Below are 576,716 nucleotides of genomic sequence, written 5' to 3' on the forward strand. Positions count from 1 at the left end.
AGCTCCCACCGACTTGCAATCTGCGTGAAGACTTCTTGATGAAGTCCCCACTCTCCCGGGTGGAGGTCGTGCCTGCTGAGGAAGTCTGCTTCCCAGTTGTCCACTCCCGGAATGAACACTGCTGACAGTGCGCTTACGTGATTCTCCGCCCAGCGAAGAATTCTACCATCGCCACCCTGCTCCTTGTGCCGCCTTGGCGGTTTACATGAGCCACTGCGGTGATGTTGTCTGACTGAATCAGAACCGGTTGGTCGCGAAGCAGTGACTCCGCTTGACGTAGGGCGTTGCATATGGCCCTTAGTTCCAGGATGTTGATGTGAAGGCAAGTCTCCTGACTTGACCACAGCCCTTGGAAATTTCTTCCCTGAGTGACTGCCCCCCACCCTCGGAGGCTTGCATCCGTGGTCACCAGGACCCAGTCCTGAATGCCGAATCTGCGACCTTCGAGAAGGTGAGCACTCTGCAGCCACCACAGGAGAGACACCCTGTCCCTGGGGGATAGGGTGATTAACCGATGCATCTGAAGATGTGATCCGGACCACTTCTCCAGTAAGTCCCATTGGAAGGTCCTCGCATGGAACCTGCCGAAGGGAATGGCCTCGTATGATGCCACCATCCTTCCCAGGACTCGAGTGCAGTGATGCACTGACACCTGTTTTGGTTTTAATAGATTCCTGACCAGTGTCATGAGCTCCTGAGCTCTCTCTATCGGGAGATAAACCCTTTTCTGGTCTGTGTCTAGGATCATGCCTAGGAGAGGCAGATGAGCTGTGGGAACCAACTGCGACTTTGGAATATATAGAATCCAGCCGTGTTGCCGTTACACTTCCAGAGAAAGTGAAACGCTGTTCAGCAACTGCTCTCTTGATCTCGCTTTTATGAGGAGATCGTCCAAGTACGGAACAATAGTGACACCTTGCTTCTGCAGGAGCACCATCATTTCCGCCATTACCTTGGTGAATATTCTCGGGGCCGTGGAGAGACCAAACGGCAACGTCTGAAATTGGTAATGACAATTCCGTACCGCAATTCTGAGGTACGCCTGATGAGGTGGATAAATGGGGACTTGAAGGTATGCATCCTTTATGTCCAGAGTCACCATAAAATCTCCCCCTTTCAGGCTTGCAATGACCGCTCTTAGCGATTCCATCTTGAACTTGAACCTTTTCAGGTATATGTTCAGGGATTTTAAATTCAATATGGGTCTGACCGAACCGTCCGGTTTCGGGACTACAACATGGTCGAATAATAACCCCCTCCTTGTTGAAGGAGGGGAACCTTGACCACCACCTGTTGAAGATACAATTTGTGAATTGCAGTTAACACTGTTTCCCTCTCGTGGGGGGAAGCCGGCAGGGCCGTCGGTGAGGGGGCATCTCCTCAAAGTCCAGCTTGTATCCCTGAGACACAATATCTATTGCCCAGGGATCTAACAGGGAGTGAACCCACTTGTGGCTGAAGTTACGAAGGCGTGCCCCCACCGGGCCTAGCTCCGCCTGTGGAGCCCCAGCGACATGCGGTGGATTTTGTAGAGGCCGGGGAGGACTTCTGTTCCTGGGAACTAGCTGTGTTGTGCAGTTTCTTTCCTCTGCCCCTGCCTCTGGCAAGAAAGGACGCACCTCGGACTTTCTTGTTTCTTTGTTCGAAAGGCTGCATTTGATAATGTCGTGCTTTCCTAGGCTGTGCAGGAATATAAGGCAAAATATCAGAATTACCAGCTATAGCTGTGGAGACCAGGTCCGAGAACCCTTCTCCACACAATCCTCAGCCTTCCATATGCCTCTTAAGTCGGCATCATCTGTCCATTGCATATTCTACAGGACACGTCAAGCAGAAATCGACATAGCTTTGACTCTAGGACCCAGTAGACTCATGTCTCTTTGGGCATGTTAGATATATATATATATATATATATATATATATATATCTTAAGACAGCATCTTTAATATATATATCTCTATATATACATATATATATATATATATACATACTAGGGTCTCAATCTCTGCTGATAAGGTACCTGTCCACGCTGCCACAGCGCTATAAACCCATGTCGACACAATCGCCGGTGTGCACGCTATCTGCAGGATCCCTGAGGATAGCTGTTACGTCAGGGCTATCTTTTGGGCAAACGTGACACCCTAGAGGAAGATTCCCATCGTATCCTGGCCCTAGTAGGGAAAGGATACCTGAGAATTCTATGTGGGAAACTGCAGTCTCTTGTCTGGAGATTCCCGCTCTTTTTCATCATGAGAGGAGGGAAATTTACCTCCGCTTTCTTCCCCTTAAACATGTGTACCCTTGTGTCAGGGACAGATGAGTCATCAGTGATATGCAAATCATCTTTTATTACAATAATCATATATTGAATACTTTTCTGCCATTTTGGCTGTAACTTTGCATTATCGTAGTCGACACTGGAGTCAGACTCCGTGTCGATATCAGTGTCTATTATTTTGGATAGTGATCATTGAGAGACTCTGAAGGTCTCTGCGACATAGGGACAGACATGGGTAGATTCCCTGTCTGTTCTCTAATCTTTTGTGCAATAAATTCACCTTAGCACTTAATTACACATATCCAAACAGGTGTCGGCGTTGTCGACGGAGACACCCTCTCACACACATATTTGCTCCATCTCCTCCTTAGGGGTGCCTTTTACCTCAGACATGTCGACACACACGTACCGACACACCACACACTCAGGGAATGCTCATCTGAAGACAATTCCCCCATAAGGCCCTTTGGAGAGACAGAGAGAAAGTATGCCAGCACACACCCCAGCGCTATTAACCCAGGAATAACACAGTAACTTAATGTTAACCCAGTAGTTGCTGTTTATATTGATTTTTGCGCTAATTATGTGCCCCCCCTCTCTTTTTACCCTCTTCTACCATGTAACTGCAGGGGAGAGGCTGGGAAGCTTCCTCTCAGCGGTGCTGTGGAGAAAAAACATGGCGCTGGTGAGTGCTGAGGAAGAAGCCCCGCCCCCTCGACGGCGGGCTTCTGTCCCGCTTTCATGTACAATTTTTGGCGGGGGCTCATACATATATACAGTGCCCAACTGTATATATGCAAACTTTTGCCAAAGAGGTCTCTAATTGCTGCCCAGGGCGCCCCCCCCCGCGCCCTGCACTCTTAGTGACCGGAGTATGTGGGTGCAGTGTGGGAGCAATGGCGCACAGCTGCAGTGCTGTGCGCTACCTTAGTGAAGACTACCTTAGTGAAGACTGGAGTCTTCTGCCGCCGATTTCGAAGTCTTCTTGCTTCTTTCACCCGGCTTCTGTCTTCTGGCTCTGCGAGGGGGGCGGCGGCGCGGCTCCGGGATCGGACGACGAGAGTGAGATCCTCAGGAGAGCTCACTAAACAGCACCCAGCTCGTCCGGGCACAGATTCAAACTGAGGTCTGGAGGAGGGACATAGAGGGAGGACCCAAAGCACACCAAAATCTAAATTCTTTCTTAAAGTGCCCATGTCTCCTGCGGAGCCCGTCTATTCCCCATGGTCCTTACGGAGTCCCCAGCATCCACTAGGACGTTAGAGAAATTATGCACCATAAAACTGCACTGGACTAGCAATACACAGTAATACTCAGTATGGCTATGTGTTAACAATAGATATAACAAAGCACAGTTAATAGTGGATGTATATCACAGGGTGTTTGTACCACACAACCCTGAATGTATGCCCTCTTTCTTAACTAACACTGGGGGTAATTCCAAGTTGATCTCAGCAGGATTTTTGATAGCAACAGGGCAAAACCATGTGCACTGCAGGGGGGGCAGATATAACATGTGCAGAAAGAGTTAGATTTGGGTGGGTTATTTTATTTCTGTGCAGGGTAAATACTGGCTGCTTTATTTTTACACTGCAAATTAGATTGCAGATTGAACACACCACACCCAAATCTATCTCTCTCTGCACATGTTACATCTGCCCCTCCTGCAGTGCACATGGTTTTGCCCAATTGCTAACAAATATCCTGCTGCGATCAACTTGGAATTACCCCCACTGTCCCAGTGACAGGTAGAAAACTTAAGTGTCCTGTAAGAAGCACAGCACTGGCAATCAGGCGGTTCTACAGAGGAGGGTTTGCCCCAGCAGTCCTAGAAACAGCTCAGCTCAATCTGTGATGGCCGCTGGACAGGAGTGAGGTAGAGATATGCAGCTCAGGGCGGGAACATTGCAGAAATGGCGCCTTGGGGCTGGGGGGAGGGGCCTCAGGTCCGACCCGCTCCCCCTGCTGGCATCTCCACCAGGCGCTGCGGGCAGTAAAATGCGGGGTTAATATAGTAGAAAAACCCCCAGACATGTGCCCCTTAACAGTCCCTGGTGGCTAGTGGAGCGGCTGCCCAGTAATCAGTGTCCACGCCAGCGTGCGCGCGGCCCACCTCCTACGGCCACGCTGGATCGCTGTAAAGTGCGGGCACAGAAGCCCCTTACCTCCTCCTTATCTGCGGCCCCACGATCCGGGAGGACAGTGGCGTGTGTGTGACTGACCTCTGTGAAGAAACCGGCGCCTCCGCTGTGACCCGGCAACCAGGGCGCGGGAGTATACAGCGCCACTGGGGGGTGCTGGAGCTGCAGCCAGAAACGTCTATAAAGACTCCCCTGCTGCAGCCCTTGTAGATGAAGTAAAAGAATCTTCTTTCTTTCTTTAAAATAAAGCTAAGAATAGGCTGCCTTAGGCAGCCCCCTGTTAAGTGCCTGCTTACTGCACGGCACCAACTTACAAAGTGAGCTCCCTGTGCGTGGAGGCGGGGTTATAGAGGAGGCGGCGATGAGCAACTTGGGAACAGTCAAAAGCTTTGAGCCTGTTGGTGCCTCGGCTCAAGATCTTACTCTACACCCCAATGTGAATCCTTGTGGAGTCCAGTGTACCCTGCAGCAGAAATATCAATTTGTTTTTCGATTGAATGTTGTTGGTTCCAAGGTCACATTAAAAGTGATGATATGACTTATCCTGATTCCAGGCTTTCCATCCCATCAGTAAGGGTGTTCAGGCTTTTCAAATCTTCAGTACTTATCATTCTGTAGCTGCGGAGTTCTGGTAGCACACGTGGCGTTCCCTGCTGCTGAGCGTCTTATCCATGACAAAGCTGGCGTGTCTAGTGTGCCTGTGACTATGACGCGAGTGTGTGTATGCACGCGCATGGCCATAGGAAGGAGTGGGTGACTTACCTAGTTGCAGCTCAGTACAGCACGTGTGCCAATGCTGCAGGTAAGATGAGCGTGTCTACATCAGTATTCCCATCACAACATCCCCTCCAACTATTAGAAATTAATAATACTTAATGATATAGACGAACCAATAACTTCACATAAAGAAGATAATAAACAGCCCTGCATTCATCAATCTATGAAAACAATACACAGTAATATATTATACGGGTGTGGATCATAGAGTCGACCAGACTTAGGTCGATAGTGTCTAGGTCGCCCACTATTGGTTGATAGTAACTAAGTCGACACAAGCATTAGGTCGACATGTTAAAGGTCAACACAAGTTTTTTGTTTAAAAAAAATTGGTATCGTTTTCTTCGTAGAGGGACCGGGAACCCCAATTAGTGCACCATGTCCCCTCGCCATGCTTCGGGTAAGGTGCCTCACTGCGCTCGGCACGGGTTACCGTTCCCAATCGTAGTCCACGTGGATCGTTAAGTATAAAAAAGTTTAAACGTATCCAAAATATACTAAGTGGGTAAAAAAAAAAAGTTTTTTCCAAACATCGGTCGTCACCATAGGAAACATTGCAGCTTTCATTTTAAAAGCGGAGACAGCCACCAGGTGCACACACGGTTGGGGGTGTTAATTAACACTTTCCCAGCTGCTGGGTGGGGGTTCCTGCAATACTGACCAGTCAGCAGTGGTTGGCAGCACGGCATACACTGGGGGAGGGTGCAGGGAGGCAGAGGGACCTTCCGCTTTCCCTTCCTTGCACACGCTGTTTATCTGACTGGTCGCATCCTGTGTGACCAGGTCAGATCGAGCACTTGCTGGTTAGTTATACCCCTTTTCCACTAGCTAGCATGAGTCGCAGCCGGGAGCCTGACACGGCTGCGAGCCGTGCTAGAGTCCCCTTCTAACACTGCGCTCACCAAATCGGCATATTGCCGGGTTGGAGACGCCGCTGGTGACGCGTCAGGGGCTGCGCTGGGAGATCACATGATCTCCCAGCGCCGCCCTTCCATACGCTGTGAACGGGAGCCGTGACGCATCGACACGGCTTCCGTTTACACTACACAGCTTACCGGGTTAAACACGTGTTCCGGGAATTTGCAGGGAAGGGGGGGGGGGGGGGGGGGGAATCGTTTCCACTAGAAAAAAACACGGGTAAATGCGCGCCCCCACGCATTTACCTGTGTTTTTAGAGCTAGTGGAAAAGGGGTATCAATAAGGAATCAGTATCTAACCAGGTTACATACAATTTATGTTGATCAAGTTGAAAACGTTGAAATAATGATTAGATGTAGCCAAACTTCATAGCTCATTTCTGTTACATCTCTCGACTCTGGTGATTCTAACACACACCGCTGTCGATCCAGAAACAAGTATTAACCCCTAATAAGTCAGATTGAATGGTGACTTTAAGAATTTTGAATTCTTGAGCTCAGTTTTATTAAGACTTCTTTCCAATCATTTTCAACTTTACCAACGTGAACTGTATCTAACCTTCTGGTGATAAAATGCTAATCAATATATAAGCAGGTATTGTGGTTAACTCAACCATTCCGTCCCCAGGCTGTCAGGGTGCCAGTACATGGCTATCCTCACTCAGTTCTGTTTTGTACTAGTAATCAGGAAGCATTAGGTTTGTATTGCTACATTGTTTAAACTAGATAAAAGGATTACAGGGTGTTCCTACTTTGCAAGAGGGAGCAACAGTTTGTTCTCGGTAGCAGAGAGCAGGTCTTATACATATACAGGTTGAGTATCCCATTTCCAAATATTCCAAAATATGGAATATTCCAAAATACAGAATTTTTTGAGTGAGATAGTGAAACCTTTGTTTTTTGATGGCTCAGTGTACACAAACTTTGTTTAATACACAGTTATTAAAAATATTGTATTATATGACCTTCAGCCTGTGTGTATAAGGTGTATATGATACATAAATGAATTGTGTGAATGTACACACACTTTAAGGCACAAAGTTATTACAAATATTGGCTAAAATGACCTTCCTGCTGTCCATTCTGTGCTTAGACTTGGGTCCCATCACCATGATATCTCATTATGGTATGCAATTATTCCAAAATACGGAAAAATACGATATCCAAAATACTTCTGGACCCAAGCGTTTTGGATATGGGATACTCAACCTGTATCTATTTTAAGAAACATTTTGCACCTTCCATTTGCAGTTCTGTGGGTAAGAGTCCATTATGTTAAGGTGAAGCTAAGCTTACAGTACAGTAGCCACTGGCGTTTCTATAATGGGTGCAGTGTGTGCGGTGCACATGGGCCCCTGAGACCAGAGGGGGCCCCACCGCACACATTTTTAAAATACTCACCCCTCCGGAGTCTAGCGCCGGCATCCGCAGCGCTGTGAAAACACAGTGAAAATGGCTCAGCGGCCATTTTCCTGGAGTTTTGCGCATATGCAGTAGAGAAATCTCAGGGAAAGTGGCCGCCGCACCATTTTTCCGGAGATCTGCGCATGCACAGTAGAGTCTGGGCCCTCTGGGGCTCAGACTCTACAGCCCTCCGAGCAGAGAGGAGGTGGCCCGAATGGAGGAGGCTAAACACGGGCCTTCTCCTCTCTTAAAGCGCCCCTGACAGTAGCCGTATTTTTGGACAACAGCTGTGGTTGGAGATTGGATTTTAATGAATGTTTTTATTGTTTCCACTATGCACATTTTGCAGGGTCATCCAGAAACCTACACTTAAAGTCGCTGGAGTAGTTTCTCAGACCATTAAGTTGGTGTGCACCTTGAATGTGTTGATGGACAACTTAGCACATTTATGCACATAGGGCCTTATTCAGGTCGCATCGCGATACAACAGCAATTTACCCTAACAGCCGCCAATGCGTACGCACAGATTCCGTCCTGTGCATGCATGGTCGGCCAATGCAATCGCATTGGCTATCAACGCACCTGCCTGACAGGCAGAGGCGTTCGCGGGGCAGCATTGCAGAGGGCAGGATGGCACAGTTTTTGTGGCAGCTGGCAATGGAAATTATTACGGCGATGCGCCTGCCTTCCCAGCCTGGCAGGGATTGTCCGCAGATTCTGTGACTGCAATTAAATTGCATTCACAGCCGCTGGGCTGGACAGTCAGCATGCTGAGCGACCCCCAGCATGAGATAAAAACGATTGCAGAGTCTACTTTTTAGCATTATCTACAATCCAACCTGAATAGGGTCCATAAAGCACTACGTGTCCGCACATTTGTGGCTAGTAGATGACTATGAGGTCATTTTCCTTTACACAAGGTTTACATTTTAAACTAACACTGCACTCTACCCTAGGTCAGTATTTCCCAACTCTAGTCTTCAGGGAACCCTAAAGCTGCCTACACACATGAAACATTATCTTTTCAACCAGCATACTAGTTAGCTGGTTGGAATCAAAATCTGGTAATGTATGCGAGCAAACAACAATCATCTATTTGCTCCCAAATGCCAGAAAACAGCTGAAAACTGTTGTTCACACAAGTTTGTTAAATAATAAGAATTTACTTACCGATAATTCTATTTCTCGGAGTCCGTAGTGGATGCTGGGGTTCCTGAAAGGACCATGGGGAATAGCGGCTCCGCAGGAGACAGGGCACAAAAAGTAAAGCTTTAGGATCAGGTGGTGTGCACTGGCTCCTCCCCCTATGACCCTCCTCCAAGCCTCAGTTAGGATACTGTGCCCGGACGAGCGTACACAATAAGGAAGGATTTATGAATCCCGGGTAAGACTCATACCAGCCACACCAATCACACTGTACAACCTGTGATCTGAACCCAGTTAACAGTATGATAACAGCGGAGCCTCTGAAAGATGGCTCACAACAATAATAACCCGATTTTTGTAACTATGTACAAGTATTGCAGATAATCCGCACTTGGGATGGGCGCCCAGCATCCACTACGGACTCCGAGAAATAGAATTATCGGTAAGTAAATTCTTATTTTCTCTATCGTCCTAGTGGATGCTGGGGTTCCTGAAAGGACCATGGGGATTATACCAAAGCTCCCAAACGGGCGGGAGAGTGCGGATGACTCTGCAGCACCGAATGAGAGAACTCCAGGTCCTCCTTAGCCAGGTTATCAAATTTGTAGGATTTTACAAACGTGTTTGCCCCTGACTAAATAGCCGCTCGGCAAAGTTGTAAAGCCGAGACCCCTCGGGCAGCCGCCCAAGATGAGCCCACCTTCCTTGTGGAATGGGCATTTACATATTTTGGCTGTGGCAGGCCTGCCACAGAATGTGCAAGCTGAATTGTATTACACATCCAACTAGCAAAAGTCTGCTTAGAAGCAAGAGCACCCAGTTTGTTGGGTGCATACAGGATAACAGCAAGTCAGTTTTCCTGACTCCAGCCGTCCTGGAACCTATATTTTCAGGGCCCTGACCACATCTAGCAACTTGGAGTCCTCCAAGTCCCTAGTAGGCGCAAGACACCACAATAAGCTGGTTCAGGTGAAACACTGACACCACCTTAGGGAGAGAACTGGGGACGAGTCCGCAGCTCTGCCCTGTCCGAATGGACAAACAGATATGGGCTTTTTTGAGAAAAAAACCACCAATTTGACACTCGCCTGGTCCAGGCCAGGTCCAAGAGCATGTTCACTTTTCATGTGAGATGCTTCAAATCCACAGATTTGACTGGTTTTAAACCAATGTGTTTTGAGGAATCCCAGAACTACGTTGAGATCCCACAGTGCCACTGGAGGCACAAAAGGGGGTTGTATATGCAATACTCCCTTGACAAACTTCTGGACTTCAGGAACTGAAGCCAATTCTTTCTGGAAGAAAAATCGACAGGGCCGAAATTTGAACCTTAATGGACCCCAATTTGAGGCCCATAGACACTCCTGTTTGCAGGAAATGCAGGAATCGACCGAGTTGAAATTTCTTCGTGGGGCCTTCCTGGCCTCACACCACGCAACATATTTTCGCCACATGTGGTGATAATGTTGTGCGGTCACCTCCTTTCTGGCTTTGACCAGGGTAGGAATGACCTCTTCCTGAATGCCTTTTCCCTTAGGATCCGGCGTTCCACCGCCATGCCGTCAAACGCAGCTGCGGTAAGTCTTGGAACAGACATGGTACTTGCTGAAACAAGTCCCTTCTTAGCGGCAGAGGCCATAAGTCCTCTGTGAGCATCTCTTGAAGTTCCGGGTACCAAGTCCTTCTTGGCCAATCCGGAGCCATGAGTATAGTTCTTACTCCTCTACGTCTTATAATTCTCAGTACCTTAGGTATGAAAAGCAGAGGATGGAACACATACACCGACTGGTACACCCACGGTGTTACCAGAACGTCCACAGCTATTGCCTGAGGGTCTCTTAACCTGGCGCAATACCTGTCCCGTTTTTTGTTCAGACGGGACGCCATCATGTCCACCTTTGGTAATTCCCAACGGTTTACAATCATGCGGAAAACTTCCCCATGAAGTTCCCACTCTGCCGGGTGGAGGTCGTGCCTACTGAGGAAGTCTGCTTCCCAGTTTCCATTCCCGGAATGAAACACTGCTGACAGTGCTATCACATGATTTTCCGCCCAGCGAAAAGTCCTTGCAGTTTTTGCCACTGCCCTCCTGCTTCTTGTGCCGCCCTGTCTATTTACGTGGGCGACTGCCGTGATGTTTTATCCCACTGGATCAATACCGGCTGACCTTGAAGCAGAGGTCTTGCTAAGCTTAGAGCATTATAAATTTACCCTTAGCTATATTTATGTGGAGAAAAGTCTCCAGACTTGATCACACTCCCTGGAAATTTTTTCCTTGTGTGACTGCTCCCCAGCCTCTCGGGCTGGCCTCCGTGGTCACCAACATCCAAAACTGAATGCCGAATCTGCGGCCCTCTAGAAGATGAGCACTCTGTAACCACCACAGGAGAGACACCCTTGTCCTTGGATATAGGGTTATCCGCTGATGCATCTGAAGATGCGATCCGGACCATTTGTCCAGCAGATCCCACTGAAAAGTTCTTGCATGAAATCTGCCGACTGGAATTGCTTCGAAGGAAGTCACCATTTTTTTTACCATGGCCCTTGTGCAATGATGCACTAATTTTAGGAGGTTCCTGACTAGCTCGGATAACTCCCTGGCTTTCTCTTCCGGGAGAAACACCTTTTTCTGGACTGTGTCCAGAATCATCCCTAAGCACAGGAGACTTGTTGTCGGGATCAGCTGCGATTTTGGAATATTTAGAATCCACCCCTGCTGTTGTAACAGTATCCGAGATAGTGCTACTCCGACCTACAACTGTTCCCTGGACTTTGCCCTTATCAAGAGATCGTCCAAGTAAGGGATAATTAAGACGCCTATTCTTCGAAGAAGAACCATAATTTCGGCCATTACCTTGGTAAAGACCCGGGGTGCCGTGGACAATCCAAACGGCAGCGTCTGAAACTGATAGTGACAGTTCTGTACCACGAACCTGAGGTACCCTTAGTGATAAGGGCAAATTTGGGACATGGAGGTAAGCATCCCTGATGTCTCGGGACACCATATAGTCCCCTTCTTCCCGGTTCGTTATCACTGCTCTGAGTGACTCCATCTTGATTTGAACCTTTGTAAGTGTTCAAATTTTTTTAGATTTAGAATAGGTCTCACCTAGCCTTCTGGCTTCAGTACCACAATATAGTGTGGAATAATACCCCTTTTCTTGTTGTAGGAGGGGTAATTTAATTATCACCTGCTGGGAATACAGCTCGTGAATTGTTTCCCATACTGCCTCCTTGTCGGAGGGAGACCTTGGTAAAGCAGACTTCAGGAGCCTGCGCAGGGGAAACGTCTCGACATTCCAATCTGTACCCCTGGGATACTACTTGTAGGATCCAGGGGTCCCTTGTCAGAAGCGGTGGAACGCTTCTGTTCCTGGGAATGGGCTGCCTGCTGCAGTCTTCTTCCCTTTCCTCTATCCCTGGGCAGATATGACTCTTATAGGGACGAAAGGACTGAGGCTGAAAAGACGGTGTCTTTTTCTGCAGAGATGTGACTTAGGGTAAAAAAACGGTGGATTTTCCAGCAGTTGCCGTGGCCACCAGGTCCGATGGACCGACCCCAAATAACTCCTCTTCCTTTATACGGCAATACACCTTTGTGCCGTTTGGAATCTGCATCACCTGACCACTGTCGTGTCCATAAACATCTTCTGGCAGATATGGACATCGCACTTACTCTTGATGCCAGAGTGCAAATATCCCTCTGTGCATCTCGCATATATAGAAATGCATCCTTTAAATGCTCTATAGTCAATAAAATACTGTCCCTGTCAAGGGTATCAATATTTTTAGTCAGGGAATCCGACCAAGCCACCCCAGCTCTGCACATCCAGGCTGAGGCGATCGCTGGTCGCAGTATAACACCAGTATGTGTGTATATACTTTTTATGATATTTTCCAGCCTCCTGTCAGCTGGCTCCTTGAGGACGGCCCTATCTATAGACGGTACCGCCACTTGTTCTGATAAGCGTGTGAGCGCCTTATCCACCCTAAGGGGTGTTTCCCAACGCGCCCTAACTTCTGGCGGGAAAGGGTATACCGCCCATATTTTCTATCGGGGGGAACCCACGCATCATCACACACTTCATTTAATTTATCTGATTCAGGAAAAACTACGGTAGTTTTTTCACATCCCACATAATACCCTCTTTTGTGGTACTTGTAGTATCAGAAATATGTAACACCTCCTTCATTGCCCTTAACGTGTGGCCCTAATAAGGAATACGTTTGTTTATTCACCGTCGACACTGGATTCAGTGTCCCTGTCTGTGTCTGTGTCGACCGACTAAAGTAAACGGGCGTTTTAAAACCCCTGACGGTGTTTTTGAGACGTCTGGACCGGTACTAATTGTTTGTCGGCCGTCTCATGTCGTCAACCGACCTTGCCGCGTGTTGACATTATCACGTAATTCCCTAAATAAGCCATCCATTCCGGTGTCGACTCCCTAGAGAGTGACATCACCATTACAGGCAATTGCTCCGCCTCCTCACCAACATCGTCCTCATACATGTCGACACACACGTACCGACACACAGCACACACACAGGGAATGCTCTGATAGAGGACAGGACCTACTAGCCCTTTGGAGAGACAGAGGGAGAGTTTGCCAGCACACACCAAAAACGCTATAATTTTATAGGGACAACCTTATATAAGTGTTTTCCCTTATAGCATCTTTTTTATATATTTCTAACGCCAAATTAGTGCCCCCCCTCTCTGTTTTAACCCTGTTTCTGTAGTGCAGTGCAGGGGAGAGCCTGGGAGCCTTCCCTCCAGCCTTTCTGTGAGGGAAAATGGCGCTGTGTGCTGAGGAGATAGGCCCCGCCCCTTTTTCGGCGGCCTCGTCTCCCGCTCTTAACGGATTCTGGCAGGGGTTAAATATCTCCATATAGCCCCCGGAGGCTATATGTGAGGTATTTTTAGCCAAAAATAGGTTTTCATTGCCTCCCAGGGCGCCCCCCTTCCAGCGCCCTGCACCCTCAGTGACTGCCGTGTGAAGTGTGCTGAGAGGAAATGGCGCACAGCTGCAGTGCTGTGCGCTACCTTAAGAAGACTGAGGAGTCTTCATGCCGCCGATTCTGGACCTTCTTCTTGTTTCAGCATCTGCAAGGGGGCCGGCGGCGAGGCTCCGGTGACCATCCAGGCTGTACCTGTGATCGTCCCTCTGGAGCTAATGTCCAGTAGCCAAAGAAGCCAATCCATCCTGCACGCAGGTGAGTTCACTTCTTCTCCCCTAAGTCCCTCGTTGCAGTGATCCTGTTGCCAGCAGGACTCACTGTAAAATAAAAAACCTAAGCTAAACTTTTCTAAGCAGCTCTTTAGGAGAGCCACCTAGATTGCACCCTTCTCGGCCGGGCACAAAAATCTAACTGAGGCTTGGAGGAGGGTCATAGGGGGAGGAGCCAGTGCACACCACCTGATCCTAAAGCTTTACTTTTTGTGCCCTGTCTCCTGCGGAGCCGCTATTCCCCATGGTCCTTTCAGGAACCCCAGCATCCACTAGGACGATAGAGAAAAGTAAATTTTCAGACGACTGGAAGTAAATGGTTGATTGTCGTTTGCTTCCATACATTAGAAATTTTCGATCCAACCAGCCATTGGGTAGGGTGAAGGAAAGATAACCTTTAGATGTGTGGCCAGCTAAACCGTGCATGTTTTAAAGAGCTCATCAGTATCACAACTGAAGCAATTAGCTCCACATGTGACTGCAGAGGAACACATGGTACAAAAGAGGATGTGGCCATGCTAAATTGCAGTCCGCTCCATCATCTACTTTAGATCCCTTATCAGCCTGAACCCCAGAGCTTGATACACCCTACCATTTATCCTAGGGCCCTGCTGATTCTGAAATACAAGGTGAGCACACACCAAAATATAACTGATCACCAAACATAGGTAAAATAAAAGCAATAAAAATAAACACTATAAAATGATCAAATCTTACATTATACATTAAACAGTGTACAAGGCGAAATGGGAAGTACAGCGACAGCAGTATATGCCCCCATATAATAATTAACATTTATTTATATAAGGTCACATACTGTACTATGTTGAGATTTAAAATTGTGAAAAAAACTACTAAAAAGAAGACTGGCGGGGATATTCATTTTGCCCCAAAGAGACATCGGGAGTAAAAAGCCCCAATGTTTCTTCAGGTGTAGCGGTCGGGCTATTCAATTAGCTCAGCCAGTAAAAAGTGCATTTACACCCGTAAACACACAGGTTCAGTGAAACCTGTGTGTTTTCAGGTGTAATAGCCCTGTTTTTGGATGAAAACAGGACGGTTATCTGGGATTTTGCTTCGCCTGCTGGAGGCAGGTGAAACAAAATCCCTGATAAGCCACGGCACGCACCGGCTTATCAGCGCTAATTAGATAGCCCACCCCCCCGGCGATACATTACACCCAAGAGCAAATCAGGGTAATTGAATATCCCAGTGGGACATGCTTACAATAAACAGCATTGGTTACAATAAACAGTTATTGGTTACAATAAACAGTGCAGGTTTTAGTGATAGCCAGGCCTCAGCACAGATGGTTACACAGGGCCGTTTCTTGGGGCAGGCAAGCAGTGCAACCGCACTGGGCGCCCGCCGTGGCACTAACTGTGGCTCCCTGCTTCCCCCTCCTATTTCTCCCCTAGTAACCCGCTCGGGGGGCGGAGTTTCACGGAATGACGTGGTTGTATCGTTACGTCACGACGCAACCCCGTCACTCCACAAACCCCCCCCCCCCCGAGCGGAGTACAGAGGGGGATCCAAGTTAGGAAGAGGGAAAGGCCGTTGCGAGGAGCGACTGGTGAGGCGGGCCGAAGAGCGGTAATCGCCTCTGTAAGTATTCTCTCTCTCTCAATGTGTAAAATGGGCACACCTGCCGAAATGTGTGAAATGGGGACTCTTGCCTGCCGTAGTGTGGGGATTTAATGTATCAAGGGCATTGCGGTGTGTGGCATAATATGGTGCAGGGGGCATTACTGTGTGGGGCTCAATATGGTAGAATTTTTTTTTCCTGTGGTGGTCGTGATCTGTTGGAGCAGGGTCAAAAACTGGATTGTGAGGTAGTCTTTTCAGACGAGGCCACACCCATTTAGATGAGGCCATGCCCCTTGCTGGGTGCGCGTGCAAGTTTTTTTTTATCTAGGTGTGTGGGGGGGGGGGGGCAACATTTTTTTATGTCATGGGGGGGCACATTTTAAATCTCGCACTGGGAGCCAAATTGGCTAGAAACAGCCCTGTGGTTACATCAAACTAAATGAGGTACTGTAGCAAAGTAATAATGTTGTTTCTTCTGATATGTTTTCTTTAAGCAGGACCTCCGTTCTTCCCTTCCTGCTGTGCAGTCCTTCTTGCTTAACCACTGTCACCCTTCATCACGATCTGGTTAAATAATTTAGTAACAGAGGTGAGAGGAAGCCCACTTTGTATAGCAGACTCAGATTGGTTCAGCAAACTTCTCAGGGCCAAATAGTGATGTTAGTCAGTCAAGAAATAATTCCAGGTGTGAATACTCAGAAGCCTTACAAACCAATCAACTCAATTCTTCCCTGATCATCCAGCTGGTACTTGCATCTGAAGACTGTCCCAGTAAGTGTGATACTGTTTCTATACTTAAGTAAATATACTGTACAGTAGGTTCCAGCGAGAAACATCCATTTCAATCCCTACAGTTGTTGAAGTAAGGTACAAGGAAGCTCTGAGACCATGTGTTATCCTGAATACAATAAGGCTGATAGGTCTATTTTATTATTCAATGCAAGGGAAAGTTCTTGTGCCAACAGCTGATGAAGAGCTGCTCCGTCATGTGAATAAACCCATGACTGTCCTGTCCAGTCATATCGCTTAGGGCCACTGAAACACAGAAAGAAATTGAGTTTAAGCAAAATATAAATAAGGTCTTGAACTTCAATCAGTCCAAGACATTTGATAATTTATTTTCATGTACAGTAGATTAAGATTTTAGAATAACAAAGCTGCTGTATTAGTATACAGCATCCAATGTCCAAATACATACACAGCTGGTTTACAAAACTATGGGTCAGTGGAAAAAATAAATAAAAATGATGTTATGTGAATGAGGACTGGCAGCTCTGCCCATAGCAATGAACAGACATTACTTCTCTCTAGGCATCCCATACCATAATTCCCTTCCAGAGCCTTCCTTAACTCCTCTACACTGATCCACAGCTGAATGCATGTTGCTGTTTCTGCATCTTCTGGCTTAGTGAACAGCTAGACCTGTAGCTTCTGAGAGGGAGTTACATTATGGAATGTCTCGAGGGCACACTCCGGGGGCCCCGATTAGCTTCCAGAACATACACATCACTTTCTGAATATTTATTTTATTAAAACACACAGAAGAGTCCTGGGAATACACCTGGGCAATTGCCCCGTGGATGTCAGTCTGTACCATGTTTGCCACGGTTAACAAGTATCATACATGTAATAAAGTACATCAATAATAATTAGTGCTTTCTCTTTATAACAGCAGCTTGACTTGTCAGCAGTAATATTCTACTCACAAACGTACAATACAATGCATGGATCCTATTACATGTCACTCTCTTCAGCAGCCTACCATCAATATAATGCTAGTTTTACCTGGTGTTAGAAAGATGGAGCACTATAATGAACATCACCATGAGCGTAATGTTTGTTCCACAAGTCATGTAGTTGGGGTAATTGTTACAATAGTAGATGCTGTGTAAAAATGTAACTGCGACTTACAGTTATTAATAAATCTTATTACTAAGAAGTCATGGGAGGGCAAGCGATTATAACAAGGCAGTGTGCCACAAAAACCTTGTGATGTTACATAAATTACATTTCTGCAGTGGGGTACACTGTATTCCACAGGTAATATATTGGGGGAGTAGAGTTGGATCTTGATCCAGAGGCACCAACAGGCTAAAGCTTTGACTGTTCCTAGGATGCATTGCATGGCCTCCTCTATAACCCCACCTCCGGACACAGGAGCTCAGTTTGTAAGTTGGCGCCGCATACTCCCGCTGGCCAAGTTCCCGGGTACTTGCGGCGGAGGTGCTCCGGTTTCCGGGTACACGCCACTGGCGCGCTCCAGGATCGCGTGGCTGCTTCTTCGGGAGGAGGTAAGAATGTGGGACCCGCCGAAATCGCATTCCGGAGATGGACTGCGACGCTGGCGTGGACACGGTGTTAGAGCAGGGACCTCACTATATCCACCAGGGCAGGGAGCACAGGTCGGATTTCACAAAAATCCTTTTAACAAGGCTCCACAGTACCCGGTGGTGAGGACCAGCAGAGGGGATAAGGCGCTTGACCTGTAGCCCCTCCCCCAGCTCCGGGCGCCATCTACTGCTGGTGTTCTCGCCCTGGAGCTGCTCCTCACTCTCCCTCACTCCATGACAGAGACTTGGGCGCCACCTTTTCACAAGTAGCTGCGGCTGATCTCTGGGACTGCAGGGCATTGTCTCCTCTGTAAATCCGCTTGCTTACTCAGCGCTGTGCATTTACAGTCCTTTAAGTATTCTACATGTCATTTTAGACAGTGTTAGTTAAGAACAAGTGTACTAAATATTCAGGTAGAAAGAAGTACAAGTATTCTGAGATATACATCCAGTATCGGACTGTGCATTGTTATATCTATATATATCTATATGTAGTTTTACTAGTCCAGTGCAGTTTTATGGTTTGTCTGAAATAACTTCTGCATTGTACCTGTGACTGAGTGTGCCTGTAGCTGCTGTGTGGATTTCACGCCTCGTGTATCACTGTATTCTGTACCCTGGGGGGCTAGGTGCATCAAGGTCTCATATATAGTGCTACACAGTATATACGGTTTAGTGTGCTTTACTGTGTATTTCAGTCATCCGCTTTAATTCTCTGTTTGTGTCCTGCATTTACTGTCACATAAATCATGGGGTTATTTGCAGGTGTTGCGTTTGTCTGGCTATATTGTACGGTTATGCTCTACAGCTACATTCACTATAATGTCTGCCACATAGGGTGGGAAATCCGTAGACGCTTCTGCATCATGCAGTGCAAGCACCACGGATTTACCAGAGGGGGAGGTTTTAACTGATGGTTTGTGTACTGGGTGCCATACATCTCCCAGTCAGCCCGCAACCCCTGTAGCAAATCAGTAGTCATCTTAGGCAGCGGTCTCAAGTATGCGGAAGACGCTTGTGACATGCCTTACGCCCCTCATTGGGACCTCCTGTACCATTGCAGCCACATATTGTCCCTGTAGTTAATCTGCCCTGGGCGGACACTCTGATTTAATTGTTGTATCTGGGTAGACAATCTTTGGTTAAACAAAAGTCTACCCCACATCCCTCTGGGGTCATCTAAGCGGGCCGCTTCCTCCTCACAATCCACTAATATTTCAGATAATTCTTCTGTTGAAGAAGGGGAATATACTGATCCATCAGACACTGATACAGTTGCTTCTGATGAGGAACCTACAACTCAGGTTGATGTTCCTGACCAAGTGGAGGCTATTAAGCTGATTCTACAAATTGATGATGAGGTAGATACCACTACTGCGTCTAAGAAACCTAATAAGTTCAAATGTCAGCAGGTTGCTAAAGTAAAGTAGTCTTACCACATTCTACCAAGGCATCCACTACGTCTATATTGGCTCGCCGAATTATGTGGTTGAGGTCATGGAAGGTGGACCTGGACTCCAAAAAGACCTTGGCGGTACTCTCCTTTAAGGGATACATCCTATTTGGGGAAGATCTGAATATGATTGTGACTGATTTGGAGAAACGCAGTCTTAGCAGTCGCCAAAAGTACTAATCCTTCTGCACCGAAAGCAAAGAGTACCACTTTTTGTTCCTTTAGACCTCCAGGGAAAGAAAAGGGTCAGGCGTATCCGAAACAGGCTCGTGCGTCCAAAAACACTAAGCCCAAACCTAAATAATCCTGGGCCGCCCGTCAGCCTGCTACCAAACAAGACAAGCCTGCTGCATGACGGGGCGGGACTCCCCCTGGGGTATCCATGGGTGGGAGGCTGACTTCTGCAGTTCACCCAGGCCTGTTTAAAGACCACTTCGGACGCCTGGGTGCGGGAAGCTGTTTCTCACGGGTATGCAATCTCTTTCACGAGACGTCCCCCTCGCCAGTTCTGCACGACGGATATCCCTTCGGATCTGTTGAAAGCGCAAGTTCTACACCTGGTTGTGCAATCCCTCCTGGACAAAGAAGTGGTAGTGCCGGTACCCATGTCCCAGAGAGGCCGGGGATACTATTCGACCCTGTTTCTAGTCCCGAAATCCAATGGGTCCTTCCGCCATATACTCAACCTCAAATCGTTGAACAAATTTGTGAGTGTCCAAATACCGTATGGAAACTCTTCGCTCTATTGTATTGGCCATGGAACCCGAAGACTATATGGACACACAGAATGCTTACCTGCATATACCCATTGCCAATATCGCATCAGCAATATCTGTGGTTTGCGATTGGCAACCTACATTATCAATACCGGGCTCTACCATTTGGACTAGCCACAGCCCCTCGGATCTTCACCAAGGTCATGGCCGTGATGATGGCCCTTCTCTGCAGTCAGGGAAGCAGGATTCTCCCGTATCTGGACAACTTGCTGATCCTGGCGAACTCCCAAGATGTTCTCCTCAGTCATCTGGAACGGACGATCCAATTCCTATAATTCCACGGGTGGCTCATCAACTGGAAAAAGTCCTCGCTGGTCCCTGCTCGGAGCATGGTGCACCTGGGGGCACTGCTGGACACACACAGCCAAAGGCCGTTTCTGTCTCCAGAGAAAGACCTGAAACTTCAGGACAGGATCAGATACTTCCTCTCTCGCCCAAGAGTGTCGATATACTCAGCGATGCAAGTACTAGGCCTCATTGTGTCGGCTTTCGACATGGTCGAATACGCTCAATTCATTCCCGCCCTCTGCAGAGGTTAATCCTTTCCAAGTGGGACGGCCTGCCTCATCGGATCAGGTCTCAAATGATCTCCTTGACTCCGGAGGTTCGTCTGTCACTGAGCTGGTGGCTACAGGACCAACAGTTGAGCAGGGGCCGTCCCTTCTGGATCCCCAACTGGGTCCTACTGACTACGTACTGCAGTCTGCAGGTTGGGGCGCGGTGCTAGAGCAACACTCTCTCCAGGGTCGGTGGACCAAGGAGGAAACTTTCCTCCCGATAAACATTCTGGCATTGCGGGCAGTGTTCAATGCTTTGACTCTTGCCCTGCCTCTGATACAGAACAGGCCTGTTCAAATTCAATCAGACAACACCACTACGGTGGCATACATAAATCAAGGCGCCACTCAAAGCCGCATGGCAATGATGGAAGTGTCAAAAATCCTTTGTTGGATAGAATGCCATCTGCCAGCAATATCGGTAATGCTCATTCCTCAACTGGGAAGCGGCGTTCCAGTCTTCGGATCAAGGACAAGGGATCTTCAAGCAGCGTTCGTGGACGCACTGGTAATTCCATGGAACTTTCAGCTGCCATACGTGTTCCCTCCAGTGTCACTCCTGCCCAGGGTACTACGGAAGTTCAAATGAGAAGGAGGAATACTACTTCTAGTCGCTCCAGTGTGGCCCAGACGGCATTGATTCTCAGACCTGCAGGGTCTATCGATCGAGCGTCCTCTTCTACTTCCTTAACGCCCAGACCTCCTCATTCAGGGCCCTTGTGTCTACCAGGACCTGGCCAGACTGGTTTTGACGGCGTGGTTCTTGAAGCTTCACTCCTGAGGGCCAAAGGATTCTCCAAGGCGGTTATCCAAACTATGCCAAAGGCCCACAAACTGGCTTTTGCACAGTTTTATTACAGGGTCTGGAATTCTTACTTCACCTGGTGTGCTGCTAAGAATTATGATGCATACAATTTGAGAACTTCCAGACTTTTGGCTTTTGTGCAACAAGGCCTAGACTTAGGGGTATATTCAATTGATGTCGAATTCCTTGTTTTTTTCCGGAAAACTGGGCTTTTCCGGTAAAAAAAAACCTGTCGAATTGCATTCGACAATTCAATACGCCACTTTTCGACAAAAAACCTGTTGGATCCGTTTAGACTTTTGACTTTTCGACAGTTGAGTGTCTGTAATGTTAAAAACCCGGCTTTTCGACAAAAGTATATTCAATTGAAGATTGTCGAATCGGTATTAGTGGTTTTTGACGTGACTTTCGACAATTTCATTGCGACAAGTTTTTCTGACAAGCTGACAAGAAATTTTAAATACTTTAATTTTTTTGATTTCTACTAGCATATCTATTTATATTTGAAGTAATTATATAATTGTTTTTTTGTATTTATGAGCCACATTATTATATTTTGATTGTTTTCCCGAATATTTTTTTCTTTACTGGGCTGAGGAAAGGAATGTATCCATGATTCAACATTTTTACCCAGGTTACACTTCACCAAAGCCACTCCTATGCTTGAGACTTCGAGAAGAGCAGCCATTACAAAGTCAGCTGTCTTGTGGAATTGTTTTTTTTAGGGCAATCTGGGTTTTTAACTATATTATATATATATATATATATATATATATATATATATATATTGATAAAGCTAAATATTTATCTTATATAAAACCCTTTATGAGGTCTAAGAACACTGTACGCTATTTATGTATGGAGTACCGTAAGGGTACGCTCGTTACGTAACAATCGCTTAGCCGTGGTCGAGACGCTCAAGCGTCGCGTTCGCTCACGGCAAAGAGATCACAGGCAGGCACGCTATTGGCTGCCGACTAATGTAATGGTTCACTATAGCGTAACGGACGCTGTATCGGGAGCGGGCTGCTCGAGCGATACAGACGCTCACGAGAATACGCTGTTGGTATCGGGCACACTTATAGGTGAGCGACTACCGTAATGCTACGCTATCAGCGTAGCGGACGCTCGAGACCACGAGGAGATCACGAGCGGCGCAGACGCTCACAATGTTAAACCTTTATATCTAAACCATAAACAATGTAATATGCTGTAAAACCTTTGTGTAGAGATAGGGTGTAGATGCAACACAGTCTAACCTTATTAACTTAAAAGCTGTTTGAGCGTCACCGACGCTCTGAGAATACTTAACACTATAAGAAATACACAGATACCGTGCTTAGGGTCCAACGCCTAATATATATATATTATGAATGATATACTTGCAAAAGAATTAAACACAATACAAGTCATACACTACAATATAACATAGACTACCTAACCAGATAACTATACATGAAATACAATACAATACTATTACGTTCAAGGGATTACGAGAGAAAAAGGAGAAGAGAGAGAGAGAGATATGGCCCATAACAACAAGGAAAGACAATATGATTGCGGAGAAAACTTACGCACAAAGGAAACGATCGCATGCGCCTCTGGACATCCAGCTCCCGATTTTCAGCAATGATAACCGTTGAAGAGTCAGAGCTGGATGTGATCGGCTTGTCTATTTATGCCCCACACACAATACAATTCAATGGTCCCTACAATCTCATTGTTCATTGGACACAGGAATTCCTCCTCGCATTATAACAAAAGGTCATAGGTTGATTCATACAGGTGGGCTGTGACGATTTCCAACAGCTCAGGTGGGAGGGAAACTGGGTTTCCCGCCGCATGGATAATTAAGTGCAAATAATAGTAAATGGACATAAACTTCTTATGTCCATAATTATTCGCACGAGCGATTAATCCGCTTCAAACCAACACCGGAATATTGCTAATTAGATACTCTTCCGATGGATACTAAACACCACTGTATTACTCCTGTCTGACCCTTCGTATCAAACAAAGGGGGATTTCTCTGTTCATGAACATTCTACATTAACCAAACTTTCAGAATCTATCAAAGGGACCATGATCTACAAAATACACTATATGGTGAAAATATGTAACGATTGAGTCGCACGCTACGATCACATAAACTCTACCGTAAATACGCATACCGTGCGCCTGCGGGTGCCCGCGACTGTGAGTATGCGCACGCACGGGAGAGCGTACGCATGCGCAGCGCGGACGTGTATGAGGTGCAAATATGGCAGTGTGTATAGAGATATTTTTCGGACTTTGACAATATATATATAGTCACAAATGGTGGCACTCGTAGCAATAATAAATGACACAGCGGTCAAAGATAAGCAGTCAACGTTTCGTTAATTTAATAACGTCATCAGGATACAGACATAACATAAAACAAACAATATATAGCCACTCACCCCACCTCGTGTATCCCTGCCATCGCCGTCAGCGCCGGGTCCTCCGACAACACCCTCCGGCGCTACGCACTTCCTGTGCGCCCGGCCGCGTCTGGCGGTTGCTAGGGAACAGAACAACAATAATAGTGACAGCATGAGTGAATACCGTGCATCAGAGCTCTCGCCTACTCCTCTCCCCTCCACTGAAATCGCCACATGAATATTATCTAAATACTCAGACAGGGAAAAATGAACGTCCCCACACTACAAAATAACACTATATCAATAAAAAAAAAATATACAGTAATGGCACAGTAATGAACATATAATAAACAGGGGCATCGCAGGTAAACTGAGCTATACCAAAGTGCAGCAGTGAATGGATAATTTGAAATGTATTAAAGACAAGGACACACGTCCTTACAAAAAGCAATTCAAGGGGAGATGCTCATTGAGACCTTTTGGAGTGATTGTACTCAATCGGTAGATCCACCGCGCCTCTTTTTGCAGCAGAGCCTTACCCCTGTCACCCCCCCGGAGATTTTTGGGGACAGTATCTATGATCTTGTATCTCAGGGTGGCGAGACCATGATTAAATGCCTTAAAATGTCTCGCTACAGGCTGGTTCATGCCACTCTTACCACCCTCTAAAGCAAGTCGTATGGCGGACCTATGTAATGCCATACGTTCTTTAAATTGTCTCGTTGTTTTGCCCACGTAAAGGAGACCACACGGGCACCGAATGATGTATATAACATGAGTACTACTACAGGACAAGATATGGCGTATGGCGATACGTTCCCCCGAATGTGGGTGGGCGAACGAATCCCCATACTCCATAAAACTGCAGGTAGCACAGCCTGTGCAGCGATAGCACCCTGGCTTTCTGGACAAAAAAGTGTGCGGTACACCTGTAGGTATAGAAGAAACATTATTTTTCACTAGCCAATCCTTGAGGTTTCTATTCCTAGTGAAACTCGGCAGTAATCTAGATTTACTAAGCATCTTTAAATCCGGATCCGAGGTCACAATTGGCCACAGGTTTTTAGCAACCTTCGTGATCATCGGACTGGCACTGTTGTACTGCTGGACAAATGGAATAATGTCCGTACTGCTCGCTTTCTTCTTGGACTTAGTGGAAATAAGGGTGTTTGATCGTGGGATTTCCAGAACCCTCCTCTTGGCCTCCAATAAATCGTCTAATTTGTATCCCCTGGTCAAAAATTGTCGTGTCATCATATCTATCTCCTTAACGGTGTTTACTGGATCATCTGAGATCCTGTGTATCCGCAAAAACTGCGAGAATGGGAGTCCCTTCTTCGTGGAGGCTGGGTGTTGACTACTCGCATGCACAATAGTATTGCGGTCTGTGCTCTTCTTAAATAATGAGGTATGTATTTGACCTTCTTTTACAGAGATCTGTACATCTAGATAATTGACTTGTTGAGTACTGGTACAGTAAGTGAATTTGATCGTATTGTCCATCGAGTTGACCCTAAGCATCAGGTCACTGAACTCAGATTCTGTTCCTAGCCAAATCAGAAACAGGTCGTCGATGTAGCGGACAAAGAACAAAATCTTTTCCGCAACCTCTGTGTCGTCAAAAAATGCTTGTTGTTCCACTTCAAACATATAGCTATTTGCGAATGCCGGGGCTACGCAGGACCCCATCGCACAGCCTTGTTGCTGGACATACCAGCGGGAGTCAAACAGAAAGTAGTTTCTATTCAGGGTTAGTTCCAGCAATTTAATAAAGAATGACAGTTCAGGTCCAGTGTATATAGGACTGGCGGACAACAATGTCGCTACAGCTGTGAGACCACCCGAATGCGGTATGTTAGTATATAGACTCACTATATCAAGAGTACAGAGAAGCGCATTGGGAGGGAGGGCAGGTAGGTTCTGTAACCGTGTTAACAATGAGGTAGTATCTTTCAAATAGGTTCTTTGCGATTGGACTACAGGTTGGAGGTAAAAATCAAGATATTGGGACACTTTGTAATAAATTGATTCTCTGGCTGCTATGATCGGGCGGCCAGGGGGAACAGTAGGATTTTTATGTATTTTTGGCAACGTGTACAGCACCGGTGCCACCGGGTGCTGCTGTATCAGGGTCTTCATTGTAGCAGCTGTGATAATGCCATTGACCGTAGCTTCCTCCAATACTGTTTTTAGCTCGATTTCAAACCTAGATGTAGGATCGGTCGATAATTCTAGATAAACTTGGGGGTCTTCCAATTGTCGGTAAATCTCTTGTTTGTATTGAGATAAGTCCTGTATGACAATACCGCCCCCCTTATCGGCGGGGCGTATGACAATACTCCTGTCCTGACTGAGGGTTTTCAGTGTATCCCACTCCAATTTGGACATATTGGAGTTGCTCGACTTCAAAGATTGAATAGAACCCATAACCTGTTTATCTAGTGACCGGTTAAAACATCTAAGGGAAGTATTCATGCTGACTGGATCAAAGCTCGATGTACCTTTGATCTTCCTCAATGGGTTAACGGTATTCAAGTCAGATGATTCAGATTCCCCAAAGTGTTCTCGTAACCTCAGTTTTCTATTGAACCTGAATGCATCGAGTTTCCACTGGAATTCATTAAACGGACAGGACGGTACAAAGGAAAGTCCTTTAGGAAGTAATTTTTTCTCGTCCGGAGATAAAGTTCTGCTAGAGAGATTGAAGACTATTTCTTCTTTGCAGCCTTGTTCTTTCGCTTTGAGGATCCTTTGCCACTGTCCTCCTCTGCGGGTAAACGATCTCCTCTTGTTTCTCGCTGAGCGCGAGTACTGACCCCTAAAGGGGGTTTACCTGTGGTGGATCTACTGCTGCTTGCCTCAGTGTCACTTTGTGAAGACTGACCGCCACTCGATGTTTCAGTGTCTCCTGCAAATCTCCTAAAATTCCTTTGTCGTGGATTATACGCCCGTTTATAGCTGGGATTTAATGCCCAAGGGTAGACTCTCCCTTCAGCGTAATCCTTCTGTACTAAGCTCAACTTATTCCGTTTGAACTTCACAAGATCTCTACGGTAATTTTCTACTTGTGTGGCAAGTTTGCCCAACCAGTCTGAACTCTGATCCAATTGTATGGTAGGAAGATGTTTGCTCTCAAATTCTTCCTTCTTCTTAATTTCTTTAAGCTCTCTTGCTGATTCTGCAATTACCAGTAAGATCAGATCCAGGCTGCACTTGTTCAGAATAGCTGCCCACTTACGGCAGAACTCCGCGTTGTATTTCCCTATCGTGGGGGAATTTTTGATTCGAAATCTATTTGTTGCATAGATTACCACGGAACGTTCTTTGGGACTGACAGTGTGTTTCCTTCACCTTTTTGGCAAGGCATCATCCATTACTATTTCAAGTATACATCATCAGCTGCTTTTACCTTAAGACCTGATTCTGGTTTTGTTTTTAATTTTTGTGTTTTGAGCATGCAAGAGAATTCTGGCATCAGAAATATTGCTCTGCCCGTGGGGGAAACTTTGAGCTTTTCTGATGTGGATGCGGACACGATTCGGTTCAAGGAACACTTTGAGCTATCAGAAGGGGGAGAATCAGCGGAACAACTGTATGTGCAACTACTGAGGCTGTCAAAAAAGGAAGTTGATTTCTTCTTACACGGGGTAACACTCTCGGACTATCACCGCAGTGGTCAGATTCCTAAGGGATTTCGAATCAAAAATTCCCCCACGATAGGGAAATACAACGCGGAGTTCTGCCGTAAGTGGGCAGCTATTCTGAACAAGTGCAGCCTGGATCTGATCTTACTGGTAATTGCAGAATCAGCAAGAGAGCTTAAAGAAATTAAGAAGAAGAAGGAAGAATTTGAGAGCAAACATCTTCCTACCATACAATTGGATCAGAGTTCAGACTGGTTGGGCAAACTTGCCACACAAGTAGAAAATTACCGCAGAGATCTTGTGAAGTTCAAACGGAATAAGCTGAGCTTAGTACAGAAGGATTACGCTGAAGGGAGAGTCTATCCTTGGGCATTAAATCCCAGCTATAAACGGGCGTATAATCCACGACAAAGGAATTTTAGGAGATTTGCAGGAGACACTGAAACATCGAGTGGCGGTCAGTCTTCACAAAGTGACACTGAGGCAAGCAGCAGTAGATCCACCACAGGTAAACCCCCTTTAGGAGTCAGTACTCGCGCTCAGCGAGAAACAAGAGGAGATCGTTTACCCGCAGAGGAGGACAGTGGCAAAGGATCCTCAAAGCGAAAGAACAAGGCTGCAAAGAAGAAATAGTCTTCAATCTCTCTAGCAGAACTTTATCTCCGGACGAGAAAAAATTACTTACTAAAGGACTTTCCTTTGTACCGTCCTGTCAGTTTAATGAATTCCAGTGGAAACTCGATGCATTCATGTTCAATAGAAAACTGAGGTTACGGGAACACTTTGGGGAATCTGAATCATCTGACTTGAATACCGTTAACCCATTGAGGAAGATCAAAAGGTACATCGAGCTTTGATCCAGTCAGCATGAATACTTCCCTTAGATGTTTTAACCGGTCACTAGATAAACAGGTTATGGGTTCTATTCAATCTTTGAAGTCGAGCAAATCCAATATGTCCAAATTGGAGTGGGATACACTGAAAACCCTCAGTCAGGACAGGAGTATTGTCATACGCCCCGCCGATAAGGGGGGCGGTATTGTCATACAGGACTTATCTCAATACAAACAAGAGATTTACCGACAATTGGAAGACCCCCAAGTTTATCTAGAATTATCGACCGATCCTACATCTAGGTTTGAAATCGAGCTAAAAACAGTATTGGAGGAAGCTACGGTCAATGGCATTATCACAGCTGCTACAATGAAGACCCTGATACAGCAGCACCCGGTGGCATCGGTGCTGTACACGTTGCCAAAAATACATAAAAATCCTACTGTTCCCCCTGGCCGCCCGATCATAGCAGCCAGAGAATCAATTTATTACAAAGTGTCCCAATATCTTGATTTTTACCTCCAACCTGTAGTCCAATCGCAAAGAACCTATTTGAAAGATACTACCTCATTGTTAACACGGTTACAGAACCTACCTGCCCTCCCTCCCAATGCGCTTCTCTGTACTCTTGATATAGTGAGTCTATATACTAACATACCGCATTCGGGTGGTCTCACAGCTGTAGCGACATTGTTGTCCGCCAGTCCTATATACACTGGACCTGAACTGTCATTCTTTATTAAATTGCTGGAACTAACCCTGAAAAGAAACTACTTTCTGTTTGACTCCCGCTGGTATGTCCAGCAACAAGGCTGTGCGATGGGGTCCTGCGTAGCCCCGGCATTCGCAAATAGCTATATGTTTGAAGTGGAACAACAAGCATTTTTTGACGACACAGAGGTTGCGGAAAAGATTCTGTTCTTTGTCCGCTACATCGACGACCTGTTTCTGATTTGGCTAGGAACAGAATCTGAGTTCAGTGACCTGATGCTTAGGGTCAACTCGATGGACAATACGATCAAATTCACTTACTGTACCAGTACTCAACAAGTCAATTATCTAGATGTACAGATCTCTGTAAAAGAAGGTCAAATACATACCTCATTATTTAAGAAGAGCACAGACCGCAATACTATTCTGCATGCGAGTAGTCAACACCCGGCCTCCACGAAGAAGGGACTCCCATTCTCGCAGTTTTTGCGGATACACAGGATCTCAGATGATCCAGTAAACACCGTTAAGGAGATAGATATGATGACACGCCAATTTTTGACCAGGGGATACAAATTAGACGATTTATTGGAGGCCAAGAGGAGGGTTCTGGAAATCCCACGATCAAACACCCTTATTTCCACTAAGTCCAAGAAGAAAGCGAGCAGTACGGACATTATTCCATTTGTCCAGCAGTACAACAGTGTCAGTCCGATGATCACGAAGGTTGCTAAAAACCTGTGGCCAATTGTGACCTCGGATCCGGATTTAAAGATGCTTAGTAAATCTAGATTACTGCCGAGTTTCACTAGGAATAGAAACCTCAAGGATTGGCTAGTGAAAAATGATGTTTCTTCTATACCTACAGGTGGACCGCACACTTTTTTGTCCAGAAAGCCAGGGTGCTATCGCTGCACAGGCTGTGCTACCTGCAGTTTTATGGAGTATGGGGATTCGTTCGCCCACCCACATTCGGGGGAACGTATCGCCATACGCCATATCTTGTCCTGTAGTAGTACTCATGTTATATACATCATTCGGTGCCCGTGTGGTCTCCTTTACGTGGGCAAAACAACGAGACAATTTAAAGAACGTATGGCATTACATAGGTCCGCCATACGACTTGTTTTAGAGGGTGGTAAGAGTGGCATGAACCAGCCTGTAGCGAGACATTTTAAGGCATTTAATCATGGTCTCGCCACCCTGAGATTCAAGATCATAGATACTGTCCCCAAAAATCTCCGGGGGGGTGACAGGGGTAAGGCTCTGCTGCAAAAAGAGGCCCGGTGGATCTACCGATTGAGTACAATCACTCCAAAAGGTCTCAATGAGCATCTCCCCTTGAATTGCTTTTTGTAAGGACGTGTGTCCTTGTCTTTAATACATTTCAAATTATCCATTCACTGCTGCACTTTGGTATCGCTCAGTTTACCCGCGATGCCTCTGTTTATTATATGTTCATTACTGTGCCATTACTGTATATTTTTTTTTTATTGATATAGTGTTATTTTGTAGTGTGGGGACGTTCATTTTTCCCTGTCTGAGTATTTAGATAATATTCATGTGGCGATTTCAGTGGAGGGGAGAGGAGTAGGCGAGAGCTCTGATGCACGGTATTCACTCATGCTGTCACTATTATTGTTGTTCTGTTCCCTAGCAACCGCCAGACGCGGCCGGGCGCACAGGAAGTGCGTAGCGCCGGAGGGTGTTGTCGGAGGACCCGGCGCTGACAGCGATGGCAGGGATACACGAGGTGGGGTGAGTGGCTATATATTGTTTGTTTTATGTTATGTCTGTATCCTGATGACGTTATTAAATTAACGAAACGTTGACTGCTTATCTTTGACCGCTGTGTCATTTATTATTGCTACAAGTCCTACGAGTGCCACCATTTGTGACTTTGTATTTGGTTGCATAACCAAGCTGGGAGGCACCAAGGCATTAATACACTCTAGGAGAGAGTGCCGGCTATTTGTTGCATATATATATATATGTATATATATATATATATATATATATATATATATATATATATATAAATAAATAAATAAATAAAGGGAACACTAAAATAACACATCCTAGATCTGAATGAATGAAATATTCTTATTAAATACTTTGTTCTTTACATAGTTGGATGTGCTGACAACAAAATCGCACAAAAATTATCAATGGAAATCAAATTTATTAACCCATGGTGGTCTGGATTTGGAGTCACACTCAAAATGAAAGTGGAAAAACACACTACAGGCTGATCCAACTTTGATGTAATGTCCTTAAAACATCTGCCTTCTCTTTAACCTGCTACTGAATTGGACTGGTTAACGAAACTGAGCTTTAGTGTCCGGAGGCAGGGTTATAGAGGAGGCCATGCAGTGCATCCTGTGAACAGTCAAAGCTTTAGCCTGTTGGTGCCTCTGGATCAAGATCCAACTCTACACCCCTGATGTATTCCCTGTGGAACCCAGTGTACCTCATAGAAAGAGCTTTAACTATGGTAAGTCTACCATAAATCTCCTTATGTACTTTTTTTTTCATACATAAATGTTCACAAGTTTTTAAACTACTTTATAAATGATACAACCCCAATAAACATATTTAATTGTAGTGTCCATTGTAGTCCCATCGCATCACATTTAGAATGGAGAGCTGTATTTTGTGCCAAGTCTAACGTATAGAAGCATAGGCATGCATGGTCATACTGTATCATACTTGCCTACCCTGGCCAGGAGGCTGCCGAAAATCGGGTGCCACACCCGCCCCCCTGGAAAGGGAGGCAAGTCTACCGCAGTGCCGCAGCCCTCCTGCCTCCACCCCCTCCGTCGCCCACTTTCAGAGCACAAGTGGGCGGTCCGAAGCGACCATGATGCGCTTCACGCTGAATCGAGTCATCGTAGCCCCCCCCCCCCCCCCCCCCCCCGCTGTGCAATGCCTGTAATTTTGGCATTGTGTGGCAGGGGCATGACCACGATGACACGACCGTGACTGTCACACCCTCTGTGCTGCCTCCAATATTTAGCCCAGTTACATTCCTATGAAGCGTCACCTCACCCTGCCCCCTGCTGCACCGAACTGACTGCCCTCTCCCGGTGGTGGCAGCCAGAAAGTATGTAACTCTGTAGGCAGAGAGGTTCCTGCATTAGGGGGAGGTGCAGGCCCTGACATGCCACATGGAGCACTATGGGGTTGCTCCAAGGTAGGTAGCTCTTAGCTTAGACATATTGTAGTAAGGAGCCATTATCATGTGGCTCCTTGCTGGTTAATCTTAGACCCAGATTGGGGTAATGGAGGTGTGAGGTGTGGTGCCTCTGGACTGGCTGAGCTGGATGGCCTTAGTGTGGCATACCTTTACATTCTATTAACACTTTTCACTTATTCATTTTTTAACACTATTTCTCTATTTTAATTACATTTCATTTTTGTTTCACTTTCTCTATAGCTTCGGCTTCCTAAATACTAATTTATTAACACTATACTTTTTTCACTGGTATGCTATGCTGGGCTGGGCTTTCTGGCTTATGCTGGTGTTTTGGGGTGCCACACCCTGCACCTAGATATAGCGCTAGGGACCCCAAATATACAGAGACGTCTTGATGCGGCTTTGGGGCTTATTCACACATTTGCTCAAATATGTGTAACGAAGATCTCTGAATTCTATTATTATGTGGAATTTATATCTGGTCACGGTTATCATTCAGGGTGCTGGAGGAAACAAATGCCTTTTTAACACTTATTTTAAGGCTGATACAAATGTCATGAATTTAAAAATAGCCCTAATTCACTCCAGCACCTTGGGTGTACTTTGTTTGCTTACTTTAAAAAAATAACCTTGGGGGCTTTTGAAACTTGAGACAACCTGTATCCAATAAAAGACAATAATCATATGTTGCAATAACAGGATGTCCCAGTTAATAATAAGATTTTACTTACCGATAAATCTATTTCTCGTAGTCCGTAGTGGATGCTGGGGACTCCGTCAGGACCAGGGGGAATAGCGGCTCCGCAGGAGACAGGGCACAAAAGTAAAAGCTTTAGGATCAGGTGGTGTGCACTGGCTCCTCCCCCCATGACCCTCCTCCACGCCTCAGTTAGGATACTGTGCCCGGACGAGCGTACACAATAAGGAAGGATTTTGAATCCCGGGTAAGACTCATACCAGCCACACCAATCACACTGTACAACCTGTGATCTGAACCCAGTTAACAGCATGATAACAGCGGAGCCTCTGAAAAGATGGCTCACAACAATAATAACCCGATTTTTTGTACCAATAACTATGTACAAGTATTGCAGACAATCCGCACTTGGGATGGGCGCCCAGCATCCACTACGGACTACGAGAAATAGATTTATCGGTAAGTAAAATCTTATTTTCTCTAACGTCCTAGTGGATGCTGGGGACTCCGTCAGGACCATGGGGATTATACCAAAGCTCCCAAACGGGCGGGAGAGTGCGGATGACTCTGCAGCACCGAATGAGAGAACTCCAGGTCCTCTTTAGCCAGGGTATCAAATTTGTAGAATTTTACAAACGTGTTCTCCCCCCGACCACGTAGCTGCTCGGCAGAGTTGTAATGCCGAGACCCCTCGGGCAGCCGCCCAGGATGAGCCCACCTTCCTTGTGGAATGGGCATTTACATATTTTGGCTGTGGCAGGCCTGCCACAGAATGTGCAAGCTGAATTGTACTACACATCCAACTAGCAATCGTCTGCTTAGAAGCAAGAGCACCCAGTTTTTTGGGTGCCTACAGGATAACAGCAAGTCAGTTTTCCTGACTCCAGCCGTCCTGGAAACCGATATTTTCAGGGCCCTGACAACATCTAGCAACTTGGAGTCCTCCAAGTCCCTAGTAGCCGCAGGTACCACAATAAGCTGGTTCAGGTGAAACGCTGACCCCACCTTAGGGAGAAACTGGGGACGAGTCCGCAGCTCTGCCCTGTCCGAATGGACAATCAGATATGGGCTTTTGTGAGACAAAGCCGCCAATGCTGACACTCGCCTGGCCGAGGCCAGGGCCAACATCATGGTCACTTTCCATGTGAGATATTTCAAATCCACAGATTTGAGCGGTTTAAACCAATGTGATTTGAGGAATCCCAGCACTACGTTGAGATCCCACAGTGCCACTGGAGGCACAAAAGGGGGTTGTATATGCAGTACTCCCTTGACAAACTTCTGGACTTCAGGAACTGAAGCCAATTCTTTCTGGAAGAAAATCGACAGGGCCGAAATTTGAACCTTAATGGACCCCAATCTGAGGCCCATAGACACTCCTGTTTGCAGGAAATGCAGGAATCGACCAAGTTGAAATTTCTTCGTGGAGCTTTCCTGGCCTCACACCACGCAACATATTTTCGCCACATGTGGTGATAATGTTGTGCGGTCACGTCCTTCCTGGCTTTGACCAGGGTAGGAATGACCTCTTCCGGAATGCCTTTTTCCCTTAGGATCCGGCGTTCAACCGCCATGCCGTCAAACGCAGCCGCGGTAAGTCTTGGAACAGACATGGTACGTGCTGAAGCAAGTCCCTTCTTAGCGGCAGAGGTCATGAGTCCTCTGTGAGTATCTCTTGAAGTTCCGGGTACCAAGTCCTTCTTGGCCAATCCGGAGCCACGAGTATAGTTCTTACTCCTCTACGTCTTATAATTCTCAATACCTTGGGTATGAGAAGCAGAGGAGGAAACACATACACCGACTGGTACGCCCACGGTGTTACCAGAACGTCCACAGCTATTGCCTGAAAGTCTCTTGACCTGGCGCAATACCTGTCCAGTTTTTTGTTCAGGCGGGACGCCATCATGTACACCTTTGGTCTTTCCCAACGGTTCACAATCATGTGGAAAACTTCCCGATGAAGTCCCCACTCTCCCGGGTGGAGGTCGTGCCTGCTGAGGAAGTCTGCTTCCCAGTTGTCCACTCCCGGAATGAACACTGCTGACAGTGCTATCACATGATTTTCCGCCCAGCGAAAAATCCTTGCAGTTTTTGCCATTGCCCTCCTGCTTCTTGTGCCGCCCTGTCTGTTTACGTGGGCGACTGCCGTGATGTTGTCCCACTGGATCAATACCGGCTGACCTTGAAGCAGAGGTCTTGCTAAGCTTAGAGCATTATAAATTGCCCTTAGCTCCAGTATATTTATGTGGAGAAAAGTCTCCAGACTTGATCACACTCCCTGGAAATTTTTTCCCTGTGTGACTGCTCCCCAGCCTCTCAGGCTGGCCTCCGTGGTCACCAGCATCCAATCCTGAAAGCCGAATCTGCGGCCCTCTAGAAGATGAGCACTCTGTAACCACCACAGGAGAGACACCCTTGTCCTTGGAGATAGGGTTATCCGCTGATGCATCTGAAGATGCGATCCGGACCATTTGTCCAGCAGATCCCACTGAAAAGTTCTTGCGTGGAATCTGCCGAATGGAATCGCTTCGTAATAAGCCACCATTTTTCCCAGGACTCTTGTGCAATGATGCACTGACACTTTTCCTGGTTTTAGGAGGTTCCTGACTAGCTCGGATAACTCCCTGGCTTTCTCCTCCGGGAGAAACACCTTTTTCTGGACTGTGTCCAGAATCATCCCTAGGAACAGCAGACGTGTCGTCGGAAACAACTGCGGTTTTGGAATATTTAGAATCCACCCGTGCTGTCGTAGAACTACTTGAGATAGTGCTACTCCGACCTCCAACTGTTCTCATGGACCTTGCTCTTATCAGGAGGTCGTCCATTTTCTTCGAAGAAGAATCATCATTTCGGGCATTACCTTGGTAAAGACCCGGAGTGCCGTGGACAATCCAAAACGGCAGCGTCTGAAACTGATAGTGACAGTTCTGTACCACGAACCTGAGATACCCTTGGTGAGAAGGGCAAATTGGGACATGGAGGTAAGCATCCCTGATGTCCCGGGACACCATATAGTCCCCTTCTACCTGGTTCGCTATCACTGCTCTGAGTGACTCCATCTTGATTTGAACCTTTTTAAGTGTTCAAATATTTCAGATTTAGAATAGGTCTCACCGAGCCTTCTGGTTTCAGTACCACAATATAGTGTGGAATAATACCCCTTTCCTTGTTGTAGGAGGGGTACTTTGATTATCACCTGCTGGGAATACAGCTTGTGAATTGTTTCCAATACTGCCTCCCTGTCGGAGGGAGACGTTGGTAAAGCAGACTTCAGGAACCTGCGAGGGGAAACGTCTCGACTTTCCAATCTGTACCCCTGGGATACTACTTGTAGGATCCAGGGGTCCTGTACGGCTCCAGCGTCATGCTGAGAACTTGGCAGAAGCGGTGGAAGGCTTCTGTTCCTGGGAATGGGCTGCCTGCTGCAGTCTTCTTCCCTTTCCTCTATCCCTGGGCAGATATGCTTATGGGGACGAAAGGACTGAGGCTGAAAAGACGGTGTCTTTTTCTGCATAGATGTGACTTAGGGTAAAAACGGTGGATTTCCCAGCAGTTGCCGTGGCCACCAGGTCCGATGGACCGACCCCAAATAACTCCTCCCCTTTATACGGCAATACATCTTTGTGCCGTTTGGAATCTGCATCACCTGACCACTGTCGTGTCCATAAACATCTTTTGGCAGATATGGACATCGCACTTACTCTTGATGCCAGAGTGCAAATATCCCTCTGTGCATCTCGCATATATAGAAATGCATTCTTTAAATGCTCTATAGTAAATAAAATACTGTCCCTGTCAAGGGTATCCATATTTTCAGTCAGGGAATCCGACCAAGCCACCCCCGCGCTGCACATCCAGGCTGAGGCGATCGCTGGTCGCAGTATAACACCAGTACGTGTGTATATACTTTTTAGGATATTTTCCAGCCTCCTATCAGCTGGCTCCTTGAGGGCGGCCGTATCTGGAGACGGTACCGCCACTTGTTTTGATAAGCGTGTGAGCGCCTTATCCACCCTAAGGGGTGTTTCCCAACGCGCCCTAACTTCTGGCGGGAAAGGGTATACCGCCAATAATTTTCTATCGGGGGAACCCCGCGCCTCATCACACACTTCATTTAATTTATCTGATTCAGGAAAAACTATAGGTAGTTTTTCCACACCCCACATAATACCCTTTTTTGTGGTACTTGTAGTATCAGAAATATGTAACACCTCCTTTAACACCAAACAATACGTTTGTTTCTTCACCGTCGACACTGGAGTCAGTGTCCGTGTCTGTGTCGACCGACTGAGGTAAAATGGGCATTATAACGTCCCTGACGGTGTTTTAGACGCCTGGACAGATACTAATATGTTTGCCGGCCGTCTCATGTCGTCAACCGACTTGCAGCGTGTTGACATTATCACGTAATTCCTTAAATAAGCCATCTATTCCGGTGTCGACTCCCTAGAGAGTGACATCACCATTACAGGCAATTTGCTCCGCCTCCCAACATCGTCCTCATACATGTCGACACACACGTACCGACACACAGCACACACACAGGGAATGCTCTGATAGAGGACAGGACCCACTTAGCCCTTTGGGGAGACAGAGGGAGAGTTTGCCAGCACACACCAAAAACGCTATAATTATACAGGGACAACCTTTATATAAGTGCTTTTCCCTTATAGCATTTTAATATATGTAGTCATATCGCCAAATCAGTGCCCCCCCTCTCTGTTTTAACCCTGTTTCTGTAGTGCAGTGCAGGGGAGAGCCTGGGAGCCTTCCCACCAGCATTTCTGTGAGGGAAAATGGCGCTGTGTGCTGAGGAGAATAGGCCCCGCCCCCTTTTCGGCGGGCTTCTTCTCCCGTTTTTCTGAGACCTGGCAGGGGTTAAATACATCCATATAGCCCCCAGGGGGTATATGTGATGTATTTTTAGCCAGAATAAGGTACTATCATTGCTGCCCAGGGCGCCCCCCCCCAGCGCCCTGCACCCTCAGTGACCGCTGCTATGAAGTGTGCTGACAACAATGGCGCACAGCTGCAGTGCTGTGCGCTACCTTATGAAGACTGAAGAGTCTTCTGCCGCCGTTTCTGGACCTTCACTTTTCGGCATCTGCAAGGGGGGTCGGCGGCGCGGCTCCGGGACGAACCCCAGGGTGAGACCTGTGTTCCGACTCCCTCTGGAGCTAATGGTGTCCAGTAGCCTAAGAAGCCAATCCATCCTGCACGCAGGTGAGTTCACTTCTCTCCCCTAAGTCCCTCGTAGCAGTGAGCCTGTTGCCAGCAGGACTCACTGAAAATAAAAAACCTAACAAACTTTTACTCTAAGCAGCTCTTTAGGAGAGCCACCTAGATTGCACCCTTCTCGGCCGGGCACAAAAATCTAACTGAGGCTTGGAGGAGGGTCATGGGGGGAGGAGCCAGTGCACACCACCTGATCCTAAAGCTTTTACTTTTGTGCCCTGTCTCCTGCGGAGCCGATATTCCCCCTGGTCCTGACGGAGTCCCCAGCATCCACTAGGACGTTAGAGAAAGACTGTTGTCTACCTTTCTCTTAAGGGGGGTACACACTGAGAGATCCGTGTTTAAAATCTAAGCAATCTGACATCGCTCAATCTAGCGGGTCACTCATTTCAACGCTGTGTGACGTGAGCGGTCCCCCTCGTTCAGCACACATCGCGCTGTGCTGAGCGGGGGCAGAGATGTGTGCTGAACGGTCTGTGTTAAGATCGCTCAGCACACATCTCTCCTGTCAGTACTGGCGTCTATTTGACATCATACAGTGGCCTGGTTGCATAAGCTGGAATTTTAATTCTGCATAGAGCTAAAACCTGCAGGAAAGTCACCCCTAACAAGATGTAGGAATGGACAGGCAAGACGGTCAAAGTATTAACCCTTAGAAGACATTACTTGCCCTTCTAAACTATGGGGAATAATTACTAAGCAGTGATAAGAGCAGAGGGGTGTGGTATGAGTTGTCGGCGGCCGGGTCCCCGGCAGCCATGATACCGGCGCCAGGATCCCGACTGCCGGCTTGCAGACAGTGGGGCGAGCGCATTGAGCCAGTGGAGAAATTGCCCATGGCAACCAATCAGCACTGAAGTAACATCAATAATTTGCATACTGTAAAATTATACAGAGCTGCCGATTGGGTGATGGGGCAACTTCTCCACTGGCTCACTTCTCCACTCTTATCACTGCTTAGTAAATGTCCCCCTAAGTCTCACAGGTACCAGGTTGTATTGCCAAATATGCATGTACAGTATAAGCAGAAAATATCTACTGTCCACACAAGGCACACAGCTAAGTAAGCATCAGGGTTGGAAAAGTCCATAGGGGTACAGGATGAAATCACCAGTGGGCCCCACCTCTTCCTATACGGATCAGGTTCCAGACTGTAATTGAATTATACATTATACATATGTTACCTTATACTGCACAAGACTATGGTGTATTTTCTACAGTGCATTTGTGTTATTAATCTGGTACATTATCACACATGTACTAGCAGTATTTACTATACATGCACTCTCTAATGGTTAGGCATCCAATGTGGTGATTGGCCACACCCCTAAACATGGGCCCTTACCATAGCACTCCCCCGGTGGGCCCTTCATGCCCTAGTCCAACACTGGTTGGGATAATAATAGAAGACTGCAATCTGAGCCAAACAGAGGGGGAGATGTACTAAGCCTTGGAGAGAAATCAGCTACAACATTACAGTTGGGAGCTGATTAGATGGTACTTTATCTCTCCACTTTATCACTCTCCAAGGCTTAGTACATCTGCCCATTTATCTTTTACCTCCATTCAGCTGCCCAATATTTAACTGAGCAAAGTGGAAACATTTAAATACCTTTATTACAATACCATGAAAACGTGTTCAGAATGAAAAGGCATAACCACTGTGCCATACAAAGGGATAAGAAGAGATAAATAAGTGATAAGTGCAAGGTGATAATGCACCAGCCAATCAGCTTCTAACTGTCATTTTTCAAATCTGTAATGATTGCCTGGTGCGTTATCACCTTGTGCTCATCACTGCTTTATCACTTCTCCAGGTTAATAAATCTGCCCAACTATTAGATCATCATCACCCAATGCATATACTGTGGTATGAATAAAACGTTATCACACTATCAGATATGTAACAGGTTTTATTACCACAAACAAAGTAATAAATCCTTAAACCTGGTCACAATAAATCTATATACTGTATATAATAGACTACCAATGAAGAGGAGATACTGGAGGCAGGTGTAAGAGGCAGCAGCATTCAGGCACAGCAAATGCAATAAATGATAAATACTGCAAATGTACATATTAGAAAATGGCATAATGTGGTTTTTAACTTCTTTTCAGATCTAATAATGATCAACAAAGTGAGTTCTTTCTGAGGAATCAGCCACCAGTACAACTGCTTATGTCAATGTGTGCATGGGATGAGAAGGTACAATTCAGTAGTCATCTCACAGAGCAGAATTACAATGCTCCACACTGAAGCAGACTACCTGTAAGGACTCCTCATAGGGACACCAAAATTAGTGTTGTAATGTTACTTTCCCTGTTTATCCATTTTGTAGAATGTCAACTGCAGGTGAATATATTTAAAAATAAAATATTCACACAAATATTATTAATCTATTTATTACCACTTATTTATATAGTGCACACATATTCTGCAGCACTTTACAGAGAATATTTGTCCACTCACATCAGTTTCTGTCCCAGTGGAGCTTACAATCTATGTTCCGTACAACACTTACACACTGGGGTTTAATTTGGTCGGGAGCCAATTAACCTACTAGCAGTATATTTTTGTATTGTGGGAAGAAACCCACGCATACAGGAAGAATATACATACTCCACACAGTTCGGTCTGTTGTGGGAATCAAACCCACAACATCAGTGCTCAGGCAGTAATGCTAACCATTATACTGTTCGTACTGCCCTAATATCACGGCTGCTAATTTATGCTTATGCTTTATTGCACATAAAAAGGTCATATTAGTAAAGGATTGATATAGTGCAACTATACAAGTCACGGAATCTTTAGCAAAAAGGGGATTATGATGTTCTTAAATGTATAAACAAAAAGGTCCAGCCATAACGGTCCATCTTTGCATCAAAGTCGTTTATTCTCACAGTTATTTTCGTCACTCTGAAAACATCAGTGAGAGCAGGCATGCACCCCAAAACTATACTGCTTCTCCCACAGGATGCTCAGCTAGTTTGCCCACAGCGAAGCAGGTACTGTAGTTTGTTTTCTGATCATGTGATCATTTTCACTGGCCCACTTGTGGGGCACTCAACTCCATTATGGGGACAGCTGTTTGCCTCACTGCCCAATATAGGTGAACTTCACATTGTCCAGTGAGCTTCTACTTGCTGTCCCTGGTTTGTTATTTGTCTTCAACTGGCACCTGAACCTTGTTTTAGATAGGTGCCTGCCCTGACCTTTGCATGAATCTTGACCTTGTTTTGGATAGCTGCCTGTCTTGATTTCTGACTTAACAAAGATTATTTCTTGGGTTGCCACCTGCCCTGAACATCACTTGCTAAACCAAAGAACAGGTCCAAGCAAAGGTCAGAGCAGGTGGCTATCCAAAACAAGGTCAAACATTTCTCAAAAGGTCAAAAAAACAAAAACTAAGAACTGCAACCAGAAACTCAAAAAACAATATAAAGGGGTATATGCAATTAGCGGCGAATCGCGGCAAATTATCGCCGTTTTTTAATTCGACACAATTCGACAGGTGAATTCCGGCAGGTGGCTTCCGGAATTCACCATATTCAATGAAAAACGGATTCGACAGTCCCGCGGGCGAAAAACGGCCGATTTGCCGGATTTTGCTGCGATTTAAAAAAAACGGGGAAAAACATGGCGTGGGGTCCCCCCTCCAAAGCACAACCAGCCTCGGGCTCTTCGAGCTGGTCCTGGTTCTAAAAATGCGGGGGGAAAATTGACAGGGGATCCCCCGTATTTTTAAAACTAGCACCGGGCTCTGGTGCTGGTGCAAAAAATACGGGGGACAAAAAGTAGGGGTCCCCCGTATTTTTTACACCAGCATCGGGCTCCACTAGCTGGACAGATAATGCCACAGCCGGGGGTCACTTTTATACAGTGCCCTGCGGCCGTGGCATTAAATATCCAACTAGTCACCCCTGGCCGGGGTACCCTGGGGGAGTGGGGACCCCTTCAATCAAGGGGTCCCCCCCCCCAGCCACCCAAGGGCCAGGGGTGAAGCCCGAGGCTGTCCCCCCCCCCGATCCAAGGGCTGCGGATGGGGGGCTGATAGCCGTGTCAAAATTGAAAGAATATTGTTTTTTTTCAGTAGTACTACAAGTCCCAGCAAGCCTCCCCCGCAAGCTGGTACTTGGAGAACCACAAGTACCAGCATGTGGGAGAAAAACGGGCCCGCTGGTACCTGTAGTACTACTGGGAAAAAATACCCAAATAAAAACAGGAGATACACACCGTGACAAGTACAACTTTATTACACACTGCCGACACACATACATACTTACCTATGTTGACACGCCGACTGCCAGAGTCTCCGACAATCCGAGGGTACCTGTGAAAAAAATTATACTCACCTGCCAGTGTCCAGAGATAAATCCACGTCCAGAGATAATCCTCGTACTTGGCAAAAAAAAAAAACACGAACACCCGTACCACCGGACTGAAAGGGGTCCCATGTTGACACATGAGACCCCTTTCCCCGAATGCCGGGACATCACGTGACTCCTGTCACTGAGGTCCCTTCAGCCAATCAGGAAGCGCTACTTCCGTGGCGCTCACCTGATTGGCTGTGCGCGTGTGACCTCAGACAGCGCATCGCAAAGCCTCTCCATTACTTTCAATGGTGGGAACTTTACGGGTAGCGGTGGGGTTACCCGCGGTCAGCCGCTGACCGCGGGTGACCTCACCGCTGACGCAAAGTTCCCACCATTGAATATAATGGAGAGGCTTTGCGATGCGCTGTCTGAGCTCAGACGCACACAGAGCCAATCAGCAGAGTGCAAGGACGTTGCACTCGCTGATTGGCTGAAGAGACACTTCTGTGACAGCTGTCACGGGGGTGTCTGCATTCGTGGAAAGGGGTCTCATGTGTCAACATGGGACCCCTTTCAGTCCGGCATAATACGGGTGTTCGTGTTTTTTTTTCCGCCAAGTACGAGGATTTTATCTCTGGACGTGGATTTATCTCTGGACACTGGCAGGTGAGTATAATTTTTTTCACAGGTACCCTCGGATCGTCGGAGACTGTGGCAGTCGGCGTGTCAACATAGGTAAGTATGTATGTGTGTCGGCAGTGTGTAATAAAGTTGTACTTGTCACGGTGTGTGTGTCTCCTGTTTTTATTTGGGTATTTTTTTCCCAGTAGTACTACAGGTACCAGCGGGCCCGTTTTTCTCCCGCATGCTGGTACTTGTGGTTCTCCAAGTACCAGCTTGCGGGGGAGGCTTGCTGGGACTTGTAGTACTACTGGAAAAAACAATATTCTTTCAATTTTGACAAGGCTATCAGCCCCCCATCCGCAGCCCTTGGATGGGGGGGGGGACAGCCTCGGGCTTCACCCCTGGCCCTTGGGTGGCTGGGGGGGGGGGGACCCCTTGATTGAAGGGGTCCCCACTCCCCCAGGGTACCCCGGCCAGGGGTGACTAGTTGGATATTTAATGCCACGGCCGCAAGGCACTGTATAAAAGTGACCCTCGGCTGTGGCATTATCTGTCCAGCTAGTGGAGCCCGATGCTGGTGTATAAAATACGGGGGACCCCTACTCTTTTTGTCCCCCGTATTTTTTGCACCAGCACCAGGCGCAGAGCCCGGTGCTGGTTTTAAAAATACGGGGGATCCCCTGTCAATTTCCCCCCCCCGCATTTTTAGAACCAGGACCAGCTCGAAGAGCCCGAGGCTGGTTATGCTTTGGAGGGGGGACCCCACGCCATTTTTTTTCTGAATTTTACCATTCCATCTAAAAAAAATAATAATATTTTAAAAAATATATAAATAATACTTGTCCCTCCAAAAAAGACAAACCAAGTACCTAATCCCTTCTAATATAAATAGATATGCTATTATCAATAAAAAAAAACATGTTTTAAATTTTTTTTATTAGTTTCACCCACCAAAGTGTGGCGGATTGAAAAAGTCGAATTTACTGTCTAAAAGCACTGTTGTCGAATTTCCAAACTTCAATTGAATATACTTTGGTCGAATTGCAGCACTTGTATCATTGCAGAAAAGTCGAATTTGACAAAAGTCGAATTTCAAAAAGTCGAATTTTGAAAGTCCGTTTTTTGGACAGAAAGTACTGAATTGCATTGACGATTTTTTTTTTTGGGCGAAAAAGTCCAGAAATTCGACCGCAATTGCATATACCCCAAAGTGTACTTATATACTGATGTGAAAACTGCTGCCTTAACCATGTAATACTGGGTACACACTAGACGATAACGCAAATGATGTGCCCGATTCCAAGGGATCGCAATGACACATTGTTCAAATAGTCTAGTGTGTATGCACTTTTCGCTGACGATGCCATCAGCTGGATCTTCCATCCCAACTTTGCCAGCTGGATTCAGTGCACACTGGTTGTAAGGAGAACAAATGCACAATACATAAGGAAACAGTCATTACCATTGCTGTGGCATCTAAAACCATTTTGATTCCACATGAAATTTAATAATATAAACTAGTTAACTACAACACATCTATCTAGGTGAAGCTGTACGAGGTATGCACATACCTTGTAGGCGAGGATAGCCAGATCTGTCTGTTTGGCGTCTGTTTATTAATCACATATGTTCCAATGTCACCACCAAATTTCACTGTAAGAACCCCATTCTGAAATAAGAAAAATGCATTAGAATGGCAGTGAGTATATGTTACCAACATTGCATGGTATAGTATAAATCACTATGGGGGGGATTCAATTAGCCACTATAACCCGTTTTTGCTGTGGAAATTTAGATTTTTTTTCTGCAGCTCATAATAAGCCCCTATTTAGTTGTCTGCAATAAATTACAGCTAATAATTCTCCATAGAATTTACAGCAAATTCTACTTCACCTCCTCTGAGCAGATGATAAACTTGGGTAAAATCCCTATTTTATAGTCAAAATGTCCGGATTTTGTTCAGAACCCCTGGGACACCCCCCTGAATTACTAATTAGGCATTTAGAGGGGAATTCAATTGTTAGCACCAGCAGCTGTCTCTCCTGTGCGCCCGACAGAGCTATTCAATTGTTGCTTTTGTTGGGCGCTAACAGCTGCCGGCACTGGCATCTCAGCTTGCACGACCTGAAATGTATGAAGAGTGACCTGGGTGCCTATTAGGTTGGTCGGGTTTAGCTGCTTTACACTAATGGGCACGATAAAGGGGGATAAACAACATCAACTGAATATCGCCCCTGCGATCTCCCGTCATATTAGATGGGAGATCGGGCTATAACAATTGATTTCTCCCTTAGAAGTTTTTCATTATTTTTAATTGGCCAATAATGACGTCATTTTTGGGGTAAAAAAATGCAAAGTGATGGAAATTGGGGTACAAGGCATGGGACAGGTATATTGGGGTGCTTTATTGAGTGGGAAGAGTATTTTTAGGCTTGCAGGTGGGAGTAATCTTTATTTCTGAAGTTTTTTTTCTAAAGTGGCTTAAAATTACCAAAATATAGTACTTTTACCCATTTTATGTACCCCAAATTTAATCTGAGCACTTTGCTAGAAAAACCACTTGCTTTCTAGAATTTTTCTAAAAAAAAACAAAAAACATATAACAGCCATTTTACCCAATTTAAGTACCCCAAATCTTTTTATTATTACCACTAATAGACTTCTATATAGGGAGGCCAATCCCGGGCCATTTTTTCAATCCCGGGTATCGGGACTGAAAAATGGTCAATGCCGAGATTGGATTATTCCCTGTGTGGCCGCCCCAGCGGAAGGGAGGTTGGGACACTTCCTGCGGGTGACGGATGGCTGCGCAGCGTGACCTGTGACTTCACGTCACGCTGCGCAGAGGGAGCCGGCATCTGAGCCTCCTGAGGACGCTCAACGCTGCCCGGCACTACAAAATCAAAGTGCTGACTGATCTCGGCCGATTTTGGGCCTAAATCCAGGTAGCCCCCCGATCCCGTGATTGGACTGCCTACTTCTATACTATTTTCCTATTTTAGTTTGGCTTTCTTTTGGGGGGGGGGGGGGGGGGGGGGGGTCAGGCAGATTTCCCCATTTTCTCCTACAGTTATCTCTGGTTTTGACGGCAAGAATTATCGCAAGTATCCAGTTTTTGCATATTTGCAATAGCATAGGTCGAAGCGCAGGAGCGCGCAAACCCCCCTAACAAGCCGCTTTTCGCAGTAATTGGTGATGTCCATGAAAAAATAAGAATTTACTCACCGGTAATTCTATTTCTCGTAGTCCGTAGTGGATGCTGGGACTCCGTAAGGACCATGGGGAATAGCGGCTCCGCAGGAGACTGGGCACAACTAAAAGAAAGCTTTAGACTAACTGGTGTGCACTGGCTCCTCCCACTATGACCCTCCTCCAGACTTCAGTTAGGATACTGTGCCCGGAAGAGCTGACACAAGAAGGAAGGATTTTGAATCCCGGGTAAGACTCATACCAGCCACACCAATCACACCGTATAACTCGTGATACAATACCCAGTTAACAGTATGATAACAACTGAGCCTCTCAACAGATGGCTCAACAATAACCCTTTAGTTAGGCAATAACTATATACAAGTATTGCAGACAATCCGCACTTGGGATGGGCGCCCAGCATCCACTACGGACTACGAGAAATAGAATTACCGGTGAGTAAATTCTTATTTTCTATAACGTCCTAAGTGGATGCTGGGACTCCGTAAGGACCATGGGGATTATACCAAAGCTCCCAAACGGGCGGGAGAGTGCGGATGACTCAGCAGCACTGAATGGGCAAACTCTAGGTCCTCCTCAGCCAGGGTGTCAAACTTGTAGAATTTAGCAAACGTGTTTGACCCCGACCAAGTAGCTGCTCGGCAAAGTTGTAGAGCCGAGAACCCTCGGGCAGCCGCCCAAGACGAGCCCACCTTCCTCGTGGAATGGGCTTTCACTGATTTAGGATGCGGCAGTCCAGCCGCAGAATGTGCAAGCTGAATCGTACTACAGATCCAGCGAGCAATAGTCTGCTTTGAAGCAGGTGCACCCAACTTGTTGGGCGCATACAGGATAAATAGCGAGTCAGTCTTTCTGACTCCCGCTGTCCTGGAAACATAAAGTTTCAGGGCCCTGACTACGTCCAACAACTTGGAAGCCTCCAAGTCTTTAGTAGCCGCAGGCACCACGATAGGTTGGTTCAGATGAAAGGCTGATACCACCTTAGGGAGAAATTGGGGACGAGTCCTCAATTCTGCCCTATCCATATGGAAATTCAGATAAGGGCTGTTACATGACAAAGCCGCCAATTCTGATACACGCCTGGCCGAAGCCAAGGCCAACAACATAACCACTTTCCACGTGAGATACTTCAATTCCACGGTTTTCAGTGGCTCAAACCAATGTGACTTTAGGAAATCCAACACCACGTTGAGATCCCAAGGTGCCACTGGAGGTACAAAAGGGGGCTGAATATGCAGCACTCCCTTAACAAAAGTTTGAACTTCAGGTAGAGAAGCCAGTTCTCTCTGGAAGAAAATCGATAGAGCCGAAATCTGGACCTTAATGGAACCCAATTTTAGGCCCATAGTCACCCCTGACTGTAGGAAGTGTAGGAAACGGCCCAGCTGAAATTCCTCCGTTGGGGCCTTCCTGGCCTCACACCACGCAACATATTTTCGCCATATGCGGTGATAATGGTTTGCGGTTACTTCTTTCCTAGCTTTAATCAGCGTAGGAATGACTTCCTCCGGAATGCCCTTTTCCTTCAGGATCTGGTGTTCAACCGCCATGCCGTCAAACGCAGCCGCGGTAAGTCTTGGAACAGACAGGGCCCCTGCTGCAGCAGGTCCTGTCTGAGCGGCAGAGGCCATGGGTCCTCTGACATCATTTCTTGCAGTTCCGGGTACCAAGCTCTTCTTGGCCAATCCGGAACAATGAGTATAGTTCTTACTCCTCTTCTCCTTATTATCCTCAGTACCTTTGGTATGAGAGGAAGAGGAGGGAACACATAAACCGACCGGTACACCCACGGTGTCACTAGAGCGTCCACAGCTATTGCCTGCGGGTCTCTTGACCTGGCGCAATATCTTTCTAGCTTTTTGTTTAGGCGGGACGCCATCATGTCCACCTGTGGCCTTTCCCAACGGTTTACAATCAGTTGGAAGACTTCTGGATGAAGTCCCCACTCTCCCGGGTGGAGGTCGTGTCTGCTGAGGAAGTCTGCTTCCCAGTTGTCCACTCCCGGAATGAACACTGCTGACAGTGCTAACACGTGATTTTCCGCCCATCGGAGAATCCTTGTGGCTTCTGCTATCGCCGTCCTGCTTCTTGTGCCGCCCTGTCGGTTTACATGGGCGACTGCCGTGATGTTGTCTGACTGGATCAGTACCGGCTGGTTTTGAAGCAGGGGTTTTGCCTGACTTAGGGCATTGAAAATGGCCCTCAGTTCCAGAATATTTATGTGTAGGGAAGTCTCCTGACTTGACCATAGTCCTTGGAAGTTTCTTCCCTGTGTGACTGCCACCCAGCCTCGAAGGCTGGCATCCGTGGTCACCAGGACCCAGTCCTGTATGCCGAATCTGCGGCCCTCTTGAAGATGAGCACTCTGCAGCCACCACAGCAGAGACACCCTGGTCCTTGGAGACAGGGTTATCAGCCGATGCATCTGAAGATGCGATCCGGACCACTTGTCCAACAGGTCCCACTGAAAGGTTCTTGCATGGAACCTGCCGAACGGAATTGCTTCGTAGGAAGATACCATCTTTCCCAGGATCTGCGTGCAGTGATGCACCGACACCTGTTTTGGTTTCAGGAGGCCTCTGACTAGAGATGACAGCTCCTTGGCCTTCTCCTCCGGGAGAAACACTTTTTTCTGTTCTGTGTCCAGAACCATCCCCAGGAACAGTAGACGTGTCGTAGGGACCAGCTGTGACTTTGGAATATTTAGAATCCAACCGTGCTGTTGTAGCACCTCCCGAGATAGTGCTACCCCGACCAACAACTGCTCCCTGGACCTCGCCTTTATCAGGAGATCGTCCAAGTACGGGATAATTAAAACTCCCTTCTTTCGAAGGAGTATCATCATTTCGGCCATTACCTTGGTAAATACCCTCGGAGCCGTGGATAGACCAAACGGCAACGTCTGGAATTGGTAATGACAATCCTGTACCACAAATCTGAGGTACTCCTGATGAGGATGGTAAATGGGGACATGCAGGTAAGCATCCTTGATGTCCAGTGATACCATGTAATCCCCCTCGTCCAGGCATGCAATAACCGCCCTGAGCGATTCCATCTTGAACTTGAATTTTTTTTATATATGTGTTCAAGGATTTCAAATTTAAAATGGGTCTCACTGAACCGTCCGGTTTCGGCACCACAAACATTGTTGAATAGTAACCCCGTCCTTGTTGAAGTAGGGGCACCTTTACTATCACCTGCTGGGAATACAGCTTGTGAATTGCCTCTAACACTGCCTCCCTGCGGGAGTTGTTGGCAAGGCAGATTTGAGGAAACGTCGGGGGGGGGGGGGGGGGGGGGGAGACGTCTCGAATTCCAGCTTGTACCCCTGAGATACTACTTGAAAGATCCAGGGATCCACCAGTGAGCGAGCCCACTGATCGCTGAAATTTTTGAGACGGGCCCCCACCGTACCTGGCTCCGCCTGTGGAGCCCCAGCGTCATGCTGTGGACTTAGAGGAAGCGGGGGAGGACTTTTGCTCCTGGGAACTGGCTGTATGCTGCAGCTTTTTCCCTCTACCTCTGCCTCTGGGCAGAAAGGATGCGCCTTTAACCCGCTTGCCCTTATTGGGCCGAAAGGACTGTACCTGATAATACGGTGCTTTCTTTGGCTGTGAGGGAACATGGGGTAAAAATGTAGACTTCCCAGCTGTTGCTGTGGAAACGAGGTCCGAGAGACCATCCCCGAACAACTCCTCACCCTTATAAGGCAAAACTTCCATGTGCCTTTTAGAATCTGCATCTCCTGTCCACTGCCGAGTCCATAACCCTCTCCTGGCAGAAATGGACATTGCACTTATTTTAGATGCCAGCCGGCAAATATCCCTCTGTGCATCCCTCATGTATAAGAGTGCGTCTTTAATATGCTCTACGGTTAGCAATATAGTGTCCCTGTCTAGGGTATCAATATTTTCCGACAGGGAATCTGACCACGCAGCTGCAGCACTGCACATCCATGCTGACGCAATAGCTGGTCTCAGTATAACACCTGTGTGTGTATATATAGACTTCAGGATAGCCTCCTGCTTTCTATCAGCAGATTCCTTTAGGGCGGCCGTATCCGGAGACGGTAGTGCCACCTTCTTTGACAAGCGTGTGAGCGCTTTATCCACCCTAGGGGATGTTTCCCAACGTGACCTATCCTCTGGCGGGAAAGGGTACGCCATTAGTAACCTCTTAGAAATTACCATTTTCTTATCGGGGGAAGCCCACGCTTCTTCACACACTTCATTTAATTCCTCAGATGGAGGAAAAACAACTGGTCGTTTTTTCTCTCCAAACATAATACCCTTTTTTGTGGTACCCGGGGTAACATCAGAAATATGCAACACATTTTTCATTGCCTCAATCATATACCGTGTGGCCCTATTGGAAGATACATTTGTCTCATCGTCGTCGACACTGGAGTCAGTATCCGTGTCGACATCTGTGTCTGCCATTTGAGGTAGCGGGCGTTTTAGAGCCCCTGATGGCTTTTGAGACGCCTGGGCAGGCACAGGCTGAGAAGCCGGCTGTCCCATATTTGGTATGTCGTCAAACCTTTTATGCAAGGAGTCGACACGGTCGCGTAATTCCTTCCACAGAACCATCCACTCAGGTGTCGACCCCGCAGGGGGTGACCACATTTATCGGCATTTGCTCCGCCTCCACATAAGCCTCCTCATCAAACATGTCGACACAGCCGTACAGACACACCGCAAACACACAGGGAATGCTCTGACAGAGGACAGGACCCCACAAAGCCCTTTGGGGAGACAGAGAGAGAGAGTATGCCAGCACACACCAGAGCGCTATATGACACAGGAATCCCACTATAAATGAATGTTTTTTCCCTTATAGCTGCTTATATTATATATATATATATATATATATATACTGCGCCTAAATTTAGTGCCCCCCCTCTCTTTTTTACCCTTATGTAGCTTGTCACAATGCAGGGGAGAGCCAGGGAGCGTCCTTCCAGCGGAGCTGTGAGGGAAAAATGGCGCCAGTGTGCTGAGGGAGATAGCCCCGCCCCTTTTCCGGCGGACTTCTCCCGCTTTTTCTGGAATTCTGGCAGGGGTATTTTTACACCTATATAGCCTTCCTGACTATATATGGTGTAGATTTGCCAGCCAAGGTGTCTTATATTGCCCTCAGGGCGCCCCCCCCCCCCCCCCAGCGCCCTGCACCCATCAGTGACCGGAGTGTGAGGTGTGCATGAGGAGCAATGGCGCACAGCTGCAGTGCTGTGCGCTACCTTGTTGAAGACAGAGGTCTTCTGCCGCCGATTTTCCGGAACACTTCTTGCTTCTGGCTCTGTAAGGGGGCCGGCGGCGCGGCTCTGGGAACGAACACCAAGGTCGGGTCCTGCGGTCGAACCCTCTGGAGCTAATGGTGTCCAGTAGCCTAAGAAGCCCAAACTACCACCAGTTAGGTAGGTTCGCTTCTTCTCCCCTTAGTCCCTCGCTGCAGTGAGTCTGTTGCCAGCAGATCTCACTGTAAAATAAAAAACCTAAAATATACTTTCTTTCTAGGAGCTCAGGAGAGCCCCTAGTGTGCATCCAACTCAGCCGGGCACAAGATTCTAACTGAAGTCTGGAGGAGGGTCATAGTGGGAGGAGCCAGTGCACACCAGTTAGTCTAAAGCTTTCTTTTAGTTGTGCCCAGTCTCCTGCGGAGCCGCTATTCCCCATGGTCCTTACGGAGTCCCAGCATCCACTTAGGACGTTAGAGAAATTAGATTGCAGTAAATTACCACGTTATCACAGCTAACTTAATTCCCCCTATATCTATCCAAAGGAGCAATTCAAGTGTTACTCCAATCGAGCGTAAACACACACACACTTTTTTTTTTCTATACAAAAATGCCAATTATTAAAGCAGTTTAAAGCAATCTCAGAAACGAAAAAAAAATTTTATTGGTATTCGGAAAAATGTATATAAATAAAATCCATAGATTAAATATTGTACACTTTTAATGATAGTAAGTGGGAAATTTAGCAATTCTTGGAAAGAGACAAAGTGGAGCAGTTGCAAATAGCACTCAATCAGCATCTATCATTTTTCTAGCAGAGCCTGTAACACGACAGAAGTGACATGGTTGGTACTTTCTCTTTTTTCATTTCATCTATTTCCAAGATATGAGAAATTGTTTTGCTTTCATGTCCATCCTGTTTAGCACATTATTTGTGTGGAGCAGTTAGTCAGTGACCAAAATAGTGAAACTTGCAAGTGACATCATAGTGAAAAGGAAAACCTGTCAAGCTGCAAATCTGACACTCCGACTCCTGCCACAGAGTGATCACAGCATCTGGCAGATAGCATGCTGGATAGATTAAACACTCCAGACATTTTGGGTACACTAGTCAGCGCAGCCATATGCCAGGGTGATTGCTGTCCAATATGTAGTTTTCTTGCTTTTTTCATTTTTCTTTTACAAACACTATAAAATCTAAAACTAAACTAAACTGTCATTATACAGTAGTGTCACAGTGTTACACAAAAGCCATCCTTCCCCCCCCCCCCCCCCCCCCCATGGTTACACACCATACACTGCAGGATAGAATAGACGGGTGTGGTTCGTTTTATCGACAGTGTCTAGGTCGACAATGTTTAGGTCGACCACTATAGGTCGACATGGATGGAAGGTCAACAGGGTTTTCGAGGTCGACATGTGCTAGGTCGACAGGTCTAAAGGTCGACATGAGGATTTTTATTTTTTTTGTGTCGTTTTCTTCGTAGAGTGACCGGGATCCCAAATTAGTGCACCGCGTCCCCTCTCATGGCTCGCTTCGCTCACCATGCTTCAGGCATGGTGCCTTCGCTCCGCTACCGCTTCGCTCGGCACACTTTACCGTTCCAATCGTAGTCCACGTGGATCGTTAAGTATGAAAAAATCCCCCCCCCAAAAAAATTGAAAAACTCATGTCGACCTTTAGACCTGTCGACCTAGCACATGTCGACCTAGAAACCCTGTCGACCTTCCATCCATGTCGACCTAGTGACTGTCGACCTATAGTGGTCGACCTAAACATTGTCGACCTAGACACTGTCGATCTTCAGACCGGATCCCAGAATAGACTGCTGATGAAAATAAGAGGGAGGCATTGCTCAGAGTTATACTTTAGTAATACAATGACTTCTCTGTTTAAAATCCATTTTACCATGAACAAGCTCAGCCAAGGATGATAATGGTAATTAACTTAATACTGTGTGCCTGTCCTATGACACAAAACATTTATACAATAAAGACCGGGACAATACTGGCTGCACTCAGTGTTGATTCTTGGTTTGATCATAATAAACTACGTGAGTTGACCAAAGCCACGAATAGTGAATACACTTTTAAACTGGTTTTGCAGCATTTTTTTATTTCTGTGAGAGCTATTGTCACATGGAAGCTTTCAGCAGCTATGATGTTTTAGCCATAGGGAACACGCTCATTTAATTGCAAGTTTAATTGCGAGTATACCCTAAATCACATGGGCAATTAATGCTCCCATGTGTTTACAGCCTAAAGCAGGCATTCCCAACATTGGTCGTCAAGGCACACTGAGTCCAGGCTTTAGTGACATTCATGCTTGAACACAGGTGACTTAATTAGTACCTTAGTTATTTTGATTTAACCATGTGTGCTGTAGCCTGGATATCACTAAAACCTGCACTTTTTTAGTGTGCGTTGAGGACTGAGGTTGGGAATGCTTTTCCTAAAGCAGGGATGGGGAACCTTCGGAGCTCCAACTGTTGTTGAACTACAAATACCAGCATGCCTTGCTATATTTGCCATTTGGCCATGCCAAAACGGTTGCAGGGCATGCTGGGATGTGTTGTTCAACAACAGCTGGAGGGCCAAAGGTTCCCCATCCCTTGCCTAAAGCAATGCAGTATTTGGTGTGACCACCTCTTACTTACAAAGCAGCATCAATTATTTTAAAGATTTTGTAGTATTATAGTCATGTGTATTGGTAGGATTATCCAATCATACCAAACAGGTGATATTGATCATCATTTTCATATGTACAGTAGGTTGAAACACAGTCATTAACTGAAACAGAAACAGCTGTGTAGGAGGCTTAAAACTGGGAAAGGAACAGCCAAGCTCTACAAAGGTGAGGTTGTGGAAGACAGTTTCATGTCACAGGACATACACCATGGCAAGACTGAGCTCAGCAACAAGACACAAGGTACAGATGGAGACATGCTCATCTATCCCTTTAATAGGATTAATTGAACCAGGGCAGTCGGACTTAATCCACTGCTGTAATGACTTAATCCCCTGCTGTATTGTTCTCTCTGTATTGTATCGCAGCTGAGAACAATAGATGAAAGGCTTATGCTAATAAACCTTGGTGCACCTAGGCGCAACAGAGAAGGCTAGATGAGCGAGGCTACATCTGTATTTATACTGCATCAGCAAGGTCTCTCCCAGGCAAAATATCAAACAGACTGTGGTTTCAAGATGTGCTGTTCAAGCTCTTTTGAAGAAGCACAAAGAAACGGCAACATTGAGGACCATAGATACAGTGGTCGGACAAGGAAACTTGCATCAGATGAAAGACACATCATGCTTACTTACGGTACCTTCAAAATCAGAACTTGCAGAAACTAGTGGGACCCCAGGTGCACCCATCTACTGTTCGAAGAAGTCTGTCCAGAAGTGGTATTCATGGAAGAATTGCAGCCAAAAAAACCATACCTTTGACATGGATACAAGGCCAAGGGACTCAACTATGCATGAAAACATAGGAACTGGGATGCAGAAAAATGGTAGCATGTGTTCTGGACTGATGAGTCAAAATGTGAAACATCTGGCGGCAACAGAAGGGAATTTGTTCACCGGAGGGCTGGAGAGCGGTACAATAATGAGGGTAGCAGTTGATTTACCGACAGACACAATACAGACGGTCAAAATCCCAACAGCAATTGACACAGTCAAAATGCCGACATGTTTAAAATGCCGACATAGTCAGAATACCGCCATTTGAAATATCGACATATCAAAATGCTGACATGCGTTTTTAAGGAATTTTTGCCCAAAAACAGACTTGATCATACTTTACCATCCCGGTGGAACTGGAGGGGGAATATAATAGTGTGCAGAGCACAGCGAGGCTCCGTGCCCGAAGCGCTCGCCATGCGAGGGGACGCGGTACACTTACACTGTGTCCATGTTGACATTGACACAAACTCCTCCCCCCCAAAAAAAATCATGTTGGTATTTAAAAATGCTGGCATTACAAATGTCGGCATTCTGACTATGTTGGCATTTTGAACATGAAGGCATAATGAATGTCGGTATTTTGTCCGTGTCGGTATTTTGACTGTCGTGATTTTGACCGTCGGTATTGTGTCCGTTGGTAAATCATACTGAACCCCAATAATGAGTGTCTGCAGGTAACAGTGAAGCATGGTGGAGGTTCCTTGCAAGCTTGGGGTTGCATTTCAGAAAATTAAGTTGGGGATTTGGTCAGGATTAATGATGCTGAGAAATACAGACAGGTATTTATCCATCATGCAATACCATCAGGTAGGCATGTGGAGGCAGGGGGTTACCCTAAACAGCGAAGCGCTTACATTTTAGCAGGTGGAAAAGGGAAGGATCTGGCATGCGGGGCGGCATTGCCCTGTGCTGGGCGGACCCTGGCATGCTAGTGGAAGGAATTGTAGTTTTGCATATTTTTGCAAAAGTACAACTCATGCTGAATTAGGCCCATAATACAATTTAAAAATAATATAAAAAATTTATATATTCACACTTACTAAAGCATAATACAATGCACATGGGACAATAGCTGTAATGTTCTCACTTCTGAGATCGGATGTTTTACGTCACCACTCCAGAGGGTACAGGTTCTCACAAATGAATCCCCACTGTGGGGGAAGGGGCAGATAGGATATTGAGGGGGGAGGGGTTGGGTTAGATAGGGACTGGGGATAGAGTGAAGTGGTAGGGGCAGATAGGGAGAGTGGAAAGAGATGCAGATTTTTTCAATAAAGTAACCTATGTGAAACGGACACACACACACTCACTCCCTATGTACACTGCACCTCCCACAATTTACTGCTCCTATATACACTGCACCCCCATCCTCTTCCATATTCGGCACCCCCACAATATACTGCCCCTCTATACACACTGCACCCCCACACCCATCCATATATTGCCCCCTATATACATGGCACCCCGTCCTCCTTATACTGCTCCCGCCATATACAGCATACTCTGCACCCCCTCCTCCATATACTATGCTGCAACACCAGGTTACTTGCCACCCCGGGACTCAGCAACAAGTAGCAGCAGTAACCAGGAAACGGATGCAGGAACCACCAGACGGTCCCGCAGTCCTGAGAGTGCAAACATCAGGGCCACGTGTGGCCACTTACCGGCAGGGGAGAGAAGGTGATTCAGTCTGGCAGGTAGATGTTACACCCTGTGTCAGGTGACCAGTGCAGTGACCGGTAGTAGGAAGGGTCAGTGCTGGGGCTGCAGATGATGCAGGAGGCAAATAACAGACTCAGCTGCTTTATACTGTATATACTGCACACCAATGGAGGGGCAGGGTTCTGTGCTCGCCACTCCCACACCCTGGGCAGGCCATGCCCAGACCCCTCCGAACAGCGGTTGCAGGCTACTTGTGTCCTCTACCCCTAAGACTAGCCGGGAGCTGTGCGGGGACTGGTGAGCTTACAGGTGTCAGTACTGGTGTATACAATGCAGCATCATTATAGCTTGCACATTACAGATATACAGCATCTATATTTATAAAAGGTTAACGCTACACACATACACCTAGCATAACTTAGCCCCAGCTCCTTGTGGCAGGACTTTCTTAAACCTGGCAGCTCCTCTGTGAGATGCGCCCACTCTCCTAATATAATCCGGCCCTGGTATTCGTCATGTTGACGGGCTTTTAACTATGTATGTATGTATGTATGTATGTATGTATGTATGTATGTATGTATGTACGTATGTATTACACACACACATATTAGAGATGAGCGGGTTCGGTTCCCTGAGAACCGAACCCTATCGAACTTTACTACCTGCGCCCGGCTCGGGTTTTCCCGTCTGACTCGGAAACCAGAACGAGGCAAAACGTCATCATCCTGCTGTCGGATTCTCGCAGGGTTTGGATTCCATCTAAGGAGCCGCCATTTTCACTCCGGCATTGGAGAGTGTAGCGACAGGACATGTCTCCGTCCTCCGTGTCTGTGCGGGAGGGAAAGTGGGTTGGCGATTCCAGTGCTGTCTTGTGCTGCTCAGTCCAGTGGTCGTGTCTTATGCTGCATCAGTCGAGTCACAGTGGTCGTGTCCTCTGCTGCCATATGTCCAGTGTAGCTGTATAAGTCCAGTGCAGTGGTGCTGTGTTGTGCTGCATCAGTCCAGTGGTGGTGACTTGTGCTGCATCAGTCCAGTCACAGTGGTGGTGTCCTCTGCTGCCATATGTCCAGTGCTGCTGTATATGTCCAGTCCATTGCAGTGGTGCTGTGTTGTCCTGCATCAGTCCAGTGGTGGTGTCCCTGTACTGCCGTATAAGTCCAGTAGTACTGCCGTATATATGTCCAGTGGTACTGCCGTATATATGTCCAGTGGCACTGCCGTATATATGTCCAGTGGTACTGCCGTATATATGTCCAGTCCAGTCCAGTGATACTGGACTTATACGGCAGCACCAATGGACTTATACGGCATGTCCAGTGATACTGCCATATAAATCCAGTCCAGTGGTACTGCCGTATAAGTCCAGTGATACAGCCGTATAAGTCCAGTGGTACTGCCGTATAATTGCAGTGGCACTGCCGTTTGGAGGATAAAATCGGGAGAGATCAAGAACCACTTCCTTCTAGTGCTAAAGCTGCTGCCACTAGTCATGACATAGACGATGAAATGCCATCAACGTCGTCTGCCAAGGCCGATGCCCAATGTGATAGTAGAGGGCATGTAAAATCCAAAAAGCCAAAAGTTCAGTAAAAAGACCCCCCAAAAAATAATTTAAATGGTCTGAGGAGAAATGTAAACTTGCCAATATGCCATTTACGACACGGAGTCACAAGGAACGGCTAAGGCCCTGGCCTATGTTCATGACTAGTGGTTCAGCTTCACATGACAATGGAAGCCCTCATCCTCCTGCTCGAAAAATGATAAGAGTTAAGCTGGAAAAAGCACAGCAAAGAACTGTGCATTCTAAGATGGTATCACAAATCCCCAAGGAGAGTCCAAGTGTATCGGCGGTTGCGATGCCTGACCTTCCCAACACTGGACGGGAAGAGGTGGCTCCTTCCACCATTTGCATGCCTTCTGCAAGAACACCCACAGTCCAGTTTCTGATATTCAAATTGAAGATGTCACTGTTGAAGTACACCAAGATGAGGGATATGGGTGTTGCTGGCGCTGAGGAGGAAGTTGACGATGAGGATTCTGATGGTGATGTGGTTTGTTTAAATCAGGCACCGGGGGAGACAGTTGTTGTCCATGGGATGAATAAGCCCATTTTCATGGCTAGGCAAAATACCAAAAAAGCCACCTCTTCGGTGTGGAATTATTTCTCCACAAATCCGGACAACAGGTGTCAAGCCGTGTGATGCCTTTGTCAATCCGTACTAAGTAGGGTTAAGGACGTTAACCACCTAGGAACATCCTCCCTTATACGTCACATGCTGCACATTCATCAGAAGTCATTGTTAAGTTCAGAAACTTTGGGTAAGAGCGTAAGCAAACCACTGACACCTAAATCCCTTCTTCCTCTTGTACCCAAGCTCCTGCAAGCCACACCACCAACTCCCTCAACGTCAACTTCCTCCTCAGTCAAGAACGTCAGTAGTCCTGCAGGCCACGTCACTGGCAAGACTGAGGAGTCCTCTCCTAACCGGGATTCCTCCGGAGGATCCTTGAGTGGCACATCTACTGCTGCTGCTGCTGTTGTTGCTGCTGGGAGTTGATCGTCATCACTGAGGGGAAGTCAGAAGACCACTTGTACTACTTCAAATAAGCAACTGACTGTCCAACAGTCCTTTGCTAGGAAGATGAAATATGACAGCAGTTATCCTGTTGCAAAGCGGATTACTGAGGCCTTGACCGCTATGTTGGTGTTAGACGTGCAGCCGGTATCCGCCATTTGTTCAGTGGGACTTAGAGAATTGATGGAGGTAGTGTGTCCCCGGTACCAAATCCCATCTAGATTCCACTTCACTAGGCAGGCGATACAGAGAATGTACAGAGACATCAGAAAGAGTGTCCTCAGTGTCCTAAAAAATGCAGTTGTACCCACTGTCCACTTAACCACGGACATGTGGAACAGGGCAGACTAAGGACTATAGGACACTGTCAGCCCATTGGGTAGATGTATTGCCTCCTGCAGCAACAGCAGCAGCGGCACCAGTAGCAGCATCTCGCAAACGCCAACTTGTTCCTAGGCAGGCTACGGTGTGTATCACCACTTTCTGTAAGAGGTACACCGCTGACAACCTCTTATGGAAACTGAGGGACATCATCGCACAATGGCTTACCCCAATTAGACTCTCCTGGGGATTTGTGATATCGGACAATGCCACCAATATTGTGCGTGCATTACATCTGCGCAAATTCCAGCACGTCCCGTGTTTTGCACATACCATTAGTTTGGTGGTGCAGATTTTTTTGAAAAATGACAGGGCCGTGCATGAGATGATGTTGGTGGCACAAAAAACTGCGGGCCACTTTCGGCATTCAGCCACTGCGTGCCGAACACTGGAGCGCCAGCAAACACTCCTGAACCTGCCCTACCATCACCTGAAGCAAGAGATGGTAACGAGATGGAATTCAACACTCTATATGCTTCAGAGGATGGAGGAGCAGCAAAAGGCCATTCAAGCCTCTACATCCACCTACGGTATAGGCAAAGGAGGGGGAATGCACCCGACTCAAGCGCAGTGGAGAATGGATTTCCGTATTGTGCAGGGTTTTCCAACCCTTCAAACTTGCCACATGTGAAGTCAGTTCAGACACTGCTAGCTTGAGTCAGGTCATTCCCCTCATCAGGCTTTTGCAGAAGCAGCTGGAGAAATTGAAGGAGGAGCTAAGACGGAGCGATTCCTTGTGGATGGAGCCCTTCATTCGCTTTGCCAGGATTCAAGGGTGGTCAATCTGTTGAAATCAGAGCACTACATTTTGGCCACCGTGCTTGATCCTAGGTTTAAAGCCTACGTTGTATCTCTCTTTCCGGCAGACACAAGTCTGCAGAGGTTCAAAGACCTGCTGGTGAGAAAATTGTCAACTCAAGCGGAACATGAGCCATCAACAGCTCCTCCTTCATTTTGTCCCGCAACTGGAGCTGCGAGGAAAAGGATAAGATTTCCTAGCCCACCCGCTGGCGGTGATTCAGGGCAATCAGGAGCGAGTGCTGACATCTGGTCCGGACTGAAGGACCTGCCAATGATTACTGACATGTCTACTGTCACCGCATATGATTCTGTCACCATTGAAAGAATGGTGGAGGATTAGATGAGTGACAGCATCCAAGTAGGCATGTCAGACAGTCCATATGTATACTGGCAGGAAAAAGAGGCAATTTGGACGCCCTTGCACAAACTTTATTTTACCTAAGTTGCCCCCCCCCCCCTCCAGTGTGTACTCCGAAAGAGTGTTTAGTGTAGCCAGTAACCTTGTCAGCGATCAGCGTAGGAGGTAAAGCCCAGTACCCACGGGCCGATGCAGGAGAGATGTGTGCTGAGCGAACCGCTCAGCACACATCTCTCCTGCCGCTCAGCACAGCGCGATCTGTGCTGAGCGTGCGGGGGGACACCGCTCACTTCACCCAGCGGGTGAAGGGGGAGACCGCTCACTTCACCCAGCGGGTGAAGTGAGCGACCCGCTAGATTGGCCTGCATGCAGGCCAATCTAGCAGCAGCGATAGCGATGTGCGGGGCCGCGCATCGCTATCGCTGAGGGGGCTACACACGGAGCGATCATGCTGATATTCTAAGCAATCTAGTCAGATTGCTTAGCATATCGCTCCGTGAGTACCCCCCTTTACTTCCACAAAATGGTGCGGCACCAGACACCTTGACAAAGGGGTTGACAACCCCGAAACGTTGGTCACCTTGTCATGATTTCTTGAATACAATTATAATTATTGACAAGTCTTCGAGTGCCGCAGTTCTTCTTTATTCTCTCTCTCTATATAAAATATAAGCAATCATCTCATCCCTCACATAGTGAATTGCTCAATTTCATATTTTAAAAGTTTGCTCTTGGGTTACAAAAAAGGTGGGTGTAAAAGTCTATGGGGTATATGCAATTCACGGCGAATCGCGGCAAATTATCGCCGTTTTTTAATTCGACACAATTCGACAGGTGAATTCCGGCAGGTGGCTGCCGGAATTCACCATATTCAATGAAAAACGGATTAGACAGTCCCGCGGGCGAAAAACGGCCGATTTGCCGGATTTTGCCGCAAATTAAAAAAACGGGGAAAAACCCGGTAAAAAATGGCGTGGGGTCCCCCCTCCAAAGCATAACCAGCCTCGGGCTCTTCGAGCTGGTCCTGGTTCTAAAAATGCGGGGAAAAAATTGACAGGGATCCCCCGTATTTTTAAAACCAGCACCGGGCTCTGCACCTGATGCTGGTGCAAAAAATACGGGGGACAAAAAGAGTAGGGGTCCCCCGTATTTTATACACCAGCATCGGGCTCCACTAGCTGGACAGATAATGCCACAGCCGGGGGTCACTTTTATACAGCGCCCTGCGGCCGTGGCATTAAATATCCAACTAGTCACCCCTGGCCGGGGTACCCTGGGGGAGTGGGGACCCCTTCAATCAAGGGGTCCCCCCCCCAGCAACCCAAGGGCCAGGGGTGAAGCCCGAGGCTGTCCTCCCCATCCAAGGGCTGCGGATGGGAGGCTGATAGCCTTGAGTAAAATGACAGAATATTGTTTTTTCCAGTAGTACTAGAAGTCCCAGCAAGCCTCCCCCGCAAGCTGGTACTTGGAGAACCACAAGTACCAGCATGCAGGAGAAAAACGGGCCCGCTGGTACCTGTAGTACTACTGGAAAAAAAATACCCAAATAAAAACAGGAGACACACACCTTGACAAGTACAACTTTATTACACACTGCCGACACACACATACTTACCTATGTTGACACGCCGACTGCCACAGTCTCCGACGATCCGAGGTACCTGTGAAAAAAATTAGACTCACCTCAATCCAGTGTCCGGGAGATAATCCACGTACTTGTTAAAAAAAAAACACGAACACCCGTACCATGCCGGACTGAAAGGGGTCCCATGTTGACACATCAGACCCATTTCCCCGAATGCTGGGACACCACGTGACTCCTGTCACTGAGGTCCCTTCCGTGGCGCTCACCTGATTGGCTGTGCGCGTGTGACCTCAGACAGCGCATCGCAAAGCCTCTCCCATTACTTTCAATGGTGGGAACTTTTCCGTCAGCGGTGGGGTTACCCGCGGTCAGCCGCTGACCGGCGGGTGACCCCACCGCTAGCCGCAAAGTTCCCACCATTGAATATAATGGAGAGGCTTTGCGATGCGCTGTCAGCTCAGACGCGCACAGAGCCAATCAGCAGAGTGCAAGGACGTTGCGCTCGCTGATTGGCTTACGAGACCTTTCAGTGACAGCTGTCACGTAGAGGTCTCTGCATTCGGGGAAAGGGGTCTCATGTGTCAACATGGGACCCCTTTCAGTCCGCTGGCACGGGTTTTTGCGTTTTGTTATTTTGCCAAGTACCTGGATTATACTCTGGACGTGGATTTATCTCTGGACGCTGGAAGGTGAGTATAATTTTTTAACAGGTACCCTTGGATCGTCGGAGACTGTGGCAGTCGGCGTGTCAACATAGGTAAGTATGTGTGTGTCGGCAGTATGTAATAAAGTTGTACTTGTCACGGTGTGTGTGTCCTGCTTTTATTTGGGTATTTTTTTTCCAGTAGTACTACAGGTACCAGCGGGCCCGTTTTTCTCCCGCATGCTGGTACTTGTGGTTCTCCAAGTACCAGCTTGCGGGGGAGGCTTGCTGGGACTTGTGGTACTACTGGAAAAAACAATATTCTGACATTTTTCTCAAGGCTATCAGCCTCCCATCCGCAGCCCTTGGATGGGGGGGACAGCCTCGGGCTTCACCCCTGGCCCTTGGGTGGCTGGGGGGGGGGACCCCTTGATTGAAGGGGTCCCCACTCCCCCAGGGTACCCCGGCCAGGGGTGACTAGTTGGATATTTAATGCCACGGCCGCAGGGCGCTGTATAAAAGTGACCCCCGGCTGTGGCATTATCTGTCCAGCTAGTGGAGCCCGATGCTGGTGTATAAAATACGGGGGACCCCTACTCTTTTTGTCCCCCGTATTTTTTGCACCAGCATCAGGCGCAGAGCCCGGTGCTGGTTTTAAAAATACGGGGGAACCCCTGTCAATTTTTTCCCCGCATTTTTAGAACCAGGACCAGCTCTAAGAGCCCGAGGCTGGTTATGCTTTGGAGGGGGGACCCCACGCCATTTTTTTCAGGGATTTTACCATTCCATCCAAAAAAAAATAAAAAATATTATTTTTAAAAATATATAAATAATACTTGTGCCTCCAAAAAAGACAAACCAAGTACCTAATCCCTTCTAATATAAATAGATATGATATTACCAAGAAAAAAAAACACAAAAAAAAACATGTTTTAAATTTTTTTTATTAGTTTCACCCTCCAAAGTGTGGCGGATTGAAAATGACGAATTTACTGTCTAAAAGCACTGTTGTCGAATTTCCAAACTTCCATTGAATAGACTTTGGTCGAATTGCAGCATGTGTATCATTGCAAAAAAGTCGAATTTGTCAAAAGTCTAATTTCAAAAAGTCGAATTTTGAAAGTCCGTTTTTTTGTCGGAAAGTACTGAATTGCATTGTCGTTTTTTTTTTTTTGGTGAAAAATTCCCGAAATTCGAAATTTCGGGAATTCGACCGCAATTGCATATACCCTTATAAATCTTCAAAAATATTCATATATTGTGACAGTCTAGTTTTAATCATACGGCACTCATCATAACGACCTGTATAAAAGCCTACAGCAGCACCTAGTGGTGAATGGCAGAATTACAGAATAAAAAAAGATTCTACAGAAATATATTCATTATACATCATACCAAAAACTTGAAAATTATGCAAGTTAAAAAATAAAATAAAATAAAAATAAATACAGGAAGAAAAAAATAATCAGTAACTGCTTAGAACAAATATGCAAATTTAATTCTACAGCATTCAAAAATGCATGCAATTTGTTTCTGGCTTATTCAGATTTCACACATTTTGGACAGAAAGAAACTGGATTAGTAAAGCAACACACTATTTTCACACATACCCCAAAAGAAACATCATAATCAGGTGGTGTGAATGGTTGATCAGCCAGATCCTCAAAGAACTCAGCAAGGGAATACAGTGTATCGGCCGCCAATCTCTCGTAAGTGGTTTCATCTAGCGTACTATAAATAAGAAACATATACTTAGTACAGGAACCAAGGAGTCTGGAGTTTGCAGCATTCAGAAAACAATAAAAAGTGTAGATGCACTAAATGTAGCAATGAATAAGCTGACAGGAGTGAGAATTGCCTGTTCTACAGTTCCCATATACAAGAATGCGTATATCTTCTTTTGTCTGTTTGAGGTGAGGTTGGTGGGCAGCAGGAGCTACAGTTCTAGAACAACCACCAAAGCAATCAGACTGGTGGTCATGAGGCTGCATCCGGACAATGGCATGGAACAGCACAGTCACCACTGTAAAACCTAGGTTTATTGCAGACCAATTACCTGTATTCTACTTTAACACAGCAACAAGTGGTTTCATTATTTGAAATGACTACTGTTGTACACCAGGTGAAAGCCATGCAGGTTCAACATGAAACCACTGCTGCTTCACAACACAAAATAAGTACCACTGGTAGAAATGACCAGTAAATTCATTGGATGGAAGCCTCACAATGTAGATTGCAAAAATGGTAGTTTCCTTCCCATAGCTGTCACTACTATCAGTATTGTCACCCCTGATAACACTAGCCATCATTAAGATAGTATAGGGCTTGAAGAACTGATGAGTTATGTGGCTGTAACAGTGGGTATTCAAAGTCAATTACAGTACACTACCCATATATTGAAGGTTCTCAATAATTTCAAGTGGATTACTATTGATTTTGTGCAGAATCACCCTTTTGTACTCCAAAAGAAGCTTCAGGTGAATAAACTTTCTTACAACAAAATGAGACTAACCAAAACCCATTAGTTATTACATTTCCACTGACTGATGGTGGGGGTAAAAAAAAAAAAAAATAGTATTTTAATACCTACCGGTAAATCCTTTTCTCTTAGTCCGTAGAGGATGCTGGGGTCACTTCAAGAACCGTGGGGGTATAGACGGGATCCGCAGGAGACATGGGCACTTTAAGACTTTCAAATGGTGTGACCTGGCTCCTCCCTCTATGCCCCTCCTCCAGACTCCAGTTTAAGGAACTGTGCCCAGGGAGACGGACATTTTGAGGAAAGGATTTATTGTTAAACCACGGTGAGCATCTTACCAGCTCACGCCTCAAGCATGCCACAGAACGTGGCATTCAACAGAACACAAGCCAACGGCATGAAGAATTTGCCGCAATATACTGACAAAAATCGTAACACAACCTGTGTGTAACCACAACCAATAACTGCAGATACAGTACGCACTGGGATGTGCGCCCAGCATACTCTACGGACTAAGAGAAAAGGATTTACCGGTAGGTTTTAAAATCCTATTTTCTCATACATCCTAGAGGATGCTGGGGTCACTTCAAGAACCATGGGGTTATACCAAAGCTCTAGAACGGGCGGGAGAGTGCGGATGACTCTGCAGCACCGATTGACCAAACATGAGGTCCTCAGCAGCCAGGGTATCAAACTTGTAAAACATTTCAAAATTGTTTGAACCCGACCAAACAGCTGCTCGGCAAAATTGCAATTCCGAGAACCCCCGGACAGCTGCCCAGGACGAGCCCACCCTTCTAGTAGAATGGGCCTTCACCGATTTTGGTAATGGCAATCCAGCCGTGGAATGAGCATGCTGAATCGCACTACAAATCCAGCGCGCAATGGCCTGCTTGGAAGCAGGACACCCAATGTTGTTGGGAACATACAGAACAAACAGAGCCTCTGTTTTCCTAATCTGAGCCGTACAGGCGACATAATTTTCAAAGCTCTAACCATAGCCTGAGACTTTGACTCAGCGAAGGCGTCAGTAGCCACAGGCACCACCATAGGTCGGTTCCTGCAGAAAAAAAGGACAACAACTTCGGCAGAAACGTTGACGTGCCCTCAATTCAGCTCAATCTTCATGGAAGATCAAATAAGGGCTCTTGTGAGTTAAGGCCCCTAACTCAGAGACCCGCCTTGCAGATGCCAAGGCCAACAGGATGACCGCTTTTCATGTGAGAAACAGCAACTTCACCTTCTGTAAAAGTTCAACCACGTGATTGAAGGAACTGCAACACCACCTTAAGAACACAAGGTGCCACTGGAGGCACAAATGGAAGGTAGACACGCAACACGCCTTTCACGAAAGACTGAACTTCCGGAAGGGAAGCCAATAGTTTTCGAAAGAAAATTGGCAGTGCTGAAAACTGGACCTTAATGGAGTCCAATTTCATGCTGAATTCCCTCCAGCCCGTAGGAAATGGAGAAAACACCCTAACTGAAACTCTTCCGTTGAAGCTTTCTTGGATTCACCCCAAGACACCTATTTTCACCAGAGATGGTGGTAACGTTTAGACGTTACTCCTTTCCTGGCCTGAATAAGAGTGGGGATGACTCCCTTGGAAATACCCTTTCGGGCTAGAAACCGGCTCTCAACAGCCATGCCGTCAAACGTAGCCGCGGCAAGTCCAGGTACACGCACGGCACCTACTGTAGTAGGTCCTCGCGAAGAGGAAGAGGCCCAGGATCTTTTTTTTTTTTTTTAAATTCCTAAAGATCTGGGCACCAAGCCCTCCTTGGCCAGTCTGGGCAAAGAAATTTTTCCCAAAACCTCGTTCTTCTTATGATCCCGAGAACTTTTGGGAACAGTGGAAGTGTAGGGAATACATACACTGACCGGAATAGCCACTGGGTCACCAGTGCACCTATTGCTATTGTCTGAGGGTCTTCTGACCAGGAACAATATTTCTAAAGCTTCTCGTTGAGACGAGATGTCATCATGTCTATTTGAGAAACTCCGCAAAGACTTGTCACCTCTGCGAAGCCTTCTTGGTGGAAGTTCCACTCTCCCGGCTGGAGATCGTGTCTGCTGAGGAAGTCTGCTTCCCAGTTGTCCACTCCTGGAATGAAAATTACAGACAGAGCCCTTACATGTTTTCCTGCCCAGAGGAGGACCTTCGTCACCTCTGTGTTATGCACACCAGTGCCAGCAGGAATGTACTGGTGTCTGAACGGAGAGGGATGCAAAACAAATGAACTCACAGACAGACTGGGGAATATGACATTACATACACAGAAGGTGATAGGGTAACAAAATAAACACAAAGTGAACAGAGAAGCCCAAAGGCTAAGAAACTGGGTGTCTCCCTAGTATTAGGAATGCTCATATGGAAAGAAGCGAGATGTTGTGATTTAATACGTAGAGAACCCGAAATGCTGTTGCTAAGGGCAACAGCAAAACCCTAAAGGGTTACCAACGGGTGTGGCAGTAAACTCCTTGGTCAGAGATGGAATAATAGACACAAGGAGAGTCTCCACAATCCTAGTCCTCACTTGCAGTGCACTGGTTCAGTTTACTGCCACTAAACTGACACCTGAACACCTTGCACAGTGAGAAAGGATTTTGGCAGGCAAGTCTGAGAATACAGCCGCAAACTTGCTAGGTTCACAGAGTAGCAAAAGAACCCCAGCAGGTTAAACGACTGACTCCAGTCTTACTGCTAGGTCTGGATTGGCAGAGTGTAATACCAAATCCCAAGGCCTATTTGCAGTAAGCAACAAATACAAAGTTTACACAGTACTAGCTAGCTTTCAGGAACTGACTAACCAACAAAGATTCAGCAGCATCTGCCTGACCTGAGAAGAGGGTTTATATAGCAGGTGCTGTCCACGCCCCACTCAGACCTCACAGACTGTGAGCACAAAAACCAGCACCGGATCCCCTGCCGTGCACAGAGCCTGTAACCACTGCCCAGCAAAAGACCCGAACCGGAGTATCAGCTACGCTCAGGTTACTCCGCTAGCACTTGTCTCCCGGTTGCCATGACGACGTGGCAGCACAGAGCAGGAGACCCTAACAGTACCCCCCCTCTGACGAGGGGTCAAAGAACCCCTACCACCGGGTTTATCGGGGAACTGCGAGAAGAAAGAGCGTAACAGTCTGGGGGCATGAAGATCACAACTGCGCACCCACGACCGCTCCTCCGGGCCATACCCCTTCCAGTGCACCAAAAATGACAGCCGACCCCGAACCAGCTTGGAGTCAAGAATCCTTTCAACAACAAACTCCCTCTGGCCACGTATCAGAAGAGGGGAAGGTCTTCCACTGGAAGAAGGATTACTAATCGCCCGTTTTAAAAGGGAACAATTAAATGTTTTATTGATACCCAAAGAACGGGGTAGATCTAACTGAAATGCCACCGGATTGATAACCCTAGTGATCTTATAAGGACCGATGAACCGGGGGCCTAACTTATGAGATGGCTGTCTCAACTTCAAATTCTTGGTAGACAACCAGACGAAGTCTCCTAATTTGAAGCTGCAGGGTCTTTTCCGCTTATCAAAAACCCTTTTGGTCACTAATGACACAGACACAAGGGCTTTCTTCACTTTCCTCCAAATACCTCTAAGGACCGAAACCACAGAGGAACCACCAGGCGTGGAGTCCAGGGGGTCAAAAGAATTGGCCTTAGGATGATGCCCATACACACAAAGGAAGGGAGAGATCCCTGTAGCAGAGTGAGCTGCGTTGTTATAGGCAAACTCCGCCATGGACAGATGAGCAACCCAGTCAGTATGACACTTGGAGACATAACACCTGAGGAACTGCTCCAAGGACTGGTTCACCCTTTCAGTCTGCCCATTAGACTGCGGATGGTAGCCTGACGACAAGCTGACAGAAATCTGAAGATCGGAACAAAATGCCCTCCAGAATTTGGCCACAAACTGGGATCCGCGGTCAGAGACCACATCAAGTGGCAACCCGTGGAGGCGCACAACATGCAGCATAAATAATTCAGACAGGCGTCTGGCCGATGGCAGCCCAACCAATGGAACGAAGTGCGCCATCTTCGAAAACCTGTCAACGACAACCCAGATGGCTGTCATCCCCGAGGATTTGGGCAAGTCCACCACAAAATCCATTGAAATGTGGGTCCATGGCTTAGATGGAATAGAGAGTGGATGTAATGGGCCAACAGGAACCCCTCTAGGAGTCTTATTTCGGGCACAGATGTCACATGCCCGAACCCACTGATCCACATCCCTAGCCACCGAGGGCCACCACACCGCCCTAGATAGCAACTCCCGAGTTCTGGCAATACCCGGGTGACCTGCCGACTTCTTGGCATGGAATTCCAGGAACACTCGCTGTCTTAACCTAGGAGGCACAAACAAAAGACCTACCGGAAGGTCTGGAGGAGCCTGCTCCTGTGCTCTAAGGACTAATGACAAGAGGTCCTGGGTAATGCCCACTTTAATACATGATGGGGACACAATGGGCAATGGCTCCTCGGTGGTCTCCTGGATTGGAGCAAAACTCTGCGAGAGCGCATCAGCCTTGATGTTTTTTGACCCAGGGCGATAGGTTATCAAAAAATTAAAGCGAGCAAAAAACAAAGCCCATCGTGCCTGCCTGGCATTGAGGCGCTTCGCTGACTCTAAATATGCCAAATTCTTATGGTCGGTGAGAATTGAGACCACAAACTTAGCCCCCTCAAGCCAGTGTCTCCACTCCTCGAGTGCATCCTTAATAGCCAACAATTCCCGGTTACCCACGTCATAATTCATCTCGGCAGGCGAAAATTTACGGGAAAAGTAAGCACAGGGATGAAGGCGATTATCAGACACCCCCATCTGAGAGAGCACTGCCCCAATACCCATCTCAGAGGCATCCACCTCCACCACAAAAGGACGCTCTGGATCTGGGTGTCGCAGCACCTTGGCCGAGACAAATGCCCTTTTGAGATGGGCAAAAGCCGCTTTGGCCTCACAAGACCAGTGAGCAACATCCGCCCCTTTCTTAGTGAGTGCCACCAAGGGCGCCACTATAGACGAAAATCCAGCGATAAATAGTCTATAAAAATTCGCAAAGCCCAGAAAACGCTGAAGCGCCTTCAAACTAGTGGGCTGCACCCAATCCAGGACTGCCTGTACCTTGGAACCCTCCATTTGGAAACCTTCTGGGGAGATAATATATCCTAGAAATGCGATTTGCTGAACTTCAAATTCGCACTTCTCCAGCTTCGCCCCAAGCCGGTGGTCTCTGAGTTTCTGGAGGACTAAGCGTACATGCTTCCGATGTTCCTCCAGGGAATGGGAGAAGATTAGGATGTCATCTAAGTATACAACTAAGAATCTATCCAAATATTCCCTGAGCACATCGTTCATGAAGTCCTGGAAGACTGCCGGGGCATTACAGAGCCCAAAAGGCATCACCAAATATTCATAATGCCCTGAGTGGGTATTAAAGGCAGTCTTCCATTCATCCCCCTCTCTTATTCGGATTAGATTGTACGCACCGCGTAGGTCAATCTTAGAAAAAATGGTGGCAGTACGAAGCTGGTCAAACAAGACCGAAATGAGAGGCAGTGGGTATGAGTTTTTAATCGTGATACGGTTCAATTCCATGAAGTCGATGCAGGGTCGCAATGAACCGTCCTTTTTACCCACGAAGAAGAACCCCGACCCAACTGGAGACTGTGAAGGTCTGATAAATCCCTTAGTCAAGTTCTCCTGAATGTACTCTGCCATAGCCTGAGTCTCAGGACGTGACAGGGAGTACAACCTGCTCTTGGGAAGCTTAGCATTCGGCAACAAATTAATGGCACAGTCATAGGGGCGATGGGGAGGTAGTACCTCTGCAACTCTTTTGGAGAACACGTCCGCAAAATCTGCATAACATCCTGGCAATCCTGGCAAACTTAGCTGCGAAAGCCTGACTGGAAGGCTCAAGCAACTCCTGAAACAATCAGTACCCCAACTAAGAATCTCCCCAGAGACCCAGTCAAATTGAGGATTGTGGGCCCTTAACCAGGGTAACCCCAACACCAATGGGGCAAAAGCACAGACAGTCACATAAAAGGACAATTTTTCAGAGTGTGTGGCTCCAATAAACAAAGAAATCTGGCTAGTGCAAGAGGTAATTTTACCCTGGGATAATGGTTCCCCGTTTAACCCACAAATCTCAATTTCCGATGCCAAGGGTACTAAGGGAACAGAGTGTTTCAGGGCGAATTGGCGGTCCATAAAAACCCCGTCGGCCCCACTGTCCACAAAGGCCTCAGTCTTGACAGTTTGACCGAGGATCTTCAAGGTCACCGGAATGATAAAAGTCTTCTTGGGAAATTCTGACTTCTGGCCTGACAGGATATTTCCCATCACCCTCAGGCCCTGAAGTTTTCCGGCTTTTCTGGGCATGATACTACCACATGACCTTTATTCCCACAGTACAAACATAACCCCTGCTGTCTCCTCCACGTCTTCTCACGCGAGGAGAGGCGGGTAGCCCCAATCTGCATAGGCTCCTCGGAAAATTCCTCAGAGTCTGAGGTTCCCTTGGGAAAGGAGGAAACCTCTGTCTCCCTTTCAAGCCTGCACTCTCTCAGCCGTCTATCCACCCGAATGGATAACTGCATGAGCTGATCCAAGCTATCAGGCAAGGGATATTGTACCAGTTGGTCTTTTAACTGGTTAGAAAGACCTCTTCGGTACTGGTGTCTCAGGGCTGGGTCATTCCACTGGGTATCATGGGCCAACCTCCGAAACTCCGTACAATAAACCTCAACTGGCCTTCGCCCTTGCTTAAGGATCGAAATCTGAGCCTCGGCTGAGGCCGTCTTGTCAGGGTCATCATACAACATGCCCAGTGCCGTAAAAAAAGCATCAACACTTTTAAGCGACAGACAGTCAGGCTGCAACCCATATGCCCAGACCTGTGGGTCTCCTTGTAGCAAGGAAATCACTATGCCCACCCGCTGAATCTCCGACCCAGAAGACTGAGGCCTAAGTTGGAAATATAGCTTGCAGCTCTCCTTGAAACAAAAGAACTGCGAGCGATCTCCAGAAAAACGATCCGGGAGATTTACTTTCGGCTCCTTAACCCCTGAAGGTACTGCTGCTGCGGGAGCTCCGCCAGCGGCCTGGGAGGTGTGCATTTTAATGGACAAATCATTAAATTGTCGAGTCAGGACCTGCACCTGATCGACCACCTGTTGCAAAGTATTTTGAGGGGTATGCTCCATATTCCCACAAAATTTCAACAGGAGTATTTGGCTGCTGAATATGTTATGCACACCAGTGCCAGCAGGAATGTACTGGTGTCTGAACGGAGAGGGATGCAAAACAAATGAACTCACAGACAGACTGGGGAATATGACATTACATACACAGAAGGTGATAGGGTAACAAAATAAACACAAAGTGAACAGAGAAGCCCAAAGGCTAAGAAACTGGGTGTCTCCCTAGTATTAGGAATGCTCAGATGGAAAGAAGCCAGATGTTGTGATTTAATACGTAGAGAACCCGAAATGCTGTTGCTAAGGGCAACAGCAAAACCCTAAAGGGTTACCAACGGGTGTGGCAGTAAACTCCTTGGTCATAGATGGAATAATAGACACAAGGAGAGTCTCCACAATCCTAATCCTCACTTGCAGTGCACTGGTTCAGTTTACTGCCACTAAACTGACACCTGAACACCTTGCACAGTGAGAAAGGATTTTGGCAGGCAAGTCTGAGAATACAGCCGCAAACTTGCTAGGTTCACGGAGTAGCAAAAGAACCCCAGCAGGTTAAACGACTGACTCCAGTCTTACTGCTAGGTCTGGATTGGCAGAGTGTAATACCAAATCCCAAGGCCTATTTGCAGTAAGCAACAAACAAATACAAAGTTTACACAGAACTAGCTAGCTTTCAGGAACTGACTAACCAACAAAGATTCAGCAGCATCTGCCTAACCTGAGAAGAGGGTTTATATAGCAGGTGCTGTCCACGCCCCACTCAGACCTCACAGACTGTGAGCACAAAAACCAGCACCGGATCCCCTGCCGTGCACACAGCCTGTAACCACTGCCCAGCAAAAGACCCGAACTGGAGTATCAGCTACGCTCAGGTTACTCCGCTAGCACTTGTCTCCCGGTTGCCATGACGACGTGGCAGCACAGAGCAGGAGACCCTAACACTCTGCCATTTCCGCTCTGCTTTTCGTTTCGCCTTGCCGTTACATTATCCAACTGGATCTGCACGGGATGATCTTGAAGAAGATGTACCGCTTGTTGAAGACCTTTGTAAATGGCTCTCAATTCCAGCATGTTCATGCGAAGGCAGGCTTCCTGACTTTAGCATTTTCCGTGGAAGCTTTTCCTTGAGTGACAGCTCCTCAGCCTCGGAGACTTGTATCCGTGGTTACCAGGACCCAGTCCTGAACTCCAAACCTGCGTCCCTCTAATAGGTGCGAGCTGTGTAGCCACCACAGGAGTGAAATCCTGGCTTTCGACAACAGGACTATCTTCCAGTGCATGTGTAGCTGGGATCCACTTTACCAACAGGTCCCACTGGAATACCCTGGCATGGAACCTGCCAAACTGTATGGCCTCGTAGGCCGTCACCATCTTTGCACTGATGGATCGATACTCTTGATGGTTTCAAACCTAGTATTACCATTTTCTGGATTTCCAGAGCCTTTTCCACCGGAAGAAAAACTCTCTGAACTACCCTGTCCAGAATCATTTTTAAAAAGAAATCTTTCCTGGAAAATTTATGATCCAACAGTGTTGTTGGAGTATGGACAGGGAGAGCGCGATGTTTTGTACCAAGCGCTCACTGGATCTCGCCTTTATCAGGAGATCTTCTAGATAAGGAATTAAATTGACTCCTTCTTGACGCAGGAGGACCATCATCTCCACCATCACTTCGGTGAAAATCCTCGGCGCCGTGGAGAAAACCGAAAGGAAATTGGTAATGGCAATCCTGAACCGTGAATCTCAGATAAGCCTGGTAAAGAGGATAAATGGGAACATGCAGGTAAGCATCCTTTACGTCAACTGACTCCCTGTAATCCCCCTCCTCCAGAATGGAAATCCCCACCCGAGCTACCTCCTGCGAGGGATCCCCAGCGTCATGCTGTGGACTTGGCAGAAGCAGGGGTAGACTTCTGTTTTTGGTAACCTGAAGCCGTTGTAGACATCTACACGCTGTACTTACTGGGCCGAAAAAGGACTGCATGTGAGGGTGATCCTTTTGCCAGTGCAGGTGCAGAGGGCACAAATGTCGACTTACCTGCGGTAGCCGCTGAGACCAACGTCTCCAGTCCCTCACCAAATAAGGCCTCACCTTTGTATAGGAGATCCTCCATATTTCTCTTGGAATCTGCAGCCGCGTTCCACTGGCGAATCCCCAACGCCCGCCGAGCCGATACTGCCCTGGTAGCGGCTTGTGAACTCAAAAGTCCAATATCTTTCATTGCTCCTAGCATGTATGCGGCAGCGTCTTTGATATCTCCTAACTTAGGGTGTACCTCATCTTTATCAATCGTATCAATTTCTAATGACACGCTTTTTTTACCTTTTTTTTTTTTTGCGAGACACCCACGCGCGAGCAATAGTGGGCCTGAGCAGTGCACTCTTTGCAACCTAAATGGATTTTAATATAGTTTTCACCTTTCGGATCGCCGGCTCTTTTAGTGAAGCCGTGTCAGGTGCAGGGAGAATTACCTTCTTTGTCTAACACAGGGGGTGACTACTGGGAAAGAAAATATTAAGCTCGTGGGAGGGAGTCTTATTTGATCTATTTCCCTGGAATCCCCATCGGCGACACAGGATTCAGAGTCCGTGTCGGTAGCAGTAGTCATAACATTTGTAAATGGACTTTATGTGACCCAGAGAGGGTCACCTGCAGATGGAAGAACAGAATGCTGACAAAACACATCTTCTACATATCCAGCATGCAGCATTAGATATAGCCTTATCTAATCTTTGATATGATGCATACTACCACGTATTTCTTTCACCCATGCAGGCTGTGCCGGTAGCATCACCACCTTATAACTCTGTGTCCCTAAAATGGCTTCCTCCAGGGAGGAACTCCCTGCCTCAGATATGTCCTACACACACTCACAGACACACTGGGACTTATAGGGACCAGACCTCTGTCAGATGGACACAGAAAGGAAAAGCCAGCACACACCCGAGCGCCAAGCACACCCATCTGTGAAACATATCATTGAAAACAGACCTGCAGCGCTTTTATACATAATACAAACATCCTATACATCGCCCCCCCCCCCTTTTGCACCCTGATACATGTCAGTAGTGAAGGGAGGACTAGCGTTTCTCCTGTGAGGAGAAAATGGCGCTGATTAGTGTGCTGGCTTAGTGAGGAAGAAGCCCCGCCCCCGTAATGGTGCGCTTCACCCGTTCTTAAATCCATAGTTAATTATACTGGCGGGGGTAGGACAGTGTCCCTTTTGCCATAAACAAGGATTTATGTTGCCCAGGGCGCCCCCCCTGTGCCCTGTACCCTGCAGTTGTCAGCAGTGTGTGTGTGTGTGTGTGAGCTGTGAGGAAGAAGCTCCGGCCCCTTAATGGCGCGCTAACTTCCCGCAATTTTCAACAAATATTTATACTGGCGGGGATTAGGACAGTGCCTTGGCACTAATGTCCCCTCTTGCCAGTGTCAAAATGAGGATTTATATGCTGCCCAGGGCGCGCTCCCCCCACCCCCGCGCCCTGCACCCTGTAGTGCTGCCGATGGAGCATGGCGCGCAGCGTGCGATCGCTGTGCGGTACCTCAGAATGCAGTCACTGAAGTCTTCTGATCTTCTTCTACTCACCTGTCTTCTAACTCTGCAAGGAGGGTGACGGCCGGCTCTGGGAACGAGCATCTAGGCGTACCTAGCGATCAGACCCTCAGGAGCTAATGGTGTCCTGTAGCCAAGAAGCAGAGCCTTTAAACTCACTAGAAGTAGGTATAACTTCTCTCCCCTAAGTCCCACGAAGCAGGGAGACTGTTGCCAGCAGTTCTCCCTGAAAATAAAAAAACCTAACATAAGTCTTTTTCAGAGAAACTCAGTAGAGCTCCTCAGAGTGCATCCAGTCTCACTGGGCACAGATTCTAAACTGGAGTCTGGAGGAGGGGCATAGAGGGAGGAGCCAGGTCACACCATTTGAAAGTCTTAAAGTGCCCATGTCTCCTGCGGATCCCGTCTATACCCCCATGGTTCTTGAAGTGACCCCAGCATCCTCTAGGACGTATGATAAAAAAGAATCAATATCAAATGGTCAAGATAGGACTAATACATGCAATAGATATAGGCCTTATACCTACTGTACATGCTAAATTAATATAAAACACAATTTTATTACACAAAATAAAAAAACAAATTCTCAGTTGCTATATACACATCCAGATACATGTATTCTACTACAACGAACATTAATATAGGATAAAAATTTGATAATCAGTTAGTAATATTAAGTATGTTGCTTGCTTCGTTAAAAAGAAACACATTTAATTCTAAAAATAAGCTCATGCTGCGTACACACTATACAATATCGTTCACAATCTGAATATTGTTCAGTCCTAAATGTTATTGCATAATGTGTATGCATGATCCAACGTACGATGCGCGTTCCTGCCGTACGTGGGACTGCATGCAATCTTGATGAGGTGATATTGTGTGGTTTTGTACTCCAGTGATGACTTTGTTTCCAGACATCGTTTGTAGTATGTACACACGATCCGATATGATATATGATATCTTATACAATATCATACAATATTGTATCGTATGGGATCGCATAATGTGTACATAGCATCAGTCATGCTAATATTTTTCAGACACAGGAGTAGCAGCCTCTCTCACAAATGGTACCAACAGGTGTCAATTCCATTTGAAAAACAAAAAAAAGGGGTACAGACATCTGAAGACTAAATGGCCCTATACCAAATAGAGCAGGTGTTCTTAAACTCTCTTCGGGACCCCAAACAGGTCATGTTTTCCAGGTCACCCAGCAGGTGCACAGGTGTATTCATTACTCACCGACACATTTTAAAAGATCCACAGGAGCAGCTAAAGTATTTCACTTCTGATTCTGTGAGGAGACATGGAAAACATGAACGGTTTGGAGTCCTGAGGACCAAGTTTCAAAACCTATAAAAAAGAGATGATAAATAACAGCTTATCTAAAAAGGAGATTTATGGTAAGAACTTACCTTTGTTAAATCTCTTTCCGCGAGGTACACTGGATTCAACAGGGAATAACATCGGGGTGTAGAGTAGGAACTTGATCCGAGGCACGAACAGGCTAAATGCTTTGACTATTCCCAAGATGCTCAGCGCCGCCTCCTCTATAACCCCGCCTCCGTGCACAAGAGCTCAGTTTTGTTAACCAGTCCAATGCCGTAGCAGGTAAAAGAGACAACAACAGTTAGTAGCCACAGACACCACATTCTCACGACAGGAGGAGAAGGTATCAGCGGCTAATGCCATACCAACCCAAAGAAGCTAAGTGCGTCAGGGTGGGTGCCCTGTGGAGCCCAGTGTACCTCGCAGAAAGAGATTTAACAAAGGTAAGTTCTTACCATAAATCTCCTTTTCTGCAGCGGGGTACACTGGTATTCCACAGGGAATAACATTGGGATGTCCTAAAGCAGTTCCTTATGGGATGGGACGCACTGTAGCAGGCAAAAGAACCTGGCGTCCAAAGAAAGCATCCTGGGAGGCAGAAGTATCAAAGGCATAAAACCTTATGAACGTGTTCACTGAGGACCATGTAGCCGCCTTGCACAATTGTTCATGGGTCGCACCACGGCGGGCCGCCCAAGAAGGTCCAACAGACCAAGTAGAATGGGCTTTGATGGTAGCAGGAGCTGGAAGGCCAGCCTGTACATTAGCATGTGCAATCACCATTCTAATCCATCTGGCCAAGGTCTGCTTGTTAGCAGGCCAGCCACGTTTGTGAAAACTAAACAGTACAAAGAGAGAATCAGACTTCCCAACGGAGGCTGTCCTATTCAAACAGATACGGAGAGCCCATACCACATCCAAAGACCGCTCTTTGGAAGATAAATCCGGAGAGTCAAAGGCCGGAACCACAATCTCCTGGTTAAGGTGAAAAGAAGACACCACCTTAGGTAGATAACCAGGGTGCGTCCGAAGAACCACACACAGTCACGGTGAAAAATCAGATAGGAGGACCTACAAGACAAGGCACCCAAATCTGATACCTGTCTAGCAGAGGCAATAGCCAGCAGAAACAAGACCTTGAGGGAAAGCCACTTAGGGTCCGCAGATTCAAGAGGTTCAAACAAAGACTCTTACAAAGCCTCCAGAACCACCGACAAATCCCAAGGAGCCACAGTTGGGACATAGGGAGGTTGAATCTGTAAAACACCCCGAGTGAATGTATGAACATCAGGCAGAGTCGCAATTTGTCTCTGAAACCATACCGACAAGGCAGAAATATGAACCTTGAGAGAGGCCAGCCGAAGGCCCAAGTCCAAGCCCTATTGTAGGAAGGCCAAAAGTTTGGCCGTACTAAACTGGTAAATGTCATGATTGTTAGATGCGCACCAAGCAAAGTAAGAATTCCAGACCCTATGGTAAATCCGAGCAGAAGCTGGCTTACGGGCCTTCAACATAGTTTGAATGACCGTCTCAGAAAATCCTTTGGCCCTCAGTACGGAAGATTCAATAGCCACGCCGTCAAAGCCAGTTGGGCCAAATCCTGGTAAAACACAAGGGCCCTGAACGAGGAGGTCTGGTTGTTGCGGAAGCAGAAGAGGACGCTCTAGCGAGAGACCCTGTAGGACTGAGAACCAATGCAGTCTGGGCCACGCTGGAGCTATTAGAAGAATGATTTCTCCTTCTTGCTTGAACTTCCTCACTACTCTGGGCAGGAGTGACACTGGAGGGAACACGTACGGCAGCCGAAAGTTCCATGGAATTGCCAGTGCGTCCACGAACGCAGCTTGAGGATCCCTTGTTCTTGCTCCGAAGACCAGAACCTTGTGACTGTGTCGAGACGCCATCAGGTCTACATCTGGTAGGCCCCACTTGTCCACTAGGAGTTGAAATACTTCTGGATGGAGGCTCCACTCTCCGGCGTGTACATCCTGACAACTGAGGAAGTCCGCTTCCCAGTTGAGGACCCCCGGAATGAACACTGCTGATATGGCTGGCAGATGGCGTTCCGCCCATTGAAGAATCTTTGACACTTCCATCATTGCCATGTGGCTTCAAGTGCCGCCTTGATGATTTATGTACACCACCGTGGTGGCATTGTCTGACTGTACTTGAACAGGCATGTTCAGTACCACATGCTGGGCCAGTTTCAGAGCATTAAACACTGCCCGCAATTCCAGAATGTTTATCGGGAGTAGAGACTCCTCCCTGGCCCACCGACCCTGAAGAGAGTGTTGCTCCAACCCCTCAGACTGGCATCCATCATCAGAAGGACCCAGTTAAAGATCCAGAAGGGACGGCCCCTGCTCAATCGTTGGTCCTGCAGCCACCAGGTCAGTGACAGACGGACCCCCGGAGACAAGGAGATCATCTGAGACCTGATCCGGTGAGGCAGGCCGTCCCACTTGGCAAGAATCAGTTTCTGCAAGGGGCGGGAATGAAATTGAGCGTACTCCACCATGTCGAAAGCAGACGCCATAAGGCCTAGTACTTGCATTGCCGAGTGTATCGACATACGCGGACGAGAGAGGAAGCAACGTATCTTGTCCTGAAGCTTCAGGACTTTCTTCTGTGACAAAAACAACCTCTGGTTGTGTGTTTCCAACAACGCTCCCAGATGCACCATACTCTGGGCAGGGACCAGGGATGATTTCTTCTAGCCTTCGGGGCCGAAGGAGTAGTACTAGGTAGACATGCAGTCTTGGCAGACGCCAAGTCAGCGACAATATTGTTGAGATCCTCACCAAAGAGGATGTTTCCTTTAAACGGGAGCACCTCCAGGGTTTTCTTACAGTCCAAGTCCACCGACCAGGACCGTAACCAGAGAATACGGCAAGCCAAAATGGATGTTGTAGCAGCCTTGGCTGCCAGAACACCGGCATCTGAAGATGCTTCTTTAATGTAATGAGATGCCCTGACAATGTAAGAGAGACATTGTCTGGCATGTTCAGAAAAATCGGACAGAAACTCAGCCTCCATTTCCTGAACCCACGCCTCAATAGCTTCTGCGGCCCAAGTAGCCGCAACGGTGGGCCTATGTGCAGCCCCTGCAAGGGTATAGCCCTCCACACACTTATCCGTGGGCTCCTTGAAAGAAGTGACGGTAGTGGCAGGCAGAGCAGATGACACCACCAGCCGAGCAATTTGCGAGCCCACCGGCGGTGGCGTTTCCCAATTTTTACTCAATTCTGCCGCAAGGGGATAGCGGGCTAGCATCTTCTTGTGCTGGGTGAATTTCTTTCCTGGGTTCTCCCAGGATTCCTGACGTATGTAAACCAAGTGGTCAGAATAAGGTAAAACCAATTTAGTAACCTTCTGACGTTTGAATCTGTTCGGTTTCTTAGATGTAGTAGCAGGCTCAGGATCATCATCAATCTGAAGAATGAGCCTAATAGCCTCTAAGAGATCAAGAACATCCACCTGTGAAACAGATTCCCCATCAGAAATGTCATGATCAGAGTCCGTGAGGTCAGTATACACGCCATCTTCATCGGAAGAGGTATCCGGAACATGCGTGGATTGAGAGGAAGTAACAGCCCGCTTAGAGGACTTTTTAGGTTTAGTCTTAGGCGGGACAAGGTCAGGAACACGTTTATTTAAAGAGTTATTCAAGTGCTGTAACTGAGTGGACAGAGCATCTATCCATGGCGGATTAACCGCAGGGACCATATAAGGCTGATAAGGCACACGGAGGTCCCATAGAGGGCGCAAGTCTATTTATCCCCAAAACCTGAACCCTCCGCAGCCATGTTATCCTCAAATGCATCTGGGACATCATAACCGCGCACGGTGGAATCAGTCCCAGACTCATCGCCCCCTGTAGCTGACCTAATATGAAAGCGTAAACCATGGGCAACACAGTACAATGTCAGGAGATAGAATACCTAACACAAAACCCCTGTGCAGTGTGACAGCACAGACAGAGGATTTCTGAGGTAAAATGTGACTGAAAAACACAGAGAAAAATACAAAAATACTTATATCCTGTGAAATACCTATATTATCTAATAACCCTGTCGCACAGAGCCCCCTCAGGTTACAGAATATAGGGATAGCAGTAGGAGTGAGATACACGGAGTAGAGATCACCCAGCAGCTATATGCACACACACACACAGTCACATGTACAATGCAGGAATTATGACAAACAATAAAACTGCACTGGACTAGCAATACTATTACCGAGTAAGGCTATGTATATAAACAGATATATCAATGCACAGTAAATACTGGATGAATATCACAGGGTACTTGTACTAAATAACCCTGAAGTATGCACTTGTTCCTAACTAACACTGTCTAAACGACATGTAGAATACTTAAGTGTCCTGTAAATGCACAGCGCTGATGATGCAGGCGGCTTTACAGAGGAGGCATCACCCAGCAGTCCCACAATCAGTGCAGCTGTGTGTAATGGCGCCCAAACGCTGACAGGGAGTGAGGGAGACAGAGAGATGCAGCTCCAGGGCGGGAACATTTACTCTAAATGGCGCCCAGGGGCTGGGGGAGGGGCTACAGGCCAGAGCCTTATCGCCTTGTTGGACTTCACCACCGGGTGCTGCGGGTCTTAATAAAATGGATTATAGCCTAATCCGACCTGTGCCCTTGCCTTGGTGGTCTAGTGGGGTCCCTGTATGGCTACAGTGTCCACGCCAGTGCACACGGCCCGCCTCCTAATCGCGATTTCCAGCGGGTCCAGCCTGGGGGACCCTCTTACCTCCTCCATGAGTGCGGCCACGTAATCCCGGAGAACTTCGGTTAGTGTGTGTGTCCTGGGTGAAGAACCGGAGCCTCCACTGTAAGTACCCGGCAACCAGGGACGCGGGAGTATACAGCGCCACTGGGGGGGTGATGGAGCTGCAGCAGGAGATTTCAGAATGATATCTAGCACTAGAGTGCCTCTCCTGCAGCCCTTGAAGTCTTCTATCTTCTTTAAAATAGCTCTTCTTAGGGCTGCTTGAGCCCTGCCTGTTAGCTGCCTGCACTGCAGGCACCAACTTAAAAACTGAGCTTCTGTGCACGGAGGCGGGGTTATAAAGGAGGCGGCGCTGAGCATCTTGGGAACATTCAAAGCTTTTAGCCTGTTGGTGCCTCGGATCAAGATCCTACTCTACACCGCAATGTTATTCCCTGTGGAATACCAGTGTACACCGCTGCAGAAATCAGTAATGCACCTGTGTTTGAGCATTACTTCACTTCAGGGGAAAAAAATATACGATCACAAGGAAGACAACACAGCACAGTATTTTCTAATAAAGGAACCAACTTTATTGATACCACTTAACTGACGATTTTTCCCTTCAAAACGGTTTAACATTTTTTTAAATTTATTTTATTTAATAAAGTTTAAAAAGTATTTTTCTAAATATTTAAACATTATATTATGCACATCTGCAGAATGGATCTCCTCATCAAAAACGGGAGGACAGGGAGGGACGGCGCAGTCGCATGAGATCTGACCATGCCAGTTAAGTGGTTAAAATAAGTATGGATCATACCAAAAGGAATTGCTAAAACAGCTTATCTTAATCTCCAAGAAGACAGAAAGGGAAAATTGTGAATGGTAGCCCAATATCTCAAAGCTTTTCATCTGCCTCCTGTATATATAATTATCCTTTATTTATATGGCGCCAAAAGGATTTTGCAGCACGTTACAAACCACATAAAACAAATGAACAAAACAAGAAAACCGCAACACACAGCACAAAACAATAAAGGGCAAGGACATTGTTTATAAACATTTCTGTATCAGATATCATAACACTCAAATAAGCAGCAGGGTGGCAGCAAAGGTATAGGGCAGGCATTCCCAACCACGGTCCTCAAGGCACACCAACAGTGCAGGTTTTAGTGATATCCAGGCTGCAGCACAGATGGTTAAATCAAAATAACTGAGCTACTAATCAAGCCACCTGTGCTGAAGCCTGGATATCACTAAAACCTGCACTGGTAGTGTGCCTTGAGGACCGTGGTTGGGAATGCCTGGTATAGGGTATAGAGTAGATGATAGTAAAAGTAAGGTAAGGAGAAATATGAGGGACGATGGCCCTGCCCGTAAGAGCTAACATTCTAAAGGGGAGCAGCAGAGAGACAAGGGTAACAGAGAAGGCGTAGACCGTGAGGAAGAAGCAAGAGCAGTGAGTTAAGATGAAAGCTGGATGGCACTGATGAAGAAGTGGGTCTTGAGAGTCCATTTGGAGTTTTGTAAAGAGGTGGAGAGCCTGATAGGGAAGAAAATTTTAGAGGTAGAAATCAGCATGGGTAAAATCTTGGAGCAAAGTAGTCAGGTGGGAGTGTGAAGGGAGATTGTGAGAAGCTTGGGTAAGGGCTTTGTAAGAGAGTTTGAGAATAGTGAATTGGGTTCTGAAGGGGAAGGGCATATTAAAATTCTCTGCTGGGTCAAGGATATGCCTTTAGAATGTTTGCACTGTCACCAGTATGAACTGCCAACAGTAAAGGTTTATGAAAAAGTAGGAGTATTAAACAAGGTGTTGGGTATGGGATGTCTGCGGCAAGGATCCTGGCGATCAGCATACAGACGACGGGATCCTGGCCGCTAGAGCGCCGACGGGGGGAGGGGGTGAGCGCAACGAAGTCCCTTGCTGTCTCGCTGCGGGCTCGGTGGCTCGCCACAGGTTCTACTCCCACTCTATGGGTGTCGTAGACACCCACGAGTGGGAATGGCCAGTTAGAGATTCCAGCTGGCGAAATTGTCAGTGGTCGGGATTCCGGCGTCGGTATCCTGACTGCTGGGATCCCGACTGCCGGCAATGTAACTACATACCTAAACAAAGTGTGTTCTCAACATACTGAGCCTGATTCTGAGTTGGGAGTAAAGCAAAAAAGATCAAGTAACTGTGCACTAGGACATACCATGTTTGCAATGAAAGGGGTGCAAATACATTTATAACTAGTGTTTGGCCGCTGCTTCGCTCTCGTGGATGTCGGTTATTGCTCAACGGAACTAATTTGACAAAGATAGTAGTGCCATCTAATATTGTGATGTATATTTTATATATATTTGTAGTTATTTCTTCAGGGATTAACACAAAAAGATGCTTGGGGCTACCAACGTGTGAGCGCTGGGAAGCAGCTGGTTCTGAGATCTAAACCTGCAGTCTTGAGCGTTTGCCCCTGTGACTTGTTGATCGTCATAGTGAAGTAGACGTTTATAGGAAACTGCAGGTGCTTGAATTGAAAAGGAAAATTGTTGGGGATCAGGGGTATACGTGGTATAAACACAGTCTCACCTGCGCTACATCCCATTAGAATCTCTGCCTCAATTAGGTTCCTCTGCAGAGCAGTCACTTTAAGTTGGGTTCCATAAGAAGAATGATCGAAACACCAACTTTCAGCATGTCAAGCGTCTGTTTTTTCCTTTATTGCTCTCTCGCTCACATTGAGATGATACATACCTCATTTTCTTTCTACAGTATGTCACTAATATATACAATTATGAAACGCTATCCAAATTCATACAGTAGTTTTTGCTTGATGCCAGAATGAACACAGACATAAATTCCAAAATATTTTTTTTTTCCGTCTCTATAGTTCATAAACAGTAACTAGAAGTATATTTCTCAAAAAAAAAAAAAAAGTACAGGCACATCCCTTACAATTTTATTATATGTATAGATGCATGCAAGGTAAATACTGGCTAATTTTGCATGTAGCTCATAAATGCTAGAAATTATTTATTTTTACACTGCAATTTACGTCTGACGGCCCGATTCAGACTTGATCGCTGTTGTGCGATTTCGCAAGGCAGACGATTATTTATCGACTGCGCATGCATACGGATCGTAATGAGCACGCGCGAGGCCAAACTGCGAAATAATCCAATTTTTTAGATCGCTAGGTGTACGCAAGTTGATTGACAGGAAGCGAACGCTTGGGGGTGGTAACTGGCCATTTCTGGGAGTGTCAGGAAAAACACAGGCGTTCCCAGGCATTTTCAGGGAGGGTGTGTGACGTCAGCTCCGGTCCCGATCAGCCTGATTCTATCGCACTGTAGGAGTAGGTCCTGGGCTACACACAGACTGGAAAAAATAAGAATTTACTTACCGATAATTCTATTTCTCGGAGTCCGTAGTGGATGCTGGGGTTCCTGAAAGGACCATGGGGAATAGCGGCTCCGCAGGAGACAGGGCACAAAAAGTAAAGCTTTAGGATCAGGTGGTGTGCACTGGCTCCTCCCCCTATGACCCTCCTCCAAGCCTCAGTTAGGTACTGTGCCCGGACGAGCGTACACAATAAGGAAGGATTTATGAATCCCGGGTAAGACTCATACCAGCCACACCAATCACACTGTACAACCTGTGATCTGAACCCAGTTAACAGTATGATAACAGCGGAGCCTCTGAAAAGATGGCTCACAACAATAATAACCCGATTTTTGTAACTATGTACAAGTAATGCAGATAATCCGCACTTGGGATGGGCGCCCAGCATCCACTACGGACTCCGAGAAATAGAATTATCGGTAAGTAAATTCTTATTTTCTCTATCGTCCTAGTGGATGCTGGGGTTCCTGAAAGGACCATGGGGATTATACCAAAGCTCCCAAACGGGCGGGAGAGTGCGGATGACTCTGCAGCACCGAATGAGAGAACTCCAGGTCCTCCTTAGCCAGGGTATCAAATTTGTAGGATTTTACAAACGTGTTTGCCCCTGACTAAATAGCCGCTCGGCAAAGTTGTAAAGCCGAGACCCCTCGGGCAGCCGCCCAAGATGAGCCCACCTTCCTTGTGGAATGGGCATTTACATATTTTGGCTGTGGCAGGCCTGCCACAGAATGTGCAAGCTGAATTGTATTACACATCCAACTAGCAAAAGTCTGCTTAAAAGCAAGAGCACCCAGTTTGTTGGGTGCATACAGGATAACAGCAAGTCAGTTTTCCTGACTCCAGCCGTCCTGGAACCTATATTTTCAGGGCCCTGACCACATCTAGCAACTTGGAGTCCACCAAGTCCCTAGTAGGCGCAAGACACCACAATAAGCTGGTTCAGGTGAAACACTGACACCACCTTAGGGAGAGAACTGGGGACGAGTCCGCAGCTCTGCCCTGTCCGAATGGACAAACAGATATGGGCTTTTTTGAGAAAAAAACCACCAATTTGACACTCGCCTGGTCCAGGCCAGGTCCAAGAGCATGTTCACTTTTCATGTGAGATGCTTCAAATCCACAGATTTGACTGGTTTTAAACCAATGTGTTTTGAGGAATCCCAGAACTACGTTGAGATCCCACAGTGCCACTGGAGGCACAAAAAGGGGGTTGTATATGCAATACTCCCTTGACAAACTTCTGGACTTCAGGAACTGAAGCCAATTCTTTCTGGAAGAAAAATCGACAGGGCCGAAATTTGAACCTTAATGGACCCCAATTTGAGGCCCATAGACACTCCTGTTTGCAAGAAATGCAGGAATCGACCGAGTTGAAATTTCTTCGTGGGGCCTTCCTGGCCTCACACCACGCAACATATTTTCGCCACATGTGGTGATAATGTTGTGCGGTCACCTCCTTTCTGGCTTTGACCAGGGTAGGAATGACCTCTTCCTGAATGCCTTTTCCCTTAGGATCCGGCGTTCCACCGCCATGCCGTCAAACGCAGCTGCGGTAAGTCTTGGAACAGACATGGTACTTGCTGAAACAAGTCCCTTCTTAGCGGCAGAGGCCATAAGTCCTCTGTGAGCATCTCTTGAAGTTCCGGGTACCAAGTCCTTCTTGGCCAATCCGGAGCCATGAGTATAGTTCTTACTCCTCTACGTCTTATAATTCTCAGTACCTTAGGTATGAAAAGCAGAGGATGGAACACATACACCGACTGGTACACCCACGGTGTTACCAGAACGTCCACAGCTATTGCCTGAGGGTCTCTTAACCTGGCGCAATACCTGTCCCGTTTTTTGTTCAGACGGGACGCCATCATGTCCACCTTTGGTAATTCCCAACGGTTTACAATTATGTGGAAAACTTCCCCATGAAGTTCCCACTCTGCCGGGTGGAGGTCGTGCCTACTGAGGAAGTCTGCTTCCCAGTTTCCATTCCCGGAATGAAACACTGCTGACAGTGCTATCACATGATTTTCCGCCCAGCGAAAAGTCCTTGCAGTTTTTGCCACTGCCCTCCTGCTTCTTGTGCCGCCCTGTCTATTTACGTGGGCGACTGCCGTGATGTTTTATCCCACTGGATCAATACCGGCTGACCTTGAAGCAGAGGTCTTGCTAAGCTTAGAGCATTATAAATTTACCCTTAGCTATATTTATGTGGAGAAAAATCTCCAGACTTGATCACACTCCCTGGAAATTTTTTCCTTGTGTGACTGCTCCCCAGCCTCTCGGGCTGGCCTCCGTGGTCACCAACATCCAAAACTGAATGCCGAATCTGCGGCCCTCTAGAAGATGAGCACTCTGTAACCACCACAGGAGAGACACCCTTGTCCTTGGATATAGGGTTATCCGCTGATGCATCTGAAGATGCGATCCGGACCATTTGTCCGGCAGATCCCACTGAAAAGTTCTTGCATGAAATCTGCCGACTGGAATTGCTTCGAAGGAAGTCACCATTTTTTTTACCATGGCCCTTGTGCAATGATGCACTGATTTTAGGAGGTTCCTGACTAGCTCGGATAACTCCCTGGCTTTCTCTTCCGGGAGAAAAACCTTTTTCTGGACTGTGTCCAGAATCATCCCTAAGCACAGGAGACTTGTTGTCGGGATCAGCTGCGATTTTGGAATATTTAGAATCCACCCCTGCTGTTGTAACAGTATCCGAGATAGTGCTACTCCGACCTCCAACTGTTCCCTGGACTTTGCCCTTATCAGGAGATCGTCCAAGTAAGGGATAATTAAGACGCCTTTTCTTCGAAGAAGAACCATCATTTCGGCCATTACCTTGGTAAAGACCCGGGGTGCCGTAGACAATCCAAACGGCAGCGTCTGAAACTGATAGTGACAGTTCTGTACCACGAACCTGAGGTACCCTTAGTGATAAGGGCAAATTTGGGACATGGAGGTAAGCATCCCTGATGTCTCGGGACACCAGATAGTCCCCTTCTTCCCGGTTCGTTATCACTGCTCTGAGTGACTCCATCTTGATTTGAACCTTTGTAAGTGTTCAAAATTTTTTTAGATTTAGAATAGGTCTCACCTAGCCTTCTGGCTTCAGTACCACAATATAGTGTGGAATAATACCCCTTTTCTTGTTGTAGGAGGGGTAATTTAATTATCACCTGCTGGGAATACAGCTCGTGAATTTTTTCCCATACTGCCTCCTTGTCGGAGGGAGACCTTGGTAAAGCAGACTTCAGGAGCCTGCGCAGGGGAAACGTCTCGACATTCCAAACTGTACCCCTGGGATACTACTTGTAGGATCCAGGGGTCCTGTACGGTCTCAGCGTCATGCTGAGAGCTTGTCAGAAACGGTGGAACGCTTCTGTTCCTGGGAATGGGCTGCCTGCTGCAGTCTTCTTCCCTTTCCTCTATCCCTGGGCAGATATGACTCTTATAGGGACGAAAGGACTGAAGCTGAAAAGACGGTGTCTTTTTCTGCAGAGATGTGACTTAGGGTAAAAACGGTGGATTTTCCAGCAGTTGCCGTGGCCACCAGGTCCGATGGACCGACCCCAAATAACTCCTCTTCCTTTATACGGCAATACACCTTTGTGCCGTTTGGAATCTGCATCACCTGACCACTGTCGTGTCCATAAACATCTTCTGGCAGATATGGACATCGCACTTACTCTTGATGCCAGAGTGCAAATATCCCTCTGTGCATCTCGCATATATAGAAATACATCCTTTAAATGCTCTATAGTCAATAAAATACTGTCCCTGTCAAGGGTATCAATATTTTTAGTCAGGGAATCCGACCAAGCCACCCCAGCTCTGCACATCCAGGCTGAGGCGATCGCTGGTCGCAGTATAACACCAGTATGTGTGTATATACTTTTTATGATATTTTTCCAGCCTCCTGTCAGCTGGCTCCTTGATTGAGGACGGCCCTATCTATAGACGGTACCGCCACTTGTTCTGATAAGCGTGTGAGCGCCTTATCCACCCTAAGGGGTGTTTCCCAACGCGCCCTAACTTCTGGCGGGAAAGGGTATACCGCCCATATTTTCTATCGGGGGGAACCCACGCATCATCACACACTTCATTTAATTTATCTGATTCAGGAAAAACTACGGTAGTTTTTTCACATCCCACATAATACCCTCTTTTGTGGTACTTGTAGTATCAGAAATATGTAACACCTCCTTCATTGCCCTTAACGTGTGGCCCTAATAAGGAATACGTTTGTTTATTCACCGTCGACACTGGATTCAGTGTCCCTGTCTGTGTCTGTGTCGACCGACTAAAGTAAACGGGCGTTTTAAAACCCCTGACGGTGTTTTTGAGAAGTCTGGACCGGTACTAATTGTTTGTCGGCCGTCTCATGTCGTCAACCGACCTTGGCGCGTGTTGACATTATCACGTAATTCCCTAAATAAGCCATCCATTCCGGTGTCGACTCCCTAGAGAGTGACATCACCATTACAGGCAATTGCTCCGCCTCCTCACCAACATCGTCCTCATACATGTCGACACACACGTACCGACACACAGCACACACACAGGGAATGCTCTGATAGAGGACAGGACCTACTAGCCCTTTGGAGAGACAGAGGGAGAGTTTGCCAGCACACACCAAAAACGCTATAATTATATAGGGACAACCTTATATAAGTGTTTTCCCTTATAGCATCTTTTTTATATATTTCTAACGCCAAATTAGTGCCCCCCCTCTCTGTTTTAACCCTGTTTCTGTAGTGCAGTGCAGGGGAGAGCCTGGGAGCCTTCCCTCCAGCCTTTCTGTGAGGGAAAATGGCGCTGTGTGCTGAGGAGATAGGCCCCGCCCCTTTTTCGGCGGCCTCGTCTCCCGCTCTTAACGGATTCTGGCAGGGGTTAAATATCTCCATATAGCCCCCGGAGGCTATATGTGAGGTATTTTTAGCCAAAAAAGGTTTTCATTTGCCTCCCAGGGCGCCCCCCTCCCAGCGCCCTGCACCCTCAGTGACTGCCGTGTGAAGTGTGCTGAGAGGAAAATGGCGCACAGCTGCAGTGCTGTGCGCTACCTTAAGAAGACTGAGGAGTCTTCTGCCGCCGATTCTGGACCTCTTCTCGTTTCAGCATCTGCAAGGGGGCCGGCGGCGAGGCTCCGGTGACCATCCAGGCTGTACCTGTGATCGTCCCTCTGGAGCTAATGTCCAGTAGCCAAGAAGCCAATCCATCCTGCACGCAGGTGAGTTCACTTCTTCTCCCCTAAGTCCCTCGTTGCAGTGATCCTGTTGCCAGCAGGACTCACTGTAAAATAAAAAACCTAAGCTAAACTTTTCTAAGCAGCTCTTTAGGAGAGCCACCTAGATTGCACCCTTCTCGGCCGGGCACAAAAATCTAACTGAGGCTTGGAGGAGGGTCATAGGGGGAGGAGCCAGTGCACACCACCTGATCCTAAAGCTTTACTTTTTGTGCCCTGTCTCCTGCGGAGCCGCTATTCCCCATGGTCCTTTCAGGAACCCCAGCATCCACTAGGACGATAGAGAAACACTCAATGGTGAGGGAGTTGCGAACGGATTTGCAGCTAACTGGCGTTCGCAGAGATTTACGCACGGCATACGCAGACTTGCACGGGGCGGGTTTTCACTCTGTCTGGGCAGCGACAATCTGACCACAAACTTCTGCAAACTCACAGAGGAGCGATCAGGTCTGAATTAGGCCCTGAGTTTGGACACTCCTCTCTCAAATCTAAATCTCTCTGCACATTTTAAATCTGCCCCACCTGCAGTAGAATATGATTTTAAAAAGGTGCAGTTACAGTTACTTGCTCTTTATTACTTTGCTCCCACCTCAGAATCTGGCCCAATGTGTTTCAGCGGTCGAAGTGTCAATTTGTTTAGCTCAAACTCTTAATTAAGTCTGGGACAATACAAGTATTCCTAAATGGAGACAAACTGTGAGAGTATTTAATATCCAGCTTACTATTGGGCTAATTTAATTTACATTTGAATACTATATCTAATGAACTACTTTGCTGATGATCATTCAGAACATTTTGGGACAGTTTGTTTTCCTCATTAACCAAGCAAGCAAGATATTGAGTATTACCAACTTTATCTGGAATTTAATAAGATTTTACTCACCGGTAAATCTATTTCTCGTAGTCCGTAGTGGATGCTGGGAACTCCGTAAGGACCATGGGGAATAGCGGCTCCGCAGGAGACTGGGCACAACTAAAAGAAAGCTTTTAGACTACCTGGTGTGCACTGGCTCCTCCCACTATGACCCTCCTCCAAGCCTCAGTTAGGATACTGTGCCCAGAAGAGCTGACACAATAAGGAAGGATTTTGAATCCCGGGTAAGACTCATACCAGCCACACCAATCACACCGTATAACTTGTGATACTATACCCAGTTAACAGTATGAAATATAACTGAGCCTCTCAACAGATGGCTCAACAATAACCCTTAGTTAGGCAATAACTACATACAAGTATTGCAGACAATCCGCACTTGGGATGGGCGCCCAGCATCCACTACGGACTACGAGAAATAGATTTACCGGTGAGTAAAATCTTATTTTCTCTGACGTCCTAGTGGATGCTGGGAACTCCGTAAGGACCATGGGGATTATACCAAAGCTCCCAAACGGGCGGGAGAGTGCGGATGACTCTGCAGCACCGAATGAGAGAACTCAAGGTCCTCCTCAGCCAGGGTATCAAATTTCTAGAATTTTGCAAACGTGTTTGCCCCTGACCAAGTTGCAGCTCGGCAAAGTTGTAAAGCAGAGACCCCTCGGGCAGCCGCCCAAGAGGAGCCCACTTTCCTCGTGGAATGGGCTTTTTCTGATTTAGGATGCGGCAATCCAGCCGCAGAATGCTCCAGCTGAATTGTGCTACAACTTCAGCGAGCAATAGTCTGCTTAGAAGCAGGAGCACCTATTTTGTTGGGTGCCTACAGGATAAAAAATTTCAATACCAACAATCATTATGCACTTATGATTGTACTGTAACAATTATAGATTATAGCATCCCGTGTGCCAGTAAGAAAAGGGCCATTAATGAGCCATATTTGTCAAATTACATATGGCAATGAATGCTCATTGATCCTGGGTGCAGGATAGATGCAGTTTGGTCCCATGATATGTGCAAAACCAAATAAAGATTTAACCACGGTATGATTACTGGTTATAAAACCATACTTGCTCATGATTCGAATTGATAAAAGTATTCTAATAAATTAAGAATTGTTTTGAGCAACTGACAATTTGTGGTTTATCTTAAACTGCAGTGAGATATATTCAAGTAATTATTAAAGGTATAAACATAATATGGACACATAGGCAAGATTGGATAATATTCTTATCTTTTATTACATTTTGTTTCAATTTATGTATTGTGTGTGATTGTTGTCTTATAATTTTTCACGTTCTCAGGCATTTTTAATAAATCGTAATTAAAAGTTATATTTTAAGTATACATATCTTTCTCTCATAAAGTGCGCCAACAAAGAGACAATCCTTTTCCTTTCAGTACCTCTTCTTCAACTTATTGTCTATGGCGGCACCCCCACAAAATATTATAAATTAATTAATAATATGGAAATTGGGGCTTCTCTTGTTATTTGATTATCAGTACTACCAACTCAAATACAAGTCCAGTGCAGAGGATTATATCCCTTTCCCCTTATCCTTGAATCTATTAGGATAAAAAGCGAGTCAGTTTTCCTGACTCCAGCCGTCCTGGAAATATAAATTTTTAAGGCCCTGACTACGTCCAGTAACTTGGAATCTTCCAAGTCCCTAGTAGCCGCAGGCACTACAATAGGTTGGTTCAAGTGAAAAGCCGATACCACCTTAGGGAGAAACTGGGGACGAGTCCTCAATTCTGCCCTATCCATATGGAAAATCAGATAAGGGCTTTTACATGACAAAGCCGCCAATTCTGACACACGCCTGGCCGAAGCCAAGGCCAATAACATGACCACTTTCCACGTGAGATATTTCAAATCCACAGTTTTAAGTGGCTCAAACCAATGTGATTTTAGGAAACTCAACACCACGTTGAGATCCCAAGGTGCCACAGGAGGCACAAAAGGGGGCTGAATATGTAGCACTCCCTTTACAAATGTCTGAACTCCAGGCAGTGAAGCCAGTTCTTTCTGGAAGAAAATCGACAGAGCCGAAATCTGGACCTTAATGGAACCCAAGTTTAGGCCCATAGTCACTCCTGACTGTAGGAAGTGCAGAAAACGACCCAGCTGAAATTCCTCTGTTGGGGCCTTCCTGGCCTCACACCACGCAACATATTTTCGCCAAATACGGTGATAATGGTTTGCGGTTACTTCTTTCCTGGCTTTTATCAGCGTAGGAATGACTTCCTCCGGAATGCCCTTTTCTTTAGGATCCGGAATTCAACCGCCATGCCGTCAAACGCAGCCGCGGTAAGTCTTGGAACAGACAGGGCCCCTGCTGTAGCAGATCCTGTCTGAGCGGTAGAGGCCATGGGTCCTCTGATATAATTTCTTGAAGTTCTGGGTACCAAGCTCTTCTTGGCCCATCCGGAACCACGAGTATCGTTCTTACTCCTCGTTTTCTTATTATTCTCAGTACCTTGGGTATGAGAGGCAGAGGAGGGAACACATAAACCGACTGGTACACCCACGGTGTCACTAGAGCGTCCACAGCTATTGCCTGAGGGTCCCTTGACCTGGCGCAATATCTATGTTTAGGCGGGACGCCATCATGTCCACCTGTGGCCTTTCCCAACGGTTTACCAACAGTTGGAAGACTTCTGGATGAAGTCCCCACTCTCCCGGGTGTAGGTCGTGTCTGCTGAGGAAGTCTGCTTCCCAGTTGTCCACTCCCGGAATGAACACTGCTGACAGTGCTAAGACGTGATTTTCCGCCCATCGGAGAAGCCTTGTGGCTTCTGCCATCGCCATCCTGCTTCTTGTGCCGCCCTGTCGGTTTACATGGGCGACTGCCGTGATGCTGTCTGATTGGATCAGTACCGGCTGGTTTTGAAGCAGAGGCCTTGCCAGACTTAGGGCATTGTAAATGGCCCTCAGTTCCAGAATATTTATGTGTAGGGACGACTCATGACTTGACCAAAGTCCTTGGAAATTTCTTCCCTGTGTGACTGCCCCCCAGCCTCGAAGGCTGGCATCCGTGGTTACCAGGACCCAGTCCTGTATGCCAAATCTGCGGCCCTCTTGAAGATGAGCACTCTGCAGCCACCACAGTAGAGATACCCTGGTCCTTGGAGACAGGGTTATCAGCCGATGCATCTGAAGATGCGATCCCGACCACTTGTCCAAGAGGTCCCACTGAAAGGTTCTTGCATGGAACCTGCCGAATGGAATTTTGCTTCGTAAGAAGCTACCATTTTTCCCAGGACTCGTGTGCAGTGATGCACCGATACCTGTTTTGGTTTCAGGAGGTCTCTGACTAGAGATGACAGCTCCTTGGCTTTCTCCTGCGGGAGAAACACTTTTTTCTGTTCTGTGTCCAGAACCATCCCCAGGAACAGTAGGCGTGTGGTAGGAACCAGCTGTGACTTTGGAATGTATAGAATCCATCCGTGCTGTTGTAGCACTTCCCGAGATAGTGCTACTCCGACCAACAACTGCTCCTTGGACCTCGCCTTTATAAGGAGATCGTCCAAGTACAGGATAATTAAAACTCCCTTTTTTCGAAGGAGTATCATCATTTCTGCCATTACCTTGGTAAAGACCCTCGGTGCCGTGGACAGTCCAAACGGCAGTGTTTGGAATTGGTAATGGCAATCCTGTACCACAAATCTGAGGTACTCCTGGTGAGGATGGTAAATGGGGACATGTAGGTAAGCATCCTTGATGTCCAGGGATACCATGTAATCCCCCTCCTCCAGGCTTGCAATAACCGCCCTGAGCGATTCCATCTTGAACTTGAATTTTTTTATGTATGTGTTCAAGGATTTCAAATTTAAAATGGGTCTCACCGAACCGTCCGGTTTTGGTACCACAAACAGTGTGGAATAGTAACCCCGTCCTTGTTGAAGTAGGGGCACCTTGACTATCACCTGCTGGGAATACAGCTTGTGAATTGCGTCTAGCACAGCCTCCCTGCCTGAGGGAGTTGTCGGCAAGGCAGATTTGAGGAAAACCGCGGGGGGGAGACGCCTCGAATTCCAGCTTGTACCCCTGAGATACTACTTGAAGGATCCAGGGATCCACCTGTGAGCGAGCCCACTGATCGCTGAAATTTTTGGAGGCGGCCCTCCACCGTACCTGGCTACGCCTGTGGAGCCCCCGCGTCATGCGGTGGACTCAGAGGAAGCGGGGGAAGAATTTTGATTCTGGGAACTGGCTGACTGGTGCAGCTTTTTCCCTCTTCCCTCGTCTCTGTGCAGAAAGGAAGCGCCTTTGACCCGCTTGCTTTTCTGAAGCCGAAAGGACTGTACCTGATAATACAGTGCTTTCTTAGGCTGTGAGGAAACCTGAGGTAAAATTTTTACTTCCCAGCTGTTGCTGTGGATACGAGGTCCCAGAGACCATCCCCAAACAATTCCTCACCCTTATAAGGCTCTATGTGCCTTTTAAAGTCAGCATCACCTGTCCAGTGTCGGGTCTCTAATACCCTCCTGACAGAATGGACATTGCATTAATTCTGGATGCCAGCCGGCCAAATATCCCTCTGTGCATCCCTCATATTTAAGACGTCTTATGTTCGCAAAATAGTATCCCTGTTTGACAGGGTTACAGACCACGCTGCAGCAGCACTATCTGCAGGTCTCAGTCTAGTACCTGAGTGTGTAAATACAGACTTCAGGATAGCCTCCTGCTTTTTATCAGCAGGTACCTTCAAAGTTTTTGACAAACGTGTGAGCGCCTTATCCACCCTAGGGGATATCTCCCAGCGTAACTTATCCTCTGGCGGGAAAGGGTACGCCATCAGTAACTTTTTAAAAATTACCAGTTTCTTATCTGGGGAACCCACGCTTTTTCACACTTCATTCACTCATTTGATGGGGGAACAAAACACTGCCTGCTTTTTCTCCCCAAACATAAAACCCTTTTTTAGTGGTACTTGGGTTAATGTCAGAAATGTGTAACACATTTTTTATTGCCGGGATCATGTAACGGATGTTCCTAGTAGATTGTGTATATGTCTCAACCTCGTCGACACTGGAGTCAGACTCCGTGTCGACATCTGTGTCTGCCATCTGAGGGAGCGGGCGTTTTTGAGCCCCTGATGGCCTTTGAGACGCCTGGGCAGGCGCGGGCTGAGAAGCCGGCTGTCCCACAGCTGTTACGTCATCCAGCCTTTTATGTAAGGATTTGACACTGTCGGTTTATACCTTCCACCTATCCATCCACTCCGGTGTCGGCCCCACAGGGGGCGACATCACATTTATCGGCATCTGCTCTGCCATCACATAAGCCTCCTCATCAAACGTGTCGACACAGCCGTACCGACACACCGCACACACACAGGGAATGCTCTGACTGAGGACAGGACCCCACACAGCCCTTTGGGGAGACAGAGAGAGAGTATGCCAGCACACACCAGAGCGCTATATAATTTAGGGATTAACACTATATTGAGTGAATTTTTCCCAATAGCTGCTTGTACAATATTGCGCCTAAATTTAGTGCCCCCCCCCTCTCTTTTTAACCCTTTGAGCCTGCAAACTACAGGGGAGAGCCTGGGGAGCTGTCTTCCAGCTGCACTGTGAAGAGAAAATGGCGCCAGTGTGCTGAGGGAGATAGCTCCGCCCCTTTTTCGCAGACTTTTCTCCCGCTTTTTTATGGATTCTGGCAGGGGTATTTATCACATATATAGCCTCTGGGGCTATATATTGTGATATATTTGCCAGCCAAGGTGTTTTTATTGCTGCTCAGGGCGCCCCCCCCCCCCCCCCCAGCGCCCTGCACCCTCAGTGACCGGAGTGTGAAGTGTGCATGAGGAGCAATGGCGCACAGCTGCAGTGCTGTGCGCTACCTTGGTGAAGACTGATGTCTTCTGCCGACGATTTTCCGGACCTCTTCTTGCTTCTGGCTCTGTAAGGGGGACGGCGGCGCGGCTCCGGGAACGAACACCAAGGCCAGTTCCATGCGGTCGATCCCTCTGGAGCTAATGGTGTCCAGTAGCCTAAGAAGCCCAAGCTAGCTGCAAGCAGGTAGGTTCGCTTCTTCTCCCCTTAGTCCCTCGATGCAGTGAGCCTGTTGCCAGCAGGTCGCACTGTAAAATAAAAAACCTAAAATAAACTTTTTTTCTAGGAGCTCAGGAGAGCCCCTAGTGTGCATCCAGCTTGGCCGGGCACAGAAATCTAACTGAGGCTTGGAGGAGGGTCATAGTGGGAGGAGCCAGTGCACACCAGGTAGTCTAAAAGCTTTCTTTTAGTTGTGCCCAGTCTCCTGCGGAGCCGCTATTCCCCATGGTCCTTACGGAGTTCCCAGCATCCACTAGGACGTCAGAGAAACATCTTTGTTTATTACTATTATAAGGTTGTAGCTTCTTTTTGTAGTAGAATAAGTTTATTTAATTGTTGATTACCTATATGTTTCTGTAACAACTTACCTTATTTGTTGTTTAGAATAAAATTGTGGTGTTTTTATATAAATTTAACATGTCTATATACACTAAAGTGCCAAAAGTCACAGTGCCTAGTATAGTGTGGGACCGCCTCTAGCCCAGCGAAGTTCTACAAAATGTGGCATCAATTCCACCAGTGAACAGAAGACCTCTGGAGAGATGTTGGCTCATGACGCCTGGATAGCTTCCCACAGCTAGGTGCAGGGTCTTGGGTATGACTCGACCTCTCCACCACATCCCATAAATGCTTGATTAGGTTCATGTCGGGAGAACGTAGTGGTCTCATCTTACATTTGAACTCTGCATAATGCTCCTCTAATCAATTCTGGACAACTCGGGACTGATAACATGGTGCATTATCGTGCTGGAATATTCCATCATTGTGGGGGTACATGAAGTCCATAAATGGCTACAAATGGTCACCAAGCAGTGCAGCACAGCAGTTACCTGTTAATGATGTGTTCAGGCAGGCCAGCGGACTCAACAAATGGCACGTGAACACACTCCACACTATTACTACACACTATTATGGAGCCACCACAAGCCTGCAACAGTGCCTTGTTGACAAGTGGGGTCCATGGCCTAATGGGGTCTGCACTACATTCGAACCCTACCATCATCCTAAAACTGGAAAAATGACTCATCGGACCACGCCACAGGTTGCCAGTCCCCCAGGGTCCAATTAGCGACGTCATGAGCCCAGGTGAGGTGCTGTATTGTGTGTAGTAGTGTTAATGGGCGCACTCTGGTGGATCTTCTGCTTCCATATCCCATGAAATCTAAAGACAACTGCACTAACCTCCTGGATATGCATCTGGCACCTCCTGCATTAAATGTGATACCATCTGAGTCAGCGTCGCTTTTTTTTTTTTTTTTACCATGGACAGTTCTGACCAGACACTGCTGGTCACAATCATTAAGCACCCGTGTTCGGCCACTGCGCTGTCCATAGTGGGTGGTAATGCCTTCCATGAGGTATTCCTGGTACACACCTGACACCACTGATCGAGGAATGTTGACACAATTTTGAAAATGGAATGTCCCATCCGTCGTGTACCCACTATCATGCCCTGTTAATTCACATTGCCTTGACAAGAGCAACCTAGACGGTGTTCAAACTGACTTACGAGATGTTAGATTACAACTGATGCAGGTCTGGCCATTTCCAAGATGTCAGAATATGGTGGTGCCACCTACCATTATCTTTACATACTGCTAGTCCATTACTTTTGGCACTTCAGTGAATTAATATGGTATGTATGAGTCTAATCTTACCATTTGTTAAATGAACGTTTACCCCAATATCACTCAGTGGGACTGTATCACGTGGTACTGTTGTTTTTGGTATTTTCATATTGTATGTTTACATAGAAATTAGCAGTCTCTTATGACAGCTGCTGAAGTTCTCCCTGACAGAGCAACTTTAGACTGTTTGATCTTTAATTCTTTCAAAATATACATTTTACATAAATAGATATAATTAAAAAATATATTTTCCATCTGGAATATGTCAATGTAAATGGTCTCTTACCTTGTTCTGGTCAAAGTTCCTGCTGTTCTGCTAATATATACTGGAATGCTTCCCTGGATGGTTTTTACTAGTGAAGTTGAATATTTTTTATTCTAAAAAAGAAAAAACACAGACAGAATGGCAATTTAAGTATTTCTAACTATATTTTGAGAAAGGATCATGAGAAACAGGGTAAGGCAAACACATGTAAAGTAAAGACATAGGAATCTCTGCCTGTAAAACTAGGGGTAAATTTACCAAGGTGGGATTTTTTTCAGAAATGGTGATGTTGCCCATAGCAACCAGATTCTATTATCTTCTACAAGCAGTTAGATAAAATGTTAAGTAGAATCTGATTGGTTGCTATGGGCAACATCACCAGTTCTGAAAAAAAACTTCCACCTTAGTAGATTTACCCCCTAGTATCCAGATGAAAAAATAAATCAATGAATGTAACGGCTGGCGTACAGTAATAATGTATTAGGTTGGATACAAGCTTGCAAGACAAAGCATTCAGCTGGCTGTCATACGGACTGAGCGGCCAATTAGGTAAACTATGCATACTTACCAATCGGCTGCTCAATATGTCGAGCCATACATCACAACTGGGCAGGGGGCATTTAAATTTGCCAGCCCAGTTGTGATGTCAGTGTTGGCAGTCCCTGCAACCAGTGAACGGGCGGTCAGGGTAGATGCACCTATAGGTCTTTCAGATATATCGCCATCGGCTGTGCTGCAGAGCTGACGCAATAGGTCACACTGGCCCGCTACTGATAGATCATTCGTCTCTCAAACAGACAATGTATCTTTCTAGTGTGTACCCAACCTTATACTCAGACATGGCCAAGTGCATTCTCTGACAGTGACTATGAGCAGTATGGATTTACAAGGTAATAAGCCGCATGGTACAGACATACAGTAGATATTCCTTATAGCAGCTTCCCAAACTCCATCCTTATAACCCACGATTTAAGAATATACAAGCTTGAGCACAGGTGACTTATTTAGTACCTCATCCTTTTAGATTGTAAGCTCGCAAGAGCAGGGCCTTCTTTCCTCATGTGCCTTTCCTTCTCTTACTTAAACTATCTTATACTCCATACTCCCTTTGATGGCACCTAACCCCGGGTTTTCCATACCTGTCCTATTTTGTCCTGTACTGTAAGTGCTGTTTTCTTGTTTGCTCATTTGATTATGTACCATGTAATGGGCGCTGCGGATCCCTTGTGGCACCATATAAATAAAGGATAATAATAATAATAATAATAATAATAATTCAATTTGATTTAACCATCTGGACTTAAACATGGATATCCTTAAAACCTGGACTGTAATAGTGGAGTTTGGGAAACTCTGTCTTAATGTGTTTTAATAGATTAAAAAAATAAGCTAAAAATCATACAAGATTCTGCTGCAGAGACCATTGCTATTTAGAGAGCTAGCCCAGTCACATGTAAGGAACTTTTAGTTTCAGGCCATGCTCCACTGCTGACAGTGAAGAATTCAGTTGACACTTTTGAACTTTCCAAAAATCCCAAGCCACAAAAACAAGATCCCCGTTGTTGCCACTGCCTGAAGACAGTAAAGGGGGAATGCGATTCCAGGTAAGGTCCATGAACTGCTATCAGGACACCCACACATTGCCAATTTTCCCTTGCACCCCACAAAGGTGTGTAGGGCAACTGGCATTTGTGAACTACCAAACTTGTCGGGGATGTGTCCAGCTGAACACTGCAGCGGCACATTGCCAAGAATTTAATTTCCCTAGGGATCTTTTACAAAGATTTACATTTATATTACTGTCTTTCAAAACACTGTGCTTTACCCTTCTCAGCCATTCAGAAATGTATTTTTATGAATAATAAAAGATGTTTATTCTCATAATGTGCTCGGCCATGCTATCAGCAGTGGGTAAAGCTGAAGTCATATTCCAGGGCAGCAAAAATAAATAAGAGACCTGAATGAAAAACACAGAAAAACAAAGAAACAAAAAAAGCAATATAATCTGTACTACCATATAGGAATTCTGGTGCTAATCGTTAAATCACTTTCTCCAATTCCATCTGGGGGTCACTGCTCACCATGAGGCGTTATTAAGGTATCAGGAAAAAGCACTTAATGAGGAGGGATGTAGTTATGTGACACAATACCGGCACCTACATCCCGTCCACCCACAATCCCGACAGCCAGCATGTCGACTAACAGGGACTATTCCCAATCGTGGGTATAAACAACACCCAGAGTGGGAACAGAACCTGTGGCGAGCACAGCGAGCCCGCAGTGTGGCGAGCATAGCGAGCCCTCAAGAAGCTTTGTTGAGCTCGTCCCATCCCCCCCGCGCCGGGCATATCAATGCCGGGGGCTGGTCACGCGTTACACACCCAATTAGTATATGCCCTAACTATATCCCATGGTGAACAGTGTCCCCCAGATGGAAGAGAAAATATGTTGCTACTTCCCCCAAACCGGACCCCGGGACAGTTGAATGCAGATGTCCCAGGGATCCGTCATATAGAGCCAGCATATTAGTTTTGTTTGGTGGTGGATGGGTGTGTGAGTGGGAGGATCAATAACAGGTGGTTTTTCGTCTAGGACAGAGAGAAATGGTTGTAAAGAGCAGCTTACAATTTTAGAAGTGTTCACGCTAGGCTGCCCGAGTTTTAAACAGAAAAATGCGCCCGCCCTTTTAGTAGCACCCTGCTAAAACAACCTGCCAGGTGTCGTGCTGCTGCCGCGTGAATAGATGCCGTGCGCATTTATTCACATTAAGGGGAAAGCTTGAAGTCCAGCACTTCTGTAAGTGCTGGGCACGCCCACAAGATGTGACGCGACAGCTGGGTATGACAAAAATATAACTATCAGAAAGGCCGCGCCCCCTTCCCCCGGCCTGCCACGCCTTCTTTTCAAGTGTGTGCCCACACCTCAGCGCCCTGCATTCTAGCGAGAACACTACTCAGGGAAATATTTTCCTGGGTGTTAATGTAATGTAGCTGCTATAATGCATGAACAAGCCTGTAAATCATGGGTCTTCATCCTGTGGCCCTCCAGCTGCTGTGAAACTACACATCCCAGCATGCCCTGCCACAGTTTTGCTATTAAGGTATGCTAAAACTGAGGCAGGGCATGCTGGGATGTGTAGTTCCACAGCAGCTGGAGGGTCGCAGGTTGAAGACCCATGCTGTAAATGAACAAAATCTGAAGATGGGAACTAATCAAACACCAATAATATCATAACCTAAATAAACTATTTTCTAACATTTTGGAGCTGCCATTGATTTCTATATAGAAAACAATCATCCATATCTAATGAGTCATCCATATCTATTGAGTACAGAGGTTCCCATCCAGCTGAAAACTACAGTGTTAAATTAGAAAACAAAATGTTGATTAACAGGTGACTGACTAAAGAAAAAATAAGATTTTAAACCTACCGGTAAATCTTTTTCTCCTAGTCCGTAGAGGATGCTGGGGACTCCGTAAGGACCATGGGGTATAGACAGGCTCCGCAGGAGACATGGGCACTATAAAGACTTTAGAATGGGTGTGCACTGGCTCCTCCCTCTATGCCCCTCCTCCAGACCTCAGTTAGAGAAACTGTGCCCAGAGGAGACGGACAGTACTAGGAAAGGACTTTTGTTAATCTAAGGGCAAGATTCATACCAGCCCACACCATCCACACCGTATAACCTGGAATATACGCAACCAGTTAACAGTATGAACAAAACAGCATCAGCCAAAGACTGATCTTAACTGTAACATAACCCACCAGGGCGTCTACCGCTACTACCTGAGGGTCCCTTGACCTGGCACAATACCTCCGAATCTTCTTGTTGAGGCGTGACGCCATCATATCTATTTGAGGAAGTCCCCAAAGACTTGTTATCTCTGCAAAAACTTCTTGATGAAGTCCCCACTCTCCTGGATGGAGATCGTGTCTGCTGAGGAAATCTGCTTCTCAGTTGTCCACTCCCGGAATGAAGACTGCTGACAGAGCGCTTACGTGATTTTCCGCCCAGCGAAGAATCCTGGTGGCTTCCGCCATTGCCACTCTGCTCCTTGTCCCGCCTTGGAGGTTTACATGAGCCACGGCCGTGACGTTGTCAGATTGAATCAGAACCGGTAGGTCGCGAAGAAGATTCTCCGCTTGTCGTAGGCCGTTGTATATGGCCCTTAAATATAGAATGTTGACATGTAGACAAGCCTCCTGGCTCGACCATAGTCCCTGAAAAATGTCTTCCTTGTGTGACTGCTCCCCATCCTCGGAGGCTCGCGTCCGTAGTCACCAGAACCCAGTCCTGAATGCCGAACCTGCGACCCTCTAGAAGATGAGCACTCTGCAGCCACCACAGGAGAGACACCCTGGCCCTGGGGGACAGGCTTATTTTCTGATGAATTTGAAGATGGGACCACTTGTCCAGAAGGTCCCACTGAAACGTCCTCGCATGAAACCTGCCGAAGGGGATCGCCTCGTAAGTCACCACCATTTTTCCCATTACTCGAGTGCATTGATGAACTGACACTGTGTTCAGTTTTAACAGGTCTCTGACCATGTTCTGGAGTTCCTGGGCTTTTTCCATCGGGAGAAAAACCCTCTTTTGTTCTGTGTCCAGAATCATGCCTAAGAACAATAGCCGAATCGTTGGAACCAACTGTGACTTTGGTAGATTTACAATCCAGCCATGCTGCTGGAGCACTCTCAGGGAGAGCGACACGCTTTTCAGCAACTGATCTCTCGATCTCGCTTTTATCAGGAGATCGTCCAAGTATGGGATAATTGTGACTCCCTGCCTGCGCAGGAGCACTATCATTTCCGCCATTACCTCGGGCCGTGGAAAGCCCAAACGGCGTCTGAAACTGGTAATGACAGCCCTGTACAGCGAATCTCAGGTACGCCTGATGAGAGGGATATATGGGGACATGAAGGTATGCATCCTTTATGTCTAGTGACACCATAAAATCCCCCCTTCCAGGCTGGAGATAACTGCCCGGAGCGATTCCATCTTGAATTTGAACTTTTGCAAGTACAGGTTTAGGGATTTTAGATTTAGAATGGGTCTGACCGAGCCATCCGGTTTCGGAACCACAAACAGGGTTGAATAGTACCCCTTCCCCTGTTGAACTAAGGGAACCTTGACAATCACTTGCTGTTGACACAGCTTTTGAATTGCAGCTAAACTCCCTCCCTTTCTGGGGGAGAAGCTGGTAAAGCCGTTTTGAAAAATCGGCGCGGAGGCACCTCTTCGAATTCCAACTTGTAGCCCTGGGATACAATTTCCATCGCCCAAGGATCCACATCTGACTGAACCCAGATGTGGCTGAAGAGTCGAAGACGTGCCCCCTCCGGCACGGACTCCCTCAGTGGAGCCCCAGCGTCATGCAGTGGATTTAGTAGAAGCCGGGGAGGACTTCTGCTCCTGGGAACTAGCCATGGCAGGCATTCTTTTCCCTTTACCCTTACCTCTGGCGAGGAAGGAAGAGCCCCGACCTCTTCTGGATTTATGCGATCGAAAGGACTGCATCTGATATTGTGGTGTTTCTTTTGCTGTGGGGGAACATAAGGCAAAAAAGAAGATTTACCCGCGGTAGCTGTGGAAACCAGGTCCGCGAGACCTTCCCCAAATAACACCTCACCCTTATAAGGCAAACTTCCATATGCCTCTTGAGTCAGCATCACCCGTCCATTGGCGGGTCCACAGGGCTCGCCTAGCAGAAATCGCCATGGCGTTGGCTCTTGAACCAAGTAGCCCAACGTCTCTCTGAGCGTCTCATATATAAGACTGTGTCTTTAATGTGACCTAAGGTCAATAAAATGGTATCCCTATCTAGGGTATCAATGTCAGCTGACAAGGTATCTGTCCAAGCTGCTACCGCACTACAAACCCAAGCCGATGCTATTGCCGGTCTGAGCAAAGCACCCGTATGTGTATAAATTGATTTTAAGGTAGTTTCCTGTCTGCGATCAGCAGGATCCTTGAGGGCCGCCATGTCTGGAGACGGTAGCGCCACCTTCTTGGACAAGCGCGTTAAAGCCTTGTCCATCTTGGGCGAGGATTCCCACCGTACCTTGTCCTGTGCAGGGAAAGGATACGCCATAAGAATCCTCTTGGGAATCTGCAGTTTTTTGTCTGGAGTTTCCCAAGCTTTTTCAAATAACGCGTTCAGCTCATGAGATGGGGAAAGGTTACCTCAGGTTTCTTTTCCTTAAACATGCATACCCTCGTGTCAGGGACAGAGGGGTCATCTGTGATATGTAAAACATCTTTTATTGCAATAATCATATAATGAATACTTTTGGCCACCCTTGGGTGTAACCTCGCATCATCGTAGTAGACACTGGAGTCAGAATCCGTGTCGGTATCAGTGTCTGCTACTTGGGACAGGGGGACGTTTTTGAGACCCTGAAGGGCCCTGTGACACAGTCAAAGCCATTGATTGACTCCCTGTTTTATCCCTGGATTCTGCTTTGTCCAATCTCTTATGTAATAAAGCCACATTTGCATTTAAAACATTCCACATATCTAACCAATCAGGTGTCGGCGTTGCAGACGGAGACACCACAATCATCTGCTCCACCTCCTCCTTAGATGAGCCTTCTGCTTCAGACATGCCGACACACACGTACTGACACTCCCACACACTCAGGGATATATCTATATGGAGACAGTCCCCCAATAAGGCCCTTTGGAGAGAGAGTTAGAGTATGCCAGCACACACCCAGCGCCACCGGACACTGGAATAAAATCCCAGTTAGTGCAGCGCTTATATTATATTATATATATATATATATATATATATATATATATATATATATATATATATATAGCGGTTAGGTTCGGCACTCAGTCGGGTATGAAGCTTATTACTTGCTGCGGTGCCTTCTGCGATCTGTAGCAAGATCCAATAGATGAAGGTGGAAATCAGCGGCACTCAGCAGACTGCATAATGAGTTAAATCGTCTTTATTGTGGTCCTACGCCGTTTCGGGGACTGCGCCCCGTCCTCAGGGACAAAACATACAATACGTATGATTTGTCCCTGAGGACGGGGCGCAGTCCCCGTAACGGCGTAGGACCACAATAAAGACGATTTAACTCATTATGCAGTCTGCGGAGTGCCGCTGATTTCCACACACACATACATATATATATATATATATATATATATATATATATATATATATATATATGGCGTAGTGAGAGTATGGCGCCAAAAGTATCGGTGTGTAGGCCGGCTATATAATTAAAAAAAAAAAAATTAATATACATAAAATATAGTTGCCAGAGGTGTAGACACTCCTTTAGGGATAAAAGGCGTCAGCTGACCCCAAAAGATAGGCAGTGATAGGCTGCCTGTTCGTTAAAAATGTGCAAGGGAGGGTAGGGGTAATAGCGACTAACAGTGTCTACACTTTAAAGGATATATATATGAAAAAACGATAATAAACCGTATTTCTAAAAGATGGGGGGGTATTTATTATAAAACAGACATTTAATAGCAATTAAAAAAGATACATATTTTGGAATGATATAAAAAAGGTTAAGAAAAATGAAAAGGGTTGGATTCAATCGTTTAAAACGTGAATTTGGACTTAATTAAAGCATAAAAACATAAAAACATAACTGGAACATTAAAAGTATATAAGAGTATTTCAGATAAGAGAAAGGTGCTTATCTTTAAAAAAGGAAGGTCACTTGAGGTATACCCAACGCGTTTCGTCCATCTGACTTCATCAAGGGGTAGAGGGCTAATGAGCAGTCATTCTATTTGTAGGCAAGGTGATTAACAATGTGGATGTGACATCACTTCCTGTTTGGAGTTTATTAATTGAACAGTTACATGTGGCATATAGATTATTAGAAAATGTAATTTCCCAGGGATAGAACAGTAATGTTTAGTCTATGTGGGATGAAATTAGCTCAAAAACGAGTACTGTATCTGACATTAGGCTGTGAGACAAGGTGATAAGAGTCCAGGGGCGCTTTTTGCCCCACTTCCGCCCCGCTTCCTGCGTCCGATATTGCGCACTGCGCATGCGCACGATGCCCCACTTCCGGTATCGCGTCTCTTTTCAGGCGCTGCGCTGCCCCACTTCCTGTATGTGTGGACAGCGCATGCGCCCGTTCTTCAGCCTCTGGTAGCCGCGTCTCTATGTGAGCGCTATCCCTCTTGTGATTTTTCTGTTGAGGGGGCGGCACTTCCTTGTGTCTTTAAATTGATTGGGTCATTAGAGTTGTCAGTCATCCCGGCGGCCATCTTTAAGAAGCTTTATAATGCAGGACATGTTCATAGGGTGCCATTATCAGCTTATGCGGATTTGCATATAAAAACAAACACATAAAACAATGATTAATACCTTATAAGGAGTTTAGTCCGTTTTATGATTGGAGCATGGGGAAAGTTATAGGAGAAAGAGGTCATATTGCTAAATAAAGATTCTATATATATCTTAAAAATAAATAAATAAATAAAATAATTTTTTGGACCGCAGACTGGGCTTTTAAATAAATATTAAGGGAGCATTTATAAGCATACTGCCGAGAGAATTTTAAAATTGGTAGTTGCATATAGTGTCTGGTTTAATAATGCACTATTCTTAAAATAAATATATCTATTTTTACCATTCATGCTTGTACTGTGTATTAATTTTCACCAGTGAGACGTACACAGAATAATGCAGAATAATGCAGAAAAATGCAGGCTACACATGCATTACGTAGGAGAAGGAGGGTTAAATTATGTATAACAGTGAAATAATTCTTTGTGTGTGTGAATACATATATTAATAGGTGCTGGATGGAGCGCAAGGTGGTAATATTTTATCAGTGCAGTATAAAATACAGAGTCTTTACGTAAAGAGAATTAAGAAGATATACGGTGGTCAATGAGCCAGTATTTATGTTAATATTTTACATTGCTGGTGTGTTCATGAGCTCACTGTATCCTACATTGTACAGTACCCAGTCTTCCCAAGTGGTTCCCCGCTTGGTACTATTTGGGCCCTACACTGCTTAGCTTCCAAGATCGGGCGAGATTGGGTGTCAGCCAGTGTGGTATGACTGTATCTTGTGGACAAATAACTGAGTCGCACAGCAATCCGACTTTATTAACATGACAGGCAAATTGACAAGCTAAACAAGTGCTTGGTGCTGTGATTTAAATTGAACTAATATATAAAGTACCACGTGTATGGAGGTTCAATATATATACCCCCGAGAGGTAAAGAGAGAGATAAGGATAAAAATAAAAATTGAGACCGGAACATGGCTCCTTATCACAGGAACGGTGCGATCTCGTATCCTTCATTAAATCCCAAGGGATGGGTAGTTTTCAGCTGGAAGATCCAGTACATCTCTCTCTGGGACAACTTCTTCGCTAGATCTCCTCCTCTTTCGCCGCTTGTGACGTGTTCAATCGCCTTGAAGGACAGTTCTTCCGGGTTGGAATGATGTTCTTGTTTGAAGTGTCTATAAAGTAAATGTGTCTCCAACTTGTTCTTTATGCTGCGTATATGTTCTTGTATTCTGATTTTTAACGTCCTCTTTGTTTTGCCTACATATTTTTTATGACAAGTACATTCCATGAGGTAGATAATTGACGTGCTATTGCAGTTCATAAAGTCCTTGATTTTGAATTCTTTAGTGCCGTCGGTATTACTGAATGTCCTCCTATTAGGGTTCAGGAATCTGCAGATATTGCAATGTCCGCATTTGTAAGCTCCAACACATTTTGGAAGAGATCGTTGATTGCCTTCTGATGGTAGCGCTCGTAGCATGCTGGGTGCGAGAATGTCCTTTAGATTTCTAGATTTACGAAAGATCAACTCCGGTTGTGCAGGTAAAATTTCTTTAAGGATGGGGTCCATCAGAAGTATGCCCCAATGTGCTTTTAATGAGGTCCTGATGGAGTGTTCATGGCTGTTATAAGTTGTTATGAAGGAGACGGACTCCTTTCTCTCTGTTTTCTCTTTGTGAGTAGTTGTTCTCTCTCAAGGTTTTTTGTTCTCTCCATGGCTCCGTCCAGTATAGTTTTAGGGTACTTTTTTTCTTCGAACCTTTTTCTGTAAATTCCGAGTTGTGCTTCACAGTCTTCAGTCTTATTGCAGTTTCTCCTGATTCTATGAAATTGGGAGTAGGGGATATTATTTTTCCACTTTTTGGAGTGACTGCTCTTGTAGTGAAGATAGCTGTTCCTGTCAACATTTTTGATATAGTTTTTTGTGGAAACTGTCTCTTCCTCTCCAATTAAAAGCAGATCCAGAAACTCAATTGATTTTTTATCCATATTGTAGGTAAAAGACAGATTAAAATCATTGAGTTGTAAAATTTTAAAAAAGTCCATAAAAGAATCAGAGCTGCCATCCCAGATGATCAAAATGTCATCTATATATCTTTTGTATAGAATGACATGTTTTTCAAAGTATTGCGTGTTATACATATACTTCTCCTCCCATTGGCCCATAAATAAATTAGCGAAACTCGGTGTGAAAATTGTGCCCATTGCTGTGCCGCATTGTTGCAAGTAAAAATTGTCTAAAAATTTAAAATAATTCCGGCTTAAAATAAAATTCATCAATTCGCAGATAAAATTCCTATGTGCTTCTGTAAGGGATGAGTCTTTGTTGAGATATACCCTGCTAGCTTCAATTCCTTTCTTGTGTTCGATACAGGTATATAGCGATTGGACATCAATGGTTATCCATATATACGAGTTTTTCCATTTGATGTTCTTCATCTCATTTAATACCATAGTGGTGTCCTGCAGGAATGATGGTAACTTTTTAACATGTGGGTTCAAAAAAATGTCCACGTATTTAGACAAATTTGATGTGAGGGAATCTATCCCTGCAACAATAGGTCTTCCAGGCGGGTTGGACAAGCACTTATGGATTTTTGGTAAAAAATAAAATATGGGGGTAGTGGGGTTGGATTGCATTAGAAATGAGTATTCGTCCTTTGTGAGAATGTTGCTTCTCAGACCTTGTAGAAGTAGGGATCTGAGTTCGTCTATGAATGCGTTTTTTGGGTCATCTGGTAACAGTGCATAGGAGCTAGTGTCTCCTAAAAGTCTTTGTGCTTCTTGGACATACTTGTCTCTGTCCAGGATGACCAACCCCCCCCCCCCTTTATCAGCCGGTTTTATAACTAGTTGCTTATTTTTTTGGAGATTTTTTAGTGCTTCGATTTCTTTGTTATGGAGATTCTTATTCACCACCGGTGTTGGTTCTGTTTCGCATAGATCTTTTTTCATTAGGTCGTAGAAAATGCTAATGTTGCTCCCTTTTGATTCGACTGGATAATATTTGCTTTTTGGTTTAAGTCCAGATTTTGAGCTTGCTTCATAATTTGATATGACGGCGTTCTCTTTCCTCAGGAAATGTCTTTTTAGCGTAAGTTTGCGTACAAATTTGTTAAGGTCTATAAAAGTATCGAATTTATTTAGACCTCCTGAAGGTGCAAATGATAATCCTTTACTGAGAAGTGAGTGTTCTGAGTCGGTGAGTACATGTGTAGATAGGTTGAATATTCCTTTGTCTCCAGTTCCGTGGGTTACAAGTTTCTCTTTTTGAACTCTTTTCCCCCTACCGCCCCGCTTTCCTCTACTTCTGCGAACCTTCTTTTGAGCGGAGAGGCATGTTTGACGTCCTCGTAAATTGTGCTCCTGGGTGGATCTTTTGTTCTTGCTCCCTGTCGTAAGGATAAAAAATCTTGTTCACTATTGGTTCTGAATCGATTGAGTGTATTGAATCTATTGTGTGTTCTGATGGATGGTGTTGCTGGCGAGTCATCCCTTCGTCCTGGTCTCGTTTTTTGCGGAATAGTCTTCCACTGGTATTTTTGTTCAGTTTTTTGAGATCTGTCAAAGGTCTTGAATCTGCTCCAATTTTTGACGTTGCCTTGTTCATAATCCCTCTTGGAGCAGATTCAAGACCTTTGACAGATCTCAAAAAACTGAACAAAAATACCAGTGGAAGACTATTCCGCAAAAAACGAGACCAGGACGAAGGGATGACTCGCCAGCAACACCATCCATCAGAACACACAATAGATTCAATACACTCAATCGATTCAGAACCAATAGTGAACAAGATTTTTTATCCTTACGACAGGGAGCAAGAACAAAAGATCCACCCAGGAGCACAATTTACGAGGACGTCAAACATGCCTCTCCGCTCAAAAGAAGGTTCGCAGAAGTAGAGGAAAGCGGGGCGGTAGGGGGAAAAGAGTTCAAAAAGAGAAACTTGTAACCCACGGAACTGGAGACAAAGGAATATTCAACCTATCTACACATGTACTCACCGACTCAGAACACTCACTTCTCAGTAAAGGATTATCATTTGCACCTTCAGGAGGTCTAAATAAATTCGATACTTTTATAGACCTTAACAAATTTGTACGCAAACTTACGCTAAAAAGACATTTCCTGAGGAAAGAGAACGCCGTCATATCAAATTATGAAGCAAGCTCAAAATCTGGACTTAAACCAAAAAGCAAATATTATCCAGTCGAATCAAAAGGGAGCAACATTAGCATTTTCTACGACCTAATGAAAAAAGATCTATGCGAAACAGAACCAACACCGGTGGTGAATAAGAATCTCCATAACAAAGAAATCGAAGCACTAAAAAATCTCCAAAAAAATAAGCAACTAGTTATAAAACCGGCTGATAAAGGGGGGGGGGGGTTGGTCATCCTGGACAGAGACAAGTATGTCCAAGAAGCACAAAGACTTTTAGGAGACACTAGCTCCTATGCACTGTTACCAGATGACCCAAAAAACGCATTCATAGACGAACTCAGATCCCTACTTCTACAAGGTCTGAGAAGCAACATTCTCACAAAGGACGAATACTCATTTCTAATGCAATCCAACCCCACTACCCCCATATTTTATTTTTTACCAAAAATCCATAAGTGCTTGTCCAACCCGCCTGGAAGACCTATTGTTGAAGGGATAGATTCCCTCACATCAAATTTGTCTAAATACGTGGACATTTTTTTGAACCCACATGTTAAAAAGTTACCATCATTCCTGCAGGACACCACTATGGTATTAAATGAGATGAAGAACATCAAATGGAAAAACTCGTATATATGGATAACCATTGATGTCCAATCGCTATATACCTGTATCGAACACAAGAAAGGAATTGAAGCTAGCAGGGTATATCTCAACAAAGACTCATCCCTTACAGAAGCACATAGGAATTTTATCTGCGAATTGATGAATTTTATTTTAAGCCGGAATTATTTTAAATTTTTAGACAATTTTTACTTGCAACAATGCGGCACAGCAATGGGCACAATTTTCGCACCGAGTTTCGCTAATTTATTTATGGGCCAATGGGAGGAGAAGTATATGTATAACACGCAATACTTTGAAAAACATGTCATTCTATACAAAAGATATATAGATGACATTTTGATCATCTGGGATGGCAGCTCTGATTCTTTTATGGACTTTTTTAAAATTTTACAACTCAATGATTTTAATCTGTCTTTTACCTACAATATGGATAAAAAATCAATTGAGTTTCTGGATCTGCTTTTAATTGGAGAGGAAGAGACAGTTTCCACAAAAAACTATATCAAAAATGTTGACAGGAACAGCTATCTTCACTACAAGAGCAGTCACTCCAAAAAGTGGAAAAATAATATCCCCTACTCCCAATTTCATAGAATCAGGAGAAACTGCAATAAGACTGAAGACTGTGAAGCACAACTCGGAATTTACAGAAAAAGGTTCGAAGAAAAAAAGTACCCTAAAACTATACTGGACGGAGCCATGGAGAGAACAAAAAACCTTGAGAGAGAACAACTACTCACTTACAAAGAGAAAACAGAGAGAAAGGAGTCCGTCTCCTTCATAACAACTTATAACAGCCATGAACACTCCATCAGGACCTCATTAAAAGCACATTGGGGCATACTTCTGATGGACCCCATCCTTAAAGAAATTTTACCTGCACAACCGGAGTTGATCTTTCGTAAATCTAGAAATCTAAAGGACATTCTCGCACCCAGCATGCTACGAGCGCTACCATCAGAAGGCAATCAACGATCTCTTCCAAAATGTGTTGGAGCTTACAAATGCGGACATTGCAATATCTGCAGATTCCTGAACCCTAATAGGAGGACATTCAGTAATACCGACGGCACTAAAGAATTCAAAATCAAGGACTTTATGAACTGCAATAGCACGTCAATTATCTACCTCATGGAATGTACTTGTCATAAAAAATATGTAGGCAAAACAAAGAGGACGTTAAAAATCAGAATACAAGAACATATACGCAGCATAAAGAACAAGTTGGAGACACATTTACTTTATAGACACTTCAAACAAGAACATCATTCCAACCCGGAAGAACTGTCCTTCAAGGCGATTGAACACGTCACAAGCGGCGAAAGAGGAGGAGATCTAGCGAAGAAGTTGTCCCAGAGAGAGATGTACTGGATCTTCCAGCTGAAAACTACCCATCCCTTGGGATTTAATGAAGGATACGAGATCGCACCGTTCCTGTGATAAGGAGCCATGTTCCGGTCTCAATTTTTATTTTTATCCTTATCTCTCTCTTTACCTCTCGGGGGTATATATATTGAACCTCCATACACGTGGTACTTTATATATTAGTTCAATTTAAATCACAGCACCAAGCACTTGTTTAGCTTGTCAATTTGCCTGTCATGTTAATAAAGTCGGATTGCTGTGCGACTCAGTTATTTGTCCACAAGATACAGTCATACCACACTGGCTGACGCCCAATCTCGCCCGATCTTGGAAGCTAAGCAGTGTAGGGCCCAAATAGTACCAAGCGGGGAACCACTTGGGAAGACTGGGTACTGTACAATGTAGGATACAGTGAGCTCATGAACACACCAGCAATGTAAAATATTAACATAAATACTGGCTCATTGACCACCGTATATCTTCTTAATTCTCTTTACGTAAAGACTCTGTATTTTATACTGCACTGATAAAATATTACCACCTTGCGCTCCATCCAGCACCTATTAATATATGTATTCACACACACAAAGAATTATTTCACTGTTATACATAATTTAACCCTCCTTCTCCTACGTAATGCATGTGTAGCCTGCATTTTTCTGCATTATTCTGCATTATTCTGTGTACGTCTCACTGGTGAAAATTAATACACAGTACAAGCATGAATGGTAAAAATAGATATATTTATTTTAAGAATAGTGCATTATTAAACCAGACACTATATGCAACTACCAATTTTAAAATTCTCTCGGCAGTATGCTTATAAATGCTCCCTTAATATTTATTTAAAAGCCCAGTCTGCGGTCCAAAAAATTATTTTATTTATTTATTTATTTATTTTTAAGATATATATAGAATCTTTATTTAGCAATATGACCTCTTTCTCCTATAACTTTCCCCATGCTCCAATCATAAAACGGACTAAACTCCTTATAAGGTATTAATCATTGTTTTATGTGTTTGTTTTTATATGCAAATCCGCATAAGCTGATAATGGCACCCTATGAACATGTCCTGCATTATAAAGCTTCTTAAAGATGGCCGCCGGGATGACTGACAACTCTAATGACCCAATCAATTTAAAGACACAAGGAAGTGCCGCCCCCTCAACAGAAAAATCACAAGAGGGATAGCGCTCACATAGAGACGCGGCTACCAGAGGCTGAAGAACGGGCGCATGCGCTGTCCACACATACAGGAAGTGGGGCAGCGCAGCGCCTGAAAAGAGACGCGATACCGGAAGTGGGGCATCGTGCGCATGCGCAGTGCGCAATATCGGACGCAGGAAGCGGGGCGGAAGTGGGGCAAAAAGCGCCCCTGGACTCTTATCACCTTGTCTCACAGCCTAATGTCAGATACAGTACTCGTTTTTGAGCTAATTTCATCCCACATAGACTAAACATTACTGTTCTATCCCTGGGAAATTACATTTTCTAATAATCTATATGCCACATGTAACTGTTCAATTAATAAACTCCAAACAGGAAGTGATGTCACATCCACATTGTTAATCACCTTGCCTACAAATAGAATGACTGCTCATTAGCCCTCTACCCCTTGATGAAGTCAGATGGACGAAACGCGTTGGGTATACCTCAAGTGACCTTCCTTTTTTAAAGATAAGCACCTTTCTCTTATCTGAAATACTCTTATATACTTTTAATGTTCCAGTTATGTTTTTATGTTTTTATGCTTTAATTAAGTCCAAATTCACGTTTTAAACGATTGAATCCAACCCTTTTCATTTTTCTTAACCTTTTTTATATCATTCCAAAATATGTATCTTTTTTAATTGCTATTAAATGTCTGTTTTATAATAAATACCCCCCCATCTTTTAGAAATACGGTTTATTATCGTTTTTTCATATATATATATATCCTTTAAAGTGTAGACACTGTTAGTCGCTATTACCCCTACCCTCCCTTGCACATATATATATATATATATATATATATATACATACACACATATACACACACACACATACATACATACATTCACTGCGCCAATGAAATGTGCCCCCCCCCCCCTCTCTTTTTTGCCCTCTGTAACCGTGTTCAGCAGGGGAGAGTCCGGGGAGCCAGCTTCTCTGCAGTGTGCTGTGGAGAAAATGGCGCTGGTTAGTGCTGAAGGACCAAGCCCCGCCCCCTCACCGCTCAAATTATTTATACTGGCAGGGGTTTATTAATATACTGCCTCCGCAGTATCTACTTTATATGCCAGTGTCACTAGAGGTTTTTATTGCTGCCCAGGGCGCCCCCCCATGCGCCCTGCACCCTCACAGTGCCCGCTGTGTGTGTCTGTGTGGGAGCAATGGCGCGCAGCGTTACCGCTGCGCGTTACCTCAGTGAAGATCTGAAGTCTTCTGCCGCCTGTGAAGTCAACTTTTCTTCTTAATACTCACCCGGCTTCTATCTTCCGGCTCTGTGAGGAGGACGGCGGCGCAGCTCCGGGACGAACGGCGAGGGTGAGATCTGCGTTCCGACCCTCTGGAGCTAATGGTGTCACGTAGCCTAAGAAGCAGAGCCTATCATTCAAGTAGGTCTGCTTCTCTCCCCTCAGTCCCACGATGCAGGGAGCCTGTTGCCAGCAGTGCTCCCTGAAAATAAAAAACCTAACAAAAAGTATTTTTCAGAGAAACTCAGTAGAGCTCCCCTGCAGTGCACCCAGTCTCCTCTGGGCACAGGATCTAACTGAGGTCTGGAGGAGGGGCATAGAGGGAGGAGCCAGTGCACACCCATTCTAAAGTCTTTAGAGTGCCCATGTCTCCTGCGGAGCCTGTCTATACCCCATGGTCCTTACGGAGTCCCCAGCATCCTATAGGACGTAAGAGAGAGAAAAAGCCTCCCAGTTTTAGCTGCAGGTTAAACAATGAATTCATTTGTTTTTTTATAGAGATGCTGGAAAAACATGATGCAGCAGTTATTCAAAACAGCATAACCTTTCCATTGTCACTGTGGTATTTCAGGAAGAAACAGCACTTATTTGGCTGCAATGGCCATGTAAATAAACACTGCATATTCTGTAGCACAGATGTTATGCAGAGACTGCAGGGGGAACTCTTAGAACACAGGTTCTCAAACTCTGTCCACATTACCCCACACAGTGCATGTTTTGCCGGTCTCTTCACAGAATCACAAGTGAAATAATTAGCTCCATCTGTGGACCTTCTAAAATGTGTCAGTGAGTAATTATTACACCTGTAAACCTGCTGGGTTACCTGCAAAACATGCACTGTGTGGGGTAATGAGGACCGAGTTTGCAGACCTATGTCTTAGAAGGATGTGACTGCAGAACAGTATCTTTTTAAAGGGACTGCCTTGTTATACCCCTCTTCCACCAAAAACCCAGGTCCAACCTGGGTAACAGAACATGGTTTCAAGCTGTGTCACAGCAGGGTAATTCTGCACACCCGTCCCCCTACACAAATATTCTATATTGTGTATTTATAGGTGCACCTCCCCACCAGTCCCCGATTGTTTTTAAGTAGGGAACCTACAGTAGCATTTTCTGACTGCACATTTGAACAAGGCACAATTAAGGTAAAGGGGGCTACACACGGAGCAATAATCTAAGCCACAGGTTCTCAAACTCGGTCCTCAGGACCCCACACAGTGCATGTTTTGCAGGTCTCCTCACAGACTCACAAGTGAAATAATTAACTCCACCTGCGGATCTTTTAAAATGTGTCCGTCAGTAATTAATACACCTGTGCACCTGCTGGGTTACCTGCAAAACATGCACTGTGTGGGGTCCTGAGTAGGGAGGCCAATCCCGGGATCGGCGGGATCCCGGGATTTGGGCCTTAAAATGCCGGGAGCGGCACCCGCCTGTCAGTGTCTGCGCACGCCTATGCCTACTGCCTCACTACCTCCCGCACCGCTACCTACCCCCTCCCTACCTCCCGCACCGCTACCTACACCCTCCCTCCAGCGCTGCTCCCTACATCTTTCCCTACTGCAATCCCGGGATTGACCGTTTTTCAATCCCGAATCCCGGGATTGAAAAAACGGCCCGGGATTGGCCTCCCTAGTCCTGAGGACAGAGTTTGAGAACCACTGCCCTAAGGTAACGCTTCCTCCCAAATCCAAAAATCCAAACCCCATTACGTTATCTGCCTTACGCTTTGAGTTATGGTTAAAAACGCACATTTTTCGAAAAGACTTAAAAAACGCTAGGTTCAAATAACATTAGATATCCCAATTTTTTTGTATGTGCTTAACAAAGGTATACATTACTTTCACACAAATATATCAGCATGGTACTTTGTTTCATAGTTGAGAAAAAATTAAGTAAAGTTCAATTATTGTGGTACCACATACATAATTAACACAAGAAATCAGGAAATGTTAAAACTTAAACATAACTTGAGTCCCTAACTTATTTAATGTCACAGAATACATAGTAAAACAATCAAGAAAACATAAAGAAACCCATGGCATACTGGCAGAACCAGATAAATATAGAGGGAAAGCAATTCCTGTACAAATCGTTCATTAGGTACAGCGGTTTTACGAAGATGATGAACATTCTCGCATGTGCCATGGAAAGAAAGTCTGTTTCTGCAAATGTTCCAGGACGAAAAAGAATTCACAAACAGAAAAGGCTACTCCTAGTAAACTTGAAAGAGCTTTATCTTGCTTTCAAATACCGATTTCCAGACATTCCAGGTGGATTGTCTAAGGTTTGTTCCTTACGACCGACATGGTGTGTTAGTTAGCGTTGCGGCAAGAGGTATGCATTCTGTGTGTGTTTGCGAAACTCACCAAAACGTAACAAATTATTGGTTGCTGCTCTACCACTACAGATGGACTACAAAGACTTAACTGAAATCCTTGTTTGTTCTTCAGTCTCAAAAACTTGTATGCTTCATCGATTTGATAGATGCCCAGGTCTGGCAGCCCTTCAGGAAATAGTTGAAAAACTCTTTCATGTTAGTGACATGGATGATGAGGACACAATTGTTTATAAGCAGTGGGTCCACAGTGACCAAAGTAAATTGGTTACAATCACTAGTACTGTGGAACAATTCTGTGAAGTTATTTGCAGTGCTGTTAATGATGCAACAGCCTGTCTGTATACAGCAAAGTCGCTGGCTGAATACCTACGCCAGTTGAAGGAAACCATTCGACCAGAAACAGAAGCTATGCGTTACTAGATTTTGCAGAAATTATTCATTTGTGTGTCAGGATGCAATTCAAGGATTCTACTGGGACACTTCACAAGCAACACTTCACCAATTTGTGTATACAGATCGAGCAACGCTCATCTATGCTGCGATGCGTGCGCACGGCATACGCATCGCGGCCTAGTGCAAATGCACTGTGCTGCGACTGATCACAGCCGGCGTTGACTCCATAGGCTTCCATTGGCGTGCATTTGCGGGCACACTTGCCGCGAGGCAACGATTAGCTTGGCTACATCTGTTTTTTTTAGGCAAGATGATTGTGTGACACTTTAAACTGTGTGAGTATGTGTGTTATAAGTGATACTCGTGACCATGTAGCCATAACTGCGCATGCCTCCATTACGGTAGTTATGAAACACTTTAGTGGAACTATTACTAAAATTGTAGTATGTTCACTACTTTAGTGATGGTGCTAGTAAACGTCTAGCTACCCGCACCAGTCTGCAAGCAGTGGAAACTCATCACATATTGACATCTTTGGACCTGTATAGCTGGGCTGAAAAGATACATAGCGTAAGTTTTTCTACATGTAACAAAATGAAATACAAGACTGCAAAACCAAGCTGCATAGCCGTCTAGAAACAGCAAAGACTGTGGTAGGAACACTTGCTCATCACCAATTTCGGCCTATTAGTTATGATGAACTACACATATTCGGATCGTCATCAGACGACATGAGGACAGCAGGAACCACAGTTGGGAGGAGGAATATCTAATTACAGGTGAAAATATATCGGGCGATATTTCCTGATGTTTCACCCAAATGTAATCGCATGTAAAAAAAAAACTAAAAAAAATGATCTCCCAAAAACACACTGGTTCAGTGAAACCTGTTTAAACCTGTTTGTTTTTGGAAGAAACAGCCCCGTTTCCGTGGATTTCGTTTCGCCTGCCAGAGGCGCGGCTTTACAGGGCTAACTGGATAGCCCTCCGCGGGACAATTAGCCGAGTTAATTTACCGTGGCCAACTGCATAACCCCTTTAGTGTGCTATGACCACAGTCATAAAAAAAATGTAGACAAAAGTGATCTGCAACCTGGAACATACATAGCAGCAGTGTGGTATATTCAATGTAATGAGGAGGAACAAGATGTGCTGGTACACTTTATGAAACTAAACCAATGAACAAATGTGTTGTCCTGGCCTTCAGTGTTTTGTTCCTTTTATTCATGTCCCCTGTGTAACAGAAGTGCCCACTATCCAGGGAAGTACTGGAAGGCACTGTCTATTGACACTTTAAGCAAAAATTACATACCGTTACAACAGGTACCAAACAAGGGAAAGATAATGTAATTCTTGACTCAACTTCAGTTATGGACTCAAGTTATTTTAAATTTTATGGTTTCTTGTGTTAATTATGTATGCGATAATAGGATTTTAATTACCTACCGGTAAATCCTTTTCTCGTAGTCCGTAGAGGATGCTAGGGTCCACATTAGTACCATGGGGTATAGACGGGTCCACTAGGAGCCATGGGCACTTTAAGAGTTTAATAGTGTGGACTGGCTCCTCCCTCTATGCCTCTCCAACCAGACCCAGTCTAGAAAGTGTGCCCGAGGAGACAGACATACTTCTAGAGAAGGAAATACACAGATAGTGGCGAGATTCACACCAGCTCACACATACAAAGCAAACCAAGCTAACCAGCTTGAAACAATTCAGCAACGGCTGAACAACAGTACTTAACCAAGTAATAAAGCAGTACTGAACCAAGTAACAACCGCAGGAGAACAAAGCGCTGGGTGGGCGCCCAGCATCCTCTACGGACTACGAGTAAACGATTTACCGGTAGGTAAGTAAAATCATATTTTCTCTTACTAGAGGATGCTGGGGTCCACATTAGTACCATGGGGATGTACCAAAGCTCCCAGTACGGGAGGGAGAGCGCGAAGGCTCCTGCAGAACTGATTGACCAAACTTTAGGTCCTCAGAGGCCAAAGTATCGAACTTGTAGAATCTAGCAAACGCGTTCGACCCTGACCAAGTAGCCGTTCGGCAAAGCTGTAAAGCCGAGACACCCCGGGCAGCCGCCCAGGAAGAACCAACCTTACGAGTAGAGTGGGCCTTAACAGATTTCGGACACGGCAATCCTGCCGTAGAATATGCATGCTGGAACCTGCCGTAGAATATGCATGCTGGATAGTGAACCTGATCCAGTGAGAAATCGTCTGTTTAGAAGCAGGACACCCAATTTTCTTAGGATCATACAGGACAAACAGAGTCCGATTTCCTGTGACGAATAGTCCTATTCACATAGATCTTCAGAGCCCTTACAACATCCAAGGACTTTGATGGAATTGAGGAGTCAGTAGCAACTGGCACCACAATAGGTTGGTTGATATGAAAGGCCGACAACCTTTGGAAGGAACTGCTGACGCGTCCTGAGCTCAGCTCTATCTTCATGGAAAATTAAGTAGGGGCTTTTACAAGATAGAGCCCCCAATTCCGACACACGTCTAGCAGAAGCTAAGGCAAACAATGTAACAGCCTTCCACGTGAGAAACTTAACCTCAGCCTCCTGTAAAGGCTCGAACCAATCCGATTGCAGGAACTGCAACACCACGTTAAGATCCCAGGGTGCCGTAGGAGGCACAAAGGGAGGCTGGATGTGCAGAACCCCTTTCAAGAAAGTCTGAACCTCAGGGAGGGAAGACAGTTGTTTCTGGAAGAAAATGGACAAGGCCGAAATCTGGACCTTTATGGATCCCAAACGCAGGCCCACATCCACACCTGCTTGCAGGAAGAGGAGAAACCGTCCAAGTTGAAATTCCACTGTAGGAAACTTCTTGGATTCACACCAAGATGCATACTTTTTCCAAATGCTTTCACGTTGCTCCTTTTCTAGCCTGTATCAGGGTAGAAATGACCTTGCTTGGAATGCCCTTCCTAGCTAAGATCTGGCGCTCAACCTCCATGCCGTCAAACGCAGCCGTGGTAAGAACACCTCCGGATGGAGTCTCCACTCTCCTGGATGGAGATCGTGACTGCTGAGGAAGTCCGCTTCCCAGTTGTTCACTCCCGGAATGAAGATTGCTGACAGCGCACCGCGTGCTTTTCTGCCCAGAGGATGATTCTTGTTACCTCTGCCACTGCAGTTCTGCTCTTCATTCCGCCCTGTCGGTTTATGTAGGCCACTGTCGTTACATTGGCCGACTGTACTTGAATCTTGTAGAAGGTGTGCCACTTGTAGAAGACCGTTGTCCAGGATGTTTATTGGAAGAATGGATTCCAGATTTGACCACCTTCCTTGGAAGGTTTCCGCTTGGGTGACTGCGCCTCAACCTCTGAGACTTGCATCCGTGGTTAGAAGGATCCAGTTCTGAATCCCGAACCTGCGTCCCTTGAGAAGGTGAGGCAGCTGGAGTGAAATCCTGGCTTTCGGCGACAGACGTATCCACTGGTGCATGTGTAGGTGAGATCCCGACCACATGTCCAGGAGATCCAGTTGGAAGGACCGTGCATGAAATCTTCCGTACTGTACAGCCTCGTAGGAGGCAACCTTCTTCCCAAGAAGGCAAATGCACTGATGAACCGATACCCGGGCAGGTCTCAAGACATCCCGAACCATCGTTTGTATTACCAATGCTTTTTCCACCGGTAGAAATACCCTCTGCACTTCCGTGCCGAGGATCATCCATAGGAAAGACAATCTCCTTGTCGGCTCCAAATGTGACTTTGGAAGATTCAGGATTCATCCGTGTTCCCTGAGCAGTCGAGTTGTGAGAGCAATGGACTGCAACAACCTCTCCCTGGACGATGCCTTTATCAGCAGATCGTCCAGATACGGAATTATATTCACCCCCTGCTTGCGGAGGAGAATCATCATATCTGCCATTAACTTGGTGAACACCCGCGAGGCTGTGGAGAGGCCGAATGGCAGTGCCTGGAACCGATAGTGACAGTCCAACAGCGCAAATCTGAGATAAGCCTAGTGTGGCAGCCAAATCGGAATGTGGAGGTACGCATCCTTGATATCTAGAGATACCAGAAACTCTGCCTCCTCCAGCCCTGAGATCACCGCTCTCAGAGACTCCATTTTGAACTTGAATTCCCTTAGATAAGGGTTTAACGACTTCAGGTTAAAAATTGGCCTGACCGAACCATCCAGTTTCTTTACCACGAATAGGTTTGAATAATAACCCTTGTTTAGCAGATGAGGTGGAACTGGGACAATGACATCTGACCTTTCAAATTTGTGAATGGCTTCCTGAAGGATAGCCCTGTCTGTCAGCAAAGCTGGCAAGCCTGATTTGAAGAATCTGTGAGATGGGAGCTCTTGAAACTCCAGTCTGTACCCCTGGGACACAATATCCTGCACCCAGGGATCCAGGCCGGATGACACCCAGACGTGACTGAAACGTCCGAGTCTCGCTCCCACCTGCCCGTTCTCCAGGCAGTGAGGTCCACCGTCATGCTGAGGATTTTGAGGAAACAGAGGCAGGCTTCTGTTCCTGGGAAACTGCGGGTACAGGTCTTTTGGATTTTGCTCGACCACCTCTGAAGAAAGTGGTAGGAGGTTTGGACTTTCTAGCCTTTGCGGTCCGAAAGGACTGCATTGTGGACGTAGAAAAGGGTTTCTTCGTCGTCTGAGTGGCTGAGGGAAGAAAGGTTGACTTACCAGCGGTTGCCGTGGAGATCCGCGCATCCAATGCTTCCCCGAATAGAGCCTGACCTGTGAAGGGTAGGTTCTCCACACTTCTCCTGGATTCCGTGTCGGCAGACCATTGGCATAGCCAGAGTCCCCTACGTGCTGAGACAGCCATGGACGATGTCCTTGCAGTCAGATTACCCAGGTCCTTCATGGCCTCCACCATGAACCCCGCAGAATCCTGTATGTTACGTAAAAACATGTCAATGTTAGATCCATGGTATCTAATTCCTCAAGCAATGCACCTGACCACTTTACTATGGCTTTAGAAATCCATGCACAGGCAATGGTAGGCCTTAACGCCACGCTTGAAGCAGTGTATATGGATTTGAGCGTAGTCTCAATCTTGCGGTCTGCCAGTTCTTTCAACGCAGTAGACCCAGGTACAGGTAAAACTACCTTTTTTGACAGCCTAGAGACAGAGGTGTCCACTATAGGTAGACTTTCCCACTTTTTCCTATCCTCCTCAGGGAAGGGAAAAGCGACAAGAACCCTCTTTGGGATCTGGAATTTCTTCTCCGGGTTTTCCCAGGATTTTTCAAATAACGCGTTCAATTCTTTAGACGCAGGGACATTTATGGGGGCTTCTTGTTGTCAGTGAAATAAGCCTCCTCAACCTGTTCAGGGGACTTGTCAGTAATCTGTAAAACATCCCTAATAGCCTCAATCATGAGCTGTACCACACAGGATAGCTGGAGTTATGTGGAGGGGCAGCACTCCCTGTCAGCGTCTCTTGGTGTGGATCTGCAGGGAGAAAATGGCACTGGTGAGCTGCTGGGTCCGCTCTGAGAAGCTCCGCCCCCAAACATGGCAATCATTATAGAGGAGGCGGCGCTGTGCATCATTGGGAACAGTCAAAAGCTTTGAGCCTGTTGGTGCCTCGGATCAAGATCTTACTCTACACCCCGATGTTAATCCTTGTGGAGCCCAGTGTACCCCGCAGGAGAAAAACAGTTTTTGGCTCAAGCCCTGAGTGTCAAATACTATACTACTTCTGACATGTGGTGTCTTAGACAATGACATGGTTAAGTGTCATATCTTCTCTGGAAAGCACTGTAGAATATAGTAGTGCTAAATATTAACAATAATGAAGTGTTGCTGCAACACCTAGGTTAGAATAATGTTCATACAAGTACTCTTGCTGTATAACTGATCTCATACCCTTATTAAGGACTCACGTACACATTGCATGCAAGCTTTAATAGTGAGCGCTGGATGCAAGACCAGAAGATGCACAGTGCTGCTGAAACCTTGTGGCACCATATCAATACTAACATACAGTATATTGGTATGCATAGCCCACTGCAAATGTGTAGCAGAGATATGTTCTTCATGGAGATCAATGAGCCTATATAAAGTGGAATTTAAGATGCATTCACCATGTAGTACAGTGCTTCTCAAATTTTGTCCTCATGACACACTAAGACCATTTATCAAGCACTGTATTTGCCATGCGATCTAGGCGCGATAATATTGGCCACGATCGTATTGCAGAATGTATGTACATTGGGCAGATGTATGAAATATCACCCGCATAGATAGTACTCAAGCATGATATTCCTAAAAACTGGGACTGTTGTGGGACGATTCAATTGTTTTGGGCTCCCATCTAAAGTGAAAGGAGATATTCAATTGTTTGTGTGACCAGCCGTGCATTGACCACACGCTCGAGCACAAATGCACGAAATTAGCTGCATAAATTGTCTTCTCCCGTGAAAGATGGCGTGCGTGCTGCAGGTATGGCATGGCCAGAACTCACACCCAGCCGCTGCCACAAAGCCCTTCTTTGCATAGATTTCTGCTTGTATCTCAGGAGGGTGTGAACAGAAATCAGCAACGATTGGAGACTCGGGACTGGGCGCCCGAAACAATTGAATAGTTCCAGGATGTTTTAGACAGGAACTATTTTTTTGCACCCAGAACTGAATCGGCCCTTTATGGTGTTTCTTGAGGACAGAGTTTAGGAAGCACAGACCCCCAAACGAGCAAAAAGGTCAGCCATGGACCATGGTAATTAAAGCAGCTTGTATATAGGAGTCCTATGAGGCCACCTGGTCCACTCAGCAAAACTCTGCAGGAAACACCATGTTTGTGACAGATATTACAGTAACTATGAGGTGACAAGAAAGCAGTGATCCATGCTTGCTAGTTTCTCAGAGGGCATACATATATTGGGTCATTTTATGAGGCAGCTTTCCTTCCCTTATTACATGTGTTACAGTACCCAGAGCAGCCCCTGCCTGTGTCTTATGCCAGGCTGTAGGACAGGCAGTGCACATGGCTACTAATACCGGAAGATGCATATATTATATATTATAGATATAGTATGCAGGCCGGTCACTGTAAGCTGGCTGCTCCTAGCCGGCACCTCACACACTGGGACCCCTGTGTGTGCCCGGCCTGGGCAGTGTGACATACGGATGGCATGTAACTACTCACGTTGCACGCTGGGCTCACGCCCGCTGCTGCACAGCTGCCCAAACGCTTGTACGTCATCAGCTGTAGCTGTCTCGCAGCCCGTATTGGCCCGGTGTCTGCTCTCAGTGCCCTGCACACAGTCGCCCACATGCTGCTCCTGCTACCTGGGTCACACCGCGTACGCGCCGGCACTGCTGAGGTTCAGTCGGTCCTATATCGGGGATGGATTGCATAGTCATTACAGTGCTGTCAAAGTCAAGCACTATCCAAGCTCGACTTATTCTGTCTGGCCGTGTGAAGTTTATAACGTTTCTTTGCTGCCATCTAGTGGCCAACCTGCTAGCGGCGCATGTGTGGTTTTATCTTGTCATAGAAGTTTTCCCGAACTACGCGAACCAGAGGTGCTTTAGCTCGCCATCTGTTTAGGAAGTGGAACTACAAATGTCAGCATGCCCTGTAAATAGCTCTGCAACCGTTGTCGATATATTTTTTTATATGTTGTAATTGCCCCTTGGACAAAGGCAATGTCTCTAACATTTATAATACATCTGTAAAGTGTTTCCTTTAGATGCTGTCTTCTCTTATACAAATGGTGCCATCATACCGCAAGTAAATATCATGTACATACTGTATAGAAACGCAGAAGTGGGCACACTATGCCACACACCATAACGCCCCTGACACATACCACATACTGCAACATACCTCTCAACATTGGGGATTCCCACAGCGGGACTCCCATGCGCGGTGAAGCTGTACGTGTCCCAAAAGGGACGTGGCCTCGTGAGAAGGGAGTGTGGCTTTGTGATAATGAGGCGGTCGTGAGCCACGCCTACTGTTTTTGTAAGTGAGGGGGCATGCCACGCACTCTGTGAGCTGCTGGCATGCCCCCAGTCCATCTGTCTGCTGTGAACAGACCACGCACACAGCGTCCATTTACAACTGCTTTGCCGCGAGTGACAGGAGCCTCCCAACTGCCCCCCCACTGCAGGACACTGCGGCCCGCGGGTGGGACAGAGCCCAGAAAAAAACTAGTGTACAGCGAAAATCGGGACAGATGGGAGGTATGCCACAATGCCCATGATACAGTATGCGACACACCGCAATGCTGGTTATACATTATGCCACACACCACAATGTTCGTGATACATTATGCAACACACCACAATGCACATTACCTTTCTAATTACTTTAAAATTACCTGCTCGTTGACAGGGGTTTCATGCTCTGGCTTCCATGCTTGTTGCCAGAGGTTCCATGCTCTGGGTTCCATGTTTGTTTCCAGGGGTTTCATGCTCTGGGTATAATACTCGTTACCACGTGTTTCATGCTCTGGGTGTCATGCTTGTTGCCAGAGGTGTGTAATACTCATTGCCAGGGGTTTCATGCTCTGGGTGTCATGCTCGTTGCCAGGGGTGTGTAATGCTCATTGCCAGGGGTTCTCATGCTCTGACTGTCATGCTCCTTGCCAGGGGTATGGAATGCCCATTGCCAGGGGTTTCATGCTGTGGGTGTCATGCTCCTTGCCTGGGGTTTTCATGCTGTTGGTGTCATGCTCCTTGCCAGGAGTGTGTAAAGCTCGTTGACAGGGGTTTCATGATCTGGGTGTCATGCTCCTTGACAGAGGCGTGTAATGCTCGTTGCCAGGGGTTTTCATGCTGTCAATGTCATGCTCGTTGCCAGGGGTGTGTAATGCTCGATGCAAGGGGTTTTCATGCTGTCTGTGTCATGCTCGTTGCCAGGGGTGTAAGGCTGCTGCCAGCACTATGCGCTCCCGGCATTTCCTGGCTCTGTCAGATGGTATGACCTTTAGCATCTGTCTCCTCCATGGCAGCGACCATTTTAGAAGGGGCATTTAGCAGACTGACATTCGGATGGCTAGTCCGCATGGGAATCTGCACTTAAATAGCAGTAGCGCCACCCAGCCCTGCACCTCCGCAGTGGCTGCGGTTGCTGTAGTTATGCGACTGTCTAGTTCATATAAAAAGAATTCTGCAATATGCAAACTTGTTTCTGTTACTTGCTCATGATTCTGCTTTTGACCTTGGCTTCCCTTCCAACTAACCATTTGGCATACTCTACTTGATATTCTATGATTACTGCCAGAGCCGGCCCTATACATAGGCAAACTAGGAAAATGCCTAGGCCATTTGGTATGTAGCTGTATCTGCATACGAAATGCTACGTTACAGTGTATTTCTGGAAATCAGATACAGATACAGCCACAGTCGCACACAGAATATAGGCATGCCACATATCATTTTAATCAGCAGAAGCTGCTTGTGTATCCTAGTCGCCACACAGTAATGCAATTAACATGCATTTTCATCAAAAAAAGGAGCCCGATGTTAGCAGAGCTGCCAGCTGACTCACGCCTGGCATCTCCTGCTGCATGGCGTATTGAAGCAAGATGTATGAGGACACATCTGTATCCAAGCAGAGGCCACAGTGTTAAGGGCCATGTGAGTACTGTGTACAGGTGGGTTGGTTGTGCAGTAATGTTTGGCATATGTGTAAGGGGCATTCTGTCTGTCATGTGTATAAATGCATTAATAATGTGCAGCATATGTGTAAGGGACACTGTGTATCATTATGTGTATAAGGGCATTAATAAAGGTTGGTATACTGTAATACGTAAGGTGCAGCATGTTTATAAGGACATTAATAATGTGTGTCATATGTGTAAGCAGCATTACTGTGTGGTATTATGTGACTAAATGCTAATGTGTGGCATTATGTGTATACAGTGCTCTACTGTGTGGCGTAACATATAGAAAAAGCACTACTGTGTGGTCTAATGTGAATAAAGAGCAACATGGGGGGTGATTCAGAGTTGATCGCAGCAGCAAATTTGTTAGCAGTTGGACAAAACCATGGGGGTCATTCCGAATTGATCTTTAGCTGAGCTAAATTTAGCACAACTACGATCATCTTCCCTGACATGCGGGGGGACGCCCGCTACAGAGCTAGTCCGCCTCGCATGTCAGTCCGCCCCCCCCACAAGTACAAAAGCATCGCACAGCGGCGATGCTTTTGTACTTGTGGAGTAACTCCCGGCCAGCGCAGTTCCTGCGGCTGGCCGGGAGTTGATCGTCGCTGCCCCTGCCCCGCTCGGTCCACCGCGCCTGCGTTGGCCGGACTGCGCCCCCATAGTGGCGGCCAAACGCTGCCGTGCCGCCCCCTCCTGCCCAGCGGCCGTCTCTGCCTGTCAAACAGGCAGAGGCGATCGCCAGGGAACGACGGCCTTCGGCTGTTGGGTATGCGCAGTTCCGACCCGACCGCTGCACTGCGATAAACTGCAGCGAGCGATCGGGTCGGAATGACCCCCCCATGTGCACTGCAGGTGTGGCATATATAACATTTGCAGAGAGCGTTAGATTTGGGTGGGTTATTTTGTTTCTGTGTAGGGTAAATACTGGCTGCTTTATTTTTACACTGCAATTTAGATTTCAGTTTGAATACACCCCACCCAAATCTAACTCTCTCTGCACATGTTATATCTGCCCCCCTGCAGTGCACATGGTTTTGCCCAACTGGTAACAAATTTGCTGCTGCGATCAACTCTGAATTACCCCCTCGGTGTGGTGTAATTTGAATATGGAGCAATTCAGTGTGATGTATATGAACAAGGGGCACTACTGTGAGGAGTAACGTATATACGGTAAAGTGGTACTACTGTGTGATATAACATGAATTAGGGACATGATATCGAATGATATCGAATGAAGTTGCACTACTGTGTGGCGTAATTTGAATTGCGGGTGCTATTGTGTGGCCATGCCCCTTCCCATCAAGAACACTCCCCTTTTTGGGTTGTGCGCCGAATGTGCGCACTGTTCCTATTTAAAATATAGGAGGTAGGAGCACCAAAATGTGGACTGTTATAAGTGGGGGGTGATGGTGCTGGGAAAGGGGAACTGGGTCAGAGGCGGAAGTAGCAGCGGTGCTGGGGGGCACCAGCCAAAATCTTGCCTAGGGCATCATATTGGTTAGGGCTGGCTCTGATTACTGTGTAACAATCCTGTTTAGCTGACTACTCTTATTCTTTAACAAATGTTTGGCTGCTGTTTCGCTTGCGCGGATGTCTCCTGAAAAGAATTTTTTCCATTTCCATAGTTCACAAACAGTCCCTATTATTTCTCTGACGTCCTAGTGGATGCTGGGAACTCCGTAAGGACCATGGGGAATAGACGGGCTCCGCAGGAGACTGGGCACTCTAAGAAAAGAATTAGGACTATTGGTGTGCACTGGCTCCTCCCTCTATGCCCCTCCTCCAGACCTCAGTTAGAATCTGTGCCCGGCTCGAGCTGGTTGCACACTAAGGGTTCTCCTGAGCTCTTAGTAAAGAAAGTATTTATTAGGTTTTTTATTTTCAGTGAGATCTGCTGGCAACAGACTCACTGCTACGAGGGACTTAGGGGAGAGAAGCGAACCTACCTGCTTGCAGCTAGCTTGGGCTTCTAGGCTACTGGACACCATTAGCTCCAGAGGGATCGAACACAGGCCCAGCCTCGGTCGTCCGGTCCCGGAGCCGCGCCGCCGTCCCCCTTGCAGAGCCAGAAGACGGAAGATTCCGAGGAGAAAATCGGCGGCTGAAGACTCCGGTCTTCATTAAGGTAGCGCACAGCACTGCAGCTGTGCGCCATTGCTCCCCATGCACACCACATACTCCGGTCACTGATGGGTGCAGGGCGCTGGGGGGGGGGGGGGGGGGGGCCGCCCTGGGCTGCAATTAGATTACCTTAAAAATGGCAAAACACACATAATATAGTCTAATACACTATATATGTGTAAAAATCCCCTGCCATAATATTAATATAAAGAGCGGGAGAAGCCCGCCGAAAAAGGGGCGGGGCTATCTCCCTCAGCACACTGGCGCCATTTTCTCTTCACAGCTCCGCTGGAAGGACGCTCCCCAGGCTCTCCCCTGCAGTTTCCAGGCTCAATAGGGTAAAAACGAGAAGGGGGGCACTAAATTTAGGGGCAATACTGTGTATTATAGCTGCTATAGGGAAAATCACTTTGTGTAGTGAAATATCCCTGTGTTATATAGCGCTGTGGTGTGTGCTGGCATACTCTCTCTCTGTCTCCCCAAAGGACTTTGTGGGGTCCTGTCCTCAGTCAGAGCATTCCATGTGTGTGTGCGGTGTGTCGGTACGGCTGTGTCGACATGTTTGATGAGGAGGCTTATGTGGAGGCGGAGCAGGTGCCGATAAATGTGATGTCACCCCCTGCGGGGTCGACACCAGAGTGGATGGATATGTGGAAGGTATTAACCGACAGTGTCAACTCCTTACATAAAAGGCTGGATGACGTAACAGCCGTGGGACAGCCGGCTTCTCAGCCAGTGCCTGCCCAAGCGTCTCAAAGGCCATCAGGGGCTCAAAAACGCCCGCTACCTCAGATGGCAGACACAGATGTCGACACGGAGCCTGACTCCAGTGTCGACGAGGATGAGACATATACACAATCCACAAGGGGCATCCGTTGCATGATTACGGCAATAAAAAATGTGTTGCACATTTCTCACATTAACCCAGGTACCACTAAAAAGGGTATTATGTTTGGGGAGAAAAAGCAACCAGTGGTTTTTCCCCCATCAGATGAGTTGAATGAAGTGTGTGAAGAAGCGTGGGCTTCCACCGATAAGAAACTAGTGATTTCTAAAAAGTTACTGATGGCGTACCCTTTCCCGCCAGAGGACAGGTTACGTTGGGAGACATCCCCGAGGGTGGATAAAGCGCTCACACGCTTGTCAAAAAAGGTGGCACTGCCGTCTCAGGATACGGCCGCCTTAAAGGAGCCTGCGGATAGAAAGCAGGAGGCTATCCTGAAGTCTGTATATACACACTCAGGTACTATACTGAGACCTGCTATTGCTTCAGCATGGATGTGCAGTGCTGCAGCAGCGTGGTCTGATTCCCTGTCTGATAACATTGATTCCCTTGACAGGGACACTATATTGCTAACCACAGAGCATATTAAAGACGTAGTCTTATCTATGAGAGATGCACAGAGGGATATTTGCCGGCTGGCATCTAGAATAAATGCAATGTCCATCTCATTTCAACTTTATTTTAATGTCCATCTCTGCCAGGAGAGTATTATGGACTCGGCAGTGGACAGGTGATGCGGATTCTAAAAGACACATGGAGGTTTTGCCTTACAAGGGTGAGGAATTGTTTGGGGATGGTCTCTCGGACCTCGTTTCCACAGCAACGGCTGGGAAGTCGACATTTTTACCTCAGGTTCCCTCACAGCCTAAGAAAGCACCGTATTATCAGGTACAGTCCTTTCGGCCCCAGAAAGGCAAGCGGGTTAAAGGCGCGTCCTTTCTGCCCAGAGGCAGGGGTAGAGGGAAAAAGCTGCACCATACAGCCAGTTCCCAAGAACAAAAATCCTCCCCTGCTTCCGCTAAATCCTCCGCATGATGCTGGGGCTCCACTTGGTGGAGCCAGGTGCGGTGGGGGCCCGTCTCCGGAACTTCAGCGACCGGTGGGTTCGCTCACAGGTGGATCCCTGGGTCCTACAAGTGGTATCTCAGGGATACAAGCTGGAATTCGAGACGTCTCCCCCTCGCCGTTACCTCAAATCGGCCTTGCCAGCCACTCCCCAGGACAGGGAGGTAGTACTGGCGGCAATTCACAAGCTGTACCTCCAGCAGGTGATAATAAAAGTTCCCCTCCTTCAACAGGGAAGGGGTTACTGTTCCACAATGTTTGTGGTACCGAAACCAGACGGTTTGGTGAGACCCATTCTAAATTTGAAATCCTTGAACACTTATATAAGGAGGTTCAAGTTCAAAATGGAATCGCTCAGGGTGGTTATTGCAAGCCTGGAAGAAGGGGATTACATGGTATCACTGGACATCAAGGATGCTTACCTGCATGTCCCCATTTACCCACCTCACCAGGTGTACCTCCGTTTTGTGGTACAAAACTGCCATTACCAATTCCAGACGTTGCCGTTTGGTCTGTCCACGGCAGCGAGGGTATTTACCAAAGTAATGGCCGAAATGATGATACTCCTTCGAAAGAAGGGAGTTATAATTATCCCATACTTGGACGATCTCCTTATAAAGGCGAGGTCCAGGGAGCAGTTGTTGGTCAGAGTAGCACTATCTCAGGAAGTGCTACAACAGCACGGCTGGATTCTGAATATTCCAAAGTCGCAGCTGGTTCCTACGACGCGTCTGCTGTTCCTGGGTATGATTCTGGACACAGAACAGAAAAAGGTGTTTCTCCCGGAGGAGAAGGCCAAGGAGTTGTCATCTCTGGTCAGAGACCTCCTGAAACCAAAACAGGTGTCGGTGCATCACTGCACGCGAGTCCTGGGAAAGATGGTAGCTTCTTACGAGGCAATTCCATTCGGCAGATTCCATGCAAGGATCTTCCAGTGGGATCTGTTAGACAAGTGGTCCGGATCACATCTTCAGATGCATCGGCTGATCACCCTGTCCCCGAGGGCCAGGGTGTCTCTGCTGTGGTGGCTGCAGAGTGCTCATCTTCTCGAGGGCCGCAGATTCGGCATACAGGACTGGGTCCTGGTGACCACGGATGCAAGCCTCCGAGGTTGGGGGGCAGTCACTCAGGGAAGAAACTTCCAAGGACAATGGTCGAGTCAGGAAGCTTCCCTACACATAAATATTCTGGAACTAAGGGCCATTTACAATGCCCTAAGTCAGGCAAGACCCCTGCTTCAAAACCAGCCGGTGCTGATTCAGTCAGACAACATCACGGCGGTCGCCCATGTAAACCGACAGGGCGGCACAAGAAGCAGGATGGCGATGGCAGAAGCCACAAGGATTCTCCGATGGGCGGAAAATCACGTGATAGCACTGTCAGCAGTGTTTATTCCGGGAGTCGACAACTGGGAAGCAGACTTCCTCAGCAGGCACGACCTCCACCCGGGAGAGTGGGGACTTCATTCGGAAGTCTTACAACTGATTGTAAACCGTTGGGAAAGGCCACAGGTGGACATGATGGCGTCCCGCCTAAACAAAAAGCTAAAAAGATATTGCGCCAGGTCAAGAGACCCTCAAGCAATAGCTGTGGACGCTCTAGTGACACCGTGGGTGTACCAGTCGGTTTATGTGTTCCCTCCTCTTCCTCTCATACCAAAGGTGCTGAGGATAATAAGAAAGAGAGGAGTAAGAACTATACTCATCGTTCCGGATTGGCCAAGACGGACTTGGTACCCGGAACTGCAAGAAATGATCTCAGAGGACCCTTGGCCTCTGCCTCTCAGACAGGACCTGCTACAGCAGGGGCCCTGTCTGTTCCAAGACTTACCGCGGCTGCGTTTGACGGCATGGCGGTTGAACGCCGGATCCTGATGGCAAAGGGCATTCCGGTTGAAGTCAATAAAAGCTAGTAATAAAAGCTAGTAAAGATGTGACAGCAAAGCATTATCACCGCATATGGCGAAAATATATTGCTTGGTGTGAGGCTATGAAGGCCCCCACAGAAGAATTTCAGCTGGGTCGTTTTCTGCACTTCCTACAGTCAGGACTGACTATGGGCCTAAAATTGGGTTCCATTAAAGTCCAGATTTCGGCCCTGTCTATTTTCTTTCAAAAAGAACTGGCTTCACTGCCTGAAGTTCAGACGTTTGTTAAGGGAGTGCTGCACATTCAGCCCCCTTTTGTGCTCCCGGTGGCGCCTTGGGATCTCAACGTTGTGTTGGATTTCCTAAAATCACATTGGTTTGAGCCGCTTCAGACCGTGGAATTAAAATATCTCACGTGGAAAGTGGTCATGCTTTTGGCCTTGGCTTCGGCTAGGCGGGTGTCAGAATTGGCGGCTTTGTCCTGTAAAAGCCCCTATCTGATCTTCCATATGGACAGAGCAGAATTGAGGATGCGTCCCCAATTCCTCCCTAAGGTGGTATCAGCGTTTCATTTGAACCAACCTATTGTGGTGCCTGCGGCTACTGGGGACTTGGAGGCTTCCAAGTTGCTGGATGTAGTCCGGGCCCTGAAAATCTATGTTTCCAGGACGGCTAGAGTCAGAAAGACTGACTCGCTGTTTATCCTGCATGCACCCAACAAGCTGGGTGCTCCTGCTTCTAAGCAGACTATTGCTCGCTGGATCTGCTCCACGATTCAACTTGCACATTCTGCGGCTGGACTGCCGCATCCTAAATCAGTCAAAGCCCATTCCACGAGGAAGGTGGGCTCTTCTTGGGCGGCTGCCCGAGGGGTCTCGGCTTTACAACTTTGCCGAGCTGCTACCTGGTCGGGATCAAACACGTTTGCAAAATTCTACAAGTTTGATACCCTGGCTGAGGAGGATTTTGAGTTTGCTCATTCGGTGCTGCAGAGTCATCCGCACTCTCCCGCCCGTTTGGGAGCTTTGGTATAATCCCCATGGTCCTTACGGAGTTCCCAGCATCCACTAGGACGTCAGAGAAAATAAGAATTTACTCACCGGTAATTCTATTTCTCGTAGTCCGTAGTGGATGCTGGGCGCCCATCCCAAGTGCGGATTGTCTGCAATACTTGTATATAATTATTGCCTAACTAAAGGGTTATTGTTCTGAGCCATCAGTTCAGTGAGGCTCAGTTGTTATTCATACTGTTAACTGGGTATAGTTATCACGAGTTGTACGGTGTGATTGGTGTGGCTGGTATGAGACTTACCCAGGATTCCAAATCCTTTCCTTATTGTGTCAGCTCTTCCGGGCAGTTTCCCTAACTGAGGTCTGGAGGAGGGGCATAGAGGGAGGAGCCAGTGCACACCAATAGTCCTAATTCTTTTCTTAGAGTGCCCAGTCTCCTGCGGAGCCCGTCTATTCCCCATGGTCCTTACGGAGTTCTCAGCATCCACTACGGACTACGAGAAATAGAATTACCGGTGAGTAAATTCTTATTTTCTTCCCCAATACTGTAGATTTGTCCACATATACGGGCAGATTTATTAACATTTTTTTAATAAAAGAATGTGAAAAAGGGTGTTTTCACACCCATTTCACTTCATTTTAGTATCACTTGAATGCACTAAAGGGCTTTTGGAGCAGTTTTTCATGAAGGAACTGGTGATCCAGGGCAGGCTACTGGTCATCGTGGCTCCCTGCTGCTCCTGTGACTCCCGGTGCAGTAAAGTGATGCTGCAAAGCGACACTCACTTTACAGCACTGGAGCTCACAGCACCAGAGAGCCCCGATGACAGGCAGCTCTCCAAGAGGACCAACCACCGATCCCTGGGTAGGTGAGTATGATCAGCGGTTAGGGGCCGCGGCAACGAGATGTATGGGCACCGGGGCGCATGCGCAGCACATAATAGGGGTATTTTTTTATGAGCTTTCTCGCTCTATCTCTGCATGCAATAATTGATATATCCATGCTATGTAATCAATTATTGCAGTGCGGATTGGGTCAATTTTATCCCATCCCATCCGCATCCTCAGATGCGGATGGTGATAAATCGGCCCCATAGTCATTTTGGACTTAAAGAGCCTGCACACTGCATGCGCAGGGTGTCAAGCATCTGGTTCTTCCCTTATTGCTCCTCTCCCTGATGTCACATCGAGATCATACATACTTCAGTTTCTTTTTAGGTTACTAAACTGTACAAAACTAAACACAATCCAAATTCATCCAGAAGATTTTGCGTGATGTTTGAATGAACAGACAAACAGAGAAGCAAAATTACAACTTTATTATACACATGCATGCACATACACGCGCACACACACACACACGCGCGCGCGCGCGCACACACACACACACACACACACATTATATAGGGAAGCCATTATATAGGGAAGCAGTCGATTTACCGACGGACACAATACTGATGGTTATAATCCCGAAAGCCATTGACCGACAGTCAAAATACAGACACGGTCAAAGAGCCGACATTTGTTATGCTGACATGTTCAAATTGCCAACATAGTCAGAATACCAACATTTGAATTGCCGACATGTCAAAATGCTGACATGCGTTTTTAAGGCATTTTTGCCCCAAAACAGACTTGTTCATACTTTACCATCTCAGTGGACCTGGAGGGGGAATATAATATTGTGCCGAGCGCGAGGCTATGTCCATGTCGACATTGACACAAAAAAACCCAGAAAAACTTATGTCGGTATTTTGACATGTCGGCATTTCAAATGTCAGTATTCTGACTATGTTGGCATAATGAAAGTCAGTATTTTGACTTAAAGGATACATCGGTACCTCTCCAAACAAAGAACAAATCGTCTATATATCTAGTGTAAAACACGATATTAGACAAAAATTCAGAATTATCAAAAAAAGACAGCTTTCTCTATACCAAACATGTAGGCCAGGCATGTCCAAACTGCGGCCCTCCAGCTGTTGAGAAACTACACATCCCAGAATGCCCTGACACAGCTTTAGCATTCTCTGACAGCAAAACTGTGTCAGGGCATGCTGGGATATGTAGTTTCACAACAGCTGGAGGGCCGCAGTTTGGACATGCCTGATGTAGGCGTTAACATAGGCTGGTGCAACCGCCGTGCCCATGGCACACCCAGACATTTGCATGAAGAAGCGATCGTCAAACATAAAGAAATTCCTTGTAAGAACAAATTCTAAAAGTCTGGTACAAAATCTGTATTAGCCCTCAGTAGTTCATCAACTGCTTTAATTCCCTCCACAAGTGGGATCACAGTGTATAAACTACTGACATCGGTACAAATCAACCACATATCATCACTAATATCTGTTGATTCAAGAAGTTTATTAAGAAACTGGGTGTCTACTGTTATATATGTAAGTATGTTTTTGATTTATTCTTGTATCCTGACGATAGTGGTTCTGCACTGAAACGTTGATAACCTATGCCTGTGTGCTGTCTTTTTTTGGCCAAGTGCCGCACCATTGCAAGTATATATATATATATATATATATATATATATATAACACATCTGACGAGCAGCGGCACTCAGAGACGTGCGATCGCCTCTGCCTGTCAATCGCCTCTGCTTACTGAATTTGACCCTATATGTTACGTTTTTTGGATGTTTGTAAGTGTATGTTTCCATTTACAAATCCTGTAAAAACATTTTAGGACAATACTGAAAGGATCAAACTACAGATAAGAGAATTAACGATATATGATCAAGGAAAGATATTCCGCATAAGGCTCTAGAATAAAAACAACAAACTAGATAAATGCAAATTTGTATAATTTCCATTACGTGTATTACCACAAAGGGGGAAGTGAAACACTAATGTGTTGAAGCTTGCACCCAAAGGCATGACCAGATATTTGTGGCCCTCAGGGCAACATAATGAAGGCGCCCCTGTCCCAGTGATTCTTGAGAGACACCTCTCCGCAGCCGTTATTAAGTTTATGCCCCATAATGGGCCTTAAGGCCCGTACACACTGGTCGATGTATCGGCCGTTCTCTTGAACGGCCGATACATCGCGGGACCGTCGGCCAGTGTGTACGGGCGATACGTCTGTGAACTCCGTCGTTCACGGACGTATCGCGTCGGCCGCGCAGCACAGCCGACAGCCAATATATCTAACGATATATTGGCCCGTCGCTGTGTGTGTACGGGGCGGTCGTCCGACCGCCCGTACACATGCTGCGGCGGCCGGCGGTGATTGACAGGTGAACTGGGCGGGCGCGAGCGCCCGCCCGCCCAGTTCATGACGTCAGTCCCCCGACGGATCGGGCTGTGTGTATGCACAGCACACTGCCCGATCCGTACATAGATATATCTGCAGATCAATTGATCTGCAGATATATCTAATAGTGTGTACCCACCTTTAGTTCATTTCCTGAACCATAGCAGTGCCCTAGTTAATGTTATGCCCTAACATTGTAGTTGAGTAGTGCCCTAGTTATATAGTGTAGTAGTGCCCCATTTTTTTCTTTAACCATTGTAGTTTCCTACTTGACATTATGTCACATTGTAGGGCTGCCAGTACACATTATGCCACACAGTACCCCCAATTCACATTATGGGCCTAATTCAGGTTGGATCGGAATAAGCGATTCAACCGCAAGTTTTGAGAAAAAGATGTGGGTGCCCGTCCTGCACATGCGCCAGCATTTTCTGCTGGGGGGGGGGGCCACAGAAAATGCAATCGCCTCTGCCTGTCGATCAGGGAGGAGACAGAGCATTGCGGGTGCGGAGGTGGTCGAACGGGGGCATCAGGGGCATGGTCACGGTGGCTGCATGACGTCACATGCAGCCGCCGCGATCAGGTAGATGGCAGCGAGACTCCTGCGACTGCAGCTAAGCTCCAGTCAGCATGCTGGGCGGCCTTGCCCAACAATGGGCGGCCCCCAGTATGCAATCCAGAGGATTGCTATTCTTACTGAATTAGGCCCTATGTGTCCACAGTTTTGCATCATTACACTTTTTGATCTGCAACACAATTTGTTTTTATAATTTGACGGAGAGGTATGAAAAGAATAGTGGGTGTGATACAATGGTCTCCGTCATGTTATAAAGTTAGCAGTGGAATGTGCATTATGAAACTAATTTGTTATTGCATCCCTATCCATTCAGGCTTCTCTAAATTAAGATTAACATAGTTCCTATATTGTCTCATTTGCATATAGTTAAAATATTTGAAAAGATTTGACATTGGTTTAACCGCAGGCTAATTGGTCTGCCGGGGCTATTTAATTACTGCCCGCGATAATCTTGTAGGCTGCACTTAAAGTCTCAGGGAGGCTAGAACATAAATCTGCGGTAAGTGCTCTTATTGCAGGTGCTGCAAATGAGTTAACCCATAGCTGTTTTCCCGGAAGTTATGTGTTAACATGTGTTAGCGGTAAATTTACAGCGCAATAAATAGGGTTTGTAATTGAATAGCCTCGGGTGTAAAAGCCTGAGCCTTCCAACCTTTTCCCTGTGCAGGGATTCAATTGTATTAAATTTAATAACGCACACATTCCAACACATTTTTATTATTCAGGTTTCTTAATTTAGAGGAAACTCAGATATTAGTAAATACAGAGCCGGCCCTAACCAATATAATGCCCTAGGCAAGATTTTGGCTGGTGCCCCCTAGCGCCACCATTAGTTCTGCCTCTGACCATGCACCCCTTTCCTCAACACCATCACCCCTCACCCACAGCAGTCCTTATTTTGGTGCTCCTACCCCCTATATTTTAAATAGGAACAGTGTGTACTGTTTGCGCACAGCCCAAAAAGGGGCATGTTTTTTGCTGGCAAGGGGCATGGCCACACAATATTACCCTCAATTCAAATTATGCCACACAGTAGTGCAACTTTATTCATATTTTAGCATGCGATAGTGTCCCTTATTCACGTTACATCACACAGTAGTACCACTTTACCTTATAAATGTTACTCCTCACAGTAGTGCCCCTTATTCACATTACACCACACCATATTACTCTTTATTCACATTATGCCACACAATAGTGCCCTTTCTATACGTAACACCACACAGTAGAGCACCTTATACACATAGGGGGTAATTCCAAGTTGATCGCAGCAGGAATTTTGTTAGCAGTTGGGCAAAACCATGTGCACTGCAGGGGAGGCAGATTTAACATGTGCAGAGAGAGTTAGATTTGGGTGTGGTGTGTTCAATCTGCAATCTAATTTGCAGTGTAAAAATAAAGCAGCCAGTATTTACCCTGCACAGAAACAAAATAACCCACCCAAATCTCACTCTTTCTGCACATGTTATATCTGCCTCCCCTGCAGTGCACATGGTTTTGCCCAACTGCTAACAAAATTCCTGCTGCGATCAACTTGGAATTACCCACATAATACCACACATTAGTAATGCCTATATACACATAATACCACACAGTAATGCCTCTTACACATATGAGACACATTATTAATGTCCTTATAAACATAATGTGCCTTACACATTATGCCAACCTTTATTAATGCCCTTATACACATAATGTCCCTTACACATATGACGCACATTATTAATGCCATTATACACATTATAACAAACATAGTGCCACTTACACATATGTCGCACATTATTAGTGCACTTATATACATAATGACACACATAGTGTCCCTTACACATATGCCGCACATTATTAATGCATTTATACACGACACGCATAATGCCCCTTACACATATGCCGAACACTATTGCACAACCACCCCACCCGCACACAGCACTCACACTGCCACTAACACTGTGACCTCTGCCTCTGCTTGATTACAGATGTGTCCTCTTACATCTTGCCTCAATGCGCCATGCAGCAGGAGATGCCGGGCCAGAGTCAGCTGGTAGCTCTGCTAACGTCGGGAGCCTTTTTTGATGAAAGTGCATCTCATTTGCATTGCTTTGTGGCTAGGATGCACAAGCAGTTTCTGCTGATTAAAATGATATGCAGCATGCCTATATACTGTGTTTCGACTGTGGCTGTATCTGCATACAAACTTCTACACACAGAATATAGGCATGCCACATATCATTTTAATCAGCAGAAGCTGCTGGTGCCCCTAGACATACCAAATGCCCTAGGCATTTGCCTAGTTTTCTATGCCTATGGTCGGCTCTGAGTAAATAACATACATTTACATGCTTTATAAATAAGTTCCTTCTATACAGAGGTTACCTGTATATTTAAAAATCTGTACAAATTTAGAACCTTGTCATTTGACCAAATTCAGGTCTTCTTTTATTATCTCTATAGTTAATGCTAAAAGACCATTGTATGTTATCTATAACCACATGCTGGGTGTGTCATATAATAAAATAATTGGTTTACATAGTCTGTGGGTTGCACGCAGTCAGCAATGGGCACAACTATTCACCTCTTAAACCTGTTCATAGCTACACACTTATACATGCTTCATTTAAAAAAAATGCACTTTGCTCCAATTTCTCATTGAGTAGAAAAGGGACTAAGAGAAATATTTGTCTTCCAGTATTAACAGTTGATTTTAAAGGAATATTTCTCTTACGTCCTATAGGATACTGCGGTCCACATTAGTACCATGGGGTATAGACGGGTCCATTAGGAGCCATGGGCACTTTAAGAAATTGATAGTGTGAGCTGGCTCCTCCCTCTATGCCCCTCCTACCAGACTCAGTTTAGAAAATGTGACCGGAGGAGCTGGTCACGCTCGGAGAAGCTCATGAAGAGTTTTCTGCAATTATTTTCTAGTTTGTTATTTTCAGGTAGCTCAGGCTGGCACCTGACTGTCTGCTTTGTGGGACTTAGGGGAGAGAACGGCCCAATTTCCTTTAAGAGATAATGGTCCCGTTTCTCTGCTGACAGGACACTGCGCTCCTGATGGAGTCATTCGCAAGCCCCACCACGGCGCAGCGTACCCTCCCACAGCACGCCGCCACCCCTAACAGAGCCAGAAGAAAAAAGATGTGGTGAGTACAACGCTGGTGTCCTGGTTAGCGGGACCCCGGCAAGAATGGCGGCATCAGGGTAGGAACGCAGCGCTGACATGCAGGCTGTGCTCCGGGAGGCTCAGAGGACATGCGGCTGGTGTGTCCCGCCATGAGGCAGGCGCTGAACCCCCGACAATGCTTACCCACGCCGGCTACTGCCTTAACACGGGTTTTAACCCTAAGTTAAGCACATTTAAGACCTCAGGCCAGGATAAAAAAAACGGGAAGCCACGCGCCATTACGGTGGCGGGGCTTCACTATGAGCGGATCCAGCAGCTCACCAGGGCCATTTTCCCTCTGCAGCTTACACTGTCAGCGTTGCAGGGAAGCACAGATCCTCTCCATTGACTCCACGTGTTCCTCAACGGTACCAGGGGACCTTAGATAGGGGGGGAAGTGTAGTAGTATACTGAGCCCTATTAAGAAACTTAGTGTGGCAACCCAGCTGAGTTTTACTTGGCTATAAGAGCGCAGTGTGGCTGGCTTCTTTTTCTCTGTGTCTCCCTGGGGGCTCTGTGTGGGTTAAAACTGTGTTTTCACCTTCTGTGTGTGTGTGTGTGGGGGGGGGGGGGGGGGGGGTGTCCCTTCACGTTACACTGTCCAGGGACTATGTCTGTGAGAGAGTGTCTGTCCTCTCCAGGTGATTCGCTACCATGTACACAAGGTAGATCCCATTCTCAGGCTATTGGATTAGAACCCCCATAGTTAGAGTCCATCAAGGGGATGATATCTAATATTTCTATAAAATTAGCCCAGAATGAAAAAGAGACGCAGTACTTAAGACAGTCTATAGATGACCTCATAAATAGAGATCCAGTCCCCATAGCGGCGCCTCAGACCCTTACACTTTGCCCGCAGAAGCGTACTCTGGCCCAAATCATGCAGGCTGATACTGATGACGATACATCAGACGCAGAGGAGGGTGAGGTGGACGCTACTGGGGGGGATGCAGCCCTGTCACAAGGAATACAGGCCTTGATAGAAGCTATTAGGGATGTCCCGCACATTCCTGACAAAGTGGCAGAGGTAGAAGAGGAGTCTTATTTTATTGTAAAAAGGAAATCCTCTGCTACATTCCCAGCATCAAAGAAATTAAATGCTTTATTTGAGGAAGCTTAGGCAACTCCTGACAAAAAGTTTCAGATCCCTAAGAGATTGATTGCTTCCTTCCCCTTTCCTCTGGAAGATAGGAAGAAATGGGAAAACCCACCGGTTGTGGACACATCGGTCTCTAGGTTGTCACGTAAGATAGTCTTACCCGTTCCTGGGGCATCTTTCTTAAAGGACACGGCTGACCGCAAGATTGAGACCACTCTCAAATCCTTATACACAGCTGCGGGGGTGGCCCAGCGTCCTACTATTGCTAGTGCATGGACCACTAAGCCCATTGCAAAATGGTCTGGTAATCTAATAGATGGGTTAGATTCCTTACCCAGGAGGGAGATATTTTTGCTTCTACAGCATATTCAAGACTCTGCAAAACTTTATGGTGGAGGCCATAAAGGAAATTGGTTTACTTAATGCACGCACAACTGCTATGGCAGTCTTAGCACGCAGGGGCTTGTGGCTGCGCCAATGGACTGCGGATGCAGATTCCAGGAAAGGCGTGGAAGGCCTACTGTTCAAGGGTGAGGCCCTTTTTGGAGATGAATTGGATGCTTGGATATCCAAGGCTATGGCGGGTAAGTCTACATACCTTCCTTCCGCAGCACCCCCAGCAAGGAAAACCTACTCTGCGCCAAACTCTGCAGTCCTTTCTAACAGCGAAGTTTAAAGGCAGACCCAAAGGTTCTTCTGCAGCCTTCTAAGCAATAAAGGTAAATCCAGAAAACCAGAAGCTGCAGGTTCTCAGGAACAGACCTCCGGGTTTGCTTCCTCAAAGCCCTCAGCATGACAGTGGACCGCACTGCCTGGAAGACAGGCATGTGGGAGCTTGGTTACGTTATTTTAGTCTCGTGTGGGCAACATCTTGCCAGGATCCCTGGGTCAAAGACCTTATCGCCCTGGGATACAGACTGGAGTTTCAGGAACTCCCACCTCACAGATTCTTCAAATCAGGCTTACCAGCTTCTCCAGAAGCAGGTATGACTTTGCAGGCAGCAATTCAGAAACTGGTACAAACTCAAGTCATTGTCCCAGTTCCACTTCACCTACAAAACAAAACTCCTACCTGTTTGTGGTACAGAAACCGGACGGTTCGGTGAGGCCCATTTTAAACCTCAAGTCACTGAACCCGTACTTAAGGGTGTTCAAGTTCAAGATGGAGTCTCTGAGAGCGGTGATCTCAGGTCTGGAGGAGGGGGAATTTCTGGTGTCTCTGGACATCAAGGATGCATACCTTTATATTCCGATTTGGCTGCCTCATCAGGCTTATCTGCAGTTTGCAATGCAGGACTGTCACTACCAGTTCCAGGCCCTGCCATTTGGCCTCTCCATGGCACCGAGGATGTTCACCAAGGTAATGGCAGAGATGATGTTTCTCCTCCGCAAACAGGCAGTGAATATAATAATACCGTACCTGGACGACCTGTTGATAAAGCACCATCCAGGGAGAGGTTGTTGGACAGCATTGCCCTCTTAACCCGACTACTCCAAGATCACGGGTGGATTCTGAACCTACCAAAATCACACCTGGAACCAACACGGCAGCTTCCGTTCCTGGGGATGATACTGGATACGGAGGAACAGAAGGTATTCTTTCTGTTGGAAAAGGCATTGGTAATCCAGTCAATGGTGCGGGATGTTCTAAAACCAGCCCGGATCTTGGTACATCTGTGCATTCGCCTTCTGGGGAAGATGGTCGCCTCTTACGAGGCTCTGCAATACGGAAGTTTTCATGCAGGGCCCTTCCAGCTGGATCTGTTGGACAAATGGCCCGGATTGCATCTTCACATGCACCAGAGGATTCGTCTGTCGCTAAAAGCCAGGATTTCTCTTCTGTGGTGGCTTCAGACTTCTCACCTGACCGAGGGTTGAAGGTTCGGGATTCAAAATTGGATTCTGCTAACCACAGACACAAGCCTAAGAGGTTGGGGAGCTGTCACCCAGGGGGAACAGTTCCAAGGAAAATGGTCAAGTCAGGAAACCATCCTTCCAATCAACGTTCTGGAGCTAAGTGACATATATGCCCTTCTACAGGCATCGCATCTTCTTCAAGATTGCGCCATTCAAGTTCAGTCAGACAATGTGACGGCAGTAACATACATAAATCTACAGGGCGGAACGAAGAGCAGAGCAGCCATGACAGAGGTAACAAGGATTCTCCTCTGGGCAGAAAGACACGCGGTGGCGCTGTCGGCAATCTTAATTCCACGTGTAGACAACTGGGAAGCGGACTTCCTCAGCAGGCACGACCTCCACCCAGGAGAGTGAGCCTCAACCTGCAGGTGTTCAAGTCCTTGACACGTCGGTGGGGAATTCCACAAATAGACATGATGTCCTCTCATCTCAACAAGAAGCTCACACGGTATTGTTCCAGGTCGAGGGACCCACAAGCAGTGGCGGTGGACGCTCTGGTGACTCCATGGGTTTACCAGATGGTTTACGTGTTTCCACCTCTTCCACTGATCCCAAGAATTCTCAAAAGAATAAAAATGGAAAAGGTTCAAGCCATTTTCATTCCTCCAGACTGGCCAAGAAGGGCCTGGTACGCGGATCTACTTGAGATGCTCCTAGAGGACCCGTGGCCTCTGCCTCTTCGCGAGGATCTACTACAACAGGGGCCGTTCATTTATCAAGACTTACCATGGCTACATTTGACGGCATGGAGGTTGAGCATCAGATTTTAGCCCGGAAGGGGATCCCGGACAAGGTTATTCCTACCCTGATCCAGGCCAGGGAAGGGATGACGTCTAAGCATTACCACCGTATTTGGAAAAAATATGTTTCGTGGTGTGAAAACAAGAAATTTCCTGCAGTGGAATTTCAACTGGGACGTTTTCTCCTTTTTCTACAGTCAGTTGTGGATGTGGGCCTACATTTGGGCTCCTTAAAAGTCCAGATTTCGGCCTTATCCATTTTCTTCCAGAAACAATTGGCTTCCCTCCCTGAGGTTCAGACGTTCTTGGAAGGTGTTCTGCACATCCAACCGCCCATTGTTCCTTCCACGGCACCTTGGGATCTCAACATGGTGTTGCAGTTTCTACAATCAGACTGATCTGAGCATTTACAGGAGGTTGACATTAAGTTTCTTACGTGGAAGACCGTTACACTGTTGGCCTTGGCTTCAGCTAGGCGTGTGTCGGAACTGGGGGCATTGTCTCACACGAGCCCCTATTTGATTTTTCATGAAGATAGAGCTGAACTCAGAACTTGTCAGCAATTTCTTCCTAAGGTGTCTGCGTTTCATATCAACCAACCTATTGTGGTTCCGGTGCTTACTGACACCTCTGCTACTTCAAGGTCTTTGGATGTTGTGAGGGCTTTGAAGATCTATCTGAAGCGGACAGCTCGTCACACGAAATCTGACTCACTGTTTGTTCTCTATGATCCCAAGAAAATTGGGTGTCCTGTTTCAAAGCAGTCTATTGCTCGCTGGATCAGGCTTACTATCCAGCAGGCTTATTCTGCAGCAGGATTGCCGGTTCCTAAAGTACAGACCCACTCTAGGGTTGATGGGTTCTTCCTGGGTGACTGCCCGAGGTGTCTCGGCTTTACAGCTCTGCCGAGCAGCTACTTGATCAGGTTCAAACACGTTTGCTAAGTTTTACAAGTTCGATACTTTGGCCTCTGAGGACCTTCAGTTTGGTCAATCAGTTCTGCAGGAACCTCAGCACTCTCCCACCTGGTTTGGGAGCTTTGGTACATCCCCATGGTACTAATGTGGACCCGAGTATCCTCTAGGACGCAAAAGAAAATAGGATTTTAATTACCTACCGGTAAATCCTTTTCTCGTAGTCCGTAGAGGATACTGGGCACCCGCCCAGTGCTTCGTGTTTCCTGCACGGGTACTTTGTTAAGTAATGTTGTTGGTTCGCTTGTTGCTGTTCCTGTCTTTGATTAGCTTGGATTTCCTCTTATTTGTGTGTGCTGGTTCGTATCTCACCACTGTTCTGTTACATCCTTCCTCAGGATATGTCCGTCTCCTCGGGCACAGTTTCTAGACTGAGTCTGGTAGGAGGGGCATAGAGGGAGGAGCCAGTGCACACTATTGATTTCTTAAAGTGCCCAAGGCTCCTAGTGGACCTATCTATACCCCATGGTACTAATGTGGACCCCAGTATCCTCTACGGACTACAAGAAAAGTATTTACCGGTAGGTAATTAAAATCCTATTTTGTTTGTGTTTTGTTAGTGTGCATATTGGGCCAGGTTCAGAGTTGCACTCTGATGGTGAGATCTGCAGCACTGCGTATGTGCATACCTGTGCGTGAGTTCGCACACAGGGCCCCAATCCGATGATTTACATGCTGTGGCTGTTTGGGGGTGGCGGCGGGGATTGTTTCCCAAAATGGAAGTGTGTTGCTGGGGAGTGTCAAGGTTAGTGCCTGCATCTTCCGCTCCAGATTTACTAGCCACGGCTACGAAGACGAGACGGTCATTCTGAGAAGCCTTAGGCCTACTCAGTTGGCCAATGGTGTGACTGAAGGTCGTAAAGGTGATCCATCTTTGGATGGAGTACTCAGATCTGCGGTGCCAGCAGGGGGCGTCTCCACTCCTGATAAAAAAAAAAGGTTCCGCTACTCAGATGCTGTGAGCGGCAGGGGGTATCCAGTATTCCATGTCGCCCTCAACAAGTGGTGCCCCTAGGCACACGCCTAGTGGGAAATCCACCACTGCCGTTACACTAGCATGGTCCTCGATGTACAAGCCCTGAGACGCCCACTCTTAGCGTCTTTTGCATGATGTAACACAGGCGGTAGTTTACCTGCCTTTCACTGCTTTCACTTTACATGAAAGCTCTCATAACACGCGTTCACTTCAGTCCACCTTCCAGTCACCGCCTAGGAACACTCAATGCTTTGCTGTATGAATTCATATATCATAGGTTTTCTATGCAAAAACCTGCCTTTGAGCGTACCCTAAGGGTAACGCATGCCCTGTATCAGAGCTCGCTTTAGACCTCATGGGGCCCTAAGCAAGATAGGGCTCTCCTTCAACTGCATACAATTACACACACACACACACACACACACACACACACACACACACACACACACACACACACACACACACTGCCCCATACCTGCACACAAACACACACTCACCCCATAGCTGCACACACACATTGCCTTCAAAGTCGACACACACATAGCTGCCCATACACACACTGGCCCCACACACACACACACACACACACACACACACACACACACACACACATCATAGCCACACACTGCCCCCATATCCACCCACACACACATTGCCTCAGTCACATACACACACACACTGCCCCCATAGCTGCACACAAGCACACTCACTCCCAAAGCTGCACACACATTGCCCCTATAGCCACACACACCTGTAGCTGCCCACACACACATACATTGCCCCCATAACCACACACACACTGTCCCCATAGCCGCCCACACACATTGCCTCAGTCACATACACACACTGACCCCATAACTGCACACACACACTCATCCCCATATCCGCACACACCATTAACTGCCCACACACACTGCCCCCATAATCACACACACACTGGCACCATAGCCAGACACACTAGCCCCATAGCTGCACACAGACATAAACTCACCCCCATAGCCGTACACACATTGGGGGTAATTCCAAGTTGATCGCAGCAGGAAATTTTTTAGCAGTTGGGCAAAACCATGTGCACTGCATGGGAGGCAGATTTAACATGTGCAGAGAGAGTTAGATTTGGGTGTGGTGTGTTCAATCTGCAATCTAAATTGCAGTGTAAAAATAAAGCAGCCAGTATTTACCCTGCACAGAAACAAAATAACCCACCCAAATCTAACTCTCTGCAAATGTTATATCTGCCTCCCCTGCAGTGCACATGGTTTTGCCCAACTGCTAAAAAATTTCCTGCTGCGATCAACTTGAAATTACCCCCATTGCCTCGATAGTTGCATACACCCATAGCTGCCCACACACACTGCCCTCATAACTACACACACACTTCCACCATAGCCGCACACACACTTCTATAGCAGCACACACACACTGCCCCCATAACCACACACAGACACTGTCACCATAGCAGCACACATCGCACCCATAGCCACACAAACACTACACCCATAGCTGCATACACACATTGCTCCATAGTCACAGTGCCCCATAGCCTGACACACTGGCCCATAGTCTCACATACACTTCCCCATAGCCGCATACACACACACACTTCCCCATAGCCACACACAAACACAGTCCAGTCACACTGAGAACCCACACTCCCCCCCCCCCCCCCCCCACATCCCCAGGAGAATGTTGGTGAGCGCTGGTTACAGTAAATGCACAGGCAAACAACACCCCTGCGGCCTGCCGCCCAAACCTCTTCCCCCCAGACAGTAACAATCAGCGTCAGGCACAACTCACCTTCTATCCGTGTATTCTTTATGGATGGCAGGGCACCTCAGCTTCTTCTAACTTCTGGGCTCCAACACAGCAGTTAGACAGAATGGCACCCAGCAGCTGTCCAATCAATGTGCTGACAGTCTAACGGGGACCAGAAACTATTCAACCAGCCTCCATTTTACAGCCCTGTTGGCGGGCTTCCTGGGCCCTAAGCTGTTGCTTGTGTTGCTCAGCGGTAATTCCGCTACTGCCCTGTATGGGGTTTCTGATTTTTTTGTGCATACGCAGTAGCAAATAATTGCTCAGCTACATGAATTGCTCAGCTACATCGGAATAGCATATAATTTGCGTGCGCCTCTTAATCTGCAGCACATTATAAGTACATGCAGCGCAACATAATTATGCCATGGTACAAATTTACGTTTTTGCTCCTTTTTGCCTTTCAAATGGCTTTTTGGACAAGGTATTAATTATAAAACATACAATTTCTGTATTATATTATTGCTATTAAATATTTACACTTGTTGCATATTAAAATAGTCTGTTAACCTGTTTATGTAGCAGCTACTGTAGGTGGGGAGAACTTCCCTGGTATCTCCATTAATAATGTATAATTGCTGCTGTGCCACTGTAGAAACCTGCATGCATAATACTGGGAGAATCCAGGTAGTGCTCAGCATTCACACTTGTGTAGTGGTGACTGTGCACTGCAGCCCTTAATTATCATGGGGCCTAATTCAGATCTGATTGCTGGGCTGCGTTTTTTGCTGCCCTGCGATCAGATAGCCGCCGCCTACAGGTGGAGTGTTAAATTGCTGTGCAAGTGTACGATCGCATGTGTAGCAGAGCTGCACAAACTAATTTTGTGCAGTCTTTGCGCAGCCCAGAACTTACTCTTCCCGTGCGATTGATTCCTGCTGATCGGGGCCGGAGCTGACGTCAGACACCCTCCCTGAAAACGCCTGAGCCCGCCTGCGTTTTTATGCACATTTTCGGAAAACGGTCAGTTGCCACCCAAGAACGGCCTCTTCCTGTCAATCGCCTTGCAAACGCCTGTGAGTTCTGATTTTTCGCACCATCCCGTCGTCAGGCGCCGATGCCTGTCGCTGTTGTGCGACGCAGTTCAGATCTGATCACCCTCTGGGGGTCGTTCCGAGTTGATCGCTAGCTGCCATTGTTCGCAGCGCAGCGATCAGGCTCAAACTCGGCACTTCTATGCATGCGTATGGCGCGCAGTGCGCACGCGCGACATACTTTCACAAAAGCCGATGCAGTTTCACACAAGGTCTAGCAACGCTTTTCAATCGCACTGCTGACCGCTGAGTGATTGACAGGAAAGGGGCGTTTCTGGGCGGTAACCATTTTCAGGGAGTGTGCTGAAAAACGCAGGCGTGTCAGATACAAACGCAGGCATGCCTGGGGAAACGGGGGAGTGGCTGGCCGAACGCAGGGCGTGTTTGTGACGTCAAAACAGGAACTAAACAGACTGAAGTGATCGCTAGCTAGTAAGTCTCGAGCTACTCAGAAACTGCACAATCTTTTTTTGGAGCAGTTCTGCAATCCCTTCGTTCGCACTTCTGCTAAGCTAAGATACACTCCTAGAGGGCAGCGGCCTAGCATTTGCACTGCTGCTAAAAGCAGCTAGCGAGCGAACAACTCGGAATGAGGGCCTCTGTGCGAAAACACACAGCAGCGATCAGATCTGAATTAGGCCCATAGTTATAATATAATGGTGCTGATCCCATTCATGGGAACCAACCCAACTGCTATGGGAGAGGCATTACTTCGTTGTGAGGGGAGATGGTATAGACGTGGATAACTCCTTTAACCTTTTTTTGTTACTCAACAAAAATGTATTATCCTGGAAACCTTTTACACTGCTCAGCATATAAACTGTAGTCAATTATAAACCAAAATAATAAAACAAATGCTCAGAACAAAATATTTTATTTCTTTCATCAATAAAACTATAGTATACAGTTAATTTTGTCTAAATAAATTATATAATTTCTCATTTACAAGCAATAAACTAGATCACAATATTTCAAAGACAGTATGTACACAACATAAGGCTTAGTTATAAATAGCACATTTTCTTCCATTTCTCTAGTAAACATATTGAAAATATCGGTACGGAAGCTATTCTCCATGTGTACACAGAAGGTAATCGATGCATGAAATTATATTACAACCCAACAAGACAGACTTTAGAGATTATTATTTCAGAAGACGTAAAAATACTACATGAATTTTGCATTTATAGTCTTCCGAGCATTTGTATTTAGCAGGCCAACAGGTCATAAGTCGTGCCATTAACAGCTGAAACATGCAAAGAAAACACAAAGTGATTTCTGGGTGAAAATCAGCCCAAGATGATCTGCAGCAACAGAAGCAGAAACTTCATTATTTTGTAAGAGTTCTTCACAGTTCCACAAATGGAGTGCAAACAAATTGTCATTTTTCCATTCTTCCTGCCAGGTATGTCAGGAAAAGGCATTCCTCCTGCCAGGTATGTCAGGAAAAGGCAGAAGATATAACCAGGTCCTCCTGTCCAAAATCATACAAGTTCAGAGACTATCCTCTTAGAATCAGGACACACATGGTAATCCACTATCTTTAGAGTAAACTCTTTCTCCCAAGGCGGATCCTTGTCCCTCTCTTTCTTCTCTTACTGTAAATAAGGAAGCAGGGGAGATAGGTTATAATCACAGATCACTGTACAGGCTTATGCAACTAGATATAAGTTATTTGAATGAACTGGTAAAGTTGTATTCAAATAATTTACATAATATTACATAAAAAATTAAATGGAGAAAGATAAAGTACTAACCAATTAAACTCAGCATGTAACATGGCAGTTTTGAGCTGATTAACTACTTTATCTACCCCAATGAGCTTTAACATTCACAGACTAGATAAGTGGTTCACAAACGTTTTTTTACTCACGGCACCGTAGGCCAAAACTTTGTTACGGAGAAATTCAGATTTTTTTTTTTTATTAAATAAGTTGTGTTTATGTCATCCTTAGGTTCAGTTATGTGGTGAGGGACAGTATCTGCTTCTCTTTGTCCATATTTTATGATTGGAAGCCACGAATACTGGTTTTGCGAATTATTTTGACCATAAATAATTTGAATTGGTCCTGGACCACTAACTCAGAGCACCCCTGCAAGTGCCCCGAGGCACCGCAGGTTGCCATGGAACACAGTTTTGGAACCACTAGACTAGATATTTAGGTTGAATGGTACTTACATTTATATAAAGGTAAAGTCCACATTCCTTCCTGAAAAGTCATATAACTTTTGACTGTCAGAAATAAGGACTGCCCCACAGGTGTAGGTGTGACAGTGGATGTTGGATGTTAGATAATGCCTACAGTTCCCCTTTCTTCCATCTTGCCCCTCTCTTTTATTTAATGTAATATAATGTATAATGACTTTGTACAAGCTTGCAATAAAACCAGGTAACAAAAATATATAAATTTAGGAAACTACAAAAATAACCTAAAGTAAATGTAAATAACTAGAGATATATATTTAAACAATCTCTAAAATTGTTCATTTTCTTTCCTGCAGGTCATTGTCTCTCCTCGACTCTCTGTTTTGGCAAAGCTCTGTAATTTACAGGAGGTTTCAGGTCTACTGAAACCGGCATAACTCCTCTATCAGATTTCAGAGGCATATTTGTTCTTCATGTGACACAACCTGAAATTACCTGATATGATAAAATTGGCCTACTGTAGATAAAGGGGCTAGCAGGTTGAAATCTGTACTATCAAGGATATTCAGCTACTGTAGCTGGAACTAGTGCAGTGTTAGATTATATATTGGTTTTCTCCCTATTTAATACTGTATTTCCTAGCAGATTAATGTGCAATGAGACTTGTGCTCTGTAAAAATATGTACATCGCTTTCACTGAGATCTGGACAGGACATCAGAAAAGCTGATCTTTTAATTGGCATCTTTAATCTCTTAAGGGGGCTACACACGGAGAGATCCGTGCTTAAAATCTAAGCAGTCTGACTAGATTGCTTAGAAATTAAGCACGGATCTCTCATGTGTATGCCCCCCAGCGTTAGCAATGTGCGGCCGGTGCTAGATTGAACCTACATGCAGGCTCAATCTAGCAGGCCTCTCACTTCACCCCCGTTCCCTCCCCCCCTTGCTCAGCACACATTGCGCTGAGCAGGGGGAGAGATGTGTGCTGAGCAGTCTGTGACTGTAGAAAAACGAGTTCTAAAGAGAAATGCTAAACAGGAGCTTAACCCTGAAACTGAACTGCAGTATGGTAATAATCCTAACTAACTGGAGTTATTTCATTTGTGTCATACTGTATGTCAGTGCTAGTCTAGTAAGCAGTTTCTGTTTGCCCACCTCTAAGATGATGTCACCGGCAATTTTATACCCACCATGAGCGCTGTAAGGGGGGTACATTAATAAAACTAATAAATACTGTGCAGAAAATGATTTAAGAATGTATTTACAAAAATAGCATTTACAAAATATAACAGTTTACATATATGTACACTGAATGGGATCAGAAAGCCTGCGGGGGTGGGGGTGGGGGTGAGAGCAATGAAGCCCCGTGTGGGCTCGGGGGCGTGCTTTGTTTGTTACAGGGTCTATTCTCCTTTTATGGGTGTCATGGACACCTACAGAGGGGGAATCACCTACCTCGCCGGTATTCCGGCGTTGGTATGGTGCCCCTGGCGGGATCCCGGCGTCAGTATTGTGACAGCTGGGATCCCGTCCACCGGTAGGCTGACCGCATACTCACTGAATAAGCATAGGACGAGTACCAGTTTTGTGCAGGAATTGCTTTTTATCTATTTTAAAATATCTCTCCGTTGTCTATGGACAAGATATGCCTTCTTTTCTGCAAACTTTGCATGTTTTACACCGTGGCGCAGGAAATGAATATTTACAGGCATCCTACTGCGCTTTGATTGCCATATTTGCATATTTATTTGCAAAAGGGCTTTGTAAATGATTGTCATGAACGATGTTTTGGATATGTCATCTCAATCCATCCTTAAACCTTAACCACAAGCCTCTCAGTTACCAAATAGACACTTTTTTTTCTTGAGACGGGCATAGTATTTTTACACTTAAAAGTCTCCTGTACACTTGCACGTTGGGCCTAATTTAGACCCGATCGCTGCTACAACAGCAATCGCAGCCTGAAGCCCTTTCTGGGCCTGACAAGCAGGGTGGGCTAGCCCTATGCTGGGCGTCCTTCCCCCCCCCCCCCCCCCCCGGCATGTCAAAGAAACTGAGCGTAGTGTGCTATTTTTAGCACATCTATGGTCAGGTCTGAATCACCCCCTTTATCCACCTCTTCAAAAGACTGATACTTTATGTACAGCTATATATGAAGATGCAGGTTGTGCGTACTGAACAATTCTAGTATTTCTGACAGACCAAATATGCTGCTTGTTGTAGCCTTGTGAATCCACTGTCTAACAATCTACCAAAACCTACCATAGACAAAATCAATTAATTTGTCAACAGCTTTGTTGATCTCAAGCTGTGTCCAATTTACTGCTATAAAAAAAAAAACAATAACACATGTTTGTTCTTTTTTAGAGACTCCCAAGAATAAAGCGCCACACTGGGATTCAGCATCAGTGGGTGTATAATCAGTAACTGCCAAAGGGAAAGAGAGCATGTGAGACGGTGGGGAAAGCTCGCAGTGGATGTACAGTACTGAGGACAGAAGCAGAACTCTGACTTCTTTGTTCAATGCCTCAAGAGAAATATAGAAAGTGACATTTTAAATGAAAATTGCCCCAATCTGTGTTTTTGGCTCTAAAAGGCATTGCAGGGAGCCTGTTTATGCATCTTGATATATGTAATGTAGGTTACAAGAAATTGTGTGCTGTTTCACAGACAGCACAGAAACAGGATATTTAAAGGAAAACTATAAGGAGAGAAATGTATGATTATTATGATATTAAGTGAAAATTGCTTTAAATTGGTTGGGTCATTAAGTATTCTGAGTGTCCCACTCAGGCAGAGTCTATTAATTAGCTTATTTTAATTTTAGTTATATTAAATAAGGCAATTATTAAATTACTGACTACTATGTTTTTCTTTCTGGCAGCCAAATGGCTCTTGTAATGGATACTAGAAATACTGTAGCAATTATATGAACACAGTTTTCTGATATTTTTACTATTCACCATATAGGTACTGGTTTATCAACGAGTTTTATCATATGCAACGAGTTTTAAAGCTTGTTGCATAGGATAAATGGTGCTCCAGCCAATGATCTCCTGTCATGTGCTTGAAAAATGACAGTTGGGAGCTGATTGACTGTAGCACCATTTATCATACGCAACGAGTTTTAAAACTTGTTGCATATGATAAAACTTGTTGATATATCAGCCTCATGATGTCCAACCTATAAATGCGCTCATTTGTGATATTTCTCATGTATAACTGGTAACTCAGCAGATGGCCATACATCAGGAGGGGTGTCTGTCACCAGCCTCCTAACCTGCTTCTGCCAGACAGAGTTTTCCCACACACTGTCCTGTAGTTTTCCCTCACACTGTCGCCACACACTGTCCTGTAGTTTTCCCACACACTGTCGCCACACACTGTCCTGTAGTTTTCCCACACACTTTCGCACACACTGTCCTGTAGTTTTTCCTCACACTGTCGCCACACACTGTCCTGTAGTTTTCCCACACACTGTCGCCACACACTGTCCTGTAGTTTTCCCACACACTGTCGCCACACACTGTCCTGTAGTTTTCCCACACACTGTCGCCACACACTGTCCTGTAGTTTTCCCACACACTTTCGCCACACACTGTCCTGTAGTTTTCCCTCACACTGTCGCCACACACTGTCCTGTAGTTTTCCCACACACTGTCGCCACACACTGTCTTGTAGTTTTCCCTCACATTGTTACCACACAGCAGTCTCTACTCTAAGTTGGAGGGAATTTGGCTGGTCTGAGGAAAAAGTTGGTTATGTGTGGGGCAGCATTTTAGTTGGACAGACAAACTGGATGGTGGTCAGGTTGGAGGAAAGTTGGTCTGATGTATGGTCTGAGTCTGTTCATTTTTTTTATTAAAGGTGATCAGAGACTCACTAGTTCTTCAATATTAAGGGTTTCACATCATAGAAAAAAAAACACATAGCTTTACTGTGGTGCGTTTAGCTTTGTATATCATATGCCCATGATCATATAGCTCATCAATGGCAAATACAAATTATAAAATACACTCAAACCTTGCATGCACCAAATAAGCACAATGCTGCATTCAAGGTGCAGTACACCAGGCACTTTGGTGTGTACAGAAACAGCAGTTACCCTACAGATCCATGATTTCAAGTAACAGCTGTCTAAACTGCATCCAAATGCAGCTAAAAGCACAGCTAGTGAGTAGAAACCCTTAGGTTTCTTCATCGGTTTAATGGGGTAAATGTATTACCCTTCATTATGGGGGGAGAACATAGTAACATAGTAACTAAGGTTGAAAAAAAGACAATTGTCCATCGAGTTCAACCTATTTGTGGTCTCCTATGCAGTCTTATTATAGGACTAGTTATTTTTATGTTAGGACTAGTTAAATTAACTATAATGCGTGCCTACGCACCATAACCCTGAATATCTTTATCCAATAGGAATTTATCTAACCCATTCTTAAAGGTGTTGACTGAGTCCGCAGTTACTACTCTCTCAGGCAGGGAATTCCAAACACGTATTGTCCTTACTGTGAAAAAACCTTTTCGCCTCAATATGCGGAAACACCTCTAACCTAAGCGAGTGACCACGTGTTCTCTGTGCTGATCTTATAGAAAACAGGTCCCTCCCAAGCTCTGTGTATCGACCCCTTATATATTTGTAGAGGTTGATCATGTCCCCTCTTAGTCTCCTCTTTTCCAATGTAAACATGCCTAGCCTTGCAAGCCTTTCCTCGTTTTCCAGCGTCTCCATGCCCTTGATTAGTTTGGTCACCCGCCTCTAAACCTTGTCTAGCTCCAGGATATCCTTTTTGTGATATAGTGCCCAAAATTGCACACAGTATTCAAGATGTGGCCTCACTAGTGATTTATATAATGGGAGTATAATACTCTCGTCCCTTGCATCAATTCCCAGTTTTATGCATGCTAATATCTTTTCTCTAACGTCCTAGAGGATGCTGGGGACTCCATAAGGACCATGGGGAATAGACAGGCTCCGCAGGAGATAGGGCACTTTAAGAAAGAGTATTCTGGGTGTGCACTGGCTCCTCCCTCTATTCCCCTCTTCCAGACCTCAGTTTTAGACTGTGCCCAGAGGAGAATGGGTGCACTGTAGGGAGCTCTCCTGAGTTTCCTGCTTAGAAAGCATTTTTGGTAGGATTTTTTCTCTTTTTCAGGGAGCACTGCTGGCAACAGGCTCCCTGCATCGAGGGACTGAGGAGAGAGGAGCAGACCTACTTAAATGTTAGGCTCTGCTTCCTCGGCTACTGGACACCATTAGCTCCAGAGGGAATGAACACAAGTTCGTCCTGGACGTTCACCCAAGAGCCGCGCCGCCGTTCTCCTCACAGAGCCAGAAGAAATTAAGACGGAAGACGTCTCAGGCGGCAGAAGCCTTCGGTGCTTCACAGAGGTAACGCACAGCACTGCAGCTGTGCGTCATTGCTCCGCTACACCTCGCACACTCCGGTCACTGTAAGGGTGCAGGGCGCAGGGGGGGGGGGCGCCCTGGGCAGCAATAAAACACCTCTCCTATGGCAAAAGTGTATATACATGTACAGGTGGGCACTGTACATGTATATAAAAGAGCCCCTGCCATTTTTTAATAAGTTTGAGCAGGATAGAAGCCCGCCGCCGAGGGGGCGGGGCTTCACCCTCAGCACTCACCAGCGCCATTTTCTCTACACAGCACCGCTGAGAGGAAGCTCCCCGGACTCTCCCCTACTTGACACACGGTGAAAGGGGGTTTTATAGTAGAGGGGGGGCACATTATTGGCGTTTATACACTACAGCAGCGCTACTGGGTAAACATTCTGTGTTTTTCTCCAGGGACATATAGCGCTGGGGTGTGTGCTGGCATATTCTCTCTCTGTCTCTCCAAAGGGCCTCAGGGGGAACCTGTCTTCAGAAAAGAGATTCCCTGTGTGTGTGAAGTGTGTCGGTACATGTGTGTCGACATGTTTGACGAGGAAGGCTCGCCTAAGGAGGAGGGGGAGTGCATGATGGTCAGGTCGCCGTCGGCAACGCCGACACCGGACTGGGTGGATATGTGGAATGTCTTGAATGCAAATGTAAATTTACTGCATAAACGATTAGACAAGGCTGAAGCTAGGGATCAGTCAGGTAGTCAGACCATGCCTGTCCCTGTGGCACCAGGACCTTCGGGGTCTCAAAAAACGCACCATATCCCAGATCACTGACACAGATACCGACACAGAGACTGACTCTAGTGGCGACTATGAGGATGCAAAATTACAGCCAAAGGTGGCGAAAGGTATTCGTTACATGATTATGGCCATTAAAGAGGCTTTGCATATCACTGAGGAACCCCCTGTCCCTGACACGAGGGTACACATGTATAAAGGGAAAAAGCCTGAGGTCACTTTTCCGTCCTCATTTGAACTAAGCGACTAGTGCGAAAAGGCTTGGGAATCTCCAGATAGGAGACTACAAGTTCCCAAAAGGATTCTTATGGCGTATCCCTTTCCACAAAAGGACAGGATACGATGGGAATCTTCGCCGAAGGTAGACAAGGCGCTGACACGCTTATCCAAGAAGGTGGCACTGCCTTCTCAGGATACAGCTTCCCTCAAGGATCCTGCTGATCGTAAGCAGGAGGTTACCATGAAGCACATTTACACACATTCCGGTACTATCGTTAGACAGGCTATGGCATCGGCCTTGGTGTGTAGTGCTATCGCAGCATGGACAGATTCCTTATCTACGGAACTTGAAACCCTAGATAAGGTTTCCATTCTAATGACCCTAGAGCATATCAAAGATGCTGCTTTATATATGAGGGATGCTCAAAGAGACATTTGTTTACTAAGCTCCAGAATAAATGCTATGTCTATTTCTGCTAGGCGACTCCTGTGGACCCGACAGTGGACGGGGAATGCCGACTCAAAGCGGCATATGGAGTCGTTGCCTTACAAGGGGGAGGAGTTGTTTTGAGAAGGCCTCTCAGACCTTGTCTCTACTGCTATGGCCGGTAAATCGAATTTCTTACCTTATGTCCCCCCGCAGCATACTAAAAAGGCACCTCATTATCAAATGCAGTCCTTTCGTTCCAGTAAAAGCAAGAAGGTACGGGGATCGTCCTTCCTTGCCAGAGGAAAAGGCAAGGGAAAAAAGCTGCATGCAGCTAGTTCCCAGGAGCAGAAGTCCTCCCCTACATCTGCAAAGTCCACCGCATGACGCTGGGGCTTCCCGGGGGGAGTCAGCTCAAGCGGGGGCGCGTCTTCGATTTTTCAGCCAGGTCTGGGTTCACTCACAGGTGGATCCTTGGGCTATAGAGATTGTTTCTCAGGGATACAGGCTGGAATTCGAAGACGTGCCTCCTCGCCGGTTTTTCAAATCGGCTCTGCCAGCTTCCCCATCAGAGAGGGAGTTAGTGTTGACTGCAATTCAAAAATCCCTGAACTTGTACTTGAAAAAGTTCAAGTTCAAGATGGAATCACTCAGAGCGGTCATCGCCAGCCTGGAGGGGGGGGGGGGATTGGATGGTGTCCCTGGACATAAAGGATGCATACCTTCATGTTCTGATTTTCCCTCCTCATCAGGCGTTCCTGAGATTTGCAGTACAGGACTGTCATTACCAATTTCAGACGTTGCCGTTTGGGCTTTCCACAGCCCCGAGAATTTTCACCAAGGTAATGGTGGAAATGATGGTGCTCCTGCGCAAGCAGGGGGTCACAATTATCCCATACTTGGACGATCTCCTCATAAAGGCGAGATCTCGGGAGAAGTTGCTGGACAGCGTGTCGCTGTCGGTGAGGATGTTGCAGGGGCACTGCTGGATTCTCAATTTACCGAAGTCCCAGCTAGTCCCTACAACGCGCCTGACCTTTCTGGGTCTGATTCTAGACACAGACCAGAAAAAGGTTTTTCTTCCGATGGAAAAGGCTCAGGAGCTCATGACCCTGGTCAGGAACCTATTAAAGCTAAAAACGGTTTCAGTGCATCATTGCACACGTGTCCTGGGGAAGATGGTGGCATCGTACGAGGCCATCCCCTTCGGCAGGTTCCATGCGAGGACCTTTCAATGGGATCTACTGGACAAATGGTCCGGGTCCCATTTACAAATGCATCAGAGGATCACCCTGTTTCCCAGAGCCAGGGTATCTCTCCTGTGGTGGCTGCACAGTGCTCACCTCCTAGAAGGCCGCAGGTTCGGAATTCAGGACTGGATCCTGGTGACCACGGACGCAAGCCTCCGAGGTTGGGGAGCGGTCACACTGGGAAGAAATTTCCAAGGTCTCTGGTCAAATCTAGAGCCTGGTCTCCACATCAACGTCCTGGAGTTGAGGGCCATATACAACACCCTACGCCAAGCGGAGGCATTGCTTCGGGACAAACCGGTTCTGATTCAGTCTGACAATGTCACGGCAGTGACTCATGTAAACCGCCAAGGCGGCACAAAGAGCAGAGTGGCCATGGCAGAAGCAACCAGGATTCTTCGCTGGGTGGAAGGCCATGCAAGCGCCCTATCAGCAGTATTCATCCCAGGGGTGGACAACTGGAAAGCGGACTTCCTCAGCAGACACGACCTGCATCCGGGAGAGTGGGGACTTCATCCAGAAGTCTTCGCACAGATCGTGGGTCGGTGGGGACTGCCTCAGATAGACATGATGGCGTCCCGTCTCAACAAAAAACGTAAGCGGTATTGCGCCAGGTCCAGGGACCCTCAGGCGGTAGCGGTAGACGCTCTAGTGACACCTTGGGTGTTCAGATCGGTCTATGTGTTCCCTCCTCTACCTCTCATACCCAAGGTGTTGAGAATAATAAGGCTAAGAGGAGTCAGAACGATTCTCATTGTTACGAATTGGCCACGAAGGACTTGGTATCCGGATCTGCAAGAGTTGCTCACAGAAGATCCATGGCCTCTTCCCCTAAGGCAGGATCTGCTGCAGCAGGGGCCCTGTCTGTTCCAAGACTTACCGCGGCTGCGTTTGACGGCATGGCGGTTGAACGCCGGATCCTAGTGGAAAAAGGTATTCCGGAGGAGGTCATTCCTACCCTGATCAAGGCTAGGAAGGACGTGACATCGAAACATTATCACCGTATATGGCGAAAACATGTGTCTTGGTGTGAGGCCAGAACTGCTCCTACGGAGGAGTTCCATTTGGGCCGTCTGCTTCACTTCCTGCAAACGGGAGTGAATTTGGGCCTAAAATTAGGGTCCATAAAGGTCCAAATTTCGGCCTTATCCATTTTCTTCCAAAAAGAATTGGCTTCTCTTCCTGAAGTACAGACATTTGTGAAGGGGGTACTGCATATTCAGCCTCCCTTTGTACCTCTGGTGGCACCTTGGGATCTTAACGTGGTATTAAGTTTCCCCAAGTCACCTTGGTTTGAACCACTCAAGACGGTGGAATTGAAATTTCTCACTTGGAAAGTGGTTATGTTATTAGCCTTGGCTTCTGCAAGGCGTGTTTCGGAATTGGCGGCTTTGTCGTATAAAAGCCCCTACCTGGTTTTTCATGTGGATAGGGCAGAGTTGAGGACTCGTCCTTAATTTCTGCCAAAGGTGGTCTCATCTTTTCATATGAACCAACCTATTGTCGTGCCTGTGGCTACGCGGGACTTGGGGGATTCCGAGTCCCTGGATGTGGTCAGGGCTTTGAAGATTTATGTGTCCAGAACAGCTAGGATCAGGAAGACTGAAGCTCTGTTTGTTCTGTATGTGGCCAACGAAAGGTATGGTATACCTGCACTGCTATAATGTTTAATAAATTATGTATGACCAACGTGTAATCAAATAATTTGAATAGTTCATAAGCAATTATCGGTGTTGGCGGTGCTCCCCTGAGGTAATGATAAATACAATCATATAGGATTTTTTTGTACTGGGAAAAGAGACCACGGCAACAAAGAAGAAAACCTCTTTTTGGGGGCACTCATTCAGTATCTAAATTATTGTTTAAAAATAATTTTAATTAGTTAGATTAAAAAGGTTATGTATATGGGATTTTAACCCTATCTGCTACACCCCTTAGTAGGATTAGCAGAAAAAAGACAAAAAGTGCATATTAAACAAAATTTACTTTTTACACAAAATATCAAGGAATTAATCAACCACTGGTTGTTTGGTAAATACCTAAATACCTGTGTTAAATGTACGAGTATTGCTTTCTATAAGGTGTTTTTACCTTTTGATTCTGGAAGGCTGTTAAATGTCAGTGACCTCAGTCTGTGTTTGCTCTGTGTCTTTATAATGGAGCATTTATTGTGGCAAAAAAGGTAATGATGTTTCCACTTTTAGATCAATATAGATATAGAATTGTTGCATTTCAACAAGGTAAAAAATAGAAAGCATATACTGCGTGCCTGGCGAATAAATATATGCCTGGCGGGTGAATATAAACATTTATGAAAATTGTAACATGATGGGATTCCAAATAAAAGTAGTTTCTCCCACCATGTTGGGCATGTAAATTTAACCAGGGAAACAGTCATATATAAGACATTCTGTGCGTCTGAGAAAAAACACTTATTTCAAGGAGTTAGAGTCAGTGCCGGTAATCCGCCGACTTCTGCTACCTTCCCATGTGTGGGTAATTCCACAGTGAATGGGAGGTGAGAGAGTCGAGCGGCCAGCGCTGATATGAAGGAAGAGAAAGTGGTGTTTACTGCTGTTGAGGGCTGCGGGTCGAGTGATCCCTTATGACCATTAGGTCATTGCAGGGAAACAGTGCCCGCTGCTCCTCAATGAGAGCACACCGAAATACCTGTCCGTAGATAAAGTGTTTTAATGCAGCAGCGCTGCGGCTGGTCAGCGCGCGTTTCTCCTGGTGCCCGGAGACGGAGCCGTGTTCTCTGCACGGGGATTCCGTGTGACGTCACCGTGCATTACCTTACACTTGTCTGTGTTGAATTTAATTCTCCATTTTGCTGTCCATGCGTCCAGTTTAGTTAAGTCGTTCTGAAGAGACTCAGCATCCCCCTCTGTATTTATAACCTTACACAATTTGGTATCGTCTGCAAAAATTGACACCATGCTCTCTAGACCTACTGTTAGGTCGTTGATGAAAATGATGAACAAAAGTGGTCCAAGTAAAGAACCTTGTTGCACACCACTTAGTACTCTAGTCCAATTTGAAAATGATCCATTGACTACAACGCGCTGCTCCCCATTATCTAACCAATTACTGACCCAAGTGCATATTGTGCTCCCTAGCCCTATTTCTTGTAGCTTATAGATAAGACGCATGTGTGGTACATTGTCAAAAGCTTTGGCAAAGTCTAAAAAGATTATATCCACCTCCTTACCCTGATCCATGTTCACACTTACTGTTTCATAAAAGCCAAGTAAGTTGGTCTGACATGATCTGTCCTTCACAAATCCATGTTGGTTCCTTTTAATGACCTTATTTGCTTCAAGGAACTTTTGAATACTGTCCCTTAGAATACCTTCCAATACTTTCCCCACTATAGATGTAAGACTAACTGGTCTATAATTACCTGGTTCAGCTTGCTCCCCTTTTTCAATATCGGCACTACCTCCGCTATACGCCAGTCCTTGGGAACCATACCCGATTTAAGCAAATCCATGAAGATCAAAAATAGAGGTCTTGCTAGTTCAGCGTGCAGCTCCATAAGAACCCTCGGGTGAATACCATCTGGACCAGGTGACTTATTAATCTTTAACTTTTTTAATCGGTCACAGACTACCTCCTCACACAAATAAGCATTTAGCTGTGGGACATTATCTTTGTTGAGAGAAGTGGGATCAGCGAACGTTATGTACATTGATACCGCTTCTCCCCCAAGTATGACAGCAGCGGCTATGCGTCCCTGTCATCATCGCCCCTGCTATCTTCTAGATAGCATGCCAGTGTGCAGGGCAATATAAGAACGGTCAGCACTCACCTTTCTGAAACCTGCAGCTATTAATTTCAACAGCAGCAGATGGCATTGCCCATACACCATAGCCAGAGACAGCACCACTATTGGCTGGAGTGGCTGCCAGCGAGATCTCGCGATAGTAGTGAAATATTGCACATGCACAGTGGAGCCGGGCGGGCGGGCAGGGAGACACAGCGCATCAACACTAGGTTGATGAGCTGTGTGCTCAGGTGGGGATCACAGAAGTGGGGAGTTTTCTCTCAGACAAGATGTTTACACATTTTACAGCGGTAATGAGGTGAAGCAGGATCTCTCCCCAATGAACCCTATTTTCAATGTCAGTTAACTGTATTCACAATGAGTTATATTCAGTTCAGACTAAGGGGGAGATGTATGCCACAGATTGTGCCGCTATAACGGGTGGTCTTCTGTATGCCGGCAGTCGGGCTCCCGGCGCTCAGTATACCGGCGCCGGGAGCCCGACAGCCGGCATACCGACACTTATTTTCCCTCGTGGGGGTCCACGACCCCCATAGAGGGAGAATAAAATAGTGTGGCGCGCGTAGCGCGCCACCGTGCCCGTAGCGTGGCGAGCGCAGCGAGCCCGCAAGGGGCTCATTTGCGCTCGCCACGCTGTCGGTAACCCGGTGGTCGGGCTCCCGGCGCCGGTATGCTGGTCGCCGGGAGCCCGACCGCCGGCCAGCCGTAGTGAACCCGCTATAACACTTCCTGCTTCGCCTCATTAACAAGGTGAAGCAGGAAGGAACACTGACAAGCTGTATGAACATCTTGTCTGCAGGAGTGGAAACTCCGCCCTCCGGTGATCCCCGCCTGAGCATAAAGCGCATCCCTGCCCGGCCAGCTCCAGTGCGCATGTGCGAGATATCGCTAGTCTTGCGAAATCTCACATGCAGCTCGGAGCCGGCAGCCGATGACAGAGCAGTCCCTGCTCTGGTGATGGGGCAACGACACCTGCAGCTGTTGAAATTGGTAGCTGCAGGTGTCAGAACATTCAGTTCTTACGTTGCCCTGCACATCGGCGTGATGCCCCGCCGCAGCAATACATAATGTGCACTGATACCAATTCTCCCCCATAATGACACTTCATACATCCACCCCTGAATGTACTGCAGGCACATGTGAAGAACACGTCTTCAGACATGGCATTGTCTAATTTCACAGCATGGTGAGGGTGAATACACAAAGTGCTTGATTTTGCCTACATGGCACGTTCAATCACCCCAGCTTGAGTGGCTGGTATAATACAGATCATTGCTCTCCTTAATAAACAGAAATGTCATTACTTCAGGATATTCCCTGAACTCTTGATGGACACTGCATGCTGCATGTTTCCCTGTGTTTATCCATTCTGACAGAAATCACGGTCCTCCATGACGATCTGACGAGGACAGTTTTTCAATCATAGAAAAATCCTACAACAATTCTTACAGTCAGTGTGTACGGACCAATGATGTCTATTACAGATCTGATCTAGTGCATAGAATGTAGTAGACCAGCTCTGGGTCCAGCATGTTTGCAGATCATCCACTTTAGATCTAATGTCACAAGATTATTCGTCAAGCTACTGCTTGCAGTGTGTACAAATAAATAAACAAACTTCTAGTTACAGTTCTCAGCATCACTGTAACTACTGCAAAAACACAATTTATACACTTAAAATGTTTCGTATCAGGATCAGACAGATGTTACATAACTTAGAGCTGTTGGTAATTTTACTTTATTTTTAAGCAACTTAGATTTTGATTTATAGTCGCACATGTGATTTTTATTGGGAGGAAATACAACTACTTGATATTGCATTGTATTAGCAGCAATCTAACAATAGGTGGCATCATTGCTTTACTGGGGATGAACGTTCTTTCAATGGAGGTAAATAACGCAAACAAAACGGATAAACGTATGTAAACTGCTGCTCGGCAACCATTCAGCATGTGTATATTTTATACGTATGTGGCTTACATAGCTCTGCTGGCAATTCTTCAAGCAAAACGTGCTTTGTATTTGTTAGGGTTCTTTGTCATGACAGTAAATAACATACTCTCTGACTGCAGATCTACCTAAATGCTTGTTCCAAGGGACTTATTTTCATTATATGAAAGCTAAGCTTTACAACCACAATATACTTTATGCATTATTCAGTGTATTGTTTTTTTTTTTTTTTTTGAAGGACTGTTACTTTCTCTTCTTTGTGCAAATTTTATATAGCAACAATAAAAATAAAAATGTGCTGAAAGCACTGACGCTGTGCAGCCGGAACACCTATACTGTTACAGTGCGCTGCAATTACTGACTATTGTTCCAGTGTGTACAGATTTATCTGAAATGCTGTTTACTGTAATAGAACCCTCTGTACTAACTGAATATATTACAATTATATTAATCCATAGTGTGAGTTAATAGTAAAATAATGATTAGACCAGTTTATTTCTATGTAATCTGTTCCAAATAATCTCCTCCTTATCTAACAATGGCTCATAGCCACTGGCGTATAGTACATGTATTTTACTAGTATTAATAAATCTATAAAAAGATAGTCTATACCATGTACCACTACCACTGTTACTAGTTCTTTCTAGCAAGCCAAAGCTAGGGGTGGGCAAGCAGTACTGCCGCCCAGGGAACAGAGACTTTGGGGCTCACCGTCACTCCCCTGTGGCACTTACATTTGGCTTACAGGGTGCCTGGGATGCTCCATGGGTTTGGACACTTGCTCACAGATCTGCCTGAAGTGTCCTGAGGAACTTTAGGGCATGCAGCTCCTTTGCCCTGGTAGGCCTGCCATCTCTCAGCATGACATTACGTCACATATTTGAGTGGGCTGAGCTGACACAGGACAGTGCATCGCCAGCTACACCCCTGCTTGTTTGCACTGCAGTAATAATAAACTTGGATTCAGGTTTTTTGAACACATGTGGATCCCTCCAAGGAGCTCCAGTAGCACTTCACAAATTTTTCCTAAAGTTAAAAAAACACTAATGCAAACCCATGTTCATCTAAAGTGCACCCACCGTCCACACTCCCTGGGGAAGAGTCATCAAGTCTTGGAGAGAGATAACGCGGAGAGACATAAAGTTGCAACCTATCAGCTTCTAAATGTCATTTTACAGACTGTGCTAGAAAAATTAGAGAATCTGATTGGTTGGTACTCTCTCCAAGATAAATATCCCCCTCTGTTTCTACATTTACTGGTTTGCAGGGGCAGGGGCAGCCGTCGGGAAGGGGTGGGGAGTGTGTGTGTGTGAAGTCACGTGGCCACTGCAGGGAAAAACATGGTCCCGGTGCGCTTGCATATGCAGCCATGCTGCGTATGCAGGGGGGCTACCGGTAATCCTTTTTTAAATGCACTGGCAGTGCTGGGCAGCCTTGCTAGAATCTGCTACTGAAGCTGAATGAGAGATTCTGTGATATCTATTGCTCATCAAAGTGCCAGCAATCTTAAAAGGTAGCATACATCACCGATATACACAGTGCTATACTTTTCCCAATGTAGCAATGAAGATAAGTGAGCAGCAGACACGATGGCATGGACGGAGCTGTGGACATTTAGAAGCTGGAACCCATAGTTTTAAAATGATACATCCTACAAACTTTATATTTATTGTCAGAAAGAACAAAGCTAACTGAGCTGCATTGCATCCCTTCCAATAACTGTGTAGGTATATTAATAGTTTACTTCTTTTATCTGAGTATTACAGTATCCTTCCAAATGAAGTCATATGGATGTGGCATAGGACTATACTATTTGACTAATGCTGTTCTTCGTGCTGCTCTTTATTTGTTATTCAAACCTGACTTCATGCTAGTGAAAATAAGGAAGGAACTTGACTGCCAACACCCAGAATATCCTGGAATACACGTAGACGGAGAGCAACAGAAAACGTTCACAGATTAACAGCAGGGCGGTGGTTACCATCTCATCTGTATTATCTCTCAGCTCCAACTGTAGCATATTATGGACATTTCTGACAAAGGGAACATACAGGAAAAGTACACAGTCAGAGAGATAAGTGGCAGCCAGTGTAGTGTCAGAAAGCAACATCAATAGTCTACCTAGCACAGCATGTTTGGATGTGAAACAGAAGGGACAGAAAGCGCTAGCTCAGGATGAAAACTGTTGCTGTGAACACAGCACTTTACATAGGCTCTGTGTTATATAACAGATCACTGGCGGGCTCTGTTAGCTTTTGGGATTAACTGCCTCAAACACAATGTTGTGCTCAGATAAAGGATCCATTACATAGCACTATACAGAACTGTGCATGTATTATACTGAATATATAGTATGGATAGTAAATGTTTGAAAGTAGATGTCATGTGCTTCAGGTTTATTTAGCCCTCATTACATTATACTTTACTTGAAATTATAAGAGGCTACTAACAGACTTGCATTTAAATCATTATGATACAATACATTGTACTCTGCATTTTACTTTGTAAAATATAATGTAATAAGGAATTATTGACCCTCATTTTTGCTAATGACAACACATGCCTGTCTTCTTAATTCATGTAGATAGTTTTAAGCCAGAGATTTTCAACCTTTTTCAACTCGCGGCGCACTGAACAAGATTTAAATATTGCCAAGGCACATTCAAATATAATGGTGATGCATGGTGCAGCTGCGTGTTCTAGGATGTCATGTCGCAGCTTCTCCATAGGTAACGCCTGAGCCACATCTGAGAAAGCCAGAAGAGCCCAACACTGCCCAGGCCCAAGATTAGAACTGGCTCTGCAACCACTAAACCCAACAGGGCCTCAGTAGCGGCAAAACACTGACGGGCCTGGCTGTGCTTCTATGGCGGCACACCTGGAGACTGCTCAGGGCACACTAGTGTGCCACGGCACAGTGGTTGAAAAACACTGTTTTAAGCAGAGGGTAACTACTACCCCTTTTACACTGCAAGCCAGGGTCCACCCCGGGTCACTGAACACGGGTATCAAGCTGTGTCACAGCGGCTTCAAACCCTGTTAACACCGTAGGATGGGCCCGAGTTATTACCAGGGCTTTCCTCTGCCAGCACATAAAGATAACATCATCTCCAACCACTGTAAAGTCAGCTCTCCATACAGTGTAAACGGGACCTGGGTCGGAAGACCCAGAACATTTGTTTACACTGCCCTATTACACGGGTCCAACCCTGCACGCTACCTAGGTTGGACTGCCGGGTCAGTCAGCCCAGGTTTTCTCTCAAGGACCTTTTTACACTGAAGGGCAACCGGGGTGCACCCGGCAATAACCTGGGTTATATGGGCAGTGTAAAGCCCCTTTCACACATGGTGAATGGATTTAGGTTATTTCTGTTGTTGCCATTCACACCAGACCCGGGTTTTCCAGTGACCTGGGTCTTCCGTCAGGAAGTAGACATTTGGAGATGATATCATCTTCAATCGTCGCTGTGCCAGCCAATCTGCACCTATTAGGCAAGACTCGGGTCATCGTGACCCAGGTTATGCCGTTCATAGTACCCGGGTATAACCCAGGTACCGAGTGGGGTGGCGGACCTAGGGCTCCAACCCTGGTCTGTTCTGTTTACACATAGGCAAGTCCCAGGTCACAGTGCGTGCCCTATAAAAATCCCTGGTATTTACAGTAGGTATATGTGAGTAATGGGTATAAAATAAGAATTTACTTACCGATAATTCTATTTCTCGTAGTCCGTAGTGGATGCTGGGGACTCCGTCAGGACCATGGGGAATAGCGGCTCCGCAGGAGACAGGGCACAAAAATAAAGCTTTAGGATTAGGTGGTGTGTACTGGCTCCTCCCCCTATGACCCTCCTCCAAGCCTCAGTTAGGATACTGTGCCCGGACGAGCGTACACAATAAGGAAGGATATTGAACCCCGGGTAAGACTCATACCAGCCACACCAATCACACCGTATAACTTGTGATCTGAACCCAGTTAACAGTATGACAAACGTAGGAGCCTCTGAACAGACGGCTCACAACAAATAACAACCCGATTTTTTTGTAACAATAACTATGTACAAGTATTGCAGACAATCCGCACTTGGGATGGGCGCCCAGCATCCACTACGGACTACGAGAAATAGAATTATCGGTAAGTAAATTCTTATTTTCTCTAACGTCCTAAGTGGATGCTGGGGACTCCGTCAGGACCATGGGGATTATACCAAAGCTCCCAAACGGGCGGGAGAGTGCGGATGACTCTGCAGCACCGAATGAGAGAACTCAAGGTCCTCCTCAGCCAGGGTATCAAATTTGTAGAATTTTGCAAACGTGTTTGCCCCTGACCAAGTAGCAGCTCGGCAGAGTTGTAATGCCGAGACTCCCCGGGCAGCCGCCCAGGATGAGCCCACTTTCCTTGTGGAATGGGCCTTGACAGATTTAGGTTGTGGCAAGCCTGCCACAGAATGTGCAAGTTGAATTGTGCTACAAATCCAACGAGCAATCGTCTGCTTAGAAGCAGGAGCACCCATCTTGTTGGGTGCATACAATATAAGCAGTGAGTCAGACTTTCTGACTCCCGCCGTTCTTGAAATATATATTTTCAATGCCCGGACCACGTCCAACAACTTGGAATCCTCCAACTCGTTAGTAGCCGCAGGCACCACAATAGGCTGGTTCAGGTGAAACGCTGACACCACCTTAGGCAGAAAATGAGGACGCGTCCGCAGTTCTGCCCTGTCCGTATGGAAAATCAGATATGGGCTCTTATATGATAAAGCCGCCAATTCTGATACTCTCCTGGCTGAAGCCAGGGCCAGTAGCATGGTTACTTTCCATGTAAGATACTTCAGCTCCACCGATTTGAGCGGCTCAAACCAATGGGATTTGAGAAAATCCAAGACTACATTAAGATCCCACGGTGCCACTGGGGGCACAACCGGGGGCTGTATATGTAGTACTCCTTTTACAAAAGTCTGGACTTCAGGAACTGAAGCCAATTCTTTCTGGAAGAAAATCGACAGGGCCGAAATTTGAACCTTAATGGACCCCAATTTGAGGCCCATAGACAATCCTGTTTGCAGGAAATGTAGGAATCGACCCAGTTGAAATTCCTCCGTGGGGGCCTTCCTGGCCTCACACCACGCAACATATTTTATCCAAATGCGGTGATAATGTTGTGCAGTCACCTCCTTCCTGGCTTTTACCAGTGTAGGAATGACCTCTTCCGGAATGCCTTTTTCCTTTAGAATTCGGCGTTCAAACCGCCATGCCGTCAAACGCAGCCGCGGTAAGTCTTGGAATAGACACGGTCCCTGCTGAAGCAGGTCCCGTCTTAGAGGTAGAGGCCACGGATCCTCCGTGAGCATCTCTTGAAGTTCCGGGTACCAAGTTCTTCTTGGCCAATCCGGAGCCACTAGTATCGTTCTTACTCCCTTTTGCCGTATAATTCTCAGTACTTTTGGTATGAGAGGCAGAGGAGGGAACACATACACTGACTGGAACACCCACGGTGTTACCAGAGCGTCCACAGCTATTGCCTGAGGATCTCTTGACCTGGCGCAATACCTGTCCAGTTTTTTGTTGAGGCGGGACGCCATCATATCCACCATTGGTTTTTCCCAACGGTTCACAATCATGTGGAAGACTTCTGGATGAAGTCCCCACTCTCCCGGGTGTAGATCGTGTCTGCTGAGGAAGTCTGCTTCCCAGTTGTCCACTCCCGGAATGAATACTGCTGACAGTGCTATCACATGATCTTCCGCCCAGCGAAGGATCCTTGCAGCTTCTGCCATTGCTGTCCTGCTTCTTGTGCCGCCCTGTCTGTTTACGTGGGCGACTGCCGTGATGTTGTCCGACTGGATCAACACCGGCTGACCCTGAAGCAGGGGTTTTGCCAGACTTAGAGCATTGTAAATCGCTCTTAGCTCCAGTATATTTATGTGAAGAGACATCTCCAGGCTTGACCATACTCCCTGGAAGTTTCTTCCTTGAGTGACCGCTCCCCAGCCTCTCAGACTGGCATCCGTGGTCACCAGGACCCAGTCCTCTATGCCGAATCTGCGGCCCTCTAACAGATGAGCACTCTGCAACCACCACAGAAGAGACACCCTTGTCCGTGGCGATAAGGTTATCCGCTGATGCATCTGCAGATGCGATCCGGACCATTTGTCCAGCAGATCCCACTGAAAAGTTCGTGCGTGGAATCTGCCGAATGGAATCGCTTCGTAAGAAGCCACCATCTTTCCCAGGACTCTTGTGCATTGATGCACAGACACTGTCCCTGGTTTTAGGAGGTTCCTGACAAGTTCGGATAACTCCCTGGCTTTCTCCTCCGGAAGAAACACCTTTTTCTGAACCGTGTCCAGAATCATTCCCAGGAACAGCAGACGTGTCGTCGGGGTCAACTGAGATTTTGGAAAATTCAGAATCCACCCGTGTTGTTGCAGCACTAGTTGGGTTAGTGCTACTCCGTCTTCCAGCTGTTCTCTGGACCTTGCCCTTATCAGGAGATCGTCCAAGTAAGGGATAATTAATACGCCTCTTCTTCGTAGAAGGATCATCATTTCGGCCATTACCTTGGTAAAGACCCGAGGTGCCGTGGACAATCCAAACGGCAGCGTCTGAAACTGATAATGACAGTTTTGCACCACGAACCTGAGGTACCCTTGATGTGAAGGGCAAATTGGGACATGCAGGTAAGCATCCTTTATGTCCAGGGACACCATAAAGTCCCCTTCTTCCAGATTCGCTATCACTGCTCTGAGTGACTCCATCTTGAACTTGAATTTTTGTATGTACAGGTTCAAAGATTTCAGATTTAGAATAGGTCTTACCGAGCCGTCCGGCTTCGGTACCACAAATAGCGTGGAGTAATACCCCTTTCCCTGTTGTAGGAGGGGTACCTTGACTATCACCTGCTGAGAAAACAGCTTGTGAATGGCTTCCAATACCGTCGCCCTGTCTGAGGGAGACGTTGGCAAAGCAGACTTTAGGAACCGGCGAGGGGGAGACTTCTCGAATTCCAACCTGTAACCCTGAGATACTACCTGCAGAATCCAGGGGTCCACCTGTGAGCAAGCCCACTGTGCGCTGAAATTCTTGAGTCGACCCCCCACCGCTCCTGAGTCCGCTTGTAAGGCCCCAGCGTCATGTTGAGGGCTTTGCAGAACCCTGGGAGGGCTTCTGTTCCTGGGCAGGGGCTGCTTGCTGCCCTCTCTTACCCCTTCCTCTGCCCCGAGGCAGATATGACTGTCCTTTTGTCCGCTTGTTCTTATAGGACCGAAAGGACTGCGGCTGAAAAGACGGTGTCTTTTTCTGTTGGGAGGGGGTCTGAGGTAAAAAAGTGGATTTTCCGGCAGTTGCCGTGGCCACCAGATCCGATAGACCGACGCCAAATAATTCCTCCCCTTTATACGGCAATACTTCCATATGTCGTTTGGAATCCGCATCACCTGACCACTGTCGCGTCCATAAACTCCTTCTGGCAGATATGGACATCGCATTTACTCTCGATGCCAGAGTGCAAATATCTCTCTGCGCATCTCGCATATAAAGGAAAGCATCCTTTAATTGCTCTATAGTCAATAAAATACTGTCCCTATCCAGGGTATCAATATTTTCAGTCAGGGAATCCAACCAGACGACCCCAGCACTGCACATCCAGGCTGAGGCGATGGCTGGTCGCAGTATAACACCAGTATGTGTGTATATACTTTTTAGGGTAGTTTCCAGTCTCCTATCCGCTGGATCCTTGAGGGCGGCCGTATCAGGAGACGGTAACGCCACTTGTTTTGATAAGCGTGTGAGCGCCTTATCCACCCTAGGGGGTGTTTCCCAGCGCGCCCTAACCTCTGGCGGGAAAGGGTATAATGCTAATAACTTTTTTGAAATTAGCATTTTTCTATCTGGGTTAACCCACGCTTCATCACATACATCATTTAATTCCTCTGATTCAGGAAAAACTACAGGTAGTTTTTTCACCCCCCACATAATACCCCTTTTTGTGGTACTTGCAGTATCAGAGATATGCAAAGCCTCCTTCATTGCCGTGATCATATAACGTGTGGCCCTACTTGAAAATACGTTTGTTTCATCACCGTCGACACTAGATTCAGTGTCTGTGTCTGGGTCTGTGTCGACCGACTGAGGTAAAGGGCGTTTTACAGCCCCTGACGGTGTCTGAGACGCCTGGGCAGGTACTAACTGGTTTGCCGGCCGTCTCATGTCGTCAACTGATTTTTGTAATGTGCTGACATTATCACGTAATTCCATAAACAAAGCCATCCATTCCGGTGTCGACTCCCTGGGGGGTGACATCACCATTATCGGCAATTGCTCTGCCTCCACGCCAACATCGTCCTCATACATGTCGACACACACGTACCGACACACAGCAGACACACAGGGAATGCTCTTATCGAAGACAGGACCCCACTAGCCCTTTGGGGAGACAGAGGGAGAGTTTGCCAGCACACACCCAAGCGCTATAATATATATGGGAACAACCTTATATAAGTGTTGTTCCTTATAGCAGCTTAAATATATCCAATATATCGCCAAAAAATGCCCCCCCTCTCTGTTTTACCCTGTTTCTGTAGTGCAGTGCAGGGGAGAGTCCTGGTAGCCTTCCTCACAGCGGAGCTGAGCAGGAAAATGGCGCTGTGTGCTGAGGAGAATAAGCCCCGCCCCCTATTTCGGCGGGCTTTCCTCCCGTAGATTTAGATGACTGGCATGGGTTAAATACATACATATAGCCTTAATGGCTATATGTGATGTATTCTTTTGCCATAAGGTATTAAAATATTGCTGCCCAGGGCGCCCCCAGCAGCGCCCTGCACCCTCCGTGACCGCTTGGTGTGAAGTGTGTGACAACAATGGCGCACAGCTGCAGTGCTGTGCGCTACCTTCATGAAGACTGAAGAGCCTTCTGCCGCCTGTTTCCGGACCTTCAATCTTCAGCATCTGTAAGGGGGGTCGGCGGCGCGGCTCCGGGACGAACCCCAGGGTGAGACCTGTGTTCCGACTCCCTCTGGAGCTAATGGTGTCCAGTAGCCTAAGAATCCAATCCATCCTGCACGCAGGTGAGTTGAAATTCTCTCCCCTAAGTCCCTCGATGCAGTGAGCCTGTTGCCAGCAGGACTCACTGAAAATAAAAAACCTAAAAAACTTTTCTAAGCAGCTCTTTAAGAGAGCCACCTAGATTGCACCCTGCTCGGACGGGCACAAAAACCTAACTGAGGCTTGGAGGAGGGTCATAGGGGGAGGAGCCAGTACACACCACCTAATCCTAAAGCTTTATTTTTGTGCCCTGTCTCCTGCGGAGCCGCTATTCCCCATGGTCCTGACGGAGTCCCCAGCATCCACTTAGGACGTTAGAGAAAAGGGGTATAGCTGTACATGTAACTATCTGTACGTATCATTGGGTATATACTTGTTCATGCTACATAAGTTATTCATGTGTGCTGCTACTTAGCTTTCTGCCAACTAATATTCCTAAAACCTTTTTCCATCTCCTAGCTCATTAATAAAAGGACTATGACAGGGTCTAAGACTGATCCCTGCGCTAAATCCAACAACTTTATCCTAGTCTGAATACATTCATTTGACATCTATCCTTCAACCAATTTTCTACCCATGTACATATTTGTTATTCAGTACCAGACATAAACAAATCACGTTTCTCAGACATGACCTATCCTTCATGACACTACACTGATATTCTGTTATTACATTATTTTCTACAACATACTTCTGAATTCATCCCTCAGAATCCCTTCTGATATATTTACCCATAGCTGAATGCAGGCTCACATCTCTCTAACTACTGTACCTGGTCACCATTTCTTCCCTTTTCATATATTAATACAAGTTTTTGGGGCAATCTTGTGACAGTGCCACTGCATGAGGAAGTCAATAAATATAAGAAATAGTGGTCTATCTATTAATGGACTGTACGTAATTGAGGTCTGAAGCAGGGAAAGTAGCCACAACTATATTGTTCATAACACATGTTTTTTTGAAACCCAACACGGTCAGGAGACAGATGCCAGAATCCCAACAGCTGCCATCTTGACTGTAAGTTTAGCGGGAGGGTTAGGGCCGTGGGGGTGGGGGGATGGTGGTGATTAGGTTAGGCTTCGGGGAGTTAGAGATAGGTACCAGCGGGGGGAGGTTAAGTTTAGGCAGTAAGGGGGAGGTTTAGGGTTAGGCTGCGGGGAAGAGGGGTTAGGGGGTAGGGGATAGCATACATACCTCGCTCCTGTTTGCCGGTCACACATAACAAACCCCACCTGAGGCTACCAATTTCCTGTTTCCCTGCATAAAGCTGATTAGTCCCGGTGCTCTGTTTGGCAACTGAACCCTGTAACCTGCCAGCAGCCATTAGAGTTGAATTCAGTACAAAGACATGTGGTAAGTAATTCAGTTTGCCACAGTAGGAACAGAATCAGTAAGAAGAAAACCTGGAATAGTTTTATGTGATTTTTTTTCTATAGACTATTAGTACTAAAAAAAAAATAACTTCATTTTAGTAGTAAGCTGTTTTCCGAACACTAGGTTCTCCAGTTAGTACTGACCAGAGGGAGCAGCAGTTTAATAGCTTAATTCTATACAACAAATGATGCTTTTCTATCAAAGTGAAGCTGGTCACTCTGGTAATTTAAAATATGGTCTAGCTGGGTTGGAGGGCTTTAAATGCATACACTGGGCCAGATGTAATGAAGTCTGAGTTGGCCGAAGGTGTGGGTTCCCGGCCGAACTCGGACATTTTTTAAAAGTGGCAATCATGTACAAGGCAAAACCATGCATTGTAAATGATTGCCGCTTGGCCGGGAACTCCTTCTGGTTGTACCAGCTACTATTGCAATCCTGCCTGTCACAGATAATGTAACGCAGAATGAAGCTAACGTGGGAAGGAGTAGGACAGTCCTAGGGCTGCACAATGGTATCTGAGCAACCCAGCTAAACAGGAGTACTTCAGAGGAGGCCACGGATTTGTTGTATCTTCTACATTTATGCTCAGAAGTACTATGTTCTATTGGTAAATAGTATGACTGGACCTAATTGATTTAATCGACATCTCCTTTAAGTGCACAGTAGTAGTAGAGCAGTAAGGAAACTATACATAGAGTGTTGTACCATTTGTACATGGCTGGCTACTTACTTTCAGCTAATGATGCTTGCTGGAAGTGTACCAGCATCTCACAGTCAACTGTAATTGTGTTCAGAAAATACTCACTAAGTAGACATCAAAGACGGAGACATTGTCATTGTCCATTTCTAATGTGCTCTGTTCAGATGTCTGGTATGCACTGTCTTCAAGAGTGAATGTTGAACTTGACGGCAGTCCTCTTCTAGAAATAGGAAACAAGTAAGTTAGAAAATAGGTAATAATGTTATATATATATCATGTAGTATGTAACAGCTATGAATTCCCTACAACATTTTGGAGTACAAACGTTTTCATGTAATCCCCAAACAACAGAACAATGGAAAATGCTGCTGCCAGGCAGGAATGCACTCTGACTATGACGTATTGTAGAATATACTGGCAAGTTGGGGTGTGATACCTGCCATCAGTGCTTAGAACGCTTACTGTATATACACATGCAGGTTTCATTATGTGGTTTTGATAACATTACCATACTGTTTACTTGGGTTTCTCAACAGGTGGCCATACCATGAGACTATCAGTATGAGTAGCAGTTTGCATTAATGTGGTAATGGCAGGTCGGTGCTGTGACTGGGGAGTGTTCACATTTATCAACTGTAGTATCATTGAGAAAAAGGTGTTCGCCGAGTCAGGATCAGAAAGTCTAAATTAGTTTTGCTTTATTCAAATCAGGCAAGCTGATGCCTACAGTTTAGTTTTATGTTTGCATCCCTGGCAGTAGAAAGCACAAAACATTCCATATCCACCACAAATATGTCTACTTAGGTGTCAACAATAATGATGCTGGAATTTAGCGCAGGATGTGAAACCTACCTGAGGTTTGTTTATAACAATTAAAAAGCAAATGTGATGCACCAAGAGGTCACAGGCCTCAATCATATGAACCTGATGGCTTATATTTCTATGAAGAAATGTAGGTATACAGATGAAATTATTTTAGCAAACATTATCACACTGTAGAACATAATTACAATCACCTAGCTCTCACCAAGTCCTATTATTTTTCAACAAAATCAACATGAAACATCATATTTAAAAGAGTCATAACGTCTGGTTGCAAAGGACTTGACATGGTCTTCGAAATGTGATTGGGGAAAGTGACCAATGTAGAATGGGAAATGTCTGCTGGAGTGATACTCACTAGTAAGGTTATGATATAGGTTAGGCCTACAGTAGAAACACATTTTGAGTAGGGACCAAGTAACTTTGGTCAGGTTTAGATCTGCCATCACTTCAGGGGGTCAATCCAATTCCTTGAGAAGAGTGCAAGGTGTGGTGTGTAGGCAACGGCAACGGAACTCGCACCCCACGCGGCCCATTTTAGTGCCCGACTTGCAGACATCCCACAGCCTTATTGGGCTGCAAACAAAAATCCACAAATCAGTAATTCCGTAAGTGCAGCATAGTGCTACATTTACTTGCACCCCCAAAAATACTATGTGTATAGGATTGACCCCCTAGGACTGCTACAAAGGTCTCTTATTTCCTTGTTTAAACCTTTTACATTTCTGAGGTAACCTTCCGTTTCTATAGTATTCTGAACTTGAATTACAATATGGAAATGTTACTATAATGTCTGGTGCACAATTCTTGAGAGGTGTATCATATAGAGATATCTGCAGCAAGGGACTGTCCTGTGATAAAATAACTCATGACCATACGCTGAAATGGATTTCAGTTGTAGTCTCTCAACATCAATGGATACACTCAGGCACACTAATGCAGTTCAGGGAAATATATTTTCAGGGAATTCATGAGGAGACCTCCAACATTACATTGGTGCTCCATCAGATCAACAATGTAATGTTTATACAGCCTGTACAATACACTAATCACTAGACACTTATGACTCAGCCAGCAGCAGTGGGTAGGTAAATGTACATTACTAAAGTCAGACAAGAAATATGGTATATGAGTTAGAATTCTGTTCTAGTAACTACAAGAGATTTTATTATCCATTACACCAGAGGCGTAACTCTGGGAGGCAACGGAGTCATCTGCCGCCGGGCTCCTGCTCTGAAGGGGGGCACCTCTCCTCCCATTCTGTGACAACACTGAATTAAGTTGATAGCTGCTGCTATCCTATCAGCGGCCAACTTCCTCCCTGGTCCCTGCACCTTACAAATCACACCCTTTTTATTATACTGTAGATACACATTTTTCAAGTGTCATACACAGGATTAGAAACCACAACCTATTACACTGGAAGCAGACACCTTACTGATGAAGCTATTTGCTCCTGTATAGGAAATATGAGAATTCTAACTACATGAAGTTACTTCTCTGACAATTACACGTAACTTCATATAGTTAGAATTCTCATGCTCACTGTACAGGAGCAAATAACTCCATCAGTAAAGTGTCTGCTGTCAGTGTAACAGGTCATGGGTTCAAATCCTGAGTATGACTGCTAAGAAATGTGTGATTTAAAATAAAAGACAATTAAATGTATATATATGTATGTACTGGCCTGTCTCCTGGTAGCGCCTCCATGCTCTGGACACTACGCTGACAGACACAGCAAACCTTCTTGCCACAGCTCGCATTGATGTGCCATCCTGGATGAGCTGCACTACCTAAGCCACTTGTATGGGTTGTAGGGAGGTCATACAGGCACGTGGAGGCCACACACACTACTGAGCCTCATTTTGACTTGTTTTAAGGACATTACATCAAAGTTGGATCAGCCTGTAGTGTGTTTTTCCACTTTAATTTTGAGTGTGACTCCAAATCCAGACCTCTATGGGTTAATAAATTTGATTTCCATTGATCATTTTTGTGTGATTTTGTTGTCAGCACATTCAACTATGTAAAGAACAAAGTATTTAATAAGAATATTTCATTCATTCAGATCTAGGATGTGTTATTTTAGTGTTACCTTTATTTTTTTGAGCAGTGTATTTGAAGCTTACCTTGTACTTTGTGAAAATGATCAGCATTGCGGCTGAGTAGATTTATGTAGGGTGTGGCCGCAAGGGATTGGATGTGTGGCTGCACACTACATAGATCTGCTCAATTGCAGTGCTGATTGTTTTTTTGTACAAGTACCAGTAGCTTCATATAGTGTTCATAGTTTTTATGTAGGATCAAAAAGCTCAATGAGTATGGTGCTTGATTAGAATTCAACAAGTTATATGGGCATGGCAGTATATTGAAATGTGTTATTTAATAAAGGGTATTGTAACTGAATAACAACAAGCTCTCAAGTTAAGTGCATGAATGTGGTATATAGAGCATTTGCGTAAAAATCCATTTTGTTGCAGTGGTCTATAAATGTGCATGCACCTTATGTTCCTAATGAAAATAGGTGGGGGTGGGGTGAAAAAAATGGGGGTGGGGGACGCCAATTCTCTCTCTGGCACAGAGCACCAAAAAGTCTAGTTACAGCTCTGGCTAGAAACACATGGTTCTGTTCTTTGCTGAGCTGCAATTACTCAGTATGCTCCTAAAACGTCAGAAACACGTCAGCTTTTCTCATTATTATACACTATTGTCAGCTTTTGTGGCGTTTTTTCTCAGCTGTTATGTTGTCTATAACATCACATGCTTTGACTACAATTACCTCTAATCACCTATGCACGCTACAGAAAACAACTACAATATTTCTGCACGGCAAAGGTCTGTATTTATGAGCTCTCTGTTTTCCAACCCTCCCTTGGTAAACAGAACATTAGAACTTAACATGAACAGCGACATCAAGTAATCATGTGGTATTAGGAATGAGAAGTTCGTATTTACTCTAGAACTAAGATACAGTTTTATGCATCCAGAATGCTGTATTACAAATGAAGTTACTCTTATATGAACAGACTATTGGTTTTCTACTACACAATTACATAGCCAGTGTGCAAACCTTCACAAATCATTTACATTTTTTAAATGACGTGTTATTTTGGAGCACGTGAGAGGAAGGAAAGCCATTGTGTTCATATATGTTAAATCTGAGTGCAGTTTGGATGTGCCACATATGCAGTTGCAGTGGAGATTTATTACAGATTGTCATCATAAAGCTGCATATGAACAAAATATGTAGGTTGAGATTGGAGGAACATTGGGATAATGTCTCTAATAAGCCTGCACCATTAGACTCTGCCAGGCTTTTCTTATGAAATGTCATGATACATTTAAGTAATTATCCCCCCTGTGTCATAGTAAACGACTTATTACTGAGTGCAGATTCTGTAAAAGGCTCAAAGCTTTAATTTACATTTTCTTTTATAGTGGTTGCACAGTGAACTCTATGGACTTGGTTTGCTTTTTTATATAGTGATTGTTCTCTAAGTCTGTAGGCCTCTAACCAAACTTTATTCCCTTGATGAAGTGGCTAAGCTGTGTAGTGTGAACGGAAGCCGTGTCGATGCGACACGGCTCCCGTTCACAGTCTATGGAAGGGCGGCGCTGGGAGATCATATGATCTCCCAGCGCCGCCCCTGCCGCGTCAGCAGCAGCGTCACCAACCCGGCAATATGTCGGGTTGGTGTGAGCTAGTGTAGAAGGGGGCTGTAGCACAGGTCGCAGCCGTGTCAGGCTCCCGGCTGCGACCCGTGCTACAAGTGGAAAAGGGGTATTTTGTAGAACATCAGTGGTGTAACTTTTCTACTCAAAGTGACTTCCTCACATATAAGACTATCTCACTCCCATATAAAAGGTTCTGGACATTGTCAAACAAACATATTTACAATCTCTCATTTCTGCTCTAGTTCCAAACCCCAAGTGACTTCTTTATACATTTCAATTGCTTCTCACCCATCCCACCCTCACCAATGACAACCTGAGGCAAAATTTTTGTTGGTGCCCCCTAGCAGATAATCCCACCACCCAGCAAAGACTAGCTAGAGACAGCCGCAGCAGCATAGCATCTACCACAGATCACAGCAACACCAATCACCTCCCACAGCAATCCTCACCCAGCACCACTCATACAGGACCCCTCTACCTTCTCTCAGCACAGCACCCCTCACACAGCAGCATAGATCACAGCAGACGCAGCAGTCAGCAACATAAATCACCCGGCCAGCACACAGCACCCTTCACAGCAGTCAGCTTAGCATCCCTCTCACTCATACATGCTGATATGACTTTAATCAATCAACATTTTTACAAAAATGTACTTTTTACAGCTGTCTGGCTGCCTGTGAAGCTGAGCTGCCGTACATCCACCCCTGCAGGTGTTTTGCAGCGCCTTCCTGTGCTTGGTGGTAGTGACTGGCACTTTGCAGGCAGTCAGTGCAGGCTCGGCCTACCAGACTCCGTAAGTGCTCATGGGAGGAGAAGCTGCTGTGGCAGGGCATGCTCCTGTGGCACGCTCTGCCCACACACTGTCTGCTCCCACTGCTGCCTGCATGGTGAGCTGTTCGTAGCAGCCAGAGAGCCACCATCAGGCGCCCCAAGCCTCCGCCGGCCCCTAGGCATTCTAAATGCCCCTTTGCATTTGCCTAGATTGCCCATGCCTAGGGCTGGCTCCGCATTCCACAGCCAAACCACTGGCTACTATGAGTGCCCAAGATCCTGTTTCCTATTTCAAAGAAACAATGGCCCTCATTCCGAGTCGTTCGCTCGGTAATTTTCTTCGCATCGCAGTGTTTTTCTGCTTAGTACGCATGCGCAATGTTCGCACTGCGACTGCGCCAAGTAATTTTGCTATGAAGATAGTTTTTTTACTCACGGCTTTTTCTTCGCTCCGGCGAACGTAATGTGATTGACAGGAAATGGGTGTTACTGGGCGGAAACACTGCGTTTTATGGGCGTGTGGATGAAAACGCTACCGTTTCCGTAAAAAACGCAGGAGTGGCTGGAGAAACGGAGGAGTGTCTGGGCGAACGCTGGGTGTGTTTGTGACGTCAAACCAGGAACGACAAGCAGTGAACTGATCGCAGATGCCGAGTAAGTCTGAAGCTACTCTGAAACTGCTAAGTAGTTTGTAATCGCAATATTGCGAATACATCGTTCGCAATTTTAAGAAGCTAAGATTCACTCCCAGTAGGCGGCGGCTTAGCGTGTGTAACTCTGCTAAAATCGCCTTGCGAGCGAACAACTCGGAATGAGGGCCAATGATAACATCCAACAAGAAAGGATATGCAACCTGCTCAAAACCTTCCCTGTACCCTCTGGCACTTTCTCTTCATTGAATTCAACAAATGAAGATGAAATATATACTATCTTTTTATGTTCCTACTCTACCTTCTATCTACTCTTCTATATATTCTACTATCTACTGTACTATACTATACTCTTGATTCTATACCCTAACAAATAATTAGAGCTGTCTCCTGTGCTGATCCCAACCTTAATGAAAATCTGTAATGTCCCTCTACCTACTGGTATCTTTCCATTGGCGTTTCTATCATGGATGCAATGTCTGCTGTGCACACGGGCCCCTGAGTCCAGGGGGCCCACACCGCACCCATGTTATTTTAATACTTACCTTTCCGGAGTCCCGTGACGGGCGCGGCAGACGCTGCAGCCACAGCAAAAATCATACCCAAAATGGCCGCAGCGCATACGCAGTACGTAATTTGTCTCTAGACCATGGCGGGCGCAATGTGTCCGGAGACCTGTGCATGCGCAGTAGATTCCGGTACAATGTCGGAGCCTATGGTATCGTGGAAAGGAAGGGGGCCCTGAGTGTGCACACAGGACTCCCCTCCTCTCTTAAAATGCCCCTGTATCTTTCCCTCATAATTTAAGCGTGCAGTGATTATTTCTATTCTGGAAAAAAACCCACAATACTGACTCTTTCAGTCATAATCATAGCAAACAGTCAAGGGTGAACTCATACCGAGGTATATGGAGGTAACTGTAGATGAAAATAAATAGGGGGCCCTGTTCATAAGTGTGTCCTCCTGTCCTCCTCGTCGGGTGGGGAAGTCTGCACTGGTATTGACCATAGGCAAGAATGAAAGGAGGACACACTTATGAACGGGGCTCCATTTTAGTTTTACCTCCATATATCTCGGTATGAGTTCACCCTCATTTATGTTGACTGTTTGCTATGTTTAAGAATTAAAGAAGTTTTTATACAAACCTTCTCACGGCTTTATGCTCATTTATACCCATGTTATACCCTTGTTACTTGCTGTGTTTTTTAAGTGTCTTGTTTATCTATGTTGAAAAAATGTGAATAATATAAAGATATTAGTAAATATAAACATTCTAGATACGATCAGGACTGTATCTCTCAGCAACGCAGAGCATGTAAAACTAATTAATCATTAGTAAACACCAGGGACATTGGTGGTAAATCAGGGGGACAGATATAACATGTGCAGAGAGAGTTAGATTTGGGTGGGGTGTGTTCAAACTGAAATCTAAATTGCTGTGTAAAAATAAAGCAGCCAGTATTTACCCTGCACAGAAACAAAATAACCAACCCAAATCTAACTCTCTCTCTGCAAATCTTATATCTGCCCCCCCTGCAGTGCACATGGGTGGTCATTCAGAGTTGTTCGCTCGCTGCCGTTTTTAGCAGAATTGCGATCAGGATAAAATCCGGCAGTTCTGCGCATGCGTATGGGCCGAAGGGCGCACGCGCTAAGTACTTTCACACAAAACTATGCAATTTTACACAGGGCTGAGCGACGCTTTTCAGTCGCTCTGCTGATCGGTGAGTGATTGACAGGAAGTGGGTGTTTCTGGGTGGTAATTGAGCGGTTTCCGGGAGTGTGCTAATAAACACAGGCGTGCCAGACGAAAACACAGGAGTGGCTGGGGAAACGGGGGAGTGGCTGGCCGAACGCTGGGCATGTTTGTGACGTCAAACCAGGAACCAGTCTGCAGTGATCGCAATCTAGGAGTAGGTCTGGAGCTACTCAGAAACTGCAGGGAAATATTTAATAGCAGAACTGCTATCCTTTCGTTCGCGATTCTGCTAAGCTAAGATACACTCCCTGAGGGCGGCGGCCTAGCGTTTGCAATGCTGCTAAAAGCAGCTAGCGAGCGAACAACTCGGAATGAGGGCCATGGTTTTTCCCAACTACTAACACATTTGCTGCTGTGATCAACTCTGAATTACCCCCATAGTCAGGGACACTATTAATATGTTACACAGCAACAATCACTATTTCCCCCATAAGAGTCCTCTTCTATCTCCTTGAGAGCTGCAGACATCTCTGCGTGTCTCTCAGAACAGTATATATTGTTCTGTGGGTAAATAAACACGTCTCAGAAGTTGTGTACTGAAAGACAAGTATGACATTGATTCTTATTCTCAATCCTAAATGATTGTTTCATAGTTGCTTTGGCAGATTTCCATTGTATGGTTACCATGCCAACTACCAAGATTTTTGCAAATAGGAGAACATTTTGTTTCAGAAGTCTTTTCTTTCCTGAAGGATTAGGGCAGCAAAGTTAATTTAATTTGGATAATAAGCAGTATCCCTATGAGAGCTATTGTCAGGTAGTGTCCAGCTCAGGATCATCTGTAAGACAATCAATCTGTTTTTGGAAACATGCCGATGTTTATGCCTTGCTGTACATTTATCTTTGGTGCAAGCAGTCTTCATCACTGTTTTAAAATTGCATTTAATGCATTCTAAACCACTATGTGTTTGCTATTTTCAAAGTGGTTTTAGACAGCCAGCAGAGATAACTACCTTTCCAGTGAAACACAGAAGCTGCTTGTAAAACGTCTGCTTTTTAACCTTAACCTTGCACAAAGATTATTTTGTTTTTAAGCTATAACAATATGCCAGCGTTCAGCTGCCTTCAATCACGAAAACACCAATGACATTTTAAAGGTAAATGGTTCTCAAAGAGGAAAAACGACAAGAAACAGAAGAATTTGCTCTGGGTACACAGTGTGTGTCAGCATGGTAAGATAGATTTTTTCCCCTAACTTACTGTGAAAAAGATGTAGGCCTATAATCTTGTACTTCGAAAACAGGTACACAGTATTATGTTTTTAAAACATAGGTACAGAATTAGTCATTCTACCACTGTCCAAAAACGCAAAGAAGATGCTCGAAGAGAATGCAGAGGGGGGGGGACAAAGTAGAAAATGCAAGATAAGCGAAGGGTGGCCTTATCGTAACCTTGCGGAACAATGCCGCACAACAGGATCGGAGGTCATGATGATGCAGTTCCATGCGAAACGCGTCATCAACCATTGGGGAATTGGGTGGGGTGTGGGCACTCTGCTCTTTAGGGACTCCGATAGGAGCACAAATGTAAGAGTTTCTCTAACGTTCCCAGAGTATAGGCAAGTCTTATGTAGATTGTTACAAGAAAGACTAATTGCATCTATTGTAATTAAATATTAGCATATGGTCTGCAGGAAAGAGGTATGATGATAGAGCATTGTAGAGGCAGTATCTGAAAACAAAGAATAATGTATATATTCTGCTTTTGATATAGGTTCCAAGGATTACCAATGGCATATCAGTCATTTAAATTATTACAGCCTGTTAATCTCAACCTTCACTTTATAATTTCATATGTTTGAGAACAGGATATTAAAACATGGTTAGTTACCTGCTGGAATAGCGAATAGTATCTTCATGGTGATACTGATCGTCGACATACAACGAGGAAGAGGAAATTGTTGTTGCTAAGGAAGCAGCTTCAAACAAGGATGGCGTGCTTGGTACAAGATCAGGCCGATGTCTTGAATGTAGTGCTGCAGAAAATTAAGCAAGGTACTGTATATGAGCATACATATATCTATAGCATCAGTAGAACTCTAGTGTTGTCATAGTATCAAACCGGAAGCTGCAATCTGGAGTACTAAATATATCCACTGTGATGGAAAAAAAACAAGAGTCATGTTTTTGCCTTTACATCCAGAAAATAGTTGAAGTGAACCCGTCACCTGATCGCAGCGCAGATAACCATTTTGTGATCTGAATCAATAGACTGCAGCCAATAGACTCTACAAACATCATCAAGGCAAAAGGTATTTATGATAGGCTGAATACTGGTTTAGCCCATAAAATGGCTGTATTTACCGTATGTAGGCCAAAGGAAAACTTTAATGGCTACAACAAACTAAGTTGATGCACAATCTGGGCCACACAGGAAGGCTGAAACAGATACAGGTTCATCAAGTACAATCTCTAAATTCAAATAAAATCCCAGAATAACACTGTGATGTCAAAATATTTCCTGCAATAATATATTTTAGAATCACATCCATCAGAATCTCTTGGACTGGTATACCCACAAGCTAAAAATGGTCGCAGAGTTAAGCCCAGTACTCACGGCCCGATGCAGGAGAGATGTGTGCTGAGCGAACCGCTCAGCACACATCTCTCCCGGCGCTCAGCACAGCGCGATCTGTGCTGAGCGTGCGGGGGGAGACGGGGGGGCCGCTCACTTCACCCAGCGGGTGAATTGAGCGACCCGCTAGATTGGCCTGCATGCAGGCCAATCTAGCAGCAGCGATAGCGATGCGTGGGGCTGCGCATCGCTAACGCTGTTAGGGCTACACACGGAGCGATCTTGCTGAAAATCTAAGCAATCTAGTCAGATTGCTTAGATTATCGCTCCGTGTGTACCCCCCTTTAAGGTTTTCGGGTTGCGACTTTTATTACTTTTTTAAAGATTAGTGCCATATTTGCTTTCTGATAATCTTGTGGTACTGATATATTTCAGAGGGAGTCCGTAAATATGTTAAACAGTTGTCTATCAATTACTGAATTTAGGACCTGATTCAGAGATGGATGTAGTTAGCATAGCTGTTGCATAGAGTCAAAATATGCAAAAGACGCAGGAAGTGTCTGAGTTAAAAGACGCCCTCTGCTGGCTCCTGTGATCGCATCATCTGAAAGATCATCGGGGTCACAGTCCGGTTAAACCACACTACTGGAGCCAGCAAACCTCCATCTGAGGACGCAGCCACTGGCTTCGGCACACCCAGAAAATGGGACAGACACGCCCCCATTTTTTTGGTGCGCTACCTGTCGCTGCCCCCAAACTGCAGTAAATCATATAAATCATGCTGCAGCATTTGGGGCACTGCAAGCAACAACGATGTCCAAGAGTTGCATATGCGCAGTGCAGATCTAAAAATACTGGAGATGTGTGTAAACATTGAATTTACATACACCTCTGAATTAGGACCTTAGATGGTTTATCTGTGTTAATCTTGATATTTTTACTGCCAGTTTTAATTTTCACACCCCTCTTTAATGCCCCTTCTAACCCCTTACCCCATTTCTCAAGACTGCTTCTCTTTACATCAAGATAACAGTTTGAGAATATTCAACTAGACGTGGTAAATTTTTGCGCAGAAAAAATGTGGGGTTTCGCTATTTTTGTCCAATGTTCATTATCGGGCAAATCAATTACCCCCCCCTCCCCCATTTTATTTGCGCAAAAAAAATACCCGTTTTCATGCGAAACACACAGGATCACGGATAAGTGCCCAGGTCCTTGTATTTTCACGATTGCAGCAGAGAAAATGGGTCCGTTATTGAAGATTTTTTTCCCCCCTCCTGCCTTGTAGTCCAAGGCACAAGTTGTATTTCGTCAAATGTTACTTTGGAGGTCCTTGTTTTAAGTTCAAAGTCTAGTCAATTTTTTTTCTTACTTTTGTCAATTTGACTTAAGCTTTGTGAGGATACTTACTCTAAAATAAAACCACTGTGATATGAGTGTTGCGCTACAGAATATCAATACATCAGTTAGCGTGGTATCCTATCAGCCATGGTAAATTACCATGGCTAATTACCTCACCTGGGGCATTCCAATTAGCCCCGCTGCCAGCACGTAGCAGAGATTTAGTTTCGCTTCAGGCAGGCGAAACCAAATCTGCATTAAGAAGCCTTTTTTTCCTAGTCATGGATGTGAAAATACACGGTCTGCTGATTTTCGCAGGTCTATGTTTTTTCACGAGAAAAGCAAAAGTAGTTTGGACGTAAAAAAGGGGATTTGATTGGATACCCGGAAAAAAACAACACACAAAAAAAAAGATATGCGAAAAAAACGACACAAAAAAATTATTGCAGCTAATAGTATACTAACATGCAACATAAAAAAAAAATACTACATTAGAAATTACAAACTTTTACAGAAACTTAGCACAAAATAATTTCATTTATTTTTATAATAAACACATCAGACAAAATAATAATAAAATGTAGAAAGACAAAGTTCAATAATTCAAGGCGTGAACATGATCATTGTGAATGTCTGAGGTATTGATACAATGCAAATTTGTTGAGATATTGATTCTTTTTCAGGTGGAACCATGTGACGTGACTGAGTGGCAAAAGAGAGCCATTGTTTTTGGCCAAGAGAATGGCCATGGCCTGGAGGAGATGGCAGCATTTGTTGGTGTGCCATCGAGGACAGTGACCAGTATCCATCTACAGTGGAAAAAGAATGGACACCAATAATCTCAGCGGCGGAACAGAGGCCGAAAGTCGATCATGACAAATCGGTAACGCAGGTATTTAGGGTCTAGCAACCACCAATCATGGTCATGGAATGGGTGCAATGTGGTATAAATGTGATCCAGAGTCATATTGATACCTCTGAAAATCCGAGCTGTCATTAAAGCAGGTGGTGATGTAATGCCACATTAACGTCTAATGTGAGCATTCCATATTATTTAGTCCGGTGTGTTTACATCCTGCTTGCCTGCACTTTTTGGAATAATTGAACATATAACATGACTCTGAAACCATGTTTAATTTTGCACTCAAATATAAGCTGAGAACTGTGGAGAAGTTGCCCATAGCAACCAATCAGCGCTGAGGTAGCATTTATGAAGTACATTCTATAAAATGATAGGCAGAAGCTGGTTGGTTGCTATGGGCAACTTCTCCACCACTCCACTTCTGTACTCTTTTCCCTGCTTGATGCATCAACCCCATAGTCTCAGTCAGACGGGATACAGTTAATTTGCTGGCAGTCGGGATCCTGGCGATCAGGATAACAACGCCGGAATCCTAACTGCTGACAGTACCGTCAGCCGGAATCCTGGCTCACAGGGGCTATTTCCACTCATGGTTGTCCACGACACCCATAGAGTGGGAACATAACTTGTGGCGAGCACAGCGAGCCACCGAGCCCGCAGTGTGCCGAGTGCAGCGAGCCCACAAGGGGACTCTTTGTCTGCCAGCATACTGACGATCGGGATGCCGTTGCTGCTTTACTGACGGCCTGCATCCCGACTGTTGGTAAATCATACTGAACTGAGTCAGAAGCACCAAGAAGCTGCAGCCATTGAAAAACTGCCACCAGCTAAGGTGAGTATTACAGAGGTAAGTATACACATTTACAAAGTGGTATATAGACAGAACTAATGTCTCCCAAAGTTTCCTTACCCTCTTCATCTAGACTGGCGAAACTCTGCCCATCTGTCAGTTTTTTGCTTTTCTCCTCAGGATTGTTGGCAGACAGTATCTCCTGCGATGAAGACTTTAAAGCTGGAATAGAATTGCACCGCCGCTTGGAGGGTGAAGACTTTAAAGCTGAAAAATAATTATAAATAGGTTGTTCTTTTTTCTTTTAATTGTGTAACAATAATATGTCTGTCAATCTACAACAGATGCCATATATAAAAGTGCATTAATTATAATAGTATATAGAACATTAGAGTTTTCGTAGGTAGTGCAAGGAGAGTCAAGGGGAGGGAAGGGGGGGATATCTGTAGTCAGGACACTTGCTTTCTGTCTCTTCATAAAGATGCGTCTGAAGTGGTATGAGACAATAATATATGACTTAGCTCAGGGAATGTGGGTCCTGTGCACCGGATTGATTCTATACCAAGGAGAATTGGTTTAAGTCACCAAGGAAATGTTCAAGTTTAAAATGTTCAAGACTTATGCTCTGATTTAACAAGCTGAATGCCAAACTCGATCCTCAAAGTACCCTAACAGACCAGGTTTTAAGGATATCCATGCATGAGCACAGGCAGCTTAATTAGAAAGGACAGGTCTTGCACCTGTGCAGCCCCACAACCATCAGATTTGTACGTAGACCATCGGGTTTGAGTACAAATCTGAATTAGGCCCTGAGGTTGAGAACCACTGATGTACACAATATACTACTGTATAATCACTAACAATGTTATTTAGTACACGTGAGCAGTGGATTAGCTGACAGCAGGATGAAAAGGTTGCAGTCTAGCAGTGAATGATTGGAGCTATTGAGATCAGTTCTAGTAAAATTAGCAGCTTAACGTGAATGAGTTTAGATAGGCACAGAACTTGTTGTTTATGCTGTCCAGCTGATCCAAGTGATAGCCTCCAAAAGAGAGCTTGATTTTTTAATTTGGAGAAACATTGCTGCCCAGAAAGATTATTGGGTGAGATGTAATGGGGTCTGAGATCGGGATGCCAGCTGATCTCGGACCCTATTATCATGCCTTGTAAGTGACTGCCCCTTTAAGAAAAAAAGTCTGAGATCAGTCGGCATCCCGCACCTCCGGCGATCTCAGACCCTATTACATTCTGCCCATTATATCAGTTTGAAGTTTACATTTATTTTACAGACCAAATGATTTTGCTTAGCTACTCTTCATAAAGTGAGTGGTGGGAGCCTATTCACCAGTCCTGTCCACAGGTAACTGTGCGGGTGAGATTATCCAGTCAGATTCGCTATATGACATGAGATAAATGGGATTTTGTTATGCATACATGTAGAATGACAACAGATTTTCCTGTCTCCATAGCACAGGCTTTTTTGCTTTGTGTGAAGTAATCTGTTCCCCTGTACATATGTGTACACAGCACTGGATACTCATTTCTATTATTAACTCTGAGGGTGCGTCCAGTTTTCATCTGTTACATCATGCTTTGTCGTCTTCTCACATATTACACAAAGGGCTATGAAATCCATGACTTTTCGAATAATGACTCTATAGGTAGCGATATTCACTGCAAGAGTCATATGGCTGCTTACCTTGGACCTTCTTGAAGACCCTGGCACTCATAAATTTCAAAAATCTATCTGCATAAAAACTTGGCCTGTGGACCGACACAGTGTCCTACAAAGGAAATAACAGACATTCATGTTATAAAACAGCAAATCCCGCTAATGCAAATTCCTCTGATAAGCCCATGAGAACAGTTTCCCCCAATGAAATTCTTGTGAAAGTAAATCCCGTTATACAAGATTTTCCCTGAGCTCCCCTGGGGGATTCTTATAGAGTAAATCCAGTGTACTGATTTACAGGAAAATCAAATCTGCCAGCAGGGAAAGCCAGGGATGCTATGCTGGGCTGCCTAACACTGCCCTGGTGTGACTCACAACAATATTCCACGTCTGGGATATTTCTAAATATAAAATGTGGGGGCAACAGAGATTAATACTGTATTCAGTTTACATGTTTTAGGATGGTCACGTTTTTTTTTTTAAAAGAGTTGTGTGTCACATGTGTGTGCTAACAACTCCTGTTACTTTGACTAAGGTGTGAGTAGAGAAATATTTCATCTTATTCATTGTAAGCTGACTGCAGCCTGTGCTTTATCTTTTTAGTTTACACTGGTAGGTTGGCTACAGGTTGATTTTAGCCCTGACCACTTCAAGTTGGCACACTGTACAGTATATACAAACACCACCAGGTGCTTTGCACCTAATAACTGCTGTCCAGTTTCCAGGCTTATATACAGTATGACTACTGTAGCTGATAGGGAAGCAAGGAAAGGACAGATAAACAGTGTCCGTGTGGTATCCGGTCTTTATTTCCACACTCATTAGGTCAACCACTATTGGTCGACATGCATTAGGTCAACATGGTCATTAGGGCGACATGGCAAAGGTCGACACATGAAAAAATCGACATGGGTTTTTCACATATTTTTTTCTTCATTTTTTTTACTTTTTCATACTTTACGATCCTTGTGGACTACGATTGGGTACAGTAACCTGCCCGAAGCTCGCTCACCATGCGAGGGTGCACGTTGCACTAACTGGGATTCCTGATCACTTAACAAAGAAAACGACACCAAAAAACACACAAAAAAACCCCCTAATGTCGACCTTTTTCCATGTCAACCTAGTTCAGGTGTCGACCTAATCACTGACCTAATGACTGTCGACCTAGTTACTGTCGACCCAATGATCCACAGCCCTCCCAGTAACAGAGGGAATGTTTCCTTTTCTATGTGTTCCCACACAGATCTGTGAGTACAGTACACATGCCAGTACCCCCTCTATCACTGCACTGCAGCCAGCCAGACCACTGGGTGTTAGACCTGCATGATAATGTAACAGCAATACATGACTGCCAGCTGGACGCAATGTGGATGTATGCAGTGTACCGCGCATGCATATAAGCAGCATTGCGCATGTGGCCGCAGTGAGGATTTATTCACAAAGTGACGGACAGTCAGTGAGCATATGTGGGTGGTAACGGGAGGGGTACTTAAATACAAGCTTGTCATGCAGCTGGCAATGGCAATCCAGTACACAGTTAAAAAGGTTCCAGCATCTAGTCACAGGTGGCCATATCACATAGGTCATGCTGGCATGTGTAGTTCCACAGCAGATAGGGTGCCACATGTTGCCTACCCTTAGTATGCTGTATTCATGAAAACAGATATCTTACATGGTATTATGACTATGCTTGCTTTCTAGTTGTATAGCATTATATATTATACACATTGGCCCTCAATCCGAGTTGTTTGCTCGCTAGCTGCTTTTAGCAGCATTGCACACGCTAAGCCGCCGCCTACTGGGAGTGAATCTCAGCTTTGCAGAATTGCGAACGAAAGATTAGCAGAATTGCGAATAGAAATTTCTTAGCAGTTTCTGAGTAGCTCCAGACTTACTCCTACACTGCGATCAGTTCAGTCAGTTTCGTTCCTGGTTTGACGTCACAAACACACTCAGCGTTCGCCCAGACACTCCCCCGTTTCTCCAGCCACTCCCGCGTTTTTCCCAGAAACGGCTGCGTTTTTTCACACACACCCATAAAACGGCCAGTTTCCGCCCAGAAACACCCACTTCCTGTCAATCACACTCCGATCACCAGAACGAAGAGATTTCTTCGTTAAGCCGTGAGTAAAATACCAAACTTTTTATCAAATTTACTTGGCGCAGGCGCACTGCGAACGTTGCGCATGCGCAGTTTGCAACTAATCGCACCGATGCAAAGAAAAATAACGAGCGAACAACTCCGAATGAGGGCCATTACTGGAATAGTTGAGAAGAAGAGATAGGGGTATATTCAATTAAAGTCGGATCCATTCCGACAAGCATTTATCGGAATTAATCCGACAGGACGTATTCAATGAACCTATTCTATAGTGTCCACTTTTCTGAGTTACTTTCAATGTTTATTGACTAATTCATGAGATGTACTATCCTGATTCTGCAATCTACCTTTAATTATAATTAAATACATTCTTCTTATGCATTTAAATATTTGTAATTGGCTAATTCCAGCTGAAAGAAAGTATAACCTGTAAACACCACTTGGGGCCCTCCTTTGAGAAACATTATTGATAACAGTAAAGTAAACACCTCGTCCTGCCAAAAGCATTACTGGCAGGTTCTTCTCACTTCACAAAGACATATTTAATGAAGGTCAATACTTATGGGACAAATAAGAAAGATGTAGCCATTCACACTAAAAAAATACAAACAAAAGACTGACTGACATTGTATAGTATGCATCTGAGAAAGCAGAAAGTAAGACGATATATACTAGCATGGGTAGTACAGTATGATGTGTATAGAAAAGATGAAAGAACACATGACATATGGCTCAGCACATCAGTAGGGCTGAATCCTATGCACACTATCTTTTGTAAACACAAATGTAAAGACTTAAGGGGGGTACACACGGAGAGATCCGTGCTTAAAATCTAAGCAATCTTGCTAGATTGCTTAGATTTTAAGCACGGATCTGCCGTGTGTATGCCCTCCAGCGATAGCGATGCGCGGCCCCGCGCATCGCTATCGCCGATGCTAGATTGAGCCTGCATGCAGGCTCAATCTAGCGAGTCGCTCACTTCACCGTTGTGTGAAGTGAGCGGCCCCCCGTCGGCTTTCCCCCTCGCTCAGCACATCGCGCTGTGCTGAGCGGGGTGAGAGATGTGTGCTGAGCGGTCTGTGTTAAGATCGCTCAGCACACATCTCTCCCGTGAGTACCCCCCTTTAAGGTGTGGACTGACTTCTTGGTAACACAGAGGCATATACAAAGCACAGAAACAACTGTTGGTATGATAACTGTTTAGCAAGGAAATGTAGCTTTTTCTTTAAATGAAGAATTATATCTGTACGAATGAAGAAATTGACAATAATTTAAATTGTTAGCTCTTTTGGTCTGGGTAGTCTGTATATTTGATTGCAAAACTGATTAAACAATTTGACCAGCAATTTCAGTTTGCCTAACCTGCAGGCTATTTTACACCTCTCTAAAGTTAGTCAAGGACTAAAACATGTTACTGTTTTAACTCAATTACATAAATCCGGATTCAGAACTCTAATTTAATTAATGCTGTTTTATAGGGCTATGTAATAAAAGTAGGGTATTTGTTACAGGCACAATCCTAAGTAACTTCATTGCTATTTTACATTTTGATTTACAGAGTAAACGATTTATCAATGTGATTTATTTAACATGAAAGTAATGTTTAATAAATATTGTAAACTCACCCCATCATAAACTAATGCTTTCCATGAGTGTTCCAACTTCTTCATCAGCCTAAAGACAAATCAATGGAAGTAAGTAAATGCCATGCTTAAAATGCTGGTTTTATTATCCGAATATATCATTATTCACACTACTGAAGGGTAATTTACAAACATGCAAAAATGATAAAGTGCAGAGTAAATGCTGCTTTGTTATGTTACAAGGCGGATGGCATTCAGTGTGGGGGCACAACAAGGAAAATAAAAACACTGAATTAGTGTGGTTATGCTGCATAAACCTTGGCACCCCAGACAATGGCCTTGGTTAGCCTATGGGTGTTCGTAGCTTTGTCTGCCAGGACTATAAAAGTCTGCACCTTCTACAAAGAGGTGGGTGGATAGAAACATTTAATGCTAAGGGCTTGATTTAGAGATGGTCGCAACGTGCAGTGGAGCGATTTTTTTGCCCGTGCACATCTGCCACAATGGTCCTGAGACAGCAGTCACAGTGAAGATTTATTCGCAAAGTGACAGTCAGGGAGCATTTGTGGGCAGAATGGGGGTGGCTGCTCAAAGGCGTGTTACGACAATTTCGGGTGCATTTCACCGCTAGTGACTGCATTCCCGTATGCAGTAAACATGACTCTAGCGTCTTACTTCCAATGGACATGCTGTGCAACCATACCGAAACCATATCAGAAGGTTGAATACTGACCAATGTGCATTCGAAGGTTTCATTTCGTACAGAAGTGGTCTGAGATGCTGCCAGTGGGTATCTCAGTACCAATTGGCTGCGACAATTTCATATTTTCGGTAGGGGCATATCCTTGTCCTCCCACAAAACAATTTGAATTCAATGGCTGGTCAGAGCTGCTGTAAACCTTGCCCTGTTCTATATTTTTAATGGTGCACGCTTGGTACCTTCCAGTTGCACTTTTGCAGAAAAGGGCTTTGCTAAGGACACTTCAAGTACAGTGGTGTTTGAAAGTTTGAGAATCCTTCAGGATTTTCTATATTTCTGCTAAAAATTTGGCCTAAAACTACCTCAGATTTTTATGCAAGTCCTAAAAGTAGATAAAGAGTACCAAATCAAACAAATGAGACAAAAAAAATTAGACATGCTAATTTTTTTATTGAGGAAAATTACCAAATATCACATATCTGTACGTGGCAAAAGATGTGACCCTTTAGACTTAGCAGATGTTTTAAATTTGAAATTAGAGTCAGGTATTTTCAACCTATGGGATGACAACCAGGTGTGAGTGGACAACCTGTCTTTTTTAAAAGAACAGAGACCTATCAAAGTCTGATGTTCACAACACATGTTTGTGGAAGTGTATCATGCCCGAACAAAGGATATTTCTGAGGACCTCAGAAATAGAGTTGTTGAAGCTCATCAGGATGGGAACAAAACCATCTCTAAAGAGTTTGGACTCCATCAATCAACAGTCAGACAGATTGCATACAAATGGATGAAATTCCACACCATTATTGCCCTCCCCAGGAGTGGTCAACCAACAAAGATCACGCCAAAAGCAAGGCATCTAATAGTTCGAAAGGTAACAAAGAAACCCAAGGTAACCTCTAAGCATCTGAAGGCCTATCTCAAATCAGCTAATGTTAATGTTCAAGAGTCCATCATCAGGAGGACACTGAACAACAATGGTGTGCATGGTATGATTGCAAGGAGAAAGCCGCTGCTCTCCAAAAAGAATATTGCTGCCCATCTGAGGTTTGCTAAAGATCTCCTGGACAAGCCAGAAGGCTATTAGAACAATGATTGTGGACAAATGAGTCCAAAATAGAGCTGTTTGGTTTAATGAGAAGTGTTGTGTTTGGAGAAACAAGAACATTGCATTACAGCATGAAAACCTCATATCATCTGTGAAACACTTCGGTATCATGGTTTGGGCCTGTCTTGCTGCATCTGGCCTAGGATGACTTCCCTTCATTGATGGGACAATGAATTGTGAATTATAACAGAATATTCTAAATGAAAATGTCACAACATCTGTCCATGAGCTGCTTCACGAGAGTACGTGGGTCATGCAGCAAGAAATGACCCAGTGCACACAAGTCTTTCGACCAAAGATGGTTAAAGAAGAATAAATGTAAAGTTTTGGAATAGCCAAGTCGAAGTTCTGACCTTGGGGGTGATTCAGACCTGATCACATGCTAGCTTTTTTCGTTGCGCTGCGATCAGGTCAGAACTGCGCGTGTGTATGCACCGCAATGTGCAGGCGCGTCGTTCAGGTACAAAGCGGATCGTTGCTGTGCGATGGGTTTTACGAAGAATCTATTCGCACAGCCGACTGCAAGGAGATTGACAGGAAGAGGGCGTTTGTGGGTGGCAACTGACCGTTTTCAGGGAGTGGTTGGAAAAACGCAGGCGTGTCCAAGCGTTTGCAGGGCGGGTGTCTGACGTCAATTCCAGTCCCGGACAGGCTGAAGTGATCGCAGCGGCTGAGTAAGTCCTGGGCTACTCAGAAACTGCAAAAGATCTTTTTGTACCGCTCGGCTGCACATGCGTTCGCACACTTGCACAGCTAAAATACACTCCCCTATAGGCAGCGACTATCTGATCGCAGCAGTGCAAAAAAAACCCAGCGAGCGATCAGGTCTGAATTAGGCTCTTTAATCTAATTGATATGTTGTGGAAGGACCTGCAGTGAGCAGTTCATGGGAGGAAACCCACCAACATAACACGGTTGAAGTGGTTTTGTATGGAGGAACAGAGTATAATTCTTCCAAGCTGATGTTCAAGATTCAACAATTACCAGAATCATTTACACGCAGTTATTGCTGCACAAGGGGGTCATACCAGATACTGAAAGCAAAGGTTCACATACTTTTGGCACTCACAGATATGTGATATTGGGTTATTTTCCTCAATAAAAAAATTAGCATGTCTAATTTTTTTTTGTCTCATTTGTTAATTTGGGGCCTGATTCAGGTTGGATTGCAAACTCTGCTAAGTAGCAGAATTTGCAATCCTTGTGAACACATACTGGGGCCGCCCAGCATGATGACAGTTCCCCCATCATCAAGCAGCAATTGTGATCGCATCGCAATTTCTGCTTGATCGTAGAAATTAAGGTTGCTTCCTGCAGACGCAGCCACCGCGATCACGCCCTCGTCACACCCCTGTTCACGACGCCATGCTCCCGTTTTGATGCCACGCCCCTGCAACTCCTCCATCTCTACCTAGGAAATGGAGCGTTGCCGCCCACCCGACCTTGCGAACACCTCTGCCTGATTGACAGGCAGAGATGTTTGCATTTTCTGCGGGTAACCGCAGAAAATGCAGATGCATGCGCAGGACGGGCACTGCGCATGCACCTGCATTGCGATCCAACCTGAATCGGGCCCAAGGTTCTTTTTATGTACTTTTATCTACTTTTGGGACTTGTGTGATAATCTGAGGAAGTTTTAGGCCAAATTTCATCAGAAATATAGAAAATGATGAAGGGTTTACAAACTTTCAAGGACCACTGTAATATAATAACATCTTCAATATGTTGGAGTTTGTAGTAACATTTTTTACTGGCTTCACAATGCACATTTTGTATCTGCAAATTTCAGTGCTGAATGAATTTTTTAGATGTTTCCAAAGACTGAATTGTAGGCGTGCCCATTAAAGTGTACATGATAAGCAATCATTCGCACTTGTGGACAAAGAGGCACGAGGCAGTGCAGAGCCACAATTTTTGCGATGCAAGTCTTTTAATAAAGCCTGTAAAGTGCCATAGAATGTGGTGGCACAATCTAAACAACATAACCATTGTACTATAAAGATATGCACAGTAAAAGTAGTTAAATGGAGGTGTGAGACTATTTCTTACCTGTAGGACTGCAGAATGTCGATAATACCCATAAAAAGCAGAAGCCGTTCTCCTCTATGGTTTTTTGCTGGAATGCCACCCATCCTACCATAAAAGTAAGTTCATAATTATAAAACCTGTTTTCTTGCTGTGACCATTAAAATACTGAAGTACTAAGCTTTAATCTTAGTAAGAGTTAACAATATATATATATATATATATATATATTATACACAATAGTACCCTTATCTTGCGCCAAACTCAGAGCAGCACAACGGGGGAGATCTCTGTTGAAAGATCTCTAAAGAATACAAGATACAAACAAAATTCCCAAGTGCGCTATATAGGAACGTCTTTACGGTAATTCTTCCAATGTTGTTTCCATAGGTGTAAGTTGGATATTGGAGAAAGTTTGTGACCGGGAACCTGTAACGGACACCCCTCACCAAATGGTCACCCAAACAAGAGGCCCAAGGCCAATTAATAAAAGATTATTTAAATAACATTCATTTGAACAAATGCAATTTTTACATAGTTCATCATGTAATGAGTATACAGATAGTAAATATAAATGTCAGTAAAAAAGACAACCACTGCGTTTGTTGAATAATTTGAACTCTAGATACTCCCTCACCTTTTTAAGGTGTGAGCTCACAAGGGAGTATCTTCACAAACTAAGTAGGAACTTCTGACTGACAAACCCAACGCGTTTCGTCTTATCGACTTCATCAGGGGTAACAAATATAGATGACAGGTTTACTTGAGTTTAAATGTAGAAAATCACAACCTTAAAAATAAGGATAGTAAAATCTCCTATTTTAGCTCCTGGAGGGGGCTTATTATAGATGGAAATTTCCACATGCTACCTTAAAAATAATTAAAAGAACTCTATTTACTGAGTTCCTTATAAAAACTATTGATTGAAGTTCTTTTTAAAGATACTGGCAGTTATACATCCATATTTTGGTGGACTATGGAGAATATCCAGATCTTATAATCAGAATTATTTCAGATTCGGGTGCTTACCCATAAAAATATAATTCAAAAAGTATAAAGCTGATTTGACAATCACAATGTAATGCAACTTCCTCAGTAAAGCTCACAGAACGGATCCTGGAGAGCTTTGGCTGTGCATGGAAGTGGTCATTCTGCCACTTCCATGCACAGCCAAAACTCTCCAGGATCCGTTCTGTGAGCTTCCATCCAGGAGCTAATATAGGAGATTTTACTATCCTTATATTTAAGGTTGTGATTTTCTACATTTAAACTCACTTATGACAAGTAAACCTGTCATTTATATTTGTTACCCCTGATGAAGTCGATAAGACGAAACGCGTTGGGTTTGTCAGTCAGAAGTTTCCTACTTAGTTTGTGAAGATACTCCCTTGTGAGCTCACACCCTAAAAAGGTGAGGGAGTATCTAGAGTTCAAATTATTCAACAAGCGTAGTGGTTGTCTTTTTTACTGACATTTATATTTACTATCTGTATACTCATTACATGATGAACTATGTAAAAATTGCATTTGTTCAAATGAATGTTATTAAAATAATCTTTTATTAATTGGCCTTGGGCCTCTTGTTTGGGTGACCATTTGGTGAGGGGTGTCCGTTACAGGTTCCCGGTCACAAACTTTCTCCAATATCCAACTTACACCTATGGAAACAACATTGGAAGAATTACCGTAAAGACGTTCCTATATAGCGCACTTGGGAATTTTGTTTATATATATATATATATATATATATATCCGTGTGATGCAGTAGGCACTCCTGTATTGCATATATGGCCGGGGTGCCCTCCTTCCAATAATTACACTGTGTATGGCTTGTAACAGTGAAAGAACAATCCTCCGTTCCCAAAGAACAAACACAGGCGGCACTCCACGGACTTGTGCAAATAGAAATACTTTAGTGAGTAAAATCACAGCATGAATGGTCCGACGTTGAGTGCCGCCTGTGTTTGTTCTTTGGGAACGGAGGATTGTTCTTTCACTGTTACAAGCCATACACAGTGTATACACAGTGTATATATATATATATATATATATATATATGGAAAAGAGGCACTCAATCAATCATTCTTGAATAAATTGCAGCCATCTGCAAGCCTTGCAGATGGCTCTGGATGGTGGAAGGTGACTGTGACTTGGTGTGCGAGTCTTGAACAGTCCACATGGGACCGAGGTCGACGGACGTACTGGTTTGATCTTTATCACATCCTTTCTATGTGCAAAACATTTGTTTATCAAAAAGCATTTGATGATGCTGCATAAGCTGCAATTTATTCAAGAATGTTTTTGCTGAGCAACCACCATCAATGTGATTCCACCTGAAATGCCCATGGTTGGGTGAAAATAAACATTTATAAGATTTTTTCATATACCATGATTGATTGAGTGCCTCTTTTCCATATATATTTGTACTGGACCATTAAGGAACAGATTATAGAGAGCACCTGGATATACCATTTTTCAAAGTGTGCAAATGTCTATATATCTTTATATATATATATATATATATATATATATATATAGGCGAAGTAAAAAAAAAATTACATAAAGAGAACATACAAACTACACACATTTAAGTCGCTATACTTGCAAATATGCGCAGCGAGCACAGCAATATATGGTAACACACGCATTTACACAGACATGCCACAGAGATGGATTCGACACTTATTTCATACAGTACATAATTATAATAATATCAAGCGCCAGACATCATGATGATTTAAAATTATCTAATGAATTAATGTCATGAATGTGTATTATTTGAACGAAACCAGATACACCTGTCATGTTTACTATTGAAACAACCAGCTTAATGTGTAGATTAATTTGATACTTTTTATTAAGTTGTAGTACATTGCAACACGGAATTATGATTAAATCACTTTTATTAGAACAATGGATGTTCCGAATGGGACAGTGGACAGGAAACTCAGGCCAGCCCCTTTGGACGTCTTCAAGGCTGAACCTGATCAGCATATACAAAGAGAACAGTGACTCATCATGAACCCCTCCCCCAGGAACTAGTTAACACACTGATCACCCAGGAAGGTAGTTCCTGTTTTTGGTCTCAGAGTTGCTGTAAGGTCTCAGTGGAAGATGAAGTCCAAGCATTACATTACAGAGAGAGAGAGTGACATGGAAAGACGAATTTATATAACTTAAGGATAATGGTATTGTATCGCTGGCATGTAACTGTTTGTAATTGTATGTAACTATGTTTTAACTGCTTACTGTGTGAGTTGTATTCATGTAACTATAGGTATACTGTACTTTGTAATATATATTGAATCCATATCCTTTTTAATAACAAATATATACTTCAATGAGCTTTGGAACTCAGATAATGTGTGGGTGTATTGTTTTCTCTTATGGGATACAGTGTTTTGCGATGTACAGCACACTTTTATCGTATATGGTAATAAGATGCGCCTGGCGTCTGCAATATATATTAGAGCGGGCATTTTAAATATTTGTGAGAAATCAATTTGGCATTCTTAGATGGGGGCTGGTCCGCGATATCATGTTCTTAATGATGCACTGTACATTACGAACGCGGCTGTAATTGACCGGCTCCGATGGACGCATCGAGAAGCTGATGAAAATAACATCCACGTTACTGTATTGTTGTGTTATCAGTAAGCCGCTGATATGAAATTCAAGGAACAATGCATTTCTGATAATATTTAAGATGCAAAAATGTATTTTAATTGTTGCAAAACAAGGTTCAAATAAGTCATATTGTGTTTGATTCAGATTGGATTGCTTATCTGTTAAGTAGGTTTAAAAGTATATTTAAAAGTTGCTGCATAGCCTTGATATAGTTTTTATTTTTAACTCAGGCCTAAAATAACTTCTGGTGCTTGTATGATGTGTGATTTCTTTGTGACAAATGAAGCCGCATGGTCTGTCCTCCATTTTGGACTAACCTCATGGCCTGTCCACCATTTTGTGTAACCCTCATGGATGTGGAAGGGGGAGGAGCAGCGGCCATTTTGGGAACGTCATTTTTCTAAATGGCTGATTTTCACTGATCAGAATAATCAGCTTTCCTTGGTCACATCAAACACCATTTATGAGTTACCAATGCATTTATTTAACCCATGCCATAGTCGATTACAAATAGTTTCAGCTGGGCCTAGTGAGAGTTAAGAGATGAATACTTGATGTAAGAATTACACACAGAAAAAAAAAGAAAACTTTTTTTTTTCTTTTACCTCTAGGATTTAGTTAAAATCTGCTTGCTAGTTTAGGATAGCCATTGAAATGTTAATTAACCTGTCCCACTACCCTCTTGAACAGGCATATGAACCTCTGTTGATATGCAAATTAGAAGCACTGAATGGGTAAATGAGTCTCAGGAGACCAGTGAATGGTACATATATATAATTATTATAATTATGTGTATATTTATATCAGTGTATGTTCTGCAAGAAAGCTATCCAATCTGAATCATATCATTTAAATTATTGATTATTGCTAGAGTCATTATAGATCTGTGTGAAACAGGATACATTTGTTGCTATATAGTTAAAACTAAAATAAATGTTTAAGGAAGTAAGTATAAAGACACAAACGCAGGTCTGCATAAAAGTTTATACAGAACAAGTTGTGTCTAGTGGGCAATAGTAGTTAGTATTGCTCACATTTATAGAAGCTGTGTGATTTGTTTTATTGCGGACGCAGGGTTTTGTACACGTGTCTCGGGCAAAGTAAAGGACTGCGCACGCAGCGTAAGAGACACGCACGGTCGCGTGTTTGCGCAAAGTGCGTAAGAATGCTGGCGCTAAGTACAAATTATACAATAGTGTCGTTTAGTTCAAAAGCAGGTTACTCTAAATTTAGTTTAAAAAAAATAAGAATTTACTGTAATTCTATTTCTCGTAGTCCGTAGTGGATGCTGGGGACTCCGTAAGGACCATGGGGAATAGACGGGCTCCGCAGGAGACTGGGCACTCTATAGAAAGATTTAGGACTATCTGGTGTGCACTGGCTCCTCCCCCTATGACCCTCCTCCAAGCCTCAGTTAGGAACTGTGCCCGGAAGAGCTGACACAATAAGTAAGGATTTTTGAATCCCGGGTAAGACTCATACCAGCCACACCAATCACACCATGTAACACGTGATAGGAACCCCGGTTAACAGTATGATAACAAATGGAGCCTCTGAAGAGATGGCTCACAACAAAACCCGATATTTGTAACAATAACTATGTACAGGTATTGCAGACAATCCGCACTTGGGATGGGCGCCCAGCATCCACTACGGACTACGAGAAATAGAATTACCGGTGAGTAAATTCTTATTTTCTCTGACGTCCTAGTGGATGCTGGGGACTCCGTAAGGACCATGGGGATTATACCAAAGCTCCCAAACGGGCGGGAGAGTGCGGATGACTCTGCAGCACCGAATGAGAGAATTCCAGGTCCTCCTCAGCCAGGGTATCAAATTTGTAGAATTTTGCAAACGTGTTTGCCCCCGACCAAGTAGCTGCTCGGCAAAGTTGTAAAGCCGAGACCCCTCGGGCAGCCGCCCAAGATGAGCCCACCTTCCGTGTGGAATGGGCTTTTACAGATTTAGGCTGCGGTAAGCCTACCGCAGAATGCGCCAGCTGAATAGTACTACAAATCCAGCGCGCAATAGACTGCTTAGAAGCAGGAGCACCCAGCTTGGTGGGTACATACAGGATAAACAGCGAGTCAGTCTTTCTGACTCCAGCCGTCCTGGAAATATAAATTTTTAGGGCCCTGACTACGTCCAGCAACTTGGAATCCTCCAAGTCCCTAGTAGCCGCAGGCACCACAATAGGTTGGTTCAAGTGAAAAGCTGAGACCACCTTTGGGAGAAACTGAGGACAAGTCCTCAATTTTGCCCTATCCATATGGAAAATCAGATAAGGGCTTTTACAAGACAAAGCCGCCAATTCTGAAACCCGCCTGGCCGACGCCAGGGCCAACAGCATGACCACTTTCCACGTGAGATATTTTAAATCCACAGTCTTAAGTGGTTCGAACCAATGTGATTTCAGGAATGCCAAAACCACATTGAGATCCCAAGGTGCCACTGGGGGCACAAAAGGAGGCTGAATATGCAGTACTCCATTGACAAAAGTCTGAACTTCAGGCAGTGAAGCCAGTTCTTTTTGGAAGAAAATCGACAGAGCCGAAATCTCAGGGTAGGGATGACTTCCTCCGGAATACCCTTTTCCTTCAGGATCCAGTGTTCAACCGCCATGCCGTCAAACGCAGCCGCGGTAAGTCTTGGAACAGACAGGGTCCCTGCTGCAGCAGGTCTTGTCTGAGCGGCAGAGGCCAAGGGTCCTCTGTAAGCATCTCTTGAAGTTCCGGGTACCAAGCTCTTCTTGGCCAATCCGGAACCACGAGTATGGTTTTCACTCCTCGCCTTCTTATTATCCTCAGTACCTTGGGTATGAGAGGTAGAGGAGGAAACACATAAACCGACTGGTACACCCATGGTGTCACTAGAGCGTCCACCGCTATCGCCTGAGGGTCTCTTGACCGGGCGCAATATCTTTTCAACTTCTTGTTGAGGCGGGACGCCATCATGTCTACCTGTGGTTTTTCCCACCGGTTGACCAGCATTTGGAAGACTTCTGGATGAAGTCCCCATTCTCCCGGGTGGAGGTCGTGCCTGCTGAGGAAGTCTGCTTCCCAGTTGTCCACTCCCGGAATGAACACTGCCGTCAGTGCTAACACATGATTCTCTGCCCATCTGAGAATCCTTGTGGCTTCTGCCATCGCCATCCTGCTTCTCGTGCCGCCCTGTCTGTTTACATGGGCGACCGCCGTGATGTTGTCTGACTGGATCAGTACCGGCTGGTTTTGAAGCAGGGGTCTTGCCTGGCTTAGGGCATTGTAAATGGTCCTTAGCTCCAGGATATTTATGTGAAGAGAAATCTCCTGATTTGACCACAGTCCTTGGAAATTTCTTCCCTTTGTGACTGCCCCCCAGCCCCGAAGGCTGGCATCCGTGGTCACCAGGACCCAGTCCTGTATTCCGAATCTGCGGCCCTCTAGTAGATGAGCCCTCTGCAGCCACCACAGCAGCGACACCCTGGTTCTGGCCGATAGGGTTATCCGCTGTTGCATCTGGAGATGGGACCCGGACCATTTGTCCAACAGGTCCCACTGGAACGTCCTTGCGTGGAACCTTCCGAATGGAATTGCTTCGTACGAAGCTACCATTTTTCCCAGGACTCGTGTGCATTGATGTACCGACACTTTTCCTGGTTTTAGGATGTCTCTGACCAGAGATGACAATTCCTCGGCTTTTTCCAGTGGAAGAAACACTCTTTTCTGGTCTGTGTCCAGAATCATTCCCAGGAACAGAAGACGTGTCGTCGGGACCAGCTGTGACTTTGGAATGTTTAGAATCCAGCCGTGCTGTTGTAGCACTTCCTGAGAAAGTGCCACCCCCACTATCAACTGTTCTTTGGACCTCGCCTTTATCAGGAGATCGTCCAAGTACGGGATAATTAAAACTCCCTTCTTGCGAAGGAGTATCATCATTTCGGCCATTACCTTGGTAAAGACCCTCGGTGCCGTGGATAACCCAAACGGCAGCGTCTGGAACTGATAGTGACAGTCCTGTACCACAAATCTGAGGTACTCCTGGTGCGGAGGGTAAATGGGGACATGCAGGTACGCATCCTTGATGTCCAGGGATACCATGTAATCCCCCTCCTCCAGGCTCGCAATAACCGCCCTGAGCGATTCCATCTTGAACTTGAACCTTTTGATATAAGTGTTCAAGGCTTTTAAATTTAAGATGGGTCTCACCGAACCGTCCGGTTTCGGTACCACAAACATTGTGGAGTAGTAACCCTTTCCTTGCTGAAGGAGGGGTATCTTGACAATCACTTTCTGTGAATACAGTTTTTGAATTGCCACCAACACTGCCTCCCTGGCAGAGGGAGTTGCCGGCAAGGCAGATTTTAGGAAACGGCGGGGGGGAGACGTCTCGAATTCCAGCCTGTACCCCTGAAATACTACTTGAAGGACCCAGGGTACCACTTGTGAGAGAGCCCACTGTGTGCTGAAAAACCTGAGACGTGCCCCCACCGTTCCCGATTCCGACTGAGCAGCCCCAGCGTCATGCTGTGGACTTACCGGACGCAGGGGAGGACTTCTGCTCCTGGGAACTAGCTGTGTGCTGCAGCTTTTTCCCCCTTCCTCTGCCCCTCGGCAGAAAGGATGAGCCTCTAGCCCGCTTGTTTTTCTGGGGCCGAAAGGACTGTACCTGATAATACGGTGCTTTCTTTTGCTGTGGGGTAGCCTGTGGCAAAAAAGTCGATTTCCCAGCAGTAGCTGTGGAAACGAGGTCTGAAAGACCTTCCCCAAAAAGTTCCACCCCTTTATAGGGTAAAACTTCCATGTGCCGTTTGGAGTCGGCATCACCTGACCATTGCCTAGTCCATAACCCCTGTCTGGCGGCAATGGACATAGCGCTTATTTTTGATGCCAGCCGGCAAATATCCCTCTGTGCATCACGCATGTATAAGACCGCGTTTTTTATATGGTCAATCGTTAGCAAAATATTGTCCCTATCCATGGTATCAATGTTTTCCGACAGGGAGTCTGACCACGCAGCAGCAGCACTGCACATCCAAGCTGATGCAATAGCGGGTCTCAATATAATGCCAGTGTGTGTGTATATAGCTTTTAGGGTACTTTCCTGCTTTCTATCAGCAGGTTCTTTTAGGGCGGCCGTATCCGGAGACGGTAGTGCCACCTTCTTTGATAAGCGTGTCAGCGCTTTATCTACCCTAGGGGGTGTTTCCCAGCGTGACCTATCCTCTGGCGGGAAAGGGTACGCAGCCATTAACCATTTAGAAATGATCAATTTCTTATCTGGGGAAGTCCACGCTTCCTCACACACCTCATTTAATTCGTCAGATGCAGGAAAAACTACTGGTAGTTTTTTCTCACCAAACATAATACCCTTTTTTGTGGTACCTGGGGTATCATCAGAAATGTGTAATACATTTTTCATAGCCTCAATCATATAACGGGTGGATCTATTGGAGGGTACACTCGTCTCATCATCGTCGACACTGGAGTCGGTATCCGTGTCGACATCTGTATCTGTCATCTGAGGTAGCGGGCATTTTATAGCCCCTGATGACATTTGAGACGCTTGGACAGGCACAAGCTGAGTAGCCGGCTGTCCTATGTCGTCAAACCTTTTATGTAAGGAGCTGACACTGTCACGTAATTCCTTCCATAAGTCCATCCACACTGGTGTCGACCCCGCAGGGGGTGACATCATATTCACAGGCATTTGCTCCGCCTCCACATCATTATCCTCATCATACATGTCGACACAGCAGTACCGACACACAGCAGACACACAGGGAATGCTCTTACAGAGGACAGGACCCCACAAAGCCCTTTGGGGAGACAGAGGGAGAGTATGCCAGCACACACCAGGGCGCTATATAACACAGGGATATCACTATACAGAGTGTTTTCCCCTATAGCTGCCTATAATATATATATACTGCGCCTAAATTGTGCCCCCCCTCTCTTTTTTACCCTTTCTGTAGTGCAGGACTGCAGGGGAGAGCCAGGGAGCTTCCTTCCAGCGGAGCTGTGAGGGAAAAATGGCGCCAGTGTGCTGAGGGAGTTGGCTCCGCCCCTTTTTCGGCGGGCTTTCTCCCGCTATTTTATCGTTTCTGGCAGGGGTTAATATACACCTATATAGCCTCTGGGGCTATATATGGTGTTAGTTTTGCCAGCCAAGGTGTTACTATTGCTGCTCAGGGCGCCCCCCCCCCAGCGCCCTGCACCCATCAGTGACCGCAGTGTGTGGTGTGCATGAGGAGCAATGGCGCACAGCTGCAGTGCTGTGCGCTACCTTGGAGAAGACAGAAGTCTTCTGCCGCCGATTTTCCGGACCACCTTCTTGTTTCTGGCTCTGTAAGGGGGACGGCGGCGCGGCTCCGGGAACAGACGACGAGGTCGGGTCCTGTGTTCGATCCCTCTGGAGCTAATGGTGTCCAGTAGCCTAAGAAGCCCAAGCTACCACCACTTAGGTAGGTTCGCTTCTTCTCCCCTTAGTCCCTTGTTGCAGTGAGCCTGTTGCCAGCAGGTCTCACTGAAAATAAAAAACCTAAACTATACTTTCTTCTAGGAGCTCAGGAGAGCCCCTAGTGTGCCTCCAGCTCAGCCGGGCACAGAAATCTAACTGAGGCTTGGAGGAGGGTCATAGGGGGAGGAGCCAGTGCACACCAGATAGTCCTAAATCTTTCTATAGAGTGCCCAGTCTCCTGCGGAGCCCGTCTATTCCCCATGGTCCTTACGGAGTCCCCAGCATCCACTAGGACGTCAGAGAAACTGTATTGCCTCTGGGGTAAAGCTGCCTATCTGAATGAATTTAAATTTTCTGTACAGAAAAACCAAAGTGTATTTGTGTGAGTGAAAGCAGACAGAGTGGAACTGAACCCAGAAACTGAAGTGGTCTGAAGTGGTAACACCGGGTTAGTAGAGGCCTGGCGGCGTAGGGTTCGCAACCCTGCGTTATTAGGAACTGAAGTGGTCTGAAGTGATCCCATACAACTAAAGTGGTCTGGAGTGGTCTAGGCTAAGTGGTCTACAGCAATCGTAGGGCATATAGATAACTAGTATCTATAGGCTGTGCTATTGCATCACATGTCCGTTTGTTCTGCACAGTGCAACGTGATATTATTGTGTCATATGCGCTGTGGAAGAGCATACGCAGACATGATTGTATAGACAGAGGGGTTTTTCTTTGACAACGTCGGGAAATCTCCCTGGTGGGCTTCACTGGAAAGGGTGAAGGATAGTTATCTAATTTCTGTTTTTCACCCTACAAACAATTCCAGTTGAAAGATACCGAAAAGGAATTTTTCGCTGCCTCTCTCAGGAAAATATTCCAAACAGAACTTCCACCGAAAGAAATTACGGTGTTGTAAGGTCTGATAGGAGCCCTAAGTTGGGTACATTGCCTTCGCTATCGACAGTGTATGGCAGTACTGGCCAACGTGGGCGGTGAGCGGGTGGAAGCGCTCGGAGAACTTTCACCGTTGCCTTATATTGAGTATTTTGGTGTTTGTGGGAAAAAGGCCCACAATTATGGGAGCCAGTTGCTCAAGTAAGGGACGTTTAACCAGGGTTCAGGTTGAAGAGCCGCGGCCCAAGGGGTCAGCGAAGTTTAAAGGAAAAAGTATTATATGTGGGAAATATGGTCCACACGCTGAAGACTTTTTGTCTGAATGGGAATGTATGACTGACAAAGATAGGGTACCATTCCTTAAGGTGAGCAGCTTTGAACCAGAGGTATTGCAGAACTTAAGGATAAGAATATGTCTGATAAAATCACGAAAACAAAGGGTCAGACATACAAATTGTTTAAACCTGTGACAGCAAGAGGGGTTGGTGAGTTTGATCCTAAGGTATTGCAGGTGGTATGTTTAACCAAAGTCATATAAGACAAGAATGGATATATAAGAACTGTTTGCACTTGTAGCAACAATAAATAAGTAGGAAGAAAAAAAAAAGAGAATGCAAGTACACCGCCTTATGTAGATGTGGAAGCAGTTACGGCCAGCATACAAAATATAGAAAATAATAAAAATATGAAAAATATGACTGTAACCTATATGTGTACTAATGAATGTTGAAGTTTTATTTAGGAGAAGGTGACCTGATCGTTTTCAGCCATTTCTCATGCACCCAGAGGAGTATCCAACCGGCAAAAGAAGAGCAGTAGCCTGTGGGGGAAGTGGCTGAGACCAGTGGAACAGGTAAGTATGGTATCATTTGTGTACATATATAGTAAACCCCCCCCCCAAAAAAATAATAAATAATCAAGAAAGTAACGTCAGAAATGGAGAAAAAAAAACCTGTCTGCACATTTAGTATTTGCCAGTAGGAAAGCGGGCAGAGACAAGGTAACCCCAGGGTATTTCTTTCAGTTACCATATAAGAAGTATTCATTCCTAGTAATGCCCCTAGTAAAGATGAGCTTGGAAATGTTTGTTGGACCATGTACAGACCCTTAATACGGGATGAGAAGGATTGAATGAAATACTTCGCATGACCTAGTAGCTTGTTAAAAAAAAATAGTTTTTGTCTCTTGCAGTAATAGAAAACTCTCCATCTGGATAAGACCACTGGTAAACACTAATTCGGCAAATGGGAGGTGGCTGTCTCTGTGCAAATGGACGGGCTCAATAAGGCATTGAGTGTCAGGGTGCAGACTTCTTTGCAAAATTGGAAAGGTCACAAAAGCTAATCTTAGATAGTGTGCTATTAAACATTACAAGAATAGTGTTAGGCGCAGAGAACAACAGGTGGAGAGGTTGAGGACGGTAAGTATACTGACACATATAGGAAAGACCCATCAGTCCAAACCCCAGATCCCTAATGGTCAATAATATGTTAACTTGTAGGAAGGAAGGAAGGAAGGGCATTTTGCCAGAGATTGTAGGAGTAGTAGGACACATAGTCAATATAGATCCCCTAGACAGAAAACACAAGCCACATTATTAAACACATAGGGGCAAATTTACTAAGATGGGAGTTCTATTTAAGATTGGATGTTGCCCATAGCAACCAATCAGATTCCAGGTATTATCTTCTAGAAGGTGCTAGATAAATGAGAAGCAGAATCTGATTGGTTGCTATGGGCAACATCCCATCTTAAATAGAACTCCCATCTTAGTAAATTTACCCCATAGACGGGACCAAGGGACATATAGTAAGGAATCACGAGCCATATAGAAAACACAGATTCGGTTAATGGGAAGAACAGAATAAATGCAACTTACTAATGTTACATTTCGCTGTATGCATGTCCATCACAGGTAGACAAAATTAACTCACAGATACCGGGTTCCCTATGAACTTAGGATGGACAGGACACTGGATTGATGGCTGAGATAGTCCCAGTAGAGATAAGACACACATAATTTTTTTAAGGGGTATAGACCAAGTAGAGAATCACTTCCCCGTAGTGCCCAATCCAGTTGTCAAATTTTCATAAAATCTTCTTCACCTCTACAAACTCATCTGTCACCAACCTCTATTCTGTTTCTCTACAGTTTTCCTCTTCATCTTTTGCGTTCACACAGGGTGGTACAATACATGGACCCAAGTACAGTTCAAACTCCACATGCCTAGGTCCATCAGAGTTCTGCCCAAACCCAGTATATCTCAACAGCACGATGACACCAGTATTACTGCAGTGTGCCTTGTCATGCACAAAGGGTGGAGAATGGGAATAATGATGAAGGGAAATTTTGTATAGACACTGATATGCCTGTTGGTGAATGGCAAACCAGACATTTTCTTTTTCATTTTCTTCTTCTTTCTCTCCTCTAGAGATGTTTCTTTTTTCTTTTTTTTTTGAGTTATGCTCATGGTACTCTACATTGCAAACACACGATAGTTAAATTAAGATACAAAAATTTGTGTTCCCTGCAGGAAGAGGCAGTCTGGAGGACAAAGGGGTATGGCCAGGAGTCCTCAGGACTGTGGGCAGGTGGACACGGTAAGCCAGTAGCCCCCAGAGCATACCTTCCAAGTCTAGCTGAGGTGGCACACGGTCTGACTCATCTAGGCAAAGAGGGTAGGTGCAGGCTGATGAGAGCCTACTGGTGTGCACCAGGATTCTATTCTCATGCAGGTAAGAAAGCAATGACCTGCTTTGCTTGCTTGAGGAAGAATATTGGTAAAGCAATACCAACAGAGCCATCCCATATCCCTCCTGCAGACGGATCTTTTCAGGAAATACAAATCGACTTAGTACAGTTAACACCCTTTAGGAATTATTGTTATGTATTGGTGTGCACTGATGTTTTCTCAAACTGGGTAGAGGCATTTCCTGCCACCATGGATGCTGCTGTGTTTACCGCAAAGAAAAAATTGCGCAGAAATTTGTGTGTAGATAATGGTACCCCTAGAAGTAGGAGCAAAGCATGAAATTGTACTATTGTGATCATAGATACTGCCACTAGTATTATGTAGCTTCGGAACCACTCCCAGATCTTCACTCGACGAATCACTCTCTTCAAAATTTGTTTTTGTTTTGGTATTTGTGTCTTTTTGGGTTGTTTTTGGAAGACAACCTCATGTTATGATTGATCCGCACAATGATCAGAAATACACCAATGAGGTGACAGTACAGTACTTTGTTGAGATGAGCCAGCATATGAGAACTTGACAAAAGAACTTGAAACTGTTGATTGCTGGTATGCCAAATGCTAATTGTCTTGATTGTGAACCAAGAGACTGTGTGATTGCTTTTACGCTCAGGTTGCCTAATAGACAGGTGGGAAGGACCATACCAAGATTTGTTGACAGCACTAAAGGTCGCCGAAAGAAAGACTTGGGTCCACTCGTCCCACTGCAAGAAGGTCGCTGACCCGGAGAGAACTCGTTTCAAAGTAGTTTATTGCGAGTTTGTGTGTTCAAAGAGCAAGGTGGAGAGCAAAGTGAACTGTGTGTTCCAAGTGAACTGTGTGTCCAAAGAGCAAGGCAAAGAGAACCTAGTATCACCAGATACTCTGTTCCGTGAAGACTGAGAGGCGGCACTGTTGGACACTACCTGAGCGTACCAAAGGACTGCAGAAAGACCAGTCATTGTAATTGATTTGTTATGAACAAGAGTTGTTTTGTTCTATTTCTCTTTTCTCTCTTTCCCGCTGACAAACATTTTCTTTCAGGATATTCTATTTTTGCAAGGTTTTTTTTATGAGGAGTCAAGTGTGGGACTGGAACTGGTTCTGTAGGAAGGAGTGATTTCCTTATAGGAGCCCAGGATTAGCCGATCAGTTTGTTAAAAGTCAGAAAAAAACAAATCAAAGGTCTAGTAGTAATGGAGTTCAGAGGTAATCAGGAACAATCAGACAATGGCTATTCACACATTGCAGATAAAGAGCTCATTAATATATGTGGAAGAAAGGTTTATGAGTGGCACTCCGCGAACTCCGAAGGTTTACGTTATTTAGGAAGGACCCTTGTTCTATGATTAAACAGACCTAGCATACGTTCCAGAAATGGAAACAATGTTAAGAAAATGATAGGAATATGTAGATCATGAAAATTTTATATGTCACTGTCACGATTTGTTTGTGTCTTCTTCACCTACCCAGCAGAACCTCAATTGAATCCAAACATCAGTATACAAAGATGTAGGTTCATGTATGTGTGAAATGTTCGTCGCAAATCAGACATTATAGGCCAAAGGACTGTCCCAGCATACTCTATAGGTTGAATGTTGTCCCACACCCAACCAGTGGTCTCGTGACCGCCGAGTGCATATAGAGGATGTCTCGTCCTCCTCCCTGTCTTCCCTAAATATAGTCAAGTGTCTGATTTGTGAAATGCATACATACTTGTGTCTAGGTCACCGATTATGGTATGAAATATTTTTTCTTATGTTAATAATTGATGGCAGTTATTGTTTACTGCCAAAGGGTGGACTGTCGAAGTAAAAAAAATATTACATAAAGAGAACATACAAACTACACACATTTAAGTCGCTATACTTGCAAATATGCGCAGTGAGCACAGCAATATATGGTAACACACGCATTTACACGGACATGCCACAGAGATGGATTCGACACTTATTTCATACAGTACATAATTATAATAATATCAAGCGCCAGACAGCATGATGATTTAAAATTATCTAATGAATTAGTGTCATGAATGTTTATTATTTGAACGAAACCAGATACACCTGTCATGTTTACTATTGAAACAACCAGCTTAATGTGTAGATTAATTTGATACTTGTTATTAAGTTGTAGTACATTGCAACACAGAATTATGATTAAATGTATAAAAGCTAAAATCACTTTTATTAGAACAATGGATGTTCCGAATGGGACAATGGACAGGAAGCTCAGGCCAGCCCCTTTGGACGTCTTCAAGGCTGAACCTGATCAGCATATACAAAGAGAATAGTGACTCATCATGAACCCCTCCCCCAGAAACTAGTTAACACACTGATCACCCAGGAAGGTAGTTCCTGTTTTTGGTCTCAGAGTTGCTGTAAGGTCTCAGTGGAAGATGGAGTCCAAGCATTACATTACAGAGAGAGAGAGTGACATGGAAAGACGAATTTATATTACTTAAGGATAATGGTATTGTATCGCTGGCATGTAACTGTATGTAATTGTATGTAACTATGTTTTAACTGCTTACTGTGTGAGTTGTATTCATGTAACTATAGGTATACTGTACTTTGTAATATATATTGAATCCATATCCTTTTTAATAACAAATATATACTTCAATGAGCTTTGGAACTCAGATAATGTGTGGGTGTATTGTTTTCTCTTATGGGATACAGTGTTTTGCGATGTACAGCGCACTTTTATCGTATATGGTAATAAGATGCGCCTGGCGTCTGCAATATATATTAGAGCGGGCATTTTAAATATTTGTGAGAAAGCAATTTGGCATTCTTAATATTATATATATAAAAACAAACAGGTGCTTCACCATCTGACTATGCTTGCAGCCATCTCCTGGGCCTCCTATTGATTGGGATCAGCCTCCTTTCTAAGATACATTGTGTTCATGGGATGTCTTTGCCACTGTAGGCCATGCAGTTACTCTGTGTTTGCTCTGTTGTGTGTCTGCTTTTGTAGTATGTACCTGACATTTTAACTAGGGAATATTTTGCAGATCTTTAGATGCGATGTAGTCACGATCCCGGCGGTCGGGACCCCGGTGGTCAGCATACCGATGCCAGAATGCCGGCAGGGGGCCGAGGGATATTCCCACTCGTGGGTGTCCACGACACCCATAGAGTAAGAATAAAACCTGCGGCGAGTGCAGCGAGCCACCGAGACCGCAACGTGGTGAGCACAGTGAGTCCACAAGGGGCTTTGTTATGCTCACTCCCCTACCGGCATTTTGGCGGCCAGGGCCCGAACCCAAAACCTTTAGACACTTAGTGAACTAACTGCAAGTGGTAAATGTGGTATGTTTTTCATTATACCCTTACATATTGCTGTTCCCCCAAACACGTCATATATTTTCAACACCTAATTATAGTCAATTTGTTTTATTATAGTCATAAGAAACACATTTATTTTGCCATTTTTGCACTGTACACAATATTTTAGTTATTTAGCATGAGATATATACAGTATCTACGGCTACATAATGCAAATATAACAACCTAGTACCATTTAAAAAAAAAAATTGTATCCATTTTTATTTGTTTATTGCAGAAGCAATGTCATAGATGGCAATCAGACATGCTGAAGATCACTGCAATACAAAGCCACAGTGGTATTGTTTTTAAACTCCTTTTATACAGCCCTGTAATATGAGGGGTGTGCAATAAGTTTCTAGATGTGCAGTGCATAGACAAGTGTTAAGGCACAAAACCGTATATAAGCAGCACTGCACACCGAAGAAGTCAGCATGTTCACTTTCTTCACAACCTCGTTATGGAGATCAACAGAGGCCACTGGAGAGCCATGACCAACTGCAAGCTGCTTTTTCGGAGGAAACACCTTCCCGAACAATAGTGTTTGGGTGGTTTATAGAATTTTGGTGCTGGCAACAGTCCCTGAAAGACAAGGAGTGCTGCAGCCAACCTGTGTCCAACATCAGCGAGAACAATGTCGCTGCCAAGCGGGCCATAGCTGAGGTGGAAGTCAGGGTGACTGTGGCCCAATTAGAGAAGGAGATAGGCATCCCATCGGGATCCATCTACTTGATACTCCACAAAAAGCTTGGCCTGAGCAAGGTTTCTGCAAACTGGATGCCCCATCAGCTGACTCGAGAGCAGGAGGCTCAGGTGACTTGGTGCCACAAAATGCTCAAACTCTGTCTGAGAGATAATCTGTCTGAGTGGCAATGAATTCTGGATCTATAGTTTCAACCCTGAGACCAAACAAAAGTCGTCCCAGTGTACTCCAGTTGGAGGTGTGCCGCCACAGAAGTACCACCATGAGCGTAGTGTGGAAGCAGATAGTGTCTGTCTTTGTGGCCAACACTGGTCATGTTGCTACCGTACCACTCATGCAGCAGCGCACCATCATTAGGGATAGGTACGCCAACCAATGCCTGTCGCAAGTGCTGGAAGCCATTTCCAGGCGCTGTCCAAGAACTCACTCTCGTGATGCCCTTCTCCATCATGACAATGAACCTGCCCACAAGTTCAGGAAAGTGGTGGATTTTCTGGGATATGAATGCATCCAGGAGCTTCGACATCCACCATATACTCCAGACCTGGCCCCCTGCAACTTCTTCGTGTTCGCACATATCAAGCGCAAGATGCATGGGATTTGTTTTGAGTCACTGGAAGCTGCAGTAGAGACCTTCATACAGCATTTAGAAGACATACCAGCTTCGGACTGGTCTAACTGCTTCACTAAGTGGTTTGAGCAACTTTGTATAGACTCCTCTGGTGAATACTATGAAAAAATTTAATGTTCATTTTGTTAGTAAATATAATACTTTTTGTGCATCTGGAAACTTACTGCACACCCCTCATATATACTAATCTTGCCTGTGCATTACCAGGTTTCTGTAAAAATCCCACCCAATTCCATTGTCAATATGTTAGTTGGTTAAATAAATGTACAGTACAGTATGCAAAGTCAAACTATCCTTCTGACGAACATAACAAGAGCAACAATTTTTATTAATAACATCAAACAATTTTCTTTGCTTTCAACAAACAATGTGAAGTACAGTTAGCCGACAACCAGACGCCTTGTACACGCAATCATTTGTTGATTGCTTAGCCCAAGCTTAAACACTAGGATCTGCGTGTGTCCAAATTGTAAACTGATACTGGTGCTTGTTGCGTTTTCAGGAGATAACCACAAAATGTAAGCAAACCCTAGAAGTTTTATGGGGGTTCTGCAGCAGATATCGAAACCCCCTAGTAAGCTGTCACAGTGAATGGTTTTTATGTATGTTTAAATAGCTTAACAATAAAATGTTCTCGTTTATGAAAACTGTACAGTATATTCTTCCAGGTGAAGAACTGTAGTGTTTTGTAAGGTTTCAAAATGTTATTTTATTATGTTACTCACATGCTCTCTTTTATGACAGAGTCGACAGCCATCCCTGGACCCTGGATAGACTCTAGTGCAGTGGAATACAGAACTTTCTGCACCGATGGCCGTTTATTGTCTATGGAATACTGAGAAGTTTCTCCTTCTTTCTCTTTCGATGCATGGTCAAGCAAGTGAACTCCAAGCAGTAGGCTGTAGTCCATAATTTTGAAACTTTCTAGCACCTGTTTAACATGGAAAGAATACTGCTTATTACTAGGAAGGCAGGAAAAGAAAATTAGGTAAATTGTTTAACATTTTACATAGGTGTGTTTTAGAATTCTCCAATGCTGGTTTCCTACCTACCAATGCAGGATAAAATGGAGCATGTAATTCTTCACTTTAGACTAGTTATAAACTGACATAAATTTGTCATTCACAAAACTATAAGCAGTCAACCATGGTACCCTAAGCATATACAAATGTGTCCCTGAACCTCTATACACCCACGTGCAAACGCATTGCGGGCGCAATTATTCACTCCCGTGCATGTCACGTTCTTGTGGGCATGCGCATCATGTGATCCTATGGATTGCAAATGCAGTGCCCGCATACGTGCGTGGGCGCTGTTATGGCGGCAAACGAGCTGCAAATATAAGCAACGGGAGTATAGATGAACGGGAACACCTCTGTACATACAGCCAAATCACCAGCATGGGAGTACAGTGGCATAATGTGAACTGGGGCACTACAGTGTGTTCAAAACATATGTTGTGCTGGGAGTAGTAACACATTATACTTCTCAATAACATAGCTAGTACATCATTCTGACATTTTGTTTGTTGGGGGTCCCACAAGTTAGTTGCCCTGGGGCCCCATAAACCTTAATCCAGCCCTGCATAAAAAGTATGTCCCTTAAGCCATTTTTTCATATTATTATTACCATACAAAAAAATGCCAACATACAGGGCTGTACACTAATGTAAATGTTTAATATGTAAAAATGTAGCTACAATGTGCAGTAAACCAACTATTATAGTATGCATGTTTACATATGTACTATAGGAACAGCCATTTTAATGTATAAGCTCACTGGGCAACTGCCAAGGACCTCAGGATTCTAGGGGTTTTCTAACGCAGGTAGAGAATGCAGCCTGGCCGCTTTGATTGTCTCCCAGCCTGCAGCTAGACAGTGAATGGCTTTCAGCATGCTGATTGATTGATTGATGGATGGCTGGAGCTATCTACCAGAGTGTAACGTTCTCTACTTGGCTCTATCCTGCAGCCAGTGAATGGCTGTAAGTATGCAGATTGGTGGGTGGTTAGAGCAATGTGCTGACAGCCATTCACTGTATGGAAACATGTGGAGAAACAGCGCGGTACCACAGGAGGGGTAAGTGCTTTTTTTTTTTTTAAATGGGTAGGTAGGGGCCCCAGTGCATTACTTTGCCTACAATGCGGATACAACAGCACTGACTATAGGAATGATATGTGGGGGAATTATTTTATGAAATTAAGTTTTACAGCTCTTCTTTCTAAAATATAAAGTGTCACCATGTTGGAGAGATGCTCTTTGTGGATAATTGTTTTGTAAAGCAATGCACATGAATAGTTGGTATTTTTCTACAGTAGTCTACAGCTGATGCACCATTTTTGTACATACATATTTAAATTCAGCAGTGGTTTGGATCTGTAAAATGTAGTCTAACAAAACATAATAAACAAGTGTGCAAACTTGTTTCTTTTGCTTTACACAATTGATAAAATCATGCAGATGGCTGGGTGGCATTGCTAACAAGTTACTGAACTTAGGTAAAAATGTAGCGTAGTGTAGAGAAGAGAGTTAAAAAAGAAAAGTAAAACAAACAATTACAGCATATGTTATATCGCAGATGATGGGGTACAGGAAGACTATAATTGTTCCATCACACTTACCATTTAATTTCTAGAAATATTTTAATATCCAATGGCTATGTATATTTTCATTATTGTCTACAATACTATATTTGGCCAGTAGACTGCAGCATCTCTGAAAGCAGATAACAATACTACTGTCCTCAAGATGCAGGGCACATGAGAATTTTTAGCTGTTCCCCTTAGCTGGCTAAAGTATTTGGCCAAAGCTTATGTTTACTTATATTGCTCTATCTTAATGAGTATCACGTTTAATTGCTCCCTAAGATCATTATCATGATTACAACTGAGACTTTAGGCCTTTACTTCAAATGCACTATACTTAATTTAGAATAATATCTGTAAACACAAGCGTATTTCATTTTCATCGCAGTCCCAAGAATTTATTGATATGCTACAGTACGTAATCTAGAGCTGGTCATTAACAAATCTGGTACAGATGTTGATTCATTTTATTCAATAATATATTTTATTTTAATCTCCTTTTCTACAGTGTAAAAATCAATAACAACTAACTTTTTCAAAATGATTAAAAAAAAAAAAAAACGTGAATATTCACTTGAATTGCTTGGCAACACTTAAACTCTTTCCAAAGAAGGCTATACTCATCGCCAAATTGCTGAAATTTTTTTTTAATTCCACTGTCTAGTGTAATATATATATTAGCTCCGTACAAACATGACTAAAAAACATTCTGGATGACCCAGGTGTACATCAAAAAGAATGGGTAAATACAATATTGTAATGAGTAAGCGAAACTGAGGACTCCCAGCAACTTAAATCAAAGAAGAACTCAATAAAATTAGACAAACTCCAGTATCAGTTGATACAGTTAAAAGATGTTTGCATAATATAGTGCTAAATGGTTGCATACCTTGCAGAAACCCATTGTTGAAGTCTGTAAAGTAAATTGCCTTTGATGGACTAAAGAATACCGGTATTGGATAATGGATCAGTGGAAAAAAGTAATTTGAGTTGACAAGTCCAAATGTGAACTTTTTAGAACCAGAAGACATCAGTATGTTCGAAAAATGGTCGGAGAACGTGTGCTAGGTAATTGTGTAAGTCATACAGTTAAACATGGTGGTGGTCATGTCATGATTTGGGGTGGTTTTGGTGGAGGAAAGGTTGGAGATTTAGTTCAAATAACATCATCTATGGATAATAAACAATATCACAGTATATTAGTACACCAAGTGTAACTTGAAATATTGGAAAGGAGTTCATCATGCAATAAGATAACGACCCTAAGCACACATCTAAACTGTGTATCAATTATTTGAGAGTAAAAGCAGAAAGTTATACAAATTATGACATTGCCTGTTCAGTCACCTGATCCCAATCCCATTGAGAAACTCTGGGATGAATTAGACAGAAAAGTTTGTGTAATGGCTACAAAAAATACTAAAAACTTATGGGAATGTCTGAATGAGGCCTGGAAAGGTATAACTTACTATACTTAGTAAAGTTGGTATCTCAAATGCCCAAATTATGTGAAGCAGTGATACATGCCAAAGGAGCACACATGGATGAAAGCCCAATTTAATCTGAAATTTATGTTATACTATAAATGTATTAATAATTTTGATATTTGATTACAATATCATGTGAAACATTATTATGAATAAATATTTTCATTATTTGACTACGTTTTCTCTTTTATTAACAATTATTTTCCTTGGCCAAATACTTTTGCACGCTAGTGTAAACATAGGGATCAGTGATTTGTTGTTATGCACACCAGTGCCTGCAGGAATGTACTGGTGTTTGAACTGTTATGCAAAACAAATGGACTCACAGACAGACAGACTGGGGAATATGACATAACGTACACAGAAGGTGATAGGGTAACAAAATACACACAAAGTGAACAGAGAAGCCCAGAGGCTAAGGAACTGGGTGTCTCCCTTGTATTAGTAATGCTCAGATGAGAAAAGCAAGATGTTGTGTTTTAATACGTAGAGAACCCGAAATGCTGTTGCTAAGGGCAACAGCAAAACCCTAAAGGGTTACCAACGGGTGTGGCAGTAAACTCCTTGGTCAGAGATGGAATGATAGACACAAGGAGAGTCTCCACAATCCTAATTCTCACTTGCAGTGCACAGGTTCAGCTTACTGCCACTAAACTGACCCCTGACACCTAGCACAGTGAGACAGGATTAGACAGGCAAGTCTTAGAATACAGCCGCAAACTTGCTAAGTTCACAGAGTAGTAACAGAACCCCAGCAAGCTAAACGACTGACTCCAGTCTTACTGCTAGGTCTGGATTGGCAGAGTGTAATACCAAATCCCCAGGCCTATTTGCAGTAAGCAACAAACAAATACAAAGCTACACAGTACTGGCTAACTTTCAGGAACTGACTAACCAACAAAGATTCAGCAGCATCTGCTTACCCTAAGAAGAGGCCTTATAAAGCAGGTGCTGTCCACGCCCCACTCAGACCTCACAGACTGTGAGCACAAAAACCAGCACCGGATCCCCTACCGTGCACAGAGCCTGTAACCACTGCACAGCAAAAGACCCGAACCGGAGTATCAGCTGCGCTCAGGTTACTCTGCTAGCACTTGTCTCCCGGTTGCCATGACGACGTGGCAGCACAGGGCAGGAGACCCTAACAGTACCCCCCCTCTGACGAGGGGTCAAAGAACCCCTACCACCGGGTTTATCGGGGAACTGCGAGAAGAAAGAGCGTATCAGTCTGGGGTCATGAAGATCACAACTGCGCACCCACGACCGCTCCTCCGGGCCATACCCCTTCCAGTGCACCAAAAATGACAGCCGACCCCGAACCACCTTGGAGTCAAGAATCCTTTCAACAACAAACTCCCTCTGGCCACGTATCAGAAGAGGGGAAGGTCTTCCACTGGAAGAAGGATTACTAATCGCTCGTTTTAAAAGGGAACAATGAAATGTTTTATTGATACCCAAAGAACGGGGCAGATCTAACTGAAATGCCACCGGATTGATAACCCTGGTGATCTTATAAGGGCCGATGAACCGGGGGCCTAACTTATGAGATGGCTGTCTCAACTTCAAATTCTTGGTAGACAACCAGACGAAGTCTCCTAATTTGAAGCTGCAGGGTCTTTTCCGCTTATCAAAAACCCTTTTGGTCACTAATGACACAGACACAAGGGCTTTCTTCACTTTCCGCCAAATACCTCTAAGGACCGAAACCACAGAGGAACCATCAGGCGTGGAGTCCAGGGGGTCAAAAGAATTGGCCTTAGGATGATGCCCATACACACAAAGGAAGGGAGAGATCCCTGTAGCAGAGTGAGCCGCGTTGTTATAGGCAAACTCCGCCATGGACAGATGAGCAACCCAGTCAGTCTGACACTTGGAGACATAACACCTGAGGAACTGCTCCAAGGACTGGTTCACCCTTTCAGTCTGCCCATTAGACTGCGGATGGTAGCCTGACGACAAGCTGACAGAAATCTGGAGATCGGAACAAAATGCCCTCCAGAATTTGGCCACAAACTGGGATCCGCGGTCAGAGACCACATCAAGTGGCAACCCGTGGAGACGCACAACATGCAGCATAAATAATTCAGACAGGCGTCTGGCCGATGGCAGCCCAACCAGTGGAACGAAGTGCGCCATCTTCGAAAACCTGTCAACGACAACCCAGATGGCTGTCATCCCCGAGGATTTGGGCAAGTCCACCACAAAATCCATTGAAATGTGGGTCCATGGCTTAGATGGGATAGAGAGTGGATGTAATGGGCCAACAGGAACCCCTCTAGGAGTCTTATTTCGGGCACAGATGTCACATGCCCGAACCCACTGATCCACATCCTTAGCCACCGAGGGCCACCACACCGCCCTAGATAGCAACTCCCGAGTTCTGGCAATACCCGGGTGACCTGCCGACTTCTTGGCATGGAATTCCAGGAACACTCGCTGTCTTAACCTAGGAGGCACAAACAAAAGACCTACCGGAAGGTCTGGAGGAGCCTGCTCCTGTGCTCTAAGGACTAATGATAAGAGGTCCTGGGTAATGCCCACTTTAATACATGATGGGGAAACAATGGGCAACGGCTCCTCGGTGGTCTCCTGGATTGGAGCAAAACTCTGCGAGAGCGCATCAGCCTTGATGTTTTTTGACCCAGGGCGATATGTTATCAAAAAATTAAAGCGAGCAAAAAACAAAGCCCATCGTGCCTGCCTGGCATTGAGACGCTTCGCTGACTCTAAATATGCCAGATTCTTATGGTCAGTGAGAATTGAGACCACAAACTTAGCCCCCTCAAGCCAGTGTCTCCACTCCTCGAGTGCATCCTTAATAGCCAACAATTCCCGGTTACCCACGTCATAATTCATCTCGGCAGGCGAAAATTTACGGGAAAAGTAAGCACAGGGATGAAGGCGATTATCAGACACTCCCATCTGAGAAAGCACTGCCCCAATACCCATCTCAGAGGCATCCACCTCCACCACAAAAGGACGCTCTGGATCTGGGTGTCGCAGCACCTTGGCCGAAACAAATGCCCTTTTGAGACGGGCAAAAGCCGCTTTAGCCTCACAAGACCAGTGAGCAACATCCGCCCCTTTCTTAGTGAGTGCCACCAAGGGCGCCACTATAGACGAAAATCCAGCGATAAATCGTCTATAAAAATTCGCAAAGCCCAGGAAACGCTGAAGCGCCTTCAAACTAGTGGGCTGCACCCAATCCAGGACTGCCTGTACCTTGGAACCCTCCATTTGGAAACCTTCTGGGGAGATAATATATCCTAGAAATGCGATTTGCTGAACTTCAAATTCGCACTTCTCCAGCTTCGCCCCAAGCCGGTGGTCTCTGAGTTTCTGGAGGACTAAGCGTACATGCTTCCGATGTTCCTCCAGGGAATGGGAGAAGATTAGGATGTCATCTAAGTATACAACTAAGAATCTATCCAAATATTCCCTGAGCACATCATTCATGAAATCCTGGAAGACTGCCGGGGCATTACAGAGCCCAAAAGGCATCACCAAATATTCATAATGCCCTGAGTGGGTATTAAAGGCAGTCTTCCATTCATCCCCCTCTCTTATTCGGATTAGATTGTACGCACCGCGTAGGTCAATCTTAGAAAAAATGGTGGCAGTACGAAGCTGGTCAAACAAGACCGAAATGAGAGGCAGTGGGTATGAGTTTTTAATCGTGATACGGTTCAATTCCCTGAAGTCGATGCAGGGTCGCAACGAACCGTCCTTTTTACCCACGAAGAAGAACCCCGACCCAACTGGAGACTGTGAAGGTCTGATAAATCCCTTAGCCAAGTTCTCCTGAATGTACTTTGCCATAGCGTGAGTCTCAGGACGTGACAGGGAGTACAACCTGCTCTTGGGAAGCTTAGCATTTGGCAACAAATCAATGGCACAGTCATAGGGGCGATGGGGAGGTAGTACCTCTGCAACTTTTTTGGAGAACACGTCCGCAAAATCTGCATAACACCCTGGCAATCCTGGCAAACTTAGCTGCGAGAGCCTGACTGGAAGGCTCAAGCAACTCCTGAAACAATCAGTACCCCAACTAAGTATCTCCCCAGAGACCCAGTCAAATTGAGGATTGTGGGCCCTTAACCAGGGTAACCCCAACACCAATGGGGCAAAAGTACAGACAGTCACATAAAAGGACAATTTTTCAGAGTGTGTGGCTCCAATAAACAAAGAAATCTGGCTAGTGCAAGAGGTAATTTTACCTTGGGATAATGGTTCCCCGTTTAACCCACAAATCTCAATTTCCGATGCCAAGGGTACTAAGGGAACAGAGTGTTTCAGGGCGAATTGGCGGTCCATAAAAACCCCGTCGGCCCCACTGTCCACAAAGGCCTCAGTCTTGACAGTTTGACCGAGGATCTTCAAGGTCACCGGAATGATAAAAGTCTTCTTGGGAAATTCTGACTTCTGGCCTGACAGGATATTTCCCATCACCCTCAGGCCCTGAAGTTTTCCGGCTTTTCTGGGCATGATACTACCACATGACCTTTATTCCCACAGTACAAACACAACCCCTGCTGTCTCCTCCGCGTCTTCTCACGCGAGGAGAGGCGGGTAGCCCCAATCTGCATAGGCTCCTCAGAAAATTCCTCAGAGTCTGAGGTTCCCTTGGGAAGGAAGGAAATCTCAGTCTCCCTTTCAAGCCTACGCTCTCTCAGCCGTCTATCCACCCGGATGGATAACTGCATGAGCTGATCCAAGCTATCAGGCAAGGGATATTGTACCAGTTGGTCCTTTATCTGGTTAGAAAGACCTCTTCGGTACTGGTGTCTCAGGGCTGGGTCATTCCACTGGGTATCATGGGCCAACCTCCGAAACTCCGTACAGTAAACCTCAACTGGCCTTCGCCCTTGCTTAAGGATCGAAATCTGAGCCTCGGCTGAGGCCGTCTTGTCAGGGTCATCATACAACATGCCCAGTGCCGTAAAAAAAGCATCAACACTTTTAAGCGACGGACAGTCAGGCTGCAACCCATATGCCCAGACCTGTGGGTCTCCTTGTAGCAAGGAAATCACTATGCCCACCCGCTGAATCTCCGACCCAGAAGACTGAGGCCTAAGCCGGAAGTATAGCTTGCAGCTCTCCTTGAAACAAAAGAACTGCGAGCGATCTCCAGAAAAACGATCCGGGAGATTTACTTTCGGCTCCTTAACCCCTGCAGGTGCTGCTGCTGCGGGAGCTCCGCCAGCAGCCTGGGAGGTGTGCATTTTAATGGACAAATCATTAAATTGTCGAGTCAGGACCTGCACCTGATCGACCACCTGTTGCAACGTATTTTGAGGGGTATGCTCCATATTCCCACAAAATTTCAACAGGAGTATTAGGCTGCTGAATATGTTATGCACACCAGTGCCTGCAGGAATGTACTGGTGTTTGAACTGTTATGCAAAACAAATGGACTCACAGACAGACAGACTGGGGAATATGACATAACGTACACAGAAGGTGATAGGGTAACAAAATACACACAAAGTGAACAGAGAAGCCCAGCGCTAAGGAACTGGGTGTCTCCCTTGTATTAGTAATGCTCAGATGAGAAAAGCAAGATGTTGTGTTTTAATACGTAGAGAACCCGAAATGCTGTTGCTAAGGGCAACAGCAAAACCCTAAAGGGTTACCAACGGGTGTGGCAGTAAACTCCTTGGTCAGAGATGGAATGATAGACACAAGGAGAGTCTCCACAATCCTAATTCTCACTTGCAGTGCACAGGTTCAGCTTACTGCCACTAAACTGACCCCTGACACCTAGCACAGTGAGACAGGATTAGACAGGCAAGTCTTAGAATACAGCCGCAAACTTGCTAAGTTCACAGAGTAGTAACAGAACCCCAGCAAGCTAAACGACTGACTCCAGTCTTACTGCTAGGTCTGGATTGGCAGAGTGTAATACCAAATCCCCAGGCCTATTTGCAGTAAGCAACAAACAAATACAAAGCTACACAGTACTGGCTAACTTTCAGGAACTGACTAACCAACAAAGATTCAGCAGCATCTGCTTACCCTAAGAAGAGGCCTTATAAAGCAGGTGCTGTCCACGCCCCACTCAGACCTCACAGACTGTGAGCACAAAAACCAGCACCGGATCCCCAACCGTGCACAGAGCCTGTAACCACTGCACAGCAAAAGACCCGAACCGGAGTATCAGCTGCGCTCAGGTTACTCTGCTAGCACTTGTCTCCCGGTTGCCATGACGACGTGGCAGCACAGGGCAGGAGACCCTAACATTTGTACACTAAATGGGACATCAGAGAATATTCGATGTTTAGAAAATGCCTGAGAAATCATTATGCTGATGACACAGGATCCATGGTGGTTGGTATTGGGATCTCAACGGGTGGGATACCTATCTCACAAGAATCACTGTAGAGCTCCTTGGCAGTCACTGCTAATAAACAGCTGAGCCGCCGAAGGGGATTCCTCCATTTTACACAGCACTATGTGGTGGCCCCTAATGTGTAGGGGCTCTGGGACGACTACCTCTGTCGCCCCACCCTTAACCGGGCCCCGATGGGCAGAGTCAATTAACTTGAAGTATCGATTGTTATAGCTTCTGGCGGCTTATCAGGACATGTCTCATTAGCTGATAACCTATGGAGGTTCAAGCAGAGATAAGGCTACCGTTACTGCGGTAATCTGTCCATGTTTATGGACTCTCTTCACTATATCACTATATAAATACAACTTTTAAAATGTCCACTTGCAATTTGTTTGCCATTTGTAATAATTACATTATATAAGTTTCCATAAATTCTGTTAGTTTCCATAAAGATGCACAAATACGTAGAAGACTTACTCATATGTTTTCCTTCCCATATTGCAAACATTTGGGAGATGGGACATTGTGTGCAAGCATGAAAAGGGCTTCATATCACACACACCTGTCGCATGTCGTTTTGGGGCATAGACACGTGTCACGCTCCCCTTCCTTATCATGCTGGAAGGGTGACCAGGACACCCCAAGCTCCTGAGATAGTACATTATGAGATGTTATCCATTTAATCTGTGGAACATTTAACTGGCTCGCTGATAGAGGCTCTTAGAATGCTTCTGCAGCATCTCCCTAGTCGCCTGATTGTGATACTAAAGAGAACACTCAGATGTACTATCTTTCTTTAGAAAATGCCAGATGCTGGCATGGAAAAGAGTGACTTATGAATATAAAGTGCATATAGTGTTTTCAAAAAGGGAAAAAAATACCAATTTGAACCTACCTAACTGTAAAAATAAATTAATGTGAACTCAATGGTAAAGATTCATGTAAGTGTGATTACAGAGAGTGTGAGTGAAGATAGCGCTACCATGTTCCATTAGAGGATAGATGTCCAAGAACCACATAATACTATTCTAAATGTTTAGGCTATGGATTCTTGTTCCAGGTTTGTTCGTCTTTCTTCCTTCAATTTGATAAGATGCTTGTATATACAGTGCATCCGGAAAGAATTCTTAGCGTAAAAAGTTTTTTTTTGAGATTTTTGCAAATTTATTAAAAATAAAAAAAACTAAGAAATCACATGTACATAACTATTCACAGCCTTTGCTCAATACTTTTATGATGTACCTTTGGCAGCAATTACAGCCTCAAGTCTTTTTGAAAATGATGCCACAAGCTTGGCACAACTATCTTTGGTCAGTTTTGCCCATTGCTCCTGGCAGCACCTCTCAAGCTCCATCAGGTTGGATGGGAAGCGTCAGGGCACAGCAATTTTCAGATCTCTCCAGAGATGTTCAATTGGATTCAAGTCTGGGCTCTGGCTGGGCCACTCAAGGACATTCACAGAGTTGTCCTGAAGCCACTCCTTTGATATCTTGGCTGTGTGCTTAGGGTCGTTGTCCTGCTGAAAAATGAACCGTCGCCCCAGTCTGAGGTCAAGAGCGCTCTGGAGCAGGTTTTCATCCAGTATGTCTCTGTACATTGCTGCATTCATCTTTCCCTCTACCCTGACTAGTCTTCCAGTTCCTGCTGCTGAAAAACATCTCCACAGCATGATGCTGCCACCACCATGCTTTACTGTAGGGATGGTATTGACCTGGTGATGAGGGGTGCCTGGTTTCCTCCAAACATGACGCCTGGCATTCACGCCAAAGAGTTCAATCTTTGCCTCATCAGACCAGAGAATTTTGTTTCTCATGGTCTGAGAGTCCTTCAGGTGCATTTTGGCAAACTCCAGGCAGGCTGCCATGTGCTTTTTACTAAGGAGTGGCTTCCGTCTGGACACTCTACCATACAGGTCTGATTGGTGAATTGCTGCAGAGATGGTTGTCCTTTTGGAAGGTTCTCCTCTCTCCACAGAAAAATGCTGTAGCTCTGACACAGTGTCTATCAGGTTCTTGGTCACCTCCCTGACTAGGGCCCTTCTCCCCCGATCGCTCAATTTAGACGTCCGGGCAGCTCTCGGAAGAGTCCTGGTGGTTCCGAAATTCTTCCATTTATGGATGAAGGAGGCCACTGTGCTCACTGGGACCTTCAAAGCAGCAGATATTTTTCTGTACCCTTTCCCAGATTTGTGCCTCAAGACAATCCTGTCTCGGAGGTCTACAGAAAATTCCTTTGACTTCATGCTTGGTTTGTGCTCAGACATGCACTGTCAAGTGTGGGACCTTATATAGACAGGTTGTTATGAGTCACGGTAGTGGCTCATTCCTGTTTAGCATTTTGGTTATGTATTTTTTGTTATAATTCTGTTTCTGTTCCCCTTGGGTTTCATGGGGTGTCCAGAGTCCACGCTTAATGAGGAGGTACTGTAATGAACCACAGGCAGTGGTTCATTCCTGTTTGCATTCTGTTTATTAATTTCATGTATTGTGGTTCTGTTTGCATGCCAGGATTTCCAGTGTATTTGTTTAGAAGACTCTTGTTTGCCGCCGGTGGTGAGTCGGTGTAATTGTAGCCTGTTTCTATGTGTTTAGCCTCACCTGTCTGATAGTTGATCATTATGTGGTGAGTCTCTGTACTGCAATCTGGCTCTTGTCTGTGTTAGATTCACCTGCAGGTGTTTGTGCAATTGCCTTGTGCCTGGCTTCCAGCCACCCTGATTGGGGCGTGTTCCCTTATTACCTAGCTACCTCTGCAGTTCTGGGCTGGTGATAGACATTTGTTGTTATACCTGGATATTTCGGATTAGTGTCTAGTCCAGTATTGCATCTGTGTCCTGGCCCTGTCTGATACTGGAATCCTGTGTACTCAGCTCTGTCAGAGTCTGGAGCTTCTCGTGAGCTGCTTCCTGCTCTGGAGCGCTCCTGTCCTGGAATCCTGAGTTTTGTCTGCCTTTGATCCTGTAATCCTGAGTCCTGGTGTCCTATGGCCTGTTACTGGAATCCTTCCAGCTTTCCATTCCTGTGAGCCTGTGCCTGCGGCCTCGGGGTTCCCGTTCACCTACTTGTATTAGCACCGGTGTTGTGTGTAGCGGCTTTGTCGCACCTTACGGCCTTGGCCGTAGCTTCTTGTTATATTTGCTTGGGATTTTCTGCAGATGGTTCTGCGTATGCTGTCATCGTCGGTACACAACAGTATTGTGTCGGCGTGTGGTCAGCATTTCCTTTGTTGTAGTTCGTCTTGGCGGCTGAGCCGCACATACTTTTGTTTGAGTTCTGTAGTTGCCCCTAACTCGGGTTTCTGTTTAGTTAGAGGTTCCCCTTGTTCTCGCCCCATCTCAGTTTACGCCTTGTCTCCAACTAAGACCGGGGGGCATCGGAGTTGGGCAGACATAATCCGCCCTTCAAACGCGGCTGCCGTGGGCCCAAGCAAACATAGTCTCGCAGGCGTAGACTGACCACGAGGGTGGAACAACGGAGTCAGGGTTTCTGTAGGGGTTGCTGCGGAACTCCGTTCCCACTCCAGCATTACGTTCCTGTACTTGGGGCTCATCCGCCCAGTTTCAGGAGTACCAAGTACAGTGAACGTAACACAGGTGTGTGCCTTTCCAAATCATGTCCAATAAACTGAATTTACCACATTTGGACTCCAATTAAGCTGTAGGAACATCTCAAGGATGATCAGTGGAAACAGGATGCACCTGAGCTCAATTTTGAGCCTTATGGCAAAGACTGTGAATACTTATGTACATGTGATAGTTTTTTATTTTTAATAAAATTGCAAAAATCTTAAAAAAACTTTTTTCACGTTGTCATTATGGGGTATTGTGTGCACAATTTTGATGGAAAAAATTAATTTATTGGCTGGTAGTGAGCTGACATAAAAAATATGACTGGAACTTTATCTGCCAAGTTAGTAAATGTAAGAAATCAGAGATGGTGACTATCGGCCTGCGTACCTGGTCATTTCTACAGCACTAACATACTACAATAATGCTCAGGACAAGCTAAAAGGCCACACCTGGTCCACTTTGACAGTAACGTGTAGTAAATTTGGACTCTTAACATTGAGCGCTGAGTGAGTAGCAAGATGTTAGCCATTTCACAGCTATCAGAAAGGATAATTGTTACTGTACATTTGCGAAAGAACGCTGCTTCTCTCACACATTAGTATGTAGTTTGTTTTGTTGTATACAAGGATTTACAGTGGGTATTAGAGAAACCACAGGATAATGCAAGCAGATTGCTTGATTTATAGGAGCAGAAATTCTGAATGTATTCCGGAGATGGATATTTGTTATTCAAATTAGTAAGTATGCAAATATGAATATGGCCATATTTCAATCTAATTTTCATAAAGAAGGAACATGTGACAAGTCTTCGCAGCATTAGAACAGGCTGGTAATCATGAATGTGTCATGGTGACAATAGGATTAATGTTGCAGAAAGCAACAAAAAAAAGTGGAAAAAAAAGGGGAATTGACACAAAAAATTACTGTTACATTACTCAATTAATGAAGACATTTATTGGTATTCCATAACATTTGGAAGGAAAAAGATACAATTTTTTTTTCCATTCTGTATTGCTAAACTCCTTGACTAGTTGCACTACTGGGATCCGGTCAGGATCCCAATGGCCAGGATCTCGGCTGTTAAAATACCGATGCCGGAATCCCGACTCAGCTCACAATCCCTGGCCAGCAAACCAACACCTGAGATCCTGAACGTCCCACTGCCAGGCCGCAGGAGAGGTAAGGGCCGGGAGGGGGGGTGGGAGGGTGGCTAGGTTTGGAAGTAGTGTTAAGTTTAGGCTCTGGGTGAGGGTGAATGGGGATAGGATCAGGCACCAGAGGGAGGGTTAGGGTTAGGCACCAGCAGGGAGGGTTAGGGTTAGGCTGCGAAGAGGGCTGCAGTCCATTAGGGGAAGGTAACTATACTTAACTTCTCCCTGCTGGAATTCACAGTTAGGATGCCGCAGTCGGTATTCTGACCGCCGGCACATCGAAACGAACCCACAGTACTTATTCTGCCATAAATTTTATCAGTATTTTTTTTTTTTTTTTTAGAGAGTCCAAATCTTTAATGAAGGACTTGATAAGAAGGCAGAATGGATTTTTTTTATTTCAGATTGTAGAAATTATATATTTACTGAAGTCAAAGCTCCACTTTGTTGTGTTATGCATGTGTCTTAGATGTAAAACACACACACACACACACACACACACACACACACACACACACACACACACACACACACACTGATGAGATGTTCAGCACAGTATCAAAATTGCATCAGTGCTTCATAAATAATGCAGAGCAATGCTTATGCAATGCACAAGGGCATGCACATCATATAATATGAGCTTTTATGTGTTCAAACTACATATAACACTCATAAAGATATCAGATGAGTATGAGACCTATAAAAAGTTTTCATATTAAAAGCTACTCACAGGAGCATGAATCTGCTACAAATAAAAACTGCGTTATGAAAAAAGAGCCACCAGCCACTAAATATGTATAATATACACACACACACACACACACACACACACACACACACACACACACACACACACACTTTGCCTACCAAAAATCCTATTAAAACCCCTATTTTAAGAAATGACTAATGTCTTCTTCACTTGGTTACAGATGTTTCTGTTAAGGTGTGTACACACGGTGAGATATTTTCTTTCGATTTTGACTATACAGTAAAAATCGCAAGAAAAGTTAGTGCAAATCGCAAGGTGTTATGACACTTGCGATCTCGATTCGATCCCGATGCGCGGTCCCGCCAGGTCGGTATTGCAAGAAAAGACAGACTGTGCAGGCAAGTCAATCCTTGCTAGATCGGTGTACTATCTAGTTCATCTCACATGTCAATGACATCTCACATAAGCCAAAATCTCACATAAGCCAAAATCGTAAGCACACATAGTCCATATCTCAAGAAAAGTTAGTCAAAATCGGTGGTGCTGGGCTCCGGGGAGTTCAGGGGAAATCGCAAGTGAAAATCGGGCATAGCAAGGATCTCACCGTGTGTACACACCTTAAGAGTGTACCTAATCTGTCCATAGCCAATACAATTTCTAGCTTCACAGATCTCCCCAGTGCTCTCAAAAGGTCAGCACTGGCAACCACATAATTGGCCAATGCCAGCTTTAAAATCTCTGGTGCAAAAGCCTATTTATCACAAGTAGTCTAAAACTGTTGGTATCAGTCATATGAAGTGGTAGTGGGATTATGGATCTGTATACAGAACGCATACAAGCTGTCCCTGTGAAGAACATTTTTCAGTGATAATAGACAGATAAATGAGAGGATTTGGATTCTATCTGCCAGGGATTTGGATTTATTATGGTTACTTAAAGAGAAAAGCAACCGGATCATATGTTAGTTTCAATAGGTCAAGTGAAACTTCAAGTAGACGGCAATGCATAGATAGGACTTTCACAATTGACAACAGTGTTAGGTTTTCAACATTACAGCTGCTGAAAAGGAATGCCGAAGTATGATAAGGAGGCTACTTGTTTCAGTAAGAAATAGTGCAGTTCCTCAAAAATATTTCGCAGGTATCAGATCTGAAATTGAGAAAACAAATCTATATTGGAGATGGAAAACATGTTTCAGCTTATGAAATATAATGTATATATTTTACCAATAATAATTATATTCTGTGCAATGGGCCTAATTCAGACCTGATTGGTGCAGCAAATTTGTTAGCTAATGGGCAAAACCACGTGCATTGCAGATGGGGCAGATATAACATGTGCAGAGAGAGTTAAGGGGGGTACACACGGAGAGATCCGTGTTTAAAATCTAAGCAATCTGACTAGATTGTTTAGATTTTAAGCACAGATCTGCCGTGTGTATGCCCCCAGCGATAGCGATGCACGTCCCCGCGCATCGCTATCGCCGGTGCTAGATTGAGCCTGCATGCAGGGTCAATCTAGGAGAGATGTGTGCTGAGCGTTCTGTGTTAAGATCGCTCAGCACACATCTCTCCCGTCAGTACCCCCCTTTAGATTTGGGTGGGTTACATTGTTTCAGTGCAGAGTAAATACTGGCTGCTTTATTTTTACACTGCAATGTAGATTTCAGTTTGATCACACCCCACCCAAATCTAACTCTCTCTGCACATGTTATATCTGCCCCTCCTGCAGTGCACATGGTTTTGCCCATTAGCTAACAAAATTTGCTGCTGCGATCAGGTCTGAATTAGGCCCAATGTGCTGAAGTTATTTTTTTCAATGTTTCATGGTACAAATATTAGTGTATTTACTACTATGACATCAAATACATTTGCCCACATTTGGTGGACTTGTCCTATTTGCAGCTCATTCTGGGACAAATTTGGAATATGATTCAAAGGTATTAGATATATCTATAGATTGTAAGCTTGCCAACAGGGCCTTCCTACCTCTATGTCTGTCTGTTATTAACCAGTTTGTCTTATTTTATTATTATTATTATCAATTTATTTATATGGCGCCACAAGGGTTCCGCAGCGCCCAATTACAGAGTACATATGCACATAATCAAAACAGTGACTTACAGTTGAAATCAATTTTGGACAAGTACAGGGTAACTAAGCATAACTACACCAGTAAATGACAGAGATAAGTTCCAGGTGGCCCAAAAACTGTGATTTGGGCAGTTGAGAATTATTAAAGAAGAAAAGGGTGAGCACATGAGGGAAGAGGGCCCTACTCGTGAGAGCTTACATTCTAGGGGTACATAGAGAGCATGGAACAGGGGGTTAGGATGAGATTTGGCTGGGTTTGGTAAAGAAATGGGTCTTGAGAGCCCGTTTGAAGTTTTGTAGAGAGGTGGAGAGTCTGAGGGGGAGAGGTAAAGAATTCCAAAGGAAGGGAGCAGCACGTGAAAAATCTTGGAGATAGGAGTGGGAGGAAGTAATCAGGAGACAGGAGAGGCGGCGTGCATTAGCAGAGCGAAGAGGACGGGTGGGAGAGTAAAGGGAGATAAGGTCAGAGATGTAAATGGGAGAGGATTGGGTGAGAGCTTTGTAAGTGAGAGTGAGAAGTTTGAATTGGATTCTGAAGGGGAAGGGAAGCCAGTGAAGGGCTAGTAGGAGAGGGGAGGTGGATGTAGTGCGTTTGGTGAGGAAGATGAGCCGAGCAGCAGCATTGAGGATAGACTGGAGTGGAGAGAGGTAATTGTCAGGGAGGCCAGTTAGGAGGAGATTACAGTAGTCCAGTCTGGAAATAATCAGTGAGTGAATAATGATCTTAGTGGCATCCTGGGTGAGAAAAGGTCTGATCCTGGAAATGTTTTTGAGATGAAAATGACAGGTTTGTGAGAGGTGCTGAATGTGTGGTTTGAAGGAGAGGGAGGAGTCAAGGATTACACCAAGACAGCGTACTTGGGGGCTAGAGGAGATAGTCGTGCCATCAATGGATAATGAGATTGTGGGAGGTGAGGTTGTGCGGGAGGGTGGGAAGATGATCAGCTCAGTCTTAGACATGTTGAGTTTAAGAAAGCGCTGGGACATCCAGGAAGAGATAGCAGAAAGACAGTTAGAGGCACGAGTGAGGAGAGCCGTGGAGAGATCAGGGGAGGAGAGGTAGATTTGAGTGTCATCAGCATAGAGGTGATACTGGAAATTAAAAGAACTAATGAGTTCACCTAAAGAGGACGTATAGAGAGAGAAAAGGAGAGGCCCAAGAACAGAACCTTGGGGGACACCAACAGTTAGTGGAAGTGGGGGCGAGGTAGCATCATGAGAGGAGACAGAGAAGGAACGATCGGAGAGGTAGGAGGACAGCCAGGAGAGGGCAGTATCACGTAGACCAAGAGAGTGAAGTATTTGCAGAAGAAGAGGGTGGTCCACAGTGTCAAAAGCAGCAGAGAGGTCAAGAAGAATAAGCAGAGAGTAGTGGCCCTTAGATTTGGCGGCATGGAGGTCATTGCAGACTTTTGTGAGGGCAGTTTCAGTGGAGTGGAGAGAGCGGAAACCAGACTGGTATGGGTCAAGCAGTGAGTGAGAGGAAAGAAAGGCAGTAAGGCGATTATAGACAATACGCTCAAGAAGTTTGGAGGCAAAGGGGAGGAGAGAGATCGGTCGATAGTTGGAGAGAGTGTTAGGATCAAGGGTAGGTTTTTTAAGAATAGGGGAGACAAGAGCATGCTTGAAGGCAGAGGGGACAGTGCCTGATGAGAGGGAGAGATTGAGAAGGTGGGCAAGATGGGAACAGGCAGAAGGGGAGAGGTAGCGAAGGAGGTGGGAGGGGATAGGGTCGAGTGGGGAGGTTGTGGGGGGGGGGAGGAGTGTATGAGGGCCATGACTTCCTCACCAGATACTAGGGAGAAAGATGTCAGAGTTGGTAAGAGGGTAGGGGAGGGGTGGCAAAGGATGGGTGGTGGCTGGTTGCTGGACTGGTGGGATGTGATGTCCTGACGTATGGAGTCAATCTTGGATGTGAAGTAAGTGGCAAAGTCAAGAGCAGACAATGAGGAAGGGAGAGGAGGTGGTGGTGGGCAGAGGAGGGAGTTAACAGTGGCAAAGAGGCGCCGGGGGTTGGAAGAGTGGGTAGAGATGAGGATTTTGAAGTATGATTGTTTAGCAAGGGAAAGGGCAGCACTGAAGGATGAGAGCATGAATTTGAAATGGAGGAAGTCTGCTTGAGAGCGTGATTTCCTCCAGTGTCGCTCGGCAGTACGTGAGCATTTTTGTAGATATCTGGTGCATTTGGTGTGCCAGGGTTGAGGTGTTGATCTGCGAGGGTGAATAGTGGTTGGCGGAGCAACAGAGTCAAGGGCTGAAGTAAGAGATGCATTGTATAGAGATGTGGCTTGTTCAGGGCATGTGAGAGAGAGAAGAGGAGAGAGAAGCGAGTCAAACAGGGAGGATAGGGATGAGGTGTCAATAGCCTCAATATTACGCTTAGTGATGGTAGCCTTAGGAGGGAGAGATGGGGGAGCAGAGATAGATAAGTTGAATGAGAGCAAGTGGTGGTCAGAGAGGGGAAAAGGGGAATTGGAGAAATCAGAAATAACACAGCGGTGAGTGAAAACCAGATCCAGTGAGCTCCCGTTCACATGGGAGGGTGAGCTGGTCCACTGGGAGAGACCAAGTGAAGATGTGAGGTTAAGGAGTTTAGAGGCAGGTGGTTTTGTGGGGTTATCGATAGGGATGTTGAAATCACCTAGGATAATGGTGGGAATGTCAGAAGAGAGGAAGTGAGGTAGCCAGGAAGCAAAGTTGTCGAGGAATTTAGAGGAAATGCCAGGTGGACGGTAAATGACAGCAACTCGAAGATTAGTGGGTTGGTAGAGGCGAATTGCATGGACCTCAAATGTAGAGAATGTAAGAGATGGTTCTGGAGGTATAAGTTGGTATGTGTAGCTTGAGGGTAAAAGGATCCCAACACCACCCCCATGGCGACCCCCAGGTCGGGGTGTGTGTGAGAATGTAAGGCCCCCAGCCGAGAGAGAAGCAGGAGAAGCGGTGTCATAGGGTGTAATCCAGGTTTCAGTAATGGCCAGGAGGTGCAGGGAGTTAGATATGAAGAGGTCGTGAGTGGGGGTCAATTTGTTGCAAACAGATCTGGCATTCCAGAGTGCACAGGATAGGGGGTATGAGTTTGTTGGAGAGATGTGAATGAGATTATCTGGATTGCTATGGCGTTGAGGTAAGCTTGATGGGGAAGGAAGGGATAAAGAGGGTGAATTGATGGTGCTGGGGCCTTGGCTAGGAAGGGAGACTGCAGGAGTGAGGCAGGGAGGGAGTGCAGTATGATACTGGTGGAGGAGAGGTGAAGAGACAGGCAGAGGAGGGAGAGAGCAGGGTTGAGTGCTGGGGTATAAATGGTGTGAAGGGGCAGAAGTGAATTGCAGTGGGGAAACAGAAGAGGAGGGGAAGGGAGGCAGACAGAGGAGAGGAGACAGCATGAGATGTAGGAGACTGGGAGAGAGGGATAGAGGTGGTAACAGGGGACAGAAAAAAGGAATAGGAAGACGAGGATTAATGAGGGATGTTGCCAGCCTGGCCATAGTGTGGATGGGGTAAATAGTGGTAGCAAAATGAGAGTAGGAGGAGGAGTGGTGGCTGAATAAGAGAGCAGTGAAGTTTGCAGAAATAAATTCAATGTTAAACTGTCGTTATTATCTACAGGTAACAGTAAATCAAATATTTGCTGATGTTAGTTGGAAAATTACAGTGTTGGCAAACTGCAAGTCAGTGTTACTTCATTAAATATGCTTCTCAGTGACCCATTTGTTGTCCAGGTGTTTGCAGGGTCAGAGTAGAAGTTGCAATGCAGGTGTTTGTGCAGAAAGTGAATGTATAGTTTTCCAAATAAGTGAGGTTTGGAGAATATTAGGAGTAAACAAACATTTGTAGCTGCAGTCCAAGTATTGGGGGTTTGTGTTGTTTTTTTGTGTGCAATTGATGGTGCTTCCTTTCAGTTTACGTCCAGTAGAAGTCCAGTAAAAGTCACAGATGACACCCTTAGAAAGTTTCTCCCTTTGAAAGCTTTCACCCCACACTGAATCAGCTACGCTGTTTCAGCTAGACTACAAGCTAATATAAAGAGCAACAAACATGTGTATGTAAGCACATTGATTGATTGGACCCACCCCTAGCCCATCACCCATTTAAAGCAATAAAACTTACACAGACAAATGGTGTGGGGGTATGAAACCATCACACATTCCCCAAATGCAAAAAATAAAGTTTGCTTAAATCTGCTAATGATTAATAAGCTAAACATACCTATTGCTAAGCATTCATGAAAGTCATATATGATAATTAACAGATGCAGTGTAGCTTGCTGGCGCTTGTAGTCCCACTAGACATACCTATTGCTAAGCATTCATGAAAGTCATATATCACAGTTATCACAGTTGTTTACACAGTTGTTTACAGTCATATTATCACAGTTGTTTACAACTGTAAGGCGCAACAGAATATGCTGCGCTATATAAGAAACTGTAAATAAAAATAAATAAATAAATATTTCCAGGGAGGTGCAGTCAGGGTAGGGGAGGGGGATGAGAGATGAGACAGCAACAGCTCTGCCTTGGTTCCACAGTCAGACACTGCTTTGCAGCACTGGGGATGGTGGGACCATACCATGAGCAGTAAAGCTGCACAGAAAGGGAGCTAACAGAGGCGTGCCTCTGAGTGTGGGGGCAGGCCTTGTGCACTGATATACACTTGGATGTGTCATGTGACCAGGAAGTGCAGTGCAGTCGGAGCTCAGTCAGCAAGAGAAGACTCAATGGACACTGCAGCTTAGTGTAGTGATGGTAGAATTACAGTGAGTAGGGGGTGAAATAGGCTCCTAGCATTCAGACACATCTCCATGTGTGCCTATCCAGCCATTCACCTCACTGAACATCAGTGGGTATATGGAAACCCTGTGATGCTCCAATAGCCCTATTAAACGCACCAGTGCCACATATTGATATATATCTGGCCCATATTTGTAACGCTGTCAAATCTTTGGTAGCTAAGTCCTGGAAATCTCCTACTGTGCCCTTACCGACTGACCTTTGGGCTCGGATTAACTTTGTGGCCTCAATGAAGTATATTACATGCTTGTAAAACAACTCCCTGCCCTGCCCACTTTTCACAAGGTCTGATGCCCATGGTATCTTTCCCAGACGTCACCTCTCCCTGGTCTCTGCTAACTACACCGTACACCGCCGCCCCCCTCACTGCTGGAATTCCGACAGATAGGATGGCCAGCCAGCATCTCGTCTGTCAGTAACACATATCGATCCCGATGAATCATCCCTTAGACTTGCTCTTAACATATTTACATTGTATTTTAACTACCTTGATTTAAAAAGTAACTGAACGCACAATATGCTGAAAAGGACTATGTAATAAGAACGACATGCCTTAAATATAAGTATTCAAATAGTACTGTACAGCTGGTTAGTGTTCACAACCATAGGCTGTCCCTGGAATCAGGAACAGTTGACAGCTATGAACTTGCACAGAGCTATCAGTATGTCTCTCCCATGCCAAAAACTCTTTGACATGCTTAGCAGGGTCACCATTTGTGCTAATCAGAATACTTAATACAGGTTTTGTCTCTGCAAACAAAAAATAAGAAACCAAATGCTGTCACCAGTCACAGATTAAATTCAGGAATCTATCTGACTGAGCACAGGTCAGTTTGGGGAGGGGGGGGGGGGGGGGGGGGGAGGGAAAATGTGAGCACTCATATCTGACTGCTCTGAAAGGAAATTAAATGTCTGTTTGCTGGCTAGGCCTATGTGAATCACCCACTGTCCAATGTGATCTGTACTGATAAAGTACAATTCAGTAGGCTTTCATCTAATTTAATTTAGCAGATCAACACTGTCATATGCCAATGACCACACATTATAAAAGCTTTGATTAAAAAAATAACCCCATAAAGCAACATCTAAATATACATCTCTTAATCTTCTGAAACAAGCAATAATCTTTTTATGATTTACAGAATGTATAATGTTCTATTTGGCAAGGAGTTATTGTTAGTAAATTACTAGCAGGAGATGGCTCAGGGTGTCATGCTACACAGATGGCAACATTTAATACTGTACAGGTCTGATGAGGTTTAGAAGACTACATGTACCACAATGGTATGGTCTTCAATGGAAAACCCGTTATTGTTTTGTTTTGCTTACCAATGTATAGGACTATACATCAAAACAGAAGTTACATCATAAACATAAAGAAACATAGAAACATACAATTTGACGGCAGATAAGAACCACTTAGCCCATCTAGTCTGCCCCTTTTTTTTTATCCTTTAGGCAATCTTAACCCTTTTTGAACCTTAATTCTTTGTAAGGATATTCATATGCCTATCCCAAGCATGTTTAAATTGCTCTACTGTCTTAGCCTCTACCACCTCTGATGGGAGACTATTCCACTTATCCACTACCCCTTCTGTGAAGTCATTTTCCCTTAAAATTCCCCTGAACCTCCCCCCCTCCAGTCTCAGTGTATGTCCTCAAGTTCTAAGATTTCTCTTCCTTTGAAGAACGTTTCCCTCATGAACTTTGTTAAGACCCTTGATATATTTGAAAGTTTCTATCATGTCCCTCCTTTCCCTTCTCTCATCCAAACTATATATGTTAAGATCTTTTAGCCTTTCCGGGTATGTTTTGTGATGTAGGCCATGCACCATTTTAGTTGCCCTTCTTTGTACATTGTCTAATGTATTTATATCCTTCTGGAGATATGGTCTCCAGAACTGGACACAGTATTCCAGATGGGGCCGCACCAATGACCTATACAGTGGCATTATTACTTCTTTTTTCCTACTACTGATTCCTCTCCCTATGCAACTAAGCATCTGACTTGCCTTTCTCATTGCTTTGTTGCATTGATTTCCTGCCTTCAAGTCACTTGAAATAGTGACTCCTAAATCCCTTTCCTCCTCAGTAGTTTCCATTATAGTACCCTTGATACTATATGTAGCCTTTGGGTTTTTAAGACCCAAGTGCATGATTTTGCATTTTTTAGCATTAAACTGTAGTTGCCATGTTCTTGACCATTTCTCAAGCCTACCTAGGTCATCAATCATTTGTTTTACCCCTGCCGGTGTGTCTACCCTGTTGCATATCTTTGTATGATCTGCAAAAAGGCATACCTTCCCTTCAATACCATCTGCAATGTCACCAACAAAGATATTAAAGAGTACTGGACCAATTACAGATCCCTGGGGTACTCCACTGGTAACATTTCCATCCATAGATTGCACTCCATTAACTACAACTGTCTGTTTCCTATCCTGCAACCAGGTTCTTATCCATTTAACTGTTTTATAATCCTCTCCCACGCTTTCAAGTTTATTTAGCAGTTTGCGATGTGGGACAGTGTCAAATGCCTTACTAAAGTCTAGATATGCTACATCCACAGCTCCCCCTTGATCTATTATTTTTGTCACAGAGTCAAAAAAGTCAATAAGATTTGTTTGGCATGATCTCCCACCAGTAAATCCATGCTGTTTTGGATCCTGTAAGTGGTTTGATTTAAGATATTCCACAACTCTTTCTTTTCATAGTTTTTCCTTTACTTTCCCTACTACTTATGTAAGGCTTACTGGTCTGTAGTTACTTGCTTCTTCCTTGCTTCCACTTTTGTGCAGTGGAACTACATTTGCTCTTTTCCAGTCCTCTGGAATAGCACCTGTATTAAGTGACTGGTTAAATAATTCTGTTAAAGGTGTAACCAGCACATCTTTTAGCTCTTTGAGTATCCTTGGGTGTATCCCACCTGGTCCCATTGATTTATCCACTTTTAGTTGTAAAAGTTCTGTTAGGACCTTCTCCTCTGTAAATGTACTTTCATCTACCTTATTTTTATGAATGTCCTTGCAACTTAACTGTGGCCCCATCCCTTCTTCTGTAGTAAATACTGAGCAAAAATAATTATTTAGGTGATCTGCTATTGCCTTGTCTCCCTCCACCAAATGCTCACTCTCTGTCTTAAGTCTTGTTATTTTTCCATTTGATTTTCTCCTTTCACTTATATACTTTAAAAAAAAATTGCCCCCTTTATCTACTGATTGGGCCATTTTCTCCTCAGCTTCTGCACGTCTAATCACTTTCTTAGCATCCTTCCGTCTGTCAAGATACACCTCTTTGTCATTATTATTTTGAGTCTGTTTGTATTTCCTAAAAGCCATCTTTTTTGCTTTCACACTAGTTGATACTTCTTTTGTGAACCACACTGGCTTCCTTATCCTGGTGCTTCTCCTAACCCTTTTGATACAAAGGTCAGTTGCACTTAGTATTGCACTTTTCAGTTTTTCCCACCTCTCCTGCACTCCTTCCAAGTTTCACCAGTCCGCCAATGAATCACTTAAACATCTCCCCATTTTTGCAAAGTCAGCATTTTTAAAATCCAACACCTTTATTTTTGTGTGACAGGAGTTGGATCCTGTCTTTATACTAAACCATACTGGTTGATGATCACTGGATCCCAGGTTCTCACCCACATATATGTTGGATATCCTATCACCATTTGTAAGATTTAAATCTAATATTGAGTCTTTGCGAGTGGGCTCCCTCACCAATTGCTTGAGAGTTGCTCCCTGTAAGGAATGTAGAAATTTGCCACTTGTAGCTGAACTTGCAAAAACCCCCAGCCAATTTACATCAGGTAAATTAAAATCTCCCATGATTATGACTTCTCCCTTTAAAGCCATTTTAGTGATGTCCAAGAATAGGTTTCTGTCCAAATCCTGCCCCTGGCCTGGTGGTCTATAGATCACCACAATGCGAATAACATCCTTCTCCCCGGTTTCTATGGTGACCCAAAGGGCCTCAGTTTTGTCTTCAGTATTTTGTATTAAAGTAGCATTTATGCTTTCACATACATTGCTACCCCTCCTTCTATTCTTCCTATTCTATCCTTCCTAAATAAATTGTATCCTGGTATAGCTATGTCCCAGTCATGATTTTCATTGCACCATGACTCTGTAATTGCCACAAAATCCAGGTTATTCCTTGTCATTATCACAATTAGCTCTGGAATTTTGTCTCCTAAGCTCCTAGCATTTGCACACATAGCTTTAAGAATTTTGTCTGTGCATTTGTTATTAGTAGCCATGTCCAGACTGTACAAAATAAATGACAAGTTTAAAGTTGAAATTACCTGTTTGGGGATGTTGCTCAGTGTTTGGTATATATATTTATATATATTTTTTTTTACTAATCTGGATTCACACTGTGTCCTTTACACCATGAATACACCTCCCTAATGTAAAGATATAGTACACCTGACCACAATGGCCAAATGATCAAATGAGGTAAACACCAGAGAGCATGCAATAATAAACTATGTTTCACTGTGCAACTTCCCCACACATACAATGCCAATTACAAGCCAATCATGACATCAAAAAACATACATGAGTTTGCATAAGAGAGAGCTGTAGTGAGCAGTTTGGGGATGTCTTTTCATAGTGTAAAAAGTCAGATAACATTGGTACAGGTGAGAATTCAGATAAAGCTAACACCTTAGTACCCTAAAAGATACGATAATCCCCCACCTCCCTAAAAAAGATATTTGCTGATACAACTCACAGTCCTAATATATCACATGGTAAAATGATAGCATTATCAATATGATAAACAATTACTGATTTAAAGACACGTTATAGTCTGCAGCTGTGGCAAGTGGTAAGAATTCTGCGATTAAGCAGCTACTGTAGATTTAAAGCTGCAATTTTTCGAAGGTCAAAACAAAAGAAGCCCCTTCCTGCTGAAATTGTGACCTGCTGTATAGGAGTGGAGGGGAGCAAATACATATACACTCCTGTTGAATGCCATTTGAAGTATAACGACATGATGCACTCTAACAAGGCAGGACTAATGCAGTGGGTGAAACACTACCATCTATGGTAAAATTGTTAAAAATGTTTATAGCATTACAGTGTATAATTTAACATGAAACATGGTGTTCTTTGTAAATATAAGTTAAAAGGAGAAGTGAATTGTGATGAAAGTCAATTTTTATATTACAGTTGTGTGCGCACCACAAAATAACCGTCATGCTGGGTCATGACCGGAAACCTGCTTCCTCAGCTTTCTCAGTTTAAAAATCAAATTGTACAAATTAATCAGTTTAATACTATACTCTTTCACACAATGACCTGTCATTGTGCTATTCAGTATTTATGTGACGCTGTATGTTTATTGGGTATCCACATGCATAATGAAAACCAAACAACATAAAGCAAGGTGTTTGGGTGCAATAAATAACATCACTACCTTTGGAGATCTTGTGTTTCTTAGCACTCAGCCAGGCACAAGCATCCATGGATAATTCCAAGTCATACACAACCCAGTCCCATTTCAACTTGCATCTGAATAACTGGGTGGCAGAGTTATGCGTACGCAGGGTTCATTTTGTTTTCAGATGACTCTCTCGCAAGAAGGATAGGGCTGGTGCAAGTGTGCATTGATATTGAGGACGGCTACTTAACCTAGAATACAGACATGAGCGGAGAAGACGCATGGGGCTACATTTACAATGTCATCGGCTGCTTTCCTAGATGCACAGCCAAAAGCATAGGAGGCCATGGGCAGACGGAGAAATTGCACTTGTCATAGGGCTGGTGCAGGTTTCGATCGTGTGACCAATGGTGGTGTATAAGGATGCACCAACCGTTATTACAACGTGCACGTTCACTGAAAGTTGGGGTCTGAATCCTTGCGCATTTGGCAGCACAGGTGTACACCAGGGGGAAGAGTTTGTATATAATTACATAAACTCACAGACGGGCAACCGCCAATAGACGCTGCTGCGTGCTCTTTTGTGTGGAACTCAGAATCAGGCCAATAGGAAATATAACCTAGAACAGTGGATCCCAAACTTTTTTGAGTATCAGAAGTATTTCATGGCAACACTAGGTCATAAGACTCTTCTATCCCATTCACACAGAAAACCATTTGCTGGGTCAGGAATTTGGACCCGGTAATTTGCAGGATCAAACTGGGACCTTTTCTGTGTGAAAGGATCAAACCCGGGTCAAAAATCCTGGGAATTCAAACCCGGTTTTTCCCAGGGTCAAGTTCCAGAAATTGCGACCCAGGCTGACCCTTTCACACAGAAGAACCTGGGTTGATACACAAATTACCAGGTTCAAATGCTTGACCCGGTAACTTTGTTTTCTGTGTGAAAGGGGGTACAAGGTGGGACAGAAAAAAACCCTGTGCTGCAAATGCCAGATAAAAGCCGGACTTTCACCACTTTCTGTCAAAAAGTGGTATTATTGACAAATTAAAAAAAAATGAAAAATGAAATGAAGTACACTGTGTTTATAAGTCATCCTTAGGGTCAGTTATGTGGTGAGGGACAAGATTCACTTCTGTTTGTCCACATATTTTATGACTTGAAACCACAAGCACTGATTTTGCCTATTATATTGACCATAAATAATTTGTGACGGACAGGACCACCAAGCCAAAGCACTCCTGCAGGTGCCACGGCACCGAGTTTGGAACCACTGACCTAGAATAACACCCCTGGCCCAGAAATGTGCATACTGCATAATGTACAAGCTGAACAGCACACAGAGAACAGCACTCAGAAGGCTGTCTTTCCATAACAATGTGTGCATGCTGCACTTCCCAAATAACTGAATACTAAAAAGGACAGATTACAAGGAAGGACACTGTAATGTGAATTAATTGCATACCTAGAAGTCACAGAACACTCCTAATATTAGTCCCTCCAACATTTTGTTTCTATTTACAGTACAGTATAAGTAAAAATATTGTATGGACATATACAGTAAATTATTTATTTTCAAATACATTTTATATGTCACGTTTATAATTTTCATTTTGTAATAAATATTCCCTAAAGAAACAGTAAAGAGGACCTGTGACCAGACTGTCGAAATCAAAAATATTACATACACACCAAATACAAACTCCAAACAGATGGGTCGCTGTGCGTGTGCATACACGCAGAGTGCACAGCGATATATGGTGGCATACGCATTCACACAGACAAGCCACAAAGATATATTCAACGCATATTTCATACAACACATAAATGAAACATATCAAGCACCAGACATTATAATGTATTTATATAAGAGAGTTATAACATCAGATATATATGTATTATTGGAACGGAACAAGATAAACATGTCATGCTTGGTGTCAAAATGATCAGGGGAATGAGTGTGTTAATTCGATGGCAATGGTTAGATTGTAGCACACTGCAACGATTAGTTATGATTAAATGTAGGAATATGAAGCCACAATTCTAAAGTGAACAAAGAACTTCCTAAAAAAACAGTGGCTAACCCCTCTTCAAGGCTGGACGTTGCCTGCATATGAACTTACCAATAACACATCATGAATGAGAGATCACCCTCCCCTGGACCAATAATAGAATACTCAGTCCCAGACATGTACTTCCCCCAATACACAGTATATAGGTATTTTCCCCTCACCCAAGAAGTTCTGTTTGCTGTGTTTTTTGTTGCTGTTGGGGCAGATTCAAAGATGGAGTGGACTGTGCATTGAGGGACAGGGTGAAGTATGCTGGCTGTAGCTGTAATTGATCTTTATGTTACTACAACTGCTTCTTGTGTAATTGTAACTCTGTAACCATATATATACTGTACATGTGTTATATTGTATCCATACCCTTTTAATATCAAATATATACATCTCTGAGCGTTGGACCTCAGCTTACAATGTGTGCGAATACTTGTTTTCTCTTAAGGGATGTAGTGTTTGCGAAGTACAGCGCACTTTTATTGTATATGGTAATAAGATGCGCCTTGCGTCCGCAGCATATATTGACGCTGGCATTCTAAATATTTATTAGAAATAATCTGAACTTCTCAAGACTATGCAATGATGCAGTCACCATGCAGTGTATCTCCTTGCTGTCAATGTGGACAATGTATGAGTTGTGAAATAACGCCGGGTACACACGGAGCAATGTAAGAAATGCCCGACATTGACTATATGATGTGGCCGGAGCCCGGCACCACCGATATAGTCAATGTTGGGCTGCTTGCACAGTCTATAATTTCTTCCGATGCCAATCCCACAGGACCATGCATTTCAAGGAGGTTCCACACGTTGCGATATGCACTATATTTCCTCTGATACGGACTATATAGTCCATATCGGAAGAAATATCGCACTCTGTGTAGGACCCTTAAGTTTACAAGATTACAAGATTAGCCAGCAGCATTTACCCAGCAGGATACTCACATTCTGTATATTAATGGCTCATTCTGCCCTTGTGAATGAGCCCCCCTTCAAGTCTATGCTGCCAATGCACACGCATAACTCATACATAATTAGAAATGTATCTTATCTTTGTAACAGATATTCTTTAAGATACAATGTTGATGTATGACAATTTGTATATTATATTTTGGGAAGAAACTTAGAATACTGTACAATATGCAAGTGTCTTTGGTTTTATATAGTTTCATTTTGTGATATTTATCTGTGATAAATACAGTATGAATATCACATTCTTTAATAAACAACAACACACATGTATAGTAGTGGCTACATTTGTATGTCAACAAAGCCCTGACTGTGAGACTGGGTGTTATCTCCACAGTGTACGCAGCTGGACATGAGATCACCATTAGGGTCTGTCCACATGAGACAGCAGCAGTTGCTATGTCTGTGCCCAGGGCAGACAATGGGAAGCATTTTTACTATGGACAATAAAGCTTGGCAAACGTGAGCATTTGCTCAATGGCCTATTATATTTTAATGTATGTATATGCTGGTCTGACCCACACTGAAATGCAAATACCACATTTGTCTACCAAGGGTTACATAGTAAATAAAAAGAGAATTCTATCATGTTAACCCTGTTATTACTGCTGCTTAAATTTCATTGGGGCATCTTAGTTTTTTAGTTTTGCATTATACACACCCTCTGTTCACTACTTCATCATGCTGGGTTATGTCACTACATATTGACAGCTCTCATCTGACATTTAACTAGACCCTCTATGACCCTTTCTTCCTGCTACACAACGCTCACTCCTAACTTCATTTACTCTTGTGGTTATTATGGTTAGCTGAACTAATTAAAGTGGATGGGAGGGTGTTTTTTTTTAATTCTACAGATAACAAGTGATGAATTTACCACAGATAACCCATAACCTGGGAAGGGGGTGGGGGGTGGAAGGGGGGGGTCTAGATTGCAAGTATACTCCAATTATTGTCTCCAAACATAATTTCTGTTACCTGTTACTGCCTTCTTCCTAGGTATGCACCGAATGTGTATTCATTAGCTCTGATAACTGATAAATCATGGCACATATGAGAAATGCATCTATAAGAGCTGCACTAGAACTTATTGTCTTATTGCCCTCCTGTGTGCATTAACATTTACCTCTGATTACATAAATGAATTTGGTTAGGTCAGATGGATGCATCTAGTAAGCATGCTCCTGTGAAAGTTATGGCAGTGTGATACCGCAGGGTAATACTTTATTTACATGGCTTATTATAATTAGCTTTTGGAGCCACCGTACATGGGTAAACAATACAATGAAACAATTCATAGTAAAACTATAATAATACAACAAAGGGTGGTGTAAGTGGGGGAGGAGAGGGGAAGTATACAGCATCTCATTATAAAGGTTTATACAGTTAGGTCCATACATATTTGGACACTGACACAATGTTCCTACTTTTGGCTATGTAAGCCACCACAATTGATTTAGATTGAAACAATGGAGATGCAACTGAAGTGCAGACTTTTAGCTTTAATTCAAGGTGTTGAACAAAAATATTGTATGAAACGCTCAGGATTTGCAGTCATTTTTATACAAAATCCCGTTTTCAGCAGCTTAAATGTGATAGCAAAAATTAACATAATCATAAATAAAATGCTCATTTTTAATACTTTGTCAAGAATCCTTTGCAGGCAGTGCCTTCCTGAAGTCTGGAACCCATGGACATCACCAAATGCTGGGTGTATGCTTTGCCAGGCCTTCACTGCAGATGTCTTCAGTTGTTGTTCGTGGGTCTTTCGTCCTTTTAGTATTGTCTTCAGCATGCTGAATTGGGTTGAGATCAGGTGATTGACTCGGCCATTGCAGAATATTCCACTTTTTTTGCCTTTATGTTTTGGGCCATTGTCATCTGTACTGTGAAGCACTGTCCAATCAATGTTGCAGAATTAAACTGAATCTAAGCAGTTATCTCTATACACATAAAAGCTAGTGAAACAGTAATAAAATGGAAAAAACTGCGCTGCAGCTGGGATTTTTAAGTGTTTGAGCTGCTCTGAAATAATATATTAATGTTAAAAATTTGAAAGCAGAGCGCTTGAAATTATGTATCTGTTATATATGTGTTGCAACTAATGTTCTAAATAAAGATGTTTTTAGTAGTGCAATACCTGTAAAAAAAAGAAGGGGTTTAGTTAATGCAATGTTAACAGCCCTTTCAAAAAGTAGTTGCGTTCCTTGGGTGATATTAAGGGTTCCATTCTTAATGCTGTATAGGAAGGAGCAGATCTTATTAGGAAAGTTCTGTAGCACTAACTATCCCTTACTACCAACCTTTGTCCATGATGTTATGAGAACAAAGGCTCCGGCCGTGGACCCAGTGTGCCGTGCAGGGCAATGTATTGCTGGGAGTCCTGGTCTGTGTGACAGCGGTGGTGAGCTTAGCAGCGTTCCCCCGCTCTGGCTGCGGCTTCTGTGTGCCAAGCGGCACAATGTATTAATGGAGTCCCAGCCTGTGTCACAGCGTGGATGTGCTCGGCAGCGTAAACTGGGAATCAAAGCCCAGTACCTGAGTGTCTGTAGGTTGCGCGTCCAACGCGTTTCAGGCTACATGCACTTTGTCAAGGATACGGTGCCATTGGAAGCTATGCATACCCATGCCATCACGCTGCCTCCATTGTGTTTTACAGAAGATGTGGTATGCTTTGGATTATGAACCATTCCAAGTCTTCCCCATATTTTTTTCATCCCAACATTCTAGTACAGGTTGATCTAAGGTTCATCTGTCCAAATAATGCTGTTCCAGAACTATATATTTAGAACAGTCTAATCTGGCCTTTCTATTTTGGAGGCTAATGAATGGTTTGGACTTCGTGGTGAATCCTCTGTACTCTCTTCTCTTTATGGTAGACTTGTATAAAGATATGTCTACCTCCTGTACAGTGTTCGTCACTTAGCTGGATGTTGTGAATTGTTTTTTCTTTACAATGGAAAATATCTTGCGTTCAATCACCACTGTTGTCTTCCGTGGATGTCCTTGCCTTTTTGTGTAGCAGAGCTCACCACTACATTCTTTTTTTTCTCTGAATGATTTGGCCACTCCTAAGGTTCTAAGGTTCCCACTATCTCTCTGATGAACTTTTGCAACCAAAGGATGGCCCGTTTCACTTGCACTGAGAGGTCCTTTGACCGCATGCTGCGGGTTCACAGCATTAGTTTCAAAATTTAAGCGCCACACTTGGAATCAACTCCAGATCTTTAAATCAGCTTAATGGATGAAGAAATAACAAATGAATAGCCCATATCATGTCCCGGCGGCTTCAAGCTGCACTATTACCTGCTCGCCAGTTGGTCTGGCTGTGGGTGAGCTTTAGACGCTCGGCCAAGTTCCTCTTGCTGCTGTCACTCTCCTGGTCAGCGTACCACAAGTATGGCTCCTACCCACTGCGGTCCGTGGGCACGGCCATCTTGCTGTGGGTCAGCTGATTGAAGCTGACACTCACAAGGCTACAATGGATCACCTGTCCCGCTCCACCAATGCTAGCTCAACAGGGGGTATAAAGGGCACTACCCAAACAGTATGATGGTCCCAAAGCAACAAAGTTTCTTGCCTCGCCCTTAGGCTCCAGGTTTCCTGTATTTGCAGACTTGTTCCTGTGTACACCTACTGTAGCTCCCTGCTAACAGTGTCTTTGTTTACAAACTTTGGTTTCTAACTCAGTCCAGCTGACCTCTGTGTGAGCCACTTACCAGTACTTGACATTGGGGGTTCTGTTATCTATAGGCTATCGTCAGTGTTACCCCGAGTCACTAGAGCCTGGCTAAGAAGCATTACCGGTTTCAGCCTGGTCCAGAATTAGCCAATTCCAGCTTGGCTAAGCATTACCGGGTCAAGCCCAGTCCAGTATTTTGCCAATTTCCAGTTTGGCTAAGAAGCATTACCAGTTCCAGCCCAGTCCCGTAGTTTGCCAGTTCCAGTTTGGCTAAGAAGCATTACCGGCTCTAGTCCAGTCCAGTATTTTGCCAGTTCCAGTTTGGCTAAGAAGCATTACCGGTTCAAGCCCGCTCTAGTATTTTATCAATTCCAGCTTGTTTAAGAAGGATTACCAATCCCCAGCCCAGTTCAGTATTTTGTCAGCTCTAGTCTGGCTAGGAATTTATCTGGCACAATCCGGTTCAATCTACTACAGTTCCAGTTATCCAGCGCAGTCTGTTCCAGTCAACAACAGCTCCAGTTTTCAGGCACAGTTCAGTTTGGTTTTCTGTCCATCCTAGCCTGTGAGCAGGGGCGGAACTCTGGGAGGCAGTGGAGTCGGCTGCCGCCGGGCTCCTGGCCTCAAGGGGGCGCATCTCCTCCACTGTCCCCAGTGCCGCTCACCGCGCTGCTGCTGCTGTCTGTGAGGGGAGGGGATCGCAGCGTGCGCCTCCCCTGCCCCTCACTCTCCGGCGGCGGCGCGCTTCAATTCAGCGCCGGTTCGTGAGCCAATCAGAGCTCGCGGACCGGCAGCTAAGGCTGCCGGTCCACGAGCTTTGATTGGCTCATGGACCGGTGCATAATTGAAGAGGGACACAGCCGCCGGAGAGTGAGGGGCAGGAGAGGCGCACGCTGCACTCTCCTCCCCTCACAGACAGCAGCAGCAGCGCGGTGAGCAGCACAAGGGATGGGGGGGAGGGTCATCTATATGTGGCACTGGGGGCATTGCTGGCACTGTGGGGACCTGTATACCTGGCACTGGGGGTCATATCTGGCACTGTGGGGACACTGGCATTGGGGGCATAGCTGGCACTGTGGGGACCTGTATACCTGGCACTGGGGGTCATATCTGGCACTGTGGGGACACTGGCATTGGGGGCATAGCTGGCACTGTGGGGACCTGTATACCTGGCACTGGGGGTCATATCTGGCACTGTGGGGACACTGGCATTGGGGGCATAGCTGACACTGTGGGGACCTGTATACCTGGCACTGGGGGTCATATCTGGCACTGTGGGGACACTGGCATTGGGGGCATAGCTGGCACTGTGGGGACCTGTATACCTGGCACTGGGGGTCATATCTGGCACTGTGGGGACACTGGCATTGGGGGCATAGCTGGCACTGTGGGGACCTGTATACCTGGCACTGGGGGTCATATCTGGCACTGTGGGGACACTGGCATTGGGGGCATAGCTGGCACTGTGGGGACCTGTATACCTGGCACTGGGGGTCATATCTGGCACTGTGGGGACACTGGCATTGGGGGCATAGCTGGCACTGTGGGGACCTGTATACCTGGCACTGGGGGTCATATCTGGCACTGTGGGGACACTGGCATTGGGGGCATAGCTGGCACTGTGGGGACCTGTATACCTGGCACTGGGGGTCATATCTGGCACTGTGGGGACACTGGCATTGGGGGCATAGCTGACACTGTGGGGACCTGTATACCTTGCACTGGGGGTCATATCTGGCACTGTGGGGACACTGGCATTGGGGGCATAGCTGGCACTGTGGGGACCTGTATACTTGGCACTGGGGATCATATCTGGCACTGTGGGGACACTGGCATTGGGGGCATAGCTGGCACTGTGGGGACATATATATCTGGCACTGGGGTCATATCTGGCACGGTGGGGACACTGGCAATAGGGGCATAGCTTGCACTGTGGGGACATATATATCTGGCACAGGGGGGCATATCTGACACTGGGAACACTGACATTGGGGGCAGAGCTGGCACTGGGGGGACACGTATATCTGGCACTGGGGGCAAAGCTGGCACTGTGTGGGGACATGTATATCTGGCACTGGGGCATATCTGGCACTGTGGGGACACTGGCATTAGGGGCATAGCTTGCACTGTGGGGACATATATATCTGGCACTGGGGCAGAGCTGGCACTGTGTGGGGACATGTATATCTGGCACTGGGGGGCATATATGGCACTGTGGGGACACTGCATTGGGGGCATAGCTGGCACTTTGGGGACATATATATCTGGTCAGGGGCGGAACTCTGGGAGGCAGTGGAGTCGGCTGCCGCCGGGCTCCTGGCCTCAAGGGGGCGCATCTCCTCCACTGTCCCCAGTGCCGCTCACCGCGCTGCTGCTGCTGTCTGTGAGGGGAGGGGATCGCAGCGTGCGCCTCCCCTGCCCCTCACTCTCCGGCGGCGGCGCGCTTCAATTCAGCGCCGGTTCGTGAGCCAATCAGAGCTCGCGGACCGGCAGCTAAGGCTGCCGGTCCACGAGCTTTGATTGGCTCATGGACCGGTGCATAATTGAAGAGGGACACAGCCGCCGGAGAGTGAGGGGCAGGAGAGGCGCACGCTGCACTCTCCTCCCCTCACAGACAGCAGCAGCAGCGCGGTGAGCAGCACAAGGGATGGGGGGGAGGGTCATCTATATGTGGCACTGGGGGCATTGCTGGCACTGTGGGGACCTGTATACCTGGCACTGGGGGTCATATCTGGCACTGTGGGGACACTGGCATTGGGGGCATAGCTGGCACTGTGGGGACCTGTATACCTGGCACTGGGGGTCATATCTGGCACTGTGGGGACACTGGCATTGGGGGCATAGCTGGCACTGTGGGGACCTGTATACCTGGCACTGGGGGTCATATCTGGCACTGTGGGGACACTGGCATTGGGGGCATAGCTGACACTGTGGGGACCTGTATACCTGGCACTGGGGGTCATATCTGGCACTGTGGGGACACTGGCATTGGGGGCATAGCTGGCACTGTGGGGACCTGTATACCTGGCACTGGGGGTCATATCTGGCACTGTGGGGACACTGGCATTGGGGGCATAGCTGGCACTGTGGGGACCTGTATACCTGGCACTGGGGGTCATATCTGGCACTGTGGGGACACTGGCATTGGGGGCATAGCTGGCACTGTGGGGACCTGTATACCTGGCACTGGGGGTCATATCTGGCACTGTGGGGACACTGGCATTGGGGGCATAGCTGGCACTGTGGGGACCTGTATACCTGGCACTGGGGGTCATATCTGGCACTGTGGGGACACTGGCATTGGGGGCATAGCTGGCACTGTGGGGACCTGTATACCTGGCACTGGGGGTCATATCTGGCACTGTGGGGACACTGGCATTGGGGGCATAGCTGACACTGTGGGGACCTGTATACCTTGCACTGGGGGTCATATCTGGCACTGTGGGGACACTGGCATTGGGGGCATAGCTGGCACTGTGGGGACCTGTATACTTGGCACTGGGGATCATATCTGGCACTGTGGGGACACTGGCATTGGGGGCATAGCTGGCACTGTGGGGACATATATATCTGGCACTGGGGTCATATCTGGCACGGTGGGGACACTGGCAATAGGGGCATAGCTTGCACTGTGGGGACATATATATCTGGCACAGGGGGGCATATCTGACACTGGGAACACTGACATTGGGGGCAGAGCTGGCACTGGGGGGACACGTATATCTGGCACTGGGGGCAAAGCTGGCACTGTGTGGGGACATGTATATCTGGCACTGGGGCATATCTGGCACTGTGGGGACACTGGCATTAGGGGCATAGCTTGCACTGTGGGGACATATATATCTGGCACTGGGGCAGAGCTGGCACTGTGTGGGGACATGTATATCTGGCACTGGGGGGCATATATGGCACTGTGGGGACACTGCATTGGGGGCATAGCTGGCACTTTGGGGACATATATATCTGGTACTAGGGGCATAGCTGGCACCGGAGGCATATCTTGCACAGGAGCATAGCTGGCACTGGGGGGACACGTATATCTGACACTGGGTGCAGAGCTGGCACTATGTGGAGACGTATATCTGGCACTGTGGGGACACTGCATTGGGGGCATAGCTGGCACTTTGGGGACATATATATCTGGCACTAGGGGCATAGCTGGCACTTTTGGGACACTGGCATTGGGGGCATATCTGGCACTGGGGGGACAAGTATATCTGGCACTGGGGGTCATGTGTATCTGGCACTGTGAGGCATATATGTATCTGGCACTGTGGGGACATATGTTTCTGGCAGTGTGGAGGCACCCATTTTTTGACATTTTTATATGTATGTGGCACTGTACAGGGGCATTATAGGTGGTCTTCAGTTGCCAACTGTCGGGATCCCGGCGCACAGTATACCGTCGCCGGAATCCCGACAGCCGGCATACCGACAGTTTTTCTCCCTCGTGGGGGTCCACGACCCCCCCTGGAGGGAGAATAAATAGCGTGGCGCGCGTAGCGAGCCCGCAAGGGGCTCATTTGCGCTCACCACGCTGTCGTTATGCCGGCGATATGTAGGGGGGGCACCAACATTTATCATGCCTCCGGGCGACTGGGGCGAACTTACGCCACTGCCTGTGAGGGAAAGCTATATTCGTACTCCTCAATTCCTGCACTCCAACACTGCTAACCATAACGCTACTGATACAACTCCGGCAACAAGAAGTACCAGTGTCATGATAGCCCAGACCTGTTCATGAAACAGCTTCTGACTCAACTGTCCACTTACTTTTGGTCCCTTGGAGAAGAGGGGGCCACATATTAAACAGATGTCATTCCTAAACCCTTCCTCCAATTTGGATGTAAATAACATCAAATTACAGCTGATAGTCTGCACTTTAAAATCATATTCATTATGTAACTTAAATACGTTTTGGTAAACAGCTAAAATGACAAAAATTGTGTCAGTGTCCAAATATGTACCAGTATGTTGTTGTGGAGTAAAGCCTCCTCTGCAGACATTGTTTTATTTTTAATAAATCATTCTTTCCAGAGCCAATGGGTGATTTTGTGAGCAGAAGTCCTTCCCAGTTGGTTAAGTGATCCCTAATCATGAACATCTTTATGTAAAGAATCGTCTCAGCTCCTGAGGTACGTGCATTCTCAGTATACGCTTGGCCCCTCTTATGATCTGCCTGATACCAGTGACTGAATGTGTCACATAGATTAGGTGGAAACTAACCTATACTGAGTTTTATTCATTTGGGGGGGAGGAAGAGGGGGGGGGGGGGGGGGGGAGTGGAACCTGGCACCCGCCCAATGCCATGCTCAACCTTCTCCTGCTTCTCCAATCCCAATTCAGAATAAAATATACTTAATCTCTTGTGGATCTCAATTTTCCACAAAGTATTGCATTTATCTACACATCAGGGTTATTTAGGTATTTAGGTTTTAAATGTAGATTACCGCATTGCATAATTAGAACCATTTATAGAATTCAGACTGTTTTTGGCAGGTTAATAATTTCTGCCTTTTTCTATCTCTTCTATAGTCAAAACCAATGGATAAAGTATGTGACAGGAAGCCTAGAGATATCACAAGCTGCATGTTTCTAATACCCCTTTCACACTGCACAAATAACCCAGTATCGACCCGGCATATTGCCGGGTTGACACAGGTCGGCGTGCGGTGTGAAAGGGGCGTAGCCGAAATCCCGGGTCGCCTGACCTGGCAATTCAACCCGGGTATAAAATAGTGTTATACCCGGGTTGAATACCGGGTCAGTGGCTGCATAAACGGGCTCCCGGGTCGAAAGCGACTCGGGACCCGTTTACTAGAGGCGCTCATCTCATCTCCCAGCGCCGCCTCCACCTTCGCCCCACCGCCACTGCCCCCTGCCGCTATGGCAACCCGCCCGGCATATTGCCGGGTCGGAAAAGCCTGCAGCAGCTGCCAATGCCGGATCCCACCCGGGAAGGACCCATTTCCAATTCCCGGGTGGGATCCGGCATTGGCAGTGTAAAAGGGGTATAAATAACTTCAGCAGCATTTTAAATGAATGAAAGCAGAGAGGAGACTATGATTTGTATGTGATGGGCACACACATTGGATATGCCATGAATACGTAACCCTAACAGATGGAGAGATAGTAGCTGAGAAACTAATGCAATAAACAAGCTAATAGTTACCACTGTCTCTGTATGCCACACAACATATGTAACAATTCATTATAGCACTGTATTTTTGGATACTGTGTGAATAATACTATATCTAATCTGCCATGCAGCAAGAGATTATCCAAGGTTTTCTATTTCACTTCTGTTGCTATGATTTTTCATATGTTACACATTCTCTTCTGGATTTCATCTTCTTTGAATGATTGGTTTACCTTCACTAATAAATTAAATACATCAAATTAATATAAGATCTTCCTCTACCTGTAAGTATCAAGACATGTTGCCATTAGCAATTACAATTTGCACTCGGATAATATTTAGATCAGTATTTCTGTAAAGATTTGATGACTTTTTTTCTTTATAATTGTCTTTTTGGCATACAATGTAGTGTATTACTCGCATGCTGGCTCCACACCATGCCACACACAACACACACACATATAAGGAGGAAAAGGTGGAAATGTGAGTATCTTTTCTTCCATATTCCTTTATTATTATTTTATAGCCTGGATGTGCTAATTGTTTAGAATACTGAATATGGAGAGATTTAGTAAACACTACATTTTTAAAACTTATGATTTCATTTATTTAAAAAAGTTTTTACATTTAATTAACATACTGTAACTTTGTATGTGATACTACACCTCTAAAATGTACACTTTTGAATAAAAAAAAAAAGGTTTGTTGTATTGCATCTGTTTTAAACTTATTTACTATTAACCAGTGGCGTGGTAACCACAAAAGTGATACAGCTGTCTTCATGAATGAGATTTTATATCGGGACTGCCAGCAGGATCCCAACGGACAGAATCCTGACACATCCCATTAAGTAGTGGGGCTAGGTACTAGTGGGAGAGTTAGAATTGGGCTGCATGGGTGGGGCAGGATGGTTGGGGTTAGGCTGCGGGAGGGGGATGTTAGGGTTAGGCTGTGGGAGGAGTGTGAGTTAGGGACAGGGCTAAAATACTTACCGGAATACTTCGGAATTTTCCATCGCGATTGACCTGTCAGTCTTCTGACGACGGCCAGGATTTCGTACCCAACCCTTTATATCACAGGTTGAATTATCACACCACTCTATATCCTACCACAATTACCTGCATACAAGGATGCATCCAGCCACTTCTAGAGAGTGACGCTTTCATTATACAGCACCTGTCTAGTGTTCACTCTAGGCTGTTTTAGCAGGGCACCGCGCCCTGCCCGTTTTTTAGCAGGCAAAACCCGCCCTGCCCCTTTTGCGGCGCCCTGCTAGAACAGCCGCCCGCTTCCTGCCCTCCCGGCGTGTATAGATGCCGTGCGCATGCGCGCGGCATCCATTCACGCATTGGGAGAGGGCTGGGGGAAGCCCAGCACCGACGGAGGTGCTGGGCACGCCCCCAACAGTGACGTCGCCGGCCACAGACGCTCTCTACAGTAGCGTCTGTGGGCCGCACCGCCCCCTAAAATGACGTAGACGTGGCCACGCCCCCACATGTGCCCCCGGAGTCCGGCGCCCTGCCCCTTTTCACTCCAAGAGTGAACACTACCTGTCTACTGGCCCACTCCTATGTGTGCCCACTCTGTTAAGGCCATGGCTCAGTTCTGTGGAAGGTGAGCTGGATGAATACATGTACAAAATGTAAGCTCTATATATATATATATATATATATATATATATATGACAATATGCTGAGCCAAACACAACTCAAGATGCACCCATCTCAGCTGGGTTAACATCAGGCTTACTTACACCCTGATACAATTATATCCAGCCAGGTCATAAGCACAAGAAACTGTTTTCCATTCACTGTTATGGTGTGTACACACGGTGAGATATTTTCTTACGATTCTGACTATATAGTCAAAATCGTAAGAAAAGTTAGTGCAGATCGCAAGGTGAAAGTCACCTTGCGATCCCGATTCGATGCCGATGCGCGGTCCCGCGCGGTTGGCATCGCAAGCCTAGATAGACTGTGCAGGCAAGTCAATTTTGACTATCTCTATAGAAGAGATAGTCAAAATTGACACTTAGCTAAAATCGCACATAGTCAGTATCGCAAGCACAGTCATTATGTGCTTGCGATGCCGACCTAGCCCCTGTCGCATAGTGAGAATCTCACCGTGTATATGGGCCTTTAGTTCTGCTTTAAATAAAATAAACAACAGCATACAAACTCTATAATACAGTAGATATACATTCTTTCTCATTTACAACTGAAAATAAGAATATTAGTTCTAAAATATGCCCATAAAATCATTGAATATAAGCAGGAGCAATAAAGAAAGTAAGTTTACAATCAGCCAATCAGAAGCAACTCGTTACCGCTAGTGATCATCATAATAGTCATACTCATCAGTGTGTATCTGCATAACCCCCTAGGCTTCTATGGGTCTGCCACGGTTCACAATTAGGCGAATATACCACTGTAGTAGCAGCAGGTATTTGCATGCCCCCTTTCATCCCCCAGTCCTCTGATCCAAGTATAAAGTGATATGAGTACCAAATATGTATCTGGACATATGTACACGCGCAGCAGAAATCTGCATATCTTACACTAGGCAAATTGGTATAAGCCCGACACAGCATAAGTCCCACAGGATTTAGGAATGATGGTCCTCCTTTACTGCATAATATTAATGGGGCTTATAGCTATAGGGTAGGATGTACTAATACTAACATGCGGTTAAACCTCAGAAAACTGCCCTTTTCGGAAGTTAGCCCACAGTACTTATGTATACCAATCTCCAGAAAGCAAAACTTTCTGGAACTTGTACCCAATAAGCACTGCCATATATACATGGCGTTGCCTAATAGAAGCCTATGAGATTCTCTCCGAGTTATTTCCCAAGAAGGATCCAAAAGGGTCCTCAACGACCCTCACTGAGTTACATCCGCACAGGAGCAGGAGTCTGCTCATCGCAAAGGACAGCTCTTATCTGCTGTTCTTTGCACAAATAATCACAATTATACATGTATACAGCGTTAATAAACTCCGCTATGCATGCTGTGAGTGGCAGGATGCATCGATGTGTGATACAGTCCATCCATAGTATGTTACTTTAACATCTATACAATCATTACATGTATCACCACAAAATCAATGTTTATTTCCAGGTCTGCTAACTTCATAGAGGATGTTACAACTCATTCAGAGGACAAAACGTTTCTTATACTTTAATATTATGATGATTTGTGGCAGTTTTTATCCAGGAGCTGGATGTTGTACACATTTATGAATTGCCTAAATCCAACTGTATATTGTTTCTTCAAAACACTAGCGGAATGTACTATGATAGACTGCAGAAACAGCTATAAATAAAGTACTTACACGACAATCTCTCTGTAGTGTTTTCATCAATGCGCTGTAGGTCTCAGGATCAAAATACAATCCTTCATGCATGTCCTGCAGAAAATCCAAGTCTTTGTATGTGGGGCAGGTTTTCTCCCGTTCTTTCCGAGACGCTCTCCGTTTATACGTTGATCCTTTTAGGTCATATTTGAAATGCATCTTCATTGAACGCGGCAAAACATTGTTCATTACCACAAGTCGAATGTTTATACCCCCAGACTGAAGACAGTATAGTCCATAAAATTTGGGCAGTAGTGTCCTGGGATTCTGATTTAAGTTCTAAATACAAAACAAAACAAAGACACAGAGTTTAATAGAAAAACAAATAAAATAAGACTTATCCATATTAATTCAAGTATACTGATCTAATAAGAATATTCTTTTACATTTTAAAGGTTTCACAATGTAGCTTAGATGACAGGCACAAGACTAGATCTCTTATGCAGCTGCATAGGATATCTGTAACTGTTTGGCCTAACGCAACTGCCCACAGCTGTAAATAATGTGTATCTGTAAGTAATGACCCCTCACTGAACTTCATGACTGTAAATAAATGTGCCATTAATGATATTCATGGCCACAGAGCAGAAAACATGTCATCACTATCAGTCATGGCTTTAAATATGGCATATAGTTGGCATCCCGACTACGGCATCCCAGGGGTCAGAAGACTGGTGCATGAATCCCAACACCTGTCACAATGCTGACAGCGGAATCCCAACAGCCAGAATCCCCGCATGTAAGTATACCGGGATGGGTTAGGGTTAGGCTGCAGGGAAATGGGTAGAAGTGAGGGTTAGGCTGTAGGTGGAGGTTAAGGTCAGGCTGCGGGGGGGGGGGGGGGGGGGTGTTAGCGTTAGTCTGCGGGAGGGGAGGACTAATGTTAGGTTGCACGGGTTGGGGGGGGGGACAGGTTAATTTGCGGGAGAGGAGGGTTAGGATTTGGGGCAGTGTTAGGGATAGTTTGTGGGAATCTGTCGGATTTTGGCATTCAGAATGCCGATGGCGGTATTCTGACAGTCTGCCCGCCGGCATCCTCACTGCCGGTATCCTGTACCCAACCAGTAAATAATGTGCCATTACTGCTGTTCATGGCTGTAGATAATTTGCATTAGTATGATCGGCATTTAGAGGATTACTATTCATTCACTAGAGCTCAAACTGTCTAAAGCATGCCAGATGTATGGTGAGTATAGTGAGTAACTCGTAACTCCTTCCCAGGGCAAAAACCATAGTAGTTTTGGCCCTGGCTCTCATATCACAGGGATATAATACTGTAAGGGACTGATGTGAATGATTAAACATTCCCTGACGGCACAAAACTGTGTGATGCTTTGGTGCCATTCAAATAAAACTTATTAATAATAATAATAATAATAATATAATTGGATAAAAGACATATTTCAGAATCAGAATCAACATTATTGGCCAGGTATACTCACGTATACTAGGAATTGTTTGCAGTGTACAATGCTTCCCCAAATAACAACAACAAAGGGAACTACATCACATAAAATAGCATACATACACACATGACATACATTGCTACAAGAACACTGTATACAATTGCTTCTCAGTTCATTGCGCCAGACATGTTAGACATAATTTAGTAAATGAACAGCTAGCGGAAAGAAACTTTTTTTGGTTCTGGTCAACTTGGTGAGAATGGACCTGTACCGCCTGCCTGATGGAAGTGTTTCAAACAGGACGTGACCAGGGTGCAGCTCGTCTGCCACGATTTTCCCTGCACATTTCTTAACTCTGGACAGGTAACGGCCCTGGACAGATGGGAGGACGGGTCCAACTATCTTTTCTGCAGTCCTCCTTGCCCTCTGTAACCTCCCTCTATCACACTCATTGACAGCTCCATATCGGACTGTAATTGAGGAGCATAGAACGGACTCCACGATGGCTGTATAGAAGATGATAACAGCTTCTGTGAGATGTTACATTTCCTGAGTTACCTCAGAAAGAACAAACGCTGTTGCGCCTTCTTAACTATGGAGCCTATATTTAGCCCCCATTTAAGGTCATGGGAAATTATAAAGCACAGGAATGTAAGAGTCAACCCACAACACCACACTGTCGGCAATCACGAGTGGGCGCATGGCAGCAGGTTTCCTTCTGAAGTCCACCACCATCTCAACCGTTTCCAGTTTGTGCTCTTTGCCATGGTGAATAAACATTCCCATAAATATGGTATTGTAAATGTACATGCCTAGGTTGTCTGCATTAATAAATGAAGAAACATATTAAGACAATTAATAAAACACTGTCTGCTTCTTTGAGCCTAAACAGCACAGTGCATGTATACATATGCAAATTGAAATGCTTAAAATCAACTAGTTTCATCAGAGAAACTTCCTAAACATGAAAGAAACTAGTCCATGTCAGGAATATCAACAGCGCAATAGGTTTCATAGAAAGAGAAATACTGGGACAAAAAATAGCGTCGGGGATCAGGCAACAGAGGTCTCTTTTTGAGCAGCGTTATCATTTCTGAAAGATGTACCCACTGCTGGTCTATGCATTTATTTTCTTCCAATGCAATGCCCTTCAGATGGAATGCGGTTCCCACCTCTGCATCTATCCTGCCACTTTGGATTATGCAGGAAAAGTTGCTATTGCTTTATGTGACACTTAGACAAGTGCAAGTAGAGCCACTGTTGATATTAATAGGCGTCTCAAAAGCAGCGTATTACTGAGTTGAATTGAACTGTATATGCGAAACAGCCGGAGTGCGTACACATAAGTAAATATGCCTATCATGCTGTCACCTCACTCTGTAGCAGGTGCCATGTTAGGACTGTCAGTGACTGACGGCTAATCAGACCTGCTGTATTGAAATGCGCAGTGCTGCTTGATTCATAATCAGAGGCAGAGCCAGTGGTGTCACAGCAACTTACTCTCAGCTTTTTGACCGGTGTCAGATGCCATCAGGAAACTGTCTTTTATATGTGGGAGTATGCACTGCTCACAGCTGCAGTGCAATCATTCCAGTATAACACTGAATTTGTATTTTATTTTCATCGTTGACAAGTGAAAATGACAGTGTTGGGGTTTAGTGACCCCTTATGCTGCTACTGGTGTTTTATTTATTATTCAATGTGAAATTAACCACATACAAGTTTATAAAGACACTGGAGCTGATGCAGCGCAGCACCCATCTCAGTAGCAGGCTATCTATTTGTACGCTTGCTTTCACAGCCATCATCATTATCAGTGTACACTTGCACTAGACTTATCTTTGGTACAAAAGATCCATCTGAAAACTATGTATATGTACATAGACATGCAGCCCACAATTCTGTCTTCACGCCCTGGATAAACTTAGTCTACGTGCGAACGCTTCATTACCATCCAATCCCAACCCTTCAGGTGCAAGTGAAGATTTGACCGAGTTGCATATTGCTCAGCTTTGCCTGTAGCTGAACATACTCAGCTGCCGAGAATGCGCAGAACGAAAACACACATGTGACGTCAGAAAAACTGATTTGCATTCACCTCTGCATCAGCCCGGGTGTGGGAAATGAGGCTGCAGATAATAATAATAATAGTAATTTTATTTATATACCGCTCCTTCTCCAAAAGGACTCAAGGCGCTTTACAGACATCAAAAACAATACACATAATACAGAAGATTTAAGTAAAACAGCAATAGACAAGCCACACAGACATAAAAAGAAAATCTAGAGTGCAGAGTAAGCATAATACAGGATTGGTGTAGACATTTTTGGTAATACCTTCCACAGGTTGTATATTCTACCCCCACAAGGTACCAGGTGAGGCAGCCATCTTTGGCGCACTGCATAGGATTACCCTGGGTGGAATAGTCTACCCTACAAGAGGTGACACAAAATGGGGTGATTGCAGCATCCTAAAGTTCAGAGTAGGTTCTCAACAAAACCATCAGGTCCATTTATTTTTCATCCCATCCACAAATGTACCAGATGAGGCAGCCACGATTGGGCGCACTGCAAAGGTTAAACTGTGGGATGTGAGCCATACAAGGGTCAAATGCATATATGAGAACACTGATACTTGTGTAGTAGTATGATACGCCCTCTCCAGAAAGATCCACATGAAGTACTTCCTGCCCACAGAGGAACTATCCGATGCAACCATCTGGGGTGCACTGCGTAGGTTGCTGCTGGCAGGGTATGCAATCAGTGTAGGTACACATTACAGGAATAGCATACGGTGGGGTTGAAGTACTCCATAACTGCAGGAATGGGGCCATCTGGAGGCAAGACAGACGAGTGTGCAATTTTGTGTGGAAATCTGACTGTATACAGTACATATTGGATGAAATAAAATATTCTGCCCCATACTTCCTCCATACTGTACAGTACACAGACCCCATTGCATGTCGCTGGAATCAGGCTACTCACCATATAATAGCCAGGAAGCAGCTTCTGCAGAAACTCTGCCTCTTTGTGCTGAACGGTTTTGATGATAAATTCGTCATCACTGGTTACAAAGAAAATGGAGCCACTTGCTCCAGGGTTAGACAATTCAATCAAGGGTTCGCTGCAGAGTGAATACTGAAACAAAGGGAAAGAATGTAAATATTGGCATGTCCCACACTGCAAATTACAACTAGTTAGAGAAGCATGTCTTGGTTCTTTATTTATTAGTTTTCCACCTTCTATGGTGTCATTTCTTTGATGACTTAGGGCTCTATTTATTAAGCTTTGTATGGAGATAAAGTGGACGGAGATAAGGTACCAGCCAATCAGCTCCTAACTTTCATGTCACAGGCTGGGTTTTTTTTTAAATGACAGCTAGGAGCTGATTGGCTGGTACTTTATCTCTGTCCACTTTATCTCCACCCAAGGCTTAGTAAATAGACCCCTAGATGTTTTATAGATGGGTAATTAGTATTTGTTGATTACACATAAGTTATTTAAACATGTTTACAAAGCTAAAGAAATATAATTGCAGTAGAGTAGGGTGATGTTATGGGCAGATGTGATAAACTAAAGAGAACTGTAGCTATTAAGTGAGTACAATTTATGGTCTAAAGGCCACAAGTACTTTGCTTAGATTGCTTGAAGCTTAGCTAGAAACTGCATTGTTTCCTGTGGAGGAGGATAAACAATACTTGTGATTTAGCTTAGACTTTATCTATGGGAAGTGTTTCCAGGTCAAGGTTAGAAGAGGCACACACAAAACATTCCTATTAATGAACTGTATAAACATAGCAATTAACTCATAAGCACTCTCATTTAGAATGTAATCAGCAATATTCTCAGGGGTATTTACAACTAATTGTATAATTCTGTGAAATAATTACTATAGTAAATGGTTACAAAAATATATTTTATATTAAAACCACAGGTTTATCATGTACTTAATTAACTGTGAACCCATTTCATTAAAATACCATGCTACGGACTATATTGCACCGATAGATCTCTATCTATGCCTAAAAGGTTATTTTTCTATTACAACACTCCTCAGCCGAATTTGAATTATTTAAAGGGTTATTTTATACTGCAAAACTGCCAATTGAAGGCAGTATGCATACAAAAAATTTTACATTTACTAATACTGTACCTAGAGATTATTTTCACTATTTACCAACAACCATTCATTTCATATAGAGGATAGTTTTCAAATCAGAAACACTTTTTAATGAAAACTTTAAGAAAAGATTTTAGAAATTGTACTACAAATTATGAGATATAACCACATGTTGTCATTATACAAAAAAAAGGACAACTTAGTGCACTTCAAAGGGATAATATTATAGAGCACATATAGGCCCTACACACTGGCCGATACCACTGAAAGATATGAACAATCTCGTTCATTAATGATATCGTTCATCTTCATATCTTTCAGTGTGTATGCACCAACGATGCACTAGGCGCGGCCCTGTGCTCGTTCATCGTTGGTGCCGGCTCGTTTAAACATGAAAGCTAATAGGGACAATCTCGACCATATTAGCATGCAGTGCTATGGAACCGGGTGACGGGGGGGAGTGAAGAAACTTCACTCCCCCCTCACCCCGCCCCTTCCCCGCAGCCGGGTCACCCGTCGGCCGTATCACACTGTGTGTAGGGCCCATAAGACAAACAAGGACAGTGATGGCAAGCAAGTGGAAAAAAACTGTTCACCACTTCTCAACACGCATCAATTTCATCACACAACAGGAATGTTGAACACTGGGGTTATGGTTACAGCATATCATAGTGAAACATTTGTAAAGTGTAGGTGTAGGTGTAAAGTAGCTTAAAAAAATAAGAATTTACTTACCGATAATTCTATTTCTCGTAGTCCGTAGTGGATGCTGGGGACTCCGTCAGGACCATGGGGAATAGCGGCTCCGCAGGAGACTGGGCACAAAAGTAAAGCTTTAGAACTACCTGGTGTGCACTGGCTCCTCCCCCCATGACCCTCCTCCAAGCCTCAGTTAGGATACTGTGCCCGGACGAGCGTACACAATAAGGAAGGATTTTGAATCCCGGGTAAGACTCATACCAGCCACACCAATCACACCATATAACTTGTGATCTAAACCCAGTTAACAGCATGATAACAGAGGAGCCTCTAGAAAAGATGGCTCACTACAGCAATAACCCGATTTTTTGGTAACAATAACTATGTACCAGTATTGCAGACAATCCGCACTTGGGATGGGCGCCCAGCATCCACTACGGACTACGAGAAATAGAATTATCGGTAAGTAAATTCTTATTTTCTCTAACGTCCTAAGTGGATGCTGGGGACTCCGTAAGGACCATGGGGATTATACCAAAGCTCCCAAACGGGCGGGAGAGTGCGGATGACTCTGCAGCACCAAATGAGAGAACTCCAGGTCCTCCTCAGCCAGGGTATCAAATTTGTAGAATTTTACAAACGTATTTGCTCCTGACCAAGTAGCTGCTCGGCAAAGTTGTAAAGCCGAGACCCCTCGGGCAGCCGCCCAAGATGAGCCCACCTTCCTTGTGGAATGGGCTTTTACAGATTTTGGCTGTGGCAGGCCTGCCACAGAATGTGCAAGCTGAATTGTACTACAAATCCAACGAGCAATAGTCTGCTTAGAAGCAGGAGCACCCAGCTTGTTGGGTGCATACAGAATAAACAACGAGTCAGATTTTCTGACTCCAGCCGTCCTGGAAACCTATATTTCCAGGGCTCTGACAACGTCTAGCAACTTGGAGTCCTCCAAGTCCCTAGTAGCCGCAGGCACCACAATAGGTTGATTCAGGTGAAACGCTGAAAACCACCTTAGGGAGAAACTGAGGACAAGTCCTCAATTCCGCCCTGTCCGAATGGAAAATCAGATGAGGGCTTTTACAGGATAAAGCCGCCAATTCTGACACGCACCTGGCCCAGGCCAGGGCCAACAGCATGACCACTTTCCATGTGAGATATTTTAACTCCACATATTTAAGTGGTTCAAACCAATGTGACTTTTGGAACCCAAAAACTACATTTAGATCCCAAGGTGCCACTGGAGGCACAAAAGGAGGCTGTATATACAGTACCCCTTTCACAAACGTCTGAACTTCAGGGACTGAAGCTAGTTCTTTTTGGAAGAAAATTGACAGGGCCGAAATTTGAACCTTAATGGACCCCCATTTCAGGCCCATAGACACTCCTGTTTGCAGGAAATGTTGGAATCGACCTAGTTGAAAATTCCTCCGTCGGGGCCTTACTGGCCTCGCACCACGCAACATATTTTCGCCAAATGCGGTGATAATGTTTTGCGGTTATATCTTTCCTGGCTTTGATCAGGATAGGGATGACTTCATCCGGAATGCCTTTTTCCTTCAGGATCCGGCGTTCAACCGCCCTGCCGTTAAACGCAGCCGCGGTAACTCTTGGAACAGACAGGGTCCTTGCTGGAGCAGGTCCCTTCTTAGAGGTAGAGGCCACGGATCCTCCGTGAGCATCTCTTGAAGTTCCGGTTACCAAGTCCTTCTTGGCCCATCCGGAGCCACGAATATAGTGCTTACTCCTCTCCATCTTATAATTCTCAGTACCTTGGTTATGAGAGGCAGAGGAGGGAACACATACACTGGCTGGTACACCCACTGTGTTACCAGAGCGTCTACAGCTATTGCCTGAGGGTCCCTTGACCTGGCGCAATACTTGTCGAGTTTTATAAACATGTGGAAGACTTCTGGGTGAAGTCCCCACTCTCCCGGGTGGAGGTCGTGTCTGCTGAGGAAGTCTGCTTCCCAGTTGTCCACTCCCGGAATGAATACTGCTGACAGTGCTATCACATGATTTTCCGCCCAGCGAAGAATCCTTGCAGCTTCTGTCATTGCCCTTCTGCTTCTTGTGTCACCCTGTCTGTTTACGTGGGTGACTGCCGTGATGTTGTCCGAATGGATCAACTCCGGGTGACCTTGAAGCAGAGGTCTTGCTGAGCTTAGAGCATTCTAAATGGCCCTTAGCTTCAGGATATTTATGTGAAGTGATGTCTCCAGGCTTGACCATAAGCTCTGGAAATTCCTTCCCTGTGTGACTGCTCCCCAGCCTCGCAGGCTGGCATCCGTGGTCACCAGGACCCAGTCCTGAATGTGCTGCCCTCTAGAAGATGAGCACTCTGCAACCACCACAGGAGAGACACCCTTGTGCTTGGTGACAGGGTTATCCGCTGATGCATGTGAAGATGCGACCCAGACCATTTGTTCAGCAGGTCCCACTGGAAAGTTCTTGCGTGGAATCTGCCGCATGGGATTGCTTCTTAGGAAGCCACCATTTTTCCCAGAACCATCTCATTGATGTACTGAGACTTGGCTCGGTTATAGGAGGTTCCCGACTAGCTCGGATAACTCCCTGACTTTTTCCTCAGGGAGAAACACCTTTTTCTGAACTGTGTCCAGGATCATCCCTAAGAACAGAAGACGAGTCGTCGGAATCAGCTGCGATTTTGGAATATTGAGAATCCAATCGTGCTGCCGCAACACTACCTCTACACCGACCTCCAACTGTTCCCTGGATCTTACCCTTATCAGGGAATCGTCCAAGTAAGGGATAACTAAAATTCCCTTCCATCGAAGGAGTATCATCATTTCGGCCATTACCTTGGTAAAGACCCGGGGTGCCGTGGACCATCCATACGGCAGCGTCTGAAACTGATAGTGACAGTTCTGTACCATAAACCTGAGGTACCCTTGGTGAAAAGGGTAAATTGGGACATGAAGGTAAGCATCCTTGATGTCCCGAGACATCATGTAGTCCTCTTCTTCCAGGTTCGCAATCACTGCTCTGAGTGACTCAATCTTGAATTTGAACCTCTGTATGTAAGTGTTCAAAGATTTTAGATTTAGAATCGGTCTCACCGAGCCGTCCGGCTTCGGTACCACAACGGTGTGGAATAATACCCCGTTCCCTGTTGCAGGAGGGGTACCTTGATTATCACCTGCTGGGAATACAGCTTGTGAATGGCTTCCAAAACTGTCTCCCTGTTAGAAGGAGACATCGGTAAAGCCGACTTTAGGAAACGGCGAGGGGGAGACGTCACGAATTCCAATTTGTACCCCTGAGATATCACCTGAAGGATCCAGGGGTCTACTTGCGAGTGAGCCCACTGCGCGCTGAAATTCATTGAGACGGGCCCCCACCGTGCCTGATTCTGCTTGTAAAGCCCCAGCGTCATACTGAGGGCTTGGCAGAGGCGGGAGAGGGTTTCTGTTCCTGGGAACTGGCTGATTTCTGCAGCCTTTTTCCTCTCCCTCTGTCACGGGGCAGAAATGAGGAACCTTTTGCCCGCTTGCCCACGAAAAGACTGCGCCTGATAATACGGCGTCTTCTCATGTTGAGAGGCGACCTGGGGTACAAACGTGGATTTCCCAGCTGTTGCCGTGGCCACCAGGTCTGAAAGACCGACCCCAAATAACTCCTCCCCTTAATAAGGCAATACTTCCAAATGCCGTTTGGAATCCGCATCACCTGACCACTGTCGTGTCCATAACCCTCTACTGGTAGAAATGGACAACGCACTTAGACTTGATGCCAGTCGGCAAATATTCCGCTGTGCATCACGCATATATAGAAATGCATCTTTTAAATGCTCTATAGGCAATAAATAAGAATTTACTTACCGATAATTCTATTTCTCGGAGTCCGTAGTGGATGCTGGGGTTCCTGAAAGGACCATGGGGAATAGCGGCTCCGCAGGAGACAGGGCACAAAAAGTAAAGCTTTAGGATCAGGTGGTGTGCACTGGCTCCTCCCCCTATGACCCTCCTCCAAGCCAGTTAGGTACTGTGCCCGGACGAGCGTACACAATAAGGGAGGAATTTTGAATCCCGGGTAAGACTCATACCAGCCACACCAATCACACCGTACAACTTGTGATCTAAACCCAGTTAACAGTATGATAACAGCGGAGCCTCTGAAAAGATGGCTCACAACAATAATAACCCGATTTTTGTAACTATGTACAAGTATTGCAGATAATCCGCACTTGGGATGGGCGCCCAGCATCCACTACGGACTCCGAGAAATAGAATTATCGGTAAGTAAATTCTTATTTTCTCTATCGTCCTAGTGGATGCTGGGGTTCCTGAAAGGACCATGGGGATTATACCAAAGCTCCCAAACGGGCGGGAGAGTGCGGATGACTCTGCAGCACCGAATGAGAGAACTCCAGGTCCTCTTTTGCCAGGATATCAAATTTGTAGAATTTTACAAACGTGTTCTCCCCTGACCACGTAGCTGCTCGGCAGAGTTGTAATGCCGAGACCCCTCGGGCAGCCGCCCAGGATGAGCCCACCTTCCTTGTGGAATGGGCCTTAACAGAATTAGGCTGTGGTAGGCCTGCCACAGAATGTGCAAGTTGAATCGTGTTACAAATCCAACGAGCAATCGACTGCTTAGAAGCAGGTGCACCCAACTTGTTGGGTGCATACAGTATAAACAGCGAGTCAGATTTTCTGACTCCAGCCGTCCTTGAAATGTATATCTTTAAAGCTCTGACAACGTCCAACAACTTGGAGTCTTCCAAGTCGTTTGTAGCCGCAGGCACTACAATAGGCTGGTTCAGGTGAAACGCTGACACCACCTTCGGGAGAAAATGCGGACGCGTCCGCAGCTCTGCCCTATCTGAATGGAAACTTAAATAAGGACTTTTATAAGATAAAGCCGCCAGTTCTGATACTCTCCTGGCCGAAGCCAGGGCCAGTAACATAGTCACTTTCCATGTGAGATATTTCAAATCCACCTTCTTAAGTGGTTCAAACCAATGGGATTTGAGGAAATCTAAAACTACATTTAGATCCCACGGTGCCACCGGAGGCACCACAGGAGGCTGTATATGCAGTACTCCTTTGACAAAAGTCTGGACCTCAGGAACTGAGGCCAATTCTTTTTGGAAGAATATAGACAGGGCCGAAATTTGAACCTTAATAGATCCCAATTTGAGACCCATAGACAATCCTGATTGCAGGAAATGTAGGAAACGACCCAGTTGAAATTCCTTCGTCGGAGCATTCCGACCCTCGCACCATGCCACATATTTCCGCCAAATGCGGTGATAATGCTTTGCGGTGACTTCTTTCCTTGCCTTAATCAAGGTAGGAATGACTTCTTCAGGAATGCCTTTTTCTTTTAGAATCTGGCGTTCAACCGCCATGCCGTCAAACGCAGCCGCGGTAAGTCTTGAAAAAGACAAGGACCCTGCTGAGGCAGGTCCCTTCTCAGAGGTAGAGGCCACGGATCGTCCGTGACCATCTCTTGAAGTTCCGGGTACCAAGTCCTTCTTGGCCAATCCGGAGCCACTAGTATCGTTCTTACTCCTCTTTGCCGTATAATCCTCAATACCTTTGGTATGAGAGGCAGAGGAGGAAACACATATACCGACTGGTACACCCAAGGTGTTACCAGCGCATCCACAGCTATTGCCTGCGGATCTCTTGACCTGGCGCAATACCTGTCCAGTTTTTTGTTGAGGCGAGACGCCATCATGTCCACCATTGGTTTTTCCCAACGGTTTATTATCATGAGGAAAACTTCTGAATGAAGTCCCCACTCTCCCGGGTGAAGATCGTGTCTGCTGAGGAAGTCTGCTTCCCAGTTGTCCACGTCCGGGATGAATACTGCTGACAATGCTATCACGTGATTCTCCGCCCAGCGAAGGATCCTGGCAGCTTCTGCCATTGCACTCCTGCTTCTTGTGCCGCCCTGTCTGTTTACATGGGCGACTGCCGTGATGTTGTCCGACTGGATCAATACCGGTCTTCCTTGAAGCAGAGGTTCCGCCTGGTTTAGAGCATTGTAGATTGCTCTTAGTTCCAGAATGTTTATGTGAAGAGACTTTTCCAGGCTCGTCCACACTCCCTGGAAGTTTCTTCCCTGTGTGACTGCTCCCCAGCCTCTCAGGCTGGCGTCCGTGGTCACCAGGATCCAATCCTGTATGCCGAATCTGCGGCCCTCCAGTAGATGAGCCTCCTGCAACCACCACAGAAGAGATACCCTTGTCCTTGGAGACAGGGTTATCCGCTGATGCATCTGAAGATGCGATCCGGACCATTCGTCCAGCAAATCTCCCTGAAAATGTTTTGCGTGAGATCTGCCGAATGGAATCGCTTCGTAAGAAGCCACCATTTTTCCCAGGCCTCCTGTGCATTAATGCACTGATACTTGGCCTGGTTTTAGGAGGTTTCTGACTAGGTCGGATAACTCCCTGGCTTTCCCCTCCAGGAGAAATACCTTTTTCTGGACTATGCCCAGAATCATTCCTGGGAACAGCAGACGTATCATCGGAAAACACAGCTGCGATTTTTGGAATATTTAGAATCCACTCGTGCTATCGTAGAACTACTTTAGATAGTTCTTTTCCGACCTCCAACTGTTCTCTGGAACTTGCCCCTTTCAGGATATCGTCCAAGTAAGGGATAATTAAGATGCCCTTTTCTTTGAAGAGAGTCATCTTTTCGGCCATTACCTTGGTAAAGGCCCGGGGTGCCGTGGATAATTCAACGGCAACTTTTGAAACTGATATTGACAGTTCTGTATCACGAACCCGATGTACCCTTGTTGAGAAGGGCAAATTTGGACATGGAGGTAATCCTTGATGTCCAGGGACACCATATAGTCCCCTTCTTTCCGGTTCGCTATCACTGCTCTGAGTGACTCCATCTTGATTTGAACCTTTATGTAAGTGTTCAAAGATTTCAGATTTAGACTATGTCTCACCAAGCCGTCTGGCTTCAGTACCACCATATAGTGTGGAAGACTAATACCCTTTTCCTTGTTGTAGGAGGGGTACTTTGATTATCACCTGCTGGAAATACAGCTTGTGAATTTTTCCCAATACTGCCTCCCTGTTGGAGGGAGCCGTTGGTAACGCAGACTTCAGGAACCTGCGAGGAAAAGATGTCTCGACTCTCCAATCTGTACCCCTGGGATAATACTAGTACGATCCAGGGGTCAACTTGCGAGTGATCCCACTGCGCGTTGAGACTCTTGAGACTACACCCCCACCTAACCTGAGTCCGCTTACACGGCCCCAGCGTCATGCTGGGGACTTGGCAGACGCGGTGGAAGGCTTCCTTTCCTGAGAAGGAGCTGTCTGCTGCAGTCTACTTCCCATTCCTCTATGTCTGGGCAGATATGACTGGCCTTTTGCCCGCTTGCCCTCATGGGAACGGAAGGATTGAGGCTGAAAAGACGGTGTCTGTTTCTGCTGAGATGTAACTTGGGGTAAAAAGGTTGGATTTCCAGCTGTTGCCGAGACCCCCAGGTCCGTTGGACCGACCCCAAATAACTCTTTCCCTTTATACGGCCATACTTCCATGTGTCGTATGGGATATGTATCACCTGACCACTGTCGTGTCCATGACATCTTCTGGGAGATATGGATCACGCACTTATTTTGATGCCAGAGTGCACATATCCCTCTGTGCATCTCGCATACCTAAATATATAATGCATCCTATTAAATGCTCTATATCAATCAAATATTTTCAGTCAGGGAAACCGACCAAGCCAACCCAGCACTGCATCTCCAGGCTGATGGCGATCGCTGGTCGCAGTATAACCACCTTATGTGTGTATATACTTTTTAGGATATTTTTCCAGCTGCCTATCAGCTGGCTCCTTGAGAGCGGCCGTATCTGGCGACGGTAACGCCACTTGATAAGCGTGTGAGCGCCTTATTCATTCCCAACGCGCCCTAACTTCTGGCGGGAAAGGGTATAACGCCAATATTTGCTATCGGGGTAAACCCACGCATCATCACACACTTTATTTTATTTTATCTGATTCAGGAAAAACTACAGGTAGTTTTTTCACTCCCACATAATACCCTTTTTTGTGGTACTTGTAGTATCAGAAATATGTAACACCTCCTTCATTGCCCTTAACGTGTGGCCCTAATAAGGAATACGTTTGTTTATTCACCGTCGACACTGGATTCAGTGTCGGTGTCTGTGTCTGTGTCGACCGACTGAGGTAAATGGGCGTTATTAAAAACCCCTGACGGTGTTTCTGAGACGCCTGGACCGGTACTAATTTTTTGTCGGCCGTCTCGTGTCGTCAACCGACCTTGCAGCGTGTTGACATTCTCACGTAATTCCCTAAATAAGCCATCCATACCGGTGTCGACTCCCTAGAGAGTGACATCACCATCATAGGCAATTGCTCCGCCTCCTCCAACATCGTCCTCATACATGTCGACACACACGTACCGACACACAGCACACACACCGGGAATGCTCTGACAGAGGACAGGACCCCACTAGCCCTTTGGAGAGACAGAGGGAGAGTTTGCCAGCACACACCAAAAAAACGCTATAATTACATAGGGACAACCTTATATAAGTGTTTCTCCCTTATAGCATCTTTAATATATTTATGTCGCCAATTTAGTGCCCCCCCTCTCTGTTTAAACCCTGTTTCTGTAGTGCAGTGCAGGGGAGAGCCTGGGAGCCTTCTCTCCAGCCTTTCTGTGAGAGAAAATGGCGCTGTGTGCTGAGGAGATAGGCCCCGCCCCTTTTTCGGCGGGCTCGTCTCCCGCTATTTATTGTATTTAGGCAGGGGTTAAATATCTCCATATAGCCTCTGAGGGCTATATGTGAGGTATTTTTAGCCTTATATAGGTTTACATTTGCCTCCCAGGGCGCCCCCCCCCAGCGCCCTGCACCCTCAGTGACTGCCGTGTGAAGTGTGCTGAGAGGAAAATGGCGCACAGCTGCAGTGCTGTGCGCTACCTTTAGAAGACTGCAGGAGTCTTCAGCCGCCGATTCTGGACCTCTTCTTGCTTCAGCATCTGCGAGGGGGCCGGCGGCGAGGCTCCGGTGACCATCCAGGCTGTACCTGTGATCGTCCCTCTGGAGCTTCATGTCCAGTAGCCAAGAAGCCAATCCATCCTGCACGCAGGTGAGTTCACTTCTTCTCCCCTCTGTCCCTCGTTGCAGTGATCCTGTTGCCAGCAGGAATCACTGTAAAATAAAAAACCTAAGCTAAACTTCTCTAAGCAGCTCTTTATGAGAGCCACCTAGAATTGCACCCTTCTCGGCCGGGCACAAAAATCTAACTGGCTTGGAGGAGGGTCATAGGGGGAGGAGCCAGTGCACACCACCTGATCCTAAAGCTTTACTTTTTGTGCCCTGTCTCCTGCGGAGCCGCTATTCCCCATGGTCCTTTCAGGAACCCCAGCATCCACTAGGACGATAGAGAAATATACTGTCCCTATCTAGGGTATCAATATTTTCAGTCAGGGAATCCGACCACGCCAACCCAGCACTGCACATCCAGGCTGAGGCGATTGCTGGTCGCAGTATAACACCAGTATGTGTGTAAATACCTTTTAGGATGCCCTCCTGCTTTCTATCAGCAGGATCCTTAAGGGCGGCCATCTCAGGAGAGGGTAGAGCCCTTGTTCTTACAAGCGTGTGAGCGCTTTATCCACCCTAGGGGGTGTTTCCCAACGCACCCTAACCTCTGGCGGGAAAGGATATAATGCCAATAACATTTTAGAAATTATCAGTTGTTATCGGGGGAAAACCACGCATCATCACACACCTCATTTAATTTCTCAGATTCAGGAAAACTACAGGTAGTTTTTCCTCACCGAACATAATACCCCTTTTTGGTGGTACTCGTATTATCAGAAATGTGTAAAACATTTTTCATTGCCTCAATCATGTAACGTGTGGCCCTACTGGAAGTTACATTTGTCTCTTCACCGTCGACACTGGAGTCAGTATCCGTGTCGGCGTCTATATCTGCCATCTGAGGTAACGGGCGCTTTAGAGCCCCTGACGGCCTATGAGACGTCTGGACAGGCACAAGCTGAGTAGCCGGCTGTCTCATGTCAACCACTGTCTTTTATACAGAGCTGACACTGTTACGTAATTCCTTCCAACAGTTCATCCACTCAGGTGTCGACCCCCTAGGGGGTGACATCACTATTACAGGCAATCTGCTCCGTCTCCATATCATTTTTCTCCTCATACATGTCGACACAAACGTACCGACATACAGCACACACACAGGGAATGCTCTGATAGAGGACAGGACCCCACTAGCCCTTTGGGGAGACAGAGGGAGAGTTTGCCAGCACACACCAGAGCGCTATATATATACAGGGATAACCTTATATAAGTGTTTTTCCCCTTATAGCTGCTGTATCTTTAATACTGCGCGTAATTAGTGCCCCCCTCTCTTTTTTAACCCTTTCTGTAGTGTAGTGACTGCAGGGGAGAGCCAGGGAGCTTCCCTCCAACGGAGCTGTGAGGGAAAATGGCGCCAGTGTGCTGAGGAGATAGGCTCCGCCCCCTTATCGGCGGCCTTATCTCCCGTTTTTCTATGTATTCTGGCAGGGGTTAAATTCATCCATATAGCCCAGGAGCTATATGTGATGCATTTTTTGCCATCCAAGGTGTTTTTATTGCGTCTCAGGGCGCCCCCCCCCAGCGCCCTGCACCCTCAGTGACCGGAGTGTGAAGTGTGCTGAGAGCAATGGCGCACAGCTGCAGTGCTGTGCGCTACCTTGTTGAAGACAGGACGTCTTCTGCCGCCGATTTTCCGGACCTCTTCTGTCTTCTGGCTCTGTAAGGGGGCCGGCGGCGCGGCTCTGGGACCCATCCATGGCTGGGCCTGTGATCGTCCCTCTGGAGCTAATGTCCAGTAGCCTAAGAAGCCCAATCCACTCTGCACGCAGATGAGTTCGCTTCTTCTCCCCTTAGTCCCTCGATGCAGTGAGCCTGTTGCCAGCAGGACTCACTGAAAATAAAAAACCTAAAACTAAACTTTTCACTAAGCAGCTCAGGAGAGCCACCTAGTGTGCACCCTTCTCGTTCGGGCACAAAAATCTAACTGAGGCTTGGAGGAGGGTCATGGGGGGAGGAGCCAGTGCACACCAGGTAGTTCTAAAGCTTTACTTTTGTGCCCAGTCTCCTGCGGAGCCGCTATTCCCCATGGTCCTTACGGAGTCCCCAGCATCCACTTAGGACGTTAGAGAAAATGTGTACCCCCCTCCCCCTTCTGCCTTACAACAACACCATACAAAGAAAGTAAATCTTTGCATGCGCAGAGTGACGCAGCAGCCGCAGGGTATGCTGGGTGGGGTCCAATTGGATATCTCTCACAACTCAGCACCAAAGCCACGGGATGCATTTTTCTTTTAGTGCATCCATATGTGAGCCGCACGTAGCGGACTGCCAAAACCAGCCCAGATTAGATATCTTATTATTTTAGTTTAATTGTGTTTTGTCATGCTCCAAGATGAGTAGGATTATGATTACATGATCTAAAACTTGTTTCAGAAAATGAGTATATGAAAGTTAATAGTAAAATATAGTATAATAATAATAATAATAATAATAATAATACTAATAATAATAATAATAATTAAAAAAGAAAAAGTAAAATATGGAACAAACCCTAGTATGAAGACAGATAAGTGGATATTGTCCTTACCAGGTAATCATCGGGTTTGATACCAAAAAGCTCTCTGAAGTAACGGAATGCTAGAGGAGCATAGGTCTTAAATCTGAAGTCTGGGTAATGATGTGCTGGGGTTAAATTACTCCCTTCGCTAAAAGGTAGGAGAAGAAAACGTATATTTAAAAATCTGGCACATATAATCTTAGTAATCATATCTTCATATCTATTTTGCAATGAGTATAAAACAACAAATAAACGTGAAAACATGACAAAAATCCCTATTACTATACAAACAATTTACCCTACACAGCAGCAAACACTATATACAGTATACAACACAATCATACCTGTCTGCAGACAGTTTTTCCAGAAGAAATAATGATCATCAAGCTCGGGAATGGCTGCCATTCCCGGTGCAGAACTACCACTACTTTGCTAGTCAATGGGATTGCCATTAAGTTTTTTCTTTATTAAATCTGCCACTTTAAGCCACTATTTTCCACTTCAAGTGTTCACTCAAGAAAAAAAATGCATACAGTAGCATGGTTTTAACTGTGTTTCAGTTTTAAGAGATGTAAAGACTATGCTTTCAAACCAGATTGATTGTTAGTGATTATGTTTTCATGTATAATACAGCACTGGAAATAAATGCCAATCCTTACCTAATATTTATTTTTATAATGTGAGTCACCTTGCTCCTGGCATGTCTAATAACTATTTTCCATCTGGCAAGTTAACTGCTTCTTGTGACTTTCTGTCTGCAAGAAACAAATCTTGCAGAGAATAAACATACAGACGTGGACAAAGTTGTTGCTACACTTCCATGAAAAAAAAACCACACGTTTTTCACTGAAATAACCTGAAAAGTAATATTTCATATTTAATAGAAATCAGACTTTGCATTCATTTTTTAATCAACAGAATATTTTAAACAATAAAACAAATTAAAAAGCATGGACAAAAATGATGGGGACCTTCAACAAATATTTTGTAGCACAATCTTTAGAGGCAATCACTGCATTGAAGCGATTCCTGTAGCTCTCAGTGAGACTTCTGCACCTGCCAACATGTACTGTAGATTGGCACACTCTTCTTGAGCAAACTCCTCCAGCAGTCTCAGGTTTGATGTGTGCCTTCTCCAGACTGCATATGTTTCAGATCTTTCCATAGATAGTCAATAGAATTCAGATCAGGGCCCTCAGAATTCCACTTCAGAACAGTCCAATGTTCTGTACCTATTAATTCTTGGGTGCGTTTAGCTGTGGGTTTTGGGTTATTATCCTGTTGGCGGACCTGTGATTGAGACAGAGCTTTCTGAAACTGGACAATATGTACACTCCAAAATACCTTGATGGTCTTGATATTTCATTGTGCCCTGTACAGATTCCATGCACCCCGTACCGGACGTAGCAAAGCAGCCCCAAAACATAACCAATCCTAATCAAATCTACAGTTTTGACTCAACTGACCTTCTCCCAGAAGCATTGTGTTAATATGCATTTTACAAAACTCCAGGATGGATTTTTTTGACATTGTTTTTTTCAAAAATGGATTTCATCCTGGTTGTCTTCCATGGAGCCCACTGTAGCTCAAAAAGCATTAGATGGTGCGATCAGACACTGACATACTGTACTTTGACCTAGGAGTTCAGCTTGTATCTCTTTGAAAGTTTTCCTTGGCTCTTTTTCTACCATTCTCACCATCCTTCTGTTCCTTTTGCAACTGTGTCCAGAGAGGCTACAGTCCTATGAATTTTAAACTTCTTCTTTGCTTATGTAGTCACAGGAACATCAAGTTGCTTGTTGGTAGTATAGCCATTACCTTTAACATGCTTGTCTATAATTTTCTTTCTGATCTCCTCAAACAATTCTCTCCTTGACTTTCTCTGACCATTGTCAGTGTGGTGCATACAATTATACCAAACAACAGAGTAACTAATTCTCTCCATTTCAACAGGCTGAATTACTGATGAGAAGATTGAAGAGTGATGCTAATTCAAAAAAGCAATTAGTTTGAAATATCAATACAATCCTATTGTTTACTTTCTTTTCTAAAGGGGGGTACTCACGGAGAGATCCATGCTTAAAATCTAAGCAATCTAACTAGATTGCTTAGATTTTAAGCACAGATCACTCGTGTGTAGCCCCCTCAGCGATAGCGATGCGAGGCCCGCACATCGCTATTGCCAGTGCTAGATTGAGCCTGCATGCAGGCCAATCTAGCACGTTGCTCATTTCACCCGCTGGGTGAAATGAGTGGCTCCCCGTCCTCCCCCGCATCGCTCAGCACACATCGCGATGTGCTGAGCAGCGGGAGAGATGTGTGCTGAGTGGTTCACTCAGCACACATCTCTCCCGTGTATAGAGCCCTTAAGAGGTAACAGTTTATCTGTCCAGGCCATTTTAGAGCTGAGACTTAAAACAATGAACTTGGATCTGCCATGCATACCCCAGGTGCCTCCTGCTGCATTGAGCATCACTGCATCCATCTCTAAATCAGACTCATAGTTATATGCATGCCCTTGATTCATAATCCTGCATTTACTTGCTGTTTTCAGAGGTTTACATAGGTGTGCACTATTCTAAGGAACTTGTGTTATGTATTGTTTTCAGAGGTTTGACCACATTTCCCATACGTAACAAGTTCTGGAAAGCAAAACTTTTTAGAGCTTGTACCTGATAGCAACGCTATCTATAGATGACAATGCCTAAAGAAACATATGAGCATAATCTCAGTGTTCCCTGCGTCTCGCGCATACAGACAAGGACTCCTGGGTCATAAACCTAGAAGTCCTCATATTGCATACGTTTACATTTGCAAATCTACATGCATACATCAATAATAAACGGTACGTGGCAGGATGTATCGCACTCAAAATGTGATTCATGATACATCCCACCCTCTTACTGTACTCCACCAAAGTCTGCCCATCACTTGCCTTCCCTTTCCTGCATTTTAGTTGCTAAAAAAAATAAAATGTAGATCCAACTCTGAATCAGGCTATTAGATAATGTAGGTCCAACTCTGCATCAGGCTATTAGATAGTGTATCTGATAGCACTAAGCCCAGTACCAAGCTCAGCTGTGGTACCCCTCTAGTAGGGTATTAAAACAGGTAAAAATCAGCCAGAACCATTTGCTATATTGGGGTCTATTCATGAAGCAGTGAAAAGTGTGGAGAAGTGAGCCAGTGGAGAAGTTGGCCACCAATCAGCTGCTACATATCATTTTATAGAATGTACTTTATAAATGTTACCTCAACACTGATTGGTTGCCATGGGCAACTTCTCCACTGGGTCACTTCTCCACACTTTTCATTGCTTCATGAACAGACCCCAAAGTACCATCTAAAATCTAGATAGAGTCATCCATGAGGAGGACTATATTATTCTTCTCTGCCCTTTCAATCTATGATAATAACTGAATTTCAGTACCTGTAAGATAAGTGGCTTAAAACAAACCCTAATCAATATTTTACTAGTGTCTTTTTCTCCGTGCACAGCTATCCATAAGGATTCTACATTGTTATCGGTTTCACAGATATCATTACACTCCCAAAAGAAAAAAAAACACATACTGGTAGGTTCATCAGTTGCTGTGAATGTGTGTGTGTGTGTGTGTGTGTGTGTGTGTGTGTGTGTGTGTGTGTGCGCGTAACACTGCATAAATGGAGGCACTATATAAATAATGATAATAATAACACTGGGCAGATTTTACACATGTTTTTATATACACACAAACTTTGCCTTCCTTTCTAATATCTACCAAAATGAATGAATTGTGTCCTGACAAAGTCTCAGTTGTTCCTACTACTTGTTCTGATTTTGTAGTCTTTGCCAGAGAATATTTCTGCTAACTTGGAGAATGCTAAGGCTTTCTGTATGAACATGTATATGGACATGCAGTTAAGTTGCTAGCAGTCCGGATCCCAGCGGTCAGAATACCAACGCCAGAATCTCGACTGCTGACCATACCGACAGCGGGAATACCGGGTCATAGGGGCTATTACCACTCATGACCCATATAGTGGGAATAGAACCTGTAGTGAGTGCAGCGAGCCCGCCACGCGGCAAGAGCAGCAAGCCCACAAATGAACTCTTTGCGCTCGTCCCGCTGCTGTCATACTGACAGTCGGGATGCCATTGTCGGTATACTGACGGCCAGCATCCTGACCGTCGGTAAATCATACTGATCCCTATATGGGCATCCCCCTAATATGATTTTAATGATGGCATCTGTCAACAAAGTTATGGGACAATTAACAATTGCAACACATTGGGGGGGGAGGTAAAAAATCTTGCGTACATCGTGACCAATTTTGGATTACCGTGGGTATGTGTGCCCCCGATACCCTCTGAATCCATTTTTTATAAAAGTGGACTCGGGGTGTTCAGTGAAGAAAACCCAGCAGCGCGAGATGATAAAAAAATAAATATATATATATATTCACCACTCTGGTGATCTCTTCATCTTCGCACTGGGAAGGGCACTGCTTGGACTCCTCTGGGCTGCTTAGATGCTCTAGAGGTGTTTGGAGCTGTTGTTCTCCCAGTAGCTACCTCTGGAGGAGAATACACTAAAAAGTATGTGTGTGTGTGTGTGTGGGGGGGGGACCAAACACACACCGGGGTCAGACACACACACACACAGATGCTCATGCAAACACACACTTACTCATACATACTTACACATGCTCAAAGCACACTTTACACACACCACTGCTGCAGAAGACCCTGCTCCTGATGCTGGATGAGAAGACACTGATCCGGAAGGTGAGAAATTACTTCCAATTTCTTAATTAGTCATGGGGGGGGGGTTATTTTGCCATCGGGGTCCCACAGTACGTCCCCTAACGGAATAGGAATACCAAGCGGCTGCGGGAAAAACCCTGCACTGTGGGTTTTCTAAATTTCCTGCCCTCAATTGAATTCCCACTGCTGATACAAATATATTCACACACACATACACTTATTTATTTACAATGCAAGCGGCATTGTATTTTTGTCCGATCTTTAGGAGAAGCATGTAGGAGACGTCTCAGTAGAAGAGAGGCCTCCTGAATGTACTCTAGCTGTAATCCCAGCACTGCGACCGACTTCCAACATTGCGACCATCTGAGTAAAAGGTCAGCTGAGTAAGCTCCAGCTTACTCTGCTGACTGATGTAAGTGAGGGCTGCAAGGCCAGGAAATCTGCGTGATGACACACAGACCCCTGGATCTCCTCTCCCAGGAAACGGGGGCAATACGTCCCCGTTTCTGGGAATGCTGGCCAGGAACGTCACCAAACTGCTCCCCAAATGCCTCTGCCTGTCAATGAGGCAGAGGGTTGGGGGAACTGTGTGAACATGTACAGACCAGGTCCTGTGCAGACCACAAAACATTGGAGATGTGTATTAATCGATGGATTAATGTAGCTCTCTGAATCAGACCCATAGTACTTGACATCGTTTCACAGTTAAGAACTTTTTCTCTTGGATATTAAGTCATTTATGTGGATCACAAGACAGCATGAATCTATTTTCTCTCCTGCCGTTATAAAAGAGAACAAGCAATATTATGCTAGTGCAGCCAAATTAAGCTTCTTTCCACCTTCCACAGTGCAGTTTATTTAAATCTGCGTCATGCTACAACACAGTGTAAAGTGACATATCTAAATCCTTCCATGTTTAATTCAGGTTAATTATATTTTTTATTAATATTTAGACTGCAGTTGTAAGTATTTAGTCTTCCATTCCCTCTCAGGAATTATGTGTATAGTGAGAAAGTGTGTTTATATATAGAGCTGTTGTCATTGTTATTCTGAATAGCTGTTCAGAGTAACTGGCTTTAATTTTACGTTTTCCTTTGGTAGGATTATCTCTTTTCCTCCATTACATTCAATGACTGCAGCACTCTCACCACAAATTATGCCAGCTGCCGATTATGAAAAAATATCACAATTTAAGGAGCAATCCAGACTGACATCTCTATGTACTAAGGCTGAGTTTCCCTAACTCCACCATTACTTTTGGTTGGTTTTAAGGATATCCATGCTCGAGTCCAGATGGTGATTTAAATTGACTGAGGAACTAATGAAGTCATCTGGACTCAATCGTGAATATCCTTAAAACCTGGACTGTAATGGCGGAGCTTGCAAAATTCTGTACTAAGGTAAGACGCAGTAGGTATTGTACTTAATGTTACAACTGATAAACAGTGCTCTAAATCAAAAAGCTACTAAATTAAACAGTATAGAGGGGTGTACTACTGCAGTGTCTAGGTGCTTAGTCAGAATCCAAACACAGCTTTTCCAGTTAAAAAAAATGGTGTTTTACTGTCAAGGTAATACCGGAAACAAAACAACAAACATCCTAGACCCCGTTCAGGCCACTATCTCACTGCGGCCCGTCTATATTGACAGCTAGTCTGAAATACAAAATGTCTCTCACAAAAGTCTCAATCCTATCATTCACAGGCTCCAGCCCGACTTGGCTGACTGTTACAACTTCATTGGTTTGGCATGTTCCACTGTGACTGCAGACCCACCTGGGATCTGTCAAAACAGGCAGCGCCGGCCTGGACTTTGTCCACCAGCAGCCTCTAGGTGTAGACACACCTCCTTTTTGTTCCTGGTGTGGGCGGATCCCTCCAGCCAAACACTGAATAGCTTGTTCATCAATGACATCTTTGGTGATAGTGCTACAATATGTATATATGAAAGGTGTGCAATAAGTTTTTGGATGTGCAGTGCAAATGTAGAGTAGACATAATCTGACTGGTTGTGAAGTGTAATCTCTGACTAAAGTACTTGTGAAATGTCAAGGCACAGAACCATATATAAGCAGCACTGCAGACCGGAAAAAGTCAGCAGGTTTACTTCCTACACAAACTCATTATGGAGCTCAACAGAGGCCACTGGAGAATCTTCGAAGACTATAAGAGTGATCTGGAACACTAGGAGAATTTTTACCGACTGTGAGCTTCTTTTGGGGAGGTAGCACCTTCCTGAACCACTGGAAGCTGCAGTAGAGACCTTAATCCATATATAGGACATACCTGCTTTGGCCTGGTCCAGCTGATTTACCAAGTGGTTTGAGTGAATGCCACTATGCATAGACTCCTCTGGTGGAAACTTGAAAAAATGTAATGTTCACTTTGTTAGGAAATATAATATTTTTTGGTATCCGGATGATAGATAGACAGTGTCTAGTTAGACAGTCAATAGATAGACACTATGGGGGAGATTCAAATGTTTGAAAAGTCAGTTGGGAGTCTGTTTTTTCCTATCTAATAGACAGGAAAATACAGACACCCAACTGACTTTTCAAACATTTGAATCTCCCCCCATATGTTAGACAGACATTAGGTAGAAAGGGTCAAGAGGTCGACAAGGTATAAAGGTCGATATTAAAAAGGTAGACCGTACAAAAGGTCGACAGGGTCAAAAGGTCGACATGAAAACGGGCGACATATAAAAAGGTAGATACAGGTTTTTTTTTACATTTACATGTTTTTGGACTTTTTCATACTTTCTTTATCCATGTCGGCATAGAGTTGGCTATAAATCTTGTGGCGAGCATAGCGAGCCACCAGGCCCGAAGCGTGGCAAGCTAAGCGAGCCCCACGAGGGTATGCCTTTCTACAATTAGGGGTCCCAGATGACAAAACTATCCACATAATAGACAAAATGTCTACCTTTTTTATGTCAACCATTTTCATGTTGACATTTTTACCCTGTCGACCCTTTGTACTGTCTACTTTTTCATGTCTACCTTTTGACCCTGTCGACCTTTTGACCCTGTTGATTTTTTGACTGTCTAACATGTGGTGTCTATCTATTGACTGTCTAACTAGAAACTGCCTATCTATTATACCACACCCATATTTTTTGTGCATCCGGAATCTTATTTTACAAACCTGTCAGCTCATTCACGCCAGGCATCTCCCACTATGTGGCGTATTGAGGTAAGAGGAGGACACATCTGTATCCATCATGCAATACTATCAGTGAGGTAATGGATGGGTTTACCACTGACAAGATAAGACAAGATAAGGACACATTTGTATCCATAATGTAATACCATCAGGAAGGTAGTAGATGGGTGTCCCACTGGTTTCTGACAATTCTGAACTTATGGCACTGCTGGACACCTTCCAATTTTGAAGAGACGTACAGTGGTGCTTTAAAGTTTGTGAACACTTCAGAATTTTCTATATTTCTGCTGAACTTTGCCCTAAAGCTACCTCAGATTTTCACTCAAGTCCTAAAAGACAAGTCTCAGATAAAGAGAACCAAATCAAAGAAATGAGACAAAAAAATTAGACATGGGGGTATACTTACTAAGGTCCCGATTTTGACCGATTTGGTGTTTTTTCATCAAAGTATCATCTCGGGAATTTACTAAACTAAAATCTCGGCAGTGATGAGGGCATTCGTATTTTTTTGGAAGTCAAAGTAAAAAATACGAATGAATACACCATCGGTCAAATGCGCCTGTTATTTTATACAACTCGGTAATTTACTAAAAATTCTAATTCACAAACACTGCCGGCAATAGCCAAACACTGCCGTGAAAAAATACAAATCGTAAAAAAAAAAGCAGTTTTAAAATAGACCTGCCTTTTTTTACCGTGTTCTGATAGGCATGCACGGATCCGTGAGATCCGTGCATGTTTATCAGTGGGAAGGGGTGTGAAAGGGTTAAAAATCAGAATTTTTTTTTTGCGTGGGGTCCCCCCTCCTAAGCATAACCAGCCTTGGGGCTCTTTGAGCCGGTCCTGGTTGTAAAAATATGGGAGGGAAATTGACAGGGGTTCCCCCATATTTTAACAACCAACACCGGGCTCTGCGCCTGGTCCTGGTGCAAAAAATACGGGGGACAAAAAGCGTAGGGGTCCCCCGTATTTTTTGAACCAGCACTGGGCTCCACTAGTCAGAGAGATAATGCCACAGCCGGGGGACACTTTTATCTTGGTCCCTGCGGCCCTGGCATTAAATCACTAACTAGTCACCCCTGGCCGGGGTACCCTGGAGGATTGGGAACCCCTTAAATCAAGGGGTCCCCCCCTCCAGCCACCCAAGGGCCAGGGGTGAAGCCCGAGGCTGTCCCCCACATCCAAGGGCGGCGGATGGGGGGCTGATAGCCACAGTGTAAAAAAAAAGAATATTGTTTTTTTGTAGCAGTACTACAAGTCCCAGCAAGACTCCCCCGCAAGCTGGTACTTGGAGAACCACAAGTACCAGCATGCGGGGGGGGGGGGGAACAGGTCCGCTGGTACCTGTAGTTCTACTACAAAAAAAATACCCCCAAAAAAACAGTACACACACACCGTGACAGTAAAACTTTATTACATACATGCAAACCTACATACACACACACTGGGTGTAGTACGGGTCACCTTACCGACGCAGGGATCCCGGCAGCATACCGACGCTGGGATCCCGGCGGGGAGGGGCGAGTGCAGCAAGCCCCTTGCGGGCTCGGTGGCGACCTGCGGTCGCCACGGGTTCTATTCCCACTCTATGGGTGTCGTGGACACCCACGAGTGGAAATAGTCCCTGTTGGTCGGCATGCCGACCATCGGGATAGTGAGCCGTTGGGCTCACGGAGGAGGTCATGTGACTGTCGGTCAGCCGACCGTCGGTCACATGACTACCACCCCACATACTTACCTATGTTCACACGAGACTCGGTCCACTTCTCCACGTAGAATCCACGGGGTACCTGTAAATAAAATTATACTCACACAATCCAGTGTAGCTCCGTCCTCTTTGTAAACCACGTACTTGGCAAAAAAACAAACCGAAAAACCCGATCCACGCACTGAAAGGGGTCCCATGTTTACACATGGGACCCCTTTCCCCGACTGGCGGGACCCCCCGTAACTCCTGTCAAAGAGGGTCCCTTCAGCCAATCAGGAAGCACCACGTCATGGCACTCTCCTGATTGGCTGTGCGCTCCTGAGCTGTCAGTCAGGCTGCGCACTGAAGATACAATGTAGCGCATATGCGCTCCATTGTATCCAATGGTGGGAACTTTGCGGTTAGCAGTTGAGGTAACTCGCGGATACAATTGCGCTACATTGTATCTTCAGTGCGCAGCCTGACTGACAGCTCAGGAGCGCACAGCCAATCAGGAGAGTGCCATGACGTGGCGCTCCCTGATTGGCTGAAGGGACCCTCTTCGCCAGGTTGTTTACACTCATGTGACCAGTACTCAGCCAGTCTGAGCAACCAATCTCTGATCTCCTCAGAATATAAAGGGGATTGAAAGTCACAAGTGGCCAGTGCAATGATGTCAGCCTAGCTGCGTGTCACTTGTGAAGCTCCTACGGATTCTCATACTTCTAAGTGAATTCAGTGCAGATCTCCATCTTGCTGCACCACCAGGCTCCATTCAGCTCCAGTCTGAAACTCTCTGCCCTCAGTATCAGTATGATACTCTGTGCCATCGGTTCCAGTCCGATATTCTTTGTGCCATTAGTTCCAGTCCGGTACTCTGTTCCATCAGTTCCAGTCCGATACTCTGCGCCATTGGTTGCAGTCCGATACTCTGTGCCATCTGTTCCAGTCCGATATTCTTTGTGCCATTGGTTTCAGTCCGATACTCTGTGCCATCAGTTCCAGTCCGATGCTCCAGTTTGACACTCTCTGCCATCGGTTCCCGTTTGATACTCTCTGCCATTGGTTCCAGTTTGCTACTTAACCAACAGTCCAGAACCTACACCAGAGTCTTACAACCATCCTGCATCTACGATTTCCAGATTTTGTCTGCCGGTATACTGCCTCTATGTTCTGTCAAAGTCCTCTAGTGCTAGTACTGGGTGACCCAGGCAAGGGGCTGCAACCTGTACGTCCCTGGTGAATAGACTCCACATCCCTGCTCTGGGTCTCTACCAAATGCTCAGTACTATTTAAATTTTAGCCATAGCTCATGAACAGGAGTTATATTAAACCAGCTATCTTAAATATTTTGTTCAAGATCTGCACCAGTCAAGAATCTGAGGTCGGAATCGCAAAAGACCCAAAGTGTGACATCGAGTCTGCCTGCGATTATGTAAAAAGACAGAAAGATTTGAGCAAGCCTACATCCACAGAAGACATGTGGTTAGTTCTCCAAGTTTGGAACAACCTCCCTGCCGAGTTCATTCAAAAACTGTGCTCAAATGTACCTAGGATAATTGATACTGTTTTGAAGACAAAGGGTGGTCACACCAAATATTAGATTTCTCTTCTGTTCATTCATTTTGCATTTTGTTAATTGATAAACAATAAACACTTCTATTTCTGAAAGCATAATTACTTTGTAGCATTTCTGAAAGTCATCATAAAAGTCAAAGTTTCGGGCCCGGAGGGTCTTTGTCAAGACAGGTTACTGGAGGTATGTTAGCACACACAGGTAGCAGTTAGTATGCCTGTGTGTGCTGACATACCTCCAGTAACCGGTCTTATCATGGACCCTTTGGGATCGAAACGTCGCCTTTGATGATATGTAAAATAAATAAATTCAAATTTTACATTGGATGTTGCTGATGAGTGCCCTCATTACCTGTGGATACAGCCATATATTGTGCATATATGTGGAGCTTAAAAAAGGTTTTAGTGGAGCACCCCTAATAATGACAAGTACTTGGATGTGAGTATGGACACCTTCTGTCAATATCTTTCTCTCTCTCTCTAAATATATATATATATATATATATATATATATATACACACACACACACACACACACACACACACACACACACACACACACACACACAGTATATATGTTATTTTACATAATTTACTACAAATATGGAGTATATGTTAAGCAACTGTTATTCCCTTACCTTGGTAAGAAGACGCTCTCCACTACATAGAAGTCTTGCATAAGCACATCTCTGTCAGGCTTGGATGTAAGATTACCAACTGTGTAGCCTATTCCCAGTTGAATGGTACCTTTAATCGCTGATGATGCTGTCTGCAAGAAGATAAATATGTAAGTAATTTTCAGGCAAACTACTGATATACTCCATAATGTTTTTTTGTCCAAATAATTCTTAAAGGTATTCTCCATCCCTGCCCATTATAAAGTGTTTCCTCAGAAATACCAGTTAGGTGAAGTCCCTTACCATTACCTTAAATAAATACAGCAGCAAATCCACGAAAAAAAACATTCAGCCTTGCAAGGTGCTTCACTATCGGAAACACAAACGTAATTTTACTAGATATCCCAAGATTAATCCACAGCTCAGGGTACTAGAGCCATGGCTGTCTATCACAGAAGGCAGATTACTTCTGCTCTTTCCTAATAAGGAAAGCCTCGTCAGGCTGAAGCCAGTGATTTTTTTCCAGGGGATCCACAGCTGTCTTATGTGAGAGTATGGGACGAATTCTCTTAAGAGGTACAAACACCTGAAGGCCATTTGTGAGAACGCACCAATTATGGAGAATGGTTCTCCAGAGGTGGACTGATTTAACTTAGTATGGATGGGAATGAAATGTTACACCTGAATTACACCTGCCCAGCTCTAATGTACAGACCAGGGAAGAAAGCAATCAACAAAAGGAAAGAACAGAAATGTGTCTTTGAACACTGAAGGTTACATTGTAGTGATGGACTAGTTTCCTCTCCAGACGAATCATGACTGAATGTACACTTTAAACTGTCCTATTTCAAACTTTCTAAAAACAGCTACTCTGTTGGACATGAGAGCCAAATTACAAAGGTAATCGACTAATCGTAATGATTATATGCAATCAATATGCAGTGGAAATTGGTGGCACACTATACATTACTTTGACTGGACAATTACCTCTCATATACGCTTGTAAGGGGAGAGAGGGGTCCTTATTCGACAGATTTTAAAACCAGATTGATCAAATCACAAAAGACCATGATTGCACAACATGTTAAGTGTTCATGAGGGGACTATAATACGGGTGTAGTAGGGTATGCCGGTGGCCGGGCTCCCGGCATACCAGCACCGGAATCCCGATCGCCGGCATACCGACGGCTGGGTGAGCGCAAATGAGCCCTTTGCATGCACGGTGCTATTTATTCTTCCTCCAGGGGGGTCGTGGGCCCCCAAGAGGGAGAAAAGGTGTCGGTATGCCGGCTGTCGGGATTCCGGCGCCGGTATACTGTGCGCCGGGATCCTGATAGCTAGCAAACTGAAGACCACCCCTATAATACCACCACACTATCCAACCAAAACTACAACATATGGACTAGATCTTTTGCTATCCACCATAATTCCTGATAACTGGAAGTAAGAAGCAGTTCATGTTTATGTGTTGTTTTTACTCTATCAGCATTGTAACCTATAAAAAGGCAATACTGAATATGAATATATGAAAAACATGTTTTGCCACTAACCTTTTCCTTTCTATCCTGTGTAAGAAGATAGTGATAAGACTCTTTGACACTTCCATTAGAAGCTAATTATAGCTACCCCTCCCTCCCTGCTCACACACGACAATTCACGCATGCACCTGAACCAAATCCTTTTACCCATAAACTGAATGGAATTAGGTGCCTCGATTGATTTGATACAGTTTATTTGATCTCCAGCTTCTCTTCACAGCAATGTCTGATGAGCAGGTTTATATGACATCAGTCATCAGGGGCAGATTGGGATGAAAAACCAGCCCGGGAAATTTATGGAAGCAGACCTAATAGGGGTGTGGTCTGTTGAAGGGGTGTGGTCCCTCATAGGGCCTGAGATTCTGAGTTGGACGCAGTTGCGGCTTTCATTGCATCTTTCTCTGACGTCCTAAGTGGATGCTGGGACTCCGTAAGGACCATGGGGAATAGCGGCTCCGCAGGAGACTGGGCACAACTAAGAAAGCTTTAGGACTACCTGGTGTGCACTGGCTCCTCCCACTATGACCCTCCTCCAGACCTCAGTTAGAATCTTGTGCCCGGCAAAGCTGGATGCACACTAGGGGCTCTCCTGAGCTCCTAGAGAGAAAGTATATTTTAGGTTTTTTATTTTACAGTGAGATCTGCTGGCAACAGACTCACTGCAGCGAGGGACTAAGGGGAGAAGAAGCGAACCTACCTAACTGGTGGTAGCTTGGGCTTCTTAGGCTACTGGACACCATTAGCTCCAGAGGGATCGACCGCATGGAACCGGCCATTGATGTTCGGTCCCGGAGCCGCGCCGCCGGCCCCCTTACAGAGCCAGAAGCAAGAAGTGATCCGGAAAATCGGCGGCAGAAGACTCCTGTCTTCAACAAGGTAGCGCACAGCACTGCAGCTGTGCGCCATTGATCCTCATGCACACCTCCCACTCCGGTCACTGATGGGTGCAGGGCGCTGGGGGGGGGGCGCCCTGAGCAGCAATATAAACACCTTGCCTGGCAAAATAATCACAATATATAGTCCCAGAGGCTATATATGTGATAAATACCCCTGCCAGAATCCATAAAAAAGCGGGGGGAAAGTCAGACGAAAAAGGGGCGGGGCTATCTCCCTCAGCACACTGGCGCCATTTTCTCTTCACAGTGCAGCTGGAAGACAGCTCCCCAGGCTCTCCCCTGTAGTTTTCAGGCTCAAAGGGGTAAAAAGAGAGGGGGGGGGGGGGGCACTAAATTTAGTCGCAATATTGTGTATACAAGCAGCTATTGGGAGAAATTCACTCAGTTATAGTGTTAATCCCTACATTATATAGCGCTCTGGTGTGTGCTGGCATACTCTCTCTCTCTCTGTCTCCCCAAAGGGCTTTTGGGGTCCTGTCCTCTGTCAGAGCATTCCCTGTGTGTGTGCGGTGTGTCGGTACGGTTGTGTCGACATGTTTGATGAGGAGGCTTATGTGGAGGCGGAGCAGATGCCAATAAATGTGATGTCGCCCCCTGGGGGCCGACACCAGAGTGGATGGATAGGTGGAAGGTATTAACCGACAGTGTCAACTCCTTACATAAAAGGCTGGATGACGTAACAGCTGTGGGACAGCTGGCTTCTCAGCCCGCACCTGCCCAGGCGTCTCAAAGGCCATCAGGGGCTCAAAAACGCCCGCTCCCTCAGATGGCAGACACAGATGTCGACACGGAGTCTGACTCCAGTGTCGACGAGGTTGAGACATATACACAATCCACTAGGAACATCCGTAGCATGATCCCGGCAATAAAAAATGTGTTACACATTTCTGACATTAACCCAAGTACCACTAAAAAAGGGTTTTATGTTTGGGGAGAAAAAGCAGGCAGTGTTTTGTTCCTCCATCAGATGAGTGAATGAAGTGTGTGAAAAAGCATGGGTTCCCCCGAGAAGAAACTGGTAATTTCAAAAAAGTTACTGATGGCGTACCCTTTCCCGCCAGAGGATAGGTTACGCTGGGAGATATCCCCTAGGGTGGATAAGGCGCTCACACGTTTGTCAAAAAAGGTGGCACTGCCGTCTTAGGATACGGCCACTTTGAAGGTACCTGTTGATAAAAAGCAGGAGGCTGTCCTGAAGTCTGTATTTACACACTCAGGTACTAGACTGAGACCTGCAATTGCCTCAGCATGGATAGTGCTGCTGCAGCGTGGTCTGTGACCCTGTCAGACAGGGATACTATTTTGCTAACATAAGAGCATATTAAAGACGTCGTCTTATATATGAGAGATGCACAGAGGGATATTTTGCCGGCTGGCATCCAGAATTAATGCAATGTCCATTCTGCCAGGAGGGTATTAGAGACCCGGCACTGGACAGGTAATGCTGACTTTAAAAGGCACATGGAGATTCTGCCTTATAAGGGTGAGGAATTGTTTGGGGATGGTCTCTGGGACCTCGTATCCACAGCAACAGCTGGGAAGAAAATTTTTTACCTCAGGTTTCCTCACAGCCTAAGAAAGCACTGTATTATCAGGTACAGTCCTTTCGGCTTCAGAAAAGCAAGCGGGTCAAAGGCGCTTCCTTTCTGCACAGAGACAAGGGAAGAGGGAAAAAGCTGCAACAGTCAGCTAGTTCCTAGGATAAAAATTCTTCCCCCGCTTCCTCTGAGTCCACCGCATGACGCGGGGGCTCCACAGGTGTAGCCAGGTGCGGTGGGGGCGCGTCTCGAGAACTTCAGCGTCCAGTGGGCTCGCTCACAGGTGGATCCCTGGGTTCTGCATGTAGTATCACAGGGATACAAGCTGGAGTTCGAGGCGACTCCCTCTCGCCGTTACCTCAAATCAGCAAGCTGTACTTCCAGCAGGTGAAAATCAAGGTACCCCTCCTTCAACAAGGCCGGGGTTACTATTCCACAATGTTGTGGTACCGAAACCAGACGGTTCGGTGAAACCCATTCTAAAATTGAAATCCTTGAACACTTATATACGAAGGTTCAAGTTAAAAATGAAATCGCTCAGGGCGGTTATTGCGAGCCTGGACGAGGGAGATTACATGGTATCTCTGGACATCAAGGATGCTTGCCTGCATGGCCCCATTTACCATCCTCACCAGAAGTACCTCAGTTTTGTGGTACAGGTTTGTCATTACCAATTCCAGACGTTGCCGTTCGGTCTGTCCACGGCACCGAGAGTATTTACCAAGGTAATGGCCGAAATGATACTCCTTCGAAAAAAGGGAGTTTTTAATTATCCCGTACTTGGACGATCTCCTGATAAAGGCAAGGTCCAAGGAGCAGTTATTGGTCGGGGTAGCACTATCTCGGGAAGTGCTACAACAGCACAGCTGGTTCCTACGACACGTCTACTGTTCCTGGGGATGGTTCTGGACACAGACCAGAAAAAAGTGTTTCTCCCGGAGGAGAAAGCCGAGGAGCTGTCATCTCTAGTCAGAGGCCTCCTGAAACCAAAACAGGTGTCGGTGCATCACTGCACGCGAGTCCTGGGAAAAATGGTAGCTTCCTACGAAGCAATGCCATTCAGCAGGTTTCATGCAAGAGCTTTTCAGTGGGACCTGTTGGACAAGTGGTCCGGATCGCATCTTCAGATGCATCGGCTGATAACCCTGTCTCCAAGGACCAGGGTATCTCTGCCGTGGTGACTGCAGGGTGCTCATCTTCGAGAGGGCCGCAGATTCGGCATACAGGACTAGGTTCTGGTGACCACGGATGCCAGCCTTCGAGGCTGGGGGGCAGTCACACAGGGAAAAAACTTCCAGGGACTATGGTCGAATCAGGAGATTTCCCTACACATAAATATTCTGGAACTGAGGACCATTTACAATGCCCTAAGTCAAGCAAGACCCCTGCTTCAAAACCAGCCGGTACTGATTCAGTCAGACAACATCACGGCGGTCGCCCATGTAAACCAACAGGGCGGCACAAGAAGCAGGATGGCGATGGCAGAAGCCACAAGGATTCTCCGATGGGCGGAAAATCATGTGTTAGCACTGTCAGCAGTGTTCATTCCCGGAGTGGACAACTGGGAAGCAGATTTTCTCAGCAGACAGGACCTCCACCCGGGAGAGTGGGGACTTCATCCAGAAGTCTTCCAAATGATTGTACACCATTGGGAAAGGCCACAGGTGGACATGATGGCGTCCTGCCTCAACAAAAAGCTAAAAAGATATTGCGCCAAGTCAAGGGACCCTCAGGCGATAGCTGTGGACGCTCTGGTAACACCGTGAGTGTACCAGTCGGTGTATGTGTTCCCTCCTCTGCCTCTCATACCCAAGGTACTGAGAATAATAAGAAGGAGAGGAGTAAGAACTATACTCGTGGTTCCGGATTGGCCAAGAAGAGCTTGGTACCCAGAACTTCAAGAAATGATCTCAGAGGACCCATGGCCTCTGCCGCTCAGACAGGACCTGCTGCAGCAGGGGCCCTGTCTGTTCCAAGACTTACCGTGGCTGCGTTTGACGGCATGGCGGTTGACCACCGGATCCTAAAGGAAAAAGGCATTCCGGAGGAAGTCATTCCTACGCTGATTAAGGCTAGGAAAGATGTGACCGCAAAACATTATCACCGCATATGGAAAAAATATGTTGGTTGGTGTGAGGCCAGGAAGGCCCCAATAGAAGAATTTCAACTGGGTCGATTTCGGCACTTCCTACAGTCAGGAGTGACTATGGGCCTAAAATTGGCTTCCATTAAGGTCCAGTTTTCGGCTCTGTACATTTTCTTCCAAAAAAGAACTGGCTTCACTGCCTGAAGTTCAGACATTTGTTAAGGGAGTGCTGCATAGTCAGCCTCCTTTTGTGCCTCCAGTGGCACCGTGGGACCTCAACGTGGTGTTGGGTTTCCTAAAGTCACATTGGTTTGAGCCACTTAAAACCGTGGATTTAAAATATCTCACGTGGAAAGTGGTCATGCTTTTGGCCTTGGCTTCGGCTAGGTGAGTGTCAGAATTGGCGGCTTTGTCATGTAAAAGCCCCTATTTGATTTTCCATATGGATAGGGCAGAATTGAGGACTCGTCCCCAGTTTCTCCCTAAGGTGGTATCAGCTTTTCACTTGAACCAACCTATTGTTGTGCCTGCGGCTACTAGGGACTTGGAGGACTCCAAGTTACTGGACGTAGTCAGGGCCTTGAAAATTTATGTTTCCAGGACGGCTGGAGTCAGGAAGACTGACTCGCTATTTATCCTGTATGCACCCAACAAGCTGGGTGCTCCTGCTTCGAAGCAGACTATTGCTCGCTGGATTTGTAGCACAATTCAGCTTGCGCATTCTGCGGCTGGCCTGCCGCAGCCTAAATCTGTAAAAGCCCATTCTACGAGGAAAGTGGGCTCTTCTTGGGCGGCTGCCCGAGGGGTCTCGGCTTTACAACTTTGCCGAGCTGCTACTTGGTCAGTGGCAAACACGTTTGCAAAATTCTACAAATTTGATACCCTGGCTGAGGAGGACCTTGAGTTCTCTCTTTCGGTGCTGCAGAGTCATCCGCACTCTCCCGCCCGTTTGGGAGCTTTGGTATAATCCCCATGGTCCTTACGGAGTCCCAGCATCCACTTAGGACGTCAGAGAAAATAAGATTTTACTCACCGGTAAATCTATTTCTCGTAGTCCGTAGTGGATGCTGGGCGCCCGTCCCAAGTGCGGACTGTCTGCAATACTTGTATATAGTTATTGTTAACTAAAGGGTTATTGTTGAGCCATCTGTGGAGAGGCTCTGTTATGTTCATACTGTTAACTGGGTATAATATCACGAGTTATACGGTGTGATTGGTGTGGCTGGTATGAGTCTTACCCGGGATTCAAAATCCTTCCTTATTGTGTCAGCTCTTCCGGGCACAGTATCCTAACTGAGGTCTGGAGGAGGGTCATAGTGGGAGGAGCCAGTGCACACCAGGTAGTCCTAAAGCTTTCTTAGTTGTGCCCAGTCTCCTGCGGAGCCGCTATTCCCCATGGTCCTTACGGAGTCCCAGCATCCACTACGGACTACGAGAAATAGATTTACCGGTGAGTAAAATCTTATTTTTGCTGCAGTTGCATCTGCGACTCTAGGCTAATGCAGAAGGAGACTAGTGGAAACCTGACACATACACAGCAATGGAACACATAGGGACAGAGACAGGGAGAGTGATAGAACAAGGGGACACGGTTACAGTGCTAGAACAGGCACACGGACAGGAGGGGAACACCGTGACAGGACGGGGGAAGGGGGACATCCTGGCCCTGGGACAGTGATAGGATGGGGGTGTGGGCAGTGGCTCTCTTTAGGACAAGGGGACACAGGGACAGTGACATATACAGATGACGTGTGTTAGGTATGCCACGAAAACATGAAACAGATAAAAGGATCTGATAAAATACAGCACAACGGGACACTTGGACAGTGACACTTGGGAAAAATGGGGACGCAGGGATAGTGACAGTAACACAGAACAATGGGGACGTAGGGACAGTGACACAGAACAATGGGGACGCAGGGACAGTGACACAGAACAATGGGGACATCTTTAATTTCTGGTGCTAAAAGCTCAAACATAGATTCATTGGGGGGGTGATTCCGAGTCGATCGTAGTCCTGCAAAATTTTGCAGGGCTACAATCATGACCATAGACATGCGGGGGAACGCCCCGCATGTCAGTGCCCCCCTTCCTCCCCCGCATAAGTGCGAAAGCATTGCACAGCGGCGATGCTTTTGCACTTTAGGAGTAGCTCCCGGCTAGCGCAGCTTTAGCGTGCTGGCAGGGAGCTACTCGTCGCTAGATGGCCCGCAGCGGCTGCGTGTGACGTCACGCAGCCGCTGCGGCCCGCCCCCCCACGGTCCGGCCACGCCTGTGTTGGTCAGATTGCGCCCACGAAATGGCAGCCAAGCGCCGCCGTTCCACCCTCCCCCCCGCCCAGCGACCGCCTCTGCCTGTCAGTATGACTGACATGAGGTGCAGTCTAATGGCTGTAAGGAGAAGCAGTGGCTACCTTCTTGGGCCTGGTGGGAAACTAGAATGAAATAGAGAACATTACACACGTGAGAGCTCTTGTTACCTTACTTATTGAACCATCCTAATATACATTTTTAATACATTTGATGGTTTCAGTTTGAAGTATTGGGAAATTACAAGGAAATTGATTTAGATGTTCTTAACATAGATACTCCCTTACCGTCAGTAACCTTTTTGTCAATTTTAGAAACCATTGCTTTGTAAATAATTATAACCTTCAATCAAAATATTGTCAAATGCAATAGAGAGCAACGCATGCAGAAAAATAAAAACAGTTATTTGTCATTAACGTAGGACTTTCTTTATTAATGAATCGATGATTCATTAATAAATAATTTAGTTTGCAGAACTAATCTAACCAATAGGCACAAGTGCCAAGTAAAAGGATCAATGTTCAGCTTGGTCTAACACAATAGCCTGGAGCCTGTTACGGAAGTCAGAAAATGACTGCATGCACAGGCAACTGACTACATTTACCAACATACCAATAATTCATTATTATGATGCACTGGACATATATCAGCACACATGCTGCTAAACTCAGCCAACTGCCTGATATCTGCCATGATACCTTAGCATGTGTGGTCAGCATTACAGGCAAATACAGAGAAGGAGTGCTTCGGAAAATATGATATTGTCAGACGTAAAGAAGATAGAATAAAGGACCTGCAGAATGAAGCAGGAAATATCAAACTGACAAGGCCTAAAATTAAAGCCAGGCATGCCTTGAGTAAAAGTGAATTAAACCTGGAAAGGATTATTATACTAATCCTTCAAGTCTCATTTTAAAGTCAAGACATCCAATCTACTGTATCCTTCCTGGGAAGTGTAATCTCAATATATGAATGTCACGAACCTCGGGCAGCGGCGACCGCGCTTGTCCCTGCGGGTGGCCTGGTCTGCCCGGCGCCTCTCTTCCCCTGTCAGTCTCCGGCTTCAGCGGCGGGTCGGCGCTGCTCTCCGGCGGCTTCCCGGAAGCAAGGGCGCCGCCATCACAAGCGAGGGCAAGGAGGCGGAGCAGGTCTGACGTCACCTGCCTGCTCCGCCAATCAGGCTAGGGCGGGGAATTCAAAATCAGATACCAGGCAGAGATCCGATGCCTGAGTATCTTCGTTTCTCCTGTGGAAGCTATGATCCAGAGCTCCCTGTCCCTGCAAGCATCCTGTGCTTCCAAGCATCCTGTGCCTACAAGCAACCTGTGCTTCCAAGCATCCTGTGCCTACAAGCAACCTGTGCTTCCAAGCATCCTGTGCCTACAAGCAACCTGTGCTTCCAAGCATCCTGTGCCTACAAGCACCTCCGTGCCTCCAGTTACCTCCGTGTCTCCAAGCACCTCGTGCCTCCAAGCACCTCCGTGCCTCCAAGCACCTCCGTGCCTCCAAGCACCTCCGTGCCTCCAAGCACCTCGTGTCTCCAAGCACCTCGTGCCTCCAAGCACCTCCGTGCCTCCAAGCACCTCCGTGCCTCCAAGCACCTCGTGCCTCCAAGCACCTCGTGCCTCCAAGCACCTCCGCGCCTCAAGCACCTCCGTGCCTCCAGTTACCTCCGTGCCTCCAAGCACCTCCGTGCCTCCAAGCACCTCCGTGCCTCCAAGCACCTCGTGCCTCCAAGCACCTCGTGCCTCCAAGCACCTCCGCGCCTCAAAGCACCTCCGTGCCTCCAAGCACCTCCGTGCCTCCAAACACCTCCGTGCCTCCAAGGGTCTCCCAGCACTCCCTGTACTCCCAGTACCTCAGTGCCTTCAATACCACAGTGTCTCCAATATCTCAGTACCCCAGCCTTCATTATTTCTACAAGTCTTGTCTTACAGGAGACCTACAAGAATTCCTCTGGGCCTCCCGCCTGCCGTCTTAGTTCTGCATGAGGAAGACCTACATCCGGCCATCTCTACTACGACCCAGTGGCGGTTCCTCTTCCCGGTCATCGGAAGAAGCCCCGAGTCCACAACACTCCCAAACCAGGTCAGTGATAGTATACTCAGGCCACATGGACTCGGGGGATCGGAACACGGACTCTAGTGCCATCCAGAACCTGGCTTCTCGAGTGCAAAGTCAGGAAGCAGCACAAGGTCAGGTGATGCAGTACCTCCAGCAGTTGTCCGGGCGTCTGGATCAGATTCAGGCGTCTCTGGCCTCAGTAATTCCGGCTCCTGTTCCAGCAGTCGCACCAGTTGCCGTTGCCAGCAATGTTCAACCATCGGCCGGTGTCACTCCACGCCTTCAGTTGCCTACTCCGTCCCGCTATAATGGGAATCCCAAAAATTGTCGTGGTTTCTTGAACCAGTGCGAGGTACATTTCGAGCTACTTGCACACAACTTTCCTACAGACCGGTCCAAGGTAGCATATATTATTTCTCTGTTGGAAGGTTCTGCTTTGGATTGGGTGTCTCCATTATGGGAACGATCTGATCCCATGGTTTCCAACTACACCAACTTCATCTCGTCCTTTCGAAGGATTTTCGACGAGCCCGGCAGAATGACCACTGCTTCTTCCGATTTGCTCCGTGTTCGGCAGGGCGCCCGTTCCGTGGGCCAGTACGTGGTTCATTTCCAGACCATTGCTTCCGAACTACGCTGGAATAATGATGCCCTGAGAGCTGCCTTCTGGAACGGTCTTTCCGACCGGCTGAAAGACGAGCTGGTTACTAGAGATCTGCCGGATCCACTAGAAGATTTGATTTCCCTTTGCGTCAAGGTGGATCTTCGGATGCAGGAGCGTGGAAGAGAACGTAACCGTTCGGATCGTTCCAGGTTCCGGAATCCTACTCCTAGGCCGGTGGCCTCACCTAGCTCAGATGAGCCCATGCAAATTAACCGCTCCCGACTGTCTCCGGAAGAACGACAGCGTCGTCGTGAGGGTAAACTCTGCCTTTACTGTGGAGCCGCAGATCATTTTCTTAAATCTTGTAAAGTCCGTCCGGGAAACGGGCAGACCTAGCTTGTTCCGGAGGAGTCAAGCTGGGAGTTACGACAAAAGCTTCTCCAACTTCGGACTGCTTGCTTCCAGTAACTCTAGTCTCCGATTCAGTCTCCAGGTCTTGTGAAGCCCTATTGGATTCCGGAGCTGCAGGGAACTTCGTTTCTTCCTTCTGTGCCCAAAGTTTGGGTTTAAAGTTACGGCCTATCGAGCGGCCAATTTCACTGACGGCTATCAACGGGACTAGAATTTCCAAAGGTCTCATAATGTGGCGCACGGGGCCAGTTAAGCTGCGGGTCGGGGCTCTACATCAGGAAGATTTGGAACTCTTGGTAATCCCAGAAATGCCCCATGATCTGGTTCTTGGAATGCCTTGGCTGAAAAGTCATAACCCCCACATCGATTGGAAGTCGTCACAAATTCTGTCCTGGAGTTCCTTTTGTCACACTAATTGTCTTACTCCTGTTTGTCCGCTCCAAAACGGATGAAGAGCACATTCCGGAGGCATATCAAGGGTACAAGGACGTATTTTCGGAACAAGCTGCTGACCTGTTACCACCTCACAGGCCTTGGGACTGCCCTATTGACCTTGTCCCAGGGAAGACGCCACCTCGTGGTCGCACATATCCTCTGTCTCTTCCCGAGACTCAAGCCATGTCGGAGTATATTAAGTCCAATATGCTCAAGGGATTCATTCGCCCCTCTTCCTCCCCTGCTGGTGCAGGCTTCTTTTTCGTGAAGAAAAAGGACGGGGGGTTGAGATCATGCATCGACTACCGCGGCCTAAACGACATTACTATTAAGAATAAATACCCCTTGCCACTAATCACAGAGTTATTTGATAGGGTTCGTGGTGCCCGCATTTTTTCAAAACTCGACTTGAGAGGAGCTTATAATCTTATACGCATCCGAGAGGGGGATGAATGGAAGACTGCCTTTAATACCCGAGATGGGCATTACGAATACTTGGTGATGCCGTTTGGTCTTAGTAATGCTCCCGCGGTTTTCCAGGGATTCGTCAACGAAATCTTTCGTGATATGCTGTATCAGAGCGTTGTGGTATATCTGGACGACATACTGATTTTTTCCAAGAATCTTGTCGAACACAGGACTCAAGTCAAAGAGGTGCTACACCGTTTACAAGAGAATCATCTCTACGCCAAGCTTTCCAAATGTACCTTTGAAGTAACATCTATTCCGTTCCTCGGTTATGTCATCTCGGGGACGGAGCTTCGCATGGATCCGGAAAAGTTGTCGGCCATTCGTGATTGGACTCAGCCTCTTTCCCTGAAAGCAATACAAAGGTTCCTGGGCTTTGCGAACTACTACAGGAAATTCATTAAAGGTTTCTCCACCATTGTTGCACCCATTACTGCCCTGACGAGAAAGGGTTCTAATCCTAGTTTGTGGCCTCCGGAAGCCATTGTAGCTTTTTCTCGCTTAAAGTTAGCTTTCACGACGGCTCCAGTTCTCCAACAACCAAATTTCGAGGAACCCTTCTTCTTAGAAGTTGATGCATCTTCAGTCGGGGTGGGGGCTGTCCTCTCCCAGCATTCCTCTGATAAGAAATTACATCCGTGTGGCTTCCACTCTCGTAAATTCTCTCCAGCCGAACGAAATTACTCTATTGGAGACCAGGAACTCTTGGCAATCAAATCTGCCTTGGAAGAATGGAGATATCTTCTAGAAGGGGCTAAACATGTGTTTACCATCTACACGGATCACAAGAATTTACTGTACATCAAATCCGCACAATGTTTGAATCCTCGCCAGGCGAGATGGGCACTTTTCTTTTCCCGATTCTCGTTCATTATCAAGTACCGTGCCGGGACTCTCAATATTAAAGCAGATGCGCTTTCCCGTTCACAGGTTCCCACAGACGAGGATGAACCTCCGGAGCGGGGTTTAATTCTGAATCCAGTTTCTGTCTCTGCTGCTTTAACTACTCCAGCTCCTCCTCCTGGAAGAATGTCCGTACCAGCTAGATTCCGCCCAGGAATACTACGGTGGGTCCATAACTCCAAGTTTTCCGGTCATCCCGGCGCTCAGAAGATGTACAAGTTTCTGCAAAGGTCTTACTGGTGGAACACCATGAGGAAGGATGTACAAGATTGCGTTAATTCATGTCCCCAATGTACACAACATAAATCTCCTCGTCTGCCTCCTGCAGGGTTACTTCGTCCTCTGCCTATCCCTGTGAGACCCTGGACTCACATTTCCATGGACTTCATCACTGACTTGCCCTGTTCCAAGGGTTGCAACACCGTTTGGGTTATCGTTGACCGTTTTTCGAAGATGGCACACTTTGTGCCCTTGACTGGTCTTCCGACAGCACCGAAACTGGCTCTATTGTTTATCCGAGAACATTTTCGTTTGCATGGGTTGCCACAAGAGATTGTTTCTGACCGTGGAGTACAGTTCACCGCCAGGTTTTGGAAAGCCCTTTGTTCAACTCTACACATTAAACTTAAGTTTTCGTCGGCTTATCATCCCCAAACAAATGGACAAACGGAACGAGTCAATCAAGATCTAGAGACTTTTCTTCGGTTGTATCTCTCTCCTTCACAGGACAACTGGGTGGAGTTGTTGCCTTGGGCGGAGTTTGCCCATAACCATTTGTTTCATTCTTCCACTGGGGAATCACCATTTTTCGTCAACTACGGGTTCCATCCCCGTGTTCCGGAATTTCCAAGCCTTCCGATAATAGAGGTTCCTGCTGTAGCGTCCACTCTACGACACTTTGGACAAATTTGGAGAAAGGTTCATGCTAATCTTAAGCAGGTTTCTGTTCGGTACAAGTTCTTTGCAGATAAGAAACGGCAAGCCGCACCTCAATATAAAGTTGGGGACAGGGTATGGCTGTCCACACGGAATCTCCGGTTGAAGGTGCCCACCATGAAATTCGCTCCAAGGTTCATCGGTCCTTACCCTGTGCTACAAGTCTTAAATCCTGTGGTCTGTAAACTGGGTTTGCCTGCCCATCTTCGCATACCTAACGCCTTCCATGTTTCTCTACTCCGTCCCCTCATACTGAATCGATTCCACTCAGCACTCCCAAGGCCAACGTCCGTAGTGGCAGAAGCTGGAGCGGAGTTTGAAATCAAAGCTATTCTGGACTCTCGTTATCTTCATAAAAAATTACAGTACTTGGTGGACTGGAAGGGTTATGGACCTGAGGAGAGAAGTTGGATTGGGGCTACTGAAGTAACGGCTCCTCGTCTGATTCGGATCTTCCACTCCAGACATCCGACTAAGCCCGGGAAGTGTCCAGGGGCCACTCCTGGAGGAGGGGGTACTGTCACGAACCTCGGGCAGCGGCGACCGCGCTTGTCCCTGCGGGTGGCCTGGTCTGCCCGGCGCCTCTCTTCCCCTGTCAGTCTCCGGCTTCAGCGGCGGGTCGGCGCTGCTCTCCGGCGGCTTCCCGGAAGCAAGGGCGCCGCCATCACAAGCGAGGGCAAGGAGGCGGAGCAGGTCTGACGTCACCTGCCTGCTCCGCCAATCAGGCTAGGGCGGGGAATTCAAAATCAGATACCAGGCAGAGATCCGATGCCTGAGTATCTTCGTTTCTCCTGTGGAAGCTATGATCCAGAGCTCCCTGTCCCTGCAAGCATCCTGTGCTTCCAAGCATCCTGTGCCTACAAGCAACCTGTGCTTCCAAGCATCCTGTGCCTACAAGCAACCTGTGCTTCCAAGCATCCTGTGCCTACAAGCAACCTGTGCTTCCAAGCATCCTGTGCCTACAAGCACCTCCGTGCCTCCAGTTACCTCCGTGTCTCCAAGCACCTCGTGCCTCCAAGCACCTCCGTGCCTCCAAGCACCTCCGTGCCTCCAAGCACCTCCGTGCCTCCAAGCACCTCGTGTCTCCAAGCACCTCGTGCCTCCAAGCACCTCCGTGCCTCCAAGCACCTCCGTGCCTCCAAGCACCTCCGTGCCTCCAAGCACCTCGTGCCTCCAAGCACCTCCGCGCCTCAAGCACCTCCGTGCCTCCACAACACTCCCAAACCAGGTCAGTGATAATGAACATGCTAGTCAAATATAAACAAGGCAAGAGCACACTGCAAGTCCCCTGTGCTTACAATAGGATAAAGCTAATCCTAAAGCCAGAGGATAAATTAGTACTGCTATATGCCATATAAACCCTATACTATCAATTGTGCAGAACAAATTTCCCATTAAACATTACTTTAGCGCAATAGCCCTAAATCTTAACAGACACTTGTGTAGCAGTGTTATCTTGCTGAGTACTGTATCAGACTTTATTCCCATATCTTGGTTCCCTGTATAGGAAGTTAGGGAGGTGACTACCTTGTAATAACATTCTTTCTCCAATGCAGTGTTGTTTGTTCACACATTGCAGATGTTATTTGCCTGCTAATCCAATGGAAGAAATCCACTCAGCGAAGATCTGACACACTGACTTGTAACATACTGTAATCATCAGCATTAATTCCTTATAGATTTTTCTATAACCTTAGCAGGTCACAAAGGACAATGCAGGTCACAAAAAAAAAAAAACAACAACAATTCACAGAGATAGTGATAATGCGCATGATAATTACAGTAATTATGTACCTCTGCATTTCATATGATTCATGTAATTTACTAATTGGAGTGCATGTTAGTACACAAAGAAGCAACAACTACCTAACAGTGGTAATGACATTCTTGCGGTTATAGTAATGACATCTGTCAGGTGCATGTGTAGTACGCAGTGCTTTAAGTAAAGAGCCTCTGTCCTAAGAATCCAAGATCTCTTCATTTCAAAGGTGTTTCCACAAGAAACGTCTATGTGTATATTGGTACTGTATATTTATATATATATAGGGCCAATCATATTATGTAATCATTCACATCAGTCCTTGCCCCTTGGAGCTTACATTCACATAAACACTAAGATTCATTCTGTCAAGTGCCAACCACCTTCTATGGTTTTGGGCAATGGGAGGAGACCCATGGAAACATGAGGAGAACATTCAAAGTCTACAAGGACAGTGCCCTGATTGGAATGCTACCACTGTGCCAATGTTTCCCCAATACTTTACACATGTGCAGACATAGGGGTCTATGTACTAAGCCTTGGAGAGAGATAAAGTGGATAGAGATAAAGTACCAACCAATTAGCACTTAACGGTCATGTTTCAAACACAGCCTGTGACATGGCAGTTAGGAGCTGTTTGGCTGGTACTTTGGGGTCTATTTACTAAGCCCTGTATGGAGATAACGTGTATGGAGATAAAGTACCAGCCAATCAGCTCCTAACTTTCATTTTTCAAACACAGCCTGTGACATGCCAGTTAGGAGCTGGATGGCTGGGACTTTATCTCTACCCACGTTATCTCTCTCCAAGACTTAGTACATAGTTGCTAACTGGCACCTTTGTGCATCTTTTCCTAGGAGTATGAAACAACGAAAGCCTCCTATATACAATATATTTATTTACTTCTCTCTCTCTCTCTCTCTCTCTCTCTCTCTCTCTCTCTCTCTATATATATATATAAAACGAAATAGAGGAGATGGCGCCAAGGGAGTTATATCAACGCCCTACCTAAAAACGGACCCTTACAGTACTCTCCGGATAAATTACGTCAGATAACAAATACTAACATAAAAATTTATTAAAACAACATATAAACCCAACACAAATGTTCATAAGTATACAGTGTTGATACATTTACATTTGTCGCACAATTTGAACAATCAGTTTGTAGTGATGAGGAAAAAGCGTAGATATATCACTACGATTTCCTCCTTCTCCTTATTGTAGATTCGGAGGTAACATCAGATAATAGATAGATAAATAACCCAACGCGTTTCGTCTTGTTCCAAGACTTCATCAGGGGTAAAATCTCTTCATTTCAGAACATATTGTCAACACATAAAAGGTCATTCAAAGATGTATGAACAACGTTGTCATTATACAGAGACTTGGCTGTCAGCACTGCACTACTGGAGGGTTCCTTATGCTTGTGAACCAGTTAGATTCTATACACATATGAATCTTCCCCATATTCGAATATCTGAATGTCAGACTCAAGCTGATGATATATGAGGTATGGTCCTCGCTGTATCAATCAAGTCCCATTGAAATATTGAAACGTTGTTCATACATCTTTGAATGACCTTTTATGTGCTGACAATATGTTCTGAAATGAAGAGATTTTACCCCTGATGAAGTCTTGGAACAAGACGAAACGCGTTGGGTTATTTATCTATCTATTATCTGATGTTACCTCCGAATCTACAATAAGGAGAAGGAGGAAATCGTAGTGATATATCTACGCTTTTTCCTCATCACTACAAACTGATTGTTCAAATTGTGCGACAAATGTAAATGTATCAACTCTGTATACTTATGAACATTTGTGTCGGGTTTATATGTTGTTTTAATAATTTTTTATGTTAGTATTTGTTATCTGACGTAATTTATCCGGAGAGTACTGTAAGGGTCCGTTTTTAGGTAGGGCGTTGATATAACTCCCTTGGCGCCATCTCCTCTATTTCGTTTCATATTTTCACACATTTAGTTCCTCCTAACAGGGAACTTAGAGGATACAGGCAGCCATATAATTAATTAATTTTAGTGTTTTATTTGAAATAGCGCAGTGGGAGAGTAATTCTTGTCATATATATATATATATATATATATTTGGGATCAGTACTAAATGCCGCCGGTTGGAATCCCGGCGGTCGAAATACCGACGCCGGAATCCCGACCACACAATCCCGACAGGGGTGGTGAGCGGAACGAAGCCCCTTGCGGGCTCGCTTCGCTCGCCACGCTGCGGGCACGGTGCCTCGCTACGCTCGGCACACTATTATATTCTCCCTCTATGGGTGTCGTGGACACCCACGGAGGGAGAATATGTCGGGATTGTGGCGGTCGGGATTCCGGCGTCGGTATTTCGACCGCCGGGATTCCGTCCGGCGGCATCCTGACCGCATCCCATATATTTATATATTTTTTTACATATAACGTAAACAATGACATTACATGATTCTGGTGCCGAAATACATAATCTGCTGATATATACTGTACAAGGACTACAGTAAGTGTACACCTTTACTCTGAGACTAAATGATCTCCACATTGTTTTATAGCAATGTTAAATTGCAGGCATATTTCTAGATCATAAACGGCGAGGTAAGTAAAATTGCTTTGATTCTGGAAAGTAGAAACTATGTTTGATTATATTAAAGTTGCTGTGATTGTAATAATCATTGGTATACTCTTTTTGTTCATAAGAATAAAATAGCATGCAAGATAAATTGTGCAATATGTTTATGCCAGGATATGGTTAGCAATCTCTAGGTATTAGTGAATGTCCATTTAAGGGCTCATACACAGGCACTTTCCCTGTCCATTAGCAGTGCTTCGTTTTAATTCTGTGCTGCTTGGCAAAGTTCAGTGGCACTAGAAACAGGGTTCATTGAATGCTATGAAGAACATTGTGATGGAACAAACAAGCGATCAAACTGAATTCCTGGATGAAAAAAACAAAAACAATAGGACGTGCTGTGTCCATGTCCATCTAGAATTCACCATGAAGGCTCATCTGTATTGTCAGCAGTATTCCATAAAGCCTATTTGCAGTGCAGGTTAATCTACGGTGAACACAGCTCAGGCCGAGCACTAAGTGTAATCACATGGTTGCTTTGAAATACCCATTTATAGAACTTATTTGCCCATAACAGGCAATATAAATGCAGAGTTTGTAATGTTTGTGACTCCAAAGTTTTCCAGGCAGGCGTTCAAAAATGCCAGTGTGTACTAAATGTAAGTTTGATAAGTGGAAAATGTGTATGCGTTCTTGTTAATCAGAGGAGTGCTCGTATACACAAGACAAATAATGACATGAAATACATAGCACTGTTCCGCTGGCAATTAGCCATGCAAGTCAAATTCTGTTACAGCCTCCAATTCAAATAACATATCTGTAACAAAAACTATTTGTATTGGATGTCAAATATTACAAGGAATTGCAATTTCATACTTACCTACAGGGACTAACTTCTTTTTAATTAAATTACTCAAAAATAGGTTAAGATAAGCACAAACTGTGATTATCTTTTTTGTACTAATATTATTATTTGTATTATTAATTATTATTATTATTATTATTATTATTAGAATTTAAAAGTAAAAAAGGGCACATTTATATAAAGATAATATTTGCCTCGTAATTTGTGTATCTATTACTTATTAAAAAACATTTGCATTAAAAATAATAATGTTCAACAAAATTTAATGATAAAAATTCCAAATTACCGAAATATCTCCTGTTAGACAATGGAAACTTATTTCTAAATCTATGCTTATAATGGGCCCTACATTCTTGCCGATGTTCCAGATTTGGACGATGTTCGTTTTTAATGATTAACGACCATCGTCCAAATTGGCTTGCTATGCTAAACGAGGGAAAACCAACGATGAACGACCGCGGGGATGCGTATCGTTCATCGTAGGTGCATACACACTGAGCGATATGAATGATTTATCGTTCATTACTCAACAAGATCGTTTATATCGCGCATACTTTACATATACCATACAATGTCTGTTTCCATATTCCCCTTGTTGCCCTTTCCACTGCTCTCCTGGAATCGGTTGACCAATGAAAAATGTTTTGCATAGACCAGTGGTTCTCATACACAGTACATTTTATTCTACTCACAGATTTCTAGATGAATCTATCAGGGAGGCAGAAAGTCCAGAAAACATGCACTGAGGCATAAGGATGCATTAAAAATGACCACAGACTTTAAACATTTGAAGGCTAGAATAAGGTATTTCACACCATTTGAAACATACATAATCCAAGTCAAGCATTTTCTAATTACATTGCAAATAGAATTATTATACATTTTTTATAACTATGCAAGAAAATTATATTTTTGCTGATAGTGTTTAAGTATGGCCTGCTGGAAAAATCTTCACGTTCAAAGAACTGTGCTATTTTGAAAGAGCTAAATATGAGCACATGAAAAATTCAAAACCTAGGAGACTCTGCAGGGAAAAAATGTAGATATGGTAGGATATGCTGAAAAATAACAAGAATTCTGTATATTAATGTCATGGAACTGAGTTATTGCAATTAACAAGTTGGAGCTGGTCGTTTGGGAAAACAGAACACATTGCAGAACATAGTGTATAAGCATTACACTGATATTTAAGAAGAAATAACATTTCACTATGTTAACGAGGTTGAGTTAATTTGTATTTGGAAATATCTTCTTCTAGTGGAAAAGCAGTGACGTCTTGGTATTAAATGGATTTTTAGCATTGGTAGCACTGCTTTAAAAAGATGAATTTAAACTAGGAAAAATAAAATACTGCACTGAGAGGCTTGTATGCAGTTTCCTGGTTCTCACATGTTTGTACGCAATGGCCATAACGGAGGATTATCAACAGACAGTGCATGTGCTGCAATCGCAATGCGCATGCATCCAGGTGCTGCTGCAATCTCGATCGCAATGAGGATTTCATTGAGAAGTGATTGACAGGAAGTGACTACTTGGAGGTGTTAACGGGGAATGCTTGGAAAAACCCAGGTACGTCATGGCCATTTTCAGGGAGTGTATCTGCCATCAGCTGGGAGCTTGAACGTGCAAAAACATGGTGCCTGAGTCGCTACTGTTGTGCCCAGTCTACGAAACCATAGGACTACTCTAGCAGTCGATGTTCCTCGTTATTGCGTATAGTCGGCATATGTGTACGCAGTTGCGAATGAGTTTGCAATGGCTCTGGTAAGCATCTCTTTTAATTTCTGGGTGGTGTACAAACAAAAGCAAAAACAGAATTGCCTTGAAGTGGTGCACATTAATTTATATAAAACATAACTTTTAATTCATATATAATTATTTAAAAACTTGCGAAATATAAAAAGACACATACAAGTGAGGAAATTAAGGGAAGTGTTTAAAATATGACTCCCTGCGCACAGGTCATCCGCCAGTTAGAGATCTATATGACTATCTATTATAGCGTATTCACGTAATGATATCCGTATTAGTTTGTAATAAGCATATGCAGTATTAAAATTATTCAGTCAGCAAGGATATATGTAACACTGTTGTGCTTACAAGTTCTCCATATAAATGTATGTGTATATAGATGCACTGTAAGGATAGTGTATACTTAAGGTAGAGAGCAGATCTGTATGATCAGAGATAATGCCACAACCAATATTCCTTATGTGTGCCAATTCCTTTTAATAATTGAAAAGAGGAAAACAGGTATCTCTTTTATTCATTGAGGTGCCTGTAATAAACCAGTCATATTTAAGATATGGGCACTAGATCCCCTATCCCCGTGTGGGTCTATATAGACTGGTTAATCCGTGGTACTCACTATAAACCACTGCTTAAATCGTTATCTGTATGATGCACTCTCAAATTATCTATTATTTGTAATTATCAAATATTCCTCATATTTCAATTGATATACTGAGATAGGTATATATAGGTGTAACAGTTCTCAGATATTATTTTGAATCAGTAATTGTATATAAAAAATGCAGACTCCCATATTAGGAATGTATTACGACAAAATATCAGTGTTCCTTATTCACGACACTGTTAGGTGGCTTTTCTGAGACTCATAAATCGCTGCTGATAATTAGGTGTTATTATTATCACCTCAGGATGTGCTAATTTCCACTGCCCAGCATATTGGTATTGTACTGTTTGACTGTTTAAACACCCATTATCTCATGCACGAGTTATGATAAACATCCCTCTATTTTTTACCAGCTGTTATTGTTACACAGGCATGTGTTTTGTAATTAAGTGTATATCCTATACACCGTCTGATAATACAATGTTACTAAATCATAAATTCTTTTCACTCAATGGGATGAACACTTCAATTGATATGCTGAGATGGACATGTGTGATTGTAGCAATTCCCAGGTGTTGTTTTGTAACAGTAACTGTGTAAAAAAGATACAGTATCCCAAGTCAGGACTGTATTATAACAGAGTATCATTGTTACTTATTCACAACGCTGTTGAATGGCTCACAAACACAGCTGCTGATAATCAGGAATTATTTCTACCTCAGCATGTGTTGTCTAATTTCCACTGCCCAGCGTGTTGCTATTACACTTTGTATCCATTAGACCAGAGGTTCTCAAACTCGGTCCTCGGGGGCCCACACAGTGCATGTTTTGCAGGTCTCCTCACAGAATCACAAGTGAAATAATTAGCTCCACCTGTGGACCTTTTAAAATGTGTCAGTGAGTAATTAATACACCTGTGCACCTGCTGGGTTACCTGCAAAACATGCACTGTGTGGGCTCCCGAGGACCGAGTTTGAGAACCTCTGCATTAGACACTCACTGTCTCATACATAATTTTTATGCATACTCTCCTAAATTTACCAGCTGTTATTACATGAGCATGTGTTTTATAATTAAATATGTATTATGTCCACAGTATGGTACTACAATATTATAGGGTCACGGATTATGGGTCTGGGACTGAGGGTCGACAGCACAAAGGTCGACACACCTTAGGTCGACTCCAATTGGTCGACACACATTAGGTCGACATGGACAAAAGGTCGACATGGACAAAAGGTCGACAGGAACAAGGTCGACATGGAAAAAGGTCGACATGAGTTTTTTATGTTTTTTTGGTGTCGTTTTCTTCATAGAGTGACCGGGAACCCCAATTAGTGCACCGCGTCCCCTCGCATGGCTCGCTTTGCTCGCCATGCTTCGGGCATGGTGCCTTCGCTCCGCTACCGCTTGGCACACTTTACCGTTCCAATCGTAGTCCACGTGGATCGTTAAGTATGAAAAGGTTCAAAAAAAGAAGAAAAAAAATCGTGAAAAACTCATGTCGACCTTTTTCCATGTCGACCTTGTTCCTGTCAACCTTTTGTCCATGTCGACCTAAGGTGTGTCGACCAATTGGCGTCGTCCTAAGGTGTGTCGACCCTTGTGCTGTCGACCTGGAGTCCGGATACCACGGATTATTTTCTCTCAAAGAGTTAAACAATAGTTCCTATATATCTCCTTAGGTGCAATCAGTAAATATATGCTGGTAACTGTCCCAGCATATATTTTCCAAAATAATTATTACACAGTGCTACAGATCTACTGTCTAAATAAACATTGCATTAAATAACTCTCTCCCGAGATTAATGTTAGAGGTATCACTGCATATGCATAAACTAAATGGTGGACGCCATGTGCGCAGGGACGCCTGACACACGTTTCGCAAAAGCTTTTTACCACTTTATATAGCAAGCTATTGTCTTAAGCCATTTCAGGTACCATGCCTGGGCAGGGTCAGGTTGGGCCACAGGTGTAAAGGGGATACTCCCAGTGTGCCTCACTGCCTTGTGGCCCACCCCCTCCTCTAGGGATCAGGTTCTAGATTGTGCACTTGAATGATACATTTTGCATATGTTACTTTATACTGCACAGGACTATATTGTATGTTCTACAGAGCATTCCTGTTATTATTCTGGTACATTACCATGCATGCACTAGCAGTATTTACTATATATAATATTTATCAAGGGGCCCAGACTATGCACTAATGGTTAGCCAAGCCACTAAACATGGGACCCTACAACTGCATTTTCACGGTGGGCCTTCCACACCCGACACTGTTCCTGGGAAACATCAGAGAAGTTCATGTAGTGAACTATTCCCTTCCAAAGATGCCACGTGCTATTTTTTTAGAATCTCAGCACCTCTGATGTTATTGCTCCATTTGCATCCATTATGCAAGACCACCCACATTAGTTGCCCTTTCATATAATCAGCTTTTATGACCTTGTGTATTTAAGAGATCATTTATTATATTTTCCAGGCACCTGATCTTAATGCAGCATGAGCAAACTTTTCTACCAAGGGGCGAAAGAAATACGTAAATTACTGTTATTAAATATAACGCTTAGGAAATCATGTATTTGAAAAATAAACAATATGTAATAAATAATGTAATAGCTTCAGTATACAAAATGATCATTTATAATTAATATTTTATTTACTAGCTGTTAGAACATAATAGTTTTGTAGAAAAAAGGATCACGAGGCCCCACCTTAAAGTCCCACATGATAATTGCCTTTACCTTAAGGCACTGTTCACACACTAATTTATACATTGCTGCGTGATGTTGCTTCATTGAACAGAATGTCAACCGTTTTTGTCAAATACTAAGAATCCAGTGTCATTGTGTAATTTTTTGTTAGGCATCATTAAAAATGAAATTTCACAACCTCCAGTTCCTTGTGAAGTTTACTGCTGTCTTTATTACTACACTCCAACCACAAAACAAAAAATCTTAATAGCCACTTAAAAATCCCATTAGCTAAACGTAAGTAGTTGGTACAGCTGTTTTTTGTCTGACAAATAATTTTCTTGAAAGCATAATTAGAGAATGAAAATGCCCACTTCAGAATCTGCATAGCCACCAGTGTTACAGTGCCACAACTTTTTAAGCTATAGTCCTGCTTAGCAGGCGATTCTGAATTACATTACACAGCATGTTGTGAAAGATCAGAATTCTGTACTGAAATGTTAAAAAAACAAAAACAAAGCTCTGAAACAATCCCAATGTTGATCGACGCAGTGTTTTATCTGCACAATAGCATAAAATATGGTGTGTTTAACAGACACTGGGGCAGATGTATTAAACCAGGAGAAGGGATAAAGAAGTGATAAGTGCAAGGTGATGATAACGCACCAGCCAATCAGCTCCTAACTGTCATTTTTCAAATCTGTAATGATTGGCTGGTGCATTATCACCTTGCGCTTATCACTTCTTTATCTCTTCTCCAGGCTAAAACTTTAATGACGGTCATTATGACCTGATTGTCTAACTACCGACTGTTGTGTGACCAATATGGCCACACATGTGGTGAGGTGAATCAGAGATCTTGACCGGAGATCAAGGAAAATGACAGGGCCATAAGGTGCCACAACCTGAAGGGACAGGCAAAGGCCATACAACATGATAATTCAGTCAACAGCTACAGCTGGCCTTTTATGTCACTGTAACTGAAATTACTTGATTGTTGTAATTTCTCATCATAATCAGTGCACACTTGCATTAGCATTATCTTTGGCATAAGAGATCCGTCTGTAAACAGGCACTATTCATAGCCCAAGATTCCATCAACAACATGCCCTCACTAAACTTAGCCTAAGTGGCAATGCCCCTTTATTACCAAATTATGCCCTTTCAGCCACAAGTGTGGATGCAACTGAGTCATGTATGAATTGACTGAAGATGTGCGAGCTCTGCTCCAGGGAATGCTCAGTACAAAGGTATCCGGTCTCTAGGTCGACAGTGTCTAGGTCGACCACTATTGGCCGACAGTAACTAGGTCGACAGGGTCCCTAGGTCGACATGTTCTACGTCGACAGGTCAAAAGGTCGACATGAGTTTTTCACATTTTTTTCTTTTTTTGAACTTTTAAATACTTAACGATACACGCAGACTACGATTGGGAATAGTAACCTGTGCTGAGCGCAGCGGTAGCGGAGCGAGGCACCTTGCCCGAAGCTCGCGAGCCATGCGAGGGGACACGGTGCACTAATTGGGGTTTCCGGCCACTGTACGGAGAAAACTACACCAAAAAAACATTAAAAAAACTCATGTCAACCTTTTGACCTGTCGACCTAGACCATGTCGACCTAGAGACCCTGCTGACCTAGTTACTGTCGACCATCCATACTACACTCCAGTACACAAACATGCAACACTACTACAAAAATGATTTTCATTCAACTAAGCATTAAACATATTCTGTCAATAAAAACAGCGACAAGCCTAGTCTGCTATTCCCTTACTGCAACCTCCTTTCCTTACAGCGACTTTTGCCACCAGGGCTTATTTGAGTGTCTAAAGTGTTTATATGATACCATTATACAAGAGCCTAACCTAAATGTTCATTTTCTGTAGTACCTGATATAATCATACATACATTACAAACATAAAAATAGTATACATAACAGGAAAGTGGGTACAGTGGAGCAGAATAATAAATGCATGGATGCAATTTACAGGACAAATAGCTATGACATACAGAAATTAATTCAGCAAAAAACATGACAGGTACAAACAAGGAGAAAGGGTCACAGTACCCAAAATATCTGGTTTGCTAGCATTTACAGAATACAATATTTTTTTCCAAAAGACAATTAGCATAAAGATATTTAGAGAATGACCAGGAACGTTCTTCTGGACTATACCATTTAATTTTTTATCAACTATTACCAGGATCTTGAATGTAAATGAGAATATAGGATTTCAGTGTTAATATTCTGGATGTCCCTATAACACACAATATTATGGTGCTCTCAAGTCTTTGGAGATATTTAGAGCTTTGGCTAGTTTTAGGAGATGGGCGTAACAGGTATTTGAATTCTTAATGCAGAGAACTTTGTATTGAAAACTCCACCCACTATTAAAATACTTATGAGACATGGATCAAGATTTATAAGCAACTTTTTGAGAGAGAATATTTTTATTTTTAGATTGTCATAGACTGTTCTGGAAATATCTCATCAAGAAAAACATGAGAAAGACTTTTCCCCATGGACAAATGAATAGTGAAATCCAAGCAGATTTCTATGGACTATTTTTCTAAGTACACTAGCTGAATACACGTGCTACGCTACGGAATTGAAAAAATAATGCTAATCTTTGTCAGGCCGCACCTCTGGGCTTCCCCGGATTGTTGCTATGAAAAATAAGAATTTACTCACCGGTAATTCTATTTCTCGTAGTCCGTAGTGGATGCTGGGACTCCGTAAGGACCATGGGAATAGCGGCTCCGCAGGAGACTGGGCACAACTAAAAGAAAGCTTTAGACTAACTGGTGTGCACTGGCTCCTCCCACTATGACCCTCCTCCAGACTTCAGTTAGGATACTGTGCCCGGAAGAGCTGACACAATAAGGAAGGATTTTGAATCCCGGGTAAGACTCATACCAGCCACACCAATCACACCGTATAACTCGTGATACAATACCCAGTTAACAGTATGATAACAACTGAGCCTCTCAACAGATGGCTCAACAATAACCCTTTAGTTAAACAATAACTATATACAAGTATTGCAGACAATCCGCACTTGGGATGGGCGCCCAGCATCCACTACGGACTACGAGAAATAGAATTACCGGTGAGTAAATTCTTATTTTCTCTGACGTCCTAAGTGGATGCTGGGACTCCGTAAGGACCATGGGGATTATACCAAAGCTCCCAAACGGGCGGGAGAGTGCGGATGACTCTGCAGCACCGAATGGGCAAACTCTAGGTCCTCCTCAGCCAGGGTGTCAAACTTGTAGAATTTAGCAAATGTGTTTGACCCCGACCAAGTAGCTGCTCGGCAAAGTTGTAGAGCCGAGACCCCTCGGGCAGCCGCCCAAGAAGAGCCCACCTTCCTCGTGGAATGGGCTTTCACTGATTTAGGATGCGGCAGTCCAGCCGCAGAATGTGCAAGCTGAATCGTACTACAGATCCAGCGAGCAATAGTCTGCTTTGAAGCAGGTGCACCCAACTTGTTGGGCACATACAGGATAAATAGCGAGTCAGTCTTTCTGACTCCAGCTGTCCTGGAAACATAAATTTTCAGGGCCCTGACTACGTCCAACAACTTGGAAGCCTCCAAGTCTTTAGTAGCCGCAGGCACCACGATAGGTTGGTTCAGATGAAAGGCTGATACCACCTTAGGGAGAAATTGGGGACGAGTCCTGGAAAATCAGATAAGGGCTTTTACATGACAAAGCCGCCAATTCTGATACACGCCTGGCCGAAGCCAAGGCCAACAACATGACCACTTTCCACGTGAGATACTTCAATTCCACGGTTTTAAGTGGCTCAAACCAATGTGACTTTAGGAAATCCAACACCACATTGAGATCCCAAGGTGCCACTGGGGGCACAAAAGGGGGCTGAATTTGTAGCACTCCCTTAACAAAAGTCTGAACTTCAGGTAGTGAAGCCAGTTCTCTCTGGAAGAAAATCGATAGAGCCGAAATCTGGACCTTAATGGAACCCAATTTTAGGCCCATAGTCACCCCTGACTGTAGGAAGTGCAGGAAAAGGCCCAGCTGAAATTCCTCCGTTGGGGCCTTCCTGGCCTCACACCACGCAACATATTTTTGCCATATGCGGTGATAATGGTTTGCGGTTACTTCTTTCCTAGCTTTAATCAGCGTAGGAATGACTTCCTCCGGAATGCCCTTTTCCTTCAGGATCCGGTGTTCAACCGCCATGCCGTCAAACGCAGCCGCGGTAAGTCTTGGAACAGACAGGGCCCCTGCTGCAGCAGGTCCTGTCTGAGCGGCAGAGGCCATGGGTCCTCTGAGATCATTTCTTGAAGTTCCGGGTACCAAGCTCTTCTTGGCCAATCCGGAACAATGAGTATAGTTCTTACTCCTCTTCTCCTTATTATCCTCAGTACCTTTGGTATAAGAGGAAGAGGAGGGAACACATAAACCGACCGGTACACCCACGGTGTCACTAGAGCGTCCACAGCTATCGCCTGAGGGTCTCTTGACCTGGCGCAATATCTTTCTAGCTTTTTGTTTAGGCGGGACGCCATCATGTCCACCTGTGGCCTTTCCCAACGGTTTACAATCAGTTGGAAGACTTCTGGATGAAGTCCCCACTCTCCCGGGTGGAAGTCGTGCCTGCTGAGGAAGTCTGCTTCCCAGTTGTCCACTCCCGGAATGAACACTGCTGACAGTGCTAACACGTGATTTTCCGCCCATCGGAGAATCCTTGTGGCTTCTGCCATCGCCGTCCTGCTTCTCGTGCCGCCCTGTCGGTTTACATGGGCGACCGTCGTGATGTTGTCTGACTGGATCAGTACCGGCTGGTTTTGAAGCAGGGGTTTTACCTGACTTAGGGCATTGTAAATGGCCCTCAGTTTCAGAATATTTATGTGTAGGGAAGTCTCCTGACTTGACCATAGTCCTTGGAAGTTTCTTCCCTGTGTGACTGCCCCCCAGCCTCGAAGGCTGGCATCCGTGGTCACCAGGACCCAGTCCTGTATGCCGAACCTGCGGCCCTCTTGAAGATGAGCACTTTGCAGCCACCACAGCAGAGACACCCTGGTCCTTGGAGACAGGGTTATCAGCCGATGCATCTGAAGATGCGATCCGGACCACTTGTCCAACAGGTCCCACTGAAAGGTTCTTGCATGGAACCTGCCGAATGGAATTGCTTCGTAGGAAGCTACCATCTTTCCCAGGATCCGCGTGCAGTGATGCACCGACACCTGTTTTGGTTTTAGGAGGCCTCTGACTAGAGATGACAGCTCCTTGGCCTTCTCCTCCGGGAGAAACACTTTTTTCTGTTCTGTGTCCAGAACCATCCCCAGGAACAGTAGACGTGTCGTAGGGACCAGCTGTGACTTTGGAATATTTAGAATCCAGCCGTGCTGTTGTAGCACCTCCCGAGATAGTGCTACCCCGACTAACAACTGCTCCCTGGACCTCGCCTTTATCAGGAGATCGTCCAAGTACGGGATAATTAAAACTCCCTTCTTTCGAAGGAGTATCATCATTTCGGCCATTACCTTGGTAAAGACCCTCGGAGCCGTGGAGAGACCGAACGGCAACGTCTGGAATTGGTAATGACAATCCTGTACCACAAATCTGAGGTACTCCTGGTGAGGATGGTAAATGGGGACATGCAGGTAAGCATCCTTGATGTCCAGTGATACCATGTAATCCCCCTCGTCCAGGCTTGCAATAATCGCCCTGAGCGATTCCATCTTGAACTTGAATTTTTTTATATATGTGTTCAAGGATTTCAAATTTAAAATGGGTCTCACCGAACCGTCCGGTTTCGGTACCACAAACATTGTGGAATAGTAACCCCGTCCTTGTTGAAGTAGGGGCACCTTTACTATCACCTGCTGGGAATACAGCTTGTGAATTGCCTCTATCACTGCCTCCCTGCCTGAGGGAGTTGTTGGCAAGGCAGATTTGAGGAAACGGCGGGGGGGAGACGTCTCGAATTCCAGCTTGTACCCCTGAGATACTACTTGAAAGATCCAGGGAACCACCCGTGAGCGAGCCCAGTGATCGCTGAAATTTTTGAGACGGGCCCCCACCGTACCTGGCTCCGCCTGTGGAGCCCCAGCGTCATGCGGTGGACTTAGAAGAAGCGGGGGAGAACTTTTGCTCCTGGGAACTGGCTGTATGCTGCAGCTTTTTCCCTCTACCTCTGCCTCAGGGCAGAAAGGACGCGCCTCTAACCCGCTTGCCCTTATGGGGCCGAAAGGACTGTACCTGATAATACGGTGCTTTCTTTGGCTGTGAGGGAACATGGGGTAAAAATGCTGACTTCCCAGCTGTTGCTGTGGAAACTAGGTCCGAGAGACCATCCCCGAACAACTCCTCACCTTTATAAGGCAAAACTTCCATGTGCCTTTTGGAGTCTGCATCACCTGTCCACTGCCGAGTCCATAACCCTCTCCTGGCAGAAATGGACATTGCACTTATTTTAGATGCCAGCCGGCAAATATCCCTCTGTGCATCTCTCATGTATAAGACTGCGTCTTTAATATGCTCTACGGTTAGCAATATAGTGTCCCTGTCTAGGGTATCAATATTTTCCGACAGGGAATCTGACCACGCAGCTGCAGCACTGCACATCCATGCTGAAGCAATAGCTGGTCTCAGTATAATACCTGTGTGTGTATATACAGACTTCAGGATAGCCTCCTGCTTTCTATCAGCAGGTTCCTTTAGGGCGGCCGTATCCGGAGACGGTAGTGCCACCTTCTTTGACAAGCGTGTGAGCGCTTTATCCACCCTAGGGGATGTTTCCCAACGTGACCTATCCTCTGGCGGGAAAGGGTACGTCATTAGTAACCTTTTAGAAATTACTAGTTTCTTATCGGGGGAAGCCCACGCTTCTTCACACACTTCATTTAACTCCTCAGATGGAGGAAAAACTACTGGTAGTTTTTTCTCTCCAAACATAGGCCCTCATTCCGAGTTGTTCGCTCGGTATTTTTCATCGCATCGCAGTGAAAATCCGCTTAGTACGCATGCGCAATGTTCGCACTGCGACTGCGCCAAGTAACTTTACTATGAAGAAAGTATTTTTACTCACGGCTTTTTCTTCGCTCCGGCGAACGTAATGTGATTGACAGGAAATGGGTGTTACTGGGTGGAAACACGGCGTTTCAGGGGCGTGTGGCTGAAAACGCTACCGTTTCCGGAAAAAACGCAGGAGTGGCCGGAGAAACGGTGGGAGTGCCTGGGCGAACGCTGGGTGTGTTTGTGACGTCAACCAGGAACGACAAGCACTGAAATGATCGCACAGGCAGAGTAAGTCTGGAGCTACTCTGAAACTGCTAAGTAGTTAGTAATCGCATTATTGCGAATACATCGGTCGCAATTTTAAGAAGCTAAGATTCACTCCCAGTAGGCGGCGGCTTAGCGTGTGTAACTCTGCTAAATTCGCCTTGCGACCGATCAACTCGGAATGAGGGCCATAATACCCTTTTTTGTGGTACCTGGGGTAACATCAGAAATGTGCAACACATTTTTCATAGCCTCAATCATGTAACGTGTGGCCCTATTGGAAGTTACATTAGTCTCATCGTCGTCGACACTGGAGTCAGTATCCGTGTCGACATCTGTGTCTGCCATCTGAGGTAGCTGGCGTTTTAGAGCCCCTGATGGCTTTTGAGACGCCTGGGCAGGCACAGGCTGAGAAGCCGGCTGTCCCATATTCGGTATGTCGTCAAACCTTTTATGTAAGGAGTCGACACTGTCACGTAATTCCTTCCACATAACCATCCACTCAGGTGTCGGCCCAGCAGGGGGTGACATCACATTTATAGGCATCTGCTCCGCCTCCACATAAGCCTCCTCATCAAACATGTCGACACAGCCGTACCGACACACCGCACACACACCGGGAATGCTCTGACAGAGGACAGGACCCCACAAAGCCCTTTGGGGAGACAGAGAGAGAGTATGCCAGCACACACCAGAGCGCTATAATAATACAGGGATTAACTGAATTATTTCCCCTTATAGCTGCTATATAAGTTATACTGCGCCTAAATTTAGTGCCCCCCCTCTCTTTTTTACCCTTTGTAGCTTGATACTGCAGGGGAGAGCCAGGGAGCGATCCTTCCAGCGGAGCTGTGAGGGAAAAATGGCGCCAGTGTGCTGAGGGAGTTAGCCCCGCCCCTTTTTCGGCTGACTTTTCTCCCGCTTTTTTCAGGAATTCTGGCAGGGGTAATTTATCACATATATAGCCCTGGGACTATATATTGTGATGATTTGCCAGCCAAGGTGTTTATATTGCTGCTCAGGGCGTCCCCCCCCAGCGCCCTGCACCCATCAGTGACCGGAGTGTGAGGTGTGCATGAGGAGCAATGGCGCACAGCTGCAGTGCTGTGCGCTACCTTGTTGAAGTACGAGGTCTTCTGCCGCCGATTTTCCGGACCACTTCTTGCTTCTGGCTCTGTAAGGGGGACGGCGGCGCGGCTCCGGGACCGAACGATCGAGGTCGGGTCCTGTGTTCGATCCCTCTGGAGCTAATGGTGTCCAGTAGCCTAAGAAGCCCAAACTATCTCCAGTCAGGTAGGTTCGCTTCTTCTCCCCTTAGTCCCTCGCTGCAGTGAGTCTGTTGCCAGCAGATCTCACTGTAAAATAAAAAACCTAAAATATACTTTCTGTCTAGGAGCTCAGGAGAGCCCCTAGTGTGCATCCAGCTCAGCCGGGCACAAGATTCTAACTGAAGTCTGGAGGAGGGTCATAGTGGGAGGAGCCAGTGCACACCAGTTAGTCTAAAGCTTTCTTTTAGTTGTGCCCAGTCTCCTGCGGAGCCGCTATTCCCATGGTCCTTACGGAGTCCCAGCATCCACTTAGGACGTCAGAGAAATGCTGGTGCTGTGGAGAATAATCCGCCTCCTTCTCTGCCCCATCCTACCTCTGATGCTGCCCTACTCAGTGCTGTAAATGCTGGGACGACAGGCCAAGCTCCGCCCGCTGTATGTTAAATATGTTAGGTTTGCAGGCTGACTCTACAGTATGTCACAGGACCCTAGGTATCCTTGCTTAGCTTCGACACTAAAGTATGCCTCTGCCCCTACCTGTGTGTGCATCTGCCCTTACCCATAGGTACCTCTGCTCCTACCCGTATACCTATGCCCCTACCCGTGTGTGCCTCTGCCCCTACCCAGTTGTGCCTCTACCCTTACCTGTGGGTGCCTTTGGCCCTACCCGTGTGTGCCTCTATCCTTACCTGTGGGTGCCTCTGCCTCTACCCGTGTGTGCTTCTGCCCTTACCCGTGGGTGCCTCTGCCCATAGCTGTGTGTGCCTCTTCCACTACCCGTGGGTGCCTCTCCCCTTACCCATGAGTGCCTCTGCCCCCACATGTGGGTGCCACTACCTCTGCCCCTACCCGTGGGTGCCTCTGCCCTTACACGTGGGTGCCTCTGCCCCTACCATGTGTGCCTCTGTGTAAATTGCTCCAGGCATTCCAGAATTATGCCGAAAATTATGGATTTTTACGTGTCACACCTTCCCACCCCCACCCCTAGGAGTGCTAGGGGTGTCTTACCCCCACAGTATTTTTGTCCAAATTGTAAGTCATATGTGTACCACGTTTGGTGTAAATTGCTCCAGGCATTCCAGAGTTATGCCCGAAAACTATGGATTTTTACATGTCACCCCCTTCCCACCCCCACCACTAGGGGTGCTAGGGGTGTCTTACCCCGACAGTATTTTTTTCCAGATTGTAAGACATATGTGTACGAAGTTTGGTGTAAATTGCTCCAGGCATTCCAGAGTTATGCCCGAAAACTATGCATTTTTACGAAGTTTGGTGTAAATTGATCCAGGCATTCCAGAGTTATGCTGGAACATACATACATACATACATACATACATACATACTGTACATATATACATACATCTGATTTTATATATACAGACTTGACCCAAGTTAGAAAATATGTACAGTCCAACTGGTGTTAGAGAAAGCACCTAATACCCCTTTCACATCGCAAAAATAACCTGGTATTGACCCGGCATATTGCCGGGTCGACGCAAAATCAGTGTGCGATGTGAAAGGGAACCCATGGAAATTCCAAGGTCGCCTTACCTGGTAATTTAAACCTAGTAATAAGAAGGGTTATTCCCGGGCTGAATACCGGGTCAGTGGCAGCGTAAACGGATTCCCGGGTCGATGAGACCCGGGACTCGTTTACTACATAGGGAGAGGCGGTGCGGAGATTAGCTCATCTCCCAGAGTCGCCTCCACTCCTGCCTCCGCCCCCCGCCGCTATGGCAACTGACCCAGCATATTGGCAGGTCTGAAAGCCAGCGCAGAGGCTCCAATGCCGGATCCCACCCGGAAAGGACCCGTTTCCAATTCGCGGGTGGGATCCGGCATTGGAGATCTGAAAGGGGTATAAGGTACAGGTCTAAGGCCTGGTCAACTCTATCTGTTACTGCTTTTCAGAAATCATACTTTCAGAAACCTCTTACATTTTAATGACATGATTAGAAAACAAGTTGGGAAATTTGTGTTCCTAAGCAAGCTGATAAAAAGAACCAAAATAGAAATTTAACTGAATCAATCTATGGTCCTTAAAAGATTCTTTACAATAGGAAAAGAAGAATTTGACCTGAATGGAGGCATCCTTAACAACTTGTATCTGCAATATAAGGCACCAGCATTATCAGTAGGCCACCAAACTGATTACTAATAAGATGAATGGTCTTCTGAAAGGTGGCCTGGGCTTCTTGAATGACCACCAGCATTGTACGGATGTGTCCTCATGCACCTTTGCTGCAGTCACACTAGACAGCCCCTCTTGGCACACCAGTTCGCGTTAGAATCTTTTAATGCTGGGTGTCTTTTTAGCTTCTTTCTTACCGAAAATGCACCTTCGTCGCAATGCAATGCGACCAAGATGCACAGGGAGACTGTGCTAATTAACTGATATATAACACTTGTATATATGTGTGCAACTAAGTCTCTGACTCTGTATATAAAGCACTACAATGTAGCAGCCAAATCTTTTTTTCTACTCTGTATACAGACTCAGTCACACACAATATACAAGTGTCATATGTCAAATTAATCAGCCCAGTCTTCCCGTGCTTCCAAGTCGCATTGCGTTGTGACTAAGATGCATTTTCAGCAAAAAAACACAGGACATTAGCAGAGTTGCATGGCTCATGCACGCCAGGCATCTCGCGCTGCATGGCGACGTACTGAGGCTAGATGTATGAGGACATATCTGTATATTATGTTGCCTCACCTTCCTAACAACAACTGTGCTTTTTGATGTGGGAAAACCAGGGATAACTCTGCTGATGACATGCACTATTTGTGCCCATTGGCAAATTAAGGACAAAGTGTACTGCTACTTATGAGGGAAGAATAAATAACTGCTGAAGGTTACAGTACATACAACTTCTCTCGCTGAGCACTGATACATATGAACAAGAATGAAAAAGGGGCATTTCTAAATACTGGAATAAAGTGGTCTTGCCTTTACCAACAAATGAAATATAGAGACGCATTTTAGAGGATGAAAGCTACAGTAACATCTGCTATTCCTAAGGGTAACACCACCTTTTTGATTATAACCCATTTTCATGATCCCCCAGTGATTTACTTATCAAACAGTGGAATAATAATTGGGACAGATTCTCAATTGCTAGAAGTATTCCCATTATAGATATTGGGTGTAGAATGAGTGGCCAGCGGCCGGGATCCCGGCGGCCAGCCTACCGGCGCCGGGATCCCCACCGCCGGCATATCGGCAGCTAGGCGAGCGCTAATGAGCCCCTTGCAGGCTTGCTGCGCTCGCCATGCTGCGGGCACGATGGCGGCATACTGAATGTTGTAGGTGATCACAATATCTGCACCAGTTGGCAGCAGCATTTTTAGGTTCACCTCCAACACTGAACATTGGCACAGCAGATTTGGGTTCTTCCTAAACATTACACATACAGATTTTAATATTGTAATAAAACTCACACCAAAGCTTAATGATATTTTCTATTTCAAAGAAAAACAACTGTCAAAGGCAGATTTATTCAGATACAACCAAGATAGCCACTTTGTGTCTGCAATTTTGCCAGTCTGAACCCCAGTGTATCTGTTCTGTTATGTGTCACAGTTTTCATACTGGATTGGCACTAGAGTACTACTACAATGTATTCCTTTATATACATCACGTTCCTTAAAAAAAATCTCTCAGTTTTTTCACCAGTGTTAAATCAGTCTGTCTAATTCCTTAAAAATTAATTTCAAAACGATAATGAGAAAAACAATATATGGAGGGACTACAGATGTATTCCCGGTGGACGCGATGGCGGCTGTTACTATCCCGACAGCGGAATCCCATCGGCAAGAATGCCAGCAGCGGGGCAAGCCGTACGTGTCCCCTTGTGGGCTTGGTGGCTTGCTGCGCTCGCCACAGGATCTATTACCACTCTACGGGTGTCTTGGACACCCACGAGTGGGAATAGCCCCTGTGCACCGGTAATCTGCCTGTCGGAATTGTCGGCTGTCGGGATTCCACCGTCGGTATATTGACCGCCGGGATCCCGACAGCTGGCAAACTGATTGCCTCCCATATGGAGAATTGGTCTGGGTATGAGACCATATGAGACAATGAAGTCTGCAGCTGACTACTGTAGCTATAAGTAAACGGCACATCTGTCGCTTTTCATCAAACCAATCATTATTGGTAAACAGTCACTACTAAAAAATTTACCAAATTACCCTGTCTCAAGCAACGAGTGAAACACTGGGGGGTAAATTTACTAAGATGGGAGTTCTATTTAAGATGGGATGTTGCCCATAGCAACCAATCAGATTCCACGTATTATCTTCTAGAAGGTGCTAGATAAATGAGAAGTAGGATCTGATTGGTTGCTATGGGCAACATCCCATATTAAATAGAACTCCCATCTTAGTAAATTTACCCTTGGGTGTCCTATATCAGCCGCATTCATCACAGTGAGTTCTCCTAAACGGTGGAGTTCCTGGTACGGAGTTTCATCAGTTTTTCAGAAGTGTATTAAGTGAAATTGTAGCTGTCTATAGCTTTCCAGGTAACCTTGGTGATATTGCTACCAAAAGGAGTTTTAATAGAGGGAACCGAATAAAAATATATTACATTTCTAATTTATAGTCAAAATTGTATTTAATTTGTGCCAAGAAACAAGAGGAAAAGGCTCTTATAACTTTTGCATTTAATGTTGCATACTATACTAAACTGCACTGCACGCATGGTATAGGATTTCAAAACATACAGAGCAGACTATAAATGGCCAAACACAAGCAATTATGTTCAAGTGGAAAAATACGTTTATCAGTGGAGATAATAAAAAGTCACTTTAATTTGGCTTTGTTAGTTCAGGTAGTCTGCGTGACAAATGGAGAGCTTTGTAGGTCTAATCTATTTTGCACACTGTATACTTTCTTTTACACACTGTTTAGCTAATGCGGTAAGGCCCATTACGATGCTACTACTACAGAACACACATTTTTATTTTGTATTTGCAATAAAAGATATTGGATTTATTATCTGCAATACTTGGGCCTTGGAACATTATTCCCAGAATATACTGAATTCCTATTTTAACTTATAATTCTCTTTCCCTACACTCCTCTGCTAAATAAACTGCTTTGTAGTGCTCCTCACAATGGCTACATAAAGAAATGCCTATAGTACCTTCTGGATGGGATCCAGTTAGCATACCAGCAGTTGGGATGCCGGCAGTCGGAATACAGACGCCGGAATCCTGACACTGGTCAGAAGACAGATGCCAGGATCCCGACATTGCTCACAATGCCGGCACCGGAATCTCGACTGTCGGGATCCCGATTGTAAATATGCCAGTGAGGGTTAGGGTTAGGCTGCGGGGTGGGGGAAGTTAGGTTTAGCATTAGAGGGAGGGTTAGGGTTAGGCTGCAGGGTGGGGGAAGTCAGGTTTAGCATTAGAGGGAGAGTTAGGGTTAGGCTGCGGGGTGGGGGAAGTCAGGTTTAGCATTAGAGGGAGAGTTAGGGTTAGGCTGCGGGGTGGGGGAAGTCAGGTTTAGCATTAGAGGGAGAGTTAGGGTTAGGCTGCGGGGTGGGGGAAGTCAGGTTTAGCATTAGAGGGAGAGTTAGGGTTAGGCTGCGGGGTGGGGGAAGTCAGGTTTAGCATTAGAGGGAGAGTTAGGGTTAGGCTGCGGGGTGGGGGAAGTCAGGTTTAGCATTAGAGGGAGGGTTAGGGTTAGGCTGCAGGGTGGGGGAAGTCAAGTTTAGCATTAGAGGGAGAGTTAGGGTTAGGCTGTGGGGTGGGGGAAGTCAGGTTTAGCATTAGAGGGAGGGTTAGGGTTAGGCTGCGGGGTGGGGGAAGTTAGGTTTAGCATTAGAGGGAGAGTTAGGCTGTGGTGGGGGGGGGAGAGGTTAGGCACTAAGGGGGGAGTGTTAGGGTTAGGCTGCAGGTAGGGAGGGTTAGGGGGGAGGGTTAGCATACATACCTAAAAGATGTCAGGATCCTGAGCATTGGGAGGTTTCTGTCGGTATTCTCACCGCCTTCATCCCAAGCTCCGGGATCCCGATACCATCCCTGCTGGATAGGTGCCTGGACAAAAGAGTCCATGTCAGCACAGCATTTGTGGTGAGTATGGCCAACAAGAGATATGTAACGATATTTAGCAACTGCACTAGAATTGTCTGGTGTTCAAATGCGCATGCCTGTGGCATCCTGTGCATCCCAGCATATAAAGGGTGGCATATACAGTACTTGATTACAAGAACTGATGTAAACTGTGGAAATAAGATTTGGGAATTTTCAGCTCTAATCTAAAATATATGTTCACATTGAAAATATGCATTCCACAGTGTTAATACACAATAACAACTGACAAAATTTAACTATGCTCATCACTATGTAACACTGAGCCTTGAAAATGATTTATTTGTTATATAGCACACACATCTTCCACAGCATTTTAAAGAGAATATTTAGCAATTTGCATTAGTCCCAGTCCTAGTAAAGCTTACAATCTATGGGCCTAATTCAGACCTGATCGCAACAGCAACATTTTTTCTCTAATGGGCAAAACCATGTGCACTGCGGGTGGGGTAGATATAACCAGTGGAATGCCCTCCCACGCACAACAAGACTCACCTCGAGTCTCCAAACCTTTAAACATTCCCTGAAAACTCACCTCTTCAGACAAGCCTATCAAATTCCAGACCCACCCACATAACCTTCAATGCTTCCCTATCTAATTACATCCTCTCTGTACAGTACACATCACATATCTTGTCTTTCTTTACTCTCACACCCTCCTGACCCTTTACCAAAATTGCTTGGTGATCATAGCGTACAACCCATTAAGAACCTAGCAATCTGGTGGACCATTATGCAATAGGTAGCATCAGTGCCGTAACTAGACATTTTAGCGCTGTGTGCAAAAAAATGGCATTGATCCCCACCTTTATGTAAAATAGGGGAAGTGTGCGCCGTAGGCACGCGTGAAACATATAGGGGCGTGGCTTCATGGGGAAGGGGTGTGGCGACAAAATAATACCAATTCATATTACGGTGCACAGTAGTCTCCATTATTCAAATTACGCCGCACAGTACCGCCACTACACTAGGTAGAGCCCCTTTTACACATCACGGCAGACAGGCTCCCCTTTTTACACATTACGGCAGACAGCGTCCCCTTTTTACACATTAGGGCAGACAGCATCCCCTTTTTTACACATTACGGCAGGCAGCATCCCCTTTTTACACATTACGGCAGACAGCGTCCCCTTTTTACACATTACGGCAGACAGAGTCCCCTTTTTTACACATTACGGCAGATAGCATCTCCTTTTTACACATTACGGCAGCCAGTCCCCTTTTTTACACATTACGGCAGCCAGTCCCCCTTTTTACACATTACAGCAGACAGAATAGATAGATAGATAGATAGATAGATAGATAGATAGATAGATAGATAGATAGATAGATAAAAGATACTTACTCTCTCCCCGCTGGCTCAGGCAGTCAGGCTCCTTGGTGCAGCAGCTGCTGGAAGATCACGAGCAGGGAAGGAGGAGGAGGAAGGGGAACTCGGGAGCCACAGCAGCGCACATTAATTGGTGGTGGCACCACTGCAGCTGTCCCTCTCCTTCCACATAGGCTGGCCGCCGCCGCTGTGAATGCTGGGAATAGGGAAGCGCATCCCAGCACTCACAGCAGCGGCAGCCAGCCTTAGTGGAAGGAGAGGGACAGCTGCAGTGGCGCCGCCACCATTTACAGTGCGCTGCTGCGGCTCTCGAGTCCCCCTTCCTCCTCCTCTTCCTCCCCTGCCCCCGGAGCTGTTGCTTCTCTCTTAGCTCAGACGGCTTGTAATGAGTTAGTTTGACTCATTACAATACCGCTGATTAAAGTCATGGGGATACGGCCAGTTGCGCCCTCAGGGCGACTGTGCTGTGTGCCAGGCACACATGTAGTTACGGCCCTGGGTAGCATCTATTCTTGTATATCAATGCCTATTTCCCTATAGATTGTAAGCTTGCGAGCAGGGCCTTCCTACCTCAATGTCTGTCTGTTTTTACCCAGTTTTGTTCTATTACTGTTGTTCTAATTGTAAAGCGCAACGGAATATACTGCGCTATATAAGAAACTGTTAATAAATAAATGTGCAGAGAGAGTTAGATTTGGGTCGGTTATATTATTTCTGTGCAGGATAAATGCCTGCTGCTTTATTTTTACAATGCAATGTAGATTTCAGTTTGAACACACCCCACCCAAATCTAACTCTCTCTGCACATGTTATATCAGCCCCACCTGCACTGCACATGGTTTTGCCCATTAGATGAAAATGTTGCTGTTGCGATCAGGTCTGAATTAGGCCCCTCTACTCCCTACCACATGTACACGCACACACATGCTCACTAGGGTTCATTTGTATTGGGAGCCAATCACCCTAACAGTATTTTTTTGCAACATGTCCTGCTCCATTCTATAGAAAGCTACACTCTAAATCTGTGTACATCTGTTCAACTACATGATTGTATTTTATTTACAGACATTTACGTAAATATGAAATATACCTATTTTGAATATGTAAAAGCTGTCTACAAATTGACATAGGAATATACAGTAAAAGTAGCTAGGGGCTGAAAGTCACTCATGTGGTAAGCCTGCAGCTACACACACACATTGGGCCCAAAAGTTGTGGTTTTTTTTAAATGTAACCACAATAGATGTACTACATGTACTCATGTGGTTAATAAAATCAAACATATCTCTCCGTCTGGTTCAAAAACAGAATTTAAGATACAATCTTTTATTAATTGCAGTACACACTTTCTAGTTTATCTACTACGCTGTTCGTGTCAGATGTACTATGTAGGGCGAACCACTAGGGCACTGAAGCTACGGTTTATGGAACACAGGAGGAATATCCTTAAGGGATATATGAACCATAGCGTTTCACGCCATTATGCAGAAACCCATGCTAGTAATCCTGCTTGCCTCCAACTAATTGGTCTTGAACAGATTAAGATTACCCCTAGAGGTGGAGATAGATTTAGAACTTTATGTCGTCAGGAAGCTGCATGGATTTGGAAATTACAAACTTTGAAACCTCAAGGGTTGAATGAAACCATAGATCTTGAATTTATTTAGCCATCATATATAGCTGTTTTAGCTATTTATTAAATTTTTTCCCACTGAAGTATAGTACTATATATTGAGATTGGTCCCCAGATCCTCCTTCCCTTATTTTTCGTTGTTTTAATTTTTTATTGTCATCTAGAATTTTTATGGAGTGGTTCTGTTGGGTTTGCGACCATGACTGCGCGCGGACCTGGCGTTGCCCCTATACTGCTAGTGACACGCCAGATTTCCATTCTGCACGTCAGTCTGGCCGCTGACCCACATAATCACTCCTATTTTCAGGCAGGGACTACAGGAATGAATATAATAGATATGCTAATATCATGAAGGTATAAGTATCTCAAATTAAAAATATATATACATTTCTTTCTTTGTATATATATATATATTAATTTTCTTTACAGTTTATATTGTCCCATGTTATATTAATTTTTGAGTGCATTAAGATAGCATTATGAAGATGTGATATGTAGATATGTTTTTATGTATGGTTTATCTATGATAAATTACCTATAATAAATTACCTATAACGAAGGCTGATAAACCAAGAATAAAATCAAGATCTAATAAACTTAATGTCTACCACAATTATGCTATCACTAATACTGAGCACTTAGCCCACCATATGTGCACATACGTTTATATATTCCTTTCCCTCACTTAGGTGTCGGAGATTACTAAATTATAAGAATGCAGCTGCTAGAAGGATTTTTTAGTATAGCTGAAACCCTATGGGATTTATAATGATTCTGTCCGCATAACAGAAAAGGGTTTTTTATATATGTTTTTTTATGATAAACTAACACTCTTATGATTTAATTTAATTATTTATAAATGTCTTTTAAATTGACCACGTTTAATGAAAAACTCTGTGACACTTCTATCTGTGTATGAAGGCTAAGATTCTAATGCACCTGTTGAGCCTCCATACACACCTGTTCCTAATGATTATAATGGGACAAGGTATAAAAGAACTAAAAAAGTGCTCAGAGAAGAACACTCTGCCTCTTGAAGAAGCCGCCTGGGGTGCGGAGAAACGCGTTGAGGGTACAGAAGAAAGGGACACCTTTGACCATTAAAGTGTCCTAAGGAGTGAAATACACGCTGCCATCGGCTGCCAGTCACAAGTTGCCGGTGAGCTATTCAGCCTGCGATCTAATTATCTCACGTTAACCTCCCCTGTATTTGGAACACTGCAATACTCTGCCCGACTGGGCACTGCTCATTTGAGCTGGGGGATCTGCACGGCGGTCCGGCGCACTCACACTGTGCCGCACTGAAGGGAACGGTTCTTACCTGAGCGTGCCGCAGACGGATGTCTCACCCATGCACAGGGTGATAACAAGCGGCTTTCAACTACCTATCCCGTGCAGTAAGAGATTACAACGTCTCAGTGAGTAACAGCTACCGGTTTGTTTTATTATTTGCTCCATGGAAACAGCTATCTAAATTTGGACACCTCTATATGGTCATAGACGTTTATCACATCATTTGGAGGATATATTCCCATTTGAACTGTTAGATATGGAATTATTTTGAGAGACTAATTCTATCCAACAGAGAGTGGCTCTCTCCCATATGTCAGCATCCCTTTCACACACTAATATACCATATGTTTGTATTTTTAGAGGCTTATAATACCTCAGTTATATGCTTTGGGAATTGTTGTGGTCTTTTAGTAAGTCTGTTAATGTTTTTATGTTAATAAATTGCTTTTTATCTACATCATTGGTATTGTGCGCCGACCTGGTTATTTGTTTTAGCTACACACATCAACCCATAGATTCCTGGTTAAGTTTCTGGAGCAATGATGTTTCCCACGCAGTAAGCCGCAGAGGGTGCACTAAACGCAGATTTTTCCTTGCAGCTCCTGTTGGTGCAAGGAAAAATCCACATTAAGTGCACTCTCTGGGGCTTACTGCAGAGGGTAGCGGCTGTAATTGAATAGCTAGCAGAAGAGCTTTAGCTACGGAGTAAGCCTCGTGAATTAAATGAATGTGCACCTTATTTTTGTAATTCAGTCATAAACAAAAAGATTATGAAAACATGATTATGGTTTATGAGAGTTGACCTTTGCTCTGTCCTTAGAAGCCTTTCCTTGCTTTGTTTTGTTTGGCATATGGATTAAAACATAAGAACATATTCCCATTTAAAGAGACAGATTCCACTGGCAAAAAAACTGTCTTTTAAAAACTGGGACTGATCATATTATAATAACTTTTCATTAGGGGTCATAGTCTCTTATTGGTCCCCCCAGACTCTCTACCGAGAGATCAAACAACATAAACCCCCTTCGCAATGGTTATACAGGAAAGACGTTTATTTAAAGAGCCAAATCATGAATATGTGCATAATACAAGAAGACTGTTTAAATGAAGTAATAATGAAGGGAAATTAAGCCAAAGGTCTTGCACATCAGTGTCATTAACATCTATACTGTACAGAAATTCTATATCATACTTACAGTGCTCCGGAAAGTATTCACAGCACTACACTTTTTCCACATTTTGTTATGTTACAGCCTTATTTAAAAATTGAATAAATTAATTTGTTCCCCCAAAATTCTTCACATAATACCCCAGAATGACAATGTGAAAAGTTATTTTGAGATTTTTGCAACTTTATTAAAATTAAAAAACTAAGAAATCACATGTATATAAGTATTCACAGCCTTTGCTCAATACTTTGTTGATGCACCTTTGGCAGCAATTACAGCCTCAAGTCTTTTTGAATATGATGCCACAAGCTTGGCACACCTATCTTTGGGCAGTGTTGCCCATTCCTCTTTGCAGCACCTCTCAAGCTCAATCAGGTTGGATGGGAAGCATCGGGGCACATCCATTTCAGATCTCGCCAGAGATGTTCACTTGGATTCAAGTCTGGGCTCTAGTTGGGCCACTCAAGGACATTCACAGAGTTGTCCTGAAGCCACCCCTTTGACATCTTGGCTGTGTGCTTAGGGTCGTTGTCCTGCTGAAAGATGATCCGTCGTCTCAGTCTGAGGTCAAGAGCGCTCTGGAGCAGGTTTTCATCCAGGATGTCTCTGTACATTGATGCATTCATCTTTCCTACTACCCTGACTAGTCTCCCAGTTCCTGCCGCTGAAAAACATCCCCACAGCATGATGCTGCCACCACTATGTTTTACTGTAGGGATGGTACTGGCCTGGTGATGAGCGGTGCCTGGTTTCCTCCATACATAACGCCTGGCATTCACGCCAAAGAGTTCAATCTTTGTCTCATCAGACCAGAGAATTTTGTTTCTCATGGTCTGAGAGTCCTTCAGGTGCATTTTGGCAAACTCCTGGCGGGCTGCCATGTGCTTTTTTACTAAGGAGTGGCTTCAGTTTGGACACTCTACTATACAGGCCTGATTGGTGGATTGCTGCAGAGATGGTTGTCCATCTGGAAGGTTCTCCTCTCTCCACAGAGGAATGCTGTAGCTCTGACAGAGTGACCATCAGGTTCTTGGTCACCTCCCTGACTAGGGCCCTTCTCCCCCGATCGCTCAATTTAACAGCCGGCCAGCTCTAGGAAGAGTCCTGGTGGTTCTAAACGTTCTTCCATTTATGGATGATGAGGCCACTGTGCTCATTGGGACCTTCAAAGCAGTAGATATTTTTCTGTACCCTTCCCCAGATTTGTGCCTCAAGACAATCCTGTCTCGGAGATCTACAGACAATTCCTTTGACTTCATGCTTGGTTTGTGCTCAGACATGCACTGTCAAGTGTGGGACCTTATATAGACAGTTGTGTGCCTTTCCAAATCATGTCCAATCAACTGAATTTACCACAGCTGTAGGAACATCTCAAGGATGATCAGTGGAAACAAGATGCACCTGAGCTCAATTTAGAGCTTCATGGCAAAGGTTGTGAAAACTTATGTACATGTAATTTCTTAGTTTTTTATTTTTAATAAATTTGCAAAAATCTTAAAAAAACTTTTTCACGTTGTCATTATGGGGTATTGTGTGCAGAATTTTGAGGGGAAAAATGAATTTAATCTATTTTGGAATAAGGCTGTAACATAACAAAATGTGGAAAAAGTGAAGCGCTGTGAATACTTTCCGGATGCACTGTAAGCATGGCATGATAACCTATTGAACATTAACAAAGCTTGGAGAAAGATAAAGTGGAGAGAGATAAAGAACCAAACCATTGGTTGGTACTTTACCGAACTTCATTCTACCTTTCTGCAAGCTTGATAAATCTCTGTAATGGTGTGTACACACGGTGAGATCCTTGCTATGCCCGATATTCACTTTTGCGATTTCCCCTGAACTCCCTGGAGCCCAGCACCACCGATTTTGACTAACTTTTCTTGAGATATGGACTAGGTGTGCTTACGATTTTGGCTTATGTGAGATTTTGGCTTATGTGAGATGTAATTGACATGTGAGATGAACTCGATAGTACACCAATCTAGCAAGGACTGACTTGTCTGCACAGTCTATCTTTACTTGCGATCCCGACCTGGCGGGACCGCGCATCGGGATCGCAAGTGGTATAACACCTTGCGATTTGCACTAACTTTTCTTGCGATTTTGAGTATATAGTCAAAATCGAAAGAAAAAAATCTCACCGTGTGTACACGCCATTAGTCTAATATAAAATTCTGGAACATTTAGAAATACCTTTTTGTATGTTTTCTCCCCAACTGTTTTTTCACCTGTTGCATTTCCATTCTCTGTAGCAGTAGACATCTAGACAGAAAAACAGCTTCTGGTTATCTGGTGGAGAAGTGTAGAGCATAGGTTTATTCCCCCGCTAGCTGCTTACTCGGCCCTGGCTTCCTACCATCATTATTCTGTACCATCTCATCTCTACCAGATCCTGACCACATCGAAGGACAGCTTATTACAGAAAAGCTTTTCTGCTTACAGCATACAAGGCTATCTGGAGCTTTCACTGAGATTTCATAACAATTAAACTGCTTAGAATTTAGAATCTCCTAAGTTACCAGTGTTTAGCTTTCAAAAAGGGAAGAAACCAAAGGGGATTTATTCATTTTACAATGTTACAATGTGTACAGTGCCCACTGTAATGCTACACTAATGCTCTTTTTGGCTGTAAATCGTGCTGTAATACCATTGGAAATGACATACATTAGGAAAACTCAGGCTTATGAGAGACTGGATGTGCTTAATTTACAGAAATAACTCTGCCAAAGCAGCCGACACGTTCCCAAAACCTGACTCTAATTCCCACATGTACGGCCTGCACAGACTATTTGTACCATGGAAAAGAACTACCTTTCCTCAGTTGTAAGTCATCTGGAGCAAAGGTGAACGAGTGCACTGTTCATTTATGCAGCTACAGTACTCCTGAGACCCTAAAATAGAAAGAAAACAACACAAATTACCAACTGCTTTCAGGAATTATACAAACAAAATATGCTAGTCAACTTTGGGTCAAAGGTACAAACAATTAAAAACGTCTTAAGTTCTGTGAAGGTTGGTTTTCACACATATTAATACTCCCAACGATCAAAAGAAGTTGACCTGAAAATTTACTGTGAATGTTAAACACGCTGACTCATAAATCACAAGGTTATAAAGCAGGGGTCAGTAACCACGGGACACGTGCCAGGCGTGGCAAGCAGAACTGTTTTAAGTGGCATATTAAAGGTTCAAGAGACTTACAAGATAGGACACATACAGTATATGCGTTGCAGACTTAAAATTAGGCTTCAAAGATTTATAAGTAAAAGATTCATTTGTTTATTAATTCATTCACAGATAGCAAACCATAACATTAAGCCTAAACTGACCCATTTACCTACAGATGTGCCCTCGTACACCTAGCTTCAGTACTCCGAGTGATGTGAGACCCCTGGCACGAGTGAGCCATGCTGAGTGGTATAGCGTCTTTTTCCAGTCCTTTTCACTCAAATTTGAGTCTAAGGGGGACCTGTACTAAGCAGTGATAAAAGTGGAGAAGTGAGCCAGTGGAGAAGTTGCCCATGGCAACCAATCAGCACTGACACAACATTTATAATTTGCATACTATAAACATATACAGAACAGCTGATTGGGTGCCATGGGCAGCTTCTCAACTGGCTCACTTCTCCACTTTTATCACTGCTTAGCACATGTCTGTCTCCCTTAGTCACATAGGATGTGACAAAACAGCTTCACAATACTGCGCGGGCAGACGAGGAGAGCAGCGCTGCAGAAGGATGTCTCACAGCTGCCAGACCTCACGGCAGTATCCACCCAGCTCCAGCAAGCGTGACCTCACTTGCTGAAGTCGGCTGGACGCTGCCGTGAGTGGCGCGGCTGTGACACATCCTCCTGCAGTGCTGCTCTCCCCTGTCTGCCCGCGGTTCTTCCCCGTCTCCCCCTGGCTCTCCCCCCTCTCCTCCTCTAAGGTCCCTCATCTCAGTCCGACATTTGTTTATGTCAGACTGAGATGGTCGGAAACGGGGCCAAATCCTGTTGAATTTGGCCCCGTTTCAATCAAAAGTACATAAATCGGCAGCTATACCACCGATTCACGTACTATTCGACAAGTCGAATTCCCCGACTTGTCGAATAAAAACAGCTGGGATTGACCTCAAAAAGCCGAAAGGTGCCGTCTTTTCGACAGACGACAGCTTTCGACCCTAATTGAATATACCCTATAAAGTATCCACCACAATTCAAGACACATCTTTAGGGCATCATAGTCTACTGTATATGTATTTTAGAAAATGCCAGGATGAAAAGGGAAAGGTACAGCTTATTTACAATGGTGGTAGCAAACAAGATGGGGGGACACTAAACAAACATGATGGTATTTCAAGTGACTAGCATGATTGGGGTTTATGATATAAAGAAAAATATAAATGCCATAACAGGTTCAAGAAACAGTGTGGTTACTCTAATTGTTGTCCTTCCCTGAGCTGACTCTGTGATAAATGTGTCTTTGGGGCTGATTCCAAGTAGGTAGCAAAACAGGTGTAACTTGGAAAATTTAGCACAGAAAAATAATAAGATTTTAATACCTACCGGTAAATCCTTTTCTCTTAGTCCGTAGTGGATGCTGGGGACTCCAAAAGGACCATGGGGTATAGACGGGATCCGCAGGAGACATGGGCATACTATAAGACTCTGAATGGGTGTGAACTGGCTCCTCCCTCTATGCCCCTCCTCCAGACCTCAGGAACTGTGCCCAGGGAGACGGACATTTCGAGGAAAAGGATTTTTGTTAACCAAGGGTGAGAAACACACCAGCTCACACCACAACACACCGTAGAACCTGGTTTACAAGCAATACCAGTTAACAGTATGAACTAAAAAACAGCAACAAGCTGAATATAACCGATACACAACCTTCGTGTTACAGAAACCAGTAACCAGCAATGCAACTGCAAGTAACAGTCCGCACTGGGACGGGCGCCCAGCATCCTCTACGGACTAGGAGAAAAGGATTTACTGGTAGGTATTAAAATCCTATTTTCTCTTACGTCCTAGAGGATGCTGGGGACTCCAAAAGGACCATGGGGTCTATACCAAAGCTCCAGACTGGGTGGGAGAGTGCGGACGACTCTGCAGCACCGATTGAGCAAACATGAGATCCTCATCAGCCAGGGTATCAAACTTGTAGAACTTATCAAAAGTGTTTGAACCCGACCACGTAGCTGCTCGGCAAAGTTGAAGCGCCGAGACTCCTCGGGCAGCCGCCCAAGATGAGCCCACCTTCCTGGTAGAATGGGCCTTCACTGACTTCGGCAACGGCAATCCAGCCATAGAATGAGCATGCTGAATCGTATTACAGATACAGCGTGCAATAGTCTGCTTGGAAGCAGGATTTCCAATCTTGTTGGAAGCATACAGAGCCTGTTTTCCTAATACGAGACGTTCTGGCGACTTAAATTTTCAAAGCTCTTACGACATCGAGAGATTTTGGCACCGCCACGGCATCCGTAGCCACAGGCACCACAATAGGTTGATTTATGTGAAACGAAGAAACCACCTTCGGCAGAAATTGTTGACGAGTCCTCAATTCCGCTCTATCCAAATGGAAAATCAAATAGAGGCTCTTGTGAGACAAAGCCGCCAATTCCGACACCCGTCTGGCGGACGCCAAGGCCAAATGCATGACCACTTTCCAAGTGAGAAATTTCAACTCAACCTTTCGCAAAGGTTCAAACCAGTCAGACATAAGAAATTGTAACACCACGTCAAGATTCCACGGTGCTACGGGTGGCACAAACGGAGAGGATGGATGTGCAGCACTCCCTTCACAAAAGTCTGAACCTCTGGAAGGGCAGCCAATTCTTTTTGAAAGAAAATAGATAAGGCCGAAATCTGCACTTTAATGGAACCTAATTTCAGGCCTGCATCCACGCCTGCCTGCAAAAAATGGAGGAAACGACCCAGCTGAAACTCCTCCGTAGGAGCTTTTTTGGCTTCACACCAAGACACATACTTTCTCCAAATACGGTGATAATGCTTCGCCGTGACCTCCTTTCTAGCCTTAAGGAGAGTGTGGATGACTTCCCCGGGAATACCCTTTCGAGCTAGAATTTGGCGTTCAACCTCCACGCCATCAAATGCAGCCGCGGTAAGTCCTGGAAGAAGCACGGCCCCTGCAGTAACAGATCCTCCCTGAGAGGAAGAGGCCAGGGATCTTCTATGATCAATTCCTGAAGATCCGGATACCAGGCCCTCCGTGGCCAATCTGGAACGATGAGTACCGCCTGAACCCTTGTTCTTCTTATGATCAACACTTTTGGAATGAGTGGAAGTGAAGGGAACACATATACCAACTGAAACACCCACGGAGTTACCAGGGCGTCCACTGCACTGGCTTGAGGGTCCCTTGACCTGGAACAATATCTCGGAAGCTTCTTCTTGAGGCGAGACGCCATCATGTCTATTTGAGGAATTCCCCAACGACTTGTCACTTCTGCAAAAACCTCTTGATGAAGACCCCACTCTCCTGGATGGAGATCGTGTCTGCTGAGGAAGTCTGCTTCCCAGTTGTCCAAGCCTGGAAGGAAGACCGCCGACAGAGCGCTCACGTGCTTTTCCGCCCAGCTGAGAACTTTTGTGGCCTCCGCCATTGCCGCTCTGCTCTTTGTCCTGCCCTGGCGGTTTATGTACGCCACCGCTGTTACGTTGTCTGACTGAATCAGGACAGGTAGACCTCGAAGATAGTGTTCCGCTTGCAGAAGGCCATTGTAAATGGCTCTCAATTCCAGAACGTTTATGTGCAGACAAGCTTCCTGGCTTGACCATTTTCCCTGGAAATTTTGTCCTTGTGTGACTGCTCCCCAGCCACGGAGCCTTGCATCCGTGGTCAGCAGGACCCAATTCTGGATCCCGAACCTGCGTCCCTCTAGGAGGTGAGAACTTTGAAGCCACCACAGGAGAGATATTCTGGTCCTGGAAGATAGACTTATTTTCCGGTGCATGTGCAGGTGAGACCCGGACCACTTGTCCAACAGGTCCCACTGAAATACCCGGGCATGAAACCTGCCAAACGGAATGGCTTCGTAAGCTGCCACCATCTTGCCCAGCACCCGAGTGCATTGATGAATCGATACCCTTGTCGGTTTCAGAATCTTCTTGACCATGGTCTGGATTTACAGAGCTTTTTCCGCTGGGAGAAATACTCTCTGTAGTTCCGTGTCCAGAATCATGCCCAGGAAAGACAGCCGAGTTGTCGGAATCAACTGTGATTTTTGCAAATTTAGAATCCAACCATGTTGTTGCAGAATCGTCAGGGAGAGTGCCACGTTTCTTAGCAACTGTTCCTTTCATCTCACCTTTATCAGGAGATCGTCCAAGTACGGGATAATTGTGACACCCTGCTTGCGTAGGAGTACCATCATTTCCGCCATTACTTTGGTGAAGACCCTCGGGGCCGTGGAAAGACCAAACGGCAACGTCTAAAATTGGTAATGACAATCCTGCACCGCAAACCTCAGGAAAGCTTGATGTGGAGGATATATTGGGACATGCAAGTAGGCATCTTTTATGTCGACCGACGCCACAAAATCCCCATCTTCCAGACTGGAGATCACTGCTCGAAGAGATTCCATCTTGAACTTGAAAGTTTTCAAATACAGATTGAGGGATTTTTGGTTCAGGATCGGTCTGACTGAGCCGTCCGGCTTTGGTACGACAAAGAGGCTCGAATAAAACCCTTCTCCCCGTTGAGACGGGGGTACCGTGACAACGACACACTGTTGACACAGCTTTTGTATCGCAGCACTCACTACTTCCCTTTCTGGAATAGAAACTGGCAAGGCTGATTTGAAAAATCGGTGGGGGGGCACCTCCTGAATCTCCAGTTTGTACCCTTGGGACACTATGTCTAACACCCAAGGATCCAGGCCCGAGGGAAACCAGACCTGACTGAAGAGTTGGAGATGCACCCCCACCGGTACGGACTCTCGTAGGGGAGCCCCAGCATCATGCGGTGGACTTGGCAGAAGCCGGGGGGACTTCTGGTCCTGGGAGCCTGACACAGCAGGCGACCTTTTTCCCCTTCCTCTACCCTTAGAGGCAAGGAAGGACGACCCTCTTCCTTTTTTGTATTTATTAGGCCGAAAGGACTGCATCTGATAATGGGGTGCCTTTTTCTGTTGTGCAGGAACATAAGGAAGAAAAGATGACTTACCCGCTGCAGCCGTAGACACTAGGTCAACGAGGCAGTCACCAAACAAGACACTACCTTTATACGGGAGAGCTTCCATAGCTTTCTTAGAGTCGGCATCAGCATTCCATTGATGAATCCACAGCGCTCTCCTGGCCGAGACTGCCATGGCACTGGCCCTTGATCCCAAGAGGCCAATATCCCTCACCGCATCCTTTAGGCAAGCTGCAGCGTCCCTGATATAACCGAGAGTCAAAAGAATGTTATCCCTATCCAGGGTATCCATGTCAGATGCCAAATTATTAGCCCACTTACCAATAGCACTACTCACCCATGCCGACGAAACGGCAGATCTGAGCAGTGCACCCGTAGTGACATAAATGGACTTTAAGGTCGTTTCTTGCTTACGATCCGCAGGGTCCTTAAGGGCAGCAGTGTCGGGAGACGGAAGCGCCACCTTCTTGGACAGTCGTGATAGAGTCTTGTCCACATTGGGAGATGACTCCCATTTTTCCCTATCGTCAGAGGGGAAAGGATAAGCCATTAGAATTCTCTTGGGAATCTGCCACCTTTTATCGGGAGATTCCCAAGCTTTTTCGCAAAGAGCGTTCAGTTCATGAGAGGGAGGAAACGTCACCTCAGGCTTCTTACCCTTATACAAACTAACCCTTGTATCTGGAACAGCAGGCACTTCAGAGATATGTTAAACATCTTTAATTGCCACAATCATGTACTGAATACTCTTAACCAATTTTGGATGTAAACTGGCCTCACTATAGTCGACACTGGAATCAGAGTCCGTGTCGGTATCCGTATCCACCATCTGGGTAAATGAACGCTTTTGTTACCCTGAGGGGGCCTGTACCTGAGACAAGGCGTCCTCCATGGATTTTCTCCACGTTCGTGTCTGAGAATCAGATTTATCCAGTCTTTTAGTCAATAACGCCACATTTGCATTCAATGTATTCAACATATTAACCCAATCAGCAGTTGGCGGTGCCGACAGAGTCACTCCCAACTCCTTATCAGCGCCCCCAGCAACCTCCTCCGGGGAGGAGCATTCAGCCACAGACATGTCGACACACACGTACCGACACGCGCACACACACTGGCTATAGGGGACAGACCCACAGGGAAGCCTGTTAGAGAAACACAGAGGGAGTTACCAGCTCACACTCCAGCGCCTATTACTGAGATCTAAAATCAGGTGTCTGCGCTGTTCCCAAAAACGGTTAATAGCACCAAATTACTGTGTGTGTGTGTGTGTGTCCCGTCCCCCCCCCCCCCCCCCCCGTTTTTGCTCCCTGCTACTTGAGCAGGAGTGTGGAGGTCCGTGCCAGCGTCTCTGCAGTCTGTGAAGAGAAAATGGCGCTGGTAAGCTGTGAGGGCTAAGCCACGCCCCCTCCTTGGCGCGCTGTAGTCCCACTCAAAATGCCTATCTTTATACTGGCGTGGGCTATATTTAATGCCTAGGCACTTATAATATATATATCTGCCAGTTTCCACCTCAGTAACATGGTGCCCAGGGCGCCCCCCCCCCTGCGCCCTGCACCCTGCGAGTGCCGTTGGAAGTGTGTGTGGGAGCATGGCGCGCAGCGTGACCGCTGCGTGGTACCTCGTTACTGAAGTCTTCTGCCGTCACTGAAGTCTTCTGTACTTCTTTATACTCACCCGGCTTCTTTCTTCTGGCTTCTGTGAGGGGGTTGACGGCGCGGCTCCGGGAACAAGCAGCTAGGCGAACCAAGTGATCGAACCCTCTGGAGCTAATGGTGTCCAGTAGCCTAAGAAGCAGAGCCTTTGAACTCAGAAGAAGTAGGTCTGCTTCTCTCCCCTCACTCCCACGAAGCAGGGAGCCTGTAGCCAGCAGGTCTCCCTGAAAATAAAAAACCTAACAGAAAGTCTTTTCAGAGAAACTCTGGAGAGTTCCCCTAGTGTGTGTCCAGTCTCTCTGGGCACAGAATCTAACTGAGGTCTGGAGGAGGGGCATAGAGGGAGGAGCCAGTTCACACCCATTCAAAGTCTTATAGTGTGCCCATGTCTCCTGCGGATCCCGTCTATACCCCATGGTCATTTTGGAGTCCCAAGCATCCTCTAGGACGTAAGAGAAATGCTATTTTTGCACATACAGTATGTAGAACCATACACATCTGAAGCTCTCCGTTCTGTACTTGCCCTATGTTACAATGCCCTTATTCTCCTTATCCCAACCCTCCAGGAGCAAGCAAGCCCAAGTGGCAGAATTGCTTAGATTCATATGGATGCGTTTGCACCTTGATTGGCATAGTACTCACTGTGCATCATACCCTCTATCTTCCCAGGACAGACCTGTTGCTTGATGTTGGAAATCTTTCAGTACAAAATCTATTAACTAAAAATTAAATTTCTGATCAAAGAGAATAACAAAGCAGAGCTTTGTAATAGCTTTAATTTAGTTGATAACAAAAGGAAGTTTATTGTTTAGCTTTCATGGACAAAATGTGCATCATAGAGATGTCTGATTTTCAGTTTGGATATGGAGGATCTAGCTATGCAAGTGGTACTTTGTCCTAAACACATAGGGGCAGATGTATCAACCTGGAGAAGGCATAAGGAAGTTATAAACCAGTGGTATGTGAAAGGTGATAAATGCACTAGCCAATCAGCTCCTAACTGTTAATTTACATATTGGAGCTGACTAGCTGGTGCGTTTATCACCTTGCACATATCACTGGTTTATCACTTCCTTATGCCTTCTCCAGGTTAATACAACTGCCCTATTTTTCCTTCAGCTCCTCACCCCTCTCCACAGTTTTCAGTCAGGATCGCAAGAGAGCTGATTATTATGTAGGTCAATTGATTAGTTACTAATTGATGTTCTTAACATCAGATGTAACCACGCCAGGCAGGGCTTTCCCTGACATGGTTACATCTGATGTCAGAAATACCAACTGGGCAGCTGTCAGAAGATAATTTTCCAGCTGCCGCCGAACTCAGAGGGACCTCCTACCCCTCTGCACTACAGTATCTCCAGTGTGTGCCTGCCGAAAATTGCAGGTCGCAGTGATTGGGGAGCCTGGTGGCACCCCCCACCCAGCAGCTGTAGAGAGGAGTAGCTGCCGATAAATACAGTGCCTCTATTGTATTACTGAGAGTTGCAGAGAGGAACAGCTGCAGAGGAAATCAAGACAAAGCACCCAGCACCCAGTGTATTCAGAGAGGAACAGCCACCAGGGACATGTAAAAACAAAGTGCTCGGTCTCCAGTGTACATCCAGCAGCTGCAGAGAGAAGCAGCTGCTGGCAGTGGTGCACACAGGGGGGTTTCTGAGTACCCAGAATACCCCCCCAACAAAAAAAAACCTATTTTCTCTTGGAACAGCCGCCATTTAAAGTAATTACATTATATTGGCTCCACCCCCTCCTGGAAGACCCAAGAATCGCAGCATTTTGCCACAAGGGGCAGGCCTAATCAATGGTGCCCAGTTCTGCCAACAGCTGTTGCTTGGTACGTGAGGTGGGGATGGGGAATGTGTGTGTTATGAATGTGTGACTTATACATGTGTGTTGTCTGTGTGTGTGATGAATGTGTGACATATACATGAGTGCTGTGCTGTGTGTGTGTGTGTGTGTGTGTGTGTGTGTGTGTGTGTGTGTGTGTGCGCGCGTGTGTGTGTGAGAGAATAATGTGTGCATGTGTTTGGAAAACACCCCCCCCCCCCATAAAAATCCTGCATTTGCCCCTGGCTGCTGGGACATAGACATATAACAATAGCCGAGCCTCTGCCTCCCGTTTGTCCCTAACATCAATACTCATTGACTTAAAAATATATATATATGAAATTTCTATATATTGTGAAATTGAAATTTGTTGGTATCGGTAAAAATATAAAAGCTTCTTGGATCATTTTGATTATGGTGATCCACTATCAATCAAAAATATCAATACAGGGTCTCCAATTAAGGATGGGCAATTAAATAGTTTAAAAAGTTCAAGTTCATGCACAGTATAAAATAAACATGTATACTTTTATGCTATACAGTGTTTAAAAATAAGACTAATAATGCAGGTCACAAGTTCCCAGCGGGATGTAGTTATGTGACCGGCGGTCAGGAGACCGCCGATCACAATACCTCCCCCTACATCCCGCCCCCTCAGAATCCCCCCAGTCGGCATGCCGACTAGCAGGGACTATTCCAACGAGTGGGAGTAGAACCTGTGGCGAGCGCCGCTCGCCACCGAGCCTGCAAGGGGCTTGTTACGCTCGCCTCCCCCCTCGCCAGCCTTTCCGATGCCCTCACCCGCCAGTCCCGCATACCCAACCCGTTCACAGCTACTTAAACGTTAGGAACTGAAATCATTGCAAAATAACTTTTGTTCAGAAGCCAAATCTACTTTTTTATGTAGAAAGAAACAGAATATAAAAACACATACAATTACATGTACACATGTATTCCCGATAAGCAGCGCTTCATTTCTTACCAAACAGCATTTGTCGGAGATTAACTACACTAAAAGAAAATATATACTCCCGGGTAAAGGTCAGGCAAAGTATGATGACGTCTGTACTCCTGCTGTCATATACACACCACACCTGCATGGAAATGTCAGGGTGTGTGCAGCTTGTCTGTTCTGTTTTATCTTTATTTGGGAGAGAAGTAGCAAATCTTGGAGAGAGATAAAGTGGGAAGGAATTTGAGTGATCAGTTCTGTCATATTCTATTTCACCACATGAACCCGGTTTATGCATTTCTACTGGTGAACAATTCCAGCTCATCTCTGCACACTTTAAACTTTCCATTGCAGTAATGGGCATATTACATATATTCCTGCTTCTCTGTAGTGAAAGCAGAGTTTATTTGTCCGTCATACATACTGGTAACAGAAAAATATAGTATTCCTTCCAATCTTGATTATATTAGATCAATTATTTTATTGTGAGATTAATTAAATATGTAAAACCTAAGTCTTTCTGCATATCTCATCCTTGTACTGTCACAATGGATACAGCAACCACTCATATAACTACGGATACACTGGGGCAGATGTATTAACATGGAGAAGGCATAAGGAAGTGATAAACCAGTTATATGTGCAAGGTGATAAAGGCACCAGCCAATCAGCTCCAATATGTAAATTAACAGTTAGGATCTGATTGGCTGGTGCCTTTATCACCTTGCATATATCACTGGTTTATCATTTCCTTATGCCTTCTCCAGGTTAATACATCTGCCCCACTGTATGATATTAATTATATTTGGTGATTAGTGAGGTCATCAATGATATGTAGTACTTAACCATTTTATGTCTACTAGATCTATAACCAGGTTAGTCATGGTCTTTAATGAATAGGTAGAGAGTCCTAACTGGTGCACAAAAGCAGCCAGAGTTCAGATGACTACAGTCCTCCCCTAAAAGAAGACTAACCACTGGTCAAACACTAAAAACTTTGGTCACTTTACAACAGAGGCATTATGGAAATAAAGTAATGACACTTCCTGTAGTTGTTGCTGGTATCTGAGAAAGGCTTTGTCATCAAATGTACATAAAAATGAGAAAAGAATGATAATACAATAGCGTAAAGTAAACCCTTACAATAAACAACAGAACAGTAAAACCTATAATAAGGAAAAACTGTATAAAGCATTCTGTGCATAATTCAGGGACCAAAGCCACTAGAGGTTAACTGTTGTGTCAGGTGGTAAGATGAAAACACAAGCAATCAGCAAACAACATGCATAACAATTAAAATCAAATTGGATACCAAAAACATATATAATTTAATTAATACAACACTAATATCTATACAGATGGTTTGTACCGTATGGCAAAATAAAACAAGCAAGTGTTTTAAAGTTAACCATTGCTTCGGATCCACTGTGGCTTCCCCAAGGTGCAAATGGGGTGCTGCAAATCCAGTGGGCCAGATGCATCACTGCTTGGAAAGTGATAAAATGGAGAGTTAAAAAGTGCGAGCCAATCAGCTCCTAACTGTCATTTTTCAAACAGCCTGTATATGCCAGTTAGGACCTGATTGTCTGGGACTTTTTCTATCTTCTCCATTTTATCACTCGCCAAGCGATGATGCATCTAGCCCAGTGTCTTATGAAGAGGGTCCTCATTAAATACCTCTATATGATGGTATTTCAGGTGATGTCATAACTGGAAGTGACGTGTCCCAAAACAGTGAAAACCTTAATCTAAATTCAATAGGAATCTCTTTAATATTTAATAAAACATTCTAATATACTGTAAATATTGTTTCCACATAGCCCATGAATACATACCATCTTTCAAATAATTTCACAATGCACTGCCTGAGAGAGGTAAAGTCTAGCTAGAGAAGGTTGCGTCCTCAGTAGGTTGAAACTTGAGATTGCCCCTTGTAAATTCTATAGTATATGATCATGAGTTAATTGTAAAAGTATATGACCCTGTACCATAATGTCTGTCTTGTCCTGTAATTTGTCTGTTATGTATTTCACAGGGAAATGTTTTACCCTCATATGTATAATTGTATACTGTGAAATAAGAAATACAAATTACCGTAAATTAAAAAAAACGAAGAGGCAGCAACGATCGGCAACACCATATCAAGATAAACAACACACCACATTCGGAATGCCTAATCTGTAATAGGGAATTAAGATATCAACTTGCTAAAGTCCTGACAGTTATTCAACTTACTGTGTATGTCCTTATTGGATAAAATGTATATCCTAGCAAAGCATATATAGAAACTATATTAATTTCCATAGTTCTCCCTATTATGAAGCAATAGTTTTCCAATTTATCATTAATATATTATTAACTAAGTTAAAAGTTCAGAAAAAGGGCTCCTGTCAAACATTCACACAAACTTCCTATTAAATCCACAAAAGCAAGTGCTTTCAATTTCACTGTAACGTATAAGAAATGTATGTCCCAGCATGACCTAATTTATATACTACAGCTCAAAACAAGGATTAGCCCTATTCTCAGAATGTGTGGTTTGTATGTAAATAAACACCATGCACCTGATGAAGAGTTCGTAGCAAATCGGACAAAATTTACACTCACACAGATAAATACATAAAAACTAGTTACCACCAACATGCACAGCAAGGTTTCTTTCATGTGTGCTCGTTTTCAGTATATTCCTTCTCCTATGTCTTTGTGGGGTGTGGTATGCAAGGTCAACCACACTTAGTTTGACAGTGTCTAGGTTGACCACTATTGGTCGACAGTAAGTAGATCAACATGGTTTCTAGGTTGACAGGGACTCTAGGTCGACATGACAGAAGGTTGACATGAGTTTTTTCACTTTTTTTGGTGTTGTTTTCACCGTACAGTGACCGGGAACCCCAATTAGTACTGTGTCCCCTTGCATGGCTTGCTTCGCTCACCATGCTTCGGACAAGGTGCCTTGCTCCGCTACCACTGCGCTCTGCACAGGTTACCAGTACCAATTGTAGTCCACGTGGACTGTAAAGTATGAAAAAGTTAAAAAATGAAAAAAATGTGAAAAACTCATGCTGACCTAGAACATGTCGACCTACAGTCCCTGTCGACCTAGAAACCATGTCGACCTTACTGTCAACCAACAGTGGTCAACCTAAGTGTGGTCGACCTAGAGACCGGATACCATCTTTGTGTGTGTTGCACAGTCTTCTTAAAATCCATGAAAATGGAAAGAGACTACCATTGTGTAGAATATCTCAAGTGAAATGATATTGCACACTTATAATTTGCTACACTAACCTAACAAAGGTAGTGATCGTGCATCAAAAGGTTTCTTTAGAAAATCCTTCTTCGTGAACCGCATGAAGTCTCAAATGTAGGGTTACCAATAAGATAAGTGATTCTAGATGACCAATACAATACATTGAAAGATCCTAGATCATGGCTTGACACATTTCTCTCAAATCTAGGAGCCAGGATGAAAGTGTAGGAGACAAACCACTGACCCCCAACCCCAATAAAGAAAAACTAAATGAACCTCCCACACATTACTGAGCAGCTTCCCACTATCACCAGGCAAACCAACCCCCACGGCCACACATCTAAAGGGATACCCCCCTGGCATACCAGCCCCCCGCATCCACACTACACTACCCCCAGGCAAACAACACCCCCCTCCCCAGCGGCTACATTAATGAGCAACTAACCCCCATGGACACATATATAAGGGGGTACCTCCAGGCAAACCACCACCCTGCAGCCATCCCCCGGGCAAACAATCCCTCCTACCCTGTGGCCACATCACTTCCCCCTCAAAAGCCGCAATGCCTGGCCATGCATAATCCCTCTTATTGGAGATCTCTATGCAGCCGGAGTTTGGAGACAGCAGGCAGAGCAGGATGGGACAGACATGCACAGCAGTCAGCGCAGGCCGGGCAGACACTCTGCACATGCACTCCTGTGCAAGAAATGACCGCCGCAATACAGGCACGCCTCCAAAAATCTCTGCTGAGGCTCTTAGAACTGAAGAGGATCTGCTTCCTCCCTCCAAAATCTGGTAGCCAGGCAGCAAAATCTAGGGGCCACGGCTACCTGGCCCCTGGGATTTGTCGAGCCTTGTCCTAGATAGAACCTACAAAGATCCTAGATGATCAATAAATCTGTGGACAATACATTTGTTATTATTCCAGAAACCATTTTTCAAATTCTACATTAAGGCCCCTAGGGGTAAGTAAGAAGTTGGTGTATACATTTAATTTCTAGTTTAATTTCTAGTTTAACTAGATCTCCTTCTATTATATCCATCATCCATTTTGGAGATACCAGATGTATGCCACAAAAGGAGGTTAAATGTTAGATGTTACTTTGGTGTTTTTTCTTGAAATGCAAAGAAACATTATGGCTTTTTAGGCCTTTACGAATATGAATTCTGATTATTATTATTATTCTATATTTATATGGCGCCACAAGGGTTCCGCAGCGCCCAGTGGTTAGTAAGTCTATCTTTCAGCATATGTTTGGTAGGTTTTGCCAATATACTGACTGCCACATGAGCATTCTAATAAGGCAATACAATTCTTGCTGTGACAAGTGAAAAAAAATCACATATATCATATGCTTTGTTAGTTTATCTGATTGTGTATTGGGTGATTTTATTAAAATTGTAAAACTTGCCACACCGATAAAAAGCTTTTGATTTAATCTGTTTCGGAAGGTCAGGATAGTATAATACACTTCTCACTAAACTATCTTTGAGATTGTTTGCTTTTCTGTAAACAAAAGAGGAATATTTGGTACTTTGTTTTTGCAAAACTGGATCTTGAGTTAAGATCCCCCAATGTTTCATGAGAATTTTCTCATCTTATTTCTACTGGCTATTAAGGGGTATATGCAATTACCGGCGAATCGTGGCAATTTTTCGCCCGTTTTTTAATTCGACACAATTCGACCGTCGAATTCCGGCAAGTGGGTGCCGGAATTCAACATATTCAATAAAAAACGGATTCGACAGTCTCGCTGTCGAAAAACGGACGATTTGACGGACTTTGATCCGATTTTTAAAAAACGGGAAAAAACGGTAAAAAACCCCAAAAAAAATTGCGTGGGGTTCCCCCTCCAAAGCATAACCAGCCTCGGGCTCTTCGAGCCGGTCCTGGTTCTAAAAATCCGGGGGAAAAACTGACAGGGGATCCCCCGTATTTTTAAAACCAGCACCGGGCTCTGCGCCTGGTGCTGGTGCAAAAAATACGGGGGACAAAAAGAGTAGGGGTCCCCCGTATTTTTTACACCAGCATCGGGCTCCACTAGCTGGACTGATAATGCCACAGCCGGGGGTCACTTTTATACAGCGCCCTGCGGCCGTGGCATTAAATATCCAACTAGTGACCCCTGGCCGGGGTACCCTGGGGGAGTGGGGACCCCTTCAATCAAGGGGTCCCCCCCAGCCACCCAAGGGCCAGGGGTGAAGCCCGAGGCTGTCCCCCCCATCCAAGAGCTGCGGATGGGGGGCTGATAGCCTTGAGAAAATTGAAAGAATATTGTTTTTTTTCAGTAGTACTACAAGTCCCAGCAAGCCTCCCCCGCAAGCGGGTACTTGGAGAACCACAAGTACCAGCATGCGGGAGAAAAATGGGCCCGCTGGTACCTGTAGTTCTACTGGGAAAAAAATACCCAAATAAAAACAGGACACGCACACCGTGAGAGTAAAACTTTATTTCACACATGTCGACACACACACATACTTACCTATGTTCACACGCCGACCTCTGTCCACTTGTCCAAGTAGAATCCACGTGTACCTGTGAATAAAATTATACTCACCTCAATCCAGTGTCCGGATCTTTTAAAATAATCCTCGTACTTGGCAAAACAACAAAACGAACACCCGGACCAAACGGACTGAAAGGGGACCCCACACAATTTTTTTTCTGATTTTTACCATTCCATTTAATAATAATAATATTTTAAAAAATATATAAATAATACTTGTGCCTCCAAAATAGACAAACCAAGTAACTAATCCCTTCTAATATAAATAGATATGCTATTACCAATAAAAAAACACCCAAAAAAACATGTTTAAAATTTTTTTTATTAGATTCCGCCACCAAAGTGTGGTGGATTGAAAATGACGAATTCACTGTCTAAAAGCACTGTTGTCGAATTTCCAAACTTCAATTGAATATACTTTTGTCGAATTGCCGCATTGGTACCATTGCAGAAATGTTGAATTTGACAAATGTCGAATTTCAAAAAGTTGCATTTGGAAAGTCCGTTTTTTTTGACGAAAAGTACTGAATTGCATTGTCGAATTATTTTTTTTGGCGAAAATGTCCCGTTTTTCGAAATTTTCGGGAATTCGACCGCAATTGCATATACCCCTAAATGTACTGATAAATGGTTTGAAAGCTCTGGTTCTATTTAACTCTAGGCCATATTTTCTTTTTACCATATCAGAAGTGTAGCCTTTTGAAACATGTTGTTCTCTACTGGGGAATCCGGAATATTAAACATTTCAAAATTTTGATTCTCTGATCCCGACAGAAAACAATCGGGATAGGCAAACTGGGGATTTTTAAAATTAAGTATTTCCCTAATTCCCCAACAGATCTCCGATAATCGATAGCCGTCTGGCTCAGGGAATCGGGGCTCAGATGCACGGAGGCAATAAGAATAGCAGATTGTTCTTTATACAGTATGTATCTATATCAGAACAGTCACATCTTATATGTTTGAATTGGCTAACTGGAATGCCTGTTACGCAATTAATGTGGTGGTTACTGTGAAACCCAGTAAAGGAATTGCAGTCGGTGTGTTTTGCATAATTTTTGGTTAGTAATTTAGCTTTTCAACATAAATAGTTAAATCAAGGAAAATAAGATTTTACACTTACCGGTAAATCTATTTCTTGTAGTCCGTAGAGGATGCTGGGACTCCGTAAGGACCATGGGGAATAGACGGGCTCCGCAGTAGACATGGGCACTTTAAGAAAGACTTTAGACTCTGGGTGTGCACTGGTTCCTCCCTCTATGCCCCTCCTCCAGACCTCAGTTAGAGAAACTGTGCCCAGAGGAGACGGACAGTACGAGGAAAGGATTTTTGTTAATCCAAGGGCAAGATTCATACCAGCCACACCAATCACACTGTCTAACTTGTGATAAACTACCCAGTTAACAGTATGAACAAACAACATAGTCCCGGTCCAAACCGATGAACTATAAGAAAACCCTTATGTAAGCAATAACGATATACAAGTCTTGCAGGAGAATTCCGCACTTGGGACGGGCGCCCAGCATCCTATACGGACTACGAGAAATAGATTTACCGGTAAGTGTAAAATCTTATTTTCTCTAACGTCCTAGAGGATGCTGGGACTCCGTAAGGACCATGGGGATTATACAAAAGCTCCCAAACGGGCGGGAGAGTGCGGATGACTCTGCAGCACCGATTGAGCAAACCGGAGGTCCTCCTCCGCTAGGGTATCAAACTTATAGAACTTTGCAAAGGTGTTTGATCCCGACCAAGTAGCTGCTCGGCACAACTGTAATGCCGAGACCCCTCGGGCAGCCGCCCAAGAAGAGCCCACCTTCCTAGTGGAATGGGCCTTAACCGATTTTGGCAATGGCAATCCTGCCGAAGAATGTGCTTGCTGAATCGTGTTACAGATCCAGCGAGCAATAGTCTGCTTTGAAGCCGGTGCGCCAACCTTATTGGCTGCATACAGGATAAACAGCGCCTCTGTCTTCCTGACCCTAGCTGTTCTGGCCACATAAATCTTCAAAGCCCTGACCACATCAAGTGACTCGGAATCCTCCAAATCACGCGTAGCCACAGGCACGACAATAGGTTGGTTCATATGAAAATATGAGACCACTGTAGGCAGGAATTGAGGACGAGTCCTCAATTCTGCCCTATCCACGTGAAAAACCAGATAGGGACTTTTATATGACAAAGCCGCTAATTCCGAAACACGCCTTGCAGAAGCTAAGGCCAACAACATGACCACCTTCCAAGTGAGATATTGCAACTCCACTGTTTTGAGTGGTTCAAACCAAGGTGACTTGAGGAAACTTAATACCACGTTAAGATCCCAAGGCGCCACCGGAGGTACAAAAGGAGGCTGAATATGCAGCACTCCCTTCACAAATGTCTGTACTTCAGGAAGAGAAGCCAATTCTTTATGAAAGAAAATGGACAAGGCCAAAATTTGAACCTTTATGGATCCTAATTTTAGGCCCAAATTCACTCCTGTTTGAAGGAAGTGAAGTAGACGGCCCAAATGGAACTCCTCCGTAGGAGCAGTCCTGGCCTCACACCAAGAAACATATTTTCGCCATATGCGGTGATAATGTTTTGCTGTCACTTCCTTCCTAGCCTTAATCAGGGTAGGAATGACCTCCTCCGGAATACCTTTTTCCGCTAGGATCCGGCGTTCAACCGCCATGCCGTCAACCGCAGCCGCGGTAAGTCTTGGAACAGACAGGGCCCCTGTTGCAGCAGGTCCTGCCTTAGAGGAAGAGGCCACGGATCGTCTGTGTGCAACTCTTGTAGATCTGGATACCAAGTCCTTCGTGGCCAATCTGGAACAATGAGGATTGTTCTCACTCTTCTTTGTCTTATTATTCTCAACACCTTGGGTATGAGAGGCAAAGGAGGGAACACATAGACCGATCTCAACACCCATGGTGTCACCAGAGCGTCTACAGCTACCGCATGAGGATCTATTGATCTGGCGCAATATCGCTTCAGCTTTTTGTTGAGACGGGACGCCATCATGTCTATCTGAGGCAGTCCCTACCGACCCGCGATCTGTGCGAAGACTTCCTGATGAAGTCCCCACTCTCCCGGATGCAGGTCGTGTCTGCTGAGGAAGTCCGCTTCCCAGTTGTCCACCCCCGGGATGAACACTGCCGACAGTGCGCTTACATGATTCTCCGCCCAGCATAGAATCCTGGTTGCTTCTGCCATGGCCACTCTGCTCCTTGTGCCGCCTTGGCGGTTTACATGAGCCACTGCTGTGACATTGTCCGACTGAATCAGAACCGGTTTGCCCCGAAGTAATGCCTCCGCTTGACGTAGGCCGTTGTATATGGCCCTCAACTCCAGTACGTTGATGTGGAGACAAGTCTCTAGACTTGACCAGAGACCTTGGAAATTTCTTCCCAGTGTGACTGCTCCCCAACCTCGGAGGCTTGCGTCAGTGGTCACCAGGATCCAGTCCTGAATGCCGAACCTGCGGCCTTCTAGGAGGTGAGCACTGTGCAGCCACCACAGGAGAGATATCCTGGCTCTGGGAGACAGGGTGATCCTTCGATGCATTTGTAAATGAGACCCGGACCATTTGTCCAGCAGGTCCCATTGAAAGGTCCTCGCATGGAACCTGCCGAAGGGGATGGCCTCGTACGATGCCACCATCTTCCCCAGGACACGTGTGCAGTGAAGCACTGAAACCTTTTTTGGCTTTAATAGGTTCCTGACCAGAGCGATGAGCTCCTGAGCCTTTTCCATCGGAAGAAAAACCTTTTTCTGGTCTGTGTTCAGAATCAGGCCCAAAAAGGTCAGACGCATTGTAGGAACCAGCTGGGACTTCGGAATATTGAGAATCCAGCCGTGCTGTTGCAACGTCCTCACAGCCAGTGACACGCTGTCCAGTAACTTCTCTCGAGATCTCGCCTTTATGAGGAGATCGTCCAAGTATGGGATAATTGTGACACCCTGCCTGCGCAGGAGCCCCATCATTTCCGCCATCACCTTGGTGAAAATTCTCGGGGCCGTGGAAAGCCCAAACGGCAACGTCTGAAATTGGTAATGACAGTCCTGTACCGCAAATCTCAGGAACGCCTGGTGAGGAAGAAAAATCAGAACATGAAGGTAAGCATCCTTTATGTCCAGGGAAACTATCCAATCCCCCCCCTCCAGGCTGGCGATGACCGCTCTGAGCGATTCCATCTTGAACTTGAACTTTTTCAAGTACAGGTTCAGGGATTTCAGATTCAAAATGGGTCTGACCGAACCGTCCGGTTTCGGGACCACAAACAGGGTTGAGTAATACCCCTTCCCTTGCTGGAGAAGAGGAACCTTGACTATCACCTGTTGCAGATACAATTTTTGAATTGCAGTTAACAATAACTCCCTTTCTGAGGGAGAAGCTGGGATAGCCGATTTGAAAAACCGGCGAGGAGGCATCTCTTCGAATTCCAGCCTGTATCCATGAGAAACAATCTCTATTGCCCAGGGATCCACCTGTGAGTGAACCCAGACGTGGCTGAAAAATCGAAGACGTGCCCCCACTTGAGCTGACCCCCCAGGGAAGCCCCAGCGTCATGCGGTGGATTTTGCAGACGTAGGGGCGGACTTCTGCTCCTGGGAACTAGCTGTGTGCAGCTCTGGCAAGAAAGGACGATCCCCGTACCTTTTTGCTTTTATTTGAACGAAAGGACTGCATTTGCTAATGAGGTGCCTTCTTAGTATGTTGCGGGGGAACATAAGGTAAAAAATTCGATTTACCAGCCGTAGCAGTAGAGACAAGGTCCGAGAGGCCTTCTCCAAACAACTCCTCCCCCTTGTAAGGCAACGACTCCATATGCCGCTTTGAGTCGGCATCCCCCGTCCACTGTCGGGTCCACAAGAGTCGCCTAGCAGAAACAGACATAGCATTTATTCTGGAGCTTAGTAAACAAATGTCTCTTTGAGCATCCCTCATATATAACGCTGCATCCTTGATATGCTCTAGGGTCATTAGAATGGTATCCTTATCCAGGGTCTCAATCTCCGTAGATAAGGAATCTGTCCATGCTGCGACAGCACTACAAACCCAGGCCGATGCCATAGCCGGCCTAACAATAGTACCAGAATGTGTGTAAATGTACTTCATGGTAACTTCTTGCACACGATCCGCAGGATCCTTGAGGGTAGCAGTATCCTGGGAAGGCAGTGCCACCTTCTTGGATAAGCGTGTCAACGCCTTGTCTACTTTAGGCGAAGATTCCCATCGTATCCTGTCCTTTTGTGGGAAGGGATACGCCATAAGAATCCTTTTGGGAACTTGTAGCCTCCTGTCTGGAGATTCCCAAGCCTTTTCGCACAATTCGCTTAGCTCAAATGAGGACGGAAAGGTGATCTCAGGCTTTTTCTCTTTATACATGTGTACCCTCGTGTCAGGGACAGGGGGTTCCTCAGTGATATGCAAAACCTCTTTAATAGCAATGATCATGTAACGAATACCTTTAGCCACTTTTGGCTGTAATTTTGCATCCTCATAGTCGACACTGGAATCTGAATCCGTGTCGGTATCTGTGTCAGTGATCTGGGATAATGTGCATTTCTGAGACCCAGAAGGTCCCTGTGCCACTGGGACAGGCTTGGTCTGACTACCTGACTGATCCCTAGCCTCAGTCTTGTCCAATCTCTTATGCAATAAATTTACATTAGCATTCAAGACATTCCACATATCCATCTAGTCCGGTGTCGGCGTTGCCGACGGCGACCTGACATTCATGCCCTCCCCCTTCTCCTTAGGCGAGCCTTCATCGTCAAACATGTCGACACACGCGTACCGACACACTTCACACACACAGGGAAACTCTTTTCTGAAGACAGGTTCCCCCTTAGGAGAGACACAGAGAGAGTATGCCAGCACACACCCCAGCACTATATGACCCAGGAGAAAAACACAGAATGTTTACCCAGTAGCGCTGCTGTAATGTATAATCGCCAATTATGTGCCCCCCCCCCCCTCTACTTTAAAACCCTCTTTCACCGTGTGTCAAGCAGGGAAGAGTCCGGGGAGCTTCCTCTCAGCGGTGCTGTGGAGAGAAAATGGCGCTGGTGAGTGCTGAGGGAGAAGCCCCCTCGGCGGCGGGCTTCTGTCCCGCTCAAACTTTGTAAAACATGGCGGGGGCTCTTTTATATACATGTACAGTGCCCACCTGTACATGTATATAGGTCATTTTGCCATAGGAGAGGTTTATTGCTGCCCAGGGCGCCTTCCCCTGCGCCCTGCACCCTTACAGTGACCGGAGTGTGTGAGGTGTATGGGAGCAATGGCGCACAGCTGCCGTGCTGTGCGTTACCTCAGTGAAGCACCCGAAAGGCTTCTGCCGCCTCAGAATCTTTTTTCTTTGTTTCTTCCGGCTCTGTGAGGAGAACGGCGGCGCGGCTCTGGGATGAACGCCCAGGACGAACCTGTGTTCCACTCCCTCTGGAGCTAATGGCGTCTAGTAGCCGAGAAGCAGAGCCTATCATTTAAGTAGGTCTGCTCCTCTCTCCTCAGTCCCTCGATGCAGGGAGTCTGTTGCCAGCAGTGCTCCCTGAAAATAAGAAAAAACCTAACAAATATGCTTTCTTAGCAGGAAACTCAGGAGAGCTCCCTGCAGTGCACCCATCTCTTCAGGGCACAGTCTAAAACTGAAGTCTGGAGGAGGGGCATAGAGGGAGGAGCCAGTGCACACCCAGAGTCTAAAGTCTTTCTTAAAGTGCCCATGGGCGGGATGTACTAAGCGGAAAATGCGGTAAACTCCCTGTTTACCGCATTTTCCTGATGTACTAACCCCCGGCCGGCAGGACAGCGCCGCGGCGGGGTATGCCAGCTTTAGCTGGCGTACGTCCATAGAAGCCTATGGGCTTCTCTCCGCGGCGCTGTGTGAGGGATCCGATCGGATCCCTCCCAGCATGCCCTGCGGCCGCCCCCGTCACCCCGCGCATGCGCAGACTGACTTCTGGGGCCGAATCCCGGAAGTCAGGCTGCCGCTGCGCATCGCGGAGGACAGCTCTTATCGGAAGAGCTGTCCTCCGCAATGCTGATCGCATATGTTAGTACATATGCGATCAGCATCGTGGCGCAGGGCGGCGATGGGCGGCGATGTACATTAGTACATCCCGCCCCATGTCTCCTGCGGAGCCCGTCTATTCCCCATGGTCCTTACGGAGTCCCAGCATCCTCTAGGACGTTAGAGAAATTAGTAGTAGTACTAATACCAAACATAAGCACAATATTGCAACTATTATGACTGAAGTAGGAACATAATGAGCACAAAGAACTGCGACCCTCCTTCCATATCATTATGAATGTTGGGAAAAACCAGTGGCTACTCCTACCTGCAGTCTTCAGTGGGCTGTCATCAACTCTTGTTGCTCTGCCCGCAGCCCGCACCTCCCGAGACTCTGCCCACACCTGCCATAGTATGTACCATGCAGCCAGCAGCTTCACATGCACCTTGGGTAACAGCAGCATGTGGCTCTGTGCCTGGCTACCCTAGTGGGATAACTCTATGCTGCCTGTTATGTATGTTATATGCATACTTGCCTACTCTCCCGGAATGGCCGGGAGGCTCCCGAAAATCGGGTGACCCTCCCGCCCCCCCGGAAGAGCAGGCAAGTCTCCCGATTCGTGGGGTCCCCTCTGCCCGTCCGCCCACTTAGTGTGTAAAGTGGGCGGTCCGGGCAGTTGATGACGCGATTCTTGCTGAATCGCGTCATTATAGCCACGCCCCCTGCAGTGTAATGCCGGTGATCGCGGCATTACAGAGCGGGGGTGTGGCTTAAAAAAGGCATCATCATTACCCCGCCCTTGCTCCACCCCGCTCCGCCCTTTCTCCGCCCCCGTCCCGCCTCCGCCCCACCCCCTCCTCAACGTCACAGCCTCCCCTGCCCGCCCTCTGAGCCGACCTGGCTGCTCTCTCCCGCAGAGAGCAGCCAGAATGTAGGTAAGTATGGTTATATGTCACTGTAGAGTTACCTCCTGGGAGTCTTTTACTGCTTGTACAGATAACAGCCTACCATAACAGCCCCGCCCACCGACTATGGCAACTCTGCCCCTTTTATATAAGTTCTGCCCCTCCAAGGGTTTTTAATTACAGGAATAAAAGTTCAATTAGAAAACTGATAAAGAAACAGACACCTTCCCAACCACCACACAGGGAGTGCGCACTGACTTTTATGGGCTGCATCGGGTGCAGCCCATTGAAGAACATTACGGCTGACAGGGAGAACTTGCACATGAGCAACTGCACCCCCCTTCTTCCCTGCGGCTTTTAGGGACTGCAGCAGCCAGCACAACAGAGCTGGCAGAAAGGCTTCTCATTGGAAGCCATATCTGCCAATCACAGTCCAGTATGTGATTAGCAGGTAGAGCTTCCAATAGGAAGCCACTGCAATCACTATGAGCTTACTAGTGGTGGCGGATTTTTACTGAGGTAAAATCTGCCAATGGACAAAACACACACAAAAACAGGATTGAGGGTTTATTAATTTTGCTATATTGTCGTTCCTTTTGTAAATGAATCTTATTGAAAGTAAACAATGTTAATAGTACCTCCAATGTTTTTGTTATTGCTTCTGTGAGGTTAGTCATTTCTTGTAGGTGGTACTCAGATATAACTGTTGTGCTTGCACCCTCCTGAAATAGGCAGCAGAAATGTTCGAAAATTCAGGCTTTTGAGCACTCAAAAAACATTTTCCTTGTCACGCCCAATAGTTTAGACGGGTTTAGCCACTAAACCCAAAAGCATTTGGGCGTGACAAGTGAGAAAACCTGAAAGAATTGAAAGTCCCCCCATCACTTTAGACAAGCGATATTCCCCCCTATGAACAAGATCACAAACTAACAAGCCATCATATAATTTTCTAGGAAAAATGGGTGAATTTTGATTCAGCTTACTTTAAAGAGCACACTAATAAAACTTAATCATTACAAATTCTCACTGTATGGAAGCACACTGCTGGTGAGAGCATGAAACAGGTACCTCAAGCCACAAGTCAACTGTGTCACTTGCAGCTACAATGAGGCACTACTAAATCCAAAGTCCAACACGCTGGCAAATATCCTTACAGCTCTGTGATTCAGCAAAATATAATGAACATTGCCACTCATAATACATATCCAAAAGCTTATTGATCATTTGTTTTATCTCCATTTTTAATTTCACAAAAAAATAATATGTAAATGTAATAAAGACACAATTCAGAAAACCAAACCATGAAAAATATAAATGCACAAAACTATTTCTAAAATCACAAACCTAAGTAAAATAATTTTAACTCCATCCATATTTTTAGAACACCTACAGTTTGCAAAAGAACCACATTGTACGATTAATATACTTCCTGCCTTTAATACAAACAGTGTTTTTCCATTATTCAGTTATCAGATCATCCTGAAGGCTTACTTTAAAAAACTCAATACAGGTTGAGTATCCCTTATCTAAAATGCTTGGGACCAGAGGTATTTTGGATATGGGATTTTTCCGTATTTTGGAATAATTGCATACTATAATGAGATATCATGGTGATGGGACCTAAATCTAAGCACAGAATACATTTATGTTACATATACACATTATACACACAGCCTGAAGGTCATTTTAGCCAATATTTTTTATAACTTTGTGCATTAAACAAAGTGTGTGTACATTCACACAATTCACTTATGTTTCATATACACCTTATACACACAGTCTGAAGGTAATTTAATACAATATTTTTAATAACTTTGTGTATTAAACAAAGTTTGTGTACATTGAGCCATCAGAAAACAAAGGTTTCACTATCTCACTCTCACTCAAAAAAGTCCGTATTTCGGAATATTCCGTATTTCGGAATATTTGGATATGGGATACTCAACCTGTATCAATAATCTAACATAATTATTAAAACACAACAGTATGCAAATGTTCTGAATCAGTCCTAAGACGATTTACAGTAAAGTGCCTGTTGTATATTACAAAAAACATATTTGGCTCATTTAGGATATTTTTATTTACTACAGCAAAACATACTCTTGAGCAAACAATGAAGGCAGTTTCTCTGTCACACAAATCATACCCCTTTCACATCGCACAAATAACCCGGTCTCGACACGGCATATTGCCGTGTCGAAACGGGTCAGTGTGCGATGTGAAAGCGCCATTGCCGAATTAGCGGGTCGCCTGACCCGGTAATTCAACCCGGTTAAAAAGAAGGGTTATTACCGGGTTGAATACCGGGTCAGGTGCAGTGTGAATGGGAGCCGTTTCGATGCGACACGGCTCCCATTCACAGCATAGGGAGAGGTGGCGCAGGAGATGAGCTCATCTCCCAGCGCCGCCTCCACCCCCGCCCCTGCTGCTGCTGCGCCCCCCGCTGCTATGGCAACCGACCCGGTATATTGCCGGGTCGGAAAGCCAGCAGAGAGGAGCAAATGCCGGATCCCACCCGGTAAGGACACGTTTCTCTTACCGGGTAGGATCCGGCATTTGCGATCTGAAAGCAGCATAACTGTTGCAGTTTCTAGATCTCAATTTATCCAGTCCTGACGGCATTATACACGACTGCTTCATTTTTAAATAACAGATGTGATTAAATGTTTCAGTTATACATTTGACACACAGGAAAGAAAAAAAAAGGATTAAAAAAAACATTGTAGTAAAAACAAAAACAAAATCAATGATATTCAAATATCAGTAAAAAGAACAATGGGGAGGTTGAGAAACATGGTAATAGGACATCAGAAGATATTGGGAAATGCTATTACAAATAATTTCTTAAGAAACAGGAATTTTAAAAAGAAAGCTTAAAACTAAATTATACTGGAATACATAAAACCATTTTAAACTATCTGAGTGGGCTTTTCTTTACAATTTTAGTTAGCCAATCACCAGATAGCCTTTGACTAGTGCAATCATTTGTAAAGAATAGAGGCCACTGTCTACTCTACACAGTAGGTCTTTTCAATATTAAAGGGGTTCTCTAACACAACTTTATAAAATGAAAGGGGATTGCACAGAACATAATGATTTGCATTTCGTAGCTATTAATTCTTCTGTGGCTTTATAGTTAGAATAATCATACTTGCTTTATTTAGCTGTAATTGTACACACTCAAAGGTACGGGTTTTAACAAAATCTGGATAGTCCAAAACCAGAATGTATATTCCTGGTGAACAGAGTTCAGGGAACCACAGCAGGCACAGTTGGAAGAGAGTTCTGGGAACCACAGCAGGAGTAGTTGGAAGAGAGTACAGGGAAGCACAGCAGGTGTAATTGGAATAGAGTACAGGGAACCACAGCAGGCGTAGTTGGAACAGAGTACAGGGAACCACAGCAGGAGTAGTTGGAAGAGAGTACAGGGAACCACAACAGGTGTAGCTGGAACAGAGTATAAGGAACCACAGCAGGTGTAATTGGACCAGAGTACAGGGAACCACAGCAGGCGTAGTTGGTAGAGAGTACAGGGAACCACAGCAGGCGTACTTGGAAGAGAGTACAGGGAACCACAACAGGTGTACCTGGAACAGAGTATAAGGAACCACAGCAGGTGTAATTGGAACAGAGTACAGGGAACCACAGCAGGCATAGTTGGAAGAAAGTACAGGGAACCACAGCAGGCGTAGTTGTTAGACCATCTATGAGCACATGAGTCAGGCTGACATGTTCCTTACCCTTATACCTCTTAGTGATAACTGCTGCAGTGCTGTTATATAGGTGGAAATATATCAAACTTTCAAGAGAGAAGAAGTGGAGAAGATGCCCACAGAAACCAATCAGCATCCTCTTTATCTCTCTTGAAGGTTTGCTATAACTCCCACATATAATGAGACTATGTGCACGAGCCCTGACTAGTTACTTAGGCCAATAGCTTATTTGATATTACCCTTGCAAAAAGCAGATATGTCAAAATGGACTTTATAATAAGATGATTTAAAAACTGTTGACAATAATTTTTCTGCTGTTAAAATACATCTGTTTTGGTGGCGATATTGGGGTAAATTTACTAAGATGGGAGTTCTATTTAAGATGAGATGTTGCCCATAGCAACCAATCAGATTCTACTTCTCATTTATCTAGCACCTTCTAGAAAATAATACCTGAAATCTGATTGGTTGCTATGGGCAACAACCCATCTTAAATAGAACTCCCATCTTAGTAAATTTACCCCATTGTGTACTGGTGGCAGACTCCACCAGAGCCAAAACTTTGAATTATACCTCTTTCAGACATAAATCAAAACCCCAATATTTTTTTGCTGTGAACACGTATCGATCAAGGTTTGGCTTATGTCTGAAAAAGTCTAATCCGGGTTTACAGAGGAGCCAGGTTCATGCTCCTTCAATCGATCAGGGTTATACCCGGGACTTTCAAGGTGCGACCAGGGTCTTGATGACCTAGGTCATGCCTAAAATAAAATAACTGTCAGGAGATAGTGCTTGGAGATGACATCATATCCAAGCGCCCACTGTAAGCCGGAAGACCTGGGTCTGGTGTGAAGGGTTACCGATGTGTGAATGGGGGAAAGTACAAAAAACCCTGGCTTCAAACTGTGTTCCAGCTCTGAGCCGTGATGAAGCCAGGGTTTTCAGTCTGAAAGGGGTTTTAATCACATATACAGGGAGTTCAAAAAGTTCCTCCGCAGTGAGCACTGTCTCTGGCTGCAGATCACAGAGTCACCAGAGACCCTGCAGCACAAGCGTTTTTCTTTTATTTCATGCCAATTAAGTGTGTAAAAACAATTATGTTGTCATATTACTTAACACACAGGGGGTCATTCCGACCCGTTCACACGCAGCGGTTTGTCTCTGCGGTGCGAACGGGTCCGGAATGCGCACAGGGATCACCGGGTTACGAAGCGGATTACGAAGAAAGCAGTCGCAGTGGCGGCCGCAAGAAGATTGACAGAAAGAAGGCGTTCCTGGGCGTCACCAGACCATTGGCGGCCGTTTTCGGGGAGTGGTGGAGTAAACGCAGGCATGGTCAGAAGAACAGAGGGCAGATGTCTAATGTCAAAGCCGGGACCTGCATTGCTGGAGCCGTCGGACAGGGTGAGAAGGTCTAGGGCTAGTCTTCTTTTACACAAAACTTTTTTAGCTTAGCAGGGCTGCACAAGCGTTCGCAGCCCTGTTAAGCTAAAATACACTCCCCCATAGGCGTGGACTAGTTGATTGCAGCAGCAGCATTGAGCCCAATGCTGAAGATCATCATTATTTTCCTGACAAAGACATTTATGATTGGAAGAGGATGCCATTTAACAGTCACAATGAGGACTAATATATGTTGTAATTTAGATATTCAAAAACATTTTTTGGTATGAGCTAGCAGGAATAATGAGACAAGAATCAAATAGGTTTTCAAGGAGAATGCCCACTGTTAAGTTAGGGAAACACTGAAGCCACTGAGGCATGCCTGTCTGTAATGTGTTATAGTCTAAAACATCATGTAAGAAAGTGTAATCATGAGAGATTGCCTTAAGGTGGGTACACACTGGCCGATATATCGGCCGTTCTATTGAACGTCCGATATATCGCGGGTCCGTCGGCCAGTGTGTACGGGCAATATGTCTGTGAACTCCGTTAATCACAGACATATTGCGTCGGTCCCGCAGCACAGCGATGGCCAATATATATACCGATATAGTGGCGCATCGCTGTGTGTGTACGGGCGACCAGCCGGCCGCCCATACACATGCTGCGGCAGCCGGTGGTGATTGACAGCTGAACTGGGCGGGCGTGTGTACACGCCCGCCCAGTTCATGACATCAGTCCCCGACAGATCGGGCAGTGTGTATGCACAGCATACTGCCCGATCCGTCCATAAATATATCTGCAGATCAATTGATCTGCAGATATATCTATCAGTGTGCACCCACCTTTAGTTGCAGATGTTGGTAATGATAACAATTTAAAGGGGGGTACACAGAGAGCTATATTTACTTAGTTTCTAAGCAATCTGACTAGATTGCTTAGAAATTAAGCAAACATCGCTCCGTTTGTAGTGGTGCCGGCGACACCGATGTGCAGCCCCGCGCGTTGCTATCGCCGGCTCTAGATTAGGCATGCATGCATGCCCAAACTAGTGAGTTCACTCACTTCGCCGGATGAGCTTCTTTTTTTTTTCCCTCCCTCACTCAGCACACAGCGCACACATTGCGCTGTGTGCTGAGCTTGAGAGATGTGTGCTGAGCAATCTGTGCTAGATTGCTCAACACACATCTCCAGGACAAATCTCCCCGTGTGTACGGGGCTTTAAGAATTCGACCAATCTTAGTTTCCAAAACATTTGTTATTGTCAGTAACAAGTGTTTAATAACACTAGAGAAAACATCAACTATAATGTGTAAAGCTATAGAAAAACTTTGTTTATGAGACACTGCACAATGTTACCTATTTATATAACAGATTGATTATGCATGGGATTTCAGGTGTAAAAAAAGCCCACTCTGCCCACTGCTCCCATAACAAGAGATCCTGTGACTAGGTTGTGAGAATAGGAGGGAAGTGTCTCTTTATCGCTTCTCCCATCTACATACATTTGAATAGACCATATTAAAATGATGAGAACTCCCTGCAGCTTTGAATTAGAGAATTACATACTGTATAAAAAAGGTTTCTAAGTTAAGTTGTACTAACAGGTCTTTATTAAATATATTTATTGTATTTATTATAGTTGCATTTGTACCGATTGATTGGTTTGTTTATATTTTGTAAATGTTTATGATGTTATTAAATAAAATGACCTATGAAATCTATTATGGCACTGGAGTGTTTGGTTTGATACTTAGTTATCATGTACATCAAGTAATTATTCATCTACCAGTTTAGATATTATATCTAGTATTGTTGACCCCAATGTTTCTGGTTAACTTTGGTTAGTAAACACTCTAGATTTAATCTAACCTTGTACAAGAGCTGGGAACAGTGCAGCCCAGAATTATGATTAGATCAACAAGCTAGGGGTGGTGGAATTGTGTGAGGTTTTCTTAAAGTAGCATTAAATTGAGTTGCACAGCAGTTGATCAAAGGGCCAAAGTGCCGCTGGCTCTGATCAATAAACAATCACTATGGTTCCAAACAGCTCAGGACACATTATGTGTAGGTGATTTACATCTACGGTATTAATATATATTTAATTGGTAATGTGCTGTATATTTTTTTTTAAACAAAATATCTGAAAAATAAATTGATTATTAGTAAAAGTGCATATACACTAGAAAATTACATTATGATCACACGTTTCTATGCTTTAAGTTATGCTATGCGTTTATTATATTCATTACATTATTTAAGGAAATAAATACAACCTATGTATATAAGAATATTGAGATAAATGAATACATGTGTAATCCCTGAGGCCATACTGTTGCCAGCACAGCTGAGTAATGGATAGGCATCATGCATCTATATAAGTTCAAGACCCAAGCTATGCTGTGCTCATGATAGATTCTCCTAGGTTTCTATGTACACTTCTAGTGCTTTAACCCTACCTCACTTTGCCTGTCCTAACCCTAGGTTTTGACTACTCTTTGTGGCATTCTTCCGCTAACAACTCTATATAAAGCTGGGTACACACCTACAGGTCCATCAGGAGTTTGTGACGGGCCCAGGTACTGGGGAAGGGGGGGGGGGATGTGCGCATATCTCTCCCGTTATAAAGACTGAATAAACTGCTCAGCACATGGGGGCTGCTGCAAGGGAGTAGGGGGCAGCTGCAGGGGACACCCTTCCTCTTTACCCATTACTGCTGTCCGCAACTGTATAGCAGCACAGTGCCGCCCAGCAGCTCATTGGAAGTGAGAGGGAACTTCTGCTGCAGCAGTCTCACCTTTCTCAATGCCCAATGTGTTACACGGCTGCGCTGCTATAAAGATTTAGCCAACTGAAGCAAGTAGAGCAGTTTGGGCGATTGTAGAACCAGGCCCCCAAAGTGCCCCTCCATCAAACCTGGGCCCGAGTTAATAGTACCTTCTCCCCCCTCCTCTCGGCACCACAGCACGCCTATACGATTGTCGGGTTGATCACCTGATATCGGCTGATTGGCCTGGTGATTGTATAGGTGTGTATGCAAGACTGTTAGCCGATAAATGGCTTATAACGCTGGTCAGATCAGGAGGTCGCATCTTATGTGCAGTTTAATATTTAAGCTGCCTGACCTCCCAATCCTATTTCTTGCTCAGTGCTTGCAGGGTCGCACTAATGGGATAACGCTCTGAGGATCGGATCATTTGACTGTTCTGCCAAGTGATCAGCATAGTGTGTACCCATTTTAACTGTAGTCTTGCTTTAGGATACTGCTTTGGTGCTGACTATTGCTGTAATTGGTCTGACTCTAGCCTTACCTTCTGTGTCTGTAAACTTACAGCCTGTTTTATACATTATTCTTCCTAGGTTTTGTACTCTGAATGCCTTGGTTATAAATACTCTTGACTCATGCATACAGATGTGTCCTCATACATCTTGCCTCAATACGCCATGCAGCAAGAGATGCCTGGCGTGAGTCAGCTGGCAGCTCCAGGGCAGCTCTGCTAACTTTGGGCGTCTCTTTTTGCTGAAAATGCACAAGCAGCTAATGCTGATTCCTATATTCTGTGTGTGACTGCGGCTGTATCTGTATACGAAATCCTACATTACAGTGATTTCCAGGAAAACACTGTAGCACAGCATTTTGTATGCAGATACAGCTGCAGTCACACAAAGAATATAAGCATGCAGCATATCATTTTAATCAGCAGGATCTGCTTGTGCGTCCTATTCGCATAGCAACGCATCTTAGACACATTTAAACTGAAAAAGTCGCACATGAAGACGCTTGCCGCTACAGAGTCAGGCCATGGCATGGCGTGACTAGAAGGGCTGTTTAATGTGAAAGCAGCAAGGATGTAGGAGGACTCATCTGTATGTCCTGGGAGACAATGACAAATGGTAAGCACAACTCACATATCATCATCAATGTTTGCATGGCGCCATAAATCTTGGAAGAGGGAGTGAGAGCATGTAGTGATGTGGGGAAGGCATAGGTTATAAGTGATAGCGGAGAAGTTGGGCTGGGGTGTACCTAGGAATGAGGTCAGAGATGCATGAAGTGGAAGAGTTGATGAGGAACTTGTAGGTGAGGTTAAGCAGCTTGAACTGAATTCTGAAGGTATTAGAACATATTTCAAGAGGGAAGGATATAGATAAGCGTCTGTCCTGTCCTGTTGTATATCTTCTGAATGTTTAGGTTTTCAGCCTTGAGATTGTCACAAACCTCCCAATTAATGTATCACCATTTAATTATATCTGCCAAAGCTGTCTACAGCAAGCCTACAGTCATGCATATGAGCACCTTTCTAAGCTAATGGTGGAGATCTGTCCATCAGGCATCAAACGAGCCACATTTTACTTTTGTGAATCTTATAGAAAACATAAAATATGCACTACTGAACTGCTATCATGTATTCCTGTGTTTTTACATTATATGCCTTTGCAATGCCTTTAACAGGTCCTGAAAAGTGAATGAACAAGACAAGCATTAAAATCACACTAAGGGGGAAATCCAATTCTCAGCCACGAGTCAGCGTGGGAACAGCAGCACTTTACAGCAGCCTAAACTCGCTCAAAACTGCTTGCAGCCCGATAGGCTGTAAATTTGGGCAGAAATTTAGCCATGAGGGGTGCAAGATGCGGTGCCGTTGACGACATTGAAATGTTGCAGCCAATGAAGCTCGTACCTAATTGGATTGACCCCTCAGCTCGGAGTGTGTTAACTCATGTTTTAACATCACTTTTACACAAATGTAAGAAGCAGGTGGAAATTGTCCCCAGTCTAATCAGAGACATAGGTCATTGACCACGGGCTTTAATGAATTGAGAATATTCCATGTCACATGGATGTCCTGGTTTAATATTTGAAAGTTATGGGAGCCACGTTCTTATGTGACTCAGCCAAAATACTGGTAAATTGATTCCACTGCTGGAATAATGCACTCCCTTATCTACTACTGCAAAATATATGAAGTAAAACCTAAATATCCTAGTAATCTACTGTCAGAGGCAGAACTCTGGGAGGCAACGGAGTCATCTGCCGCCGGGCTCCTGCTCTGAAGGGGGGCACCTGTCCTCCCATTCTGTGACACCATTGAATTAAGTTAATTGATAGCTGCCGCTGTCTTTTCAGTGGCCGACTTCCTCACTGGTCCCTGCACCTTACAAATCACACCCACTTTATTATACTGAATATACACATTTTACAAGTGTCATATCCAGGATTAGAAACCACAACCTATTACACTGGATGCGGCACCTTACTGATGAAGCTGTTTGCTCCTGTATAGGAAATATGAGAATTCTAACTATATGAAGCTACTTCTCTGACAATTACATGTAACTTTATATAGTTAGAATTCTCATGCTTCCTCTACAGGAGCAAATAACTCCATCAGTAAAGTGTCTGCTGTCAGTGTAACAGGTCATGGGTTCTAATCCTGGGTATGACTGCTAAGAAGTGTGTGATTTAAAATAAAAGACAATTAAATGTATAAATACAGTATATAATTTTTTTTCAGAACACTCCATATACACACACACACACACACACGCACGCACACACACATACATACATACATACATACATACATACATATATTTATCTTAATATAGGAAATAGGGGGGCACCAATATTTATCTTGCCTCCGAGCGACTGTGACGAACTTACGCCACTGTCTATTGTATATTGGGTGATATGTTGTTTTTGTAATACACAAGTTTTTCTACTGCCATCAATAAACCCCCACATATAATATAGTTTATATGTATTTTAAAATGGCTTGTAGATAAGCTGCTGCTTTTCTTGTCTCAGAAGATGATATAGCATGTCCTCCCTGTCCTGACAACAGGACAGCTGCTACAAGTACAGACACTTTATGAACTTTCCAAAGTAGAAAGTGTACTATAATAACTGCTACATAAGCTAATAATAAAGATAGCAAACTATAATTAGCAGTATCATAAAGGAAAAAGAGCCTTTAAGCAGCTAATGAGAGTCTTTCAATAAATTCTGCATATTTGGCATTTAAGTGAAAGGCAGCTGGCTGAACATCGGTCTCCATGAAAACACGAGCCTCCCAACTAAGTACTGCATTCTGTAAACTATTTCCTGCATATGGACCTTATTAACTTCAGTTGCAGTTTTGCTAATTTAGCAAAACTGCAACAGCATACAATCGCGTGCTAAGTGCTGCCCAGTGCTGCGTTCTTAATCTAATTTGTGATTGCATAGCAATTAGATGGTGATCACAGCAACTAGTTTTGATCCCTGGCTGCGAAGGCAGACAGAGCGCGGCCATGTTTCCCTTCGCAGCGGGCGCGTGACGTCACGTGGCTGCCCTGAAAACAGCCGGGACTTGCCCACATTTCTGTTACCACACCCCTGCAATGCCGCATCGCTGTCCCCAAGCACCCTGCGAACACCTCTGCCTATCTATCAGGTAGAGGTGTTCGCATCTCTGCAATACTATCACATCTCCCGGGCTGCGCATCGCATCAATGTTCCATACTGAATAAGGCCCTATGACATCATACTTAGTGATATCAGAACTGCATAATAAATCTCATTACAGAATAAATCTGCCTGCCTCCAAAGTGGTACACACAATTATCAGTCTGCATTTGGGGACATCCTGCATCTCCAAATATGTCATTTACAACAGTAGTAATACAAAGGGCGATATTCAATTGATTAGAGTGCCAGCAGCCAGTAGATGGCTCCAAATTAAGCTATTCAATTGTTGCTCCATTTGGGCGCAATCATCAGCCTTCACCTGCATTTCAGGTTGCACCCCCCGGAAATGGCTATCTGAAATGAGCGAAAAGTGACATTTTGCGCGGCACCCATTAGTTTGGTCGGGTTTAGCTGCTTTACGCAGAAGATACCCTCTCACTAGAAAAGACACCCCAAAACACGGCATCAGAGGCCTTTTATTAATAGAATATCTGTTATTTATTTATGATATTCAGATAAAATATAAATATAAAAATTTGATTTTACATCATAAATAGGTGTTACACAGAGCCATCGTTATACGGGAACAGATGTAATAAGTTACCATCAACCACCCTAGGGTGTGAGCTAAGTGGTGGAGGTTCCAGTATAGACAATATGCAACCCATCACCTAGTACCCTACACGTTTCGTCCTTTGCACAGGACTTCTTCAGGGGTAAAATCACAATTTATAAAGAAGGGTGGATAGAAAAGATGTTCATTAATAAAACTCCACCAGCCTAAAACGTCCTTAGGCGGACCAATAGGGCCACGAATTGCAACAATAAATGGGTGACAATAGAGCAATCCTGTAGGAACCACTGGCCCATCACGTCCCTTAGAGGATCAATGAGTACATAAAATCCTTCCAAGGACGTATGAGTCAGCAGAGCTCCTGCTCCTTCAGTTGCTATAGTGGAAGTAGGCTTTTGAAGCGCGTGAAAAGTGTTTTTTTTTTTTTAAATCTATGTATACTACATATACAGAACTACACATAAACACTCCTGACCAGGCGCTGGGAGCAGTGGGGGGAGGATAGGAATGGGCAGCATTCTCAGTGTGCAGGCGTGGCATGTGAGAGGTGGTGCTGGACATTAAGGGTCACCTGTGCGCACCAGGCACCCACCGTGTGCCTGCCAATGAGTATAATAATTAAATATAAATATTGGGTGATATAGCCTTATGGCCTGCAGCCCCCAGTACTCTGTCTGACACATAAAGACAATTACTGTGCAGCACAACAACACAGCTCTGTGCATGCAGTGTGAGACTACAGCCACTGACACCCTAGGGCACCCTGCACTGCTGACTGATGCTACATACACACAGCAGCTCCTGCCATCGCCTACTGTACATTACCTACAGGAAGCCAGCAATTCGGAACACAGTGCCAAGCTCCCTGCATGTACTCCGCACACACTGCCCCAACATGCAGCTTCCCCTATGTATCATCTGCAAACAGAAAGCCATGGCTGGCTCTGCCCGCCGGATGGGGGTGCTCTTTCGCAGCAACACTTGGGCACTCAGCAGCCAGCTGTGCGCATCCGTCAGGAAAGCTGTAATGAGTGCAGACAGAGGGGCAACGTCACCGTGGGCGGATTTAGGTGGAACACCGGGGACGCAGTTCTGCCCCGTTCTGGCCCAACGGGCTGCAAGAGGACCTCTGCCCATGGACCGCAAAAGCATGTGACCCGCGAGTTTGACACCCATATTGCAGAGTAAACTCTCAGGTCATTTTTTGGTTGTAGTCATTCCAATAGAAGACAAAGTAAATGCTAATTGCTAATGATTGGTAGTGAGTGATCATCTTCAAATGTTGCAGCATTGCTTTTTAGATTAAGAAAATTATTTTTCAATCCATAGAGCATGTCATGGGCAGTCATTCTGGAATTATTCCACTACCATCAAAAGTCATCAGCTGAGTGACCTCTTCTTGTGACAGAATGGTACAGCACAATTCCAAGCACTAGCAGAACCATTGCCATGGGGCATGCTTGATACATATGATGGCCCGACACTTTATTAAATGACTTATATTAGTGTTTATATTGTGATGCCTCCTTCATTGCTGTATTTATGTTTGCCAAATAAGAAACATTTTGGGGGCGGATGTAGAGTTGAACAGACATCTGCAAAGTGTATCTTGCGCAAAATTGCACTGTACATGCTCTGGAAATTAACATATGCTCAAGAAATGTGTGCATGTAAGTACAGGTGACACAGTCATCTACATATGCATTAAAAGAGGCATAACTGGGCTATATAACAGGGCATTCCCACATAGGCAAAGTTGAGTGAGGGCATGTTGACGCTATTGCGGGCTATGCAGAGTTGGACGTAAGCAAATATACGCCTGTTTGGAGGAGTATCTTGTATACCTATTATATAATAAGTATAAGTATGCACTGATTATGATGGCTAGTAGCAAACCAGATATACAAGTAGAGGCAGAACAATATACTGTACACATTACATACCCAATATACACATATATTTTTACTGCACTCACTTCTTCTAAGCAAAGTACACTTAATTTACTTGTAAATCTGAATAAGGTGTATGAGCAAAATATAAGGTTACTGTTAAATATATCCTACCTCCCAACCTTCCTAGCTGAAAAGAAATAAAAGGAAGGGAGAAGGCGATCTACAGTTTATTATATACTGCAAAGAACAAGAAAGAGCTGAAAGTCTTACTAAAAGACCATGGGGATCATTCTGAGTTGATCGCTCACTGTCGATTTTCGAAGTGCAGCTATCAGGTAAAAAAATGTCTAAACTGCGCATGCGTATGCACCGCAATGCGCACGCGCGTTGTACGGGTCCAAAGAGTATCGTTGCTGTGCAATGCTTCTAGCGACAAATCCATTCGCACAGCCGATCGCAAGGAGATTGACAGGAAGATGGCGTTTATGGGTGTCAACTGACAGTTTTCTGGGAGTGTTTGGGAAAACGCAGGCGTGTCCAGGCGTTTGCAGGGCGGGTGTCTGACGTCAATTCCGGGACTGGACAGGCTGAAGTGATTGCAAGGGCTGAGTGAATCCAGAGCTACTCAGAAACTGCAAAAAACGTTTTCATGCCGCTCGGCTGCACAAGCGTTCACACACTTGCAAAGCAAAAATACACTCCCCTAGAGGAGGCGACTATCTGATCGCTGCTCTGCAAAAAATAGCTAGCGAGCAATCGACTCGGAATGAGGGCCCATGTGTACTTATTGGAAGCCAGAGGTTGCCACTGCTTTAATTGAAGGATTTAGATGGCTTGTCTTAACTGTACAGTATCTCTTTTATCTCTCTTTTTTTTTAACTAGATTCAAGACAAGTGTGTAGCATCACACACCCACACACTTCCTCCAAGTGATGTCACACAGGTTAGGCAACATTTCAAGCTAAACTCTTTCACTGAGAGTAGCGCTACTTTTCAGTCTTTTCATGGGTTTAACTATACTCATGTTTTAAGAAATGTCAAACAATATCATTATGTAACTGGTGCCACTGGAAGGCCTTAGAAGGCAAGTAATTCTATATCCCTGAACTAATGAGCCAGTGCCCTCACTAGCAAACTGATTGTGTGATCAGCTGATTGTGAATTCACAATCATATATTATGCTTTCATTTATGTATGTAAACAATTCTCTATATGAGAAGAAAAGGGTTATTTCTGTTGTATTGGAGAGATTTTATATGTTTTACTAATGTCTAATAGCAGATTCGCATAATTTTGCCTGTATGCAACATGTGGCTGGCAAACACCAGACATATTCTACTAGTGTTAGCCTGAATGCATCTTTTCCATGAACATGGGAAAGAGGTCATGCTGCATACTAAAGTTTAAATGTGCTGTTAACATTTTAGAATACAAGTTTTGTACTGTACTGTATATATGACTATAACAATACCCAAATACGCTAGCAGACCAGGTTATAAACCAGTCCTCAAGTCCACATGGGATAGTTTTGTCCTTAGAGGAGTCAGCAGCTGTCTCCAGACAGGTCCTCTCGCCAATGTAGAACCAACAGACAAATTAATACATGAATGGCACACCAAAGTTCTCAAATGGTCCTTTTGTGATTCCAAAGACTTCAGAGGGAACTTTATTTTCAGATATTGTAGCTGGTTGTTCTGAAATTAATCCTCATACCGAAAATCACCCAAATGCTAAGAACTCATTAGCTCCGATATTCTTCAGAGAATTTCTTTAAAAAATATTTTTTGCAATTCAAAAATGTTTTTTTACATCACATGTGTCTTAACCTTCGTGGGTCAAATGTTATACACAGGACTTGCTATCTATCCCAGTTGAGGAAGAGCTCTTTAGACAGCCCGTCCTCCCAATAGTGTCAAGATCAGTCACCCAAAGCGTTTCGTCTTAAAAGACTTCCTCAGGGGTGTGTTGTAAATGCAAGTGGTAATATCATCCCAAAACTTTTGACATATATCCAAACAGGTCAATTGGTAATTAGATTACAGTATATGTGATAAACCTGTGGATCACTTCTTTATAGCCCTTAGTGTGCTGTGAGCCAGTGTGTGTGATCCCAGTGCTGTTCAGACTGATAACATAAATATTATATATATATATATATATATATATATCTATCTAAATAAATATATATATATATATATATATATATATATATTTAGATATATATATATATATATATAATATTTATGTTATCAGTCTGAACAGCACTGGGATCACACACACAATATCCAGTGGTTCACAAACTTTTTTGAATCACGGCGCCCTAGAGTATCATAATTTTTTTCATGGCAGAACCCCTAGGCCATAAGTTTCTTATTGAAAAATTTAGAAAGAAAAATGAAAGTAAGCAAAGTAAATTGTGTTTATATGTCATCCTTAGGTTTAGTTGTATGGTGAGGGACAGGATTTGCTTCTGTTTTATGATTGGCAGCCACAAGCACTGATTTTGCCCATTACATTGACTGTAAATAATTTGAATTGATCCTGGACCACCTATCCAAGGCACTCTTGTAAGTGCCCTGAGGCACCACAGGGCGCCATGGCACACAGTTTGAGAACCACTGATCTATTCTATATATCCTTATGGATTCCTTTCCACCATTGTATTCTAAATTTTTACAGTACATTCAAACCTAAAGGCCCATACACACTGGGCGATTCTGAGCTGAAAGCAGGTCACTTTTGGTGTATTGAGCTGCTTTCAGCTCAAAACCGGCCAGTGTGTATGCCGCGGCGATGAACGCTGATGCGCACTCTAGATTCATCGCCGGCAGCAGCCGTTCGTCTGCTGGTATCACCAGCAGATGAACGGCGGGGTGAACGGCTTTCTCTAGCGTCCTGCTATGGAAAGCCGCTCACCCTCGCTGACATCGCTGGGCAGGGGGGAAAAGCGCTCAGTGTGTATGCACCTTTAGTATGCAGCATGACCTCTTTATTATGTGCATGGAAAACACATTAACAATAATAAATACGTGTCAGTTTTCAAGCATTTCCCCATTTTTCCCATATGTGATTATGAGTCCATGTCTACAACATTTTGTTTTCATAACACAGTAATACAAATCTGTTCAGTATTTGTAAGTAAATGAGGCAGCTGTTTAATTTGTCTTTAGAAATGAATTGTGCCAAATTGTGCTGTTCAATTATCCCAAGTGGTCTAGTGTATGAAGTTATCTTACATCAGAATAAAAGCTGAAGGCTGAATGCCATTTATAGAAGCCATAGCTTCCTGTTACACACAAAACAGATGCAAAGAAATCTGCACAATTCTATGAAATGTTTTTCTGGGTTTTTATGTATCTGCAATTAAACATAATACATACTCTGTGGTAAACTAGCATCAAGAAGGAATGGGCAGGGGCATGCAATATAGGAATGTTTTATTTTAACTTGCTATTGGCATTCTGACTGTCAGGATTCTGTGTACCGATATCAACCCCAAATAGCCCAAGTAACAATTTTTATATTTTTTTTTAGGAAGTAACAAGTTGTTGAATCAAGTAATCAAGAATCTTCGGTTTGAATGTATGAGGATGAGAATAGTTTCAACGAGCAAGTGTGAAAAGAAATGTGCTGCTCTTTTACATAGACGAGTTATGAGAACCTTCAAAGGCGCTACATATTGTCCTTCCACCACAAAAGTAAAAAAAAAATGCTTTTAAAAATAAGAATTTACTTACCGATAATTCTATTTCTCGTAGTCCGTAGTGGATGCTGGGGACTCCGTAAGGACCATGGGGAATAGCGGCTCCGCAGGAGACTGGGCACATCTAAAGAAAGCTTTAGGACTATCTGGTGTGCACTGGCTCCTCCCCCTATGACCATCCTCCAAGCCTCAGTTAGGATACTGTGCCCGGACGAGCGTACACAATAAGGAAGGATCTTGAATCCCGGGTAAGACTCATACCAGCCACACCAATCACACCGTACAACTTGTGATCTGAACCCAGTTAACAGCATGATAACAGAGAAGCCTCTAGAAAAGATGGCTCACTACAGCAATAACCCGATTTTTTGGTAACAATAACTATGTACCAGTATTGCAGACAATCCGCACTTGGGATGGGCGCCCAGCATCCACTACGGACTACGAGAAATAGAATTATCGGTAAGTAAATTCTTATTTTCTCTAACGTCCTAAGTGGATGCTGGGGACTCCGTAAGGACCATGGGGATTATACCAAAGCTCCTAAACGGGCGGGAGAGTGCGGATGACTCTGCAGCACCAAATGAGAGAACTCCAGGTCCTCCTCAGCCAGGGTATCAATTTTGTAGAATTTTACAAACGTATTTGCTCCTGACCAAGTAGCTGCTCGGCAAAGTTGTAAAGCCGAGACCCCTCGGGCAGCCGCCCAAGATGAGCCCACCTTCCTTGTGGAGTGGGCATTTACAGATTTTTGGCTGTGGCAGGCCTGCCACCGAATGTGCAAGCTGAATTGTACTACAAATCCAACGAGCAATAGTCTGCTTAGAAGCAGGAGCACCCAGCTTGTTGGGTGCATACAGGATAAACAGCGAGTCAGTTTTCCTGACTCCAGCCGTCCTGGAAACATATATTTTCAGGGCCCTGACAACGTCTAGCAACTTGGAGTCCTCCAAGTCCCTAGTAGCCGCAGGCACCACAATAGGTTGGTTCAGGTGAAACGCTGAAACCACCTTAGGGAGAAACTGAGGACGAGTCCTCAATTCCGCCCTGTCCGAATGGAAAATCAGATAAGGGCTTTTACAGGATAAAGCCGCCAATTCTGACACGCGCCTGGCCCAGGCCAGGGCCAACAGCATGACCACTTTCCATGTGAGATATTTTAACTCCACAGATTTAAGTGGTTCAAACCAATGTGACTTTTGGAACCCAAAAACTACATTGAGATCCCAAAGTGCCACTGAAGGCACAAAAGGAGGCCCATAGACACTCCTGTTTGCAGGAAATGTAGGAAACGACCCAGTTGAATTTCCTCCGTCGGGCCTTACTGGCCTCGCACCACGCAACATATTTTCGCCAAATGCGGTGATAATGTTTTGCGGTTACATCCTTCCTGGCTTTGATCAGGATAGGGATGACTTCATCCGGAATGCCTTTTCAGGATCCGGCGTTCAACCGCCATGCCGTTGATAAAGCTAAATATTTATCGTATATAATACCCTTTATGAGGTCTAAGAACACTGTACGCTATTTATGTATGAAGTACCGTAAGGGTACGCTAGTTGCGTAACAATCGCTTTGCCGTGATCGAGACGCTCAAGCGTCACGTTCACTCACGGCCAAGAGATCACAGGCAGGCACGTTATTGGCTGTTAACTAAAGTAATGATTCGCTATAGCGTAGCGAACGCTCGGGACCACGAGGAGATCACCAGCGGAGCTGACGCTCACTATATTAAACCTTTGTATCTAAACCATAAACAGTGTATTGTGCAGTAAAACCTTAGTGTAATGTTAGAGAGTAAACTCCAACACAGTATAACCTTATTACCTTAAAAGCTGTTTGAGCGTCACCGACGCTCTGAGAATACTTAATACTATAAGAAACACACAGATACCGTGCTCAGGGTCCAACGCCTAAAATATATATTATGAATGCTATACTTGCAAAAGAGTTAAACACAATACAAGTCATACACTACAATATAACATAGACTACCTAACCAGATAACTACACAGGAAATACAATACAATACAATTTAAGGGAAAATGAGTGAGAAAGAGAAGGAGAGAGAGAGAGAGAAATTGAGAGAGATTGGCCCACAATAACAAGAAGATCAATATAGTTGCGGAGAAACACTTACGCACAAGGGGAAACGATCGCATGCGCCTCGATATCCAGCTCCCGATTATCAGCAATGAGAACCGTTGAAGAGAGTGAACTGGATATGGTCGGCCTGCCTATTTATGCCCCACACACAATGCAATTCAATGGTCCCTACAATCTTATTGTTCATTGGACACAGGAATTCGGCTTCGCATTATAACAAAAGGTCATAGGTTGATTCATACAGGTGGGCTGTGACTATTTCCAACAGCTCAGGTGGGAGGGAAACTGGGTTTCCCGCCGCATGGGTAATAAAGTGCAAATAAAGTAAATGTTCATAAACTTCTTATGTCCATAACTATTCGCACGAGCGATTGATCTGCTTCAAACCAACACCGGAATATTTCTAATTAAATATTCTTCCGATGGATACTAAACACCACTGTATTACTCCTGTCTGACCCTTCGTATCAAACAAAGAGGGATTTCTCTGTTCATGAACATTCTATATTAACCAAACTTGCAGAATCTATCAAAGGGACCATGATCTACAAAATACATTATATAGTGAAAATATGTAATGATTGAGTCGCACGCTATGATCGCATAAACTCTACCGTAAATACGCATACCATGCGCCTGCGGGTGCCCGCGACTGTGAGTATGCGCACGTACGGGAGAGCGTACGCATGCGCAGCACGGACCTGTGTGAGGTGCAAATATGGTAGTGTGCATAGAGATATTTTTCTGACTTTGACAGTCCACCCTTTGGCAGTCAACAATAACTGCCACTTCCTGAAAACATTTCAAAAGGAGAAAAATATATGTTAGGGGTTAATACATTTACATGGTTGGGTAAGGGAGGAGAGGAGAAGGTAGGAAAAGGGTATGACCTAGTGAGATAGCAGAAGCATGTGTGTATGAATCCGTGCTTGGGGGTCATGTATCATCGTGCCGTACGTGTTTTAAATCAAGCTTCGAGGTATTGCGAAGTATACATGTGAATTCCTTCTTATCCCGTGGTACGGGTCTGTGGATGGGCTATCAAACTTTACCGAGCTCTTTTCGGTTTTGGTTGTAACAAAATGGGGGAGCACATTTTAGTTGATGATACATGAATGGGGGAGATATGTGATTGCTGATATCTGTGCCTGTATTCCCTATCGACTATGTGTGTCATTACCTGAGGGTTGTAGAAATGAAGAAAAGACATAATTACGGTAAATGCGGTGGTATTCTATGTCAGGTAAATGTACAGTCGTCGATTGAGGTCTTGTTTGGTGTCTGTTGAATGCAGTCTTCTTTGTGCTTTTGCCCATAAGGTGCGAGCAAAAGCTGTCAATGTCCATAGATTTACAAAAGTGTTGGGCTAGCGTAATTTTAAAATTTCTAGGGAAACTGGGGATCCATGGCATAGTTCATCAAAAATCTGTGTATCAGGTTGTCAAACTTCTTCTTTAATCCCTCTGTTGTCTGTTTATCGGCTCATCAAATTCCTCGTCCAAGTGGGTCTTGTTACCTTGGAGGAAACGGAAAAACAGGTGAAAGAAACGGACCGTAGAAATCGCATTTTCATCACATCATTGTTTCTACATTTGGGTCATAAATCAAGTCCAGGTTAATTACAGTTTCCTCACTCCTTAAACTCATTACCCTAGTACGATGATTGCACTTCATTAAAGCCTGACCGCATCTAAATATCAATCCAATCGATATGACAACACCTAAGATACATAGGAGAAACTTCCCAACATCCATTATGACTCCTTGAGCCCAGTCTCCTAAACCAGAAAACCAATTTCGCGGGTTCAACCATGACACCCAACCAGTCAGCTCATTACCTACAGCAGCAAGAGTGAGATTGTGTCTCCTGCGAAATTCCCACTTCAATTGGAGAATATCGTCCATCTTCTGGTCTATGACCTCGACCGGGTCCTCGGTGCTATTCGTAATATATGTGCAACATTTCACGCCGTATTGTGTTGCCAGTGTGACACAATATCCGCCTGTCACTGCTGTGAGGTAATTGAGAACCATTCTATGCTGTACCAGTTCTGTTTTGTAAGCCTGAAGTTCTCTTCCAGTATACCTAAACGTGTCATCATACATTTCAGTGATATTATCTAACAAATTGGCGAGCGCAGAAATGTATTTATAATTCAGCACTCCTCTAGCGGTGCGGGTGAAATCTAACGCGATTAAGAATTGAATCCCGGTGGATTCACTTATCAGATCAGAGGCCGGATGCTCTGTCTTCTCTATCAGGTGCCTTTTAACAACGTGCTCGTAATGGGTGTGAGTATAAGGAGCTTGGGCACCACGGTGTATGTCTTTCATTTTGTCATGTGATACAGTCATTACTTCAGGCAGTACTTTTCCAATATAACACAATCCTTCAGAGTTTGGGGCAAGCCACTTGTACGCCTTTCTCCCGCATATGAAATATGCATCATCGGGGAGAACATATGGGACGGAGTAGGACATAACCATATTACACACCTTCCATGTGAAATCTCCTAACCCTAATTCTTCCATCTGTTTAGTACACGTATCAGGTTGTACGATATGTGCACAGTATCCTGGTGATACCTCTCCAACTTTAGTAATCCTATTTCCTAAGGTATACCTATACCGGAAAGATTTTCCTCTACTGGCTATGTGGCGTACAAGCTCTGTATCTGTAGGCATTCTATCTGCTCTATGCGAAAAGGTCATGGTGTGGTTACTCCATGACACTTCCCAATTTCCCGGCTTTCGGGGATTGGAGATGTTGAAACATAATAGGGACCTATCCACATGGTATTGGTGGAGCTTCAAACTAGGAGGGCTGGAGATATTAAACCTCCGGTCCACCGGTCTCCCACCATTTAACTCAAGTACCTCCTCTATCGTTAAAGGAAATGGTACTAGCCCTGATTTGCTATGACCCTGAGGTACTTGAGAGCATACCCAACAATCTGTTTTGTTTAACACATTACCCACTAAGGAGTGATAGTCACTCAATGGATGCCGGTCCATATGGATATTAAAACTGGATTGGCATTTCTTAATGCACCCATCCTCAATGACATTGTTACAGAGCCTACAGATACAGTTTTCTTCAGCTAACAATCCTTCACAATTCCTTCTATGGTCAATGCTATCGGATCGTTTTCTGATACTCGCCTTTGCTTGTTGGTTAAGTTGTTCTTGGAAAACTACGCCTCCATCTTTATCATCAGAACCCATTCCAGAACCTCTCTCGACCTCCATGGTACTCTCGCCGGAACAGACTGCTCTGGTCAACATCATGGTCAACAGGAAAATCCGGATCACAGTCTCTTGAGGCAAGTCCATCTTAGGAGGAGACGAAGAAGAATGAGAAGGGGGGAAAAATAATTTGAGGGAGAGGGGATGGGAAGTGGAGAAAAACAATAAAAGGGAACAGGGGATCGACAACTGCTTTTGATCTTGTGGTTCTCGATGCTCAGGTGCCGCCTTAGTCCTCCTGGAACAGACACTCTAGTGATACAACCTCTACCGTCTGTTCCTTATCACAGGACTTCTCTGGATCAACGACCTTCTTACAGTGGGACGAATGAACCCAAGTCTCTCTCTCAGCAACCTTCAATGCTGTAGTGCTAGTCAATAAGACCTGGTATGGTCCTTCCCATCTGTCAATAAGACAACCTGAGCGTAGAAAATTCCGTATCATTACATAATCCCCAGGTTCAATGTCATGACAATTACTATCTGGTAAATCAGGAATCACCAACTTCAGATTATCATTTTGATTCCTCAACTGTTTACTCATGTTAATCAAGTATTTTACAGTTACTTCATTGTTACACTTCAAATCATCCTGAGGGTTAATCATAACATGCGGTTGTCGACCAAACAAGATTTCAAAGGGAGACAGATTAAGAGGGGACCTGGGAGTGGTTCTGATGCTGTACAGTACAATGGGTAAAGCTTCTGGCCATGTCAATCCTGTCTCTGCCATCACTTTACTCAGTTTATTTTTAATAGTGCTGTTCACTCTTTCCACTTTCGCACTCGCCTGTGGACGGTATGGAGTATGCAGCTTGCTATCAATTCCCATCAATTTACACATTCCTTGAAAGACATCACCTGTAAAATGGGTGCCCCTATCACTTTCGGTAATTCTAGGGATACCATATCTACATACAAATTCCTGCACAATTTTCTTCGCAGTAAACATAGCGGTATTTGTGGCCGCTGGAAATGCTTCGACCCAATTTGAGAAAACATCTATACAAACAAGTACATATTTCAAATTTCGACAAGGGGGTAATTGAATGAAGTCAATCTGTATTACCTGGAAAGGGCCGCCGGCAGGTGGGATATGGGATGGTTCTGTAGGTATTGCCTTTCCAATATTCTTTCTCAAACAGGTAAGGCACGACATGGCTCTTTTACTCGCATGAGAGGAGAATCCTGGGGCGCACCAATATGCTCTTACCAACTTGCACATCCCTTCCTTGCCTAGATGAGTCAGCCCGTGAGCTGCTTCAGCCAAACACGGAAGATATGCTCTGGGGGCCACTGGTTTACCATGTCCATCCGTCCAGAGTCCTGAGGACTCCTGGCCATATCCCTTTGCCTTCCAGACTGCCTTTTCCTGTGTGGAACACAAATTTTGCATCTCACACAACTTCTGTGTGTTGATGGTATTAAATACCATCAGTTGTGTGGTGTCTGTCTGTCTGTCTGGGGGTAGCAGCTGCTAACTTAGCTGCTTCGTCTGCTCGGCTGTTACCAAGCGATACTGGGTCTTGGCTATATGTATGTGCTTTACATTTGATAACAGCCACTCTGTCGGGTTCCTGTATCGCTGTTAGAAGCCTTTTTATGTGAGCTGCATGCGCTACCGGTGTACCAGCTGCCGTCATGAAATTTCTGAGGCGCCATAGGGCTCCGAAATCATGGACTACCCCGAATGCGTATCTAGAATCGGTGTAGATATTGGCTGATTTGCCCTTAGCCAATTCACATGCTCTGGTTAGGGCGACCAGTTCAGCAACCTGGGCTGAGTGAGGTGGGCCTAGCGGTTCCGCTTCTATGGTGCCTTGGTCATCTACGACTGCGTATCCAGTACACAAGTCTCCCGAGTCTGACTGTCTATGACAACTACCGTCCGTGTAGAACGTAAGTTCTGCATCTTCCAGTGGGTTGTCACTGATGTCAGGCCTTGCGGTAAAATTTTGGGTCAAATATTCTATACAATCATGAGTGTCTTCCTTTGTATTAAATCCTCCTTCCCCAGTACTCTCATCCTCCACCCTTTGGGTCTGTCCAGACACACTTGGGAGATATGTTGCAGGATTTAATGCATTGCATCTCCTTATGGTGATGTTTACGGGGGCCATTAGTGCCAATTCCCATCTTGTAAACCGCGCTGATGAGACGTGCCTGGTTTGGGCAGAATTTAACAAGGCTGACACTGCATGCGGTGTATGAATTGTGAGGTTGTGACCTAGCACGACGTCTTCGCTTTTCGTTACTAGCAATGCTATCGCAGCAACGCTTCGCAAGCATGTGGGGAGGGATCGCGCTACCGTGTCTAGCTGAGCGCTGTAATATGCTACTGGCCTGCTGGCATCACCGTGCTTTTGGGTTAGTACGCCTGCCGCGCAACCAGCACTTTCTGTTCCGTATAGTTCAAAGGGTTTCCCATAGTCCGGCATACCTAATGCTGGTGCCTGCGTTAGGCACTGTTTAAGTCTCTCAAATGCTGCCTCAGACTCGTCTGTATGCGAAATCCGATCAGGTTTGTTTGAGGAGACCATTTCCTGCAAAGGTAACGCTAAAATGGAAAACCCTGGGATCCAATTACGGCAATACCCACACATTCCTAAAAATGTTCTGATCTGTTGCTGGGTTTGTGGCAGAGTCATGTCTCTAATTGCTTGAATTCTATCAGCGGTCAGGTGTCTCAGTCCTTGTGTTAAACAGTGTCCCAAATATTTTACCTTAGTTTGGCATAATTGCAACTTGTCTTTGGAAACCTTGTGTCCTGTGTCTGAAAGATGAAACAGGAGCTGTTTCGTATCCTTCAGGGATGCCTCCAATCAATCAGAACACAGTAGTAGATCATCCACGTACTGTATTAATACTGATCCACTCACTGGTTGGAAAGACTGTAAACAATCATGCAAAGCCTGAGAAAATATACTTGGGCTATCTATGAATCCTTGTGGTAATCGAGTCCATGTGTATTGGACTCCTCTGTATGTAAATGCGAATAAATATTGACTGTCAGGGTGCAGAGGTACCGAAAAGAAAGCGGAGCAGAGGTCAATAACAGTGAAAAATTTCGCAGTGGGAGGGATTTGCATTAGGATGACAGCTGGATTTGGCACTACGGGGAACTGACTCTCAACTATTTTGTTAATCCCCCTTAGATCCTGCACTAGCCGGTAACCCCTCCCCCCACTCTTTTTCACAGGGAAGATGGGACTATTAGCAGTGCTGGACGTTCTTACCAGAATGCCCTGTTGTAGCAAGCGCTCTATTACTGGGTAAACTCCTAACTCCACTTCTGGCTTCAGAGGGTACTGTGGGATTTTTGGAGCTATCCTACCATCTTTTACTTGTACAACTACCGGAGCTACGTTTGCCATTAATCCAGTGTCCTGTCCATCTTTAGTCCAAAGTGACTCTGGTATCTGAGATGTCATTTCTTCTACTTGGGAGGGAGTCCTATTTGTCATAGTGGTATGTGACATTAATTTTGACGGGGAGTCTAACATGTCTCGTACTTCCTGAGCGTGATTCTCAGGTATGTCCAAGAATACACCTTCAGGAGTACAATAAATGACGCACCCCATTTTACACAGTAAGTCTCTTCCCAGGAGATTGGTCGGTGCCGATGCAGCCAGCAAAAGGAATGCTTGGTATGTAAAGGCCCTATTGTAATCTCTGCTGGTTTGCTAACAGGGTAATGCTGGACTACTCCTGTTACTCCCACGGCTGGAATTGTCCTACCAGTGGTCCTCATGCCCACTGTCGAATTTATCACTGATTTGGCCGCCCCTGTGTCTACAAGAAAGTTTAATGATTTACCAGCTACATTGATTGCAATTTCTGGTTCACTTCCAAGACTTGCAATCAATTTTACTGGCTGCAGATTACAGGTATGGCCACACCCCTATTGGGTATGGTGACCTCCCTGAATCCCGCTGGCAGCAACTACTTGTGAGGGAGTTAGCTGGGAACTACCAGAGGTTTGCCAATCTCTGTTTGGGGGGTATCTTTTTGTTTCCCCTGCATGTGGCTCATAACTCCGTTTCTGCGGACCTTGCTCCCAATGTCGTGTGTCGTGTCGTTGTCTAGGGGGTTGGTATGAGTTTCGTACATTCTTTACTCTACAATCTCGTGCCATGTGTCCCTGTTTATGACAAGAATAACAAGTAACCACACTTGACTTACCCACAGGGTTTGGTGATACAAACAAAGGCTGCCTTGTGGTCAGGGCCTGTATACTTACGGCCATTAACTTATCACTTTGTTGTTCCCTGTGTCTGGTGATGTTCCTATCGTGATCAATAGCAGCCTCTCTCAAAGTAGCCACAGACAGACCTCGCCAACATGGTTGTGTGGTCTGTACCCTAGTCTTCAATGACTCTTTTAAACCATCCATCAGTACCGATACTGCTACTTCTCGATGGTTTATGTTTGTTTTAATGTCCTCTATGCCTGTGTATTTTGCCATTTCTGATAATGCTCTGTGAAAATACTCTGCAGCTGTCTCTGACTCCTTCTGTTTAATGGAGAATATCTTGTTCCATCTGACTACCGCTGGGAAATATTCTTTTAACTGTAAGTTTATTCTTTTTACATTGTCTTTGTTGTACACATCTGTAAGAGGTACATCCTGATCTAATCCGCAATCAGCTAAAAATTGAGTTGCGTCAACATTGGAGGGTAAACATGCTCTCAGCAATATCTGCCAGTCTTTATTGTTGGGCTCTACAGTGTTACCTAAGTCTCTGATGTATTTTTGACTGGCAACTAAATCTCTTCTAGGGTCAGGGAATTCAGACACGATGGTCCTTAATTCCATTCTGGAAAATGGGCTATACATGGCAATGTTCCTCACAGGGGTGACCCCTGTTGTGTCAGTTTTCCCATTTGGAACAGCTATTACCCTAACAGGATTAACTCTAACAACATCACTCTGTGTGGGTTCTACAGCCTGTGGTGAAATGGCTTCAGCATAGTGTATGGTGCCGTACTTACCTGTAGACACGACCTCACCTATCCCTCCGCTAGGGGCCTTTGTTACTAATCTCGTGGGTGGAGCTGTGCCTACTGTGGTCTCTGCTATGGTGGCTGCTAGAGAGAGCGCTGAAATTGTTGCCGATTCGTCTTCTTGATCACACTCCTGAGGAAAGTTCAAAACAGGGTACAACTTGCACGGGTTAATACTTGCGTTGGTTAATTGGTTAACATTATCTTTAACATTTATACAGTTGCTAAGTGTTTGTGTGTTACACCTTAGTGCGTCATTCTCCGCAACCAATTTCTCTCCTGATATGTATGGTGGCGGTGGGGCCGTGGCTATCAGTTTTCTGATTGAGCCAGATCCCGCCGCCTGAGCCAATCCTCTCTGTATGTCACCTTCCTGCTGCCACAACTGCAAATAATCGTAATGTTTGATTCGTCTCTTTGTTGATTTAATGAGACATATCCTTCTCCTTAAATTCGTTAACACTTCTGTGCTGAAGCTACCTACTCTTGGGAATTTCTCCCCGTCATGTACTGTCATTCTCTCCCATTCATCACATAAAGATTCTGTGTGACTTCCGTATTTCTCACACATTACATACCTTGCCGACCCAATTGGTCGGTTCACTGAATCAACCCGAACCGAGGTTGATCGCCCCCTACCTGAACAAGTGGCCCCCATAGTTCGAAGGTGTTGCTTTATTTAACCAACCCTTACGCAAACCAAATGTCCAAAATAGGCTGACGGTGGCGGTTTACCGAGTACCCCACTCACTCGCCCACGCCGACCAATACGACCTGATCACACCGATATGGTGCTGGCGTACTCGACCTAGGGCCCCTGCGACCTGAACCTCTATTTACTGGAACCTGTGAGGGTGCTCCGAAGAACACTTACTCTTTCCAGTAACTATTGGTTGTTGGATAGTTCCTGAGTGAGCAGCGAACTTCCCTTAAAATAAAAAAAGTTACACAAATCACGTTAGAATGTACAAATAGCGTTTATGACCTTCGTACACAAATAGTACCGGTCAGGTTTACTAATGCACACAATTACGTGCGGTACAATCGTTTAGTACACAAGCAACTAATCTTATGTACTGAGCGACCAGTGGAATCGAAAATTTCGGCTGCGAATTCCTTCAGCCAGAGCTTATATGGCCTATATGGGTGTTGCACCAACCCTTTCTTGGTGTTGTGCCTGTGGACTGTATAGCGGACTTCCTTGTCTGCTGTACCTGAACCTGCTGGTCTGCTATGACCTCCTGGTCTGTTACAGTATGACCTCCTGGTCTGCTACACTCTAATGCTCAAATTGTATATTTAACCAGGGATGCCTCCCTAGCCACCATGTACGTCACTTACACGCATGTACCTCACGAGTACTCGACTTTTCTTGTGGTTCAACCTTAAAAATTGTAAAAACAAACACTCACTCACCGCATATACACTTTTGTTTCTATTTCTATTTCTGCGCAGAAATTTCTCTTTAGACCAGATGTGTTACAAATTAGGAGAAGGATCTATTAATTTAAATTTGGAATTTAAAAAAAAAAATTTGCGCGATTTATTGCCTGGCGTTATTTACCGCGTGGCGCTACTTATCGCGTTGAGAGGAGAGAGAGAAAAAAAAAAACTTGTGATTTGAGTTACGTGGGCGTACCCGTACACTCCGTTGCGTAATATACGCTGCGTGCGTCGGCCCTTGGATTGCGTACGCAAGTCTCAGTCTTTTGTTAGAGACACGTGTACGCAAAGCAAAGATCCACCGTAACACAATTTATACGTTTATCAACTATAGAACTGGCAAACAGGAGAGTGACATACGAAAATACACCAATGAAAAGGAAATGCAGATATATATGTGTGCGTGCGTGTGTACGCAAGACAGAAAAATAAACAGTTTTAAAAAGACACTATTGTTTTGTTCTTACCTCCGGTTCCCGGATTCCTTCAGCACCCTTTACTAAGAGAAGCAGACGCTTATCCAAACAGCACTACGAGGAATATGATCTCCCGCCCTTTGCTGCTGGATAATGTCTGCTGAAATTACCTAGTGCAGATATGTGAAGGACAGGGCGAGCCGCCAATTGATAAAGCTAAATATTTATCGTATATAATACCCTTTATGAGGTCTAAGAACACTGTACACTATTTATGTATGAAGTACCGTAAGGGTACGCTAGTTGCGTAACAATCGCTTTGCCGTGATCGAGACGCTCAAGCGTCACGTTCACTCACGGCCAAGAGATCACAGGCAGGCACGTTATTGGCTGTTAACTAAAGTAATGATTCGCTATAGCGTAGCGAACGCTCGGGACCACGAGGAGATCACCAGCGGAGCTGACGCTTACTATATTAAACCTTTGTATCTAAACCATAAACAGTGTATTGTGCAGTAAAACCTTAGTGTAATGTTAGAGAGTAAATTCCAACACAGTATAACCTTATTACCTTAAAAGCTGTTTGAGCGTCACCGACGCTCTGAGAATACTTAATACTATAAGAAACACACAGATACCGTGCTCAGGGTCCAACGCCTAAAATATATATTATGAATGCTATACTTGCAAAAGAGTTAAACACAATACAAGTCATACACTACAATATAACATAGACTACCTAACCAGATAACTACACAGGAAATACAATACAATACAATTTAAGGGAAAATGAGTGAGAAAGAGAAGGAGAGAGAGAGAGAGAAATTGAGAGAGATTGGCCCACAATAACAAGAAGATCAATATAGTTGCGGAGAAACACTTACGCACAAGGGGAAACGATCGCATGCGCCTCGATATCCAGCTCCCGATTATCAGCAATGAGAACCGTTGAAGAGAGTGAACTGGATATGGTCGGCCTGCCTATTTATGCCCCACACACAATGCAATTCAATGGTCCCTACAATCTTATTGTTCATTGGACACAGGAATTCGGCTTCGCATTATAACAAAAGGTCATAGGTTGATTCATACAGGTGGGCTGTGACTATTTCCAACAGCTCAGGTGGGAGGGAAACTGGGTTTCCCGCCGCATGGGTAATAAAGTGCAAATAAAGTAAATGTTCATAAACTTCTTATGTCCATAACTATTCGCACGAGCGATTGATCTGCTTCAAACCAACACCGGAATATTTCTAATTAAATATTCTTCCGATGGATACTAAACACCACTGTATTACTCCTGTCTGACCCTTCGTATCAAACAAAGAGGGATTTCTCTGTTCATGAACATTCTATATTAACCAAACTTGCAGAATCTATCAAAGGGACCATGAGCTACAAAATACATTATATAGTGAAAATATGTAATGATTGAGTCGCACGCTATGATCGCATAAACTCTACCGTAAATACGCATACCATGCGCCTGCGGGTGCCCGCGACTGTGAGTATGCGCACGTACGGGAGAGCGTACGCATGCGCAGCACGGACCTGTGTGAGGTGCAAATATGGTAGTGAGCATAGAGATATTTTTCTGACTTTGACACCGTCAAACGCAGCCGTGGTAAGTCTTGGAACAGACAGGGTCCTTGCTGGAGCAGGTCCCTTCTTAGAGGTAGAGGCCACGGATCCTCCGTGAGCATCTCTTGAAGTTCCGGTTACCAAGTCCTTCTTGGCCAATCCGGAGCCACGAATATAGTGCTTACTCCTCTCCATCTTATCAATCTCAGTACCTTGGGTATGAGAGGCAGAGGAGGGAACACATACACTGACTGGTACACCCACGGTGTTACCAGAACGTCTACAGCTATTGCCTGAGGGTCCCTTGACCTGGCGCAATACCTGTCGAGTTTTTCCCAACGGTTTATAATCATGTGGAAGACTTCTGGGTGAAGTCCCCACTCTCCCGGGTGGAGGTCGTGCTGAGGAAGTCTGCTTCCCAGTTGTCCACTCCCGGAATGAATACTGCTGACAGTGCTATCACATGATTTTCCGCCCAGCGAAGAATCCTTGCAGCTTCTGCCATTGCCCTCCTGCTTCTTGTGCCACCCTGTCTGTTTACGTGGGTGACTGCCGTGATGTTGTCCGACTGGATCAACACCGGCTGACCTTGAAGCAGAGGACTTGCTAAGCTTAGAGCATTGTAAATGGCCCTTAGCTTCAGGATATTTATGTGAAGTGATGTCTCCAGACTTGACCATAAGCCCTGGATATTCCTTCCCTGTGTGACTGCTCCCCAGCCTCGCAGGCTGGCATCCGTGGTCACCAGGACCCAGTCCTGAATGCCGAATCTGCGGCCCTCTAGAAGATGAGCACTCTGCAACCACCACAGGAGGGACACCCTTGTCCTTGGTGACAGGGTTATCCGCTGATGCATCTGAAGATGCGACCCGGACCATTTGTCCAGCAGGTCCCACTGGAAAGTTCTTGCGTGGAATCTGCAGAATGGGATTGCTTCTTAGGAAGCCACCATTTTACCCAGAACCCTTGTGCATTGATGCACTGAGACTTGGCTCGGTTTTAGGAGGTTCCTGACTAGCTCGGATATTTCCCTGGCTTTCTCCTCCGGGAGAAAAGCCTTTTTCTGGACTGTGTCCAGGATCATCCCTAGGAACAGAAGACAAGTCGTCGGAACCAGCTGCGATTTTGGAATATTGAGAATCCAATCGTGCTGCCGCAACACTACCTGAAATAGTGCTACACCGACCTCCAACTGTTCCCTGGATCTTACCCTTATCAGGGAATCGTCCAAGTAAAGGATAACTAAAATTCCCTTCCTTCGAAGGAATATCATCATTTCGGCCATTACCTTGGTAAAGACCCGGGGTGCCGTGGACCATCCATACGGCAGCGTCTGAACTGATAGTGACAGTTCTGTACCATAAACCTGAGGTACCCTTGATGAGAAGGGTAAATTTTGACATGAAGGTAAGCATCCTTGATGTCCCGAGACATCATGTAGTCCCCTTCTTCCAGGTTCGCAATCACTGCTCTGAGTGACTCAATCTTGAATTTGAACCTCTGTATGTAAGTGTTCAAAGATTTTAGATTTAGAATCGGTCTCACCGAGCCGTCCGGCTTCGGTACCACAACAGTGTGGAATAATACCCCGTTCCCTGTTGCAGGAGGGGTACCTTGTTATCACCTGCTGGGAATACAGCTTGTGAATGGCTTCCAAAACAGTCTCCCTGTCAGAAGGAGACATCGGTAAAGCCGACTTTAGGAAACGGCGAGGGGGAGACGTCTCGAATTCTAATATGTACCCCTGAGATATCACCTGAAGGATCCAGGGGTCTACTTGCGAGTGAGCCCACTGCGAGCTGAAATTCATTGAGACGGGCCCCCCACCGTGCCTGATTCTGCTTGTAAAGCCCCAGCGTCATACTGAGGGCTTGGCAGAGGCGGGAGAGGGTTTCTGTTCCTGGGAACTGGCTGATTTCTGCAGCCTTTTTCCTCTCCCTCTGTCACGGGGCAGAAATGAGGAATCTTTTGCCCGCTTGTCCACGAAAAGACTGCGCCTGATAATACGGCGTCTTCTCATGTTGAGAGGCGACCTGGGGTACAAACGTGGATTTCCCAGCTGTTGCCATGGCCACCAGGTCTGAAAGACCGACCCCAAATAACTCCTCCCTTTAATAAGGCAATACTTCCAAATGCCGTTTGGAATACGCATCACCTGACCACTGACGTGTCCATAACCCTCTACTGGTAGAAATGGACAACGCACTTTGACTTGATGCCAGTCGGCAAATATTCCGCTGTGCATCACGCATATATAGAAATGCATCTTTTAAATGCTCTATAGGCAAAAATATACCGTCCCTATCTAGGGTATCAATATTTTCAGTCAGGGAATCCGACCACGCCAGCCCAGCACTGCACAACCAGGCTGAGGCGATTGCTGGTCGCAGTATAACACCAGTATGTGTGTAAATACATTTTAGGATACCCTCCTGCTTTCTATCAGCAGGATCCTTAAGGGCGGCCATCTCAGGAGAGGGTAGAGCCCTTACAAGCGTGTGAGCGCTTTATCCACCCTAGGGGGTGTTTCCCAACGCACCCTAACCTCTGGCGGGAAAGGATATAATGCCAATAACATTTTAGAAATTATCAGTTGTTATCGGCGGAAAACCACGCATCATCACACACCTCATTTAATTTCTCAGATTCAGGAAAACTACAGGTAGTTTTTCCTCACCGAACATAATACCCCTTTTTGGTGGTACTCGTATTATCAGAAATGTGTAAAAACATTTTTCATTGCCTCAATCATGTAACGTGTGGCCCTACTGGAAGTCACATTTGTCTCTTCACCGTCGACACTGGAGTCAGTATCCGTGTCGGCGTTTATATCTGCCATCTGAGGTAACGGGCGCTTTAGAGCCCCTGACGGCCTATGAGACGTCAGTACAGGCACAAGCTGAGTAGCCGGCTGTCTCATGTCAACCACTGTCTTTTATACAGAGCTGACACTGTCACGTAATTCCTTCCAACAGTTCATCCACTCAGGTGTCGACCCCCTAGGGGGTGACATCACTATTACAGGCAATCTGCTCCGTCTCCACATCATTTTTCTCCTCATACATGTCGACACAAATGTACCGACATACAGCACACACACAGGGAATGCTCTGATAGAGGACAGGACCCCACTAGCCCTTTGGGGAGACAGAGGGAGAGTTTGCCAGCACACACCAGAGCGCTATATATATACAGGGATAACCTTATATAAGTGTTTTTCCCCTTATAGCTTTAATACTGCGCGTAATTAGTGCCCCCCCTCTCTTTTTTAACCCTTTCTGTAGTGTAATGACTGCAGGGGAGAGACAGGGAGCTTCCCTCCAACGGAGTTGTGAGGGAAAATGGCGCCAGTGTGCTGAGGAGATAGGCTCCGCCCCCTTATCGGCGGCCTTATCTCCCGTTTTTCTATGTATTTTGGCAGGGGTTAAATGCATCCATATAGCCCAGGAGCTATATGTGATGCATTTTTTGCCATCCAAGGTGTTTATTATTGCGTCTCAGGGCGCCCCCCCCCAGCGCCCTGCACCCTCAGTGACCGGAGTGTGAAGTGTGCTGAGAGCAATGGCGTACAGCTGCAGTGCTGTGCGCTACCTTGTTGAAGACAGGACGTCTTCTGCCGCCGATTTTCCGGACCTCTTCTGCCTTCTGGCTCTGTAAGGGGGCCGGCGGCGCGGCTCTGGGACCCATCCAGGCTGGGCCTGTGATCGTCCCTCTGGAGCTAATGTCCAGTAGCCTAAGAAGCCCAATCCACTCTGCACGCAGGTGAGTTCGCTTCTTCTCCCCTTAGTCCCTCGATGCAGTGAGCCTGTTGCCAGCAGGTCTCACTGAAAATAAAAAACCTAAACTAAAACTTTCACTAAGAAGCTCAGGAGAGCCCCTAGTGTGCACCCTTCTCGTTCGGGCACAAAGATCTAACTGAGGCTTGGAGGAGGGTCATAGGGGGAGGAGCCAGTGCACACCAGATAGTCCTAAAGCTTTCTTTAGATGTGCCCAGTCTCCTGCGGAGCCGCTATTCCCCATGGTCCTTACGGAGTCCCCAGCATCCACTTAGGACGTTAGAGAAATAACCTATATGTACTTCCTTTTCCCATTAGCAATATTAGATAATACATTCTTTCACATAATTAGAGTTAATCATTATCATGATTTTTAATGGCTTTAATAGCTTTACTATTAATATGTTGTAAAATATAGTTTTGTATTTGTACATTTGTATAAACATGTTACAAAGAAACAAATGGTACTTAAACCAAATCGATTTTGCACTGACCAGATAAATAACACTTGTCTCTACTTCAGCATAGTTAGGAATAGAGGACAGCGCTATGTTGCCACAATATAGACGTGTGAAGGATACAAATGGCAAAGCTAAGGACTAAAATAACCAACTGGGGCATGGATACTAAGCGCAGCCAAGGGCTAGAGAAGGAAAGATAACTAAGATCATAAGCCTAGGCCAGGACTAAAGATGCAGAATCATCAAAGTCACTAGCAGAGGTCAATGGTTGGAGAAAACAAAGTGGCCAAACAGGTTAAAGAACCGCATCAACAAACACAAAGGTCCTCACAAATAGTGCTCTGGGCGAATACCTGGCTCAGGCAAGGAGTGCAAAGAACATGTGTCTTTTTATTATGTAAGCCGTGTTGTACCTGTTTCAATGGGCTGGAGAGCTGTGCTGCTAAGAAAGCTGGTGACAGACCAGCTCTATAAAAGAAACTTGTGAAAATAGTGTCATTCTGGGTTTGGAGAAGGAAATAAAAGGTTTAACAGCCTGTCTTCTGGAGCATCCCTGGAATTCTACATTGTGCAGCGTGAGTGGTCCCGCTTTGACTTTGAGAGTGAAACTGTAGTGAAGAAAATGGTGCTGCAGGTAATAACTGGGATCTGTCACTACTAGTGAGAAGGAGATGCAGACTGTGATATTTATATTATATGCCTCCGTTCTTCTAAAATGTTGGCTATTTTAATAAAAGTTTAATACATTTTTAGAATAATTAATAAAAAATACATTCTATTAACTGGATTGTTTCAGTCCAATGAAATGACCGCCTGTAAACTAGATAACAGCTTTAAAGCAGTTGTTTACAAAGTAATAGAATGCATGCTTTCATCTTCTTAATAGGATAATGACAACATACTTAGAAAACAGTTGAGTGAAACAAAAGAAGAAAAAAGCTAAAGGAGTTATTTATAGAAAGGCTTAAATATCACATTTTTGCAGATTATACATGCCTTCTGGCACATAAATGGTAATGATATAACAAGCTAACTAGAGATATCGAGTCAATTCAGGGATTACAAATACATGTGGAAAGTACCTAGAACATTTATATTAAAAGAACCTTGAGGCAAAAGTTTATGACAGAGGTAGGTAACATGCAGCCCTCCAGCTGCTTTGGAACTACACATCCCAGCATGCCCTATCACAGTTTTATTATACCCTAATAGCAAAACTGTGGCAGGGCATGTCTAGTTCCACAGCAGGTAGAGGGCCGCATGTTGAATACCCATAGTTTATGGTAACCAAATATAGCTAAGTTTGTCATATGCACTTCTACACTATATGGGTGTACTTTCATAGCCAAGAAAACAAGTATTTTGTAACATCTTTCGGACATCAGAACTTTTGTACCACCCAATACATAAACAACACAATGCACACCTTTCTACACTAGTTCCTTAGACGGGTAGCCCACTGTACTGTCCAATCAAGTCCTCTGAAAATGGATAGCTGAAATTTTAGCACAAGAGAACAATTTAATTGTAAAATATGGTTAGTAATTGCCATTCAGCCAGCAAAAATGTTACCCTGAAAGTTCCTGGAAAAGAACATCTGAAGTGTTACAATTATTATTAGGGAAAACAAAAAAAAACAAGATCAGAAGACCTCTAGGATCTCTAGGAATCCTGCAATTACAATGTACTGATACAGGATGCTTGTACACAAGCAGTGCTGGAAGTGTGCCGGCATGCAGCGCTTTGATATACACTGAACATTTTTTTCTTTTTAGAATGCTGGACTGCCTACAGTATATCTGGAGGACCTCCCAGATAGAGTCACAAAAAGAGAATTTTTTTAGTTACCAAGTTTAATCACCACGGTCCTCTTAAGGACACCCCCCTCCCCTTTTGAGTAGTCACTCCCCCTTTTGAGTGGCCACACCCCGAAGTGAACACTAAGGGGTCTATTTACAAAGCCTTGGATGGAGATAAATTCGCTGGAGATAAAGTACCAGCCAATCAGCTCCTAACTGTCATTCTTCAAACACAGCCTGTGACATAGCAGTTAGGAGCCAATTGGCTGGGACTTTATCTCCATCCAAGGCTTAGTAAACAGACCCCTATATCCCTTTACATTTTCCATACCCCCACTTTCAAATTCCCACTTCGACCACTGTACACTAGTATGTTGCTTCTATTTTCTTATCTTTGCACATCACATATATAAAAAGCTGTGACTACTGCTTGGGCTTTTAAAATGACATTTTATCATTGTAAAAATTGGCATTCCCAAATTTATAGTATTCTAGCTTTACTGCATATGAAACGTGACCGAGAATTGACTCGACAGCTATAATTATTTTTCTCATGCAGGGAAAATGTGCCTTCTGCTGCAACTTAGACCTTTATCCATCATCGTTGCTTGTCATATATAGTGAAATACTTCACACAACAGCTGGTGTGTTGTTGTTTAATGTGTCTATTCATTTGCAAATCAATAAAATACACTTGATTAAAAATAAAAAAAGAGTCACTTGGAAATCCTCTCTAATGGTTTTTCTGCACACAGAGATTTCCTTACATGCATGTATGCCGGAGCTAAGAACACTGAATATAGCCAATAAGTACACTATATAATAATCAAACATTGCTGTAATCAGTGCCGTAGAGAGAATGGCTGCTCCCATGTACTTGGAGACACAATCTAATGTAAGAAGGTGTGGACATGTCTCCTTACAATAAAACCCCCAAAACAGTATTTGTGTCATTGCTCTGCACCCCCCCCCCCCCTCCCTCCTCCCCTTCCCGCACAGCCAGAGGAAAGCATCAGCAGCAGCCTGAATCCACAAATCCACAGCAGCTCAGCACACAGCTAGGATACCTGGCAGAAGCAATGGCACTGACATTTAAGAAGGAGGAACGGAGGGCATGGGTGACTAATGGACCCAGGCCAGGCCCATCTATCAGGCCTGAGCCCAGGTAATTAGTGTCCACTTCCCCCGCTTTTGGCACCACGGACTGTCCTGTCTCTGTCATGCACAGTAAGAGCCAGATGGCGTGTTGCTTGTGGTGTTGGAGACATGTCAAGTGAGAGGAGAATTCACCACAGGATAAGTATAGTAGGACAGGGGCAGAGGTGGACCCAGACTCCTTGTAAGACAGGTCTAAAACTACTAGTAGACTATAACACTGGTTCCCAAGTTAGGTCTTCATGACAAAGGCAGAGTTAAGGTTTATATCCTTCATAAACAACTTGGGGTACAACTTAGGGTCCCCAACGACTGACTGCCTGATCCTCAGATCAGTTCGGAAACACCGACCGGAGGCCATCAATGATCACTGATCTGTTGGAGGGTCAGCAAAATTCTCCATGTAAAAAATGAATGATTTGCTAATCATAATTATATTTTGATTGTGACTGGCAATACTGTGATATCCAACAACTGGTGATTGCTGAATACCGACAATCAATCGCTGGTGTATGGGGTCCTTCAGTCATGTATAGTTCACAGAAGATAACTGTGCTAATCAAATATGTTGTGCTGTAACGTACTGCATTTGTAAGTGATTTATTGCAAAAAAGATACTTGTCTTTCTGATGTGCATCATTGTTCACTGAAGTATATTAAAAAGCCCCCTCTAAGCAACTCATCAGAGAATGATGAGAATTAGTGAACTTAGGGCCTAATTCAGATCTGTTCGATTGCTAGCATTTTTGCTGCGCAGCGATCAGGTAACTACTGCGGATGCACCGCAATGCGCAGGCGTGCCGTACGGTTACAAAGCGGATCGTTGTTGTGCACTGGTTCTAGCGAAGAAACCATTCGCATAGCCGTTCGCAAGGAGATTGACAGGATGAGGGCGTTTGTGGGTGGCAACTGACCGTTTTCTGGGAGTGGTTGGAAAAACGCAGGCGTGTCAAAGCGTTTGCAGGGCGGGTGTCTGACGTCAATTCTGGGCTCAAACAGGTTGAAGTGGTCGCAGCAGCTGAGTAAGGTCAGAGCTACTCAGAAACTGCACAAGCTGTTTTTGTACAAGGCGGCTGCACACGCGTTCGCACACTTGCAAACCTAAAATACACTCCCCTATAGGCGGCGTCTATCTGTTCGCATCGCTGCAAAAAATAGCTAGCGAGCGAACAGATCTGAATTAGGTCCTTAGTAATGAACAATCTGCTGTACATTTCTCCCACTTATCTGCATCCACAGGCAGAACTGTTATCAGTACCCCTCCACATTAATAACAGTTGTGCCTACTAAGGTACATGAGACCAGCAAAGGAGGTTTGAGACTTCCCCAGCCAGGCACAACATGCTCACAGTAAATTAGAGGTAGTGGTAAAACACCACAATGAATCTTAATGTGATAAATTTCACACAAAATACTTTGGCTAGTTTACATTTCAGTTCCTGCCAACGCCTACTGTGATGATAATGTGATAATCTGTTAATGTTTCAAGGTAAGTAAACCTTTGTTCATTTCTACTTTAACGAAACCGAACATAAACTAGACATAATAAACCCAACAGAAGGATCTTTTATTACTTGGTGTAGTTTTAAAATGTTTTGTTGACAATATAAATCTCTACTGAGAGACTAAGTGCCAGTCAATCAGCTCGTTATTTTTCAAACACAGCCTGTAACATGGCAGTTACTGTAGGAACTGATTGGCTGGTACTTTATCTCTCCCCACTTTATCTCTCTCCATGGCTTAGTGCATAGACCCCTTATATTAATATTGTTTGCTCTAATACTATACATAATAGGCGCCACTGTCTCCTCAATTTCAGATTCACTCACCAGGACAACTGGATATTGGAGATTGGCTGCAACCTTACAAATCCAGGGAGGTGTTTCTATGGGTGTGGTATGGCTGACCGGCGGTTCAGCATACCGACGCCGGGATTCCGGCAGTATACCAATGCCGGTATCCCGGCGGGGAGGGACGAGTGCAGGCGACCTGCAGTTGCCACGGGTTCTATTCACACTCTATGGGTGTCGTGGACACCCACGAGTGGAAATAGTCCCTGTTGGTTGGCATGCCGACCGTCGGGATAGTGAGTGGGCAGGATGTTGGTGGAGGTCATTTGACCGTCGGTCTCCCGACCGCAAGTCACCGGAATACCACCCGTTTCTATCATGAACAAAGACATAGTAGGATCTACTGTCCAAAGGACTTATACCCCAGGTATCTGATGGTGCATGTATTTATATATATATATATATATATATATATATATATAAATTGAAACATAGAAATTGACGGCAGAAAAGAACCACTTGGCCTATCAAGTCTGCCCCTGTTTGAACAGCACTGTCTTAATGTATAATGCAGTAACTTACTGAGCAGTCACTACATGAACAAGTAAAGATAATAACTAACAAATCAGTAAAGATAATTATATAAACTTGTAGAAGGTTAAATTGTTGTTAGGCCAAATGATCTAATTTCAAACACGTTTGTGTCCCTATCTATCATACAATCTCCTATACTTGTATGCTTTAAGCCAGTGCTATATGGGGAAAGTTGCTTTATTTACACACAGACGGCCGTATGTAATGCAGTGCTAGACGGCCGGAGCTCTGAGATCCCGGCCAAACTCGTACATTTTTTTTAAAGTGGCAATCATTTACAAGGCATTACATCTGGCCCGGTGGTGGTATACAGAGTAGGCTGCTATAGATTCATACAATGGGGTAGATCTACTAAGCCCCTGAGAGAGACAAAGCACCAACCAATCAGCTCCCAAATGTAATTTCTCAAACACATCCTGTAACATGACAGTTAGGAGGTAACTGGTCGGCACCCCATCCCTCCCCACTCCATCACCCCCCAAGGCCCAGCACATCTACTCCAAGTGCCAAACAGGGTAATGTTACAGTTACAAACAATGGGCTGGATGTAATGACGCCCGAGTTCGGCGCACGTGCGAGATGCCGGCAAAACTGACTTTTTTTCAAAGGGGCATGGTTTTGCCTTGTAAGTGAATGTCCCTTTTAAAAAATGTCATAGTTTGGCCAGCAGTTGAACAGCCGCCGAACTTGTGCGTCATTACATCCGGCCCATTGTGTCAGTAAAATAGCTGCATAGGGTAGGCTGCTATAGGTACACACACAATGTGTCAGAAAGTCCGTGTTATGCAGATTAGACTGCTATAGATACACACAATGTGTCAGTAAGCCAGTGTTATGAAGGGTAGGCTGTTATAATGACAAAAATATGTGTCAGTAAGGCAGTGTTATAAAGGGTAGGCTGCTATAGTTACAATGTGTCAGTAAGTCAGTGCCATATAGGTTAGGCTGCTATAGTTACACCACAATGTGTCAGTAAGTCAGTGCCATACAGGGTAGGCTGCTATAGTTAAACCACAATGTGTCAGTAAGTCAGTGCCACACAGGTTAGGCTGCTATAGTTACATCACAATGGCCCTCATTCCGAGTTGTTCGCTCGTTATTTTCCTTCGCATCGGTGCGATTTTCCGCTAACTGCGCATGCGCAATGTTCGCACTGCGGCTACGCCAAGTAAATTTGCTAAGAAGTTTGGTATTTTACTCACTGCATTACGAGGTTTTTTCATCGTTCTGGTGATCGTAGTGTGATTGACAGGAAGTGGGTATTTCTGGGCGGAAACTGGCCGTTTTATGGGTGTGTGTCAAAAAACGCTGCCGTTTCTGGGAAAAACGCGGGAGTGGCTGGAGAAACGGGGGAGTGTCTGGGCGAACACTGGGTGTGTTTGTGACGTCAAACCAGGAACGACAAGCACTGAACTGATCGCACTGGAAGTGTAAGTCTTGAGCTACTCAGAAACTGCAAAGAAAAATCTTTTCGCAATATTGCGAATACTTCGTTCGCAATTCAGCTAAGCTAAGATTCACTCCCAGAGGGCGGCGGCTTAGCGTGTGCACTGCTGCGAAAAGCGGCTAGCGAGCGAACAACTCGGAATGAGGGCCAATGTGTCAGTAAGCCAGTGCCACAGTCAGGTCCATAAATATTGGGACATTGACACAATTCTCATATTTTGAGCTCTATACATCACAACAATGGATTTGAAATGCACATATAGAAACCGTTGTAATTCCTACACCGTTCACCTGATTTGTATTATACAAGGTAGATGTTACACTGATGGATAGAGCACAGTGATTCACTCCAACATTTTGAACTGTTATTACATAACACAGATATATTTATTTGGATGAAAGAATCAGCTTTAGTCAGTAGATATATAATTATTTAGACATGAGAATCCCTACACTTACACTGTAGATTGAGTGAGTCAGTATAGCCAATCAGCATTCAGCACCTATGTAGTCTATGGGGGATATCCAATTATCTCCTGTAAAACATCGGGTCCGACAAACGGCCGAAAACGGACATTTTTCTGACTCTTTTCAGATGTTTCACCGATTTTTTTTTACGGTCTATCCAAAATGGATCACCCGTAAAATAAAAGCTGATCTCCCAAAAAAACATCCAGGTTCAGTGAAACCTGTGTGCTTTCAGATGAAACAGCCCCGTTTTCGCACGAAAATGGGTCTGTTTCTGGGGATTTTGCTTTGCCTGCCTGAGGCAGGTGAAAAAAATCCCAGATAAGCCGCGTCTCGTGCCAGTTTATCGGGGATAATTAGGTAACCCCCGTCGGGACTATTAGCCCCGGTAAATTACCGGGGCTAATAGGATATCCCCCTATAACTAACGGTTAACCCCACTATCTAGCACCACTAACTAACCCTCACTCACACACAGTAACATATCACTGTTACCATAACAATACACAGCAGGCATCCCGCCAATGTATGCATTGCTTTTATGGCTTTATCAAGGTTGCACATGATCAGAAGAGGCGCACGCTTTGATCTTCTGAGAGCACAGAGGGTGCCTGAGAGGTTGGTGTAGCATCGCCAGGCTCATACCCAAACTTTATTATGGTTCTTGACAATGCCTGATTAACTTCACAGCAAACATGTGACATTGCGACAAAATAAGCCCGTCCCAATCATCTGCAATGCTCCATATGTTTTGGTTACAATATTGCAACTTTCAGGGTGTGTAAATTGGGGCAGGTGGGAGATATGTTATTCTGTCTCTAATTACCCCTATACAGTCTGCTTACCCTTATACAGGTAGTCTGATACTTTATGTCATACAAATATTTACCTGTATGGCTGCTGCTGTCTGTGTGATAACATCATATAATAATATAATAATGGCTTACACAATGAATAGTAAGCCAGAGCAGCACACTAGGGTTGAGCCTGTTGCCTGGTCCCCACTACTGCAAGAATCGATCTCTGGAGCTGGTGCTGTTTTATTATAGTGTTAAGGTCCCTACACACAGCGTGATGCACCACCGAGGTGCCCGACAGCCGGTACGGCCGACGGGTGACCCTGCAGTGGGGAAGGGGGATGTGTGACGGGGGGAGTGAAGTTTCTTCCATAGTACTGCATGCTAATATAGACAAGATTGTCCATATTGGCTTACAGGTATAAACGAGCCGGCACCAACGATGAACGAGCACGGGGGCCGCGCATCGTTCATCATTGGTGCCTACACACTGAAAGATATGAACGATATCTTTCAGTGGTATCGCCCAGTGTGTAGGGCCCATTAGTGATCGTTTGGTAATGTTATAATATAAGTTACTTAATGTTAAGTTTAGGCATAAGTTTGATAAGTATTTTGTTATTTAGTGTAGTATAAGCAGAGAGAGGAGCAAGGAGGGAGGAGACATTCGGATGCAGCCATGGGCGGTTTCCCTTTTTGACATATGCTTGCCATTCTGCTGGAGTAAGGTAATTGCGGTTATTTTTATTTGTACTTTGTTGTTTGCAATTAGTGTTTTCATGGATTTTATAAGGAATGAGGCTCCCCTGAAACTGGTGGTGTCAGGGCATAGAAGGAGGTTTTGTCCCAATTTAGTAGGCCTAAATGTCGGGTGTCTCTGTCCAAATCTGACTAAGCTAAGGGGTTATTCATTATTATTTATAGAATTGCCAGTTCTCAATGGCCGCAAATCATAGGCATAATATATGAAACATACGGCCTAATTTAGATCTGATTGCAGCAGCAAATTTGTTAGCTAATGGGCAAAACCATGGCCTTCATTCCAAGTTGTTCGCTCGCTTGGTATTTTACTCACAGCATTACAAGGTTTTTTCTTCGTTCTGGAGATCGGAGTGTGATTGACAGGAAGTGGGTGTTTCTGGGCGGAAACTGGCCGTTTTATGGGAGTGTGTGAAAAAACGCTACCGTTTCTGGGAAAAACGCGGGAGTGGCTGGAGAAACGGAGGAGTGTCTGGGCGAACGCTGGGTGTGTTTGTGACGTCAAACCAGGAACGACAAGCACTGAACTGATCGCACTGGAAGAGTAAGTCTCGAGCTACTCAGAATCTGCACAGAGAAGTCTTTTCGCAATATTGCGAATCTTTCGTTCGCAATTTTGCTAAGCTAATATTCACTCCCAGTAGGCGGCGGCTTAGCGTGTGCAATGCTGCTAAAAGCAGCTTGCGAGCGAACAACTCGGAATGAGGGCCGCAGAGCGGCTACAAAATAATTTTGTGCAGTTTCAGAGTAGCTCCAGACCTACTCAGCGCTTGCGATCACTTCAGACTATTCAGTTCCTGTTTTGACGTCACAAACATGCCCTGCGTTCGGCCAGCCACGCCTACGTTTCCCCAGCCACGCCTGCGTTTTTACGCTCACTCCCTGAAAACGGTCAGTTGACACCCAGAAACACCCATTTCCTGTCAATCACTCTGCGGCCAGCAGTGCGACTGAAAAGCTTCGCTAGACCTTGTGTGAAACGACATCGTTCGTTGTAATAGTATGACGCTCGTGCGCATTGCGCCGCATACACATGCGCAGAAGTGCCATTTTTTTGCCTGATCGCAGCGCAGCGAACGAAATCTGCTAGCGAACAACTTGGAACGACCCCCCATGTGCACTGCAGGTGTGGCAGATGTAACATGTGCAGAGAGAGTTAGATTTGGGTGGGTTATATTGTTTCTGTGCAGGGTAAACAGTGGCTGCTTTATTTTTACTCTGAAATTTAGGTTTCAGTTTGAACATGCCCCACCCAAATCTAACTCTCTCTGCACATGTTTTATCTGCCCCCCCTGCAGTGCACATGGTTTTGCCCATTAGCTAACAAATGTACTGCTGCGATTAGATCTGAATTAGGCCCATAGAAACATAGAATGTGACGGCAGATAAGAACCACTTGGCCTATCTAGTCTGCCCCTTTTTTACCATATTATCAGGTGAAATAGTTTTTCTAGTCCAGTGGGTGCAACATGCAGCCCTTTCAGTCATTGTGTAACCACACATCCCAGCATGCCCCACTACAGTGCTGCTATTAGGCAATACTAAAACTGCGGCAGTGCAAGCTGTGATGTGCAGCCCACAACAGCCAGAGAGCCGCACAGTGAACACCACTCTTAGACTATCAAATCCACACCTCCTGTACCTATATGTCAATACCCCACTCCATGCGTGTGCTTTTTTATACATTCTGAGGGTATAGTCACATATTGCAATGCAATTTTGGGCGGTAAAAATGTGACCACATTGCACTGCAAAAGTGATTGTTGATAAATGGGCCCATAAGACTGTATTCTAAGTAGATCACTGATCACTTCTTGTGAGGGCAGACTCAGGGGATGGTGGAAGCCTGACTAGAAGGGATGTTTGCACATAACTGACCTTAATTATTATCTAGACGTAAAGGTGAGGCCGAGGAATGTGCCACAACCACCACTGAAGAGGGAGGTATCATCACTGCTACCAAAGAGTCAGGTGCCCCCAGCACAACGGGAGAGGCAGAGGCCACCACTGAACAGGCACAAGCCCTCACTAGCACCAGAGAGGCAGGCGCCACCATTACCCCAGAAGAGGCAGATGCCCCTGCCACCCTGGGCGAGGTAGGCACCACCACCCTGGACAAGACTGGCGTCCCCACCAATCTGGGAAAGGCAGGCAAACCAGACAAAGAAGGCATCCCCAGACAAGGCAGGCACCCTAGTCACCCTGGGCAAGACAGGCACCTCCACCTTAGAGGCATGTGCCCCCACCATCGGCGAGGCATGCACCCATACCATTGGAAGGGTATGCACCCGTACAAACAACAGTGAGACATGCACCCCCACCACCACCATTGGAGAGGCATATGCCACCACCGGAGAGGCAAGTGCCCCGACCATTATCAGAGAGGCATGCGCCCTCACAAACATAGGAGAAGCATGCACCCCCACCTTTAATATCTGAGAGGCATGCGCCCTCACCATTACCATCGTAGAGGAATGCACCACCACCGGAGAGGCATGTGCCCCCACTACATCAGAAACATGCGATCCCACCATTGGACAGGCATGTGCCCCCACCACTATCAGAGGCATGTGATCCCACCACCATTGGTGGCCCCACAAACACCAGAGAGGCATGCGCCCTCACCAAAACCATCAGAGAGGCATGCACTCCCACCACCATCGGAGAGGCATGCACCACCACCACCATGGGAAAGTTCCTTGCAGAAACAATGTATTTACAAGTACAATTTACAATGTTTGTTGCATAATAATACACTCGCTCGTTTTTTTCCAATTGGAGTGTCTACATGCTGAATAAATCCTTGGGACCTATTGTGTCATTGGACACATCTTTAAATGGGTCAGATAATCATACTGTATAATCATTATTTCCCAGCAAGGACACACAACAACTTTCATTTTGGAAACAAAGAGGTATTTGGTGACTTATAGGTAACCAGCCTTATAACTGATTGCCAGATCTGTGTTCTTAGAACCCATTACATATCCCCCCTCCCCCCTCCCTCCATTGTGTGCTTTCATATAATTACGCCTTTGTGTGTTTTTATTTCAGACTTCTAAGGTTCTACAAGTTGGGCTACCACCCGAATAAATTGTATAACGTTCTCATGCACACTGAAGGTTAAAGACATTAAAATGATCAGCAAGACTTAATTTGTTACACAGAACAAAAACAGTTTCCTATTTTCTGGATAAGAAAATAAAGAATCTTAAAACTGCTTTCTGTGGCTCACTTTACATTAAAAGATACAAGGAGTCATGTTACTGTGATCCAATTCATCCCAAGTAATGCGTATGTCAGGGTACAAACTGTAACTGTTTATTTAGCACAGTTCTTTCAGGATGCGGTTATGTTACCTCTGATTGGGGCCCCAGCGGTCATCATGGCGACGCCGATATCCCGAACACTCTGAATGCCGCCAGGCGTGATGCCGACCCACAGGGACTATTCCCACTCGTGGGTGTCCACGACACCCATAGAGTAGGAACAGAACCTGTGGTGAGCGCAGCGATCCATCGAGCCCCCTGCATGGCCAGCGAAGCGAACCTGCAATGGTCTTTGTTGTGCTCGTCCCCCCTGCCGGCATTCTGCGGCTGAGATTCTGGTGTTAGTATGCTGAGCGTCGGGATCCCAGGCTGCCAGTCTCCCCTACCCGACCCGTTCTTTCACTGAACATTTTACCATGGCTGCTAGGGACATACTTTACTACAGGTGCAAAGTCCGTACTTTCCTGAACAATTACTGACTCCACAGGGAAAGTGAAGACATGCCCGAGATGGTGCTAGAGGATGCTTCGGTTTTTAAAAAGTCTTAAAATAAATTTCCCCAGCAATCACCTGACATTCTATTGGGATAACTAGAGCGTCACTATATCTGTTTCTTATATTGGCAACATGCTCCCAGACAGAGGACGTATTCATTAGTTCCAGGTAAGGTTACAGAGTGAGGAATCTTCATTCAAGGAATTGTGGGAAATAATATGTAAATATCTCTTTTGCTGCTGAGGCCAAAGGCGATATTGCATCAGTGTCGGACTGGCAGTGCCGAATTAAACCTCGGGGCATTTAAGATGGTTGCGAGGGTGCTGCGGGTGAGGGAGGGGCGGGTGCGAGGGTGTCACGGGTGGGGGAGGGTTGCGGGTGCGGGAAGGGTGGGATGTGGGGTTGCCGCGGGTGAGGGAGGGGTAGGGGTGTGGGGGTGCCGAGGGTAGGTGAGGGGCGGGTGCGCCCGGGCAGAACGGGAATAGATGCTGCTCTCTGCTGTCACTCTGGGATCCCAGCATGCCTATCTCCGCCAGTCTAAAGCTGTGGCCGCACGGGTGCTTGGGAGTTGTAGTCTCCGGCTGCTCGTCGCTCTGCTCAGGTGCAGCTCACAGGACTACGTATCCCGGCGGCCCCCCGGGAGCGGCACTCGGGACCCTCACAGTGGTGGGACAGCGCATTACAGGCCAGCTCTCTGTATGTAGATGGGCTCCTCTCGGTGTGTGGCAGGTGAGTAGGTGCGAAGGGCGCTCTGTCCTGGGGCCCGTGGGGCCCTTCCCTGCATTTCCTGCATGTACTCAGCGGGGAGAGAGGGGGTCTCACAGTTACGCTGGGGTCAGGATATTAATATTGCCCAGATCTGTGACTGTGACTCCGCCCAGCGTTAGACACACAGGCACAGAGTCACAGATCTGGGCTAATATACAGGAGATATATATATATATATATATATATATATATACACATGCAGCAGGCGGCACTCAGTGGTCTCAGTAAAGGAAAATACACAACACAATGTTCCTTCTAATCAACGTTTCGGGTTTATTTCAACCCGTCTTCAGGATACAGCAAATATATATATATACATATAGTGTGTGTGTGTGTGTGTGTGTGTGTGTGTGTGTGTGTATTGTACACCTGAAATCTAGTATGCTATCCAGAATTTTCACTAAGCTTTTGAGTTTTATGCCTTAAGGGTAATTAGGACAGTGCCTGTACGTAATGTACTTTTTCTACGTCAAATGATTACAGTTCATCTCTCACAGAAAAACCCAGTTCCTCTGTTTACACAATTTGCATCTGTAACATACTTAGGAGAAAAAAAATGTCCACCGCCAACCTTGCTCCTAGCACTGCAGGATGCTGCCAAATATTTTAATTAGCTTTCAACCTCCTGGGGTCACGTATTAGCAATTTAAACCTTGTTGTGCAAAAACGTCAATTAATCACAATTCAACATGACCTCAATGGAAATAGTGGCATATTACCAAACAATTACAGGTTGAGTATCCCATATCCAAATATTCCGAAACACGGAATATTCCGAAATACAGACTTTTTTTTAGTGAGAGTGAGACAATGAAACCTTTGTTTTTTGATGGCTCAATGTATACAAACTTTGTTTAATACACAAAGTTATTAAAAATATTGTATTAAATGACCTGCAGGCTGTGTGTATAAGGTGTATTTGAAACATACATGAATTGTGTGAATGTACACACACTTTGTTTAATGCACAAAGTTATAAAAAATATTGGCTACAATGACCTTCAGGCTGTGTGTTTAAGGTGTATATGTAACATAAATGCATTCTGTGCTTAGACTTAGGTCCCAACACCATGATATCTCATTATGGTATGTAATAATTCCAAAATACGGAAAAATCCCATATCCAAAATACCTCTGGCCCCAAGCATTTTGGATAAGGGATACTCAACCTGTATTTAGAACTGAGGCTCAAGTACAATAGCTGCTCACCAGAGGTAGATTGCAATAAAGTTTGTGGGGGTCCACTGACACAGTGTAAACTCATCGTTAGTAAAGCAGGTTGTATGTGTCATCCATTCAGCAGCAAAGTGAGTGTGAATAAATAGTGCATTTGTCTCATCTGTCTATAAAGTATCCGCAAAGTCTTGACCAAGAATATTCCGCTTAAAGATTTTCCTTCCTCTAAAGTTGTTGGAATGGTTAACAGACTTAAAAGGGAACTCCACACATTTTTTCTATAATTTAACAAATGTTAAAAACCCTTTATCGGTCACCCCCACAGCATTGCGTGTTTTGTAAGAGTAGCCATGTGCCAACACTATCGATAAAGGGTTAAGAAGATTTACAAATAACACTGGGGAACACAATGTTTGGTGACGGAGATGTTAGATGCTTTTTGGGGTATTTCGGGGTCGTAAGTTCTGAAAATGGCATTAGTGTTTGTCCATCATGTCTGCTTATAAAGATATGATATATATATACGTACAAATTTATTCATTGTATTATACATGTAATGAATGCCAATCAAATGAAAGTATGAAGAGCAATCCCAAGAAACCTAGAACACGAACAACCAAACGAAAGTTTCTTCATTGAGACATGTCGCTGAAACTGCGTTTCTGTAATTCCCTGCGATGAGATGTATAAAGTAATCATAACAACAATAGGTAACGACAGCAATACCTCAAAAACTAGAGCTCCCAGAACAAAATAATTGATATTCTCGGGAATCGCACAAATACCCAGAATCAGGTCTAAAATTCCAGTTAACACATAAAAATATTTTTTTGTCCCCCAGTGTAATTGTTCTTATATTTTGGAAGTCTTGAGGTGTTAAGAACAAAGTTTTTACTGTGTGAAATCTAGCTTGAATGAATGGTTTATGGTGTTTGTGAATTTAAATCTTCAATGTTTGTAAAATGAAACCATTTGGAAAGGAAACTCTGGGATGGTAATCTAATTTGCCACTTGTCATTTGTCAATTTAAAGGTAAATGTTGGGATTATTTATTCTTTCTGTAGTCTATTCTAAGGTAGTTAGACAATGTTGCTGTATTTCAGGTAAAAGTGAAATCATACATTATACTACAAGAATTGTAGAGAGTAAATGTTCTGCCAAGAGTTGGTGTTTTCTTTGATGTTCTTATGGGAATGGGAATGGGATAAGATAAGACATATATAACACTGTTTATTTTCTGGACTTTCTCTTTTCCTGACTGCCAAACATAAAAGGCAGCAGACGATATTTGCAAAGCATAAAACAATAGGCATTGGTGTTTCATAACTCATTATATGGGTTGTCACTGTAGTTGCCCTTTAATTGGTTAAGCCACTGACTTGAAAAACACTTTTATCTAATTGTTTACTTGCAGTCTAGAGGAACCTAAAAACAAAGTGCTGAACCTAGCCAAATATATATTCCCGGCAATAATCCCAACTATGGCTTTGTGGCTGTTATCAGTGCTGTGAATGATGGTAAACACACGTCAATGGGTTTTTTATTTTACTATCTCTTGTCTGGGTTCATCCACTTACCCTGTCTACTACACAGTGGCCATTTAGGAACAGGATCACCTCCACTGATAAGTTATCACTGATCACATTACTGTAGAAGCTAAAAAGCACTGGCCTCATTTAATGTATATCAACACTACCTACTATCATTTTTATAACAATTGATATAATGGCTATGATGACATTTTTTTAGGTAATAAAATGGATATTCCTAACCTCACCATGAAGTCACTGGTAATGTCCCTGTGTCAGCATTAATTGACAACTGTCCATTTTTGGGGATTCATAAAGTACTTAGGGAGGGAATTCAATTAATCAGCATCAATGCAATGTGCTATTCCGGAATGGCACATTTCATCCACCGGCATGGCAAGTTTTCCTCCATATCCCATAGAGGTGCGAAGGGAAAATTGTGATGCTAGCACTACCATAAGTGCCTGATATGCGCTCCACTGGGCATAGCAGCAAAATCTGGCAGCACATCCTATGAAATGAAATCCCCTCCCTTAATTTATTATGTTTCTATAAAAGGATTTGTAAGTAAACTCTTCAGTGCATCATGGTGTACTATATCAAACTGGTCACAAACAACTCATGGCCATCAGTTTATTAATAAGAGTGTATTTGTTGGTTTGTGTGGTACAGAATGTAGAGAGTAAGCTCCACTGGAGAAGTAACATATATGAAGAAACATTCCTTTTAAAGCACTGAGATGAGGTGTCACATGTCAAGTTTCTATTTTTTCTATGACACATGCATGTTGAACTACTAAGTAGAATCAAAAAATGTACAAGTTTATTTTAAAACCAAGATAAAGTAAGTATAAGCAGGTATCAGGGAAGACTGAAGTACACAGGGAGAGGGTACCCTCCATGTGTAACAGGTGCCAGGCAAGAGAGGAGAGACAGAGAGGGGGTGCAAGTAGGGAGAAGGGACTTGGGTGATAGGATGTTAAGGGAGCAGAGAGGTGGCAGAATAGAAGAGAGGAAGTCAGGGGACCAAATCCCAGGAAAACTAGTTCTAACATAGGTTAGACCCTAAAAATAGAAAATCCATTCTAATTTTTTAACTTTGAATTACATATTATACAGGTAGTTTCAACTTCATACTCTATACAACTTATTTTTTTAGATACTTCACCGATCACTTTTACATGTCCTGGCACATTTGTTCTAATGAAATGCAGTTAGCCAAAATTTATTGTAATTAAAGGTTGCAGAATTTGTTACAGACTTCTAATATTTTTATAAATTACATCAGGTTGTGGTATATCATAATTTTGACATTTAAATTGAAACAAACAAATTAAAGCTGCAGTCCAAGAGTCTATCATGGACTTCCTTGTTGTTGCTTGATAACAGTGGGCAGTCAGGGAAGCATTCCTGCTGAGGGGCATTCCAAAATCTCATTTGTGATGTGACTGTGGTTTCCATGGCAATTAGACGGCATTGAGCATAATGTAAATTGTTGACACTTGAAAGGCAACTCACAGGAAAAATTACAAAATTATGTGTCTACTTAGTTATGTAAATAAAACACCTAATTTCTAAAGTGGATTGATGATCCTTTAAATCTTAAGTCCTCCATAGTTTTAAAAACATATTAACAGCAAAAATTTCTGTAAATATAATTAAAAAACAAATATGTGGTGGAATAGGGGTAAAGCGACCAAATGGTGTTTAATAAAAATATATTAAGAGGAAACCATATGTAAAATGTAAAGAAAGGGGGATAATAGCAATGTATTAAAATAAGATTTTACTTACCGATAAATCTATTTCTCGGAGTCCGTAGTGGATGCTGGGGTTCCTGAAAGGACCATGGGGAATAGCGGCTCCGCAGGAGACAGGGCACAAAAAGTAAAGCTTTTCCAGATCAGGTGGTGTGCACTGGCTCCTCCCCCTATGACCCTCCTCCAGACTCCAGTTAGGTACTGTGCCCGGACGAGCGTACACAATAAGGGAGGATTTTGAATCCCGGGTAAGACTCATACCAGCCACACCAATCACACCGTACAACTTGTGATCTAAACCCAGTTAACAGTATGATAACAGCGGAGCCTCTGAAAGATGGCTTCCTTCAACAATAACCCGAATTAGTTAACAATAACTATGTACAATTATTGCAGATAATCCGCACTTGGGATGGGCGCCCAGCATCCACTACGGACTCCGAGAAATAGATTTATCGGTAAGTAAAATCTTATTTTCTCTATCGTCCTAGTGGATGCTGGGGTTCCTGAAAGGACCATGGGGATTATACCAAAGCTCCCAAACGGGCGGGAGAGTGCGGATGACTCTGCAGCACCGAATGAGAGAACTCCAGGTCCTCCTTAGCCAGAGTATCAAATTTGTAAAATTTTACAAACGTGTTCTCCCCTGACCACGTAGCTGCTCGGCAAAGTTGTAATGCCGAGACCCCTCGGGCAGCCGCCCAAGATGAGCCCACCTTCCTTGTGGAGTGGGCCTTTACAGATTTAGGCTGTGGCAGGCCTGCCACAGAATGTGCAAGATGGATTGTGCTACAGATCCAACGAGCAATCGTCTGCTTAGACGCAGGAGCACCCATCTTGTTGGGTGCATACAATATAAACAACGAGTCAGATTTTCTGACTCCAGCTGTCCTTGCAATATATATTTTTAATGCTCTGACAACGTCCAGTAACTTGGAGTCCTCCAAGTCACTTGTAGCCGCAGGCACTACAATAGGCTGGTTCAGATGAAATGCTGACACCACCTTAGGGAGAAAATGCGGACGAGTCCGCAGTTCTGCCCTGTCCGAATGGAAAATCAGATATGGGCTTTTGTAAGATAAAGCTGCCAGTTCTGACACTCTCCTGGCCGAAGCCAGGGCTAGAAGCATGGTCACTTTCCATGTGAGATATTTCAAATCCACCTTCTTTAGTGGTTCAAACCAATGAGATTTTAGAAAGTCCAAAACCACATTGAGATCCCACGGTGCCACTGGAGGCACCACAGGAGGCTGTATATGTAGCACTCCCTTAACAAAGGTCTGGACTTCAGGGACTGAAGCCAATTCTTTACGAAAGAAAATCGACAGGGCCGAAATTTGAACCTTAATAGATCCCAATTTGAGACCCATAGACAATCCTGATTGCAGGAAATGTAGGAATCGACCCAGTTGAAATTCCTCCGTCGGAGCACTCCGATCTTCGCACCACGCAACATATTTTCGCCAAATTCGGTGATAATGTTGCACGGTTACTTCCTTCCTTGCTTTAATCAAAGTAGGAATGACTTCTTCCGGCATGCCTTTTTCCTTTAGGATCCGGCGTTCAACCGCCATGCCGTCAAACGCAGCCGCGGTAAGTCTTGAAACAGACAGGGACCCTGCTGAAGCAAGTCCCTCCTTAGAGGTAGAGGCCACGGATCTTCCGTGATCATCTCTTGAAGTTCCGGGTACCAAGTCCTTCTTGGCCAATCCGGAACCACTAGTATCGTCCTTACGCCTCTTTGCCGTATAATTCTCAATACTTTTGGTATGAGAGGCAGAGGAGGAAACACATACACCGACTGGTACACCCAAGGCGTTACCAGCGCGTCCACAGCTATTGCCTGCGGATCTCTTGACCTGGCGCAATACCTGTCCAGTTTTTTGTTGAGGCGAGACGCCATCATGTCCACCATTGGTCTTTCCCAACGGGTTACCAGCAAGTGGAAGACTTCTGGATGAAGTCCCCACTCTCCCGGGTGAAGATCGTGTCTGCTGAGGAAGTCTGCTTCCCAGTTGTCCACTCCCGGGATGAACACTGCTGACAGTGCTATCACATGATTCTCTGCCCAGCGAAGAATCCTTGCAGCTTCTGCCATTGCACTCCTGCTTCTTGTGCCGCCCTGTCTGTTCACATGGGCGACTGCCGTGATGTTGTCCGACTGGATCAACACCGGTTTTCCCTGAAGCAGAGGTTCTGCCTGGCTTAGAGCATTGTATATTGCTCTTAGTTCCAGAATGTTTATGTGAAGAGACGTTTCCAGGCTCGTCCATACTCCCTGGAAGTTTCTTACTTGTGTGACTGCTCCCCAGCCTCTCAGGCTGGCGTCCGTGGTCACCAGGATCCAATCCTGTATGCCGAATCTGCGGCCCTCCAATAGATGAGCACTCTGCAACCACCACAGAAGAGACACCCTTGTCCTTGGAGACAGGGTTATCCGCAGGTGCATCTGAAGATGCGACCCTGACCATTTGTCCAACAGATCCCTTTGGAAAATTCTTGCGTGGAATCTGCCGAATGGAATTGCTTCGTAAGAAGCCACCATTTTTCCCAGGACTCTTGTGCATTGATGTACAGACACCTTTCCTGGTTTTAGGAGGTTCCTGACAAGCTCGGATAACTCCTTGGCTTTTTCCTCCGGGAGAAAAACCTTTTTCTGAACCGTGTCCAGAATCATCCCTAGGAACAGCAGACGAGTTGTCGGCATTAACTGGGATTTTGGAATATTCAGAATCCACCCGTGCTGTTTTAGCACTTCTTGCGACAGTGCTAATCCCATCTCTAGCTGTTCTCTGGACCTTGCCCTTATTAGGAGATCGTCCAAGTATGGGATAATTAATATGCCTTTTCTTCGAAGAAGAATCATCATTTCGGCCATTACCTTTGTAAAGACCCGAGGTGCCGTGGACAATCCGAACGGCAGCGTCTGAAACTGATAGTGACAGTTTTGTACAACGAACCTGAGGTACCCCTGGTGTGAGGGGTAAATTGGAACGTGGAGATACGCATCCTTGATGTCCAAGGATACCATAAAGTCCCCCTCTTCCAGGTTCGCTATCACTGCTCTGAGTGACTCCATCTTGAACTTGAACTTCTTTATGTACAGGTTCAAGGACTTCAGATTTAGAATAGGCCTTACCGAGCCATCCGGCTTCGGTACCACAAAAAGAGTGGAATAATACCCCTTCCCTTGTTGTAGAAGAGGTACCTTGACTATCACCTGCTGAGAGTACAGCTTGTGAATGGCTTCCAAAACCGTCTCCCTTTCGGAGGGGGACGTTGGTAAAGCAGACTTCAGGAAACGGCGAGGTGGATCTGTCTCTAATTCCAACCTGTACCCCTGAGATATTATCTGCAGGATCCAGGGATCTACCTGCGAGTGAGCCCACTGCGCGCTGTAATTTTTGAGACGACCACCCACCGTCCCCGAGTCCGCTTGAGAAGCCCCAGCGTCATGCTGAGGCTTTTGTAGAAGCCGGGGAAGGCTTCTGTTCCTGGGAAGGAGCTGCCTGTTGCTGTCTCTTCCCTCGACCTCTGCCTCGTGGCAGATATGAATAGCCCTTTGCTCTCTTATTTTTAAAGGAACGAAAGGGCTGCGGTTGAAAAGTCGGTGCCTTTTTCTGTTGGGGAGTGACTTGAGGTAGAAAGGTGGATTTCCCGGCTGTAGCCGTGGCCACCAAATCTGATAGACCGACTCCAAATAACTCCTCCCCTTTATACGGCAAAACTTCCATATGTCGTTTTGAATCCGCATCGCCTGTCCACTGTCGCGTCCATAAAGCTCTTCTGGCCGAAATGGACATAGCACTTACCCGTGATGCCAGTGTGCAGATATCCCTCTGTGCATCACGCATATAAAGAAATGCATCCTTTATTTGTTCTAACGACAGTAAAATATTGTCCCTGTCCAGGGTATCAATATTTTCAATCAGGGACTCTGACCAAACTACCCAAGCACTGCACATCCAGGCAGTCGCTATAGCTGGTCGTAGTATAACACCTGCATGTGTGTATATACTTTTTTGGATATTTTCCATCCTCCTATCTGATGGATCTTTAAGTGCGGCCGTCTCAGGAGAGGGTAACGCCACTTGTTTAGATAAGCGTGTTAGCGCCTTGTCCACCCTAGGAGGTGTTTCCCAGCGCTCCCTAACCTCTGGCGGGAAAGGGTATAATGCCAATAATTTCTTTGAAATTATCAGCTTTTTATCAGGGGCAACCCACGCTTCATTACACACGTCATTTAATTCTTCTGATTCAGGAAAAACTATAGGTAATTTTTTCACACCCCACATAATACCCTGTTTAGTGGTACCTGTAGTATCAGCTAAATGTAACGCCTCCTTCATTGCCAAAATCATATAACGTGTGGCCCTACTGGAAAATACGGTTGATTCGTCACCGTCACCACTGGAGTCAGTGCCTGTGTCTGGGTCTGTGTCGACCGACTGAGGCAAAGGGCGTTTCACAGCCCCTGACGGTGTTTGAGTCGCCTGGACAGGCACTAAATGATTGTCCGGCCGTCTCATGTCGTCAAACGACTGCTTTAGCGTGTTGACACTATCCCGTAGTTCCATAAATAAAGGCATCCATTCTGGTGTCGACTCCCTAGGGGGTGACATCCTCATATTTGGCAATTGCTCCGCCTCCACACCAATATCGTCCTCATACATGTCGACACACACGTACCGACACACAGCAGACACACAGGGAATGCTCCTAACGAAGACAGGACCCACTAGCCCTTTGGGGAGACAGAGGGAGAGTTTGCCAGCACACACCAAAAGCGCTATATATAACAGGGATAGCCTTATAATAAGTGCTCCCTTATAGCTGCTTTATATATATCAAAATATCGCCATAAATTTGCCCCCCCTCTCTGTTTTACCCTGTTTCTGTAGTGCAGTGCAGGGGAGAGACCTGGGAGCCGTCCTGACCAGCGGAGCTGTGAGAGGAAATGGCGCCGTGTGCTGAGGAGATAGGCCCCGCCCCTTTTCCGGCGGGCTCGTCTCCCGCTATTTAGTGAATCCAGGCAGGGGTTAAATATCTCCATATAGCCTCTGGGGGCTATATGTGAGGTATTTTTAGCCTTTATATAGGTTACATTTGCCTCCCAGGGCGCCCCCCCCCAGCGCCCTGCACCCTCAGTGACTGCGTGTGAAGTGTGCTGAGAGGAAAATGGCGCACAGCTGCAGTGCTGTGCGCTACCTTTAGAAGACTGCAGGAGTCTTCAGCCGCCGATTCTGGACCTCTTCTGACTTCAGCATCTGCAAGGGGGCCGGCGGCGCGGCTCCGGTGACCATCCAGGCTGTACCTGTGATCGTCCCTCTGGAGCTGATGTCCAGTAGCCAAGAAGCCAATCCATCCTGCACGCAGGTGAGTTCACTTCTTCTCCCCTCAGTCCCTCGTTGCAGTGATCCTGTTGCCAGCAGGACTCACTGTAAAATAAAAAACCTAAGCTAAACTTTTTCTAAGCAGCTCTTTAGGAGAGCCACCTAGATTGCACCCTTCTCGGCCGGGCACAAAAATCTAACTGGAGTCTGGAGGAGGGTCATAGGGGGAGGAGCCAGTGCACACCACCTGATCTGGAAAAGCTTTACTTTTTGTGCCCTGTCTCCTGCGGAGCCGCTATTCCCCATGGTCCTTTCAGGAACCCCAGCATCCACTAGGACGATAGAGAAAAATATTTCATAACATGTTTATTCCAAAAATACATACAGTATTTGCTGGCGTATAAGACTACTTTTTTGCTCTGAAAAACATGCCTCCAAGTGGGGGGGTCGTCTTATACGCCGGGTGCACTTCAGTTGGGATAGACATAGCTGCCATAGTGGCCTTCCGATACTCGCCCGGTGCCCGTAGTGGCCTCCCGATGCCCGCCCACCTCATTCTACTCACCATCCAGTATCGCGCGATATCCAGTGCGGCCGCGGCGGGTCACTAGTGCCAATTACAGGGAGATGCAGGGACTGGCCGGAGGCGCTGCAGTCGCGTTGTGGCCGTACAATGGTGACAATGACAGGTACTGTAATGGCACTAATACTAATACTAATGGCACTCATGTGAAACCGGTAACACTAAATGCACACAGGGGTATACTTTTATACATTTTACAACTTTCTCCTCGCCCCCTCCCCCCTTCTTATGCATACCTTGATAAATACTCCCTATCCAAATCTCTTATCAGGTCATAATATACAGTATGTCACAAATCTGATGTTCTTTTACGTTTTATTTGGTGTGTGGAAGGGGGTAGTCTTATACGGCGAGTATATAACAAACTCTATATTTTGAGTGGAAATGTTGGGGGTCGTCTTATACGCCCAGTCGTCTTATACGTCGGCAAATACGGTATATGAAATTCTCTTATCTTAGTGTGGAGAGCCAATGAGGAACACTGGGTGTACCTCACTGAGGTACACTGGGTGTACCTCATCGACTTTCCACACTAAGATAAGAGAATCTCATATATTTTTTATTAATGTGCTTTTAGTCTTAAATTTTTTTTGGGGGGGTTACATACATATTTATTTCCAACTTTTTATGGCTTATGTGCTTTTGGGTAATTTTTATTGAACCCCCTATATGTATTTTTGGAATAAACGTGTTATGAATTTTTTTTAATTTTTTTATAGATTGCTATTATCCCCCTTTCTTTACATTTTATATATGGTTTCCTTTTAATATATTTTTTATTAAACACCGTTTGGTCGCTTTACCCCCATTCCCCCATATATTTATCTTTATTTAAACAGCACCTTACCAATGCTGAATTCTTAGGGCTTAGCTGACACCCTATACTAACAAGGGAGTGTTATTGAGGCTATTTATAGCGATTATTTATATTATATTATTTTTCACACCCGCATGTTGCACCATACTCACATTGGTTTTTAATAATTAAAAAACAAATAGTATCAATTAATTTTAGAAAATTATTAACAAGCAAGTGTATTCTGTAAACATTACTGTTACGCAATAAAAACAATAAGTACAATGGATATGTATTACAGAAAATGAAAACGGACAAATTCCACTTTGTTAAAGAAACATACAGTACAATAAAAGCCACCAGGTACACCACTGATTTACTTTAAAATTAAACCTACTTACTTATATATTGCTGCTGTTATAAACCTGGACAGTGAAAATGATTTTTCACAAGAATAATTTTACCCTAGTACATTTAGGGAAAAGAATAAGGTGGTATGTTTTAGGAAGGCTGACTTTGCATAGATGGGAAAATGTGTAAGCCAGAGGTTCCCAAACTGTGTGCCGTGGGTGCCTCGGGACACTTGCAGGGGTGCCCTGGGTTGGTGGTCCAGGACCAATTCAAATTATTCATGGTCAATATTATAGGCAAAACCAGTGCTGGTGGCTGCCAGTCATAAAATATGTGGCCAAACAGAAGCAAATCTTGTCCCTCACCACACAACTGACCCTAAGGATGACATATAAATGCGATCTACTTAATGTAATATTTCTTTCTACATTTCTCAATAAGAAATTTTTGGCCTAGGGGTGCCGTGAAAAAAATTCTAATATTCTAGGGCTCCGTGATTCAAAATAGTTTGGAAACCACTGGTGTAAGCGATTCCTTGGCAAAGTGGAGGAACTTGAAAGGAGTGGAGAGTTGGGGAAAATATAAAAAGTGCAATACTAAAGGCAACAGACCTTTGTATCAAAAGGGTTAGGAAAAGAACAAGGAAAAGGAAGCCAGTGTGGTTTGCAAAAGAATGAGCACGTACTGTGAAAGCAAAAAAGATGGCCTTTAGGAAATATACGTTGACATAAGTAGGATAACGAAGATAAAGAGGTGTATCTTGTTAGACAGAAGGCATCTAAGAAGGTAATGAGATGTGCAAAGGCACAGGCTGTGGAGAGAATGGACCAGTCAGTGGGTAAAGGGGAAAAAAACATTTTTGAAGTACATACTGTAAGTGAAAGGAGAAAAACAGGAGGAATCATAAGACTAAAGACAGAGAGTGGGAGTATTGTTGAAGAAGATAAGATAAAAGCAGAGCATCTTTATCAATTTTTTTTTGCCCAGTATTCCCTAATTAAAGAGAGGAGAAGGTGCCACAGTTAAGCTGGAAGTACATCATAAAAATAAGGAACATACAAGTACATTTATAGAGGAGAAAGTCCTAACAGAATTCTCAAACCTGAAAGTGGATAAATTAATGGGGCCAGATGTGATACATCCAATGATACTAAAAGAGCTTAAAGGGCTGTTAGTAACAAAATTAACAGAATTATTCAACAAATATTATTGTCTTTTTGACTGAGTGACTTAAGTAATAGATCAAGGGGGTAGCAGACATAAGGCCAGTACTCACTGGCCGATGCGGGAAAGATGTGTGCTGAGCGAACCGTTCAGCACACATCTCTCCCGCCGCTCAGCACAGCGCGATCTGCGCACCAGCACCAGCGATAGCGATGAGCGGGGCTGCGCATCGCTATCGCTGTAGTGGCTACACACGGAGCGATCAGACTTAAAATCTAAGCAATCTAGTCAGATTGCTTAGATTTTAAGCAGTGATCGCTCTGTGAGTACCCCCCTATAGATTATCTAGACTTTAGTAAGGCTTGTGACACTCTACCACATAGCAGACTATTAAAATAAACTTGAAAGCATAAATTTGGATTTGAAGATGGTTGCAGAATAGGAAACAGACAGTTGTAGTAAATGAAGTGCAGTTGCAGGAGGGAAAAGTTACCAGTGGACTACCACAGGGATCTGTACTTGGACCAGTGCTTTTTAATATCTTTATTGGTGACACTGCAAAAGGTATTGAAGGGAAATTATGCCTTTTTTAAGATGACACAAAGGTATGCAACAGGTAAAACAACTGATTGATGATCTAGATAGGTTAGAGGAGTGGTCAAGAACGTGTAAACTAGTTTATCGCCAAAAAAATGCAAACTCATGCCCTTGGGCTAAATATAGTATTAATGGCACTATAATGGAAACTACTGAGGAGGAAAGGAATCTAGGTATCACTATTTCAGGTGATTTAAAAGCAGGGAAGCAATGTAACAAAGCAATGAGTAAGGTTAGTCAGATGCTTGGTTGCATGGGGTGAGGAATCAACAGCAGAAAAAAGTAATAATGCCACTGTATAGGTCATTCGTACAGCCTTATCTAGATTACTGTGTCTAGTTCTGAATGCCATATCTCCAGAAGGATAGTAATACATTAGAGACTGTACAAAGAAGGACAACTAAACTGGTGCATGGTCTTCATCACATAAATTTACAAAGAAAGTCTAACAAATTTTAATATGTATAGTCTTGAGCAGAGAAGGATATAAATACATTATAGAGTGTACAAAAAAGGGCAACTAAAATGGTGCATGGCCTAAAACATACCTGGAAAGACTAAAATATCTTAACATGTATAGTAGTCTGGAAAAGAGAAGGAAAAGGAGAGACATGACAGAAACTTTCAAATATATCAAAGGCTTTAAAAAGGTCCAAGAGGAAATAATTCTTCAAAGCAAGCAGAGTATTTGGACACGAGGACACGTGCTGAATCTGGAGGGAGGAATGTTTAGGAGAAATTTAGGGAACAATTACTTCACAGAATGGATAGTGGATAAGTGGAATAGCCTCCCATCAGAGGTGGTAGAGGCTAAAACAGTAGAGCAATTTAAACATGCTTGGGATAGGCATATGAATATCCTTACTAAAGCTCAAATAGAAATAGGGTTGAGGTTACCTAAGGAAAGGAAGGAAGGAAGGAAGGAAGGAAGGAAGGAAGGAAGGAAGGAAGGAAGGAAGGAAGGAAGGAAGGAAGGAAGGAAGGAAGGAAGGAAGGAAGGAAAAAAAAAAGTATTTTGGGTGCTTAAAATGTGTCTTAAAATTGCTGCTATGCATTATTCTAAAACAAAGAAAAAATGATAGGAAGCATTTTTTTGTGCAAAATAGATGCTCTACTTAAATTAGGGATACATAAAATAGGTAAAAGTATATATTTGGGTTAATTTATATAAATAGCTGATCACGGTTGTAAATATGTATGTGTGTTAAAAATGTGATAAATCTATAGAGATGTACATTTGAAACGTCTTAATGTAAGTAAATATTAATCCATGGTTCTCGTGTTGTTACCCAAGGAGCATCCGTAGCAGCTAGAGTAAATGGGAGGACCATTTTTGTAGTTTATTAAATTCTACCCACTGGAGATGCAATCCAAATTTTGATCCGATTGTCCGTTTGGGCGTTATCGTTCACGCAAAGCAAGCCACAAATCGGTAATGATGTTATTATGTCAACCTCCTGTTCATCCCTTTAGGAAAGGTTTATTAAAATTCTAATTTTCTCCTCTAGTTTCCATTGTAGTACTCTGGATACTATATTTACCCTGTTATCCTATAATAGTCTTTTTTGGGATACAGACAGATTTCCCCATTTTCACCAATACTTAATGACTGGAACACAAGCAAGAATTATCGTGTGAATGACGATTTTGCTATTTTCTAATTAAACAGTGCAATAAATGGGAGCACACATACTGGCGATAAGTAGAATTATTGTCTGATAGGTGTGTTAACTTAACGCATTATCGTGGCTAACTGAATTCCCCACTAAGCGTCAAAAACACTGTCTAGTAACAACTTCACCAAAAGATTTTAAAAGAATTTTACATTTTAATAGTTCCACTGCTAATTTCTCTGTTATGCAAGTTCTGTAAGTCTGTTACATAAATTCAATCACCACCAAAGGAGCAAAGATACCTCTAATGTTGGCCACTAACCACAGGGCAAATGTCTCTAGCTCCCGTAAAAGCACAAAGTATTTTAACAAAAGTTCATAAAATACAGGGCAATTTCCACAGCATATATTTATATGAAAGCACAAGCTTGTATTTCCAGAATACAGACCATTCATGTCAGCCAAAGTTCACAATTGTCACACACCACTAGGCCAGGATGAAGCATTCCTGCCTATGGACCATGAGTTACGTACTGTACCTTAAATAAAGGAGAGTGCAAAGAAGAGTAACTGAGTAGAGAGAGAGCCCTTTCACATGAGCATAACAAAGCATATTTATTAATGTCTCTGTTGCAAGTCATGCCTGATGAACACACTGAACCTTTGTATGTATACCCTATAATACAGCATTTTATTTAATAAATACTTAAGCATCGCCCTTCTATACCCGTTCTATGCACACTACCCCGCACCACGATGATGGCACTTTGTAGAAAGGCACATATTAGTCACAATTTATCTGTAGATGTCAGATTTCTGGTTGAAATTGTACATTTTACATAACCACGTGGGTGTTTTCTAATTAATGCACAGCAGCTGACAAACTACAATCTCTGACAAACTTTCTAACTTACCAAAATGATACAAAGAATAAACAATCCCTTATAGTAATATATTCTGCAATGACCTTAATATCTTCCTGATATGGCTCAGGAAAATAATCAGTATTGTTATCATTTTGTGATGCATGTTACTGTTACGACTGCGACAAAGGGTAGCTATGGATAAGTCTCTTTATACTGTATTTTTTTAAATGTATCAGAACCCGCGCTCTAATACACTCTAAACAACTAGTTCCACTTTAAAGGATCCCCACACCCCATATCCGTAAGGCTACCAACCGAAAGGAAAAGTCTGCATTGAATTTTGATTGCTTTGGTTCACTTTTCTTATTTTGTTTTAATTGTTTATACTGTCATATGATAAAGGAAATTCCTTGGTGTACCTTGGTATTGACATTCAATGTTGATAAACTATTCAACTGTTTAATTAAACAATTAAGGTAATATGAAATGTAATAAGATAACACTTCAACATGGCTACACCTAAGGCAAGGCACTGTTATGTAAGCTGTACTGAATGCTAGTAAAAATCCTAGTGAAAAAAACTATCAAATGTCTATTGAAACTAGTGTTATTACTAGCCAATGGAGCTCACTTGGGGATCCCTCAATGCTTTCACATTGCACTTACCACTGGCAAATGTATGTGGAGAGAACAAGATATCCGTACAGAAGCAGAATACAGCCTCAGCACTAGTACACACTACAAATAGGGTGGAAGTGGTTCTAGTGGGTACAGTATGATATCCCAGCGTCAAGATGCCAGCAGTCACATGACCAACCCCAGCATCACGAAGCCAAGAATCCCAACACCTGTGGGGAGTAAGTACGCTAATACCACTTTTACACCACTATTGGGAGACGTACGCGGGTGCTTCCTGGGTGCAACCCGCCTCAGGCCCCTTTACACTGGCGTCTCCAGCCTGGCATAATGCTGGGTTGGTGACATCAGCTGTGACGGCGCTTTGAGATCAGATGACCTGCAAGCGCCACCCATCCATTCAGTGTGAAGGGGAAACAGGTCGCATCGATCCGGCTTCCGTTCACACCGCACAACAACCAGGGTTGAAACTGTGTTCAACCCTGGTCGCTACCAGGGTTGAAATACCGGGTCGCTCGACCCGGGATATTTCTCCTGGGCCCTTTCAGACCGCACAGCAACACGGCTTATGCGCGCTCATGTGCAATAACCCGTGTTAGAAGCTGGTTTTCTGAATGGGGTATAACCCTCCACCTGTGACACTCTGAAATGTACCTCCTGTTATCTGGACGCATGGGGGTTATATTTATATAGGCACCTTACTTTACTTACTGACTGAGACAACCTGAGTGAGACCCCTAAATGAGCCCCCTTCTTACTAGCCAACCCAGTAACGCTGAAAGGGTTAAAACCCCTCCTCTGTACAAACCCGATAACGTTAGCAGCACCACGGCCCAAACCTGGCAGGCACTAGGACACTGCAGTTACCTGCCTGCTTGTGGAGAGTGGGAAGCCGCGAACAGTATGGACTGGCTGCGGCTGGGTGGGAGCCGGAGAGAGGCGGGTCTTGCGCGCAGTCCTGTGAGGAGAGCGCTGCTTGGTGAGGTGCCGCACTGTGAAAGCACACTGACGGGAGCCAAGTAGAGCAAATGACGGGAGCCGAGCCTTCTGAGGAGACCCATCAAAGAGCCCTGAGCTGCCGCCTGCCGCTAGCTGCAGTGACTGGAGACAAAGATCAAGCACCACCGCCAGCCACGCCTTACTGAAAGGAGCCGTTCTACAGAGGATCCAGTGGCAGTGAGCGGCACAGAGACGGGAGCGGTGATTGCTGAGAGGACAGCTGGGAGTTGTGACTGCAGCCGGGAGAGATCGGCTTGCTGTCTGTGGGCGCTGACGGGAACAGAGACCGGCAGGAGTGAGAGCCCAACCAAGTCTGCCACAGGGTACAGGTACACAGAGCCTCTCTCAGCCATTAGTGCTAGCATAAGCAATCTGTCCCCATACCTTACAGCCAGTCTCCACTGTTCTGCCTGTCAGTAACCACCTCATTATCCTTAGCCAAGCTAGAGACTATCAGCCTGTCAGGGGCCTGTAGCTACGTCACTAGTAGAGCACATACCTGCAATAGGGGCCATGTCTAGTGTTCTCCTAAGGAACAAGTAAAGTGACCTTGCACCCCTAACCACTGTAAACCCTATAAGCTACCACCCAGCTGTACAGACACTGCGCGCCCTGTCAGAACTTAGCAAGTAAAGCCTCGGGGGTCAGAGCCTACAAAGGAAAGAGAGACGTTAAAGCTTTAAGTTTCGTATGCTCACCGCTCTCCTGCTTGCGTCATTAATGTGGGGGTGAACTGTACCGCTATTATTTTGCTGATTACATTGCTTGACTGACTCAGCTTGCCATCTATACAGCCTTAACTTTTACCCGATTGCCGCAAGAACTGGTGTAAGTTATACCTGCAATTAATAACCTGACAATCTAGGATCTCAATAGCCCCTCAGGAAATCTAAAGCATCCTTGGTGGGCAGTGAAGTTCAGCATAGCCTGCACTGCTTAAAAAGAACATAAGGAAGACTATGATAGATTGTTCACCTGGAGGACATACAGGGACTTTACAAGTAACTAATGTACTGATCCCAGTGTGCGGAACTTTACTACAACTGTACTGCTTGGTTTCATTGCTACTTTTAGACTGCAACTAATAACATATCTGTGCTACTGAAATGTAAATATTTGTGCCTTGCTAATGAGGTTAGACCTCTTGTTTGACTATGAGATTTCCCTTGAACTCCCCCAGAACCCAGACAGCACAGATTGTACAGATTTTGACTATCTGTGCTTCAGATTTTGTCTATGTACGATTTTGACTAAGTGCCAATTTTGACTATACTTTGTGCTAGATAGTACACTAGATAGTCAAGATTGACTTGCCTGCACAGTCTATCCAGCCTTATGATACTGACCCCACAGAGCGTGCATCGGGATTGAATCTGTATCACAAGATGCCTAAAACCTTGAGATATGCACAAACTTTTCATAAGATTTTGACTATATAGTCAATCTTACAGATTTATCTCCCCGTGTGTGTCAGATGCAATTGTTTTGCTGTATAAACAAACTAGTAAACAGTTAGGCCAGTGGGTATGAGGCCTTAGGTGGGGCATTTAGAGGATGATTAATTGAGTATTTAGCAATAACTACTGTTCTAGCAGACTATGATCAACAGAAGCACATTTACAAGGACATACCAAGGGAGAGATGTATCAAGCCATGTCAATAATGAAGAAGTTGCCCTAACATTTTATAAAATGTACTTAATAAATGCTACATCAGAGCTGATTGGTTGTTATAAGCAACTTCTCCACTGGTCCACTTCTTTAGTCACTTTGATACAGCTCTCCCTAAGAAACCACAAACTGCAGACACTGCTTTTCTTGATGTATATATTGCCAAACAATTTCTGAGGCATCATATTTCATATGGGAGCTTACATCACAGTCACCGTCTGACTCATATATCAAAAATCCAGCAGGAGGTCCAGTTAATTCATGGGGTGACTTGTACTGCAATTAGCGAATTGATGTAGATTAGGATTAATAGAATGGTGCCAGTCTTCTGTGTAAACTAAAACATTATTTTATTCTTATTTTCTATGCAGTTGAAAAGCTATTATGCAATCATAAAACAAATGTGGTCATACTTGGTTACACTAAGATTCTATAATTGTGAGAGCGTGAGCTTTCACTCACCAGGTTGTTTTGTGACCAACGTAACTGAAAAGAGATGCATACTTTAAGAATGCATACATGGTATATTTAGTTGCATTGCATAATTCCATATTTAGTCATGTGGACAGAAGCCCAAGGTACAGGTTGAGTCTCCCTTATCCAAAATGCTCGGGACCAGAGGTATTTTGGATATGGGATTTTTCCGTATTTTGGAATAATTGCATACCATAATGAGATATCATGGTGATGGGACCTAAATCTAAGCACAGAATGCATTTATGTTTCATATACACCTTATACACACAGCCTGAAGGTCATTTTAGCCAATATTTTTTATAACTTTGTCAATTAAACAAAGTGTGTCTACATTCACTCAATTAATTTATGTTACATATACACCTTATACACACAGCCTGAAGGTCATTTAATACAATATTTTTAATAACTTTGTGTATTAAACAAAGTTTGTGTACATTGAGCCATCAAAAAACAAAGGTTTCACTATCTCACTGTCACTCAAAAAAGTCTGTATTTCGGAATATTCCGTATTTCGGAATATTTGGATATGGGATACTCAACCTGTACTTTCACAGCAAAAATGAAAAGAATGAAATAGGATACACACATGGACAACACATTTCTCAATTTTCTAGAAAGCAGAGTGAACATATTTATCATTAATACGGAACACCCATACCAAATCATAGTATTAAAACCAAGCATATTAAAATGGTATAGTGGTCACCGGTATACAGTACATCTAATAACCTGATTTTCCTAGCATGTGAGTTAACGGTCACATTGAATTTCTGACTAAAGCATATTGTTTTGTGGATGCCTAAAAAACATACAACCAAACACAATTTCACTGGAAAACTACAGTGAAATTTGAGCGTTTACTGTTACTCTTGACATGTGCTTACTACATCAGACAAAGAAATGTGTGCCTCACATTAACAAATGAGGTTGTGTGTGCAGTTCTGGTGCAACTATTTAGATTATGACTGAAAACTACATTGCCCTGTGCCCGTGTCTGTACTGATCTCTCATGTCATGTGGGTTGTCACTGCTTCAGGGGCTTGAACATACCGCAAACTGCCTAACGTTTTCTGTTGCTACAAAATGAGGGCTAGGGCTAAACTAATGACCGCAGCCAATTATTGTGTCTATTATAACCACAATGTAATTGGACAGTAATTAAACAATGTGGTAAATGGGGATGTAGTCAGGATCCCGGCTGTCACAATCCCAACAAAGGAATCCAGATGGTCACAATACCAACGGATGCCGACAGTAAGTACTAAGGGTTAGGGTTATTCTTACAGGCCCTACACCCGTGGTAATGTGCCGCCGAGGTGCCCGACGGCCGATACGGCCAACGGGTGACATGGCAGCGGGGGGAGGTGACGGGGGAATGAAGTTTCTTCACTCTCCCGCACCCGGCTCCATAGCAGTGCAAGCTAATATGGACGAGATTGTCCATATTGGCTTTTATGTTTAAACGAGCCAGCACCAACGATGAACGAGCATGGGCCCGCGCATCGTTCATGGTTGGTGCCTACACACTGAAAGATATGCACGATATCTCATTCATTAATGAACAAGATCGTTCATATCTTTCAGTAGTATCGGCCAGTGTGTAGGGCCTATTAGGGTTAGGTACTAGGGGGAGGGTTAGGATACTGTTTGAGTTAGGCTTTAGAAGGGGACGGTAGGGGTTAGGCTGTGGAATGGGTGAGATAGGGTTAGAATACTCAATGAAACTTGACTGTCGAAATACTGAACGCCGGGATATCGTACCCAAACTAGCTATAGTTTTGTTTTCCCAAGAACGGGTTATGGCAGAAAACTTTACTTTTTTCTGTCTTTTGCTGCATTTTTGGATATAAAAATAACAATATTGACAGCTGAAATGTGTTATATTGTGCAACTGTAAATAAAATGCATATTTCTATTTAGTAATTGATGCTAGCCACAGTATAATGTGAGTGATGAATAGCTACAGTGCTTTTCCATTATAGGAGCATATGGCACATGGCTCAGTTTCTAATTGTGAATATAATCTTAGGAAAATGTAATTAAAGTAAAAAAATCATGCATCTATGAACTTAGAAATGAGGATCTAAGTGGTTAACACAGATACAACGTAAAAGTACAGATCTGTTCTGCAAATGCTGAATAGTTTTTTTCAGGTACACATATTAAAAAGAAGCATCTAGCAGAACTGCACTACTTGCGGGTGATTTATGTCCAGTATAAGCTGGGTCCCATTATACATAACATAAATATTTCAGTTTTACAATTTTCTATGCACTTGTACAATGAACCACATATAAAATGAAGATAACGCCATAGATTATTCTTTAGCTGTTTATATATTTTAGACGTCTTATGATTTGTCTATAGTATCGATCTGGAAGCTCCATTCATTAGCAAGCAATCTAATCACCTAACAATGGAGGTTAGTCAGGGTGCACTGCTTAGCTGTCAAATACACACAGTTCAATAGGGAACAGGCACACAAATGTAAGGTCGCCTGTTTGATATCTAAACAGAATAGCTACGTTGTATCATAAAATTTACACTATTTTGAATTGTAACATAATATCAAATAGTGTTGCACTTCATTGTTTAATATACAATGAAGTAAATTAACCTAAGAACACAAACTGAGAAGTTTGTGGACCATATTTGTTATTTATAAATGACAAAAAAACAAAGTTTTGAATTAGTTGTATTACCAGAAGTTATTAAAGTAGCCAATTGTAACCATAATGCTTATATTCATTTGTACTTCTAAAGTGCCACCATACAGCACTGCACGTTATGTTAATTATCACACAAACACATACACTGTGGGGGCGAGGGGAATTTAATTAATCATGAAAACACTGAACTTTACCGCAGTTTATTGCCTAATGGTTTTATCGGGCAAATCAATTGCGGCTCATTTTTCCATGCGAAAACTGACCCGTGAAAAACACAGGATCCAGTATAATGTCCCAGATCCATGTGTTTTTACGTTCAGAGATGCGAAAACAGGTCAGTTATAGGGGACTTTTTTTCCTGCCTCTGGGTAGGTAAAAAAAACAATTCCCAATACTGCAAGGTATCGGTGCTAATTGAATAAGCCCCCAGGAATTCATCACCCGTGGTAATTTACTGTGGCTAATTGAATCGCGCCTAGGTCATTAGGTGAGAAGCGAATTAACCTACCACTATGTTTAGACTGCGGGAAGAAACTGAAGGACCTTGAGAAAAAATCAAGAGAAGACAGGTCAACCAACTCCACACATATGGGACTCTACTTGGGAGTTTAATTTATTTTTACTTCATTTCAATATACAAAGCAACTGCCAATAAGACAGCACATTGATGTGATGAACTAACATATAGGCACCTTTAATATAAGCATACTCAAAACCTGTTCTGTAAATGCCAAAAACCAGGATACTCCTGCTATTCCCCTATAAAATTCCCTTTTCCCTCATAGCTGAAAACGCTCAATTGTACTCTGTTGCCCCCAAGACTTTTGATTTTTAATTGTTTACCATACAGGGTTAAACTATAGACAAAAAGGAAGGAGGGCAGTAAACATCATATAGTGTAGAGACAGGGAGCAGAATACCAAGGGTCTAAGAGAGCTATAATACTAAACCATATAGATAATAGGACACATAAAAGTGCAAAATCAGCAATTAAAAATATCAAGACTAAAAATACCAAGAACACTAAGGTCAGGGCAGGCAGCAAGGGTCAGGAACAAATGCAAGGTCAGGGCTGATGGAGCTCAATCAAAGTCAAGGTTTTAAGCTAGACGGAACACAGAATAGAGCAACAGTCCGCACCCTGGATGCACTTGAACCAGAAATGGACAAACAGAGTACCTGTTTTTGAGGTGGGAGTAAAGCAAAAAAGGACAAGTAACTGTGTACCTGAATAACTCATGTTGCACTTCAAGGGGTGCAAATACATCTAGTAATTTGCATGTACGGTAAATACTAGCTGCTTTTGCATGTGGCCCAATAATACTGGATAGCTTTATTTTTTTACACAGCAGTTTCAGTTTGGACTAGTGATGAGCGGATTCGGTTTTACTCGGTTTTACTCGGTTTTACTCGGTTCTCAAAACGGCATCTTATTGGCTCACGGATGTCACGTGTTTTGGATAGCCAATAAGATGCCGTTTTGAGAACCGAGTAAAACCGAGTAAAACCGAGTAAAACCGAACCTCGCTCATCACTAGTTTGGACATGCCCTTAGTGACTCAAGTGATCACACACAAAATGAAATATACCCAAGTGCAGCCTAGTGGACATGTTTTCACCCAGACAAGCCTGTGACAGCCACTGTATTTCAAATGTGTAACGAATAATTTTAAATCAAGAGAACATTGAAAGGAAAGAAAAAAAATGTATTGCTAATGTGTCGCCGGTATAATTGTACTAGTGAATGCTATATATTTGTATTTTAAAAAGGCGACTTCAGAGAATAGTTTTAATGTTTAAGGTAGCTTTACAATTAGAATTGGTTCAGATTTAGGGTTTTTTTATTCTTAGCTCAAGGTACAGGTTTGGATTAAGAATAAATTTAGTATTCTTTTTTTCATATTTTTTCCTATATTACTCATGAAACTGTAGACAATACGGGACCTAACAGAGCTTATGGAAGGCCATGTTTTTCAATTAATATGAATCAATTTTAAAATTATAATGTTCATGCTTATTTCTACAAAGCACATAAAAGACAAGTTATTAATCAGGTCTACAATAACTACTGAGATTTCTGCTCATTCTTCTTACTCAACACTTCTCCCAAGTTGCAGAGTTCATCTCAGCTACTTTCCAGCAAAAACACTACTCACTGTGTAATCACACTCAGCCAACTCCACACCCATCAGTAGTAGCTTCACCAGCTGACCCAATCTTACGGCTTCCCCTTCCCTAAATGTGTGTTTTCCAGGGAGATTTATTTAAAATATTTTCTTCAGTTTAATTCTGAGTTCAATATTTTTCCTTTACAAATAATATATAGTAGTGGTCTTTAATTGTCCAGAACTTTTCTGAAAGGCTATGCTTCCTTTCTGTTCTGCACATGCATGAGTTGCAGAATAGTCGGATGCCAGATTGCATTGTAAGTACAGGTTGAGTATCCCATATCCAAATATTCCGAAATACGGAATATTCCGAAATACAGAATTTTTTGAGTGAGACTGAGATAGTGAAACCTTTGTTTTCTAATGGCTCAATGTACACAAACTTTGTTTAATACACAAAGTTATTAAAAGAATGTATTAAATGACCTTCAGTCTGTGTGTATAAGGTGTATATGAAACATAAATGAATTGTGTGTATGTACACACACTTTGTTTAATGCACAAAGTTATTAAATATATTGGCTAAAATATACCATCAGGCTGTGTGTATAAGGTGTATATGAAACATAAATGCATTCTGTGCTTATAAACTTAGGTCCCATCGCCATGATATCTCACTATAGTAAGCAATTATTCCAAAATACGAAAAAATCCGATATCCAAAATACTTACGGTCCCAAGCATTTTGGGATACTCAACCTGTATACATAATGCCGTCCTGACATGACGTAAGGTTTTGTTTTTTAGCCCAACTACAGAACCCATAGCCTATTTGTAGATCTTAGCACGCTTCACATTCCCCATAAAAGGCTACAATGCTGTAAAAAGGGGATATAGCTGCTTGATAAAGAAACTCCTTTACGTTCAATCCTATTAGCGAGATGCCCTTGCAACGGTGTAGAAACACCAGCAACTCGCCCCCACATGGCTCGATCTCATCCCCTATGGGGCTGCAAAGAAAAATATGCAAATCCAGAGTTAACCAAAGTGCGTCATACAGCCGCACTTACTCCCGCTACGAGGGAACTCAACAGTAATTGGAATTACACCTTAGCGTTAAATACAGATCTTACTAGAGTGTATTGTGCAGAACCATGTAAAAATTCTACAACTACTCATTACAATTTGATTAACATAATTCGTTAAATCAAGCAATATGGAGGGTCCTGGCATATTAAAAAAGTATGTTTTATACAGTACATATCTCCACATCAAATGCAACACATCAAAAATAGGTGTTCCTTTCAGGTGGCCCTGCTGTATAAGATCTTATAGACTGAGACAGCACTGATGACATACAGATATGCGATAGGACAAAGTCTTTGACAGGCATAATGTATATAGATAACTTTGAGTAACTGTGCAGAGTAAGTTATGCTCCTATGTTATATAGCGCATGTATTGAATAATAAAGTGAAATAACTATTACATGGACTAAGCTTTCCCTATGAGTTAAGGGCTGAGGCATTTTAAATATGTAGTTAAAGGAAATAGTTAAAAATGAACAAAACAGTTTTGGAAAGACAGCAGAAATATTATATTATTATATTATATTATAAATGCAAAGTAATGCAGGTTACTAGATGAGTAAAGGGGGAGAAAAACCTGGTGAACAGAATGTGTGGCTAGAGTGAGCTTACCTGAGGTGCTGGTATAACCACTTGGGCGTGCCTCACTCATATGCACACTGTGGGCTTGAATGTGACGCATCTGCGGTCACTTTACCATTCGTGCTTAATTATACATGCTAATGCGAGAATCCGCTCGTATGTTTACTAAAGATGCATGGAAATCTCTCCGCTCACTGGTGTTATGTCCACAGCTGCAGCCATCATCTTTAGTGTCTGGACTTTCCCTCACTGCCATGATTGGTGTAAAAGATCCATAGAAACTCTATGCACAATTCCGTCCGCATGCTATGACTGAGCACGGAAGCTGTCATGCACACCCACGACACTCCCACAAATGGGAGCAGTTCTGTGCGATCACATAGTCGTCACCCATAAACGTCCATTTTACTGACAATGTGCTCCATCAATGGAGTCATCAATCCATATGCACTAGCGAACGCCGTCCGTGTGCATGTACCTGATCAAGCCCATGGGTGGACGCCAATTTCTTTCTTTGGCACATGCACAGTGTGCTGAAATCCTCCAGAATTACACTTGTGTTCGAGCCAGGGCCTGCACTGTGCACAACGTAATCCAACTGCAAAACCTTGTGCCATTTGTCTCACGTAAGCGCGATCTACTTGTATTGGTAATTCCATCTACTAAAGACAGAGCCACCAAGAGAACAGAGACAGATACAAATATAAACCTAATGACAGAATAAGAAGAGCAATAGTTAACACAATTCGAGCAACATATTTCCAGAAACCTGCATTTCTGACCATTCGGGCACAGGTGAAGTTGATGAAAAAAATATTTCTAAACATCAGCCGTTGGCCCCTGGGCATTAATCTCATACACCCCAACAACTCTCACCAGGGAAGAAACTCTGACTGTAGCAGAATTTTTTTTTTCTCTTTTTCTTTTTAAGAGCGAAACAGTATTAAGGGGTTCTAAAACTAGAAACACCGTAAAATGCATTATTGATTCAGTCAAATTTTCTTGGGCTTTTAACAGAATCAGTAAAACTAAGCACAGGCACTGTTAAATGATGATGTTCAAAGCCATGTGTGCGCTGACAGAGTAGTATATGGAGACCTTTAATGCCCTGAGCAAAATATAAGTTGACAGAGTTTTCATAGTTGCCTTCACTCTAGAATTTCTGCAGCTTTTCCTGGGTCTGGGACTCAGGGTCGACAGCAAAAAGGTCGACACACCTTAGGTCGACATCAATTGGTCGACACACCTTAGGTCGACATGGACAAAAGGTCGACATGGACAAAAGGTCGACAGGAACAAGGTCGACATGGAAAAGGTCGACATGAGTTTTTTTATGTTTTTTTGGTGTCGTTTTCTTCGTAGAGTGACCGGGAACCCCAATTAGTGCACCGCGTCCCCTCGCATGGCTCGCTTCGCTCGCCATGATTCGGGCATGGTAACTTCGCTCCGCTACCGCTTCGCTCGGCACAGATTACCGTTCCAATCGTAGTATACGTGGATCGTTAAGTATGAAAAGGTTCCAAAAAAGAAAAAAAATTGTGAAAAACTCATGTCGACCTTTTTCCATGTCGACATTGTTCCTGTCGACCTTTTGTCCATGTCGATTTAAGGTGTGTCGACCAATTGGCGTCAACCTAAGGTGTGTCGACATTTTTGCTGTCGACCTGGAGTCCGGATACCGCTTTTCCTATGAGCTATTACAGACTATGGCCCTCATTCCGAGTTGTTCGCTCGCAAGCTGCTTTTAGCAGCTTTGCACACGCTAAGCCGCCACCTACTGGGAGTGAATCTTAGCTTAGCAAAATTGCGAACGAAAGATTCGCAATATTGCGAAAAGACTTCTCTGTGCAGTTTCTGAGTAGTTTGAGACTTACTCTGCCAGTGCGATCAGTTCAGTGCTTGTCGTTCCTGGTTTGACGTCACAAACACACCCAGCGTTCGCCCAGACACTCCTCCGTTTCTCCAGCCACTCCCGCGTTTTTCCCAGAAACGGTTGCGTTTTTACACACACTCCCATAAAACGGCCTGTTTCCGCCCAGAAACACCCACTTCCTGTCAATCACATTACGATCACCAGAACAAAGAAAAAACCTTGTAATGCCATGAGTAAAATACCTAACTGCATAGCAAATTTACTTGGCGCAGTCGCACTGCGGACATTGCGCATGCGCATTAGCGACTAATCGCTCCGTTGCGAGAAAAAAATAACGAGCGAACAACTCATAATGACCCCCTATATGCTCACACTAAAAAAGCTATTTACTAAATACCAAATCTAAAGAACCAAATAAGTATGTTGAACAATATTTAGCCACAATGACACATACTGAAAAACACCAACAGAGCTTGCAGAGAAAATGTTGTTTAACGGGTGAATGGTTTCTGTAAAAGCAAGACAGAAAACCACACAGTCAGAAACTTGTTATTATTCAAAATGACAGGTAGCAGCAATGCAACGGCTTAGTGGCAGGAGCCTTGACCTGTGAAGTTCAGCTGTTTCAGCATAGGGAAGCCAAGACATGTTACTCCAAATGGAAGTTACTACTTTCTGTCATACTAGTACAGATGGCCAATTAGGATGCTAGACAATGACTGGGAACAAAGACATCTGAGAGAAAACCAGGCATGATACAATAGGTGTGTACGATAAGTAAGTGTCATGGAATGTCATGTAACAGGTGAGCACTAGATAGCAAAACAATGTCATCATATTGTCAAACACATCATCTGCTAGTTTTTACCATATTCTTTGATAATCAAAGTGTATATTTTAATAATACTACTTTGATTATATTTCATTATATGTCACCTTTGTTACAATGCTACACTCCTATAATACCAATTTTGCCTTGTGTTAGAAACTGACGCTCATTTATAAGTAAGCACTGCATATATCTATCTCTATATGGGGGTTATTCAAATGTGGGGGGTTTTGGGTGTTCAAAGTAATTGGCGCCCATCAGAGAATCTCAAATGTTACTCTGATCGGGCGCCATAGCTTCATACACGCACAAATAGACGTGGGTTTACCCACAAATAGCAGCTAATCCCATCTAAAATCCTGGTTAGGGCACCCAAACGCATGTTTTTTTGGCACCTAAATCATGGACTTAGTACACAGCGGGGCTGCAAAAAATGTCACCCCAGCAGCGTCTAAACGACGCAGCAATTGAATTGCTCCATTTTGGGCCCTCTCGTGGTAACCGCCGTAGAGGAAAACAATTGAATCGCCCCCTATCTATCTATCTATCTATCTATCTATCTATCTATCTATCTATCTATCTATCTATCTATCTATGAATAACACCAGCTGTTTTATACAACTACATATATAGTTGTGCATTCTAGCATGTAAGCCAAATAGCAGAACTAGCAACACATTCATTGGCCATGTTGAACAGATCTGATCATAAATTATAACAATCAGTTCAAATTTGAAGAGTTTTTTTTATTATTACTATTCTATAGAACACACTTAATCATTATTATCAATATAGCTCTTGCAAATCAGTAGTCATAATAAGAAACACCAGCAGCTTGGGTATTTATTGTTTATTTACCTTATTCTTAAACATTACTGATTAGTTGTGTCTTATCAGTTGCTTAACAGGAATAAACAAAGAACAAACAAAAATGACACACAGAAATCATGAATAAACCATCCAGACCTTAGCAATTCATGTCACCATAGTTCTTACAAAGCATTATTTTAATTTTTTTCACAAGCAGGTCACTTTGGTTTGTTTTCATATGTACAAACATTTAAAATTCTTCAACATTCTATCAAGGTGTGACACCTGACCTTGCAATACAGGTTTTGTAGAACAGTTCTACACTATATATACATATAAATATATATTATATATACACTGCTCAAAAAAATAAAGGGAACACTTAAACTACACATCCTAGATCTGAATGAATGAAATATTCTTATTAAATACTTTGTTCTTTACATAGTTGAATGTGCTGACAACAAAATCACACAAAAATTACCAATGGAAATCAAATTTATTAACCCATGGAGGCAGAGGCGTCACTTACCTCCTGGACACCCGGTGCGGCAGCAAGAAAAAAGGGGTGGAGTTTCACCGAAAGGGGCGGGGCTTCACGGCCCAGCGCCCATTTTTCCCATTTTGACGGTCCGGAAAAGGGGCGTGGCTTTGCGGAGGGGCGTGGCTTTGATGGGTGGCGCTTCATGTCACGACTGACACCCGTTTTTTTTAGTTACTGCTGGGGTTCGGGAGGTGTGGGCTGCTTACCGGAGAGTGCTGTACCTGCAGCGCTGGCTCCTACACAGTGACAGGAGCCGAGTGCTGCACATAATGTAACAGTGCAGCACTTGGCTCCTGCCACTGATCAGGAGCCGGCATTTTGGTGTCACCCCTCGGCGGGTGACACCCGGGAGCGGGCCGCCCCCCTCCCCCCCCCTTGTGACGCCACTGCATGGAGGTCTGGATTTGGAGTCGCACTCAAAATTAAAGTGGAAAAACACACTACAGGCTGATCCATCTTTGATGTAATGTCCTTAAAACAAGTCAAAATGAGGCTCAGTAGTGTGTGTGGCCTCCACGTGCCTGTATGACCTCCCTACAACACCTGGGCATGCTCCTGATGAGGTGGCAGATGGTCTCCTGAGGGATCTCCTCCCAGACCTGGACTAAAGCATCCGCCAACTCCTAGACAGTCTGTGGTGCAACGTGGCGTTGGTGGATGGAGCGAGACATGATGTCCCAGATGTGCTCAATTGGATTCAGGTCTGGGGAACGGGCGGGCCAGTCCATAGCATCAATGCCTTCGTCTTGCAGGAACTGCTGACACACTCCAGCCACATGAGGTCTAGCATTGTCTTGAATTAGGAGGAACCCAGGGCCAACCGCACCAGCATATAGTCTCACAAGGGGTCTGAGGATCTCATCTCGGTACCTAATGGCAGTCAGGCTACCTCTGGCGAGCACATGGAGGGCTGTGCGGCCCCCCAAAAGAAATGCCACCCCACACCATTACTGACCCACTGCCAAACCGGTCATGCTGGAGGATGTTGCAGGCAGCAGAACGTTCTCCTTGGCGTCTCCAGACTCTGTCACATGTGCTCAGTAAGAACCTGCTTTCATCTGTCAAGAGCACAGGATCGTTTGAATAGACCCATGCACATTTGTGGCTTGCTGGAGGACATTTGGTAGGGCTCTGGCAGTGCTCCTCCTGTTCCTCCTTGCACAAAGGCGGAGGTAGCGGTCCTGCTGCTGGGTTGTTGCCCTTCTACGGCCTCCTCCACGTCTCCTGATGTACTGGCCTGTCTCCTGGTAGCGCCTCTATGCTCTGGCCACTACGCTGACAGACACAGCAAACCTTCTTGCCACAGCTCGCATTGATGTGCCATCCTGGATGAGCTGCACTACCTGAGCCACTTGTGTGGGTTGTAGACTCCGTCTCATGCTACCACTAGAGTGAAAGCACTGCCAGCTTTCAAAAGTGACCAAAACATCAGCCAGAAAGCATAGGAGCTGAGAAGTGGTCTGTGGTCACCACCTGCAGAACAACTCCTTTATTGAGGGTGTCTTGCTAATTGCCTATAATTTCCACCTGTTGTCTATTCCATTTGCACAACAGCATGTGAAATTGATTGTCAATCAGTGTTGCTTCCTAAGTGGACAGTTTTATTTCACAGAAGTGTGATTGACTAGGAGTTACATTGTGTTGTTTAAGTGTTCCCTTTATTTTTTTGAGCAGTATATATATATATATATAGAGAGAGAGAGAGAGAGAGAGAGAGAGAGAGAGAGTGAGTGAATACTGTCAGTTACATAAAGGAAATATATTAAAGATCGACAGTAATAGAGACAGTTACAGTCTATCATTTTGGAGCAAAGAGTTGTGCACTACTCTTATTTGCCGACTGCGAAAGCCATTTGGTCAGCAGGCCTAGATTTGGGGAAATACTGTTAGCCAAGGGCAACAAAGTTACAGGCACAACAGTCTGATCTGTTTGCACACATTTTTTTTTTATAATTCTGTGTACAGGTTTTGCTAAACAGGCTAGGTGCTCATCTACAGCAGTGGCACATGCGGAGTAGGGGGAGGGGTGGGGGTGTGAGGGGAGGGGGAGAAAGTACCCAGTACTCCTGCTATAACAGTTTTGGGGGGGTTTTTGTCTCCATTTCTACAATGGCTTTCTCTGCACTTGGTGAGGATCCAAAGTTCTAGAGTTCGTAGTGTTCTATTGATATACTGTTAGGCGGGGCGGAAAGGCTACAAGGCTAATTTGATATGTACAGGAGTTATATGTACCTGCAGTTGAATCTCGATGCATTAAAACAGACTATCTGGCACTCCAACCTCATATAACTAAGTCAGACACCCAGCACATGGAGTTATTTGCTATTGCGCAGGAGCCCTACTACTGTAAGTCTAACTATGTGAAGGTTATTTAGTTTAAACCTTTGCAGCTAAACAGATCCATGTAGTGTGTAGCAGAATGTAGAACTGCGGTACCACAATGGTTTAAACTGACAATTACAATTATAGCTAGAATTAGAATAGAAGGCTTGCAACACAGGAGAAAATGGGTGGTCTTCAGTATGCCGGCGGTCGGGCTCCCGGCGACCAGCATACCGGCGCCGGTATGCTGGTCGCCGGGAGGCCGGCCGCCGGCAGATCGTAGTGAACCCGGAGAAAATAGCTCATGTGTTAAGTGTCTGACTGTCATATATGAGGTTGGGAGTTCAAATCCCTTGTTACTGCTAGCTCACAAGTTACGTGCATTATTATTGTGTAAGATCACTTGCTTGGTGGGTTCTGAAAGTAAGTGTGTGTGTGTGTGTGTGTGTGTGTGTGTGTGTGTGTGTGTGTGTGTGTGTGTGTGTGTGTGTGTGTGTAATATAGTACATACATGGAAACCACCACTTGTAAATCCTGTGCTTGCCACAGGTGATATCTTGACATTTTCAAGTTTGCTTACCTATATAGCTATATTGTGCACAAAATTTCCTATTATCTAAATGCTGACGCATAGTTATTTATATATTTGTTGCAGAGCACCGGACTTTCTTTTCTTTTCACATACACAGTGGTTCAAATTGTCCTGGTAGCACTTTACAAATGATTTTATTTATTTCCTTGTATATCCTTGGTATGTATTTCCTTGTATACATAATGATCATTTAAAGTATTGCAAAGCTCCCAGATTTACTTTACATTTTGGAATTTGTCCCCAGCAGCTAACACCGGGGCTAATTCAGTAAGGATAGCAAATTCTGCTAATCAGCAGAATTTGTTATCCTTTTCCTAGCATGCTGGCAGGCCACCCATCACTGGGCATGCTGAGCGGACCCTCTCCTCCTTCAACAAGCAGAAATTGCGAGTGACCGCAATTACTGCTTGTTAGCAGAAATACTGGAAGCCTCCTGCCGGCGCAGCTTGACCTACCGCCTTCTCCTTGATCACGGCGGCTGCGTGTGACGTCACGCCTCGATCATGCCCATGACACGCCCTTCTTTGTCCGACTCCGCCCCGTTCGCACCGCACCAACCTCCGCAACGCTCCGTCTCCACCCACCCCCCCCCCCCCCCCGCCCCGCAACCACCTCTGCCTGATTGACGGACACAGGCAATCACATTTTCTGTGCCCCCCCTGCAGAAAGTGCGGGCGCATGCGCAGGACGGTCGCTGTGCATGCGCCCGCGGGGCAATCGTACAAATTCCGGTTGCATTAGCAGTGTTATCCTATTGGCTATATTTCTAAAAAAATTCTGGGAGAGGGTTCCTCTAGAACCTTCCCTGGCAGTGTCCACCACGCATTGGTGGTCAGCAGAATCCTGAAGGAGAAGTAAAATGATTGTTTTTCACACATTTGCAGGGACAGACTCTTCACGGAAACCCCTGTCCCTCTGCATGTGACGAATAGTACATTTAGGAAACACACAATTTCTTATTGCTGCAAATAGCGGTGATCAGAATTTACAGTTATTGTCTCTGAAATCCGATAATTACTGAATATGCCCCATAGGGAGAGCAGCACTATGCATCACAACGAACCATGATAACAGCCAGTAAGATACAGTGACATGGTTAGTGGAGTTCCCTGCATTAAAGAGATTACATGAATTCAGAGAAATCCAGATCACTTCTGACACAGTACCCCTAATGTTAGAACTTGTGACTTCAGCCTATGATATGTTAATATGTGATTAACCAGTTTCTAAATAATTCAAACTAATGATGTTAAAAAAAAATGTAATTATAGAGTTAAATAGTGAAAAATCCCTATATCCCTAAGATTGTTGATCCTAAGAAAAATTGTAATACGTGAGAAGTCCATTCTATTCGTGTATCATTTCTGTTTTCTAATTATTTTTTATAGCATAGTTATTGCTTTTATATAGTAATACATAAACATTTTATCCAACAGCAACTATATTCATTACAAATGTTTTTCTTTGCAAATGTTGGGAACACAAATAATGCAAATAGCCTGAGGGTACCATCAGAAAACATTATTGAAACTGTTGGTCTACAGTAGGGGTGAGCAACATGTGGCCCGCGGGCTGGATGCGGCCCGCGAACCGATTCTGCCTGGCCCGCTGTCCCATACCACTGTGCAATGACAAGCGGCCCGGCTGAGCCGCTTGTCATTGCGCTACGAAGCTCCGAGATGCGGCGCCGCTGAGGAAATACCCGGTCACGCCATAGGGTCTGCTGACCGGGATTTCCTCTGTGACATCAGGCGCTGGGCGGCATAGGGGGCGGAGCCACGGCAGGAGCGTGCAGAGGGCAGCGGATCGCGGATCTGGCAGAAGGCAGTGGATAATCTGGGCATCAGATCTGCCACTGTGAAAGAAATACATCAAAGGTAAAGCTGCTATATGGGTCCGGGGAGGGGGGGGGGGGGGGGAGGAAGAGGAGGAGGAGGAGAAGGAGAAGGAGAGGAGGGGGGTAGAGACTGCTGTATAGGTTCAGGGGAGGGGGGAGAGGGGGGGGGAGAGACTGCTGTATAGGTTCAGGGGAGGGGGGGGAGGGGGGTAGAGCCTGCTGTATAGGTTCAGGGGAGGGGGTGAAGGGGGGTAGTGACTGCTATATGGGTTCAGGGGTGGGGGAAGGGGGGGTAGAGACAGCTATATGGGTTTAAGGGAGAGGGGAGGTTTGAGACTGCTATGTGGGTTCAGGGAAGAGGAGGAGAGGGGGGGGGGGGGGGGGGGAGCTAGTAACCAGCTGTGAATACGATTGATAACAGCATTACACAGGATGCTGTTTGTTTGTTTTCAGCAGTTTTTATTTATTTATTTTTATTAGTGGATGTGTTTTTTAGACATTTGTATTTTGCCTGTAAAAAACTACGTATGCGGTGTAATGTATATTGTGTGTGTGTTTTTATAGTTTTATATATATATATATATATATATATATATATATAATACTATGTTTTTATAGTTATTTTTATATATATATATATATATATATATAACTATGGGCCTAATTCAGACCTGATCGCTAGGGTGTGATTTTTGCACTGCTACGATCAGGTAGTCGCCGCCTACAGGGGGAGGGGGGACGCTGTGCAGGGGTGTGATCGCATCTGCAGAGAGCTGCACAAACAGAAGTTTTTGCAGTCTCTGCGCAGCCCAGGACTTACTCTTCCAGTACGATGATCGGGGCCGGAGCTGACGTCAGAAACACTCCCTCCAAACGCCTGGTCCCTCCTGCGTTTTTCCGGACACTCCTCTAAAACGGTCAGTTGCCTCCCACAAACGGCCTCTTCCTGTCAATCACCTTGCGATCGCCTGTGCGATCGCTTTGTTCGCACCATCCCATCACTGCACGACGCTCCCCAGCGCGGCGGACCGACGTGCCTGCGCACTGCAATGCATGCGCAGTTCAGACCCGATCACCCACCGTGCGAAAATACGCAGCAGCGACCGGGTCAGAATTGGGACCTATAACGGGTCTTATTTTGAGTTGGCTGCATTTGCATCTTGCAGCAACTGCTGACTAAGGGACTGATTCAGACCTGATCACTGTGCTGCAAATTTTGCTGTCCTGCGTTCGGGTAGTCGCCGCCCCCAGGAGGAGTGTAAATTCGCCAGTGCAAGTGTGCAATCGTATGTGTACGCAGAGCTGCAAAAATCTACTTTGTGCAGTCTCTGCGCAGCCTAGGACTTACTCCTACAAATATTTGTCATTCATATTAGTCCCGCCCTTGTGTGTGGCCCTCGGACATTCACTGGAAGTGTTAAGCGGCCCCCCAGCTGAAATAATTGCCCACCCCTGGTCTACAGTATTGAAATTCAGAACAAAATTCAAACATTATTTTCATCCACATATTGGGGCATATTTTGAGATGGGAGCAAACAAATGAATGGAGTAACTGCACCTGTCCAGACCATGTTGCAATGTAAAAGGTGCTAATACATTTATCAGGGTAAAACTGGCTGCATTTGTATGTAGCCCGCATATGTTGGACAGCAATGTGTTTCCCAATGGGTTTTTTCTGGTAATTCAATTGTAATCCAAAAAATTATCCATTTTCGGGCAAAAACTCATATGGGAGTAATTCAGTTGTTTGGGGCTTCTAATTTTCCTGTCTAAACAGGACTGTTTAGACACCCACACAATTGTCGCAATTCAATTGTTGATTGGGCGCACATGCATATCGCACGTGACGCTGTAAGAAAAAATGTGACCTCCATGGCTGCTGGGCGCCCGAATGGCAGAATAAATGAATTGCTGCTATCAAGCGCCATCTAGTCGTGGCCACGATAAAAACAATTGAATTCCCCCTATAGAATCCGTTGTAAGTTCATGGACCTTTGTGTTTTCACGGCCACGATCGCTAAAATAGGGCTGTTTGTCAGAGATTTTTTTTGCCTGCCTCGGGATAATTGAATAGCCCCATGGGGGCCAAGTTTACCGCAGCTAATTTAATTCTCCCCTTAAGGTGTGTACACACAGTAAGATTTTTTTCTCTCGATTTTGACTATATAGTCAAAATCGCAAGAAAAGTTAGTGCAGATCGCAAAGTGAAAGTCACCTTGTGATCCCGATGCGATACCGATGCGCGGTCCCACGAGGTTGGTATCGCAAGCCAAGATAGACTGTGCAGGCAAGTCAATTTTGACTATCTAGTTTAAAAGTATAGTCAAAATTAACACTTAGCCAAAATCAAACATAGTCAGTATCGCAAGCACAGTCATCTAGGCTTGCGATACCGACCTAGTCCCTGTCACACAGTGAGAAGCGAGGTTAGCCCGAATCTCACCGTTTGTACACACCTTTAATCTGACCCACCTGCTGTGCAATATGGTTTACCAACTCTAAAGCGCCATTGTACAATTGCATAAACATAAACCTGCTGAACATGACTTTTTGTATCCTATCTTATTAAGTAACTTCCAACTTTCTGGTCACACAGAACAATACAAATTGATAAGATAAATATCCTTCCTGGAACATCCATTATTTTACAAATGTGCGTTGAATCATTATGTCACTGCCAAACTGCAACACCTTCAATGTGGCCTTGTGATGCTGTTGTTTTTCAGCTCTGAGCTATTTCTGTAGCATCCACATACTGTTGTTTTTCATACTGAAACAAATGTCCTCGTTTTACACTCAAACTAATGCTGGGTACACACATGCAGATAAATTCTGCAAATCTGATAAATACTCTGACTCGACACAGCAATTCTTGGATCAGTGTGCACACGTACACACTGGGAACTGTTAAGCTCAGTGGACTGAGACCAGATGTCTTCAACGGGATTGAGAGGTAGATAGTGTGTGCTGCACAACAGATCCCAAGCTTCCGATCTGACCATTGCAGGAACAAACATCCCATTTATTGGCTAAAGCTCCTGCATAATTACTATCCAATTATCGGGCTGATCATACATTTATGGACTGATCAGCCTGATAACTTTATAGTGTGTACCCGGCTTAAGGAAAGTTAGGACAAGTTTTATGCAAGACTTTTATACTAAGAAGTGTATGATCTACTGTGGCATTGAAATAGGTGCACGAATATGTCTACTTATGTATCATGTGCAATACGAAATTATTATGGAAATGAGATTCAAGCAGTAAAGATGGTTCATTATGGGGTTTGTTAACTGTTTAGAAGGGAGAAGTTTTTTAATCTTCCATCAAATGAGTTATTATACCTAAACAGTAGTGAGAAACAGGCTTCGGCCTATGCCTTCAGTTGGACTCTTTTTGGCTTCCAGGTAGACTTTATACAGATAAATGCATTTCTCTGCGCACTTCAACCAATACTAGACTTTCAAACACACAAAAGTGTCACATGTAATAAAGACAATCCCCATTTCCCCTTACTCTGAGAATTAATGTGAGATATAAATAATGCTATATCGAGCAGTAATTTAGGAGAAAAATACAACAGTTGATATTAAGGGGCTGCTCCTGAGGTGATCCTATAAAGTGATTTTTATTTATTTATTCCTGACACGTGTATTTAATATTAATGAGAGGGTGGACCTGAGGTGATCCTTTGAAGTGGGTTTTTTTTTATTCTTGCCGAGGTGTACTTGATATAAACGAGGGAGTGGTTCTGAGTGGTTCTTTGAAGTGTTTTTTGACTCTTTCCACCGTGTGATCAAGACACACCACAAACATGAAAAAAGCAGAGCACTTTTATGGGGCAATTCTTCAATGAAGCTATGCCGTGGGTGTGCTCTCTGTAATGCAGACAATTAGGCACATATGTACAAATAGAAAGTATTGCGTGTCACCATATTTTTGTGGTTAGTGAATGACCTTTAGTATTACATTTTTCCTTGGCAGAATAAACAATGTAGCATCTGCTAGTTAGACTAACACATGCAAATATACAGGTAAACAAGCGGCATAATGAAACCTTCCACCTGCATTGTTTACCGGAGTTACAAGTGATACAAATGAACCCAACACACAACATAAACCAGCAACTACCTGTACTTAAATGTTTACCATATGGATAGCATAGAAGGTAATTATTTCAACATCATATATTCATTCCTAATATAAAAACCCAAGGTTTTCGGGTGCCATTATCGATGTAATTTATGATTCACAGTTACATTTTTAAGTGGATATTAAATTAATAAAACTGATATGCTGTATAATAGCAGTGTAGATGATTATTTTGGACTATATGGTTGGTATATAACATAAGATACCTGTTCCTCGAGGTCCAGCCGCTGCCAGTAACAGGCTGCTGACTAATGCGCATGCCCAACAGCTGCCTCACCTGCGCGCAGTACTGCCACCTGCTGGGGGCACAGCAACACCTGGGACACCTTGTGGAAGACAGAAAGACTTTGCTGGGTCTACATTGTTGCCAATGGTGACCGCATGGCTTGCACCATCTATAGATAGCTAAGCTTATCACTGCTTGCTAAATACAGAACATATGTCATAGACCCCATTAGTGAGTGCTAAAGGGCTATGACTCACTCTTAAATGGAGCTCTAAGTGTTGACATGGTTCATGGCAACGGCAGCACAAATATTGGGGGTGTTCAAGCACTCACAGCGCCAACAGAGCTGGCACCTGTGAAATACCAGTACCTTTCTCTGTAGTCTATATGATACAGTACCTATAGATCACAGGCCATCATATGCAAATAAGATTTAAAAAACAAGTGGCTTTGGGTGGCATGCAGACATTTTGTGAAATCTTAGATGACAGCGGCATGTTTCTGAGATTTCTCAATCAATCCTCGCACCCAGATACATTTTGTACATTATAGGTCATGCAAAGTCCCAGCACAATGCAGAGGTATTTCCCCAGGCAGGACACACATCTTGTACACAGTGTGCTAGGGCAGGAAAGCAGAGAGCTAGAACAACAAGGGCAGTAGAGGAGACCACTGACTTTGTCAGAGCTACAGTAGATGTGGGCAGAAGAGGTGAGAAGGTAAACAGGAAGAGGGGAAATCAGTATTCATATGACAGGGGTGCACCTCATACATGGAATATGCTCTGTCACAAACTCTCACCAAAAATACACCTGCAGTCGGCTGGCCAGGGTAACAATGGGGTGGGAAGAGGAGCTGAGGGCATCAGACTGGAATACTGGAGGCAAATGCATAGAAAACCTACTTATCCTCCTATAGAGCCTCAAAGCCAGGGCAATGCAGAGAAACGACAGAGCAGAGCTATGATGGAGACGTATAACTAGTGACAGAGAACATTTGTAAGTAGTAACATATGTGTTTTGTTCACAAACAGCAGAACATCATAGGCACACTACGTACAGGCAGGTATATGGACAGGCGGGTGACTGTACGGCAGATGTGTGCAGCAGCCTGCAGAATGGAACACACGACTCATGGATGGGCAGGCAGTGGGACGCCCCCGCTTACAGGATCCCAGGGCACCCAAGTGACAAACTTGGCACTCACCGCATCGCTGCTTCGATCCACTGAGCACTGGGATTCTGTCAACATGTCAGTCCCATCCCGCGTCCTCTCCTCCGGGCACATGCGATAACAATGCGGCAGCCTGCGTGCGGGGGTCCCTGTGTGCGGGTAACTACATAGCAGCGTACAGTGCATGCACACAGCCACACTGAGCCGCCCCCGCCTGTGTCTGATGCTGCTGCTGCTACTCTGTCGTCGCCGCTCCCCCGACTCCACATACACACAGCACTGCACTGATACTATAGCAGGCCCCGCCTGGCTGGCCCGGAGCCCCCTCCCTGCTGCCTCTCTGGCTTCCTTACACTCAGCAGCATCGCTGCATTCTCATACAGTAACCCCAGTGTAGTATTGCGGATACACAGCGCCTGTGTTATATGACTGCCTGCCGGCCGCACCGCTCTCGCCACGGCTGCAAGCTCTGTCTGGGCACACAAAGCAGCGCCTTGTAAAGGGGGAAGGCAGAGTGTCTGTGTGTGTACCCGCAGTTTGTATTCTTAGGTAGGACAGGTGATACCTACGCACTACTGCAGCACAACACTTAGGACCCCAATGGAAAATATGGAATACAATTTACAAGAGCAACATATGAGATTGAGGGGCTTATTTGTGAAAGTACTGTTTTTGGTAGCAAAAGCAGTCCCCATAGATTTTTGAAAAGCCCATCTCAGCGGCAGATCCAGGGGAGCGGTGGGTTAGGGTGAGTTTAATACCACTGTCAGTTTTGCAATGCCGGGTCCCACCTGGGAATTGAAAACGGTTCGTCTCAGGTGGGACCCTACTCCCAACAATCCCAACCCGTTGCCATCGGGGGGTGGAGCCAGCATCGGAGGTGGCACTGCGAGATGACATCATCTTCGTGCCACCTCTCCCTATGCAGTGAACCTGTACCGGGTAGCATCGACCTGGGTAACTCGTTCACACTGCGCCTGAGCCGGTAATTAGCCGGGAATAACCCTTCTTATAACTCGGCGACCCGAGAATTCGTCCATGGCCCCTTTAACACCGCGCAGTGACCTGTGTCGACCTGGAAATATACTGGGTCGAAACTGGGTTATTTGTGCGGTGTGAAAGGGGTATCAGTCAACTAACTTGACACCGAAGGTGAGGGGTGTGTGTTGCTGTTGCAACGGCGTAGAAAAACACCAGCACCGACACCCATATGGCATTGTGAACAAAAATCTGCAAGTTCAGAGCTACTGTAAGTGCGGCATATAGCTGCAATTATGGCTGCAAAATGATCGCGCCTAATTGAATCAACCCCTTAGATATTGTTAGCTATTCCTGCATATAGGATGCATTACATTCTTGCATTTTCTGTTGTGGAAAGGGATCTTCAGCCTGCAGCCATACGCTTGCGCATGGGCAACCCAATGTCCACACTTGCGCAGTAGGCCAGCTGATCTCAGAAGTGGCAGTAAAACGATAGACATTTAGATAGGGTCTGATTCAGAGGTGGACACTAATCGCGTTGTTGCACCGTCTTTGTACACAGCTGTCAAAGTCAGAAAAATATCTCTATGCACACTACCATATTTGCACCTCACACAGGTCCGTGCTGCGCATGCGTGCGCTCTCCCGTACGTGCGCATACTCACAGTCGCGGGCACCCGCAGGCGCACGGTATGCGTATTTACGGTAGAGTTTATGTGATCGTAGCGTGCGACTCAATCGTTACATATTTTCACTATATAATGTATTTTGTAGATCATGGTCCCTTTGATAGATTCTGAAAGTTTAGTTAACATAGCATGTTCCTGAACAGAGAGATCCCTCTTTGTATTGTACGAAGGGTCTAACAGGGGTCATACAGTGGTGTTTGGTACCCATCGGAAGAGTATTTAAATAGCAATATTCCGGTGTTGGTTTGGAGCGGATTAATCGCTCGTGCGAATAGTTATGGACATAAGAAGTTTATGTCCATTTACTATTATTTGTTCTTATTTAGTCATGCGGCGGGAAACTCAGTGTCCCACCCACCTGAACAGTTGGAAGCAGTCACAGCCCACCTGTATGAATCAACCTATGACCTTTGGTTATAATGCGAAGCCGAATTCCTGTGTCCAATGAACAATGAGATTGTAAGGACCATTGAATTGCATTGTGTGTGGGGCATAAATAGGCAGGCCGACCATATCCAGTTCACTCTCTTCAACGGTTCTCATTGCTGATAATCGGGAGCTGGATATCGAGGCGCATGCGATCGTTTCCCCTTGTGCGTAAGTGTTTCTCCGCAACTATATTGATCTTCTTGTTATTGTGGGCCAATTTCTCTCTCTCTCTCTCCCCTCCTCTTTCTCTCTTATTTTCTCTTAAATAGTAATTGTATTATATTTCCTGTGTAGTTATCTGGTTAGGTAGTCTATGTTATATTGTAGTGTATGATTTGTATTTGTATTAATTCTTTTGCAAGTATATCATTCAAAATATATATTAGGCGTTGGACCCTAAGCCCAGGTATCTGTGTAATTCTTATAGTGTTCAGTATTCTCAGAGCGTCGGTGACGCTCAAACAGCTTGTAAGTTAATAAGGTTACACTAGGTTGCATCTACACCCTATCTCTACACTAAGGTTTTACAGCATACTGCATTGTTTATGGTTTAGATACAAAGGTTTAACATTGTGAGCGTCAGCGCCGCTGGTGATCTCCTCGTGGTCCCGAGCGTCCGCTACGCTATAGCGAATCATTACGTTAGTCAGCAGCCAATAGCGTGCCTGCCAGTGATCTCTTGGCCGTGAGCGAACGTGACGCTTGAGCGTCTCGACTACGGCTAAGCGATTGTTACGCAACGTGCGTACCCTTACGGTACTTCATACGTAGATAGCGTACAGTGTTCTTAGACCTCATAAAGGGTATTATATAAGATAAATATTTAGCTTTATCAATTGCGGGCTCGTCCTGTCCTTCACATATCTGCACTAGGTAATTTCAGCAGACATTATCCAGCAGCAAAGGGCGGGAGATCATATTCCTCGTAGTGCTGTTTGGATAAGCGTCTGCTTCTCTTAGTAAAGGGTGCTGAAGGAATCCGGGAACCGGAGGTAAGAACAACACGCTAGTCTTTTTTAAAACTGTTTATTTTTCTGCCTTGCGTACACACGCACGCATATCTGCATTTCTTTTTTTCATTTGTGTATTTTCGTATATCACTCTCCTGTTTGCCAGTTTTATAGTTGATAAACGTGCTAAGAGAGATTTGCCGCTATTTCATAGTTTAAGAGTAAAGGTAATATAGTTAAAGTATAGACAAACACACAGCTGTGCCTGAGAGACAAGGCGAAGTCAGTGTGGTGCGTGGTAGATGATAAAGGATCATCTACATTGATAAACGTATAAATTGTGTTACGGTGGATCTTTGCTTTGCGTACACGTGTCTCTAACAAAGGACTGAGATTTGTGTACGCAATCCAAGGGCCGACGCATGCAGCGTATATTACGCAACGGAGCGTACGGGTACGCCCACGTAACTCAAATCACAAGCGTTAATTTTTTTTCAACGCGATAAATAGCGCAACGCGGTAAATAACGCAAGGCGATAAATCGCGCAAATCTATTTTAAAATTCGAAATTTAAATTAATAGATCCTTCTCCTAATTTGTAACACATCTGGTCTAAAGAGAAATTTCTGCGCAGAAATAGAAATAGAAACAAAAGTGTATATGTGGTGAGTGAGTGTTTGTTTTTACAATTTTTGAGGTTGAACCACAAGAAAAGTCGAGTTCTCGTGAGGTACATGCGTGTAAGTGACGTACATGGTGGCTAGGGAGGCATCCCTGGTTAAAACATACAATTTGAGCATTAGAGTGTAGCAGACCAGGAGGTCATACTGTAACAGACCAGGAGGTCATAGCAGACCAGCAGGTTCAGGTACAGCAGACAAGGAAGTCCGCTACACAGTCCACAGGCACAACACCAAGAAAGGGTTGGTGCAACACCCATATAGGCCATACAAGCTCTGGCTGAAGGAATTCGCAGCCGCAATTTTCGATTCCACTGGTCGCTCCGTACATAAGATTAGTTGCTTATGTGCTGAACGATTGTACCGCACGTAATTGTGTACATTAGTAAACCTGACCGGTACTATTTGTGTACGAAGGTCATAAACGCTATTTGTACATTCTAACGTGATTTGTGTAATTTTTTTTATTTTAAGGGAGGTTCGCTGCTCATTCAGGAACTATCCAACAACCAATAGTTACTGGAAAGAGTAAGTGTTCTTCGGATCACCCTCACAGGTTCCAGTAAATAGAGGTTCAGGTCGCAGGGGCCCTAGGTCGAGTACGCCAGCACCATATCGGTGTGATCAGGTCGTATTGGTCGGCGTGGGCGAGTGAGTGGGGTACTCGGTAAACCGCCACCGTCAGCCTATTTTGAACATTTTGGTTTGCGTAAGGGTTGGTTGAATAAAGCAACACCTTCGAACTATGGGGGCCACTTGTTCAGGTAGGGGGCGATCAACCTCGGTTCGGGTTGATTCAGTGAACCGACCAGTCGGGTCGGCAAGATACGTAATGTGTGAGAAATACGGAAGTCACACAGAAGCTTTATGTGATGAATGGGAGAGAATGACGGTACATGACGGGGAGAAATTCCCAAGAGTAGGTAGCTTCAGCACAGAAGTGTTAACGAATTTAAGGAGAAGGATATGTCTCATTAAATCAGCCAAGAGACGAATCAAACATTATGATTATTTACAGTTGTGGCAACAGGAGGGTGACATACAGAGAGGATTGGCTCAGGCGGCGGGATCTGGCTCGATCAGAAAACTGATAGCCACGGCCCCACCGCCACCATATATATCGGGAGAAAAATTGGTTGCGGAGAATGACGCACTAAGGTGTAACACACAAACACTTAGCAACTGTGTAAATGTTAAAGATAATGTTAACCAATTAACCAATGCAAGTATTAACCCGTGCAAGTTGTACCCTGTTTTGAACTTTCCTCAGGAGTGTGATCAAGAGGACGAATCGGCAACAATTTCAGCGCTCTCTCTAGCAGCCACCATAGCAGAGACCACAGTAGGCACAGCTCAACCCCCGAGATTAGTAACAAAGGCCCCTAGCGGAGGGATAGGTGAGGTCGTATCAACGGGTAAGTACGGCACCATACACTATGCTGAAACTATTTCACCACAGCCTGTAGAATCTACACAGGATGAGGTTGTTAGAGTTAATCCTGTTAAGGTAATAGTAGTTCCAAATGGGAAAACAGACACTTCAGGAGTCACTCCTGTTAGGAACATTGCCATGTACAGCCCATTTTCCCGAATGGAATTAAGGACCATAGTGTCGGAATTCCCTGACCCTAGAAAAGACTTAGTTGCCAGCCAAAAATACATCAGAGACCTAGGTAACACGTTAGAGCCCAACAACAAAGACTGGCAGATATTGCTGAGAGCATGTTTACCCTCCAATGTCGACGCAGCTCAATTTTTAGCTGACTGTGGATTAGATCAGGATGTACCTCTTACAGATGTGTACAACAAAGACAATGTAAAAAGAATAAGCTTACAGTTAAAAGAGTATTTCCCAGCCGTAGTTAAATTGAACAAAATATTCTCCATTAAACAGAAGGAGTCAGAAACAGCTGCAGAGTATTTTCACAGAGCATTATCAGAAATGGCAAAATACACAGGCATAGAGGACATTAAAAAAAACATAAACCATCGAGAAGTAGCAGTATCGGTACTGATGGATGGTTTAAAAGAGTCATTGAAGACTAGGGTACAGACCACACAACCATGTTGGCGAGGTCTGTCTGTGGCTACTTTGAGAGAGGCTGCTATTGATCACGATAGGAACATCACCAGACACAGGGAACAACAAGGTGATAAGTTAATGGCAGTAAGTATACAGGCCCTGACCACAAGGCAGCCTTTGTTTATATCACCAAACCCTGTGGGTAAGTCAAATGTGGTTACTTGTTATTCTTGTCATAAACAGGGACACATGGCACGAGATTGTAGAATGAAGAATTCACGAAACTCATACCAACCCCCTAGACAACGACACGACACACGACATTGGGAGCAAGGTCCGCAGAAACGGAGTTATGAGCCACATACAGGGGAAACAAAAAGATACCCCCCGAACAGAGACTGGCAAGCCTCTGGTAGCTCCCAATTAACTCCATCACAAGTAGTTGCTGCCAGCGGGATTCAGGGAGGTCACCATACCCAATAGGGGTGTGGCCATACCTGTAATCTGCAGCCAGTAAAATTGATTGCAAGTCTTGAAAGTGAGCCAGAAATTGCAATCAATGTAGCTGGTAAATCATTAAACTTTCTTGTAGACACAGGGGCGGCCAAATCAGTGATAAATTCGACAGTGGGCATGAGAACCACTGGTAAGACAATTCCAGCCATAGGGGTAACGGGAGTAGTCCAGCACTACCCTGTTAGCAAACCAGCCGAGATTACAGTAGGGCCTTTACATACCAAGCATTCCTTTTTGCTGGCTGCATCGGCACCGACTAATCTCCTGGGAAGAGACTTACTGTGTAAAATGGGGTGCGTCATTTATTGTACTCCTGAAGGTGTATTCTTGGACATACCTGAGAATCACGCTCAGGAAGTGCGAGACATGTTAGACTCCCCGTCAAAATTAATGTCACATACCATTATGACAAATAGGACTCCCTCCCAAGTAGAAGAAATGACATCTCAGATACCAGAGTCACTTTGGACTAAAGATGGACAGGACACTGGATTAATGGCAAACGTAGCTCCGGTAGTTGTACAAGTAAAAGATGGTAGGATAGCTCCAAAAATCCCACAGTACCCTCTGAAGCCAGAGGTGGAGTTAGGAGTGTATCCCGTAATAGAGCGCTTGCTACAACAGGGCATTCTGGTAAGAACGTCCAGCACTGCCAATAGTCCCATCTTCCCTGTTAAAAAGAGTGGGGGGAGGGGTTACCGGCTAGTGCAGGATCTAAGGGGGATTAACAAAATAGTTGAGAGTCAGTTCCCCGTAGTGCCAAATCCAGCTGTCATCCTAATGCAAATCCCTCCCACTGCGAAATTTTTCACTGTTATTGACCTCTGCTCCGCTTTCTTTTCGGTACCTCTGCACCCTGACAGTCAATATTTGTTTGCATTTACATACAGAGGAGTCCAATACACATGGACTCGATTACCACAAGGATTCATAGATAGCCCAAGTATATTTTCTCAGGCTTTGCATGATTGTTTACAGTCTTTCCAACCAGTGAGTGGATCAGTATTAATACAGTACGTGGATGATCTACTACTGTGTTCTGATTCATTGGAAGCATCCCTGAAGGATACGAAACAGCTCCTGTTTCATCTTTCAGACACAGGACACAAGGTTTCCAAAGACAAGTTGCAATTATGCCAAACTAAGGTAAAATATTTGGGACACTGTTTAACACAAGGACTGAGACACCTGACCGCTGATAGAATTCAAGCAATTAGAGACATGACTCTGCCACAAACCCAGCAACAGATCAGAACATTTTTAGGAATGTGTGGGTATTGCCGTAACTGGATCCCAGGGTTTTCCATCCTAGCGTTACCCTTGCAGGAGATGGTCTCCTCAAACAAACCTGATCGGATTTCGCATACAGACGAGTCTGAGACAGCATTTGAGAGACTTAAACAGTGCCTAACGCAGGCACCAGCATTAGGTATGCCTGACTATGGGAAACCCTTTGAACTATACGGAACAGAAAGTGCTGGTTGCGCGGCAGGCGTACTAACCCAAAAGCACGGTGATGCCAGCAGGCCGGTAGCATATTACAGCGCTCAGCTAGATACGGTAGCGCGATCCCTCCCCACATGCTTGCGAAGCGTTGCTGCGATAGCATTGCTAGTAACGAAAAGCGAAGACGTCGTGCTAGGTCACAACCTCACAATTCATACACCACATGCAGTGTCAGCCTTGTTGAATTCTGCCCAAACCAGACACGTCTCATCAGCGCGGTTTACAAGATGGGAATTGGCACTAATGGCCCCCGTAAACATCACCATAAGGAGATGCAGTGCATTAAATCCTGCAACATATCTCCCAGGTGTGCCTGGACAGGCACAAAGGGTGGAGGATGAGAGTGGTGGGGAAGGAGGATTTAATACAAAGGAAGACACTCATGATTGTATGGAATATTTGACCCAAAATTTTACCGCAAGGCCTGACATCAGTGACAACCCACTGGAAGATGTAGAACTTACGTTCTACACGGACGGTAGTTGTCATAGACAGTCAGACTCGGGAGACTTGTGTACTGGATACGCAGTCGTAGATGACCAAGGCACCATAGAAGCGGAACCGCTAGGCCCACCTCACTCAGCCCAGGTTGCTGAACTGGTCGCCCTAACCAGAGCATGTGAATTGGCTAAGGGCAAATCAGCCAATATCTACACCGACTCTAGATACGCATTCGGGGTAGTCCATGATTTCGGAGCCCTATGGCGCCTCAGAAATTTCATGACGGCAGCTGGTACACCGGTAGCGCATGCAGCTCACATAAAAAGGCTTCTAACAGCGATACAGGAACCCGATAGAGTGGCTGTTATCAAATGTAAAGCACACACATATAGCCAAGACCCAGTATCACTTGGTAACAGCCGAGCAGACGAAGCTGCTAAATTAGCAGCTGCTACCCCCAGACAGACAGACACCACACAACTGATGGTATTTAATACCATCAACACACAGAAGTTGTGTGAGATGCAAAATTTGTGTTCCACACAGGAAAAGGCAGTCTGGAAGGCAAAGGGATATGGTCAGGAGTCCTCAGGACTCTGGACGGATGGACACGGTAAACCAGTGGCCCCCAAAGCATACCTTCCATGCTTAGCTGAGGCAGCTCACGGGCTGACTCATCTGGGCAAGGAAGGGATGTGCAAGTTGGTAAGAGCATATTGGTGTGCCCCAGGATTTTCTTCTCATGCGAGTAAAAGGGCAATGTCATGCCTTACCTGTCTGAGAAAGAACATCGGAAAGGCAATACCTACAGAACCATCTCATATCCCACCTGCCGGCGGCCCTTTCCAGGTAATACAGATTGACTTTATTCAATTACCCCCTTGTCGAAATTTGAAATATGTACTTGTTTGTATAGATGTTTTCTCAAATTGGGTCGAAGCATTTCCAGCGGCCACAAATACCGCTATGTTTACTGCTAAGAAAATTGTGCAGGAATTTGTATGTAGATATGGTATCCCTAGAATTATCGAAAGTGATAGGGGTACCCATTTTACAGGTGATGTCTTTCAAGGAATGTGTAAATTGATGGGAATTGATAGCAAGCTGCACACTCCATACCGTCCACAGGCGAGTGCGAAAGTGGAAAGAGTGAACAGCACTATTAAAAATAAACTGAGTAAAGTGATGGCAGAGACAGGATTGACATGGCCAGAAGCTTTACCCATTGTACTGTACAGCATCAGAACCACTCCCAGGTCCCCTCTTAATCTGTCTCCCTTTGAAATCTTGTTTGGTCGACAACCGCATGTTATGATTAACCCTCAGGATGATTTGAAGTGTAACAATGAAGTGACTGTAAAATACTTGATTAACATGAGTAAACAGTTAAGGAATCAAAATGATAATCTGAAGTTAGTGATTCCTGATTTACCAGATAGTAATTGTCATGACATTGAACCTGGGGATTATGTAATGATACGGAATTTTCTACGCTCAGGTTGCCTTATTGACAGATGGGAAGGACCATACCAGGTCTTATTGACTAGCACTACAGCATTGAAGGTTGCTGAGAGAGAGACTTGGGTTCATTCGTCCCACTGCAAGAAGGTTGCTGATCCAGAGAGGTCCCGTGATAAGGAACAGACGGTAGAGGTTGTATCACTGGAGTGTCTGTTCCAGGAAGATTGAGGCGGCACCTGAGCATTGAAAATCACAAGACCAAAAGCAGTTGTCGATCCCCTGTTCCCTTTTATTGTTTTTCTCCAACTCCCCATCCCCTCTCCCTCAAATTATTTTTTTTCCCCCTTCTCATTCTTCTCCGTTTCCTCCTACAAGATGGACTTGCCCCAAGAGACTGTGATCCGGATTTTCCTGTTGACCATGATGTTGTCCAGAGCAGTCTGTTCCGGCGAGAGTACCATGGAGGTCGAGAGAGGTTCTGGAATGGGTTCTGATGACAGAGATGGAGGCGTAGTTTTCCAAGAACAACATAATCAACAAGCAAAGGCGAGTATCAGAAAACGATCCGATAACATTGACCATAGAAGGAATTGTGAAGGATTGCTAGCTGAAGAAAACTGTATCTGTCGGCTCTGTAACAATGTCATTGAGGATGGGTGCATAAAGAAATGCCAATCCAGTTTTAATATCCATATGGACCGGCATCCATTGAGTGACTATCACTCCTTAGTGGGTAGTGTGTTAAATAAAACAGATTGTTGGGTATGCTCTCAAGTACCTCAAGGTCATAGCAAATCAGGGCTAGTACCATTTCCTTTAACGTTAGGGGAGGTACTTGAGTTAAGTGGTGGGAGACCGGTGGACAGGAGGTTTAATATCTCCAGCCCTCCTAGTTTGAAGCTCCACCAATACCATGTGGATAGGTCCCTATTATGTTTTAACATCTCCAATCCCCGAAAGCCGGGAAATTGGGAAGTGTCATGGAGTAATCAAACCATGACCTTTTCACATAGAGCAGATAGAATGCCTACAGATACAGAGCTTATACGCCACATAGCCAGTAGAGGAAAATCTTTCCGGTATAGGTATACCTTAGGAAATAGGATTACGAGAGTTGGAGAGGTATCACCAGGATACTGTGCACATATCGTACAACCTGATACGTGTACTAAGCAGATGGAAGAATTAGGGTCAGGAGATTTCACATGGAAGGTGTGTAATATGGTTATGTCCTACTCCGTCCCATATGTTCTCCCCGATGATGCATATTTCATATGCGGGAGAAAGGCGTATAAGTGGCTTGCCCCAAACTCTGAAGGATTGTGTTATATTGGAAAAGTACTGCCTGAAGTAATGACTGTATCACATGACAAAATGAAAGACATACACCGTGTTGCCCAAACTCCTTATACTCACACCCATTACGAGCACGTAGTTAAACGGCACCTGATAGAAAGAACAGAGCATCCGGCCTCTGACATGATCCATGAATCCACCGGGATTCAGTTTCTAATCGCGTTAGACATCACTCGCACCGCTAGAGGAGTGTTGAATTATAAATACATATCTGTGCTCGCCAATTTGTTAGATAATATCACTGAAATGTATGATGACACGTTTAGGTATACTGGAAGAGAACTTCAGGCTTATAAAACAGAACTGGTACAGCATAGAATGGTTCTTAATTACCTCACAGCAGTGACAGGCGGATATTGTGTCACACTGGCAGCACAATACGGCGTGAAATGTTGCACATATATTACGAATAGCACCGAGGACCCGGTCGAGGTCATAGACCAAAAGATGGACGATATTCTCCAACTGAAGTGGGAATTTCGCAGGAGACAAAATCTCACTCTTGCTGCTGTAGGTAATGAGCTGACTGGTTGGGTGTCATGGTTGAACCCGCGAAATTGGTTCTCTGGTTTAGGAGACTGGGCTCAAGGAGTCATAATGGATGTTGGGAAGTTTCTCCTATGTATCTTAGGTGTTATCATAACGATTGGTTTGATATTTAGATGCGGTCAGGCTTTAATGAAGTGCAAACATCGTACCAGGGTAATGAGTTTAAGGAGCAGGGAAACTGTAATTCCAATGGACTTGATTTATGACCCAAATGTAGAAACAATGATGTGATGAAAATGCGATTTCTACGGTCCGTTTCTTTCACCTGTTTTTCCGTTTCCTCCAAGGTAAAAAGACCCACTTGGACGAGGAATTTGATGAGCCGATATACAGACAACAGAGGGATTAAAGAAGAAGTTTTGACAACCTGATACACAGATTTTTGATGAACTATGCCATGGATCCCCAGTTTCCCTAGAAATTTTAAAATTACGCTAGCCCAACACTTTTGTAAATCTATGGACATTGACAGCTTTTGCTCGCACCTTATGGGCAAAAGCACAAAGAAGACTGCATTCAACAGACACCAAACAAGACCTCAATCGACGAATGTACATTTACCTGACATAGAATACCACTGCATTTACCGTAATTATGTATTTTCTTCATTTCTACAACCCTCAGATAATGACACACATAGTCGATAGGGAATACAGGCACAGATATCAGCAATCACATATCTCCCCCATTCATGTATCATCAACTAAAATGTGCTCCCCCATTTTGTTACAACCAAAGCCGAAAAGAGCTCGGTAAAGTTTGACAGCCCATCCACAGACCCGTACCACGGGATAAGAAGGAATTCAAATGTATACTTCGCAATACCTCGAAGCTTGATTTAAAACACGTACGGCACGATGATACATGACCCCCAAACACGGATTCATACACACATGCTTCTGCTATCTCACTAGGTCATACCCTTTTCCTACCTTCTCCTCTCCTCCCCTACCCAACCATGTAAATGTATTAACCCCTGACATATATTTTTCTCTTTTTGAAATGTTTTAGAAGGTGGCAGTTATTGTTGACTGCCAAAGGGTGGACTGTCAAAGTCAGAAAAATATCTCTATGCACACTACCATATTTGCACCTCACACAGGTCCGTGCTGCGCATGCGTGCGCTCTCCCGTACGTGCGCATACTCACAGTCGCGGGCACCCGCAGGCGCACGGTATGCGTATTTACGGTAGAGTTTATGTGATCGTAGCGTGCGACTCAATCGTTACATATTTTCACTATATAATGTATTTTGTAGATCATGGTCCCTTTGATAGATTCTGAAAGTTTAGTTAACATAGCATGTTCCTGAACAGAGAGATCCCTCTTTGTATTGTACGAAGGGTCTAACAGGGGTCATACAGTGGTGTTTGGTACCCATCGGAAGAGTATTTAAATAGCAATATTCCGGTGTTGGTTTGGAGCGGATTAATCGCTCGTGCGAATAGTTATGGACATAAGAAGTTTATGTCCATTTACTATTATTTGTTCTTATTTAGTCATGCGGCGGGAAACTCAGTGTCCCACCCACCTGAACAGTTGGAAGCAGTCACAGCCCACCTGTATGAATCAACCTATGACCTTTGGTTATAATGCGAAGCCGAATTCCTGTGTCCAATGAACAATGAGATTGTAAGGACCATTGAATTGCATTGTGTGTGGGGCATAAATAGGCAGGCCGACCATATCCAGTTCACTCTCTTCAACGGTTCTCATTGCTGATAATCGGGAGCTGGATATCGAGGCGCATGCGATCGTTTCCCCTTGTGCGTAAGTGTTTCTCCGCAACTATATTGATCTTCTTGTTATTGTGGGCCAATTTCTCTCTCTCTCTCTCCCCTCCTCTTTCTCTCTTAAATAGTAATTGTATTATATTTCCTGTGTAGTTATCTGGTTAGGTAGTCTATGTTATATTGTAGTGTATGATTTGTATTTGTATTAATTCTTTTGCAAGTATATCATTCAAAATATATATTAGGCGTTGGACCCTAAGCCCAGGTATCTGTGTAATTCTTATAGTGTTTAGTATTCTCAGAGCGTCGGTGACGCTCAAACAGCTTGTAAGTTAATAAGGTTACACTAGGTTGCATCTACACCCTATCTCTACACTAAGGTTTTACAGCATACTGCATTGTTTATGGTTTAGATACAAAGGTTTAACATTGTGAGCGTCAGCGCCGCTGGTGATCTCCTCGTGGTCCCGAGCGTCCGCTACGCTATAGCGAATCATTACGTTAGTCAGCAGCCAATAGCGTGCCTGCCAGTGATCTCTTGGCCGTGAGCGAACGTGACGCTTGAGCGTCTCGACTACGGCTAAGCGATTGTTACGCAACGTGCGTACCCTTACGGTACTTCATACGTAGATAGCGTACAGTGTTCTTAGACCTCATAAAGGGTATTATATAAGATAAATATTTAGCTTTATCACAGCGGATCTGAGAAGATGTGCAAATGCCGCAGTCGGTGTCTTTTGTACAGAGACGCCCACTACCGGATTTTCAAATCCGCAGCTTGTGTACAAAGATGCAACATAGAGAAACATCGGTTGCACCATCATACCGCTGACGCAGATGTATGTGCAGTTGAAAAAACATAGACTATTAGCAAAATTAAAAAAATGAAATGAAGTCCACTTCTGAATCAGGCCCATAATTTGTTATTGCTGCAAATAGTGCTGTTAATAATTAATAATTATTCGTTCTAAAACCTGATAATTGATAAATATGGTGTCAGGGAATGAATATAGTAATAACCAAACAAAACAGTAATTACACACCATTCTTGTTTTGTCACTTTACATTTGACTAATATATAGACACTTTAATGTTATTTGAACCCCATACATGATCAGGTAAATAAGGTAGCAGTAACTCTTAGCAAATATTGTGTAAGTCTGTACAAAATGGTTAAATTAGTTTAAAATATAGCATACTTGTCATATTTGATTATATATTATACTTTATAGTGATTTAGAAAATGATAGTTTAAATCAATCAGTAATACTAGTTAAGTGCCATTGTTTGTGATTGTGACAAATTTGTGTCTTACATATTTGCCAAGTGTACAAAACCTTATCATGAGAAACACTTTAAGCAAGGTATCTAAGCTTAAGGGGGGTACTCACGGAGCAATAATCTAAGCAATCTGACTAGATTGCTTAAATTTTAAGCATGATCTGTCCGTGTGTACCCCCCACAGCGATAGCGATGCGCGGCCCCGCGCTTCGCTATCGCTGGTGTTAGATTGGCCTGCATGCAGGCTCAATCTAGCAGGTCGCTCATTTCACCCGCTGGGTGAAATGAGCACCCCCTCCCCCGCACGCTCAGCACACATCTCTCCCCACATCTGCCCGTGAATACGGGCCTTTAGTCTTTATGGAAGAACGAATTGTGGTCTGATTAGTGTCTGTATCTAGGGGGCTATCCTACTGATGTGCTGCCAAGAATAGAACCATGGCAAGAATCACTTCTTGCTAATTCACTAATAATTTCTCTTACCACACTATTGTACACACATAAATGCATTCAGAATACACCAACTAATTATACATTAATTAATTACCTCTTTAGTCACTCATTTGCCTGAGCTAGCATAGCAAATATGCACCATTTTGGTATTTCACTAAAAAATGTTATCACATTAATAAATCGGTGTTAGCTATAGTAATATACATCATTTGGATAGTTCATTGTTAATTCATTGTAACAGCAGAGCATACGTTTTACTAGTCTACTTGGGTGAAAAATAACAGTGCTTGTAGTGTACACAAAGTTCCATGCTACCAAAGCACATAGGTGACATCAATGCCTCCACCCCAATAATCTTATTTACAGGTTTGTATGTGATATGGATGTGGAAGCTGATTGGAGCAGCTCCTGCAACCTGAAAAATGGCGGCTCTGCAGAGGCAGGAGGGCTTCCACAAATCAGTGATGCGTTCGGAGTTACATTGCATGCTGGGTGGCCTTCCCCTGTCCTGGGTGACCCCCAGCATGTGATCACAGCCAGTTGCAGTTTTGCTAAAATAGCAAATCTGTAACTGAAGCTGAATGAGCTCCCAAATCCACCTTTTTATCCACACAACAATAATAATAGTTACACTATTTATAAAGTACTGTCTTCCACTCCTGTCCTATCCTCCAGTGTCAGTATGATGCAGTTTGGTGACACAAACCCTGTGGAGTATGCACATCTGTAAAAGTTTTTATATGTTGAATTTTGTCATGTCATTTTATACTATGTACAGTGTTGCAGCTATTTACAGCAAAATATTTTTATAGCACATTATGTTATTACATTAATAAAGCAAATGTTTGGGGCTCCACCATCATGTGTCAGTATGATGCAGTTTGCTGACAACATCTGTGGAGTATGTACAGCAGTAAAAGTTTTTATATGCTGAATTTCAATATGTGTCATTTTTTTTTTACTGTGTACAGTATGCTGAATTTCAGCTCCTCAAAAGATCTTTCAGTGGCCAGGAAACACAATGTGGCCACTAGCCTTTGGTCAGCAGGAATGGCTCTCCTGAATTTGATGTCTTGTCTTGGAATGTATGGTCTGACTTTCACCAAGAGCTTCTGAAAAGTCTCATTCTGAGAAAGTTCCTGTAGCCTTTTTCGAGGAGCAAGGGCATGTGGCACAGGGTCTTTCTCCTCGTCAACTAGCGGTGCCGACAAAGGGAGTTAACCCAAGCCCAGCTCCCGATCCTCCTTTCCTGGCAGCCGCTGCAGCAGCTGCAGCTCTTCTCAGCCCAGCACGCTGCTGTGTGGCCAGGGAGGCGCTGACATTTTTTTTTCTGTATTTTGTTCTAAGTGTGCAGGGTCGAGCCGCCTGTGATTAGGCCACGCCCCCTGAAAAGTACCTGGGCTTGGCCAGGCTCTCTACTGCCCTGTCTGCAACCAATAGCAGTGGTTGAAGATTATCCTCCAGCAATGATTAGTAGCAGATATAGCTGCTACCACTGTAAAACAGAAGTAGCATTTTCCATATTGTAACAAAGCGACCTTCCACCAGACAAGACGCTGACACAGTTATATGGAGAAAGCAGTCTGTTTACTTCAACAGCACAGCAAACAGGTCTTTATCACATCAAGTTTACAGGGTACCTTAACCAGGCACCGGTCCACAAACAGCATGTAAACAAATCTCAGGCTCCATGTCTCTAACCCACTGGCCCGCCCTCTATCGCCTGGCCTTTTGTTGGCATCAGGAGCACTGAGCCCTTGCCCTAACGAGCTTTATAAAAGTGTGGCACAGGTGTGCCTAATTGCTGGGAGTGCCTGTTCCAAAACCTGGACCGGATCTGCATAGATGGGAGCCCGCCCACTCTCTCTCTTCCATCCAAACCCCAGGGACCCAAAACTGTCCGTGCTAAGGCCGAATGACAACCTGCTGTCCCAACACCTCTCTGGGCTTCCTCTTGGTCCGGTCCTAAACCCAGGTCGTTTTGGCCCGGGGCACCCAAACTGTTGTGTCCTGTCCTGCAAACACCCAGGGTGGCATCTGTACTGGACTGCCACAATATATTAAATCATATTCATGATTGCGAAAAAATGAAGGAATGAATGAAGTGTATAAAAAGTGTACTACAACAGATATGATCCAAGTTAACAACACACTAGACAAGTGGTTCCCAAACATTTTTGAATCACGGTGCCCTAGAGCAGGCATTCCTAACCACGGTCCTCAAGGCACACCAACAGTGCAGGTTTTAGTGATATCCAGGCTGCAGCACAGATGGTTAAATCAAAATAACTGTGGTACTAATTAAGTCACCTGCGCTGAAGCATGGATATCACTAAAACCTGCACTGTTAGTGTGCCTTGAGGACCGTAGTTGGGAATGCCTGCCCTAGAGTAACAGAATTTTTTTTTATGGCTCCCCTAGACCAAAAGTTTGTTATTGAGGAATATTAAATTAAGTAAATTGTGTTTAGATGTCATCCTTAGGTTCAATTGTGCAGAGAGGGACAAGATTTGTTTCTGTTTGCCCACATATTTTATGATTGACAGCCATCAGCACTGGTTTTGCCCATTACATTGACCATAAATTATTTGAAATGCTGCTGGACCACCAATCCAAGGCACTTCTGCAAGTGTCCTGAGGCACCCCAGGGAGCCACGGCACACAGTTTGAGAACCACTGAACTAGACAATAACATTAGTTAGGGCACTACTAAGGAGCATAAAATAAACACTGTGGAGAGAGGGTCTGGAGCCCCTTCAAAATGTTGCTATGGGTCCCATAATGTTCAGGCTATGCCCCTGATTGTATCCTGACAGATTTTCCTCCTATGCATTGGCTCTTCCCATTTGGCTCCTCTCACTCGTTCTGACAGTGTAGTGAGGTCATTAATTGACTTCTGAAATATGCCGTAAAGAAGCAAAGTGACAGCTCCTGGTACTTTGCAGATGTATGGGCCCCCTTACACACAGTAGGAGTTGGGGCTCTGAAGCAGTGTTGCCCACAGGGGTTTTCCCAGTATACTAGCGTCTCAGTCTGACATTGCGCTTCATCTGATCGAGACAGAAAGAATGCTCTTTCTCCATCTAAATCCTAAGTCTCTGCCACTTCTGATATGGATATTCTTACCATCTTGCTCTGCAAACCCATGTGATTATCAGAAATCTAAGCCACATGTAAATTGAGCTGCTCAGTGAGACCAAGGCCCAAATGTAATAGCCTGTGATTCCAATCTGCTTTAAATCTAAAGGCTACCTCATTGAAGTTGTGCAGGTCCCAAAGCATAATTACTTTAAATGACTCCTCTCTGGGAGAAGCCCGGAGAGTAGACGCTTCGGCAGACTTCAGGGACCGGGGCTGGGTGTTCACATCCTTAGGCCCCATCCCCAACTTGGGAAAAATACAGAGATTTACTGGTCTGTGACAAGGGAATGGGGCATAAACTACATGAACCACGTCATTTAGCCCGGCCCCCTCCATACGGCACCAGTATTCCCTCTGTTAATATTCCCATCCTGCATACTTAACCAGGAAGAGGGCAAGATTCGGGAGAGCCAACCACTCTGCCCGAAAAATCGGGAGTTGCGCAACTTTCGGGAGAGTAGATAAGTATTATTATTATTATCCTTTATTTATATGGCGCCACAAGGGTTCCGCAGCGCCCAATTACAGAGTACATAAATAAATAATCAAAACAGGTAAACATCAACTTACAGTTGAAGACAATATAGGACAATACAGGGTAAATAAACATAGCTACATCAGCAGATGACACTGGAATAAGCATCATGTGGCAGAAGACTGCTGGAGTTGATGCAGTTGAAGATTATTAAAGTAAGAGAAAGGATAAGCACATGAGGGAAGAGGGCCCTACTCGTGAGAGCTTACATTCTAAAGGGGAGGGGTAGACAGACAGGGGTGACACAGATGGGGTACATAGAGAGCGTGGAACAGAGGGTTAGGATGAGAATTGGCTGGGTTTGGTGAAGAAGTGGGTCTTGAGAGCCAGTTTGAAGTTTTGTAGAGAGGTGGAGAGTCTGAGGGGGAGAGGTAGGGAATTCCAGAGAATTGGAGCAGCACATGAAAAATCTTGGAGGTAGGAGTGGGAGGAAGTAATCAGTAGGCAGGAGAGTCGGCTTGCATTAGCAGAGCGAAGTGGACGGGTGGGAGTGTAAGGGGAGACAAGGTCAGAGATGGGAGAGGAGTGGGTGAGGGCTTTGTAAGCGAGTGTGAGAAGCTTGAAATGGATTCTGAAAGGGAAGGGAAGCAAGTGAAGGTCTTGTAAGAGAGGAGAGGTGGACGTAGTGCGTTTGGTGAGGAAAATGAGTCGGGCAGCAGCATTGAGGATAGATTGGAGTGGAGAGAGGTATTTGTCAGGAATGCCAGTCAGGAGGAGATTACAGTAGTCCAATCTGGAGATGACCAGTGAGCGGATAAGGATCTTAGTAGTGTCCTGGATCAGAAAGGGACTGACTCTGGAAATATTTTTTAGATGAAAACGGCAGGTTTATGAGAGGTGTTGAATGTGTGGTTTGAAGGAGAGGGAGGAGTCAAGGATTACTCCAAGACAGCGCACTTTGGGGCTAGAGGAGATAGTGGTGCCATCAATAGATAATGAGATTGTGAGAGGTGAGGTTATGCTGGAGGGAGGGAAGATGATCAGCTCAGTCTTAGACATGTTAAGTTTAAGAAAGCGCTGGGACATCCAAACAGAGATAGCAGAGAGACAGTTGGAGATTCGAGTAAGGAGAGCAGGGGAGAGGTCCGGAGAGGAAAGGTAGATTTGAGTGTCAACAGCATAGAGATGATAGTGGAAATCAAAAGAGCTAATGAGCTTACCTAGTGAGGATGTATAGAGAGAGAAAAGAAGAGGACCGAGGACAGAGTCTTGGGGTTCACCTACAGTTAGTGGAAGTGAGGGGGAGGTGGAGTCGTGAGAGGAGACAGAGAATGAACGGTCAGAGAGGTAGGAAGAAAGCCAAGAGAGGGCAGACCAATGGAGTGAAGGATTTGCAGTAGGAGAGGGTGGTCCACAGTGTCAAAAGCAGCAGAGAGATCAAGAAGAATAAGTAGAGAGTAGTGGCCCTTAGATTTAGCAACATGGAGGTCATTGCAGACTTTTGTAGGGGCAGTTTCAGTGGAGTGGAGAGGACGGAAGCCAGACTGGAATGGGTCAAGCAGTGAAGTATGTTCCATAGCTGATTTTGCATTGAACAGTGACATTTTTATCTCTTCTAAAATACTAAATATATAAATTCTATTAACAATTTAGGGGCATATTTAATATGATCTGTAAATTCACCGCTATTTGTGGCAATAAGAGGGCGGTATTCAATTCTTTTCACCCCCTTCCACACCCGTTCTGTTTCTGCTGATGGGCGTGGTATAATAATTTTGTCTCGTTACCCTCGGGGTAGCGAGGGCACCAAACCCTTTACGCAGCTAAACCTGATTACTATGGTCGCTATATGAGCGATCACAGGGATCACTTTAGAAAGAGGATTGGGCACCATATATCATTTGAATACCGCCCTAAGATTTGCAAAGATGTATTAAAATACATATATGCAGGAACAGAGTTCGTCCCTGCAAGTTGTTAGAAGTGTAGTGATCACATAAGCACATGCCATTGACCGGTATCTTCTGTAGAGTGTAGCCCATAGACTACAGCAACTAACGGCATCTGAAGATGGCGTCATCTGCATGAGCCAAGCTCCAGAATTATTCACATTAAGGAGCTTGATAAATCTGACAGCTTTGCAGCCCCCTAGAAACCTGTGGGGGCTGCATCTGTTGTGGGAAATGGGGGGACCGTCGTAGATATCAGAGATGTCTGCTGCAATCCTCCTCCTTACATCCTGGGTATCTTTAATATTTGCAAGTACCCTGATATCATGCAAATGTTATGTGATAATTAGGACCTTAATCACAAATTTCTTCATGAATTTACTCATTTCTAAATTTAATGATTGGCTGGTATTACTTTGAATAACATTTTTATTTTTTTGTCTTCTCAATTTTACAACATTTTAATTTTGGGAGATACGGGTTGGTTTTATTAGCACAGTGGAATAAATACAAGGTGTTTCAAAAAAGGGTAACTGAAACGTGTATGTGTATCTTATGTGTTACAGTAGATGTTGAGTGACAGCCGGTGTGCCACAGTACGCCATCCAGGAACATGCATGGTGTGTGGAACATTATTTCCGAAGTTACGGGACAGGACGGAATGGTGGGCCTTCCCTGGCATCCGTAACAACTGGATTTTAGGATAATTTCCAGAGACCTGTCTTGGGTGGAAAATATGGTCTATGGCTAATCATAATAAAGGTTGACCGCATGGAGTACACGGAGAACAATGGCGGACGTCATGTGGAGCATATAGTTGTGTGAGGAGAGAAAGTTTCAGTTACTTTTTCTTTAAACACTCTGTATATAGTTTTAGTTTGTTGACAACATACTGTATATACTGTACTAAAACGAGCAGAAATGGCCTAAAAATGTACTTCAGTCAATTCAAAGTGTAGGACTTCCCTCTAGCCAAAGCATGCTTTTAGACATTTTTCCCGGCTTCTACTGAAAAGAATTTAGCTTGCCAATTTAAATTGAGCATGAGTGTGAGTAGGAGGACCAATCGTAGGCCACAGTCTCTTTGTTGCAGCCTCCCACCTTCCCCAGTTTCTAGCAAGGGCTGTAGGAGCATTTGGGGGATCCTGGGAACAATGCAATGCACTATGCAGCCTCTCAGGCTCTGGTTGAATGGGGGGGATGGGATAAACTCACCACTGACACCTTGTGGTAGATGGTAGTGCAGCTTTAAAATTTACACTTTTTAAAGAGGATCTTTGTTTCGTTTTTTCATTTGTACTGGGAAGCAAATCATAAGCAACAACTGTGGAAAAAGTATTAAAGGCCATGCTACTTCTGGTTATTTGGCATCAGTTGGCAAATGAGCCATTCGGTAATTTTTTTATGGGTACATTTTTCCCCTTATTTTAAGTTGCAGTACAATGATTCAGGGAAGAAGAAGATAAAATGTTATTTACCATTAGATTTTGTTCCAGTCTTTAGTGGTGAATGAAGGTTTGGAGGAGTCTCTTATTTTATCAATATTTTGTCTTATTTATTTACACATTTGGTATAATGGGCAAGTCCTTTATATGCCTCTGTCCATTATTTTAGGACCAGTGGGGTTGAGAATTTACCATTATTGAGGTCCCAATCTAATTACTAATCCCAGGCTTCCACCACCATGGGGTGGGAAGAAACCCATTGGGCCAAATTTTGAGTTGGGCACAGCTGCGTATGTATCTACGTCTTTTGGCAGTCACGTGTCTGCCACTTTATTCAAATGTTGCTACAAAACACATCCACATGTATGAATGTGCAAGTACTGGGATGCCCACTGTCAACATCTGTAGATGCTGTAATAATGATTGATGCATCTTTAGACCCCACCATCGGACGCACCACCGAAACCTGCATCAGCCCTATGGTAGGTGCAGATTTCTGCCTGAGTATGGCCTCCAATATGAATGACAAAGCATGTGTGTATGCAAAAACTTCAATGAAATGCCCGCAACACTCCTGTAACACGCCCACAAGACAGATCATCTCCATGCATCTGAATAGCCATCTCCCAGTCATCACCCAGGAGCACCGGGTGTGGATTAATAGAGCGGCAATGTATTGGTCAACAGTCAATAGGTCAACACTGTATGGTCGACATGCATTAGGTCGACAAGAACAAAAGGTCAACAAGTACAAAAGGTTGACACATGAAAGGCCGACAGGTACAAAAGGTTGTCATGAAAATGGTTGACACATTAATTGTCGACACATTTTTATTTATTTTATTTTTTTATGGTCCCAAATCACAGATTGTTTCTGTTATCTGACTACCACCAGTAGAAACTTATACCCTTGCGGGCTTGCTTCGCTCACCTTGCTCCAGGCTCACATGAATAGTAAATAAAGCAGATTGTGAAAAAAATGTTGAACGTGTGGACCATCTGACATCATGTCAATCTTTTGTAACTGTCGACCTATACATGGTATGGTGTGGTATCATTAGATACCGGAGTACCCAGCACATTTCCAATATAATTTGATACTGTTCGTATCAATTGCAAATGTGCCTTTTTGTACACAGTGTAATGCATGTGCCATATGAGGCTTTAAAGTATAAAGTATAAGCAAAATATAAAATGCTCCTCTCCGTGAATATTGGCATTGCGTGTGGCTCAGGCCCACTATGTTTTAGTGAAGCACTTATCCTCTTGTAGGGGCACATCAGTTTTGTGCCCAGACACATCTGCCCTATGCTTCTTTTTCCTCCTCATGTGTCCCAGATCTGTTTTGCATAATTCCTGTGAGAAGTGCTCATAGCCTACTAATCAGACAGTTTGGTAACAAACAGGGTAATTTCCAAATATGAAGACCCGCAGTGCATCTGTCATGGAGAAATAAGCAGAGTAAATAGCTCACATCCTGCATACATAGCAGTCTGTATCATATGGGACATTTGAAATCTGATCCATATGTCTAAAATTAACATTCTGGGGAACACTTAATATTATGTATTGGATAATATACAGCAGAACGTCTTTTTGATGTCATGGGACTCAGCAGGTGACCTTTTTTCTCTCTTGCTTTACCTTTTTGGGGCACATTTTGGGCTATATGTTATTTTAACAGTTCCTATTAATCTATTGAACTATATTAAGAAATTCTGTATTTACAAATATTCCTCTCCTTGGCAGCGCCTTTTTATATCCCTTGTTATACATCTGTCCTAATCTGTCTAGCCTGGGTCTATTTTCAGTATACCGCTGAGGTACCCCATGCTCACTATTTCCCTGTCCTAGTATACAACAGCCTAGATTGTCTACTTAAGTATTTAGGGAGAAGGGCTTATTTCACATTTTAATTTTTTTTTTATACAGTGCGCTATGCATGAAAATGTTTTTTTTTTTTTTACTCATTTATAGTAGAGGAGACTCTATTCACCACCTCTGAGCTTGTACAGAATTCATGTCATTTTGTGTATAGGGAAAAACTGAGAATAGCACTTAAATCCCATGAGACTGCTCCCTCCTCAATATTCCAGTAAAATAGTCTCAGTCCACAAAACTGAATCTTGTATTTCCACCACTCTGCAAACGTGCATCTACTCCATACTTTCCTCGGAATACCTTTACTCTTCTTAACCTCTTTCTACCTGTGGGACGAGATGCAGTTAAAATGCCGGCTGTCAGGATCCCGGCGTTCAGGATACGGATGACCGGAATCCTGACACCCGTCCGGTATTCCCACTCGTTTAGTGGGTCCACGCCACCAAACGAGCAGGAATAGAATCTGTGAGACATCATGCTTACAAACCGATGCCATCCCTGTAATATCTAGGTGCACTTGTGCAAATTGAGGCATGCAGCTGATCCAAAGCTGCATTTGCATGACAAAGGTGCCACTTTTTGTATTCTAAATTACCTCCAACATGTATAAAATGTCAACCTGTATGTAAAAACCAGTGAATATTTCTCTTTTGTGTCCCTTAAAGTTAGCAAATGCTGCCACCTTGTGGTAAAACAGTTGCTAAAAGAAATGTCATTTGCTTACTATGTGGGATAATAAATAATATTCTTGTTCAATCAAGAATCAATTAAGTCAGAGTATACTATGCAGTATACAGGAGCCTAACCTCTGAAGTTCCTTTCTGTCCCTAAATATGTAAAATCTCATGCACGTCAGCATCATTTATTTTGTTAAAGATCCATCACAAGTGTCCAAAAACTAAAAGGTCCTTTTTATAGTTAAAGGGCCTGATGATGCTCAGTGATTATATACCTGTTTCTGGAGTGCATCTGCCATGTTTTCTGCCATAAGCATTTCAGTTGCATCACACTTATGAATGAAGAGGAGTAACTGGTCTAGAGCAGGGACTTCCCACGTGGGGAAAGTTTATTGATGGCATAATGATGCAACGGCAGGCTATGCAGAGTTTCCAAAAAGGATAAATATGAATATTTTCAGCTGTATCTTTTGCACTTCGCATAGTACTTGTGCAAGTGTGTACTGATGATGATGACTAGTACCAAGCCAATCATATGCACTGGGAGTTGTGTACACTGCAAATAGCTAATTTTCTTTGTTTATTAACATTTCTATATACAGCGTCACCATATTCCATTGTGCTTTATAATTGGGAGCAAAACATTAATTCAACAAAGCTGGGTAATAACAGACAAAGAGGTAAGAAGGCCCTGCTATCAAGATTACAATCTATAGGTAAATAGGAGGATAAGTGCTACACATTGCATATTGGTTGAGCCAAATTGCAAAGATAAAAGGTTCTTGTTGGGCTATATGATCCATTCACACAAAAATGTTGTCCTGGGGTCAGTGGGTTGTGTGAGAGTAAGAAGAGAACATATGTAAGTTTTCCGTGAATTGAGGGGGTAACTCAGACTGTCGCTGCAGCGGCAGTGACGGCTTTCTAAATCCCTATGTGGAGTGTGCCCGCGCGCACCCCAGGAGCCCAGTGAGATGCTATCAGCATCTCACTGGTGCGATCACCCCCACCTGATTGACAGGCAGAGGCGGTCGTGGGATGGGAGGGGGCGTGTCAGTGGCGTTAGAACACCATTGGCGGGGCACGGTCTGGACAACGCAGGCATGTCTGGACTGCTGGGGAAGGCGGGCCGTGGCAGCTGCGTAATGTCACATGCAGCCACTGTGACCCGAGAAGCGGCAAGTAACGGTCTGCCAGAGTGCAGGAGCTGGGCTGGCAGGGAGCTACTCAGTGTGTGCAAAAGCATTGCTGCTGTGCGATGCTTTTGCACCCTTGCGGGGGTAGGGGGGCTAGGGCCAGACATGCGGGGCGGACTAGCCCTGTGCTGGGCGTCCCCCCGCATGTCTGAGAAACTGATCGCAGATGTTTAGCACTTAGCACATCTACGATCAGATCTGAATTACCCCCTGTGTACTGAGTAGGTAATTGGGTAGAATAATTTACGGAGGTTATTTGGCTAGATAAGGAATTTGATATGCTTGTCTGAAGAGGTGCATTTTCAGCGAAGGCTTGAAAAGTTTAGATACAAGAAGAAAGTTTTTTGGTATGAGGGAGGGCATTTCACAGTGTGTGTGCAGCTCACAATAATTCCTGTAACCATGAATAGGAGCAGTTAATGAGTGCAGATAACAGAGACAGATCTTGCAGAGCAGAGGTATCAAATTGGAAGATATTTTTGAGATACATGAAGAGATGTTGTCATATCGTGTCGCAGTCCAGTTCCTACTTATTAAGTCAATGTAGTAGGTGGCCCCGGGTGGGGAATCTGGACCCGATGTGGGCCGGGTGTCTGTCACACTTACCGAGGGTGATCCCTCTGCTCCCCTTCGGACGCACCTGGATCACCTCGAGGGTGGCTCCGGCTCACTAGACGGGAATGGGCTGAGGGTCCTCCGTGGTTCCTGTAAGGGGACAACAACCTACATACGCACAACAGGGAGGAAGAGAAGGAGAGACCACCCGGATGGGCTCAATGATGGGTCATCATTGGCACTTGTGGCCTCAGACTGGGTGCCCGTGAGGTGTGGAAAAACCCAGTGCGACCCTGGATGGAAATGCCCACAAAAAAGGGGAGCTGTGGGGAATGGGGCGACAAACCTCTGTGACACACACAAAACACAGAATTGCTCACCAGACACAATCTTGTCAGCTTGCATGATGAGCGGTCTCACTTCCGGTACCTAGGACAGAAATACATGAAAGGGGCGGTGACACATGACAACATTCAGGAGCGAGCGGCTCCTAGCCACTGGCCGGACTTCGCGTGGCTAACAGCCTACCTTTAATGGGGGTCTGACTGTGAGGTAACACGTGTGAGAACCTAAGCTGGGAACCTGTGGCGCCCAAGCGATGCCTACGGTCTAGCACCTAGCGATGCCTGTAGCCTAGCACCTAAGCTATGCCTGCGGCCTAGCGCCTAAAACTCACTAACCACTATGCAGAGAAAATACCGTAGAACGCTATGCGCACAGGGAATATGATACAGGAAAATACTGTGAAGCACGACACCCACCATAGAGAAATGCAGTAACACCTAATACCCCCAGTGTATAGACATACAGTGGAACACAATACCTACAGTCTATGGAAATACAGCGAGACACAATACCTATGGTCTATGGAAATACAGTGAAACACAATCAGCCAATACAGAGAGGGAGCCTCACTGTGGGCCTACCTGGACCGCTGGACCCGTAGCGCTCAAGGTCCATTCATCGCAGGACCTTCTTCTCTCTCTATTCCTCAGCAGGGGCAGAGGTAGTGGCGAATGCAGCAGAAGTCTGGACAGCAGGAACACCAGGGGGAGGAGCAGCAGCAGACGTCCTTCTCTTGCTAGGCTCCACGTGCAGACCTCCCCTGCCTCTTCCGCGCCGCTCCCTAAATACCCCCCCCCCCCTTCCTGCAGGGGCTTCTGGGCCAGGTGACGTGGCGGCCCCTGATTTGTTGCCCCGTGATGACGCGCTACACCACGTAGGCACGCCTGGCGACGCGGGGACCAGTGGTGGATTCTGGTCAACCGGCCAGGGGGTTTGTGGCAGCTTCTGGCCTGGCGGCTGCAGCTTCTGGCTGGGCGGCCAGTGAGGGAGGGTGTAACCTGTGACGTCCCACATCTGCTGGCACCCACCTGAGTGAAGCTTCTCTCGCTACAGACATCCCTCTCCCTAGATTCTGCAGGGACTGCTGGCATCTCCTCTTTTCCCAGGCTCCAGCTGCAGGCTACTCTGGTTACAGGTGGCTGTGGTTCCCATGGTCCCCATGGTTCATGCCGCTTTGTTTAAATTTGTAAGGGCCAGGTGTGCTAAATGTGACATCTTGTTTGCCGCCAAATTCAGACCTCCTTCAGAAGTCTCTGAGCACTATTCAGGCTCGCTACCTGATCTCCAGCGTCTGTTCTTGTTGAACTCCCTGTGTGCTTTCCTGTGTTATGATCTGGTCTGTCTGACGATACCTTGCCTGCCCCCTTGGTATTGGCTTCCTGGTTCCAAATGTACCTATTCTGCTGATCTGATTCTGCCCATGCCTTGGTACCGCATTGCCCTCCTGGTTCTGACCTGTTTCTGTCAACTACACTCCATTACTCCTCATGGTGACCAGTCTTACTGCCTCCCTTTGTACCTACCCGCCTATACATACAGTAGGAAGCCAGTCAAAGGGTCACAACCTGTTTTTGGGTGCAGCAAAGCCCAAACTCCCTTGCTGGGGTCCCTGGTGAATGATGGGTCCATGCCAATTCTACTTGTAAAGTCAGCATTCATACCATTACAGCAAGATCTGTGACTAGGGTTACCACCTCATCCCTTCTGGACACATATTAATTACACAGGTTCTGTGGCCGATTCAAACCAGGTAAAATGGAGTCTTGAAGTCAGCCAGCCACAGAACCCGTGTAATGAATATGTGTTCAGAATTAAGGAGATGAGGTGGTGACCATAGCTGTGACATACGTACAGTATGTTGGTGTACTGTTGTTGACAGCAAAATCAGAAGTATTTTATATATGGAATTCAGCAAAATACAGGCAAATAATGCAAGGACTGAAAAAGAGGAGCAGCAGCAGAATATTTTTGTAAGGAAAATTGATTTACTGCTGCATTTAAAATAGATTGTAGGGCTAAATATTTGTTTAGGGGAAGACCATATGAAACTATTAAATGAATCTGTGGGAGATGAGTGCATAAATGAAATTTTATACAGTGTCTTTTGTGGATATGTTTCTTAGCTGTATATAACATATAGGTAAATGTATTATAGCGGCAGAGAAGCAGGAAGGGACAACGGCAAGATGTAAGAACATCTTGCTTGCCAAAGTTTCGCTCCCCCCTCCGGCGATGTCCCCCTGAGCTCACAGCGCGTGTGTATCCTTCCCGGCCGGCTCCTCTGTGCATACGCAGGATCTCGCTACTCGCGCGAGATCCCCAGTGCTGTCATTAGACGGCACCTGCCACAGGCCCCTGTTGTGGTCTATGGGCATCGCCACCTGCAGCTGCAGGTGTCGGAACGGTCAGCGACTCTGACTGTTCATACATTGCCCGCGCATATCGGCCTGCTGTCTTTTAGATAATTTTAGACACTGTGACCTCACCGCAGGAATCATACATGGGGAGAAGCGGCATAGCGCACATAACGTGCACTGATACCATTTCTCTCCATATCGCACCTTCATACATTTACCCCATAGACCTAAATGTATTAAGTCTTAACAGGAGATAAATCTGAGACGCATAAGGAGCCAATAGATGTCTTCCTCTCCTTCCTCCATAGGACTAGAATGTGCCTCTGAGTGTCTCCTTGAGGGAGCTTGCTATAGACACACCACAAAGCCTACCATTGCCACAGTATCACCACCACTAGGCACCAGATCTAGGGGGTCATTCCGACCCAGTCGCCCGCTGCAGTTTCTCGCAGAGCAGCGATCGGGTCGGAACTGCGCATGCGCCGCAATGCGCCGGTGCATGGCAGCCGTCGTTGCCTAGCGATCGCCTCTGAGGCAGAGGCGGTCATTAGCGGGAGGGGGCTGGACATCGGCGTCAACCACTGGGGGGGGGGGGTCCGCGGCGGGCCGGGGAGCGATGAGTAGCTCCCGGCCAGCACGCTTAAGCTGCGCTGATCGGGAGCTACTCTTGAAGTGCAAAGACATCGCCGCTGTGCGATGCCTTTGCACTTCTGGGGGGGGGGCGGAGCTGACATGTGGGGGGGACTAGCCCTGTGCTGGGCGTCCCCTCGCATGTCAGAGTGAATGATCTTAGCTGTGCTAAATTTGGCACAGCTACGATCAACTCGGAATGACCCCCATAGTACATTCCACTGCCACCAATGAGAGAATGTGCAGATGTGTGCTCCAGACACCACACCCCATCTGAGTCAATACATCCTGGCTGGACCTGTTATACCATATGTTCCTCCACTGTATAACTGCTGCATTAACTAGCATCCCGGTTAGGCTATTCATTGTGTAGACAGCCCTCCATCACATACCACTGACACCTATCAACACCATGGATTCTGCCAATGGATTTGGATATGGACTGAATGAAGGAAGCAAAGGACTGTTCTTAGTCAAGGATAACACCTAAGCAGCGACCTTGAGGTTAAGGGTTTATTGTTCTGTGCATGGAATGCACAAGCACACTCGCCGGATTTCTGTCCAACTCTACATCAGGCCCTGTGTAAGAATGGAATTTAGCAAATGTATCCATATGCTTTGTCTCTGTAACAGATAGTGGGGCAGTTGTATTAAGCCTGGAGAAGGCATAAAGAAGTAATAAAGCGGTGATAAGTGCAAGGTGATAATGCACCAGCCAATCAGCTCCAATATGTAAACTGACAGTTATGAGTTGATAGGCTGGTGCATTATCACCTTGCACTTATCACTGCTTTATCACTTCTTTATGCCTTCTCCAGGCGTACCTAGCACCAGGGGCAGATTTAGAGGTCAGGGCGCCCCTAGGCACAACACGTAGGCTCCCCCCCCCCCCCCGCCTTCTCCCATTTTATTACTTTGTTTGATCATAAGCCCTCATTTGGCGATTGGCAGAGGAATATAATGTAATAGTAAAACAAGCCATGAGCTATGACATTTCATTTTCTTTGTAATTTTGCATACATATTTACTAAGTAGGGCATGTCTGTGTATGTCCTAAACCGTCCACACGCCATTTAAGGTGGCATTCAGTACAGTAAGGTGGAAATATTTTGCTGTTACTTAAAAAATGTCAGATTGACAGTAATATAGTAAGCATAGAAATGCCGCCCCTTAGCAAGTGGTGCCCCTAGGCACGTGCCGCACGATCCAAAGCAGTCAAGCCAGGGCTCTGATCTGCCCCGGCTGCCTCGGATCCTGACCTGAGGTTTCGGGCGCCAATTTCAAAAGTCCTCTAAATCAACGGACTGACCGTCTGTCACAACTCTCAGCCAATCAGCGTGTCCCCATAGACTTTAATAGGGCAAGATGGCGGCCCGCACCGCGTTAATGACAGTGCTGCCCACACTGCTGACACCCCCACACTGCTGGTGCCCCCACACTGAGGATATCGCCGGCACTCCCATGCTGCCGACACCTCCGCACTGAGGATACTGCCGGCACCCCCACACTGAGGACATTGCCGGCACTCCTGCACTGCCCTCACAACCGGCACCCCCGCACTGCTGACTGAGCCGGCAACCCCACACTGCCAACTCCACTGACACACCCCAGCACTGAGGACATCGCCGGCACTCCCGCATTGCCGACACTGTTGGCACCCCTACACTGAGGACACCACTCCTGCGTATCCAACCAGTAATATATCCTGCACTGTATCCAACTTGCAATGTATCCATCCCACACAGTGTCCAACCAGCACTGTATCCGACCCACACTGTATCCTGCACTGTATCCAACCTGCCCTGTATCCCGCACTGTATCCAACCCGCACAGTATTTGACCCGCACTGTATACAACCCACAATGAATACCGCATTGGTGAAAGCAATATTGTGAGGTGGTCAAAATTGAGTGGAAATGACTGGAAATTAATGTTATTGAGGTTAATAATACTCTAGGAACAAAAAAAGGCCCAAATTAAGTGATTTTAGTTTTAGTCGAAGAATCAGAACCAAATCCAAATCCAGCAAAAATGGCCCTGTGCACATCCCTAATATATAGTTAAAATGTAGTCAGAATGTGATTTTTCACCTCAGTATGCCAATCATGTGACTTGCTCAGATCACATACAGCCCTTTTGATGTCACTACACTTTGGTAGAAAGGTCCCTGCTGTGTATACAATTGTCAGATATTACAACTCAAAACGCAAGGCTTGCCTATATTTAAATGCTTTGAAAATAATGATAGATCAATAGAGATCTAAGGCCTAATTCAGACCTGATCGCTCCTCTGCAAATTTGCAGAGATTTGCGATGAGATAGTCGCTGCCTAGAGTGAAAATCCGTCCCGTGCAAGTCTGCGTACGCATACCTTCCAACTGTACCTTTTTGGCAGGTACAGTACCTTTTTTTTTATGGTCTGTACCAATTTTTGGCTCTCCAAACTTCCATTGAAAGTATAGGAAAACCCGTTACCCGAGGCCAAGCCCCCTTTTCAGCTTTGTACCGATTTTTATGTGTAAAGTGTTGGAGGGTATACGTACACCTTGCGAAAAGCTTTGCAAATGCCGGTCAGCTGCAAATTTGTTCGCAACTCACTCACCATCTAATGTTTTTCCCAATCTGTGCAGTCTGTGTGTAGCCCAGGCATAGCCGGATTAACAATGGGGCTGATGGAGCTACAGCTCCAAGCCCCCCACTGAAAATAGGCCCACAGAATTCCCTACAGGAAGCCAGTACTGACAGGAAAAAACTATTTCCTGTCGCCACATACAGCAGCTCACTCCCTCCGGCTGCCCATTCACTCGCAACCCAAACTGGTTAGCCTGTGTCACTGTCCTGACCACCCCACCAGGGAATGATGAAACTGCCTTCCCTGTATCCGAGGCCCCTCCCCCGCACCCATCCAAAGCCCTTGCAACCGGAGGCTCCGCCCCCTTGCCAATCAAACCATAAATGCTGAGGGGACATGCAAAACCATGTGAGTAGAGGCCCACACCAGGCCCTGAGGTCTTCTATGTACGTAAGTGGTATCTATGTCAGTAAGTTTTGTGTTGTGTGTGTCAGTAAGTAGTGTCTGTGTCAGTAAGTTTTGCATTGTGTGTGTGTGTCAGTAAGTGGTGTCTGTGTCAGTAAGTTTTGTGTGTGTGTGTCAGTAAGTAGTGTCTGTCAGTAAGTTTTGCATTGTGTGTGTGTCAGTAAGTAGTGTCTGTCAGCAAGTGGTGTCTGTGTCAGTAAGTTTTGTGTAGTGTGTGTGTCAGTAAGTGGTGTCTAAGGGGGTCATTCCGAGTTGATCGCTCGCTAGCTAGTTTTAGCAGCCGTGCAAACGCTATGCCGCCGCCCACTGGGGAGTGTATATTAGCATAGCAGAAGTGCAAAGACATGTGCAGCTGAGCTCTGCAAAAACAGTTTGTGAAGTTCCTGAGTAGCTCTAAACCTACTCAGCGCTTGCGATCACTTCAGCCTAGTCGTGTCCGGATTTGACGTTATACACCCGCCCAGCGAACGCCCAGCCACGCCTGCATTTTCAGACACGCCTGCATTTTTGCAAAACCTGAAAACGGTCAGTTGACACCCAAAAAAGCCCCCTTCCTGCCAATCTTGTGGAGCCTAGTGTACCTTGCAGAAAGAGATTTAACAACGGTAAGTTCCTTACCATAAATCTCGTTTTCTGCTGCGGGGTACACTGGGCTCCATAGGGAATGACATTGGGGATGTCCTAAAGCAGTTACTTATGGGAGGGGACGCACTGTAACGGGCACAAGAACCCGGGGTCCAAAGGAAGCATCCTGGGAGGCGGAAGTATCAAAGGCATAAAACCATAAAACAATTGTTCAAGGGTCGCACCACGGCGGGCCGCCCAAGAGCCAGAGGCACCTGTACTACCACTCCTGTGTCCAGTAGGGACTGTACTACCGAATAAAGAGTTTTTGCCTTCACCCGAGGGACGTCTGTCAGGCAAAATTGATGAGGGGGACGATTCTTGAAGGATACGGCGTAACTTCGAGTGACGACTTCCCGTACCCAGGCATCGGAATTGGTCCTCAACCATTCCTGGGTATACCCCAGAAGTCGGCCCCCCACCCTGGGATCCCACAGAGGGAGGCCCGCCCCGTCATGCGGCAGGCTTGTCAGTTTTAGAAGTAGGCCCTTTTGGGTTTGGGCTTATTGGGTTTGGAAGTGCAAACCTGTTTCGGGTACGCTTGACCTTTTGCTTTCCCTGAAGGACGAAAGGAGTGAAATGGAGTACTTTTAGCCTTCGGCACCGAAGGAGCAGTACTAGGTAGACATGCTTTTTTAACAGAGGATAAGTCAGCCACTATCTTGTTGAGGTCTTCTCTGAAAAGAATGTCTCCCTTAAAAGGGAGTACCTCCAGGGTTTTCTTAGAGTCCAGATCCACAGACCAGGACCATAACCAGAGAGTCCGGCGAGCCAAAATAGACGTAGTAGAAACCTTGGCCGCCAGAATACCGGTATCAGAAGCCGCCTCTTTAATGTAATGAGAAGCTGTGACAATATAAGACAGACATTGTCTATAAGGATCAGAAGCGTTGGAAGGCAACTCCGCCTCCAGCTCCTGAGCCCACGCTTCAACAGCCTCTGCAGCCCATGTCACTGCAATGGTGGGCCTATGCGCAGCACCAGTTAGGGTGTAAATTGCCTTTAAACAACCCTCCACACGCTTATCCGTCGGTTCTTTCAGAGACGTGACGGTAGTTACCGGCAGAGCTGAGGATACCACCAGCTGCGCCACCTGCGAATGCACTGGCGGGAGTGTTTCCCAATTTTTACTTAGCTCCGCAGCGAGGGGGTAGCGAGCCAGCATCTTCTTGTGAGGCGTGAATTTCTTTCCTGAATTTTCTCAGGACTCCTGACGTATGTCAACCAAATGGTCAGAATGAGGTAAAACTTGTTTAACTACTTTCTGACTTTTAAACCTGTCCGGTTTCTTAGGGGCAGCATCAGGCTCCGGATCATCAGTAATTTGAAGAATGGTCCTGATAGCCTCCAACAAGTCAGGAGCATCCACCTGTGAAACCAATTCCCCATCAGAAGCGTCAGGATCAGAATCTGTGGGGTCAGTATAAAGTATAAACACCATCTTCATCAGACGAGGAGTCTGGGACGTTGGTGGATTGTGAGGAAGTAATGGCCCGCTTAGAGGACCCCTTGGTCTTATGCGGGCGAGCGTTAGACTTCTGAGTAGTCAGTGATTGGTTCAATTGCTGTAACTGAGCGGACAGTTGATCTGCCCATGGCGGGTTAACCGCAGGGACCATAAGCGGTTGAACCGGCACAGGAGGTCCCATAGGGGGCATTAGTCTAGTTACCAGCGTATTCAATAGCTTAGAGAAGGTAGCCCAAGGTGGGTCATTATGTACCCCCATTGCTACAGTCCCACATGGGGGTAAGGATCCCCCAGAACCTGAACCCTCAGCTGCTATGTTTTCCTCAAATGTGTCTGCAGCGTCACCAACACGCAATGTGGGATCAGCTCCAGCACCATTGTCCTTTGTAGCTGACATAATCAAAAGCTCAACGCAGGGCAACCCAGTACAATATCAGCAGCACAATACCTAAGAACCCCCTGTGCAGTGTAACAGCACAAACAGGGATTTCAAGAGGTATATGGTGACTAAAAATCACAGAGAAAAATACACACTGAGTATATCCTGTGAACTACCTATATTGAATGATAAACCGGACGCACTTAGCCCCCTCAGGTTATAGAATATAGGAATAGCAATCTGAGTGAGATACACGAAATGGAGGTCACACAACAGCTATATGCACACACACATAGTCACATTGTATAATGCAGAAATGATGACATGCAATAAAACTGCACTGGACTAGCAATACAGAATAGTATTATGTTTAGCTATACACTCAATAGATATAACAATGCACAGTAAAGACTGGACACTCAATAGATATAACAATGCACAGTAAAGACTGGATGTATATCACAGGGTACTTGTACTATATAACCCTGACTAAATGCACTCTTTCTTAACTAACACTGTCAGCAGACATGTAGAATACTTAAGTGTCCTATAAAATGCACAGCGCTGACATGCAGGCGCCTTTACAGAGGAGGATTTGCCCAAACAGTCCCAGGATCAGCTCAGCTAGTAGCAATGGCGCCCAAATGCTGACAGGGAGTGAGGGAGAGAGAAATATGCAGCTCCAGGGCGGGAACATTTACTCTAAAAGGCGCCCTGGGACTGGGGGAGGGGCTACAGGTCAAAGCCTTATCCCCCTGCTGGACTTCACCACCGGGTACTGTGGGCTTATATTAACGGTTTATGAGAGAAAACTGACCTGTGCCCTTGCCCTGTTGGTCTAGTGGGGTCCCTGTACTACCACAGTGTCCACGCCAGCGCGTGCGGCCCGCCTCACACCGGCTGCGCGGGATCGCGATTTACAGCGGGTCCCGCCGGGGGGACCCACTTACCTCCCCCCTGAGTGCGGCCACGTGATCCAGGAGAACAGCGGTTGTGTGTGTGACTAACTAGAAGAAAACCGGAGCCTCCGCTGTAGGTACCTGACAACCAGGGCGCGGGAGTGTACAGCGCTGCTGAGGGAGATGATGGAACAGCAGCAGGAGATGTCTGACTGACATCTAACACAGACAGTGTCCCTGCTGCAGCCCTTGAAGTCTTCATATTTCTTTTAAAAGCTTCTTCTCAGGGCTGCTGGAGCAGCCCCCCTGTTGAATGCCTGCTTACTGCATGGCACCAACTACAAAACTGAGCTCCTGTGCACAGAGGCGGAGCTTAGGCATTCTGGGAAGAAGGTCAAGGCTGTGAGCCTGTTGGTGCCTCGGATCAAGAGCCTACTCTACACCCCCAATGTCATTCCCTGTGGAGCCCAGTGTACCCCGCAGCAGAAATGCAGATTTTTAGCCTGATCGCTGCGCTGTGAACAACGGCAGCTAGCGATCAACTCGGAATGACCCCTATGTCAGTAAGTTTTGTGTTGCGTGTGTGTGTCATTAAGTAGTGTCTGTGTCAGTAAGTTTTGCATGTGTGTGTGTGTCACTAAGTAGTGTCTGTCAGCAAGTGGTGTCTGTGTCAGTACATTGTGCATTGTGTGTGTGTCAGTAAGTAGTGTCTGTGTCAGTAAGTTTTGTGTTGCGTGTGTCAGTAAGTGGTGTCTATGTCAGCAAGTTTTGTGTAGTGTGTCAGTAAATAGTGTCTGTGTCAGTAAGTTTTGCATTGTGTGTGTGTCAGTAAGTAGTGTCTGTCAGCAAGTGGTGTCTGTGTCAGTAAGTTTTGTGTTGTGCCATGTGTGTCAGTAAGTAGTGTAAGTGTTGCCTTGTCACACACCCTCCCAAAAAATGCTTGGGAACTCCTGCGTTTTTCCTGACATTCCCAGAAAACGACCAGTTAGCACCCTCAAACGCCGGCTTCCTGTCAATCAACTTGCGTACGCCTAGCGATCAAAAAAGACGCTGGATTCTTTCACGGTTTGGCCTTGCGCATGCACACTATGATCTGTACCCATGGCCCTCATTCAGAGTTGTTCGCTCGCTAGCTGCTTTTAGCAGCATTGCACATGCTAAGCCGCCGCCCTCTGGGAGTGTATCTTAGCTTAGCAGAATTGCGAACGAAAGATTAGCAGATTTGCGAATAGAAATTTCTTAGCAGTTTCTGAGTAGCTCCAGACTTACTCCTACACTACGATCAGTTCAGTCAGTTTCGTTCCTGGTTTGATGTCACAAACACGTCCTGCGTTCGCCCAGACACTCCCCCATTTCTTCAGACACTTCCGCGTTTTTCCCAGAAACGCCAGCGTTTTTTCGCACAAGCCCAGAAAACGGCCAGTTTCCGCCCAGAAACACCCACTTCCTGTCAATCACAGTACGATCACCAGAACGATGAAAAATCCTCGTTATGCCGTGAGTAAAATACCTAACTTTTGTGTAAAATAACTAAGCGCATGCGCTCTGCGAACCTTGCGCATGCGCAGTAAGCGACTAATCGCAATATAGCGAAAATCGTCAACGAGCGAACAACACGGAATGACCCCCCCATGTGCAGTCGATAGATAGATAGATAGATAGATAGATAGATCCGTGATATATATGCAGTAATAGTGAAATGCAGGTATTTTATGTGATTTTTATAACCGTAATAGGCTGATCATGTGACGTTATAGAATTTTCAGTAATCAACTGCATCTGTTAATATGCTTACTGACCGTGTAATGTAAGCATATTTTAACCTAAATGTTAGATTTATTAGACTAGATAGATATAGATAGATTATAAATAGATAGCAGGCAGGATGTGTGACTGCTTTAGAGAAAATTACCAGAGATCAACTGTACCTTGTACAATGTAAAGTATTTTAACCTAAATATTATATGAAAATAATTTTAGATAGATAAATGGATTATAAATGTATAGATAGCAATGGTAATATATACACAGGATGTGATTTTTCACCTCAGTATGCTGATCATGTGACTTGCCCACATCATAAACAGCCTTTGTGATGTCACTACACTTTGTCAGAAAGGTCCTTTCTGTGTAGAGAATTTTCAGATATCAACGTTGTCTGCTAATATAACATCTCGCAATGTAAGGTATGCCTATGTTAACCTAAAAGCTTTATGACAATAATGCGATATCAATAGCGATATAGCGATAGATAGATAGATAGATAGATAGATAGATAGATAGATAGATAGATAGATAGATAGATAGCAATGGCGAAATGCAGGTAGGTTCTGATTTCTAACCTCAATTGGCTGACCATGTGACTTGCTAAAAAACTGTTAGTAATCAACCGTATCTGCTAATGTGCCTACTGACCGTGTAATGAAAGTTTATTTAAACTTAAATGTTAGATTAGCTTGATTAGACAGACAGATAGACAGAAAGATACAGTAGATAGATAGATAGATAGATAGATAGATAGATAGATAGATAGATAGATAGATAGATAGATAGATCCGTGATATATATGCAGTAATAGTGAAATGCAGGTATTTTATGTGATTTTTATAACCGTAATAGGCTGATCATGTGACGTTATAGAATTTTCAGTAATCAACTGTATCTGTTAATATGCTTACTGACCGTGTAATGTAAGCATATTTTAACCTAAATGTTAGATTTATTAGACTAGATAGATATAGATAGATTATAAATAGATAGCAGGCAGGATGTGTGACTGCTTTAGAGAAAATTGCCAGAGATCTACTGTACCTTGTACAATGTAAAGTATTTTAACCTAAATATTATATGAAAATCATTTTAGATAGATAAATGGATTATAAATGTATAGATAGCAATGGTAATATATACACAGGATGTGATTTTTCACGTCAGTATGCTGATCATGTGACTTGCCCACATCATAAACAGCCTTTGTGATGTCACTACACTTTGTCAGAAAGGTCCTTTCTGTGTAGAGAATTTTCAGATATCAACGTTGTCTGCTAATATAACATCTCGCAATGTACGGTATGCCTATGTTAACCTAAAAGCTTTATGACAATAATGCGATATCAATAGCGATATAGCGATAGATAGATAGATAGATAGATAGATAGATAGATAGATAGATAGATAGATAGATAGATAACAATGGCGAAATGCAGGTCGGTTCTGATTTCTAACCTCAATTGGCTGACCATGTGACTTGCTAAAAAACTGTTAGTAATCAACTGTATCTGTAAATGTGCCTACTGACCGTGTAATGAAAGTTTATTTAAACTTAAATGTTAGATTAGCTTGATTAGACAGACAGACAGACAGACAGACAGATAGATAGACAGAAAGATAGATAGATAGATAGATAGATAGATAGATAGATAGATAGATAGATAGATAATAGATAACAATGATAAAATGCAGGCAGGATGTGACTGCTTTGTAGAAAGTTGTCAGATAGGCTGATCATGTGACTTGCTATAGACTGATAGATTATAAATATATAGATATCAATGGTAAAATATACTCAGGATGAGATTTTTCACCACAGTAAGCTGATCGCATGACTTGCTCACATTACAGCTGTTGTGATGTCACTACACTTGGGTAGAAATGTCCCTTGTTGTGTAAAGAATTGTCATATGTTAACTTTACTTGCTGATATGACATCTCATAATTTAAAGTTTGCCTATATTAATGTTTCCAATTGTAAATCACAACAGATTATGCTGCGCTATATAAGAAACGGTAACTAAATACAAATAAGTCAAATAGACCGATAGATAGATAGATAGATAGATAGATAGATAGATAGATAGATAGATAGATAGATAGATAGATAGAGTGGAATAATAATCAATAATTAACTGTATCTGTTAATTTGCTTATTGACTATTTTAACCTAAATGTTATATAGCTCAGGTTAGATACAGGGGCGGATTTAGGGGTCAGGGTGCCCTTAGGCTAATGGCCACCCCCCAATTCCCAATTTTATAACTTACATTTTTTGATTATAAGCCCTCAATTGGCAATTGCCAGGGGAATATAATATAATAATAAAATAAGCCATAAGCTATGATATTTTATTTGTAATTATGTATACATATTTAATAAGTAGGACATCTTACAGGGGCTGTCTGTGCATGTCCTACCCATCCACACTCTATTTAAGACGGCATTCTGTACAGTAAGGTGGATATATTTTGTTGTTACTGGAAAATTTTAGATTGTCAATGATGAAGCAAGCATTGAAATGCCGCCCCCTAACAAGTGCCTCACATGCCTAATGGGAAATTCACTGCTGTCTAGCATCTTTCCTGCAGCTTCTCCTTCCTCGGTGGGCTGAGCATATAAAGTCCTTTCTGCTGCGGGGTACACTGGGCTCCACGAGGATAGACATTGGGGTGTAGAGTAGGATCTTGATCCGAAGCACCAACAGGCTCAAAAGCTTTGACCTTCCCAAGATGCATAGCGCCGCCTCCTATATCACCCCGCCTCCATGCACAGGAGCTCAGTTTGTAGTTGGTGCTTGCAGTGCAAGCATGTGACAGGAAGAGCTGCTCGCAGCAGCTCTAGAAAAAGCTTTTTCTGAGGAAAAAAGAAGACTACAAGGGCTGCAGCAGAGGCACAGATTGTGTTAGATGGCAGTAGACATTGCCTGCTGCAGCTCCATCTCTCCCCGTGCGGCACTGTACACTCCTGCGCCCTGTTGCCTACAGCAGGAGGCTCCGGTTTTCTTCCAAGTCAGTCACACACGGCTGGGGCTCTCCGGTATCGCGTGGCCGCACTTCGGGAGGAGGTAAGTGGGTCTCGCTCATGGGACCTGCACTTTATCGCGATCCGGCACGGCCGGTGGGAGGCGGGCCGCACGCGCTGGCGGTGGACACTGTGGCATACAGGCGATCCCACTAGATCACCAAGACATGGGTGCAGGTCAGGTTTTCTCTCTAAACCTTTTTACAAGTAGCCCGCAGTACCAGGTGGTTTTGCCAGCAGAGGGGATAAGGCTTAGACCTGGAGCCCCTCCCACAGCCCCAGGGTGCCATTTACAGTAAATGTTCCCGCCCTGGAGCTGCATATCTGTCTCTCCCTCACTCCCTGTCAGTGTTTGGGCGCCATTTCCCTAGCTACACTGTTCCTGGGACTGCTTGGGCAAATCCTCCTTTGTAAAGCCGCCTGATAGTCAGCGCTGTACCTTTACAAGACACTTAAGTATTCTACATGGCGTTTAGACAGTGATAGTTAAGAAAAAGTGCATTTAGTCAGGGTTCTCTGGTACAAGTGCCCTGTGATATACATCCAGTCTTTACTGTGCAGTGTTATATCTATTGATTACATAGCTATATATATATATATAAGCTAGTCCAGTGCAGTATTATTGCTTGTCATAACTTCTGCATTGTACAAACGGTGACTATATGTGTGTGTATTGGCTTGCTGTGTGACCTCCATTTTGTGTCTCTCACTCAGCTTGCTATCCCTATATTCTGAAGCTGCTCAATCATACCTGGAGGTAATTATATATCAGGTGCTGGAAGGGGGAGGGGTCACAGACAAACAACAGACAAAGAGGAAGGGGGGTGCAAATCCCCAACCCCCAAATTCCCTTCCGCACACTGAGAATTACCTGTAACAATCCCTGAACCTATCTGGTAATAAAATTCAGAGAATTCGTCACAAATGTTTGCAAACACATGTTTAGCTGCTGGCCACTTCACGGCTTCTCTGATACAGCAGTCCTAACCTACATAATAGCAGTGCCCACATAGGGCCATGTAATTTGTCACAGTACGCCTCATGATAAAGGCTTTTACTAAAACACTTCCATACAGAGAGCTAACTTACCCGGGAGCCACCCCCAGGATCTCCCATTGGCACTACAAGGAACAGCATGCCTTCCAAATGCTGCTCCCATTCAATGCCTCATGCAAACAAGCAGACAAACAATTAGGAAGCTGCTCAATCATACCTGGAGGTAATTATATATCAGGTGCTGGAAGGGGGAGGGGTCACAGACAAACAACAGACAAAGAGGAAGGGGGGTGCAAATCCCCAACCCCCAAATTCCCTTCCGCACACTGAGAATTACCTGTAACAATCCCTGAACCTATCTGGTAATAAAATTCAGAGAATTCGTCACAAATGTTTGCAAACACATGTTTAGCTGCTGGCCACTTCACGGCTTCTCTGATACAGCAGTCCTAACCTACATAATAGCAGTGCCCACATAGGGCCATGTAATTTGTCACAGTACGCCTCATGATAAAGGCTTTTACTAAAACACTTCCATACAGAGAGCTAACTTACCCGGGAGCCACCCCCAGGATCTCCCATTGGCACTACAAGGAACAGCATGCCTTCCAAATGAGGCGTACTGTGACAAATTACATGGCCCTATGTGGGCACTGCTATTATGTAGGTTAGGACTGCTGTATCAGAGAAGCCGTGAAGTGGCCAGCAGCTAAACATGTGTTTGCAAACATTTGTGACGAATTCTCTGAATTTTATTACCAGATAGGTTCAGGGATTGTTACAGGTAATTCTCAGTGTGCGGAAGGGAATTTGGGGGTTGGGGATTTGCACCCCCCTTCCTCTTTGTCTGTTGTTTGTCTGTGACCCCTCCCCCTTCCAGCACCTGATATATAATTACCTCCAGGTATGATTGAGCAGCTTCCTAATTGTTTGTCTGCTTGTTTGCATGAGGCATTGAATGGGAGCAGCATTTGGAAGGCATGCTGTTCCTTGTAGTGCCAATGGGAGATCCTGGGGGTGGCTCCCGGGTAAGTTAGCTCTCTGTATGGAAGTGTTTTAGTAAAAGCCTTTATCATGAGGCGTACTGTGACAAATTACATGGCCCTATGTGGGCACTGCTATTATGTAGGTTAGGACTGCTGTATCAGAGAAGCCGTGAAGTGGCCAGCAGCTAAACATGTGTTTGCAAACATTTGTGACGAATTCTCTGAATTTTATTACCAGATAGGTTCAGGGATTGTTACAGGTAATTCTCAGTGTGCGGAAGGGAATTTGGGGGTTGGGGATTTGCACCCCCCTTCCTCTTTGTCTGTTGTTTGTCTGTGACCCCTCCCCCTTCCAGCACCTGATATATAATTACCTCCAGGTATGATTGAGCAGCTTCCTAATTGTTTGTCTGCTTGTTTGCATGAGGCATTGAATGGGAGCAGCATTTGGAAGGCATGCTGTTCCTTGTAGTGCCAATGGGAGATCCTGGGGGTGGCTCCCGGGTAAGTTAGCTCTCTGTATGGAAGTGTTTTAGTAAAAGCCTTTATCATGAGGCGTACTGTGACAAATTACATGGCCCTATGTGGGCACTGCTATTATGTAGGTTAGGACTGCTGTATCAGAGAAGCCGTGAAGTGGCCAGCAGCTAAACATGTGTTTGCAAACATTTGTGACGAATTCTCTGAATTTTATTACCAGATAGGTTCAGGGATTGTTACAGGTAATTCTCAGTGTGCGGAAGGGAATTTGGGGGTTGGGGATTTGCACCCCCCTTCCTCTTTGTCTGTTGTTTGTCTGTGACCCCTCCCCCTTCCAGCACCTGATATATAATTACCTCCAGGTATGATTGAGCAGCTTCCTAATTGTTTGTCTGCTTGTTTGCATGAGGCATTGAATGGGAGCAGCATTTGGAAGGCATGCTGTTCCTTGTAGTGCCAATGGGAGATCCTGGGGGTGGCTCCCGGGTAAGTTAGCTCTCTGTATGGAAGTGTTTTAGTAAAAGCCTTTATCATGAGGCGTACTGTGACAAATTACATGGCCCTATGTGGGCACTGCTATTATGTAGGTTAGGACTGCTGTATCAGAGAAGCCGTGAAGTGGCCAGCAGCTAAACATGTGTTTGCAAACATTTGTGACGAATTCTCTGAATTTTATTACCAGATAGGTTCAGGGATTGTTACAGGTAATTCTCAGTGTGCGGAAGGGAATTTGGGGGTTGGGGATTTGCACCCCCCTTCCTCTTTGTCTGTTGTTTGTCTGTGACCCCTCCCCCTTCCAGCACCTGATATATAATTACCTCCAGGTATGATTGAGCAGCTTCCTAATTGTTTGTCTGCTTGTTTGCATGAGGCATTGAATGGGAGCAGCATTTGGAAGGCATGCTGTTCCTTGTAGTGCCAATGGGAGATCCTGGGGGTGGCTCCCGGGTAAGTTAGCTCTCTGTATGGAAGTGTTTTAGTAAAAGCCTTTATCATGAGGCGTACTGTGACAAATTACATGGCCCTATGTGGGCACTGCTATTATGTAGGTTAGGACTGCTGTATCAGAGAAGCCGTGAAGTGGCCAGCAGCTAAACATGTGTTTGCAAACATTTGTGACGAATTCTCTGAATTTTATTACCAGATAGGTTCAGGGATTGTTACAGGTAATTCTCAGTGTGCGGAAGGGAATTTGGGGGTTGGGGATTTGCACCCCCCTTCCTCTTTGTCTGTTGTTTGTCTGTGACCCCTCCCCCTTCCAGCACCTGATATATAATTACCTCCAGGTATGATTGAGCAGCTTCCTAATTGTTTGTCTGCTTGTTTGCATGAGGCATTGAATGGGAGCAGCATTTGGAAGGCATGCTGTTCCTTGTAGTGCCAATGGGAGATCCTGGGGGTGGCTCCCGGGTAAGTTAGCTCTCTGTATGGAAGTGTTTTAGTAAAAGCCTTTATCATGAGGCGTACTGTGACAAATTACATGGCCCTATGTGGGCACTGCTATTATGTAGGTTAGGACTGCTGTATCAGAGAAGCCGTGAAGTGGCCAGCAGCTAAACATGTGTTTGCAAACATTTGTGACGAATTCTCTGAATTTTATTACCAGATAGGTTCAGGGATTGTTACAGGTAATTCTCAGTGTGCGGAAGGGAATTTGGGGGTTGGGGATTTGCACCCCCCTTCCTCTTTGTCTGTTGTTTGTCTGTGACCCCTCCCCCTTCCAGCACCTGATATATAATTACCTCCAGGTATGATTGAGCAGCTTCCTAATTGTTTGTCTGCTTGTTTGCATGAGGCATTGAATGGGAGCAGCATTTGGAAGGCATGCTGTTCCTTGTAGTGCCAATGGGAGATCCTGGGGGTGGCTCCCGGGTAAGTTAGCTCTCTGTATGGAAGTGTTTTAGTAAAAGCCTTTATCATGAGGCGTACTGTGACAAATTACATGGCCCTATGTGGGCACTGCTATTATGTAGGTTAGGACTGCTGTATCAGAGAAGCCGTGAAGTGGCCAGCAGCTAAACATGTGTTTGCAAACATTTGTGACGAATTCTCTGAATTTTATTACCAGATAGGTTCAGGGATTGTTACAGGTAATTCTCAGTGTGCGGAAGGGAATTTGGGGGTTGGGGATTTGCACCCCCCTTCCTCTTTGTCTGTTGTTTGTCTGTGACCCCTCCCCCTTCCAGCACCTGATATATAATTACCTCCAGGTATGATTGAGCAGCTTCCTAATTGTTTGTCTGCTTGTTTGCATGAGGCATTGAATGGGAGCAGCATTTGGAAGGCATGCTGTTCCTTGTAGTGCCAATGGGAGATCCTGGGGGTGGCTCCCGGGTAAGTTAGCTCTCTGTATGGAAGTGTTTTAGTAAAAGCCTTTATCATGAGGCGTACTGTGACAAATTACATGGCCCTATGTGGGCACTGCTATTATGTAGGTTAGGACTGCTGTATCAGAGAAGCCGTGAAGTGGCCAGCAGCTAAACATGTGTTTGCAAACATTTGTGACGAATTCTCTGAATTTTATTACCAGATAGGTTCAGGGATTGTTACAGGTAATTCTCAGTGTGCGGAAGGGAATTTGGGGGTTGGGGATTTGCACCCCCCTTCCTCTTTGTCTGTTGTTTGTCTGTGACCCCTCCCCCTTCCAGCACCTGATATATAATTACCTCCAGGTATGATTGAGCAGCTTCCTAATTGTTTGTCTGCTTGTTTGCATGAGGCATTGAATGGGAGCAGCATTTGGAAGGCATGCTGTTCCTTGTAGTGCCAATGGGAGATCCTGGGGGTGGCTCCCGGGTAAGTTAGCTCTCTGTATGGAAGTGTTTTAGTAAAAGCCTTTATCATGAGGCGTACTGTGACAAATTACATGGCCCTATGTGGGCACTGCTATTATGTAGGTTAGGACTGCTGTATCAGAGAAGCCGTGAAGTGGCCAGCAGCTAAACATGTGTTTGCAAACATTTGTGACGAATTCTCTGAATTTTATTACCAGATAGGTTCAGGGATTGTTACAGGTAATTCTCAGTGTGCGGAAGGGAATTTGGGGGTTGGGGATTTGCACCCCCCTTCCTCTTTGTCTGTTGTTTGTCTGTGACCCCTCCCCCTTCCAGCACCTGATATATAATTACCTCCAGGTATGATTGAGCAGCTTCCTAATTGTTTGTCTGCTTGTTTGCATGAGGCATTGAATGGGAGCAGCATTTGGAAGGCATGCTGTTCCTTGTAGTGCCAATGGGAGATCCTGGGGGTGGCTCCCGGGTAAGTTAGCTCTCTGTATGGAAGTGTTTTAGTAAAAGCCTTTATCATGAGGCGTACTGTGACAAATTACATGGCCCTATGTGGGCACTGCTATTATGTAGGTTAGGACTGCTGTATCAGAGAAGCCGTGAAGTGGCCAGCAGCTAAACATGTGTTTGCAAACATTTGTGACGAATTCTCTGAATTTTATTACCAGATAGGTTCAGGGATTGTTACAGGTAATTCTCAGTGTGCGGAAGGGAATTTGGGGGTTGGGGATTTGCACCCCCCTTCCTCTTTGTCTGTTGTTTGTCTGTGACCCCTCCCCCTTCCAGCACCTGATATATAATTACCTCCAGGTATGATTGAGCAGCTTCCTAATTGTTTGTCTGCTTGTTTGCATGAGGCATTGAATGGGAGCAGCATTTGGAAGGCATGCTGTTCCTTGTAGTGCCAATGGGAGATCCTGGGGGTGGCTCCCGGGTAAGTTAGCTCTCTGTATGGAAGTGTTTTAGTAAAAGCCTTTATCATGAGGCGTACTGTGACAAATTACATGGCCCTATGTGGGCACTGCTATTATGTAGGTTAGGACTGCTGTATCAGAGAAGCCGTGAAGTGGCCAGCAGCTAAACATGTGTTTGCAAACATTTGTGACGAATTCTCTGAATTTTATTACCAGATAGGTTCAGGGATTGTTACAGGTAATTCTCAGTGTGCGGAAGGGAATTTGGGGGTTGGGGATTTGCACCCCCCTTCCTCTTTGTCTGTTGTTTATCCCTATATTCTATAACCTGAGGGGGCGTCAGGTTTGTAATACAAGATACAGGATATTCACAAGATATACTTAAATTGTATTTTTCTCTGTGATTTTAGTCACCATATCTCTCCTGAATCCCTGTTTGTGCTGACAACACTGTGCAGGGGTTTGGGTCAGGTATTGTGCTGCTGACAATTTGTACTATGTTACCTTATACTGCAAGTTATAACATGTCTGCTTATGTGGGTAACGGTTCTGGGGCTGAACATACTGGTAGTGGTGCTGAGGCCACAGATACTTTTGAGGAAATTACAGCAGCTGAGGGCTCTGGTTCTGGGGGTTCCTTGCCCCCAAGTGGGACTATAGCAATGGGGGTCCAGAATGACCCGCCGTGGGCTACCGTCTCTACGCTACTGAATACGCTAGTTACAAAACTAACGCCCCCTATGGGACCTCCTATGCCCGTCCAACCGTATATGGTCCCCGCAGCAGATTGTTCACTCAGTTATGAACCAGTCCCTGACTACTAAAAAGTCTAACCCTCGCCCGCCTAAGACCAAGGAGTCCTCTAAGCGGGCCATTACTTCCTCACAATCTACTGCTGTCACTGACAACTCATCTGATGAGGATGGTGTTTACACTGACCCAACAGATTCTGACACTGATAATACTGATGGGGATAGCAGGTCACAAGTGGATGTTCTTGATCTATTGGAGGCTATTACGGATGATCCCAAGCCATCCGTTCCTCCTAAGAAACCAGATAGATTCAAGCGTCAGACGGTGGTTAAACAAGTTTTACCTCACTCTGATCACCTGGTTGATATACATTAGGAATCCTGGGAAAACCCGGGTACGAAGTTCGTGCCTCACAAGAAGCTGCTTGCTCGCTATCCCCTCGCGCCAGAGCTGTCTAAAAATTGGGAGACACCTCCTCCAGTGGACTCGCATGTGGCAAGGATGGTGGTTTCCTCAGCTCTGCCTGTCACTACCGTCACGACTCTGAAAGAGCCTACGGATAAACGTGTGGAGAGTTGTCTGAAAGTGATTTACACCCTCACGGGTGCTGCGCATAGGCCCACTATTGCAGCGACATGAGCTGCAGAAGCTATTGAAGCGTGGGCACAGGAGTTGGAAGCTGAAATCTAGTCTGACCATGCTAGACAAGGCTTGTCATATATTGTCACAGCTTCTCACTATATTAAAGAGGCGGCTTCTGATGTCTGTGTTCTGGCAGCCAAGGCTTCTACTACGTCAGTCCTGGCTCGCCAGATATTGTGGCTGAGATCCTGGTCTGTGGATCTGGATTCTAGAAAAACCCTGGAGGTACTCCCTTTTAAGGGAAATAGCCTGTTCGGAGAGGACTTAAATAAGATAGTGGCTGATTTGGCTACTACCAAAACAGTCTGTCTGCCAAGTACTGCTCCTTCTGTGACGAAGGCTAAAAGTACTTCCTTTCGTCCCTTTCGTCCTTCAGGTAAAGCAAAAGGTCAGGCGTACCACAAATAGGCCCGCACTTCCAAACCTGGTAAGCCAAAGCCCAAAAGAGCCTGGGCTGCCCGTCAGCCAGCTTCCAAGACCGATAAGCCTGCCGCATGACGGGGCAGGCCTCCCCCTGGGGGACCCCAGGGTGGGGGGCCTGCTTCTAGGGTATACCCAGGAATGGTTGAAGACCACTTCAGATGCCTGGGTACGGGAAGTCGTCATTCGAGGTTACGCCATAACCTTCAAAAACCGCCCCCTCATCGATTTTGCCTGACAGACGTCCCTTCGGACCAGACAAAGGCAAAGACTCCCCATTCGGTGGTACAGACTCTCCTGGACTCAGGAGTGGTAGTACAGGTGCCTCTTGCTCAGAGAGGCCAGGGGTACTATTCTCCGCTGTTTCTAGTCCCGAAACCGAATGGGTCCTTCCGGCCCATTCTCAACCTCAAGGCTTTGAACAAGTTTGTGAGAGTCTCCAAGTTCCGTATGGAAACCGTTCGCTCTATTGTTCTGGCCTTGGAACCTGGGGATTATATGGTCTCCCTGGATATACAGGATGCTTACCTGCATATTCCTATAGCAGTGTCGCATCAGCAATACCTGAGGTTTGCGGTTGGAAACCTCCATTACCAGTTTCGGGCGTTACCTTTTTGGTTTAACCACGGCTCCGCGAGTCTTCACCAAAGTTATGGCGGTGATGACGGTGGTACTCCGCCGTCAAGGGTTCAGGATCCTACCGTATCTGGACGACATGTTGATCCTGGCAATTCCCCAGAAATTCTCCTACGTCACCTAGATCTGACTGTCCGGTTTCTGCAAGCCCACGGGTGGCTCATCAACTGGAAGAAATCCTCCCTGGTCCCTGCTCAGAGCATGGTGCACGTGGGAGCGCTATTGGACACTTACAACCAGCGGTTGTTCTTGTCTCAGGAGAAAGTCCTGAATCTTCAGGACAGGATTCGTTGCTCGTCCGCAAGTGTCGATACATTCGGCGATGCAGGTGCTGGGCCTCATGGTGTCAGCATTCGACATGGTGGAGTATGCTCAATTCCATTCTCGCCCCCTCCAGAGGCTGATTCTGGCCAAGTGGGATGGCCTGCCTCACCGGATCAGGTCTCACATGATCTCATTGACTCCGGAGGTCCGTCTGTCGCTGTACTGGTGGCTCCAGGACCAACGATTTTGCAGGGGCCGTCCCTTCTGGATAGACGACTGGGTCCTGTTGACGACAGATTCCAGTCTAAGGGGTTGGGGTGCGGTGTTGGAGAAACACTCCCTTCAGGGTCGGTGGACCAAGGAGGAGTCTCTCCTCCTGATCAACATTCTGGAATTGCGGGCGGTCTTCAACTCATTGAACCTGGCCCAGCATTTCATTCAGAACCGTCCTGTTCAAATACAGTCGGACAATGCCACCACAGTGGTTTACATAAATCATCAAGGTGGTACTCGAAGCCGCTTGGCAATGAAGGAAGTCTCACGGATTCTTCAATGGGCAGAACGCCATCTACCGGGCAGGGCCTGGATTTAGGCCTGCGTCTGGCCTCCCTCAAGGTTCACATTTCTGCCTTGTCGGTGTGGTTTCAGAGAAAAATTGCGAGTATCCAACCTCCCTATGTCCCGCCTGTGGCTCCTTGGGACTTGTCGGTGGTTTTGGAGGCGTTACAAGAGTCTCCGTTTGGACCTCTTGGTTCAGCTGATCTTAAGTGGCTTTCCCTTAAGGTGGTGTTTCTGCTGGCTATTGCCTCAGCTAGAAGAGTGTCGGATTTGGGTGCCTTGTCTTGTAGTTCCCCATATCTGATATTTCACCGTGACCGGGCGGTCCTTAGGACTTGTCCCGGATATTTACCTAAGGTGGTTTATTCGTTCCACCTTAACCAGAAGATTGTGGTTCCGGCACTTGTCTCTCCTGACTTGTCTCCCAAAGAGCGGTCTTTGGATGTGGTACGGGCTCTCTGTATCCATGTGAAGAGAACTGCTTCTATTAGGAAATCTGATTCTCTTTTTGTTCTGTTTGGTTTTCTCAAACATGGCTGGCCTGCTCACAAGCAGACTTTGGCCAGATGGATTAGAATGGTGATTGCACATGCTTATGTGAAGGCTGGTCCGTCAGCTCTTGCTCACATTACGACCCATTCTACTCGGTCTGTTGGACCTTCTTGGGCAGCCCTCCGTGGTGCGACCCTTGAACAATTGTGCAAGGTGGCAACGTGGTCCTCGGAACACGTTTATAAGGTTCTATGCCTTCGATACTGCCGCTTCCCAGGATGCTTCCTTTGGACGCGGGGTTCTTGTGCCCGCTACAATGCGTCCCCTCCCATAAGGAACTGCTTTAGGACATCCCCAATGTCTATCCTTGTGGAGCCCAGTGTACCCCGCAGCAGAAAACGAGATTTATGGTAAGAACTTACCTTTGTTAAATCTCTTTCTGCGAGGTACACTGGGCTCCACAAGGCGCTCACCCTGACACACTTAGCTTCTTTGGGTTGGTGTGGCTATAGCCGCTGACACTTTCTCCTGTTGGGAGAGTGTGGTGTTTGTGGCAACTTGCAGTTGTCGTCTCTTTTACTTGCTACTGCATTGGGCTGGTTAACAAAACTGAGCTCCTGTGCACGGAGGCGGTGTGATATAGGAGGCGGCACTATGCATCTTGGGAAGAAGGTCAAAGCTTTTGAGCCTGTTGGTGCTTCGGATCAAGATCCTACTCTACACCCCAATGTCTACCCTTGTGGAGCCCAGTGTACCTCGCAGAAAGAGATTTAACAAAGGTAAGTTCTTACCATAAATCTCGTTTTCTCTCTCTATACACTGCATCATGTGGCACACTGAAGATAGAAACACTTCAAATAGCTACAGTGGGGTCTATTCATGAATTTGTCCAATAAAGAATTGTTAGTTACCACTATAGATCGTATCAGTTCGATGCGATCTGTATGTTAGCAGGGTAGCAAATCATGTAACTTCACCTGTTTTTCAATGCAATGGCTACTGGTCCAGCGGTCCTGTCTTCTCTGCTTTTTCTTCTATTACCAGGTCTTCATATTGGACTTCTAAACTGCACATGCTCCGTCTTCCTTCTCTTTTTTGTTGTTTTAGAGCAGGGGTGGGGAACCTTTTTTCTACCGAGGGCCATTTGGATATTTATAAAATCCTTCGGGGGCCATACAAAAATGCTCAACTTATAAAATTACCCTGCCCCCCAGTAGGTCTGCCCAAAAAATGGGTGTGGTCAGTTAAAATGGGACGTGATACACATATGCCCCCAATAGTGCGGTGCCAGATCCACAATTGCCCCCACAGTGCCAGGTATACAAATGCCCCCACAGTGCCAGGTATACAAATGCCCCTCACAGTGCCAGGTATACAAATGCCCCTCACAGTGCAAGGTATACAAATGCCCCTCACAATGCCAGTTATACAGATGCCCCCGCAGTGCCAGGTATACAAATGCCCCCCACAGTGCCAGGTATACAAATGCCCCCCACAGTGCCAGGTATACAAATGCCCCCCACAGTGCCAGGTATACAGATGCCCCCACAGTGCCAGGTATACAGATGCCCCCACAGTGCCAGGTATACAGATGCCCTCCCCTCTCCCCTCCGTGCTGCTTACCGTGGAACACGGAGGAGAGCGCGGCTGTCGGGTGGGAGCGGCGGCGTGTAGTACTTCAAACCAGCCGCCGGTTCGAGAGCCAATCAGAGCTCGCGGACCGGCAGCCGCGGCTCCTGATTGGCTGCCGGTCCGCGAGCTCTGATTGGCTCGCGGACCGGCGGCTGGTTTGCAGTACTACACGCCGCCGCTCCCACTCGACAGCCGCGCTCTCCTCCCTGTCTCCCTGTTCTGAAAGCTGAGACACGCTGCCGCCGGACTGAGCAGCAGCGTGTCTCACTGACACAAGCTGGTGGGCCGGACCAAACGTCCGGAGGTTCCCCACCCGTTTTAGAGAGCTGCAGTGGCTGCTGGTCTGAAAAGGGGAGGAGCCAGAACGGATGCCATAGGGTTCCCACGTCATCCCTTTAATTCTGGACACATATTAATTACACAGGTTCTGTGGCAGATTAAAACCAGGTTAAATGGAGTCTTAAAGTCAGCCAGCCACAGAACCTGTGTAATTAATGTGTCCAGAATTAAAGGGATGAGGTAGTAACCCTAGGATGCCATGTTAACATTACATACTCCCTTTCTCCTACTTGTAGCTCAATGGCATCTCTAGCTCCTGTTTCTATAGGCAATGTTACTTCTGCTGTGGGTTTGAATGACAAGTCTTATTCTCTTAGAATCTTCTTGTGTACACTGTCATTGGAATTTCCACATACCAATATATCTCTCTGGGCATTGTTCCAAATGTTCCCATGGCAAATAGTCTTTTGAGTTTTGCCACATAAGCAGCAATGGTCCCTCTCCCCTCGTTTTGGTACTTTTTATGAAATCTGAACTTAAAATATCAGTGTTTGAATGTGCATTCAGTTTGTGAAGCTAACACACATTATGGGTTTTAGCTGGGAGCAAAGCAAATAAAAAAAGTAATTTTGCACCTGGACACACCTTGTTGCAAGGGGTGCAATGCATTTAAAACATTTTTGCATGCAAGTTAAATACTGTATGATTTTGCATGTATGCAAGTTTAACTTTATACTGCAATCTAGAATGTGATACGTCCCTCTACTGATTGCATGTATATCAGCATTTAGTAACACTGTATGCATGTATAATTGTGATTAAAATCGCTAAGGATGGCTCTTCCAATAAGAGCTGTCATTTGTGAGGAGAGGGTTTATGGGCTTATAACCCTGAAGTTCTGCTGTGCATGCACGCATGGCCGTAACTAGGGGGAAATCTAAAGGCTCACGTGCCCCGAGCGCTGGACGGAGGGGGGCACCGAGAACTCTGCCTGGCTCCATCGGTCATCTGCTCCTCCGCCTGCCGATACGACATCCTAAAAATCCAGCATTGCCATGGAGGCGGTGGCTATTGCATCCAGCAGTGCATATTACTTTTATCATCAGCTGCCTACTGGACTACACAGTTACCTGCATTCCCATACTGTCACGCTGACAGCGGCTCGCTCACACAACAGTGCTTCACTGCACTCATGATCGGCAGCACCAACACTTTGGACTATCCGGCTACCTGCAATTACATATTGTCACGCTGACAACGGCCAGCACATTTAACAGTGCTCCACTGCACATACAATCGGCGGCACGTACATCCCATGTGGATTTGCACCCATTATATGCTTCAGTGAATGAAGGAATAGCAACAAGCTGTTCAAGCATACACAACAAGCCATGACATAGTGAGAGGAGGGGGGGTGTACCTTAGGACCTGATTCAGTAAGACCTTTTGATCGCATGCTGGGGGCTGCCCATCGCAGGGGATGTCCGCCCAGCATGCTAATCCTTAGTCCAATACAGTGGAAAATACTTTCCATTTTATGCAAGGTACTGAACCATTTCATTATCTATTAATGGCACTACTATCTCCTCTAGCCCCCAAGTGCACTTTCTTGGAATAATTCTTGACTCCTCCCTCTTCTTTAAACCACACATTCAGTACCTCTCACAAACCTGCCATTTCCATCTCAAAAACATTTCCAGGATCAGACAGTTTCTCTCCGAGGATGCTACTAAGTCACTCATCCACTCGCTGGTCATTTCTAGATTGGACTACTGTAATCTCCTTTCTGGCCTCCCTGACATACGCCTCTCTCCACTCCAATCTATCCTCAATGCTGCTGCACGTCTGAATTTCCTCACCAAACATACTACATCCACCTCCCCTCTCTTACAAGCCTTCGCTGGCTCCCCTTCCCATTCAGAATAAAATTCAATCTTCTCACAATCACCTTCAAAACCCTCACTCATTCTTCTCCTACTTACATCTTTGACCTTATCTCTCTTTACATTGCCCACCCGTCCTCTTCGTCTCTCCTGCCAACTGATTACCTCCTCCCACTACCACCTACAAGATTTTGCACATGCTGCACCCTATCTATCTATCTATCTATCTATCTATCTATCTATCTATCTATCTATCTATCTATCTATCTATCTCTCCCAATCTGACTTTCCACCTCTCTACAAACCTTCAAATGTGCTCTCAAGAAGTACTTCTTCAACAAACACAGCCAACTGTCCTCCTAACCCTCTTGTCCTACCCCTTCTGTGTCACCCCGGTCTGTTAGCTTTTCACCTTTTAGATTGTAAGCTCACAAGAGCAGGGACTTCTCTTCTCCCCTCATGTGCCTTTCCTTCTCTTACTTACACTATATTATACTCAATACTCCCTTTGATGGCACCTAACCCCTGGTTTTCTGTATATACCTTGTACTTGTCCCATATTGACTGTAAGTGCTTTTTTCTTGTTTTGCTAATTTGTTTATGCACTCTGTAATGGGAGCTCCCTTGTGGTGCCATATAAATAAAAAAAAAAAATAATAATAATAATAATAATAATAATAACCATTTAAAATAGTTACTTATGAAGTGAGTTCAGACAATGCCAACTACGAGTCAGGTGATTAATTTAATTAGACTAATGGAAAGGCAGCTCAAGAAATTGAAGGAGATGAAATTAAGTGATTCCACTAAGTATGTAGATCATCGAATCACTACATGTTGGCGACCATGCTTAATAACAATAATAATAATAATAATAATAATAATTTTATTTATATAGCGCTCTGTCTCCAGAAGGACTCAAGGATCTTAACAGATCAAATGAACATAATACAGTACAATAACAATGAAGTACAGAAATGCGTTTCATAAAATACAGAGAGCATGGATATACTAAAGGGATATTAAGGGAATGCTTAAGTAAACAGGAAAGTCTTGAGTCTGTTTTTTAAAGATTCTAAAGATTCTAGGACTCTTGACTTGTGCATGGAAGCGGGTTTCATAGACCCGAAGCCGCATGGCTAAAAGCTCGACCCCCAGATGAATTACGGGAGATTATAGGTACTGCTAACAGTTCTTCATTTACAGATAGCAGTAATCAAGTGTGGCAGTATGTAATAAGAAGCTACTTTAAGTTCCTTGGGCCCTGCTTATGTAGGGCTTTGAAAGTCAGTAAGCCAATTTTGAAAACAATTTGCCATTTTTGGCTTGAATGGGGCTGGTTGATCAGTAGCCTGGCAGCTGTGTTTTGTACAAGCTGTAAATGGTACAATTCTTTGCTGGGCGATCAAGATAGAGGGCATTGTGGTAGTCTAATTGAGATGAATCAAATGCATTTATGGCTATTGGCAGATCTTCAGAGGGAATTAATTGCTTGATTCTGGTTATATTACTCAGATGAAAGAATGAGGATTTGATTGTGGATGATTGATGTTAAGTGTCAAGCTATCATCCAGGACAATACCAAGGGTTGGATGTAATGATGTCTGAGATTGCTGGAGGTGCGAGATGCCGTCCGATCTCAGGCTTTTTTTAAAAGGGGCAATCACTTACAAAGCAAAAACATGCCTTGTAAGTGATTGCCCCTTTAAAAAAAGTAAGAGATCTGATGGCATCTTGCACCTCCGGTGATCTCGGGCGTCATTACATCCAACCCCAAGATTTCATACATGATAAGTGTTTTTATCATAAAGACCTCTGTTTTATCAGGATTTAGTTGCAGCCAACTGGCACTCATCCACTCCTGGAGTTCAACTAGACAGCCATTTAGGGTTGTTAATTGGTACCCAGAGCAAAAGATATGTACAGTTCTGCATAGCACTGGTAGTCCAGACAATAGTGCCTGATTATTTCACCCATTTGTAGCATCTATACTGCAAAAATCATGGCGGATAATATTGAACCTTGTGGAACACCACATGGCAGTGGCATTCGGGATGATGAGTGTACTCCAGACGAAACTCTTTGTGACCTTTCTGTGAGAAATTATTTGACCCAGCTAAAGACTGTGCCATCCAGTCCACAGAAATTTTCAGGTTCTCAATCAGAAACCTATGGTCCATGGTATCAAATGCTGTAGTGAGATCCAGAAGGATTAAGATTGAACAGTCATCTCTGTATTTTACAATCAGAAGATAATTTTTCCACACACACCAGGGCTGTTTCAGTGCTATGTGTTCTCCTGAATCCGGATTGGAGTGGATCATAAATATCATGGGTTGTCAGGCGGGTTTCCAGTTGAGTTGCAACCACTTTCTCAATAACCTTTCCTACAAAAGGAAGGTTTGATACTGGTCCGTAGTTGGTCATGTAGTTGGGGTCTAAATTAGGTTGTCAGGTTCTGTTTAGTCTGTGTTCCCGGAGGAGGCGCTAGTGGGTCAGTGGAGGTAGGATGGAAGAAGTGAAGAGGCCGGATTGGATTCCTGCGCATGTGCGCGATGTTGTTTATTAAACAGTAGGCTTAAACAATATGGCAGCAGGAATACTTGATAATACCAGTATCAAATGCAATTGTGAATATGCAGCGTGGAAGCTGAGAGTCTATGGCAAAGTCTGTATGGTAAGTTCAATCGATCAGGGGATCGATGTGTCGGTATGGGAACCGATAGTTGTTAGACCGTGGAGCCAGCAGAGATGATGGTGGGAATAGCAAGCCTGGTAGCAATTGCAGGAGACAAGTGTTAAGTTCTCAGTGCAGTTAGAAATAACACTGGCAGCTTGCAGGCTGATGAACAGGTGTAGATGACGAGATGCACCTGGAGGAGAGTCTCTACTGCAGAGGGCTGGAGCACACTGTAGCTGGTAAAGGTGTGAAGCTTGATCTCAAGTACAAGGGTTGCTGGTGCTTGTGGTTCAACTGGAAGGCAAAGCAGGTAAATGGAGGAACTGGAGAACGGAGCCAGAGACACAGGTCATAGGAGTGACACGAAGTCCAGGACAAGGACTGACTCACCCTGCTGCTCCTGATATACCCCCCGGTCTGTAGGCATTGGTGGGAAGTGAATGAGGAGGTGCGGCCAAGCTCCGGATTGGCCGATGCGGCAGTCTGATGGAAACTGTCATGGCGGCGCCCATGCCGCGGCCCGACGGGAACGCGGCGTGCATGCACGCCCGCTGACAACAGGAGTGTTCCTAGGCCCAAGATGACGTCCGGCGACAAGGCGACCAGTGACAGCGAGACGTAGAGACCCCGGACGGGGACCGCACCGACGGACAGATGTAGCTGTGGTAAGTCGATTCCTGACATAGGTTTTTTAAGAAGTGATCTGACAATTGTTTCCTAGTAGTTCAGGGAAAATACCTGTCTGCAAAGAGAATTGAACTATTTTTGAAAATACAGAGCCAATTATGTCCATACACCCTATTAGAAACTTGGCAGGGTCTAGATCACAGGTAGTGAGATGCCACATTCGGTCAGTTTCAGCAGTGTCTTTTATATCCATTGGGTCAAAGCTGGTCCAAGACAGGTGGCTTATATTGGCAGGCATTGCAGATTGGCACTCCTTTTATGGCACAGTGGAGATTCCAGTTCAGATGGCATATACTTTATCTGCAAAGAGGTTTGTGAGTTTATTGCAACTTGCCTGGTAGAAGTTTTCATCAAGGTGCAGACATGCTGGCTTGTAAAGCAGCTCCACTGTACAGAAAAACTGAGCTGGCCTGCTGCCGTGATCTCATTTGACAGTAACTAATTTCTTATGGGTGATTGTGGATTAATATTCTTCATTATGTTTTATTAGTTTTATCTTATCCTCTACCAGGTTAGTCTTTCCCTATCATGTTCCCAGTCTGCGCCCACTTCTCTTGAACTCATTACCACTGTCAAACCAAGGAGCTTGACAGTGTGGTTTTTGAGTTTGTATACGAACAGGGGCTATAATATCAGTTGCAGCCATCACATCCCTATTATAAAAATGGACTAGGGAACAAGCATCTTCACAGGCACTCAATATTCATAGAGATCCAGATTTGCTGCAAGAGCCTGGTAAATCATACACCTCCTTGGACAATACCTGGTCGTGGGAAAAGATCTAATTTGAGAGCCTGCAATTGAGAACCAAATTGAGTGGTGGTCTGACCATGTGACTGGGTTTATTTTTAGGTCAGAGACTTCTAATACAATCTGAAAGACAAGATCAAGAGTGTGACCAATTTTATGTGTAGCAGAAGGATTGACTTGTGTGAAGCCCAGACCATTCATTGTGCACAGGAGGTCTTGGCAAGACGTGAGCTCATCATCAACCCATGCATTGAAATCCCAACGGATGAGCCATCTTTGATTCTCCAGAACTAGGCCAGCAACATTGTCTGCAATTTCTTGAAGAAATGTCTTTTCATCTCCTGGGTGGGGGGTGGAAGATGAGGAGTGTCGTACTCTGGGCAGCGATGCACTCAGAAGAGCGAGTAATTTCCATAGCGTGGACCCTAAGTTTAAGTGCTTTTTTAAAGCAGATGGCCTCCCCTGCAGTTCTGTCTTGGGTTGTGGATGACAGAGTGGTTTATTGGGATGGCAACTTCCAAAATAGGTTCTGCATTTTCACAATTTAACCAAATCTCTGTAATACAGGCTAAATCTGAAGATTCAATAAGGACAGCAATTGTAGCAGTCTTGTTTCTTATAGATCTGGCATTACAAAGGATGGACTTGATTGGACAATTCAAAGGGCCTGCAGTTCTCTTTATGTTAAGTGCAGGGGATCTGGGTATGGGAATCACAAAGCCAGAATTTACAGTTCAGTTCTTCTGTTGGGTACCACTTCTATTTGTTTCTTCTTTGAAACTGGGGGTAAGCAGGTTCGCAAATGTTGGTAAGTGCCAAGGATGTAAGACTAGAGGCCTGTGAGGGTGTAATACTGTAGGAACTGCAGCACGTAGTTGGTAGAGTGAAATAATGAAGCTGGGGTTATACATTGGGATATAAATAACAGAGTCCTATAAATATGAACTGCATTTGATGATGAAAGAAGGAGAGTAAGCACTTGATCCTAGGTTTAAGTCCTACGTAATGTCTTTCTTTCTAACTTACACATCTTAAAAGATGCAAAGAGCTCCTTTTGATCAAGTTGGCAGCTCACGTGGCACATGATACGATGACGTCTCCTCCTTGAGTTTCTCCTGCAACTGCTAATGCCATGAAAAAAAATAGCTTTCCAAAGAGACCCACTGGTGATGAGGATGAGTCAACATTTTGACATCTGGTCAGGTCTCAAAGATTGGCCAATATTAGTGACACCTATACCATGACTCAATCTGATACAGTAACCATTAATAGAATGGTGGAGAATTATTTTAATTTAGTGTACAAATGAGCATGTCAGACAGTCACTTTGACTACTGGGAGGAAAAAAAGGCAATTTAGATCACCTTGTACAAACAAACTCGCTAGGCCTCCAGTTTGTACTCGGAAAGAGTTTTCAGCACAGCTGGGAACCTTATGAGTGATTGGCGTAGAAGGCTATTTCCTCAAAATATGGAAAAGATGTTTAGAAAAATATACTACAAATTCCATGAGCAAGATCTTTCTGACAATTAATGTAAAAGTACAGAGAGTAATGGTGGATTCCAGTGGTGAATCCTGATAAGGGTGAGGATGTGGATGATAATTATGTTGTTATCTTCCCACTGTAGAGACCATTAACAAAACAACACTGTTATCTGCCTTAAACCCATTAGTAGCTTGTTTTGTGGGGGCCCAAACAAAGCACTTCAGATACAAAAGTGTTAGTCCTCATTGCTGAAGTGCTTGGTTTGTTAAACTATGCATGTCCTTTATAATATACACTATACAATAAGGGTAGATAGGAGGTCCCAAGGACAATTCCATTTTGAACCACTTTCTTTTCTGTCACTGCCGTGTGGCATTGTTTCATAGATGTGCTATAAACTGCTGTGTTTTTGTGCTACTGCTTCGTCGCTTAGTAGCTAGGCAACTCGCTGCAGCCTTTGACCAATATTGGTGAAAAACAATATTATGAGCTATGAGGTGGTCAAAATTGACTGGAATTAATGTTATTAAGGTTAATAATACTGTAGGAACAAAAACATGCTCAAAATATGTGATTTTAGCTGTTTTTAACATTTGGAAAAAAACACATTTCCAAAACACATGAGGTGGTTTCGCAAAATTAGAACCAAAACATGAAATTAATACATATGCAAAAAACGGGGGCCAATACACATCTCTACTATATACACATGGGCCCTCATTCCGAGTTGTTTGCTCGCTAGCTGCTTTTAGCAGCCGTGCAAACGCTAAGCCGCCACCCTCTGGGAGTGTATCTTAGCTTAGCAGAAGTGCGAACGAAAGGATCGCAGCGCGGCTACAAAAAAAGATTGTGCAGTTTATGAGCAGCTCTAGACCTACTCAGCGCTTGCGATCACTTCAGACTATTTAGTTCCTGTTTTGACATCACGAACACGCCGTGCGTTCGGCCAGCCACGCCTGCGTTTCCCCAGGCAGGGCTGCGTTTGTATCTGACACACCTGCGTTTTTCCACACACTCCCCGAAAGCGGTCAGTTACCTCCCAGAAACGCCCACTTCATGTCAATCACTCTGCGGTCAGCAGTGCGACTGAAAAGCGTTGCTAGACCTTGTGTGAAACTACTTTGGCTTGTTGTGAAAGTACGTCGCGCATGCGCTTTGCGCCGCATACGCATAAGTGCCGTTTTTTTGCCTAAACGCAGCGCTGTGAACGAAAACAGCTAGTGAACAACTCGGAATGACCACCATTGTCATTTGTACCCTGGTTCCCTGCTGCGCTGCTACAGTTACTGCACAGTGCACATTTATTAATTGGACACTTTTCTAAGAACTGATAGCACCATAAATGCTCCATATTGTTTTTCTGTTGTGCTCATATACAGAAAGTGTGTTGCTTATCTCCATTTAGACTGCAATTAAACACTAAAACAACATAGGATATTGCCTATTTCCTGCACTAGACCAATAAGAATGTTCGGATATTACACTTTTAAGAACATGAACGTTATGAATGCACGATAACTACAATAGAAAGCCAATATTAAAGAGAATTAGCTCACATAAGTCCCTTTATAGTTTGCGGTCAGAGAGTGCAGATATCTATAATCATAAAACACAGTAATAAGCAAATTATGAAATAGACAAGATCGGGTTCATGGAGTGTAACAGGGCCCCATTAAACTTTTTGTTAGTATAGGTTATAAAATCGTACATTGTAAATCATCAGACTAGTGTGAAACCTGCAAATAAAATTTGTTAACAGTACACGATATACCACTTGTGACAATGACAGGGTAATCATTTTTTTTTTTTTAATAACTGGTATACTTAGGGCCATGCAGAGGAACATTATTAGAGCATCAGAAACTACCCTCTATACTAGAATTAATGATACAATAATAAAGAAATACCCAGGCTTTCCACCAGCACTGCCGACTATTTGAGCATGAGTTTTGGCCTTCAACTGCCCCATACTGTGGGTATTACTTCTCCCCTCATTCTTTGAACTTATCTGTGTTTATTCTAGTTTAAGGGTGATCCTATTCTCATTATTGCCATCCTACCAAACATTACATATGTTGGGACCATTACCCACATTATTTTCATACTATAATTCCAAGTATTATCAACAATTTATATTCTTAATTCCCTTAAATTTCAAGCCACTGCTATAACTGGTTTCTTTAGTGTGTTTCATTTTCATAAGTTGTCATTATTGAATGCAACTTTTCAGTTACCCATTAGGGTTAGGCACTAGGGGGAGGGTTAGGCTTACGCTGCGGGAGATGATGGTAAGGGTTAGGCTGCCGAAGGGGACGGTTAGGGTTAGGCTGCTGGAGAGGTGGGTTAGGGTTACAATACTCACCAAAATTAGTTTTGACTGTTAGGATGCCGCTGCTAGGATTGTGACTGTCGAGATGGTCACCATCGGGATATAATACCCAACCCTTTCAAAACTTATGAAGGAGACTAGATGTCCCCTACCAGATTTACAACCCATATCCCATACAGGTGCACTGAGGTACCAGCAGTGTAGGGATCACATATACACTGCCTCAATATATTTTAGTGAAAGACACAGCTGGTATCCTCTTTTACAAATCCTGTACTTGCTCCTGGAAAGAAGATGGAATAGGTGTACATTGTATTATATGCATTTTTCTAGTAGGTTAACATGCACATCCTAAATGAAGAAAGCAGCAAATCTACAGTAAGCGTTTTTGGAAGCATACAATATTTTCATCATTCAGTCATTCTGGGCAAGTGAGAGGTGTGGAGGGTGTGATGCAGGTGTAGTCGGGCACTTATCTCTCTCCACCCATTCTCACTTTCAGACCGCTGAGGTGTTGCATGCAGGACAATTTTCTGGAAGGAGAAGGAAGTTAGACCCAACAAGATGACTATACAGGGACAACAAGGAGGGAGATAGCCAATTCAGTTGCCAGATTGAGTGAGCATCATCCTTGGTGCAAGTGCCTTAAGGTCCACACACATTAGACGATGTCCTCTGTGAGCGATGTCATCTAGTGCTTCCCCTCCCGGGCCGGCCGGTCAGAGGCCGCCTGTACATACTGAGCGATTTGACTGCTCATATCGCTCAGTGACGTCACGCCTCTGCTGGCCGTGCATGCAGCTCCTGGACGACAATCCAGATCGAGCATTCATGCACTGCCGACAGCGATGATCGTTGCCGGACCGCAGGGCCGCGCATTGGTCGTCGCTGGCGGCATACACACTTGCCGATAAAATGAGCAACGTCGCTCAGGGAGGGGGAAAATGAGAGTCGTCGGTCATTTTATCGGCAAGTGTGTATGGGCCTCTAGACACACTACCGTGTGCGCGTGTGTGTGTATTGTATGTAAGACATTAATACCCCCAATCACCTACCACATGGCACTACTACACCCCCATCCCACATAACATTGCTGCACACTGCAGATAACATTAATACACCCCCATAATATTAATACACCCTACTACATCTTATACAGTAGATAATAATAATAATAATAATAATGCACACCTCACTATCCTAGAAAACAGGATTTTATATACCTACCGGTAAATCCTTTTCTCATAGTCCGTAGAGGATGCTGGGGTTCCATTTAGTACCATGGGGTATAGACGGGTCCACTAGGAGCCACCGGCACTTTAAGAGATTAACAGTGTGGGCTGGCCCCTCCCTCTATGCCCCTCCTACCAGTCTAGAAACTGTGCCTGAGGAGACTGACATACTTCGAGTGAAGGAAATACATAGATAGTGGTGAGATTCACACCAGCTCATGCATAATAAAAGAAAAACCAAGCTAACCAACTTGAAACAATTCAGCAATGACTGAACCAATAATACTTAACCAAGAAACTAGCAGGAATACGAAGCACTGGGCGGGCGCCCAGCATCCTCTACGGACTACGAGAAAAGGATTTACCGGTAGGTATATAAAATCCTTTCTCTTACGTCCCAGAGCATAGGTCTGCAAACTGGGTCCTCATTACCCCACACAGTGCATGTTTTGCAGGTAACCAAGCTGGTGCACAGGTGTATTAATTACTCACAGACACATTTTAAAAGGTCCGCAGGTGGAGTTAATTATTTCACTTGTGATTCTGTGAGGAGACCTGCAAAACATGCACTGTGTGGGGTAATGAGGACCGAGTTTGCAGACCTATGTCCTAGAGCAGTGGTTCTCAAACTCGGTCCTCAGGACCCCACACGGTGCATGTTTTGCAGGTAACCCAGCAAGTGCACAGGTGTATTAATTACTCACTGACACATTTAAAAGGTCCACAGGTGGAGCTAATTATTTCACTTGTGATTCTGTGAGGAGACCTGCAAAACATGCACCGTGTGGGGTCCTGAGGACCGAGTTTGAGAACCTGTGTCCTAGAGGATGCTGGGGTTCCATTTAGTACCATGGGGATGTACCAAAGCTCCCAGGATGGGAGGGAGAGTGCTGAGGGTCCTGCAAAATTGATAGACCAAACTGTAGGTCCTCAGAGGCCAAATTATCGAACTTGTTGAACTTAGCAAACGTGTTCGATCCTGACCAAGTAGCTGCTCGGCAAAGCTGAAGGGCCGAGACACCCCGGGGAGCCGCCCAGGAAGAACTCACTTTACGAGTAGAGTGAGCCTGTACAGAACTTGGAACCAGCAATCCTGCCGTAGAATAAGCATGCTAGATAGTAAGCCTGATCCAGCGAGTAATCGTCTGCTTAGAATCAGGACACACAATTTTGTTGGGATCATAAAGCACAAATAATACGTCCGACTTTCTGTGACGAGCAGTTCTCTTCATATAAATTTTGAAAGCCCTCACAACATCCAAGGACTTTGAAGTAGTCGAGGTGTCAGTAGCCACTGGCACCACAATAGGTTGGTTGATATGAAAAGCCGACACAGCCTTTGTAAGAAATTAGTGACGCGTTCTGAGCTCAGCTCTATCTTCATGGAAAATCAAGTAGGGGCTCTTGTGCGACAATGCCCCCAATTCTGACACACGTCTTGCAGAAGCCAATGCCAACAGTGTGACCGCCTTCCAAGTAAGAAACTTTACGTCCACCTCCTGTAAAGGTTTGAACCAATCCAATTGCAAGAACTGCAGCACCACATTAAGGCCCTCTTTCCGAGTTGTTCGCTCGCTAGCAGATTTTAGCAGCATTGCACACGCTAGGCCGCCGCCCTCTGGGAGTGTATCTTAGCTTAGCAGAATTGCGAATGAAAGATTAGCAGAATTGCGAATAGAAAATTCTTAGCAGTTTCTGAGTAGCTCAAGACTTACTCCTACACTGCGATCAGCTCAGCCCCTTTCGTTCCTGGTTTGACGTAACAAACACACCCTGTGTTCGGCCAGCCACTCCCCCGTTTCTCCAGACACGCCTGCGTTTTATCCTGGCACGCCTGCGTTTTTCCGCACACTCCCTGAAAACGGTCAGTTTCCGCCCAGAAACACCCACTTCCGTCAATCACACTCCGATCACTTCAACGATGAAAATTCTTAGTTCGGACGTGAGTAAATCTACTAAGTTTTGTGTTAAAATACTTAGCGCATGCGCACTGCGTACCATGCGCATGCACATTTTTGCCTTAATCGCTCCATTGCGAAAATTGGCAACGAGCGAACAACTCGGAATGACCCCCTAAGATCCCAAGGTGCTGTAGGAGGCACAAAGGGTGGTTGGATGTGCAGAATCCCTTTCAAGAATGTCTGAACCTCAGGGAGAGCAGCCAATTGTTTCTGGAAGAAAATGGACAAGGCTGAAATCTGGACCTTTATGGAGCCTAAGCATAGGCCCACATCCACACCAGCATGCAGAAAGAGGAGAAAACGTCCTAGTTGAAACTCCATCGCAGGAAAGTTCTTGGATTCACACCAAGACACATACTTTTTCCAAATCCAATGGTAATGTTTAGACGTTACTCCCTTCCTAGCTTGGATCAGAGTAGGAAAGACTTTGTTCGGAATGCCCTTCCGAGGTAAGATCTGGCGTTCAACCTCCATGCCATCAAATGTAGCAGTAGTAAGTCTTGATAGGTGAACGGCCCCTGTTGTAGAAGGTCCTTGCGAAGAGGAAGAGGCCTCGGATCCTCCAGCAGTAATTCGAGAAGATCCGCAAACCAAGCCCTTCTTGGCCAGTCCGGAGCAATGAGGATTGCCTGAACTCTTGTTCTTTTTATTCGTTTGAGAATCCTTGGGATGAGTGGAAGTGGAGGGAATACATGCACTGACTGGAAGACCCACGGAGTTACCAGGGTGTCCACCGCCACTGCTTGTGGGTCTCTTGACCTGGAACAGTACCTCCGAAGCTTCTTGTTGAGGTGAGAGGTCATCATGTCTATCTAAGAAACACCATTGGCTTGTTACCTCTGTGAATACCTCTGGGTGGAGGCCCCATTCTCCTGGATGGAGATCATGTCTGCTGGGGAAGTCCACTTCCCAGTTGTCCACTCCCGGAATGAAGATCGTTGACAGTGCCACCACGTGCCTTTCTGCCCTGAGGAGGATTCTTGTTACCTCTGACATGGTAGTCTGCTCTTCGTTCCGTCCTGTCGGTTTATGTAGGACACTGCCGTTACATTGTCAGACTGAACCTGAATGACCTGATCTTGCAGAAGATGTGCCGCTTGTAGAAGACCGTTGTATATGGCCCTTAGTTCCAGAATATTTATTGGAAGGATGGTTTAAAGACTTCACCACTGTCCTTGGAAGTGTACCCCCTGGGTGACTGCTCCCCAACCTCTGAGACTTGCATCCGTGGTTAGAAGAATCCAATTCTGAATCCCGAACCTGCGTCCCACGAGTAGGTGAGAAGATTCCAGCCACCAGAGGAGTGAAATTCTGGCTTTCAGCGACAGGCGTATACACTGGTGTATGTGAAGATGTGATCCTGACCACTTGTCCAGGAGATCCAGCTGGAAGAACCTTGCATGGAATCTTCCATACTGTAGAGCCTCGTAGGAGGCTACCATCTTTCCCAGAAGGCGAATGGACTGATGAACCGATACCGGGCTGGCTTCAGGACATCCCGGACCATTGATTGGATCACCAACACTTTCTCCACTGGTAGAAACACCCTCTGTACTTCTGTGTCGAGTATCATCCCCAGAAAGGACAGTCTCCTTGTCGGCTCCAAATGTGACTTTGGAAGGTTCAGGATCCACCCATGATCCCGGAGTATTTGAGTTGAGAGAGCAATACTCTGCTTGCGGAGGAAGAGCATCATCTCTGCCATGACCTTGGTGAACACCCTCGGTGCTGTGGAGAGGCCAAATGGCAAGGTCTGGAACTGATAGTGACAGCCCTGTAGTGCAAACCTTAGATAGGCCTGGACAGGCGGCCAGATCGGAATGTGAAGGTACGTATCCTTGATAACCAGGCAAACTAGAAATTCCCCCTCCTCCAGCCCTGAGATCAACGCTCTCAGAGACTCCATCTTGAATTTGAATACCTTTAAGTAGGGGTTCAATTACTTCAGGTTCGGTCCGGTTTCGGTACCACAAACAGGTTTGAGTAGTAACCTTTGTTTTTTTGGACAGGTGGAGCTGGAACAATGACATTTGTTTGTACTAATTTTTGAATGGCTTACTACAGGATTGTACTTTCTGTCAGCGAAGCTGGTAAGCCTGATTTGAAGAATCTGTGAGGTGGGAGTACCTGAAACTCTAGTCTGTACCCCTGGGCAACAATATATGTTATCTAGGGGTCTAGGCATGATGACGCCCAGATGTGACTGAAATTTTTTAGTCTCGCTCCCACCTGCCCGATCTCCAGGCTGGGAGGTCCACCGTCATGCTGAAAATTTTGAGGAAGCAGAACCTGGTTTCTGTTCCTGGGAACCTGTTGGTGCAGTTTTTTATAATTTTCCCCGACCTCCCCTAAAGAAGGTGCTGCACCCTTGGATTTTTTAAATTTTGCGGTCCAAATGTTCTGCAGTGTAGGTGTAGGATATGGTTTCCTAGCCGGTGCAGCTGCGGAAGGAAGAAAGGTCGACTTCACATATCCAGTGCATCCCCAAATAGGGCCTCACCTGTGAAGGGTAGGTTCTCCAGACTTTTCTTGTATTCTGCGTCCGCAGTCCATTGGCGCAGCCACAATCCTCTATGTGCCGAGCAGGCCCAGGTCCTTCATGGCTTCTACCATGAAGCTTTCGGAATCCTGTATGTGACGTAAAAATAAGTCAATGTCACTCCTATCCATGGAATCTAATTCATCAAGTAAGGTGCCCCCCCCCCCCCCCGCATATCCCCATCACCGTTCCCTGTATCAGTGTCAGCTTGCATTATCTGTGCAAGTGTATGTTTTTGTGGGTATGTAGGTGGGTTGAGGGGTGCAGTAGTGGGGGCTGAATACATCATAACCTCCATAGATTTTCTCAAAAACTGTGTCTCCTTCTCAGTATGAGGCAATTTTGTAGAAATACTGGATATCATCCCCCTTATGGAATCCACCCAGGCGGGTTTGGACCCAGAAGGTTGAGCCTTTGTACACTCTTGAGTACATGGTATAGAGTCCTCAGGTGAATATATACATTCTGCAGTACAGGACCCACAGTCCCTAGACATGGTAATGTGAGATATATGCACCCTTACACACACAGGAAATTGTCAGACACAGTTTCCCCCAGAGTACGTTCAGAGAGTCACAGTGTATGAGGAGCCAGCCAAACCGCGCACTTTCAGGCTGTTAATATGATAACGATCCGGCGCTGACTAACTATCCTTAACAGGGTAGCTAGTAGTATTATCACACTCCCCACACTAATCTTTAACCCCCTGGTACCGCAGAGGTGCTGGAGTTATGTGGAGGGACAGCGCTTCCCTGTCAGCATCTTGTGTGGAGATCTGCAGGGAGAAAATGACGCCTGGAGAGCCGCTGGTCCGCTCTGAGAGGAAGCCCCGCCTCCTGAAATGGCGCGCGGCTTCCCGCACTTTGTTATTTTTACCGGCCTGAGGTATTATTGTTAACAGTGGGATTAGCCCTTGTTGGCTCTTGACCAGTGTAGGGTTTATCGCGCTGGCTTAGGACGCCCCTCGATAGCGCCTACATACTGTTCATGTTGCTGAGTCTTCCTGGAGCGCAGCCTTCAGAGCTGCACTCCCACCCGTGAGCCACCTTGTATACCTGCCGGTGACCCGCTAACCGGGACGCCGGTGCTGTACTCACCACTCTTCTATCTTCTGGCTCTGTTAGGGGTGGCGGCGTGCTGCGGGAGTGTGCGGTCGCCTCGTGGGCTTGTGGACATTTCCCTCAGGAGCTCAGTGTTCTGTCAGCGAAGTAATGTACCATTAACTCTTTATTAAGTTGGCTCATTACTCCCCCCCTAAGTCCCACGAAGCAGGCAGACTGTTGCCAAACAGCCTCCTGTAAACAAACTGTAGAAAATAATAAAACTAAGAAAACTACTAGGAGCTCCCCTAGCTGTGACCGGCTCCTCCTTTTCTAAACTGAGTCTGGTAGGAGGGGCATAGTGGGAGGGGCCAGCCCACACTGTTAAACTCTTAAAGTGTCAGTGGTTCCTAGTGGACCCGTCTATACCCCATGGTACTAAATGGATCCCCTGCATCCTCTAGGACATAAGAGAAAACATTAAGACACCTCCTAATAGGTAGTGGTAAGGCAATCCCACACCACACTAATGTATTAAGGTTGGAGAAGTGATAAAGCAGTGATAAGTGCAAGGTGACAACACACCAGCCAATCAGCTCTTAACTGTTAATGTACATATTGCAGCTGATTGGCTGGTGCGTTATCACCTTGCACTTATCACTGCTTTATCACGGCTGTATCATTTCTCCAGACTTAATACATCTGTCTCTAACCTTATAGAGAACATAAATACACATTCACACCACATTACCCCGCTTCATAGATATCATTAATACACATTCCCAACACACTACCTCCATACTAAGGAACATTAATATACCTACATTACAAATTAATCCCCCCCCCCATATAATTAATAAACCACAATTACTAACCCCCTCATAGAAAGTTATTAGTAGTTTTTCTGTCTCCACCTTATCACTCTTTAAGGTTTATTTCTCTGACGTCCTAAGTGGATGCTGGGGACTCCGTCAGGACCATGGGGATTAGCGGCTCCGCAGGAAACAGGCCACAAAACTAAAGCTTTAGGATCAGGTGGTGTGTACTGGCTCCTCCCCCTATGACCCTCCTCCAAGCCTCTGTTAGGTTTTTGTGCCCGTCCGAGCAGGGTGCAATCTAGGTGGCTCTCTTAAGGAGCTGCTTAGAAAAAGTTTTTAGGTTTCTTATTTTCAGTGAGTCCTGCTGGCAACAGGCTCACTGCATCGAGGGACTTAGGGGAGAGAAGTTCAACTCACCTGCGTGTAGGATGGATTGGCTTCTTAGGCTACTGGACACCATTAGCTCCAGAGGGAGTCGGAACACAGGTCTCACCCTGGGGTTCGTCCCGGAGCCGCGCCGCCGACCCCCCTTGCAGATGCTGAAGATTGAAGGTCCAGAAACCGGCGGCAGAAGGCTTTTCAGTCTTCATGAAGGTAGCGCACAGCACTGCAGCTGTGCGCCATTGTTGTCACACACTTCACACCAACGGTCACGGAGGGTGCAGGGCGTTGCTGGGGGCGCCCTGGGCAGCAATGTATAATACCTTATTCTGGCTAAAAATACATCACATATAGCCCCTGGAGGCTATATGGATGTATTTAACCCCTGCCAGGTCTCAGAAAAACGGGAGAAGAAGCCCGCCGAAAAGGGGGCGGGGCCTATTCTCCTCAGCACACAGCGCCATTTTCCCTCACAGAAAGGCTGGTGGGAAGGCTCCCAGGCTCTCCCCTGCACTGCACTACAGAAACAGGGTTAAAACAGAGAGGGGGGGCACTTATTTGGCGATATGTATATATATATTAAAATGCTGTAAGGGAAAAACACTTATATAAAGGTTGTCCCTGTATAATATAGCGTTTTTGGTGTGTGCTGGCAAACTCTCCCTCTGTCTCCCCAAAGGGCTAGTGGGGTCCTGTCCTCTATCAGAGCATTCCCTGTGTGTGTGCTGTGTGTCGGTACTTGTGTGTCGACATGTATGAGGACGATGTTGGTGAGGAGGCGGAGCAATTGCCGGTAATGGTGATGTCACTCTCTAGGGAGTCGACACCGGAATGGATGGCTTATTTAAGGAATTACGTGATAATGTCAACACGCTGCAAGGTCGGTTGACGACATGAGACGGCCGGCAAACCAATTAGTACCTGTCCAGGCGTCTAAAACACCGTCAGGGGCGTTAAAACGTCCTTTTACCTCAGTCGGTCGACACAGACACAGACACGGACACTGACTCCAGTGTCGACGGTGAAGAAACAAACGTATTTTCCTTTAGGGCCACACGTTACTTGTTAAGGGCAATGAAGGAGATGTTACATATTTCTGATACTACAAGTACCACAAAAAAGGGTATTATGTGGAGTGTGAAAAAACTACATGTGGTTTTTCCTGAATCAGATAAATTAAATGAAGTGTGTGATGATGTGTGGGTTTCCCCCGATAGAAAATTATTGGCGGTATACCCTTTCCCGCCAGAAGTTATGGCGCGTTGGGAAACACACCTTAGGGTGGATAAGGCGCTCACACGCTTATAAAAACAAGTGGCGTTACCGTCTCCAGATACGGACGCCCTCAAGGAGCCAACTGATAGGAGGTTGGAAAATATCCTAAAAAGTATGTACACACTGGTGTTATACTGCGACCAGCGATCGCCTCAGCCTGGATGGGCAGCGCTGGGGTGGCTTGGTCGGATTCCCTGACTGGAAATATTGATACCCTTGACAGGGACAGTATTTTATTGACTATAGAGCATTTAAAAGATGCATTTCTATATATGCGAAACTCTGGCATCAAGAGTAAGTGCGATGTCCATATCTGCCAGACGATGTTTATAGACACGACAGTGGTCAGGTGATGCAGATTCCAAACGGCACATGGAAGTATTGCCGTATAAAGGGGAGGAGTTATTTGGGGTCGGTCCATCGGACCTGGTGGCCACGGCAACAGCTAGAAAATCCACCTTTTTTACCCCAAGTCACATCTCAGCAGAAAAAGACAGTCTTTTCAGCCTCAGTCCTTTCGTCCCCATAATATCTGCCCAGGGATAGAGGTAAGGGAAGAAGACTGCAGCAGGCAGCCCATTCCCAGGAACAGAAGCCTTCCACCGCTTCTGCCAAGTCCTCAGCATGACGCTGGGGCCGTACAAACAGGTGCGGTGGGGGGTCGTCTCAAGAGTTTCAGCACGCAGTGGGCTCACTCGCAAGTGGACCCCTGGATCCTACAAGTAGTATCCCAGGGGTACAGATTGGAAATTCGAGACGTCTCCCCCTCGCAGGTTCCTGAAGTTTGCTTTACCAACGTCTACCTCCGACAGGGAGGCAGTATTGGAAACAATTCACAAGCTGTATTCCCAGCAGGTGATAATCAAAGTACCCCTCCTACAACAAGTAAAGGGGTATTATTCCACACTATATTGTGGCACTGAAGCCAGACGGCTCGGTGAGACCTATTCTAAATGGAGTCACTCAGAGCAGTGATAGCGAACCAGGAAGAAGGGGACTATATGGTGTCCCTGGACATCAAGGATGCTTACCTCCATGTCCAAATTTGCCCTTCTCACAAAGGGTACCTCAGACGCTGCCGTTTGGATTGTCCACGGCACCCCGGGTCTTTACCAAGGTAATGGCCGAAATGATGATTCTTCTTCAAAGAAAAGGCGTCTTAATTATCCCTTACTTGGACGATCTCCTGATAAGGGCAAGGTCCAGAGAACAGTTGGAGGTCTGAGTAGCACTATCTCAAGTAGTTCTACGACAGCACGGGTGGATTCTAAATATTCCAAAATCGCAGCTGTCTCCGACGACACGTCTGCTGTCCCTAGGGATGATTCTGGACACAGTCCAGAAAAAGGTGTTTCTCCCGGAGGAGAAAGCCAGGGAGTTATCCGAGCTAGTCAGGAACCTCCAAAAACCAGGAAAAGTGTCAGTGCATCATTGCACAAGGGTCCTGGGAAAAATGGTGGCTTCTTACGAAGCGATTCCATTCGGCAGATTTCACGCAAGAACTTTTCAGTGGGATCCGCTGGACAAATGGTCCGGATCGCATCTTCAGATGCATCAGCGGATAACCCTGTCTCCAAGGACAAGGGTGTCTCTTCTGTGGTGGCTGCAGAGTGCTCATCTACTAAAGTGCCACAGTTATGCATTCAGGACTGGGTCCTGGTGACCACGGATTCCAGCTTGAAAGGCTGGGGAGCAGTCACACAGGGAAAAAATTTCCAGGGAGTGTGATCAAGTGTGGGGACTTCTCTCCGCATAAATATACTGGAGCTAAGAGCAATTTACAATGCTCTAAGCTTAGCAAGACCTCTGCTTCAAGGTCAGCCGGTATTGATCCAGTGGGACAACATCACGGCAGTCGCCCACGTAAACAGACAGGGCGGCACAAGAAGCAGGAGGACAATGGCAGAAACTGCAAGGATTCTTCGCTGGGCGGAAAATCATGTGATAGCACTGTCAGCAGTTTTCATTCCGGGAGTGGACAACTGGGAAGCAGACTTCCTCAGCACGACCTCCACCCGGGAGAGTGGGGACTTCATCGAGAAGTTTTTTCCACATGATTGTGCACCGTTGGGAAAGACCAAAGGTGGACATGATGGCGTCCCGCCTGAACAAAAAACTGGACAGGTATTGCGCCAGGTCAGGAGACCCTCAGGAAATAGCTGTGGACGTTCTGGTAACACCATGGGTGTACCAGTCGGTGTATGTGTTCCCTCCTCTGCTTCTCATACCAAAGGTACTGAGAATTATAAGACGTAGAGGAGTAAGAACTATACTCGTGGCTCCGGATGGGCCAAGAAGGACTTGGTACCCGGAACTTCATGAGATGCTCACAGAGGACTCAGGGCCTCTGCCGATAAGAAGTGACTTGCTTCCGCAAGTACCATGTCTGTTCCAAGACTTACCGCGGGTGCGTTTGACGGCATGGCGGTTGAACGCCGGATCCTAAGGAAAAAAAGGCATTCCGGAAGAGGTCATTCCTACCCTGGTCAAAGCCAGGAAGGAGGTGACCGCACAACATTATCACCACATGTGGCGAAAATATGTTGCGTGGTGTGAGGCCAGGAAGGCCCCACGAAGAAATTTCAACTCGGTCGATTCCTGCATTTCCTGCAAACAGGAGTGTCTATGGGCCTCAAATTGGGGTCCATTAAGGTTCAAATTTCGGCCCTGTCGATTTTCTTCCAGAAAGAATTGGCTTCAGTTCCTGAAGTCCAGAAATTTGACAAGGGAGTACTGCATATACAACCCCCTTTTGTGCCTCCAGTGGCACTGTGGGATCTCAACGTAGTCCTGGGATTCCTCAAATCACGTTGGTTTAAACCGCTCAAATCTGTGGATTTGAAATATCTCACATGGAAAGTGACCATGATGTTGGCCCTGGCCTCGGCCAGGCGAGTGTCAGAATTGGCGGCTTTGTCTCACAAAAGCCCATATCTGATTGTCCTTTCGGACAGGGCAGAGCTGCGGACTCGTCCCCAGTTTCTCCCTAAGGTGGTGTCAGCGTTTCATCTGAACCAGCTTATTGTGGTACCTGCGGCTACTAGAGACTTGGAGGACTCCAAGTTGCTAGATGTTGTCAGGGCCCTGAAAATATAGATTTCCAGGACGGCTGGAGTCAGGAAAACTGACTTGCTGTTATCCTGTATGCACCCAAAAAACTGGGTGCTCTTGCTTCTAAGCAGACGATTGCTAGTTGAATGTGTAGTACAATTCAGCTTGCACATTCTGTGGCAGGACTGCCACAGCCAAAATATATAAATGCCCATTCCACAAGGAAGGGGGCTCATCTTGGGCGACTGCCAGAGGGGTCTCGGCTTTACAACTTTGCCGAGCTGCTACTTGGTCAGGGGCACACCCTGGCTGAGGAGGACCTGGAGTTCTCTCACTCGGTGCTGCAGAGTCATCCGCACTCTCCCGCCCGTTTGGGAGCTTTGGTATAATCCCCATGGTCCTGACGGAGTCCCCAGCATCCACTTAGGACGTCAGAGAAAATAAGATTTTACTTACCGATAAATCTATTTCTCGTAGTCCGTAGTGGATGCTGGGCGCCCATCCCAAGTGCGGATTGTCTGCAATACTTGTACATAGTTATTGTTACAAAAAAATCGGGTTGTTATTGTTGTGAGCCGTCTGTTCAGAGGCTCCTACGTTTGTCATACTGTTAACTGGGTTTAGATCACAAGTTGTACGGTGTGATTGGTGTGGCTGGTATGAGTCTTACCCGGGATTCAATATCCTTCCTTATTGTGTACGCTCGTCCGGGCACAGTATCCTAACTGAGGCTTGGAGGAGGGTCATAGGGGGAGGAGCCAGTACACACCACCTGATCCTAAAGCTTTAGTTTTGTGCCCTGTTTCCTGCGGAGCCGCTAATCCCCATGGTCCTGACGGAGTCCCCAGCATCCACTACGGACTACGAGAAATAGATTTATCGGTAAGTAAAATCTTATTTACATCTGCCCCTGGGTTAGTGAAGGTCCAGCCACATCCAATCAGAGCACAGCGGGACCAGTCCCTTTTATCTCGATTTTTTACATTGGCTGTGATCTCCTGCTGGGTGAACCCCACTTGGAACATCCATTTTATTTTTCTATATTAGTATTGGCAGGTCTAGGTCACATAATGCGTGATTCGGACATGCTTCCAAATCACAAAATTGCCCGCTGCCTAGTGGGGTCTGCAATACTAATTTCAAAAATAAAATGGATTTGATAAGCTGGTCGCGGCAGTTGGCAGATGGGACCCTAGGATCACACTCTGGCCAGACACCTGTACCGCCTCGTGGGTAATCTGATCAAGGACATTAAATCATACCTCCCAACATGACCCTCTCCAGGAGGGACAGAATGCTCTGCTCCTCGACTTCCCTCTTACTGTATGATTGCAATCACCTGTGCTGAAACACCTTTCTTACCCATTAACCTGTTCAAAACAGATGCCGGCAATAATAAATTAAGAGAAAAGTCTAGGAGCAGAGCATATTGTCCCTCCTGGAGAGGGTCATGTTGGGAGGTATGATTAAATTGAAGAAACATTTAAACTGGATTGTGATGCTTATGGACAGCTTTAGCACTGGCTCTCCAAGTCCGTAATGTGGTTTACGCAGTATTTGGGATGCTTTCCCAATCAACACACAAGAACCACTTGCACCTCTCCCAGTTGCTGTGCTGCTAGTGATTGCAGGAGGGATTGCATTGTGGTTCCAATCACCTCTTGAACCTCCTCCACTTACATTGCCAGTCATGACTACAGATGACTAGTGTCTCACTGTGCTCCCTACTGTGTTGAATTGAAACTTAGGCACTCTATGGCAGAGGTTCCCAATGTGGATGCCATGGGTTGATGGTCCAATACCAAATAAAATAATTTTTGGTCAATGTGATAGGCAAAACTTGTGCTTGTGGCTGCTAATCATAAAATATGTGGACAAAGATAAACCACATACTGTAACTGAACCATGACCACATAACTGAACCTAAGGATTACAGTTAAGCACAAATTACTTTATTTAATAATCTTTGCTGAGTTTCTTAGTAAGAGCTTTTGGCCTAGAGGTGCCATGAAAAAAATGCTCAAATTACTGCTTCAGGTCCTGCATGCTGAGCAGAAGATAGAACACCCCCTACCGCCCGCAACACATCAAAGCTGCCACTGATAGCATCCCCCCTACCGCTGGAGGATGGGTAGGGGCCCAAGTGCATTGCTTTGCCCAGGGTCCTACACTGTTAAGACCGCCCTGCAAGTAAAGCCGGGTAAAGCAGACAGCCCTGTGGATGTCATGGAACACAGAGTTCACATTGTGAAAAGGAAAGTGTATTGTGCAAAACAGAAAAGGGACCATCATAGCTATAGGCACAGTGTCAGCAATTGTACGTCCATGATACACAGCACTGTGATGATGGCTGTTAGGCACACAAAAGAATTGACATGAACACCTAGATCCAGACTAGAGAAGCCGTCACCTGAAGCAGCAGCCTTTCCCATAAAGATTTATGCTCTAACAGGTACTTGGATACCCCAAGGTCTTATTCTCACACTAGTAGGGGCGGATTGGCCATAGGGCTCACCAGGAAGATTCCTGGTAGGCCGACGTGTCTGTGGGGCCTGTTTAGTGTGTTGTCATGTGGCCCCACCCCACATGACAGGCAGCCCACTGCACGCAGTACACTGCATTGTCCCCATTCATTCTGTTATCCCATCTCTGCATTACAGCAACTCTGCCATTCAGTGATGCTGTAATGGCTACAAGGTATGTTATACCTCTTGTGCTGCCCATGTCAGGCCACTTCTACAAAATTTTACAGGGACAATTTTAGTTCCCAATCCGCCCCTGGTCACAGACACAACTACAGCAAAAGATGCAAGGAAGGCCGCAATTGCATACAATCAGGCCCTATGAGGAGGAATCCAGCCCCCTCAACAGACTCTGCCCCCTCATCAGACCACACCCCCATTAGGGCTGCTTCCATAAATTTCCCAGACTGGTTTTCCATCCCAATCTGCCCCTAGACAGTAGTAGGAGCTTGTGACATGCTGTGAGGTAAATGGTTGGGAAGGCGATGGTTAGTATCAGAGCCAGATTTACACACATAATATATTATGAACCCAAGGGTACATGTGGGCATTAGTGCAGTAGTATAGACTGCTGGAAATTTTGAGAGTTTTGATCAGAAATGTGCGGCCAAGGTAGGCAGGTGAGACAAAGCATCGCTTGTCATAGACCAGTATACAGTACTCCAGAGTTATGACTATGAAAATATTTAAGCTAAGACAAAGAGGATATTTATCATATCTTTGTATTTTTCATGCAATTTTTTTTGTAGTCAAGCTCTGGAGTATGAAAATTAGGGATACCTCACTAAAAGTGGGTAACCACGCGCTTAGTATGAGTCGGTTCTCTGAGCAGCTATATCAACAAATGGATAGTCAATCCAACTAAAAACATATATAAACATAAAATATATAGCGCTATGAATGGTATAAGCAGACAGGTGTAAATGACAATAAGATTTATTGGACATAAACTATTCAATAAAAAATAAAACACAATATTAAAAAATGGAGCTATTCATGAAAAGTTCATAGAAACCAGTCTCTGGTAGGTTAGGACCTATGGGACTGTGTAGTATTGTCCAGTGGTCAGTGGACCTGAAAGATGTTACAGCCTTTTACATGGGATAAGATGTTCCACAATAGTTACCACTTTTTGAAGATGGATGGTTCCCTTAGCGGTGGTTCAGATGGCACAGGCTCCAACGCCAAAAAGTGAAGGGAATTGAAGAGGTGGATAATCAACAGCAGGATCGCACACCATAAGTTGAATCCCAGGCTTAGAGTCCACTTTCCGATGTTCTGGATGTCCCAAGTCAAGTCCTTTTAAAGGTCACTAATGTCCGTTCTGACGCGTTTTGCTGTCACCAGGGACAGCTTTTTCAAAGGTATAGCTCCTAGCTCCATAGTCCCTTTTTTATAGGGATGTCCATTATACATAATCATCACACCTGTCTGCAATCACTTTAATTTCATATATATATAATTTATTCAAAGTACATAAATCTTAACATTTCATAATGTATGAGGCAAAACTATCTGTTTCTAGTTATTTATCTTAAAAAACGAGTGAAAGAAACATTTGTAATCAATAAAATTTTCAGCACACAGTAATTTCCCTCAACACTAGATGGCATACTGAGTTCAAATACAATGGGCTTCTCTGTCTCTAAGGTATTTCTCACTCTAGTGATTATTTAGTCATCCGGTCATGTGACGGACTTGTCACTAGTCACATGATCGGCATTTGTCTGTATACATAAACACAATGTGTTCTAGACATGTGACGTCCTCTAAGTCACATGACTACAGTTAGAAACCTCCCCCAATGGCGCCGTTCACCGTGACCACACTAGCGCTGTCACGTGACACACGCGTCATCGTTTAGGTCCGTGGTCACGTGATTCTGTACGTCATGTGGTTCGATTCTCCAGTCGCGGTCACGTGATTTGCGCGTCGCTGACCGCACATCTAACTAATCTCCTAATTTCAGCATTAATCCAATATACAAACACCAGTTAAGGGCTCACGACATCAGGAGAGATATACTATTTATCTCATTGTGAATAATGATATTTATGTTTTTATTTATATCTATTATTTCTCTGATCATGTGGCCATCTGCTCCGGTCACATGATCCAAACTAAGCCAATCAAATAGTTGCTTGTCACACAAGCTAGGCAAAATCCCCTGATTATTTTGGAGCCATTGGAATTGACCCTATTCACGTCCCATACTTCCTTAGGCATAGTGTTCCCATTGTCATGGTAACCTACAACAATAGCAACACCTCAGTTACCATGACTTGGGACATCCAAAACATCGGAAAGTGGACTCTAAGCCTGGGATTCAACTTATGGTGTGCGATCCTGCTGTTGATCATCCACCTCTTCAATTCCCTTCACTTTTTGGCGTTGGAGCCTGTGCCATCTGAACCACCGCTAAGGGAACCATCCATCTTCAAAGAGTGGTAACTATTGTGGAACATCTTATCCCATGTAAAAGGCTGTAACATCTTTCAGGTCCACTGACCACTGGACAATACTACACAGTCCCATAGGTCCTAACCTACCAGAGACTGGTGTCTATGAACTTTTTATGAATAGCTCCATTTTTTAATATTGTGTTTTATTTTTTATTGAATAGTTTATGTCCAATAAATCTTATTGTCATTTACACCTGTCTGCTTATACCATTCATAGCGCTATATATTTTATGTTTATATAAGCTCTGGAGTATACTGGAGTATGACAGGACAGGCTCTGCTCACCTGAACACGCATCACAAGTAAAATCCAGGTGGCGACAGAGAGATAAACTGGAGTGGGTATTGCTGAGTGCGGTCAGAGAGGGAATAGAATAACTTACAGGAACCGGAGTCTGGGACTGGAGCTGGATTCCAGGTGCAGACAGGTAGCAGGTAGTCAGGAGTGTAATGTTGCTAGTAAAGGTTACTGGCAGTCACTGAACTGGGAGCAGCTACTGAAATGCACGCTGAAGGTAGAAGAATACTGCAACTAACCATTTCAGGAATTAGGAACAGGAGCAGCCAGGGTCTTGGTCAGACAACAGGGAGCCAGATATCAGGACAGGTCCAACAACATGCAGCTTCAACCATCTAGGGATGGAAATCAACCATCAATGATTAAAAAATCAAAAGTCAATCTCTGCTCTCCACAGGAAACAAGACCCCTGATCTGATAGGAGCCTTGAGAGCAGGAATAATTAATAAACTGCCAGCAGCTTTAGACGGCAAATGAAAAGTGCCCCGGCTGCTTTGTAACACCCGGGACCAGCAGTCATTGCGAGCCAACACAGAAGCTTGCAGCATCCCAGCTGCTTAGCAACGGCCAGGATGGAAGGAGCAGTGTGAACCATTACGGCTAGCATGGAGGCTCATAACAATGATGACTGAGTCACTGCACTTGAACTCTGGCATAGAAGATTTGGTCACATTGGTACAACAGTGTTCAAAACCTACAGAGCGGGATTGTCACAGGAATGTCAGTGACTGACACAGAAAAGCCTGTGTGTGAGAACTGTATATTAGGGGGAAAAAAATAATCAGCCCAGTGGCGTATCTATAATGGGTGCAATGAGTGGTATACACGGGTCTCTGGATCCAGGGGGTACCACACTGTTAGGCGCCGGGGTCCGCTTGATGGTCTGCGCGGCCCGGCGCCTAGCAACTAGAGACGCCGTGCACGTACAGCCGCCGGCTCCCTAGCAACGCTAGACGCCGGGCGCGCTGAGTCGCACGGACCCTAGCAACGGGGACGCCACTGGCGGACCGCGTTCCCCGTTGCTAGGCTTTAGGAAATTAAGATATTCACCTGCTCTCTGGCCGTGCAGCAAGGCAGCTGCACGGCATTTATTCTAATCAGCCTTTAGCAGCTGATTGGAGGACTCCTTGTTAAATACACTCCCAGGGCTTCTCACAGACGCCGGTAATAGCTTCCTGCATGCTGCCTTTGTTTGCTGAGAGTCTGTTTCCAGTCCTGCTGTATCCGGTCATTCCAGTCCTCAGAAGTCCGGTATTCGGGAGTTGTCATCTCATCCCAAGAGGTCGTTTGGTTCCCTGGAGTCCTGACTGATCACCGTTTTATATCCAGTGGTGTTCGTGAGTTGCGGCTCTGCCGTGTGTTGCGGCTCAGCCGCTTTACCTTTTATATTTTGTGTTTGGAGCATTTGCGGAGGGTTCCGCTTCCACAAGTCCTCTCTGGTACTCGGCGGTGCCGGGTAGGAGAATTGGACAAGTGGATATTTTGGTTGTCCTTTTCCCTGGCGGTTTCTCCGCACATATTATAGTTTTGAGTTTGCTTAGCCCCTGGCCTGGTTGTTTAGTTAGAGGGCCTCTTGTTATCACCCTGTCTCGGGTTTCCCTTTGTCTCTCATTAAGACCGGAGGGCATCGAAGTTGGGCAGACATAATCCGCCCTTCAAACGCGGCTGCCAAGGGCTCAAGAAACCATAGTTTCGCAGGGGATTTCTGACAACACGGGTGAGACAACAGAGTTAGGGCGCCAGGGGCTATTTTCCTGTCCTGCTCCCTTCCCCAGCATTCCGTTCCAGTGCTCCGGTCCTTGCCATAAGATCTCCTCTGACCAGAGTGCTGGAATCATAACATTATTACCGGCCATACCAAAACTTAAAATTAAACAGGGTTTAATTTTTTCTCATTCAGTTTTGTGAGAGTTTATCGGCCTCATGAATCCAACAGGTTTAGGGCCAAATCCTGGTCAGCTCTTAGTCAGCCAGATTCAAGAACTTACTCAGATGGTTCAGGATCTTTCTCTTCGGGTGAAGTCGCAGGAAGATCTTTTGCGAGCTTCCCCAAGGGTAGTCCCTGAACCAAAGATGCATTTGCCTGACCGTTTTTCTGGTGATAGAAAAGAGTTTTTTAATTTTAAAGAATCCTGTAAACTTTATTTTCGTTTAAGACCGACTTCCTCGGGTACTGAATCTCAGCGGGTCGGGTTTATTATTTCTTTGCTCCAGGGGGATCCTCAGACCTGGGCATTTGGTTTAAGAGCAGAGGATCCGGCATTGTTGTCAGTTGACGCTTTTTTTGAGTCTTTAGGGCTCTTGTATGATGACCCTGATAGAGAGGCGTCCGCTGAAAGTCAGTTGCGCGCTTTCAGACAGGGTAGAAATCCTGCGGAGGTTTGTTGTACGGAGTTTTGCCGTTGGTCGAACGACTGTGGCTGGAATGACCCAGCCCTGCGCAGTCAGTTTCGCCTCGGCTTATCAGAGTCTATAAAAGACAGTCTCCTTCAGTACCCCGCTCCTGAGACTCTCGATAAACTCATGGAGCTTTCTATTAAGATTGATCGTCGTCTCAGAGAGCGGAGGGCTGAAAAAGGAGCACCTGTAAGGTCAAGTCCGTGTGTATATTCCATTCCTGAATACGTAGAGGAGCCCATGCAGATGGGTCTCTCCCGGCTGTCTCCTGAAGAAAGAGCCAGAAGGCAAAATTCTGGTCTTTGTCTGTACTGTGGGGGTAAGGGACATTTTGCTCGTAATTGTCCGAACAAGTCGGGAAACGCTTTGATCAGGTGAATTGTGAGGGGGTTCACCTAGGTCTGCAGCTTATCTCCTCGAATAACTCCCTTTTAGTCCCAGTTAAAGTTTCCTTTGGCAGCCTCAGTTCTTCGGTGTCGGCTTTTGTTGACAGTGGAGCTGCAGGAAACTTTATGGATTTAACTTGGGCTAAGGCCTTAGGCATTCCTCAGTTACCTTTGGGTAGGTGTGTCACTATGCATGGCTTAGATGGGAGTCCGCTGTCTAATGGGATTATTTCTCTCCGTACACCCCCTGTACTACTTACAGTAGGAGCTCTACATTCCGAGAAAAACGAGTTCTTTCTTACACATTGCCCAGCAGTTCCAGTTATTCTGGGTCACCCTTGGCTGGCCTTTCATAATCCCACCATTGATTGGCGGTCGGGGGAGATTTCACATTGGGGTACTTTTTGTGATAAGGAATGTATCACATTTCCAGTCAGAGTAGCAGCTATCATTCCAGAACTCATTCCGGTGGAATACCAGGAGTTTGCTGATGTTTTCTCCAAAGGCAATGCGGACATTCTGCCTCCCCATCGGCCTTATGATTGTGCTATTGAGTTAATTCCTGGTGCCGCATTGCCAAAGGGAAGATTATATGCATTATCCGGGCCAGAAACTGCGGCTATGAATGATTATGTAAAGGAGAGCCTTGAGAAAGGATTTATTAGACCATCAAAATCTCCTTTAAGTGCAGGCTTCTTCTTTGTGGAGAAAAAGGATGGCTCGCTTAGACCTTGCATTGATTTCAGAGCCCTGAATAAAATCTCAGTTAAAAACACCTATCCTTTGCCGTTGATTTCTGTACTCTTTGATCAGTTACGTTCTGCTGTGATTTTTTCTAAAATTGACCTTAGAGGAGCGTACAACTTCATCCGAATTAAATCTGGAGATGAGTGGAAAACGGCCTTCAGTACTCAGTCGGGTCACTACGAATACCTGGTGATGCCGTTCGGCCTGTCCAATGCTCCGGCAGTTTTTCAAGACCTCATTAACGATGTGCTCCGTGACTTCCTAGGGAAATTCGTGGTCGTTTACTTAGACGACATCCTGATTTTTTCTGAATCAATGGAACAACATGTTACCCAGGTGCGTCTGGTTCTTCAAAGGTTACGTGAGAATCATTTATATGCCAAGCTGGAGAAGTGTGAGTTTCATGTCACGGAAGTATCTTTTTTAGGGTACATAATTTCCCCTCAGGGATTTTCCATGGAACCAAAGAAACTCCAGGCCATCCTTAGTTGGGCGCAACCCACCAATTTAAAAGCAATTCAGCGCTTTTTAGGGTTTGCGAATTATTATAGGAGGTTCATTCATTCTTTTTCTGACCTGGTTGCTCCCATTGTAGCTCTGACAAAGAAAGGAGCGGATCCTACCAACTGGTCGCGTGAAGCTGAGTTGTCCTTCCGGGCCTTGAAACAAGCCTTTGTCTCGGCTCCAGTCCTCAGACATCCTAATCCGGAATTGCCCTTTGTGGTGGAGGTTGATGCCTCGGAGGTTGGAGTGGGGGCTATCCTTTCTCAAAAGGATCCGGAGTCTCTGGAGTTACATCCTTGTGCCTTTATGTCCAGGAAATTCTCCTCCGCTGAATCCAACTATGACGTTGGTAATCGGGAGTTACTGGCGGTAAAGTGGGCTTTCGAGGAGTGGAGGCATTGGCTGGAGGGAGCAAAACATACTATTTCGGTATTGACTGACCATAAGAACCTGCAATACATTGAATCGGCTAAGCGGCTTAATGCCCGGCAGGCACGTTGGGCATTATTTTTTACGCGTCTCAAATTTATAATCACTTTCAGGCCTGGTTCCAAGAATACTAAGGCTGATGCCCTGTCACGTAGCTTTCTTCCGGTTCACAATAACAATCCTGTTACCCCCATACTTCCATCTTCGGTCATCTGGGCGGGCCTCACACAAGATTTATTTACCCAGTTAAAACAGCTTCAACACCAAGCTCCTAGAATTACTCCTGCTGGTCGTCTTTACGTCCCTGAGTTTTTGAGAGCTACTGTTTTAATGGAATTCCATGATAACAAAGTTTCAGGGCATCCAGGAGTCTCTAAGACATTGGAGTTAGTCTCTCGCTCAGTATGGTGGCCTGGTCTTTCTAAAGACGTCAAGGAATTTGTTTATTCATGTCAGGTTTGTGCACAGCATAAGGTTCCCCGTTCCTTGCCCATCGGGCAACTTATGCCCTTAAATGTTCCTCTCAGGCCGTGGTCTCATATTTCCATGGATTTTGTGGTTGACCTTCCCCTTTCAGCCGGATTCCGAGTCATATGGGTGGTAGTGGACCGTTTTAGTAAAATGGCTCATTTTATTGCTCTTCCCCGATTGCCTTCTGCCCAAGGGTTGGCAGTTTTGTTTCTCCGCCATGTATTCAGGCTTCATGGGTTGCCTACTGATATTGTTTCTGATCGGGGTCCACAATTCATCGCACAATTCTGGAAATGTTTTTGTGCCTCATTGAAGATGAAATTGTCGTTAACATCCGGTTACCACCCACAATCCAACGGGCAAACCGAACGAGTTAACCAATCATTGAAACAATATTTGCGCTTGTATTCAGCCAAACTCCAGAATGATTGGTCCGAGTTTCTTCCGTTGGCTGAATTTGCTTACAATAATTCTTGTCATTCCTCCACTAAAGAGTCTCCATTCTTTTCAGTTTTTGGTTTTCACCCCAGAGCTAATTCTTTTTTTCATCATTCCTCAGTCTCCTCGCTTACCTTAACCTCCCATCTCAGAGCCATTTGGAAAAAGGTGCACCTTGCTCTCAGAAAAGCGGCCTTTCGAGAGAAGAAATTTTCTGACAGGCTCCGACGTCCTTGTACTTTTAAGGTGGGAGATAGGGTGTGGTTGTCGACTCGCAACATCAGTCTTCGACAATCCTCGGCTAGACTGGGACCCAAATTTATTGGGCCATTTCTTATTATTAAAAGAGTCAACCCAGTTGCCTTTCGGTTACGTTTACCAAGATCTCTCAGGATTGGAAATACGTTTCATTGTTCCCTGTTGAAACAATACGTTTCTTCCAGTAGATTTCCTCGGAAGATCTTTCAGGGTAGATCTCCAGTGGATGTACAGGGACAACAGGAGTTCTTGGTAGAGAAGGTTCTCGATTCCAAATTGTCCCGGGATCGGCTGTATTTTCTGGTTCACTGGAAAGGCTATGGTCCGGAGGAAAGGTCTTGGGTCCTGGATAAGGATCTTCATGCCCCGAGGCTCAAGAGGGCATTTTTTCGGGAATTTCCTCAGAAACCTGGCTTTAGGGGTTCCTTGACCCCTCCTCAAGGGGGGGGTACTGTTAGGCGCCGGGGTCCGCTTGATGGTCTGCGCGGCCCGGCGCCTAGCAACTAGAGACGCCGTGCACGTACAGCCGCCGGCTCCCTAGCAACGCTAGACGCCGGGCGCGCTGAGTCGCACGGACCCTAGCAACGGGGACGCCACTGGTGGACCGCGTTCCCCGTTGCTAGGCTTTAGGAAATTAAGATATTCACCTGCTCTCTGGCCGTGCAGCAAGGCAGCTGCACGGCATTTATTCTAATCAGCCTTTAGCAGCTGATTGGAGGACTCCTTGTTAAATACACTCCCAGGGCTTCTCACAGATGCAGGTAATAGCTTCCTGCATGCTGCCTTTGTTTGCTGAGAGTCTGTTTCCAGTCCTGCTGTATCCGGTCATTCCAGTCCTCAGAAGTCCGGTATTCGGGAGTTGTCATCTCATCCCAAGAGGTCGTTTGGTTCCCTGGAGTCCTGACTGATCACCGTTTTATATCCAGTGGTGTTCGTGAGTTGCGGCTCTGCCGTGTGTTGCGGCTCAGCCGCTTTACCTTTTATATTTTGTGTTTGGAGCATTTGCGGAGGGTTCCGCTTCCACAAGTCCTCTCTGGTACTCGGCGGTGCCGGGTAGGAGAATTGGACAAGTGGATATTTTGGTTGTCCTTTTCCCTGGCGGTTTCTCCGCACATATTATAGTTTTGAGTTTGCTTAGCCCCTGGCCTGGTTGTTTAGTTAGAGGGCCTCTTGTTATCACCCTGTCTCGGGTTTCCCTTTGTCTCTCATTAAGACCGGGGGGCATCGAAGTTGGGCAGACATAATCCGCCCTTCAAACGCGGCTGCCGAGGGCTCAAGAAACCATAGTCTCGCAGGGGATTTCTGACAACACGGGTGAGACAACAGAGTTAGGGCGCCAGGGGCTATTTTCCTGTCCTGCTCCCTTCCCCAGCATTCCGTTCCAGTGCTCCGGTCCTTGCCATAAGATCTCCTCTGACCAGAGTGCTGGAATCATAACACACACGGCACACGCTGCACCGATTTATTCAGTACTTACCGCTCCAGAATCTACATCAGCAATGGCAGCACTGCAAAATCTCCAGTAAAACAGTGAAGTGGCTATTTTCCAAACACAGCACTAGAGTCTACTAGTACTCACCTACCACATAGGCAGAAACGGACCCACATATAGTTCCGGAGGCTGCAGACTGCTGGCAAGCAAAGTCTATTCTGGTGATCTTTTACTTTAATGTATGTTTTAATATTTGCTGCTATTAAATGTACTTGATTTTGTCAAGTATATACAGGGCTGCCATCAGAAATTTTCGGGCCCAGGACGGACAAAATAGATAGCCCCCCCCCATTCCAGTCTCCATATATAGCACAGACTATGTACTAAAAATAGACAATTTTAATATAACTTAAATATTATTAAAGAAAACAATGGCATAAAACTGGTAAATCAATACAACATCTGTGAGATGTGTAGTCTCTTGTGAGGATACATTACATTAATATTAAACAGTCTGCAGGGTGGCGCATCATTCAAAAAGCTTTGTTTTAGCTTATAATTGATAGACAGCTAGATCACAATAGCAGATGACAAGAAATGCTGTTATAAAATAGAGATGGATCCTACCAGTCCTGGTGAAGTTGAGACCGCAGCCTGAGGGGTGTTACATGATTTTCCTGTCACCTGCTGTTGTGATCTACTAATCAATTATAAGCTAAAAGTTTTTCTTTTATATCAAAGAATCTGTTTTAAAGCCTTCAAAAAAATAAAAAGGGAGAGCTAAGTGTGGTGGCCGGTGAGAGGCATTCGTGGTAACACAGCGCAAGTTATACATTGCAATATACCATACAAACCTGGTCTTGAAGTCTTCTGTCGATCTGTACGTCCGTCCATCCATCACGCTGTCCGTGGGCCGGCTCCAGCCTCCTCTTCTTTTCCCCGTCCATTGCACCGCGGTCCTTGTCCCAGGCCACTCCGTCCTCTGCTCCTCGGTGTGGTGGGCGGCAGCTCCTCTTCACTGGAGTGATGTGAAGTCATGATATCACGCCGCGCTGTACAACAAACTTTATTTACAGGACAGCTGCTCCTGCAAGAACTGTTACACGGGGGCCAGGCGGCAGCCCGCGGCACTGCCACAGCGTCGGCGGGTGAACAGGTAGGTGCGGCATTAGCAGCCGGCAGTATGAGCGGCCTGGGCCCTCCACTCTCTGTGAGAGTGGCCAGGCCCAGGACAAGTGTACCCAGGGTACCCCCTTGATGGCAGCCCTGAGTATATATATATATATATATATATATATATACTGTATACACATACATATAAACTATTAACAATAGATATGAGAAAAGTAGATATGACCACTAGTGATGAGCGGGTTCGGATCCTCGGAATCCGACCCGCCCGAACTTTACCTTTTTTTTACACGGGTCCGAGCGACTCGGATCCTCCCGCCTTGCTCGGTTAACCCGAGCGCGCCCGAACGTCAGCATCCCGCTGTCGGATTCTCGCGAGACTCGAATTCTATATAAGGAGCCGCGCGTCGCCACCATTTTCACATGTGCATTGAGATTGATAGGGAGAGGACGTGGCTGGCGTCCTCTCCGTAATAGAAAAGACTAAGTCTAAGAGTGACATTGTTATAATTGTGGGGAGGATTGGGGACGGGGAGCAGCTGTTAGGGAGTACAGTGCAGGGTTTTGATTATACCACCAGTGATTTTAATCCTTTGTTTCTCTGCCTGAAAAAAACGATCCACCATATCTGTGGCTGTGCTCACTCAGTGTGCTGCACTGCTGCATGATATATCTGTGCTGAGTGCACTGCTCTGCTCACACTGCCTAATTGTGGGGACTGGGGAGCAGTTATAGCAGAAGTACAGTGCACAGTTTTGCTGACAGTGACCACCAGTCCAGTATACGTTTGTCTGCCTGAAAAACACTGTGGTGTTTTTCTTTTCTTTCTTCATGCTAGTTTGTTTAGCAGTCTGCTGACAGTGTCCACCAGGTCCGTTATACAGTATATTATATATATATATATATATATATATAAGCAGCAGTACGGTAGGCCACGGCTGTACCTACCTCTGTGTCGTCAGTGCACTCGTCGTCCATAAGTAATATAATACTATACTATCCATCCATCTACATTGTATACCTGTGGTGTTTTTTTTTCTTTCTTCATACTAGTTTGTTTAGCAGTCTGCTGACAGTGTCCACCAGGTCCGTTATACAGTATATTATATATATATAAGCAGCAGTACGGTAGGCCACGGCTGTACCTACCTCTGTGTCGTCAGTGCACTCGTCATCCATAAGTATAAGTAATACTATACTATCCATCCATCTACATTGTATACCTGTGGTGTTTTTTTTTTCTTCATACTAGTTTGTTTAGCAGTCTGCTGACAGTGTCCACCAGGTTCGTTATACAGTATATTATATATATATAAGCAGCAGTACGGTAGGCCACGGCTGTACCTACCTCTGTGTCGTCAGTGCACTCGTCGTCCATAAGTATAAGTAATACTATACTATCCATCCATCTACATTGTATACCTGTGGTGTTTTTTCTTTCTTCATACTAGTTTAGCAGTCTGCTGACAGTGTCCACCAGGTCCGTTATACAGTATATTATATATATATATATAAGCAGCAGTACGGTAGGCCACGGCTGTAACTACCTCTGTGTCGTCACTCGTCGTCCATAAGTATAAGTAATAATAGTATACTATCCACCCATCTACATTGTATACCTGTGGTGTTTTTTTTTCTTTCTTCATACTAGTTTAGCAGTCTGCTGACAGTGTCCACCAGGTCCGTTATACAGTATATTATATATATAAAAGCAGCAGTACGGTATGCCACGGCTGTACCTACCTCTGTGTCGTCAGTGCACTCGTCGTCCATAAGTAATACTATACTATCCATCCATCTACATTGTATACCTGTGGTGTTTTTTTTTTCTTTCTTCATACTAGTTTGTTTAGCAGTCTGCTGACGGTGTCCACCAGGTCCGTTATACAGTATATTATATATATATAAGCAGCAGTACGGTAGGCCACGGCTGTACCTACCTCTGTGTCGTCAGTGCACTCGTCGTCCATAAGTAATACTATACTATCCATCCATCTACATTGTATACCTGTGGTGGCTTTTAGTTGTGCGCAAAATATGGAGAACAAAAATGTGGAGGTTAAAAAAATAGGGAAAGATCGAGATCCACTTCCACCTCGTGCTGAAGCTGCTGCCACTAGTCATGGCCGAGACGATGAAATGCCATCAACGTCGTCTGCCAAGGCCGATGCCCAATGTCATAGTACAGAGCATGTAAAATCCAAAACACAAAAGATCAGTAAAAAAATTACCCAAAAATCAAAATTAAAAGCGTCTGAGGAGAAGCGTAAACTTGCCAATATGCCATTTACGACACGGAGTGGCAAGGAACGGCTGAGGCCCTGGCCTATGTTCATGGCTAGTGGTTCAGCTTCACATGAGGATGGAAGCACTCATCCTCTCGCTAGAAAAAAGAAAAGACTTGCGGCAAAAGCACAGCAAAGAACTGTGCGTTCTTCGAAATCACAAATCCCAAAGGAGAGTCCAATTGTGTCGGTTGCGATGCCTGACCTTCCCAACACTGGACGGGAAGAGCTTGCGCCTTCCACCATTTGCACGCCCCCTGCAAGTGTTGAAAGGAGCACCCGCAGTCCAGTTCCTGATAGTCAAATTGAAGATGTCAGTGTTGAAGTACACCAGGATGAGGATATGGGTGTTGCTGGCGCTGGGGAGGAAATTGACAAGGAGGATTCTGATGGTGAGGTGGTTTGTTTAAGTCAGGCACCCGGGGAGACACCTGTTGTCCGTGGGAGGAATATGGCCATTGACATGCCTGGTGAAAATACCAAAAAAATCAGCTCTTCAGTGTGGAAGTATTTCAACAGAAATGCGGACAACAGGTGTCAAGCCGTGTGTTGCCTTTGTCAAGCTGTAATAAGTAGGGGTAAGGACGTTAACCACCTCGGAACATCCTCCCTTATACGTCACCTGCAGCGCATTCATAATAAGTCAGTGACAAGTTCAAAAACTTTGGGCGACAGCGGAAGCAGTCCACTGACCAATAAATCCCTTCCTCTTGTAACCAAGCTCGCGCAAACCACACCACCAACTCCCTCACTGTCAATTTCCTCCTTACCCAGGAAAGCCAATAGTCCTGCAGGCCATGTCACTGGCAAGTCTGACGAGTCCTCTCCTGCCTGGGATTCCTCCGATGCATCCTTGAGTGTAACGCCTACTGCTGCTGGCGCTGCTGTTGTTGCTGCTGGGAGTCGATCGTCATCCCAGAGGGGAAGTCGGAAGACCACTTGTACTACTTCCAGTAAGCAATTGACTGTCCAACAGTCCTTTGCGAGGAAGATGAAATATCACAGCAGTCATCCTGTTGCAAAGCGGATAACTGAGGCCTTGACAACTATGTTGGTATTAGACGTGCGTCCAGTATCCGCCGTTAGTTCACAGGGAACTAGACAATTGCTTGAGGTAGTGTGCCCCCGTTACCAAATACCATCTAGGTTCCACTTCTCTAGGAAAATGTACACGGAAGTCAGAAAAAGACTCACCAGTGTCCTAAAAAATGCAGTTGTACCCAATGTCCACTTAACCACGGACATGTGGACAAGTGGAGCAGGGCAGATTCAGAACTACATGACTGTGACAGCCCACTGGGTAGATGTATTGCCTCCCGCTGCAAGAACAGCAGCGGCGGCACCAGTAGCAGCATCTCGCAAACGCCAACTCGTTCCTAGGCAGGCTACGCTTTGTATCACCGCTTTCCAGAATACGCACACAGCTGAAAACCTCTTACGGCAACTGAGGAAGATCATCGCAGAATGGCTTACCCCAATTGGACTCTCCTGGGGATTTGTGGCATCGGACAACGCCAGCAATATTGTGCGTGCATTACATCTGGGCAAATTCCAGCACGTCCCATGTTTTGCACATACCTTGAATTTGGTGGTGCAGAATTATTTAAAAAATGACAGGGGCGTGCAAGAGATGCTGTCGGTGGCCAGAAGAATTGCGGGCCACTTTCGGCGTACAGGCACCGCGTACAGAAGACTGGAGCACCACCAAAAACACCTGAACCTGCCCTGCCATCATCTGAAGCAAGAGGTGGTAACGAGGTGGAATTCAACCCTCTATATGCTTCAGAGGATGGAGGAGCAGCAAAAGGCCATTCAAGCCTATACATCTGGCCACGATATAGGCAAAGGAGGTGGAATGCACCTGTCTCAAGCGCAGTGGAGAATGATTTCAACGTTGTGCAAGGTTCTGCAACCTTTTGAACTTGCCACACGTGAAGTCAGTTCAGACACTGCCAGCCTGAGTCAGGTCATTCCCCTCATCAGGCTTTTGCAGAAGAAGCTGGAGGCATTGAAGGAGGAGCTAAAACAGAGCAATTCCGCTAGGCATGTGGGACTTGTGGATGGAGCCCTTCATTCGCTTAACCAGGATTCACGTGTGGTCAATCTGTTGAAATCAGAGCACTACATTTTGGCCACTGTGCTCGATCCTAGATTTAAAACCTACGTTGGATCTCTCTTTCCGGCAGACACAAGTCTGCAGAGGTTCAAAGAACTGCTGGTGAGAAAATTGTCAAGTCAAGCGGAACGCGACCCGTCAACATCTCCTCCTTCACATTCTCCCGCAACTGGGGGTGCGAGGAAAAGGCTACGAATTCCGAGCCCACCCGCTGGCGGTGATGCAGGGCAGTCTGGAGCGACTGCTGATGCTGACATCTGGTCCGGACTGAAGGACCTGCCAACGATTACTGACATGTCGTCTACTGTCACTGCATAAGATTCTCTCACCATTGAAAGAATGGTGGAGGATTCTATGAGTGACCGCATCCAAGTAGGCACGTCAGACAGTCCGTACGTATACTGGCAGGTTAAAGAGGCAATTTGGAGGCCCTTGCACAAACTGGCTTTATTCTACCTAAGTTGCCCTCCCTCCAGTGTGTACTCCGAAAGAGTGTTTAGTGCCGCCGCTCACCTTGTCAGCAATCGGCGTACGAGGTTACTTCCAGAAAATGTGGAGAAGATGATGTTCATTAAAATGAATTATAATCAATTCCTCCATGGAGACATTCACCAGCAGCAATTGCCTCCAGAAAGTACACGGGGACCTGAGATGGTGGATTCCAGTGGGGACGAATGAATAATCTGTGAGGAGGGGGATGTACACAGTGAAAGGGGTGATGAATCGGACGATGATGATGAGGTGGACATCTTGCCTTTGTAGAGCCAGTTTGTGCAAGGAGAGATTGCTTCTTTTTTGGTGGGGGCCCAAACCAACCAGTCATTTCAGTCACAGTCGTGTGGCAGACCCTGTCGCTGAAATGATGGGTTGGTTAAAGTGTGCATGTCCTGTTTATACAACATAAGGGTGGGTGGGAGGGCCCAAGGACAATTCCATCTTGCACCTCTTTTTTCTTTCATTTTTCTTTGCGTCATGTGCTGTTTTTGGAGTATTTTTTGGAAGGGCCATCCTGCGTGACACTGCAGTGACACTCCTAGGTGGGCAAGGTGTTTGTGTCGGCCACTAGGGTCGCTTAGCTTACTCACACAGCTACCTCATTGCGCCTCTTTTTTTCTTTGCGTCATGTGCTGTTTTGGGAGTATTTTTTGGAAGGGCCATCCTGCGTGACACTGCAGTGCCACTCCTAGATGGGCCAGGTGTTTGTGTCGGCCACTAGGGTCGCTTAGCTTACTCACACAGCTACCTCATTGCGCCTCTATTTTTCTTTGCGTCATGTGCTGTTTGGGGAGTATTTTTTGGAAGGGCCATCCTGCCTGACACTGCAGTGCCACTCCTAGATGGACCAGGTGTTTGTGTCGGCCACTAGGGTCGCTTAGCTTACTCACACAGCTACCTCATTGCGCCTCTTTTTTTCTTTGCGTCATGTGCTGTTTGGGGAGTATTTTTTGGAAGGGCCATCCTGCCTGACACTGCAGTGCCACTCCTAGATGGACCAGGTGTTTGTGTCGGCCACTAGGGTCGCTTAGCTTACTCACACAGCTACCTCATTGCGCCTCTTTTTTTCTTTGCGTCATGTGCTGTTTGGGGAGTATTTTTTGGAAGGGCCATCCTGCCTGACACTGCAGTGCCACTCCTAGATGGGCCAGGTGTTTGTGTCGGCCACTTGTGTCGCTTAGCTTAGCCATCCAGCGACCTCGGTGCAAATTTTAGGACTAAAAATAATATTGTGAGGTGTGAGGTGTTCAGAATAGACTGGAAATGAGTGGAAATTATGGTAATTGAGGTGAATAATACTATGGGATCAAAATGACCCCCAAATTCTATGATTTAAGCTGTTTTTTAGGGTTTTTTGAAAAAAACACCCAAATCCAAAACACACCCGACTCCGACAAAAAAAATTCGGTGAGGTTTTGCCAAAACGCGTTCGAACCCAAAACACGGCCGCGGAACCGAACCCAAAACCAAAACACAAAACGCGAAAAATTTCCGGTGCACATGACCACACACATATGAGATAACTAGATATGACTGTAAATAATGCTTATACAGTAAATATGTTACTATGTCACCTTTACTGAACATTTGAAAGTTGAAATAACAGGCTGTGCTGTGCTCCACTGATCTTCAGTGTTGCTGTTTTACGTCATTGTCTGAGTAAAACCATCCATGCAGCAAATGTTTGTCGGGCAAAGTTACAAACTGGATGTGCTCTGCTTCTGAACAATTGGCTCTTAGGATCAGACTGTTCATTTTGTATCTTAGTAAAAAAACAGGTGCTTAACACTGACTGGAAATTATGTGTTGTTATACTGTATGGCTGTGTGGGAGCTGCTATATCATCAGCTTGAGGTACAGTGCAGTGACGTGCGGTGGGGTGAGGCGGATGAGGCAGAGCCTTTCCTGTCATACTAATGTTTGTGCCAAAGATTTGACTGTATAAAGTATATAAAAAATACAAAGAATATGTTTGAAATATCTACTTTGCATTATTCTAATTATTTTTATAGCCAAAACTCTGGAGTAAAAAGTATATGGCAGGTGAGGCAGTGCCTCACCTGCCTAACCTTTCCGCACATCTGTAATCAAAACTCACCAAATTTCCAGGAGTTTTTACTGCTGCCCCTGTGTATAATGACCATATGTACCCTTTGTGTCATATATTGCGTGTAAATCTGGCTCTGATGCCAGCCAATGCCTCCTGAGCCATTTAGCTCACCGCACGTCCCTGGTACAGTGTAACATTGCGAGAACCATCTGCTCTGATTTATACATCGATATGGAGCTACTGTACTATACAGAAATACTGCTTGCTTGTTGTATTCTATTAAATTTTGCCTTGTATTTGTCTAAGTACACTACTCAATAAATTTAAAAAAATTCTCCGCCTCTGGCATGTGAATGTGCTTTTGCTTAATTTAGGGATACTGAATTCAGTCGAAAAATCCAAATTTCCCTATCATGTCACATTTAATAGATACACACAAATAACAAAAGCGGTAATACAGTAGCTATTTCGGAAATAAGGAGATTTATGGTAAGACTTACCATTGTTAAATCTCTTTCTGCGAGGTACACTGGTTTCCACAGGGAATAACATCGGGGTAGAGAGTTGGATCTTGATCCAAGGCACCAACAGGCTAAAGCTTTGACTGTTCCCAGGATGCACTGCACCGCCTTCTCTATAGCCCCGCCTCCAGGCACTGGAGCTCAGTTTTGTTAACCAGTCCAATGCAGTAGCAGGTAAGAGAGACGGTAGATGTTAGTCACATAGACCCACATTCTCACGACAGGAGAAGGGACTAGCGGCTAATGCCATACAAACCCAAAGAAGCGAAGTGCGTCAGAGTGGGCGCCCTGTGGAAACCAGTGTACCTCGCAGAAAGAGATTTAACAATGGTAAGTCTTACCATAAATCTCCTTTTCTGCAGCGGGGTACACTGGTATTCCACAGGGAATAACATCGGGGATGTCCTAAAGCAGTTCCTCGTGGGAGGGGATGCACTGTAGTGGGCACAAGAACCCGGCGTCCAAAGGAAGCATCCTGGGATGCGGAAGTATCAAAGGCATAGAACCTGATAAACGTGTACACTGAGGACCATGTAGCCACCTTGCACAATTGTTCAGCGGACGCGCCACGGCAGGCCGCCCAAGAAGGTCCAACAGACCGAATAGAATGGGCCTTGATAGCAGCAGGAGCTGGGAGTCCAGCCTGTGCATAAGCTTGTATAATCACCATTCTAATACATCTGGCCAAGGTTTGATTATTTGCAGGCCAGCCACGTTTGTGAAAACCAAAAAGTTCAAAAAGTCAATCTGATCTCCTGATAGAGGCAGTCCTTTCTACATATATACAGAGAGCCCGTACCACATCCAAAGAACCCTCTTTGGAGGACAAATCAGGAGAGATAAAGGCCGGAACCACAATCTCTTGGTTAAGGTGGAAAGATGACACCACCTTAGGTAGATAACCTGGGCACGTTCGTGGAACTGCCCAGTCACGGTGAAAAATCAGAAAGGGCGGACAACAGGACAAAGCGCCTAAGTCTGACACCCTCCTAGCAGAGGCAATAGCCAACAGAAAAATGACCTTAAGCGTAAGGCATTTAAGGTCCACAGACTCCAGATGTTCAAACGGAGACTCTTGAAGGGCATTAATAACAACAGACAGATCCCATGGAGCTACAGGAGGGACATAGGGAGGCTGAAGCCGTAGTACGCCCTGATTGAATGTATGAACATCAGGAATATATACAATTTTTCGCTGAAACCACACTGACAAGGCAGAAATGTGAACCTTGAGGGAGGCCAGGCGAAGTCCTAAATCCAGGCCTTGTTGCAAAAAATACCAAGCGAAAGAGCGACCAGGCACTGGTACACAATAAATTCCAAAAGAATTAGGAGAAACCAAAGTTGGACAATTAACCTTACAATTACGGTCCCTTTTGGTGGTGCGCTCAGAGCCAGAAAGTACAAGTACTGAAGAGGGAGAGAGAGAAAGCTCTTGTGTGGGCGCACTCTTATGAAGAAATTGTTAACGTTGAATTATGACAGAAACATTAAAACGTATATTTTATTATTCAACTTTAAAATTGAGAAATAATCCCTATATGATCCTAAAAGGAGGTGTAAGAATTAGATAATGTGAAAGAAAGGATAAAGAATATAGATTATATATATATATATATATATATATATATATATATATGTGTATAACACCTTAATGAGATAAAATAAGATAAAATGTTCTGGTCTGTTGAATCACACAAAAAGGATTTTTGAAAGGTTGCAGACACAAATCAGTCTAGCAGCCATTTCACCTGACCAGTACAGATAATCTGTATTGATGAGACCAACCAAGGGGTCAGTACTATATATTGGAGAACCGCTTGGATTGGGTTAATACCAATAAATTAGATGTTAACCCGTAGAAGAATTTTATTGAAGCAGATTATGAATGTTTAAATCTGCATACTGGTAGAAGTGAGGGAGGAAAGTTAGAAATAGAACTTAGTGGTGATACTGCTGTTGGTGTCCACCCTTAAAAAGGGGAATAGTCCGTACTCTACAAAACCGGGTATTCCCAGGGAGTCTCCTCTCAAGGTACTGACCTGGCCCGACGCTGTTTCGCTTCCAAGATCGGACGAGATCGGGCATTTGCAGCGTGGTATGATAGTAGAGAGACTATCTACCAATGAGAGTGCACCTATATAGGAAAAGTAAGAAGAAAGGATTATAGAAAAGATAAGATCAAAAAATGTGTGGATCTGCTTTCCACGTTAGGCAGGGTAAGAAGAATTGTCACACAGTGGCACTGTTAACCCTGGATCGAGGATGAGAGTCCACAGAGTGATAGTGAAGGAGAGGGAAGATAAGATCAAGATGGAGGACTAAATAATAAGCAAATAGGAATAAATTAATTTGATCTGCAATCTGCAGGATTAATGAGCTGTAATAAACACTGAAAAGCGTGGCTGTGTAAATCACATATATATTCCTTTTTTCTTAAGTCCATTCATGGGTACAGTGTCACATAAATGATAATCATTGCTCCTATTGAAGAAATGGTGTAACACTGTTAATAGGTCTAGGCAGCAAAATATCAGATTACCTCACTAAAATAGGTACAGAAATTCTAACAGTATGATATGCAGTATAAATCAGTTTGTCTGAATGGGATAGTCACTGGAAAAAATTATATATAATGGAGACTCCAAAGTCATATATATGTATATGAAAAAAGTATATATGATAGATGGTACTCAAGATGTCAGGTATAGAGACAAATGACAGTAAATACTGCTTCAAAGAGGGTCTCGTCGTGAAATCAGTAGAACTGCAGTCTACAAGATTAACTGGCTATAATAGGCACAGAAATTATAACAGCATAATGTGCAGTATTGATCGGAGTGCCTAGATAGGTACCAATAGCAAGAATAATAGAGACTCCAAAGTCATATATACGTATGAAAAATTTGTTAAAATAAATGATACTCAAGATGTCTGGTATGGAGACAAATGACAGTGAGTGCTGCTCCAAGGATGGTCTCGTCGTGAAGTCCGTGGAAAACGCGTTTCGCCCGTCGGGGCTTGTTCACTTCCGGGATCCCGGGAAACGCGTTTTCCACGGACTTCACGACGAGACCATCCTTGGAGCAGCACTCACTGTCATTTGTCTCCATACCAGACATCTTGAGTATCATTTATTTTAACAAATTTTTCATACGTATATATGACTTTGGAGTCTCTATTATTCTTGCTATTGGTACCTATCTAGGCACTCCGATCAATACTGCACATTATGCTGTTATAATTTCTGTGCCTATTATAGCCAGTTAATCTTGTAGACTGCAGTTCTACTGATTTCACGACGAGACCCTCTTTGAAGCAGTATTTACTGTCATTTGTCTCTATAACTGACATCTTGAGTACCATCTATCATATATACTTTTTTCATATATATATATATGACTTTGGAGTCTCCATTATATATAATTTTTTCCAGTGCCTATCCCATTCAGACAAACTGATTTATACTGCATATCATACTGTTAGAATTTCTGTACCTATTTTAGTGAGGTAATCTGATATTTTGCTGCCTAGACCTATTCACAGTGTTACACCATTTCTTCAATAGGAGCAATGATTATCATTTATGTGACACTGTACCCATGAATGGACTTAAGAAAAAAGGAATATATATGTGATTTACACAGCCACGCTTTTCAGTGTTTATTACAGCTCATTAATCCTGCAGATTGCAGATCAAATTAATTTATTCCTATTTGCTTATTATTTAGTCCTCCATCTTGATCTTATCTTCCCTCTCCTTCACTATCACTCTGTGGACTCTCATCCTCGATCCAGGGTTAACAGTGCCACTGTGTGACAATTCTTCTTACCCTGCCTAACGTGGAAAGCAGATCCACACATTTTTTGATCTTATCTTTTCTATAATCCTTTCTTCTTACTTTTCCTATATAGGTGCACTCTCATTGGTAGATAGTCTCTCTACTATCATACCACGCTGCAAATGCCCGATCTCGTCCGATCTTGGAAGCGAAACAGCGTCGGGCCAGGTCAGTACCTTGAGAGGAGACTCCCTGGGAATACCCGGTTTTGTAGAGTACGGACTATTCCCCTTTTTAAGGGTGGACACCAACAGCAGTATCACCACTAAGTTCTATTTCTAACTTTCCTCCCTCACTTCTACCAGTATGCAGATTTAAACATTCCTAATTTGCTTCAATAAAATTCTTCTACGGGTTAACATCTAATTTATTGGTATTAACCCAATCCAAGCGGTTCTCCAATATATAGTACTGACCCCTTGGTTGGTCTCATCAATACAGATTATCTGTACTGGTCAGGTGAAATGGCTGCTAGACTGATTTGTGTCTGCAACCTTTCAAAAATCCTTTTTGTGTGATTCAACAGACCAGAACATTTTATCTTATTTTATCTCATTAAGGCAGGCATTCCCAACCACGGTCCTCAAGGCACACCAACAGTGCTGGTTTTAGTGATATCCAGGCTCCAGCACAGGTGACTTAATTAGTAGCTCAGTTATTTTGATTTAACCATCTGTGCTGCAGCCTGGATATCACTAAAACCTGCACTGTTGGTGTGCCTTGAGGACCGTGGTTGAAAATGCCTGCATTAAGGTGTTATATATATATATATATATATATATATATATATATAATCTATATTCTTTATCCTTTCTTTCACATTATCTAATTCTTACACCTCCTTTTAGGATCATATAGGGATTATTTCTCAATTTTAAAGTTGAATAATAAAATATACGTTTTAATGTTTCTGTCATAATTCAACGTTAACAATTTCTTCATAAGAGTGCGCCCACACAAGAGCTTTCTCTCTCTCCCTCTTCAGTACTTGTTGCAAAAAAGCCAGAAGCCTGGAAGTACTAAACTTGTATGCATCATAATTCTTAACAGCACACCAGGTGAAGTAAGAATTCCAGACCTTATAATAAATCCGTGCAGAAGGCGGTTTGTGGGCCTTTAACATAGTTTGACTAACCTCCTCAGAAAATCCTTTGGCCCTCAGGAGTGAAGCTTCAAGAGCCACGCCGTCAAAGCCAGTCTTTCCAGGTCCTGGTAAACACAAGGGCCCTGAACGAGGAGGTCTGGGCATTGAGGAAGTAGAAGAGGATGCTCGATCGAGAGACCCTGCAGGTCTGAGAACCAATGCCGTCTGGGCCACGCTGGAGCGACTAGAAGCAGTATTCCTCCTTCTTGCTTGAACTTCCATAGTACCCTGCGCAGGAGTGACACTAGAGGGAACACGTATGGCAGCTGAAAGTTCCATGGAATTGCTAGTGCATCCACGAACGCTGCTTGAGGATCCCTTGTCCTTGCTCTGAAGGCCAGAACCTTGTGATTGTGTCGAGATGCCATCAGGTCTACATCTGGTAGACCCCACTTGTCCACAAGGAGTTGGAAGACCTCTGGATGAAGACTCCAGTCCCCGGTGTGTATGTCCTGACGACTGAGGAAGTCCGCTTCCCAGTTAAGGACCCCCGAAATGAACACTGCCGATATTGCTGGCAGATGGCGTTCCGCCCATCGAAGAATTTTTGACACTTCCATCATTGCCATGCGGCTTCGAGTGCCGCCTTGATGATTTATGTACACCATGGTGGCGTTGTCTGATTGTACTTGAACAGGCCTGTTCTGTACGAAAGGCAGGGCCAGTGTCAACGCATTGTACACTGCACGCAATTCCAGAATGTTTAGCGGGAGGAGAGATTCCTCCCTGGTCCACTGACCCTGGAGAGAGTGTTGCTCCAACACCGCGCCCCAACCCTGCAGACTGGCATCCGTTGTTAAAAGGACCCAGTTGGAGATCCTGAAGGAATGACACCTGCTCAATTGTTAGTCCTGTAGTCACCAACTCAGTGTCCAGGGATACCATATAGTCCTTGGGTTCCAAAGCCAGTACAAAAGAGCGCAGAGTTTCCATATGGAATTTGGACACCCTCACAAATTTGTTCAAAGATTTGAGGTTGAGTATAGGCCGGGATGATCCATTCGGCTTCGGAAATAGAAACAGCATCGAATAGTATCCCCTGTCTCTTTGAGACAGAGGCACCGGCACTATCACTTCTGTATCCAGGAGGGATTGGACAACCAAATGTAGAGTTTGTGCTTTTAACGGATCCAAAGGGATAACCATTGAGAAAGACTGGCGAGGGGGACATCTCTTGAAAGAAATTGCGTACCTGTGAGAGACCACTTCCTGCACCCAGGCATCCGAAGTGGTCTTTAACCATACCTGGGCGAACTGCAGAAGTCGGCCTCCCACCCTGGGGTCCCCCAGGGGAAGCCCGCCCCTTCATGCAGCAGGCTTGTCCGGTTTGGAAGCAGGCTGACTGGCAGCCCTAGAACTTTTAGGTTTGGGCTTAGAGGATTTGGAAGTGCGAGCCTGTCTTGGGTATGCCTGACCCTTTGCTTTACCTGGAGGTTGAAAGGAACGAAAAGTAGTACTCTTAGCTGCAAGTACCCGGCAACCAGGGCACGGGAGTATGCAGCACCCGCTGGTGGAGGTGATGGAGCCGCAGCACAGAATGTCAGCATGACTTACACCGCATCTAGTGCCTGTGCTGCGCCCCTTGAAGTCTTCTTTCTTCTTAAAAAGTTCTTATTAGGACTGCCTAGTGCAGCCCCCCCTGTTCGTGACCTGCACTGCAGGCACCAATTTACAAACTGAGCTCCAATGCATGGATGCGGGGCTATAGAGGCAATGCATCCTGGGAACAGTCAAAGCTTCAGCCTGTTGGTCCCTCGGATCAAGATCCAACTCTACACCCCGATGTTATTAACTGTGGAATACCAGTGTACCCTGCTGCAGAAAAGTAAGATAAGTGAAAATTTCAATTAATCTCTATAGAACCGACATAGTCTCATCGGTATCCGATCTCTTGGTCGACCACACTTAGGTTGACCACTATTGGTCGACATGCATTAGATCAACAGGGTTTCTAGGTTAACATGGTCACTAGGTCGACATGTTCTATGTTGACATGACAAAAGGTCGACATGAGTTTTTCACAATTTTTTTCATTTTTTGATCTTTTTCATACTTTACGATCCACATGGGCTACAACTGGGAATAGTAACTGTGCCGAGCATAGTGGTAGCGGAGCGAGGCACCTTGCTCGTAGCATGGCAAGCGAAGCAATCCATGCGAGGGGACACTGGTCAAGAACATGGCAACTACAGTGTAATGCTAAAAAATGCTAAATCATGCACTTGGGTCTCAAAAACCCAAAGGCTAAATATAGTATCAAGGGTACTATAATGGAAACTACTGAGGAAAGGGATTTAGGAGTCACTATTTAAAGTGACTTAAAGGCAGGAAAGCAATGCAACAAAGCAATGAGAAAGGCAAGTCAGATGCTTGGTTACATAGGGAGAGGAATCAGTAGCAGGAAAAGAGAAGTAATAATGCCACTGTGTAGGTCATTGGTACGGCCTCATCTGGAACACTGTGTCCAGTTCTGGAGACCATATCTCCAGAAGGATATAAATACATTAGAGAGTGTACAAAGAAGGGCAACTAAAATGGTGCATGGCTTACATCACAAAACTTACCAGGAAAGGCTAAAATATCTTAACATGTATAGTATGGAGGAGAGAAGGGAAAGGGGAGACATGATAGAAACTTTCAAATATACCAAAGGTTTTAACAAAGTTCAGGAGGGAAACATTCTTCAAAGGAAGAGAAGTATTAGAACTCGAGGACATACACTGAGACTGGAGGGAGGCAGGTTCAGGGGAAATTTAAGGAAAAATTATTTCACAGAAAGGGTAGTGGATAAGTGGAATAGCCTCCCATCAGAGGTGGTAGAGGCTAAGACTGTAGAGCAATTTAAACATGCTTGGGATAGGCATATGAATATCCTTACAAAGAACTAAGGTTCAAAAAGAGTTGAGATTGCCTAAAAGATAAAAAAAAGGGGCAGACTAGATGGGCCAAGTGGTTCTTATCTGCCGTCAAATTCTATGTTTCTATGTTTCTATGACACAGTGCACTAATTGAAGTTCCCGGTCATTCTACAAAGAAAATGACACTAAAAAAACCCAAAATAAACTTTTTGTCATCTCGACCTGTGCCCAGTAAAAAGTCAGATCCAGATGTTTTTCTGCCAAACACTGTAACATAACTTGGTATGCCGATACATCTGCAAGTACACACAGAATATAGGCATGCCGACAACGGGTTAAGTGTTTGCGTGACTGGCGGTTCACCATACCGTCGCTGGGATCCCATCTTTTGGATGGCGGGGGGGGGACGAGTGCAACGAAGCTCCTTGGCGGGCTTGGTGGCGAACTGTGCTCGCCACAGGTTCTATTCCCGCTCTATGGGTGTCATCGGAATAGTGCCTGTTAGTCGGCATGCATCTTGCACATGTTAAGCCTGATTGCAGTAAAGATGTAGGAGGACAAATTTGTACATGTGCAGTATGTGCAAATGAACATTCTAAAAAGCCATGTTAGGTCAAATGTTACCACTAAAACCTGTTCTTACATGTGTTTTAATACCAAGTTCCCTTAATGTACCACCTAAATAGTGTACGTACTTAAAACATACAATTTAAACACGTTAGCTCTAAATAAATTTTAGACTTTGAAATTAACTTGTTATATAATCCTAAAGTGTTCATTGCAGTTATACTATTGTATTTCTCTGCATGTGACTTGTGCTAGTTTCTGCTGTCTGATATTTCTCTCTTCAGCTTTACGTATACTTTATATCTATCCCTGTCTTTTTCCACTACACTGTAAAGGACCAGGGCCAGTATTTACTAAAAATCCGAGTTTGTCCGATTTGTGTTTTTTTTTCTAAGTCCCAATCCGGGAATTCACTAAGCACCAATCTCGGCAGTGTTTGGACTATTCGTAATGGTTTGATTTGCAAAGTTCCGAAATACGAATGAATAGACCATCGGTCAAACACGGCTGTTATTTCATACAATACGGGCATTCACTATTCATTCGTATTTGGGTGTTGGTTTCCGAGTGCTCAAGTGCGGGTCTGTTTTTTTTAGATTCGTTAAAAAAAGCAGCAAAAAAATAGACCTGCTTTTTCCAGTCGAGTTTGGATAACCATGCACGGATCAGTGAGATCTGTGCATGGTTATCTATGGGAAAGGGTCTGTTTAGTGTAAAAACTAAAAAAAAAAAATTGCGTGGGGTCCCCCCTCCTAAGCATAACCAGCCTCGGGCTCTTTGAGCCGGTCCTGGTTGGAAAAATATGGGGGGGAAAATGACAGGGGTTCCCCCATATTTAATCAACCAGCACCGGGCTCTGCGCCTGGTCCTGGTTCCAAAAATACGGGGGACAAAAAGCGTAGGGGTCCCCCGTATTTTTTAAACCAGCACCGGGCTCCACTACCCAGGTACATAATGCCACAGCCGGGGGACACTTTTATACTGGTCCCTGCGGCCCTGGCATTACATACCCAACTAGTCACCCCTGGCCGGGGTACCCTGGAGGAGTGGGAACCCCTTAAATCAAGGGGTCCCCCCCTCCAGCCACCCAAGGGCCAGGGGTGAAGCCCGAGGCTGTCCCCCCCATCCAAGGGCGGTAGATGGGAGGCTGATAGCCTTTTGAAAAAATGTGAATATTGTTTTAGTAGCAGTACTACAAGTCCCAGCAAGCCTCCCCCGCAAGCTGGTACTTGGAGAACCACAAGTACCAGCATGCAGTGGAAAACCGGGCCCGCTGGTACCTGTAGTACTACTACTAAAAAAATACCCCCCAAAAAACAGGACACACACACCGTGAAAGTATAAGTTTATTACATACATGCACACCTCCATACATACATACTTACCTATGTTCCCACGAGGCTCAGTCCTCTTCTCCATGTAGAATCCTTGGGGGACCTGTGAAAAAAATTATACTCACATAATCCAGTGTAGAATCAGACCTTTGTATAATCCACGTACTTGGCAAAATAATAAAACGGAAACCCGACCACGCACTGAAAGGGGTCCCATGTTTACACATGGGACCCCTTTCCCCCGACTGCCAGGATCCCCCCTGACTCCTGTCAAAGAGGGTCCCTTCAGCCAATCAGGGAGCGCCACGTCGTGGCACTCTCCTGATTGGCTGTGTGCTCCTGTAGTGTCTGTCAGGCTGCACACGGCAGAGATACAATGTAGCGCCTATGCGCTCCATTGTAGCCAATGGTGGGAACTTTGCGGTCAGCAGTTGACCGAAAGTAACCTCACCGCTGACCGCAAAGTTCCCATCATTGGCTACAATGGAGCGCATAGGCGCTACATTGTATCTGTGCCGTGTGGTGCCTCACAGACACTACAGTGTTAGAATCCGTTTGGATCTCCCATTGTGAGAACATGTTAGCAGGGACTGATGTTCATGGTATAATAGCAAGTTTATTAAGCACTGTACAACTGTAAACAATAAATATAAACCAGGAGTAACTAGAGAACTCAAAAAGAAAGGGAAAACTGAGGGGACATAGGATACCAGGAGACTGTGAATACACGGGATGCCAGGATTGCACTATGGTAGCTGGATCACAGGATAGCAACAAGCTGAGGAAATACAGGTTACCTGAGTACTGGGAGAATGCAGGCCAGCTACTCCGTTCTTTAACCATAGGCTGAGAGAATACAGATTACCTGAGTACTGGGAGAATGCAGGCCAGCTACTCAGTTCTTTAACCATAGGCTGAGAGAATGCAGATTACCTGAGTACTGGGAGAATGCATGCCAGCTACTCAGTTCTTTAACCATAGGCTGAGAGAATACAGATTACCTGAGTACTGGGAGAATGCAGGCCAGCTACTCAGTGCTTTAACCATAGGCTGAGAGAATACAGATTACCTGAGTACTGGGAGAATGCAGGCCAGCTACTCAGTTCTTAACAACAAGCTGAAGGAATACAGGTTACCTGAGTACTGGGAGAATGCAGGCCAGCTACTCAGTTCTTTAACAACAAGCTGAAGGAATACAGGTTACCTGAGTACTGGGAGAATTCAGGCCAGCTACTCAGTTCTTTAACAACAAGCTGAAGGAATACAGGTTACCTGAGTACTGGGAGAATGCAGGCCAGCTACTCAGTTCTTTAACAACAAGCTGAAGGAATACAGGTTACCTGAGTACTGGGAGAATGCCGGTCAGCTGCTCAGTAGTCCATTAACTATGAGCTGAGATATTGCAGCCTCAAAGATAGACTTGATGAACTGGCACAGGAGTGCTTGTGAACAGAGGATAAATAGCAGCTTCCCAGGTGCAAACCACAGCTGCACATAACTAGATAATCAATGCTGCCAGGAACTGCTAGGCAGACCAGGAGGCAGAGAGTGACACCTAGAGGCAGAAAGGATATATGGCACGGATCATGACAGTACCCCCCTCCTCAAGGGCGGATTCCAGACGCTCCACGAATTATTTCTTCTTCTTTCTCCTCTTTGTGGATTTCCCAGTAGGAACAGTAGACTGAAGCTGAAGAAAACCAACAGGTAAGCTGATTGCTGGAGTCTCTAAGTTAGCAACAGGATTCTCGGATGAACCAAGATAGATAGGAACCTTAGATGACCCCGGCTGGGCAGGAACCTCAATTGGGACTGAAGACTGGTAAGACCATGAATTGAATTTCTTAATTACCACTTCACTGAAGGCCACAAGATTGAGAAGAACTGGGTCATTGGTTTCAATTAGTGGACTAACCCATGCCAAGGCTTCTCCTCTGAAGGTCAGGAATAAAAATTTAACTATGTTGGATGGAGTAATTCCGAGGGAAGGATCTGTCTCCATCATGGAAAGATATCGTTTAACTAGTGCGAAGTATTGCGTTAAATCTCCATCAAAGTAATCCAATGATGGAGCGTTGGATGAATTCTGTGAAGTGCAAGCTTGACTTTCTGGAAACGTTGGAGATGGATCATCAGGACACTGAGGAGGGGACAGACTTTCAGGAGACTGGTCAGAAATATATGATGATCCTAACCGAACTTTGACTAGAGATTTGGATGGCACTTTTTGGATTTGGTCCTTCCTGGAAGTCCTGGGGGACTGGGCTGTACCCAAATCGTGAGCCAACAAGTTAGTAGTAGGATTAGAACCCAGGACTACAGCAGTGCCTACGTGCCTAGACATATGGCCTGTGTTGTGAAAAGCAAAGGTGCTAGATTCCTCTTCTGAGATTGGCATAATGCTCAGAGCCCCCTCCTGGGGCTGGACTAAGGCAGACGCCCCCACTTCACGGGGCTGGGCTGAGGCAGACGCCCCCACTTCACGGGGCTGGGCTGAGGCAAGAGCCCCCTCTTCACGGGGCTGGGCAGCGCTCTGAAGGCTCTCTGGCTGGGCAGCGCTCTGAAGGCTCTCTGGCTGGGCAGCGCTCTGAAGGCTCTCTGGCTGGGCAGCGCTCTGAAGGCTCTCTGGCTGTGGACCCTCGGAACCCCTTCCTGGGGCTGGACCCTCGGAACCCCTTCCTGGGGCTGGACCCTCGGAACCCCTTCCTGGGGCTGGACACTCTGAAGAACCCCCTCCTGGGGCTGGACACGCTGAAGAACCCCCTCCTGGGGCTGGACACTCTGAAGAACCCCCTCCTGGGGCTGGACACTCTGAAGAACCCCCTCCTCGGGCTGGACGCGCTGAACCCCTCACTGGGGCTGGATGCTCTGAACCCCTCACTGGGGCTGGATGCTCTGAACCCCCTCCTGGGGCTGGACATTCTGAAGAACCCCCTCCTGGGGCTACAGACTCTGAAACTTGAAGTGGAAGACCAGTTTTGTGACAGATGGTATTTAAAGATTGGAGATGCACTCTGCCCCCATTTCTTGGTTTTCGAATGGGACAAGTTTGAATAAAATGTCCTTGACCCCCACAATACAGGCAAAGTTTATTGTCTCTACGATACTGGCGTTCTGCTTCTGAGAGGCTAGGTCGAGGGAAACTTTGGAACCTGCCTCTTGTCTGTGGAGGAGAGGTGCCCCTAGTGTGCCAAGTCCATGGGTCAGAAGAAAACCCCTTTTCTGGAGTATTTTACTGGGGTCCACCAGTCTCCCCAGGAATTCAGGTAGAATGCATTGAATACTGGATACTAAAGTCTGTAGCTGGTCTAACTTTTCCTTTAAAATCCCCAGTTGTAAGAAATCTAAAGAAGGTGATGTCCTGGGAGCTGAGGGGTTAACGAGCTGTGAGAAAACTCCCTCAGGCAGACTGCAATTATCTCCCCTGCTGTTTGTTTTTGGCCAGTTCATACTGTCAGAATCCGTTTGGATCTCCCATTGTGAGAACATGTTAGCAGGGACTGATGTTCATGGTATAATAGCAAGTTTATTAAGCACTGTACAACTGTAAACAATAAATATAAACCAGGAGTAACTAGAGAACTCAAAAAGAAAGGGAAAACTGAGGGGACATAGGATACCAGGAGACTGTGAATACACGGGATGCCAGGATTGCACTATGGTAGCTGGATCACAGGATAGCAACAAGCTGAGGAAATACAGGTTACCTGAGTACTGGGAGAATGCAGGCCAGCTACTCAGTTCTTTAACCATAGGCTGAGAGAATACAGATTACCCGAGTGCTGGGAGAATGCAGGCCAGCTACTCAGTTCTTTAACCATAGGCTGAGAGAATACAGATTACCTGAGTACTAGGAGAATGCAGGCCAGCTACTCAGTTCTTTAACCATAGGCTGAGAGAATACAGATTACCTGAGTACTGGGAGAATGCAGGCCAGCTACTCAGTTCTTAACAACAAGCTGAAGGAATACAGGTTACCTGAGTACTGGGAGAATGCAGGCCAGCTACTCAGTTCTTTAACAACAAGCTGAAGGAATACAGGTTACCTGAGTACTGGGAGAATTCAGGCCAGCTACTCAGTTCTTTAACAACAAGCTGAAGGAATACAGGTTACCTGAGTACTGGGAGAATGCAGGCCAGCTACTCAGTTCTTTAACAACAAGCTGAAGGAATACAGGTTACCTGAGTACTGGGAGAATGCCGGTCAGCTGCTCAGTAGTCCATTAACTATGAGCTGAAATATTGCAGCCTCAAAGATAGACTTGATGAACTGGCACAGGAGTGCTTGTGAACAGAGGATAAATAGCAGCTTCCCAGGTGCAAACCACAGCTGCACATAACTAGATAATCAATGCTGCCAGGTCACAGAGTGGGAACTGCTAGGCAGACCAGGAGGCAGAGAGTGACACCTAGAGGCAGAAAGGATATATGGCACGGATCATGACATACAGGAGCACACAGCCAATCAGGAGAGTGCCACGACGTGATTTAAGGGGTTCCCACTCCTCCAGGGTACCCCGGCCAGGGGTGACTAGTTGGGTATGTAATGCCAGGGCCGCAGGGACCAGTATAAAAGTGTCCCCCGGCTGTGGCATTATCTCCCCAGCTAGTGGAGCCCGGTGCTGGTTTCAAAAATACGGGGGACCCCTACGCTTTTTGTCCCCCGTATTTTTGGAACCAGGACCAGGCGCAGAGCCCGGTGCTGGTTGATTAAATATGGGGGAACCCCTGTCATTTTTCCCCCCATATTTTTTCAACCAGGACCGGCTCAAAGAGCCCGAGGCTGGTTGTGCTTAGCTTAGGAGGGGGACCCCACGCAATTTTTTTCAGATTTTTTAAGACTTTAATCAACTTTTTAAGGTACACAATGAAGCCCTGCACGGATCTCACAGATCCGGCTGGGATTCCTTGTGTTTTGTCAGGCAGTGTTTTACTCATCACTCCCGTAAAACACTGCCTTATATTACGAATCACATCGACATCGGAAAAAACGATTGTGCAAAACTCGGCAGCTTAGTGAATAACCGTATCAGGATTCAAAAAGTTGCAGTAAAATGCACCCAATACCATTCGAGTTCAAACACCCTTCAAAACGGCCAAAACACGAATCTTTGTAAATATACCCCCAGGTGTTCTCAGGGGTAATCTTTTACAAGTTTCAGTGTTACTGCTGAACTTTGTCACATACTATATCAGGCTACCACACTCTTGTTGGTAAACTATTGTATGTGTGTGTGTGTGGGGGGGGGACGGGACGGGACGGGACTGCATATTATTGCAGCTATATCTACCAAGGGTAAAAGTCGTAAACAACCTGACACCCTAGTGCTGCAGTTATGTAGATTGTGCTCTGCAGGATTAACTGCACAGGATGTGGTTTAGCATGGGCTCTGTGTGAACTGCTATACACCCCCTGCCCAGTCCACATCCGCAGCACATCCCCAAGAACACCTGTGGGCTTCTTTCACTCAGTTACTGGGTACCTTAGTGGATCGGTTAACTCCCTTTATGGGACCCCCTCTGTTAGCACCACCTAGTATAGTCCCGGTGGATACTCTGAACACTACAGTTCAGAGCAGAGCCACAATTAGACTTTTGGTGCCCTGTGCCAGAGAGAAAATTGGCGCCCCCCTTCCCCCCCATTTTTTTTTCAACAGGGACATAAGGTGCACAACTTGTGGGGAAGGGCATGTCAAGGTTGAGCCCACAGCAAGCCCATGCCAAAATGCCCCTTCCCACAATATATATATATATATATATATATATATATATATAATTAGAATACAGTGCCACTTGTGAGATTAAATCCAAGTAAAATAAATATTTATATAAAATAGTCTATATGACTAAAATTACCATAAAACACACAACCCAACAATATTTGGGTGTCAGCCAGCCTCTGAGAGATACAGTACAGGTATAGTACTGTGGTATGTGTAGAGAGGGGAGGGATAGGGATAACGGCAACCCGTGTTGTTTAAAAATATAAATATACTATGGTAATATTCCTATAAAGTACGGAACTTTAAGAGCCAATAATATAAAAGTAATTTTAATACACAAGAGAGTACATAGTGATAAAAATAATAGTTGGAAAGAATAAAAAATATATATAATATAAAAAAATTGTATAAAAAATCAATAAAGAGTATATAATATTATAAAATCAGACTTATCTTCGCATCAGTGGAGGTCAACCAGGGAACCCAACACGTTTCGTCCTTTAGGACTATATCAAGGGGTCCTAAAGGACAAAACGCGTTGGATTCCCTGGTTGAACCATGCTGATTTTATAATATTAAATACTCTTTACTGATTTTTTATACAATTTTTTTTCATATATATTTGTTTTGATTCTTTCCAACTATTATTTTCATTACTCTGTACTCTCTTGTGTATTAAAATTACTTTTATATTATTGGCTCTTAAAGTTCCGTACTTTTTAGGAATATTACTCTAAATATTACCATAGTATATTTATATTTTTAAACAACACGGGTCGCCGTTACCCATATCCCTCCCGTCTATATACAGTATATATATATATATATAAATCACACACATTTATAGACCACTGCAAGAAAATGGACACAAATCCTCTTTATACCACATTCATGCACTTAACTTGAGAGCTTGTTGTTATTCAGTTACAATACCCTTTATTAAATAACACATTTCAATATACTGCCATACCCAGGACAGGATTTAAACCTATAACCTTTTGAATTCAAATCAAACACCCTACTCATTGATCTATTTGATCCTGCATAAAAACTAGAGTCACTTTCACATCGCCAATGCTGGATCTCACCGGGAATTGGAAACGGGTCCTTCCCAGGTGGGATCCGGCATTGGACCCTAACTGCTGGTCTCCATAGTTGGTTGCCATAGCGGCGGGGGACGGACCCGGCAGCGAGGGCGGTGCTGGGAGATGAGCTCATCTCCGCATCGCCTTTCCCTATGTAGTGAACGGGTCCCGAGTCGCATCGACCCAGGAACCAGTTTACACTGCCACTGACCCGGTGTTTAACACGGGAATAACACTTCTTATAACCCCGGTTGAATTACTGGGTCAGGCGACCCAGGAATTCTCATGGGCCCCTTTCACATCGCACAGTGACCCGTGTCGATCCGACAGTATGCCGGGTCGATACCGGGTTATTTTAGCAATGTGAAAGGAGTATACTAGAACTATATGAAGCTACTTGCACTGTGTAAAAAAACTAATCAGAATTGCAATTGAGCAGATCTATGTAGTGTGCAGCCACACATCCAATCCCTTGCAGCCAAACACTACATAGATCTGCTCAGCTGCAATGCTGATAATTTTTTCACAAAGTACAAGGTAAGCTTCAAATAGTTAGAATTCTCTAACTTAGAATTCTTTAGCTTTTTATACAAGGGCGGATAGCTCAATGAATAGATTGTTTGACTGCAATGCCACAGGCAATGGGTTCGAAACCCAGGTATGCCAGCATCTAGAAATGTAATAAAGGACACTGTGACTGAGTAATAAAGAAATCTCAAGCTGAGTTCATGAATGTTGTATAGGTATTAGTCACAGAAGGGGTGGGGGTAGGAGACAGGGGCGGTCAGGAGATGCTGGGCTTCAAAAAGGGGAGAAGCTGCAAGTGAAAGTAATTAAAACAGATAATTGACAAGTGCGCCAACAGCGCCCCTTACCCTGCAGCGGTGGCCCCTTCGCACACACCTAATTATGACCCTGGTTGAGAGTTTATCCCAAACGTCCCTAGCATTACAGAGAATGTTACCCAGGACTAAAACATCCTCTAAGTCCACAACATGGACCCCTTCCCCTCAGTCCACTGCTATATCAGACTCTAATGAGTCCTTAACTAAAGAAGGGGAGGATACACAGTTTGTCACTGATTCATGCATCCTTACAGAAGATTCTCCCAGCACAATGAAGATGGCCCATTTAATTGAGGCTGTTAAACACATCCTTCAACTCATGGAGGATGAGCTTGGGCCAGTTGCAAAGAAAACAGATGTTTGTAAGCGACAAAAGATTAAGTCTGAATTCCCTCATTGTGACCATTTTATGGATATTAGACTGGAACCCTGGAAAATTCCAGGTAAAAAGTTCCCTGTTTCTAAATGTTTAGTTTCCTGTTACCCCATCCTTGTGGAGGATTGTGCTAAGTGGGAAGATCCCCCTCTGGTAGATTCACATATTGCACGTCTTGTTAACATGTGCATCCTAACAAGTCACTATGCTTGCCTCACTGAAAGAACCCACCGATAGATGGATTGAAAATTGTCTTAAGTCTATTTTCCCTCTAACCGGTGCTGTTACCAAACCAACCGTGGCTGCCAACTGGGCTGCAAAGCCATTGAATCATGGTTACAGGCCCTACAGGAGCAATTAGCCTCAGATATCTCTGAGGATTGCCTATCATATTTGGGTCTTATACAGCAAGCAGCTGCTTACATACGTGAAGCATCATCTGATGCAGGAGTATTGGCAGCTAAGGCGTCTACCACCTCTTTACTGGCACATCGCATTCTCTGGCTCCGTTCATGTAAGGCTGACCTTGATTCCAAGAAAACTTTGGAATGTCTACCCTTCACTGATGAAGTGTCACTGAACTAGTTGCAGCCAAGACTGCCTTTCTCCCGTCCACACCAACTCCACTCAGAGTTCAAGTTTTCATACCTTTCACCCTCAAGGAAAAGCAAAGGGTCAGGCTTTCCCCAGACAGGCTTCCACTACAAAAGCTAAGCCCAAGGCCAAGCAAACCTGGGCTGCACGTCAGCCTCCTACAAAAACTGACAAGCTCACAGCCTGAAGGGGTGGGCCTCCTTCTGAGGGATCCCAGAGTGGCAGGCCATCTTCTTCACTTTGCGCATGTATTGACTCTGACCATTTCAGATGCCTGGGTGCAAGATGTGGTGTCTCACGGGTACACCATCTCATTCAAGGGATACCCACTCCCACAGTTCTTATGCACAAGTCTGCCCTCAGAACCCCAAAAGGCGCTACTTCTGCAGCAGGTTGTACAATTTATCCTGCAATCAGCAGTGATCATTCCGGTTCCTCCGTCTCAACAAGAACTGGGCTATTATTCCTCCCTGTTTCTAGTGCCCAAGCTAAACGGGTCACACAGACCCATCTTCAACCTAAGAGATCTCTATACCGATTTGTCAAGGTTCCCAAATTAGGCATGGAGACCCTTTGGTTCATAGTCCTTGCTATGGAACCAGAGGACTTTATGGTAGCCGTGAATATACAGGATGCCTCTGTGCATATCCCTATTGCTCCCTCACATCAGCAATACTTACGTTTTGCTATTGGCAATCAGCATTATCAATTCTGGGCACTGCCATTTGGACTGTCTATGGTGCCAAGAACTTTCACCAAAGTTATGGCAGTCATGGCAGCACGGCTGCGTCATCAGGGAGTCAGAATATTTTTCCATTTCTGTTATTTGCAAGGTATGCATGGAATTGGGTGGTACTCTATCCTGCTACCTACAAAACTTTCGACAACCAGTAGATCACCATGACGCGCTGAGAGGGAGGAGAGCCGGGATGCGCTGAGAGCCGTGACCTGGAACCGGAAGTTGACGGCTGCACGTGTGGGAAAGTGGTGCCAGTGAGGGGAGGGGGAGCATGAGCGGGTGCCTGTACTGTGCCTGAGCCGGAGAGGGGTCAGAGCGGGTGCCGGAGAGGGGGTCCGGTGCTGAGAGGACCGGAGCGTGCAGCAATAGTAGGAGCTGCCGCTGCTGCTCTTTGTGGAAGTTGTGTAAGGGGCTGCGTTTTGTGTGAGGGGCTGAGATATTGGGGGTCATTCCGAGTTGATCAGGCACTCAGACATGCGGGGGGATGCCCAGCACAGGTCTAGTCCGCCCCGAATGTCAGTGCCGCCCCCCCCCTGCAGAAATGCAAAAGCATCGCACAGCGGCGATGCTTTTGCATCTCAGGAGTTACTCCCGGCCAGCGCAGCTCCTGCGGCTGGCCGGGAGAACCTCTTCGCTGCCCCGGGTCGCAGCGGCTGCATGTGACATCACGCAGCCGCCGCAGCCCGCCCTCCCCCAATGGTCCGGCTATGCCTGCGTTGGCCGGACCGCGCCCCCTAAACGGCAACTTAACGTCGCTGTCCAGCCCCCTCCTGCCCAGCGACCGCCTCAGAGGTGATCGCTAGGCAACGATGGCTGGCATGCGCCGGCGCACTGTGGCGCCTGCACATGCGCAGTTCCAACCCGATCGCTGCGCTGCGATAAACTGCAGCGAGCGATCAGGTCGGAATGACCCCCATTGTGTGATATTGTGTGAGTGGCAGCGTTTTTGTGTGAGAGGCTGAGATATTGTGTGAGTGTGTGAGGGGCAGAGCCTGTGGACCCTTAAGTGTAGAATATTGCACCACCCCCACCATACGAGTTTCGTCCTTTCAAGACTTCATTAGGGGCAAATCAATTATATAAAACATATCTCATTGAGATCTCACATGTGAAATATCTGGTGGACAACTCTTATCACTTATTATGTCACAACCCACCAATCCGGGGTGCGATGAATAGGTAACACAGTTTCCAAATTAAGCAAATTGGATCACTGCAGACCTCAAATCTATAGTAAGATGCTGTGTGTATATATATATATATATATATATATATATACATACACACACACTGAGTAAGAGGGTGTGGCAATGTAAAGTGCAGGTGAAGTTGTTGGGGCACACTGTAGGTACAATTAATGAATCACAGAGCAGTGAAAGATTGCAGTTCAGATACATTGATTGGCTATAATGCTGGTGCCATGGATGGGATATAGTGCAAGTACTATCAATGGTCCTAATTCAGACCTGATCACTAGCAAGCGATTTTTGCACTGCTGCGATCAGTTATTCGCCACCAGTGGTGGAGCGGGTACGCTCGGATACGGAGTACCCTTAAGAATTTGACAGCGGGTACGCAGTACCACCTGCCACACACTTTGCATCCGTAACCGCCATTACCACAATTATAATGCGCCACAACGCAACAAGACCATGGTGCTTGGCAGCATGACAATGCATACCACTTTGTCAGGGTTACTGGGAGCGTAATGGTGATGTCATGATGTCATATCACGCTTCCTTCTCTGGCAGCTGTGGCTGGCATGAAGAGAGGAGTCTGATTTCCTGCAGCGTCCCTTGCAGGGTGCAGCAGTGCAGCTGTTTGTCATCACTCGGCTCGTGTGACGCATCAGCACTAAGCAGCTTTTGTTCTTCACAGGCTGGGCTGCTGGGCATGTCTCTGGCTTCACTGTGTCGGGTAATTCATTAATAATATAATGTGGGACACTACTATATATGTCTATTATTATGGGGGCATTACTATATATTTCTTTTGTAATGTGGACGCTACTATATATTTCTATTATTATGGGTCATTACTATATATTTCTATTGTAATGTGGACACTACTATATATTTCTATTGGAATGTGGACGCTACTATATATTTATATTATTATGAGGGCAATACTATATATTTCTATTATACCAGGGGCACTACTACAGTAGATTTTCCTTTTATAATGGAGGCATTGCTATATATTGTTATTAAATTGGGGGCATTACTATATATATTTATTATACTGGGGGTATTACTATATATTTCTGTTATAGTGGAGGCATTACTATATGTTTCTAGCCTTGCTTCCAGAGTGCAAAGAAAAGGGACTGTGTCATGTGACCACGCCCCATCACAACACATGCCCATGCCCATTTTTTTTAGCATTCAGTACCACTAAGAAAATATTTCTACTTGCACCACTGGTCACCACCTACAGGTGGAGGGTATTTGTGCTGTGCAAGTGTGCGAACACATGTGTAGCAGAGTTGTACAAACAGATTTTGTGCATTCTCTGCACAGCCCAGGACTTACTCAACCGCTGCGATCACATCAGCCTGTCCAGGACCGGAATTGACGTCAGCAATCCTCCCTGCTAACGCATGGACACGCCTGCGTTTTTTTTTAGTGATGAGGGGAATCGGTTTTACTCGGTTCTCAAAACGGCATCTTATTGGCTATCCAAAACACGTGACATCCGTGAGCCAATAACATGCCGTTTTGAGAACCGAGTAAAACCGAATCCGCTCATCACTAGTTTTTTTAGACACTCTCTGAAAACGGTCAATTGACACCCACAAACACACTCTTCCTGTCAATTTCCTTGCAATCGTCCTGAACTGCGATCTGGTCTGAATTACCCCCAATGGGACATAGTGCTATACAGTCGATAGGATTTTGTAGAGGTAAAATCAGTTGGGCACAGTGCACCTGCAATCAGTGGAAAAACAAGTACAAACAATGGAAACCAAGTGTAATCAATGGAGAAAATAGTAGTGCAGTAAATTGGGTATGGTATATGTGATAAGCAAACAGAATGTCGACATGTTGAACCTGTCGACGATGTCAATGTTGATGATACTATCTAACCCTAACCATAGCCTAACCCTAACTGCAGCCTAACCTAGCCTATGAACATGTCAACATTAAAATTGTTGACATTCCAAAGGCCGACATTCGACATTACAGTATCGAGATTCTGAATGTCAGCATTATGACTGCATACCCAATTAATGGACTACAGCATGGATACAATTAATAGGGCAAATGAAGGTACAATCAATGAGACAAAGAATATGAGCAATCAATGGCATAAAGAACCCATTGGATCAATGAGGAGCAGTGTAGATACAATCTGGTATCCGTTCACATGGTCGACCATGTTATGGTCGACAGTCATTAGGTCGACCACTATTGGTCGACATTGACATGGTCGACATGGACACATGGTCGACCCATGAAAATGGTCGACACATGAAAGGTCGACACGGGTTTTTGAACTTTTTTTCTTTTGGGGAACTTTTCCATACTTTACGATCCACGTGGACTACGATTGGAACGGTAATCTGTGTCGAGCGAAGCGAAGGCACCATGCCCGAAGCATGGCGAGCGAAGCGAGCCATGCGAGGGGACGCGGTGCACTAATTGGGGTTCCCAGTCACTTTACGCAAAAAACGACACCAAAAAAAGTAAAAAAACTCATGTCGACCTTTTCATGTGTCGACCATTTTCATGTGTCGACCATGTGTCCATGTCGACCATGTCAAAGTCGACCAATAGTGGTCGACCTAATGACTGTCGACCATAACATGGTCGACCATTCATACCGGAACCATACAATCTGTGGGGCACGGTGCAGGTGCAATCAGTAAAGCAAAGTTGAGGAACTATTAATGGTACATAGGGCCTAAATCAGACCTGATCGTAGCCGTGCAAAATTACTCGGACATGCGGGGGGACGGCCAGCACAGGGCTAGTCCGACCCACAGCCACCGCGGCCCGCCCCCTGCACGGTCCGTTGGCCGCCCCTCCCGTCCAGCGAACACCACTGCCTGTCAATCAGGCAGAGGTGATCGCTGGGCTGAGATGGCCATCGACTGTCTGGCATGCACCGGTGCCCCAGTTTAGACCTGATCGGCTGCTGTGTGAAAACGCCCATAGTGCTGCATTAATCAGGTGCAATCAATAGTCATCTTGCAGGCATAATTAAATACAGTACAGTCGTACTCAATGGGAAAAGAGCCGGCATAATTAACGAAAGGAGTTAAAGACATACTGTACGAAAAAAATATTTGTAACCATAAACTTATGAGCATGACAAGGACTAAAATAGTAAACCAGCAAGTTAATCATTCTTGTGTTTCTTTTCTTGGACATCCGAAATGTTAACTATATTAAAGTAGTGAATAATTGCACACAGATGTTAATGTTCTGTAGTGTTTCCTTCCTTGTGAACTGATTGTTGACTAGGAGATTCTGCTTTAGAACAATAATTAGATTATAATTTAGAGTTAAATTGTGACATTTGCATACATACAAAAACACATCCATACACTTACACTTCCATTTCTGTGCCTGTATTTTGAATCATATATGTTTTAATATAACTGGGCTTTAATGCACTGAGATCGCGCCACTTAATACACAAGTTATTTTGATTTGGACAACTGCTGTAGCTGCAACATGCAGTGTGGGTGGGATGCAGTAAGGATCCAGATAGTCAGAATACTGACAGTGGGATCCCTACTGTCAGAATCCCACTATTAAGTGCGGGGTGAAGGTGGGGGTATGGTGGGGGTTGCAGTAGTTAGACACTAGGTGGAGAGTTAGGGTTAGGCTTCAGGGCACCTCATGCATCAACGATTCCTGGAGATCCAACCCCCCACCCCACCAATCCCAACTCCCAACCCCCCCCCCTTCTAGTAAAATCAAAAGATACTTACGTGGGATTCAAACCTATGATAGGCTTTCCTCAGAGTTATCCCCAGGACTAACCTCGCTGGCGTAACTACTGCGCCCGGAGCCACTGCGGTGGCTAGGAGGCGCAGGGTTGCAGGGGGCGTCGCCGCCAGTGATTACTGCTGTTTTGGGAAGGAGCCGGAGGGGCGGGAAGGCACAGCGCGCGCCTCTCCTGTGTGTCCCTCCTGGGTCTCCGGCGGCAGCGGCGTGTCTGTTAAATGAAGTACCGGTTCGTGAGCTCTGATTGGCTCACGAACCGACACTTCATTTGACAGACACGCTGCTGGAGACACAGGAGGGATACACAGGAGAGGCACGCGCTGTGCCCTCCCACCCCTCCGAATCCTTCCCAAAACTCACAGCAGCGGCATCCCAGGGAGTTCGGGGAGGGTGTCAACCTGGCACTGGAGGGGGGGGGGCATATTTGGCACTGGGGAATATGGGGGGGAGGGCATATTTGTCACTGGGGGTATATGTGTACCTGGCACTGGGGGGGCATATTTGGCACTGGGGGTATATGTGTACCTGGCACTGGGGGACATATTTGGCACTGGGGGTATATGTGTACTTGGCACTGGGGGTATATGTGTACCTGGCACTGAGGGGGCATATTTGGCACTGGGGGTATGTCTGTAGCTGGCACTGGGGGGGCATATGGGGGACTGAGGGCATATGTGTATCTGGCACTGTGGGGGGAATATCTGGCACTGGGAGCACAGCCCTAGCAACAAGCACTACCCCCGGTTACAAGCACAACACCCAGCTCATGAAATCCCTGGCAACAAGCATTACCCCCTAGCAACGAGCATGACACCCAGTGCATGAAACCCCTGGCAATTAATATTACCCCCTGGCAACAAGCTTGAAACCCAGCACATGATACCTCTGGCAACAAGCATAACACCTAGCGCATGAAACCCCTGGCAACAAGGATGACACCATGAGCATGAAAACCCCTGGCACCGTGCATGGAACCAAGAGCATGAAACCCCTGGCAACGAGCAGGTAATTTAAAAGTAATTAGAAGCCTTACTGTAGGGCTTAATGTGTAATGGGCATTGCAGTGTGTGGCATAATGTATCACGGACATTGCGGTGTGTGTCATAATGCGTCACAGGCATTACGGTGTGTGGCATACTATATCACAGGCATTGTGGTATGTGGTGTAATGTCTCTGGGGCATTGCAATGTGTGGCATAATGTACAACGGGCATTGCGGTGTGTGGCATAGGGTATAATGGGCATTGCGGTATGCGTCACAGGCATTACGGTATGCGCTATACTATATCACGGGCATTGTGGTATGTGGTATAATATCTCAGGGCCATTGCAGTGTGTGGCATAATGTATCATGGACATTGCGGTGTGTGTCATAATGTGTCACAGGCATTACGGTGTGTGGTATACTTTATCACGGGCATTGTGGTATTTGGTATAATGTCTCTGGGGCATTGCAATGTGTAGCATAATGTATAACGGGCATTGCGATGCGTCGCATAATGTGTCACAGGCATTACAGTGTGTGGCATAATGTGTCGGGGGCATTATGGTGTGTGGCATATTGTGTGTGGCATAATGTCTAAGGGCCATTGCAGTATGTTGCATAATGTATACTGGGCATTACTATAAGGAGGAAAAATGACAAATAATGTAAGAGGCATGAATCAGGATTATTTTTTTCCCTGTGGTGGCCAACGTCTGGGCGTGCAGATTGCAAAACTGGGGTATAAAGTAGTCCTTTCCTGCAATGCCACGCCCCTTTATACAAAGCCACGGCCATTCCTCCATGGACACGCCCCCTTTTGCGGCACCGCGTGAAGATTCATCACTTTACTAGTGGCAATTATTGGGGCGAGGGGGGGGGGGCGCTAGAGAATGTTTTGGCTTGTGGGAGAAAAGTTTCTAGTTACGCCACTGAACAACCTAGATACTCTGTGGTGTGCAAGAGGGAACTCGGTTTACTCTCCCTGGGTTATGTTTTAAAAGCTGTCGATCGGCGCATTAGAAGCGCTGTGGGATGATGTTACCTTCAAGCCATCCACTTTTAATGACTTCACATAAATTTTGCCGGGCAGGTGTGGGTGTAGTGTGAAAGAGGACAACCCGAGATTAACCCAGGTCCAAAGTGCAGTGTGAAAACGGATTGAGCAACTGTGCCAGTGCTTGAAACCGTGCTCATCAACAGGAGACAGGACGGGGGCACTGCGACCCCAGAGCCCTCCATTGGACCACGCCAAGGAGACAGTTATGCTACCCTGGGGCACAGGGACCATGCCAGTGAGGGACAGGTGTAACCTGGTGGATGATGGATGTGACTCCCAGGTCCCCCTGCACAATGAGAACACCTTTCAGCACGACATCCATTTCCAGGCGATAGTGAGTCCGGGGCGCTGGTTGTCTCTGCGCTATTACCTGTCTCTCTCCTGGCACTTCTGTCCCTGCTGCTCACTTGCTGATTATCTGCTGCTCTCTTGCTGTCTGTGTCTCCCTCTGCTGTTCTCTTGCTGTCTCTCTGCTGCTCTCTTGCTGTCTAGCTCTCTGTTGCTCTCTTGCTGTCTGCCTCTTTATACTATGCTGCTGTCTGTCTCTCTCTGCTGCTCTCTTCCTGTCTCTGCTGCTATCTTGCTTTCTGTTTCTCTATGCTGCTCTCTTGCTGTCTCTGCTGCTATCTTGCTTTCTGTTTCTCTATGCTTCTCTCTTGCTGTCTCTGCTGCTCTCTTGCTGTTTGTCCCTCTCTGTTGCTCTGTTGCTGTATGTCTCTCTCTCTCTCTCTCTCTCTCTCTCTCTCTCTCTCTCTCTCTGCTGCTCTCTTGTTGTCTGGCTCTATACTCTCTTGCTGTCTGTCTGTCTCTCTTTGCTGCTCTCTTGCTATCAAGGCTGCTCTTTTGCGGTCTGTCTCTCTCGGTTGCTATGTTGCTGTCTCTCTGTTTTTTTCATTTGGGGGTCAATGTACACTGCTCAAAAAAATAAAGGGAACACTAAAATAACACATCCTAGATCTGAATGAATGGAAAATTCTTATTAAATACTTTGTTCTTTACATAGTTGAATGTGCTGACAACAAAATCAAACAAAAATTATCAATGGAAATCAAATTTATTAACCCACGGAGGTCTGGATTTGGAGTCACTCAAAATTAAAGTGGAAAAACACACTACAGGCTGATCCAACTTTGATGTAATGTCCTTAAAACAAGTCAAAATGAGGCTCAGTAGTGTGTGTGGCCTCCATGTGCCTGTATGACCTCCCTACAATGCCTGGGCATGCTCCTGATGAGGTGGCGGATGGTCTCCTGAGGGATCTCCTCCCAGACCTGGACTAAAGCATCCGCCAACTCCTGGACAGTCTGTGGTGCAACTGTTGGTGGATGGAGCGAGACATGATGTCCCAGATGTGCTCAATTGGATTCAGGTCTGGGGAACGAGCGGGCCAGTCCATAGCATCAATGCCTTCGTCTTGCAGGAACTGCTGAAACACTCCAGCCACATGAGGTCTAGCATTATCTTGCATTAGGAGGAACCCAGGGCCAACCGCACCAGAATATGGTCTCAGAAGGGGTCTGAGGATCTCATCTC

General features: G+C 45.2%; 2 protein-coding genes and 4 pseudogenes across 6 annotated transcripts; 2 read left to right on the forward strand and 4 right to left on the reverse strand.

Annotated features, from left to right (window-relative positions):
* Nucleotides 1-14,589: 14,589 nt before the first annotated feature.
* On the reverse strand, nt 14,590-126,807 carry FXN (frataxin). Of its 2 annotated transcripts, none has more exons than XM_063913917.1 (5): nt 126,524-126,801; nt 99,762-99,853; nt 64,584-64,704; nt 44,628-44,725; nt 14,590-16,513 (listed from the first exon to the last, which is right to left on the reverse strand). In XM_063913917.1, the coding sequence occupies exons 1-5, from the start codon at nt 126,650-126,652 to the stop codon at nt 16,372-16,374; spliced, it is 582 nt and encodes a 193-aa protein (XP_063769987.1). In that variant the 5' UTR covers nt 126,653-126,801; the 3' UTR covers nt 14,590-16,371. The 2 variants fall into 2 exon arrangements, with proteins under 2 accessions (XP_063769987.1, XP_063769988.1); XM_063913918.1 differs by lacking the exon at nt 14,590-16,513 and adding an exon at nt 23,847-23,941 and having other exon boundaries at nt 126,524-126,807.
* LOC134945850 (5S ribosomal RNA) lies at nt 108,685-108,803 on the reverse strand (annotated as a pseudogene).
* LOC134948450 (5S ribosomal RNA) lies at nt 114,470-114,588 on the forward strand (annotated as a pseudogene).
* A 25,450-nt stretch (nt 126,808-152,257) lies between the features above and the next one.
* On the reverse strand, nt 152,258-453,620 carry PIP5K1B (phosphatidylinositol-4-phosphate 5-kinase type 1 beta). 4 transcript variants are annotated; one of them, XM_063913919.1, is made up of 15 exons: nt 453,322-453,620; nt 340,419-340,498; nt 339,801-339,869; nt 293,138-293,268; nt 281,357-281,474; nt 267,862-268,014; nt 263,450-263,749; nt 219,884-220,089; nt 200,839-200,922; nt 197,021-197,069; nt 193,319-193,403; nt 191,740-191,886; nt 187,943-188,087; nt 178,541-178,655; nt 152,258-152,998 (listed from the first exon to the last, which is right to left on the reverse strand). In XM_063913919.1, exons 3-15 carry the CDS (start codon nt 339,867-339,869, stop codon nt 152,996-152,998), a joined length of 1,605 nt encoding a protein of 534 aa, XP_063769989.1. In that variant the 5' UTR covers nt 340,419-340,498; nt 453,322-453,620; the 3' UTR covers nt 152,258-152,995. The 4 variants fall into 4 exon arrangements, with proteins under 4 accessions (XP_063769989.1, XP_063769990.1, XP_063769992.1 ...); XM_063913920.1 differs by lacking the exon at nt 453,322-453,620 and adding an exon at nt 452,096-452,116; XM_063913922.1 differs by lacking the exons at nt 339,801-339,869; nt 340,419-340,498; nt 453,322-453,620 and adding an exon at nt 294,802-294,887.
* A 97,452-nt stretch (nt 453,621-551,072) lies between these two features.
* On the reverse strand, nt 551,073-551,191 carry LOC134933637 (5S ribosomal RNA; annotated as a pseudogene).
* Nucleotides 551,192-553,019: 1,828 nt separating this feature from the next.
* LOC134933639 (5S ribosomal RNA) lies at nt 553,020-553,138 on the forward strand (annotated as a pseudogene).
* Nucleotides 553,139-576,716: the final 23,578 nt, after the last annotated feature.

The sequence above is a fragment of the Pseudophryne corroboree genome, chromosome 1, assembly GCF_028390025.1.
Source record: "Pseudophryne corroboree isolate aPseCor3 chromosome 1, aPseCor3.hap2, whole genome shotgun sequence".
In the NCBI taxonomy this organism is placed as follows: domain Eukaryota; kingdom Metazoa; phylum Chordata; class Amphibia; order Anura; family Myobatrachidae; genus Pseudophryne; species Pseudophryne corroboree.

What these genes read in the sequence shown, in the direction of transcription:
- PIP5K1B (XM_063913919.1), bottom strand. Translation starts at nt 339,869, where the DNA reads ATGTCTACTGCTACAGAGAATGGAAATGCAACAGGTGAAAAAACAGTT. An exon ending in GGGAGAAAACATACAAAAAG is followed by an intron (nt 293,269 to 339,800) that starts GTATTTCTAAAT and finishes ATCTTCTTGCAG; the next exon opens with ACAGCATCATCAGCGATTAA. An exon ending in TCTGTCATAAAAGAGAGCAT is followed by an intron (nt 200,923 to 219,883) that starts GTGAGTAACATA and finishes CTTTTATGGTAG; the next exon opens with GATGGGTGGCATTCCAGCAA.
- FXN (XM_063913917.1), bottom strand. Translation starts at nt 126,652, where the DNA reads ATGTGGGCGACTGTGTGCAGGGCACTGAGAGCAGACACCGGGCCAATA. An exon ending in GCGTGAGCCCAGCGTGCAAC is followed by an intron (nt 99,854 to 126,523) that starts GTGAGTAGTTAC and finishes TTTCTTTTTTAG; the next exon opens with AATAAAAAATATTCAACTTC. An exon ending in ATTATGATGTTTCTTTTGGG is followed by an intron (nt 44,726 to 64,583) that starts GTATGTGTGAAA and finishes TTCTTATTTCAG; the next exon opens with AATGGGGTTCTTACAGTGAA.